This window comes from Pinus tabuliformis, chromosome 3_2, assembly GCF_031772625.1.
Source record: "Pinus tabuliformis cultivar Carrire ecotype Pingquan chromosome 3_2, CPIR1, whole genome shotgun sequence".
NCBI classification, from domain to species: domain Eukaryota; kingdom Viridiplantae; phylum Streptophyta; class Pinopsida; order Pinales; family Pinaceae; genus Pinus; species Pinus tabuliformis.
The window spans coordinates 888,815,644-889,363,098 of NC_142302.1; the positions used below are offsets into that span (position 1 = coordinate 888,815,644).

Genomic DNA, 547,455 nt, shown 5'->3' on the forward strand with positions numbered 1-547,455 from the left:
TATGTAATTGAGATTTTTAGAAATAACAGAGAAATGAAAACAATTTTTAAACAAATAAACAATAGAAAAACATCACCATTTGGTACACCACATGAATCCTGTGAAAGATCCCTATATTATTGATGCTCTAATACTTTGAAAAATTACAATATGCAGAGGTAATTACATTCAGAAATCAACCCTTAATACTTCTGAAGATGAAGTATTTATAAATTAATTTATCAAATATCCTGAGATCTTCTACTAAACTAATATCAAATCCCAAAAAAGGAATTGATTTACAAAATATTCTCAAATAATCTTTGGAAAAATCTAAATAAAAATTATTACAAGCAATATCTACCAAAAACATGTAGAGATTTCCCCAAAATAAAACTAAGTAATATGAAGTCTATACTATTTTTGATCTCATGTTCAACCTTTAAAGTGAATTATTGCTGACTGTGGCTACTTTTGGAGAAATCTGCTAGAAATCTGTTGCTTCTGGGCATTCTGGTGGTGACTAGGCCTTTGAATGAGCAATGTTGTTTGTCTTGCTGGCAGATGTTTGTGTTGTCCCTCTTTCTACTGCATTCTGTTCTGAAATGTTGTGTTGGATATACACTGTTGTCCCTCTTTCTACTGCATTCTGTTCTAAAATGTTGTGCTGGATATGCATTGTTGTCCCTCTTTCTACTGCATTCTGTTCTGAAATGTTGTGTTGGATATGCACTATTGTCCCTGTTTATCTTGTTGTCATGTGCATTGTCTTATCCATCATCTTTTAAATACTTTGTTTTGTCACAAAATATTTGGATTTAAATAATATATTTAAATTAATATTTCCAAATATTTAAATGAAATTCATAATTCAAAGTATTTATTAGAATGATTTATAAATCCATCATGTTTTCGAATCCATATACTGTTTCAAAAATCCATGGGTTGTTTTCGAAAACCATGTCATGTTTCTCCTTTTACCTTCCCTTGTAAATTTCCTTTTACTCCTGTAAATCTTTGGATGGATTTCCAAAACCATGTGTTGTTTTTTGTAAATCCATGGCTCATAAAACATTTCTATTTTGACTTTTATCCCTGGAAATACAAAAATATATTTCTTCTCTATAAAAGCTCATTTTTACTTGTCAATCTCTTTAAGTTAGCCTCCCATCCACATAGAATTTACTTAGCCTTTCCATCCACACAGCATTTACTTAGCCTCCCATCCACACGGTATTTGTTTCATAATCGCATGAAATCCATTCCCACCATATTTATAAAATTCAAACCAAAACAGTTAATGGATTTCGAAGGGGGTAGGCAATAAGAGGTTTAGGGGGAGGGGTAAATGATAGTAAAAGTGGAAACCACTTTTCGGACCCCCCCTTTGGTTAAATGTCGGAGGGGTTGGGGGATCTGAAACCTATTCATAACCGTCGATTTATAATATGCACATATCCCTATGCTTTTAATGATGGGGGGAATTAATGCATGAGTGTGGGGGCTTTGACTGCTTTGACTTTTGGACTTTGGAATAAATGATTTTTTCATGTATTTTTAAAGTTTTGATTATTCATTTATTTTTGAATTTATTTTAATACTTCAAAATAAATTATTTCTCACTTATGCCTTCTTATGTGCTTTCTGGTGCAGACTTCAACTTGCTCTTTCCTTTGATCCGAGAATTGGATTTGAGTGAATAATATACCATTGGAAAGCTGCTTCTGAGCTCTTTCCGATGAAAATACATGTAGTCTGATCTGATCCAAACATTTATATGCAAAAATCTCCCTAACTCTTAGTACTTGGTGTTGCTTTGGAAATAATTTGCAGGAGGAAATATTATTTCCAACATCCCAAACATAATAATGATCAACTATAATCAATCAATCCTATAAAAATTATAGGACCCTAACACCAGCATCATCAGAGCATGTCATAATTTCATCTGATTCTTAAGTCTATTGTACAGATTCCACATCCCTACGGGGATAATGTAAAAATAATTATAGTATAATGAAAAAAGAGTCATGTAAAAGGCTAAGTAGCTTAGGAATTTACTAACAAGTGAGTTCACTCTAGGGAGTTTTTTCCTTGGATCATTTTTTGTGTTTTTCAACACTTATAATCGGTTAAGTTTTTCTCCTAGATATATCCCAAAGCTAGAGTGTAACTTGATTGTAGAGTCTTAGGTGAGTCCTCGTGTCTAAAGTCGATGTATATGACCATACTATGTCATATCTAAAGTTTTGCAGAATTTGGTTGAGTCTAAGTGTCAAATTTTAATTGTTAAAATTCCCCGTTGGACGAGATTTTTATGTAAATCTTGATGTAAAATGTGATAAGTGGTCTATAGAAGTTGTAGGGGGTACGATTACTCAAAATTATATCTATACACCTCAAATTTTTATTTATACACACTTAAAAGGTCAAAAAAATATGTATTTAAACTGGCAAATAACTAGCCAAAAAATAAAAATGGGAAGAAAATAAAAATTCTCTCCAAGTTGAAAAATGATCAAAAATGAAGTGGAAATTCCCAAGAAGTGAAATCAAGTCAAAAAGTGATGGAATTTTCACAAATAAAGCAAGTTGTCCACCAAGGGAAATTCGATGGTCCAAGAGAACAATTATTGTCTCAACAAATCAAATTTTTTAAAGGAGATGCTCATAGTTGGTTGAATTGAATGAGATTTTATAGAGGAAAAACGAGGATTTTTTTTAGAGTGGACCCAACCACTTTAAAATTAATTTCCCACTCAACCAAGTCTTCGTTTGGGCCTAATTTCTACCTCTCTTGGAGATCTACGTAGAGGCAATCAAGGGTTCGATTTTTTGGATGGAGATCTAGCCATTTTTCTTTTGGGATCAAGCTGTTTTGCTTTTGGACCAAGACGTTTCCACTTGGAGGGGGATATTTCTCTACTTTTTTCTATAAATTGAGCCTTTGAGCTCCTCATTGAAACGGTTATAAAATTGAGCCACTGGTTAAGTGAAGCTCTGCAAAATTTTGTACTAGAATTTTTTCTAATCTAATAAAGAAAGACTTTGGGGTACATGCTTTTTGGTGTTATACTTCCGATTTCTATCGTAATATTTTTCTAATTTATTTGCTCTAAATTCTCTAACACAATTTGATCTTTAATTTGTAAGTTTCATATGCCTATGAAATTAATTTATGCAAGTTATCTTGTGTAATCTTCTGGATTAGAGAACCACCCTAGATCTAGAAGCGCTAATGGGTTTTCAGTTGAACCCCTAATCTTCTTTTTCATTGTGCAATCTAATCCCTTGTGGATCTAACAATATTTTTTGAAGTGTTTAGAGATCTATAATTTCGGAATCAGATCTTGAGTGTTTGGGGAAGTTTTTGGTTGAACTAACCAACTCTCACGGAAATAGAAGTGGGAGAACCCACATCGATTTCTTTCAAAGGTCTTATCGAATGATTTTTTTAAGGGAGTTTCCTTGCCATAAACTTGAAAACATCATCAATTTTTTAGATCTACTTCTCTATTAATTCACTTTACTGAATAATCTATTTATTTAGAGCTTATTTCTAGCTTGCATAAGAGCGGAGGTGTCCTCATACTCTTGTTGCTTGCAAATTGGTAATTTTATGCATATATTATAACCATTTTGTAAATATATCTCTCTTTTTCCTCTTATATATTTGGATCTTCTTTTCTATGCTTGTGTGAATCTGAAGGAGGGTTTGGCTTGGATATTTTTTTGAATTTTTTTATCTGCTAAATGGTTAGGGTTTTGGGATCTATTTTGAAGGGAAAATCTCTTGGAGGCTTGAAAAACTTCATATCTACATTTTTGAGCCCTTTTCCCCTTTGGCCGTGAGCATATAAGAGGATTTCTCTTCCTCTTTTGCGCATATTTTCTCTTGAAGCTTGGACGTTTATTCCTTTGAGAAAATTTCATTGGAAGAGAAAGCAAATTCTCTCTTGGAGAATTTTTCATGGTAAATTTCGCCAAAATCATTGTAAATATTTATCATTCTTGATATCTTAAGGAAGCGTATTAGCTCTTGAAGCTTTATTTTTGTAAACTCTCCTCAAGATCCAAATCGCTCACTTATCTCTAAGAGGGCTTCACTTGCAAATATAATAACATAAATCTTTTTCTTGAGGGAGCTTTGGGTTTCCCCCTTGGTATCCCACCTCCTCATTTGGAAGGAGGATCTTTTGTTTTAGTGACTAACTTGTTTACTTTTCATTTGTTAGTTTATTTTCATCTATTACTAGATCTAGTCTCTAGTTTTCATTTTTGCAAATAGTTCTCATCATTCACTTGGATTAACTAGCTTTAGTTTCATTGAGTAGTTTCATTAGTTTCTTGGTGTATTTTGCATTTTCATTGAAGTGACTCTAATTTCTTGATTTAATTCACATTTTCTTCATTGAGTAATTCATACTTGCTTCATTGATCATTAACGCGCTCTAAACGCACTTCATTAATTAATAAATTTGATCATTTAAAGTGGAATGGTATTTCTCTATTGATATTCTTAAGGCATCTTACCAAGTTGAAGGAATTGAGGGAAAGTCAAACCTTAGATTGGGCATTTAATTAAAAATTCCCAAGACACTCTTTATTTCACACACTCACTGGTAACTTCGTTTCATTTGGCATATAATTGGTTATTATATAAGTTGGGTTGTGAGCATCTTATTCACTTGCAAGTATTTTATTCAATATTCTTGCACTTGTTTATTTCATTGTCCTTTAATGTTACATCATCTCTGACCATCATTCTTTCAGTACAATTTTTGTTAGAAATATGTTGCCATTGATGACAAAGGCGAACATTGTTGGCAATTGCAAGCAATGACCACTGCAAATGCATTGGTAAATATGTTGTCGTTGTTATTTTTTGTAGAATCGAATGTATTTTAGCCACAAAATTTGGTGGAGAGGATAGAATACATGAGATCTCCAAAAACCGGAAATCGTTTTTGGAAATTTTGTCTAAAAGTATCTCAATTAGATTATTAATCGATTTTTAAATATTTCCTAAGTCCAAACCTAGGGAATATGGTTAATTAATCAATATTAATTGAGATAAGGTGAGAATTGTTAGTTTTTCATAGGGATAAATTGTTCTTTGCTTTGATAATTGCATTTCTTCATTAATACATTAAGTTCACCCCATATCATCATTACATTATTCAGATCTACACTGTTATTCATCAGCATATGCAATTATATATAAAGAAAAACACCATCATCATCAATGTAGCAAAACATAAAGGAACAATAGAAGAAAATCATGCACACATAGAGACACCAAGATCGGTCTGAGACCGGGGAAAAACCCACTATGGGGAAAACCCTTGCAAATCTTCTTCTTCTTAGATCTTCATCAAATGATTCAGCAGAAGAGAGTACAACAATCCATAACTTTATCTATGCAACAAAACAACTATGATATCCATGAAACAGATCTAATCATGCTTATAATCAAATCCCTCATTCTGATGGTTGTAATGTGTTGTCACTTATAGTATTCAACTACTGGATACTGTTGAACACTATTGTCACTAAGCAGAATCTTCAGAATATTGAAATCTCATCTTTGAGTCCCAAATGCAGGGAGGAGGAGAGATGTGAGCGTCTATAACGATCTTGGATGCTCTCTGTGAACTATATTAAAACATGTATGGTAGCTCAAATGCTCCCTAGACCATTCTGTGCATGCGTCCGGGACCAACTCACCAAATCCAAACCCTCAAACGCTCTCTTCTAGTTACTATGTGTGTGTCTAGGACTACCTAGATGCCATCAAGACCACTATGTGTAAGCGTCCGAGGATCAACACCTCCAAATGTGCCTCTGAAACCCTAGACACGCCCATAGGCTTATGTGCCAGCATCTAGGGCTCTAATGACGTTGTCTTGACCACTATGTGCCAGCGTCCAGGAATCAAAAAGCCCTAGATCAATGTGAGCTTCACCCCTGAAATTTCAGACCCTAACGTGAACTTTCCTCCGACACACCTGTGCGAACCAAGACAATAAGAAAAGAGAATATGACTTGATCAATGTGTCCAAATGAGCTTGATGTCTCTTCTATTTATAGGCTTTCATGAGGGTCCACTTGGGGTTGAGGTCGACCTGTCCAATTTAACATGTGCTTAGGGCCGACCTAACCCAATATACATGACCGAATAAATAAGTCCAAAATCAACTTCCACTTGACCAAATAAGGTGACCTTTAGGTCGATTTTGGTCCTCTCGAAAAGAGGAATCTAGTGCAATCATCATCTCAGTCATCTGAGTTGTCCAAGGTAGAATTTGACCACAGTTTCAAAACTTAACGCTCCCTCTCAACTAGGGAGAATTCCACCTGCCAATATCTGTCCATCAATCAATATGCCATTCTTGGATCTTCAAGTTCATCATGTATCATCCCTGATCATCTTTTTCATATAGTCATCATGCTATGACCACCTCAAGTATCTCATCATCACAAATTATCAATATACATCTCGATCTATCCCTTGCTTATTCCTGTGTATCTCTTGATTGTTCCTGATCGTATGCTGAACATTCTTGAATCTAGAAGAAGAAAAAAAAATTACCAGAGGGGAGCTTAAGCTACCACCCTCTATCCATTAGGCTACTACCTGGAATCTCTGCTAGTGGGCTACTACCCACAATATCATCATCAATCGTCATCGGAGAGCATATCATCAAAGAGCACATCTCAACCTGGAACCACATCGGGGAACACCTAGACCCAAAATCTCATGGGGGGGCTATACATCTACAACCCCATATCGAGCAAGAGGATATCCAAACACATAGGGGAGCACATCTCTACCTCGGGATCTCATCAAGGATCTCAATCTCAACCTGGAATCGCATAGGGTTATCTCAATCCATCATATTGCCTACTGATCTTCCCATCAATGACCTTGAATAGTCGGGTGGTAGAACACCTACATCATAATCGACTTGGGTTGTACACCCCAAGTACACTCTCAACTCATTGGCCAAACGAGGAGCGGTATTCTCGACAAGCCTAACTTGTGGGTATGAGGCCAACTGGGGTATACTCTACAAAGGCCAAACAGGGGAGCATCATTCTCTAACCCTGTGAAGATAGGGGAGGAACATATTAAACCCTATGGGTAACAGATATGGGTCATACCCTGTTTTCCAGAGTTCCCTCAACCCTAGGAGCCCTCTATCTCAATTCCTCACCCTGGGAGCTCAGACAGGAAGGAAGAGTTGGCTCAGTGTCCTCGATCAGCACTGCTCTCATCGTACTCAAATATGGTATCAACATGTCTCAATAGAAGTTGTTTCTTGCTCATACAGGGCATCAAGTCATGTGAGAATATAAATAATCATATAAATCACAGAAGGATACCACAATAATTTTCCCTCTCAAGGAGGTGCCAACCACAAGCCTGAGCTCGTTTCGAATAGTTGCATTGTCTCAATATATGAGAGTATCTTGCTCCCAACTATAAATATGGGACTTTTTGCCAATCGGATCTCACTCTATGTCATCACAATGTATCCTTGTCATATCTAGATCATGCTTAGACAACTCTCTAAGGAGCTTCTTCACCCTACCTCACAGCTAGCCATGATAGCAACATCGTACTCATCCTCAATCATACTATGGACCTCTCATTCAAGATATCATGGAAAATATCACACTAAAGCAACATCCAAATGTGCTTAACAATAATCTCTATCAACAAAATACATCCATATAGTCACATATCATAGGAAAAATATCTCAGCCTCAAAAACAGAATATCTTATGCAGATATTTCAAAGGATGATTGGTGGAAACTCTATGTGAAGGAAGCAGCTCACTCATGAATTTATTTAGGTTCTATGCACATAATATATATATATATGTGTGTGTGTGTGTGTGTGTGTATGTGTGTGTGTGTGTGTGTGTGTGTGTGTTCAAAAAGGAACATCAATGCTTCAAACAACTGTCAGATGCCATGTTAGGTTCAACAATATTTTGAACTTCAAGTAGAAGTGTCCAAGGATTTGCATTCCCATTATTCAAAAACATTTTCAAATAGTTTTGCAATATGGAATTTCTTTCCCAAATTCCAAAAAGAAATTCATCATGCCATGGTAAATTATTTTGAGATTCAGAACCCATCTCCCTCTAATTTAGATCATCAAAGGCTCATCACCTATCAAGAGTAGACTATCACGATATAAAACCAAAGCCATAATCAAAATCAAAGCTATACCTTGGAACTCATCATCCTGGCTTCATTAAATAATTGTGAAATATAGACATATCTGGATTGGGGAGATTTCTTCATGCAATTCTCTAAACATAATGCCTTGCTTAGTCAACATAATTAGCCTTACATGAATCAATGTTGTACCGTCACATCAACAAAGTCATCTTATCAAAGTTCAGAAGTCAGATCACAACCATTATCAAAGTCATTATTATCACAGTATCAATACTTTCAACCGAGTGACAGAGAGAGATCATATCAAGTCGCAACTTCATTTATTATTATGCCAATCAAGTTCTCATAAACCATGCATTATCACTCCGAACTTTATCATGTCATTCTCATAATCATAATACAAGTCGTTTATGTCACTAGGTGAAAATGCATACATCAAGGATGAGTCATGTAGGTTTCATGTTCATGTTGAATCACAACTATCAATACCTCAACCATTGTGCTAGGAAAAGGGAGGCCAATTTCTTAATACTCACATAAGTCATTGTGTCCACATAGCATTGACATCAGGGAAAATCAACAATTGTCAGATCAAATCATTAGACATCAGGTTAAATCCAAATTTTCTATTGTAGAGAGATCTGTAGTCAAAGCATATCTCAATCATCAATTCAAAGTTATTGTCAAGCATCATGACAACACACTATTCATCTATATCAATTAGCCAAATCATGCCAACCTCTTGTAGCACAAACATAGTGACATATCTATATGTATGTCCCGGTCACCTGCAAACACAAGTTCAATCTGCATGTTCATGTTATGGAAAACATTCAAGCTTTTCCTGCTTCCAAATCTTGTTATCTACAACATATCTGTGGAACTGACATCTTCCAGGTGACCATCCGATTTCATGCACAATACTTCATTTTTATGTGATCAACAATTTAACCCAACAACTTCAGAAATCATATTATAGTGGCAGAATATGTCAGAGACAACTTGGTTTAGAGTTCAGACAACTTTAGAAAGCTTCAGATGATGTTCAACTATAGTTAAACCCATGGACACTCCCTATACGTTGGCATGGCATCGTCTTTAGTTGCCTGGACCTTAGCATGTGTGCGTCTAAGGACGAGATTTCCCAGTTATGTGCCTGCATCTGGAACATAAACCCTAATTTATGTACAAGCTTCAGATCTAAGACTTTACTGCAGTTCAATAATGTCAGATAGATCATACTTCAACAGTACATAAAGCAGATAGTAATGTGAGTAAGAATCTTGAGAAGAGATTCTCCCTCTGACTGGAAATCTACTTCATTCATCTTCATTCATGTCATCAACCTATCTCTACTAGAGTCAAGCAACAACAGATCTGTTAGATCATAAACATATATCTATCATGGTTATGACATCAATATTTCATCAAAGGTTAGACTCAAAGCAGCATATAGATGCAACATCATATCTCAAATATTATGAGCACTTTCTATCAAGTCACTTCATCAAGTTAGGACATTCAGTTTAACCATATGCCATCAAGACAAGACCACAGGTAGTAAGAGATCTAGAATATCAATCTCATAGTTATACCTCTAACATCAAGGTTACCATGCTTATCATGATCAATGAGATCAAGTTAGGTCATTCAATAAAACTTTACCAAAACAACAAGAGTGTAAATCTATCTTTCAATATACAAGCATTACCAATAGTATCATGTATAAAAGCCAATGAGCTATCCTTCCTTATAGGATCAAGATGTCCAACGGATGGATGTTAGCCAATCATCAACTGTATCAATGTATCAATATCCTCATAGAATTCAAGAATATCAACATGTTCAACACTAGGTGCATCATTTCATCATAGGAAATATAGATCCACGTCGCTTCCATATGCATGTATGAGCCATCAAAGAAAGAGACATTCTCATCATACCTTAGGGCTTACCTAGCCATCAATGTTATTGTTGAAATACATCATACGATGCATACCTTAGTATTCAAATACCCGTTCACCTTTTCATATAGTGCCTCTTTACCCTTTCCAGCTCTGGCCATCCTTCTTTTATCTCAAATTATCCTCAAGAGGGATTTACTTATCACATCTCATCAAGGAGGTTAGAAACATCCATATACTCAAAAACATATGCAACAAGTAAATAATAATCAGATCCATAGGTATAAACAAAAGTAAGAGGAATCATAAGTTAAGAAATATTTATCTTCAATGAGAGGTGATCCTGTCCCTCTTGAAACAATCTTCAAGAACAATCAATGTCCATGGTCCTATTGTAGCGGCTACAACCACCCTCCAAAATTTTGGCCTGCACCCAATTTCGGAGCTTCCCTTGAGAGTTTCACTTGATGACTGCACACACTCGAGTTCACTCTGTAAGCTCGTGTGAGTCCTTGCATTCGCCTTGCTTGTTAATTTCATTCAATTTTCTGCATGCTGGTGTCCAAACCAAGCTTGCAACCATGTTCTGGTTATATTCAAAGTATTCGTTTCGTATGTGCTTGTTGTGTTCACTATGAAAGCATCTGTCGCACTCACAAACGGAGTCACATTCACTATCGTGCAAGCGTCGTCTCAATCAATGAACGGTCAATCACGAGTGTCGCGCTTGTCACTTGCACCGTCGGTCAGTCATGTTGAACATGTGTGTCTGGATGGTTTGGGTCGTTTCGTCGTCAAGTCATGTGAGTGTGTGTTCATATGATCACCTATGCATCTTTCGATCGTTCACACACTTAGTCATTTTGCTGAATTTCTGACAACCAGACTCCCCTCTAACAGCCGGACCATAACCCCACTTTCGACTTGATCGACTGTCAACCAAAACAGCGCAAAAGTACCAAGCTAATCTTTTTCAAGCTACGCTGCCTGCAAGCAATTCAATCAACACTCATGCTAGCCACCCAGAAAGTTGGACCCAACAGTGGCCCCAAGACTGACTCCCCTCAAAAAATGTGCAGAAGCCACCAACCTTACTCACTCAACTGACTGAGGAAATTGTGCAGACAAGTTGGATCGACACCAAATGCCCATCCCTATCTCCCTCAGAAAATTGTGCAGTTTTCCCAGGCAGTCATCCCGACAATCAACCGACTGTTCATCTCTGAAACTGTGCAGTGTTCATGAGAAGGCCTTCCACTGCCCATCAGTTAGTGAAGCTCAGAAATTGCGTAGAGATGATTAGCAGGCCGGCATCCCGGCCTCAGTGTAGTTTCCCTTGACAACAAACCCTAGTAGTAGACTATCAATTCCCTCCAGGAATTGTGCAGTTTCTGCTGCCAATGACTGAGCAGCCAACTGCCAGTTCCCTGTGGGAATTGCACAGTTTTTGCTTCCAGTGACCCTAGCAGCCAACTGCAAGTTCCCTCTGGGAATTCCATAGTTTTGACTGCCAATGAGGCCAGCAGCCAACTATTAGTTCCCTCTGGGAATTGCGTAGTTTTGGTTGCTAGTCTCCCGGGAAGTTCCTCCCAAAAACTGCACAATTTCTGCCTACTGACCCTTCATGCAGCCCGACCTGTTCCTCTGGGAAATTGCACAAATCTCGCTGTCCAAACCTTACTGTCCGTTCGTTCTAAAAAATGCACAGAGCATCCTTGCCTTGCCTTCCTGCAGCCCGGACTGACCCTCCTAAAATTTGTGCAATTTTGCCTCCCAACCGAGCCAGATCTCGCAGACAGTCATTGTCGACTCAAATTGCCAGTCTCCATCACTCAGTGATTCTTGCGCAATTTTCATCAACAGTGCCTGGAGCCACCATCCTACTTCGCAACCTTGCTGCCTCTCTTGGTCACCTGCATCTGAATGATCATGTGTCATGGTATACTAGGAGGTTTTGGATTTGATGTCGTCTTGTCATGAGTGACTTCAGGTACAGGTACACCAACGAACATGGCAAGACACCGAATGGGATGAACGAAGGGAGCACATGCAGAATGACAGGTTCACCAACGGACGAATGAACGAAGCATGCGAAGCGGATGAACATGACGAACATGCACCTTCGCAAATAGATGAGCTTGTCAAACCTTCCAACATGCAAGCAACTAACAACATGCTAAAGCTTCATCAAGCGAACCAAGGACCATCGAAGACTCCGCACACTTCGCCATGCGGAGGTGAAGCTATGATACACCATGAAGACATCCATCACCCAACAGCAGCACGAATGTACCAGTATTATCATGTCAAGTCATGTCGAGTCACGTCATGAGTCATGTCGCCCACATCCTCACTATGGGCTTGTTTTCAATCAATGTGATGTAACATGGAAGTCCAAGAGACCCACTTGTTGAACAAAGAATCATGTAAGTTGAAGAGTCATGGAATTCAAATGGTCATGAGGGTAGTTTAACAACCACAAGGGTCAGTTTCACCCTTGCCTATAACTACCCCCTCATTTGTACATGTAAGGGACTTTTTCACCTCATCTCCTCCCACATAGCCAAGAGAGTCTGTAATATTTTCTTTGAGGAGTAAGTAGTGGCTCCAATGCCCCGCTGACGGAGTTAGTGATGTATAGTGTAACGATGTGTCTTGGAACTTTTCATCTAATTCAGAATCCTGTTAACAGGCCAACACGTTTTCACACATGTATTGTATTTGTTGTAACACTGATATTTAACACTTGTAATGCATGTTGCTTTAACCTGTGTTCTACATCTGAACTGATTCATTTGTTGTAATGCATAATCTATTAATGGAAATGTGTTGCATATGTTGTTAATGTTGTCTCGTCCGTGTTGACTGCTTTGTCGAACACCAAACGGACCTTTCACATGAACCTTGCTGTAACAACCATTGCACTCGTTCGGATTGATCCTTGAGTGTTGTACGTGTTATCTTACCTTGTACGTTGTGACTTCCGCATCTAAGTGGACTGCTCTACCGGAAGTTGTGTATGTCCTTTTATGTTGTGTGTTTCTAACCGAGTTGGGACTGATCCCTTTCAACCTGGAACACACCTTCACTCTCTTCCCCTCACAGTGAAAGAACCATTGACATAAGTACACTTACACTCTGTAGGCACGCGAACCTCACTCCCAAAGACAAAGCAGAGCACTCTCTTGTGCTAACAAGCAAGAGTTGAGGCAAATCCTTAAGACAATGGAAATCGGGCCATCATACCGGATGGGACTCCCACACCAAACGGTGTGAGTTCTAGTTGGGACTTCATACAGAAGTGATCCCCTGAATGTTGGCAGGTCCAGCACCGTCAACTTTTCTGGCGCTAGAAGGAGCGCAGCCAGTTATACATGGCTAAAATTCCCCTCACACTCACTCATCAATGATATGGTCAAGGTGATAATTCACACTCCCTCTCACCTACACGTGACTCTGCAGTTGGTTACTCCTCACCTCCCAAAATTCAACACGACATTCCATATCAACACCTTCGCTCTGTCCGTCCCATCACTCGCCAGTTCGCGAAAGCAGTTAAACTAATCCTAGGTATTCAACACCTTCTATATGCATCAAAGAAGTCAAAAGTCACTCCCACGGGAGTTGTTGTGTCATCGATGGAAGAAGCAGTCCTTACCACACTTGAAGGTTTGGCAGAAGCTATAGAAGATGAAGAGGAACCTCTGGTCTTCCAGCAAGGCGAACAAGACACTCTTGTGATCTTGGGATTAGACTCCGGTACAGGAGGCGAAGGGGGAGTCAGTGGAGGAGGTGGAGGTGGAGATGAACCAACAGACTTAGAGCTAGAACAATCAGACTTCGAAAGAGAGAAAGAGGACAAAGAAGAAGAAGAGATGGCTAACCAAAATCTTGAATGGATGACTCAAGGACCATTGGCTCTCCCAGTTGTTCTGCACAAGATGTCGAAGCAAACGGAGAGAATGAATATCAAATTCAACCCTGACAACACGGTGAAGGCAGAAGATCATTTAGAAACTTCTACCTATAGCTGAAAACCCTTGAGGTATGGCATGACGATGTAGCTTGTAGATTGTTCCCATGTACCTTGGACGGTCGCGCAGTTGCGTGGTATCACAACCTTCCACAAAACTCCAAACAGAACTGGGGTGCATTCAAACACATGTTCCTTGAAAATTTTGCTAATGACAAGACCCCAGCTATGTTACTGAAAGAATTGGGTAGCCTAAAGATGGAGGGGAAAGAAAAGGTAAAATATTTCAACTAGAGGTTTACACGCATATTGAAAAAAATTGCAGTGGACACCAAACCTCGTGATTCCATCACTATTGATTACTACACGTTCGCACTGCCGACCAGCAATGCGCAGTTCATCAAGCGAGTTGCGAAACCAACACTCTTGGAAAACTGCGAAAAGGCTATTGTTGTAGAAAAAACCTGTGCACGATTAGACTCATCAAGGATGATGAACCAGCAAAGGACTCCAAAGACGTGAGCAGGAAGTCCCAAGCGATGGCGAGCAAGGGTAGAGACAAGGAAGCAAATGATATTGAAACCCTCACTCGCCTCGTCAAGAACTTAACAATTGAAGTGTCTGAGCTTAAACAACAGAAAACAAACACATTTGCAAGGAGCTATCCACCTAGACAGAGACATGGAAGCAACTCATCAAGCAACAACTGGTCCGCTCAAGAAAATGCGCAGAGATCTGTGTTCAATGTCGATCAGTGCACAGATCCCAAGTTCTATTTGTTCCACGAAGAACATCACCCCAAGAACTTCTATTCGAACTGGAAGCAAGTCGCAAACTCGGTATACAGTCATACACTCGATGCAGAGAGCGATATGCAGAAGCAGCCAGATGACAGAGATTATGACGAAGGTATTGCACCTATTGAAGCATCAAGTTCTGGGCATGTGGTGAATGCATATCAGTGCTCACAAGCAGTGCCAAAGACAAACACTGAGAAGCATCCCCCAAGAAAAAATGACCATTACAATCTTAGGAGTAAATGGGCTCAAACTACACTTGGGGAAATGCAAGAGAAGATCAGACTGTTGATAAGGAAGGTTGATCCACCAGCCGCCCCAAAGTAGAAAACACAAGACAAGTCCGAGAAGACAATAGCGGGCAAGAGTACTTCCATGAGCAGCAAACTGCAAAACACTCCATCGGACAACACGAACATCTATTCTACCCTGGACATCTCGGTAATTCTACCACCTTTGGACTACAACATTGTTGATGACATGAAGAAAACTCGAGCAAACATCAGTTTGTTCGAGTTGGCTAAGATCCAGAGTCGGAAAGATATCTCATTGCGTGCACTGGGATAGACAGCAACAGACAGCGCAACCTCTACCAGCAAGGGAGCAAGCACACCTCCCAGATCACTTTCCACTGTGCTCAATACACTCCGGATGGAAGAAGCACACTCAGGTTGCCCCCCATTCCTGCTATCTTTTCAAATTTTCAACTACAATGTTCACAACTGTCTGGTTGATTCCAATATGGAAGCCAACATCATACCACTCTCCATTGTGAAAAATATCAATGCATGATGGAGTGAAACATCTGTGCGAATCATCCAACTTGATCGAACATCGGTACTAGCCATTGGTGAACTACGAAATGTGATCATCTGACTATCTCATGACGTCAAGTCCACCAATGCATTAATGTAGTGGTTGTAGACATCTCGAAAGCATATGGTCTACTACTGAGTAGAGATTGATCTCGCAAGCTAGACGAATATTTTTCTACAAACTGGTCTCACATGTGGCTTCCGTACAAGGGAAAATGCAACCAAATCTGGGAAGAGTCCGAGAGGTACATGAAGCATAATGTCACTTCCCTTAACGGCGAGAACAAACCATTGGCCTTCGTAGAACTCATGTTTGGAAACTGCCTCCTGGAAAAGACATTGGAGTGTTATCCTACACGGCCAGCTCCAACCTCATCAGACACGCAGTTGGGACTCCTTCCTTGCCCAACTAATGGTAATGAAACTTGTACAGTTTATTTCTCTGATAGTAGCAATAGTAGCAACAGTAGTACTAGCACGCCAAACAGTCCATGTATAAACTAGATGTGGGCCATGAGTCCTGACGAATCAGAAACACATGATGGCTCAAGGACCGAGTGTACCTCAGTCATCCAAAACAACAGACAATGCATGATTTCGAGCTATGTGAAGTTCAAAGGCACAAACAACGATGCTAAGCATGAAGCACTCAGGTTGAACACACAAAGGACCAACACTACGAACGAACGAAGGAACCTAGGAACCTATCATGATCTGAAGATAGCTAGTCTCGGTACAAGCTATACACCGCGACAGCGACAAAACTTTGATCGCTTGACCAAACAGTATTGGGATGGGTCTACATGGACATATGATGACCTTAGTACACACTACATGCAAGCAATCCAACTCGAGATTCCTAGTAAAGGAGGAGACAAGTCATTGTAGCGAAGACTAGGTAACAGATACGTGTTGTTTACACTCCTTATACAGAAAAAAATTGACTAACATTTTGGATGATCGGATTACTTGAAAAGTTTGTCATTATACTTGGTTTTATAATTTGAATCCCGCAGGTAAGAAGTTTGGGAAAATCTGCTTACACATTGACTTCAGAAATTTGAACCTGTCCCGGAATAAAAACAACTACCCCGTGGCATCATTCGAGCCCATGTTGCACGCAGCACTTGAAATAGTGGTGTTGTCTTCACTTGAAGGTCCTCTGGAATGCCACCAGGTTCCGACAGCAGAGCCCGGTGGACTTGCACTGGTCTACGAGAAGCTTGGCCCACACACATATCATTTGCAATCACTAGGCAGGAGGATTGACAACCTTCCTGCCAACGGCTAAGATCTCAAACATTATTTTCAGTAGGTCGGGCCGCGCCCGTGCCATGCACGTAGTCTGCTTGCTTCTTGTTGTTTTCATTCGACTTGTTTTTCTTATGGCCTTTTCTTTCGCTTTGTTTTGCTTATGGCCTTTGATTTTGCTTTGTTTGATTTTGCTTACTATTTTTGTTCACATTCGTTTTGTTTGTTTGATATATTACTATTTTTGTTCCTGGAAATAGGTGTTGCCAACTACTACGTTCTGGCTTTTGAATAGAGTATGTGGCTGAAATTTGAAGAGACTTGTGACACTGCAACACTTGGCCAGTGTTGTGTCTGTCTTCTCTGTGCTTGGTTATAACCTTCGGCCAATGAAGTCTTGACGAAAAATACGAACCGCCTGCAAGGGAATTTTTGGTCCAACCATGAACCTGTGTCCACATTGGGAAGCCCCGTGCCTATACTCAGCCTTCTACTCTGTGTGCTCAAGCTCATCCAACTAGTAGAAATGGAGAAGGAGAAAATCTAAACGAGAAAACCTATGTCAAAGGTCTTACAATCTTCTCTGAAGGAACAACCTCTTCTGCTCTCAATAAGTGGGGATCCCTCTTCCGCCCCAAAAATAAGTGCCTATGCACAATCCTCTTGAAAAATACAAAGGCGAAAGAAGAGAAAGGCTTCCTGCGTAAAGAGGTGAAGCATGAAACTCCACCGGGGTACTGACCAGGCTTGCTGACAGTGGAGCAATGTGTGTGTTCCTGCGTGACTCCACCGGGCACTGTCCAGGCCTGCTGGCAGCAGAGCAACACCAAAGCTGAAAACTTATACTCTGAAAAATTTTCAACTCGCAAGCTAAACTACCCTTCCTGAATTCGAAAAATTGTGATCAAGCTAAACTATTGATTGTGTTTGACTGAGTTGGAAAAAGGAGAACCACGTATCTCTATGGGGTAAGTGGGGAAGCCAAAGTAACCCGCACAGTGATTCAATACTTGCTGAAAGACCAAGGCCCTATGCTAACAATGAACTAAAACAGAGAAGCTGGAGTTCTACTAGTGTGTTGCAGAGTGTTGTAGGGGCTACAACCACCCTCCAAAATTTTCGCTTGCACCCAATTTCGAAGCCTCCCTTGAGAGTTTCACTTGATGACTGCACACACTCGAGTTCACTCCGTGAGCTCATGTGAGTCCTTGCATCTGCCTTGCTTTTTCATTTCATTCAAGTTTTTGCATGCTGATGTCCAAGTCATGCTTGCAACCATGTTCTGGTTATGCTCAAAGTCTTTGCTTCATATGTGCTTGTTGTGTTCTCTATGAAATCATTTGTCGCACTCACACACAGAGTCACATTCACTGTGGCGCAAGCGTTGTCTCGATCAATGAACAGTCAATCACAAGTGCCGCGCTTGTCACTTGCACCGTCGGTCAGTCATGTTAAACATGTGTGTCTGGATGGTTTGGGTCGTTTTGTCGTCGAGTCATGTGGGTGCGTGTTCGTATGATCACCTATGCATCTCTTGATCGTTCACACATTTAGTCATTTTGCTGAATTTCTGATGACCAGACTCCACTATGAAAGCGGAACCATCACCCCGCTTTCGACTCGATCAACTGTAAACCAGAATAGCGCAAATGCACCAAGCTAGTCTTTTCAAGTTGCGATGCTGGCAAACAATTCAATCAACCCTCATGCTGGCCACCTGGATAGTGGAACTCGACAGTCACCCCGGGACTGACTCCCCTCAAAAATTGCGCAGAGGCCATTGACCTTACTCACTTAGTTGACTTAGGAAATTGCGTAGACAGGCCAGACTGATACCAAGTACTCGTCCCTGTCTCCCTCAAAAAATTGCACAGTTTTCCCAATCAATCATCCCGACAGTCGACTGACTGTTCATCTCTGAAATTGTGCAGTGTTCATGAGTAGGCCTTTCGCTACCCATCAGTCAGCTCAACTCAGAAATTGCGCAGAGATGATCATCAGGGAGGCCTCCCAGCCTCAGTGTAGTTTCCCTTGCCAGCAACCCCTAGTAGCAAACTGCCAATTCCCTCTAGGAATTGCGCAATTTCTACTGCCAGTGACTGAGCATCCAACTGCCAATTCCCTCTAGGAATTGCGCAGTTTTGGCTACCAGTGACCCCAGCAGCCAACTGCTAGTTCCCTCTGGGAATTGCACAGTTTTGGCTGCCAGTGACCCCAGCAGCCAACTGCCAGTTCCCTATAGGAATTGTGCAGTTTTGGCTGACAGTCTCCCAGGCAGTTCCTCCCAAAAACTGCGCAGTTTCTGCCTGCTAACCCTTCATGCAGCCCAGCCCGTTCCTCTGGAAAATTGCAAAAATCTCGCTGTCCAGCCCCCGCTACTCGTTCATTACGAAAAATGCACAGGACGTCCTTGCCTTGCCATCCTGCAGCCCAGACTGACCCTCCCAAAATTTGTGCAATTTTGCTTCCCAGCCAAGCCAAACCTCGTAGATAGTGACTGTCGACTCAGATTGCCCGTCTCCATCACTCAGTGACTCTTGTGCAGTTTTCATCAACAGTACCCGGAGGCACCATTCTACTTCACAACTTTGTCGCCTCTCCTGATCACCTGTATCAGAACAATCATGTGTCATGGTAGACTAGGAGGTTTTGAATTTGATGTCGTCTTGTCATGAGTGACTCAACGTAAAAGTACACCAACGAACATGGCAAGATGACGAATGGGATGAACAAAGGGAGCACATGCAGAATGACAGGTTCACCAATGGACAAACAAATGAAGCATGTGAAGTGGATGAACGTGACGAACATGCACCTTCGCGAAAATATGAGCCTATCAAGGCGTCCAACATGCAAGCAAAGAACAACATGCTAAAGCTTCATCAAGCGAACCAAGGACCATCGAAGACTCTGCGCACTTCACCATGCGGAGGTGAAGCTATGATACACCATGAAGACATCCATCACCCAACAACACTTTAGCTCGACATGCACTCCAGCTGCAGCACAAATGTGCCAGCGTTGCCATGCCAAGTCATGTCGAGTCACATCATGAGTCATGTCGCCCACATCCTCACTATGGGCTTGTTTTCAATCAATGTGATGTAATGTGGAAGTCCAAGGGACCCATTTGTTAAACAAAGAGTCATGTAAGTCAAAGAGTCATGGAAGTCCAATGGTCATGAGGGTAGTCGAATAGCCACAAGGGTCAGTTTCACCCTTGGCTATAAATAACCCCTCATTTGTACATGTAAGGGACTTTTTCACCTCAACTCCTCCCACACAACCAAGAGAGTCTGTAATCTTTTCTTTGAGGAGTAAGCAGTGGCTCCAATGCCTCGCTGATGGGGTTAGTGATGTATGGTGTAACGATGTGTCTTGGAACTTTCGCTTAATTCAAAAGCCTGTTAACATGCCAGCACGTTTTCACACATGTATTGTATTTGTTGTAACACTAATATTTAACACTTGTAATGCATGTTGCTTTAAACTGTGTTCTACATCTGAACTGATTCATTTTTTGTAATGCATAATCTATTAATGGAAATGTGTTGTATATGTTGTTAATGTTGTCCCGTCCGTGTCGACTACTCTGCCAGACATCAGACAGACCTTTCACATGAACCTTGTTGTAACAACCATCGCACTCGTTCGCACTGATCCGTGAGTATTGTACGTGTTATCTTACCTTGTACGTTGTGATAGTCGCATCCGAGTGGACTGCTCCGCCAGAAGCTGTGTATGTCCTTTTCTGTTGTGTGTTCCTAGCCGAGTTGGGACTGATCCCTTTCAACCTGGAACTCACCTTCACTCTCTTCCCCTCACAGTGAAAGAACCATTGACACAAGTACACTTACACTCACCAGGCATGCAAACCTCACTCCCAAAGACAAAGTAGACCACTCTCCTGTGCTGACAAGCAAGAGTTGAGGCAAATCCTTAAGACAATGGCAACCGGGCCATCATACCAAATGGGACTCCCTCACCAAATGGTTTGAGGTCTAGTTGGGACTTCATATCGCGATGATCCCCTAAATGTTGGCAGGTCCAGCACCGTCAACAAGTCCATATACCAATGTTGCCTTCAATTATCCAACTAGGTCTGCTAGGGATTATACCAATCTAGGGCTTTGTCAAATCTTTGTCAAGTGCTTCAGCATCTTCACATTGACTAGTTAGGTTCCATATCTCATATTGTTTTCATAAACTAGGGTTTTCTCTCCAATCCTAACCTCATAGAATCCATCAAACCCTAATAATCAAGTTTCCTAGGGTTTTCTTCAAACCCTAGAATTCTTTTAGGTCTCCACCATCCTCTTCTTGCTTCCATCTAAGGTGTCATCATCGGGGCGATCTCCATGGCTTTTCTTCAGCCCACCTCTGATACCATGTTAATTTTTTCATAGGCTACATTGTTCTTTGCTTTGATAATTGCGTTTCTTTATTTATACATTAAGTTCACCCCATATCATCATTACATTATTCAGATCTACATCAGTGTTCATCAGCATATGCAATTATATAGAAAGAATAACATCATCATCAATGCAGCAGAGCATAAAATAACAATAGTAGAAAAGCATGCACACATAGAGACACCAAGATTAGTCTAAGACCAAGGCAAAACCCACTATAGGGAAAACCCTTGAAAATCTTCTTCTTCTTAAATCTTCATCAAATGATTCAACAAAAGATGGTACAATGGTCCATAATTTTATCTATGCAACAAAGCAATTATGATATCCATGAAACAGACCTAATCATGCTTATAATCAAAACCCTCATTTTGATCGTTGTAATGTGCTATCACTGACTGTAGTCAACTGCTAGACACTATTGAACACTGTTGTCACTGAGCGGAATCTTCGGAATACTAAAATCTCGCCTTTGAGTCCTGGACACAGGTAGGAGGAGTGGTGTGAGTGTCTATAACAATCTTGGACACTCTGTGAATTGTATGTCAGCATCTATGGTAGCCTAGATGCTCCCTAGACCATTCTGTGCATGCATCCGGGAACCAACTCACCAGATCTGCTCCAAACCTTCATACACTCTCTTCTAGTTACTGTGTGTGCGTACGAGACTGCCTGGACACCATCAGGACCACTCTATGCGAGCGTCCAGAGGCCGACACCTCCAGATCTGCCTTTGAAACCCTGTACGCTCCCATAGGCTTCTGTGCCAGCGTTTAAGGCTCTTTGGACGTTGTTTTGACCAATGTGTGCTAGCGTCCAAGGACTAAAATGCCTAGTTTTGTGCCAACGTCTAGGAATCAGAAAGCCCTAGATCAGTGCGAGCTTCACCCATGAGATTTCAGACCTTAGCGCAAACTTTCCTCCAACAGACTTGTGTGAACCAAGACAATAAGAGAAGAGAAGATGGCTTGATCAATGTGTCCAAATGAGCTTGAGGTCTATTTTATTTATAGACTTTCATGAGGGTCCACTTGAGGTTGAGGCCGACCTATCCAATTTAACATGTGCTTAGGGCTGACCTAACCCAATATGCATGAGTGAATAAATAAATTCAAAAATCAACTTTAGTTTGACCAAATAAGGTGATCTTTAGGTCGATTTTTGTCCTCTCAAAAAGACGAATCTAATGCAATCATCATCTCGGTCATTTGAGCTGTCCAAGGTGGAATTTGACCTCAGTTGAAAAAATTAACAAGAATCATCTAGAAACTCATACAGATCAACTCCTAGATGATCCTAGCCATTGATTAATTTTTAATCTTGGTCATTGGTGCTCCAACAGTGGATTATAAGAGGAATTCAATAGCCAATTGGAAAAAACACTTGAGCAATTTGATTTCCTTGACAGATGGATTTCCTGAGTAGAAATAGTCAGTTGTCGGAAAGAGAGCCAGAGATTGAAGTAGTGTGTGAGGGGCAGGGACAATGATTTGGAGGAATTTTTTCTAGATCCGAAGAGGCAACAACAAGAGGGCCGAGTTTTCCCATTGAGGCAGTGCAATGAACTGCGCGATTGCTTCAAAGAGGGAATTTCAATTTGATGAGGAGAAAATTAGTTCTAAGTTTCCTCAAAGACAGTCGGAGAGATGATTTCCTCAGTAACAGATGGCATAACGACTTCATTAGAGACCAAGCAGAGGCTTGACATCATAAAGACCAGGCAGAGGCTTGACGTCATAGACACTGCACAGTGTAGTGTAGAGGCTGACACAGAGGCTTCAGGAGGCCTAGTTCTCTATAGGCAGGTTGTGTCGGGATTTCTTGTGGAGGAAGGGTAATTCCCTTCAATAATTTTTCCCAGATATTCTTGTTGTTTGGATTTCCAGTTGGGCATCCATAGATGTACTCAAATTTCCATTGTTGCATAATAAAATAAAACTCTCACTTTTGCACCAATTTTCCCAAGTTGGGTTATTTCCTAGGACCTTTGTCTAAAAAAATTGCGTTATTTTTTATGTGTACTGGTATTTTCTCAGTTCCAACGTTATTTATTTTTTGCAATTTTATTTGTGAAGGTTGCAGCGTGTTTATTTCGATTTGTTGTAGCAATAAATTGAATAATTAATTTATTAGTTAGAAAAAATAATACCAATTGCTACAATAGGATTCCAATTTTAGGAATTTTCACATGGTATCAAAGTAAGTGATCAAGCGGAAGCTCAGAAGCAAAGGAAATAATTTCGCTGCTCAAAGGGAACAACAGGCCGAAAATCTTGAGGCAACGCTGTACTTAGACAGGAAGGCCGAATTGCTTGGCCAGCAGTTCGATTTTCAATTACATGGGTGCAGAAAATTCGATTTTCCCAAGAGAGTGATTCCAATAGTCAAAGGGAGCAGTTGCAGCTCAGATTTTCGTTGAGTAGATTCCTTGGTTGGATGCAAAGGGTCTTGCAGCAATTTGTAGTAACAAAACCAATGTCGGGTGGAAGATAAAAACAAACATCGAGGGACAATTTCTCTCAAGGGATCTCAAGTTTTAGAGATCTAATTTTTCCAATTGCAGATTGGCAGTTGTTGTGAGCAGATCTTCTCACTCCAAAAGGGAGTGTGAATAGCAGAGCAACATCCAAGCAAAGGGAAAGAGGGAGATTTTCGAGGTTTATTTTCTCCAGTTTTGAGTTTCACAACTTTGAAGGGATGACCATACAAGATTACTAGAGGAGGTTGTGCAAGTTAGCCAGAATGCAAATATGGGCAACAATTCGACTTTCAGTTTCCGGAAACAAGTGTTAGACGAAGTGCAAGTTGTCTAGTGTGAGTTGCAAAGAAAGGAAGGGTCCCAACCAGAGACTAGGCTTGAAAAGAGATAGTGGGGCACCAGATCTAGGAGGAAGAGTATGAAACTCCAGCGTGCCAAATGAGCAGGGTCCAACATAGTTGCAACCATGAGATCAATCATATCAGTTCCAAATTGCTGCAACGGGACCATCACCTTTGCTACAAGAGCCCACGGTATCATAGTAGTAGGTTCAGTGTCAGCAAACGCAATCTCTCATTAGACAGTTGCAAATCTAGTTTCAATCAGCATCCCGGACACAGTTGTAGAACTAGTAGCAATGACACAGGACACGTGAATTTCCTAGTTACAGTATGCAGGTGCAGTTCTAGCCAGAAGATTCCCAGTGCAGGAGGATAGTGTTGCTAGGAGGGAGCAGATAGATTTCCCATAGGGAGATCAAGACTCAAAGGGAGCAACCCTATGGAAGCTAGTACTTCAGGATCTCGGGAGATAAGACTCATTATTGTAGTAGTTGCAGCAACATTGTGGAAGCAACAACAGAGCGGTAGTAGCAGTATGAGTAGATCATATTTTTCCATGCATGCAGTTATACCTCCAGGATTGAGGTGGGGTGACTTGGAGATGTAGACCCAGAGAGCTACAGAGATTGGGCAGGGTCCTTGAGGAGGCCACCTCATGGATCATTACCTGGCTACGAGGCCCACAATATTTTGTAGCAGGATGGATCAGTGACAATTGATGCAATTAGTACTAGTGTGACAATTGCATACTAGTAATAGTCAGAGGCTGGGGAGTGTTGTGCAGTGTTGACAGCAGAGCAGGAGGCTCAATGCAAAGTTGGTAGCATCGCATATTCTTCAGTGATAGTGCAAATGCTAGTAACATTTAGAGACTCAGGAGACAGATGCATCATACTAAACACAGTGAATTCATTATTTTAGATGCTTCTCAGATACAACAACAACATATGAGATATTACAGTGTACATGCAGAGTTGGCAGTAGTATGGCAGTGTCAGCAGTGTCGTAGATGCAACAGTTTGGTTCAGCTACAATCAATGGCAGATGAATCAGAGTTAGCGCAGTGGTTGATGGGCAATAACTAAGGAAACAACATAGTGACTAAGGGAACAACACAATGTCTGAGGAAACAACGCAGTGACTGAGGACGCAACACTGTGACTAAGGGAGCAACACCATGATTGAGCGAGAAGTGCAGTCACTTCCAGCGAAGTTTCTTGTCAGACATCAACAAGGTGATAGGAGATGATACAGAGACAATGTTGTGGCAGGGTGTGCAGCACTAGAACACATTCCTCACTAAGAGGGAGTGTTAGTTTTTGTAGCATCAAATGTGTTCTAGCCATGAAATTTGGTGGAGAGGCTAGAACAAATAAGATCTCCAAAACCCAGAAATCGTTTATGGAAATTCCGCCTAGAAGTGTCTCAATTAGATTATTAACCGATTTTTAAATATTTCCTAAGTCAAAACTTAAGGAATATGGTTAATTAATCAGTATTAATTGACATAAGGTGAGAATTATCTAGAAACTCACACAGATCGACTCCTAGATGAATTTTAGACATTGATTAAGTTTTAATCTTGGTCGTTGGTGCTTCAACAGTGGATTATAAGAGGAAGTCGATGGGCACTTGGAGAAGACACTTAAACAGTTCAATTTCTTTAGCAGATTGATTTCTTAAGTAGCAATAGTCAATTTCCGCAGAGAGAGCGAGAGATCAAAGCAGTGTGTGAGGGGCAAGGACAATGATCCGAAGGAAGTTTTTCCAAATCTGGAGAGGCAACAATAAGAGGGTCGAGTTTTCCTAGTGAGGCAGCGCAGAGGACTGTGTAGTTGCTTCAGAGAGGGCAGTTCGATTTGTTGAGGAGAAAATTCATTCTTAGTTCCAGTGGTCGGGCAGAGGTTCCAAAGGGCTGGAGAGACGATTTCCTCAACAGTAAAACGCAGAACGACTTCATCAGAGACCAGACAGAGGGTTGACGTCATAGAGACTACACAGTGCAATGCAGAGGCTTCAGGGGGCCGAGTTCTCTGTAGGCAAGTTGTGTCAGGATTACTTATAGAGGAAGGGTAACTCCCTTCAATAATTTTTCCCAGATATTCTTGTTGTTTGGATTGCCAGTTGGGCATCCATAAATGTACTCGAATTTTCACTGTTGCATAATAAAATAAAACCCTCACTGTTGCATCGGTTTTCCCAAGTTGGGTTTTTTATGGGGACTTTTGTCCAAAAATAATTGTGTTAATGTTTATGTGTGTGCTAGTATTTTCTTAGTGCCAATGCTATTTATTTTCCGCAATTTTATTTGTGAAGGTTGCAGTGTGTTTATTTCGATGTTGTTGTAGCAATAAATTGAATAATTAATTTATCAAGTTAGAAGAAATAATACCAGTTGCTGCAATAAGATTCCAGTTTTAGGAATTTTCACAGTGATTGTCAATAGATGGTACAAATGTCAGAGAATGACACAAGGTGACTGCAAAAGGAGCAAAATATTGGTGGGGCAATTAGAAGGTGCAAATACTTTAGAGCTAGTTCATGTGTAACAAATCATCTCCACTATAGGTGAAACCCACATAGATAGGTAGAGCTCTGAAAGAGTTTTCTAGTGGTATGTGGAAGTTTGAAAATGGCCTCGCGGTTTGTGAGATAGAGTCAGTCAAAGTTGAATACCCCCAAGTTAAACTAAAAAAGTTAAAAAATGCTTGGAGACCCTTTTGGAGTGAATCCAAGTTTGGTGGAGCAGCGAAACTCGGCAACAAGGTTAGTGGCGCTGCTATATAGAGTTTTGGACAGCAGGGATGTTTTCCATTGGCTCTTGGTGGAGCCCACTTAACAACCTAGCCCGGTGGGGGAAGGCCGACAGAAATATCCTCATCAAGTTATAAGGAGCACTTGAGTGCCAGAGTGGGATGACATTGGTAGGTGCGCCATCATGGCGGAGGCACCTCAATAGGTATACCCTGGAGGTTGGAAAACAACGTGCAGGAGTTTGCCAGGATGCAACAAGCGAGTGGGCGTGGCCCTGACACAACACGACAGAATAGTTAATAGCGTGGACCAATGAAAGTTGAGTGAGAGGCCCCCACAGTGACAAAAAGCCCGCTGAGGGCTAGCTCGAAGGCATAATATAGAGGCAGTAGAGCAAAGCTCTAGCCCAGCGAAAAATAAAGAAAATGGCTTGAACCCAGTGGTTTTTAACAAAATATTTATAAAGGAAATCGCTTGCAAAACCAAGGATCAAGGAAACCTTTCTCTCTCCTCCGACAAGACAGGTGGCAGTGTACTATTTGCCCGAACAACGCAAGTGATGATGTCAACATAGGCCAATCAACAGTGTACATGTGGCATGCAGATTTAGTGTTTTTAGGTACATAAATGGTTCATTTTTGGATGACACATGTCACCACTTGGAAGGCACTAGATGGCTCAAGTGACGTCAACATGACATCATCCTGCTAGCATGACCCCAAAGGATTTGAAGTGATGCACACAGGGAAGAAAAGGGTTGATTGGGCGTCGAGATGGTGTGGGCATGTCAGAAACAACTCGTCCCGGAGAGCATTCCTATTGGCTCTTGATGTAGCAGGTGGACCCCATAGTACAACTCATCCCACGAGACAAAGCCAGAGGAATTTTAAAGGCGCACAAAGAAATGGATGGGAGGAGATTGTCAGGCACGTCGACATTGACAACAAACAGTCAACCAACAAATGAGAATGAGGTCGGGAGGACCCCACAAAACACGTCCATAACGGTACATAAGAGGGCACAAAGGGAATGCGCTAGGAGAGGAAAGCGTTGGGGCATGGAGGACAAACAGGATAACAGGTGGCAACCAATCAAAGCGCAAGCAGGTGGTCCCCACAGGACATGTTGACCCGGCGGATAGACCCCGACATTTATAAAGAGGCACAAATGAATAGTGCTAGGATAAGGAGCTTCGACCTCAATGCCATCAAGAAGGTATATGGAGTACAAAACCAAGGGCGCAAAGTTTTTAAAAGAAAATGAGCCATGGAGGCTCTTAAAGCAACTTAGCACCTTACCTTTGGTCGTTTTGCGTAGAAACAAGACCAATGGCGCATAGCCATTAACACAAGGATTTGGCCGCGAAGGGCTTAAACAAGCTAAGCACCTGAAAGCCTAACCCAATGGTTGTGGAGACCTTATCATATGGGTCAAATACAGGTAAAGGTGTCAGCGAAAGGGGCTTAAGCCAAAAATGGCAGAATTGGCAAGAATTCTTTTTAATAAAAAGACCGTGAAGGTCTAATTTGGTAACATGTTAATAAAAAAGGGGGGGCATGGAAATTTTATTTGGCAGCGTAGTTTGGTAGCGGTATATTAAAAAGGCCTTTTGGACTATGGTAAAGAGCAGTGGGCACATGTAAGGATGTAATGAGTCTACAACTATCTTTGGCACCACGTTGGGCCAATGACAAAGTAACAGTTCAGTGGTACATTTTGCAGTTAAAGCCAAACACAACAACAAGTGCTAATCGCATGAACGAGTTGGCAGCGGTTAAAAGGTAGATGTGACAAAATTGGAGGTTCACCAAAAATAGAAAAACTCAGCGAAAACCTGTAACCCCCCATAATTGAGGAAAACAATAGTATAACTCAAAATTTCTTGAAGTAACAGGTAAGGAGCAAAAGAAGACTTGAAGAGCAGAATTAAAAGAGTCAATTGAACAAGACAAAGGCAAAATTAAAGGTACATGCAAAATTTTGAAAGCAAGATAACTAAAGTCCAATTCCAAAAATATTAGTCCAAAATTCTTTAAAAGCATAATTCAAGCAGCAAAATTTGTGAGTTGCAAGATCAGAGTTTGTTGATGAGAGTTGTTGGTGCAACATGATAGTGTATGCATAAGGGTGAATCAGAGACCAATCTTGGAATCTGAAAGGTGTTTTAGAGATGCAAAGAAGTGCATTGGCAATTGGTGTTGATGCTGCTGGTGCATAACGTTTGGTGATTTGTTCAATAATGTGAAATTGCTAAAGGTGATGGTGGTTTTATCAGTAATCAAATATTGTTGTAGGTGTTTGTATGGTGGCTTTGGTGAGCAGTTGCAGTGAGCATATTTATTTGTTTATGACATAAGTGGCCTATTGGTTCTAGTTTGAAAATGGATGAAAGATGGATCAACAAGGCTGGCAAGTGGTAGCTTGCAGATCAAGGGTAGCAACTCCTTCCATTGGGTGCTGGTAAATGTTTAGAGGCAAAAGTCCCTTCCAGTGAGTGTTGGTAAACAAGTAGGGGCAAGAGTCTCTTTCAGTATTGACTGATAAACGAGCAGGGGCAAGAGTCCCTTTCAGCAAACACTGATAAATGAGTAGGGGCAACAATCCCTTTCAGTAAAGACTGATAAACGAACAGGTATAGAAGGTCCTTCCAGTAGCAGCTAATAAACCTACAAGTAGTAGCTTGTGGGGCAATGACGTAATCAAGTTGAAGTTTGTAATGAAATGAAGATTGGTGTCTTGTGTATATGTTGTTCATGCGTTTGATGACGATTATGTTATGATTGAGTTGTGTTGTTGATCCATGAGCAATTGCTAAAGTGATTGAAAACTATAATTTGTGATTTTTTTTATAATTTGGCCACACCATTGATTCACCCCCCACCAGTGGTGTCTTGGTTTTCATTGTTTCTAACAAGCGTTACTTTCTTGCAAGCTTTATTTCCATCTTGTTTCTCATATCTCATATTTGTATATAGTCTATTGTGGTTTTGATTCACTAACACTTGTTTTGCAGCTTGTTATTCTTGTAACTTGAAAATCATATCTCATTTGCAAGTAGTGTGATTTCTCTTTGAGCATATATTTCTTGCAGGTTATATTTAAAGGCACCGGTCTCTTACAATTTGTCTTGTAGGATTTATATATATTGTTGACATTTATATGCTCATAAACATTTATACTTGCTAATCAATCTCTAATTTCATTTCAAGTTATATTGAATGGTGATTGCCTTACTAATTTTGTCTTAGAACTTGTTATCTCTAGCAAGTTATCCTTCAGAATATTCTTTAGGGACCACCCCCCTTAGTTTAGCTAGGACAAAGCTTAAACGGAGAGAGTTGGGATCAAGTGATAGCCACTTCTCTGAGCATTGCCACAAAGCACACACCTTGTGGGGTGGAGGATTTTTCCCACATTTTCTAGGTGTGCAATTTCGTGGACAACTTGTATCATAAATGTTACTAAAATGAGATCAACTTCCCAATTAGCAAACTTTTAATGTGGGTAAGATGAAATACTTTATAAACCATCTTGCTCTCATAGATATCATGCATGTGGAATCCTTCATCACACATCTAACATAAACAACTAAAACAAAAATACTAAGATAGAATGAAATCTCAAGATAGAAATACACCGCTATAATAAAATAGTTTGCACCATCACATAAATAGTAACCAATAAGCCAGCAACACAATAAGCTTTGAACCCTTTTATGTTATCATTGATCAAGAATGTACTTCATAAGTTCTACTCTGACTATGACAAAATACGCCTGAACCCTATTATATTATAAGAATGTACTTCGTAGGTTCTAATCTGACTATAAACTGTCGACAGTCAGAGCAGAGAATGAAATGGGAAATAGGGAGATCTGACAGCCTAATTCAAATGAGCGAGGAGAGCTTAAATGGGTAAGTTGAAATCTGCTTATCTCCAATCATATTTCAACATTTTTGCAGTTGTATAGCCAAACTGACAGTAATCAGATCCCTTGATGGAGGTCTTGGTGTGAACCACAGCCCAATCCAAATCTAAAAGGACTGCATAACAAGCAATTCTACAAGGAAACAGATAAAGTTTCGACATCACATAAGAATAGAAAGAGAAAATCCTTTAAATTCTAATCATATCTAGTTAAATTTCAATGATGCTTTCAGTTATATGCATGCTATTCATGGGTCAAGTTTTCAGGCCATATTTTGATTGGTTAATTGTATATGTTGATGATGTTTTAATCTTTTCCAAGTCCAAACTGATAGTACTCGGAGAGAGGTCTTGATGTGAGCCACAAGCCCAATCCAGATTCACCCAAAATCTTAAAGGACTGCATAGAGAGACTTTCAATATCACATAGGAATACAAAGAGAAAATCCTTTAGGCACTGTTTTAGCCAACCACCACTTGTAGGTTTCGACTCAAATCCAACTCATGAATATAAAGGGTTTTGGTCCAATGGTAAAGCGAAGCAAGGGTGTTTCATATCCCAACAAGATTCAAATATCCCAGAGACACATTTCTCCCTTTAAGCACAGTCTTCCCCACGAAAGTGAGCCATTCCATACAGCTGGGTCAGGACCACGAAGATTCAAATATCCCACAAACGCATTTCTCCCTTCAAACATGGCTGGGGTAGGTGCAAGTGCTAAGTAATTTTGGCATAATAGATACCCGTGCATGGGATGCCAACTTAAAGGATCTTTTGATAGTGTTGTAAATGGGAGGGACATGTCTCCACACAGAAAATTAGAACCATTTTGTGAAAAGATCAGAAGCATCTAAGCAATTTTGGCAGAATCGATACCTTGCCCATGACATCCCACCCCAAAGGACCTTTTGAGAGCGTTGTAAATGGAAGAGCAGATTTGTCACACTTAGAAGCATCTTGTGAAAAAATTAAGACATATTTGCCCCCACAGTAATAATGGAAGCATCTTTTAAAAAAAGGGGCACATTTGCCACAATCGGAAGCATCTTACTTAGCTTTAAAAAACAAAATTTTCGTTTATAGATTAAAAACATTTAATATACCATCTGTACATAGTGATTAGGCATGCATAACTAGCATGCAAATTTTCATAAACTATTAACAACAATCCTTACACTTTGGCTTCACGAAGGTCCTAAGATGAAAAAGACAGAATATAATATCCTAATGTTCTACATTTGGAACATGGGCATAAATGCCTAGCTACATCACAAACACAGACAGTAACATTTCGTTTGTTGATTCCGCTAAAATTTTGTCCTCACCATCCAAATTTATACGTGATTTTTTATGCAAATTTACATTGATAATGCAGCAATCAAACATTTTGTTGAGTGTTTTGTTAACTCAAGTTCAAACCAAGCCAACTGGCTAATAGATAACCAAACTTAGAGGCTGGAGGAGTCAGTATCTGCACAATATGTGGTAATGTAGGAGATGCAAGAGTACCAAGAATAAACCAGTTAAAGCTCAAAAGTGCGAGTGCATCAGAACCCAGCCTGTTCTCTGTTCTTGAGAAGAACCTAAGAACACTATTTAAAGACATTCCCACCACAATGAACAATGCAGTAACTAGTGGCATGCATGGATCTTGAGCCTTCCACGCAATCATGCCAACAATAAGAGAGAGGCAGGCACTAAAAGCACTCTGTACCACTGAAATTTCTTTCCACTTATAAAGCATCTCATCATCTCTAGCAACTGCTTTCATTTGTGTGATAGGAGGCATTGGAAAATGACTGGATGATTTTGCCCTACATGCAAAGAGACGGTTCTTATGCAAATCATTCTCTTCAGAATTATGATAATTCCCCAGTTTATCCATAGGATAGTCGCTCTGGGACTTTCCTTGTCTTTCAAAGTCATAATCCCATACTCTCTGTTTATATTTACAGCTCTTACTGTTTACATGCTTGACATCATCATTTTCAACTCCATTTTCTTCAGGCTTCAGAAAAATGGTTTCCATTTCCTCCTTCAGGTTCAGGTTCTGAATTTCTAAATCTTGCACCTAAGAAGACAGCACAAAAAATCACAGCAACTAAATATTAAAGTGTCCAACTGAACATCCATAGAATAAACAGACAAGGTAACTCCAAAGAAATCTCCAAACAACTTCATTTCTAATCTTGTAATAATGCTCAAACAAATGCAGAGGCAACCCCCTTTGATTGGCAGGGTTTTGACATTTCATTAAGAATAACAAAATGCAAGTAGTGAACTACGGTGATATACACATTGAGACAATATTGTGAATGTTGTACATATCTGAGTTTGAGATGATAAGAATGTGAGCTATTGCCTTTCAGATCTACAGAATCTTTTCCAACCAATAACAGTAGTGTCACCTTGACATTCTTTGCAACAAGACAATTATTTTTCCTTTCTTGTGCAAGCATCATAATCACTATTTCACTTCCCATTGCAACCCAGGCTAGAAGGCAAGCATTTGTGACTATGATCAATATTTGTGGCCTTTAATTTTTGTCTCCATTTTGGCAACTTCGGTTCCTAGAGTCGCATTTTCTTGATAAGATTTATACGCACATCTGGGCAGGAACTTACATCATTACCAATGTAAGTGGTACTTCAGACGGTTTGTTCCCCAACCTTATTTGTTTAGAGGCGTTTGTCTATGCATCATACAAGGACAAGTTGGATAATTGTTTAACTTTTAGAAGGTGAAAATATTGAAGTGTTCAACAAAGAGAGCATATAAAAAAGGAAAAAATTAATGATGTCTGTTACCCCTCATCACATTGCGTGATGTTTAATCTTTTGATCTTGTGATTTTCATCACAATGGATGAGTTTGCAGCATAGCGCTTTTGAAATTTTCATGGATTGAGGTATATCCCTTCATACTATTTGATTGGGTTAGTGTTTTGGTGGAGAAGAAACATTTTCTCCTTGGTGGATTGTCATATTTGATGGCTCATCTAGTGGAGCATTCTTCATATTGCCTTTGCTTAATGGATCAATCTTTTGGCGTCAATTTTCAGTGATGATGCTTGCTTGCTACCTCATATGATCATGGTGCTGTCCTTGGTACACTTGTTACGCTTCTTGGTCATGTATGATGGTTCTGACCCTCCAAGGGGTTGGATAATGGTGGCGTGAGATGTGACATGGCATATTTGTAGTGGATGGAAATTGATGGATACAAGGGCATGGATGCACATACTCTTCTTGGTTCTTCCCTTATGGTGTGTCCTACCACTAGCAATGGTGGGTGTGCATTCCCCAAAGGAGAGTATGTGGAATGTACACTTTTTGAATGTCCCCCTCAATCACATCACCATGGTGGGATTATTTCTAAATGATTTATTATCGTTAGGTGATGTGCCTTGTTTTCCCTGTTATCATCATCATATTGTGTGTGGAGGCTTGCCTCTAACACATGTGGTGGTGTTTGAGAGGTATTTAAGGGTCTTCCATAATTTTGATCTCGCATTTGATTGACCCTTGGAGGGGGGATACCCCTCATGGGGTGTGGTACCCATCAACTAAGAGCTTCCCTAAGTTTTATTGATTAATTATTGCTCCTAGATGTTGTGATTTGAGTATGCTTATTGGCATTCTCATTTTGGTTCCTGCTTATTATTAAGTACTTCTCTTTCACATACATTTTTATGGTGATCTAGCACATGCTTATTATTAAGGAGTACTTCTCTTTTGCACACATTTTTATGGTGATCTAACATATTTTTCCTTCTGGTCTGAATACCCCTAAGGATATTGTCTATCTAGTGATGAGGTGTCATTCAATGGTTTGAGGGAGTAGAGTTCTCCCCTTATTGGCATATTTTTCCATACGTGGAAATCGCCCCTTTACTAGCACATATTTGGAGGTACGGTGGAGATGAGGGTGATTTTAGCCTTAGTTTTTCTTTCCAACCCATGCTATTGCATTATTATATGATTTGTTGGAGAAAAATTACTATTTATTATACTCATCTTCTTCGTTCACCACACATGTGAAAAGTTATTACACACTTCTCTAGGGCACACTCTCCTTTGGGTTTATTTTATTATTTGTTGAGGGAGGTTATAACCAATGTTCCACCAAGACTCCGGGACGGGGAGACGCACAAAGGGGACGTGTGGGAGTACCCTGAAATTTTAGGGAAATTTAGGGGGGACGGGGGGACGTCGGGGTATATAATTTTTTTTCCTTTTTAATATATATATAAAACTCATATTCAATAATGAAAGCATAAATAGAATGATACATACATAATTGAATTAAATAATGAAATACATTGATCCATACTCATCATCCTTACTAATACATACATGATTCATCCATAAACCACAAGATTCAATAATGAAATACTCTGATCCATATTCAATATTCATTATTCACCATTCTTGAATCTACATTGATTTAATAATTAAATTCATCATTCATCATTCTAGATTCTAAATTGATTTAAAATTAAAATTCATCATTTATCATTCTAGAACCTAATTAGTACTAAGCAAAATAGACTATAATAGACACTGAAATCTAAAGACTGGAATAGTAAATTGATATAACTAAAACTCAAAAACAATGGAGTGATGAGTCTAAAAGTCACTCTAAAGTACACAAAGGGCTTGGTGCTCTTGATTAAATACTAATTCCATACCCTTGTACATGACAAAATGCAATGGAAACATTACACTCCATCGAATCCCGAATTCCTGGAAAACTGTTAAGTCTGCTGGATTTTGAGTGAGATCTAAAATTCTACTTTCTCCATATGAAATCCAATGAGGTCAGAACCACTCTCAAACATCCTGAGTCATTTCATGGTAATGTTAAAAATTTAAGTAAAAGGATGAAAATGAAAGATAAAGGAGAATGTCACTTTTACTTTAAGAATTTAACATTACCATGAATAGCATAGCATTAGTAGGGAAATATGGTCAAATACTACGTTTTCCCTGTCATAAATCATTGTTTACAAGAAAATTTAAGGGGGGATGCATAGCCCATTTTGAGGGAGTCGCGTCCCCCACACTGGGGAAATGTCCCCCCCTGCGTCTCCCCACGTCTCCCCAAAAGGGGGACGTGGGGAAACGTTTCCCCAGACGTCCCCCCGTCCCGGGTGCGAGGGGTGTGTGCACCCGACCCAGGGGGACGCGTCCTCGTGGAACACTGGTTATAACTACCTTGACCCATTCTTCTAGAGAGCACCTTCATGGAGTTGGTTGAGATTTATGGATTCAAGGGCACTTCTCTTATGGAGAATATTTATTGTATTTCTTGGATAAGAGCCCTATTACCTCACATGTCAACAAGGGTACACATATATCAGTGCAACATTTTTTGTCACCATTGTAGCCCCAAGATCACAAGTCAAAAGAAATGTAAAACCCATGATGTGAGGCCCTGTATTAGGTATCTTAGACCTATGTCTTTGTCATTGAATCAGTGTTTTGTTGTCTTGGTCGGACCATGGTTAGTCCCTTGAAGTTTCTTCCAGTTACTCTCGCCCTGTAAAAGATTGGATGGCCTTAGGTGGACTCATGGTTTTATGGAAGCCTATATTTGTAGGGGTGATCACTAGTGTATAGGCCAGTCCAACCCGCGTCAAGGTGCACCTATGTCATTCCACATGGTTAGGGTCTATTGACTCTGTAGGTGACTTTGTATTTGATGCACTACTCCTCATGACAACTCTTAAAGCATGGTAGTCTCATTTGACAACATTTCACGTTTCTCGAGGCAATTCATGGTTCCCAATGCAAGGAGATCCTGGTGGTCAAAAAGTCAACTTGGTCTCAGAATGTGTAGTTTGATGAGAGGATTCCATGCCACACGGAATTTCAGAATGTGCAGTTTGATGAGAGGATTCCATGCCACATGGAATTTTTCCAATCAATGCATCCAATGGCTAGTTACGACTTGGTCAAACTTGGTTAATAGGTCATAGCAAATTTCCAAGGGACAAAACAAGCAGAGTGTTGGGCAGAATTAGACATGCATTATATCAAAAGTGATTATCACGAAGAGACAAACAATACCCATGTGTCAGATTTCAAATATTAGTCAAGGATTTAGAGAACTCGCACAAGGAGGTGATGATGTGGCATACAGGGTGATGATGTGGCAATGCTCCATAGGATATGGAAAATCTAAGGGATACCCAATACAAATCAAGACCTACAAAGCAATACCTAGGTTCCAAAATTGCCAAGTGGGTAAGGGTGTTGAAGATCCAACAACAGGATGGCTAAGTCAAATTATGCAAGGAGAAAAGTCAAGTTGAACTAATCGTTGGACGTCAAAGTAACCATTGGGACAAGTCAACTAGCCATTAGAAAGAAGATGGACTAGGGAGTTGAGCATGGGACTGAGATAGTATCCATTTCAAGATGAATTTGTCCACAAAATGTACAAGTCAAACTCCTCAAACAAGTCATGCTCTTCCATGGACCAAGTTGAATTTGTTATGCACCAAACTAGTTGAACATTGATCCTTCAAGGCTCACTATTTTGACTATTGACCAATGAGGACCACAAGCAAGGGGCAATATTGAGCTAAATCATGGATATTTGTCCAAGTCAGCCCCTAAGTGGAAGAATTAAAAATTAATCTATAATATTTCATGAATTATTTACCAAGTCTCCAATATGTGGATTGCTAGTAATATATTTTCTTGAGGGAGAGTCAAAACTAGCCATAAGCTAGCTGTAATCTAGTCATTACAATTTTGTCTATAAAGGTTAACCTCCCCTCATTTGTAATGTTGTTGTTGTCATTTGAGATTAGCGTTATCATAATAAAAGAGCTCATTCTTGCAAACCTATGTATACTTTTTTTAATATGCATTGTGCGGAGTGATTCGTATTTCCATTCTATTTCTTGATATATGTTATGGGCCCTGGGGTTTTTGTTACCACACAATCTAGTAGGGGCCCTAGGCAGGGTACTTGAAGGACAACTACTAGACCAAATGGAAACAACGAGACAAGGACCCACTGTCACCTCAGTCGATGTCCCCTGCTCTCTACAAACTTTCACCAATGGGAGAAGTCTCGGTATGGAGGAAATCACTAGGAGGATAAGGTCAATAATAAGCTAGAATATGATTTCCAAAGCTCATTCAAAGGAGAGGCTCAAATAATGGCTTGCTTGCTTCAAGAGCAAGATAAAGGCTCTCCAAGAAATGCTCGAGGATGGGAATCAAGGTCTAGGGATTTTTGATGATACAGTAAGATAATGTATCCTAGAATCAAGATCTCTAATATAGCTATGGCTAGGGTTGAGAAACCTAGGTTAGGTCCACATTGGACCTAGGGTTTTTATGTTTATCATGAAAGAGCACTGTTGATAATATCGGCGATATATCGGCGATATTCGGAAATATCGCGATATTTTCGGCAAAACGATATATCGCCGAGAAAATATCGCGATATTTTCTGTTTTGAAAATATCGGCAAATATCGGCAAATATCGGAAAATATCGGCAAAATATCGCGATATTTTGAAAATATCGGCAAAATATCGGCTATATTTAAAAATTTGAAAAAATTATTTTTTATGCTTGCCGATATTTGCCGATATTTTGCCGATATTTTTGCCGATATTGCCGATAAGATATTTTCTGGACCCTCGCCGATATTTTCCCGATACCGATATTATCAACACTGTGAAAGAGACACCTCCAAGGAGGACTCTAGGTCAAGCTAGGACAAAGAAAGGGTTAAAATTGATTGAACCTTGATTGAATGTAACCCTCATCAAGTCTCTCACTATGACGTTAAAGGTTGACTTCCAAAATCCAAGCTAGGGCTTAGCTTTTGTTACAAATGAACCATTGAAAACCCATGAAACTCGGTGAACCTCTAAGGGAGACAACAACCCAGAAGCTTATCCAAGGGGAAGTGTAAAATCATCCTTCTAGAGAAATTTTCATGATGCCCTAGCAAGGACGTCTAGGTGAGAGACCGAAATTTTTGGGAGAAAAAGAAGAGGAAAAAAGGGTTGACCACCAAATTTGCTAGGATCAGTGCCTTGTCCTTGGGCTATGGAGTCTATGTGATTCGAAATCTAGCCAAAATCGTCTTCAAGGAGGCTAGAAAATGATGCCCTAGCAAGCACTCTCTAGCATTTACCCACCCAATATTTATGGACTTTCATGGAAAGAAAATGAGTTCTACTCCACTAGGAACATTCATCTACTTGTTATCAATGAGTAACATGCACAAATTTGCAATCTAACATTCTTTTACAATGATATTCAACAATTAGGGCATGAAAGAACAATAGCTAGTTGCATAATTTCCACACATTAGACATTATTATGCAAATATCTTTCAAAAGAATACTTACAAGACAACAAGAGATATATCCACATCCAAAATCAAGAAAATAGCTCCAAGAGAACGAAAATTTCAGCTCCAAAGATATCAAAATGCATCAAGATATCTTCAATAGACAAACCAAGAAAAGTGTGAAATTCTCTTAGGAGAGAACTAATCTTGATTCCCAAGTCAAGTGATGATGATTCACAAATGAGGCTCAATTTTATTTATATGAGCCTCAAGGGGTTTGATTTAATCTAATTAGCATAATAAGCCCCTAAAACAACTCTAATGTGCAAAATAGCAATACAATTCGTGACGAGCCCATCAAATAGCTCCAAAAGTACAATATAAGCCCTCCTAATGAGGCCGAAATGATATAACCATGGTGCAAAGGGCCGTTGGAAGGCCAATATATGTCCCTCATGTGCCAAAATGAAGAAGAGGGCTCTCAAAATCATGACCAAGGGGTTGGCCCCTTGGTTTCCAAACAAAACATATGTGGTGCTCCCAAGTGGCTGTGGGGCATAGTGAATGGTCTCATGGGTCTACAACTGGATCAAACCTGTCAATAGTCCATCCATAAGGACAAGAATGATGATACAAGCCCTCCCATCAAGCCCTCCCATGTCTCCCTAGGTGAGGAAAAACCCCATATGGGCCCTTGATCATATACAAAGTGTCTAGTGCAAAGATGTGGTCGGTTGGGCAATGTGCTCCAATTGCATCATCATCTCTGCATGAGTGGGGCACGGGCAAGCCAAATTTGGTGCTGAATAAATCCCATGGTGTGGCAATCAATGCTTTGCTATGGAGGAGGTCCATGGCTCTCAACTCTCACCCTACAAGTGCCATCATGACCCTCTGGAGGGCTTGTATCCCGTATAAGGAGGCCAAAGTTACAAACCCAAGGCGAAGACCCACCTTCAATCCCATATAAGATCCAATGCATCTCCTCACCTTCCAGTACAACAATTCCTTAGTGCAACTGAGTAAATGAGCCTATAAATCAGGGAATCAAGTGGACACTTCATAGTGGCATGCCATCCCATAATGGACTTTAAAATGTACAAGTGTCCCTAGGCTCAAGAGGGAGGTTAATAAAGGATCCTATTAGGTGGTCTCAACCTCTAAGGGAGTGACAAGTCCATGGTAGATCTGTCAAAATGGCAAGTGCCATGTGAAATATTGGTGGAACGGAGTGTGGTAGCAAGGGAAGGCTCCAAGCCACATGTCATGGTACAAGGGTAACTAGTTGCTATAATGAGGGAAGCCCACACATGGGTGTATAAATGTAGGAGGGAGAAATTGTGGTACATGAGTTACCCCGACGTTAGTTTTCCCACCCTTTTTCATATGCCTTTTACTGATTATTGATTTTTCTTTTTACAACTGCATGGGGCTCCAGGGAATGAGAGCATGATGTAAATGATATAGTAGTGAATACCCCCTTTAAGGTTGGGCAATTCATCGACTACCAAGGGTTGGGACAATCATGGGTTGCTTAATGATGCAGGGGGCTCATATAGGGCCCTAGGAACCAGGGTGATGGCCATGACACAAGGTAGAGCTCATGTTCTGATTTTTCCCAAGTGCTAAATTTTTATGTCCCGACCATCTTTTGCATTTTATGGTATATTTCCCTGTTGTAAGTGGCCAAATTATGCTTTTATTTTTCTTTTTAGCTGCATCAACCTTCGGGGCATCGTTCCACGCCCAACCCAAAGTGTGGACAAGGGGAGGGGGGGCTAACTCCTTGTGGACCCAATGGACAAATGTGGACCCGGATGGGAAATATGTGAAAAGGGGTTATAATGAGCAGAGGGGAGTGATGTATGTAGTGTTGGGAAGCAGGACCACGCAACCAAAATCGGGGTTTCCCATGTACTATCACTCCTAAAGCTAGTAGCCACTAGAGGAGATTCCATAGAACTGGGATACAAGACTAACCACCAAGCTAGGCAAGGGGACAAGAGTATAGACCAAGCTCATTCTTTCTGTCGAATCCCCCCACTAATCCATGTCTAGATGTGTCCATGATAAGTAAGCAAAAATACCCAATTGCATAATGAAAAGCCATACCTTCAGGCTTGGCTTAGAATAGTGGCATATCGAGCTATCTAGTGGTTGCAAGGAGTTGTTCACTGTCGGCTAAAGACAAATCTAGGAGAAAATTTCTCCTATGGGTGTCAACCACTAGTGGTGGGTAACAATTTCTATTCTAGTTTTCTCAATAATAAATAAAATCATGCTAAAGCTAACAAATCTTGTCATTAAAGGGCTACACAGTCACATGGAAGGGGCAAACTAGGGGGTGACCCCACTTTGTCAATTTGTTTCGCAGGTGGATTGATCCAAGCAACTAGACCATTCTGAGAGGGAGCTTCAAATTGTGTAGGGTCTTGTATTCATCGCACACAAGATTTCAAGGCCGAAGAAGCCACTTTGAGAGAGGTCGCTCCTGAGTAGGTTTGAAATTTATTAAGGAAGTTAAGTTGATTATGGGAATAATTTCTATTCAAGACTAAACCCACTCCTTTTATTTTAGCAGGTTGTTGGAAAAATTTGTCATTGATGTCAAATGGGCAAGTACTTGCTTGAGGATTTGCATGCACATTTTAGCGAATTTGGTTACAAGGACCTCCTAGAGTGATAGTCCTTTTCATACCATTTCATTTGATAGGTGGCACATTTTGTGGGTCCTGCTCGTTGGAAAGATATTAATATTTAATGATTGATGCCCCAATCAATGGGTTTCGCACCAACACATTTGCCCTAAAGGTTTTTAGCCTTAACATTCATTGTTGCCCTAAAAGGAAGGTCAAAATTCATAAATTAAGAAGCCTAAATTCATTGGTACAAATCTGCCTTGAGAGGAGATTACAAAAAAGGAAAAGTTTGATTTTTAAGTGTCCTCCTTGTATAGGTCAGCTTGATAAGAGTTCAGTTTGGCTCTAAGAACAGTCATGTCCATTTAAAAGTCGGTCCAATTTGTGTGACTAAACAAGTATAAATACACGAGCTCTCTCCCCCAATTAACCTCCAACTCGTCCAAGGAAGCAAGAGACAAGTTCGGGTTTGTTGAAGGAGACTTAGTGGTTCATACCTCATGAACTTTAAAAGAAGTTGAAGGAGCAATTATTTAATTCTGGTTTCTATGGCTCTTGGGATATGGTTTTAGTGATGTTATGATCTACATTTGAAGTATATCATTGGATCTGGATTCTGAACCCAGTCACTTTGTTGCACTAATCACAAGAGTAGAACTCAGCCTGGTATTGGAGGAATTTCGGCTTCCCTACAGTTCTAATTTTGACCTCGAGGACAGACCTTGGTGCCTGCAACTCGACCCTTTACCTCAGAATCAACCTTGCAATTCACATCTGAAATTTTCGGCCCTTTACCTCAGACTTGGCCCTGAAATTTGCATCTGAAATCTTTGGACCTATACCTTAGACTCGGCCCTGCAACTAGGCCTATTCACCTGAGATTCTCGACCTTGTACTTTAGGTTATTGCAGATCTTCCTAGAGCTATATTGAAGTTGTTTTGATCAATCTTGAAGAACATTTTTGAAGCTATGTTTGAGAGTTCTAGAAGATTATTGAAGACATTTTTGTAGTTGGTTTTTGATATGTTTTGAGGAATTCCTGAGGAGCAGTCTTGAACTTGAAGCATTCTTGAAGAAGTTTCTGAAATGTCCTTGGAGTGACTCTACAACAGCTTTTTTGGAAGCATTCCTGAATACTTTTGGAGAATCCTTTTTGGAGAACTCTTGAAGACACTTTAGAGTAGATTTTGGAGACCCTTTTTGGAGGAGCTCTTGGAGCCTTACTTGTAGCAGATTTTGGATCAGCACTTGAAGCAGTCTATGAAGTATTATGAAAAGGCATTTTTTAGCAGACTTGGAGCAGATTTCTAAGACATTTGTTGAAGCCTTCTAGAAGTAGACCTGAGGCAGACTTGGAGCAGATTTTGACATTTGTTGAAGAAGACTTGGAGACGACCTTTGAAGTCTTGGAACAAGTTGTTGAAGACAAGTAAGGGTATTGATAATCTAAGGTATGAAATTGTCTTTATAAAATTTGAGTGTTGTTGTAATTGGGCCATTGTCCCTGGTATGAGAGCCCAAGAAGAACTTATTTTATCTTTTATTCTATAGGGTGGCAAGGTGGTGCTAGGGAAGGAAGTTGTAGCTTCCTTCAGGGGGTTTTCGCCTCCTTCCAGTGGGAGTTGGTAAATCTTGGGGTTGTAGCTCTTCTAGTTGTAGCTGGTAAACAAAAAGTTGTAGCTTCCTTTGTAATATATACATATATATATATATATATATATATATATATATATAGTGCCCATTTGATGCAATGTTATTGGTTAATCGTTTGATACTTAAATTGTTGACATTTACAAAACACTGATTCACCCCCCCCCCTCCCCGTCCCCCTCCCCACAGTTTTTCCAACACAGATTACATCGACTTAAGAGGGTGTCACTTTTGCACTCCAACAAGGGTGAAGTAAGCAAAGAAACAAGTATAATCCAACAACCACTTCTTATTAAAATTCTAAGACCTTTTTTGTTTTCTGCATTTTGGATGTTGGACACCTAATCCACTAAGGGTTAAGATGTGGGGGTTGAACAGTCAAAGGGAGTCCAAGAGACATTGGAATATGAATCCAACAGTCACACCAATGTGTTATAAATGTACATCATGTGAATAATAAAGTATCTCACAATTATCTTTCATATTCTGTCAATTGCATGTGTGTTTAACATGGCATCAGAGCAGGCGATCTCCTGCCTTGCTCAAGTGTGAGCCACTTGTGGCCTTTGTAAACTTGCCCTCTCCTCCTTGTTTGTTCTATGCCTTTCTGAGCGTTTGTAAAAGCAGAGACCGGTCATCTATCAATTTTGCACTTGTCAGACCTGTCATCTTCAACCTGCCTCACCTCAACGTTTTTTGTGTCATTCTCAACCATTTTCTTGCACCCTGCTGCATGTTGTTATGAAAATTAATTAAAAAACGACCACCTGTAGCACAATAGCAAGCACTATAGGACCGAGCTTCCTATGGAACAAAGGCATCAAATCTTTCATCTTTGCTGAAAGCAGTGGTATATATTTGTTGGAGAGTGTGTTGAATTTTTTAGGGTTGCATTGATAATGTGCTGGAGTGATTCTCATTCCCTGGAGCGTTGCCTCCTATGTAGAATTTGCAGTGAAAATATGGCATATATGCAATGGTATGGTGAATACGGTGTTCGTTGCCATTGAATGCACATAATTGATTTTTGTTGGATTGTGGTACTAGACAGTGTATGCTCTGCGTTTGGTAGAAGGTCGTTTGGTATTCTATGGTATGTATGTTGCGCTATATTGATTGATGAATGTTTTCTTTGGGCGTTAAACTGTTTTAAGGGTTGCGCTGTTTGAAGATAGTTTTACATGTGTTCATTGAATAATGGTATGCTGGCAACTCATTTAAGAGGACCGTTATATGTTCACTGATGAACGTTGAAAACCATGTATGAAAATTGGGTGTGGTGTCATGAAAACCTATTCCTAAAAGATCGGTGTATGCAACCTCTGTTGAAGCCGTGGAACAGTTTGCATTATATACAAATCATTTGAAGCGTTGAAAAGTTTGAATTGTGCATTGGACTGTACATACGCCTGAATGGTATGTTAAAACCAAGTTTTGTATGTCTTTGCATAGAAAATAATATAAAATAATATATGTTGCAGGTCGATATATTATGAAAATTGAATGTTTTGAATGACCATGTATCATATGGTGTGCGTTGAAGTTTTTACATACTTTTTAATGTATGCATATGGTAACTTTTAAAAGATAGTTTTATATGCGTTGATTTTTAAAAGGGGGTCATATGCTCATATAAGTGTGGCATGTTTAATGATTCATGAGTGAATGAGTGAAGTTATAAAATATGCTTTGTGTCCCTTTCAAAGAAAAATCATAAAGCTTATGGAGTAAAGTGTGTGTATGGAATGTTTTTAAAAAAGGTGTATATTAAGTGATAATGCATCTGAGCTGATTTTTGAAAAAGGTCGTGAGTGGCATGTTATGTGATGTATTATAGGCCACATATGATATATGATGATATATGGTTATGTATGGTATATGGATAACATGAAAGTGGTTTGAGTCTTATGGTATATGAGTATGTATGGAGTGATGATACTTGTGGTATGGTTCTCATATGGAAGGAAGCAACTATTATTGCAGCTGAAATTGAAGCAATAAGTGCATTGAGCAGTGAGTAATTTATGCCTTGTGTTGTATTGGTGTTGAACTATTTACATATATGTGCACTTTGAAGGTCAAGAGTCCCTTTTATATATGTATCGGTTCATATTAGTTTGTAGTCTGGTGGAGCACCTTTCTATTTGATTTTGGGAGTGCATTCAACAATTTAAATTGTTGGAAAATGGCTGATGGAATATCAGAATTACTAAACAATCTAATACTTTCTACTGTCAACATCACAATTGTTGAAGAAAGTGTAACTAGGTTCGGTCTTCATAATGACATGATCTTTGTAAATGATGTAATAAAAGGAAATAAATTATTTTTGTATGCCTTGCTACATGGGTTTCATGAGCAAGAAGTGTCACTAGGTGAAAGACTTCTTCTTGATGTCTTTAGGATTTATTTATATGTCAAAGAGTCATGTCATATGTATAGAAACTCTTCATGAGTTTATGTAAATGTATTCAAGTCCACAAAGTTGTGAAGAAGCCCTCCAAAGACCAAGCATAATCCTCCAAGAAGTTTGCAAGCGAAAACAAGAAGAAATTCTTCATGTCGGCTCCAAATAGAATTAATTAAATAAATGAAAGTCACGTCGGCTCAAGGAAAGAGTCATGACGGTTCATGGGTTCATGTCGGCTCAAATATAGGTGGCTCACCACTATAAATACCCCGTCAAGGTATCCACAAAATGCAGATCACAGTTTCGCATCTCTCTCTGAAATTTCATGTGAGTATTGGGTGTAGGTATACGCAGTTAAGAAGGGACAGACCTTGCATAAGGTATCCGCAATCTAGAAGGAGATCTTGCATTCCTCTGAAGCCTCACATGAAGGAGCAGATTCACATTAGGGCTTGACTGCACCTCAATTGGGTATTAGGTGCAGTCATGGCCAGATCTCGGGTGCATAAACAACTTCAAATGAGGACGCAACATTGACTAAAGTCTGGGCTAGATCCTATTCTCGGCATACCTATAGGTGCAGTCAAGATGGATCTCAGATGATGGAGGAGAAAGGACTGCGGATGAGGTCACAACATTGGCATGAAGTCTGTGCTATTAATCTTGGCATATATATAAGTGTATCTATGCTCTTACTACCTCATATACCCTTAACAGATCCCAGTGTAACGTTATGTTTGGTTACAGTATCAAAGATGCAGTCCTGACAACAATATCCTCGATGCACAGTATTCATCACAGTCTCGGCATTAATGAAAGGGTAAGGATCTAGAATACTATCACAGTCTTGAAGGATGTATTTATATGATGAGGAAAGACTCACTGTCTAGACATAAGAAGGATCACAGTGATCTCTCAGTCTTGACATATTCTCTTGGCATATAATAAGTAAGGTATGGTGATGATCCTAGTGCTTGATGAAATATGGTGAACCAGTCATCCTAATGATTGTCATAATGGAGCCCTAAATGAAAGCATCGAATAAAGAACACAGTGAAGATCTCAATAGATCTCAGTGATATGAGAAAGATGCAACAATGACGACTTCAAAAGTGCAGCAAACATGAACATCTCAGCAGTGATGGAGCAGAGGATTGATGTCTTGGTTTTGGAGAGGCAGATTGTATCAAGGGTCATGGTCTTGGTATTTGTCAAGTGAATCTCCATAAGAAGAATTTTGTGTGGGTTTTCCTCTTCAAGAGGGAGAGGTTTTGGCCTTGGCAGAAAGCCAAATATTCGTGTTCTTGTCTCTTTTGGTTTTTGATACCAGTTTGATGAAGCTAACATATACACACTAATAATGAAGAAACATTAAGCTAAGATAAATTGTATAAATACTTCACAAATTGTTATCATGTAACAAAGAATCAACTTGATTATGTGTGCCCTAGATTCTTCAACAACAATCATGATTGATAAAGCCATTCTAAGAGATATTAAATTTTGTCTACAAAATGCTCAAGAGAAAATTGAGTTTTTGCAGCTTGAGACAAAGCTACAGCAAGAAGAGCTACAACAACGTGAGCATCATTCTGAATTTGTTTTTTTCCGAACAATCCTCTATTTGAGGTTGAAACTGACTCCCATCAACAACCAACAAGTGATGAAGTCAGTAAAGTAGAGGTTGATTCAGATCCAATGCCCATTGCAAGAGAAGATTTGTACACAAATGCAGAAATTCAGCCTGCACTTCCCAAGCCCATCATCAGACCCTAGGAAGAGCTTGTCAGAAACAAGCACAAAACAGGTCTTGGATATGATAACGAGGCGTCCTTTCATATTCCAGATTACTCAAAGCCCGTCAAACTTTAGAGTGTCGGATTTCTTCATGATTGCTCACCTTCACCTGTCCCAGATTCTACTTCTCGTCATTCGTAGCCAAAAGTTGTCAAATGCCAACATTGTGACTGAGTTGGCCATGTGAAAGATCGTTGTTTTGATCTTCACCCGTGCAATCATTGTGGTCAGCACACTCATTCTTCAAGCAGATGCTTCAAAAACAATCCTCCTGCAAGAACGAAGATTCACCTTGGATGGATCGCTTCTTGGCAATGGGCTTCAACCACCAAGAAGATATTTCGCTCATATCATATAATTTGTTCAAGAGTACTAAAAAGTCTTGCAGTTGAGTTTTATCCATCTTCTCACTTTGTATCTAACAGGGGGGGAATCGATGGTCATCTACAAGTTTCAAAGATAAATCAAGCGAGCCTAAGCCACAACCTGAACTTGTTGCCTAAGCCTACAGCTAATGACAGCCATACCCAGATTCAGAGTTGTAGCCAGAGATACAAAATCCCCTAAGCATGCCTTTGGTTGGTGGCCTTCCTTAAACCACCGCAGGTTGCAGACCTCCTTTTTTCCAAGTTGAAGGTCTCCCTCTTCAAAGCATTAAGGAGCACTTCCTCTAGCAAAAGAATTCAGCTTCTTGCCAGATTTGGAAGAGTTCTGGGAATCACACTAAACTTTCTTTTGGTTGGTGACATTCCTTAAACCACCGCGGGTTGTAGACCTCCTTTCTTCCAGGTTGAAGGTCTCCCTCTCCAAAGCATTAGGGACACTTCCTCTAGCAGAAGATTTCAGCGTCTTGCCAGATTTGGAAGAGTTCTAGGAACTACACTAAGCGTTCCAGTGTTGGTGGTAATCCTTAAACCATCGTCGGTTGAGAACTCGAGTTCTCCCACCTTATGCCAACATTTCAGAGAGCACATTCAGCCTAGTGCTGCCATACATTTTTGCACATTTTGTATTACTTCTCTCTTCTTGGACTCATACATACCCCTTCGGATTAAGGGGGAAAATGTTGGACACCTAATCCGCTAAGGGTTAAGGTGTGGGAGCTGAACAGTCAAAGGGAGTCCAAGAGACATTGGAATATGAATTCAACAGTCACATCAATGTATTATAAATGTACACCATGTGAATAATAAAGTATCTCACGATTACCTTCACATTTTGTCCATTGCATGTGTGTTTAACACTGCAATTAATTTAGGGTAAATTAATTATCAATTGTTTATTTTATTTAGCATGCTTCTCCTTGGGGAAAATAGGGCAACTTGTTAACTGTAACCACGGATAGGTACACGTATGTTCTAGTATATTTTACACTTGTATCTAGGTGATTTGTCTTGCAGATCTGAACATTTTCTTGCTATAACAAACTGATTCTGCAATAAAAGAGAGGTTTCAGCCATAACTGAGCCATTTCCTTGTATTTAGAGTAAATTTTAGATAATTTCTAGCCATATTTTAAGCACAAATCTAAATTTGGAAATTTCTAGGTGAATTTACTGAGAATATTTCACTCAAAATTCTGAGAAATGATTTCCACCTGATGGAAATTCATTTTTTCATCCATTTTAGGTTGAGGGGAGACCCCAAAAGCCTCAAGATTAACCCTCATACATCTCTACCCCTATAGTTTCAGTCTGGAAGTTCTTAGGCAGCCGTAAGGTGGCTGTTACAGGCTAAATAGGTCATTGTCCCTACAATTTTATGCATACTTTATAGTCTGATATTTACGACGGCACGTTTTGACATGTAACTTTCTAAACAGCATCCCAAATCAAAAAATAATTGCATATTTGGTTAGATTATTTTTTGTAGACCAAAATCCATAGGTCACACACTATATATTTTATGTTTTGGTGCTACAAAAATTGCTATTTAGTTTTCTGCTGCACAGTCACACATTTTACAACTAAGCAGTTCCGAAAACTTAAAAGTGAACACCTCCACTCAAAGTGATCCCACATAAGGCACTGGTCTTGTTTGGAATTAACTGGGGTTATCTTTTGCAATCCTCCCTTGGCTGTTTAGGAGGATTTTGGGCCTAAATAGCAGGGGCTTGGACTGAGGTGACAATGAACCCCTGCCCTATGTGTTCCCATCAAGCAGGTTTCTGGGACCTTAGCAATACTGCTATTCTGGTTGGTAACAAGGCCTATTGGAGAGCACCACCCTATCCTTGACTTGCTAAATATTATTTTTACCAGAGGAGATCTAGGAGGCCACTTGCTATTTTTGGAGAACTTACTTGGTCCGCCTTATTAAGTCCACACATGCTATTTTGAGGTGGTTGTTGCACATCAATTCAAGAGTATTATTGGAGTGACCTCTCTTGGAGAGGATTCAGGAGGATGTTGGATAGTGGAGCTTGTTGACATGGTCAACTACTTTGGAGAAGACACATGACATAACCACTCTGATATTATTATTTTTTTGACTTGTTTCATGAAGTTGGTTATGTCAGAGAAACATTGTCCTTCAAGAACTTGGTGGATCTAGACTATTTTGTTTGTAAAAATAGATGGAGCTACATGCCTATAAAAGCTCTAGCTCTCTCCATTTGTGAGTTATGGTTGGATTTGTAGGACTCCTATTTTGAGTTTCATTTAATATCTAATCAATGCAAGTAAATGGAAAGTTTTGGGTTTCTTAGGTGTGTCTGTCTATTTCATTTGCTGCTTTATTTATCTAGAATGTTAATTTAATTCTGCTACAATAAGGGTTTCGAGCATGCAGCAATCATGTCTCTCAAATAAGTGATTTGGATAAGGTGAAGTCCCTACAAAATTCTTGTTTTTACTTGCTAGTTGATGCTTCTATGTTATGCCACTTAAATAAAAGGTCACATATTGATTTTTAGCTAGTGGTAGGATCACATCTTATTGATTGGCATGTGCATACAAGGCCACCTTTGAAAGGATAAATCTGCCTCATCTTTAGTTTTCTGCATGTCTGTAACAACAATAATTAGACACATTTATCATCCCTTTGCAGCCCTCTTGATTCTCTTTGTGACTCCATTTTCCCAACCTGGATAGAAAGTGGTCTCGATCTAACATCACCCTATTTTCACTATGTTACAAATGTTTTGCTGCTAACTCTTCATTTCACCTTGAGTGTCCATTGGTTACCTTTAACAATCCTAATTTAGGGATACCCCCCTTATGCCAAAGGAGAGACAGCTTAAAGTGACAAAAGGGTAGTTTGGTGACATTGAATTGGCTCCCCTCTTGAGTTTCCATTTGGCTAGCACCGAACTTGGAATTTGATCTCAAGTGCTAGTTGGATTGATAAAAATGTTCATGCATCCACCAAATTTTCAATAGTTTTGGATATGAACTTGGACAAAGAAGACTGTGCAGTTATGAGGCTAGGGTTCACATGTTAGACATTTGGGTTTGATTCTATACCGGCCACCTTTACTAGCCATCACTTTGCATTTATGAGATTAGTTGACAACCTTGCTTTCATTTATTGAACCTCACCATATTGCATTGGGGCCTCATAATGGGCACCCTAGTGCACAAGGTTTGCTAAAATAAAACGTCAACAACCAGGGAACTTACAAGAATAAATGTCTACATTAGCGTGACAAATAAACCAATGCACTAAAGATTGACAGGAAACCAGAAAACAGTGACAATAGAGACTATGGTGGAGAAAACCCTTGACAGGGTAAAATTTCCATTCTTAACAAGCCACTATATTATGTTGCTTTATTGATACAAAGGACATACATTTTGTAAAAGTTTTGGATATAGAGAAATTAATGCAAATCTAAAATTTCACATCTCAATAGAGGTTTCACAGATCCTGAGAGCTTTCAGCCATAGGGCTGATCTGAAATATATTATTACAACAGCTAATACTTCACCTCAGTGGAAATCACTAGGCAAGAGAAAAGATCCAAACTAATATACTTTAATGTGAACATGGATAGCCCTTAGGGCAAATTTTTACATGAATACGAGTACTCTGAAATAATTTTATTACAGCAGAATTTACAGTAGTAAATTTGTTCCCCTATTTTCAGGAGATATACTAAATCACTTAACAATTTCATCCCTCTGTTATGTCACATTAGCATGAACAACATGTGTTAAAAATCATCCAATCAAAAAAGACAACACAAAATGAAAATCAAATATGCAAGTACACAATTATTGGACAGCTGAAACACGTCTATATATAAGAGATGAAGTAGATTTATATACTCACAACTTATCGCATGGTGATACAACTTTAAACTCTCCAAACCCTAACTAGGGAAACCAAGAAAACCCTAGTCACCAACTCCTACCTATGAATCACTAGTAACCAAAGCTGGTCACTCTACCAAAAATCCTCAACAACCTAGCAATTATTACTGGAAAGACTTCCTTGGCTCATGTAAAATAATTGCTTCTCTTCTCCTTCTCAACAACCATAATCAGTGGCAATGAAGTTTCCAAAATCCTAGTCTTCTTCTCTCACAAGAGCTACAAGATACAATGCCATCTTTATCCCTAGAGGATTTATGATGAACCCTCGCTTCTTTGCCTCTATAGGGTGATACTCTAACCCTAGAAGATCTCTTGAGTTTCTCCAAGAATCCTAGTGCACAAAGACAAAACAAGATAATATAAAGCGTAAATAAGAGAGAGGAACTAGTGCACTCCACCCCTCACATCTCTAATACAAGTGTGTGATGAAAGAATCTACAAGATCAAGTATGAACAAATGACTCTCTCCTCCCTCTATTTATATGAGGTAAAAAAGGCCAACAATATAATAGTGGTCTTAATCCACTAAAAACAACATATCTACAAGAATATAGGCCCACATGTGTCTTACACCCTTTATGAGTCACACATATCAAGCTTCAAGGCGAATACATCCAACAAGCAAGGTCATGATTGCTCCTCAGGAAGGTACAATGCTCCACCTCCACAAGCCTCCAAAGGCTCCAACACTCCTATGCTATTTGCTTCTCTATGTCCACCACAACTACTTGATTATTCCCTCAACCTAGGCATCCTCACATCAAGCACAAGCCTCCATGCAAGCAACCAAGTGTGTTTGTGCCACCTATGGAGCAACAACCTCCTCCAAGATGCCCAACATTCCTCCCCAAGGCAATTCACCCTCCAAGTAAACCACTCACTCTCCATGTGCACATCATTTAGTCTAGCTCTTCAACATTTAAGGAATGAATGTCACATAGGCATCCAACAAGGTCTAACAATCAATGAGAAGGCCACCTCATATCTATTGTTAACCATGGAACAACGAATGGTCATTCATCCATCATGCACCTAACATCACATGAAGCAAACCCAAGCACTGTGTAAATAATTTTGGAGCAACCCACTCCCTCTCTACAAGGAAAGTGTTTTCACTAATACCAGTCATCTCCCCCTACAACTCAACCAAACCTATCATCTACAAATCTAAACATGTTGTATTCATAGAGCAAACTACTAGCTCCTAGAAAGAAGCTATCCCCTCAAACCTGACACTTCTCCATCAACGCATAATACCTCACCTCCTCAAAACAACTAGAAGGTTCACAAGTGGAAGAATCCAATGCAATATGTGAAAATTTCACTACTGAAATTCTATTGCAGCAGCTATAAATAATTATTCTAACAGTGAATTGATTTAACAGTTTATTTCTATGGCAACAACGAATTTATCACAGTGAAATCTTCACAAATAAAAATATTGCGGAAGATAAATGGAAACTAAGAAAAATATTGGTGCAAACACACAAAAATATAACACTGTTATTTTTTGACAAAAGTCCCCGAAAAGACCCAACTTGGGAAAATCGGTGCAACAGCTGAGGCTTTTTATTATTAAGCAGCAATGAGAAATTCTGAGTACAATCTATGGATTCCCAACTTGCAATCCAATCAGCAAAATAAACTACCCAAAATATCATTGAGGCAAATACTTCAACACCACGCGACAACTAGCAAAACTAGCTAGTAGTACGGCCTCTGCATGAGCCTCTGCACAATGCTTGTGCAGGCTCTAACTTGCTAAGCCCTAGAACTGCTAGGAAAGATGACGTCTTGGCTAACTCTACCACTAGAAGGAATTTGCTTGGCCTCCTGGAGAATTTCTAAACCAACTGCAACTGAATCACCCTTCCCTTCAGCAAAATCGATCTCCCTATGAAGCTATTTGCGCTAGGTCTACGCAGCCTCTCTGGAAAAAGTGTCCTTTCTGCTACTGACTCTCTGGAACTAGAAAACTTCCTCCGGACTCACTGTCTCTGCCCTTCTCTATCTCTGCTTCCCTTCTCTAGCTTGAACTCTTCTGACAACTACGACTGCTCTCTGGAGAAATTGAACTGCCCAAGGAAATCGATCTCAAGTGTGTTCCTCCATCTACCCATCGACTTCTTCTTATAATCTCACTGTGGGACTCCAACGACCAAGATTAAAACTTAATCAATGGCTGAGATTATTTCCTAGTCGATCCATGTGAGTTTCTAGAGAAATCTCACCTTCCTCAATTAATTATTGTTAATTAATCATTTTCCCTAAGTTAGACTTAGGAAAAATTTAATTACTGATTAATTAACTTAATTAAGGCATTTCTAGGTGGATTTTCTTAAAACCTTTTCAGGGTTATGGAGTCCTCATGTTTCTTAGCCTCTCTGACAACTGTCGAGACTATAACATCGTTCGATGCTACAAAAACTAACACTCCCTCTTAGCAAGGAAGGTGTTCTAGTGCTTAATTGCTCCAACACCTTGTCTCTGCATCATCCTCCTTACAATGTTGATGTCCAGCCATTGTCACTGCCTACCACTACCCACAAACCACTGTGCAACTCTAATGTTACATCTGTACTACTGCTGACACTGTTATATTGTTGCGAACTTTGCATCTGCACTGCAACTCCCTCTCAACTAATGTTGTTGTACTGAAACTGAGAAGCATCTGAAATACTGAATCAACTATATCTTTGTGTTGCATCTGTCTCCTAAGCATTTGACTACTACTACTCTCTGCACTGTCCATTGGGGAATCTAGGTTGCTGCTGACTCTACTACTGAGCCTCCTGCTCTGTTGTCAACATTGCTCTATGCTCCTAAGCACCTAACAATAACTAGTCTGCAATTGTCACTCTGGTATCTGACTGCATCAACTGACACTAATCCATCTAGCTACTTAATACTGTGGGCCCCTGTAGCAAGTTAATGATCCATGAAAAAGACACCTCAATGGACCCTACCCAATGTCTGTGCAACTTTGGGACTATAACTCTATATCGCCCCACCTCACTTCTAAAGGTATAGCTGAAAACATGGCAAAGTATTCCTCCAACCTGGAGGACAATTTGTCTATCTCTATGGATGTTATCGCCTGGTCTTGCTTCTCCTGCTTGTCCTTCTTCCTGAGAGGACATTGAGTACTGTAGTGGCCAAACTCGCCACACCTGAAGCACTTGACCTTAGATAGGTCCTTTTCTTTCTTCTCCCCCTGTCCCTAACTAGGACCCTCTCATGCAAGGGCCACATTCTTTCCTCCTTCGAACCCTTCGAACCCTTGTTGTTGCTTCCGCTGATGGACCTATTTACTAGAGCTCACCTCATCTCCTCCTATTGCAGGTCTGACCACATCCCATCCCACCCTGGTAATGTGTCTTGTCCCAAGATGCTTTGGACAAAGACTTGCCATTCCTTTGAGAAATTGTTTAGGGCCAAACACACAAGCTTTGTAGGTGTTGGAAATAACACTGAGAGGGGCGGGTGAATCAGTATTAGAAATTTAACAATTTTTTATTTCCATAAACAGATTGATATATGCTACTTCTGTTAATTTAACCTGCGTATATACGCAATTATGTTTAGAGAAAACCGTGTATATCTTACAGACTTATAATTTAGTTAGCTGATCTTAATCTGTGCATCAGAACCATAAAACAATAATCAAGTGCAGTAAACAGTACAGGCAATCACACACATGAACACAAGATATAAGGTGGAAACCCAATGTGGGTGAAAACCACTTGCTGCAATTCGTCTCTATTTTCTTTTAATAAGAAACTTCTTTTTACAATATTTCTGTACTACAAGCCCCAAGAGTTAGCTCAATCGGTCAAATCAAGTGCCTCGCCAATGGGAGGTCACAGTGTCAAATCCCGAAAGCTCTTGGGGTTAGGTCAGTAAATAGGCCGAGGGGTGTTGATGCCCTTCGGGTGGCGTCCACTCAGTGTTTAAAACCCTGGATGTAGCGGCTACCCACTGACCCGGGTATCTGTGAACCAGTAAGTGAAAAAAAAATATTTCTGTACTAGTGCAGTCTTATACCAGTACGCAGACTTCTACCTACAGAAGGCTACAACATTCTCTCGTTCTTCAGATTCTCCTGGAAGGGAGCTACAACCCCCTTAGCTCTTGTACTAGCTAATGTACTAGTACATAGGTGCTGGCCTACAGAAGGCTTCAACCTTCTCTTTTCTTCCAGGGACCATGTTTCATAAATTTTCAGACTGGATCCATCAATAACATCAATCAAACATTAAATATATCTGCATCAACCAATTTTCTTTGCACCAACCAAAACTAAATCAAACAATCACTTCTTTGACTGTTGTAGCCAGAATACAGTAACAGTAACCAGAAACCAATCCTGAACCCAGAACACTGCAACAATAAACAAAAGTAGCTAAAACATATTTTATGGGACATACGCTACTTCAATATGTAGAACCTGCGTGCATACGCTCCTATATCAAGGAAAACCTGCGTTAACGCAGTTTTAAATTACCGAAACAGCGTGTATACGCGCCTTTGCTGTGCTGAACCTGCGTACAGATCTGTAAAAAATAATTTACCCTTTCCAACTATTCAGACATCAGTTTTACCTAGATCATCAGATTTATAGATCAAGTCATGCGCCAAATATAAAGCCTTAAGATCTTGACCCATCAATAGAACTTATCCTTCTTCTAGCGCTCAGGTTCCTCCTTGATTCAGATCTAGCTATGCACCATAACCCAATGACCAGTATACTAGATCTTGCTCTTCATAAGATATTCAATCCTTGAGTGCCTTTGCCTAATGATCTCCTCCTCCTTTTATAGTCTTAGGCCTTACTCAATACCATGGTTCGAAACCACTTAGAACCAATACCTAGGTCCAAATACCTGGGTTCGGACGAGATACCATGGTCCAAAACCATAGGTCCAAATACCAAGGACCAAAAACCAAGTTTTCCAAACTGTACATGCTTTTCTGTGCATGAAAGTGCGTGTATACGCATATGCGCCTTTTGGTCTGTGAATCCGCGTGTATACACGACTTGGTCAACGGGAACTTGCATATACCTCCTTTTCCTTTATTCTGAGAGCCTGTGAGCCTGAACTATCATCTGAGTAATTTTCCAAGTGAGTTGCCATCAAGGACAATACCTATGCCATAGTGCCAAGCCTGTGTCATAATGCCAACAATCTCCCCCTTTGGACTTGATGGCAACCCCAAATCACTCTCCCCCTTTGTCATCAAGGGCAAAGGGTTATGCTCCCCCTGAGTACATGCTAAAATCTTTGCTCTGTTGTGTTGTCCATGCTCCCCCTGACTGTAGGCAAGGTCTGCAAAAAGATGTTCTACAAGAAAGAACATGACTCTATACATCATAGATGACTTTCCTATCACTAAAGACTCATACATACATCCATCTCTCAACCAAGTGGGGATATACCAAAAGTAACTCATCCACCCAACCAAGTAGGGATATACCAAAAGTTTATACATGATAAAACAAGAACATTACATCATCCATCCCAGGCATAGTGGGGAAACAAAATAGGTCGTTACATGACCTTGATACTAAAAGAAATACATGACATAGAGACCAAATATCTAAGACAAGACTATGATAGTCATCAGCAACTAGCATCTGTCAATCACCATCCAACCAGCAACCATGATCTCCCTCTGCACCTGTTCCACCTGAATCAAAAACAACTATGAAATTGTACCAAGATCTTCTAAGGTAATGCCAACAATGCACTATTAGAAGTATATGCTCCCCCTGATCCTGTGGCAGGTGATCAGACCCATATCAGACTCTTTTCATCCTGAGTCTATCCCACTGATATTCTTCAAACCAACATATACACGACTGTATCCACAGAAACCGGTGTATGTACGCGGATACGCTTCATGAAACTCGCGTACACCCACTTTTCTCTGAAACAGATAAGTGTCAACAGCAAGATGATGCATCAACTACTCCCAGCTTCTGTCTGAGGTATTCAAATGTCTCCCTGGGCAGTGGTTTGGTGAATATATTAGCAACCTGTTCCTTGGAGGGAACATACTCCAATTTGACTTTTTGTTCAAGCACTTGTTCTCGAAGAAAATGATATTTGATAGGTATGTGCTTGGTCTTGGAATGCATGACAAGATTCTTTGAAATGTTGATTGCACTTGTATTATCACATAGAATGGAGATGGGTGGAGTACAAGTGATTTGAATGTCTTGCAATGTTTGCATCATCCAAAGGAGTTGTGTGCAGCAAGATGCAGCAGCTACATATTCTGCTTCAGCTGTAGATAAAGCAATTGAACTTTGTTTCTTGTTGAACCAAGACACTAATCTGGAACCCATAAAGAATGCACCACCACTAGTGCTTTTTCTGTCATCCACGCTTCCTGCCCAATCTGCATCTGTATATGCATGAAGTGTGAGATCTGTATCTCTAGGATACCATAAGCCATAGTTTTGAGTTCCTTGAAGATATTTGAAAATTCTTTTAACTGCCTGAAGATGAGCTTCCTTTGGATTTGCCTGAAATCTTCCAACTATTCCCACTGCATGCATGATGTCTGGTCGGGTACCTGTTAGATAGAGCAAACTACCAATCATGGATCTATAGGTTGGTTGATGTACTGCTGCTGATTCATCATTTGTGCTGAGGCTGCATCCTGTTACCATAGGGGTACATACTGGTTTCGACTCTTCCATGCCATATTTCTTCAAGATCTGCTTGAGGTACTTGGTTTGTGATAGAAAGATACCGTCTTTGTTTTGTTGGACTTGTAAACCAAGAAAGTATGTGAGCTCACCAAGCAGGGACATTTCAAATTCTTTCTGCATCACCAAAGCAAAGTTTTGACTCATGGCTTCTTCATTGCTACCAAAGATGATATCATCAACATACACAACAAGTATTAGCAATTTATCATTGTCAATTTTTATATATAGATTGCTATCTGTTGATCCTTTTGAAAAACCTTGTTGATGGAGGTATTTGTCCAGATGATAATACCAAGCCCTTGGAGCCTGTTTAAGACCATAGAGAGCCTTTCTGAGTCTGCATACAAGTTTTGGATCATTTCCAAGGATGAATCCATCTGGTTGCTCAATATACACTTCTTCTTCTAAGTCTCCATTTAGAAAGGCAGATTTCACATCCATTTGATATACTTTGAACTTCTGAAAGCTAGAAAGAGCAAGGAACATTCTTATGGCTTCAAGTCTAGCAACCGGTGCAAAAGTTTCTTCAAAGTATATACCTTCTTGTTGAGCATACCCTTTACAAACAAGTCTGGCCTTGTTTCTAATAACATCTCCATTTTCATTCAGCTTGTTTTTGAATATCCATTTGGTCCCTATGACATTCTTATCATTAGGTCTAGGAACCAATTCCCAAGTGTTATTCTTTTCAATCTGCTCAAGTTCTTCATTCATGGCCTTGACCCAACATTCATCTTTGCATGCTTCACTTATATTTCGTGGTTCGATGGAGGAGAGCAATGCTAGATAACTTGAAGCTTCTGTAATAGTTCTTCTTGTTTGTACACCTGCCTCTTTCTGCCCCAAAATTTGAGTCTCTGGATGATTCTTCTGGACGTACCTGGATGGAGTCTTTTCTTCTACCCTTATCTGTTCTTCTGGTGCCTCATAAGTTTCTTCTTCAGCATTAGTCTAATTTGATGTTGAAGGATAGTCCTCATCATCTTCAAAATCTTCGGTTTTTATCTGTTTTGGATTGTTGCCTGCTTCATCAATCACCACATCAATACTTTCAACAATTTTACCAAGTCTTTTATTGTAACACTTATATCCTTTACTTCGGGAAGAGTAACCAAGGAGAATGCCTTCATCTGCTCTAGGTTCAAACTTGCCAAGCTTTTCATCAGTCCTTTTGATGTAACATTTGCTTCCAAAAACTTTGAAGTATTTTATAGTAGGAGTCTTACCATACCAAAGTTCATGAGGAGTTTGAGTGTTGTTTACCCGGACGTTTGTTTTGTTGAGAATAGTAATGGCAGCAAATGCAGCTTCACCCTAGAAGGTTGCAGGAGTTCCAGACTCATCAAGCATAGCACGAGCCATTTGTTGAACCGTTCTGTTCATCCTTTCTACCACTCCATTTTGCTAAGGAGTCCTTGTAGTAGAGAATTCCCTTCTTATTCTATGTTCTTCACAAAAGTCGAAAAATTCATCCGAGGTAAATTCCCCTCCTCGATCAGACCTGAGACATTTGATTTTGCGATCTGATTCATTTTCAACCAAGGCTTTGAAAGCTTTGCACTTTTCGAAAGCTTCATCTTTATGCTCCATAAATCCTATCCAACACATCCTGGAAAAGTCGTCAATGAACAATACAAAGTATTCTTCTCCTCGAGGTGACTTTTTCCTTGACGGACCACATAAATCAGTATGGACAAGTTCAAGTGGCTTACTAGCTGATCCTTCCTTCTCAGGGAAATGTGTTCTAGTTTGCTTACCAAACTGACATGATTTGCATATTGTATTGTCTGGAATTCTGATGTCAGGAAGATCGCGAACAGCGTGATATTTGCATGCTTTCCTTATCTGAGGGAAGCTCAGATGCCCCAATCTTCTGTGCCATAGCCAGTGTTCATCATTTTTGCTTAGATAGCATTGTTGCTGTTCCCCCTTGAGTATGTATAAATTATTTGGAATTCTTATGCCGTTGATTACTGTTTCTCCTGTATCAAGCTCACGAACAATACATCCATTTGATCAAAATACTACCTCATTTCCTTGATCACACATTTGACTAACACTCAATAGATTATGCTTTAAGCCATCAACATACATAACATTTCCAGCTTTGACCTTTTCTTTTAAAAGAACAAAGCCTTTACCTTTTATGAGTGCAGGGGTGTCATTTCCAAATGAGACCTTCCTTTCCTTTTCTAAGGCACTATATGACTGAAGTTTTTCTTTATCACCTGTCATATGTTTCGAGCATCCACTATCGATGTACCACTGATTTTCCTGTCCTTCTGCATATAAGGCTATACCACATCTTTCTGTTTGTGGTTCTTTCTTTCTCCATGTTTTGGGACCCAATGAAGCTTGCTCCTTCTGAGATGTTTGCTGAAACTTACTCCTGCATTCAGAATCTTCATGACCGAAGTTGTTACAAATAGAGCATTCTATTTCATTTTCAAGAGCAGAAAAATTATTGTAGGTCCTCTTCATGATCCCAGTCACACTCCTTTGATTTTGTGTTTCTCTAGTCATGATGGTCTTGTAGGCAACACATTGAGCAGCTTTGTGTCCAAAGTTATGACATGAGAAACATTGGCCATTAAAGAAATTCCTGCAATTATCAAATCTACTGACCATGTGATTGTAGTTTCCATTGACATTCATTCTTGAAGCAAATTGAGAATGATTTACCTACGGTTGGTTGTAGCTTCTATTCATCCTTGAAGTAGATTGACCCCGATTTACCTGGTGATCCGCTTTATGCCTTTGCTACCGATTGTCAACCTGTTCACTTCTCCTTGCTGCATCAAGATAACTTTTGGAGGTGGATGGCTTTTGTGCTTGAGATGCTTCTTCAGTATATCCAAGACCTATCTTTATTAGAGGAGAACGCTGCACTTTGATAATCTCATTTAAAGTTTCAAATCCTTTAGCAAATCTAAGATTAAGAGCTTTTGTTTTCTCAATATCTTTTCTAAGTCCCACAATTTCACATTCTAACTTTTCATTGTGTTTTTCCCTTTCAGCAAGTTGGAATGTCAGAGTATCTATAATCATACTCTTTTCTTCTAAACAAATTTTAAGTTTAGAAATTTCTTCATAGAGATCATCTTCATCTATAGCATCCAAGAAATCATCATCTTCAAAAGCCATCAAAAGTCTATAATCATTACCATGTTCATCTTCATCACTATTTGAAAGTCCATCGCTGTCTTCATGTGTATAATAGCTCTTCTTACTTACGCTCTGTTTTCTATTCCATTTAACCGGTTCCTTACCTTTATCAAGCTTATCTTTATGAGGACATTTGGCTGCATAGTGACCGACTCTTCCACAAGCAAAGCATTTGAAAGGTAACTTACCTCTGAATCTTCCAGAACCCCGTTGAAGGTTCTTGACAAAATTTGATTCTTCCTCTCCTTCTAACGTATGTTCTGACTCATTGTATTCTCCTTTTCCTGAAGCTTTGAATGCGGCTTCTCTCATGTCTGATGGACCCCCTTTTCTCATTTCGAAAGCAGTTAGGATTTCGTGCAGCTATGACATAGTAATACTCTAAAGATTCTGCTTTTCTTCTATGGCAGAAACTTTTGATTCAAACTTAGAAGACAAGGATCTTAGAACCTTTTCAACTAAAGTGACTTCTTTTATCTCTTCACCCAGATTTTTCATGCAATTAACAATCTCATCTATACGTAGGAAATAATTAGCTACACTTTCATCATTGTGCATTTTGAGAGTTTCATATTGAATTCTGAGAGATTGTAGTTTTGCACGTTTTACCTGATCGTCTCCTTCATAGCTTAGAACGATCTTGTCCCATATTTCTTTGGCGGTTTTGAGCTGCATAACCTTGACGAATTCTGATTGTGATAGACTCCCCAATAGAGTATTGACAGCCTTTGCATTTGTTTCATACTGCTTTTTACCTGCCATATCTGTAGGAGTTGTTGCTGGAAATGTGTATCCTCCTTCCACGATATCCCAAACTTCTGTTCCAAGAGATTGAAGATAGGTTGTGATTCTTACCTTCCAATAGACGAAGTTGCTCCCATCAAAAATTGGTGGCCTGATGGATGCCTCTTTTTCGTAGTTGCTCATGATGATAGATCTTCCTTCAAGCGATCAAGCTTCTTCTAAAGGACCTGCTCTGATACCAATTGTTGGAAATAATACTGAGAGGGGGGGTGAATCAGTATTAGAAATTTAACAATTTTTCATTTCCATAAACAGATTGATATACGCTACTTCTGTTAATTCAACCTGCGTATATACGCAACTGTGTTTAGAGAAAACCGCGTATATCTTACAGACTTATAATTTAGTTAGTTGATCTTAATCTGTGTATCAGAACCATAAAACAGTAATCAAGTGCAGTAAACAGTACAGGCAATCACACACATGAACACAAGATATAAGGTGGAAACCCAATGTGGGTGAAAACCACTTGCTGCAATTCGTCTCTATCTTCTTTTAATAAGAAACTTCTTTTTACAATATTTCTGTACTGGTGCAGTCTTATACCAATACGCAGGCTTCTACCTGCAGAAGGCTACAACCTTCTCTCATTCTCCAGATTCTCCTGGAAGGGAGCTACAACCCCCTTAGCTCTTGTACTAGCTGATGTACTAGTACGTAGGTGCTGGCCTACAGAAGGCTACAACCTTCTCTTTTCTTCCAGGGACCACGTTTCATAAATTTTCAGACTGGATCCATCAATAACATCAATCAAACATTAAATATATCTGCATCAACCAATCTTCTTTGCACCAACCAAAACTGAATCAAACAATCACTTCTCTGACTGCTGTAGCCAGAATACAGTAACAGTAACCAGAAACCAATCCTGAACCCAGAACACTGCAGCAATAAACAGAAGTAGCTAAAACATATTTTATGGGACGTACGCTACTTCAATATGTAGAACCTGCGTGCATACGCTCCTATATCAAGGCAAACCTGCGTATACGCAGTTTTGAATTACCAAACCAGCGTGTATACGCGCCTTTGCTGTGCTGAACCTGCATACAGATCTGTAAAAGATAATTTACCCTTTTCAACTATTCAGACATCAATTTTACCCAGATCATCAGATTTACAGATCAAGTCATGCGCCAAATATAAAAGATCAAAATCACACAAAGATACTTCTCTTCAAGCCTTAAGATCTTGACCCATCAATAGAACTTATCCTTCTTCTAGCGCTCAGGTTCCTCCTTGATTCAGATCTAGCTATGCACCATAACCCAATGACCAGTATACTAGATCTTGCTCTTCATAAGATATTCAATCCTTGAGTGCCTTTGCCTAATGATCTCCTCCTCCTTTTATAGTCTTAGGCCTTACTCAATACCGTGGTCCGAAACCACTTAGAACCAATACCTGGGTTCGGATGAGATACCATGGTCCAATACCAAGGACCAAAAACCAAGTTTTCCAAACTGTACGCGCTTTTTTGTGCATGAAAGTGCGTGTATATGCATACGCGCCTTTTGGTCTGTGAATCTGCGTGTATACGCGGCTTGGTCAATGGGAACCTACATATACCTCCTTTTCCTTTATTCTAAGAGCCTGTGAGCCTGAACTGTCATCTGAGTAATTTTCCAAGCGAGTTGCCATCAAGGACAATACCTGTGCCATAATGCCAAGCCTGTGTCATAATGCCAACAGTAGGTTGAGGTGCCTCTCCAACTGCTGAAAGTTGATCCTGGATTTCCTGAATTCTAGTGAGGAAGGGATCTATGCCTTCACCCTTCTGCATCCTAATTTTTCTCAGCTTCTCTTGCAGGAACATAAACTGTTGCTCGAAAGGATTCTGATATAGTTGAGCGAGAGCATCCTGTTCATTTTGGTCGCATCGGATGTGCTCTAAGTCTCAAAATTTGCAAGGAGGCTTAGACACATGCATTCTCCAATACCCAAAAATCGTTTTGGGAAATTCCACCCAGAGGTAGTTTTATTAAAATAATTAATTAATTTTAATGGGACCCTAAGTCTAAACTTAAGAAATTAAAATAATTAAAGGGTATTAATATAAACTGCGGGTGAAACTTCTAGAAGAAGGCAGAGATAAAGTCAACATGATACTAGCCATTGATTAGGATCTAATCTGGACCGTTGATTGATCAACGAGAGGATTATAAGAGGAAGCTTGATGGGCACTTGGAGAACACACCGAGTGAGTTCAGAGGATCGAATTTCTGAAGCAGAGCAGCTGTCGGACAGAGATTCAAAGTGAACTTTTGCAGTGAGGGGCAGTGAGTATCCAGAAGAAGGAATTTTTCCTGGGTCAGAGAGTACGAGGCAAAGAAAGGGAAGAACGACATCCAGAGAGAGGCAAACGCTGGCCTACGCAGAGCTGACATAGTGTCAGTGCAGGCCTTAGAGGGAGATCAAATTCCTGCTGAGGAAATCGAGTCTCAGTAGTCGGGAGACGGGCTGTGAAAACGGGAAGCAAAGATTCGGATTTTCCAGCCAGCAGAGGGTCCAGAGAAGGAACAGTGTGATACCCATCAGGGGTGACACAGGCACTGTGTGGGATTGACGCAGTTCTGCGCAGAGGGTACGCAGAAGCTACAGTTCAGCGTGATCAGACTCGGATTCTCCCAGCGACAGGGTGAGAACACTTCATCATCCGTTTTGTCCAGTTTCTCTTTATATCGGATTGCTAGTTGAGCATCCAAGAATTGTACTCAGATTTACTAATGTAAAATAATAAAACCCTCAAATATGCTACACCGGTTTTCCCACATTAGGTTTTTTCGGGGACATTTGTCCAAAAATAACGGTGTTATTGTGTTGAATTTTCTTTCTTTCTCAGTCTCTTGTTTCTGCATATATATTAATTAAGTGAAGGTTTTAGTGTATGTACTTCAATATTTGCTGTAGAAAACTGCAAATAACTTGTTCATGTAAATCTAACAAGTAGGAGAAATATCATTAGTTGTTGCAATAGGGATTCCGGTTTAGGAATTTTCACATGTTATCAGAGCTGCAGGTGGAACAAGAAAAGCAGTGCCAGAGAACCCGCGTTGAGCAGAAAAGGAAGATCGAAACACTGCAAGAGGCAGCAGATCAAAACCCTAGAGGGTTTGCGCAGTTCTAGCCGGAGGGTTGAAATTTCGAGACAGTCTCTCTTCGAGTGAGTTGACGGAGCAAAGGGCTTCCAGATCGAGATCTTGTCGTGGCAGAGGGAGCAGCGCTGAAGCCTCAACATGAGGAGAAGCTGGTGGGACACAATTTTTTCTACAGGAAATTTGCTGGAAGAAAATCGCCAAAAGAGAGAGGAGAAGCATAGTTGAGGGAATTTCTTCGTCAAATAATTCCTAGCCAAGGAATTAGAATTCTCTAGAGCTAAGAAGAAACAAGGGGCAGCAGTTTTACTAGCTCCAGAAGGGAGTGCGTAGGCTAGCCCAGCCGCAGTGCAGAGGAGAGAGGAGATGTTCGAAATTTGTGGCAGAAATGGCAACCAGTGGCTTGAGGGATCAGGACAGGTTGGATGGGGCATCCAACTACGTCATCTGGAAGGCAAGAACGTCGTTCCTTCTAGATGAGCATGCCCTCAAGACATACGTCGGCAACGTGGTGGTTGTTCCTATAGATATAGATCTATTGAAGAAATACAAGTTTGATATGGCGAAGGCGAAAAGAATGATCCTCAACGGAGTGAAGGATCATGTGGTTTATCACATCGTTAGCAGAGGGATTGCTAAGGAGATGTGGCATGCTTTGTCTATGTTATATTAGGGATATTCCGAGTAGCAGAAGATGTACTTGAGTAGACACTGAGATTTGCTCAGATGCAGAAAGGAGAGCGTGTGGATCCATTCCTCACGAAGCTTCAGGAGACCCGTGATGAATTGTGGGACATACACCTCAAGATTCGGAGTTGGTTAGACTAGCCCTCAATTCTGTCTCAGATGAATAGCAAGTCTTTGTCCAGAGTATCCTGGGTAGAGAAGCTTTGTTGAATTGGGATGAGATGTGGGCAGCGCTAAAACAAGAAGAGTTGAGGAGAGACTTAGTCAAGGTTAAACTTGACGAAAGCGGTGGCTGTGGGGAGGAGGAGGAGAATGCATCCCTTGCATCAAAGGGACAATAGGAGCAGTGGAGATGTAAGAAGGACATCTTGAATATCAAGTGTTTCACGTGTGGTGAGATGGGTCACTACGCTACACAATGTCCTCTCAAGAAGAAGGACAAGGATAAGAAACACGATTCGAAGGCTGCGCCTACAAAGATCGAGGAAGAGGAGTTCACCATGACAGCCGAGATACCTCCAGGAGGGAGGTGGGCTAATTTGGAGCTATGATTCGAAAGAGCTACAGATGGGCAGGATCCTTGAGGAGCCCATCTCTTGGATCAATTCCTTGCTACGGGAGCCCAGATCAAAAGTAGTAGGATGGACTAGTGTCAGATGGTGTCAAGGAGTGTCGGGAAGACAGTTTCAGTGGCTAGGAGCGCCAGAGACTGAACAACGCAAAGCAGAGTTGGAAGTAGTGCAGATGGCACAAAGCAGAGGTTAGCAGCAGCGCAATAGATTCAGAGGGTCAGTGCAGAGACTAGCAGCAGTCAGGCTTCAACACTCACGTGATATCATACTGAACACAGTTAGTTCAGTAATTTGGGATGTTTTCCTGTTGCTGATGGAGTAGCAGAAACAAATTGCAGTGCACTGGTAGTGCTAGCATCAACACAGATGCAACACTTGAGAGGGAGCTATAGTATGGATGCAGTGTTGACAGTGGCATAGTTAGCAGTAGTACAGTTACAGCAGCAGCGCAGTAGTTGGTGGACAGCATATCAGACATCAGCGGTGTAGAAGACAATGTTATGAAGTCATGGTGATGCTTCAGTGGGAGGCATTGCTAGAGCACATTCCTCGCTAAGAGGGAGAGTTGATTTCTGTAGCATCGGATGGGCTCTAAGCCTCAAAATTTGTAGGGAGGCTTAGACACATGCATTCTCCAATACCCAGAAATTGTTTTGGGAAATTCTACCCAGAGACAGTTTTATTAAAATAATTAATTATTTTTAATGGGAACCTAAGTCTAAACTTAGGATATTAAAATAATTAAAGGGTATTAATATAAATTGTGGGTGAAGCTTCTAGAAGAAGACGGAGATCAAGTCAATATGATCCTAGCCATTGCTTAGGATCTAATCTAGGCCGTTGATTGATCAACGAGAGGATTTTAAGAGGAAGCTTGATGGGCACTTGGAGAACACACCGAGTGAATTCAGAAGATCGAATTTGTGAAGCAGAGCAACTGTCGGAGAGAGATTCGAAGTGAGCTTTTGTAGTGAGGGGCAGTGAGTATCCGGAAGAAGGAAGTTTTCCTGGGATGGAGAGTACGAGGCAGAGAGGGCAGAATGACGTCCAGAGAGAGGCATACGCCGGCCTACACAGAGCTGACACAATGGCAGCGCAGGCCTTAGAGGGAGATCGAATTCCTGCTGAGGAAATCGAGTTTCAGTAGTCAGGAGCTGGGGTGTGAGACCGAGAGGCAGAGATTTGGATTTTCCAGCCAGCAGAGGGTCCAGAAAAGGAGTAGCGTGATACCCAGCAGGGGTGACGCAGGAACTACGTGGGCGTGACGTAATTCTGCACAAAGGCTACGCAGAGGGTACGCAGAGGCTCTAGTTCAACGTGATCAAACTCAAATTCTCCCAGTGACGGGGCAAGAACACTTCACCATTCATTTTGTCCAGTATCTCTCTGTATCGGATTGCTAGTTGAGCATCCAAGAATTGTACTCAGATTTACTAATGCATAATAATAAAACCCTCAGATCTGCTGCACCGATTTTCCCACATTGGGTTTTTCCGACGACATTTGTCCAAAAATAACAGAGTTATTGTGTTGTATTTTCTTTCTTGCTCAGTCTCTTGTTTCCGCATATATATTAATTAAGTGAAGGTTGCAGTGTATGTATTTCAATATTTTCCATAGGAAACTGCAAATAACTTGTTCGTGTAAATCTAACAAGTAGGAGAAATATCATCTATTGCTGTAGTAGGGATTCCAATTTAGGAATTTTCACATGGTATCAGAGCTACAAGGGGAACAAGAAGAGCAGTGCCAAAGAACCCATTGCTGAGCAGAAGAGGGAGATCGAAAAGCTGCAGGAGGCGGTAGTTGAAAACCCTAGAGGGTTTGCGCAGTTCTAGCTGGAGGGCTAAAATTTCAACACAGTCTCTCTCCAAGTGAGTCGACGGAGAAAAGGACTTCCAGATCGAGATCTTACCGTGGCAAAGGGAGCAACGCTGAAGCCTCAGTGTGAGGAGAAGCTGGTGGGATGCAAAGAGAGAGGAGAAGCACATTTGAGGGAATTTCTTCCTCAGAGAATTCGTAGCGAAGGAATTCGAATTATCTAGAGCTAAGCAGCAACAAGGGGCAGTAGTTTTACTAGCTCCAGTAGGGAGTGCGTAGGCTAGCCCAGCAGCAACGCAGAGGAGAGAGGAGATTTTCGACATTTGTGGCAGAAATGGCAACTCGTGGCTTGAGGGATCAGGACAGGTTGGATGGGGCATCCAACTACGTCATCTAGAAGGAAAGAATGTCATTCCTTCTGGATGAGCATGCTCTCAAGACTTATGTCGACAACGTGGTGGTTGTCCCTGGAGATGCAGATCCATTGAAGAAATACAAGGCTGAGATGGCGAAGGAAAAAAGAATGATCCTCAACAGAGTGAAGGATCATGTGGTCTGTCACATCACTAGCAGAGGGATTGCTAAGGAGATGTGGGACACTTTGTCTACGTTATATCAGGGATCTTCCAAGCAGCGGAAGATGTACCTTGAGCAGAAATTGAGATCTGCTCAAATGCAGAAAGGGGAGCATGTGGATCCATTCCTCACAAAGCTTCAGGAGACCTGTGATGAATTGTTTGTTGTGAGCCATACACCTCAAGACTCAATTCTATCTTAGATGAGCAGCAAGTCTTTGTCCAGAGTATCCTGGGCAAAGCAACTTTGTCGAATTGGGATGAGATGTGGGCAACTCTAAAACAAGAAGAGCTGAGGAGAGACTTAGTCAAGGTTAAACTTGATGGAAGCAGCGGTAGTGGGTCGAAGCCCAAGGAGGAGGAGAATGCAGCCCTTGCATCAAAGGGACAACAGGAGCAGCAGAGACGTAAGAAGGACGTCTTGAAGATCAAGTGTTTCAGGTGTGGTGAGATGGATCACTATGCTACACAGTGTCCTCTCAGGAAGAAGGACAAGGATGAGAAACACGATCCGAAGGCTGCGCCCGCGAAGATCGAGGAAGAGGAGTTCGCCATGACAACTGATATACCTCCAAGAGGGAGGTGGGTTGATTTGGAGATGTAGTTCGAAAGAGCTATAGATGGCAAGGATATAACCCTTAAGGAGCCCTCCTCTTGGATCAATTCCTTGCTACAAGAGCCCAGATCAAAAGTAGCAGGATGGACTAGTGTCAGTGGTGTCGAGGAGTGTCGGGGAGACAGTTGCAAGGGCTAGGAGGGTCAAAGACTGAATAACGCAAAGCAGAGTTGGCAGCAGTGCAGATGGCACAAAGCAAAGGTCAACAACAGCTTAATAGATTTAGAGGATCAGCGCAGAGACTAGCAACAACGAGGCTTCAACATTCACGTGGTATCATATTGAACACTGTTAGTTCATTAATTTGGGATGTTTTTCCGTTGTTGATGGAGTAGCAGCACCAGATTGCAGTGCAGTGGCAGCTGGCAGTGGCAATGCTAACAACAGCACAGATGCAACACTTGAGAGGGAGCTATAGTATGGATGTAGTGTTGACAGTGACAAATTCAGTGACAGTACAGTTACAACAGCAACGCAATAGTTGGTGTACAACATGTCAGACATTAGTAGCACAGAAGACGATGTTATGAAGTCAAGGTGATACTTCAGTGGGAGGCATTGCTAGAGCATATTCCTCGCTAAGAGGGAGTGTTGATTTATGGTAGCATCGAATGTGCTCTAAGTCTCAAAATTTGCAAGGAGGCTTAGACACATGCATTCTCCAATACCCAGAAATCGTTTTGGGAAATTCCACCCGGAGATAGTTTTATTAAAATAATTAATTATTTTTAATGGGACCCTAAGTCTAAACTTAGGAAATTAAAATAATTAAAGGGTATTAATATAAACTATGGGTGAAACTTCTAGAAGAAGGCAAAGATCAAGTCAATATGATCCTGGCCATTGATTATGATCTAATCTAGGCCATTGATTCATCAACAAGAGGATTATAAGAGGAAGCTTAATGGGCGCTTGGAGAACAAACCGCGTGAGTTTAGAAGATCGAATTTTTGAAGCAGAGCAGCTGTTGGAGAGAGATTCGAAACGAACTTTTGCAGTGAGGGGCATTGAGTATCCGGAAGAAGGAATTTTTCCTGGGCCGGAGAGCACGAGGCAGAGAGAGGGTAGAACGACGTCCAAAGAGAGGTAGAGGTTGGCCTACGCAGAGCTGACACAGTGGCTGCGCAAGCCTTAGAGGGAGATCGAATTCCTGTTGAGGAAATCGAATTTCAGTAACCGGGAGATGGGGTGTGAGACCAGAAGGCAGAGATTCTAATTTTCCAGCTAGCAGAGGGTCCAGAGAAGGAGCAGCGTGATACCCAGCAGGGGTGATGCACGAACTACGTGGGAGTGACAGAGAGGCCACGCAAAGGGTCTAGTTCAGCATGATCAGACTCAGATTCTCCCAGTGATAGGGTGAGAACACTTCACCATTCGTTTTCTCCAATTTCTCTCTTTATCAGATTGCTAGTTGAGCATCCCAGAATTGTACTCAGATTTACTACTGCATAATAATAAATCCCTCGGATCTGTTGCACCAGTTTTCCCACATTGGGTTTTTCCAGGGACATTTGTCCAAAAATAACGATGTTATTGTGTTGAATTTTCTTTCTTGCTCAATCTCTTGTTTCCGCATATATATTAATTAAGTGAAGGCTCCAGTGTATGTATTTCAATATTTGTTGTAGGAAACTGCAAATAACTTGTTCATGTAAATCTAACAAGTAGGAGAAATATCATCAGTTGTTGTAGTAGGGATTCCGATTTAAGAATTTTCACACATCCCACATCTCCTTGGCAATGTTCTTGCCAGATATATGTGACTATATGTGTTGGAATTTCTAAGTCTGACACGTTAGAAACCCTTCATGCACTTTACTGATTTATTCCTACCTACTTGTTCTGTTAATTAACAAGTTATTTACCATGTAAACACTAGCAATAAATACAAGTACATGCTCAACACATTACAGGTCATCAACTGAAGTGAATAGAAACAAGCACACAAGTGACACTGTTGTTTTTGGACTAATGTCGCCGGAAAAACCCAATGCAGGAAAACTGGTGCAGCTATCTAAGGGTTTGATTTATTACGCACGTTCAGAATACAATCTAGGTGCCAAATCCGGCTCACCCAACAGAGAAAACTCTCAGTAGTAGTACCTCTCTATTCGGAAGCAGATATTCCTGCTGAAACCCTGGATAAACACTCCGGCAGCTCCACAGCACCAATCTGCCCCACGAAACCCCATCGTCAACCTCTAGGAATTGTGTCAGCCTCTCTCTGGCCCAATGTTAGCCCAGCATCATTCTGGCTTGTTGAAATTTGGTACCAGAGGACAGGTGGTTCCCTAAGGCTTTGAACTTTGGCCTAGGGAAAAGTGTCCAAAAGAATTTAATTTTTCTCCTAAAGTAACTTTATAATTTTTTATAAAGTTAAATCTAATTTGAAAGTGACTTTAAGTGATAAAGTTACTAAGTCTAATTTTAAAGTGACTTTTATAAAGTCAATGAAAAATTAGAAAGGAAAAGTGACTTTGGAAATAAATGACTAAGTGGGTCTTTATTAAAGTGGGGTGAATTAAAAAATAGAAAGTGAGATTTAAATGAGCATTCAATCTCAGCCATTGATCTAAATCTATTTCAGCCATTGGATTTAGGGATCACCCAAAAGTCATTTAGGGTTGGGTTAAGGGAGGAAAAGGAGGAAAAGATCATTCATTCTTTCATGAGCAGATTGGGAGAAGGAGAGCAAGAGAGCAAAGGAGATTTCTGGACAAGGAGGAGAAAGAGGCAGCAGTTTGGCACACATACCAAGGCAACACTTCAGCAAATCCGTACAGCTCAAAGAACAAGCAGAAAAAGGCAGTTTTTGTGAGCAAAACAGTGGAAAAATTGATTTTCAGCACGAATATCGAGGAGGCGATTTTCTGCACGATTTTCGAGGACTGTCCGTACAAGTCCGTACGGCCGTCCGTATAAGTCCGTACGGCCGCCCGTACAGTCCGTACAATCTGTACGGTCCGTACATCACGTTCAGCCATTTTCCAGATTGTCTGTTAGCTGAAAAACAGATCAGTTTGCTTGCTGGAAAAATTTATGTTTTGCTGATTTTTGCTGAAAATTTTTCTCTGTAAAAAAGCATTTTCCAGAAATAAAGAAGAGCTCTCAAACTGGTTTTTCCCAAGAGTTGTAGGGGGTTTTTCCAGGGTCAAGTTGACCAAAAAATATCAGTGTTTTAATGTGTTTTAATGGTTGTTTTTGATTGCTGATTTTTAATTCTGCAATTTCCAGCATTCTGAAAAATTCCCAGAATTTGTGTTTTCAGCAATATTTATTTTTTTCAGTCTGTTAAATGTATGGTTATGGGAATGGGCATTTAACTACATGGGAGAAATAAGGAGAAACTGAAAACCGGGGTGGGAAATGAGAAATTTTTACATGGTATCAGAGCTTGAGTGCTGAAGGACAGTTTGGGACAACAAAAGAAAAAAATACAGCTACTGATTTTTTCACTCAGAAAATTCCAGCAAGCTGATTTTTCATAAACAGCAGTTTTATCTTTACCACAGCAGTGCTATTTTTCAGTTTTAGGACAACAAGATGTCATTGGGATTGAGGGTGGAGGATAGGTTGGATGGGCATACAAATTACAGCGTTTGGAAGGAGAGAATGCAGAGTATCTTTGAGGAGGCAGAAGTCTGGGATATCATAGTGCATACAGCACAACACCCTGTTGTTGTGCCTACTGATGCTACTCAGTTGGCAGCATATAATAGAAAGAACAACAAGGGTAAGAGGCTGATTCTAGACGGAATCAAAGACCATTGCATTCCTCATGTGAGAGGAAAGAGCAATGCCCATGAGATGTGGACAACATTGTCCAATCTCTACCAGAGTACCAATGAGAACCGGAAGATGGTCCTGAAGGAGAAGCTGAAGAACATTAAGATGGGGAATGATAGTGCAGCTGGATATCTCACAAAGATTACCAATGTGAGAGATGAGTTGGCAGTGATTGGAGAGGCCATTCCATCCACTGAGTTGGTGCGTATTGCAATGAATGGCCTCCCCCGTTCATGATTGAACTTTGCTGATGGGGTTTGTGCACGTGAGACCCTTCCCACATGGGAGAGGTTTTGGGATGATTGCATTCAGACAGAGATCAGGAAAGGACAGCTTGGGGCAGTCAAGCCAGTTGAGCAGGATGAGGACGTAGCACTGGTGGCAGGAGGCAAGAAAGGCAAAGGGAAGAAGCAGGCTTCCACAAGCGGTGGTGGAGGCAAAGGCAAAGGTAAAGGTAAACAGGGTAACTCACAGAAGGACTATTCCAAAGTAAAGTGTTGGAATTGTCAGAAGATGGGACACTATGCAGTTGTGTGTCCGGAGAAGAAGAAGAAGAAGGGGAAGAACTAGGATGTGGCAGCTTCAGCTGAGATTGAGGACTTTGCAGGTCGCTTTGACCGGGAGTTTGCGTTCACTACATGTGAGTCTCTAGTGCAAGATCACCTGCCACACAGGTTCAGAGGGAACATGCTTTTCCCTCGATTAGTGGAGCATCTACAGGTATCTGGTATGTGGACAGTGGGGCTTCACGTCACATGACAGGAGTCCGGGAGTACTTCTCATAGCTTTTAGAGAGTGGCACTGATATTGAGGTAGTACTCGGTGATGACAAAGTTGTTAGAGCAGTCGGGGTGGGTACACTGACATTTCAGAGGGAGTCCAGACCTCCCTTGAAAGTGTCAGATGTTCTTTATGTGCCAGGGATGAGGAAGAACCTCATATCCGTCTCAGCTTTGGAGGACAGAGGATATGAGGTACTGTTCAGGGGAGGACAGGTGTTGATGTATCCCAGGGGCACTCCAGCTGATTCAGCTAGAGTGATAGGTGTACGCCATGCAAAGGTGTACAAGTTTGCATTCCAGCCCCTTTTGGCATTGAGCAGTAGTACCGACGGCAGAGCTAGCAGTTCTGAGCTGTGTGAGATTTGGCACCGCAGGATGGGACACATGTATCATGGAGCCTTGAGGACATTGCGGGAGATCACCACAGGCGTGCCAGATTTCAGTACTGATCACTTTGATACTTGCAGAGGTTGTGCAATGGGCAAGTTTGCCAAATCCCCTTTTCCCAGCAGTGACAGCAGAGCGACGGGGATACTTGATTTGATTCATTCCGATGTGAGCGGTCGGATGTCTCATGTTTCCTTGAGTGGATATGAGTACTATGTCTTATTCATTGATGATCACTCTAGGAGGACCTGGATTTATTTCTTGAAGACCAAGAGTGAGGTCTTCAAGCGGTTTCAGGAGTTCAGAGCTCTTGTGGAGACTCAGACAGGTCGAAAGATCAAGTCCCTGAGGTCGGACAATGGAGGAGAGTACACCCTTGGAGAGTTTGTTGACTATTGTGCAGAGGCAGGCATTAGGAGGGAGTTCACTGTTCCTTACAACCCCCAGCAGAACGGGGTTGCGGAGAGGAAGAACAGATCCATCCTAGGGGCTGCCAAAGCCATGTTACATGATCAGGGGTTGCCATTGTTCTTGTGGGCAGAGGCCTGCAACACAGCTGTTTACTTGCAGAACAGGAGTCCGCATCGTGCCTTGGGGCACATGACTCTGGAGGAGGCTTTCTCTGGGAAGAAGCCTGATCTTGGTCATCTTCATATCTTTGGATGCATTACATACTCCTATATACCCAAGGAGAAGAGGACCAAACTAGAGCCCACCGCAGAGAAGGAAATCTTTGTGGGCTACAATGAAACCTCAAAGGCCTTTCGGATTTACATTCCTGCACAGAGGAGAGTTGTTGTCAGACGAGATGTGAAGTTCGAGGAGGACAGGGCCTTTAGGAGGTCACGGGAGTTAGAGTATCTGGATCAGCCAGACCCTCAGCAGCAGTTGAGTTAGTCGCAGGGATCCAGTGGGCAGGGATCAGGAGGATCCGAAGGTACATCTATGAGGATGTCAGGTCCATCAGTGAGCAGTGGCTCGCCGAGCCAGAGGGGTAGTGCTCCGAGCAGTTCACAGAGCAGTTCACTAGGGAGTCCACTGATGGACAGTTCACACAGTACCTCAACTTCTACAGGTTCAGGTGCAGGCAGGAGGACAGCAGACAGACAGTCAGGAGTTCAGGCTACTGATGGTGATGAGGAGGAGGAGTTTCATTCTCCTATGGGAGAAGCATGCTCAGGAAAGAGGAAGCCCAAGTGGCTTCAGGACACCTTGAGAGATGCCACATCTGTTGCTGAGCCGAAGAGGCCGGTCAGAGAGAGTAGACCACCTGAGAGGTTTTGTAGCTATATGGCGATGGTTACCAGCATCCTTGACTCTGAGCCTTCTAGCTATGAGGAGGCAGCTAGCCAGCAGGTCTGGAGAGAGGCCATGCAGGAGGAGTATTCTTCTATCATGAAGAATGATGTTTGGGAGGTGGTGCCGAGGCCTGAGGGCAAATCCGTGGTTACTTCCAGATGGCTTTACAAGGTAAAGCATGCTGCAGATGGCAGCATTGAGAAATTCAAAGCGAGGTTTGTGGCTAGAGGGTTCTCTCAGGTAGAGGGAGTTGATTATGAGGAGACCTTCGCTCCCGTGGCTCGATATACTTCGATCCGCTCCATTATATCGATAGCAGCAGAGATGGGTTGGAAGATCCACCAGATGGATGTGAAGACCGCATTTCTCAATGGCTTCATACAGGAGGAGGTGTACATTGAGCAGCCACAGGGCTTTGAGGTGCATGGGAAGGAGTCCCATGTGTGCAGATTGAAGAAGGCCCTTTATGGCCTGAAGCAAGCTCTCAGAGCTTGGTACTCCAGGATAGATGCATACTTGCAGGGGATGGGTTTCACAAAGAGTGAGGCAGATCCGAACCTTTACTTTATTGTGATTGGTGAGGAGCCTCTCATTCTGGTGCTGTATGTGGATGACTTGATCATTACAGGTGCAGAGAGACTCATAGAGCACTGCAAGAGAGATCTTGTGGCGGAGTTTGAGATGAAGGACATCGGCTTGATGCATTACTTTTTGGGTTTGGAGGTGTGGCAAGAGGAGGGGCATTTCTTCCTGGGGCAGGGGAAGTATATTGTGGACATCCTTAGCAGATTCCACATGGAGGATTGTAGACCCATGTCGACACCGATGATCACCAACTGGAAGAAGCTTCATGCTTCAGATTCCGAGTTGGTGGATCCCACATTGTACAGGCAGCTGATTGGTTCCTTGATGTATTTGGTCAACACTAGACCAGACATCTGTTTTGCAGTCAACACGATGAGTCAGTTTATGTGTGAACCTAGGAAGGTTCACTGGGTGGCTGCAAAACACATTTTGCGGTACTTGCAGGGGACAGTGGATTATGGTCTGGACTACAGGCAGGGAGATGGAGTGAGATTGGCAGGATACACTGATTCTGATTGGGCAGGTTGTGCTTCTGATAGGAAGAGCACTTTAGGGTGTTGTTTTGGGTTGGGTTCAGCAGTAGTGTCATGGTTCAGCCGGAAGCAGCAGTCAGTAGCACTGAGTTCAGCGGAAGCAGAGTATATGGCAGTCAGTCTAGCTAGTTGTGAGGCCATCTGGCTTCGCAAGATGTTGTTTGGCTTATTTGGTCAGTCGTTGAGACCTTCAGTGATTTACTGTGATAATCAGAGTTGCATTAAACTCACGGAGAATCCAGTATTTCATGACAGGTCAAAGCATATCGGGATCAGATATCATTTCATCAGAGACTATGTTCAGAAGGGAGCTGTGAAGCTTGAGTATATTTCCACTAATGAGCAGGTTGCAGATATTCTTACCAAAGCCTTACCACGGGGCAAGCATGTCTACTTCAGAGACAAGATGGGTGTGGTGAGGAACACCTTCTTTGGTAAGAGGGAGTGTTGAAATTTGGTACCGGAGGACAAGTGGTTCCCTAAGGCTTTGATCTTTGGCCTAGGGAAAAGTGTCCAAAAGAATTTAATTTTTCTCCTAAAGTAACTTTATAATTTTTTATAAAGTTAAATCTAATTTGAAAGTGACTTTAAGCATAGTTTTAAAATTCGGTCGATTCGAAACGGAAACGGCCGAGTTGATCCGTTTCATTGCCCAGAAATGTGACTCGGTGGAAGAAACGGTTCAGTGGGCCGAGTCAGCCATGACTCGGCCAACTCGGCCGTTTTCGTATTGACTCGGCTGAGTCATAACCAGTTGCCTGTAATCCCATCAAAACAGCAATTTGACATTTTTTTAATGAAATTTTGAAGTGTTTGCTGATTGGTTTGGACTCCAATGTGTTTTATGAATTAGTTAAATGTTATTTGGGGTCCATTTCCCCCTCCCAAACCTATTTAACACACTCAAATGCTCTCTACTATTGATATGCTATTGAAATTTCATGGTAATGTTAAATTCTTAAAGTAAAAGTGACATTTTCTTTAATCTTCATTTTCATCCTTTTACTTAAATTTTTAACATTACCATGAAATGACTCAGGATGTTTGAGAGTGGTTTTGGCTTCATTGGATTTCATATGGAGAAAGTAGAATTTTAGATTTCATTCAAAATCCAGCAGACTTATCAGTTTTTCAGGATTTCAGGATTGGAGGATTGCAATGCTTCCATCGAATTTTGTCATGTATTAGGGTATCGAACTCGTATTTAATCAAGAGCACCAATCCCTCTATGCACCTTGATGTTAGTGACATTGGTTGTCGAACTCCTCTGGGATTCGCTCCCAAACCAGGAGCTTCTGAAAATGTCACTCCCTCTCCCGCTTTCGCTCTCGCTCCCCACCTTCGCTCCTGCTCCCAAGTAACACTGAACCAGATGATGTTGGCAACTCTAGCAATAGCCAGGGCCCAGTAGTACTGGTCACAGACTTTTGTTGTAGAGGCCATTTATAGCCTCCTTGGTTATGTGTTTTTGTTTTGATCTCTATATCATCATCGTGTATGTATTGGACAATGCACTGGGTGCCATTTTGATATAATGGATATATTCATGAGCCTACTTTGATCATATGTTGTCTTCTATCTATATTCTAATGTTGTGTGTTTGGAAACATGAATGAAAATCTTTAAAATTATGTGTTTTTATAAAAAATAAATATTTAATGTATTTTTTACAACGACCGAGTCATTGAAATTGAGTCGGCCGAGTCGATACCGAGTCAGAGTCGGAGTCGGAGTCGACCCTCGGCCGAGTCGGAGTCGGAGTCGACCCTCGGCCGAGTCGGAGTCGGAGTCGGAGTTTTAAAACATTGACTTTAAGTGATAAAGTTACTAAGTCTAATTTTAAAGTGACTTTTATAAAGTCAATGAAAAATTAGAAAGGAAAAGTGACTTTGGAAATAAATGACTAAGTGGGTCTTTATTAAAGTGGGGTGAATTAAAAAATAGAAAGTGAGATTTAAATGAGCATTTAATCTCAGCCATTGATCTAAATCTATTTCAGCCATTGGATTTAGGGATCACCCAAAAGTCATTTAGGGTTGGGTTAAGGGAGGAAAAGGAGGAAAAGATCATTCATTCTTTCATGAGCAGATTGGGAGAAGGAGAGCAAGAGAGCAAAGGAGATTTCTGGACAAGGAGGAGAAAGAGGCAGCAGTTTGGCACACATACCAAGGCAGCACTTCAGCAAATCCGTACAGCTCAAAGAACAAGCAGAAAAAGGCAGTTTTTGTGAGCAAAACAATGGAAAAATTGATTTTCAGCACGAATATCGAGGAGGCGATTTTCTGCACGATTTTCGAGGACTATCTGTACGGCCGTCCGTACAGTCAATACAGTCCGTACATCCGTACGGTCCATACAGCACGTTCAGCCATTTTCCAGATTGTCTGTTAGCTGAAAAACAAATAAGTTTGCTTGCTGGAAAAATTTCTGTTTTGCTGATTTTTGCTGAAAAATTTTCTCTGTAAAAAGGCATTTTCCAGAAATAAAGAGCTCTCAAACTGGTTTTCCCCAAGAGTTGTAGGGGGTTTTTCCAGGGTCAAGTTGACCAAAAATATCAGTGTTTTAATGTGTTTTAATGGCTGTTTTTGATTGCTGATTTTTAATTCTGCAATTTCCAGCATTCTGAAAAATTTCCAGAATTTGTGTTTTCAGCAATATTTATTTTTTTCAGTCTGTTAAATGTATGGTTATGGGAATGGACATTTAACTACATGGGAGAAATAAGGAGAAACTGAAAACCGGGGTGGGAAATGAGAAATTTTTACATGGCTTGGCCTGCGTCAACCCTCCAGTCCTCTGCATCACCCACGCTGGCCCTCTAAAGCACTGCGCAGCTCCTGGCTGCCCCTATGTGAGCCCTGGCTGGCTCTGCGTGAACCCTTGGCTGCTTCTGCGTCCCTCTCTCTAGCTACTGCGTTGATCCTCCCGGTGCTATCTTTGCCTCTCTGTTTCTATATTCACTGCCCCTCAGCTGCAACTATGATCACTCTCTCAACTTTCTTAGCAAACCTAGCCCCAGAAAGTCGAAATCTTGATATCTTGGTGTGTTCTCCAAGTAACCCTCAAGCCTCCTCTTATACTTTTCTCGTTGACAAATCAACGATCGAGATTAAGTCCCTAATCAACGGCTAAGATTAAGTCTGGCTTCATCCATGACTTTTGGACCATTCTAAAACAGTTTTATATTAATTCACATTAATATTTTATTTTCCCTAAGTTTAGACTTAGGGACTCCATTAAAAATAATTATTTTAATATCTCCCAAACTGTTTAGAATCTGCCCAAACCCTTTCTGGGTATTGGAGATCTCATGTGCCTTGCCCTCTCCACCAATTTTCGTGGCTAGAGCACATCCGGTGCTACCCCAAATCAACAATATGGTCCCAGACTCCATCTAGGATCATCTGCTTCGTCATAATCATTTATTTCCTGTACTATTTCAGCTAATCTGCATCGGTCGGTACTACCACAACATTATCTGCATAGTTCTTTAGGCCAAATTCATCCAACAAGAAGGACATCCTGCCCTTCCAGAGGACATAGTTGGAGGCTCCCTCCAACCTATCCTGATCTCTAAGCCCAGCTATGGCCATCTCTGAAAATGGAATAGAAACCTCCCTCTTTCACCTGCTTAGCTACTGAATCTGTTATTTGCACTTCCTTTTGGAGTGAGAAAATTTGCTTGCAGCGACTGCCGGATGCAACTGGAAATTTGGATTTCTAGGCCAGAAACCCTCTGAGAGAAATTTCCCTCTGTGTGTGCACTTTCTCTTCCACCCAGTGTTAATTCTGCTCTAGCAGCTGCTGCAAAACCCTCCTGCGCCCAAACAAAGAATTTTCCCAGTGAATTTGTTGGATTGTTTCTCCCTCTGCCTGCTGGAATCATTTAATCTGGCAAGTCGAATTTCTCTGCAACTCTGTGCTGAAAAATCAAATTGCTCAAACAATTCGCATTGCTTGGATTAGGCACTGCGTAGCCACCAAGGAATTGGTCCTACTGCTCCCTCTGAACAACAAATTTCCTTCGTCGCTTCTAAGCTCCCCTCTCTGATCAAAATTCATGTGAAAATTTCACTACTAAAATTCTATTGCAGCAACTAGAATTAATTCTTCTAACTGTAAATTAATTTAATAGTTTATTGCTACAGCAACAATGAATTAATCACACTACAATCTTCACAAACAAAAATACTGCGGAAGATAAACTGGAAACTGAGAAAAATACTAGCACACACACAAAAAAATAAAACACCGTTATTTTTGGACAAAAGTCCTCAGAAAAACCCAACTTGGGAAAAGCGATGCAGCAACTGAGGGCTTTTATTATTAAACAGCAATGAGAAATTTTGAGTACAATCTATGCATGCCCAACTAGCAATCCAATCAGCAAAATAAACTGGCCAAAATATCTGTGGGGCAAATACCTCAACACTACGCTTGATCCAGCTCCGACAACCGGCAAAACTAGCTAGTTGTACCGCCTCTACGTGAGTCTCAGCGTAGTGCTTGCACAAGTCCTAACTCGCTAAGCCCCAGAACTGATGGGAAAGATGACGTCCTGGTTGACTCTTCCATTGGAAGGAATTCGCTTAGCCTCCTGCAGAATTTCTAGACCAACTACAACTGAATCACCCTTCCCTTCAACAAAATCAAACTCCCTCTGAAGCTATCTATGATGGGTTTGCACAACCTCTCTGGGAAATGCGACCCTTCTGTTGTCAACTCTTTGAAACTGGAAAAATTCCTCTAGACTCACTGTCTTTGCTTCCCTTCTCTGGCTCAAACTCTTCTGGCAATTGTTGTTGCTCTCTGGGGAAATCAAACTGCCCAAGGAAATCGATCTCAAGTGTGTTCTTGCATCTACCCATTGACTTCTTATAATCTCACTATGGAACTCCAACGACCAAGATTAAAACTTAATCAATGGTTGAGATTATTTCCTAGTCAATTTGTGTGAGTTTCTAGAGAAATCTCACCTTCCTCAATTAATTATTGTTAATTAATCATTTTACCTACGTTAGACTTAGGAAAAAATTAATTACTGATTAATTAACTTAAATAAGGCATTTCTAGGTGGATTTTCCTGAAACCTTTTATGGGTTATGGAATCCTAGTGTTTCTTAGCCTCTCTGACGACTGCCAAGACTAGAACACCATCTAATGCTACAAAAAATAACACAATATAGTTAGCATATCTCCTAGGAGGTATAGTCTAGCCCTCACTAAAGATCTGGGTGTCTAAGGAAGTCATCTCAACCTCCTATGAACTATGGTAGTAGGTGAAGGAACATCAATCCCTAACCTCACCTCATCCCATCTCATATCTAACTCAACTTTGACTTATGAGTCAAGCTCTAGAACAACCACTTGCTCTATCCCTTCAATCTCTAAAGGAGAACCCTATGAACTAGATGATATTACATCCTCATCAAACTTCACATCTTTGCTCACTCTAGAATTCAACTATATTGGAATATCCACCATGTATGTTATGGAAGTCTCATTGTTTCCAACAACACAAAATGTCATTAAAACATCTAGAACCTCTTAAGAACATTAATCACCAATGAATTTGAAGGAACATAACTCTAGCATGTAAGCCACATATCTAACTGCATGATCCCTCAAGTTGGCATCATAGGAAAAAACTATCAACAACCTATAATCATGGGTATTTTTCCTATGCAACTCGAAACCTTCAACAATTCAAGTAACAACCTCAACACAATCAACTCCTTCTTTCTTAGAGAATCCTAAGACAAGAGTAACATCACCGTCAACTTCCTTTTCCTAGGAGAATCCAACAACCCTATCCCTATACTCTACAACACCCCCATCAATGGAAAACCTGGAATCAATCCCTAATTCTACTATAGGTTTAGAAATTATCTCCATGGCATCTTGCCATATATGCTTTCCATATGCCTCTCCAAAATTAGAAGGCTCATCTAGCTTCTTACTAGAATGTACAAGTGCCATGAGATCAAAAAGCAACCAATAAAGGCCACCATAGAATACACCTCTAGCTAAAGTCCTTGGACTTGCCAAACTATAATCACTAATAGTGAAATGTTGTCCTTTAGATGAAACTCTATATTGAATCTTTGCATACAAGAAATTGAAAGAATATTTTTCTTCAAACCAAGAAGAAATAGAACATCATTTAGTTCAAGAACATCAGGTAATATCAACAGGATAAAAAATCCTCTCACAAGATCACTGGTATCATCACCCAACTACTTACTCATACCTCTCCCTTGCTCCTAAACCCTTTTAAATAGTATTATGTCATAAGTCATGTCTCGATGCCCCACTAACCACATATCTTCCAACACTTCACATAGTGTTAGATGATAAACAAGAGACCATGGAGAAAGTGGTCTCAAATAGGGATGATCACTCATCCACTCTTACTATATTACCTACACTCGGTGCAACCCGTTTTTATTGCTTTGCCTTCACTTTCTTATTTGAACACTCATTGGCATAATTCCCCATTCGGTGACACTTGAAACATCTCGTTATACTAAAATCTTTCTCTCTAGCCTTCCTTCCTTTCGCCCAGTCTCAACGGTTCTTGTGTACTAGGACTCTTTTCATGTTGTTTCTACGAGATGTTGATTGTGGCTATGGCCTAGCCTTCTTGCAGGCTAACTAGGTGGTGGCAAAGCCTAGCACCCTATAATCCCTGTCTGCAGCACCCCAATTCTATTTTTTTAAAACCTTTATTTGGGTTGTCACACGATTTTTTCTTCACCAATCTTGGCTAGCCATACAGCTTGTGGCCTTTTGGCATTTTGTTTTTCAGCCCAAAAAAACTTTGTTTCTTTGTACGATCACAGTTGAACTTGGCCCCAATGATCCCTGTATGAACCTGGCACCTGAAAAATTCTTCACACTAATTTCTTAGAGTTCACACTCTAATACCAGTTAAATCCTATACCCAGCCCCTGACAATTAGTTCCTAGTAAATTTATCAGAGATTTATTGAATAAAAGCACAACTAGGTTCTTAATACAATTATTCAGCAGAAGCGCAATTACACAACCAATATCAATCACATATGACACATACAAATTATGTCCAATCAACAGTTCTTCATTAACTTAATAATCTAAACCTACTTGAGCTCCCGTCTTCAGATAGTGATCCTGTTACCCACCATTTGTGGGTAGTATCCATAGGAGAAACTTTTCTCCTAGATGGTCCTCAGCTGGCAGCCAACAACCCCTTACAGCCACCGAATAGCTCGATGTGCCACTATCTCCGCCACCTGAGCCATCGATGTGGTCCCTCGCCCATCTATTATGATCGTATGTTTGAGGTGGGCCTCTTGACCCTAAAGGTATGGATTTTCATTGGTTTAGTTGAGTAATTTTGTTTACTTATCATGGACACTTTTGGGCATGGAATGGTGGGGGGATTCAACGAAAAGAATGGGCTAGGTCTATACTCTTGTCTCCTCTCCCCGATTTGGCAGTTAGCTTTGTATCCTAGTCCCATGGGATCTCCTTTACTAGCTATTAGCTTTATGGCTAGCACTACATTGGAAATCCCGATTTTGGTTGCGTGGTCCCGCTTCTCGACCCCATATACATCACTCCCCTCTGCTCATTTTATCCCATTAATCACCTTTCCCATCTAGGTCCACATTTGTCCACTGAGTCCAAAAGGGGTTAACCTCCCCCTATTGAGAATTCAATAGGGCAGTGAATATGTTAATTCTCTTAACTTTATAATTGTTTGTGTTACCTTTTACATATTAGTTTTGTTCGTTATTATTCCAATGTGCAATACATCAAACAACTACCAAAACAATAAGAACAGTGACACAATATATAGGCTGCAAGCCAGGGCCAAAACCCATCTTCTTGAAGGTAAAACCCGTAAATCTCTTCTTATCTTTCGGATCTTTCAATTGACGAATACCATGACCTAGACTCAGACAAATACCCTCCAAGATCAAGTCTACCACAACCTCATGCTGCAATATCTTCGACCTCCCAGTAGATCTGAAATTCTACTACCCAGCAATTGCTGCAACTATTGTTGCTTTTCTAAGAGACTTCAATCTCCCTCTAATAGTCTTCCTCTTGACTTCGCTTGCCTTGACTTGAGCCCTAGGGCTAGTAAGATGCCCTAAGAGACCTTCGCCTGTGTAACCACCAAAAGTCGTATACGCAGCGGAAATATTTAAAGTACTTCATAGACAAAGACATCCATTGTAGGACAATAATTGTAAGTTATATATTGTATAAAATAATTAATGTAGGATGATATGAATGAGAATGAGGGTCCTGTATATATAACCAAGTAAGTACCCTTTCACGAAGAGTCATGTCTATAGAGACATGCTTTTTTGTTTAACTAATTATAATTTAATTATATATTATTATGATTATTATTATTATTATATATTTTTATCTATTTTTACATAATTTATGTTCATAACATTGCATTTCCCTTCAAAAATCTTTGTCCTCAAAGCTTGTTGATGAAAGGGGCTTGATCTCTTTGTTTGTTACTAGTGTCTCCTCGTCTCGAGACAGTCATCTTTGTCAATACAAGTTGGTATGATCCTTGGAGAGATATATAAAATTGTTGTACTGAGAACAAATCATACCATCCTAGATTGATCTTCTATGGAATCAAATTTTGTGATGAATCGTTATCGTGGAATGGATTCTGCAAACTTCAGTATTCTTGGAAACATAAACTTGTCGTTTATTTTCTGAGTGATATTGGTACGTAGATTGATTGGAAAGTCTGCTCTTGTGATTCAGATGTCGATACATAGTTCTTTTGGTTGGACTTTCCCTTATCATGTTAGTGGATGTTTCCTGATTTCCTTCAAGCATTGTTGTTGTTGAATTGGTGATTGAATCACCATTCGGAATGTCCATCGTTTGAACTGCAACTTCTACATGCGACTTCACTTCAATAGAATCTGGATTTCCCTGAACTGTGAGATTAGTGGAATCGGTGTTTGTTTCTTCTTCCCCAACTTGGACTACTACATCTAGCAATTTTGATGCTTCCTTTGCGACAATTTCTTCGAACCTATTCGTTAATGATTTCTTATCGTCTTTAAGTTTTTTAATCTATTTGAGCAAATTTTGGTTATGATTTTTGAGAAGTAAACATTACTCATTTTCTTAGTCAACTTTATTTTGACCTTCAAGCTTCTCGTCTCTTAAACAATTGATTTGTTCTAATAATTTTTTGTTAAGGTCTTTTAAGCATAATTTTTTTCTTCTTTTTTTGATAGACTTTCACTGAATTTTTTGTCCCAAAACTTTTTTTTTCTTGTTCTAACTTGTGCTTCTTTGTTTTACACTTTTTGACTTGTGCAAAAAGTTTCTCATTGTTGTTCCTTAAATGCCAAATTTCTTCATTGCTTTCTGTTGATTTTCATGAAACCGATCTTGGAGATCTTTATATTTCTTTTTTGATGCTTCATTCTTTTTTTGAAGTTTTTCGATTTCTTCTTTTAATTTTTTAATGTGTTTGTGCGTTATCTTGATATTCTTCTAAAGTAAACAATCTTCGACATTTGGGACAAGGTATTGTGCGATTTCTAAAAATCGATAAATATTGATCTCCTACTCCATAAAATGGACATCTGGTCCAAAAAGTAGAGTTGCGTATGGAATCCATAGTTTCTCTGTCCATCTTCAAATTAGCATTAGGGGAATTTTGATGTCTAAAATGGGCCTCCTAAGAAAAATGTACAACCAAAATAAACTTTCTAAGAACCAATAAGATTGAAGATGTTGATCTCAACCATGGGGGATGATTCACCATTTTTGGAGTAAAAAGGTAAAAACATTAAAAATAATAAAACTACTTTTTCAACTCGTATTTTCAACTTATCTCTCTAAGGTTTTACTCAAATTTAGAGCAGGAGTACTTGTTGAATGCAAAATTTAATTCTTCATCTAAGGAGCACCCATCGTGCATACTTTTGATGGACCCTGCTACACAAAAAATGATAAATACATGAAAAAAGTGATTGCAATCATATTTTTCAAGTATTTCTCATTTTTCATGTAGCAGGGTCCATCAAAAATATGAAACATGGGTATTCCTTAGATGAAGAATCAAATTATGCATCCAACGAGTGTTTTCGCTCAAAATTTGAGTAAAGCCATAGGGAGATATGTTGAAAATACGAGTTTAAAAATTAGTTATTTTCTTTTTTCCCTCTAAAATTTGATGATGTAATCTAATCTTATTTTATTATTTTCACTATTATTTTATAATTTCCTTAGGAGGCCCATTTTAGACCTCAAAATTCTCCTAATGACTCTATCTTTCTTTAGTGATGAACTTTCTTTTGTGTTTGTCGTTAAGCTTAGGGTTTAAAGGTAACCCCCCTTCCTAACTTCTTATAATAAATATTATTATCCACTAATATTTTTAAAATTTAATTAAATTAATATATATATATATATATATATATATATTTTAAATAATTTAATTAATTTAATTATGTATTAATGTTATTATATTTATATGTTATATAATAATGTTATGAAATGATATGATCGAACATACTTTTGTTGACAAAGTCGTAAGTCGACTTGTAAATGGCCGTCGGAGTTGACCAGATGCACAGTCTTCACGATTCAAAGGGCAGCGGACAAGTGACAGTCGGGCAACAAGTAATGGATGGGGCTCGAGGGAAGCGATGGATAACGACAGACAGGGAGCAGGTGACAGCCGGGCAACAGGTAAAGGATGGGGCTCGAGGGAAGGTATGGATGACAGCAGATGGAGCAACGGGGGAGCCGCAGCAGCCAAAGCAGCAGTGGAACAGCATGCGGCGGAACTACTCGAAGGTGGAAACGACAGAACTGCTCGAAGGCAGCGGGGCGGCACAAAGAATTGGGTCGCTATGTGAGTGGCGTCAGTAACGTGAGCGACTACGGTGGTTCAATGGAACAGTGACTGAACAGTGGTGACTGAGAGGTGACTAAAATTTGCCTAAAGTTTGACTAAAGTTCAATCGCAAGTCCGTCGTTGTTGCCTCCGGTTCAGACAATGATTGTACAGTGGTGGTGGTGATTGTTGCAGACAATGGGATCGATGGTGCGCTAATTTGACAGCAAACAACGGTGTGGGAGATTCGACGGGCTCCGACCGATGGTCTCAATTTGGTCAACAATAGCCAAGGAAAAAGAGTAGTTTAGAAATATATATTTTTTTAAATTTTTTTTTATATATATAACTTTTTAATAATGTTTTTTTTTTTTAATGGCCAAGGGCCGAGTAGCGAAACTGACTGAATGGAGAACCTCTCACTTCGTAGCGAAACGCTTGAATCTTGACGGCAACAATGTTGACGGAGGTTGATGGCTAAAAGTCTGGATAAGTTGTGGCTCTGATACCAATGTAACGACCAAAAGTCGTATACGCAGCGAATATATTTAAAATACTTCGTAGACAAAGACATCCATTGTAGGACAGTAATTGTAAGTTGTATATTGTATAAAAGAATTGATGTAGGATGATACAAATGAGAATAAGGGCCTTGTATATATAGCCAGGTAAGTACCCTTTCACGAAGAGTCGTGTTTGTAGAGACATGCCTCTTTGTTTAACTAATTATTATTATGATTATTATTTATTATCTATTTTTATCTATTTTTACATAATTTATGTTCATAACAGCTTGCCTTCCCTTCTCTTCTGCTTCGAAAAATCAAACTCTAGAAGATCCAGCGCAGAAACCTTAACTTCGATCTTCCCAGAACAATAGATAAGGCCCAGAAAAACTTTGACTTCTTCGACTTCCTCTTCTTCGCACTTCCTTCTTCTACTTCTTCCCATAAGAGATGAGAGAGAGTAAGTGATCCAAATGGAGGACGAGTTCTTCTTATATATAGGCTTCCTCAAGGATGGACGTGGATCTTCATGTAGGCCGACTTGATCTTGGTGGTATTTTTTCTTTACAATTTACAATGTGCCCATAGGGTCTTCCATATATGATAATGACTCTTCTACCTAGGACAAATCCTAGAAGCACTCAATGGGTTCTTGACCTATAAAATAAAAGAACTTGAGCATGAAACCCATGCTCCAATAATAATAATAATTTATTTTCCATTTTATATTTACAAGAATACATTTCATACTTATGAAGACAGAACCTAGTTAGACACTTTTTCAACACCCCCTCCCCTTGTCCACACCTTGGGCTGGGCCTGAAACGATGCCCCAGAAGTTGATGCAACTAAAAAGACGAGAAAAAACATAATTTGGCCACTCTCAACAAGAAATGTACCACAAAATACAAAAGATGTTCGGGACATACAAACTTAGCATGTGGGCAAAAGCCAAACATGAGCTCTACCCCTTATCTATGGCCATCACCCTGGTTCCTATGGACCCTAGATGAGCCCCCTCCACATTAATGAACCTATGATTTTCCCAACCCCTAGTGTGCAATGAACTGCCCCACCTTAAAGGGGCGGTATCTATTGTTGTATCATACATATCATGCTCTCATCCCCTAGAGCCCCAAGCAGTTATGCAGAAAAATCAACCAAGGCCAAAAGGCATATGAAGAAGGGTGGAAAAACAAAGATTGGGGTAACTCATGTACCATGATTGCTCCCTCCTGCACTCATATACCCCAAGTGTGGGCTTTCCCTATTATAGCTACCCTTGCACCATGGCATGTGGCTTGGATCCTTCCCCTAATCCTTACTCCATTCCATCATTATATCACATGCCACCTACCACTTGATGCATGTACCATGGACATGTCCCTCCCTTTGAAGGCTGAAACGACCTAATAGAATCCTTTATAAACCCCCTTATTGAGCTTGGAGACACCTATATATGCTAAAGCCCACTACAAAAGGGCATGCCACCATGAAGTGCCCATTTGATTCCATGATTTGTAAGCTCTTTTACTTGATTACTCTAATGATTTTTTGTACTGGAAGGTGAGGGGATGCATTGGATCTTATACAAAATTACAGGTGGGTCTCCATTTGGAGTTTGGCCTCCCTATATGGGGTCCAAGCCCTCAAGAGAGTCAGATTGGCACTTGTAGGGTGAGCGTTGAGAGCCATGGGCCTCTACCATAGCAAAGAGCACTTCATGGATACCCAACACCATTCATTGATTGCTCATGTTCCACCTTTTGGATAGTGAAAATTTGGCTAACCCTGAATCCTATTGCAACAACCAATATTATTTCTTCTATTTGTGAATTTACTAAAACAAATTATTTGTTGTGTGCTACGGCAAATATCGAAACAAATACACTACAACCTTCACAAAATAAATACTATGGAAGAAAATAAAATGCTGGAAAAATAGATGCACACAAACACAAATACACAGTTATTTTTGGACTAAGTCCCCGGAAAAACCTAACTCGGGAAAACCGGTGCAACAGCTGAGGGTTTTAATATTATGTAGTAGTAAATATGAGTACAAGACTATGGATGCTCAAATCTAGCTATCCATACAAAGAAATGAATGACAATAAATCTAGTGAGAAAAATTTCACTCCCACAGGCGATCCAGCACTGACCTTGGCTCAAGTTGAGTTGCTCTTTGCTGCCTCTGTGCAGTCACTGCATCAACCTACGCAGTACTGCATCCTCACAACTCGGAATTGATTTCCCTCTCACTATCTAATTAGCTATTGTCTGGAAGATGGATCCTCCTGGCCTCTGGACTCTCTCTCCGGCTTCTGGCACTGAATCACTGCTTCTCCCCAGCAAAATACAGAATCCCCTCTAAAGCACTGTGTTGCCTCTGCATGGATTTGTGTTGCCCCTCTGTGGTATTTACTACATCTTTACAGTGCACTCACCAGAACAGGAACAACTTCCTTCGACCTTACTATCCCTGCCCCTCTCTCACTGCTTTGATCTCACTAGCTCTCTCCGGCAACTCAGTGCTGCTACTCTAGAAATCAATCTGCCAGTGAAATCGAATTGTTGGTGTGTGTTCTCCAAGCCCCATCAAGTTTCTTCTTATAATCTCTCGTTGAGACATCAACGGCCACGATTAAAACTTAATCGATGGCTAAGATTAACTAGAACTCGATCCAAGTCTTTTTCTAAAAGATTCTCACCATGACTTAATTAATACCCTTTAATTAATCATATTTCCTAAGTTTAGACTTAGAAAATATTAAACACTGATTAATTATTTTAATTAATTCATCTCTAGGTGGAGTTTCCAGAAACGATTTCCGCGTTTTGGAGAATACATATATTCTAGCGCCTCCACCAAATTTTGTGGCTAGAACACATCCGATGCTACAAAAACTAACACTCCCTCTTAGTGAGGAATGTGTTCTAGCGCTGCAACCCACTAAAGCAACACCCTTTCTCTACACCACCTCCTGTCACACTACCGATGTCTGGTTGCTGCTTCCCACCAGCTACTGCGCAACTTTGATATACGTTGCATTTGTTCTGCTGCTGGTCCTGCTGAACTGCTGCCAACACTGCATTTGCACTGCAATTCCCTCTCCATATTTTGTTGTTGCAACTGCAACTGAAAAGCATCCAAAATATTGAATCAATTGTGATCAGTATGATGCATCTACCTCCCAAGTCTCTGCGTTGTTGCTGACTTTGCTCTGTGCCAACTGCATTGCTGCCAACTTTGTACTGCACTGCCCAGTATCTGACCGCTACTAGCCACTGCATCTGTCACTCTGGCATCTGACTACACCATCTGCCACTGATCCATCCTACTACTGAAATACTATGGGCTCTCGTAGCAAGGTTCTGATTCAAGAGGTGGACCTGCTCAAGAATCCTGCCCATCCTGTAGCTCTCTGGGGCTACAAAACCAAATCACCCCACCTCACTCCTAGAGGTATATCAATGATGATGGAACACTCTTCCTCCAATCTGGAGGACAAACTGTCAATATCTGCATGAGCTGCCACTTGGTCCTGCTTCTCCTCTTTGTCCTTCCTAAGCGGACACTTGGTGTTGTAGTGGCCAAGCTCACCACATCTGAAGCGTTTGACTTTCGAAAGTTCCTTCTTCCTCCTGCACTGCTCCTGTTGCCCCTTTGATGAGAGGGCCACATTCTCCTCTTCCTTCACTTGCTTCCTCCCACTACTGTTGTTGTTGCCACTGATGGTGCTCTTCACCAAATCTCTCCTCATCTCCTCCTACTGCAGATCAGCCCACATTCGATCCCACTCTAGCAACTTGTCCCTGCCTAGAATACTCTGGACGAAGACCTTCCAGTCTTTGGAAACATTGTTTAGAGCTCATCTCACCAATTTTGTAGGTTGGGGCGCCGACCCTACTACAGACAACTGGTCTCGAACATCCCGAATCCTAGTAAGGAAGGGGTCTATTCACTCCCCTTTCTGCATCCTCGTACATCTCAGCTTCTCCTAAAGATACATCTTCCGTTGCTCGGAGGATCCATGGTATAGTGTAGCGAGAGCTTCCCACATCTGCTTGGCAATATCTTTGCCAGCTATGTGAGACACCACATGATCTCGAACCCCATCGAGAATCAGCCTCTTTGCTTTCGCCATCTCCTTGTAGGCCTTCAACTAATCTGCATCCATGGGTACAGCTACCACGTTATCGATGTAGGCTTTGAGATCGTATTCATCTAGAAGAGAGTAAATTCTTGCCTTCCAAATCACGTAGTTAGAGGCTTCATCCAATTGATCCTAATCTCTCAACCCTGTTGATGCCATCTCTGCAAAAAGTCGAACTCCTCCTCTTCTCCTCTACACAGCTGTTGCCTGGCTCTACGCACTCCCTACTGGAGTGGGAAAATCTTCTCACAACTACTGCTCTGCAGTGAAAAATCGAACTTTGGACTAGAAGTTCCCTGAGAAAAGAATTCCCTCGATGTGTACTCTTCCTTCCTCCTAATGCTATTCTGCACCAGCAAACAGGTGCAAAATAACTGTGTCCCAGCTGAAGATCTGCTCTGCAAGAAATATATTGCTTCTCCCTCTGCCTTTAGTAATCTTTGATCTAAAAAATTTATTCTCTGTCGACTCTCTCAGAGAAACAAAAATTGACCCTCCTGGCCAAAGGGACTGCGCAGCCCCTAGGGTTTCGAACAGCTGCTTACGCAGTGCTTCGAAGCTCCTTCTTCCAGCGTACAACTGAGCTCTCCGGCTTTAATCTGTGCTCTGATACCATGTGAAAATTCAACTAACCCCGAATCCTATTGCAACGACTGATGTTATTTTTTCTATTTGTTAATTTACTTAAACAAATTATTTGTTGTGTGCTACACAAATATAGAAACAAATACACTGCAACCTTCACAAAATAAATACTGCAAAAGAAATAAAAATGTTGGAAGAATAGATGCAGACACACACAAATACATAGTTAGTTTTGGACTAAGTCCCCGGAAAAACCCAACTCGGGAAAACTGGTGTAGCAGCTGAGGGTTTTAATATTATGCAATAGTAAATCTGAGTACAAGACTATGGATGCTCAAATCTAACAATCCATACAGAGAAGTGACTAACAATAAATCTAGTGTGAAAAATCTCACTCCCACAGGCGATCTGATACTACCTTGGCTCAAGTTGAGAGGCTCTTCGCTACCTTTGCACAGTCGTTGCGCCAACCTACGTAGTATTGCGTCCTCACAACTTGAAACTGCTTTCCCTCTCACTATCTAATCAGTTGTAGTCTGGAGGATGGATCCCCCTGGCCTCCGGACTCTCTCTCCGGCTTCTAGAACTAAATCACTGCTTCTCCCCAGCAAAATACAGAATCCCCTCTGAAGCACTGCGTGGCTCTGTGTTGCCTCTCTGTGACATTTACTACCTCTCTGCAGTGCATTCACCAGAACTGGAAAAACTTCCACTGACCATACTATCCCTACCCCTCTCTCACTGCTTAGAGATCACTAGCTCTCTCTCCGACAACTCAACACTGCTACTCTGAAAATCGATCTGCCAGTGAAATCGAATTGTTGGTGTGTGTTCTCCAAGCCCCATCGAGTTTCTTCTTATAATCTCTCATTGAGACATCAGTGGTCACGATTAAAACTTAATCGATGGCTAAGATTAACTAGAAATCGATCAAAGTCTGTTTTTAGAAGATCCTCACCATGACTTAATTAATAACCTTTAATTAATCTAATTTCCTAATTTTTGACTTAGGAAATATTAAAAAATGATTAATTATTTTAATTAAGTCGTCTCTAGGTGGAATTTCCATAAACGGTTTCTAGGTTTTGGAGAATACATGTATTCTAGCCTCTCCACCAAATTTCGTGGCTAGAACACATTCGATGCTACAAAACATAACATGGATGAGGATGAAGCACCTGGATCACCACGCCCAGTCAGCGTCACAGTTGTACCATACACTTGGCAGACGTTCCAGGGCCCAGGTGAGGATGTGTCCCACCATGGGAGACAAAGGGAGGGCTTATGTCATCATTCTAGCCCTTACATATGGTTTACAAGCATTGTCGATCCACTTGGAGGCCCATGAGGATGTCATTGTGCCCCCCACACCCACTTGGGGACACCACATGTAACTTTCTTGGATGTTATTAGGCAACCCCTTTATCACTATGTTTGGAGCCTGTTACCCACCCCCTGTGAGTAGTATGCATAGGAGAAATTTTTTCTCCTAAATGGTCCTCACCGGCAACCAGCAACCCCTTGCAGCAACCAGATAGCTCAATGTGTCATTACCTCTGCCACCTAAGCAAACAATGTGGTCCCTCGCCCATCTGTTATGATCGTACGTTTGAAGATGGGCCTCCTGACCCTGAAGGTATGGCTTTTCATTGGTATAGTTGAGTAATTTTACTTACTTATCATGGACACTTTTGGGCATGGATTGGTGGGGGGATTCGGTGGAAAGAGTGGGCTACGTCTGTACTCTTGTCTCCTCTGCTCGATTTGGCGGTTACCCTTGTATCCTAGTCCCGTGGGATCTCCTTTAAGGGCCATTAGCTTTAGGGTTGGCACTACACGGGAAATATTGATTTTGATTGCATGGTCCCACTTCCCGACAACATATACATCACTCCCTTTCGCTCATTCTAGCCCCATTCTCCATTTTTCCCATTCGGATCCACATGTATCCACTGGCTCCACATAGGATTAGCCTGCCCCTCCCCTTGTCTACACCTTGGGTCGGGTCTAGAACAATGCCCTAAAGGTTAATGTAGCTAAAAAGAAAAGAAAAAGCATAATTTGACCTCTCAATAGGAAATGTACCACAAAATGCAAGAGAGGGTTGGGACATACAAATTTAGCACGTGGGCAAAAGCCAAACATGAGCTCTACCCCTTATTTATGGCCATCACCCTGGTTCTTATGGGCCCTATATAAGCCCCCTCCACATTAAGGAACCCACGATTGTCCTAACCCCTGGTGGTCGATAAAATGTTCCACCTCAAAAGAGGGTACCTATTGTTATATCCTACACATCATGCTCTCATTCCTTGGAGCCCCGAGCAGTTATGAATAAAAATCAATCAAAAGAAAAAGGCATATGAAGAAGGGTGGAAAAACAAAGGTCGGGGTTACTCATGTACCACAATTTTCTCTCTCCTACACTGCTATACCCAAGTGTGGGCTTCCCTCAACATAGCTTCCCTTTGTACCTTGTTATGAAACCAGCTCACAAAAAGATAGAAAAGATAAATAAACACCTTCAAAATAAGCCTCTTCGAGGGGGCAACCTCCTTTACATTACACAAATGAACAATTCTTGGATGATACAAATGAGTAAACCTCCTTTCTATATATAGGAGTCTAAGGGGTCACAATATAATCAACGCCGACATAACAGTAATAACATAAGGGCATAACAATAACAATAATGGGTTTCTATGGGACACACTAATAACAATATGGGGACAATAGGGGCACGATAATAACAATAAGGGCTACAATGACAATAGTAATGGGGGAATCACTAGTATTATAGGGACCTAACATGCCCCTCTCCTTTAGGAAAGTGTTGTCCTCAACGCTTAAGTAGTTCTGGATGTTTCTGTATAAAATTCTCATCCTCCCATGTGGAATCTTCAGCAGATAAGTTCTTCCACTTGATGAGATACTCCGAAATTGATCGATTTCGTAGCTGTCAAGTTCTTGTTTCTGTGATTGCTTCAGGTTCCAATATGATTTTTCCTTCCTCATCAAGTTCTGGCAATATTGTTTGAACTTGGAGCTTGTCACCTATAGCCTTCTTTAAACATGAAACATGGAAAACTGGGTGCACTCAGGAAGCTGTAGGAAGCTCCAGTTTGTATGCCATAGTACCAATCATTTGCAACACCTTGTACGGACCATAATACTTTGGTGATAATTTATTATCTTTCTTAGCTTGCTTGAGGGACATTTGTTTATATGGTTGTAGCCGTAGGAATACCCACACCTATATCAAAACTTCTTTCGTTGTGATGTTGATTTGTCTGTTGTTTCATTCTATTCTACGCCAACGTGAGGTTATCCTTTAAGAGTTGGAGAACTTGTTGATGCTCGATGTGATGTACCACTGCTTGAACCTTAGAATTTTCTCTTAAATATGATGTGATGGATGGTGGATGATATCCATAAAGTGTCATAAATGGGGTCATTTTTGTTGCAGTATGGAAGGAAATGTTATACCACCATTCAGCGAGAGGCAACTATTTGACCCATTGTGTCTGTTTATCAGATACAATGCAACGAAGATATCCTTCCAAACATTTGTTTAGTATCTCAATTTGCACATCAGATTGAGGATGATAAGATGAGCTATGAGCTAACTGAGTACCAAGACAAGAAAATAATTTTGTCCAAAAATTTCCAGTGAAAATGGGATCTCTGTCGCTTACAATAATCTTTGGGTTTCCATGTAGCTTTTGAATTGTTTCCATAAATGCAATAGAAATTATACTAGCTTTAAATGGATGCGATAATGCACAAAAGTGTGCATACTTGGTAAGTCTACCAACTACCACCATGATGACACTCTTTCCTTCGAAACTTGGGTAAACCTGTGATAAAATCCATTGAAACCTCCTCTCAATGTTGGCTTGGAATGGATAAAGGTTGTAATAGACCTGGGGTCTTAATTGTTTCAACTTTATTTTGTTGGCAAACCAAACATTCCGCCACAAACTTTTGAATATTCAATTTAAGGCCATTCCAAAAAAAATCCTCTTAACCCTGTGGTAAGTTTTTAAAAATCATGAGTGCCCTCCTAAGGGAGAAGTGTGCAATTCCATAAGAATATTTTGTTTGAGTTGGGAATTCTTACATAAGTATAAGTGATCTTTGTACCATAACGAATCATTTTTCCAGCTAAATGTATAAGATGTACTGGGATATTGTTGTATCTTTTGATTCTTGAATGAGTGCCCACAATTCTTCGTCATTTTTCCATTCATCCCTTGCTTCGTATATCCAATCTGGTTGGATAATAGAAATGGCGCACAACAATGCTTCCACATCCTCATCCTTTCTTGAGAGTGCATCTACCACAACATTTTGCCTCCCTTTTTTGTAGATGATTTCAAAGTCATAACCCAACATCTTTGTGACCCATTTTTGCTGCTCTTCAGAGGATAATCTTTGTTCTAAAAGTATTTAAGACTATCATGATCCGTTTTTACCTTCAAGTGTCTTCCCATTAGGTAGAGTCGCCATTGCTTAAGTGCATGTAGTATTTCCAACATTTCCTTCTCATAAATAGCTTTGTGTAAATACTTTCCTTTGATTTGATGACTTTCGAAAGCAATGGGTTTTTCATCTTGCATTAAAACAACACCAATTCCATTTCCTGAAGCATCGCATTCCACAATAAAGGTTTTTGTGAAGTCCAGCGTAGCTAAGACCAGTGCTTGGCACATTGCCTCTTTAAGATGTTGAAAGGCCTTTGTTGCTTCTAGACTCCATGAAAATGCATCTTTCTTCAATAATGTTGTTAGAGGTGTTGCTATTCTCCTATAATTCTTAAAAAACTTGCGATAATACACTGTCAACCCGAGAAATCCTCGCAGATGCTTTATGGATGTGGGAATTTTCCATTCCTTAATGGCTTTAATTTTGCTAGGGTCTACCTTAACACCTTCATGAGATACAATATGACCCAAGTATTCCACTTCTTGTACTCCAAAGAAACATTTGGAGCTTTCTGCATATAATTATTTCTCCTCCAATAGTTTGAGCACCCTGCCAACATGTTGAACATGATCCTTCCAAGACTTGTTGTAGATTAGTATATCATCAAAAAATACTAACACAAATTTTCTAAGGAAGGGTTTGAAAATGGAAATCATCAAACCTTGAAATGTAGAAGGTGCATTGGTAAGGCCAAAAGGCATGACCAAAAATTCATAATGACCCTCATGAGTTCTAAATGCTGTTTTCGAAATGTCTTCAGTCTTCATTCTGATTTGATGATATCCTGAACGAAGATCCAACTTGGTGAAGTAAATTGATCCATGCAATTCATCCAATAATTCATCAATGAAAGGAATGGGAAATTTATCTTTAATAGTGAACTTGTTGAGCTCCCTATAATCCGAACACATGCACCATAATCCATCCTTCTTGTGCACCAATACTACTGGAGCAAAGAAAGAACTTTGACTAGGTTGAATTATACCAGCCTTTAGCATTTCTGCAACCATACGTTCAATTTCACTCTTTTGGGCATAGGGATATCTGTACGGCCTGATGTTTGGAGGAACACTTCCTGGAATCAAATGAATAGCATGATCATGATCACGAATAGGTGGGAGGCCTTTGGGAGTCTCAAATACCTTGGAATGATTGTCCAAGACTTTTTGGAGATCTGGAGAAATAGATTATTTCGATGTGGGAACCTCTAGCGAACATAATTGTGCAATTACGCCTCGTTGTTCCTTCTTTAGAAGCTTTGTCATATCGTTAGAGTTGATTATCTTTCCCGGTTTCCTTGCAATACCCCTTAATTCAACTTCCTTTCCTTTCGCACAAAATTTCATGAAAAGTTCTTGAAAATTAAAAGCTATTATACCCAAGGATTGTAGCCATTGGACTCCTAGTACAACATCAGCATCACCCATTAGAATGGAAAGCATTGGGCTATTCAATACATATTCTCCCATGGATAGCTTGATGCTATGGCACTTTCCAGAGCAATTTATGGTTCCTCCACTTGCAACCATCACTTGGCACTCTGGTGCTAGATATAGGAAGCAATTCAATTTCTTGGCTATCTTACAATGAATAAAATTATGGGTACTTCCTGAATCAATCAACACTATTACCTTTTTCTTCTTGATATGTCCTTCTATCTTGATAGTTTGAGGAGTGGTAATTCCAGCCAATGCATTACAAGACATGGTCGAGTTCATTTCTTCTTTCTTTAGGGTTTGTTCCTGGTGTGTAACCTCTTCTTTTGACGTTTCTTGTTCATTTTCTTCCTCCTCTTCACAATCTATGTAAAATAATTTCTTCTCAACACAATTATGACCTTTGGTGTATTTGCTATCACAACTGTAACAAAGCCCTTTTGCTCTTTTTTCTTCCAATTGTTGTGGTGTCACCCTTGTAGGTTGTGAAAGGTTAGGGGCAACAACACTTCCATCTTTATAGTTGTGAGTGGTAGGCTTCCTAGTTGCCATAATTTTGCTTTCCATTTTTCTTGCTAACCTGAATGTCTTCTCCAATGAATCAAGTTCCTAAAGGCGAACTTCATGTTGTATGTTATCCTTTAAACTCCCTATGAACACATCAATCCTATGTTCCTTTGGAATATCTTTTACCCTTATGTTCAAATTTTAGAAGTCCTCAATGTGCTCCATCATTGAACCCTTTTGTTTGAGATTTATGATTGGCTAAAAAAGGTGTTGCTTTTTGTATCTTCATAATGTGCTATCATTTCTTCTGTAAAAATTGCCCAAGTGACAATTTGTTTACGAGAGAAAAGCCATCAATACCATACAAACTGATTTGGTCCCAAATATAAAGTTGCAATACGTACCTTTTGTGTGTTTTGCACATTATGGAGATCGAAAAATTGCTCCATCTGTAGTATCCATGTTCCGGGATCCTTGCCATCAAACTTCTTCATATCGATCTTTGGAACATGGTGGGTCTTCAATCCAACGTTAGAGTCTATGAGATCATAATTAACATTTATTTTGTTCTCATCATGAGTTTGCTTTACTACCTTTTCTCTGTTCGTAAACATTTTTTGTAGCAACTTTGTCAAATCTGTCTTCAAATCGTCCATTTTGCCTTCCAATTAGCTTCCAAACCATCCATCTTAGCTTCCATGCATTTCTTTAAACCATCCATTTTATCTTCCACACCTTTCCTTAAACCATCCATCTTAGCTTCTGTTACTTTTTGTGAGAGTGAATTTTGTTGCACTTGGTCTCGTAATTTTGATATGTCACGTTGCATTTCTTCTTCTTCATGAGTCATGCTAGAACTTCCAAGTTGCTTACTAAGTGTTTCCATTTCTTTCTTCGGGGCATAAATTAATGCTAATAATGCTTCACTATGCCCTTTGAATTCCTTCAAACTAATTTTTCAAACCAATCTTATGCAAAATTTAAAAAAACTACACACATTTTTTCACTTTGTAAGAGCTCGATATTGAATATGTTGTATCTCTGTAATCGAGGATCTCCAAGATCTGAAATTTCGTCCTGCAGTAGCCCTCTAAGTCCTCTTTCTAACCCCGCAAGTCTAATCAAGATTGGATTCTCCAAGGTCTCCCACGGTGACCTGATTATAGACTGGTTCAGTAGAGTGAACTTGTACAAAGTGCCACGTGTCACTGTTTCAACCTTAGTACCTGAAACTAACATACAAAAAACAACAAGTTGTCCTCTTTTTAAAACTTCTTACGAAATTTCAATCTGATTCTCAAAACAAAAGTTATGACGATTTTCCCCAGATCACCTGTTTGAGATATAATTCGGGATCTACAAAAACCCTCACTTCCTCCGATCATATCTCCGAAAATATAGCGAGACAAGCTCTGAAATTCAGACCTGAGGTTTAGAGCGATTTCGGCTCAAATGGGTTTTATTTTTAGCTTCTGAAACGTCGCCCAAAAAAAAAAAGTTATAGCGAAAATGTCACGATAACCTATTCGGAGCAGCGAAACCCTAGAATCCAAACCTCTGATACCAAATGTTATGAAACCAACTCACAAAAAGATAGAAAATAGATAAACGCCTTCAAAATAAGTCTCTTCGAGGGGGCAACCTCTTTTACATTACACAGATTAACAATTCTTGGATGATACAAATGACTAAACCTCCTTTCTATATATAGGAGTCTAAGGGGTCACAATATAATCAAAGCCTACATAACAGTAATAACATAAGGGCACAACAATAACAATAGTGGGTTTCTATTGGGCACACTAATAACAATATGGGGACAATAAGGGCACAATAATAACAATAAGGGCTACAATGACAATAGTAATGGGGGAATCACTAGTATTATAGGGACCTAACAGGCCTAGAGCATTTCCTTGATCCCCACTCCGTTCCAAGACTATATCACTTGCCACCTACCATCTGATGGGTGTACCATGGACATGTCACCCACTTTAAAAGTTGAAACCACCTAATAGGGTCCTTGGTTAACCCCCTTATTAAGCTTGGAGACACTTTTACATATTAGTTTTTGTAGCATTGGATGTGTTCTAGCCTCGAAATTTGGTGGAGAGGCTATAATACATGAAATCTCCAAAACCCAGAAATCGTTTCTAGAAATTCCACCTTGAGATGACTTAATTAGATTATTAACAAGTTTTTAAATATTTCCTAAGTCTAAACTTAGGGGATATGGTTATTTAATCAGAATTAACTAAGTCAAGGTGTGAATCATCTAGAAACTCACACGGATCGACTTCAAGATGATCCTAGCTCTTGATTGAGATTTAATCTTGGTCGTTGGAGACCCAATAGAGGATTATAAGAAGAATTCGATGGGCACTTGGAGAAAATACACCAGAAGTTCGATTTCCTTGGTAGATCGATTTCCAGAGAGCAGCAACAATTGTTAGAGAGCCATAGATTGAAGCAGAGACAATGAGGCTGGACAAAGATTTCCAGATCTAGCGAGTGCATTTGCAGAGAGGCAAAAGTACCATAGTGAGACTGACGCAGGGGTTGCGCTTAAGCCTCTGGAGGGCAGTTCGATTTCGCTGGAGAGAAGCCGAGTTTCAATTTCAGAGGCCCGGAAAGAGTTCCAGAAGGTCGGAGAGACAGTTTCTCATCCAATGGCAGACAAGACGGCTATAGGAGCAGTTGATTCAGGTTGAGCGTGGCAGATACTGCACTAAGGTGGTGCAGGCCAGCACAGAGGCAGTTTCGACGACTCACTTGGAGCTGCAGTGAAAGCCTGGATTTCCCTGTGGGGTGAGGAAATTACCTCACTAGATTTTTGCCAGTATTTTTCTCTGTAGGATTGCCAAATTCGACATCCAAATTATTGTACTCAGAATTTCTCACTGCTGCATAATAATAAAACCCTCTGTTGTTGCACCGATTTTCCCAAGTTTGGTTTTTCCGGGGATAATTGTCCAAAAATAATGGTATCATTTTTATTGTGTGCTAGAATTTTCTCAGTTTAAAGCACTATTATTTCCACGGTATTTTATTTGTGAAGGTTGTAGCGTGATTTATTCAATGTTCCACCAAGTTTTCAGGACGAGGAGGCGAGGGAGCGGGGATACGCGGGAGCGGGGATATGCAGGAGCGGCCTATGCAAAAGCTCCCCACCAATTTTTAGGAAACGTGGGGGGACGTCGGGGTCTTAAAAACTTATAAATATAAAATATAAATCAATGAATCATATAACTGAAACAAATTTAAAATGAGCAACATAATCATTGATATCATTATCATATAAATTATAATCATACATCATACATGTAAGTTTGTAACTGTACAGTGTAACTACTAGTCTACTAACTTACTAACAATGCACAATGAAAATAAATTATAAAATTATAAATGCTTAAACTTTAAACCACATTGATGTTCCACTTCCAACTATGAACATTGAATACTAAATATTGAAATAAAATTATAAAAGTCTGATACATCAAGAAAAAATTTTAATTTTATAGAGTCAAAATAACATAAGAACATATCAAAAGATAAATGAGCATAATTGCTCAAGGTAATCTGTTCAATGAAGGAGCAGACAAAAGGTTGCTTGGCAATGGCGGCAGCGTTTCGTTCAACGAAGGAGCAGACAAAACGTTGCTTGGCAATGGCGACAGTGTTCAGTTTAACGAAGGAGCAAACAGAAAATGAAATGTGAAATGAACATAACGTAAAACCTTCCTGGTCGGTCAACAAATATTAAAAATTACAATTTGTTTGTTTCATAAAAAAAATGCGATTTTTTTCTAGGGAAATGACCCCTCAAGACCCCTTAAGACCCCTTTCACCTAGGAAACGACCCCAAAAATGGAGGAAACATCCCCTTTCAAGTTTCCTCGTGTACCTGTTTTTTGGGAGCGTGGGGAAACGACCCCCTCTCATCCCCAAGTCCCCGAAGTGCAAGGGAGCTAGGAAACTCGACCCCCAGGTGGGGGGACGCAGCCCCATGGAACACTAGATTTATTTGATATTTGTCATAGCAGATAAATTGTTAAATAATTAACAATTAGAAAAATAAATTCCAGTTGTTGCAATAGGATTCTAGTTTTGGAATTTTCACATGGTATTGGAGCGTGAGTGATCAGCAAGGAAGCTTAGAAGTGAAGGAAATAATTTCGCTGCTCAGTGGGAGTAGCAACCTGAAATTCTTGAGGAGCGCAATTGCTTGAAAAGCAAGTCGAGTTGTTGGGGCGGGAATTCGATTTTCAATTGTAGGGTTGCAGAAAAGTTGAATTACCCGGGATTGTGATTCCAACAGTCAGAGGGAGCAGTTGCAACTCAGATTTTCGTTCAGAAGATTCCTTGGTTGGACGCAAAGGGTTTTGCAACAACAAAACCAACATTGGGTGGAAGAGAAAAGCACACACTGCAAAGGGAAAATTTCTCTCAGGGAACTATGAGTCTCAGAAGTTCAATTTTTCCAGGGAGATTGGCACTAGCAGCTAGCAGATCTGCGGAGTCTAGAAGGGAGTGCTAGTACCAGAGCAACAACTAGGAAGAAGGAAAGAGGGGGGTTTTGACCAATGTTTAAAACTTCGACTCGGACTCCAACTCGGCCAAGGGTCGACTCCAACTCCGACTCCGACTCGGTATCGACTCGATCGGCTCGATTTCAATGACTCAGTCATTGTAAAAAATACATTAAATATTTATTTTTTATAAAAAAACATAATTTTAAAGATTTTCATTCATGTTTCCAAACACACAACATTAGAATATAGATAGAAGACAACATATGATCAAAGTAGGCTCATGAATATATCCATTATATCAAAATGTCACCCAGTGCACTGTCCAATACATGCATGACCATGAATCATGATATAGAGATCAAAACAAAAATACATAACCAAGGAGGCTAGAAATGGCCTCTACAACAAAAGTAAACTGTGACCAATACTACTGGCTACTTCCAAAGGAGCCAAGATCATGTGGATCAAACTCTGGATCATCATCAAAGTCAGACAGGGGGCCCCATGGCTCGTCCTCATCATCATCTTCAACTGCAACTGTAGAAGTGGTAGTACTAGCAGGCTGTGCAGCAGATGCAAGCTGAGATAGATGAGATATGCGCTTCTGTCGTGGCTGAGCAAAGGAAGTGCCTGCAACTAGAGGACTTGCTGGCTATGAGGCTAAGGCTAGTACAAGTGGATCAGGATCTGCATTCAACTGAACATTATGTTCGAGTGATGCTATCGTCTGTAATTCATAATCCATATCCTCATCAGAAGCAAACTCTGTTGGATGACTCTCCACTACCCAATCTGATGTTGGATCAATGTCTTCCAACACAATGGGATCTGAATCAGGTCTTTTGTTCAGTAATTGGTTGCGTCTGAACCGAAAGTTGTATTGGACATAGACTAGATCATTTAACCGTTTTTTATCCAAACGGTTTCTCTTCTTTGTGTGAATCCTCTCAAAGACAAACCAATTGCGCTCACACCCAGTAGCACTGCAAGTTTGACTCAAAATATGAATTGCAAACTTCTACAATTCAGGACAATGGCTACCAAAAGCCTCCCACCATTGTGCTGCAAAAAACATAGGAGTGTAATGAGTTAGCTCAACAAAATTACAAATTATATCCAACTTTCAAATTATAAACGATTTAACAAAAAAAGTACTAAGAAATTGAAAATTGAAATTTTTGTTTACCTCGCTCATCTGCTTCCCTTGCAATCTTTGCTAGGTTCTTCCCAAAGGTACCTGAGATATTGGTGAAGGTTGTGACCTGTCGATGTATCTCCAACTGATCACACTCCAATGGGATCATGTGATCAATGCAGTCAATTAGTCCATCTCTAACCTCCCCCCTCAAAGCTTCTGTCGCCTTAGCTTTATAATGATACCGTGGGTTCAAAAAATACCCAGCTGCATGTATAGGGCGATGGAGTTGATTGTTCCATCTTTCATCAATGATTGGCCAAATGGGCCCATACTTAGCCACTTTATCCTTGTATGCCCTCTTTATTTGCTCGTTTGCTTGATGCATAGCCTCATAAATGAAGCCCATAGCCAATCTTTCCCCATCCACCAACCACAACACCTTAACCAGTGGCTCAGCAAGCTTCACAATCTTTGTTGCCTTTCTCCAAAATATTTCTTCATTAACTTTCTTTTTCAATTCTTTGCCTTCCAGTTTGTGAGACCATTGGCTTAGATTCCATTTTTCACTAGAAAAAATCTTTTGCAAGTTTCTATGTTGTGAAAGCATAGATTGCAATGTCAAAAAATGAGTTGCAAATCTAGTGATGGCAGGCCTAATAATATCCCTGCCCCCTGTGTGTTTCCTCATGAGGCTCAAAATCCATGAATGATTTTAGATAAATTTTGTTATGCTTTTGGCATGATCTACAGTGTTTTTGACCCAATCTAATTTTCCAATATCTTCAAGCATGAGGTCTATGCAATGTGCAGCACATGGGGTCCAAAAGATGGTCTTGTGTTTTTTCTCTAATAGTTTACCAGCAAGAACATAGTTAAGAGGCATTATTTGTGATGACTTGAACAACATTAGCCACCCCCACCTCCTCAACAACCTCATCCAATAGCTGAAACAACAATTGCCCATCTTTTACCTTATCAGATGCATCAATTGATTTTAGAAACATGGTTCCCTGTGGGCAAAAGATAAAAAAGTTTATGATGGTACAATTTCTTTGATCAGTCCATCCATCTGACATGATGGTACATCCTATTCTTGCCCATGAGTCCTTGAAATATTTCAAATAGTCATTAATGGATAAAATTTCTTTCTGCAAATGATACCCCCTTAGCTCATGCATAGTAGGGCCTTTGAAGCCTTTTCCAGCAGCAAATATGGCATCAAACATAGGCTCATAATATGGTGAACGAGAAGCATTGAAGGGGATATCAGCATCATACCACCATCTAGCTATGTAATCACAAGCAGTCTCCCTCAATTCTTTCTTCCAATGGTCATCTAAAGTGGGCTGCATTTGACTTCTACTAGCTTGAGGACCATGTGCATCTGATGGAGAGGAGGGAGTGAAATAACTTTTGATATTCATATCACCCTTTTTCATTCTACCCTTTCCCTTTTCTTGAATAGACTCAAAAGAGGGAGGAACATATCGGAAGGGGTTGGATGCATCAATACAAGGGATAGAGGAAGAACCCTCAAAATCAAAATGGGGGTTGGTAGCCAGCATTTTTTGTATATTCCTCTTCCTCCCAATTTCAGCCTCTAACTCTTTTTGCCTAGCCTTATCTTCTTTAAACTTCTCAAAGCTGGCTAAAAAATCCTTCCTAATCTCCCCAATTTCTGGTGAGGTATATGCAGTAATTTGGCCTCTAATCCCCGCCAAGTGTTGTTTCAGCCTATTAATGCCCCCAGGACCTTCCTTAATTTTCCTATGGCAAAATTTGCAATGCATTTGACTATCAACCATTTCAACATATGCCCAAGCAGCATCTTTCACTCTAGGTGCCATTTTTTGACTTGGAAATGAAAGCAAAAAATCTGAAAATGAAAACAACAAAAAAAAACATTGATTCAATGTTCATTTCTTTCACAAAAAACACTCTTTAGGATTTCAATATTTGCACATAAAATTTAATAAGCAAAAACAGATTTCTACAAGTGAAAAAAAATACCTCCAGGCACAAATTGCCTCCTCAAGCTTGCTCCAAGAAACCAACTCCTCAATGTTGCTCCAAATGGCTGCCCAAGAAGCTCCTCACTCCAGCTACAATGCTTGCCCAAGACTCCTCACTGCTGCTCCAAAAACAAACTCAACACTCCTCACAAACTCTCACTGAAATTCTCACTCAAATGCATGGGATAGCTGTGAGGAAATGAGAGGGGTTGGGTGAGTTAAATAAGGTTTAGGAGAGGGGAATGGACCCCAAAGACCAAATAAACAAAAAATAAAGTGCTTTGGAGTCCCCCACACTTAACAATTTAAAAAAAATCGCAGTTTTTTTGGGTTGTTGGGTCGTTGTACGCAACCCGGCCGAGTTAATATGGACTCGGCCGAGCTGGCCGGGTTAAGACTGAGTTGGCCAAGTTGTTAGACAACTTGACCAGCTCGGTATTAACCCGGCCAGCCGAACCATTTCCTAGGTCGAGTCGTTGTTGGGAGGCCTAGCTCGGACCAACTCGGCCGAGTCGGTTCCAAGCCGACCGTTTTTAAAAACAGTGGTTTTGACAGTTCTTGGGATGGCCACACAATGGCTTAGAGATCAGGATAGGTTGGAGGGTTCCTCCAACTATGTCATTTGGAAGGCCACGATGTCCTTCATGTTGGATGAATATGGCCTGAAGCTCTACATAGACAATGGTGTGGTAGTTCCCCAAGATGCGAATCAGCTAAAAGAATACATAAAGGAAATGGCGAAGGCAACGCTGTTGATCTTGGATGCAGTCCGAGGCCATATAGTCTCACACATAACTCGCAAGGATACTGCCAAGCAAATGTGTGATGCTCTCGCCCAGCAATATCAGGGTACTTTCGAGCAATGGAAGATGTTTATGGAAGAAAAGTTGAGATGCATCAGGGTGCAGAAGGGGGAAGGCATAGATCCCTTCCTCACAAGGATACAGGAGGTCTGGCACCAGCTTGCCATTGTCGGGGCAGGACCTCAACTAAAAGAGCTAGTGAGATTAGCACTAAACAATGTCTTTGAGTAGTGGAAAATTTTTGTCGAAAGTATATTGGGCAAAGACAAGCTACCAGAATGGTACAAGATGTGTTCAGACTTGCAGCAGGAGGAGTTGAGGCGAGCTCTATTAAAGAGCTCCATCAGTGGTAGTAGTAGCAGCGGATCGAAGGTGGTGAAGGAGAAAGAGAATGTGGACCTCACATCAAAGGGTCCCAATCAGAGGCAAGGGGAACAGAGAAAGAAGAAGGACCTATCTAAGGTCAATTGCTTTAAGTGTGGCTAGTTTGGCCACTACAGTACTCAGTGTCCTCTCAGAAAAAAGGACAAGCAGGGGAAGCAGGACTAGGCAACATCAAATGTTGATATAGATAGGTTGTCCTCCAGGTTAGAGGAAGACTTCGCAATGTTGGCAACCATACCTCCAGGAGTGAGGTGGGGTGACTTGAAATTGTAGTCCGAGAGAGCTATAGATTTGGGTAGGATCCTTGAGGAGTCCACCTCATGGATCATTACCTAGCTACAGGGGTCCACAGTATTCAGTAACAGGATGGATTAGTGACAGTTGATGCAGTCAATACCAGAGTGACAGTGGCAAACTAGTAGCAGTCAGATGTTGAGGAGCGCAGTGTGGTGTTGACAACAGAGCAAGTGGCTCAGTAACAGAGTTAGCAGTAGCACAAATTCTTCAGTGACAACGCAGATACTAGTAGCAGTTAGAGACTCGGGAGGCAGATGCATCATACTAAACACAGATGATTTAGTATTTTGGATGCTTCTCAGTTGCAGTAATTGCAGTTGCAACAACAACAAATGAGAGGGAGTTGTAGTGTAGATGCAGTGTTGGCAGCGATTCAGCAGCAACACAGATGCAGCATCGGAGTTGCACAGTAGTTAGTGGGCAGCAACAGCCCGACATCAGCAGCATGACAAAGGTGATACAGAGACAGGGTGTTGTGGTAGAATGTGCAGCACTAGAGAGATAACACAGTCCTCGCTAAGAAGGAGTGTTAGTTTTTGTAACGTCGGATGTGTTCTAGCCTCGAAATTTGATGAAGAGGCTAGAATGCATGAGATCTCCAAAACCCATAAATCATTTCTGGAAATTCCACCTTGAGATAGCTTAATTAGATTATTAACTAATTTTCAAATAGTTCACAAGTCAAAACTTAGGGAATATGTTTAAGTAATAGAAATTAATTAAGTCAAAGTGCGAATAATCTAGAAACTCACATGGATCGACTTCAAGATGATCCTAGCCCTTTATTAAGATTTAATCTTGGTCGTTGGAGACCCGATAGAGGATTATAAGAAGAAGTCGATGGGCACTTGGAGAAAATACACCAGAAGTTCGATTTCCTTCGCAGATCGATTTCCAAAGAGTAGCAACAGTTACCAAATAGACAGAGATCGAAGCAAAGACAGTGAGGTTCGAGGAAGATTTCCAGATCCAACGAGTGCATTTGCAGAGAGGCAGAAGTACCACAGTGAAGCTAGCGCAGGGGATGTGCAGAAGCCTTTGGAGGGAATTCGATTTAGATGGAGAGAAGCCAAATTTCAGTTCCAAAGGTCGGGAAAGAGTTCCCGAAGGTCGGAGACATAGTTTCTCAGCCAATCACAGAAAGGACGGCTACATGGGAAGTTGATTCAGGCTAAGCATGGCAGACACTGCACTAGGGTGATGCAGGCTAGCGCAAAGGTGTTGAAGTTTCTAAGTTTACTTAGTTAGAAACCCTCCATGCACTTTATTTGATTTATTCCTACCTACTTGTTATTTTCCTTAACAAGTTATTTACAATGTAAATACTGAAAATAAACACTAGTGCATGCTCAACATATTACAGATCAACAACTAAAAAGAAACAGAAACAAACACACCATATGACACCATTATTTTTGGACTAATGTCCCCAGAAAAACCCAATGCAAGAAAATCGGTGCAACTATTTGAGGGGTTTTCTTATTGAGCAATATCAGAGTACAATCTGGGTGCCGAAACTGGCCTACCCAACAGAGAATTTCCTTGGTAGTAATAACTCTCGGTTTCTGACAAATCTTCTGGATGAAACCCCGGATAATCCTTTCGGTAGCTACTCAGCACCAATCTGCCCCAGAAACCCCAGCGTCTGCCCAATCTGGACTGCGTCAGCCTCTCCTAGCCTAGCGTTGGCCCTGCGTCAGCTCTCTGAGCCGCTATGTCAGCTACGCTAGCCTTTCTGGTGCTTTGCGCAGCACTTAGCTGCCTCTGTGTGGCCCTGCGTGAGCACTGGCTATTTTGCTGCTCTCCCAGCACCATCTCTACCTCTCTACCTCTCTCTACTCAATGCCCCTCAGCTGCTCTCCGATCACTGACTCTATCTCTCTTAGCAAAGCCCGCTCTAGAGAATAGAATGATTGATCAGTCTGGTGTGTTCTCCAAGTGACCCTCAAGCCTCCTCTTATACTTTCCCTGTTGACATATCAACGGCCGAGATTAAGTCCCTAATCAACGGCTAAGATTAGATCTGGCTTGATCCATGTCTTTTGGACCATTCTAACACAGATTCATATTAATACACATTAATATTTTATTTTCCCTAAGTTTAGACTTAGGCACTCCATTAAAAATATTAATTATTTTAATATCTCATGATCTATTTAAAATCTGCCCAAACCCTTTCTGGGTATTAGAGATCTCATGTGCCCCAACCTCTCCACCGAATTTCATGGCTAGAGCACATCCGATGCTACTCCAAATCAACACTCCCTCTTAGCGAGCATTGTGCTCTAGCAATACTCCTCACTGAGTTTTACTCTAATCATCCGGCATCGGTACCTATGCTAATGCTAAGCCTTCCTGCCTAACATCCTCTGCACTGCTGCATCCTGTACTGCTACCCATGGTTCTGCCACTGCCACTACTGCATCTGTACGACAGCTCTCTCTGTATCCATGCTGCTACTGGTCCTTTCTCCCACCACTACATCCGCACTGCACCTCCTCTCATTATGTTGCATCATGCTGCCCACTTCTACACTGCAACTCGGTTACTGAGAAGTAAGTAACTAACCTCCCAATCTAACCTCCCTGTTGGGCTATAGACACCCACTGATGCTGAAGCTCCCTCATTCGCTGACAAGTGCTCCCTCTCTGACCTTTGCACTACTGCAACAACTCCCTGCATCTTGCACCGTTGCACACCTCTCTATGTCAACCTGCACTGATGCGACACTCCTGTACCTCTTGCACTGTTGTAGCCTGCTATCCTTGCGCTGTCTTGGGACTCCTGCACTGTAGCTCTCTCTGCCGCTCCATCCACATTCGTCTCTACCAACTCAACCAGTCCAGATACTCCTCGTCGGGACTCGCGTAGCAAGGTCTAATCCAAGAGGCTGGGTACCTCAAGGATCCTGCCCCTCATCGCTTGTAGTCCACCTGACTACAGCTCGATGTCTCCCCACTTCCGCTCAAGTGGTGCATGTGCACTCATGGCACATTCATCGTCTGTCAAAACTTCCTTCTCTACCTGTGCTGGCGCTGCCTTAGTCTCGGAAGACTTTCCCTTACTCTTCTTCCTTGGACACCGGGTCGCATAATGACCTACCTCCCCACAGTGGAAGCACTTGATCTTGGAGAGATCTTTCTTCTTCTGCTTCTCTTGCCTTCCCTTAGATGCTAGGGCCACATATTCTTCCTCCTGCTTGACTTTGATCCCCTTGCTACTACTACCTGTCTTCGATTGTCGTATGATCTCTCCCTGGCGAAGAGATGCCCACATCTCGTCCCAAGGTGGAAGTGTTCCTCTGCCCAGTATACTCTGGACAAACACTTCCCAATCTTCTGAGACAGCATTCAAGGTTGTCCTCACCATTAGCTCCTGATCCGGTGTCGCCCCTATAGCAGTCAACTGATCTTAGATCTCATTCAGTCCTCCAAGGAAGGTGTCAATCGATTGTCCCTTCTTCATCTAATACAACCGCATCTGATTCTCGAGCAGCATTCTTCTCTGCACAGAAGTATGTTGGTACAACTTCTTAAGAACCTCCCACATTTCAAATGCCATTTCCTTCTCAGCTATGTGTGGTACTACATGATCCTTAACCTCGTCAAGGATAATGCTCTTGGCCCTTGCCACCGCCTCCTCGTACCTATCATTATCACTAGGGTCGACTGGGACAGCTATTACCTTCAAGGCGAAGTTCTTAACACGATTCCTGTCAAGTACAAATAAGATTCTGGCCTTCCAGACTACGAAGTTCGATGCTTCATCTAGTCTATCCTGGTCTCTTACTCCGTGTAATGCCATGACGCTCCTCTACTTCCCTCCTGGAAGTTCTCTGTTCGACTCCTCTGAGTCTCTACTTCCTGTCTGGAATTTCTCTTCTAGACTCCCTCTGAGTCCTGATTTCCCTTCTGGAAATCCTTTTGCCGCTTGTCGAGATGCCCCCTACTCTGATCGTCTTGTGCAACCGCACCACTGATTCGGGTTCCTCGGCCAGAAACCTTGGTAGCAACTCCTTTGGCCTTGCTCTGTTAGGTACTATTCTGACTACAGTACCTCACCAGCGCCACTCTGCAATATTCCTGCAGCCTTCTAAACTGCAGCAACTACCTATCTGTGGACTGCGTCAGCCCCTCTCTACCTCGCGCTGGCCCTGCGTCACCCCGGATGGGTCTGCGTCAGCCCTAGGAGGCCCTGCGTCAACCCTCTAGCCCTCTGCGTCAACAACGTTGGCCTCTCTAAGGCTTTGCGTAGCCCACAGCCTCTGCGTCGCCCTGGCTGGCTCTACGTCACTCCTTGGCTTCTGTGCTACTAGAAACAGCTTCTGTCACCTCAGGACAGCTGTTTTTTGTTGCTATTGCTCTGCTCGGCTGATGTCTTTTAGTCCTCCTGTGATCTGCAATCACGCTCTGATACCATGTTGAAGTTTCTAAGTTTACTTAGTTAGAAACCCTCCATGCACTTTATCTGATTTATTCCTACCTACTTTTTATTTTCCTTAACAAGTTATTTACAATGTAAACACTGAAAATAAACACTAGTGCATGCTCAACATATTACAGATTAGCAACTAAAAAGAAACAGAAACAAACACACCATATGACACCATTATTTTTGGACTAATGTCCCCGGAAAACCCAATGCAAGAAAATTGGTGCAACTATCTGAGGGTTTTCTTATTAAGCAATATCAGAGTACAATCTGGGTGCCGAAACTGACCTACCCAACAGAGAATTTCCTTGGCACTGATACCTCTCGATTTCTGACAAATCTACTGGCTAAAACCCCGGATAATCCTTCCGGCAGCTACTCAGCACCAATCTGCCCCAGAAACCCCAGCATCTACCCAATCTGGACTGCGTCGGCCTCTCCTAGCCCAGCGTGTGCCCAATCTGGACTGCGTCAGCCTCTCCTAGCCCAGCGTTGGCCCTACATCACCCTATCTTGGCCTGCGTCTCTCTCTGGCTGTTCTGCTGCTCTCCCGGCACTATCTCTGCCTCTTTGCCTCTCTATACTCAATGCCCCTCAGCTACTCTCCGATCACTGATTCTGTCTCTCTTAGCAAACCCCGCTCTAAAGAATAGAATCACTGATCACTCTAGTGTGTTCTCCAAGTGACCCTCAAGCCTCCTCTTATACTTTTCCTGTTGACATATCAACGGCTGAGATTAAGTCCCTAATCAACAGCTAAGATTAGATTTGGCTTGATCCATGTCTTTTGGACCATTCTAACACAGATTCATATTAATACACATTAATATTTTATTTTCCCTAACTTCAGACTTAAGGACTCCATTAAAAATATTAATTATTTTAATATCTTTTGATCTGTTTAGAATCTGCCCAAACCCTTTCTGGGTATTGGAGATCTCATGTGCCCCAACCTCTCCACCGAATTTCGCGGCTAGAGCACATCCGATGCTACCCCAAATCAACAAAAGGCAGTTTGGACGACTTACTTGGAGCTGCAGTTAGAGCCCGAATTTTCCTGTAGGGTGAGGAAAATCCCTCACTAAATTTTTGCGAGTATTTTTCTTTGTACGATTGCCAAATTCGACATCCAGATTATTGTACTCAGAATCTCTCATTGTTGCATAATAATAAAACCCTTAGCTGCTGCATCAGTTTTCCCAAGTTGGGTTTTTCAGAGGACAATCGTCCAAAAATAATAGTGTCATTTTTATTTTGTGTGTGCTAGAATTTTCTCAGTTTCCAGTGCTATTATTTGTGAAGGTTGCGGTGTGATTTATTTGATATTTGTCGTAGCAGATAAATTGTTAAAATAATTAACAATTAGAAAATAAATTCCAGTTGTTGCAATATGATTCCAATTTTGGAATTTTCATAGTACATGCCAAAACCCACTATGGAAGGGCATCCCACCATGAAGTACCCCATCGATTCCATGATTTGTAAGCTCTTTTACTTTATTATTCTAATGATTTTTTGTATTAGAAGGCAAGGCGATGCATTGGATCATATGCAGAATTGCAGGTGCGTCTCCATTTGGAGTTTGGTCTCCCTATACGGAGTCCAAGCCGTCCAGAGAGCCACATTGGCACATGTAGGTTGACCAATGAGAGCCATGGGCCTCCACCATAGCAGAGATTACTTCATGATCCCCAGCACCATTCAATGATTGCACGTTTTCCACCCTTTTGGATGAGGATGATGCACCTGGACTACCATGCCTAGCAGGCTACACACTTCTACCACACACTTGGCAAAGGTTCTAGGGTCCAGATGAGAATGTGTCTCACTGTAGGAGACAAAGGGAGGGATTATGTCATCATCCTAGCCCTTACAAATGGTTTACAGGCATTATCGATGCACTTAGAGACCCATGAGGATGTCCTAGCACCCCCACACCCACTTGGGAGCACCACAGTGACTTGCTTGGAAAACAAGAGCCCAACCCCTTGTCCACTATGTTTGTGTTGATTTCTGGTAGCATTGGATGTGCTCTAAGCCTCAAAATTTGTAGGGAGGCTTGGACACATGTATTCCACAATACCTAGAAATCGTTTTGAGAAATTCCACCTGGAGACAGTTTTTATTAAAATAATTAATTATTTTTAATAGGTACCTAAGTCTAAACTTAGGAAATTAAAATAATTAAAGGGTATTAATCTAACTATGCGTGAAACTTCTAGAAGAAGACGAAGATCAAGCCAAAATGATTTGAGCCATTGGCTAGGATCTAATCTGGACCGTTGGTTCTCAACAGAAGGATTATAAGAGGAGGCTTGAGGGGCATTTGGAAGACACATCGAGTGGGAGATCAGAAGATCGAATTTTTGAAGCACAGCAGTTGTTGGGAAGAGAATTCGAAGTGATCTTTTGCAGTGAGGGGCAGGGATAGTTCTGGTTGGAGATTTCTCCCGATCCGAGAATACTCAATAGAGAAGGCAGAGAGAGATCCAACATAGGCAGCACAGAGCCAGAGAGGCTAACGCAGAGGCAGCGCAAAAGCTCAGAGTGGATCCATAAATTTGCTGGAGAATCGTTTTCCAGAGCCAGAAGCCGGGGTGTGAGATCGGGAGGGCAGAAGTCGAAGTCTCAGAGGCAAATTTATCAGTTGAGATGAGTGATGCAGACCCCGGTAGCTATGACATAGGGCCTACGCAGTGATTGCGTAGAGACTATGCAGAGGCATCTAGGGGCTGTCCATTCAGTGGTTGGATTAGCCAGAATCTCCAGTCATAGTGTGAGGTAATCTCACTCATCTCTCTGTCAATAATATTCTCTATATTGGAGAGCTAGCAGGGCATCCAAAGATTGTATTCAAAATTACTATGACATAATAATAAAAACCTTAGCTGTTGCACCAGTTTTCCCACACTAGATTTTTCTGGGGACATTTGTCCAAAAATAACTATGTAGATGTGGTGTATTTCTTTCTTGTTTAGTTTCTTGTTTCTACATTTTATTTAAGTGGTGAAAGATGCAGTGTATTGGTTTCGGTGTTTACTGTAGGAAATAGTAAATAATTGTGTTCAGTAATTAACAAATAGAAGAAACATAATCAATTGTTGCAGTAGAAATTTGGGCCTCCAAATTTTCACATGGTATCAAAGCTACAGTTGAAACAAGAGAACAGAGCCAGAAAAGCCCAGCGTTGAAGGAAGAAGGGAAGTTGAAGTGCTTCATAAGCAACAAATCGAATCCCCAGAGGGTTTTCGCAATCCAAGCCAGGAGGGCAAGATCTTTGTGGAAAATATCTCTCTGAGTGAGTCGACAGAGAGGTAGGATTTCCAAATCGAAATTTGTTAGCGGCATAAGAAGGAGCAACGCAGCAACTTCAGCGAAGAGGAATTTTTGGTGTGACACAATTTCTGCAAGCAGTTGTTGGGCAGAAAGACGTTAGAAGGAAGAAGAGAGACACCTGAGGGAATTTCTTCCTAAGAGAATTCCTAGCCAGGAAATTCGAATTCTCATTTGCTGAGCAGCAGCAAGGGGCAGCAGATCTACTGACTCCAGCAGGGAGTGCATGAGCTAGCCCATCAGCAGCGCAAAGGAGAGAGGAGGTCATTCGACTTTTTCAATTGGCAGAGATGGCAACCAGTGGATTGAGAGATTAGGATCGGTTGGATGGTGCATCCAACTATGTGATTTGGAAGGTGAGGATGTCATGCCTTCTGGATGAACATTTTCTCAAGATCTACGTCGACAGTGTGGTAGTTCAGCCTGCGGATCCAGATCCGCTCAAAAAGTACAAGGGAGAGATGGTGAAGGCCAAGCAGATGATCCTATGGAGTGAGAGATCACATAGTGTGTCACATTGTCGACAAGGATACTGGCCGACAGAGGTGGGAAGCATTGGCCACACTATACGAAGGTTCTTCCGAGCAGCAGAAGATGTACTTGGAGTAGAAGATGAGATCCTCGTAGATACAGAAGGGGAAACACATGGATCCGTTCCTTGCAAAGCTTCAAGAGACCCGTGATGAGTTGGTAGTTGTGGGGTCAACACCTTAGCCTACCGAGATGGTGAGGCTGGCTCTAAATTCGGTCTCAGAAGAATGGCAAGTGTTTGTCCAGAGCATCCTGGGCAAAGAGAGAATGCCAGATTGGGAAGGAATGTGGGCCACTCTTCAGTAGGAAGAGAAGAGGAGAGACTTACTCAAGTGCAAGCTTGACAGTAGCAGCAACAACATTGGGTCGAAGCCCAAGGAGGAGGATGAGAATGGAACGCTCGCATGTAAGGGGCAGCAGGAGCAACGAATAAGAAGAAAGATATTTCGAAGATCAAGTGCTTCTGGTGTGGCGAACTGGGTCACTATGCTACACAGTTTCCTCTCAAGAAGAAGGAAAAGAATGACAAGCATGATCCGAAGGATGCATCCGCACAGATTGAGGAGGAGTTTGCCATGATTTCCTAGAGATGGGGTGATATAGAACTGTAGTTTGAAAGAGCTGCAGTTACGCAGGATCCTTGAGGAGTCCACCTCTTGGATCAATACCTTCCTACAAGAGCCCAGATTAGAAGTAGCAAGAATGACTGGTGTTAGTCGGTGCAAAGGGGTGTTGGAGTGACAGTTGCAGTGGCTAGGAGCGCCAGAGACTGAGCAGTGCAGAGCAGAGTTGGCTACAGTGCAGTTGACACATAGCAGAGGTCAACAGCAACGTAGAGGTTTCAGAGGGTCAGCGCAGAGACTAGCAGCAGTCAAAACTCCAACAACAAGATGCATCACACTGAACACCAGTTCAGTAATTTCAGATGCTTTTCCATTGCTGATGTAGTAGCAGCAACAGTTGGAGAAGACTGCAGTGCAGATGCAGTATTGGCAGTAGCAGGGCTAGCAGCAGCGTGGATGCAAAATTTAAGAGGGAATTGCAGTGTTGGCACTAGCAGTGTTAGCAGAAGTACAGATGCAGCATTTGCGCAGTAGTTGGTGGGCAGTGGTGTCATATACATCAGCAGCGCAAAGGAAGATGTTACATAACATGGTAATGCTTCAGCAAGATGCATTGCTAGAGCATATTCCTCGCTAAGAGGGAGTGTTGATTTCTGGTAGCATCGGATATGCTCTAAGCCTCAAAATTTGCAGGGAGGCTTAGACACGTGTATTCCACACTACCCAAAAATCGTTTTGGGAAATTCCACCCAGAAATAGTTTTTATTAAAATAATTAATTATTTTTAATGGGTGCCTAAGTCTAAACTTAGGAAATTAAAATAATTAAAGGGTATTAATCTAACTGTGGGTGAAACTTCTAGAAGAAGACAAGGATCAAGCCAAAATGATTTGAGCCATTGATTAGGATCTAATCTAGACCATTGGTTCTCAACAGAAGGATTATAAGAGGATTCTTACGGGCATCTAGAAGACACATCGAGTGGGAGATTAGAAGATCGAATTTCTGAAGCACAACAGTTGTTTGGAAGAGAATTCGAAGTGATCTTTTGCAGTGAGAGGCAGGGATAGTTCCGGTTGGAGATTTCTCTTGTTCCAGGAATCCTCAACAGAGAAGGCAGAGAAAGATCCAGCAAAGGAAGCCAGAGCCAAAGAGGTTGACGCAGGGCCACGCAGAGGCAACGCAGAAGCCCAGAGGGGATCCGTAAATTTGCTGGAGAATCAATTTCCAGAGCCAGAAGTCGGGGTGTGAGACCGGGAGGGCAGAAGTCGAAGTCTCAGAGGCAAATCAATCAGCCGGGAGGAGTGACACAGACCCCAGTAGCTGTGACACAGGGCCTATGTAGTGATTGCATAGAGACTGCGCAGAGGCAACTAGGGAGTGGCCATTCAGTGGTTAGATGAGCCAGGATCTCCAGTGATAGTGTGAGGTAATCTCACTCATCTCTCTGTCAGTAAAATTCTCTGTACTAGATAGCCAGCAAGCCATCCAGAGATTGTATTCAGAATTACTATTGCATAATAATAAAACCCTCAGCTGCTACACCAGTTATCCCACACTGGGTTTTTCCGAGGAGATTTGTCAAAAAATAACTGTGTATATGTCTTGTGTATTTCTTTCTTGTTCAGTTTCTTGTTTTTGCATTTTATTTAAGTGGTGAAGGTTGCAGTGTATTATTTCAGCGTTCACTCTAGGAAACAGTAAATAAATTTGTTCAATAGTTAACAAATAGAAGAAACGTAATCAGTTGTTGAAGTAGAAATTTCGGCCTCCAAATTTTCACATGGTATCAGAGTTGCAGGTGAAACAAGAGAACAGAACCAGAAGAGCCCAGCGCTGAAGGAAGAAGGGAAGTTGAAGCGCTGCATAGGCAACAAATTGAATCCCCAGGGATTTGTGCAGTTGAGGCCAGGAGGGCAAGATCTTCATGGAAAATCTCTCTGAGTGAGTCGACAGAGAGGTAGGATTTCCAGATCGAAATTTGTCAGCCACAGAAGGAGCAACACAGTAGCTTCAGCGAAGAGGAGTTTCTGGTGTGACGAAGTTTCCGCAAGTAGTTGCTGGGGAAAATGACGTTAGAAGGAAGAAGAGAGACACCTAAGGGAATTTCTTCCTCAAAGAATTCATAGCTAGGGAATTTGAATTCTCATTCGCTAAGCAGCAGCAAGGGGCAATAGATCTATTGACTCCCGCAAGGAGTTCGTAGGCCATCCCAACAGCAGCGCAAAGGAGAGCGGAGATCATTCGACTTTTTCGATTGGCAGAGATGCAGCCAGTGGATTGAGAGATCAGGATCTATTGGATGGTGCATCAATATATGTGATCTGGAAGGCGAGGATGTCATGCCTTATGCATGAACATTTTCTCAAGAACTACGTCGATAGTGTGGTAGCTAAGCCTGCGGATCCAGATCGCTCAAAAAGTAAAAGGGAGAGATGGTGAAGGCCATGCGGATGATCCTCAATGGAGTGAGAGATCACGTAGTGTGTCACATTGTCGGCAAGGATACTGCCCGACACATGTGGGAAGCATTGGCCACGCTATACGAAGGTTCTTCCGAGCAACGGAAGATGTACTTTGAGCAGAAGATGAGATCCACAGAGATGTACAAGGGGGAACGCATTGATCCGTTCCTTGCAAAGCTTTAGGAGACCCATGACGAGTTGGCAGTTGTGGGGTCAACATCTCAGCCTACCGAGATGGTGAGGTTGGCTCTAAATTCAGTCTCAAAAGAATGGGAAGTGTTTGTCCAGAGCATCCTGGGCAGAGAGAGATTGCCAAATTGGGAAGGAATGTGGGCCGCTCTTCACCAAGAAGAGATGAGGAGAAACTTAGTCAACTGCAAGCTCGACAGTAGCAGCAACAACAGTAGGTCGAAGCCCAAGCAAGAGGATGAGAATGCAACCCTCGCATCTAAGGGGCAGCAGGAGCAGCAGAAGAAGAAGAATGATATTTCGAAGACCAAGTACTTCCAATGTGGAAAACTGGGTCACTACGCTACACAGTGTCCTCTCAAGAAGGACAAGGATAACAAGCATGATCCGAAGGCTGCATCCGCACAGATCGAGGAGCAGGAGTTTGCCATGATTGCCCAGAGGTGGGGTGATATAGAAATGTAGTTTGAAAGCGTTGTAGTTGGGCAGGTTCCTTGAAGAGTCCACCTCTTGGATCAATACCTTGCTACGGGAGCCCAGATCAGAAGTAGCAGGATGGACCATTGTCAATTGGTGCAAAGGGGTGTCAGAGTGACAGTTGCAATGGCTAGGAGTGTCGGAGACTAAGCAGCGCAGAGCAGAGTTCGATGTAGTGCAGTTGGCACAGAGCAGAGGTCAACAGCAGCGCAGAGGCTTCGGAGGGTTAGCACAGAGACTAGCAGTAATCAGAACTTCGGCAACAAGATGCATCATACTGAACGCGAGTTCAATAATTTCGGATTCTTTTCCATTGTTGATGCAAAAGCAGCAGCAGTTGGAGAAGATTGCAGTGCAAATGCAGTATTGGCTGTGGTCGAGCCAGCAGCAGCATGGATGCAGAATTTGAGAGGGAGTTGTAGTACAGATGCAGTGTTGGCAGTGGCAGTGTCAGCAGCAGTACAGATGCAACATTTGCGCAATAGCTGGTGGGCAGTGATGTCAGACATTAGCAGCGCAGAGGAAGATGTTACAGAATAGGTTGATGCTTCAGCAGGGTGCATTGCTAGAGCACATTCCTCGCTAAGAGGGAGTGTTGATTTCTAGTAGCATCGGATGTGCTCTAAGCCTGAAAATTTGCAGGGAGGCTTGGACACATGTATTCCACAATACCAAGAAATCGTCTTGGGAGATTCCACCCGAAGATAATTTTTATTAAAATAATTAATTATTTTTAATGGGTGCCTAAGTCTAAACTTAGGAAATTAAAATAATTAAAGGGTATTAATCTAACTGTGGGTGAAACTTCTAGAAGAAGATGAGGATCAAGCCAAAATGATATGAGTCATTGATCAGGATATAATCTCGGTCGTTGTTTCTCAACAGAAGGATTATAAGAGGAGGCTTGAGGGGCATTTGAAAGACACATCGATTGGGAGATCAGAAGATCGAATTTCTGAAGCATAGCAGTTGCCGAGGAGAATTCGGAGTGATCTTTTGCAGCGAGGAGCAAGGATAATTCTGGTTAGAGATTTCTCCTGGTCCAGGAATAATCAGCAGAGAAGGCAAAGAGAGATCCAACAGAGGCAGCGCAAAGCCAGAGAGGCTGACACAGGGCCACACAGAGGCAGCGCAAAAACCTAGAGGGGATCTGTAAATTTGTTGGAGAATCAATTTCTAGAGCCAGAAGCCGGGGTGTGAGACCTAGGAGGGCAGAAGTAGAAGTCTTAGAGGCAAACGATCAGCCCGGAGGAGTGGTGCAGACCCAGTAGCTATTACGCAGGTCCTACAAAGTGATTGCGTAGAGACTGCACAGAGGCAGCCAAGGGCTGGCCATTTAGTGGCTGGATCAGCCAAGATCTCCAGTGATAGTGTGAGGTAATCTCACTCATCTCTCTGTCAGTAATATTCTCTGTACTGGATAGCCAGTAGGGCATCCAGAGATTGTATTCAGAATTACTACTGCATAATAATAAAACCCTCAATTGCTACACCGGTTTTCCCACACTGGGTTTTTCCAAGGACATTTGTCCAAAAATAACTGTGCAAATGTGTTGTGTATTTCTTTCTTGTTCAGTTTCTTGTTTCTGCATTTTATTTAAGTGGTGAAGGTTGCAGTGTATTAGTTTCGTGTTTACTGTACGAAACAGTAAATAATTTTGTTCAGTAATTAACAAATAGAAGAAACGTAATTAGTTGTCGCTATAGAAATTTGGGCCTCCAAATTTTCACAGTTTGGGGTTCATTCCCTCACCATGGCACACTTTGGACTTCATTGGGCCTTCTCAATGGCCCAACGATTCATCATATTCATTATTTTTCCCACTTGAGAGGCTATTCTTTGTATTATTGAGCTATCTTGGTGGGCTTGGCACCAAGTCATTTCATTATTTTGCGTTATTTTATTATTTGGGGCTAAATTAGGCTAATTGATTCCCCTTTTGAATTGTATAAATAGATGAGAGGTGATTCATTTCTCTCATCATCACTTGGATTGGATTGGTATCTCTTAAGAGATTTTTGCACTTTTTTGCTAGGTGAATTTTTTGAACCTTTGTTGATGCACTATGATGTTTGGATTTTCTCTATTGTCTTTGGAGCTTCTTTCTAATGCGAAGTTGATGAATGGATATACTATCTCTCTCATGTAAGTAGAATTTTGATGTTATTCTTGTTATTTTACTGGTTTACTACATGTTATGGTTATCATTATTCTTGTATGGGTTAAAATAACTATGAAATTCTTCTGGAAACCTTGAATAAGTGATTTAATGCATGCGGTGTACTTGAAGAGAGTGGGTGAATGTTCCTAGAGGCACCTAAAAGGTTTTAATGCTCGAAACTTTATCTCTTTGGCAAATTTGACCTAGTTGTTGCCCTTGGAGAGGCTAGCAAAGATCAATTAGGGCTCCTTAGCTCATGAAAATTCTCGATCCATGTGTATCTTGACTCCATTAAGCCCAAGCAATAAGGAATTGATCCTCATATCCCTTTGGTGGTCAAATTTACCTCTCTTTTCTTCATTTTTCTAAATTCTAGGTCTAACCCTAGAGGGTCAACTAGGGCATCAACTAAAATATTTTATAGCTCTCCAAACACCTTGAAAATTGGTCCACAACTGTGTTGGGGTCTTCTCAAGGGGTCCTCCAAATTTGAGTACAATCCGACTATGGAATCCTGAGATATTGCAAGCCCTAGCTCAAGGATCATTTCTCTCCCTAGGCTGATTTGGGTTAGTGTCCTCATTTGGATCATTGCATTTCAATACTCAAAGAAAAATTGTCCTTTGATCCTCTTCTCTTCCATAATTAGGTCAAGCCCCTCCTTGGTTGATCAACTCCATACCCTTGACCTAATTCTGGGTCCACTTGGTCCTTTGTGGTCTCGCAACTTTATGACTTTAATTTCACAAAAATCACATAAAGGCCAATTCTCCACAAGGAATCTTCGGTCTAGGAATCATCTTGATAAAATGTATTCCCAAACCCTAGCCTCGAGAATCCCTTTAGCCCTTCCTACAGAGCCCACCACCTTGCTTTTAAAGCAAGCAAGTTATCTAATTGAGCCTCTCTTGTGAATAGACCTTGGGAATCACTTCTTATCTTTTCATAGATGCATCCCTCCTTGTGATTCCTCTTATACCAGGTCTCCTCCCGTCGATGAAAGTCCATAAAGAGTAGGGAGCCTTAGCTGAGGTGATAGTGGGCTATCGCTCCATTGTTTCCCTTGACCTAGTAGTTGCTATAGGATCCCCTCCTAGGGACCCTGCTAGTTTGAGTGGTAACAAAGCCTATTCTCTCAACTTGGCAGACTTTGGACTCCACTAGGCCTTCTCAATCGCCCATTGACTCATCATGTTTATTATTATGCCCTTTTTAGAGGCTTATCTTTCTATTTTGGAGCTATCTTGGTGGGCTTGTCACGAAGGCATATCATTATTGTATATTATTTTATTATTTGGGGTTAAATTAGGTCAAAGGTATGGAGTTGATCAACTAGAAGCCATTTCTCCTTTAGGATTCTTAGGTCTAGGACAACTCTTGTTAAAGGATATTCTCCAACCATAGGTCTAGGTATCCTCATAGCCCTTCTTAGAAAGCTAATCACTTTGCTTTCAAAGCAAGCAAGCCAATTATTTGAGCCTCTCTTGTGAATAGGCTTTAGGAAACACCCCATATCTTATCATTGATACATCTATTCTTGTGATTCCTCTCATACTGGGACTCCCATCGGTGAAAGTACGTAAAGATCAAGGAGCCTTCGCCGAGGTGACAGTGGGATATCGCTCCATTGTTGCCCCTTGACCTAGTAGTTGCTCTCTAGGATCCCCCTTAGGACCCCTGCTAGTTTGAGCAGTAACAGGCCCAACTAAAGAAACTACATTTACAACATACTCTAGATCTGATCTAGCTTATCAGGCCCTAGATCTGTCCTTTGATTTGCTTGGCTTATCTGGATCCCCAATGTTGTACCCATGTACCTGTTGAAGAATGTAACTACGTTTGGTCTTCATTAATTGTATTTGAGTCACAAATGAAATGTATTTATCAAAAGAATGAAAAAAAAAAATTTATTATTATTATTATTATGACTTATTAAAGCATGGGTTTCATGCTTGAGTCATCATGTTTTAGGTCAAAGTCACCATTGAAGACTTCTAGGATTTATTCTAAGTCATTAGATTCATTGTCCATTTAAAGAGACCCTTCTTGGGCTTTTGAATCATGTAAAAAGAATTATTATTGAGTCAAATTAGGTATTTGTCACCTCCACACCAAGTCTGCCTCAAGGAGATCAAGTTAGCCTCAAACTGGGTAATTCGACCTCACCAAAAGCCTATATATTGGAGCAGTTCGAATTCATTTGGTGCCGTCACTCTCTCACACACAAGTTCAATATCCACAAGAAAGAGCTGGAAAAGTGCGAAGTAGGAAAAGAAGGCTAAAAGGAGTGCGAAATTGGAGAAGGAAGAAAAAGTCAAGATTGAAATTTTGGGCTATCTATCTCTCTCTCGTTTGGATTCCTCTAGGAGATCGAAGTCTCTCTTGCCAAGTTGAAGCTGTTGTTGCTACCAGTTGTTGGGTCAAAGTTGTTGCTACTGCCAGTTGTTGAGTCGAAGTTGCTGCTGAAGGGTTATCATCTACAAGAAAGAAGAAAGGGCTGACTTGGAGTGGAGGAAGTCTATGTCTAGGTCAAGAGTCTTGTATTATCTCAGGAAGTTATTAAGGAAGAGTTGTTGACTGGATTTTCCCCTATATAGGGTTTTTCCCTAGTTGTCCGCCTATATCTGGTGTTTGTGATCTTTGTGCTATTGTTTTGGTAGTTGCTTGATGAACTAAAAGATAAAAGAAGAACATAAAGATATGAAATTCACAAGTAATTATCTATATAAAGAAAATATTTTCCCTTTCTGATTTTTTAACGGTACCTTCATTGGACCCAACACACTTGAGTATCACAATCCTCACTCGAGAAAACCCCTCTCAATGGCTCTTGCTACTATATGGTTTGTCCTTCTCCTCTCCTTAGCCTTTCTTTTATAAATTTTCATTGAGCTAAATCCCTAACCCTAATCTCCAAAGTGATGGATCACTGAGATTAGATCTCATCTCACTTGAGATCAACATTTGAGATTAAACATAATCACTAAAACAAATACTTTACTTTTCCTAAATTTCTTTAGCTCAATAGCCAACATAATCAAGTATGTGCTTAGTTAAACTTAGGCTAAGTTACAATAGCAACTCAATATTGATGCTCTAGAATTGAGCCACAGAACAAGTCAAAGTGGCTTGGAAACACTTTGGGCCAGAGGAAGCCACTTGGGAAATGGTTGACAACATAAAGACAACATACCCATCTTTGTGGGTGCGAAAATGGTGAAACCCTAGAACACGGCAGTCTGTTTATGGGAGGTATGAGTTAAGTGTCAATGGCGACGGCAGTTACAATGAATGACGATTTTTGAGCACATGACTGTGGTGGATGGGGCTAACACTTCTTGGCACGGGTGAGGCAGGACAACAAGCAGTGGAAGGGAATAGACCAGCGGGAGGTCTTCTTAGAATATTCACTGGACCAGCGGTTTGTCGGAGGTAAACAGTGATTTATCAATGCACAGTTTCATCAGAACAACAATAATTGAAAGCGCCATTTGCATGGAAGCAAAGTTAGTTGATTATTCATCAGACTCGATGGATACAACCCAAATTTGGGCGGTTGATCCACATCAACAACCAGCCAGGCATTCACCGGAGAACTCCCATGTACCGGACGTCCAGGTTGATGCATTTATATCAGAGATGGAAGATGTAGTGGCCACCATCAACAACCTAGGTTTTATTCAACCGAACCCAGTAGCGACCTCGGAATTTCTTCACAGCCTTCAGGAGGATCAGCCACAACTGTTACTAAAGATATCGTCTCCATTCGAGCTCCAGTACTAGGAATATGAATAGCAAGTGCAACATACATCTAGTCCAAGAGAGACATCTGTGGCAGTAGGGGGTTCAATAGGTCATGGAGCAGCCACACTTGGCATAGGAAATTTAGGGCATAACATTTAGGAGACCACAGATGCCGACCCATGGGTCTCACGACCACAGCACCCGATCCACACATCAGGATGCTTCGAAGGCATATCACAACAAGTACTAGCACAAGAAGAAAACAAAGGCTCGAATTTTGATGATAACCTACCTGAGGCGACTTAACATATCCCGGGAAACCACCCACAGAGGTCAGGCTGGAAAAAAATCAAATGCACTAAGGTGCGGGAATGTGGGCGGTTACTTGTTTTTGGAGAGGTCATAAGTATGGCACAAGCAGCGGATACTGAAAGTACAGTGATAGTTGGCTGTGTCAGAGGCCGGAATTACTCCTCGACTAGGTTAAAATGCTAGACTGTGGAGATTTGGAGCCACATACTGGATCAATTGTCGACTATCCTTACTATGACGCGAGGATGGTTCGCCCTCATTTTCGCTAGACCAGACCAAGCTATCCAAATATTGGCACATAGAAATGACTTTGGTTCCTCTTAAGCGATGGACGCCACTATTCGACCCTAAAAAAGAGAAATTGGGTTCGAGACCTATATGGGTAAGACTACCAGGTCTACCTCTGCAGTTTCGGTCGAAGGATGTATTTAGGTGCATTGGGGATGATCTGGGGATATATCTAGATTCTAGACCATGACAGATCATACATTGAATCTAGCAGCATTGCCATTGCCAGAATTCTGGTACATCTGGATACCAGAGAAGGGTTAGTTGAAAGCCTCCGCTTACAATTCAGGGAGATCATTAGATGGCAAATCCTAGACTATGAAGGGGTACCATTTTGGTGTAGGTGGTGCCATGAAGCTGGGCATTTCTATAAGGATTTTTTGTTGACCACCAATGTGCTCATTAAGTCCCCAAGAAGACAAGTGACAACGGGCACTCGGACTCATTTGGACACTGGATCGACACCTGCACAGAACATAGCAACGGAACCCCCAAGGAGGCGGAGAGAGACTAGGAAGAATCCAATTCAAGCGGAGGCTCGGACACCGGATGCACGGTTCACTCGTTCACACTCATTGGGCACTGGTCCGATTCCGGGTACTCTCACATCCTCTCCTCCCTCATCTTGTAATTTTTTGAATTCTGAATATGCCAAGTTATCATTAGATGCATCAGGCTTAGGTTTATTTGCATGCAATCTATGTCCCATCACATGTCCTGTTGCATTTCCCCCCCACACTGCTCTGGCTACTAAGCCTTCCATCATTGAGGGTTTACCCTTTTTACATCTTGAATGGGAGGAATCATCGGGCAATAGCTCATATAGATACAACCTCTGATCCCTAGCCCACCCCAAGCCTCATCACACTTTCGGCCTAAGAGATGATCCTCCTAAAACTCAGAAAATTCCCAGGGGCAGGCAATCCAATATATCTAAGGCCATCCAGAGGGTTGGTATCGAGGTGGCGACAAGCATACAAACTTCCATTGACCGGGTTCTTAGAGCACAAGGCAACCCTGATTTGGTTACCCCATGAAGTACCTATCATCAACTGTAGGGGTTTGGCCAGCCCTGACAAAAAATTGGCACTCAAAAGACTTTTTGGATCTGAAAGGATTGATGTTTTGTTCCTACAAGAGACATTGGGAGAGGGTGTTGCCATCAACACCTTACTGACGACCATACTCCCTGGCTGGACATTCCATACACTTGATGTGAGAGATCGATCAGGGGATGCGCCATGGGATTCAATAATAGAACTATCAAGATTGATAACATATGGGGTAGTGAAGGTGTATTGGGTGCTGACATTACATCTATTGAACTAGATGCCCCACTCCGATTGATAAATATATATGGACCCTGTCATAATCGGGTGGGATTCTGGGATAAACTGATGACTACATCTTTTATGGATAATGACAATATCATTATTGGAGGAGATCTAAACTTCTCATTGGGACATGCTGAATCTTGGGGTGCTCGAGCACAGATTGATCCCCTAACTGAGTATTTTGAGCACCTTTTGGATACACATAACCTCCTAAATATAGACACGGCCAAGATCCAAACTACCCGGTGAAATAGGAGAATAGGCGAGGATGCATTGGCCCGAAGATTGGATCGATTTATCATTAAAGCACCACTAGTGGAGAGTTTGGATAGAATTAGACAGTGGGTGGGATCGGGTGGTATATCTAATCATTTCCCTATATTTTTGGAAATCATGAATTCTAATTGAAAGCAAAACTCTCCCTTTAAATTTAACTCGGCTTGGCTGGAGGAAGAAGAATTGCATAATATTGTAAAGGAATCCTAGATTCACTGTGGACAAGATAACAACTCACCGGCTGCAGTCATATCCAGTAATTTACCCTGGACCAAGCACAAGACAATATTATGGGCAAAAAGGAAAATTATAAGAGACGATGCTACAATACTGAAAATTGAAGCAGATATTAAGGAGATGGAGGGCACTAGCAATACAAATTATACATCATATGAAAGGAAGGAACAACTTATCAGGATGGAAGCAGAGAAGATTAGAATCTTGAGACAACTAGAGGAGACTTGGAGATTAAAGAGTAGAGCTATTTGGCTAAAGGTCGGGGATGAAAACACAAAATTCTTTCAACAATGTTAGTTTTTGGTAGCATCGGAAGTGCTCTAGCCTTGACAATTGGTGGAGAGGCTAAGGCACATGAGTTCTAAAGAACCCAAAAACCGTTTGGTGAATTTCCACCTAGATTGTATTTTATTAAAATAATTAATATTTTTAATGGAGTTCCTACGTCTAAACCTAGGGAGATTAAAATATTAATGGGTATTAATCAAAATATGGGTGAGAATGATCTAGAAAGCAGATCAAGTCATGTTTTAATCTTAGTCGTTGATTAATGACTTAATCTCGGCCGTTGAAGACTCAACAAGAAAAGTATAAAATGGAGGCTTGGGGTTCATTTGGAAACACACACAGAGAGATTGAGGAAATTGATTTTCCGAGGTGAGAAGTTGTTAAAATTGGCAACTAGGGCCAAACTCCATGTGGGTCATCTAATTTATGACAGATGATATTTTTCTTGGATCTCTTTCATCGAGAGGTGTAGGATTGATCTAAAGATCATCCGATTCCGATAAGTATTCATGGAGTTATGAATTTATTTGTGTTATAAGAAAATTCGTCAAGGTCGGCCAGCAACCAAATAAACCCCTCATGTGCTCAACGTTTTAGTATAAAAGGAAATGACTTGAGAGTCATTTTAGACACAACTTCTCTCTTGATTTCTCTCCACTTGTCTTGGGTTTTAGTGTGAGAGGACTCTAGGAGGAAGTAGCCCTAATGCGGTCCTATGGAGAAGCCCTAACGATGCCCTATGGAGAAGCCCTAACGCAATCATGGTGAAGAGACCTACGATGTCCTTACAATCCCTAATGCTGCCCTAAACGCTATCATAAAAGACAGCCCTTATCTCAATTACTAGAAGCCCTAATGCTGCCCTAAATGCTGTCATAAAAGACAGCCCTTATCTCAATCACAAGAAGCCCTAACACTGTCCTATCTAACACAGCCATGGTAAAAGCCTAAGTACCCTACGTGGAGGAGAAAGAGTCCACCTACAGCAGCCCTAATCCCTAGCCGCAGCAAGAAAGGGAGGCTCTAAGACAGCGTGAAGGAGGTTGAGTTCATCAATGAAGGCTGAGATAATTGTTGGAGCAGTAGTGACACTTTGGTGGAGGCCGAGAGACTGTCATGGATGTCGCAGGTTGTTCTTGAGGGCCGAAGGCATAGTTTTATGGGGCTATAACCCTTGGAAAGGGTTACCGCAGTAAGGGATAGGCTTGTTGTAGCAAGCCACAGTTCCTATCACACCTACAGGTCTATGTTAAGAGGGCATAAGGCCTGTTGGGGTATGACAAGCCAACGTGGGATGTAGGAGTGCTGAAGAAGGGTGACCGTAGTCTTGGTAGGGATGTTCCAGCTGAGGTGTGAAGGCTGGTAGGACTGTCACTGATGCCCTAACTAGTCCATGACCACATTGTGAAGGTTGTCTGAATTATTGTTTGAGTGATATGATGTGACAGCATTGTGATGATGATGGGTATAGTGATGAAGTGTATCATACCATAATGAGTGCAACACAAATATAACAAAGTGCAGCATTATGATGATGAATGTTGCAATGAGGTGCAGCACAATGGTGAGGTGCAACAGTATGATATATTGCAGCAACATGATGTATTGCAACAGCAACAGCAAGTTCATGGTGCTTAGCGCAGCAATGGCACAGCAAGCACATGGGTGACAGCATGGTGCAGCAGTGGCACAAGGTACAACAGTGCTAAACACTGGGACAGCAGTGCAGCATAAGGTGCAGCAATATGATGTGTATAGCATGGTCATAAGGTCCATCATTGTCATGATGGGTGCAGCATGGTGCAGCAGAGTGAAGTGCGGCATGATGACAAGATGCAGCGCAATGATAGGTGAAGAAGTCACCTTGGAGAATCAGTTGAAGCAGCATGTCTGCAACTGATCTCATGTATCATCTTCTTAGAGATGATCTATGCTCTTATCTAGATAAGTCAAAGTGTTGACTTTTGTTGTAAACGTACTATCTCTCTCTCTCTCTGCTGAACTATTGAAGAACATATAAGAATTGATCAAGGGTTTCCCCACATTGGGATTTGTCCCTAGCTAGCGCCACATCTTGTGTCCTCTTGTCTTCAATTGTCTTCTGCGATTTATGTTTATGTTCTATTTGCAGTTTACTTTGATGCTGATGTGATTGCTAATCTGGAAAAGATATTGAGCTAACTGTGAAAATTGAAATAAATTGCTCTAAGCATAGAACATACCTAAAACTAACATGGTATCAGAGCTGAGGTGAAGACAATGCCCAAGCAAGAGTGAAAGAGCAATCACCAAAGACAGTTGGGAAAGGACAAAAGGATCAATGGATTTCTCATCCCTCTTCAAATTCACCAAGGGTGAAGTCGAAGCAGAGAATATTATCAGAATGGCGCAGCAAAAGTTTCTGATGGCCTAAAGATCACTTCAATGGGAAGTCTGGATCTAAGGGTGGAAAGAAAGACAGATGCCTTGTTTGCAATAAGTTCGGCCATTATGCGAAGGAGTGTCCGAATGGTAGGAACACATCACTTGATGATGATAACAATCATTCCTGGGACATCTTCAATGATCAGAGGAATGACAGGTAACGCAGATCATCAAGAAAATTGTTGACTCTTCAAAGAAAGCAAGGAACCCCAAGTATAAAGAATCAAATGTTGTTTCTAATAAAATAAAGAAGCGTTATCTTGTACTGGCCCTCTCCTTTAGATTCTGTGGGAATCTGGCTTATTGATTATAGTGCTTCAAGACACCTCATCAAATAGAAGGGTGCTCTCTCGAATTTGGTAAGAAATGGAAACAATCGTGGGATTATACTTGGAGTCGATGCCACCTATCCCAGAAAGGGTGTAGGAAATGTTACCCCTAAATTGAATGAGGGTAACTCGATTCATTTACAGAATCTCTTTTATGTACCTGATCGCAAGAAGAACCTGGTGTCCATTTCAGTAATGGAAGTCAAAGGTTTCAGGGTGGCATTCATCGATGGAAAGGTACATGTTTAAAAATAGAATTTTCAAAGATGCTTTTTCTCATGGGTTCAAGGTTGGCAATTTGTATCAAGTTGTAGGATGGTCCATTGGGGATCATGTCAATTGGCATATCTCATCTATAACACCGGAGGTCTACTTATGGGGCCCTACCCGATATGAGTTAGATGGTGACAAAGATGCCTGAATTCAAGAAGAGCATGAAGGTACATGTCTGAGATGTACCGAAGGAAAATCTTACAAGGGGACCATTCCCCTCATGTAGTAGGTCCACAGGTTTGGAACAACCCGAGGAGTTTGAGATTCAGGAATCTCATGTATACAGGTGGAAGAAAGCCCTCTATGGCTTGAAGCAAAACACCCCGGGCGTAGTATGAGAGGATGGATAGCTGTCTGATGAAGCTAAGATTCACTAGGAGTGAAACCCATCCAAACCATTGCTCAAAGGTTGTGGATGATAGACCTCTCATACTGGCACCTTTTGAGGACGACTTATTTCTGATAGGTGCAGACCCTCTCATTTGCAGAAGTAAGAGGGAGTTGGATTCCGGATGTGGAACGGTAAACTGCAAGCCCGTGACTACCTCGAGGATCTTAACTTTCAAGAAGTTATATGGTAGTGATGCCGGACCAGATTTGGGAAATGCCTCTGAGTTTCATAAACTCATTTGCATTGATGTTCTTGGTGAACTTCTGTCTGGACATATGTTTTGCAGTTAGCATGATGAGCTCATATATGGTTGAGCCTCACTGGATTGGTGCCAAGAATCTTCTGAGATATCTTCGGGGCACAATCTCTCATGAATTGAGATACACTGCCGGAAGTGTGAAGCTGCATGATTATTCGAATGCTGACTAGGCAGGCAGTGTGGAGGATCGCAAGAGCACTTCTGAGTGTTGGTTCTCTTTGGATTCTGCTTCAATATCATGGATGAGCAGGAAGCAGAAGTCGGTTGCTATAAGCACCGTCGAGACCGAATACATAGCTACGAGTATGATCTCGTATGAAGCTGCCTGGTTGTGGAAGCTCTTTAGTGAGCTGTTTGTACACATGATGGATACCACCATGATCTTCTATGTCAACCAGTGGGGGGATTCGATTGTTGAGGAATCCCGTATTCTATGATTGCTCCAGCAGATAGACATCAGATACTACCTTATCAGGGATATGGTACGTCGATGAGCGAGGAGGCTCCATCACATTGAGACTGATGTACAGGTCGCAGACATTCTGTCAAAGCCCCGGGGAAAGGTCAAATTTGTGACTTTCCCGAATGACTTGGAGTCATTGAGAGACCCTCTTATGAGGGTCCTGCATGTTGCATGCTTTGAGCTCTAGGAGCTCTAGGGGGCTTGGGGTACTACTGGAGAAACACGCGACCACCATAGGGCGACTCACCCTCCCCTAATGGTGCGTTGTGTACAGAGTGAATGGCTCAGCCTTCCCTTGTGATACCCCGAGGCAACTTAGGGACAGGATGATTGGTTCTCCTGTTGAGGCATCCTACCCATGCAGTCTGGGACTCATGGGAAGTACCTCTCATCTGATCAATGAGCAGGGAAATGGGGTTAGGGACCATAGTAGTACTATCAATGGACGCATCGTTGTATCTACCGTACTCCCTATGCTAGGATCACCTCCATTGATCTAGGATCAATGAAACTGATATGGGATCAATAAAATTGACTTCGGGTCAGTAGAGAATGGTATGAGACATTCTCGATCAATTCTTCTTCTTCAAGGTCCAGCAGAGCAAAGCAGAACAAAGCTCAGCATAGTAGAGCAGAGAAAAGCAAAGTAGAGCTCAGCAGAGCAGTGCAGGGCATTGATGGCAGAGATAGTATAGTCGACATATGGATCAGCTGATGGTGTTCTCCCTAGTTGATAGGGAGTGTTAAAATTGGCAACTAGGGCCGAACTCCATGTGGGTCATCTTATTTATGGCAGTTGATATTTTTCTTGGATCCCTCTCATCAAGAGGTGTAGGATTTGATCTAAAGATCATCCGCTTCCGATAAGAATTCATGGAGTTATGAATTTATTTGTGTTATAAGACAATTCGTCAAGGTCGGCCAACAACCAAATAAACCCCTCATGTTCTCAACGTTTTAGTATAAAAGGAGATGACTTGAGAGTCATTTAACACACAACTTCTCTCTTGATTTCTCTCCACTTGTCTTGGGTTTTAGTGTGAGAGGAATCTAGGAGGAAGTAGCCCTAATGCAGTCCTATGGAGAAGCCCTAATGATGCCCTATGGAGAAGCCCTAACGCAGTCATGGTGAAGTGACCTACGATGTCCTTATAATCCCTAATGCTGCCCTAAATGCTGTCATAAAAGACAACCCTTATCTCAATTACTAGAAGCCCTAATGCTGCCCTAAACGCTATCATAAAAGACAACCCTTATCTCAATTACTAGAAGCCCTAATGCTGCCCTAAACGTTGTCATAAAAGACAACCCTTATCTCAATTACAAGAAGCCCTAACGCTGCCCTATCTAACGCAGCTATGGTAGAAGCCTAAGTACCCTACGTGGAGGAGAAAGAGTCCACCTACAACAGCCCTAATCCCTAGCTACAGCAAGAAAGGGAGGCTCTAAGACAGTGTGAAGGAGGCTAAGTTCATCAATGACAGCCAAGATAACTGTTGGAGCAGTAGTGACACTTTGGTGGAGGCCGAGAGACTGTCATGGATGCCGCAGGTGTTCTTGAGGGCCGAAGGCATAGTTTTATGGGGCTATAACCCTTGGAAAGGGCTACCGCAACAAGGGATAGGCTTGTTGTAGCAAGCCGCAGTCCCTATCACACCTATAGGTCTACGTTAGGAGGGCATAAGGCCTGCTGGGGTATGACAAGCCAACGTGGGATGTAGGAGTGTTGAAGAAGGGTGATCGTAGTCTTGGTAGGGATGTTGTAGCTGAGGTGTGAAGGCTAGTAGGACTGTCATTGATGCCCTAACCAGTCCATGACCACATTGTGAAGGCTGTCTGAATTACTGTTTGAGTGATATGATGTGACAGCATTGTGATGATGATGGGTATAGTGATGAAGTGTATCATAGCATAATGAGTGCAGCACAAATATAACAAAGTGCAGCACTGTGATGATGAATGCTACAATGAGGTGCAACACGATGGTGAGGTGCAGCAGTATGATATACTGCAACAGTATGATATATTGTAGCAGCATGATGTATTGCAATATCAATAGCAATTTCATGGTGCTTAGTGCAGCAAGAACACAAAGCAGCAATGGCATAGCAAGCACATGGGTGACAACATGGTGTAGTAGTGGCACAAGGTACAACAGTGCTAGACATTGGGACAACAGTGCAGCATAAGGTGTAGCAGTATGATTTGTACAGCATGGTCATAAGGTCCACCATTGTCATGATGGGTGCAGCATGGTGCAGCACGGTGAGGTGCAGCGTGATGACGAGATGTAGCGGAATGATAGGTGAAGGAGTCACCTTGGAGAATCAGTTGAAGCAGCATGTCTTCAACTGATCTCATGTATCATCTTCTTAGATGATCTATGCTCTTATCTAGATAAGTCTAAGTGTTGATTTCTGTTGTAAATGTACTATCTTTCTCTCTCTCTACTGAACTATTGAAGAACATATAAGAAGAATTGATGAAGGGTTTCCCCACATTGGGGTTTGTCCCTAGCTAGCGCCACATCTTGTGTCCTCTTGTCTTGGCTTGTCTTCTACGATTTATGTTTATGTTCTATCTACAGTTTACTTTAATGCTGATGTCAGTGGTACTCTGGAAAAGATATTGAGCTAACTGTGAAAATTGAAATAAATTGCTCTAAGCATAGAACATACCTAAAACTAACAGAAGTTCTCAGGAGGAAAATCGATGGGGAGATCTTGTAGCTGAGGGGCAAAGAGAATCCGGGAGAAGGACTTTCTAGAAAGTAAAGAACAAAGAGGCGGAAAGAGCTTGTAGAGAGGCAACGCAGTAGCTGGGAGAGCTGACGTAGAAAAGTTGCCTGTCACGCAGAATCCAGAACTGTCGGAACAACCGAAACTGTCGGGCACTGCTGGAACTACTGGGAACTATCGGAACAGCCGAGAGAGCTGATGCACAAGCAATGCAATAGCCAGTAGAGCTAATGCAGAAAAGTTGCCTATCACGCAGAATCCAGAACTGCCGAAATAGCCGGAATTGCAGAGAACTATCGGAACTGCTGGGAGTGCTGATGGAGAGGGCAGAGAAGGTGACGTAGGGTTGACGCAAAGCCAACGCAGAAATAGTCGGGATTAGCCAGTCTTGTGCTAGATCAGCCGGAATTCTGTCGAGTGAAGTGAGGTAAAACTCACTCAGATTTTTTGCCAGTGTTTTCTTTGTAAAGGATTGCTAAATGAGCATCCTAGATTGTATTCAGACATTTACTACCAATAATAAGAATCCTCAGATCTACTGCACCAGTTTTCCCACATTGGGTTTTTCTGGGGACTATTATGTCCAAAAATAAGTGTGTCCTATGTATCTTGTTCTTTGCTCTGTTTTCTGTTTCATGAGATCAAATATTTAATTAGTGTAGGCTGCAGAAGTAATTTGCTTCAGTATTCAGAAGAATAACTTGATGAATGTAATTAAAAGAAAAAAAAAATCAAGTAGGTGAAGTAGATTCAGATTTACTGCAGTAGGGGTTCCTTCAAGTGTAGGAATTTTCACATGGTATCAAAGGGTTGATTTTGAAATAGGAAGAGCAAATCAAGTGTTGAGCAGTGAGGCCGAAAGTTGCACTTGGCAGCGATTCGAATCCCCTTGAAGGGATTGTGTAGTCCTTGCCGGAAGCAGATACGAGGAAATCTCTCTCTGAGTGAGGCGACAGAGAGGTGCGATTTCCAGTTCGTGAGTTTGCAAAGGCAAAGGGAGTGACGCAAAGCCTCAGCAGAGTGCTTGAAGGGGAATTTTCTCCTCAGAGAACTTTCTACCAGAAAGTTCGAATTTCTCACTTGTTGAGCAATTGAGCAGTGCTAAGCAGTGACTAGAGGAGTCAGTTCGACAATTGGGTGAAATGGCACTACATGGGCTCAGAGATCAGGACAGGTTCGAAGGTGCTTCCAACTATGTGATATGGAAGACCAGAATCTTAGTTGTTCTGGAGGAATATGATCTAGAGGCCTACATCAATAGTGTTGCAGTTGTTCTTGCTGACAATGATCAAAAGAAGAAGTACAAGGCCAAGCAAGGGAAGGCGAAGAGGCTAATTCTCGATGGAATTCAAGACCATGTGGTCTCACACTTGCAGGGAAAGGATACAACCCGAGAGATGTGGGACGCCTTGTCTTCTCTGTATGAAGGCTCTTCCGAACAGCGGAAGATGTATTTGGAGTAGAAGTTGCAATGAACTTTGATGCAAAAAGGATAAGGGATGAATCTCTATCTTCAACATCTTCAAGACACTAGGGACCAACTTGCTGTAGTGAGGTCTGTTAACCATGCCACCTACACCTACCTACAAGTCAGTAAGAAAATCCTTCAACCCCACAAGGTGTGGTTGGTGGCAGGGAACTAAGAGAAGGAGTTGTCACACTAAATCCCCTCTCTCTCCATTTAAGCTATCTCCTAAGTTAGCTATGGGGGTGGTCCCTAATATGGTAAACTAAAATAAAAGAAATGTGAGGTTCTAGGAAAGATGTTAAAGTGAAAGTGGATTACTTTTAAGAATTATGAGCAAAATATGATATGAGCAATAAAAATCATTAAAAATTAGTGCCTTAAGATAATTGCTCAACAGGAATGAAAGATATATTTGCTCAAAACAAAAGTAGAAAGCTTTGAAAAATGAAAGCAAAGCAATCCTGAAATGGAGACAAAGATGTTAGCATGATAATCGATATAAGATATAAAATGGTTTTAAAATATAATCAATGCTTAAATCAAAGCATATAGAAATATCCTGCAAAAGGAAAATCAATTAGTGTTCTACTTGCAAAAAGAAAATGAAACAATGCTTGCCAACATAAAATATTCAATAATGACAAATAAAATGGACAATTGCAAGTGAAATCATAAGATATATTAGCATGAGATGCACCTATATTAGATTTGAAATTTTGAATGAAATTAGTCTGGGTTATTTTTAATCTAAAATGTCTAATCTAAATGAGAAGTCCTCCTCTTGAGTTCTTACCAAAGAGTAAAAAATTGGGGTGACTATAAGAAAGAGGGGGCAAGGGCATGGAGGTGTCATTAACGATACCCGTCCCCTGAGTCTTACGAGCTAGCGTGTGCCTTTGTTCCTACAAAGGCACACGCTGAGAAGTCCTCCTCTTGAGTTCTTACCAAAGAGTAAATAATTGGGGTGACTATAAGAAAGAGGGGGCAAGGGCATGGAGGTGTCATTAACGATACCCGTCCCCTGAGTCTTACGAGCCAGCGTGTGCCTTTGTTCCTACAAGGTGACAAGCCACCTTCATAACTTTAGGGTCACATGCTTTTACCTTACTTCGTACTAGATGGAATAACTTTTCAAAAAGTATTTTTCCCTATACTTTCTATCAACCAAGCTTATGCATGGAGGTTAATTTTAGGGAAGCTTGGGGCCTGGCTTGGAAGCCTTCTTATACTAAAATGCCTAGATGAAATGCATGAGTGATTGCTATTGCTTCCAAGAAAGTATTAATATTAATGCTCAAAATAAAAGACAATGCTCAAATAAACAATACCAATATATTTCAATGGAAAGGGAAAGTGAAACAATTAGCTCAATGTAGCTCCACAAGTTCCAAATATGTTGTTTTGCAAGTAAATGAAATCAATGCCAAATTGTTTCAATGGAGTGACACAAAAAGGACCCAACAATAATGATAATGCCACATAATATAAATTGACAATGAGACTTGTGAAACCAAAGTAGATGGATAAATTAAACTAGTTTAAGCTTGCCCAGTAAATATAAAATACTTGCTTGCATCAAAAGAAAAATTGCATGTGTTGTAGTAGATTTCCCAATACAAGTATTCAAGAAATGAAATGACGAATATAAACCAATCTCAAATGTATGCTAAAATGAGAATGGATGTGAGTGTTATGTTAAGAAACTAATCATGCACGAATGAGCTTAGCAATGAGATTAACAAAGAAAATTGGAGTAACTAAACTAAGAGATTAGTCCACCCACAAGCAATGATCCTCCCTCTAAATGGGGAGAAAGGATACCATGGGAAAAATTCCAAGCTCCCTCACAAGAAAAAATAATCTTTCTATTAGAGATTGGTTACAAAGAGAGAAGAGAAAAGTCTTTTGAGAAGACTTCCCAAGGAAATCAAAGGAGTCTTTTACAACATGCCACTTCCAAGGGCTACATCTCTTCAAGTAACAAATACAGGAGAGTCTTTGACAAAATTTGAAAATACAAGAAACAAATTTGCAGCAATCAAATCAGCCACAAAGAGAGTTGTATTTATCACTAAGGAAAGAGGTTAAGCCTCCTCTAGCCCACAGCCTAGTGAGAGAAGGATGATGCCCTCAAAGTAGAACTCGGCCTTTCAAGAAATGATGCCTCAAATACTCACAACCTCCTTGAATTTTCGTCTCAAAATGCTCCAAACATCCTGCGAATAACTTGTTAAATGTCTCAAATGAAAACTCCCTCAAGCTGCCACAAGGATTGAATTAGTAAATCTGCTCAAAAGGGGCTGCAAAACAAACCCAAAATGAGTGGAAAGATGACATGTAAGAGTTAAAATGATAATCTACAAGTAGTATACAATAACTAGATCAAGACATGCAAGGAGAACTCCATACTTGTCTAGTTAAAACCATGGTCTAGGTAGCAAATAAAATCCTTGTAAGCACAAGATATTGATCAAGAAAAATATTGAATCTAAATAGATGTGATCTTAGTAGGCTAGAGGAAAGGAAACTCTCCCTTTCAAAATCATTTGATGAGATCCTTGAGGCAATCCGATTGGGTCCTTCTATTCTTGATCTTCGGAGTTAGTACGTCTATTGGAGAGTTACCCCACGCCCAAGTAGATCTTTCAACCAAATCTAAAAATCTCTACACAATTGGAAAAAGATGTCAGCAATCATAAAGGAATTAGATTATACAATGGAGGAGAAGACTATAGATTTCACCAAAAATCTTCTAGTGCTCCTCTTCCTAAAGTATTTCTCTAACCCGAAAACCATACAAAATAGCTTGCATATGTTAATCCAAACAAGTGGCAAAATGATAACTAGCATAATCCAACATACATGTAGAATGTAAAGCACAACAATTGAAATAACATCACCTCAAGCAATGGAAGGAGAACACCAACACAATAGTACCCCAAAGTTTCTTTATTAAATGAAAATGAATACAAAATACAATAGAGTCTCCGTAATCCCAATAGCTCGTTCTAAATATACAAAGATGAGAGCCAAAGCTCATTTAAATAGAACTATGGGAGCTGATCCTAATGTGAGTGCAAGTGACAAGTGTGGAATGGAGATAATCCCAATGATAAAACAAATTTGTACAAGTGGTTGTTATGACTATTGTGCATATCTCCATGTGTGAAAACAAATTGTTGTACGTGACTGCTAGCACATGTTCTCTGACTGTTGTGAATTTCGGTAGGTGTCATCTTCATAAATCAACATAGATATCCATGGCTTCTAATTGCTTTGATAATAGGAGTGGTAGGGAGACAAACTATCATCAAATCTCAATCGAAATCCAAGGCAATGACACCTCTCCAAACGCACCAACAAACTACCCATCAAACATTTTCAAATCTGTTGTGTGCATTCCTTGATTGCTGGTGTATAACTTTTGATTGGCTGGCAGTGGAGAAGGAGCACCAATGCATGAGTTTAAGTGGGAGACAAACTCCAATCAGAACTGCAGTAATAACTGACATCTAATCCATAAAATCCTTGCCCACAATATGCCAAAATGTGCTACGTATTAGCTATTGTTAACTGTGCGTATGGGCTGGCTTCATTTGCTGCGAGTTCCCTTATGCTAGCTGCTTGGTACATGTACAATTTGGTGGAGATATGTCCTTGATTTCATGCATTTAAATGATCTTTCCAAATCTGCATTGAGATGCCTTTGACAGTTGCATTGCCACTTCCAATTTGACATGTGTGTATAATTGTTTTGATCAGTGTTGATAATATCGGTATCGGGAAAATATCGGCGAGGGTCCGGAAAATATCTTATCGGAAATATCGGCGAAAATATCGGCAAAATATCGGCAAATATCGGCAAGCATAAAAAATGCATAATATATTCATTTTTTTCAGATTTCTAAACATATAAAGCAATAACAACATGAACTAAACACATTGGCACATAAATATGAAGAAGGCATTGATATATATGATGTCAAATAGAAATGATACATCAAACTTCAAAGGCGATACCAAATCCTACTGATCCCTGATAATTGTCCAATCAAGGACTCAAACAAAATAACATCACATATCCTGCTGGATGGATATGTAATAACTTAATAACTTAATAAGTAATACGAATTTACAAATTTTCCTCATTCTTCAAAGACAAATGGACTAAACTTTAACAAAGTTCTACAAGAAAAATCCAAAGGTCTTGAAAGAAAATTAAATTTTTAATAGCCTAGCTTTTAAAAATTAAAAGTGTAAGAGCAATAACAATCACAAGCAAGGATAAACATCATGCACCCTGCAGCAGAGTAATGTCATGGTTACTTGTTGACCCTCAAAAGCAAAGGGATTAACTAAGGAGATAACACCTGGAAACATGATATGATAGTAAGGCAGCAGGCTATTGACAAAGGACATAGACATCTGAAATTTGAATTTGATATATCATATTAGTACTAGTTTTAAGTTAAAACTTTTAACTTTTGATTGACAAAGGAGATAAACACCTAGAAGCATCATATATTAGCACTTAGATTGAGGTTATAACTTATAAGGAAGGTGATTGGAATTTGGAGGTGATATTAGTAATTTAGTACTAGTTTGAGGTCACAAGCAAGGGGATTGACAAAAGTCAAACACCTGGAAGCTATCCCTGCCTTTAAGATAAGGCAATTCTTAAGCACAAGGGAGGGGAGGGGGATGGTTCTTCTGGGTGCTGTTTATATGAGATTGATATTGTTTGCATAACAGTAATGAATGAAATTCTAAAGTCCTCTCAGACCAATTAGCCTAATGGGCCTGGTAAATATAACATGTAATTTTTTATTTATTAGGAGAATTCAGGGTTGTAGGATTTCGGTAATAATATAGCCTAGAGTCCTAGACATCTGCCAATTACCTAGAAGGGGTTATGTGGTGCAGAGGAGGTGGACTTGTTACTGGGAGATAGGATGTAGGGGGTACAGGATTTGTTTTGAGTTGGAATGAGACTGATTTATGGGTAGATGGTCCATTTGTAGGTTGTGGTTTGGCTGGCCGCTGGACTAGCAGTTTGGTGGTTTTGGTTGGTTAGATTGAATAGCCTCTACATATGCATCTATTTTATATCATGGGGGAAAATTCGGCAATATAAAACGACCTGATAAATTTCGGCATTAAGCTCCAAGATACACAATTCAAATTTCGAATTAATCTGAACTTAATCGCAATCTCAGTGAATTTAATATGAATTTATTCGGCAGTTAAGTTTAGGATTTTTATTCGATTTCATCGGTCCAAACGAATTTGTTTGAGAACGTATTTTATCTAAGAAATTCAGCGAATGAGGTCACTAAGATGGTATAGATACATTGACTGGTAGCTGGATTCTATGTACATATACCTCGAAGTTCTTTTGGTTCCATGGTATGTATATGTAATATGTATCATCGATTTTCTTGAGGATTCAGATAAATCCCTCTTGCTGTAATACATGAGAACGAAAAAGTAAAACTAACTTAAAATCGACCCCTTTCTATAACATTAATACATGCACAGGTCACCGTCAAACTAAAACAGTCTTTCAGCATGTCAAGTTCTCTGATCATGCTCATTGGAATGAATCGGCTGCCGGCATACCTGTAAACCGGAACCCTCCTTCGCAGCAAACCCTCGGGCCTCCTTCGCAGCGTCTCCAGCAGCCAGCTCTCACGAAAACGAAATCGCATTGACGTGAAACAAATGTCAAAAACCAAAACCCCAATTTATAAAGCCCGCCTGCGATATTTACCATCGTCGCGCGCTATTTATGAAAATATCGCCGAAATTTCGCAAATATCGCGCGATATTCAAAACAGGCAAATATCGCGAATTTTTCGGGGCGATATTTCGGCTCGCCGAAAATATCGCGATATTTGCGAATATCGCCGATATTTCGGCGATATTATCAACACTGGTTTTGATTGCCTCCTACGTAGACAAGGAATGTGAGTGGGGTCCATTTCCCACTCATTTTATTTAGGCTTTAACTTTATATGCCTTGCACTTTAATTACATACATTTGATTTAACATTAAATCAAAAGTTTAACTTTAACAATTCGATGTGCCTCATAAACTCAACATGGAACCTTTGACTTACATTTGACTACCGTTTGACTTTGATTTGAAACTTTGATTTGAGTTGTGGCTTGCTTGGTGGGGCCCACATGATTGCCACATCACCTTTGACCTTCACTAGAATTGCCATGTCACTTGTTTGACTTCCCTTGACTTTGGAAAAAATTAAATTTTTTTCCAATTATTGAATTTTTTTGAATTTTTTCCCCATTTTTGCCACTTTCATGGGGAAAATTGGCTTTTGAGGGACTATAAGTCATTTTTTGACCCTCAAAGTGGATCTTAGAATAATGTTGGGTCTTTGAGGATGAATTTTGAGTAGTCCCACACCCCAGGCATTTCCCAAGGCCACTTATTTACATCATTACATAGAAAATAATTAAAAAATCTCGTTTTGCGGGAAATTTTTAATTATTAAAAAAATCCTACTTAGACCTAGCCAAATTCCACAAAAATTTTGTGTGATCTAGTATGGTAATATACATCGACTTTAGAAACTAAAATGTGTTAGGGGCTCAACCTTCAAACTGTCACCGTGGCTTTGGGGTAAAAAGTGAGGGAAAAAACCCAGAAAATTATCCACCTCCAAAAAAGAAGGAATAATTAACCAGATAAAAAAAACACTCCAAGATGTACTCGTTTGTTGATCAAGTCCTAACATCCTAGGCCTGTTATAGACTCAAAAACTCATCGTTATTAGTATCACTTATTACAATTCCCCGCAGGGTGTGGAATTTGGGTACAAGAAAGATGATGAGAAGATAGAAGTAGAGTTAAAATACTCTGTTGATTGATGATATTTGATGGTACAACTGTCCTCTGGATCATCCTCGGGCATGGAGTCTTCATATAATCATTAGGTGCCACTCTAGTGGTCAACAGGGTCCACTCCTCAACCAACCGCGATGGTGAGGATAGCCTTGAATGGAGTCTCGAATGAATGGCAAGTTTTCGTCTAAAGCATATTGGGCAAAGAAAAGCTACCTTCACGGAAGGAGATGTGGGTGGCTCTTCAACAGGAAGAGTTAAGGAGTGACCTAGTGATGGTTAACCTCAGTGACAGCAGTGGCAGTGGCGCAAAGACGAAGGAGGAGGAGGAGAACGCAGCTCTAGCATCTAAGAGACAATAGAAGCCGAAGCGAAAGGACATTTCGAAGGTGAAATGTTTCAGTTGTGGCGAGATGGGCCACTATGCATCCCAATGTCCTTTGAAGAAAAAGGACAAGGATGAGAAACATGATCCTAAGGCTACTTCAGCAAAGATAAATGAGGATGAATTTGTCATGAGTGCCCACGCATCTCCAGTAGGGAGATGGGGCGATATTGAGCTATAGTCAGGAGCACTACATATGTGCAGGATCCTTGAGGAGTCCACCTCTTGGATCAATTCCTTGCTAAAGGAGCCCAAGATTCAGCAGTAGCGAGATGGACTTAGTGTCAAATGATGCAGTGTATTGTTTGGAGTTCAGATGCAGTAACCGGAGACCAGAGACTAATCAGCACAAAGCAAGGTTGGCAGCAGTGCAAATGGCACGATACAGAGGTCAGCAGCAACGCAAATGATTCAAAGGGTCAGCAGTAGTTAGACTCCAACATTCATTGTATTATGTTGAACACAGGTAAGTTCAACTAATTTTGGACGTTTTTAAGTTGCTTCTCTTAGCAACTGAGTTGCAGTACAGATGTAGTATTAGCAGTGGCAGTGCTAGCAGCATAGCAGATGTAGTGTTTGAGAGGAAGTTGTAGTACAGATGCAACAGTGGCAATGGCAGTGTCATGGCAACAGTATAGTAGCAACAGCAGCACAGTGTTGGTGGCAGCAACAGTGCAAAAAGGAGGTGCTACAGAAATAGAGCAGCATGCAGGTGGACATTGTTGCTAGAGCATTTTCCTCACTAAGAGGGAGTGTTAGTTTTTGGTAGCATCAGAAGTGCTCTAGCCTTAACAATTAGTGGAGAGGCTAAGGCACATGAGTTCTAAAGAACCCAAAAACTGTTTGGTGAAATTCCACCCGGATTATATTTTACTAAAATAATTAATATTTTTAATGGAGTTCCTAAGTCTAAATTTAGGGAAATTAAAATATTAATGGGTATTAATCAAAATATGGTTGAGAATGATCTAGAAGGCGGATCAAGTCATGTTTTAATCTTAGCTATTGATTAGAGACTTAATCTCGGCCGTTGAAGACTCAACAAAAAAAGTATAAAATGGAGGTTTGGGGTTCATTTGGAAACACACACACAGAGATTGAGGAAATCGATTTTCTAAGGTGAGAAGTTCTCAGGAGGAAAATCGATTGGGGAGATCTTGCAGCTGAGGGGCAGAGAGAATCTGGGAGGACTTTCCGGAAAATACAGAACAGAGAGGCGGAGAGAGCTTGCAAAGAGGCAACGCAATAGCCGGGAGAGCTGACGCAGAAAAGTTCCCTGTCATGCAAAATCCAGCACTGTCGGAACCGCTGAAACTGTCAAGAACTGCCAGAACAGCCAAGAGAGTTGATGCAAAGGCAGCACAGTAGCCAGGAGAGTTGACGCATAAAAGTTGCCTGTCACACAAAATCCAGAACTATCGGAACTGCCGGGAACTGTCGAAACTACCGAGAACTATCAGAACAGCCAGGAGAGCTGACGCAGAGCCAGCACAGAAATAGTCGAGGTTAGCTAGTCTTATGCTGGATCAGCGGGAATTCTGTCGAGTGAAGTGAGGTAAAACGCACTCAGATTTTCCGCCAGTATTTTCTCTGTAAAGGATTGCTAGATGAGCATCCTAGATTGTATTCAGATATTTACTGGCAATAATAAGAATCCTCAAATCTACTGCACCGATTTTCCCACATTAGGTTATTCCGGGGACTATTGTGTCCAAAAATAAGTGTGTCCTATGTATCTTGTTCTTTGCTCTATTTTCTGTTTCATGAGATCAGATATTTTATTAGTGTAAGTTGCATAAGTAATTTGCTTCAGTATTCAGAAGAATAACTTAATGGATGTAATTTAAAAAAAAAACAAGTAGGTGAAGTTGATTCAAATTTGCTACAGTAGGGGTCCCTTCGAGTGTAGGAATTTTCACATGTGCCAGGGGGAGGAAATTGATCAATACGATATGGAGTTTAAGAGATCATAATGGAAGGGAAGCCAACACATTCAGTCAGCTTGCTAATATGGGAACTAGACATTTCTCCCAAATGTTTGGAGCGCCTAGAGAAGCTACCATTGCAGAAGTACTCCGTGTTGCCGGGATAATGCCTCGATTTGTGGAGGAAGAGGATGTGCAGACACTAAACAAGCCGGTCACACTAGGGGAGATTGAAGTTGTTCTGAAGTGGTTCAAAAAAGATAAAAGTCTGGGACCTGATGGATGGCCAATTGAATTCTACCTTACCTTTTTTGACCATATTGGAGTAGATCTCCTCATGGCCATCGAGGACTACAGACTTTCGGGGATGATGCACGAGGGGTTCAATTCTACAATTATTGCACTCATTCCCAAAGCTGATAACCCTATGACTATCGACCTATCTCCTTATGCAATTGCATATACAAAATCATATCTAAGATCATTGTTATCCGCATCAAGCCCATCTTATCCAAGCAGATATCCAAGGAGCAATTTGCATTCCTCGATGATAGACAGATCCATGAAGCCATTGGTACTGCACAAGAAGGGCTACACTCCATTAAGCTCAAGAACATAAAGAGTATCATACTCAAGATTGACCTTTCAAAAGCATTTGACAGAGCAAGTTGAACATACTTACAACTTATATTGACCCATATTGGCTTTCCACATTCATTCATAAAATGGATTATGTGTTGTTTCACATCTACATCATATAGAATACTCATCAATGGGGCTACATCTAATTTTTTCCATGTTGAGCGTGGCCTTAGACAAGGGTGTCCTTTATCACCCCTCTTATTCCTCCTGATCATGGAAGGGTTAAGTCGACTCATATCCAATGCCCGAGCAGCCGGGTCTTTATGTGGAGTCAAGATGACAGATGTTTCCTATCTAACGCATCTTTTATTTGTTGATGATGTACTTATATTTTTAGATGGATCTATTCGAGACACCACTTGTTTCAAGCATATACTCTCCCTGTTTTGTAAAGCTACAGGAATGATGCCCAATTACAACAAATCAACCATAATGCCTGTGTGTTGTTTACTAAACGAACAAAGACATGCACTACATCAATTTCAATTCACAAGTCAAGACATGGAGTCCGGACTCAAGTATCTTGGATTCAGACTCAAGCCAAATGATTACCGCATAGCGGACTGGACTTGGCTCATTGCAAAAATAGAAGGGCGCATCAACATTTGGTAGCAGAGATGGCTATCTAGAGCAGGCAGATTGATCCTAATTAAATCTGTATTGGAGGCTATACCAGTATACTGGATGGCTTTGGCCTGGATACCAAAAGGCATCACCAACAAAATACAACAAATATGCCGTAGATTCTTATGGAGAGGGAAACATGTTGGAAGGACCTTTGCCTGGGTTAAATGGGAGAGAATTGGAAAGCCCAAAAAATGGGGAGGATGGGGCATAAAGGATTTGAATATATTTGCATCAGCTCTTGCAACAAAAATGGGCTGGCAGATAATTACATCTGATAGTTTATGGAAAGAGGTGGTTTATCACAAATATATATACCCTCTTACAATTATGGAATGGGTTCGAAGGTTGAATAGGGGAAATACCGATTCCTCCATCATATGGAAAGCTATCACTCACTCCATATCAGTCATTAAGAGAGGATTGGCATGGCAGATTGGAACAGGTGAGCTTGTTCGCCTTGGCATTGATGCTTGGTCGGGCTGTGGAAATGCACATATACTACCACTAGCACTCAGACAGTATCTTGAATTGGCTGGTATCACTCAGCTCTCCCAAATTGCAGATGGGAGAAACACTTCATGGCTCTCACAGGCTTGGTTATCTGCACAGGACCTCATGTTACCAGATATTTGGAGTATCGATTGGAACAGATTCATAGGGGCACTAGAAGAGTCACATGTCAGAATAACTGACCGAGAGGATGAAATCATCTGGGCTGCATCCCCTCACGGTCGTTATACACCCCGGGATGGATACACTTTCCTTATATCGGAATAGGAATCGATGGAGGCTGTTTGGTGGTGGCGACCCCTCTTGAAGCTTAAGGCACCACACAAATCTCGATTATTGAAGTTGTGCATATTATCAAACAAATCGCCTACAGATGATAACCTAAATTGCCAGGCTATACATGGACCATCACGATATTGTCTTTGTAAGGAACAAGCTGAAGACATTGACCATCTTTTCCTTCATTGCCCAGTGACGAATCAGGTGTGACATCAGATATATATCTTCCTTGATATCAATATCAGATGGAATGGGGCACAACTCATAACTGCTTGTCAAACTTGGTGGACCGCAGCAACAACACAAAAAATTTGAAATCTCCCCCTACTTGTCTGTTGGGGTATATGGCTGGTCAGGAATCGGATCTTATTCCAGGACTCCCCCATCCAATGGACATCGATTTGCAATAACATTGTTGCACTATATCACTTAGTACCTGAGGATCTGGCATCGAAACCCACCCGTACTATTACTCCTGAAGTAATTGATAGAACTTTCCCATGGGCTTATTTTGATGGATCGGCCCAAGACACTGGCTATGGGGGTGGAGCAGTACTATAAAAATTGGAAAGACATTTTTACAATTTCAAAATGGCATTAGGGAGGAGCACCAACAATTATTCTGAACTTAACAGTCTCAGACACTTACTCATATTTGCACTTGAGCAAAACTGCAACAGGATACAGATCTTTGGGGACTCAAACATTGTCATCAATTGGTTCAACTTTGCATCTCATTGTCACGTGCACACACTCAGGGGATTGTTGGATGAGGTCATCACACTAAAATCACATTTTGATTTTATTGTCTGCTCACATATATACAGGGAAAGGAACAAGGTTTCTAACGGTCTTTCCAAGGAGGCCACGCAGCAACACAAGGGGCAGTGGATAATTCATGAACACAGAAATCAGGATATATATCAGTTCTTCCATAGGCCTTTCATCGAGCATGTTGGGGGAGATGTACCGAATGATCTGCCGTGATCAAGGTTTCTGACGGTCTTTCCAAGGAGGCCACGAAGCAACACAAGGGGCAGTGAATAATTCATGAACACAGAAATCAGGATATATATCAGTTCTTCCATAGGCCTTTCATCGAGCATGCTGGGGGAGATGTACCGAATGATCTGCCATGATCATTCGGCTGATTTTTGAATTTTGATTCAGCCATTATGACTGTTTATGATTTTATTTAACATGTTTATTTTATGACTGTTTATGTAAATACTTTTGGTCCTTTTTGAATCATGACACTGGATAGATGGCTTGGTCCATTTATGACATTAGCATATCCTTATGCAGATGATACAACATGTAATTTTCTTTTTGATAATGGAAATTACGATTTTTTCTAGGGAAAAAAAAGCAACTCAATACTTGAGCAAGTGTCCCAAGGAGACTTTGGGAGACTACTGCATGCCTAGAAACTTAGGCCTATGTAAAAGTAACTACCTGAGCTAAAAACATCAACAATATGACTACTTATTACCCTTTCTGTTTTTCCGAAATTTTAATTATATGACTGCATATTAACCTTTCTGCTTCATTCTTGAGTCCAAGTCCCAAGACAAGTTTATACTAATATATATCACCCTCTAAAGCTAACATGATTTCCTATGTACACAATCCATCTCCCTACCATCCACCTACCCTACCCAACAAAAAAGATATATATGATGATCTGAGGTCTTTTTAAAATCTTTAATGATAGTTAGAATAGCTAGAAGAAAATGTAGAATTTCCTAGATACATTCAAGCATTTTATAATGTAGAAAAACATCATCTATAAGTGAAATGCACGTGAATAAATATCCATATGTCAAACCACTACTCCAATTAAATTAAATCTTCTTGATAATTAAAGGGTTATTTTTTATTCTAAACTAAGAAATTAAATTAGAAAGAAGATTATTTATTTACTGTTGTTTGTAACTGTTGAACTTTCTCAATTGCTCTAAGTTTTTCCTCTTCAGCCTCAATTAGTAGAATCTCTATTTTCTTGCGTTCTTTGGCTTCTGTCTTCATCATCTTATTTATTTCCTTTCCTTCCCTAACCACTTCCTCTAGTTGGCTCTGAAGATGACATAGTTGAGTTTGAAGCTGAAATTACAATGAATAAAAACATATACAAGTGAGTTGCAGTGTCAAAAGCAAAGAGATTCAATAACCAAAAAATTGTCTCAGCATTAACAAGCACACAAAATAAGGCAAACAGAGTTGATGACATGAACAAGTTTAAAACTGTGTTTCTCTCAACTAATGGAAAAAATGCCCATAATAATTTATAATGGAGAATGTTATTTATCAAATCATATTAAGCATTCCTCCTTCGACATCAACTATCCAAAATGAAAATTCTATCAACATATAAAATGTTTACATTTTTTAAACTAAATTTCGAAGATTTGAATATGATGTTATCAAAACACAATTCAGATATGTTATGTTCATTAAATTTCACACCACAATTATCCAATAGGCAATTCATCTAGGAGGAGAATGTGACTTCAATGAAAAGGGTGAAGTTTTAATAATTTGTGAATTGAGTATATAGAAAGCTGACTAGTTGGCATATGTTTATCACCACTTTAAAACTGTCTACTGTAATGTCAATAATGTTTTAATTTTCCTACTATTGCCTTAATCTAAAATGGTATTAATTGAAAAGTGGGTCAACCAATACCAAATATATTACTATTAACATTTTTAGACCATGATATTGCTATGTTACACCATGATATTGATATTGTTAGACAATTTTGTAGATATGTTATTAACTTTTATTGTTATTCCATAACATTTTTGTCTTTAATATGAAAGTGTATTAACAACTACTTCCCACATTTTAGTGAAGGATAAATCCAACACAGGGGACGCTTCCCTGGTAGGACTTAAGGCTGTTAAGGAAAGACACAATCAATTCTAAGGACTTCTAAGTACCTACCTAATATACAACCAATGAGATATATCAAGCAAGATAGGGTTTAGGTGGCTAACGAAGGTGAATTCCAGATTTGCTTTAAGATATTCTAGGGCTGAACTAGGGGATTTACCAAGAAACAATCTTATGCAAAAGAACTTGGAAGCACCAAATAGGGCTGATTGCCTAGCCACCTCTAACAAAGTAGGGAACACTTTTATGGGATTTGGTCTAGTTAGATATTTGAAGGTGATCCCGGTTTGAAGTATTACTATGCCCTTAACAATTAAGTATGATCCACAATGATGCATATATGGTCATTGTCTCTAATGAGTGATTTCTTTCACTTGAGTTTGAGATGGTATTTCCAGGTAATTTTGCACAAAGCAACAAAAGCCTTAAGGGCACACCTATTCCATGCTTACTCCGTAAGCCATACTACATTTCCAGATAACATGATGACCTTGCAGATGCAGCATTGCCTTCTACAGTAAAGCGTTGGGCACTTTAATGATCCTGACAGTTGATTGACACCCCAAAGCACCCTCAGATGCTGAAACACTGAGCCCACTTTGCGTAGCATTAGTGATTCTTGATGATGTACCCAACAGACACAACATGCCCCCAAGCTGAACTTGATATTGTTTGATGGGCATGCCTTGATCCGGAGTCCAAATGATGATGATCATCCTCCAAATGATTAGGGAGGAGTCAGGGCCTATACTACCTCATGGAGCCCCAACGCTGAAGAGAGATTGCACCACGTTATCTTGATGGCACCCATGGAGATGACGCAGGGTGCCCAAAGCTAGATTTTGGACACATGAAGATGTTTAGAGGCTTGATTTGAGGATTCTTCCTCAATTCATGATTGATTTGGATAATTGGAGATGCATTTAGCCCATATCTTGCACTTTTCAAGCCTTGTTAGCCCTAAAAGGGCATGACAACATGCTCAAAGAGGGACCGCGACTCACATGTGTGGGCAATTAGTGGAATATTTTATTCTATTGAGCTATTGGGTTGGCTTGTAATTCATTTACTTCATGGTTACTCAAAATAGAACTTGTTATAGGGCTTTTATTTGGATTAATGGATGTGATAGACCTCATATAAAAGGAGGATCACTCCATTCTTTCTTTTCATCATCATTTGTGGACTTCAACCTCCTTTAGAGAGCTCCACATATCCTTTTTGCTACTTGCTACTTGTGAAGATGTAATATTTTTGGAGCTATTGATATTGCAGACTAATTTGTGTCTTGGAGAAGTCTTTTTGGGATTAAAAGAAGGCAATTTCTTGGAAAAATTATGAGTGTTATTGCATAATTTTAATTGTTTTTCATGTGATGATTGTATGATAGGGTTTTTCTCTTGCTCTATGTCTAAATGCTTAATTTTATTTGGGAATCTTGGTTGATCAATGCATGTTAAATTTATTTTCCTTGAATGTTGTAGAAGACCTCCTAGAGAGCTTTATTCTACTTAATGTCTCCCCTCATAATAAGATAGCTAGGGTTTGTTAAGTGAAAACAAGGGTTCCCCCCTTACTCCAAGTATAGATTTGATATCTCTTAAATTTAGCCTGAAAGACTCCATCACAAAAGTAGGGAAAGGCACTAGGAATCCTTGTGGTGATCAAAACTCATAATTTTTTTATCATTTTCCTCATATCTATCTTTCTAATACCTTTAAGGCAAGCTGATAAGACTAGGGAATAGGATCAAATTCAGCTAGGGCTTCTTAATGGAGGACATTGATGCTTTTTTAGCATGATCTCACCTTGATTGATTGTTTAAACTCAAAATCTAGCTCTTTTCATGGTGGAATTTTCCCTAATAGGGCTAACATCATCAACCCTAAGCAATTTGTGCCTCGTTACCCACCACATGTCGGTGACCCCATAGGAGAATTTTTATCCTAGATTTGTCTTCAGCCGACAACTAACAGCCACCAGTGTAGCCGATGTTATGCCATATGTCTCTACTCCCTTAGCCAGTCATATGTCCCCTCGCCCATCTGTCGAGATTGTATGTTTGAAGGTGGGCCATCCAATCCTAAAGGTATGATTTTTCATTATGTAATTGGGTGCTTATGCTTGTTTTTCTTGGGCACACTTGGGTATGGATTATTGGGTGACTTGGATGGAGGATGGGTTTCCACTGTAGTCTTGTTCCCTTACCTTAACTCGAGGGTTAATCCTCAACCATAGTCCTGTTGATTTGGGGTAGTATCGGATGTGCTCTAGCCATGAAATTTGGTGGAGAGGTTGGGGCACATGAGATCTCCAATACCTAGAAAGGGTTTGGGTAGATTCTAAATAGATCAGGACATATTAAAATAATTAATATTTTTAATGGAGAAATAAAATATTAATGTGTATTAATATGAATCTGTGTTAGAGTGGTCCAAAAGACATGGATCAAGCCAAATCTAGTCTTAGCCGTTGATTAGGGACTTAATCTCGGCCGTTGAGATGTCAACAGGAAAAGTATACGAGGAGGCTTGAGGGTCACTTGGAGAACCCACCCGAGTGATCAGTCATTCTATTCTCTAGAGCGAGGTTTGCTAAGAGAAATAGAATCAGTGATCGGGAGAGCGGCTAAGGGGCATTGAGTACAGAGAAACAGAGAAGGCAGAGATTGTGTTAGGAGAGCAGTGCAGCAGCCAAGGAGAGTGACGCAGAGCCAACAAGGGCTCACGTAGAGGCAGCCAAGTGCTGCGCAGAGCACCAGAGATGCCAACTGTCTGACACAGAGGCCCAAAAAGCTGAAGCAGCGCCATCGTGAGACAAAGAGGGGCTGACGCAGTCCAAATTGGGCAAACGCTGGGGTTGCAAAGCAGTTTTGTGCTGAAGAACTGCCGGAAGGATTTTCCAGGGTTTCAGCCAGGAGATTTCTCTCAAACTGTGAGGTATAGCTGCTAAGGAAATTCTTTGTTGGGTAGGCCAGTTTTGGCACCCAGATTGTACTTTGATATTGCTTAATAAGAAAACCCTCAGATAGCTGCACCGGTTTTCCCACATTGGGTTTTTCCGAGGACATTGGTCCAAAAATAATGGTGTCATGTGGTGTGTTTGTTCTTGTTTCTTTTAGTTGTTGATCTGTAATATGTTGAGCATGCACTAGTGTTTATTTTCAGTATTTACTTTGTAAATAACTTGTTAAAGAAAAATAACAAGTAGGTAGGAATAAATCAGAAAAAGTGCACGAAGGGTTTCTAACTAAGTAAACTTAGAAACTTCAACATGGTATCAGAGCGTGATTGCAGATCACAGGAGGACTAAAAGACATCAGCCGAGCGGAGCAATAGCAATAGAAAACAGTTGTCCTGAGGTGACAGAAGTTGTTTCTAGCAGCACAAAAGCCAAGGAAGTGTGATGCAGAGCCAGGCAAAGCCACGCAGAAGAAGCTGGGAACTGCGCAGAGCCTCGGAGAGGTCAACAACGCGCAGAGCCTCGGAGAGGCCAACGTTGTTGACGCAGAGGGCGAGAGGGCTGATGCAGACCCATCTGGGGTGACGCAAAGCCAACGTGAAGCAGAGAGGGACTGACGCAGTTCACAGAGAGGCAGTTGTTGGGGTCTAGAAGGCTGCAGGAATATTGCAGAGTGGTGCTAGTGAGGTACTGTAGTCAAAACAGTACTTGACAGAGTAGGGCCAAAAGAGTTGTTGCCGAGGTGTTCTAGCCGAGGAACCCAGATCAGCAGTGTAGTTGCACAAGACGATCAGAGTAGGGGGCATCTTGACAAGCTGCAGAAGGATTTCTAGGACGGAAATCAAGATTCAGAGGGAGTCCAAAAGAGAACTTCCAGACGGGAAGTGGAGACTCTGAGGAATTGAACAGAGAACTTCCAGGAGGGAAGTAGAGGAGCATCATGGCACTACACGGGATGGGGTAAGAGACCAGGATAGACTGGATGGAGCATCAAACTTCGCAGTCTAGAAGGCCAGAATCCTATCAGTGCTTGACAGGAATCGTGTCAAGAACTTCGCCTTGAAGGTTATAGCTATCCCAGTCGACCCCAATGATAACGACAAGTACGAGGAGGCAATGGCGAGGGCCAAGAGCATCATCCTTGACAGGGTCAAGGACCATGTAGTTCCACACATTGCTGAGAAGGAAACGGCATATGAGATGTGGGAGGCCCTCAAGAAATTGTACCAGCATACTTCTATACAGAGAAGAATGCTACTTGAGAATCAGTTGAGGTCATATCAGATGAAGAAGGGAGAACCGATTGACATCTTCCTCGGAGGATTGAATGAGATCCGAGATCAATTGACTGCTATAGAGGCGACACCAGATCAGGAGTTGATGGTGAGGGCAGCCCTAAATGCTGTCTCAGAAGAATGGGAAGTATTTGTCTAGAGTATACTGGGCAGAGGGACACTTCCACCTTAGGATGAGATGTGGGCAGCTCTTCGCCAGGAAGAGATCAGACAGCAATCAAAGACGGGTAGCAGCAGCAAAGGGATCAAAGTCAAGCAGGAGGAGGAAGATGTGGCCCTAACGTCTGAGGGAAAGCAGGAGAAGCAGAAGAAGAAAGATCTCTCCAAGATCAAGTGCTTCCACTGTGGGGAGATGGGTCATTATGCGACCCAGTGTCCAAAGAAGAAGAGTAAGGGAGAGTCTTCCGAGACTAAGGCAGCGCCAGCATGGGCAGAGACGAAAGTTTTGATAGACGATGATTGTGCCATGAGTGCACATGCACCACTTGAGAAGAAGCGAGGAGACATCAAGTTGTAGTCAGATGGACTACAAGCGATGAGGGGCAAGATCCTTGAGGTACCCAGCCTCTTGGATTAGACTTTGCTACAGGAGCCCCGACGAGGAGTAGCAGGACTAGCTGAGTCGGGTAAAGACAGATGTGGATGGAGCGGCAGAGAGAGCTACAGTACAGAAGTCCCAAGACAGCGCAAAACTACCAGGCTACAGCAATGCGAGAGGCACAGGAGTGTTGCACCAGTGCAGGAAGGCACAGAGAGGTGTGCAACGGTGCGAGATGTAGGGAGTTGTTGCAGCAGCACAAATGTCAGAGAGGGAGCACTTGTCAGCGGCAGAGGGAGCTTCAGCATCAGTGGGTGTTTCTAGCCCAACAAGGAGGTCAGTTGGGAGATCAGTTACTTACTTCTCAATAACTGAGTTGTAGTGCAACAGTGGGTAGCATGATGCAGCATGATGAGAGGAGGTGCAATGCAGATGCAGTGCTGGGAGAAAGGGCCAGCAGCACGGATGCAAAGGGAGTTGTCGTACAGATGCAGAAGTGGCAGTGGCAGAACCATGGGCAGTAGTATAGGAGGCAGCAGTGCAGAGGATGTTGGGCAGGAAGGCCAAGCATCAACACAGGTACCGATGCCAGATGATCAGACTAATACTCAGTGAAGAGTATTGCTAGAGCACAGTCCTCGCTAAGAGGGAGTGTTGATTTGGGGTAGCATCAGATGTGCTCTAGCCACGAAATTTGGTGGAGAGGTTGGGGCACATGAGATCTCCAATACCCAAAAAGGGTTTGGGCAGATTCTAAACAAATAAGGAGATATTAAAATAATTAATATCTTTAAAATAAAATATAAATGTGTATTAATATGAATCTGTGTTAGAGTGGTCCAAAAGACATGGATCAAGCTAGATCTAATCTTAGCAGTTGATTAGGGACTTAATCTCGGCCATTGAGATGTCAATAGGAAAAGTATAAGAGGAGGCTTGAGGGTCACTTGGAGAACACACCAGAGTGATCAATCATTCTATTCTCTAGAGCAGGGTTTGCTAAGAGAGATAGAATCAGTGATCGGGAGAGCATCTGAGGGGCACTAAGTACAGAGAAACAAAGAAGGCAGAGATTGTGGCAGGAGAGCAGCGCAGCAACCATGGAGAGTGACACAGGGACACGCAGAGGCAACCAAGTGTTGCATAGAGCACCAGAGATGCCAATGTGTCTGACGCAGAGGTCCAAAAAGCTGACGCGGGGCTGACGCAGTCCAAATTGGGCAGACGCTAGGTTCGCAGAGCAGTTTTGTGCTGAAGAACTGCCGAAAGGATTTTCCGGGGTTTCAGCCAGGGATTTCTCTCAAACTGTGAGGTATAGCTGCTAAGGAACTTCTCTATTGGGTATTCCAGTTTCGGCACCCAGATTGTACTCTGATATTGCTTAATAAGAAAACCCTCAGATAGCTGCACCAATTTTCCCGCATTGGGTTTTTCCAAGGACATTGGTCCAAAAATAATGGTGTCATGTGGTGTGTTTGTTCTTGTTTCTTTTAGTTGTTGATCTGTAATATGTTGAGCATGCACTGGTGTTTATTTTCAGTATTTACTTTGTAAATAACTTGTTAAAGAAAAATAACAAGTAGGTAGGAATAAATCAGAAAAAGTGCATGAAGGGTTTCTAACTAAGTAAACTTAGAAACTTCAACAAGTCCCACGCTATCTCCCACACTGACTTATAGCTTTAGGATGGGCACTACTTGGAAACCTTGATTTTGGTAGCATGGTCCCATTTTCACGTCCCACATTTTCCACTCCCCTTTGCACATTACATGCCCTATTTCATCTTCTTCTCTCTTTTGGTCTACATGACCATTGGGTCCACATGGCTCTGGTAACCCCCTCTCCTTGTCCACATTGTCTAGATCGAGCCTAGAAAGCTGCCCCAGAGGTTGATGCAATTAAAAAAAAAGATAAAAGCATAATATGACCACATACAAGAAAAAATGTACCACAAAATGCAAAAGATAGCTAGGACAATAAAATTTAGCATATGGCAAAAGCCAAACATGAGCTCTACCCCTTATCATTATGGCCATCACCCTTGATCCTAGGGCCCCTATGAGTGCCCCTTGCATCATTAGGGAACCCATGCATGTCCCAAACCCCTGGTGGGAGATGAACTTCCCCACCTTAATGGGGTAATCACTATTATATCATACACATCATGCTCTCATCCCCTGAAGTCCCGAGCAATAAAGTAAAGAAAAAATAATAAAAGGCAGAAGAAAAATGAATAAGGGTGGAAAAACCAGCGTTTTAAAACTCCGACTCCGACTCCGACTCGGAAACAACCGAGGGTCGACTCCGACTCAGTATCGACTCGGCCAGTTTGATTTCAATGACTCGGTCGTTGTAAAAAATACATTAGATATTTATTTTATAATTAAAAAAAAAACATAATTTTAAAGATTTTCATTCATGTTTCCAAACACAAAGCTTTAGAATATAGATAGAAGACAACATATCCATTATATCAAAGTAAGCTCATGAATATATCCATTATAACAAAAAGGCACCAGTGCACTTTCCAATACATACATGATGATGATATAGAGATCAAAACAAAAACACATAACCAAGGCGGCTAGAAATGGCCTCTGCAACAAAAGTAAACTATGAAACATCACTAGTCACCGCTGACTAGTACTACTGGCTATTGCTAGAGGAGCCAACATCATATGGCTCAACCTCTGAATCAGAGTCAGATAGGGAAACCCATGGCTCCTTGTCATCATCATCTCCAACTGCAACTGTAGTACTGGTAGCACTAGCAGGCTGTGTAGCAGCTACACGCTGAGATAGACGAGATATGCTCTTTCGTTGTGGCTGAGCAGAGGAAGCGCCTGCAACTGGAGGACTTGGGGTTGGGCTTGAGGCTGGTACAAGTGGATCTTCATTCAACTGAACATTTTGTTCAAGTGATGCCACCACCTCTAAGTCCAAATCAAGATCCTCATCAGAATCAAACTCTGCTGGATGACTCTCCACTACCCAATCTGATGTTGGATCAATATCTTCCAACACAATGGGGTCTGAATCAGAGCTTTTGTTCAACAATTGGTTGCATCTAAGCCGGAGGTTGTATTGGAGATAGACTAGACCATTTAACTGTTTTTTATCCAAACGGTTTCTCTTCTTCATGTGAATCCTCTCAAAGGCAGACCAATTGTGCTCACACCCTATAGCACTGCAAGTTTGACTCAAAATACAAATTGCAAACTTCTGCAATTCAAGACAATGGCTACCAAAAGCCTCCCACCATTGTGCTGCAAAAAACATAGTAGTGTAATGAGTTAGCTCAACAAAATTACAAATTATATCCAACTTTCAAATTATAAACAATTTAACAAAATAAGTATTAAGAATTTGAAAATTGAATTTTTTGTTTACCTGGCTCATCTGCATCCCTTGCAATCTTTACTAGGTTCTTCCCAAAGGTACCTGTGGCTTTGCTCGGCAACAACCCGGCAGGGCGAACCAAGCTGGCCACCGAGTCAACCCAGTCATGTTTTGACTCTGTCTGACTCGGATGTTTCGGAGTCAGTTTGGCCGAATCGTAAAACAGTGGGAAAAACAAAGGCCGGGGTAACTCATGTACCACGATTTCTCCCTCCTACATTCATATACCCAAATATGTGGACATTCCTCATCATTACCACCCTTGTGCATATTTACCATTGAAGCAGTGTTTTAAAAAACGGTCAAGCCGACTCCGACTCGGCTGAGCCAAACCGAGCCAATGCCTGGCAGGGTCGGGTCGGTGGCCGAAACGGACAGGTTGGTCGGGTTGTTACCGAGCCCGCTGAGCCAGTCATCGACTCGGTAACAACTCGGCTGACTCAGTAACAACCCGGTCGGCTCGGCTCTTTGAAAAAGATCTGAAGCACATTTTTCACAATTTGTTCTGCCTCCTACATATCAACGGTTGGGTTGTTGTTTATTGCATACTTATAGCCTTAAAGTAATCTATCACAGTGAGAAAGTTTTGGAAATTACAAGGCTGAAGTATGGTTATCCTAGTGGCATGAATTAGAAAATTGAAACAATGCATTGAGCCATACAATGTTTTTAAAAAGGCAAACGTTTTGGCAATGGACTTATAGATACATATTTACCTCTAATTGTTCTAGAGCTTGACCAAAATTAAATCATGGGTTTTGAGACTTCATTAGGGGCAGATTTCTTGAAATCATCTCCAGCACTCTAGGTAGAAGCATGAGACAGGTCGTCCTGTAGCAAAGGCACAAATTTGAAGACATTTGTTGATCAGTTCATTGGTTTATCATTTGGTAAGCTATGATTGGTCACAGAGAATTGGTATTATTGTTGTTGTTGTCTAGTGATTGTCCTTCGGCTGAGGCAGAAAAGAATCCTGGCATTGGTGGCTAAGTATGAACTCTGTAGTGGACAGTGCACTGGGTGCCATTTTGATATAATGGATATATTCATGAGCCTACTTTGATCATACGTTGTCTTCTCTCTATATTCTAAAGCGTCGTGTTTGGGAACATGAATGAAAATCTTTAAAATTATGTTTTTTAATAAAAAAATATGTTTTTTATAAAAAAATAAATATTTAATGTAATTTTTACAACGACCAAGTCATTGAAATCAAATCGGCCAAGTTGATACCGAGTCGGAGTCGGAGTCGGAGCCGACCCTCAACCATTTCCGAATTGGAGTCGGAGTTTTAAAAATTGCATTGAAGTACACTTGAAAACTCCATTCCCAAGGATATGTTTGTTAATTTGACAACTCGGTGATAAATTCCAATCACTGGACTAGATTCCTCTTTTTAAGAGGACCAAAATTGCCCTTTGAAGCACTGAATTTGGATAAGGAAAAATGTATTTTTGAAGTCAAGCCCACAGGTACTCAAATTGTCAAGGTTGGCCTAAGGACAAATTACCCCTCCAACACATATAAATACAAGTGACCTCAAGCTCATTTGCACATCAACTCAACACATTTCTCTTCTTTCTGAAATTTGAATGGTTCGTACAGGTCTGAGGCAACTTTCATTTAACACGTGCGAGGGTCCAAGTAGACATTTCTTGCGTTGACCTTTTAGCTGAAAGGTTTAACTTCAGTTTGACAGAGTTTGACTCCATCATTTGACTTGCTTTAGCCAGAAAATTTCCGATTTCTTCAGGCCAAGTTGACTAGCACAAAAATCGAGATGATCTGGGGTGTTTGAATGGCATTGACTTCAAGGTTGAATGCAGAGAAAATTGCAGACTTTGACCAAGTTTGACTGGGTGTTTTTGGACTGTTTTGTGTTGACTTTGACCAGCACTTGAGGCTGCGTTTATTGCTGATTTGACCGATTTGTTTGAATGATTTGACCATTGACAAGGACAGAATTGCAGATTATAACAGTTGATCAGATTTGACTATTTTATCATTAACACATTGAATTTTGGTTGGTTAATTGATAAGTCAAGGCTTTGACTTTGACTCTTGTTTATGGATTTGGGCTCATTTTACTCTCTGTTGAACATTTTATGACAATCTAATTGAAGAAGGATTTTCAAAGGGTTTTCCCCCTTGTGGGTTTTTTCCCTGGTCTTTGACCAAATCGGTGTCTCTTGTTGATGTTCTTGATTATCTCCTATTATCATTGTATTTACAGTTATATCTTCAATTATTGTTGATTATTAGAAGAATTAATTGTCACTGAAAAGATTTCTTAATGAAGGATTAAATTGGGCTAAAGTGATTGATATAGCATAGAGCAATGGAAAATTAATAATGTCAAAGAATTCTTGCACTTGCAGAGCTCAGATATCATCAGAGCGTCTAAGCTCATCCTTCTCTCTCTTCTTCTCTATTGTATTCAGATTTCGCAAGCCCTGCGAGGATATTGTAAAGTGGTGCTAGCATGATGAAATAGAGTCATGTAACAGGCCTAGGTAGCTTAGGACTTCGTTATCTATGAAAATTTGGTGAACCCGAATCCTACTACAACAAACTAATGATATTTCTCCTATTTGTTAAATTACAAAACAAATTACTCGCAATTTTCTACAGCAAATATCGAAATACATACACTGCAACCTACAAAATAAAATAATGCGGAAACTAAATATTGCACTGGAGAGAAATAAACACACACACAATTACACTGTTGTTTTTGGACCAATGTCCTCAAAAAAACCCAATGTGGGAAAACCGGTGCAGCAGCTGAGGGTTTATTATTATACAATAGTAATCTGAGTACAAATCATTAGATGCCCAAACTAGAATTCTGATACAGAGAATAAATTGGCAAAGAGGTAGCGAGAAAAAATCTCACACTGTCACTCGCGATCCGAATCTAATCTGGGCTCTAGATGGCTAGCCCCACGCTGCTTTTGTGCAACCTATGCGTCAGCATAAGCAGATCTGCATCACAACCTCTAGGAACTGTGTCAACTCCTCTTCTGATCTTCTGTTGACTGGAACTTCGACCCTCTAGCCCTCCGGTCTCACACCCCGGCTTCTGGCACTAGATCTCAGCTCTCCCAACAAAATCACAGACTCCCTCTAAAGCTCTGCACTGCCTCTCTGAACCTCTCATTGCCTTCTCTGCCTTGCACTCTTTGGAACTGGGAAACTTCCCTCTGGTCTACTATCCCTACCCTTTACTGCAAGAAGATTACTCGATCTCTCTCCGGCAACTCAGCGCTGCTACTCTTGAGAAATTCAATCATTGGATCTCACTATCTCAGTGTGTTCTCCAAGTTCTCGTCAAGCTCCTTATAATCTCTCGTTGGAGCACCAACAACCAAGATTAAAACATAATTAAAGGCTAAGATTAACTAGGAGTTGATCCTCGTCTTCTTCTAGAGGATTCGCACCAAATTTAATTAATACCCTTTAAGTAATCACAATCCCTATGTTTAAGCTTATGAATACATTAAAAATGATTAATTATTTTAATTAAACCGTCTCTAGGTGGAATTTTCCCAAACGATTTCTGGGTCTTGGAGAATGCATGTGTCTTAGCCTCTCTGCAAAATCTTGAGGCTAGAGCACATCCGATGCTTCAGAAATCAACACTCCCTTTTAGCTAGAAATTTGCTCTAGTGCTGCAACCCACTGAAGCATCACTCTGTCTTTGCACCATCTCCTGTTGCATTATTGATGTCTGGCTCTGCTTCCCATCAACTACTACGCAACTTTGATTGCTGCATCTGTGTTGTTGCTGGCCCTACTAAACTGCTTCCAACACTGCATCTGCATTGCAACCTTCTCCAACTATTGTTGTTGCAACTGCAACAACTGCAATGGAAAAGCATCCAAAATACTGAACCAATTGTGGTCAGTGTGATGCATCTGTCACCTACGTCTTGACTACAGCTAGACTTTGCGTTGTCACCGAAGCCTTTGCGCTGCTGCTGACTCTACTCTGTGCCAACTGCACTGCTGCCAACTCTCCTCTGCCCTGCTCAGTCTCTGACTGCTACTAGCTACTACATCTGTTACTCTGGCACATGACTCCACCAACTACCACTGATCCATCCTACTACTGCATGTTATAGGCTCCCGTAGCAATGTATTGATTCATGAGGTGGACCTCCTCAAGAATCCTACCCATCTTGTAGCTCTTTGGGGCTACAACTCCAAATCACCCCACCTCACCCCTAGAGGTAACTCAGTGATCATGGCAAACTCTTCCTACAATCTGGAGGATAGCCTGTCGATATCTGCGGATGCAGCCTACTGATCCTCCTTCTCCTCCTTGTCCTTCTTTCTGAGAGGACATTGAGTGTTGTAGTGGCCAACCTCACCACACCTGAAGCACTTGATCTTCGAAATGTCCTTCTTTCTTCTGCATTGCTCCTGTTGCCCCTCAGATGCGAGGGCCACGTCTTCCTCCTCCTTTACTTGCTTCGTCCCACCACTGCTGCTACCACCACTGATGGTGCTCTTCACCAGATCTCGCCTCATCTCCTCCTGCTGTAGATCAACCCACATACGTTCCCAATCTGGCAGTTTTTCTCTGCCCAGGATACTCTGGATGAAAACTTGCCATTCTTCAGAAACGTTGTTCAGTGCTAATCGTACAAACTTTGTAGGCTAGGGCATTGATCCTACTGAAGCCAGCTGATCTCAGACATCCTGAAGCCTAGTAAGGAAGGGGTCTACACGCTCCCCTTTCTGCATCCTTGTGCATCTCAGCTTCTCCTCAAGATACATCTTCTGCTGCTCAGAAGATCCTTCGTACAGCATAGCTAGTGCTTCCCACATCTGTCGGGCAATATCTTTGCCAGCTATGTGAGATACCACGTGATCTCGAACCCCATCAAGAATAAACCTCTTAGCTCTCGCCATCTCTTTCTTGTACTTCTTAAGCGGATCTGCATCGACGGGTACAGCTACCACACTATCGACATAAGTTTTGAGATCATGCTCATCTAGAAGGCAGGAAATTCTAGCCTTCAAGATTACATAGTTGGAGCGTTCGTCCAACCGATCTTGATCTCTCAACCCAGCTGATGCCATCTCTTTGGAAAAGTCGAATTCCTCCTCTTCTCCTCTACGCAGCTGCTGCCCAGCTATTCGCACTCCCTTCTGGAGTGAGAAATCCCACACAGTTACTGCTGCTCTGCTAGGAAAATTCGAACTTCTTAGCTAGAAGTCCCCTAAGGAAAGAATTCCCTCAATGTGTGCTCTTCCTTCCTTCCTAACATTATTTGCACTAGCAAACTGCTGCAAAATTTGCGTCCCAGCTGAAGATCTGCTCTGCAAGGAAACTGTTGCTACTCCTTCTGCCTCTAGGATTCTTTGATCTAGAAAATTTTATTCTCTGTTGACTCACTCAAAGAAGTAAAATTCACAGGAAAAAACTGACACTTCTGGCTGAGGAAATACGTTGCCCCTGAGGGTTTCGATTTGTTGCCTATGCAGAAATTCGAACTACCTCCTTCCTTTTACACTGAGCTCTCTGGCTTACGATCTGTGCTCTTAAACCATGTGAAAATTCGGTGACCCCGAATCCTACTACAGCAAACTAATGATATTTCTCCTATTTGTTAAATTACTAAACAAATTACTTGCCATTTTCTACGGCAAATATCGAAATACATATACTGCAGCCTACACAAAATAAAATACTACAGAAACTAAATACTGCACTGGAGAGAAATAAACACACAATTACACCATTGTTTTTGGACCAATGTCCCCAGAAAAACCCAATGTGGGAAAACCGGTGCAACAGCTGAAGGTTTTATTATTATGCGGTAGTAATCTTCCGCTGGGACATAGTTATTTTGCAGCAGTTTGCTGGTGCAGAATAGCGTCAGGAGGAAGGAAGAGCACACACTGAGGGAATTCTTTCCTCAGGGAACTTCTAGTCCAGAAGTTCGATTTTTCACTACAGAGCAGTAGTAGTTGTGAGCAGATTTGCCCACTCCAGTAGGGAGTGCGTAGAGCCAGTCAGCAGCTACGCAGAGGAGAAGAGGAGTTCGACTTTTTGCAGAAATGGCATCAACAAGGTTGAGAGATCAGGATCAGTTGGACGGAGCCTCCAACTACGTGATCTAGAAGGCAAGAATTTCCTGTCTTCTAGATGAATATGATCTCAAAGCCTACATCGATAGCATGGTAGCTATACCCACGGATGCAGATCAGATGAAGGCCTACAAGAAGGAGATGGTGAAAGCAAAGAGGCTGATTCTCGATGGGGTTTGAGATCATGTGGCATCTCACATAGCAGGCAAAGATATTGCCAAGCAGATGTGGGAACCTCTTGCTACACTATACCAGGGATCTTTCGAGCAATGGAAGATGTATCTTGAGGAGAAGTTGAGATGTACAATTCAAGATGTCTGCAGTAGGGTCAATGCCTCAGCCTACAGAATTGGTGCGGTTAGCTCTAAACAGTGTTTCTGAAGATTGGCAAATCTTCGTCCAGAGTATTCTAGGCAGAGACAAGTCAGATTGGGATAGAATGTGGGCTAATCTACAGCAGGAGGAGATGAGGTGAGATTTGGTGAAGAGCACCATCAGTGGCAGCAGCAGCAGCAGCAGTGGGACGAAGCAAGAGAAGGAAGAGGAGAATGTAGCCCTCACATCAAAGGGGCAACAAGAGCAGTGCAGGAGGAAGAAGGACCTTTCCAATGTCAAATGCTTCAGATGTGGTGAGCTTGGCCACTACAACACCCAGTGTCCTCTTAGGAAGAAGGACAAGGAGGAGAAACAGGATCAACAAGTTGCATCCACGAAGATCGACAAGTTGTCCTCCAGATTGGAGGAAGAATTTGCCATGATTACCGATATACCTCAAAGAGAGAAGTGGGGTTATTTGGTTTTGTAGCCCTAGAGAGCTACAAGATGAGCAGGATTCTTGAGGAGGTCCACCTCATGAATCAACACCTTGCTACGGGAGCCCATAATATTTCAGTAGCAAGATGGATCAGTGGTAGATGGTGCAGTCAGATGCCAGAGTGACAAATGCAGTGGCTAGTAGCGGTCAAATACTGGGCAGTGTAGTGCAAAGTTGGCAACAATGTAGTTGGCACAGAGCAGATTCAGCAGCGACACAGAGACTAGCAACAGTCAGAGACTATGGAGATAGATGCATCATACTGATCATAGTTGATTCAATATTTTGGATGCTTTTCAGTTGCAGTTGTCGCAGTTGCAGTAGCAATAGATAGAGAGGGAGTTGCAATGCAGATGCAGTGTTGGCAGTAGTTCAGCAAGGCCAGTAGCAGCATAGATGCACAGTAGTTGTTGGGCGACAGTAGCCAGACATCAGCAGTGTGACAGGAAGTGGTGCAGAGACAAGGGGTTGCTTCAATGGGTTGCAGCATTAGAACACATTCCTCGCTAAGAGGGGTGTTAATTTTTGTAGCATCAAATGTGTTATAGCCATGAAATTTGGTAGAGAGGCTAGAATACATGCATTCTCCAAAACCTAGAAATTGGATCTAAAAATTCCACCTAGAGACGACTTAATTAAAATAATTAATCAGTTTTTAATATTGCCTAAGTCTAAACTTAAGAAATATGATTAATTAAAGGGTATTAATTAAGTCATGGTGAGAATCTTCTAGAAAAAGACTTGGATCGAGTTATAGTTGATCTTAGCCATTGATTAAGTTTTAATCATGGTCGTTGATGTCTCAACGAGAGATTATAAGAAGAAACTCAATGGGGCTTGGAGAAGACACACCAGCAATTCGATTTCACTGGCAGATCAATTTCTAGAGTAGCAGTGTTGAGTTGTCGAAGAGAGAACTAGTGAGCTTGAAGCAGTGAGAGGGGCAGAGATAGTAAGCTCGAAGGAAGTTTTTCCAGTTCCAGTGAGTGCACTATGTTAGAATTTCTAAATTTAACTCGTTAGAAATTCTTCCTATACTATCTAGTTTATTTCTTCCTACTTGATTAATTACTTAACAAGTTATTTACCATGTAAATACTGAAAATAAACACAAGTACAGTATCAACATCTACAGATCATCAACTGAAAGAAAACAAGCACACAAGTGACACCGTTATTTTTGGAACAATGTCCCTAGAAAAACCCAATGCGGAGAAACCGGTGCAGCTATTCAAAGGGTTTTATTATTATGCAGTGTTCAAAATACAACCAGGGTGCCAGAAATGGCTCACCCAACAGAGAATGCCCTTTGCATTAGTACCTCTCCTCGGAGACAGATATTCCGGCTGATTAAATACCGGATGAACGATCCCACAGCAACAATTGGAGCTTCCACTGCTCTACGTCACTCTAATAGGGACTGCATCACCCTTTTCGACTCACCAACACCCAATCTACCGCATGAAAATCTTCCCAGCGCTGCCTCTTGGCCCTGCGTCAATTCTGCTAGCCTCTGCGCAACAACTGAAGCCTCTGCGTCAGCTCTCAGACCCTCTATGTCACCCACGCTGGCCTTTCCTAGCTCTGCACAGCTCCCAACTGCCTCTACGTAGCACCCAGCTACCTCTGGGTCAACCTCTCCAAGCTCTGCGCTGTCTCTCTGGTACCAACTCTGCCTCTCTGTTATGTATTCACTGCCCCTCGCTGCTGATCACTGATTCGATTTCTCTTAGCAAACCCTGCTCTAGAAAATCGAATGGCTGATCACTCTGGTGTGTTCTCTAACTGGCCCTCAAGCCTGCTCTTATACTCTTCTCGTTGATCCATCAACGGTCGAGATTAAATCTCTAATCAATGGCTAGGATTAGGTTTGGCTTGATCCATGACTTTTGGAACCTTCTAACCCAGTTTTATATTAATACCCATTAATATTTTATTTTTCCTAAGTTTAGACTTAGGAACTCAATTAAAAATATTAATTATTTTAATATCTCCCAAACCGGTTAGAATTTGTCCAACCCATTTCTAGGTCTTGGAGATCTCATGTGCTTTAGCCTCTCCACCAATTTTCATGGCTAGAGCACATCCGATGCTACCTCAAATCAACACTCCCTCTTAGCGAGCACTGTGCTCTAGTAATACTCGACACTGAGCATCACCCTGATTATTCAGCATCGATCCCTGTCCCCGCCCAACATCCTCTACACTGCTGCATCATGTACTGCTGCCCATGGCCCTATCACTGCCACTGTTGCATTCGTACAGTAGCTCCCTCTGCATCCGCGCTGCTGCTAGTCCATCCTCCCAGCGCTGCATCTGCACTGCAACCCCTCTCATCATGCTGCATCGTGCTACTGCATACTGCTACTGCACTGCAACTCAGTTACTGAGAAGTAAGTAACTAATCCACCCAACTTCTGACATCCTTGTAAGGCTAGAAACACTCCCGATGTTGATGCTCCCTCTATCGCTAACAAATTCTCCCTCTACTAACCTTTGCGCTGCTGCAACAACTCCCTACATATCGCACTGTTGCACACCTCTTTGTGCCATCTTGCACTGGTGCAACACTCCCGTGCCTCTTGCACGGTTGCAGCCTACTAGCCTCGCATTGTCCGGGGACCCCTGCACTGTAGCACTCTCTGCCGCTTCATCCGCATCCTACCGACATCCATCAGTCCTGCTACTCCTCTTCGGGGCTCCCATAGCAAGGTATAATCCAAGAGGTTGGGTAGCTCGAGGATCTTGCCCCTCATCGCCTGTAGTCTGTCTGACTACAACTCGATGTCTCCCCACTTCTTCTCAATTGGTACATGAGCGCTCATGGCACAATCGTCATCCTCCTCAACTTCTTTCTCCGCCTTTGCAAGTGTTGCCTTCGAGTCTAAAGCCTCTCCCTTTCTCTTCTTCCTAGGACACTGGTTCGCAAAGTGACCCAGTTCCCCACAATGGAAGCACTTGACCTTGGAGAGGTCCTTCTTCCTCTTCTCTTGCTTTCCCACAGATGCAAGAGTTGCATCCTCTTCTTCCTCCTTTTTAGTTCTGACCCCTTTGCCACTAATCCCCAACTTGGTCAGCAGTCTAATCTCTTCTTGACGAAGAGCCGCCCACAGTTCTTCCCAATCTGGAAGGCTCGCCCTGCCCAATATGCTCTGGACAAATACCTCCCAATCCTCTGAGACTGTGTTCAATGCGGTCCTCACCATCAATTCCTGATCTGGCGTGGCCTTTATGGAAGTTAGGTGGTCACGGATCTCCTTCAATCAACCGAGGAAGACATCTATCTGCTCTCCCTTCTGCATCTGTTATGCCCTTAGTTGATTCTCCAGGAGCATCTTCATCTGCACGGAAGTATGTTGGTACAATGTCTTTAAGGCATCCCACATCTCCTTTGTCGTTTCCTTCTCGGCAATATGTGGTACCACATGATCCTTGATCCCATCAAGGATGATGCACTTAGCCTTCGCCATTGCCTCCTCGTACCTTTCATTAGCTACCGGGTCAACTGGGATAGCTATCACTCTCGTGACGAAGCCCTTGAGAAGATGTCTGTTTAGAATGGACAAGATCTTGGCCTTCCAGACCACAAAGTTGGACGCTCCGTCCAACCTATCCTGATCTCTCAGTCCATTCACGGCCATTATGCTGCTCTTCTTTCGACTCCTCCGAGTCTCTCTACTTCCCTCCTGGAAGTCCTCTGTTTGACTCCTGCTGAGTCTCTCAACTTCCTGTCTGGAAGTTCTCGGTTCGACTCCCTCTGAGTCTCGATTTCCCTTCTGGAAATCCCTCTACCAACGTCAAGTTGCCCCACTCCGATCGTCTGTGCAACTGCACCACTGATCCGGATTCCTTGGCTAGAAATCCACCTTGGCAACAACTCCCTCCTCCTTGGTCTTGCCCTGTTAGGTATTATTCTAACCACAGTACCCCACCAACTTCGCTCCGCAAATTACCCACAGCGTCCTATACCCCAGCAACTGAAGGATTGAGCCACTTGGCTCTGCGCAATCCAGGCACCGGTAAATCAACTCCCCTAGCCAACTCCGTCAGCCCTTCTGGCCTCTGCGTAAGCCTTATTCTGCCACCCTTAACCTCTGCGTTACCTTTCTCTAGCCCAGAATGATGATGCAGTGCCTTCGCGTCACTCCTTCCTATGTCGCCTTCTGCACGGATCAGCCCCATCACTCGGGACAACTGAATCTGCTTCTATTGCTCTGCTAGTTGATGCCTTCAGTTATCCTATGATCTGCAACCACGCTCTGATACCATGTTGGAGTTTCTAAGTTTAACTTGTTATAAATTCTTCCTGTACTATCTGGTTTATTTCTTCCTACTTGTTTAATTACTTAACAAGTTATTTACCATGTAAATACTGAAAATAAACACAAGTACAATATCAACATCTATATATCATCAACTGAAAGAAAACAAGCACACAAGTGACACCGTTATTTTTGGACCAATGTCTCCGGAAAAACCCAATGCGGGAAAACCAGTGCAGCTATGCAGAGGGTTTTATTATTATGCAATGTTCAGAATACAACCAGGGTGCCAAAAATGGCTCACCCAACAGAGAATGCCCTCCGCAATAGTACCTCTCCTCAGAGACAGATATTCCAACTGATCAATCACCAGATGAACGATCCTACAACAACAATTGGAGCTTCCATTACTCTGCGTAACTCTGATAGGGACTATGTCACCCTTCCCGACTCACTAGCACCCAATCTGCCCCACGAAAATCTTCCTAGCACTGCCTCTTGGCCCTGCGTCAGCTCTGCTAGCCTCTGCGCAGCTACTGAAGCCTCTGCGTCAGCCCTCAAACCCTCTGTGTCACCCACACTGGCCTTTCCTAGCTCTGCACAGCTCCCAGTTGCCTCTGCGTAGCACCTAGCTACCTCTGTGTCAACCTCTCCGAGCTCTGCGCTGTCTCTTTGGTACTAACTCTGCCTCTCTGCTATGTATTCATTGCCCCTCGCTGCTGATCACTGATTCAATTTCTCTTAGCAAACCCCGCTCTAGAAAATCGAATGACTGATCACTCTGGTGTGTTCTCCAACTAACCCTCAAGCCTCCTCTTATACTTTTCTCGTTGGTCCATCAACAGCCGAGATTAAATCTCTAATCAACGGCTAAGATTAGATTTGGCTTGATCCATGACTTTTGGAACCTTCTAACCCAATTTTATATTAATACCCATTAATATTTTATTTTTCGTAAGTTTATACATAGGAACTCCATTAAAAATATTAATTATTTTAATATCTCCCAAACCAGTTAGAATCTGCCCAAACCATTTCTAGGTCTTGGAGATCTCATGTGCTTTAGCCTCTCCACCAATTTTCATGGCTAGAGCACATTCGATGCTACCTCAAATCAACACACTGCAGAGAGGTAGTGAGTGCCATAGAGAGGCAACGCAGTGCTTCAGAGGGGATTATGTATTTTGTTGGGGATAAGTAATGATTCAGTGCTAGAAGCCAAAAAGAGAGTCCAGAGGCCAGGAGGATCCATCTTCCAGACAACAGTTGATCAAATAGCGAGAGGGAAAGCAGTTCTGAGTTGTGGGACACAGTACTGCGTAGGCTGACGCAGTGACTGCACAGAGGCAGCAAAGAGCAGCTCAACTTGAGCTAAGGACAGTGTCGGATCGCCTGTGGGAGTGAGATTTTTCTCACTAGATTTATTGTCAGTCATTTCTTTGTATGGATTGCTAGATTTGAGCATCCATAGTCTTGTACTCAGATTTACTACTGCATAATATTAAAACCCTCAACTGCTGCACCAGTTTTCCCGAGTTGGGTTTTTCTGGGGACTTAGTCCAAAAATAATTGTGTATTTGTGTGTGTGTGCATCTATTCTTCCAACATTTTTATTTCTTCCACAGTGTTTATTTTGTGAAGGTTGCAGTGTATTTAATTTGATATTTGTCGTAGCACACAAGTAAATTGTTTAATCGAATTAACAATTAGAAGAATTAACATCAGTTGTTGCAATAGGATTCGAGGTTTGTTGAATTTCACGGCGTTGACAACTTTGACCAACTTGAGGATATGTTCACAAAGAGATGGTCATGTGATGCACAAGGAACCTTCAACATTGAGAAGTTTTATCAAATAAGTTGGGGAAGGAAAGACATCATAGAATCCATCCTAAAATTTGATAGGGTAGTTAGGGATATCCCCAACCATTTTAGGCCCCCTGATGCTAACATACTTGACAAATTTATCAAAGTTGTGGGTGACCACCTAACCTATGCATTGAGGGATAAGAAACCTAAAACCTTGGCTGAGGCTAAAGAGATAGCCATGGAAGTTGTACAAAACCTATGAATCTCCAAGATGGATGTTAATGAAGACCCCAAGAATAAGGTTGTAGCTAAGAAGGGAAAATCTAAAGATCAACACGAAGAAACACTTTTGGTGCTTCTCAAGAAAATGGAAAATCTCAGCGAAGAAATGAATTCACAAGATAGGCTCTACATGAACAAGCACACTACCTTCGAAAGGGCCCAAAAATCAAGCTATATCCCAAAAGGGAAGCCTTTCCCTAGGAAGTAAACTAAGGAGGATAAGCCAAGCTCATCTCAAGTCCCCAACACTTTGGCTCCAACAAACATTGTGGAGCAAGATTCATCCTTCGAAGATGAACAAAGAGATGAGGATGAGAGTAACAATGATGAAGTCAACGAACAAGCTAATCTCGTAGAATATAAAGCCTTCAACATTTTGCAGGGGTGTTCATATACTCATCCTCCCATTAGTGAGGTCACTATCAAAGAAGAGAAGAAAGAGCCAATCCTTAACGCTAATGATAGTGGAAGATTCAAAGGGGTCCAATATTCACAAAAAGACAACAACAAAGACCCCACAACCTCCAAGGAAACCAACAAAAATGACTCAATTCCTAAGCAAGTCCCTCACAAAGAACCCCTCCTTCAAGATCCCCCTAAGAAGGATCCTTTGAAAAAGGCTAATCCCAAGAAGGATCCTCAAAAGAAAGAATCTACCAAAGGGGATAAAGGTAAAGAGGTCGAGCTTGATATTGACTTAGAGATTGCTATAGGGAAGATGACCGTGCCAATTCCATTAAAGGAGATTGTGAAACTTCCTCGACAACAATGGCAAGTTAAGAAGTCCCTGGGCTTTGAAAGGGAGGAATTACCCATAGCATTACAAAACATTCACCTTCCCGATCTAAACCCAGGACATGAGCCATTCTTGCTTACCTTAGTTGTAAATGACCTTCTATTACATAATTGCATGTTAGACTCAGGGGCTTCCTCAAACATCATGCCACTAAAGATCATGGAGCAATTGGGTCTTAACATCACTCGAAGGTATAAAAATGTGTGTGGCTTTAACTCCAAACCTGTGGAAGTGGAAGGCCTCATAAAGGACCTTAAGGTTTCTTTAGCTATGAACCCCAATATATCATTGCTTATGGATGTTGTGGTCATAGATATCCCTGATGTTTGGGGGATGTTGTTATCAAGGAAATGGGGAGCCACTGTTGGTGGTCAACTTCAAATGGATTTGTCATACGTCACCATTCCACAATCTGATGGGACCCCCTTCATAATTTATAGAGAATTTGCCTACCCTACTTATGTGGTCAAGCCAAGGCCAATTCCATATTACAAGACGCATGAAATTGAGAAACCTTCTCCCATTCTCCCTTCACAAGAAGTCTGCATTCTCAAGCGACCAAATCACTAAGCAAACAAAAGGTGGAAGCCCAAAAGGAATACAAGGTTGGGCATGTGATCTTGGTAGATCTAAATCCAATACCCGTCAAGATTCACAGGAAAGTCGGGGAAGATTACTACTACATTGCCAAACTTAACGACAAACTTCGGTCGCAACCAGTCAAGTTGAGCTGTATCACCCCTTTCCTTGACACTTGATATTGTATTATATGCATGTTAGGGTAGGATGCATTGCATGCTCATTTTCTCATTAGAACTAACATCATATGATATTTTCATGATACACTAGTTGCTTTTAGATTAAATTTGCATTTTACTTTCTTGTTGATTTTTTTATGGCCTAATACTAAGCATGGGTAATCATAAGACACCACAAAAGGATGTTGCCCCGTGTGCTTGGTCTTTGATATGTGTAGGTAACAGGTCTGCGATACCAAGAGATAGCTAGTGTTCTCATGACCTCCCGTTCGAGTAGCTTCATGCACCTCTCCGAGAGCTCATGTCCCAATTGAAACCAAATGTTATCCACCACCTATGGGTAGTGTATATAAGAGAAAAAAATTTCTCCTAGATGGTCCTCAGCCGGCAGCCCCTTGCAGCCACCAAATAGCTCGATGCGCCATTATCTCCGCCACTTGAGCCAACCATGTGGTCCCTCGCCCACCTGTTAAGATTGTATGTTTCAAGGTGGGCCTCCCAACCCCGAAGGTATGGGTTTTCATTGGTATAGTTCATTAATTTTCCTTACTTGCCATGGGCACTTTTGGGCATGGATTGGTGGGGGGATTCGGCAAAAAGAGTGGACTAGGTCTGTACTCTTGTCTCCATTGCTCGATTTTATGGTTAGCCTTGTATCCTAGTCCCGTGGTATCCCCTTTGTTGGCCATTAGCTTTAGGGTTGGCACTACATGGGAAATCTCGATTGTGGTTGTGTGGTACCACCTCCCAACACCATATACATCACTCCCTTCCACTCATTTTAACCTCATTCATCTCTTTTCTCATCCGGGTCCACATGGGTCCAATGGGTCCACATAGGGACCAGGGTTAGCTTCTCCATCCCCTTGTCCACACCTCGGGTCAGGCTTGGAACAATGCCTAGAGTTTGATGCGGCTAAAAAGAAAAGAAAAAGCATAATTTGGCCACTCTCAATAAGAAATGTACCACCAAATGCAAAAGATAGCCGGGACATACGAATTTAGCACGTTGGCAAAATCCAAACATAAGCTCTAACCCTTATCCATGGCCACCACCCTGGTTCCTATGGGCCCTAGATGAGCCCCCTCCATCTTTTAGGAACCCATGATTGTCCCAACCCCTGGTGGACGATGAACTACCCCACCTTGAGGGGGTATCCACTGGTATATATTACACAACAAACTCTCATCCCTTGGAGCCTTGAGCAGTTATGAAGAAAAATCAATTAAAGGCAAAAGGCATATGAAGAGGGGTGGTAAAAAAAGGTCAGGGTAACTCATGTACCGTGATTTTCTCCCTCCTACACTCATATACCTAGGTGTGGGCTTTCGTTATTATAGCTGCCCTTGTACCATGACATGTGGTCTAGATGATTCCCCTGATCCCCACTCCGTTCCATTACTATATCATTTTCCACCTACTACTTGAAGGATGTACCATGGACATATCACCACCTCTAAAGGTTGAAACCACCTAATAGGGTCCTTGATTAACCCCCTTATTGAACTTGGAGACACTTGTACATGCCAAAAGCCCACTATGGAAGGGCATGCCACCATAAAGTTCTTGATTGATGCAATGACTTATAAGCTCTTTTACTCGATTATTCTAATGATTTTTTGAATTATAGGGCAAGGAGACGCATTGGATCCCATGCAGGATTGCAAGTGGGTCTCCATTTGGGATTTCGTCTCCCTATACGGCGTCCTAGCCCTCCAAAGGGCCACATTGGCACTTGTAGGGTGAGAGTTGAGAGCCATGGGCCTCCACCATAACAGAGAGTACTTCATGGATCCACAGCACCACTCATTGATTGCTCGTGTTCCACCTTCTGGATGAGGATGATGTAGCTAGTTCACCATGCCCAGTTGGCTCCACACTTGCACCATACACTTGGTAGATGTTTTGGGGTCTAAATGAGGGCTTATGTCATCATCCTAGCCCTCACAGATGGTTTACAGGCATTTTCAATCCACTTGGAGATCCATGAGGATGTTCTTGTGTCCTTCACAGCCACTTGGGGGCACCACAAGGATTTTCTTGGAAAACAAAGGGCCAACCCCTTGTCAACTATGTTTGAGGTCCATTCTCACATCATGGCACACTCAAGACTTCATTAGGCCTCCTCAAAGGCGCAACAACTCACTTTATTGATCATTTACCCTCTTGAGAGGCTTATTATGATGCTATTGATCTATCTTGGTGGGCTTGTCACCAAGGGATGTTATAATTACACATTATTTTATTATTTGAGGCTCATTTAGGCCAAATTAAGCAAATCGAACACATTAGTGATTGTATAAATAGAAGTGAGGTGGTTCATTTTGATCATCATCACTTGGACTGGGATTGAGTAGCTCTTGAGAATTTCGCAATCCCTTTTGGAGGACGAGTTTGGATGTTATGGATGAATTTTGATGTTTGGATCTATTTCTCTTGTATTGGAGCTTCATTATTGGCATAATATGATGATTGGATATACTCATTTGTACAAGTAACCTTTTCATTCTTATTCTTGTTATTTTCTTTGTCTCCTGAATGTTGTTGGGATTTTCGCTATACAAGTCTGAAATTTGCTACTTTCCTATGTGAAATTGTGGAAATTTTGATCATTTATAGTGTTGCATCATTACATGGGCCATGTATGAATGGGTGAATGTTCCCAGAGATTATTTTGTCTAAATACATCTTGATAAGTCATCAATTATTGCATATCGAAGTATAAAGATCTCAAGTAGTTTCTCTCATGCCCTAATGCCATGAGAAGTTGTTTGAAGACCTCCTTGACTGGGTAAACCTCTTCCAAACCATAAATTTTCCGTGACTCCATCTCCCCAAAGGATAAGGCACTAATCCTTCCATAGGTGATCACTTTTAAAGAATATTTATCTCACTTATCCTTCTCTTTCTAGGTCACCTAGGGCATCACATATCTCACGTTCTAGCCACCAAAAGACTTGTGTCCATCACTACGCTAGGGTTTCCTCTAGAGGCCCTCCAAATTTCAAGAATTTTCGACAGTGGGATCTTGAGATATAGCAAGCCCTAGCTCAAGGATTGTTTCTTGCCCTACGTTTCCCTTGGCTAGTGTCCTCATTTGGATCATTGCATTCAATTCTAAGAAGATTTGTCCTTTGATCCTCTTCTCTTCCATAATTAGGTCAAGCCCCTCCTTGGTTGCTCAACTCCACTTCCTTGACCTAATTTTGGGTCCACTTGGTCCCGTGTGGTCCCACAACCTTACAACTCTAATTCCATAAAGATCACATAAAGACCAATTCTCCATAAGGATTTGCAGGTCTAGGAACCTTCTTGACAAGGCATATTCCCAAACCCTAGCCTCAAAGATCCTCTTAGCCTTTCCTAGAGAGCATTTCACCTTGCTTTTTTAAAGCAAGGAAGCCATATCATTGAGCCTCTCTTGTGAATGGGCCTTGGGAATCACCTTTTATCATTCTAATGACATATTCATTATTGTGATTCCTCTTATACTAGGTCTCCTCCCATTGGTGAAAGTCCGTAAAAAGCAAGGAGCATTAGCTGAGGTGACAGTGGGCTATCGCTCCATTGTTGCCCTTGACCTAGTAGTTGCTCCATAGGATCCCCTCCTGCGACCCCTGCTAGTCTAAGCGGTAATAGGCTATGTCACACAGTTCTGGTTCGAATTAGAGTTCGGCAACGATTAAGTTCGATTCGAATTCAAATTTTCTGATGAGGTTTTTATGAGGTTCGACATTACATTTTTTTCAATATATATATATATATATATATATATATATATATATATATATATACGACATAAAATAATAAAAAATCAAAATCAATCAATAAAGCTATATGAGTAGCAATGAGCACCCACTAACCACAAATCACGACCACTATTCACTTCACGCTCTGGGGGACAAGCAACATTTAGAAATTGAATTCAGGAAATTGTAGAGAATAAAACACGCAGTGGCAACACTAAGCACAACAGAGCGAGTACACTCAGATTGAAGTTAGCTTGGGAAAATCTATCGACAGCCATGGTAAATAAAGCCAAACCAGTGGCCACCGTGGAAAACTAACTAGCAGGAAGTGAAACAAGAGAAAACCATGTGTCGCCCATGGGTTTTCTCATAAACCTTAAAACAACTGACAAAAACAGCCCGAACTCTAACCTCGAACGCCAAAAAAAAAATTAAAAATTATAAAATTTGGCTTTAAGTTTGTCTTTAGGTTCGCCTTCAGGTTCGAATTCGTTGAGGTCTGAATTTGTTGAGGTTCGACTATCAAGTTCGCCGAACTTGAACGAATTTGAATTTTTTTTTTGGGTTTGTCGAATTTCGAACCTCAAGATTCAAATTCGATGAACCCTATGACATAGGTAACAGGTACCAAGCAAAAGAGCTTGTTTGGTACAGTCAGATTCAATAGGGAGTCGGAAAACCCTTGTTTCTCAAAGATGTGCTTTATGTTCCTGGGCTCAAGAAAAAACTCATCTCAGTTTCAACGTTGAAAGATAAGGGTATGAGGTGACCTTCAAAGAGGGAAAGGTCTATATTAATCCCACTAATTCTAAAGTAGCCAAGGAGATTGGGGTCAAATAGAAGAGCTTGTTCAAGTTACAGTGTGACACATTTGCAACACTTATGACCAGGGGTTGTGACTCAGGCAAGGAGCTAAGCGAGTTATGGCATAGGCACATGGGGCATCTGCGCCATGGTATGCTGAAGATTATCAAAGTGATAATGACTAGGTTGCCACAATGCATCATTGATTAACATGATGTGTGCAAGGGTTGCACATTTGGCAAGTATGCCAAAACTCCATTTCCTGGGAATGATAACAAAGCCAAGGGCATCTTAGACCTTGTTCAACAGATGTTTGCGGGCCCATGTCTTTGGTATCCCTCAGCGGGTACAACTATTATGTCACCTTTATTGATGAGTATTCGAGAAAGCCCTGAATCTTCTTTATGAAAAAAAAGGACGAGGTCTTCTCAAAGTTTCAGGAATTCAAGGCATTGGTTGAAAACTAGATTGGCAAGAAAATCAAGGCGCTGAGGTCACATAATGGAGGGGAGTACACCTCAAATGCCTTCAAAAACTTTTGTGCCAAGGAGGGCATCAACAGGGAGTTGACCACACCATACAATCCTCAATCGTATGGGGTGGAAAAGCACAAGAATCGAGCCATTGTTGGGGAATCTAAAGCTATGTTGCATGACCAGGAGTTGCCTATGTTTCTTTGGGCATAAGCATGCAACACTGTTGTTTATTTGCAGAATGGGATGTTGAAGGAAATGTAACTAGGTTCGGTCTTCATAAATGTACCTTTGACATTTGTATTTATTCAAGAAAAGAAATATTATTCTTATAATATATGTCAATGAGTTTCTTGCTCATTGAAGTAGGTCTAGCACATGTCAAAGTGTTATAGGTGAGTCAAAGAGTCAAAAGAATTATGTTGAAGACCTTAAGGGTATGTTACATTATGTATATTTATGTATAAAAGTCAAAGAAGACACCTCCAAGCAAAGTCAAGTATCCTCCAAGCAAAGACATCATCAAAAGAAGCAATGGCACCATTAAAAGCACCTATTGTAGCAAAGAAAATCAAGTCGGCCTCAAAGCAGCAAGTCGGCCTTCAAGTCAGCCTAAAGGAGGGACAGACCTCTATATATAGAGGTTGTCCACTCCCTCAAAAGATAATGCATTCCTCTCTAAAATCTGTGAAGGTACAAGGCAAGAAAAGGGTAACAAGAGGACAAGAAAAGGGTCTCCAAGGTAGCGAAGAAAGGAAGAAGAAAACCGAAGTGTTAAAGGGCTAGTTACAGCCACACGTGCAAGGAAAGGAGAGTTGTCTCTGCAGTTATGACAGCTGTAACTTACAGTTTACCATATCTCATTGTTTAGGGTTCAAACTAGGCCTACAAGGCCTCTCGTTCAAGCGTGGAAGAAGGTATGCAAGCGAAGGGAGTAAGAGAAGTCTAACATAGTTCTTGTGAGGAGATTCCCTCACACGTGTGAAGAATTAGGGTTGCATTGTTGTTGCTCTAAGTCTACAATATTTGGAAAAGAAGGCTCGATTAAGAAGAAACAAAGTCATCTCCTGAAGTTAGAAAGGTTCCATCACAAGCAAAGGAAGAAAAAGGTCAAGGGACATCCTAGAGTGTACAATAGAAGGTCTCTACAATTGTCGGAAGAAGTGTCAAAGGAAGAAAGATAAAGTGTTGGAAGGAGGAAGACAAAGTGTTGCAAGAAAAAGTAATCTTGAAAGAACTTGACTTGTGCTTGGAGGATCTTCTAGTCAAGGGTCTAGGGTTTGGCATTGATCAAGAAAGAAGCTTCAATAAGAGAAAACTTACCGAAGGGTTTTCCTCTCAAGAGAAGAGAGGTTTTGGCCCTAGCAGAGAGCCAACATCTTGTGTTCTTGTTCTTATGTTTTGATAGCAGTTTGATGAAGTACACACACATGCATTAATAAGAAGAAGAAGAAGAAGATTAAGCTAACAGAAAAAGTAAAAAGACTCCACAAATTGTTATCAAGCAAAGAAGAATCACACTACACCTAATTTGCCCTAGATTCTTCAACATGGTATCAGAGCTAAGTTGACACATCAAGGAAAGGGCAACTCAAGAAAACTCATCGAGGAAAGACATCTACAAGGTTGAAGCATCAAGCCAAATCTACTCAAGGAAAAGAAAGCCTGTCACCTATCATTCATCAAGGAAGACTACATAACAAGAAAAAGGGCCTTACATAAAGGCACCTACAAAGAAGAGCAAATTGAAGCAGGACCTACATCAAGCTACAAGTCATCAAGCAAATTTGATCATCAAGCAAGTCCACTTGGAGAAGACAACTTGAAGAACATCAAGATCCTAGGAAGGCAAGCCATCAGGGCTTCAAGGAGAAAGAAAATCCACTACATCTCAAAATCTATCAAGTAAGTATATGTCCCCTTCTGAATATACATCAATGTCATTTTGCAAGGAAAGCAACAAATTGGTAGGCACCAATAACTTTCTTGCATGGAAGAAGAGGATTAATTTACTTCTCAAGGAGAATGATCTCCTAGAACATGTCAAAGGGAATATCTCTATCCCTGCTAAGGAACAAACTCAAGCCTTAGCTAAGTACAATAAGGATGAGACAAGAGCTCAAAGGATTCTAATAGAATCAATCAAAGACTCTCTCATTCCATATGTCTCCAAATTTGAAACATCAAAAGAAATTTATGATAAGCTAGTAGAGCTATTCTCGGTATCCACAATCGGAGAAGTAATATCTCTAAGGAATGAATTGTACAAGATGAAGATAACAAAGGAAGGAATAGCTCCCTACTTCATGAAAATCTCTAAAATGAGAGATCAACTTCAAGAGCTTGGGGAAGTCATGTCTGACAAAGAGATGACAATTGTAGTACTCAATGCTCTACCTGAGGATTGGGGCAACTTCACATCAAGCATATATGCCAAGAAGGAAGCAACCACACTTAGTGAAATGTGGTCTCTATGCAGGATAGAGGAAACCAGACTTAAAGCAAAGGAAGATGTGGGATCAAAGGAGAAATCATTTTCTACCATGGCCAAAAGAAAGGGTAAATTTGGCAAATTTGGTCCACGAAGAACAAACAACAAAGACATGTCCAAAATCCAATGTTTTGGATGCCAAGAATATGGACATTACAAAAGGAATTGTCCTAAGCTTAAGAAGGACAACAACAACAAAAGGAAAAGGGAAGAAGCTCATGTGACTCAAGAAATGAAAGAAGAAAACAAGAAGCAAAAGAAGGAAGATCCTCTGGATCTCTACTATGACTAGGTCAAACTCTTTACTTCAAGTCTTTTTTCAAAGTTTTGAGTAGGATAGGAGCATGTAGGAATAAAATAAAATTGCATGGCTAGAAACATCTTCTAGAATCTAGAAGCATGAAGTACATAGAGTTCTAGATACTCATGAAGATGTAGCATTTATAATGAGAATAAAAATGCATGGGTAGAAATATCTTCTAGAATATAGGAGCATGGTAGATATAGCTCAAGATATTCATGTAGAAAGAGCGTACCTAGCATAGGACCTCATCCACGATGAAAGGAAAATTGATCATGATTAAGAATCTTAGAAGACCTCCATCATCAAAAAGAAAGGAAACATTTGAAAGGCAAGGGTCTTTAAGATCCAATGATGAAATCTTCGAAAGAAGGTTCATGAACCAAAGCAGATCTCTCATTCGGAATCTCATTCGTGGGATTCAAGAAAAAGATGAAATGCAGGCAAGCTAAGATGAAGCAAGAAGGGCCACACCAAGGACAACCAAATGAAGCTAAGATGATCAAAGGAGAGGTATGTATGCATCAAAGTTTAGTCATGTTATCTTTTGTGTATTATTGAGTCATGGGAATAGTTCTATCAAGTATGAAAGAATCTCTTTCACTAAGGACATGCTCGAAGGCATGTACTACATTGCAATGAAGGTCAACAAAAGAATATGCTCACATAAGGAGTATAAGATTGTTGACTAAGAAGCAAGAAGAAATGCTGACTAGTCCAAGAAGCAAGCAATGAAGAAATGCTCTCACAAGAAGCATAAGATGGTTGACCCATCTATCTAAGAAGAAGCAAATGAAGAAAGAGATCAAGCATGTGAATAACACCATGATCACCAAGAAGCAAATGAAGAAAGAGATCAAGCATGTGAATAACACCATGCTCACCAAGAATCACCATCTGACAAGATACTTTGAAGATATCTCCCGAAAGAAGGCAGGACAACTCTGACAAAGAAAGGAAGGACCCTTGACACCTATGAAGGCCTTGGAGATATAAACGATGCAGATAACTGATTCTCTTCTACAAAGATGTTGTGATGAAGAAGTCATCCAGCAAAAGAAAGAGCAATGTTGAAAGCAATATCACAATGAAGTCATGATGGGCTACTAGGCCAGAGCATGTAAACAAGCGAGTACAACGAAGCATCCATGAGAAGAGTATTCCGAAGCATGGACAGATGACAAAGGAGTAGCCAGATGACAAGAAAACCTGATGTATGGCAAGAAAGACACTTTCCACAAAGGAAGAAATGACATGACAAACCAGGAAGGGAAGTGATCGATGGATGGTGACCTACCTAGAAGAAGTTCGAACAAAGACTTCATGACATCAAAGAAAGGAAGGAGATCAAGCAGCTGAAAGACCCACGAAGAAGTTGTTGATGAATGAAAGAGTCCCTAGTTAAGAGGGAGCTCTGACAAGTCCCTAATCAAAAGGGAGTTTTGGATCACCCCTGATTACAAAGGAGTGACATTTGTGTTTTTCCATCTCATGGGTCATGCACTAGACCAGGACTAACAGCCGTAAGTCTAGATGAAGGCCATGAATGGAAATGTAGACACAAGATAGACATAACATTCTTGTCTTCACTTGGGAAGAAAGAATGGGAGGATTAGGTAACCATCTGGCATACGATACTCTTTGAGGATGTGTAGGGCATCCGAGACAAGAATAGACAAGAGGACTGATATTCTTTGAGGGTTGGGAACCCAAGATAAGAATAGTCCTAAAAGGTCATACTCAGAGAACACCCGGGTGGGTATGTACCTTGAGAAACAATGATGAAGGTGTCTATAAATCATTGGTCTCACCAGCATTGTAGCTCATGATCTCATGAAGAGATGGAGTTGTTAGTCAAGGCCTTGCACTATGACAATGTTGATTGATATGATGCTATAACAAATGGATTGCAAATCCGATTTCTCTTATGTGAATTCTTCAGAGATTGATAATAGCCAAACACCTTGTAATGTTGTATGAATACCTCCCTAGTTAAGAGGGACTGTTGAAGGAAATGTAACTAGGTTCGGTCTTCATAAATGTACTTTTGACATTTGTATTTATTCAAGAAAAGAAATATTATTTTTATAATATATGTCAATGAGTTTCTTGCTCATTGAAGTAGGTCTAGCACATGTCAAAGTGCTATAGGTGAGTCAAAGAGTCAAAATAATTATGTTGAAGACCTTAAGGGTATGTTACATTATGTATATTTATGTATAAAAGTCAAAGAAGACACCTCCAAGCAAAGTCAAGTATCCTCCAAGCAAAGACATCATCAAAAGAAGCAATGGCACCATTAAAAGCACCTATTGCAGCAAAGAAAATCAAGTCGGCCTCAAAGCAGCAAGTCAGCCTAAAGGAGGGACAGACCTCTATATATAGAGGTTGTCCACTCCCTCAAAAGATAACGCATTCCTCTCTGAAATCTGTGAAGGTACAAGGCAAGAAAAGGGTAACAAGAGGACAAGAAAAGGGTCTCCAAGGCAGCGAAGAAAGGAAGAAGAAAACCGAAGTGTTAAAGGGCTAGTTACAACCACACGTGCGAGGAAAGGAGAGTTGTCTCTGCGGTTATGACAATTGTAACTTACAGTTTACCATATCTCATTGTTTAGGGTTCAAACTAGGCCTACAAGGCCTCTCTCTCAAGCGTGGAAGAAGGGTATGCAAGCGAAGGGAGTAAGAGAAGTCTAACATAGTTCTTGTGAGGAGATTCCCTCACACGTGCGAAGAATTAGGGCTGCATTGCTACTGCTCTAAGTCTGCAATATTTGGAAAAGAAGGCTCGGTTGAGAAGAAACAAAGTCATCTCCTGAAGTTAGAAAGGTTCCATCACAAGCAAAGGAAGAAAAAGGTCAAGGGACATTCTAGAGTGTACAATAGAAGGTCTCTACAGTTGTCGAAAGAAGTGTCAAAGGAAGAAAGATAAAGTGTTGGAAGGAGGAGGACAAAGTGCTGCAAGAAAAAGTAATCTTGAAAGAACTTGACTTGTGCTTGGAGGATCTTCTAGTCAAGGGTCTAGGGTTTGGCATTGATCAAGAAAGAAGCTTCAATAAGAGAAAACTTACCAAAGGGTTTTCCTCTCAAGAGAAGAGAGGTTTTAACCCTGGCAGAGAGCCAACATCTTGTGTTCTTGTTCTTATGTTTTGATAGCAGTTTGATGAAGTACACATACATGCATTAATAAGAAGAAGAAGAAGATTAAGCTAACAAGAAAAAGTAAAAAGACTCCACAAATTGTTATCAAGCAAAGAAGAATCACACTACACCTAATTTGCCCTAGATTCTTCAACACAGGATCCCACATTGAGTGTTGGGGCGAGTTACACCGTAGGAGGCGTTCATAGGTAAGAAGCCAAACATTTCACACTTCAATATATTCTGCGATTTGTCGTACTTTCATTAATTGGTAGAGAAGAGGTCAAAACTAGAGCCCACCACAGAGAAGGGCATATTTGTGGGTTACAATGAGACTTCAAAGGGTTACAAGATCTATGTAATAGCACTCATGAAGACTGTCATCCGGAGGGATGTAAAATTTGAGGAAAGGGCTATGAAAAAGTCCTTGGATTGTGAGCTAGTTCCAGTACAAGAGGAGGAGGAGGAGGAGCGGGCTCCCAAGAAAAAGGCTCACCCAACTCCTCAGACAAGAGATATAACCTATACATGATTATGGGTAGGCCAGCAGCATGAGGATGAGAGTGACATCCAAGAGGAGGAGCGAGTGGAGCCCACTTAGCTAGTGACTCCCAGCACAGGGAGTAGGAGGGCGAGATGGGTTGATCAGCTGATCAGAGAGGCACAGGAGTAAGTTGGTGCGCCTAGTACTTTAGTTTGGGAGAGTATACTGCCACAATAGTACACAAGATACATGGCACTCATTACAGAGTTGTTGGAGGCAAATCCTTCCAGCTATCAAGAGGCAGCCACGCAACAGGTGTGGAGAGATGCCATAGTGGAGGAATACAACATCATGAAGAATGATGTCTGGGAAGTGGTGTCGAGGCCAAAGGGAAAGTCAGTGGTGGGCTCTCACTGGATCTATAAGATCAAGCATTGAGTTGATGGGAGCATCGAGAAGTTCAAGGAAAGGTTTGTGGCAAATGGATTCTCCCAAAGAGAGGGCATTGATTATGACGAAACATTTTCCCTTGTGGCCAGGTACTCGTCCATCAGGACTGTCATATCTATTGCAACACAAATGGGGTGGAGGATCCACCAGATGGACGTAAAAACAACCTTCCTCAATGAGGTTGTTCAGGAGATATACATTGAGCACACAAATGGGTTTGAGGCACATAGCAGGGAGACACGTGTGTAGACTAAAGAGGGCATTGTATGGGCTCAAACAGGCTCCACAGGCATGGTATGCTCATATTGATAACTACCTCCAGGGATTGGGCTTCACTAAGAGTGAAGTGGAATCCAACCTTTACTACATCATAGTTGGAGGTGAGCTACTCATTCTGGTATTATATGTTGATGATCTATTCTTGACAAAGACTGAGAAGCTCATCCAGAAGTGCAAGAGAGATCTTGCGCATGAGTTTGAGATGAAGGATTTAGGGTTGATGCATTATTTCCTTGGCTTGGAGGTATGGCACGGAGATGGGGAGATCTTCCTGGGGCAAGGAAAATACATTATAGAAATCCCGAGGAGATTAGGGATGCAAGATTGTAGGGCCATGAATACACCTTTAGTCACAAACTAGAGGAAGGTGGACACATCTAGGTCGAAGCAAGTAGACCCCACTCTTTACAGGTGGTTGATTGGGTCACTCATGTACTTTGTGAACACGCGACCAGATATTTGCTTTGTACTTAACTCATTGAGTCAGTTCATGGTCAAGCCTACCAAGGTGCATTGGGTAGTTGCAAAGCATGTTTTGAGGTATCTTAGGGGCATAGTTGAGTTTGGATTGCGGTATACACAGGTAGATGGAATGAAGCTCGAGAGCTTCACAGATGTAGATTGGGAAGGTAGTTCCATAGACAAAAAGAGCACTTCTGGCTGCACCTTCGGTGTTATATCAACAGATGTTTCCAAGTTCAACAGGATCAATAGCATTAAGTTCAACAGAGGCTGAATACATTGTTGCCAACTTGGCAACATGTGAGGCCATTTGGTTGCAAAAGTTACTTGTGGGGTTGTTTGGACAAAAGCTAGAGCCCACATTGATTCATTGTGACTATTATACAGAATCTATGACTGCAAACAAAAGTATCTTCCCTAGACTTTATGGCCTAGTCTAGAACAACAGAAAGCAAAGAAACCAATGTTTTCCTTAAAGTAAATGCACAACAGAATGAAGCCTACCTGGAATCTATTGTAAGCTTCGCTCCTCTCTTGGCTTGTATGCTCCAATCCTAGCTCTAATCACTACAATTGGAGCCTGCACAATTAAACAGCACAAACAACCGATCTACGACATCTATGTAGTATCATCCAATCACTTTATCCAATGGATCAACATGGCATTGAAATACACGAAATCATAACATCACATATAGGAAAACAATGAACTCTTTGTATTAATAGAAGTGGAGAGATTTACAACCAAACATAGGAGTTGATCTTGTAGAAGAGCTCCTCCAAGTTGATTTGTTCTTCCTTGTCACAAAGTGTACCTCTATGTCACCCTAATGCATGGAATAATGACTCTCACAACAACAACATGAGGGTAGAATCTATCTCCAAGAGCCAACCCCTAGCTTGTGGATGACAGTAAATTTATAATATAGGATGGTAGTTTAGAAATTCTTATCCATTTACCAATTTAGGCTTGAGATCCACTCTTGATGGGAGGATGAGCTCAAGGGATAAGGGATGAAATCTCCAAGGTAGGATAGGATAGGATTCGAGACTTTCATCCAAAGTAAATGGTTAGAACAACCTCTGAAAGCTTCTAGAAGAGGAAGCTTCAAGATTCTTTTTATTTTTCTCGGATTTCTAGAATCATCACACTCGCAGCAATGGGCAACCTGCTGGTGATCAACGCAAGTCCTCCCTCAATTGCCTATTACTTTGGGAGGAAAGGTTGTCTTTCCTCCCAAATTAATAGGCAACTGAGGAAGGATCCCTAACGGTTGATTGGTTTCTTTGTTAAAGGCCAACATATTCTGGGTAACGGGCACAAGCTGTGAAGAACAGAAAGATTGCCAAGTAGTTGAGGACAGAATACTAACAGATGCTCCTTCGTCTATGACGGTACCAGGTACGGGCACATTATAAGATTGTACTATGATATGGAAGGGCACGTAAGGAAGAAGAAGATGTCCTACTGGTCGACTCCAATCAAAAGAAGTGACCTAACTACTTGGAGGGTGTGTTGTGGGAACGGGAGAACTACCCCCTTGTGCTGTGGGAATGGGAGGATTTCCCCCAGTGTCGTGGGAATAAAAGGATTGTTCCCCTGTACCATGGCAATGGGAGCATTTCCCTCCGGTTAATTGGAATCTGAAGAAACGAGAAGAACCTGAGCAATATGAAGTTCACTCTCTACAGGGAAGTTACTCTCAACTGAAGGTGGAAGTGAGTCAACCATTTTCTCAACTAATGGTTTGTCGGGAATGGACTCATGGGATTCACGTTCAGAGAGAGTAGGATTGGTTGGAGACAGATTTTGATCAATCACTTTGAAGCATCAAAACTGATAGCTTGTTGACTTAAATGTAAGAATACACAAGAGGTATTTGTAATAATAATTTATTGTATATAAAAAAGTACAAGTGATGATGAATGTTACAATGAGGACATGCATATATACCTAAGCAGGTGTCCTTTCGTGATTGGGCATGTCTCTTAGACATGCCTTTTCACTTAACTAATGATTATTTAACATAATCCTCATTTTGTTATTTATTTTTATTTATTTTTATTTTATCGAATTTTATGTTCGTAACATTGCCCTTCTTCAGAAGCTTTGTCCTCAAAGCTTAAATGTTGTCGATTTTCTTCACTTAGTATCTTCCATCTCGATGCATATAATTTGGCAATTGTCTCATCATGTAGCTCATCAGTTCTACTCCCTTGGAAGAAAAAAAAAATTATTTATTTTTTTATTTTTTTTTAAACATTTTTTTTAATAATATATATATATATATATATATATATATATAATTTTTTTAATACTAAGAAAATTAATTCTAAATGGATTGTGTCGACGACAGGAAGTTAACTTGAATCCGCACCCGCGCTCCTGAACCCTAGCGCGCGAGCGCGCTGCCTTGGTTGCCATCAGAACTCTGGTTTGCACCCCTCTCCTTCCAGATGGCCCCTCCGGAGGCTCCACCGGAGGAGGTCGCTCAGCAGCTGGCTTTCTCAGCTCTTGTTAGCTCCTTGCCGCCTCAACGAGCTCGCCCAGCCATTTCAAAATTCGTAAAAAAAATAGAAGGATTACAAGAGGTTTCCCTTCCTCCTACTCTGCCTAGAATGGCCGCACTTGCTTTGGCCGAAAAGGGTCTGATAGGGCAATTCACTGGTCTTTGGCCCTCACCTAAAACTGTTCAGAGGTGGGTGGAAAGAAATTGGTCGGACAAAATTCAAGGGAAAATTGCTATTAGATTCTGTGGGAAGGGTTACTTCACCTTCCACTTCGAGACAAAGAATGACAAGGATCTGATATTTCGCAATGGGCCATATTTTATGGACTCCAGAGGTCTGTACTTAAACAAGTGGACGCCAGATTTCGATCCAGAGCTTGATATTCCTAATGCGGTTCCTGTTTGGGTCCGCCTCCCCCATCTCCCATTACACTGCTGGGGAGATGAATCTGTGCGAGCCATCGGAAATGCAGTCGGCAAATATATTGACAGAAGCGAGCCAAGAGACAACATGCAAGCATGTGCCCGTATCTGCGTCGAGGTCGACCTGGGCAAAGGACTTCCAGAAGCCATCAAGATCAAAGTCGATGAATGGTCGCACATACAACAGCTCGATTACGAACAGATCCCCTTCAAGTGTAAGGTATGTCACGAGTATGGTCATTTTGCTAATCGTTGTACTAAGATCATTAATGTGGATAATAATACTCAAGAACAGCAATGGGAAGTGGTTAAAAAAAAAAATCAGCCCCTAGTCCCTCTTTACCCAATGAACCTGGTCCCTCCTCTCATAAAACCTCTGCCCAAATCCCATCTCCTCCGCCTTCCCCTCCTCATCAATCTCAATCCCCTGGATTTGGAAAATCCCTTCAATCTCCTCCATCCTCCAACCCCTTCCATGTTCTTTCCCTCCCTGAAGATGACCCTACTCCTTCGAACCCTCCTGATCATCCCTCTTCCCCTCACTCTATGACTGCCCTTCCTCCCCTCTTAATTGAACCCCTCCCCCCTAGAATCACCCGAAGTAACTCCAAGGACCAGGGATCTTCCTTTGATGGCCAAAAGAAGCCGGGGAGAAAGACTTCAAAACAGCATAGGGATGAAAACGCGCAGAAAGACATAGCCCTTGGTCTGCAGAATCCAATAGAATCTTACATTCAGGGCACAAAAGATCAAGAAGTAGCAAGCAGAGACAAGGGAGGCAGAGCACCTCCTCGAACCACAGTTCTGAAATGATTAAAATTCTTTCTTGGAATAGTAGGGGACTTGGGAACCCCTCCAAAATCAATGCTCTAAAAGATCTTATAGTGCAGGAGAAACCATCCATCATATTACTACAGGAAACAAAGCAAAGAGAATCAGAAATCAACAAGATCATTGGAAAGTATAAACATTACAAAGGAAGCATATGCGAAGCTAGAGGAGCTTCTGGAGGAATTACCACCATCTGGAACCAAAATGATTGGCACAGTGAAGCTGAGCTAATCGATCAGCATTGGATAAAAACAGTTCTGAGAAATAATATCAGCAATCAACAGATTGTCATCTTTAATGTATATGTTCCCAATCATTACAGGGATAAAGAAATCTGCTGGGAAGCTCTTAGTAATCACATTATGGAAGAAGACAATAGCAACATCATAGTAGGCGGCGACTTCAACTTAATTCTGCATGCTAATGAAAAGCGAGGGGGGAATTTTCTGCCAGATCCTTTCAGGAACCAAATGGAAAATATAATGCACACTGGTGATTTGATAGATATAGCTCCAAAAAATCGCAAGTTCACATGGAGCAATCGTAGGCTGGGCAGCCACAATATCATGGAGAGGCTGGATCGCTTCTTGGTTAATATCTCCCTCCTGTCAACCTTCTCAACTGTAAACTCCGCCATTTTACCCTTTGCCGTTTCAGACCACTATCCAATCACACTCGCATTGGATACTCACTGCGCCCTTGGTCCGCTTCCATTTAAATACAATCATATTTGGAGCAATCATCAAGCTGCCCGAAACATCATCCAGCTCACCTGGGGACAGCATATTGAAGGCTCCCCAGGCTACATTTGGGAAAATAAATTAAAGAATGTGCAAAAAGCGCTTAGATACTGGGCCAAATCGCACTATAAGGAGCCAGAAAAGGAAAAACATGAACTAAAACTTCAAATTGCTGAACTTCAATGCACAATAGAACAAAAGGAATACTGCCATAACGAAAAAATCCAAGAAGAAGAGCTATACAATAAATTGAGCAAAATTAAAAGGTAGGAGGAAGAAAAGTGGCGTATCAAATCAAGGCAAATATGGCTGGAAAGTGGGGACAAGAATACCTCCTTCTTTCATAAACAAGCCACTGCAAGACAAGTTAGAAACACCATAACTGCCATTACGGACAACGCAGGGACTCAACATGTGGAACAAACAGATATCAAAGAAGCAGCCGCAGCACATTTTAAGGACCTTTTAACCAAAGCACAGGAGGAAGAATCTTATGATGATTTGCTACAGCATTTGCATTCTAAAGTCACAGATGATCTGAATAAAAACCTGACAGCAGAAATAAAAGAGGAAGAAATAGTTGAAGCAATCTGGAGCCTCCAGCCCAACAAGGCACCTGGACCGGATGGATTCCCAATTTGCTTTTACAGGGACTACTGGGAGTTGATAAAGAAGGACCTCATAAAATACATCAAGTGGATCCAAAAAAAAGGCAAAATAGGTGGATATACAAATTCTACCCACTTGACCCTCATTCCTAAGGAGAACCGCCCATCCAATTTCTCTCGCTTCAGGCCTATACCTTTATGCAATTCATCATACAAAATTTTCACTAAAATCATAGCCTCTTGGCTCAAACCTCTTCTACTGATGCTAATCTCAGAAAACCAAGGAGGTTTTATGGCTAATATACAAATTTCAGACTCTATTCTTCTAGTTCAAGAGGCCATACACTCAAGTCATGCAAGGAATGAGAAAGGCTTCATTCTGAAACTAGATCTGGCCAATGCCTTTGACAGGGTAAGGCATTCTTTTTTATTCGCAGTTCTTCAAAGGATGGGCTTCTCACCTCTCCTTATTAATGTCATAAGAGCCTGCATCTCTGGACCTTGGATCGCCCCCCTCATCAACAGAAGACCCGGACCCTCCTTTCAATCCTCAAGAGGACTAAGGCAAGGCTGCCCCTTATCCCCTTATCTCTTCATCCTCATGGCAGAATCATTTAGCTGTGCCCTTGACCAAAGAGGCAGTCAGGCCTCATTACGGGCATCAAGTTTGAAGATGGCATTAAAAATATAAATCACTCTCAATTTGCCGATGACACCCTTCTGCTAGGGGGGGCGACCACCATTATTGCAAGAAGATTCAAGTCCCTGCTCGACAAGTTTATGAGATATTCAGGAGGTCAAATAAATCACCTTAAAAGCTATATTTAAGGATGGAATGCTTCATCCAAATGATACATAGCATTGCCAACATTTTTGGTGTCCCCTGCAAGTTAAATTGGGACTATTTCAGTTACTTGGGAATGCCGGTAACCATAGGGAAAGCAAAGACTGGAGTCTGGGAACTTTGTGGCTCAATCCAGCTGGGCGACAGGTTCTTCTAAAATCAGGTCTCTCCTCCCTCCCCTTATATCAGTTTTCTCTGGCCCAAGCTCCAGCTTCATTCCACCGAAAAATGGATAGCATCCTCAGATTTTTTCTATGGCAAGGGGGCAAGAATGAAAAGAAAAAATACAACCTAGTAAATTGGAAACAGGTCATTCAAAGTCCAGAGAATGGAGGTCTTGGCATCAGGTCCCCATCTCTTATGAATTTAGCATTTGGTGGGAAATTGATTTGGAGACTACTGGACAATCAAACTGCATGGTGGAAAAAAGTCCTAGAATCAAAATATCTTAATCAGTCAAGAATGCAAATTCTCACTTCTGAGATCCCCAACAGACATTGTACAAAGATATGGAAACTTTGTAAAAAAGCCATCGCCTTCATGGCGCAAAATGTTTCCAAAGTGCCAAAAGGAGGTGAAACGGTGAACTTTGGTTCGGACAAAATCATGGGGAACCCTCCCATAAACAGTCTTCCAGGTATGGATCCTATAATTCATTATCTTCAAAGTAAAGGCATATCTAACCTGAGTCAAATCTCTCAATGGAATGTTTCATCTAATGCCTGGGTTCAATGGGAATTTCCACCCATACCCCACCATCTTAAAGGTAGCTTTGATTCTCTTTGCAACTCTCTGCACATTATTGCAACCACCATTAAAGGTGAAAAGGATGAGTTTTGTTGGGACCCTTCAGGAACAAATTATTCCATCAAAGCAGGATACAACTATTTGAGTAGCATGGAACACCCCACTGCTGTTTGGACTCACGGGAAGATTTTAAAAAGAGCTGAAGCAATTCCAAAGATCAAATTTTTCATGTGGACACTTCTGCATGGTAAACTTCTAACTGCAGAGAACCTCAGGAAAAGAGGCATTGTCGGACCCTCTAGGTGTCCCAACTGTCAAGCTGCGGAGGAATCCATACAGCACTTATTTATCTCTTGTCCCTTTGCAGCCTCATGCTGGAACAGCATCATCCCCTCTGCACCCCCTATTTGGAATTCCCAACATTCTATTGATGAAGCCTTAAATAACTGGAGGAGAAATTATCCTTGGCAATCAGCGAAGCAAAATCCAGCTAAAAGAGTTTGGAACGCCATTCCTTTTGCTCTTCTGTGGCGCATATGGATCGCTCGAAATAGTATGATCTTCCGAGATAAAACAACTACAATCAGGCACATTCTCATTAAAGCATCAAGCCTTGCCTCGGAAACTATAGCATCTAAGATAACAAAGAAAATCGATCCCGTCAGCCTATGGGCAGAGGAGCGAAATTTTATTTGGAATCTTATAGACAGGACCAGCAACATTTCAACAACAAAGATCAGTAAGTTCAGAGGCAAAGCCGACAACCCTGAATGGAAAATCCGCCTCACAAAAGACGAGTTCAGTAAATGGCTCCTTTCAAAGAAATCTCACTCTTTATTCTTTGACGGAGCTTCTAAATCTAATCCGGGAGCTGCCGGCGCAGGGGGCATCATTCTTGATCCTTTAGGCGCACCTGTGTCCTCCTTTGAATGGGGTTTGGGAAATCTAAGCAACAACCGAGCTGAAGCTCTGGGTCTTTACCAAGGTATCTTACAGCTTCAGAACCAAGGGATCAACAAAGCCCTCATTTTTGGCGACTCGGCTATAATAATCAGTTTAATGAATAGCAACAGACAAGCATCCAATCTTTTTCTCCATCAAATCATCAGTCGTTGTAAAAATCTACTGTCTCAGGACTTGGAGTACCATTTCTTACATGTCCTACGCTCCAACAACCAAGAAGCGGATAAGAGAGCTAGCCAGGCCAGCTCTCGGGAAAAAGGAAACCTCTTATGCAATCAAGCGAGCCTGCACCAATTCATCCCCTGATTCACATGATTGCCCCAAATCGCCTCTCTCCAAAGAACTGCGCCTCTGCCATCAAGGACTTTGACCAAATCCAATACACTTTTGATTCCCTCTGCAGCAAATCTCTGTCTACGCAGTTGAATCTCATTCTTGAAGATTTTGAAACAGCAAATTGGATTTTAATCAGCAGAACTCGTGATCTCCGACAGCCATCCCGAGGCCTCCAATGCCCGACATATCAGCCATATCACCATTGACTAGATGTACTGCAAAACCAGTCTGCTGTTGTCCCAATTCATAAGAATCTATACTTGTTCTAGGAACTTACAAGCGAACAGTAAAGGCATTTTTGTGTATTGCCATAATGAAATACAGTCACAAGCTACTACTGTGATTTCATCTATTGTAAAATCGGAGCTTAGTCTCCTCCAACTTTTTTGAATATATCAAGCAACCGATTTTGTAAAAAAAAAAAAAAAAAATTAATATTTTTTTTAAATAATAATAATAATGTGTGTGTATATATGTATATATATATATACATATATATTAAATTTTAAATTTCATTTTTTTGTTTTTTTTCACTTTTTTTTTTATTTTTTTTAAATTTCATTTATTTTTATTTTTATTTTTTTAATTAAATTATTTTATTTAATTATAATAATTATAAATTTAATTATATTATAGTTTTAATTTTAATTATAATATAACTCTTGTAATGTTCATTGTCTTGTATACCCTTACACCACCGTAAGAATCGAATCGTGATCAAATATGAGACGTGACATATGGAAAACCCGACCAGTGGGGATTTACGCAGAATGATCGCAAGGAATTTGGTGTTAGAAGGTAGCGTGGTCAACAAATTGACTATTTCTAAATCACAATGGATGAGGCAGCTTTTACTTGGCCATTACTCAAATCTTAGGATTCTCTCACTCACTTTGCAGAAGAGATTTATATTGTTGTCGTTCTTGATTGGACTATGGTCGAGTCATTGTCGTGATCTTGATTGACTGCGATTCTGGGGTTTCGTTGTACTACAGTGGCGATCGCTGGGATGGGCCAAAAGACGAGAGTGGAGGTGCAGAGAGATGGTGCCTGGACGGAGGCAGTGGTTGTCGTTGCCTATGGTCGTGGGCGAGGGCGTCATTACAACGGAATTCAAGAACCCCTCTGTATATATGAAGTCGATAATGTTTATGTTCACAAAGTCACATCCACGCTTGTTGGTCCTACCTACGTCATCTGTCGGAAAATATTTGCAGTCGGCAGCCAACATATGGAGGTGTTCATCGGTGTTGGGAATGTATGGCACAAAATATACACACTCGTCTTGGAAAGCACAAGTTTTCAAGAAAAATTTTGGCACCTTTAATGCTATTGAATAGTCAAAAGCTTTCCCATATCCTCCAGTTGGTGTCCTGTCCAGTTCTTTACACTCTAGCATATCAAAAAGTAAAGAAGCCACATGAATAAAAATTCCTCTAGCAGAAGCAAGTGTGTTTAACATTTTGGTACATCTCAGCTTCAAAGGGGTATAGCATGCAGTAGGCACCAAATGAGCAACTCCAATTACAATATAGCGTGCAATAGGCACTAAATGAGCAACTCCAATTACAATGTGAGCCATTGGATAGGAAGGAGGCTGGAAGTCAATATTGTTGGCATTGGCACAAAGAAATTTAACCCAAAGTTCAAGGCAATTCATATATTGCCAGTTGTAAGCCTTCTCCAGTGCTTCCTTGGTATTTAATGTGAGAGCACATCATAAAACCATTCCCAACTGATTAATGAATGTAAATACATGTTGATAAGCATTTGATAAGTCCACTCCATAGAGTTCCACAACATAGTTCTTTAGGAACTCAATCTGTTGAAGGTTTGTTGTGTTGACAAAATATGACTTGATGAGACCCTCAAGGTCCTTCCATCGTGGAGTGTCTTTCATTTCTAAAATTGCTTCCCTCTTTCCACCTGACAGAGGCATTCGCAGCAATTTCCTGAATATACCATCAATATCACCAAGAACAGATATCATGATTGTGTTAAAGGTATTGTTGTTTACAATTGTCAAAATTGAAAGAGAGTCGTCTCTTCTCCCATCCCCATAGTGACATGCAGTTCTAAAAGCTTGCAGGAGGCAACGAAGAGCTCCTATGTTTTGTCGCTCCTTTATTTCTTGACACCAAGCATCAACATGAGCAGCTGTGAGGACCTTTTTTGATGAAGGCTTCAAACTTTTGTTGTCACTCTCTTCTAGTTGACCAGGCTTCAGAACACCTTCCTTGAGATTCTCTTTGTCTTCTTCAGAGTCAGTGTTATATTCATGATTGAATTGAAGAAGTTCCTTTTCATGTTCTTTTAAAAATTTCAAAAATTTAGGATCCTTTTGTTTAAGTATCTCTAACTGTTTCTTGTGCTTATCAATCTTTAACTGTAGTGTCTTATTTTGGCCTTGCAAAGCATTACTAGCATCATCTTCTTCTTCTTAATTATCTTCCACAAATTCACTTCTAAATATATCTGAGAAGTCATTCTCTTCCTCCAAGGGTAGACCATCGCTTTTTGACACTGTGTCCTCAACGGAGTATCATCTTCAGTGCTTTGTTCTTCCATCTTGACCTCCGCCACAGCTGCAGCATCTTCGACCTTACCTTTTGAAATTTTGGCTCAAAAATCTTCTGCAAGTTCCTTTTCTTGCTTACAATAAGGGGAAGACTCAATTTTATCAAACATGTCGACATTGTCACCGATCGGACTATTATCTAAGTGACTGTCACTTTGCAAGGGAGGATCTATTGCAAAAACGAAATCTAAAGGTTTCTTTATCAAGTGTCTAACATCTTGGGCATCAACACAAGAAATGTTAGTAACTGATTCACAGGCTTCTCCTGAAGGTGCCATGGACGTTCCCTTTCAGCTACCAATTCCTCTGACAGTGAAACACTCTTATTGATATATGCATGGTTCATTTTACTCTGGTTGAGAATGGCATCTAGCTGACGACTAAGAGAAGTATCAAGTTCAGAATCCTTTTTAAGAGCTAAGCCTTCTGAGAAATTCAGTACATTATGATCTTGGTCTGCCTGTGAAACCCTGCGCAACATATCTAGTTCAGACTTTCATTTATCATGCTTAGATTCTGAAGTTGGGATGCGAATTCCATCCTGCCCTTTGTGTTGGCAACTCATTCGATGAATAACAACAACCTCTCTTTCACCTTCTTGATTGATATCATTCTCATCCACATCAAGATCAACTTCATCTGGATCATTTTCATATTCATCATTCTCGTCCATATCAAGATCAATTTCATCTGGGTCATCTTCTTGATCTTTTTTTGTTTCTTCGCTATCGCTAGTATCTTTGTTATTATCAATTTCCTTCCAACATGCTTTAACTTCTGCAAATGATTTTTCTAAATGCTAAAATGCTTGAATTTTACTAGACTGCTCCATGAATTCATGGCATGAGCGTAATGGCATATTGTGCGACGAACGAAGTTCAAAGACTCGCATGATTATATTGTGCGCCATGGCTCTGATACCACTGAAGCATCAAAATTGATAGCTTGTTGACTTAAATGTAAGAATACACAAGAGGTATTTGTAATAATAATTTATTATATATAAAAATGTACAAGTGATGATGAATGTTACAATGAGGACCTGCATATATACCAAAGCAAGTGTCCTTTCATGACTAGGCATGTCTCTTAGACATGCCTTTTCACTTAACTAATGACTATTTAACATAATCCTCATTTCGTTATTTATTTTTATTTTATCAAATTTTATGTTCGTAACACACTTCATCAACTAGTGGAAGATTGGGAGAAAGCTTTCGATAACCAACCAGAAGACGAGGCTAAGAAGCTGTAAGGTTTTACAATACTTTAAGGCCTCATCCATATAAGGACAAAGGTGAATAAAATGATTCTCTTCACATAACCTATAGGGAAACTTGACTTTACCCTTCTTTCTGTGAACTTTATGAATGCTAGTCGATGGTTTGTCACCAACATGATCTCCAGAAGCTGACGACAAAAGTTGTTGTGAGCCTGTAGACCACACTTCTAATACCTTGGGAATACCAAGACAATCTCTAAGAAGGTGGTCACCCTTACATAACATGCAAGGGAATTTCACTAGGCAAGGAGGAAGAAAGGGATAAAGAAACAACATGTGAAGAAGGCAAAGTGTCAACTTTAGGATCAACTTGAGGTTGATGTTGTTCAGGTGGAAGACTACTTGGTCGATGAGCTGTTTGGACATTCGAAACCATAGGGGTCGAAAACAACCAAACCAGCAAACCAACGGTAAATCCGAGAAAGGATAACGTAGCCATACAAGGAGCACCAATATTTCCAAAAGAAGGAAAAGGACCGAAATTCCCATCAGAGGGGTTTCCTTGACTAGTGGACTCGGGAATTGTTGCCATTAGTCTCAACCTAAGATCCACTAAGGAGTTGTTCCACAGGGAGGATGTTGTTTCACAGTCATTTAATTGATTTTAGAAATTAACAACAAAAATAAATCAAAGAGGGGTAGTTAGGCAAAAGGGTTTACCAAGCAATTGTAACTGCAATATACCACCTTGGAGAACCAAGGATTTACGTACGGGGAAGCAATCTCCCCGAATGTTGTCTTTGGTGTATCATAGTGTACAAGGTGGACGACTCGGTTACCTATGGTGAGGACAGCAACCTATGGAGGACTTCCAAAATATACTCGACGGTACGTGGAAGTGCAGTCTGTAGTAGTGTTGTCTAATGCGTAACCATTTGATGAGAGCGTTCTCATATACTTATCATGCGTGGATCACCATCCAATATACCCTAAGGTACGTGGAGAATGGTTTGATACACTTACATACGTAGAACGGAATATCACCCCAAAACGCAACACTGGCACAAAACGACAGCTCCTATGTTTAAAGACGTCAGAACACGTCTCTATCCTAGACCTCTATGTGTGTTGTTATATTTCAAATGCTCCTTAGGTTAATTGAGTGAATTTTAGAGTTTATCTTGAATTAGATTTCAGTTTCAAGGCTCAAAACTCGATGTCACCTAAACACGCCTATGATGCAACTAATATGACAAAAAGAACTCTTTTCATTTTGCTTTTAACAATGAAAGGCATAACTAAGTAGTGGATGAAGAAATCAATAAATAATGCAACAATAGATCTCCTCAACTTCACTATTCCAATCAAAATCAAATCCCTATATGCAATGCATGATGCATAAGATTTTTCTTTTTGATTCCACTTAATTTTCATATGAAAATTAAGATATCTGCCTAATCACTAATAAAAGAAACTATTTTGAACAATGACTAGATCACCAATTCCTTCAAGCAGTCCAATGATCAAGCAATTAGTTTGCTAATGACCTAACTAACAAGAACAAAGAAAAATCTAAACAAATTCTCATCAAAGGCACTCAAAACCAAAAGAAAACTAAGTGGAGGCTTCTGAGAGACCACAAAACATTCAAGGACTCAAGGAAGAGCAGTTGGAACAAAGCTAGACATAGACCATATAAGACTAAAGAAAATTTGTGCATGAATAGGGACTAAGGCAAGTGCTAGAAGGACACCAGTTCTCTGCAATATAAGCACAAAGAAGGCTTAGGAGCGTTGCAACGCTCTATCTCTAGACCAAAGGGAGCATTGATCAGGGGATGCAAGGTTCCAACACAAAAATTGCAATTGAAACTCAATGAAAGGTCTTCCTAGGTCTATTCTTGACTGAGTAAGATAGTGAAGGTTTAAAGAAGAGGAAAAACAAGCACTAAGGACAAGGAAACCACCAAGGGAATACATCGATCCCTAGCGGAGTCACCAATTTGTTATATGGAATCTACGACTATGGACAGAAGTATCTTCCCTATACTTGATGGCCTAGTCTAAAACAACAGAAAGCAAAGAAACCAATGTTTTCCTTAAAGTAAATGGATAACAGAATGAAGCCTACCTGGAATCCGTCGTAAGCTTCGCTCCTCTCTTGGCTTGTATGCTCCAATCCTAGCTCTAATTGCTATAATTAGAACCTGCACAATTAAACAACACAATCCAACGATCTACGACATCTATGTAGTATCATCCAATCACTTTATTCAATGGATCAACATGGCATTGAAATACATGAAATCATAACATCACATATAGGAAAACAATGAACTCTTTGTATTAATAGAAATGGAGAGAGTTACAACCAAATATAGGAGTTGATCTTGTAGAAGAGCTCCTCCAAGTTGACTTGTCCTTCCTTGTCACAAAGTGTACCTCTATGTCACCCTAATGCATGGAATAATGACTCTCACAATAGCAGCATGAGGGTAGAATCTATCTCCAAAAGCCAACCCCTAGCTTGTGGATGGAAGTAAATATATAGGAGAGGATGGTAGTTTAGAAATTCTTATCCATTTACCAATCTAGGCTTGAGATCCACTCTTGATGGGAGGATGAGCTCAAGCGAAAAGAGGTGAAATATCCAAGGTAGGATAGGATAGGATTCGAGACTTTCATCCAAGGTAAATGACTAGAACAACCTTTGGAAGCTTCTGGAAGAGGAAGCTTCAGGATACTTTTTTTCCCCGAATTTCTAGAATCAATGCACCCCCAGCAAGTGGCAACCTGCTGGTCATCAACACAAGTCCAAAGTGTTAAATTTTTATCTATTGCAGTAATTGGAATTCTTCTAGCTGGAAAATTAATTATGCAATTTATTTGCTACAACAAACAACGAATAAAATCACAACTGCAATTTTCACCATAAAGATACTGCGGAAAATAAAATACGGAAAACTGAGAAATTCTAGCTCACGCATAAGAATGTTGACACAGTTATTTTTGGACAATTGTCTTCGAAAAAACCCAATGCGAGAAAACCGGTGTAGCAGATGAGGGTTTTACTATTATTCTTCATTAGCAATTCTGAGTACAATAATTTAGATGCTCAACTGACATTCTAATCTGAGGAAATTACTAGCAAAATTGTTGTGAGAATTTTCTCTTATCCCATAGCTGATTTTTGCCTCCGAAATTACCTCCCTAGCCTCTTGCGTCACCCTCTGCGCAGTGCCTAAGTAGACCCTGCGGGGATTTCGGCCTTCCCTCCTTTACCTCTTCCCGTAGCTGAAAACTTCATCCCAGAACGTTGCTACCCGCCTCTTCCACCTGCTACTCATCCTCTGGCTCTATCTTCTCTGCTCAATTATTACCACTGAGAAAATCGAACTGCCTGGGAAACTAAATATCTGCATAGGTGTATTCCCCATCCACCCATCGACAACTTCTTATAATCTTCTGTTGCAGCACCAACGGCCAAAATTAAAACATAATCGACGGCCCAAATTAATTCCTTGTCGATCCGTGTGAGTTTCTAGATGATTCTCACCTTATCTTAATTAATATTGATTAATTAACCATATTTCCTAAGTTTAGACTTAGGAAATATTTAAAAAACGGTTAATAATCTAATTGAGACACTTCTAGGCAGAATTTTTAGAAATGATTTATGGGTTTTGGAGATCTCATGTATTCTAGCCTCTCCACCAAATTTTGTGGCTAGAACACATTTGTTGCTACAAAAACTAACACTCCCTCTTAGCGAGGAATGTGTTCTAGTGCTGCACACCCTTCCACAACACTCTGTTTCTGTATCATCTCCTGTCACATTGCTGATGTCTGGCTGTTGCTGCCCATCAACCACTCCACAACTCTGATATACACTGCAATTTTGTTGCTGCTAACTCTGTTGTACTGCTGTCAACACTACATCTGCACTGCAACTCCCTCTCATCTGCTGCTACTGCAACTGAGAATCATCCAAAGTAACTTGTCCCTGCTACTAAAACGAGTTCTCCACCATACCCATTTGTTCTCTGAAATAGACGAACTTAGCTCTCCCTAGAGCTTTCGTGAGTATATCTGCAACCTGCTCTTCTGTGGGAACATATTGTAGCTGGACTGCTCCATGTTGTACACAATCTATGATGAAATGACACCAAATATCTATGTGCTTCGACCTATCATGAAACACTAGATTCTCAAAGAGATTTATGCAACTTTGATTATCACAGTAGACACTGGTTTCCTCCATCCTCTGCCCAAACAAGCTTACTAGCAGCTTCTGAAGCTATATAGCTTCGCATGTAGTTGTGCTAGCTACCATATACTCTGCTTCTACAGAGCTCAGTGCTACTGACTCTGCTTCCTGCTACACGAAAAAACCATTCATAATCCAACACTGAAGCAGTATCCAGAGGTACTTTTCCTGTCCACTAAACTGTCGCCCAATCTGCATCTGTGAACCCACAAAGTCTGACGTCATCCCTTCAAGTATATCTCAATCCATACCCGACTGTACTACGAACATACCTTAGAATATGCCTCGTTGTTGCCCAATGTACCCTCTTTGGCTCTAACATGAACTGACTTAGGGTATTGACCCGATACATGAGAGACCCAATAAGATGTCTATACAAGGTGGGGTCGACATCAATGTTGCACGACTCGTACTCATATAAGACTCGTCTGGCTATTGACTTGGTGACCCGTATAAGACTCAGCAAAATTTTCCCGCCATTTTCCCTTTCTCTCCACATGGTCTCCAAAAAAAATTAAAAAAAAATGAATTTTGAAGGTCTCCACAAGTCTTATGTGGGTCCTATGCAGGTATTCACAAGTTCAATGTGGGTAGTCGGGTTTTATGCGAGTTTTGGCGAGTACGGATAGAAACTGCGGGTTTTATGGGAGTGACCAGTCTCGCCATAAAACCCATCAAGACCCGCAGGTACTCGTGGGTCTTATAAGAGTCATGCTACACTAGTCGACATCCTTGTCATCCAATGCATCTATTTTCTTCCAATTAGTGATCATGGGCATAGACATGGGTCTGTAATCCTGCATTTTGAACCTCTTCAGAATATTTGTAGAGTATCTTCCTTGCCCAAGGAAGATCTCCCCATCCTTCTGCCACACTTCCAATCCTAGGAAATAGTGCACCAACCCCAAATCCTCCATGTCAAACTCTGCTGCCAGGTTCCTCTTGCAGTCCTCTATGAGCCCTGATGATCCTATCAAAAAGAGATCATCTACATACAAAACTAGGATGAGTGGCTCACCCTCTACCATCAAATAGTAAAGGTTGGGATTTGCGTCACTCTTGACGAATCCCATCTGCTACAAGTAGCTATCAATCCTACCATACCATGCCCTAGGATCCTGCTTGAGTCTGTCTAGAGATTTCATCAGTTTGCACACATGAGTGCGCCTCTCACGAGTCTCAAAGCCCTCTGTTTGTTCTATGGACACTTCTTCCTCTATCACCCCATTCAAGAAGGTTGTCTTGACATCCATCTGGTGAATCTGCCATCCCATCTGAGCTACTAGGGATATAACTGGCCAGATAGAAGTGTAATTTGCCACTGGGGCGAAGATCTTTTCATAGTATATTCCTTTTTTCTGTGCATACCCATTTGCCACAAACCGAGCCTTGTACTTTTCCACACTGTCGTCTGCAGCATATTTGATCTTGTAGATACATCTAGAACCTACAACTGATATGTCTTTCCCCCTTAGCACCACCTCCCAAACATCATTTATCATGATAGAGCTATACTCTTCTACCATGGCATCTACCCACACTTGATGTTGTGTAGCCTCCTGAAAGCTAGAAGCTTTTGCAACCTAAGCCACCAATGCTTGGTACTTGTCAGGTTGTCTACACTGTCTTTTGTTTGTCCTAGGAGTTCCAATAAACTCCTCTGCATCTCTCAATGTCTGACGAACCTCTCTGCTGGCTCGACCACTAGTCGTGGGAGGTTCAACCAGCTCCTCCTCATCCTTCCTCTGTTGCTTCATCTGCTAAGAACTCCCCAGATTTCCTGCACCTGAGGAAATACTAGTACTGGTCACAGTACTCGATCCTTGTGACTATCCTCTTGCCTTTCCCACTGGTTGCCCCTACTGTTGGACCAAAGGAGCTTCTACTCACTGATTCCGATCACCTGCAAGCATCTCACGAGATCTCCTGAAAGCTCGATCCTCCATGAACTTCACATCTCGCCGCACTACAATCTTCCTATTTCTAGGAATGTGAATCCCGTATGCCTTTGAGGTTTCGTTGTACCCAAAGAAGAACCCATTTTCTGCAGTCTGATCCAGTTTGGTATGTTTCTCATCTGGCACGTTGCAATAAGCATCGCTGCAAAAAATTCTGAAGTGACTAACTTTTGGCTTCTTCCCTGTGAAGACTCCTGGCATTTTCTTCCTCAATTCTCTATGAGGAACCATGTTCTGAATATATATTGTCGTGTTACATGCCTTTGCCCATAACAATCTGGGTAAATCCTAGTCATATAACATAGCCTTGCAGCTCCAACAATGGTTATGTTTTTCCACTCCACTACCCCATTCTGATGTGGATTATATGGAGTTGTCCATTCTCTCTTGATGCCTTCCTTCACACAAAAAACTGTGAAGTCTTTATCAATATATTCTCCACCATTATCTTAGCAAAGCAACTTGATCTTCTTCCCTGTTGCATTCTCCACGAGAGATTTAAACTCTCTGAAACGATTAAAGACCTCATCTTTGGTCTTCAAGAAGTAGATCTAGGTTTTCCTGGAATGGTCATCAATAAAGGTAACGAAATATTCGACACCGCTGAGAGCTCTAGTGGACATCGGGCCGCAAATATCTGAATGTATGAGTCCTAACATGCCATCAGCTTTGTTGTCACTTCTTGGAAATGTCACCTTGGCATACTTCCCATGTACGCATCCTCTGCACACATCATCGTGTTCTGTGCCAAGTTCTGGAACCCCTGTTACTGTCTCCCTAAGCATCCTGAGTGCTCCATGGTGTAGATGTCCCATTCTCCTATGCCATAACTCATTCAGCTCCTTCCCACTGCTATTGTCACTACCTATTAGTGCCATTAGAGAGTCAAGTTGTAACCGTACAATCTGTTACTTTGAACTCCAATCTGTCTTACCCTCTTCCAGCTTGGGTATTTGACACACTTTCTTCCCTACGAAGTGAATATCATACCCCTTATCCTGTAACTGGGATACTTAAATCAGGTTCATACCCAATCCTGGCACATGCAATACATCTGCAGTGCTGGTGCTTGCCCCTGACTCCCTCTAAAAATCTAAGGTACCTCTCCCAACTAGAGTACATTTCGTCATATTTCCCATAGTAATCTGGAAGTCCATCTACTCCTCCTTGTAGGTAGAGATATTCTCTAACCCCTATCATGTGAGTTGATGCTCCACTGTCTCTATACCAGACACCCTGTGAAGTTGATCCCGATAAGCAAGCAAATTCGACCTCCAACCTGGAAAACAAATTTGAAGTCTCCTGAATGTCACTTTTGTCCATGGTTATGCTGAGAATTTATAGTGTGTTATTTCCTTTTTCACCCAACATTGGTTTTGTGTTGATTTTTGTAGGTTGGGAGGTACTTCAAGCCTTGAGGATCGAGGGTTTGGAGGAAGGAGCTCCACAAGTAGCCTTGTGGGCTTGAAACCCAAGCCTGGGGTTTTGCACCCATCAATGTTGAAGACAAAACCATGGAGATATTTCAACATGTGATGGATAAGGATGATAGTGCCCGTCGAGACGAATCTGATGCATCAAAAATCATCCGATTCCGAGTTATGGTTGAAGAGAAATGAATTTTTGAAGTTAAGATGGGTAAATTTGTCTAGTTGGGTAGGTCGGCTTGAGGTAAAAGTAGTGCCCAAAGACAAATTCATTGGAGCCACTTGATGCCTATAAATATAGGTCAAGTGTGAGGCATTTAGACATATCCATGGTGCAACACATATAAGAGAGGAGCTCTAAAATCGGACAGAGAAGGAGGCAGATAGGACGCAAGGGATGAAGCACATGTTTTTGGGAGGTTAGTTCTGTTTTGGTGTGAATTTCTCTGTGAGGGAAAGCCACAACTCTAAGGAACCTTGCATGGAGGCAAGGAGGAGTGTTTTGGAGAAATTTTACCTCCCAAATGTGGTGCAGATTCATCGTAGGTCCTAGCCGCAAGAGCAGAGACATGTTTGTGTCTATTTTGGAGTATCCTTGTGGGTAGAATTCCCTGTGGTAGCTACAGCCAAGGAAAGAAGGTCAAGACTGGTTGAGGATGGTCTTAGGGTCCATTTTAAGGGATGTGTGTTGCAGGAAAAGGGAGCTCGTAGAGGAGAAGAGTGACACTTTTGTGGTGGCCGCAGAATAGAGGCATCTTCAGCGAAGGGAAAGGAGCTCGGTTTGGCTTCTCGGTCACTGTTTGAAGGTGCAAAAAAGTATGCTAGGAGGCTGCATTAGAAGAGGGTTGTTCTGGGCTAGTAAAGCGAAGAGAATCCTCCCTGAAGTAGGTCGAAGTAATGACCTTGTTGTGCTGATTAGGCCGCAAGCCTGTAGTGGTTAGTTTGAGGGACAAAACTCCCTAAATAGGGAGTTGTAGGAGCCTTCTCAAACAGTGAGGTCACCAGTTGTTGGCTTAAGGGGGCTTGGACCCAAGTTCAAAGTTAGCAGCGCTAACCAACAAAACCCTACACTACCGGCCCTTTCGGCAACAACCTGTGTAGCGCAGGCTACAGTCTTACCCGAGGCAGTATTGGGGGATGCTAGAACCAAGTTTCTGCATCCAGAGGACTATGTGATGTGTTTTTGTCAAACTTAGGACTTTATATTGACCTTCGCGAACCCTAACTCTTGAAACCCAGAATTTACAGTAATAAACAGTTAGCATATTCATGTTCTTCGCCGATTGCGGTAAACATTCATAACATCATATAAAGAAACAGATCTATGTCTTCGCAAACCTATTAAGTACTTTTCCTAATTAAATTGCATTCAACAGATCATAAATACAGTAAATTCAGAGATAGACAGTAATACACAGATGCACAGATAGTTCTTCAAAATAAGTCTTTTATTATGCTTCAGATCTTCGATTACAACTCTTTCCAACCCTGCACACACAACTGCAAGGGCCCGCGTACACAGTTGCGGACTTACCAAGGTCTCCGCGGACACAACTACATGAGCCTTCCCCTTTGCCCAAGTACAGAATACGTAAAATCAGACCCAAATCATGCGCTATTCTTCCTTCTATCCTTGGCTATCTTATGACTCTTCTATGACTTTCTTTTATATTCTTCTTCATTGCAATACCATGGTCTGCGACCCATGGGCGGGTCCCAAAAGAACTTAACTTTAACAAACTAAGGAGCTTTGACCTCCTAAAGCCCCTTTGACTCCTATTGACTTGCGTTACTCGAGCTCCGCTCCTCAAAATGAGGAGACTTAACAAAACTACAAAATTTGACCCAGGGGACCCCATCCCAACAGTCCCCCAACACAAAGTCGTGACTCGTCCCGAGTCACTCTGCTGGTGTTGCCTTAATATTTTCTTGTAGACCGCTGAATTCAATCTTCAATGCTTGAAGATCTGTTGTTCCCTACGCGGCAACCTGGTGAACTTCTTCAACAGCAAGGCCCATGGTTCTCTGTGTCTGCTGCAGAGCTTTTAACTTGCTCTGGATGGTCTGTGACAATTGGCTTGCCTCGTCGGCCCATGGTTGCGTCCTTGAGGAAATAATAGCATTCTTCCAATGCAGCTCATCAATTTGGATCTGGATAAACTTCCCTTCTTGAAGTCTGGTGAACCTTTGCACAGGTGTTAAGGTCTGCGTTGTCGCCCTGATCTCATCAAACTGCAGCTGCTTTTCACGGATGTTTGCTTCGATCGTCTGCAAGTGTGGATCCTCCTGCAGCGAGGTCCACATTTCCATTGTTTGCTCAAACAATTGGCTACAATCCTTGACTGCAGCTTCCAGAGTAGTCATGTCTGCTTTAATAGCAGCCTCGCACTGCTCTCTGACTTCTGAAGGAGTGGTTGGTTGCAGCTTCAGTTGAAGCTCTGAAATCTGCAACTGCAGCTCAAACCGGACCTTTCCAATTTCTTCCTTGGATGCCTTCATTGCAGCAGCTAACTTGTGAATTTTCTTTGTTGAGGCCACCTCTGCTGGAATTTGGAGCTCAGGGAGCTCGTTGCACACTTGGGTAAGGGTTGCCTCTAGCTGTTGATTTCGCTGCATCACCTCATCGTGAGCCTGCAAGGCCTGTGCTTTCTCTACAAAAATCTGTTGATTGTTAGTTTTTACCTCGTCGATAATCAACAACGCTCGTTTCTCCTAGACACGGAGCTCATCTGAAACTCCTTGGTGCAACTCATGCAAGGTCTGGATCGGTAGTGCTGCAAGGTTGATACTTAGATTTTTCCAGTACTGTGCGCGCTCTTGATCTTCGGTTGTCTCAAACTGGAGAGAGCCCCCTAGTAGTGGTACTGCTCGGAGCTCGGATGTGATTTCAGCGAAACTAAATTTTGGCATGCTCACTTGATCCACGCTCGCTTGTCCCACGCTCGCCTGGATCACTCCTGTCTAGACCTGCAATTCCTTCAGGCCTTGTTATACTTTGTCCAATACCTGGTGGTACTGGTCCTCAATGTGTCCCCATATAGTTTCAGTGGCAGAGCAAACAACATCACCTATCTCATCAAGGTCCCCCTCCGTGAGGACCAACGATGTCGTACTCGTAGACTTATCGTACTTCTGCTTCTTGTGAGGTCCCGTGGAACTTCGCTTCTGCCTCTTCTTGACCTTGAAGGGAGACTCTAAGTCCTCCGATCCGAGATAGAGGTCTACACCCCCTACTTCTTCATCTCTGGAAATACACTGGAGTGATTTGGTAAGTCTGTTACATTGCAGCGTTGACACTTCATGCAATCTATTCTACCAATGCTCGAGCTCCTCATCTAAATCTGAGTTGCAGGAGCTGTCATTTTCCCACGTAATTCTTCCATCCACTATAGGGTTGATCCAATCCTCATTCTACGCAGTAAGCTTGTAAATCTGTTCGATATCAGCTTCCTCATAGTAATCCCGGATTGGGTCAGTATACCGCGCACCCTCTTGTTGGCTTATATGAGCTTGACCCAGGTTCGGAAGAATTATTAGGCCAAACAAATCCCGCAGCTACTGGCCCTTTCGACAACAGTCCGTGGAACGTGAACTGAGGTCTCACCCGAGGTAGCAGGAGAGGGTGCTAGAACCAGGTTTCCGCACCCTTGGGATGTCTAGATGTGATCGGGAGAGTCCGCATACCGTTCCGCAGCGTCGCGCTGCTCTGTTTCGTGCAGATCCATTCCCAGAATAATCTTTTCTAATTATTAGCGCGGTCTACAGATCTAGTCTATTTGATGAAGTACTGTAAATCAGATCTACTTAGCAGGGTCTTTAAGCAAACATTTATCAAATTTACCCAGTTCGCGTACTTAGATTAAACACAGATTCACATGTATTCAAGATGTAAGCATATGCGCATAGATCAAACAGTGATATTAACCATAAAAAGCTAGATTCGCGATACTTCAGATTTAGCACAGAATTACTAAAGCAACTTATCTTTATTTACTTTCTTCACCAATACATTCAGATCCGCCCTGTGCACTCAGCTGCAGGGGTCCGCGCACACAGCTGCAGAGCCTCTATCCACTACCCAACCCCCGACTCGGACTTACAGACGCTTTCAGATTGTTCTCTTCAAAAACCCATTACAGATCTAAGATCGTACCCCAAACAATGAACTGCCTTTCCCTCATAGAGTCGTGCTCTATTTATACCTTCCTATGGTCCGCGGACCGACTTACTTCCTATTACTTTATATTATTTCTTGGGCGGACAACCCTTTGACTCGACCTTTTACATTTCGCGCTCCGCATATTTCGGAGGTTTACAATATTTTTACCCTACTTTCTAAGCTATCAGACCCAAAACTGTTACGCAGGACCTCCGCTACCCAACACCTCTGCTGGATCCAATGAAACAATGACTCTCAGTTCCTTCTTCTCCAACGTCATGCTGTGCTTCTTCAGGTTAATGACGGCACTCATATCAAACGCCCAATCAATTCTAAGTAGTGCCGGGTAGGGATTACTATCATCCACTAGTTCGATTACCTCAAAATCAGCTACAGTGCGCGTCCCTTCAATGTCGACAGTTACTCCATGTAAGCGCCCCATAGGAATAATCTTATGTTGGTTCGCTATTCACAACTAAATTGGGGACCATTGTAGCACTGGCTTTCCCATTCTTGTTGGCATTATGATTCAGGTTTCGCGCTATGGCACAGGTGTTGTACTTGATGGCAACTCACTCAAGAGGCAGATCTCTGTTCAAGCTCTCAAAATCATAGAAAATGAGATACCCGCAGGTGAGCCTAAGAAAAGCTGCAGACCCGCAGGTACCCCGACCAACAAGTGCGGACATACCCGCAGATACTCTATTCAAAAGGTGCGGACCTCATTTCACTCACTTCAATGCAGAGAAGCGCGTGCACGTGGGAATTCTTATGAATGGTCCATGGTATTTAGTCCGACGTATATGATCCTATGGTTTTGGTCTGTGGTATAGCATCTAAATTATTGAACCCCGGTTTTGGGTCCCTTGTATCGGTTCTCTATGGTTTTGATCCTTGGTTTGAGTATGGGCTTGCCTATAAAAAGGAAAGGAGATCATTTGGCTAGACACTTGTGAAATTTGAATATCTTAAGATCTGAAATTTTGGGTGATCGGTTTGAAAAGCTAGATCTAAATCAAGGTGAAAGACTAAGGCGGATCTATTGATAGGTCGTGATCTCATTGGCGCATGATCAAATCTGTGGATTTGACACTCTGTGGCACATTGGAGGACTGATAATTTGGCTCTATTCGAGGGTCCGCAGGCAATCCACAGCGCAGGTGCGAAGGTACGCAGCGCTTCAGAAGGCGCAGGTGCGGAGGTACACAGCGCTTCAGAAGGCGCAGGTGCGGAGGTACGCAGTGCTGCAAAAGGAGCAGGTGCGGAGGTACACAGCGCAGCAAAAGGCGAAACTGCGGAGGTACGCAGAGAAACAGAAGGATCAGGTGCGGAGGTGCGCTGTCGAGCAGACAGTGCAGGTGCGGATCTGGGCAGAGGTACACAGTTTAGCAGAAGGGCTAGGTGCGGAGCCAGGCACGCAAAGCAGAAGAAGGATCAGGTGCGGAGCTGCGCAGTCTATACACAGAAGAACTGCGGATATTCACGGGTTTCTATTGATCAAGTTGCGGACTTTTGTTGAAATAATTATTGGCTGACTTTTAACTATTGTTGCAGAGTTCTGGGTTTAGATTACTGGTATTGCTTTTCTATTTACAGCATTCTGAGAAGTTATTGGGTGATTCATTGGTTGATTGTATAAGGAGATTGGTTGATTCACATGTACTTGATGATTATTTGATGTTCTTGGATCCAGTCTAAAAATTAATGAAACGTGGTCCTTGAAAGAAAAGAAGTAGAAGAGCTAAGGGGGTTGTAGCTCCCTTCCAGAAGAGACTGGAAAACGAGAGAGGGTTGTAGCTCTCTGCAGGTTGCAGCCTGCGTACTGGTAAAGGACTGCACCAGTACAAAATCATTGTAAAAGAAGTTTCTAATTGAAAGAAGATAGAAGCATATTGCAGCAGGTGGTTTTCACCCACATTGGGTTTCCACCTTATATCTGGTGTTCTTTAGTGTAACTATCTGCTTTTCTTGTTCTTGCTCATTATTATATGGTACTGACATACAAATTAATGATCAATATCTGAAGAATATATTAAAGGATACATTTGAAAGATATATTGAAAAGAGTTTGATAATACTGATTCACCCCCCCCCCTCTCAGTATTATTTCCAACAATTGGTATCAGAGCAGGTCCTTCTAAAGAAGCTTGATCGCTTGAAGGAAGATCCATCATCATGAGCAACTACGAGAGAGAAGCATCTATCAGGCCACCGATTTTTTATGGGACAAACTTCGTATATTGGAAGGTAAGAGTTACTGCCTATCTTCAATCTCTTGGTACAGAAGTCTGGGATATCATAGATACAGGGTACTCTTTTCCATCAGCAACTCCTACAGATCCGGCTGAGAAGAAGAAATATGAAACAAATGCAAAGGCTGTCAATACCCTATTAGGATGTCTATCTCAATCAGAATTCGTCAAGGTTATGCAGTGTAAATCCGCAAAAGAAATATGGGACAAGATTGTTCTGAGCTATGAAGGAGATGATCAGGTAAAACGAGCAAAACTTCAAACCCTCAGAATTCAGTATGAAAATCTCAGAATGCACAATGATGAAAGTGTGGCTAACTATTTCCTTCGTGTAGATGAGATTGTTAATTGTATGAAAAACTTGGGTGAAGAAATAAAAGAGGCTGTTGTGGTTGAAAAAGTTCTAAGATCTTTGTCCCCTAGGTTTGAATCTAAAGTTTCTACAATAGAAGAAAAGGAGAATCTACGAAACCTCACCATGTCACAGCTGCATGGAATTCTAACTGCATATGAAATGAGGAAAGGAGGACCATCAGACAGGAGAGAAGCTGCCTTCAAGGCTTCAGGCAAAGGAGACTACTATGAGTCAGGACACGTGTCAGAAGAAGAAGAAGAATCAAATTTTGTCAAGAACCTTCAACGGGGTGCTAGAAGATTCCGAGGTAAGTTACCTTTCAAATGCTTTGCTTGTGGAAGAGTCGGTCACTATGCTGCCAAATGTCCTCATAAGGATAAGATTGACAAGGGGAAGGAACCTGTTAGATGGAACAAGAAACAGAATGTAACTAAGAAAAGTTACTACACTCATGAAGACAGTGATGGACTTTCAAATAGTGACGAAGATGAACAAGGTAACAATTATAGACTCCTAATGGCTTTTGAAGATGATGATTTTGTGGATGCTATAGATGAAGGTCTTTATGAAGAGATTTCTAGACTCAAAATATGTTTAGAAGAGAAGAATGTGATCATTGATACTCTTCAATTCCAACTTGCTAAAAAAGAAAAACTTCTTGAAAAGTTAGAATGTAAAATTGTTGGTCTTAGAAAAGAGATTGAGAAAACAAAAGCTCTTAATCTTAAATTTGTTAAAGGATCTGAAACTCTGGATGAGATTATCAATGTGCAGCATTCTCCACTAATCAAGACAGGTCTGGGATATAATGGAGAAGCATCTCAAGCATCCACCTCCAAAAGTTATCTTGATGCAGCGAGGAGGAGCAAGCAAAGGCCTAATAGAAATCATCAGGTAAATCAGGGATAGTTTACCTCAAGAATGAACAAAGACTATCAAGAAAATCAGGGGCAATCTACTTTAAGGACAAACAGAAGCCACAACCAGCGACAAGTAAAATCTTCCCAATTTGCCTCAAGAATGAATGTCAGAAGAAACTACAATCAGTTGGTTGATAGATTTGATAATCGCAGGAGTTTATTCAATGGCCAATGTTTTTCTTGTCATAACTTTGGTCACAAAGCAGTTCAATGTGTTGCCTATAAGACAATCATGACTAGAGAAGCTCAAAAACAAAGAAGTATGACTGGGATCACGAAAAGAACCTACAATAACTTTTCTGCTCTTGAGAATGAAATTGAATGTTCTATTTGTAACAATTTCGGTCATGAAGATTCTGAATGCAGGAGCAGGTTTCAGCAAACAAAGGAACAAGCCTCATATGCCAAAACATGGAGAATGAAGGAACCACAACCAGAGAGATGTGGTATAGCCTTATATGCAGAAGGGCAAGAAAATCAATGGTACATTGACAGTGGCTGTTCAAAACACATGACGGGTGATAAGGAAAAACTCCAGTCATATAGTGCCTTAGAGAAAGAGAAGAAGGTCTCTTTTGGAAATGACACCCCTGCGCTCATAAAAGGTAAAGGTTATGTTCAGTTGAAAGAAAAGGTCAAAGCTGGAAATGTTATGTATGTTGATGGGTTAAAGCATAATTTGTTGAGTGTCAGTCAGATGTGTGATCAAGGAACGGAGGTAATATTTCGATCAAATGGATGTAGTGTTCGTGATCTTGATACAGGAAAAACAGTGATCAAAGGTGTAAGGACTCCAAATAATTTATACATATTCAAAGAAGGACAACATCAATGCTATCTAAGCAAAAACGATGAACACTGGTTATGGCACAGAAGATTGGGGCATCTTAGCTTCTCACAGATAAGGAAAGCATGCAAATACCAGGCTGTTCGTGGTCTTCCAGACATCAGAATTCCAGACAATACAATTTGCAAATCATGTCAGTTTGGTAAGCAAACCAGAACTAATTTCCCTGAGAAGGAAGGATCAACTAGCAGGCCGCTTGAACTTGTCCATACTGATGTATGTGGGCCATCTAGGAAAAGGTCACCTCGAGGAGAAGAATATTTCATATTATTCATTGACGATTTTTCCAGGATGTGTTGGATAGGACTTATGAAGCACAAAGATGAAGCCTTTGAAAAGTTCAAATCATTCAAAGCCTTGGTGGAGAACGAATCAGATCACAAAATCAAATGCCTCAGGTCTAATAGAGGTGGGGAGTTTACCTCGAATGAATTTTTCGACTTTTGTGAAGAACATGGAATAAGAAGGGAATTCTCTACAGCCAGGACTCCTCAGCAAAATGGAGTGGTAGAAAGGATGAACAAAACGGTTCAACAAATGGCTCGTGCTATGCTTGATGAGTCTGGAACTCCCGCAACCTTCTGGGGTGAAGCCGCATTCGCTGCAGTTGTTATTCTCAACAAGACAAATATTCGGGTGAATAGCACTCAAACTCCTCATGAGTTTTGGTATGGTGAAACTCCTTCTGTAAAACATTTCAAAATTTTTGGAAGCAAATGCTATATTAAAAATAATGATGAAAATCTTGGCAAGTTTGAACCTAGAGCAGATGAAGGCATTCTCCTTGGTTATTCTCCTCACAGCAAAGCATACAAATGTTACAATAAAAGGCTTGGAAGAATCGTCGACAGCATTGATGTAGTGGTGGATGAAAAAGAAAACACTCCCAGGCAGGTAAGATCTGAAGACTTCGAAGATGATGAGGACTATCCATCACCATCAAATCAGATTCATGATGAAGAAGAAACCCATGAGGCACCAGAGGAACAGATAAGGATAGAAGAAAAGACTCCATCCAGATATGTTCAAAAGAATCATCCAGAATCTCAAATTTTGGGGCAAAAGGAGGCATGCGTACAAACAAGAAGAACAATTACAGAAGCTTAAAGCTATTTGGCATTACTCTCCTCCACTGAACCACAAAATGTAAAAGAGGCATGCAAAGATGAATGCTGGGTCAAGGCAATGGATGAAGAACTTGAGCAGATCGAAAAGAACAACACTTGGGAATTGGTTCCTAGACCAAAAGATAAGAATGTCATAGGGACAAAATGGATCTTCAAAAACAAGTTGAATGAAAATGGGGAAGTAATTAGAAATAAGGCCAGACTTGTTTGTAAAGGGTATGCTCAACAAGAAGGAATAGACTTTGAAGAAACTTTTGCTCCTGTTGCAAGACTTGAGGCCATCCGAATGTTCCTTGCTCTCTCAAGCTTTCAGAAGTTCAAAATATTTCAAATGGACGTGAAATCAACCTTTCTGAATGGAGACTTAGAAGAAGTATATATTGAGCAGCCAGATGGTTTCATTCTTGGGAATGATCCAAATCTTGTATGCAGACTGAAAAAGGCTCTCTATGGTCTTAAACAGGCTCCAAGGGCTTGGTACTACCGTTTGGACAAATATCTTCATCAACAAGGTTTTTCAAAAGGATCAACAGATAGCAATCTTTATATAAAAATTGAAAATGACAAATTGCTAATACTTGTTGTGTATGTAGATGATATTATCTTTGGCAACAATGAAGAAGCTATGAGTCAAAGCTTTGCCTTGGTGATGCAGAAAGAATTCGAAATGTCTTTGCTTGGAGAACTGACATATTTTCTTGGATTGCAAATCCAACAAAATGAAGACGGTATCTTTTTGTCTCAAACCAAGTATCTCAAGAAGATCTTGAAGAAATATGGCATGGAAAATGCAAAACCAGTATGTACCCCCATGGTTACAGGATGCAGCCTCAGTGCAAATGATGAATTAGCAGCAGTGCATCAGCCAACCTATAGATTTATGATTGGAAGTCTACTTTATTTGACAGGTACCCGACCAAACATCATGCATGCAGTGGGAATAGTTGGAAGATTTCAGGCAAATCCAAAGGAAACTCATCTTCAGGCAGTGAAGAGAATTTTCAAGTATCTTCAAGGAACTCAAAACTATGGCTTATGGTATCCTAGAAATATAGATCTCACTCTTCATGCTTATACAGATGCAGATTGGGTTGGAAGTGTGGATGACAGAAAGAGCACAAGTGGTGGTGCATTCTTTATGGGTTCCAGATTAGTATCTTGGTTCAGCAAGAAACAGAGTTCGATTGTTTTATCTACAGCTGAAGTGGAATATGTGGCTGCTGCATCTTGCTGCACTCAACTCCTTTGGATGATGCAAACCTTGCAGGATTTTCAGATCACTTGTACACCACCTATCTCCATCTTATGTGATAATACAAGTGCTATCAGTATTTCAAAGAACCCAGTCATGCATTCAAAGACCAAGCATATACCTATCAAATATCATTTTCTTCGGGAACAAGTGCTTGAACAAAAGGTCAAGTTGGAGTATGTTCCTTCTAAGGAACAAGTTGCTGATATACTCACCAAACCTCTGCCCAGGGAGACCTTCGAATACCTCAGGAAAAAGCTGGGGGTAGTTGATGCATCATCTTGTTGTTGAATCTTATCTGTTTCAGAGATTGTTGGTTGTACGCGAGTTTCATATGGGGTATACGCGTACATTCGCTAGTTTATGATCAGATGGCACAGGTTCAGGGGGAGCATATATTCTTCTAATAATGCATTGTTGGCATTATGGTAGAAGATCTTGGAGGAGAAAGTAAAGAAGGAAATCATGGATGTTGATCTAAATATTGCTGCTAATATGTCTCTATCTCTTTTGTCAAGGTCTTTTATGGTGTATGATGGATTATGGTTCTTCTTGAAGAATTTTTCTTTTGCAGATCTGGTCTATAGTCAGGGGGAGCATGATCAGCACAGCAGAGCAGAGACTTCAGCATGTTCTCAGGGGGAGCATAACCCTTTGCCCTTGATGTCAAAGGGGGAGAATAACCTTAAGGATCTTGGGGTTGCCATCAAGTCCAAAGGGGGAGATTGTTGGCATTATGATTCAGGTTTGGCGCTATGGCACAGGTGTTGTACTTGATGGCAACTCACTCAAGAGGCAGATCTCTGTTCAGGCTCTCAAAATCATAGAAAATGAGATACTCGCAGGTGAGCCTAAGAAAAGCTGCGGACCCGCAGGTACCCCGACCAACAAGTGCGGACATACCTGCAGGTACTCTGTTCAAAAGGTGCGGACCTCAATTTCACTCACTTCAATGCAGAGAAGCGCGCGCACGTGGGAATTCTTATGAATGGTCCATGGTATTTAGTCCGATGTATATGATCCTATGGTTTTGGTCCGTGGTATAGCATCTAAATTATTGAACCCCAGTTTTGGGTCCCTTGTATCGGTTCTCTATGGTTTTGATCCTTGGTTTGAGTATGGGCTTGCCTATAAAAAGGAAAGGAGATCATTTGGCTAGACACTTGTGAAATTTGAATATCTTAAGATCTGAAATTTTGGGTGATCGGTTTGAAAAGCTAGATCTAAATCAAAGTGAAAGACTAAGGTGGATCTATTGATAGGTCGTGATCTCATTGGCGCATGATCAAATCTGTGGATCTGACAGTCTGTGGCACATTGGAGGACTGATAATTTGGCTCTATTTGGGGGTCCGCAAGCGATCCACAGCGTAGGTGCAGAGGTACGCAGAGCTTCAGAAGGCGCAGGTGCGGAGGTACGCAGCGCTTCAGAAGGCGTAGGTGCGGAGGTACGCAGCGCTTCAGAAGGCGCAGGTGCAGAGGTACGCAGCGCAGCAAAAGGCGAAACTACGGAGGTACGCAGAGAAACAGAAGGATCAGGTGCAGAGGTGCGTTGTCAAGCAGACAGTGCAGGTGCAGATCTGGGCAGAGGTACGCAGTTCAACAGAAGGCCTAGGTGCGGAGGTACGCAAAGCAGAAGAAGGATCAGGTGCGGAGCTGCGCAGTCTATACACAGAAGAACTGCGGATATTCGCAAGTTTCTATTGATCAAGTTGCGGACTTTTGTTGAAATAATTAATGGCTGACTTTTAACTATTGCTGCAGAGTTCTGGGTTTAGATTACTAGTATTGCTTTTCTGTTTACAGCATTCTGAGAAGTTATTGGGTGATTCATTGGTTGATTGTATAAGGAGATTGGTTGATTCACATGTACTTGATGATTATTTGATGTTCTTGGATCCAGTCTGAAAATTAATGAAACGTGGTCCTTGAAAGAAAAGAAGTAGAAGAGCTAAGGGGGTTGTAGCTCCCTTCCAGGAGAGACTGGAAAACGAGAGAGGGTTGTAGCTCTCTGCAGGTTGTAGCCTGCGTACTGGTAAAGGACTGCACCAGTACAAAATCATTGTAAAAGAAGTTTCTAATTGAAAGAAGATAGAGACATATTGCAGCAGGTGGTTTTCACCCACATTGGGTTTCCACCTTATATCTGGTGTTCTTTGGTGTAACTATCTGCTTTTCTTGTTCTTGCTCATTATTATATGGTACTGACATACAAATTAATGATCAATATCTGAAGAATATATTAAAGTATACATTTGAAAGATATATTGAAAAGAGTTTGATAATACTGATTCACCCCCCCTCTCAGTATTATTTCCAACAATTCTTTCCCCGTTCTGTTTAAGCAAAACATTTGCATCAAATCCCAAATCTAGGATCACCTGGTCCATTTCAAATTCTCCGATTTGTGCAGTCAATCTCATCTCCCGACCAGTCATTTTCTTAATTTTGTCTACTTTATGCACTGCGCGTTGTTCAGGCAGCGGCTTACCCTTGTCAGCGCAATTGTCTATCAACTCTTGGAGTCCCTCTACTGTTTTTTGGTCCCTTAAGAGCTTCATGTAGGTCTCTAAGAAGGATGTCAACACTGAAGGATCTGTTTCCTGCACAGCAATGACTTCTTCAGGCTTTTCTGTTCGTGCATTCTGATTCTTTGATGTGGAAGCTCCTGAATCCACAAAGCTCTTCTTCGCCTCCATAAATGTTTCTTTTTCCTTATGCAAATCAAATTCAGTATCTTTGCCAACAGCCCTGTGCACCCACGGATTCTCTTCTGGCTGTTTCCCTACGGCTTTATATTCCCCAGTAGTTCTACCGCATCGCGTAACTATATTAACACTGGGGTCATCCTCGCGTAGTTCTGACCTCATCATCTGGATGTTCTGAGTGGGTTGTTGATTCTTATTCTCTTACATCTTTGCGATGAGTACAGGGCAATCCTCTATTACATAGTCAAACTGTCAACAATACTGACAAGAGGGGTGTGTCGGGTTCTGACAAGCTCGCACAAAGTGGCCCGGTTCCCCATAATTGTAACAAATAATATGTCCGCAACCTCTTCCAGCTCCTCCCCCTCATCCTCTTCCTTGTCCCTGGAATCCTCCGCGCGCTGCAGGTGCGCCTTGATCCTGCTGAGGACATGTCTCAGCCTGTACTCTATATGTCGGAGTTTTGTCCATCATTAATTCATAGCTTCGGCAATTGCGCTCATCATGGCCTACAGACTTATAAAAATTGTAGAATAGTTGTTGGGGAGTCTGCATGAACTTCTGCAACAAATGGCAATTGTCTGTTGAGTGTTTTCCTGTTATTTGGCAGATAGCGCACCATGGCACTACACCGTTACTCGATCCAGCGGAATTTTCTGGCTTCAAGGGGATAGGACCTCCCCCAATTAGATAGTTCTGATATACCGGGCAATGATCCTTGTCATGACCATTCCCTTTGCATTTTAAGCACCATACTTCAGAATGGGTCTCATTTTGGACCTCTTTCCCCTTTTTGAGATCCTGCAACTCCATATGTAGGCTAGCCAACTGCGACTGAATCTGTTGCACTCCCATATTTGTATCCTAAATAGGCAAAGCCTCCAACTTCATAGCAATTTCCAGCGCTTCAGCCTGCGATCCAAGCTTCTGCTATGATAATGGTAATCTCAAATGAGGTAATAGCAAAGCAATATACCAATCCTTATGTTGCTCATCCGAGATCTGTAGATTAGCCTATTGTAGCAGACATTTCAACCTTTGATCAAAATCCCATGCAGATTCATTCACCTTCTGCTTAATTTCTTTGACCTCAGTCCCATACTAGGCTCGAGACTTAGGCCTTTTGAATTCTCAGTGCATCTTTTGTGTCTTTCAACGACGCAACTGGATGAGTCGTATTGTACTTAATATACCAACTCAGTGCCATGTCCTGTAATGTTGTGACCCATTGCACTTTCTGCCTACTGCGTCCCATCACCCTTGCTCTCTCATCGTCTTCTCCACGCGCTGTTCCCTCGCCGCTATGGCTATCTGCGTCCTCAGCCTTCGAAACCCATCATCGTTCTCTTTCCTTTGGCTGTTCGAAGAGCTCCATTCCCACAGCATTCTCCCATGTCTTCCATTCTCTGCGTCTCTCATCCTTGTTCACACTTCTGCCTGCGTGCGGCTCAACCCTCACTTTCCGCCATTGAAGCTCTCCACGCTGCCTCATATGCTAAACCTGCGTATTTCTCCTCTGTCGTCACCTGCACACACTAAGCACACAATACGCTTTGATTTTTTTTGGTCAACATTTCCTTTTTTTATGAAGTGTGTTTTTAATATACACAAAATAAAATAAAAAAATCGATTTTTATCTTTTTTTTAGAATTAGAATTTTTTTTTTTAATAATTTAGATTTATTTCTTTGCAGTTTTAATTCAGATTTAAATTTTGTTTATTTTGACTTTTAAAAATAATATTAAAAAATCTAAAAAATATATATAATATAAAATATAAAAAGCCATAAACAACAAAAAATAAAAATAAAGGTGTTATTTTTTGTTTCATTCAATTTTGATTTGTTTTAACTTAGGACTTCATTAAACAAAACAAAACAAAAGAACAAAAAAAAAAATAGATTTGATTTAGATTAGATCTTTATTTTTATTTTTTTAAACTTAGGTTTAGTTTTAAATTAGATATATTCAATTTTCATTTTGCTTTAAAAATCAAATATAAAAAATAAAAGAGGAAGAAAAATTTGATTGGAGCTCCGAAGATGAACCCTAATCGCTCTGTCGCCGCCTCCCTTCCTTCGGCCGCCATCTGGCCTCTGCTCGGCCCTGCCGATGATGGTGATGCGTGCTTCAGTCATGGAATGTTGGTCTCTTCCTTCATTGCTGATCCGCATGTTTTCCAATCTCTTCTGAGAGCTCCCCTCACTCTATTATGCTCCGCTCTGGACTTTGGGGCAGCCAGATCTCGGCCCTCTACTGCTGCATCTCGTAACAGCCGCCCCCTTCAGATTGCAGATGCAATGGCTAAGGACGAACATGCAGAATATACTCCTGCTTCTCCTCAGGCGGCGGCTCTTGGGAAGAAATCTTATGCTCTGGAAGGCTGCTCATCCCTATTAGTACCTCCTCTGTCCCCCCAGAATAGCCGATACTCTGCATTTAATCTTCAAAATTCCTTCAGCTCCCTGGATCTGCCTGGATGGAGCATCTGGAAGCTCTATTGGGCGGAAAGCAATGACAGACTCAATGACCTTTGGACTCTCTCATCATCTCCTCTCAAGCCCCTGCAGCAAGTTCAGGAAAAGAAGGCCCTTCAAAGCACCTGCCTCCTCTCGTCTCAGATCTGCAGAGGAAAGTGGAACTCTGACTTCTCTGCCTCGTTCCAGATCCAAATCATGCTCATCTCTGGCAAAACTCTGCTACAATGGGTGAGCTCGTCGGATCTAGTGCAGGACCTCAAGCATGTTCTGGAACTCAAGTTGGGGATTCCCTCTGCAGCTCAACGACTTCTCCATGAAGGTAAACAACTTGAGGATCTTTATCCCCTTTCTTTTTACAGCATTAAGAGAAATGCCTCCATTATTTTTACCCTTCGTTTGAGAGGGGGAGCTGTTGGACAGTCATCCTCAGCTAAGGCGTTTTCATACAAAGATGCTGTCCATGCTCAGATGCCTAAGAAAACAGCTCCACCAGTTCAGGCTCCCAAACCTTTTTTGGTGGACAAACTGGAGGAAACCCCCTCCATTGAAATAATGCATCCAACGCTGGATGAGCAAACCCAAAAGTTTGCAGAGCATGCCATTATTTGCAGGTTCAATGGGCTATGGCCTCGCACAACAGACCTCTACCAATGGATTCACTCTAACTGGACCAACAATTGCAAGGTTCTGTTATGCTCAAAGGGCTTCTTCATTGTAGTGTTTGCTCTCGGTGAGGACTACCAAAAAGCTTTAACTGCAGGCCCATGGTTTTGGGGCTCAGCAGGTTTATTCCTCACCCCCTGGTTCCCAGATTTCGATCCCTCTACAGCAATCATCACCAAGCTCCCCATCTGGGTCAGACTTCCTAATCTCCCGGCGCATCTATGGCACTTTGTTGTATTCCAAGGGATCGGCAATTCTCTAGGCCGCTTTCTAGACACAGACATCTCTAGAGGGGAAAAGGGCTTATACACCTTCGCCAGAATCTGTGCAGAAATAGACATGAGCAAAGGTCTCCCTGACCAGATCAATCTCAAAATTGGAGACTTCCATTGGACTCAGGCCTTGGATTACGAGAACACAGCCTTTCGCTGCCGAAACTGCCATCACACAGGGCACCTTCAGAGCTCTTGTCCCACGATGCCTGCCCAAAAGAAGAAAGCCAATCCTAAGCAGAAATCCAAAAGCTGGAAGCCTCATGACCCTCCCCCCATGGACGATTTTGATTTCAGCTCGGATGAAGAGGAGGAGAATGAGGAAGGAATGGAAGCAAAGCTGGCACAGGATCCGCCCTCGGCTGGGCCTGTGGATTCGTCTGTCCAGCCAATCTCACAGAAAAGGAATCATGAATCCTCTACCTCAGATTCAGATAAGGAAACCTCTCCGTCAGCCCAGCTCAGTTTGCAAATCATGCCAGCTCAGCAGTGCCCTCCTGAATGGGTCAAAGTTGGTAAAAAGAAAGGGAAAAAATGCCGAATAGTTGATTCCACCCATGTTGGGTAGAATCCTCTGCTCTGCTCTTGCTCCTCTGTTCTTCTTGTTTCTTCTTGCTCAGCACTCCTCTCTTCTCTTTTTCTTCTAGGGGCCGAGGTGGATAGCCTATCCTTTTCGGCTGCCTGTGTTCTTGCTTCTCTTGGTTGTAACTTCTTATTGTACTATACGTCCTCTTAATAGAATTAGTTTTTACTGAGAAAAAAAATATATATATAAAAAATAAAAATAAAAATAAAAAAATTGGGTCTTAGTTTAGATTAGATTTTAATTTTATTTAGATTTTAGTTTTGTTTTATTTTGATTTTAAACTTGGAATTTTATAAAAATATAAAACTATATAAAAATTAAATTTTTTTGAAAAGATTAACTAAAAATTGAAAATTCATTTTGGTGTCTTTTGTGGTATCTATAGTTAAATGCGCTTAAATGTTTATTTAAATATTAGCTATTTGAAGAGTGGTGAATCATTTTGTGAGCTGGTTAGCATTTAAAATTTCGTGAAGTATTTGATCTTTTGAAATTTATTTGCTAGAACATTGCGCATCTATTGAATATTTTGCATCTAGTGAAATTAATCATTGCTTGGATTATATAATGCTCGTTACATATTGGAAATTTTGTAAATATTTTCAGGTAATCATTAAATTACTTCATAAGCAGCAGCAGCTAATTAATTACTTAGTTTTCATTAACTCCATAAGGCACTGGTCTTAAGCATTTAAAGATCTAATCAAATTCTAAAATCGATCAAGTGCTTGTTTCCCCCTGCTGTGTCTCCCAAGCCAGCTGATTCCCAGTTGGTTTTCCTTTATCCCATAGGATCTACCCCCCTTAGCCTGCTATAGGGAGACAGCTTAAACGAAGAGATCGGGGATCAGGGTGACAGCCCCCGATCTGAGCATTGTCGCGCTGCCTAGACAATCTGTGCGACAACATTTTTTGGCGTCGTTGCCGGGGATAGAGTTTTTTTTGTCCTTGGTTTATTCGACATTCATCTTTCATCATTTCAATCATTTCATCTTTTTTGCCATTCATTAGCCTGTCAAACGACCAACATTTTTTGGCGTCATTTGATCTTTTCATTGCCCTATCTTTCGTCATATCGTTTAATTGTACCTTTAGCACCTAGACATATCGGTTCGTTTCTTGTTTGGGTGGTGGCTCCATTCCTTTTCATTTATTTTTTCCCAAACAAGAAGCCCTCCTTATATCCAATTGTTTGTTATCTTTTGGATCCTAGAGTTAGATTCATGTTCAAGTGGCGACTCCACTTCTTTCATCTCTTGATTTTCTTGAGCAGAGGTCTCTCTCTATCATCCATTTGGTCCTTCATTATTCATCATGGATTATTCGTTTACCCCGTGTCATTTTACTGATGTTCTCCATGATATTCCGGAAGCTGCCATTCATAAATTATCTTTATTCTCGAGTGGTGATTCAGTCGCTGTTAGAAAGAATTTATGCAAATTTACTCGTATAATGCTCATATATTGTAGATCTACTCAGTATGATCATGAAGATGTCAAAATGCGTCTATTTGTCCTTTCTTTAGAGGGTGATGCTTTGAATTGGTTTAATAATTGTCCTAAAGATTCTTTCACTTCTTTACAAGACATTGTCAATGCTTTTAAAGATAGATATGGTTATCAAGATAGCTTGCCTTGTGCCCCTAAAATTGTGCAACAGAATGAAAGTAATCTTATGAAGGGTCCAGCTATCGATAAAAGATTTCAAGACAATTCTTCATATCAAAATGTGCCATCCACTTGTACCGTCGCAAATCAAATCCATGACAGTGGGAAAACAGGGACAAATTGTAAAATCAATGTCGACAATGAAAGGGAAAATCAGAAGCAAATTATATAAGAACTAATGCGGCTGGTAAAAAATATGGAGATCAATCAAGAAAAAATTGTAAATGATTATGCCAATGATATGAGAACTTTATACACCCACCTGGAAAAGCGAGATAAGGAAATGGAAACCATGAAAGCTAATCATGATAGGGAAATTAATTCTATGCAAAACAAGTTATTAACTATGGATGAAGAAATGACTATCATGACATTCGATTATAATAATCAATTGGCTACCATGCAAGCAAATCATAAGAAAGAGATAAACTCTATGCAGAATTGCTTGATGGCCATAAAGAAAAAGAACGATAAAGTAATAAAAGATATGGAAGAAGACCATGCCAAGGAAATCAGTGCTATGAAGCTTGAACACTCTAGCCAGATGGATGCCATTACAATACAGGTATAGAAATTTCAACAGCAGTCAGAGGATGAAAGAAACCAGGAAACGTCGACAGATCAGAAGCCTCCTTATCTGCTGCAACAAGCTCCATCTTATTATGAGGAGGTCATTGGTTCGATTGAAAGGTGGTTAATTGAAGGTGATCCAGATAAAATTAAAAACGATAAAGATCAGATGCAAGATGAAGAAAGACATGTCACACATATCTTACATACTTCATCTGAGAGCTTTGAAGCAGAAAGTTCCACGTCATCAGTGATACAGCCTGCCACAAAGAAAAAACGCAAAAGAAAGAGAACGAGAAGGTGATTTGATACATTAGATGGCTGCGAGCAGCTGGATTTTCGGATAGGAAAAAGTCCTACCGTATGTAGAATTGGACATGGCACATCCGAGAAGCAGCCGACAGATTTGCCTGAAAGCAGGCAAATGCTCAGTATACACTATATTGAACGCATCTGATGCCATGGGGCATCCTCTGTATTTCTAACCCTACTTGTTTTTTCAGCATTTTCATTTCTGTTTTAGGATTAGATTTACTTTTCATGTTACTAGATAGTTAATAAATGAAGAGCTTATATCTTTCCTGTGCTTAATGTTATATGATGATTTTTGGATGGACGCTACTTATGTTTTGTGGTGTGTTGCATGGATGCAGATTCTGGATTCTCACATTCCTACAATGCAGCAACGTGTCCCCAAGTAGAGCCAGATGTTGACCACTATGTGTCAACTACCCATAGCAGTGCACCCCCTTTTTCGTAAAATGGATAGCGCTTGATCGATATGTCCGTGCCATTCAACTGTCATCATCAGCCCGATCATGTTATGTTGTAAACCCAGTCTGCATGTGTAAATTGTAAATAATCTTAGCAGATCTGTGTCATGTATGTATTTGCCTAGGTAAACCTAATCTTCTAATGATGATCTACGTTCCGGAAGGTTTTTTGTCTCACCGATCCATGGTCGGCAGAGTTTTCCTTCAGCCTAACCCCAAAGCCGGAATGGATTTTGTCATTAGAATCTTAGGGGAATCCTAGTGTGCTTCGAGTCTATGTAAAAGTAATTTGGAAATAATCCTAACTATTTGGTTAGGTTATTACAAATTGCTTGATCTACTAGATTATATTTGTGTCACAAGACTGGGTAGTCTATGAGGGTCTATGTCAAATGGGTTTTCCCCCTTGAGATGTAAAATTGTAAAAGTCATGATGTAAAGTGTCTTGAGGGTTAGAAAATGTTTTATCCCCTCATAAGTCCTAGGTCCTAGGTGATTTTTCCAAAGGCTAAGTTCGAGGGTCCAATAAAAATAATAAAATTACAAAAATAAAAAATAAAATTTAAAAATAAACTATAAATAAATAAAAATTTGAAAAATAAATAAAATAATAAAATAATAATAAGTCAAAGTTTTGAGGAAATAAATGCAAGATTTTAATTTTTTAATATATTAAAATGCATTTAAAATTTCGACGGATGAGATTAAAAGAGATTTTGATCCTCATCGATGGTCGAGATCATTTTGACATGGATCACTCGAACTAGCCGTTGGGGAAATTTTCCTTTAAATAGGGTGTCAGGGGTCATTTGAGATCATCAAATCTATGAGTCTTGTGCTAAAGAAAGCTCTCTTGTAGTCATTTTTCATGTGCAATAAAGAAAGACTTTGAGGTTGAAATCTTGTTGGTGTTACTCTTCTAGAATTGTTGTAAGATGTTTTATTTCTGTGCATGATTTTAATTTCAGCCATTGATGATAGTTTTATGAAGAGTGATTTTAAACACAAGTATCTTGTTTAGTAGCTAGGGTTTGAATGGTAGTTAAATTTCTGAATATGATGGCAGGTATCTCCATTACATTTGGATTTTAGTATCGTTTTCTCCTTCTTCGTTAATGGTTGAAGTAAGCTGTGCAGAAAAATCTAGATTTCGAAGATCAACGGGCGTTTGGGGAAGTTCTCGGCTAAACCAGCCAACTCTCGAGAAAGCATTTTCTAAAGAGCCCAGCCAGTTTTGATCCCGGGCTTATCATTTGAATTTTCTTGTTGATGCATGAAGGGTTTTCTGAAGCACCTCATATTAAATTTAAAATTTTGAAAATATTTCTATGGCATAACGATAAATCTGGCTGCTTACAGCCTTCAGTTTGTAATTACTGTAATTATTTACCTGGTTCTTAGGGTTTCTAGGGCTTCATTTATTTTTTGCATATTCGGGTTCTGGCTGTTTGTTTTCAGGTTGCAGGTTGCAGATCTGAAGTCGAAATTTGATTTTGAAGCCAGATCTAGGCCCTAGAGGGTAAGATCTGGCCTCAGAGTCATCTCTTGCAGAGGCATTATTCCTGCAGTCCAAGTTTTTTTTGGAATATTTTAAATCTGGGAACTATCATTCGAAAGTTTTCGTTGAGAAATTTAAGCAGAGCAGTTTAAAAGTTTTTTAAGATTTCTGGAAAATAATTTTAAGTTCTGGTGAAATTTTTGATCGATTTTTTAGATCGATTGGCTGCTTGGTGGGGTTTCACGCTGCATCTCTTCCTTTCTCTGCGTATCCTCCATCCACGTGACTGCTCCAACGCTGTCCGTCAGCCCCGCTGCTCCCTTCTTCCTCACACAAACACCATTGCTATCAGCTCCTCCCTCACGTTGGCACACCCACGCTCCTCAGCAGCCTGCCGCTATTTCATTCCAGCTCCACGCTCCACTCTCCTGCTGCTTCATTCTCACGCTCCACCTGCAAACAAAACATCAAAACCACATTCCGCATAGCTCCTCATTCTATTTCTCCCCCGCACGCTACGATCTCCAGCAACTATCTCCTCCACGCATTTGGCTTTCTGCCTACTGTGTCCCATCACCCTTGCTCTCTCATCGTCTTCTCCACACGCTGTTCCCTCGCCGCTATGGCTATCTACATCCTTAGCCTTCGAAACCCATCATCGTTCTCCTTCCTTGGTTGTTCGAAGAGCTCCATTCCCGCAGCATTCTCCCATGTCTTCCATTCTCTACGTCTCTCATCCCTGTTCACACTTCTGCCTGCGTGCGGCTCAACCCTCGCTTTCCGCCATTGAAGCTCTCCACGCTGCCTCATATGCCAAACCTGCGTATTTCTCCTCCGCCGTCACCTGCACACACTAAGCACACAATACGCTTTGATTTTTTTATTTTTGTATAGGGCTAGTGTGAGCATAGTTGAATCTCATTCGATTTTTTTTTGTCAGCATTTCCCTTTTTTATGAAGTGTGTTTTTAATATACACGAACAAAAAAAAAAAAATGATTTTTATCTTTTGATATAGTTAGCATTATTAGTTTTTTTTTTTTTAGAATTAGAATTTTTTTTTAATAATTTAGATTTATTTCTTTGCAGTTTTAATTCAGATTTAAATTTTGTTTATTTTGACTTTTAAAAATAATATTAAAAAATCTAAAAAAAAAGATAATATAAAATATAAAAAGCCATAAACAACAAAAAATAAAAATAAAGGTGTTATTTTTGGTTTCATTCAATTTTGATTTGTTTTAACTTAGGACTTCATAAAAAAAATAAAATTTTAGATTTGATTTTGATTAGATTTTGATTTTTTTTTTTTTAACTTAGGTTTAGTTTTTAATTAGATATATTCAATTTTCATTTTGCTTTAAAAATCAAATATAAAAAATAAAAATAATAAAAAATCATAAAAGGTTAAAAAAAAAGGTTCCTTTTTTTTTTTTGGGGGGGGGGGGTCTTAGTTTAGATTAGATTTTAATTTTATTTAGATTTTAGTTTTGTTTTATTTTGATTTTAAACTTGGAATTTTATAAAAATATAAAAATATATAAAAATTAAAAAAATTTGAAAAGATTAACTAAAAATTGAAAATTCATTTTGGTGTCTTTTGTGGTATCTATAGTTAAATGTGCTTAAATGTTTATTTAAATATTAGCTATTTGAAAAGTGGTGAATCATTTTGTGAGTTGGTTAGCATTTAAAATTTCGTGAAGTATTTGATCTTTTGAAATTTATTTGCTAGAACATTGCGCATCTATTGAATATTTTGCATCTGGTGAAATTAATGATTGCTTGGATTATATAATGCTCGATACATGTTGGAAATTTTGTAAATATTTTCAGGCAATCATTAAATTACTTCATAAGCAGCAGCAACTAATTAATTACTTGGTTTTCATTAACTCCATAAGGCACTGGTCTTAAGCATTTAAAGATCTAATCAAATTCTAAAATCGATCAAGTGCTTGTTTCCCCCTGCTGTGTCTCCCAAGCCAGCTGATTCCCAGTTGGTCTTCCTTTATCCCATAGGGTCTACCCCCCTTAGCCTGCTATAGGGAGATGGCTTAAACGGAGAGGTCGAGGATCAAGGTGACAGCCCCCGGTCTAAGCGTTGTCGCGTTGCCTAGACAATCTGTGCGACAACAATAGGCATCTTCATACTGTTCACCATAATGAATAGCGGAGGTGAAGGTGGAGGTGGAGGCGTAGGTGTGTGAGGTGGCGATGATGGCGGAGGTGGAGTGGATGGATGTGGTATTCCCGCAGTGCCCTGATCTACCGACTGCGGCGCACCTCTGGGAGTCTTTGGACTACTACTTTCTTCTTCATTGTTGGATGCTCCCAACAAAGGATTGTACTCAGCAATTGTATCTAGATCTTTTCTAAACTGTTTCCCACTTCACGTAGCTCCCGTCGAGTCTCGTCTAAACATCAATTTAGTGGCATAACCTGTTTCTCACACAATAGCATTTTAATCCAAGTTTTCAGAGACTTCAGATACTTACCTCTTGGTCCTTTGAAAAACCAGCATTCAGCTTCGCTATAACTGGCAGACGTATCAATCGCAAACTCAGTAATAAATCTACCCAAAATACTATTGATCCAATAATCGACAGCCTTCGCAACCTTGTTTTCTGATCTTTCCAGGTGCTTCACTAACTCTAGAGTCCACACAATAGGGTTATCCAACTTCCAGGTAGGTTGACCATCCGCCAATTTAGCCAACCATTCGTATAATTCACATGGAAAAGAGCAGAAGAAAACTTTGTGTTCTTTTGTATATAGGTATCTCTGCAACCACTCTTCTTTCGACAGACACAGATTCCTGTTTTCTTGAGCTGCAAACTCGTGCAACTTCCGATCTATCCACTTTTCAATCTCCTTCTTAGTCAGTATCCACTTATGCCACATCACACATTCCTCAGATAGATCCTAGTCCCGGCAACAGAACCATTTGTTGGCTTGAGGGGTTTGGACCCAGGTTCAGAGTTAGTTGCGCTAACAAACAAAAACCTACACCATCGGCCCTTTCGGCAACAACCTGCGTAGCGCAAGCTGTAGTCTCACCCGAGGCAGTATTGGGGGATGCTAGAACTAGGTTTCTGCATCCAGAGGACTATGTGATGTGTTTCTGTCAAACTTAGGGCTTTATCTTGACCTTCGCGAACCCTAACCCTTGAAACCCGGAATGTACAGTAATAAACAGTTAGTAGATTCATGTTAATCGCCGATTGCGCTAAACATTCATAACATCATATAAAGAAACAAATCTATGTCTTCACGAACCTATTAAGTACTTTTCCTAATTAAATTGCATTCAACAGATCATAAATATATTAAATTCAGAGATAGACAGTAATACACAAATGCACAGATAGTTCTTCAAAATAAGTCCTTTATTATGCTTCAGATCTTCGATTACAACTCTTTCCAACCTTGTGCACACAGCTGTAGGGGCTCGCGCACTCAGCTGCGAATTTACGAAGATCTCCACGCACACCGCTGCAAGAGCCTTCCCCTTCGGCCAAGTACAGAATAGGTAAAATCATACCCAAATCATGCACTATTATTCCTTCTATCCTTGGCTATCTTATGACTCTTCTATGACTTCCTTTTATATTCTTCTTCATTATCATGTCATTGTCCATGACCCATGGGTGGGTCTCAAAACAACTTAACTTTAACAAACTAAGGGGCTTTGACCTTCCTAAGGCCCCTTTGACTCCTATTGACCTGCGCTACTTGCGCTCCGCTCCTCAAAATGTGGAGACTTAACAAAATTACAAAATTTGACCCAGGGGACCCCGTCCCAACACCAACATTGTGAAGGGAAGGAAGTCGCAGTAAATAAGGTGAGTTTTGGTTGGATTAGTGGGCTGCTATAGGCTACAGGAGAAACCCTAACCAGTTACTAGAACTTTGTCCATGGGCAGCAGTTAAGAGGTATGTCATTTCTCCAATGGTGACTTGTGTTGGATGAGATTAAGTTGCAGCCTGTGGGAGCCATGTGTTGGAGTTGTCTTGGGTGTTAAGAGACCTTAAATAGGAGCAGATTTCACAATGGTCTTGTGACAGTTGGATGAGTGTCCTAGGAAAGGAAAAATTGAGTCTGTTAGCAGCAATGTGGAAAGGATTCATAGGGGCTTGATTTTCTGACTAGGAGCAGATGTTACGAGTATTGGTCACTCATGGACTCTAGGAGGGCAGCGTGAGAGTGGACCAAGTATGGACGTGGATTAGACATTTATGGTCTGTTGGAGGACAACATGATAGTGCCCAAATTGGAGCCCGGTGTGCAACACTTCGATGGACAAAAGTAGCTACCAGAGTGGCAGTGGTTGAGCTCAAGTGTCTAATCAGTCAGGAGCAGTGTGTGCAGCCCTAGACTTGTCTTATGGAGAAGGACATCTACAGCAAAATATGGGAAGTTCTCCTAGCCCGTGTTCATTGTGGGAGATGGACATCTTGCAGTGATAGGTGGAAGACCTCCATGACCTATGTTGGTCTTCATTGGAGCAGCGCAGGAAGACCGTAGTGGGTTACAGTCCCTGAGTAGCTAAGGAGCAACAGTGGGTAGATTGAGCATTGTTCACAAACAGAGTTGTGAACAACTCAATAGGAGTCTCGATGTGTTGTGCCCTTGATGGACTATAGTACAACTAGTGAGCAGATTGATAACCGAGGTTCAATGGCCAGATGGACTTGGAGCATTGATTGAGGCAGGAGCTACAGATCGGGACCCGCAAGACCAAGCAAGTACAGGGTACAAACGAGAGGAGCTGAGAGAGCATGCGACAGTCAGATTGTCAGAGTATCTTGTTAAGGGCAGATTGGTTGTCGATGGATTGACAACAAGCCCCAGTTTTGTATTCTTGTACTAGTGGATTATTGAGGGCCATTATCCCTGGTACGGGAGCCCTAGACTGTTATACTATATGTTGATTAATATAACGAAGTTGCATTGAAAATTGTAAAAAGTTGTCGATATTTTGTGCACTAGTTTACATTTCGTTGTGCAAAGTAGTTTCGTTGTGATCTTTGGTTTGGTAGCATCAATGATTTAAGAATCTATCCCAGACACCAAGATCGTGGAAAAACAACGTTCTGCACTAGCAATTCGCTGCAAAACCTTCTACGTCTAGCTAGAGATTTTCCCAACGAAATAATTGAGTTGCTCTCTCTACCTGGAATCACTCGAACTGGAAGAATCGAATTTTTCTGCTCCTCTCTAAGTAAAATCAACCTTCCTCAAGCAATTCGACCTCTTGGCAAAAAGACAGTGCTACCCTTCGAAATTTCGACCTGTTGCCCTTGCTGAACAACGAAATTCCTTTCCTTCATTTTTGAGCTCTCCAACTAATCAACTTTGCTCTTATACCATGTGAAATTTTTATCTATGTTGATTTGGAGTAGCATCGGATGTGCTTTAGCCACGAAAATTGGTGGAGAGGCTAAGGCACATGAGATCTCTGATACCCAGAAAGGATTTGGGCAAATTCTAAACAGTTTGGGAGATATTAAAATAATTAATATTTTTAAACTATGTTAGAATGGTCCAAAAGACATGGATCAAGCCAGATCTAATCTTAGCCATTGATTAGGGACTTAAAATCTCGGTCGTTCATTTGTCAACGAGAAAATTATAAGAGGATGCTTGAGGGTCACTTGGAGAACACACTAAAAGATCAAGATTTCAGCTTTCTGGGGCTGGGTTTGCTGAGAAAGTTGAGAGAGTGATCAAGAGTTGCAACTGAGGGGCAATGAATACAAAAGCAGAGAGGCAGAGATAGTGCCAGGAGAATCAGCGCAACAGCCAGGAAAGCTGACGCAGAGGGCAGAAGCCGGAATTGCCGGGAACAACTGAAACTGCCGGGAACTGTTGGAACAGCCGGGAACAGCCGAAACTGCCGGGAACTGTTGGAACAGCCGGGAACAGCCGAAACTGCCGGGAACTGTTGGAAGAGTCGGGAAAGTTGACGCAGAGGGTAGAAGCCAGAACTGTCGGGAACAGCCGAAACTACCGGGAACTGTTGAAACAGCTAGGAAAGCTGACGCAGAGGGCAGAAGCCGAAACTACCATGAACAGTGGCAACTGCGGGGAACTATCGGAACAGCCGGGAAAGCTGACGCAGAGGGCAGAATCCGGAACTGTCGGGAACAACCAGAACTGTCGAGAACTACCAGAACAGCTGGGAAAGCTGACGCAGAGGGTAGAAGCCGGAACTACCGAGATTTTTCTCTGTTGGGTGAGCCTTATTTGGCACCCAGATTGTATTCTGAAACTGCTTAATAAATCAAATCCTCAGATAGTTGCATCGGTTTTCCCGCATTGGGTTTTTCCGGGGACATTAGTCCAAAAATAACAGTGTCATTTGTGTGCTTGTTTCTGTTTCCTTCAGTTGATGATCTGTAATGTGTTGAGCATGTACTTGTGTTTATTTTTAGTATTTACGTGGTAAATAACTTGTTAATTAATCAGAACAAGTAGGAAGGAATAAATCAGAAAGTACATGGGGGGTTTCTAACATGTTAGACTTAGAAATTCCAACATGGTATTGGAACGTGGTTGCAGATCACAGGAGAACTGAGGACATCAGCCGAACAGAGCAGCAACAGCAGAAAACAGTTGTCCCAAGTGACAGAAGTTGTTCCTAGCAGAGTAGTAGCAAGGAAGGGGTGATGCAGTGCCTGCGTCATCAAGATTGAGCCAGGAAGAGGCAGCGCAGAGGCTGAGGGAGGCAAAGGCAGGCTCACGCAGAGGCCAAGAGGTCTGACGCAATTGGCTGAGTTGGTTGATTTGCTGGTGTCGGGATTGTGCAGAGCCTAGGAGCTCTAACCTTCAATTTGCTGGGGTTTAGGAGGCTGTGGGTAAGTTCCAGTGGAGCTGGTGGGGTACTGTAGTCAGAACAGTACCTAACAGAGCAAGGCCAAGGTAGAGGGAGTTGCTACCGAGGTGGATTTCTAGCCAAGGAATCCAGATCAGTGTTGCAGTTGCATAGACGATTGGAGAGGGGCATCTCAACATTCGCAGAAGGGTTTCCAGGAGGAAAATCGAGGCTCAGAGGAGTCATATTGAGAACTTCCAGGAGGGAGGTAGAGGAGCAGCGAAATGGCACTACACGAAGTAAGAGACCAAGACAGACTGGACGGAGCCTCAAAATTCGTAGTCTGGAAGGCCAGAATCTTATCTGTGCTAGATAGGAATCGTGTCAAGCACTTCGCCTTGAGGACGATAGCTATCCCAGTTGACCCGGCTGATAACGACAAGTACGAGGATGCAATGGCGAGGGCTAAGAGTATCATCCTTAACAGGGTCAAGGATCATATAGTACCACATATTGCCAAGAAGAACACGACACAAGAGATGTGGGAGGCCCTGACCAAGTTGTATCAACATACTTCCATGCAGAGGAAGATGCTACTAGAAAATCAGCTATGATCATACCAAAAGAAGAAGGAAGAATAGATTGACCCATTCCTCAATCGATTGAAGGAGACCCGGGATCAACTAACTTCCATAGGGGCAATGCCAAATCCAGAATTGATGTTGAGAACAGCCCTGACCGCAGTCTCAGAAGACTGGGAGGTGTTTGTCCAGACTCCAAAGTATACTCGGCAGGGCGACCCTTCCAAATTGGGAGGAAATGTGGGCTGCTCTTTGCCAAGAAGAGATCAGAAGGTTGAGCAAGGCGGGAAGTAGTGGCAAGGGGATCAGAATCAAGGAGGAGGAGGAGAAGGATGTTGCCCTAGCACCTGAGGGAAAGTATGAGAAGCGGAAGAAGAAGAACCTCTCCAAGGTCAAATGCTTCCACTGTGGGGAGTTGGGTCATTATGCGAACCAGCGTCCAAGGAAGAAGAGTAAGGGAGAGGCCTCCGAGACCAAGGCAGCACCAGCAAGGGCTGAGAAGGAAGTGGAGACAGACGATGACTATGCCATGAGTGGTCATGTCCCACTTCAGAAGAAGTGGGGAGACATCGAGTTGTAGTCAGGAGGACTACAGGCGATGAGGCACAGGATCCTCGAGGTACCCAGCCTCTTGGATTAGACCTTGCTACAAGAGCCCCAAAGAGGAGTAGCAGTACTGGCGATGTCAGTAGAGACGAATGCGAATGGAACGACAGAGGGAGCTACAGTGAAAGATTCCCAGGACAGCGCAAGGCTAGCAGGGTGCAACAGTGCGAGAGGCACGAGAGTGTTGCACCAATGCAGGATGGCACAAAGAGGTGTGCAACGGTGCGAGATGCATGGAGTTGTTGCAGCAGCGCAAAGGTCAAAGAGGGAGCACTTGTCAGTGACAGAGGGAGCTTCAACATCAAGAGTGTTTCTAGCCTGACAGAGATGTCAGAGTTGGGAGATCAGTTACTTACTTCTCAGTGACTGAGTTACAGTGCAGCAGTTAGCAGTGGTAGTGCTATGGGCAGCGTGATGCATCATGATGAGAGGGGTTGCAGTGTAGATGCAGCAGTGGCAGTGGCAGGACGATGGGCCGTAGCACGGATGCAGAGGGAGTTGTAGTATGGATGCAGCAGTAGCAGTGGCAGGGCCATGGGTAGCAGTACAAGATGCAGCATTACAAAGGATGTTTGGTAGCATGCCTAGCATCAGCGCAGGGACCAATGCCGGATGATCAGAGTAATGCTCAATGAGGAGTATTACTAGAGCACAGTCCTCGCTAAGAGGGAGTGTTGATTTGGGGTAGCATCGGATGTGCTCTAGCCACGAAAATTGGTGGAGAGGCTATGGCACATGAGATATCCAATGCCCAGAAAGGATTTGGGCATATTCTAAACAGTTTGGGAGATATTAAAATAATTAATATTTTTAATGGAGTCCCTAAGTCTAAACTTAGGGAAAATAAAATATTAATGTGTATTAATATAAAATTGTGTTAGAATGGTCCAAAAGACATGGATCAAGCCAGATCTAGTCTTAGTCGTTGATTAGGGACTTAATCTCGATCGTTGATTTGTCAATGAGAAAAGTATAAGAGGAGGCTTGAGGGTCACTTGGAGAACACACTAAGAGATCAAGATTTCGACTTTCTGGGGCTGCGTTCGCTGAGAAAGTTGAGAGAGTGATCAGGAGTTGCAGCTGAGGGGTAGTGAATACAGAAGCAGAAAGGTAGAGATAGTGCCGAGAGGATCAGCGCAGCTGACGCAGAGAACAGAAGCCGGAACTGCCGGGAACTGTCGGAACAACTGGGAAAGCTGACGCAATGGGCAGAAGCCAGAACTGCCGAGATTTTTCTCTGTTGGATGAGCTGGATTTGGCACACAGATTGTATTTTGAAACTGCTTAATAAATCAAACCCTCAAATATATGTACCAGTTTTCCCGCATCAGGTTTTTTCGGGGACATTAGTCCAAAAATAACAGTGTCATTTGCGTGATTGTTTTTGTTTCCTTCAGTTGATTATCTGTAATGTGTTGAGCATGTACTTGTGTTTATTTTCAGTATTTACTTGGTAAATACTAAATAACTTGTTAATTAATCAGAACAAGTAGGAAGGAATAAATCAGAAATTATTCTTCTAACTGAAAGTTTAATTATGCAGTTTATTTGCTACGGCAAAGAACAAATAAAATCACAACTACAATTTTCACCATAAAGATATTGTGGAAAATAAAACACTGAAAACTGAGAAATTCTAGCACACACACAAGAATTTTGACACAATTATTTTTGGGCGGTTGTCCCCGGAAAAAACACAATGTGGGAAAACCGGTGCAGCAAATGAGGGTCTTATTATTATTCTTTAGTAGCAATTATGAGTACAATAATTTAGATGCCCAACTAGCAATCTAATCTGAGGAAAATAATGGCAAAATTGTTGTGAACATTTTCTCTCATCTCACAGCCAATTTTTGCCTTTCGAAATTACCTCCCTAGCCTCTGCGCTGAGCCTCCTGAGTCACCCTCTACGCAGTGCCTACACAGACCTTGTGGGGATTTTGGCCTACCCTCCTTTGCCTCTTCCCGGAACTGAAAATTTCCTCCTGCAATGCTACTACGCTCTTCTTCCACCTGCTACTCACCCTTTGGCTCTATCTTCTATGCTCAATTACTGCCACTAAGAAAATCGAACTGCTTGGGCAACTAAGTATTTGCACTGATGTATTCTCCATCTACCCATCGACTTCTTCTTATAATCTTTTGTTGGAGCACCAACGGCCAATATTAAAACATAATCGACGATTAATTCCCTGTCGATCCGTGTGAGTTTCTAGATGATTCTCACTTTATCTCAATTAATACTAATTAATTAACCATATTCCGTAAGTTTAGACTTAGGAAATATTTAAAAAACGGTTAATATTCTAATTGAGACACTTCTAAACAGAATTTCCATAAACGATTTCTGGGTTTTGGGGATCTCATGTATTCTAGCCTCTCCACCAAATTTCGTGGCTAGAACACATTCGATGCTACAAAAACTAACACAAAGAGGGTCAACCTATTGGTGAACGCAATCTCTAAAGGTAGCAGGGTGTGTTGTGCCTTAACAGCACTGAAATGAAGCAGTTAAAGGCAGAAATTCAAGGATTAGGGAGTCATGCTTAGGGCTTTGTTCAAGGGTGATGGCAAGGGGTAAAAGGACGTTGATTGATCTAGTTAACAGGCCTATTGACCAGATGTAACAAAATGGCCTATAACAGTGACAATCAAAGTTGCATTAAGCTCTTTACGTATCCAGTGTTTCATGGTCGCTTAAACCAAATCGGGATCGAGATTTTGTTACGACAAAATAAAGAATTAATCACACTGCAATTTCTTCACAAATAAAATGCTGCAAAAAAAAGAAAAAACAAAACAAAACAAAATTGGAGCTAAGAAATATAGAGCACACACAAAAATATGACATAGTTATTTTTGGACAAACATCCCTGGAAAAACCTAATGCAGGAAAATCGGTGCAGCTGGTGAAGGTTTTATTATTAATATGCAACAGCAAAAATTCGGAGTACAGATCTGGCTATCCTCCAGCAAAATATACTGCTAAAATTATTTGGAGGAAATTCTTCCCTTCTACAACCAAACTTTGCCCCTCTAGCCCTACTCACACTTCCTCCCGACAACTCACACTAGCCAAAAATGTGCATTGCTTGGCCCAAATAATTCGCACTACCTGCTAGCTAGCTCTAGATGAGTTTTCCTTCCTCCCTCTGGCCATGGAAGTGACTCGCTCTGCCTTCCAAGTGATCTCTTGGCCTCCTGCAACTGGATAGATCACTTTCTAGCACTTCGAACTGGGGTTTTTGGCTGCTTGGCCTCTCTACAGAAATAAGTCAACCTCCCAACTACTGTTGCTCTATTGTTGGGAAACTCTGCTGGAAATGACTCTGTTTCTCCCTCAATCACACTACTAGATCTCTGGCTCGAATTCTTCTCTAGCTAAACTCTACTCTCTGAGAAATTCGATTTGCCTTTGATCACTAGTTTGTCTTGCTCCAACCCCATCAGCCTCCCCTTATAATCTCTCGTTGGTTCACCAACGGCCATGATTAAATCCCCATCAATGGCTATGATCATCTCTAAGTCGATCAATTTGAGTTTCTAGAGAAAACTCACCTTTCTCAATTAACTGTTGTCAATTAAAATTTTCCCTATGTCAGACTTAGGAAATATTTAATATTGAATAATTAACTTAATTGAGCCATCTCTAGGTGTTTTCTCCTTAAACTTTTTCTGGGTTTTGGAGTTCTAGTGTTTCTTAGCCTCTCTGACCAAAGTCAAGACTAGAACACCTGTCAAACGCTACCAAACCATCACAAACTAACACTCCCTCTTAGCGAGGAAGGTGTTTTGGATGATCTCATAACATCCTCCCATACACGTTGTTGATGTCTGACAACTATGACAACTTACGACTGCCCACCAATCACTACGCAACTTTAATTCATCTACTACTCTAAGTTGAACCATCATGCATCTGCGCTGCTATTGACACTGCACTATACATCCTGTACAGTTTCCAACTCTGCTCTGTGGTGCAATGGATCTCATGTTGTTGTTGTTGTTGCAACTACTACAACTGAGAACTGAATCTCTGAATCAATTATGCCGTTAGAGTGGCTCTACGACTTCCTCATGAGTCTCTGACTGCTACTAGTCTCTGCATTGTCCACTGAGTAATTGTCTGCACTCCAACTACTTTAGGCCCCTCAACATTTGACTGCCACTAGCACTACATATATCCCTCAAGAACTGACTACACCATCCTGAACACTCATCCATCTGCTATTGAATACTATAGGCCCCTGTAGCAAGGGTATTGATCCAAGAGGAAACATCTGCTCGATGCTCTCCTCGAAGGATCCTACCCAGCTCTGTGCAACTCTGGAGTCTAGAGCTCAATGTCTCCCCACCTCTCTCCTAGAGGTATAGCTGCATACAAAGCGAAGTCTTCCTCCAACCTGGAGGACAACTAGTCAATCTTTGTCAAAGTTGTTGCCTGCTCCTGCTTCTCCTTCTTGTCCTTCTTCCTCTGAGGACATTGGGTATTGTAGTGACCAAACTCACCACACCTAAAGCATTTGATCTTCAACAGATCCTTCTTCTTCTTTTCTCCTCCTTGTGAGCCTTGTCCCTGACTAGGACCTTTCTTTGCCTTTCCCTTCGATGCAAGGGCTACATTCTCCTCCTCCTTCACACTCTTCGATCCTCTGTTGTTGCCACCAAGACTACTCTTGACTAGAGTAAGTCGCATCTCCTCCTGCATGAAATCTGCCCATAATCAATCCCAACTAGGTAGTTGATCTTGTCCAGTGATGCCTTGGACGAAAGTAGCCCACTCCTCGGTGAAACCATTAATGGCTACACGCACTAGTTCAACTTCTTATGGTGTCTCTCCAACTGTGGCAAGCTTATTCTAGATATCCTGAATCTTAGTAAGGTGGGGGGTAACTCCTCCCTTCTGCATCCTAGTGGTTCTCAGCTTCTCCTTCAGGAACATCTTTCGATTCTCAGAAGGATTCTAGTATAGTGCTACAAGAGCATCCCACATCTCTTTGGCCATATTCTTGGCCGCTATGTGTGATACTACATGATCCCGCACTCCATTGAGGATCAACCGTTTTGCTTTGGCCATCTCCTTATCATAATTCTCTAGCTGTTGCGGGTCAGTCGGTACTGCAACAACTCTCTCTGCATACATCCTCAAACCATGCTCATCTAGCAGGAAATACATCTTTGCTTTCCAGATAAAATAATTCAAGGCTCCATCTAGCCTATCCTAATCTCGAAGTATTATTGACGCCATTTTTTGCAAAACTCACAACTGGGAAATAAACAAGAATCTCGTCCTCTCTTGCTTGGATACCTGCTTTGCAATTTGCACTCCTTTGTAGAATGCACAGTCCTACTTGCTGATTTTTCCTCTGCAACTGGAAATTTCGGATTCCCTTCAAGACTGAAACTGGAAACCCTCTGAGAAAAATCCTTTAGTGCATGCAATTTCTCTTCCACTCGACGTTGATTCTGCTAGTGCAAAAATTGGTGCTAATCAACTGCACCCAGATCTGCTATGTGAATTCATTGATCTGCTTCACCGGAACTTCTTCTCGGCTTCACCACTGCCTACTAGAACTGCTATTGGGCTCTGCGAATTTTCTTGCCACCTGCACTGGAAAATTGACCCCTCTGCCCAACAGTTCGAACTGCCTGGCTGGCTCTACGCAAATCTAGAGAAATTGTGCTACTACTCCCTCTGAACTGCGAATTCCTCCCTCTTCATCTCCGAGCCACTAATCTGTCATACTAGCTATGATACCATATGAAAATTTCCTTGAAATGCAGCAAATGGAATTGATTCTTCTAACTGGATAAATTATGCAGTTTATTTTGTTACGGCAAAATAATGAATTAATCACACTGCAATTTATTCACAAATATAACATTGCTGAAAAATAAAATGTTGGAACTGAGAAATATGGCGCACACACAAAAATATGACAGTTATTTTTGGACAAATGTTCCCTGTAAAAACCAATGTTGTTAAAAGCGCGATCGGGATTTAATCGGCGCCGGGAAAAAAGCGGAAAAAATCGTTAAAATCGGGAAAAAATCGGAAAAAATCGGGAAAAAATCGTTTGGCACAAAAATATTCATTTTTTTTCATTTTTTTTCAATTTTTTTAATATCTAAACTTTTGCCTATTAAAAGCCCGCTGCCCCGACCATCTGCGATTTTTTCCTTAAAAATCGCGATTTTTTCGAAAAAATCGCGATCTTTTCGAAAAAATCGAAAAAATCGTGTATAAAAAAAATTGCCGATTTTTATGGGTAAAAATCGCGATTTGATCGTGAAGGGGAAAAAATCGCGATTTTTCGATAAAATCGCGATTTTATCGCGATTTTAACAACACTGGTAAAAACCCAATGCAGGAAAACCAGTACAGCAGATGAGGGTTTTATTATTAATATGCAGCAACAAAAATTTTGATTACAAATCTGGATGCCAATCTGGATATCCTCCAGCAAAATATACAACCAAAATGATTTGGAGAAAATTCCTACATTCTGCAACCAAACTCGACCCCTCTGGCCTTGCTCGCACTTCCTCCCAGCAACTCGCACTGGCCAAAAATGCGCACTGCTTGGCCCAAATAATTTGTACTGCCTACTAGCTGGCTCTAGATGTCGTCTTGCCTCCCTCTGGCCCTGGAAGTGACTCGCTCTACCTTCCGAGTGATCTCCCAACCTCCTGCAACTGAAACGATCACTTTCCGACACTTCGAACTGGGGTTTCTAGCTACTTAGCCTTTCTGCAGAAATATTTTGGCCTCCTGACTATTGTTGCTTTGCTGCTAAGAAACTATGCTAGAAATGACTTTGTTGCTCCCTTAGTCACTGCCACTCGATCTCTGGCTCGAATTCTTCTCTAGCTGAACTCTGCTCTCAGAGAAATTCGATTTGCCTTTGATCACTGATGTGTGTTGTTCCAACCCCATCAACCTCCTCTTATAATCTCTCGTTGGCTCACCAACGACCATGATTAAATCCCCATCAATGACTAAGATCATCTCTAAGTCGATCCATGTGAGTTTCTAGAGAAATCTCACATTTCTCAATTAATTTTTGTTAGTTAATCATTTTCCCTAAGTTAGACTAAGCAAATATTTAATTATTGATTAATTAACTTAATTGAGCCATCTCTAGGTGTTTTCTCCTGAAATTTTTACTGGGTTCTAGAGTTCTTATGTTTCTTAGCCTCTCTGACCAAAGTCGAGACTAGAACACCTGTTCAATGCTACCCAACCATCAAAAACTAACAAACACCTTCCTCTCTAAGAGGGAGTGCTGATTGGAGTAGAGCAGGAAGGATTCTGCACTTGCCTAGGTGCCAAAGCATGCAGAAAATCAAAGATCAATCACTTAGACATAATTATTTTAATAATTAAATTATTTCCTAAGTGTTGACTTAGGGAAAATTAAAAAGTACTAAGTCAACAAGAGATTAGATCTTGGCAATTGATCTTGGAAGCTCAAGAGGCAATCTCAGCCCTTGGATACTTCTAGAAGGCCAAAGTCAAAGGAAATAAGGGCAGAAGTGAAGCAGATCGATTTGGCATCAACAAGTGTTCTAGTGCTCAGATCAGGAAAGTGTTTTTCAACAGGTTCAACTCAACCTTCAACAAAAGTTCAACGTCCAAGTTGAGGAGAAAGGGTCGTACAGCCTGGGCATCAAATCAGCAGCAGGCCGAGGTCTTCTGGGGGCGCAGAGGTGGTCGTACAACTTGGCCATACCATACATACCAGCCATATAGGCCATACAGGCTGCGACACTTCCAGAGGAAAAATCAGGCTGAGAGAGGGAGTTTTTCAGGAGGGAAGGCAATAGAAGAAAGGGTTCTTCACCCAGCTATAAATTTCCTGAAGAATTTTCTGAGCAATAAAGAATAACAGAGATTTGCAGGTTTTCCCAAGAGTTGGGGTTTCATAGGTATATTGATGTCCAGTACTTTATGTGTGTGTGTTTTGTGTGCATATTTAATTTCTGTTGTGCATGGCTAGATACTCAGCTATGTTTGCATTTTTTTAATTTCAGATCTGCATTTTCTGTTTGTATTTCTGAATATAAATTTTAGATAAATGCAAATCAGATTGTTGAGTATAAGAAAACTAACAAACAGGGAAGTGATTGCCTAGGTGACAGCCATAACACTTCCATGTTACACTTGTCTTAGTGCCTTGTGGAAGGCTTTGCACTAAGGTGCTAGATTTTGTGATAACACTGCCCACAAAACCAACCACTTTATGGGACAAAGAGCTTAAATAGATTGGGCTATCCTAGATCAATGCATGTAACAAAAGACACTAACACTAGTACATGGAATCAATAATCTCACAAGTCTGCATGTAACAAAAGACACAATAACACTAGTACATGGAATCAATAATCTCACAAGTCTAAAGAAACAAGATTACATTTTCAGTCTCCATTGATGCTCTATGACAAAGGCACATCCTGCTGAAAATTCAGAATAAATAAATTTCACATATTTCCTTTCCAAGAAATTATCTAAATTCAATATCAAAGAGAGAAGGGTAAAACGATTGACTAACCGATTTCTCCCGTTGTGGAGCAGTAAGTAGTCGGATGGGAACCAAAAGAGCACCTACTCCCCAGATAACCATCCTCTGGCCCATGTTGAAACAGAAACAAAAAAAGAACTCGAAAAGTCCAAACCATGGAAAGACTGCAAGACGAAATAGTCTCACACAAACATGCCATAAGAGCTTGATCAAACACACCAGCTCTGTTGCCAGGAAAGTAGCTTTGATGATAATTGTCCACATGGCCCCAGTCATATTTAATATCACATGGGACTGGTTTGGAGATTTAACTTCAGGAAATGATGCTTTTGATTTAGTAATAAGACACCTTCATCCATGTATCGGGATTCTGTACCATTAATTTCAAACACCACATTAGCTATAACATTAAAAAAATTCACAAAACATGGCCACATTCTATATTAACATAATCAACCATCACCAGATACCCTGCAATTCTGCAGAGTTACAAATTATCTTACAGACAAGCCACAAAAGTATATACTCAATGGTTGGCAATATACTTGAAACCAAAAAGATAATTTGAGATCAGGATAGATGTGCATGTGTGTGCAAGAAGACTACACCACTGGTAACAGAGGTTATATGTTTTTTAAGAAAAACAATTGCTCAATATATAATGGTAAATGAAGGAATTGGAAATTTTCCTGAGCTTACAAACATTTATAAAACAAGGCATCTTCACTTCTTTCTGTCCAACCCTAATTTGAACTGAAGTGGCATTTCGATTGTTTTTTCCAGCAGAGATCTGAAGATGCCAAGACACTAACAAGATATGAAATTAAAAGGAATATTATATACTTTAATAAAACAATGACTTTTAACATAATCTAAAACATCCTGTTACTGTGACTGAAATCGGAATTCAAGTATGTATGCAGTTCAAACTTCAAACTACTTACCAACAAGTAAAGGCCATTGCCTGGATATCCAACAAAGGAAACTAACTTAAAAGACATGTTAGATAAGAAGAAAAAACTCATCATTCAAATTTGGAACTATAAATGTACTCTTAATATTCAAGAGATTTTAAACAGCATAAAGTAAAGGAATAATAGAAATAAGGTAATGTATTTAAAAACTGAACTAACTCACATAATCAAATCAATCAGCCACATGCATTTAAAGAAGCATGTGATACCTTCATATACATGACTGTATCATGTGTATGTATGCATGCATACTGATTCAAAACAGCCACACAACCTGCTACTAATAAAAGAGTATGTGCTATGTTGGCCGACAACACCTGCGACAAAGATAATTTCAATGTTACATTTATTGTTACCAGCAATTTAGTGCTGGGGGTCCAAAATTACAAATATTGGCAATACGGGGAAATTATCAGAAAACTTTAAAATATAGAAATAATCATTTTTTTCAATTTTATTAACTTCTAAAGAACATCAACATCAAACAAACACATTCCTACATAAATATGGAAATAAAATCGATATATAAGATGTACAAGGTGTCAAGTGGTACATCAAATATCAACACTGGAATATGATAATTGTCCCAAGTTATAAGATCTGACAAAATGATATAAAATCACATCAAAACAAAACTAAATGTATCTCATGAGATGAATCATGGCAATGAAAACTGCAAGATGAGATGAGATCAAACATGCCCTCCTTAAATAGGGAGACAAAAATCCAACAACAAAAACTTAATTCTTGGGTTCAAGTGGTCTGCAAAAGTGAATGACCTCCCCCACTTACTGCAGTTGAAGGTATGATACAAGCAAAATTAAACTAGGAACACCTTCATCGAGCTCAAGAGCTTAACCTGAAAGTACGTGGGATCCCCCTTCCATAGTTCCTTTTCACCCCCACAGATAGGCACCTCTTTCATTCATGACACTATAGATCTGAGGATATCACTCTTGATAATGCATGGATGGACCCCAACTCCACACTCTTCCTTTGCTTCTGGTCACTGGAGGATCGACTGTCTTCTGAGCCAAGAGAAGATTGACCTCACTCCCACCAACACAAAAGTTCTTCCTTGATATGGACCTCACCAAATCTCAACAAGCAGAACTCAAGCTATCTAGAGAATGGGTCATAGCTGCACGGAAGGAAGGGAAGTGAGAAATAATTCAAGATCTCAAAAGCCATCATCCATGATTTGGCTCCTCTAGGATACTCTCGCCCTTGGACTTGTTGAATTTGTAGCTATGGTCGGTCTTCATAATTTATATCTTATCCCTTGAAATTTATAATGAAAATGTAAGACGTGTTTTTCATGTCATTTTATTTTATTAGCCTTTGAAAAGATTAATGTAAGATATGTTTTTCATGTCATTTTATTTTATTAGCCCTTGAAAAGATTAATGTAAGATATGCTTTTCATGTCGTTTTCAAAAAAGAAAATTTCGAATTTTGAATTTTTGGCTACAAAACTTGTTGTAATGTTCCAAACGGGCATTTTCATTAAAATTTCATGAGGGTTTTAACTCTGCACAATTTCATCAAGAAACACAACCAAAACACTGGAAATTTGATAGAAGCAATGTACCCATAAATTATATGTCAATCTCATTCAAAATATCACAACATGAAGAACAATGAAAAATGCGGCAACTATAACAAAATTCAGCTTTATTATATAGAAATTTATGCCAATACAATAGCTAAAAATGGCCCTCCAAGATATGTTATAATGTTGATGTTGTCCTCCAAACTAAAACAGGAAATCAATCACAAAACTTGTGGATTCTGAATGAACCCACCAAGAGGAGAGATGGGTTCTCACCCAACTCTCTCTAAATCACCCGAGGGTTTTCATCCTGAGGCTACTGGAGTAGAGAACTATGCTCTCAACCTTCTCACACAAAGACAATGCACAAATCCAAGATCTCCTCAAATGGTCTCCTCCTCCTCTTTCATATATCTCATGGACCCCTCTAGAAGCCTTTATTTTATTATTATTTTAATCACTTAGTACATTTTCCTTCCCTTTTAAATAATTAAACTACCCCTTTAATTCAGGAAAATGGTAAATTGGCTACCATCACTCCTCAAGCCACTGAAAATCACTTCCTATCATTCCATCCTGTAGATATTCTCGTTCTGGTTCTAAAGAGCTATTACACTAATGTGTTTCATCAAATATTGCTCTCGGAATGCCACCTTGAGTGTAATTAATTAAGTTATGCCCAATAATAACCTTGTTTTATGAACATTGTCAGAATGCAATGGAACAAAAGGCAAGTTGTGCGGATGATAGAATATGTCAAGCGAATGCCATCGGATCCCATAAAAACTCCTAAAAACTTCCTCGGGACTCCTAATGACATAAACCTACTCCCATGACCTAGCCATCCCGTGCCATATAAATCCACCCCGGTTGTATTATAGATGTTAATTTTAGTTAACAATGGTATGTTCTATGCTTAGCACAATTACTTAAATGTTCCTTTAACAGCGCAATGACAACTTCAATTTAGTTTACCAATAGCAATCACATTACCATTAATCACATTGACATTAAAAGTAGATAGAACATGAAACAAAATGTAGAAGACAAGTCAAGACAAGAGAACACCAGATTTGGCAAATGCCAGGGAAAAACACCAATGTGGGGAAAACCTTTTGATCAAATCTTCTTATTATTATATCAAATGTTCAGCAAAGAGAGAGAGTACAAAAGTAAAATTGACTTCCAAATCACAGTCAAAACAACCCTGTCAATTCTGCAGTCAAACTCAGCCCTAACTAGAAAGTCAAAGATGGTCAATGCAGCATTCAAACTTGCCTCCTTGAGCTCGGTCAACCTTAGTCAAATTCAGCCTTCCTTGTTGGTCAAATTTAGCCCAAAATAGTCAACAAAACTGCAGTCAAAGTTGGTCAACCTAAAGTCAACCCTGCGGTCAACACAAGTCAAAGTCCTCCTTTTGCCTCAGTTTCTGTGCCCAAAATGCAGCCTGTTGAGATAGAAAATCACCCTGAAAATTGAAGTCAAAGGATGCCCAGAAAGTCAAAGTCAACGTTGGTCAAACTACAGAAAAGTCTGAAATTTTTGGCCCTGTAATTCTGTCCAGAAATTTGTCCTCCTTGTGCCACACGTGTGAGAGAGAGAGAATGCCCAATGTTGTATGAACCAATGAGAGAAGGAGAGAGAAGAATGTGTGAGTGATGATGATGCCAAATGAGGTGAGAGGGCACTTGTATTTATACAAGTCGTTGAGGGTGAAGAGTCATGTCCATTGGGCTTCATGAGCCTACATGATGATGGGCCCGACCTGAACAATTGGCACATGTGAGCATAAATTCCAAAACACACTTCTTCTTGTCCAAATTAGATGATCTTTATATCAATTTTGGTCCTCTCGAAAAGAGGAATTTAATGCAATCATCATCTCCATCAAATGAGTTGTCCGAAGGTGGAATTTGGCCCTAGTTTCCAATTTTAACACTCCCTCTCAACTAGGGAGAATTCCACCTGCCAATCCATCCATCATCATCGATCATCATGCCATTCTGTAGTCATGAACCATCTTTGTATCTCATCTCATCTCTGCTCTGTTGAACATTGATATGAATAATGAAGAAGAATCGATTGAGAGTGAGTCACAAGACCTTACCACTCTCCACTGACAAAAGTCAGTCTTGATCCCAGATCAAGTAGTTGTGGGACACCATGCATCCTAGACATAGGGAGTACGGCAGTACACGATGCGTCCATCGGTAGTGCTATGGTCCCTATCCACTTTTCCCAACTCATTGGCCAAATGAGAGGTACTTCCCATGAGTCCCAGACTACATGGGTAGTGTTACCGCTCAAACTAGCAAGGGACCTAAGGGGGAATCCATAAAGGGAAAATGCTAAGCCAAGGTCAAAGAAATGGAATCTTAGCCCACTGTCACCTCAACTAAGGCTCCCTTCTATTTACGAACTTTCACCAATGAGAGGAGACACGATATGTGTGGAGTCACTGATGAGTGATAAGTCAATGGATATGAGTGACTCGGACCCTTTCCAAGAAGGTTTTGAAGAATGAGGCTTGCTTGCTTTCTGAGCAAGGGACCATGTGCTTCTAAGGAAAGGAGGAGGATTTTGGGGGTTAGGTGTATGAGAATAGACTTTGAAAGAAATTTCCCGCACTCTGAATCCTTGTTAAAGTTGGTGTCCCGGATGGTTCTTGAAGAATAGTCCTTTGACGGTGTGGAACCACACGGGGCCAAGTGGACCCAGTCTAGGGTATGAGAAAAGTATGAAATAATCAATTATTTTCTTACCCTAGACAAGGTGGGAAAGATCAAAGAAAGTATTTGACTCTGTGAAAATTCAGCTAACCCGAATCCTATTGCAGCAACTAATGTTATTTCTTCTATTTGCTTATTTATTTAAACAAATTATTTATTGTGTGCTAAGGCAAATATCGAAACAAATACACTGCAACCTTCACAAATCAAATACTGCGAAAGAAATAAAAACGTTGGAAGAAATAGATGCACACACATAAAATACACCGTTATTTTTGGACTAAGTCCCTAGAAAAACCCAACTCGGGAAAACCAGTGTAGCAGCTCAGGGTTTTAATCTATGTTGCACGAAACTTCTAAGAACCCGACATTTTGGGTCGTACCCATACCCGAAACTCCGAAACTTGGCCGAAACTCGACCATCATGTAATCATTTATGAGAGTTAATATAGGCTTGTTTTTCCTTCTAAATTGTCATCTATGGGTCTTATTCCCTTTTTTCTTGCAAGATAATGTGTTATTCACTTATTTATATATATATATATGACATTTCGGTTGACGTTTCCATTTTTGGGAGGTGACGTTTCTAAATGTACCCATTTCGGAAACTCTGAAACATTTTGGCGTTTCGTGCAACTTAGGTTTTAATACTATGCAGTAGTAAAAATCTGAGTACAATCTATTGATGCTTAAACTAGCAATCCAAACAAAGAAATAACTAGCAATAATAACTAGTGATCCCACACTGACCTCAGCTTGAATTGAGTTGCTCATTGCTACTGTTGCGAAGTCACAGCGTCAGCCTATGCAATTATTGCGTCCCACAAGCTCGGAACTGCACCTCCTCTCACTGTCTTGTTAGTTGCTACCTAGGAAACTAATACTCTTTGCCTTCAGACCCTCTACCCAGCTTTTGGCTCAGAATCTCGACTTCTCCCCAACAAAACGAAAATCTCCCCAAGAGGACTTTGCGCTGCCTCTATGTAGCAATCACTGTCTCTCTGCAATGTACTCACCGGAATTGGAAAAGCTTCCTCTGACCTCACTATCTATGCCCCTCTCTCACTGCTTCGACCTCATTGAATCACTTTCGGCAACACACAACTGCTATTCTGAAAATCAATTTCTCAGCAAAATCGAACTCTGCAAGTGTTTTTTCCAAGCCCCATCGACTTTCTTCTTATAACCCTCTGTTGAGACTTCAACGGCCAAGATTAGATCTTGATCGATGGCTAGGATTAATTAAAAGTTGATTTGTGTGAGTTTCTATAATATTCACACCATAACTTAATTAATTTGATTAATTAGTCATATTCCCTAAGTTTAGACTTAGGAAATATTTAAAAAAAGCAACTAATAATCTAATTAAGTCACTTCTAGGTGGAATTTCCAGAAACGATTTATGGGTTTTAGAGATCTCATGTATTCTAGCCTTTCCACAAAATTCGTGGCTAGAACACATCTGATGCTACAAAAACTAACACTCCCTCTTAGCTAGGAATGTGTTCAAGTGTTGTTTCCCATTATAGCACCACCCTGTCTCTGCATCATCTCATGTCACGTTGTTGATGTCTGGTTGTTGTTGCCCACCAACTACTACACAACTCTGATATGCGTTGCATCTGTGATGCTGCTGACCCTGCAAAACTGTTGCCAACACTACATCTGCACTGCAACTCCCTCTCCATTTGTTGTTGCTACAACTGCAACATCTGCAACTGAAAAGCATCCAAAATACTAAATCAACTATGATCAGTATGATGCATCTGTCACCCGAGTCTCTGACTATTGCTAGTATCTGTGTTGTCACTGTGACATCTACGCTACTACTGACTCTGCACTGCTACCAAATCTGCACTACGCTCCCCAACATCTGACATGCAACTAGACTCTGCATCTGTCACTTTAGCATCTGACTGCATCTACTGCCACTGATCCATCCTGCCACTGAAATACTGTGAGCCCCCATAGCAAGGTATTGATTCAAGAGGTGGACCTCAAGGATTCTACCCATCTGTAGCACTCTGGGGCTACAAAACCAAATCTCCTCGTTTCACTCCTGGGGAATGTCAATAAACATGGAAAAGTCTTCCTCCAGCCTGGAGGACAGCCTATCGATCTTTGTTGATGCTACCCACTGGTCCTGCTTCTCCTCCTTGTCCTTCTTCCTGAGAAGACATTGGGTGTTGTAGTGACCAAGCTCACCACATATGAAACACTTGACCTTCGACAGGTCCTTCTTTCTCCTCTGCTCCCCCTGTCCCTAACTGGGACCCTTTGATGTGAGGGCCACATTCTCCTCCTCCTTCACCTGCTTCGACCCGCTACTGTTGCCACTGATGGAGCTCTTCACTAAGTCTCGCCTCAACTCCTCTTGCTGCAGATCGGCCCACATCTTCTCCCACCTTGGCAAGGTTTCTCTTCCCAAAATGCTTTGGATGAATACCTGTCGCTCCTCGGAGACACTATTGAGTGCCAATAGTACTAGTTTTGAGGTTTGAGGTGCTGCTCCAACAACTGGCAATTGATCCTGAATCTCCCGAATCCCGATGAGGTAGGGGTCTATGCGTTCCCCTTTCTGCACGCTGGTGCATCTCAGCTTCTCCTCCAAATACATCTTCCGCTGCTCGGAAGTGCCCTGAGATAGCGTGGAAAGTGTATCCCACATCTCCTTGGCCATTCCCTAGCTCGCTATGTGTGATACAACGTGATCTCGAACACCATCAAGAATCAACCTCTTTGCCCTCACCATATCCTTTCAATATTCCTCTGCTGATTTGCATCTATGGGGATAGCTACCACTGCATCTATGAATGACTTCAGGCCATATTCATCCAGAAGGAAGGACATCCTTGCCTTCCAGATGACATAGTTGGAAGCACCATCCAACCTGTCCTGATCTCATAGTCTGGCAGTGGCCATCTCAGCAAAATAAGTCGAAATCCTCCTCTTCTCTTCTACTCAACTGCTGCTAGGCTCTACGCACTCCCTGCTGGAGTGAGTAAATCTGCTCACAACGACTGTTGATCTGCAAGAGAAAATTGAACTTCTGAAGCTAGAAGTCCCCTAAGGAAAATTTCCCTCGGTGTGTGCTCTTTCTTCCTCCTGATGCTATTTTGCACTAGCAACTACTGCAAAATACTACGTCTAGCTAGAGATCTTCTCTACAAGGAAAATACTAGTTGCTCCATTTGCCTCTGGTAATCCTCGTGTTGAAGTTTCTAAGTTTACTTAGTTTAGAAACCCTTCATGCACTTTTTCTGATTTATTCCTACCTACTTGTTATTTTTCTTTAACAAGTTCTTTACAAAGTAAATATTGAAAATAAACACCAGTGCATGCTCAACATATTATAAATCAGCAACTAAAAGAAACAAGAACAAATACACCACATGACACCATTATTTTTGGACCAATGTCCCCGGAAAAACCCAATGTGTGAAAACCGGTGCAGCTATCTAAGGGTTTTCTTAATAAGCAATATCAGAGTACAATCTGGGTGTCGAAACTGGCCTACCCAATAGAGAATTTCCTTAGCAGCTATACCTCACAGTTTGAGAGAAATCTCCTGGCTGAAACTCCCGAAAAACCCTTCCAGCAGCTCCTCAGCACAAAACTGCTTTGCAACCCCAGCGTTTACCCAAACTAGACTGCGTCAACCCCTTTCCGTCTCGCGCTGGCCCTGTGTCAACCTTTCTAGGCTTGCATCAACCCCAGGAGGCCCTGCGTCAGCTCTGGAAGTCTCTGTGTCAACTGCGCTGGCCCCTCTGGTGCTCTACGCAGCACTTGGCTGCCTCTGCGTGGCCTTGCGTGAGCCCTTGCTGGCTCTGTGTCACCCTCCTTGGCTACTGCGCTGCTCTCCCGGCACAATCTCTGCCTTCTCTATTTCTCTGTACTCAATGCCCCTCAGCTGCTCTCCCGATCACTAATTCTATCTCTCTTAGCAAACCCCGCTCTAGAGAATAGAATGACTGATCATCTGGTGTACTCTCCAAGTGACCCTCAAGCCTCCTCTTATACTTTTCCTGTTGACATCTCAACGGCCGAGATTAAGTCCCTAATCAACAACTAAGATTAGATCTGGCTTGATCCATGTCTTTTGGACCACTCTAACACAGATTCATATTAATACACATTAATATTTTATTTTCCCTAAGTTTAGACTTAAGGACTCCATTAAAAATATTAATTATTTTAATATCTCCTGATCTGTTTAGAATCTACCCAAACCCTTTCTGGGTATTGGAGATCTCATGTGCCCTAACCTCTCCACCAAATTTTGTGGCTAGAGCACATCTGATGCTACCCCAAATCAACACCTCAAACTAGGGAAATCCAATTTCTCTATCGCTCTCACAGAGAAATTGATTTTTCCTCAAGACACTGACCCTCCTGGCAAAGAAACTACGCTGCCTCTGAGGGTTTCGAACTACTGCCTACACAGAGCTACGAAATTCCTCTTCCCTTCTACCACTGAGCTCTCCGGCTTACAATATGTGCTCTGATACCATGTGAAAATTCGACTAACCATGAATCCTATTGCAGCAATTGATGTTATTTCTTCTATTTGTTAATTTAATTAAACAAATTATTTACTGTGTACTACGGCAAATATCGAAACAAATACACTGCAACCTTCACAAAACAAATACTGCAGAAGAAATAAAAACATTGGAAGAAATAGATGCACACACACAAAATACACTGTTATTTTTAGACTAAGTCCCCGGGAAAACCCAACTCGGGAAAACCGATGCAACAACTAAGGGTTTTAATATTATGCAGTAGTGAAAATCTGAGTACAATTTATGGATGCTTAAACTAGCAATCCAAACAAAGAAATAATAGGCAATAATAACTAGTAAAAAAAATTCCTCACTCCACAGGCGATCCCACACTAACCTCAGTTCAAATTGAGCTGCTCCTTGCTCCCTTTGCCAAGTGACTGCGTCAGCCTACACAATTACTATGTCCTACAAGCTCAGAACTGCGTCTCCTCTGACTGTCTCATCATTTGTTGTCTGGGAAACTGATACCCTTTGCCACCAAACCCTCTACCTAGCTTTTGGCTCAGAATCTCGACTTCTCCCCAACAAAACAGAAATCTCCCCAAGAGGGCTCTATGTTGCCTCTACACTACCTCTCTGTGGCAATCATTGCCTTTCTGCAATGTACTCACCGAAACTGGAAAAGCTTCCTCCGACCTCACTATCTCTGCCTCTCTCTCACTGCTTCGAACTCATTGAATCACTTCTGGCAACACGCAGTGGCTACTCTGGAAATCGATTTCTCAACAAAATCGAACTCTGCAGGTATTTTCTCCAAGCCCCATCGACTTTCTTCTTATAACCATCTATTAAGACTTCAACGGCTAAGATTAGATCTTAATTGATGGCATGATTAACTAGAAGTTGTTCCGTGTGAGTTTCTAGAACATTCACACCATAACTTAATTAATTCTGATTAATTAGTCATATTCCCTAAATTTGGACTTAGAAAATATTTTTAAAAACTACTAATAATCCAATTAAGTCACTTCTAGGTGGAATTTCCATAAACGATTTATGGGTTTTGGAGATCTCATGTATTCTAGCCTTTTTACAAAATTTCGTGGTTAGAATACATCCGATGCTACAAAAACTAACAGACTCAATGATGTTGTTTGACCCTGGGAAGTGCTAGCCTTGGGGATGGCAGGGCAAGTTTTGGTCCTGGAGCTAGGGCTTGGCTTTTCTCCCAACTCCACCATTGGAATGTCTTCAAATCTGGAGGAGGGATAGAAGAGAGGCCAATGTAGGAGACCCTAGGAGATAGAACTTTTTCAATGCCTAACTTGCCAGGAAATTGATGCCCTAGGCACCGTAATGTGGCTAGACTTGGGAGAAGGTGAAAGAATAAGGGTTTTGGTGACCACCATTGGTAGATCAGTGCCTTTGTACTTGGGAGAATGAAGTCTACGTATATTATGTGTAAGATTTCTTGGTTTCCACTCAAGGAGGCCTCAAAATTGCTTCACAAACCCTCTAGGGCAAGTGAAAGCAATCCTGCAGCTTTTATACTTCAAATGCACAAGAGGAATGGCTTGTCAAGGTCAAATTTTACCTCAAGCCAAGATTTTGTTCGCGTGATGGGTACATTTTTACTAGGGTCATGATAGAGGAGTTCAACAATCATGCTAATAACATCAAGATATATAGAGGGCTTGGTGCTCTTGATTAAATGTTAGTTTCATACCCTCATACATGACAAAATTCAATGGAAACGTTGCAATCCCCTCAATCATGAAATCCTAAAAATTGTTAAGTCTCTTGATTTTGAGTGAGATCTAAAATTCTACTTTCTCCATATGAAATCCGATGAAGTTGGGGCCACTTAAGAAAATGAAAATGAAAGATAAAAGAGAATATCACTTTTACTATAAGAATTTAACATTAACATTAATTGCATAGCAATAGTAGGGCCCTAGGCTTCAATATTAGGATTCCCCACTCAATTTATTTTTTATTTTTTTAATTTGCATTTGGAACATTGGTGATCACATTGTATGGAACAGGTCTGTTCAGTACAAAACTAGCTGGTTTGGTGAAAAAAGGTTGGTTCGGCACTGAACCAGCCTTTTCCAATTCCATGCCTCTAACTGGACCTGTTTGGGGGTCAAACTGATCGGACCGACTGGTTTGACCCAGCTTTTTCCTATTCCAAGCCTCTATTAAACTAGTTTGGGAGTCAAACTGATCAGACCAACATCAGATAACTATCAAGGATAGCTTCGAGACACTGAATTCATACGTTCGGTCTGGTTCTGTCTTTTGATTAAGGATATATATGCATGTTTATGAGGTTTCAAGTGCCAAACCCCTCGTGACCAAGCTATCGGAATGATAATGGGTACCTTGCCAAAAACCCTAGTTCAATCTTCGATGAAGGATCCATATAAGAGGTTTACAGTAGTAATTATGACGAAACTAATGATATTAGTGGGTACCTTGTTGAAAACCCAGTTTGATCTTTAGTTAAGGTCCATATCTATGTGTATATCAAGTTTCGAGTTCATGAAAAATGAACCTAACGCGTCAAGGGCCTTGAAACCCACACTACCAGTTGGTTTGATAAAACATTTAGAGGTTTAGTGTATAATCAAATACCAAACACATTCTCCGTAACATTAGACAGAATGGAAAACCCTACAGTTTTCAAGTTACATCAAACGAAGTACGAACAAGTGCAGGTTACCTTACCTGTTCTGCCAGAGCCTGAGAGCCGATAAGCTGAGTGATGAAAGAAACTGAATGATAGCGACAGCGCTGTGGATATGTACATCTCGGCAGGCCATAGGACAAGAGGGTGGTCGAAGAAAAGGTGACTAGAAGGTGGTAGCTTAGAGTACTGCCGCGTGTCCAACAAGTCAACCGAATGAACACGCTTACAAATCTGTTTGGAAATGCAAATGACAACCCCCGAGGCTTCGCCCAAACATTGCACGTATAATACTCTGCCATCTTGCAACCTACGAATTCAGTGTCTCAAAGCCATCCCTGATAGTTATCTGATGTTCCCTGCCCACAATAATTTTATATAAAACTGTAGGCCTCTGTCTAATAAATTTATATAGAACTGTAGGCGCCTAATTCTGTGCAGAGATAAGGTTGTCTCTTATAAATCTTATATCTTTCACAATACATATGCCCTTTTAATGGTATGTTAAGGCTAAAGATTAAACTAAGGGGTTGCCACTCTAACAAAGATCAAATTTAGTGGTTGTAACTATAATACAAATCAAATTTAGTAGTTATCATTATAGTAGTCAGAGTAACTCATAAATTAGATATACTAGGAATCTAGCAGTTATCACTATAACTCCAAAAGTAACACAGATTAAATAGTGGTCATCACTATATCACCCAAGGTGGCTTGTAAGTTAGATATACCTGGGAATAGTTGTCACCATATCACCAAAAGTAGCTTGTAAGTTAGATATACCAAGAATCTAGTGTCTACTACTATAACATCAAAAGTAACACAGATCAAATTTAGTGGTTGTCACTATATTACCCAGAGTAGCTCGTAAGTTAGATATACCAGGAACCTAGTGGTTACCACTATAACACCAAAAGTAGTATGTAAGCCAAATATACCAAGAATGTAACATAGATCAAACTTAGCAATTGTAACTATAGCTCGTAAGTTAGATATACCAGGAACCTAGCGGCTACCACTATAACACCAAAAGTAGTATGTAAGCCAAATATACCAAGAATGTAACATAGATCAAACTTAGCAATTGTAACTATAACACCCAACCGCTACCACTATAACACCAAAAGTAGTATGTAAGCCAAATATACCAAGAATGTAACATAGATCAAACTTAGCAATTGTAACTATAACACCCAGAGTAGCCCGTAACCACTATAACACCAAAAGTAGTATGTAAGCCAAATATACCAAGAATGTAACATAGATCAAACTTAGCAATTGTAACCTTAGCTTGTAAGCTAGATATACCAATAACGTAGCAGCGATCACCATAGCACCAAATATAGTTTGTAAGCCAAATATACCAAGAATAGCTAGATATAACAGTAACCTAGCGGCTACCACTATAGCACCAAATATAGTTTGTAAGTCAAATATACCAAGAATAGCTAGATATACCAGTAACCTAGTGGCTACCACTATAGCACCAAATATAGTTTGTAAGCCAAATATACCAAGAATAGCTAGATATACTAGTAACCTACCGGCTACCACTATAGCACCAAATATAGTTTGTAAGCCAAATATACCAAGAATTTATCACAATGGGTCAAAGATGACCCGTGGAATTTGAAACAGGGTGGAGGGGATAACTTCTTCTTGTGCCAACCACTTGATCCTCCCCTCCCATGAGGAGAATATATATATATATATATATATATATATATATATATATATATATATATATATATATATTAGTAATCAAATCATTGTTACATGGAGGCATGTCTCTTATTCCAAATAAAAGGGTCTCATACACCAATTTACACAACGTTGGGATCTCATACACTAATTTGATGTGTGACTTGACCATAGCCTTATTATTTTTAATAATAAAATATTAAATCTAAATACAATGTCCAACTTTAATCTAAATCTCATAGATTTGTTTGTGATAGAGATTTAGTATTTTAATCAATGTATGTTCAATTTTTGGAATTAGACTATGAACTTTGGATGTGGTAGAGGAAAGCTTCCTCTACTTACCCACCAAATTATATCCAAAAATATAAAGTCAAGGGACGCATGTAAGCCAGAAAAATTCATATTTCCTTCCACATGTTCATTTTTTTAGTTTGATTTTGAATATTCAAACCCTCAAGCTTTAGATAGATATGGAACATTAAGAAGTAATTATTAATTATGTAAGCAAGATTAATGAATTAGATGTTTTGGTTACCCAAAAAAGATCAATCACTTGGGCAATGAGGCAGTGATAACCTAGTAGTTTAATATCTTAAAGTTCCATGTAATTGGAGCTCTTGGCTCTTAAAGTTTTGGCTCCGATCATGATTGGTTAGTGTTTATAATAAAAAGGCTCAAAGAGTTGAATATGTGAATATTAAAAGATCTTAGAGTTTTAGGCATTTATTAATAGGAATAATATGTTGAAGAGTGTAACTAGTGTTGGTTTTCATAATTGTATTTGAGTCATGATGTGATGTATTTATCAAAAGAAAGAAAAAGAAATTGACTTATTAAAGCATAGGTTTCATGCTTGGGTCAATTGTTTTTAGGTCAAAGTCTCCATTAAAGGCTTCTAGGGTTTATGTCAAGTGTCTTTGTCCATGTCATATTGTAAATAACCCTTCTTGGGATTTATTTGTCAAGAAAGAAATTTATTTTGTTGTAAAATAGGTCAATTAGGCCTCCTCCAACAAGTCGGTCTCAAACTGGATAAGTCGATCTAAACCGAGGGGCAAAAACACCTATATAATGGCAACAACTCGACTTCATTTGTCACTCTCACTCATCAAGTTCGATCTACAACTTATGGGGCCAGAAAAAGTGTGAATTTCAAGGAAAGAAGAGGAAAGGGCTAGCGAAGAAGGAGGTCTCTCTCAAGCATAAGAAGTCGAAATTCTCTCTCTCTCTCTCTCTCTCTCTCTCTCTCTCTCTCTCTCTCTCTCTCTCTCACGTGTGAAGCTGTTGGAGTGGCCAAAAACTGCAGAGATAAAGCTGGGCTAAAATTTTGTAGTTGGGGGTCGAAATTATGTAGCTGGGAAGTCGAATTTATGGATTGTTGCTAGGTTGAAGCTACTGGATAAGAAGAGACTACTAAATCATCTTAGAAGACCGACTTGGTGGAGGAGGAAGGTTTGTTGGTCTAGGGTCTTGGTCTATCTCATTTTGAATCCACTGAAGGAAGAGTTCTTTGACTGGGTTTTCCCCTATATAGGGGTTTTAGCCCTAGCTGAGTGCCTACATCTGGTGTCCATGATCTTCATGTTTTTGCTTTGATGATTTCTAGATGAGAAGATAAAAAAGAACATAAAGAAGTTAATAATAACATAATAATATCACAAGTAGTTATCAATATAAGAAAATATTTCTACCTTTCCAATTTTCTAACATAATAAATTCTACAAAATTAGTAGTTACGAATTTTGTTGCGTATTGAATTCATTAAGAGTGGTGTGTGTGGTATTGTATTTGTGTAATTATAATATACAACATTTGTCCTTGCATCAAGAGGTATCAAAGACATATTTGTTATTGCATTATGGTGTTCGTTTAAGTTGCAATGAAAATAGTGGAATCCAATGAAAGAGATTATTAGAGAGGAGATTTACTTTTGAGGAGATAATTATAGCATTGGAGAGCACTATGAAGGATAATCACATTGAAGGTTTCCATTAATTATAGACAACATGCCACTTAGGAGAGCAATTAATGGAGAATTGAAAAACTTGATAAAGATGTTGGAATATATAGAGAATGAACATGTTGGAAATGGAGAAGAAGAGTTAGGTTCGAAAGTCTAAAAGAAGCAAGAGAGTAAAATGATTAAGAGGCATATTTAGGGGTACAACTCCTTAGATTCTTAAAAGTTCTGAGGTAATGCTAGAGTAAAAATTTTAACTTATGATGGCAATTTAAATACACATACCTTACTTGGTTAGATAGAAGAAGTGGAAAGATATTGTAATTTTGAGAAAGTTGAGAATCCAAATAGGTTTAAATTTGTTGCTACCAAATTGAAAGGTCATGTTACTTTATGGTGATATTTTGAAAAGAAAAAAAAAGGTAGTGTGGTGAGACAAAAGGAGAAGGTAAGGAAATGGAAGAAAATGGCAAGAGAATTTAATGGTAAATTATTACCATAGGATTGCTAGTGTACATTGCACAAGCAAACACAAAATTTAAAACAAAGAGCTATGAGAGAGAGTATACAAAATACTTAGTCAAATTGTCAACCAGACTAAGTATCAAGGAACCAAAATTTCATAAGTTTGCAAGGCATGTAAATGGCCTCAAATTTCCTATTCAAGATGAAATGAGTATTTGTTATTTTCAATATACTAAAGAAGCATACCAGTTTGGTCTTAAGGTTGAAGATAAATTAAATAGGAGATAATAAAGCTCCAATGGAAAAAGGACAAGGAGAAAAGGAAGAATAGGTGGAATGGCCTAAAACAATCAAAGGATTGATGTTGAGGTAAAAGTAGATGCAATTAAAATTCGAAAGGAAGAAATAACTCAGGTAGAGATGAAGGTTATGGCAGAGATGGAGAATACTATTTTATTGTATATGTTGGAATTGTCGCGCATAAGGTCATAGATAATTAGAATGTCTAAGAAGCCCTATGAAGAAAAGAATATTGAAGCAAGAACACATGTAATCCAAACAAAAACATTTGCAATGGTTGGAGATAATAATTCAAAGATTCAACATAACCAATGAGAGAATCTCATTTTAAGAAGAAAGTTGCTCAAATCATAAAACAAAATTGATGAAGACTATATACAAAGAAGGAAAATTTCATGACCAAATGTTAAATACAAGGTAAAAGTCAAAATTTGATTGCATGTGGTAGAAATGCTAAAAGTTTGGCATCTATAGAAGTGATAGAGAAATTGAAATTGAAATGACACCCCATATTAGTGAATATAAGGTTCATGATTACAAAAAGGTCAACACATTATTATTTATTAAAAATGTTAATTGAGTTTTCAAGGAAGAGATTATAAGAACCAAGTGTTATATGGTTTTGTTATTGTGAAAGCTTGTCATATATTACTTTGTAAACCTTGGTTGTCCGTCAAGAGAGCTTTTCATGATGAGATGAGAAATACTTATGAGTTTTTGAAAGGTGGAAAAAGTCTCAATTTACATCGAATGAAGAATGATAACAATGGAGATAATAGCAACAACAAGATCATGCTCAATTCAACCAAACAACGTTTAAAACGAGTGAAGAGTTTCAAATGTTGACTTGCAATTTTTCCAAAGAGTGTTCAACAGAAGGAAGAAAAGAAAAAAAGTACCTATTGAAGTTCAAAATCTATTGGAAAGTTATAAAGAGTTTATTTCTGATGATACACCCATGGGAGTACCTCCACTAAAATATCTCACAGTAGATTGATTTAATACTAGAATCAAGTTTTCATGATAATTTTCCTCATAAGACAACACCAACAAAAAGTGAGGAATTGAAAAAACAAATGCAAGAGTTTTTTGACAAAGGTTTGATCAAGGAAAGTTTCCTCCCTTGCATGGTGTTATTGGTACTTTTGCCAAATAAAGGTGAAGAATGGAGAATATACATAAATCCCTTAGTAAGAAACAAGAGAATGATTTAGCACAAATTTCCATTGCCTGCAAGGATGGATGCCTCGATGTATTACATGAGTGGCATGTGGTACTCTTCAAAGATTGATTTTAAGAGTGGATATCATTAGTTATGGATTAAGGAAGGAGATGAATGGAAGACATTGTTCAACAAAAATAATATTTTGTATAAATGGTTGGTCATGCCATTGGACTTACAAATGCAATTAGTACCTTCATGACATTGATGGACCTAGAGAAAGAGTGCCCTATTACGAATGGTGTGTTTGTTGTTAAAATCTTCATGGTTTGGATGGATTTTATGGGAAATTTATCAAAAGAATTAGAGTCATATGTTCACCATTTATTGAATGCATGAAGACAAGAGGTTTTCAGTTGTGATATAATTGTAAAGAAGAATTTTAAGCTTTTGAATAAGGAGGTTACAAAGCAACTAGCATTGTCTTCCATGAACTTCATTTTTTTTTTCAAGTCGATTATGATGTTTATGGATCAGAAATTAGAGTAGTGATAAATCTATAAGATAAGCATGTTGTTTTTTTTAATGAGACATTAAATGAGAAAAAAAGAAAGTAGTCCTTTTGGGATCAAGAATTCTATAGATAATTCAATAATTTAAATGAGGAAAAAAGAAAGTAGTCCTTTTGGGATCAAGAATTCTATAGATAATTCAATAATTCAAGAAATGGAGGCATTATCTATTTTTTAAAGATATTGTGTTGTATATGATCACAAAACACTTCAATGTATTAATAGCAAGGGTAAATTGAATAAAAAACACATGAAATGGATTGAATTCCTTCAACGTTATTCATTTTATTTTAAGCATAACTCTAGGAAATCTAACAAAGTACTAGATGTAATGAAATAAAGGACTTTATTGTAGAATACCACATTAGTTGAGGTTATTAGTCTATATTGTCCAAGTATGATGCATATTTTATAGAGCCTTGAAAATTTTGTAAGGAAACTTATAGTGTGTCAAAAACACCATTGTTCAATAAGGATTTTTGTTTAAGAATTAGATCTTGTGTATACCTAAGGATTCCAGTAGAAAAAAATTCATATCGCAGAATTGTCACATGGATCTCCATTTGATCTTATTCGACCTTTTCTCTTCTCGGCCTGTACATGTATTCTGGAATCTTCTGATTTTGGATGGACATCGCCTGTCATTGAGGCGCAACAGCACACCTGCTATATTGGTTTTTATGTATTCCTTATATTTTCTCAATATAATATATCTGATTTTCACTCTGAAAAAGGATTCCAGTAGAAAAAATTCATCAAAGAATTGCGTAGTGGAGGTTTAGGAGGTCATTTTGGAATGGATAAGACCAAAGCATTGGTTGAGGAAAGATACTTTGGCCAAACATTTGTAAGGATGTAAATAACTTTGTGAGATTTTGCAAAATTTGCCAACTAACTAAAATGAGAAGTTAAAATATTGGTTTATATACATTATTACTTGTATTAGAGAAACCTTGGGAAAACCTTAATATGGATTTTGTTTTGGGGCTACCTAGAAACCAAAGAGGTATTGATTCCATTTTTGTAGTAGTGGTTAGATTTTCAAAAATGTCTCATTACATACCATGTATGAAAATAAGTGGTATTAGTAACATTGTCGTGCTGTTTTTCAAGAAGTTGGCTAAATTACATGGTTTTCGTAAGAGTATTACATTTGACAGAGACAATAGTTCTTTAGTCATTTTTGGAAAATATCATGAAAAAATTAAGAGTCAAGATTGTAATTAAGTTCTGCTAATCACCCTTAATCAAAGGGACAAACATAAGTCGTCCATAATAGTCTCGATAATTTGCTAAGGTTTTTTGAAGGGGTAGTTGGATTTGATTTTAACACAAGTAAATTTGTTTATAACATTCATGTCAATAGACATACATGGAAGACACCATTTCAAATCATGTATCATAGGTAGCCTAAATGAATGATTGATTTAGCATGTTAGCCAACAACAAAACATGTGAAGAGTGCATATGTATAATCATTTGTTGAGTACATGAGCGATGTACACAGGTCAATAAGAAAGTAATGGCAACCAATGGGAATTATAAAGAAAAATAAGATGTGAGAAGTAGAGTGAAGACATTTTCCTGATGGAGGTCTAGTAATGGTGCACTTAAGGAAAAAGAGATTTCCTAAGGAATCACATGATAAAATAAAATATAGGAAAATTGGACATTGTGTGATTCTTAATAATAATTATAGTAATATTACAAGAGTTGCTTATGCATCGTATGTAGGAGGACAAGGCAAAGATAAAAACGAGTGCATTGTAGATTAGATAAAGCATATTTGAGTCAAAAGGCAAAAGGAAATTGAAGAAATTTGGCAAAAAGAGTTTGCAAGAAGACAAGAGAGAGGGAATATAAAGAATATTTGGTTATAATTAGAAAGACAGAAAACTATATGCAACATGGATTTTAGAGGTAAATTTGGTCAACTTGGTCAATAATCTTCATCCCTTTGAGCAAAGATGCTAAAATTTCTTTTCAACCTTGGGAGTTTGATGCAAAAGCATCCCTTTGAGTTTCAAAAATCTCATATTATCAAAGAACAATATTCTTTTCATGCACTGTTTTGGTGAAATTTTCCTTGTTCAAATTTTTAATTTTTTTATTCCTATTTTGTGACATAGATCTAGTGTTTTGAAGAATGCGCCCCCATATCTTTGAGTATGAATTTCAAACCTAAATATGTTGTCAAGAACATCTTCCTTCACCTCCCACCAAATTTCACAAAAGAAAATATTGGTTTTTAATACCAAGTATAAATTGAGCAAGGTGGATTTTATGGTTTTCTATAGTAATAGGAGTAGAGTATTTTAACCAACACGCCTTCAATTCTACACGTTAGGAGCTAAACTTTTGATACGTTTTAAAAGACATATTCCTCTACCTATCAACCAAATTTCATAAGAAATATGGAATTTAAGGAATGTGCGTGAGCCTTGAATAGAGAGGGACAAAAAAGACTTGTATTTTTCGCCATGTGTTTAGTTTTTTAGATTGAATTTATATATTCAAATCCATAAGCCTATATTACGTATGGAATTTTAAGAAGTGATTAGTAACTATTATATACGTGGGATTAATGAATTAACTATTTAATTATCCAAAGAAATGAAATGATTTAAGAGTCTTAAAGCTTCAAGTAATTCAATGTTCCATTTAATTTAATTAAGGTTTAAAGCTTCAAGTAATTCAATGTTCCATTTAATTTAATTAAGGTTTTTTACTTCCTTGTTGGATAAAGTGGTTTTAAATGCGACAGGCCTCAAAACCAATGATAATTACTTAATAATAATAATACTAAATTCTACATAAATAGTTGTGTATTAACTTTCAATTTATAGTTGTGTATGTTATTGTGCTTTATTATATAACTTTAATATGTAATATTTATCCATTACATGTGGTTTATTTGATTGTGATAAATATAGTTATTGATGATAGATATTCTAATTCTCTAATAACTCTCAGTCAAATAATTGATAAAATTAAATATATATATATATATATATATATATATATATATATATAATATTTCCTCAGCCCAAATTTAACTCATCATTAATAAATTAAAAAAAAAATTATAAACAAAAATAAATAAAATTTAAAATGATTATATCTATCAAGTTGGGCTAGCTCAATTGATCACCTTTGCTATTAAAAAAGCACAAGTTCATTTCTCTTGAACTTTTAGAATCAAGCTTTATATCTTATAAAATTAAATGCAAAAACATAAAACTTTTATTTACTAAACATAACGAGTTACTATAAATTTCAAACCATAAAATAGAACTTGAAAAGTAAATAGCCAAACAAAATTTGTTATGCTAACGAAGTGATATAAATTTTGAACAAGAAACGCTGCGAAGCAGCAAGTCCCTGCCGGCAGTTAATACAGAACTTTAACAACAAAACACTGCTAAAATAGTAGCTATAAGGCTTACAATCTGGCAAATACTATGCCATCAAGCTTAACACAATGAAAACGCTGACTATAATCGATGGTACGAAACTGATAACTTCTCCAACCGCCTCAGCAGTGACCGATAAACTTTAAGAACAACAACATTGCTTGCTAAAATAGTAGCTAGGCTTAGAATCTCACAAATACCATGTCAACTAATAAAACAGAACTTTAACAACAAAACACTGCTAAAATAGTAGCTATAAGGCTTACAATCTGGCAAATACTATGCCATCAAGCTTAACACAATGAAAAGGCTGACTCTAATCGATGGTACGAAACTGATAACTTCTCCAACCGCCTCAGAAGTGACCGATTGATTTGCAGACGCGTGAATAGCCGGTGGTGAAAGTCTGCGAGAATGCAATCAATAATAATAGTATTAGGTAGTGATACTGTATTGGAAAAACTATAAAATTCATTCCTTAAACAACAAGTCCTTGCCGGCAGTCCAGCAACATCTTTGGACAAGCGACGCACACATACATAAAGCTAATAAGGAAAAAGTTGCGAATATTATTATATTAGATATAACGATAGTAATACTCAGGCTATTGATGAACTAATAAAACGGGGACATTAATGTGCTGGCTGCTAGAAGTTCAGTTCTGTTGTTTGTGTTCCCTGCCAGCTTGAACTTTATTTATCTTGATTTAGGAAGAAAGGGCCAGCCACTTGCGCTTCTGCATCCTGGATTACTCTTAGAGGCTAGGTCAAAATATCCCTTTATGTGAGAGGGGTCATAGTCCGGGTGCAGTAGGAGGCCTGGAAACCATTGCTCCTGACCGCTAGCTTTTAATATGTAAAAAATCCTGTAAGGGCTGGTTGCTTTGCCTTGGAAACTGCTCAGACTTCTTTGCTGAAATGGTTCATATTTTTGAGTGCTTTGAGTGGGAAGCGGGGCTGGAGCTCGTTGTTAATGGAGCTTATGTTGGATTATGTGCACAGGTGATACATAATAAAAGGAAAATGCTATTTCCACCACTATAGGATCATTAATGCGCTCTTACATGCGCGGGAGATAGACGTTTATAACTAGATAATAAAAATGAAAACGGCACGTTACCCCTGAGCGTGTTATACCCCTGAGCGTGTTATAAAAGTCTATCTCCCGCGCATGTAAGAGCGCATTAATGATCCTATAGTGGTGGAAATAGGATTTTCCCCTAATAAAATTAAGCAAATAAATAAAATCTAATTATTCTATATACTAATCGAATTTTCCAATTTCTGTACGGATTCTAGCTAGGAAGACAATGTTTACAATTTTATTAATTTATAAATATTCTAAATCTTATTTGAAAAGCAATTAAAAATCAAGGAATAGTCAAGTTAGAGATAATCTATGGAATCAAAATCCAGAAGACACGCTTATTAAAAAAAAAAAGTCAGTATGCAAAAAGATTAGATGTGGGGAATTATTCATTATTTTTAAGCAGATTGACTCATAATCCCTTCCATACCTAGTTATATCCAACACGTCTTTGCAAATCACTCGCTATTTTTTTCTGAATAGTTAGGAATATCTTGTTGAAATTTGCGCAGTATAAAATTCCACGATTGATAGTTAGAAACTCACTAAATAGAAACTCAGGAATATTGGCTGAAATTAGAAGAATTGGGGTTTGTTTTGAGAGTAGAGCTCTGAGGAAATAGAACTGTAATTATAATTGTAATTGAAACCCATGGAGGTTTGTATTGCTCTGCTTCACAATCGCTGAAATGAATTAAGAAGAAACTAAGGCATCTGTGAAAGCCGAGGAAACCAGAAGGAAAACGGAATAATAAAGCTGAGATGTACGGACTGGGTTTTGCTTTGAGAGCAGCTCAGACGAAATGTAGCTGTAATGGAGGTTTCTTTAATTCAGCTATTTCTTTGAGAGCAGTTCAGAGGAAACATAGTTGTAATGGAGGTTTCTTTAATTCAGCTATTTTAATTCAAGAAACAGAAAATGAAGAGGCAGAACTACGTTTCTTTAGAGTAGCCAACAAATAAGGAAATATAATCTTTATCTTATCTGCTAAGAAAAAATAAAAAATAGAGGGAGACCCTGCATATTGAATTGGAAGGTTGATTTTAGCTGGATTGAATTGGATCCAAATTAGTATCATTCAAGATGGACTCCAAAAAATTAGGAAAGAAACCTACATGCAGTTGGGCTGAACCAGGTTTACTGGGCGTCGTGTTATTTCCAGGCGAATCAGTTGAATCAATTATTCTTGATCTCTACCTGCAGTTGGGCTGAACCAGGTTTCCTGGGCCGTCGTGGTATTTCCCGGCGAATCACGTATGCTTCGTGTATTCCAGGCGGTTGAGTGAGAATCAGGGATTCTTGATCTGTTCACAGAACAATCAAAATTAAAAAGCCACGAAGACCCACAAAAAAAAGAACACTACAAAGTACGGTTAAAAGATCAAGAACTACATAGAAAGAACAAGGTCGTGATTATGAGATCACTTGAGACCATCAACAAAATTTACACCAACCATCAGCAAATTAAGATTTTAATACCGGCAAATGATAGCTGTAATTTATGGTTCCAATGGCAAATTAATTATTAGAACCCTTACAATACCAATAATTACTATTACTATTGGTGGTTTCTATCTATTACAATGCGAATAATTAAAACCCTTCAATTTTCCAAAATCTGAATCTCAAACAATTAATAAATAAAAATTATTAAACCATGAAGCAACTCCCAGTAAGCATACCTGATTGTCAATTCCATGCCAGGCGAAAACGTATATTGGAGTGGCATGCCAGGCGAAAAAGTGTAGAAATCTAAAATCTGAAAATAGTCACATCTATCTTCTGCTCCACCTTCTGCACCAAAAATAAAATCAAAACACAGAGCAAAAATGTGCTTCAGGTTCCACAACAAAAATAAAATCAGGCAGACAAGCAATGAAAAACATCAAAGAAATGAACGGAAAGCATCCCACCATAACAGAAACACCCCAAAAGAAACCAGCATGCTAAGCAAACAAACATCGATAAAGAAACAATTCAAAGAAAATATCCCTTTGATTTTGTCTGGACTCAAAGTCCCTCTCATTTGTTTCTCGACTTTTATCTCATTGCCTGGTCCGCTTTTTATTAAAAAGAAAAGCAAAAATCAAAATCATAATGCAAATAGGTGGTTGTGGTCCAGCGCGGAAGGACATTTCGTTGGCTCAGCAGCGTATAATTGATACCAATAGTAGGATCAGTGGGTTAAAAGCCAGGAATATCAGGCCAGAGAGCAACCTCAGAACTAACTGGCTATGAATACCTTCATGTCTAGTCTTTGTTATTGCCGGATTCCACTTCATCATCTGACATCCCTGCTTCACAATACCTTCATGTCTAGTCTTTGCTATTGCCGGATTCCACTTCATCATCTGACATCCCTGTTTCACCTACCCATTTGAACATGCGTGGGTCCCTATCACCCATTTGAACATAGGTAGGGGAAAGCTATTGCCGGATTCCACTTCATCATCTGACATCCCTGCTTCACCTACCCATTTGAACATGCGTGGGTCCCTATCACCCATTTGAACATAGGTGGGTTCCCCTGCTGATGGTGTTATAGGATCGATAGCATTAAATCAATTATAAATCGATGATTACGAAGTTCCTTATATGTGGTTTTTGCATGAATGGCAGGTGTCTTCGTCAAGCAGCCCAAAATCCAGTTGTTAGTGCTCTCCTCCTTCAGTTAGTTTGAAGCTAAGCAGCACAAAATCTCATTGTTAATGCTCTCTTCCTGTTAGTTAGTTAGAAGCTAGTCTTTGTCTAGAAAGAAAGCAATAAGGAGAAGCTTAAATAGAGAAAAGTCTAAATACCTTCAAAACCTAGCGCCCGGAGCTTTAAGCGGAGAAAGCAACCATGATAACTCTGTACCTTAACAAGCGAGCGAGCTAGTACGCCTTAGCTTCAATCATTAATCTGTTGTGCTCTCTGCATGTCTTGGATGGTGTAAGACCCAGACCCTTAACGAAATCGATCTTCAAATGGGCGCAGCAGAAATCAGGTTTTTCCCTGATTCCTTGGGCCTGCGAGTCATGTGGACCCTGCAATCTCCACTTTCCAAGCATAAATAGCATAACGTGCCCTTCAACATCATAAGGTTTTGCACGGCTACCTGTGTTGGGAACGAGAAAGCTTATACAGGCTATAAAATGAAAAAACCTTTTCTTATTCACCTAGCGCCTAGATTATGGTGGCCTTGATTAAAAGTTTTCAGTTATCATATAGTTTATACACATGTGTTGCATGTAAAGGCATACAATTTTTCTGAATTAAATTTGCAGCTTCTTGACAGAAAAATTAATAATAAAAAATAAAAAATTAAATATAATAATTAACATAAAGTTAAATATAGAAAAATAAAACTTGGGTGTAGGCACAGGAGCTTGCATGCAGCCCACGTATCCCCTCTCCACACTAAATATATGGTCTTTTGAATCTTTGCGCTAACATTTAATGAATATTTACATCCCCTCTCCACACTAAATATATGGTTTTTTGAATCTTTGCGCTAAGATTTAATGAATATTTACAGATCTAATGGTTTTATGGTCTTTTGATTGCTTCGTGCCAGAGATTTAATGAATATTTAGCGATCTAATGGTTTTGTGATGGTGCAGATGGAGGACAGATGAAAGTTTAACTCTGTAAACATTTGAATTGACCGTCTTTGAAGTAACATCCGATAAGCTGAAACATTTTCTTGTAATAGGAAATGAAGGTATCCATTGTGTTTTTGTTTTGGAAAAAGGAAATGAAGGTATCAACACAGTGTCGACCAATCTGGAAGCAACAAACCAAAGCTCGTCATTTCACTACCAACGGCGCAGGCGCTTCGAACCTGCTGGACATGGCATAAGCAACAGGTCGCAGATCCTCTTTCTCTTTTACGCCTCAAGGAAGTCCAGGAAAGTCGACAACTTATTTGCAGGTAAATTTCTAAGGTTTTCAAGATTTGTTCTTTGGGTTCGAGCATGTAAGAACGATTGAGTTTTGGATTATAGGATTTTCTTCAGGTTTTTGTGAACCCTCGATGTTGTTTTATAACTCAATTTCTGCTTCCAGAGGCACAAAATTTTGCTAAATTTGGGATTTTCCTTGGTCTTGGCTTCGATTTCTTCTGTAATTTTTTGTTTTCTCTGGATTTTGGGACCGTTATGATAATTTCTAAATTAAAGTTTTGAAATTCAAGATTGCAGTAGCACGCAGTCTGGATTGCTGTAAAAAGACCCAAATTGTAGTATCTGTCTGTGCAGGCAAACATAATACTGTTTGATTTTGCCTTATAAGAGTGCTTTAATTAGTATCTGTCTGTGCAGGCAAACATAATACTGTTTGATTTTGCCTTATAAGAGTGCTTTAATTTGCAAATCGAGATTTTTTAGAAAGAAAAAAACAACTCAAGATTATTTTGGTGTGAGGCCAACACTATTGCAGCGTTCTGAGAAAATTCGGTGGCGTTTGTGCATACTTTGACTATTTAATTACTTAGTCTCACGTGAATTAGCAGCCTATGCGGCAAAAAAATCGTTAGACGGGCCAGAAAATATAAAAAAGGTACTTTTGAATAACGCTAGGAAGGCCAGCGATGTCTATTATGATTTCTTATAGCATGCCTTGTGCCTGTCAGATCTGATTCTGTGGACTTGTTTTTCCATTCATTTGTCGTTTGGAGCTCGAATCTTGTATGCGCAGAGAAGAATACAACCATGGATTATGCAACCGGATTTTGTTTCTTCTGTCATCTCTCTGCAAGTTATGCACTGTATGTTGTTTAATAACAACGTATTCTGAACTGCAATTTAGTAGAATATTGGCTCTGAAGTGTGATTGCTTGTTACCTACAGATTAAGAAGGGGTACTTACAGATTAAGAAGAGGGAAGAGTGAGGCAGTTTACTTTGTTTCTTGCCACGATGGAAGAAGATGCTCGGTTCGTGCAGACGACTTTGACAGGCATAAGCTGCTCGGTTCCCGCAGACGACCTTGACAGGCATTGATAGGGATCCAGTTCGGCGATTGCATCTCCTAGATATGGAAGAAGCTGCTTGGTTCCGGCGGGAGGCATCCAGTTTGGCCTTGCATAGTCTACAAAAATCGTAAGTAGCATTAACGAAATAGAGATAGTGCCGCAAAACACTCGTTTTTTTTCTGTTCCTGGGGCGTGAAGCAGGCTGTGCTAGGCTATTGCCCTTGCCTTGCTGAAGCAAGGGAGCAAGGGAACAACAAGTTCTAGCGATATTATATATTCTAAGGTGAGATCCGAGATTGTTAGCAAGGGCACAGCAAGTTGTAGCGATATTATATATTTTAAGGTGAGATCCGAGATTGTTATGATATGAAGACATTGTTATGGTATGAAGACAAAGATCTGAGATTCTCAGAGGTATTAAACCCAACTCTGGAGATCCCAACGCCACATAAGTGTTACAAAGTCCACCCAAATGGTAGTGTCGGAAAGATCCGGACGTCAAAAAGGGAAAGTTACGAAAAGAATCATATTAAACTTACCATGTATGTTGGTGAAACAGAGCTGGAATTTAATGTGCTCCACTAATGCTAGCATTAATTTAGCTAGTATTTACTAGTTTGAAAATACTAAACGATAGTATTTACTAGTTTGAAAATACGAAACGAGATATTATTTATAACATATGGTTTTGCTCTTCGGCTTCGGCCTCTGGAAGAGGCCAAATAAGAAGGAAAATAAATCTGTATCAAAAAACTTTGGATTGCGAATCAGTTTTTGTCTAGAAACTTTGGTTATATCGTGATCAGTGGAAGAGGCCAAATAAGAAGGAAAATAAATCTGTATCAAAAAACTTTGGATTGCGAATCAGTTTTTGTCTAGAAACTTTGGTTATATCGTGATCAGTGGGATTAACTAACCGATGAACTAATGCTAAGATGGGCATAATCGATTATTATAGTCCTTGGCCATTGCCAGATGGCAGTGACTAATAATAAATACGAAACTATAGTATTTACTAGTTTGAAAATACGAAACGAGATACTATTTATAACATATGGTTTTGTTCTTCGGCCTCGGGAAGAGGCCAAATAAGAAGGAAAATAAATCTGTATCGAAAAACTTTGGATCGCGAATCAGTCTTTGTCTAGAAACTTTGGTTAGAAACTTTGGTGATACCGTGATCCGTGGGATTAACAAACAGGTGAACTAATGCTAAGATGGACATAATCGATTACTATAGTCCCTGACAATGCCCATCCCCAAATAGCAGGAACTAATAATAAAATGAAATATATATAAGATGCAAAAACATAAGACTTTTATTTACCAAACATAACGAGTTACTATAAACTTTATATATGCTCAAGGGGTTAAGCCATAAAATAAACCTTGAAAGGTGAATGGCCAAACAAAATCTGTTATGCTATCTAATAATTGTTTTGGGTGATGGGGTGGTATTCTTCTTATTCAGGTTGGATAATTTTGTTTTGCTATATAAGAATTGTTTGTTTCGGATGATGAGATAGTATTCGTTTCATTCAAGTTAGGATGGATAATATGTTCATAGAAATGTACATGGTGGATTAAAAATGTTAATGTATCATTAATTAAGAATGAAAAGATTAAAAATGTTGATGATGGGGGCGATATTCGCCTTATTCCTGGTTGGATTGATAATATGTTTATAGGCATGTATATCGTTTATTAAAAATGTTAGTATTATTAATGTAAGATGATAACAAGTATGATTTATTAGAAATGTTAATATATTATTAGAAATGTTAATGTATTATTAATGTAAGAATGAAAATAAGTATATTTTATTATTTTATAATGGTATAATTTAATTTATAAAGGAAATAGAATTTTTCACTGGAATTTGGTAAAATAATTTCAAGAAACAATGTGATTTTTGTTGTTGTTTAAATGCATTTTTGAATGTATAAATGGATCAAGTTTCTTAAAAAATCTTCTAAGGCACTTAAATTATATAGATTAAACAATTTAAATTTAATTTTTTAAAAATCTACATTAGATTTTGAATAAAATTAATCAAAACATTTTTTTCTGTAAAAAAAAATCATTTTGTTTATAAATTAAACTACACCTTTTATAATTGTGTTAATAAATATATTTTATTTTAAAATTGTAAATAAATTTATATTTAATTTTAATTTTATACCATATATTTCCATCTTCTCCTTTATAATAAAACATGATTTTTAACATTTACTTTTTTGGTTTTACGAATACATACATTTATTATCACTCAATCTGTTTACTTTTTCCCTTTAAGAGAATCAATTATAGAATTACTATTTCACCTTGTTTATGTCACATATTAAGTTTAGTGGAAAGTAGAATGAGATTATAGTTTAGTGAAAAGTGGAGCTAGATAGTTGTGTCACAACCAATACACATTTTGAAGTTTCTTTTAATTAAATTATTTACAAGTATATATATCATTATAGTATGCAATGTTATGTCGTGTGCTATTTGTTTATTTTTTATTTAAAAAAATAATAATTATAGAATTACTATTTCACTTTGTTTAATGGAAAGTAGAATGAGATGATAGTTTAGTGGAAAGTGGAATGAGATGATAGTTGTGTGGTGAGCAATACATTTTCTAAAACATTTTTTTTAATTAAATTATTATATGTGTATATATTATTATACAATATGCAATGTTATGTTGTGTGTTAATATGTTGTGTTTTGAGGTATATTTTTACAATTTTTTTATTGTGGCATGTTAGTTTTTGTGGGACTAGATAAGTGAAAAGAAGTACAAAACATTTCTACGCTCATTTTTTGGGGAGTATGGCTTGCAAGAAACAATTACATCTTCCAAGACAAGTCTTCATCAGCACACAAGGTGTCAGCACATGTCATAGCCACTTTATCTTTGCTTCATGTGTCAAACTCAAGGCATGCCCCTCACATTATCACAGATGAAGAAATCAACACCTCTTCTCCATGGGCCTATTTTGACGGGGTTTCCTTAGAAAGTGGAATTTGTAGTGGTAAGGTTGTTTTGTTCCTACAAAAGCATCATTTTTTCAAAATGCAGCTAAGTTTTGGTAGAGGATCAAATAATTATGCTGAATTATTTGTCTTAATTTTTTTCTTATTGTTTGCCATTGAAAAAGGATGTCATATGTTTCATATTTTTTGGGACTCTTTCATTGTATAAACTGGTTTAGTGAGACACAGAGATGTCACACTCACACACTACTTATTATCCTTGAAGAGACTCTTCATTTAAAACACTCTTTTGCTCAAATTTCATGTTGTCACATCTACAGGGAACACAATGCATCAACAACCCAACTATCTAAATCAGGTGCTCAACATGTTCTCGGCAAGTGGAAAATATTCAAGCAACTAGGAGAAAACACATAGGAATACCTCCACAAGCCACTCAGTGACATCACTCCTCAAGCTTAATTTCTTGTTTGGGGTTGGAAATCTTCTAATATCACTTTTTGCTTTATGCATTTGTATATGTATGCTCATTTGTATATAATCCTCTGGTGCTTCATTGGTTTCTTCTTCTATATCATTTTGATTTGATGCGGGAAAACATTCCCCATCTTCCTCATTGTCATATTCCTCTGTTGATTTCATTTGTTCCGGATTTCTACATGCTTCATCAATTACAACATCAATGCTTTCAACAATTTTCCGAAGTCTTTTATTATAACATTTGTATCCTTTACTTCTGGATGAATAACCAAGAAGAATTCCTTCGTCTGCTCTGGGTTCGAACTTACCAAGTTTTTCATCAATTCTTTTGATAAAACATTTTCTTCCAAAAACTCTAAAATGTTTTACAGTAGGAGGCTTACCATACCAAAGTTCATATGGAGTTTGATTGCTATTTACCCAAACATTTGCTTTGTTGATAATAGTTACGGCAGTAAATGCAACTTCACCCTAGAAGGTTGTAGGAGTTCTAGATTCATCAATCATAGCTCGAGCCATTTCCACCATGTCATTTTTTTGAGGAGTTCTTGCGACAGAGAATTGCCTTTTTATTCCATGTTGTTCACAAAAGTCAAAGAATTCATCTGATATGAATTCTCCCCCTCGATCAGATCTGAGACATTTGATTTTTCGATCTGATTCATTTTCAACTAAAGCTTTGAAGGCTTTAAACTTTTCAAATGCTTCATCTTTATGCTTTAGTAGACCTATCCAACACATCCTAAAAAAATCATCAATAAATAAAATAAAGTATTCTTCTCCACGAGGTGACTTTTTCCTTGTTGGTCCACATAAATCAATATGGATGAGTTCAAGAGGCTTACTTATTAATCCTTCTTTTTCATTGAAGTGAACTTTGGTTTTCTTACCAACTTGACATGGTTTGCATATGGTATTTTCTGGGATGCTGATATCTGGAAGATCATGAACTGCCTTGAGCCTGCATGCTTTTCTTATTTGAGAAAAGCTTAGATGTCCCAATCTTCTATGCCATAGTCAATTTTCATATGTTTTGCTTAGGTAAAATTGTTGTTGTCCTCCTTTGAGTATGTATAAGTTGTTTGGAGTTCTTGTTCCTTTGATCATGGTCTTTCCTGTATCAAGCTCACAAACCACACATCCATTTGATCAAAACACAACTTCATTTCCTTGATCACACATTTGACTGACACTCAACAGGTTATGCTTTAAACCATCTACATACATGACATTTCCAGCTTTAACCTTTTCTTTCAAGAAGACAGAACCTTTACCTTTAATGACAGCTGGAGTGTCATTTCCAAATGAGACATTCTTTTCCTTTTTTAAAGCATTATATGAATGAAGTTTCTCATTATCACTTGTCATGTGTTTAGAGGATCCACTGTCGATGTACCACTGATTTTCTTGTCCTTTTGCATACAGATCTATGCCACAATTCCATATCTTTGGATTTAATGATATTTGTTCCTTTTGAAGTGATGACTGAAATTTGTTCCTACATTCAGATTCTTCATGACCAAAGTTGTTACAAATCGAACATTCTACTTCATTTTCAAGAGGAGAAAAGTTATTATAGGAACTTTTCTTGATTCCTGTTGTACTACTTTGATTTTGTGCTTCTCTAGTCATGATGGTTTTGTAAGCAACACATTGAGCAGCCTTATGCCCAAAGTTATGACATGAAAAACATTGCCCATTAAAGAAGTTTCTGCGATCATAGAATCTTTTGGCATTGTTTACCTGTTGGTTGAAGCTTCTATTGATATTCATCCTTGGAGTAAATTGAGTATGATTTATCTGATGAGTAATTTTAGGCCTTTGTTGACGATTGACATATTGTTCACTAGTCTTTACTGCATCAAGATAGCTTCTGGTGGAGGCTGACGACTTCTTTGATTGAGATGATTCTTCAGTATATCCAAGACCTGTCTTTATCATAGGAGAGCGCTAAAATTTGACAATTTCATTTAAAGTTTCAGATCCTTTAGAAAATCTAAGATTAAGAGATTTTGTCTTCTCAAGTTCTTTTCTTAGACCCACAATTTCACATTCTAGATTTTCATTGTGTTTTTCTCTTTCAGTGAGTTGGAGTGTCAACGTATTTATGATCATATTCTTTTCTTCTAAACAGATTTTGAGTTTATTGATTTCTTCAAGAAGGTCTTCCTCTTCTAAGGCATCCAAAAAATCATCATTGTCATAAGACATGAGTAGTCTATAATCTTGTTCAGTTTCATCTTCATCAATATTGGATAAACCATCACTATCTTCATGCGTATATTAACTACTTCTATTCACAACCTGTTTTCTATTTCCTTTTGCATATTCCTTTCCTTTTTCATATTTATCTTTATGAGGACATTTGGTAGCATAATGGCTAACTCTACCACAAGCAAAGCATTTGAAAGGTAGCTTACCTTTGAATCTTTCGGAACCCTGTTGAAGCTTGACAAAATTTACCTCATCCTCTTCTTCTGAAATGTGTTCTGATTCATTGTGCTCTTCCTTTTCTTTTCCCTTTGCTGACGCTTTAAAAGCGGCTTCTCTCATATCTAATGGACCTCCTTTTCTCATTTCAAAGGCAGTTAGGATTCCATGGAGTTGAGTCACAGTAATAGTTTGAAGATCCTGTTTTTCTTCTATGGCAGACACTTTTGACTCAAATTTAGAAGACAAAGATCTCAAAATTTTCTCAACTAAAGTAGCTTCCTTTATCTCTTCACCCAGATTCTTCATACAATTAACAATCTCATCTATACGTAAAAAGTAACTAGCAACACTCTCATCACTATGCATCTTAAGAGTTTCATACTGAATTCTGAGAGTTTGAAGCTTAGCACGTTTTACCTAAGAGTCTCCTTTGTAGCTCTTAATGATTTTGTCCCATATCTCTTTGGCTGTCTTGAGCTGCATGACTTTGACAAACTTCCCAATAACGTATTGACAACTTTGGCATTGGTTTTGTATAACTTCTTACCTGTAGAGTCTGTAGGAATTGCTGTTGGAAATTGATATCCTCCTTCCACAATTTCCCAAACATCGACTCCAAGCAATTGTAGATAGGCTCTGGTTCTTATTTTCCAATATATTAAGTTTCTCCCATTGAAGATTGGTGATCTGATGGATCCCATGCCTTCGTGATTATTCATCTTGAAAGATCTTCCTTCAAGCGATCAAGCTTCTTCTGAAGGACCTGCTCTGATACCATTTATTGGAAATAATACTGAGAGGGGGGGTAAATCAGTATTATCAGATCAATAATTTTTTATTTCCCAAATAGATTTATATACGCTACTTTTGTGAAGTGAACTAGCGTATACACGTTACTGTGATTAGAGAAACTAGCGTATACCCAGAGAACTTGTGATTTAGTCAATTTATCATGTTTATATATTTAACTAGTGCATCAGTATCTTATTAAATAGTGCAGTAAAAACAGAGTAAACCATCACGCATAAGCAACACACATGAACACCAAGATTTAAGGTGAAAACCCAATGCGGGAGAAAAACCATTTGTTGTTGTCGTCTCTATCTTTTTTTAATATTAAGAAAATCAGTTTAAAATCTTGTACTGGTGCAGACTCATACCAGTACGCAGGCACCCACCTACAGAAGGCTACAACTTTCTCTCGTTTTCCAGCTTCTACTGGAAGCGAGCTACAACCCCCTAGCTCTTGTACTAACCAAAGTGTTTACTAGTACGTAGGCGCCGACCTACAGAAGGCTACGGCCTTCTCTCTTCTTCTAGGGACCACGTTTCATAAATTTTTAGACTAGATGCTCCTGGCACACAACAATACACATGAAGGCCTCATTTCATTAAATTTTCATACTAGACCTGTCATAACTTTCAAACTGCATCAACCAATAATCAGTTAATCCGAACAGTCAGATCACTGTCACCAGAACACTGTGTTGAACCCATAAACCTACATTATCATTCAGAACCAACTGCAACCTCAAAAATCATGCATCAAAATGTATACGCTACTTTACTGAACCCAACCTGTGTGTATACGCTACTTGATTACCTGCATATACCTTAAAAACTACTGAAACATAAAACTTCTGAATCAATTTTGTACCAACCAGTAATATACTGATTATCTACTGTTAATTTACAGAGTTTTACATAGGCAGTAGCAGAGATCACCCTTCTCACTCATACAATAAATCAATCAGACACCAAACTCCTTATGCATTTAGTTTTACATTCAGATATAAGAAGACTTCATTGACAGACAACAATAAAACAATAGAATTGATAAGATAGATTAGTCAGATATGAAGAAAAGGCTTTTCCTTTGTATACACTACTCAGAAGAGTAGAATCTGTGTGTACACACGCTTTTACCGAGACGAACCAGCGTATAGATTTGCAAATATTAACTCATAACTTCGTTGCTATTCCAGACTTCTGACAAACCCAGATCATGACATTTAAAGAATAAAACAGGTGTACATAATCAGATATAGCCCAACCGGTATAAGATCATTCAATGATAAGTCATTTCAAGTCTCATGATCTCGATCCAACATTGAATTCAAGGTGCACAAAATATTTCAGATCAAATCACAAACATATCCCCTGCAACATAAAATATACTTCAGATAGAAGTATTCCTTAAAAACCCTTTCACTTGCACACCCTAGCCTTATGATATTCTCCTCCTTATATAATTTTAGGTTTTTCTCAATACCTTGAACCGAAACCACTCAGGACCCGTGGTATTCTTGGACGGGATCAAATAGTTGTTACTCCACTCAATATTGTGGGCTAATACCATGGTATTGACCCCTGGTATTGTCTCCTCTTGAATTTCCTTGGTTTTCCAACATATACACGCTTTTTTTCTTGTGAAAGTGTGTGTATACGTATACGCTCTTTTTGTTCTGTGAACCAGCGTGTATACGTTGTTTTGACTTAGTGGACCTGCGTCTATATTTAAAATGCTTTACACCATCATTTACCTTCAACTTCTTCATTCTGATTAGTAGACTTTAGTTCCATCTTCCTGTTCTTTTGTACCAATGCCCTTTTACCTCTTAATAGACCTGTTACATTGTGAGTTGTCTTTCATAAAAAATGAACTGACCTATGAGTGAGTTGCCATCAAGGACAACACTTATATCATAATGCCAACAATTGATACCATATATGACGATGATGCCATACATTGTAATATGTATTAGAGACTTATTCTCTACTGATAATGGAGAGCATATGTGCCTGATTTTGCAATTTTGTTCAGTTAGTCATTTTTTTGAATTGAATGCATTTTGATGCATCTACAAAATGTAATTTCTTCATTACTAATGAAAAATTATGTATTTTTTTGCGGAAAATTATTTTCACAATTCCATGATAGCTTAAAATTGATTATAATGTCTAAATCTATCAATTTTATTATGAACACTAATCCATTATGTTTAATATGTTTTTGAAAATATTAAATTCCTATAGTGATTTATTTTGTTATTTTTATAACATAGTTTAAATCTTTCATCATGTTTTTTGACATATTTTTAGATGACGTAATCATGGAATATTGATTCCTTGTTGATCTTAAGCTTGTCCAATTTATTTTGAACCTTAATCCATTATGTTGTTATATTAATACAAATCCATGTTTAATCTTTTATGATTATGAATAATAATTTATTAAGTTTCAATATATTATTACATATCCATGTTAACCCAAAATTTATTATAAATCATAAATTTGTTAAATCTATTAAGGAATCTAATCTATTATGTTTGATATATTTTTGAAAGTGGTAAATTTCTTTAGTACAATATCATATAAACTAATGCATTTTCATTATATAAATACATATATTAATATTAAATTAATGTAATTCTTCTCTTTATTTGTAACAATTAAATAAATTAATAGATTCATATTAACCCAAAATTTATTATAAATTATAAATCTATTAAAGAATCTAATCTATATGTTTAATATAAGTAAATTCATTTTGTACACTATCATGTAAACAACTGTATTCTCATTTTTTTTTCTCATGGAAAAAAGTCGTAATTTCTATTGATACAAATGCATTCTCATTATATAACTACATATATTAATATTAAATTTATATAATTCTTTTCTTTATTAGTAACATTTACATAAATTAATAATAATAAAAAATTACATGCATTTATCAATATTATTTTTCATCTTTCAAAAATTTATAATATTGATTTACATATATAAATCATTTTTATTTATATAATTGCTATTAAAACATTATAAAAAACAATAAAGTAAAAGTTTTTCATATTTATTTAAAATGAATAAGCAAACGTCCCCAAAAAATTACAATTTCAAAGATATTAAAGAACAGGGAGCCACTGTTGTGGCGCTAGTCCCTGCCGGTTAATAGAAGGGTTTGGTGAGTTGTTATGATGAGATTTAATAGGTGTTTAATTTGCATTGTCATTAGAGCTGGTTTGCATTACTAGTGTGTTGTAGGCATGCTTATTTGTATTAAGATTTAGCGAATTCGATAGCGAATTGTTGTATGGACTTTTTGACTTTATGCCATGAGTGAAATATAATGAAGTTTGCGTTTGCTAAGTAAGAATTGTGATAAATGTAAGAATAGTTTTAGACGTAATTTTGCAATGTGTCATGATTTAGAAAGTGTTTAGATTAATAATTAAAATGTAATAAAATTTAAGAGTGAATCATGGAAACCTTAACGGGGAAAAACTATAAAAGGTAATAATAATGCATTATAATGTATGAAGAATTAGAGAGTGTTAAAGTAAGTAATGTATTTTAATAAGCATGGGGTATAAAATATATTTAAATGCATAATAATGAATTCATGGTGCATAAAAGATAGAATTTTGTTATTTTTTTACATTTGAATATTATGGAAATATTCATAAAATGATAATGAGCAAATAAACATTAATATGAATATAAATTTGTTAATTAAATCCGTGGTGGAGAGTGTTCAATATTTAGATAAATGACTGTCGAAAGTCAAAGAAAAACTTAAGCATTTAAAAATTATGGAGTCTTGAACCCATAATTGAAAGATTAGATATCTAGTAACATGTTTGGACATAAGTGATTCCATTGGGGTTAATGTCAATGATTGGGGAATTATTCCATGGTCAAAAGAACAAAAGATATATTTATTTAAAAATATTGTTTATCATAACTTTAGTGTGAACTTTAAATTTGTCCAATTACTAATTAGCAAAGAAAATAAACCTTGCATCTAATCTCTAATTAGTAATTTGTTGCATTTAATTAGTAATTTGTTGTGATGCAAAAGGACATGACTTTTGGTCTTTTTTATAGTTTTGGGTTAGTAAATATAGTATCAAAGTACAATAGCAGAGCAATTTTGATAAGTTTATTTTATAAATTAAAAACTAAAATAAACATATTAAAATTAAAAAAACATTTAAACTCTACAAGTCGAAATGTAAATTGATCATGACATGCAAGAAAAAATTCATTATCTTTTGGTGTTGTATACTCTTGCTTTTTGCAATATATGTGTTCCATTTAACAAGTTAGTTTTCTTATTGAAATTTTTTCAAAGTATAATGGAGGCACTTACATCACAGATAAACAGATGGCACTAAACATAGTTGTTTTTCTATTTTGTGATTATCTTAATTAGGGAGTATAGTTTAATATAATTCATTTATTTGACACAACATAAACATAGGAGATATGATGACATATAGAATGACGAAATTTGGGATAATTGAAAATAATAAAAGAATGGAGATTGACTATACCAGTTCAAATTACTCTATTTATTAGTTAGAAATAATGTTTTGACACTTCAAATTACTTTATTTATTAGTTAGAAACTATTTATTAGTTAGAAATAATGTTTTGACACTTCAAATTACTCTTTATTAGTTAGAAATAATGTTTTGACAGCTTGATTTTTTAAAAGTTATTATGTTATTAAACTTTATACCTGGTGACAAGAAAGGCTTGCCTTGCCATAAGCTAATTATTGCAGGTTAATACAACTGGGAGAAATGATATTACATGTTATAAATTATGAAAGTCATATTCAATTAATACTGTTTTAAATAAAAAATAGATAATAGTTCATTTCAATGTGCGAATCTTTTTATTCAAGGAATTTTATTTCTTTGTGATTGGAAGTGTAGTCTTTCCATTATGAATACTGAATAATAAAAATATTATAGCAAATTTATACTTAGTTAAAACTATAAATAATTTAATACTTATAATTAAATATGAATGGATAAGCAGTATTTAATATTATATGGGTAATTTAAATCATAAAATGCATTATTTATTTAAACAATGCAAGATAGAGTGTGATATTACAATTAAATAAAAATAAATAATAATAATATTTTTATATTAGATCAGAGATATTGAAATTTAATTAAACATTAGCATAATGAATCAAGAGCCATAGAGACAAAATAAAAACTGCCAATGCAATTTTTATTAACTAATAATTAATGCATTAAACATTGGCATAATGAAAAAATATTGGACCACAGATATTGAAATTTAATTAAACATTAGCATAATGAATCAAGAGCCATAGAGACAAAATAAAAACTGCCAATGCAATTTTTATTAACTAATAATTAATGCATTAAACATTAGCATAATGAATCAAGAGCCATAGAGACAAAATAAAAACTGCCAATGCCAATTTTTATTAACTAATAATTAATGCAATGCAACATTCCACTAGATGAATGTTCACATACAGACAAAATAAAAACTGCCAATGCAATTTTTATTAACTAATAATTAATGCATTAAACATTGGCATAATGAAAAAATATTGGACCAGAGATATTGAAATTTAATTAAAGATTAGCATAATGAATCAAGAGTCATAGAGACAAAATAAAAACTGCCAATGCAATTTTTATTAACTAATAATTAATGCATTAAACATTAGCATAATGAATCAAGAGCCATAGAGACAAAATAAAAACTGCCAATGCCAATTTTTATTAACTAATAATTAATGCAACATTCCAGTAGATGAATGTTCACATACAAGATGATCATTTAAGAACATAGCATTTGTGCTGTAACATTTTGCCATTCTGTCAATACAATGTCATTTTGCCGGCGATGGCAGCACTTCATTCCAAGTCTGCATATTTCAAAAATTTCAGTTGAAAGGGATCCCATGGAATTTGCAGAAATTTATGCTTCTTTATACTGCTGAATTTTAACAAGATCATTTCCAGACTTTCCTAGAATGGCTGCAACTGTGCGTTCAGATGTTGCAACTTCAACTGTAGTTTTTGTGATAAGCTGACCAGCTGCTGTCACACTGCCAAAGGTGATATACAATGCCAAGGACATTAGCACAGAAATACTGATCAGCAAAAGCACTATGATAGTAGCAATTGACAAAATTTTGCAAATGTTGTGTAGCTTTCAAACCTGGCAGAAGTCTGTTGACAAAGAATTGGGTCCTCAAACTCAGAGAAATTGCCAATACTGTTTATATTGCAATTTGACTGAATTTTGAAACAAAGCATATAGTTAGTACTGCAGGGGTTCGTGTTTGCAGACAGATTTATGGTTAATTAACTTAAATAGAAATTTAATTGAATCAAGGAATCTGCTTTTGTTCTAAGAAATCAAAATCAAAAAGTAGCAACAGAGGGACAGTAGACGAATTGTTGGCAAATGTTGGAAAATGTCGGAGGGAGATCAAGAACTGCATACAAAATTGGTGCACTTGTTCGCTGTGGATTGCCTGAAATTTCAATCAGTGATTCAGATTTTCCTGGTCTAACTTCAAGAAGATTAACTTTGGCATGAGAAATCTGACCATACAAAGAAAACATGATCAGTAAATAAAGTGTGTTCATAGCAAGGCATCAACAATTGAGCTTGTTATTTGAGCATGCAAGAGTCCATGGTTATTTGAGCATTATAAGTTAATGGCATTGTGGTTGAATACTGAGGGTTTGTCTTAGCTGTGGTCAGCATGCGCTGTGGTGGTCTGATTGGCGGCCAACTGTTCCTGCTCGAGATGCTGGAAACTTCGGCTTGGGTTTTACTGTCTTCGTGGCCTTTGGGTTTTACTGTCTTCGCGGCCTTTGGGTTGGTATTGTTACTTGCTTGTTTAGCTCTGCAGTCTGTGTGATTTTTCGTCTGTGGTGGAGTTCCTGGTTGCTCGGATATTGTTAGTTGCTTGTTTAGCTCTGCAGTCTGTGCGATTTTTCGTCTGTGGTGGTCTTGTGGGCGGACAACTGTCCCTCGTCGAGATCCTGGAAAGTTACTCGACTTGGGTTTTACCGTGTTCGCGCCCTTTGGGTTATTATTGTTACTTGGTTGTTTAACTGTGCAGTCTTGCCTGCTTCGTAGGTCCAGCAGTATTGTCTCTTCGTTTGCCTCAAGAGTCCATGGCTATTTGAGCATTATAAGTTAATGGCATTCTGGTTAAATACTGAGGGTTTCTCTTACCTGCATGGCTTTTATGAGCAACATAAGCTAAGTCGAACCAAGGTTTTGGAGGTTGGAAAGGTTGGTTTTGGGGGTGGAAAGGTTTTGGGGTGTTATTGGGGGCCTCGCATCATTGGAGGTGAAGGGCATCTGGTCTGGTGACTCCCAAGCCGTTGTGTAACGTTGGTATGAATCGGACCGTGTTCGCGCCCTTTGGGTTATTATTGTTAGTTGGTTGTTTAGGTCTGCAATCTCTGCGATTTTTCGTTTGTATTTGTTGTATTGTCTGCGGTGAAAACACAATGCGGTTTCTGCTAGCCGTGATGCTGTGGACTTGTCTTAGCTACATGGGTTTTATGGAAATTTCTGTAAATGTCGGTTTTGACCGGCATTTGGAACGAGATGACCTGAGTCAAGCTATGGAGTGTATTCAAGGTTTTTTGGTTGTATAATTTATGTGTATGTTTACTTTGGTGCATAATGTTTTTTTAAGTTTGTAATTCTGTTATGGATCTATGGATATTTGACTTTGATATTGGTCCTAGAACGGAAGGTTGCTTTGTTGACTAAAGCTGTATAAGACTAAAACGGATGCCTAAGATGGCTTGTTGCAGTTTTGCAATGTTGACAAGATCTGTTTTGATTTGCAAAAACAATTTATTAGAAAGTGAGTATTGTACATACCTGAACCAATTGATCAGTTTCGAAAGCACACCGAGGAAGCTGTTCTCTTTGTAATATTCTAATATTGGCAACTGTTGTGTGCCTCATATCAGAAGTCAGTACAACATCCCTGCCAATTAGACAACACAATTTCAAAATAAGATCAAGTTACTGAAACGTACTTTATCATATGCAATCCTATTACTGGTTACAGAACTGTATCTGCGATCAAACTTCAGATTCACGCTAACTAGCTAAACATGAGAATGCAGAAGGAGAGATCAAAAGTGTGAGGCTACAAAGCCATAAACTTTTGGAACAAGGCCTGTAGCATGTGCTTTTCAATGAGGTCTAATAGAAACATTGGCTGAAAATATTGCACAATGCTGAGGATGTAGGCAATTAAATGCAAAGAAACGACTAGAAATTTTAGGCACGGGTTTCATAAAAAGTTTTAAGTCCGCTTGCCGAAGTACTCCAAAGGTAGCTTCTGCATACACAACACTGTGTGTGAAGTGCACTTCAAATGATATAAAAAATAAAATGGGTTGAGGTAAACTTACTGCTTGGACATTCTTTATCATGCTTATTTTAAAATGCCAAATAAACCTTATTCTCCGCCCCGTAAACCTTAATTCGACTTAGGAAAAATGCCAAATATCGCCGCGGTCAACCCAAAGTCAGCGATCTATCGATCGCTTATAGTCCCCAGCAGGGACTAATAACTATGTGTCATGATCTTTGTTTTTTTATTCTCGAGTCAAATGAATGCAATTAAACTAAAACAGAATGCACACAGAATGCAGACTAACACGTAGCAAAGTTTTAGAGACATATATGTAAAAGCAAGTGAAGCAGAAATAAATGTAGTTTCACGTTTAAGTCTGAGCGGTTCTGTTTTAGAAGATAAAGAATTGCAAAAAAGTCATTTCTATCTATATCTGAATCCAACAGAATTTGATGCGGTGCTCCATGCGATGGAAAAATTTGACAACTTAGATAAGTTAACAGAAATATTTGGGAAAGAATAAACACATGTAACATCATCATGATGCTCTGTGACGAGTTGCACTTTGTATCATCAAGTGCAGTTGCTCATGCAAATAAACTAGTTGAGTCAAAACAGCAGTCAAATTATGCAAAACTGAAATAACATGGAAGTGTAACCTAAAACATCTCAACTCAATTTTGCATCTAATAATATGTTGAGCCATAAATAAAACAAAGATGTCTGGATAAGGTATTTGCAAAAAAACCTGAAATACTTGCAAACAGAAAGAAGCATCAAATAGTTGCAGATTGCACTTGCTTTATGTGAGCAGGGAAGAACACAATTTCAATATAAGATCAAGCTGCTGAAAGGTGTTTTATCGTATGCAATGCTATTGCTCGTTACAGAATTGTATCTACAATCAAACTTCAGATTCACGCTAACTTGAGCCTCCTTTTACCCTGATTGAAGCTGTTTTTCTTCTGATGCACCACCAAGTAAAACAGAACGTCAACAATGTACCAGAAGATTCAAACTGATATAAAAGTGGTTTCCAACATTAATGCAATTGATATATCTAGCCATTTCGCTAACCAACGTATGCAAAAGGTATCACCCCATAAACCTTGTTCAGACTCCTTTATATTTGTAGATGCAGAATAACGCATTTTATGAAGATATGTACCAATATCATTAACACGATGTAACTCGTATAGGAACTCAGGTGCTACTTCATATTGATATGACTGTATTGCTTCAATGTCATTGTTCTTTAAGCAAAAAAGAAAGTGGTCTATTAACGCATTTCGCAATTCATTTGAAGTATAACGAAAATGTAGAAGCATTTCGAACGAGTCAAATAGACAATCTCCTACAGTATATGAAAATGCATTTAGTCTAAAAAGACCATTTCTTTTTAATACAATATCAATGTTGTCAGCCAAAATGCATTGCAATCTGAATTTGTAATTGTCAACATCTATTATTTCTTCGATTATTTGCAATTGCTTACCAGAGTTGGCTTTTGCAATTGTCTTGTACAGCTTTTCAAAAAATATTAATGAAGTTAGCAAAAACTGAACATGACTCTCATCGATAGGCCACCAAACCCTCCTGAAGCTTCTCAATGCCAAAGTGTTTCCCAAAGAACGATGCCCCTTTTTCAACAAAACTACCAATGCAAACATTTGCAGTTTCGTTGAAAAAGGGAGATCGTTCTTTGGGAAAGACTTTGGCGTTGAGAAGCTTTAGGGGGGTTTGGTGGCCTGATCTGACATATATACATTTAAATATACATATGTAAAAAGAGGAGATATATATAGTAAACATTAATATTTTAAATAGCAAATAGCGTATTTGTATAGTTGCCATACATACCTTTTCAAAGCAAGTGGTTGGTTTGCCTTTCCTAATTGAGTTATGTGGTCTATTTCTTCAGTTGTTTGTTTTCCTTTTTCAGGATTTATGCTATGTTATAGAATAGGAACATATATTTAGTTCAATTTCAAAGAGCATATAGAAGTAAACAGTTAACAAGGAACATTAAAACCATAGAACCATACATATGTAAAGATAGAATGGATATATACTAAACATTAACATTCTAAATACAAATTGGCATATTTGTATAGTTGTCATAGACATGCCTTGCTGAACCTTATTATTGTAAATACAAATCAGCATATTTGTATAGTTGTCATAGACATACCTTTGCAAAACAATTGGTTGGCTTGCCCTTTCTAATTGCGTTATGGATTGTATTTCTTCAATTGTTTCGTTTCGTCTCTAAAGATTTAGGCTATGTTATAGAATAGTAACATATATTTAGTGCAAACTAGAAGTAAAAACTGAACAAGAACATTAAAACCATAGAACCATACATATGTAAAAATAAAAATAGAATGCATATATAGTAGACATTAATATTCTAAATACAAATTACCATTTTTGTGTAGTTCTCATAGACATACCTTTGCAAAACAAGTGGTTTGTTTGCGCTTTCTAATTGGCTTATGCATTCTATTTCTTCAATTGTTTCATTTCCTTTTTCAAGTTTTATGCTATGTTATAGAATAGCAAGACATATTTAGTACAAGTCAAAAGAACATATGAAAGTAAAACTTGAACAAGAAGACAAGATCCATACAAAAGGAAAGGCAAAAAGAATATACTGTGTTTGTTTATGTTGCATGTTGTTGTTCTTTTTTCTTTGTTGTTCTGTTCAATTGAAAAGGGTTTTACTAGCAGAATCTGCATGCATAAATAGATGGGGTCATATCTACAAATTTATGATAGGATAGTTCTGTTGATTAATTGAAAAAGCTGTCTCTGGCATAAGTTGCATTGATCAATACAGAACGCCATATATGTAAATGTAGAATAGAATGCATACTATGTATGCTGTTATCACTTCGTTTACCACAAAAAGATATTGTAGTATGCTTTAGTAAAATAGATATGGTAAAAGCAATGAGATATTGCAAAAATGTCAAAATTTGGAATTTTGTAAACTGTTTCATGTGTATATCATAGGTCAAGGACAAGAGATATTATATCATGGTCAGACCAATATGCATCCAATACGAAAATTCTATAGTTTATATTGCCTAGATTTGCCGAAACATGGTCAATCAATGATTTGTGCATGCTATTAGTTTTGTCAACTAGGAAATGAAGATTGTAGTTTTGCATGCAGGTTTCTAGCTGCTTTGTTTTTTGATTGCAATGCACCATATCAATATTCAAGTCCCCTAGTATAACTATGATATTGTTTAGATCTAACTGGTATAAGGATTTTGCAATGACGTTGAGGATATTGTTTAGGTTTGCATATGGCAATGCATATATAATGAGTATTGCAATTTCTAATGTGTCAACTTTTATTTTTGCAAACAATGCTTTTACAAAGCAGTCTTCAAAATGGGTATGTTCAAGGATAATGATATTTTACTTTATCAATATCATTACTTCATGCTTAATGCAACTTGAGATGCAATTGAAATTTTTGAAGTCTTCATTTAAGTCGAACTAAGGTTTACGGGGCAGAAAGGGTTGGGGGTCTTATTACGCGCTTTGCATGGTTCGAGGCGAATGGCACGTGGTGCATGTGAGGGGCACGTGGTTGCATGCGGTCTGGTGGTCTGATCGGCGGCCAGGTGTCCGTCCTCGAGATGCTGGAATGTTCAGCTTGTGTTTTACTGTCTTCGCAGCATTTGGGTTGGTATTGTTACTTGCTTATTTAGCTCTGCAGTCTGTGTGATGTTTGGTCTGCGGTAGAGTTCCTGTGGTAAATGTCTGCGTGAAGCTATGATTCTTAGTTGTATTGTTTAGAGGTTAAGTTCGGCTACTGCATTATAAGTTAATGGCATTTGGATATGGTTATACTATATGGATCTAAACAGAATTCAAGGATCAAGGAACCCAAACAAGGCATTGAGAACCAGATACGAGCAGTGCATAAGCATAATTCCATAACGCTTCTCAAGAAGATCCATCATTATGGGACACTGGAGGTATGATCCATATAAATGATGAACATGTAATATATTCAAAGGGCAGGTTTGGCAAACACAGCAACAATCTGCCTAAGCAAATTGTCCCAAGACTATTGGCAATTGTCGCATGTGAAAGAAGATGCCCAAAAATTACAGATCTTTGATGATTCACAAATTGTGGTGAATTCTATGAATGGAACAAATTGATTGGATAATTATAAACTTCAACCTATATTTAAGGAGATTCGACTTCGTTAAACAGAGTATTTAACAGATTATGTTTGAACATGTTTACAAAGACAGGAACATGGAAACTAATGGACTGTCAAAAGCAAGATTACACTTGGTAGCATGAGCTTGGCTCATTCAACAGAGAGTGGAAGGAGAGCTGATGGAATGTGTTTTAAATGCCAATATCTATGTATAATTTTTTATGCCATTGTTTATGAACATATCTAGGACCTGATTCTTCATGAGACAAAACTGGTTTCAAATGTCTGATGTATGTCAGAATGACCATGACAGGGCTGTCATATTGACATTTTTGAAAACTGGTTATGAAGCAACATATCTTCTCAGCCATACTTTTATCACTTCCTATGCTTAAGCATATCTCTATATCTATATTTTTTTATGGGACTGTTTATGGACATATCTAGCAGCTAATTTCTTATGAGATAGAACTCGCTTCAAAGCTCCGATATATGTTAGAATGACTATGATAGGGCTGTCATATTGACATTTTTGGAAACTGTTTATGAAACAAGATATGTTCCCAGCAATACTTTTATCACTTCCTATGCTTAAGCATATCTGTGAAATGCAGGAACATATATAATAAATGTAATTTTGTTTTCATAATAAAATAATTTTTTCTGTCTGAGCAGAATAAGGTAGTTGAACATCATATGAGAACCAATCTGGTTATAACTAGCTAAGATGACATTTTAATCTAAGGTTTAAATAGACAAAATGTCTTGATTCATCATTATACGGAGCTAGTTGCATGCATTACTCAACTTCTACTTGTTGGGATCATCTCAAATAATATTGTTGTTATGATTATAACAATTGATAATATTAATATTAATATTAATGTAAACACAGAATAAACAATGACAATTTCAGATTTGAATTCCAATATAATTGAGTGACAGAAAAGATATAAATGACTGAATACAGCTTAAATATCTATGTTTTTTAAAACAATCACAGAGTAACTCAACTATAAATCTAGAGTAACTGAACCATAAACCTACACAATGCAAAAATTAAAAGCCTAACAAATTCACAAAAAGCAATTAATAGAAAAATTGACAAAAAGCAATTAGTCGAATAACAGCGTACCTGGAACAAAGCCGACTATTCAAATTGCTTCTCGTCTAGACCATATTCATGCACAACAGAGCCTGTACCAAGAACCACAGCTTCACCTAGGCCATCTCGGCCCAAATGACAAGGAAGTCACATGGTGCTCGAAGCTGACATTTACGGGAATTTCCATAAAACCCATGCAGCTAAGAGAAACCCTCAGTATCACAGAAAAGCTTATAATCTTCGCAAACGAAACATTTCATCCAATATATAAGCAACAGCAAATGAACAACATCTAGTACCAATATAGCAAATCTTCAATTCAACACTTGTTAACAAAGCAAATGAACTTAACATTAACTAAATGAACTTAACAAAGTTGTTAACAAAGCAACCTTCCATTCTAGGAGTAATATCAGAGTCGAATATTCATACATGCATAACAGAATTGCAAACTTGAACAAACATTATGGACCAAAGTAAACATATACATAAATTATACGAGCGAAAAACGTTGAATACACGCCTAAGATAACAAACCGTGCAGTTACAAAACAGACTGCAATCTTCAATATTTTAACATTTCAAACAGTTCAAAATCCCCAATTTATTTAGATCTTCATGTGCAAAAACAGTTCAAACTACAAAAGACTGCGACTCAATCTGTACCAAGAACCATAGCTTCGCCCAGGTCCACTCGGCTCAAATGATAACGAAGTCACATCGTGGCTGAAACCCACATTTACAGAATTTTCCATAAAACCTATGCAGCTAACAGAAACCCAGAGTATCACGGCAGCCAGCAACCGCATTGGTCAACCCAAAGTCAGCGATCTATCAATCGCATATAGTCCCCAGCAGGGATGACGGAGTAACTGGACTATAAACCTAGAGTAACTGGACCATAAACCTACACAATGCAAAAATTAAAACACTAACAAATTGACAAAAAGCAAGTAATACAAAAATTGACAAAAAGCAATTAGTAGAATAACACCGTACCTGCAACGAAGCCGAGCGTTCGAATTCCTTCTCGTCTAGACCATATCCATGCACAACGCAGCCTATGCCAGTACCATGAGAAAATGTGCAAATGACGAAATTCGTTAACGAAGTCTGCACACAAAACCCTCAGTATTCAACCAGAATGCCATTAACTTATAATGCTCAAATAACCATGGACTGTTGCATGCAGGTAACAGAAACCCTCAGTATTTAACCAGAATGCCATTAACTTATAATGCAGTAGCCGAACTTAACCTCTAAACAATACAACCAAGAATCACAGCTTCACGCAGACATTTAGCCAAATTTCCATAAAACCCATGCAACTAAGACAAACCCTCAGTATTCAACCAGAATGCCATTAACTTATAATGCTCAAATAACCATGGACTCTTGCATCCAAGTAACAGAAACCCTCAGTATTTAACCAGAATGCCATTAAGTTATAATGCAGTAGCTGAACTTACCAAAGCGACAGCACACAGTCGAGCGATAGAAGCTGCACCTGGAACAACACAACCGCAACCAAACGTTTGCGATAGAGTTAACCGAGCAGCCAGGAACCGCATTGTGTTTTCACCGCAGACAATACAACAGATACAAAGGAAAAATCGCAGAGACCGCAGAGCTAAACAACCAAGCAACAATAATAATCCAAATGCCATTAACTTATAATGCATTAGCCGAACTTAACATGTAAACAATACAACTAAGAATCATAGCTTCACGCAGACATTTACCGAAATTTCCATAAAACGCATGCAGCTAAGACAAGCCCTCAGTATTCAACCAGAATGCCATTAACTTATAATGCTCAAATAACCATGGACTCTTGCATGCAGGTAACAGCAATCCTCAGAGCAGGCAGGAACCGCATTGTGTTTTCAGCGCAGACAATACAACAAATAGAAAACAAAAATCGCACAGACCGCAGAGCTAAAGAACCAAGTAACAATAACAACCCAAAGGCCGCGAACAGGGTAAAAGCCAAATAACCATGAACTCTTGCATGCACGTAACAGAAATCCTCAGTATTTAACCAGAATGCCATACAGTAGCCGAACTTACGAAAGCCACACCCAGTAGGCAGGAACCCCACCGCAGACGAAAAATCGCACAGACTACAGAGCTAAACAACCAAGGAACAATACCAGAGCAGGCAGGAACTCCACCGCAAACGAAGAATCGCACAGAGTGCAAAGCTAAACAAGCAACTAACAATACCAATCCAAAGGCCGCGAAGACAGTAAAACCCAAAGGCCGCGAAGACATTAAAACCCAAGCCGAACTTTCCAGCATGTCGAGGAGCAACAGCTGGCCGCCGACGAGACCACCACAGCGCATGCTGACCACAGCTAAGACAAACCCTCAGTATTCAACCAGAATGCCATTAAATTATAATGCTCAAATAACCATGGACACTTGCATGCACGTAAGACAAAACCTCAGTATTCAACCAGAAGACAAACCCTCAGTATTCACAATAATAACCCAAATTCCATTAACTTATAATGCAGTAGCCGAACTTAACCTCTAATGAATACAACTAAGAATCATAGCTTCACGCAGACATTTACCGCAGGAACTCTACCGCAGACCAAACATCGCACAGACTGCAGAGCTAAACAAGCAAGTAACAATACCAACCCGAATGCCGCGAAGACAGTAAAACACAAGCCGAACATTCCAGCATCTCGAGGACGGACACCTGGCCGCCGATCAGACCACCAGACCGCATGCAACCACGTGCCCCTCGCGCGCCACGTGCCATTCGCCTCGAACCATGCGAAGCACGTAATAAGACCCCCAACCCTTTCCGCCCCGTAAACCTTAGTTCGACTTAGGAAATATGCCAAATATTTGCAAAAATCGCCTCCGTCAACCCATGGACAAACCCTCAGTATTGAACCAGAATGCCATTAACTTATAATGCTCAAATAACCATGGACACTTGCATGCACGTAAGACAAAACCTCAGTATTCAACCAGAAGACAAACCCTCAGTATTCACAATAATAATCCAAATGCCATTAACTTATAATGCAGTAGCCGAACTTAACCTCTAAACAATACAACTAAGAATCATAGCTTCACGCAGACATTTACCCAAATTTGCATAAAACCCATGCAACTAACACAAACCCTCAGTATTGAACCAGAATTCCATTAACTTATAATGCTCAAATAACCATGGACTCTTGCATGCAGCTAACACAACAGGCAGGAACCGCATTGTGTTTTCACCGCAGACAATAGAATAAATAGAAAGGAAAAATCGCACAGACCGCGCAGCTAAACAACCAAGTAATCATAATAACCCAAAGGCCGCGAACAGGGTAAAACCCAAATAGCAATGGACTCTTGCATGCAGGTAACAGAAACCCTGAGTATTTAACCAGAATTCCATACAGTAGCCGAACTTACCAAAGTCACACCGAGCAGACAGGAACCCCACCGCAGACGAAAAATCGCACAGACTGCAGAGCTAAATAAGCAACTAACAATACCCGAGCAGACAGGAACTTCATCGCAGACGAAAAATCACACAGACTGCAGAGCTAAACAAGCAAGTAACAATACCAACCCAAAGGCCGCGAAGACAGTAAAACCCAAAGGCCGCGAAGACAGTAAAACCCAAGCCGAACTTTCCAGCATGTCGAGCAGGAACAACTGGCCACCGATCAGACCACCATAGCGCATGCCGACCACAGCTAAGACAAACCCTCAGTATTCAACCAGAATGCCATTAACTTATAATGTTCAACTAACCATGGACTCTTGCATGCACGTAAGAGAAACCCTCAGTATCTAACCAGAAGACAAACCCTCAGTATTCAACCAGAATGCCATCGACTCTTGCATGTAGGCCACACAGTAGCCGAACTCACCAAAGCCTCCACCGCAGACGAAAAATCGCACAGACTGCAAGCAACAATACCCGGGTAGGCAGGAACTCTACCGCAGACCAAACATCGCACAGACCGCAGAGCTACACAAGCAAGTAACAATGCCAACCCAAATGCCGCGAAGACAGTAAAACACACCCCGAATGTTCCAGCATCTCGAGGACGGACACCTGGCCGCCGATCACACCACCAAACCGCATGCAACCACGTGCCCCTCACGCGCGCCACGTGCCATTCGCCTCGAACCATGCGAAGCGCGTAATAAGACCCCCAACCCTCTCCGCCCGTAAACCTTAGTTCGACTTAGGAAAAACGCTAAATATTTCCAAATATCGCCGCGGTCAACCCAAAGTCAGCGATCTATCGATCGCTTATAGTCCCCGGCAGGGACTAATAAGGTACTTTAGGGAATATGACAACCAATTTGGAAACACAATATGTTATAGAGATATGAGAAATTGGTGGTGTCTATATTCCATTAAAGTAAATTTCTATCATTTTGAAGTGTGTGTATATACATGTTTACAATTTTTAAATTAAGGAAGTTTGTATATATATAGATATATGTTTACGAATTTTAAATTAAAGAATGAAGAATCATAATGGTTCATAGTTTTATGTATGTAAATAAATTTATGAAGAAGAAAGTGTTACTAATATTTAAGATGTTAAAATTATTAAAATCATTGGTATGATAATTTATGGTTGGTAAATGTTAATTTTTTTTTTGGGAGGTATAGCTTTTGTAGAGTAGTTATTATGTGTTTTTCTTTTTCAAAGAGAAATTTTTCATTTTCTTTTTTAAAATTGTTGTCTTTTCATCACTACCTGAATCATGTTTCTTTTGAGATATGGTCTTAATTTCAAGTAATGGGGGACAAGGTTCAACACAAGCCCATGGCACCTTGGATTTGAAGGTTCTTAATAGAATAGTTGCTTAGGTTCCTAATATTGAGAATATGTGTATACGCTAGAATAACTACTTGCATACCATGGATTTATATTGGCATGTTAAGTTGTTGTTGGGGAAGATGTTGAATGATAAATGAGATGATAAAGACAACCTATTGCATAAGTTAGAGGAGTTGAAGGAGATGTTGATGGTCATAGAGGGACGTGCGCCCCACCCAAAAATGTGCTCACCTCCTAGGCCGAACGACACGCTGCAATGCAAGGATGGGGGACCTCCCATAGACTTGAATACCTCCCTATCCTCATGATTGACAAGTTTATATCATTTTTTGTTATGCTCACTCAGGTGCATTTTTTGGTTATTATAGTGTTTTCTTTTATATCTGGTTTTCTTTTCTCTCAGACAACCTGTTTTCTTTATCATTCATTAACATCAAACTTATGTATGTTGTTGATAAATTTTAGTTTTAATATTATTAATCTATGGGTTGGTTTTCCCTTTGTAGGGGCAACCTGATTTTGAACAGTTTTTGACACCCTGTTATTTTGCCTTTGGTTTGGTTTCCCTTGTTGATCCAAATTGGATCCTAGAACATTGTCTAAGTTTTTATGAACTCTTTAAAAAATCATGTCAAGGATCAAAAGTCTTACAAAGATCAAGCTTATCGGAGATATCCTCGTAACAGTTGCAATTTGTGATCAGCGCGGAGCAACGAGGACCATTGGTCAAGCGCGTAGACTGTCAGCCCATGGTAACGCGCGCTGTCGCAAATTAGTATAGGTAGAGGCCATTTCGAGAAACGGGGGTAGTTTCTAATATCGCAGGGCAAACCCCTCAAAGAAGGAAGGGTTGCAAGCCCCAGACCCGAAAAATCATAAAATGTAACGGATATCATCCCGATTCCGTCAGAAACGGGGTCCCACAAAAACCGGGAGAATATCGGAGGGGCTTCGAGTGGTAAGCGGTTTCAACCAAGTCCCGCCCGATGCCACACAATGGGTGCCACATGTCCGACGAAAGAGAGAGAAAACTGCTCACATCGGATGGGTAAACATCATGTTACTTACCTGCCCGATATGGACGAAGATCGTAGGATTTGGAGGCCCCAGAGCAATGATGGAGATGCGATCCGATAGATGATTGGATTTGACGAGGTTAACAGGCAGAGTTGTATAGGATTTGAAGTCTGACACAGACGATGCGTTGGTGAAGGCTGTGTTTCACGGGCATTCTTGGAGTTAATGGAATAAACGGTCATTTCAAATATGTCCAAGAGAACTGACACTCAGTTCGCTGTGAGGTGTTATACAGTGATGATTATGCAGAACAGAGGATTCAAACGGATAGAGGCAGGGGAACTGGAAATCCGGGAAGAGGAAACAAACAGTCAGAAAGCAGATTGGCTTTAAAGCCACGAACTGACAGAGAAAGAAAAAAGCAAGTTAAGAAAGCTAAGAGTAGAGAGCAGAAAGAAGAAGCCGAGTTGACCTGTAGAAGCAAAGGCAGCATCGAGCCAGAGTTAAGACAAAGCCAGAGAGAGCCAGAGAGTCTGTGTACTCCAGAGAAGGCTTGAGAGGTTCAAGCGAACTCCTCTATATATGCCTGTCATGTATTGAGTCTCAAATTGGACTCGTACCATTGTGACCAATAGAGGTCAAGATTCAGTAAGGAGAGTCTATGTACTCTAGAGACTTGGGGGATCCAAGTACAGTCTTGCTGATTTATATCTGTTGTGTGAGACTCAAATTGAGCTCACTATTGTAAAAACTCTGCTTGAAAACATAATAGAGAGGCCACCACTGAAGGCTAGACCAGGAGACATAGCCCAGGAGTATTGGGTGAACTCCTTATTAAACTTGTTGTGTTTATATGTGTTGCCTGTTATGTTTTCTTTAACTGCTTCATTGCCTATGTATTTCGCAATCTTATCGATCCGTTGCACAAAATAACATAGGCACATCCATGCACATGAGTTTGTAATACCTTATTCTTTGTCTTAGATCAATTACAGATCAAGTGGTATCAGAGATCTAGGTTGCTGAGGTTAGACTGTTGGGTTGTGTTATATTCTTTCCACGTAGTTAACAGGGGGTTTGAAGGGCACTCGTAACCCCACTTTATGGGGTCTGGGGCAGCACCCCGGAAAATTTTGGTTTCGAACCCTATGTTAGATTGGGCGGACCCACCTATGGTTTTGTGCATGATTTTCGCACATGTTTTTTGGACGCGATGGTTTTTCGGTCCATGGTATTGGACGCGATGGTTTTTGGTCCATGGTATTGGATGCTTCGGCATGTATAAATATGTATTGTAACATTAAAAGGAACATAATGAAAAATCAAGTTGGTAGTCCCGGTTTTGGAATTCAAGGGAAAATCTCTGTGTATACGTGTTTTATGTGTTATGATCTTGCATTGTTTATTTTTTGTGTTTTAGAATTCATATGCAGGTAATTTTTGTATGGGGTTAAAACCTACATTTGGTATCGGAGTTGTTTTGGCTTCAAGGAGACGCCTTTGTTGCTGAGGGGTTTCGCTCAGACCTGTGGTAGACCCTATTCAGTGGGAGATCTGCGAGATCGATTCTGGTGGTGAAAGAAGATGGCGAGCAGTGGAAAGATAGAGATTGAGAAATTTAATGGTCAGAGTTTTGAGTTGTGGAAACTCAAGATGGAGGATCTGTTGGTGGATAAAGACCAGTGGATCGTGGTAGATCCAGGTACTAAACCAACGGGAATGTCCGATGAAGAATGGAAGAAGTTGGATCGGAAGGCAAAGAGCACAATATGATTGTGTGTCTTAGATTTAGTATTGCTGAATGTATCAGGGGAAGCTATGGCGAAGGCTTTGTGGGACAAGTTAGGGACTTTGTACCAATCTAAGTCTCTAGTGAATAAACTGTTCCTGCGGAAAAAGCTGTATAACCTGAGGATGAAAGATGGAGACTCGGTGATAGAGCATCTGAATGCATTTAATACTGTGGTAAGTTAGTTAGCATCTGTTGATATTAAAATTTCAGATGAAGATAAGTGCATCAATTTGTTGTGTTCTCTACCAGATTCGTGGGATAGTCTGGTTATTGCAATAGGTAGCAATGCAACTGCCTTGCATTTTGATGAAATAGTCTCATCCTTGCTGACAGAGGAGATGAGATGGAAAAATATGGAGAGCCAAAATGGTGATGCCTTGTCTGTACGAGGGCGGACCCAGAACAGAAACAAAAATAAGTCATCGAGTGGGAGATCTAAATCTCCAGGAAAACCTATAAAGGTGGTGTGCTGGAAATGTGGAAAGGAAGGGCACTACAAAAGGGACTGTAAATCTAAAGCTCCTGACAAAGGAAAGGGATCTGATGAGACTCCTTCTGCAGAGGCGAAAACCACCTCAGATGAAGGTGGGGATGTGTACTTGGCTTCTTCAAGTACACATGTAGATCACGAGGCATGGTTGATTGACTCAGGTGCATCTTTTCACTTCACTCCCCATAGAGAGTGGTTCTGCGAGTATGAGAAATATGATGCTGGTGATGTCTTCTTGGGGGATGACCAGAAGGCTAGAATCGTTGGTCGCAGAAAAGTAAAGTTGAAGTTGCAAGGTGGAAGGGTTAGAACGCTTCCAGGTGTTCTACATATTCCTGCATTAGCCAGAAATCTGATTTCTTTAGCAAGCTGGATGACGCAGGTGTAAAAACAGTGTTCGAGAAGAATACCTGCAAGATGGTTTGGGGAGCACTCGTATTGATGTGGGGAGTTCGGATTGGAACTCTGTACAAGCTACAAGGTAGCACTGTTATTGATGGGTGAAATAGTTCTGTGGTTCCTGAAAGTGGAGCAGAAAATCTAGTGGTCTCTGGAGAGAAGACCATGTTGTGGCATCAAAGGTTTGGACATATTGGAGAAAAGGGCCTTCGGATACTTCATGGTAAAGGTATGGTAGAAGGTATGAGTAATAACTCTCTGGATTTTGATTTCTGTGAAAATTGTGTATATGGGAAGCAAAATCGGGTGAGTTTCCCCTCTAATAGTAAGAGGGTGAAACAGATATTAGAACTTGTGCACAATGATGTGTTTGTACCTGTCAAGGTTCCATCACTGGGTAAGTCTGTGTACTATGTAGCATTTATATATGACTTCTCAAGGAGTACATGGATATATTTCCTTAAGAAGAAATCTGAAGTCCTTGACAGGTTTAAAGAATTTAAGGCTCTGGTGGAAAACCAGACAGAGAAGAAGATAAAGGTGTTGAGGACAGATAATGGTGGAGAGTTTTGCAGTAAGGAATTTGAAGAATTCTGTAAGAAGTGTGGTATAGCACGACAGAAGACTACTCCATATACACCTCAGCAAAATGGAGTTGCAGAAAGAATGAATAAGACGTTGATGGAAAGGGCAAGAAGCATGCTTAGTGGTGCCGATTTAGGACAGGAATTCTGGGCAGAGGCAGTGGATACTGCATGTTACCTGGTCAACAGGTCACCTTCATCAGCATTGGAGGATAAGACTCCACAAGAGGTATGGACTGGTAAGAAAACCTCTCTTTCACATCTGAGGGTATTTGGATGTGATGCATATGTACATGTTCCAAAGGAGAAACGAACCAAGTTGGATAGTAAATATGAAAAGTGCATATTTATTGGGTATAAGGATGGTTTAAAGGGTTATAAGCTTTGGAACTCAGTCACACGGAAGGTTGTGTACAGCCAAGATGTGGTGTTCAGAGAGGTGAAAGATGTTATTAAACATGAAGTCTAACGAAAGGAACCTGAGAAGATAGAGTTTGAGCTAAAGGAGGAAGAATCAGACTCTACAGCAGAGGAGGAATCAGAAGATGAAGAGCCACAAACTCCGGCTGTGAGAAGATCAATTCGAGAAAGAAGGCAGCCTGAAAGGTATAGTCCATCTGCTTTCTGTTCAAATTTTTCTTTATCTATTACTGACGATGATCCAAGAACTGTGAAGGAAGTAGTAGATTCAGAGGATGGAAAACTCTGGAAAGAGGCCATGGTTGATGAAATGGCATCTTTGCACAAAAATGAGGCTTGGGATCTGGTGGAGTTGCCGGCTAGAAGGAAACCCATTGGCAGCAAATGGGTGTTCAAAAAGAAGACAAATGTAGAAGGAAAAGTGGAGAAATACAAAGCTTGGTTGGTAGCAAAAGGTTATTCCCAGGTGCCGGAATTGATTTTGGTGATATTTTTTCTCTTGTTGCCAAGGTAACTTCTATTAGATTACTTTTATCTATTGCTGCTGCTTTTGATTTTGAGGTAGAACAGATGGATGTGAAGACAACATTTCTTCATGGGGATCTGGAAGAGGAAATCTACATGAAGCAACCTAAAGGCTTTGCAGCGAAGGGTAAGAAAGAACTGGTATGCAAGTTAAAGAAGTCTTTGTATGGGTTAAAACAGTTACCAAGGATGTGGTATCAGAAATTTGATACATTTATACGGGGACTTGGCTTCACTAGAAGCAAAGTAGAGCACTGTGTGTATTTTAAATTAATTAGTGACCGTGTTATTTATCTGGTCTTGTATGTGGATGATATGTTGCTGGTTGGAAATGACAAAGAAATTATCCAGGATTTGAAGACCCAATTGTCCTCCAAATTCGACATGAAAGATCTTGGTGCTGCAAACTATATTTTGGGCATGGAAATTAAAAGAGATCGGGCAAAGAGGAAGCTCTAGTTAAACCAGATGAAGTATGTCGAGACAATACTGTAGAGGTTTAATATGCAGGATAGTAAATTGGTGAAGGTTCCTATTCCTATAGGTGTGAGGTTATCTGCTGAACAATGTCCTAAGACACAAGAAGAGGAAGAGGACATGTCCCGTGTTCCATATGCAAGTGTAATCGGTAGCCTGATGTATGCAATGATCTATACTAGACCAGACATTGCACATGCAGTGGGAGTATTGAGTAGGTTTATGTCAAAACCAGAAAAGGAACATTGGACAACAATAAAGCGGGTTTTTAGGTATTTGCGTGGCACTAGTGATTATGGTCTGTGCTACCAAGGAAGACCAAGATTGGACAGAGTGTTGGATATTCGTGGCTTTGTTGATGCAGACTGGGCTGGAGATATGGATTAGAGAAGATCTACAAGTGGGTATGTGTTTAACCTATTTGGAAGTGCAGTCAGTTGGATGAGTAAGAAACAATCTGTAGTGGCACTATCAACTACAGAGGTAGCATACATGGCAACCACTCATGCAAGCAAGGAAGCAGTTTGGTTGCAGAGATTGTGTTCAAGTATGGGGTTACTACAGGAAGCTATAAGGATAGACTGTGATAGCCAAAGTGCAATTTTCTTGGCAAAGAACCATGCATATCATTCAAAAACAAAGCACATTGATGTTCAGTATCACTTTGTGAAGGATATGATAGAAGACAAAAAGGTGTTGCTGGTAAAGGTGGACACTTTGAAGAATACTGCAGATGCATTGACAAAATCTGTGAACTCTGAGAAGTTCTCTTGGTGTAGAGAGACAATGGGCATTTCAGGGTTGGGAAAATGACTAAGCTCTCTTGTGGCTCCCTGTGGAAAGAAAACAACAAGTGGGAGAATGTTGGGTTGTGTTATATTCTTTCCACATAGTTAACAGGGGGTTTGAAGGGCACTCGTAACCCCACTTTATGGTGTTCGGGGCAGTGCCCCAGAAAATTTTGGTTTTGGACCCTATGTTAGGTTGGGCGGACCCACCTATGGTTTTGTGCATGATTTTCACACATGTTTTTTGGACGCGATGGTTTTTCGGTCCATGGTATTGGACGCGATGGTTTTCGGTCCATGGTATTGGACGCGATGGTTTTCAGTCCATGGTATTGGATGCTTCGTCATGTATAAATATGTATTGTAACATTGAAAGGAACATATTGAAAAATCAAGCTGGTAGTCCTGGTTTTGGGATCCAAGGGAAAATCTCTGTGTATATGTGTTTTATGTGTTATGATCTCGCATTGTTTATTTTCTGTGTTTTAGAATTCGTATGCAAGTAATTTCTGTATGGGGTTAAAACCTACATAGACAAGCTTGTGCTGGATTCTTTTGTTGAATGTTAACTAGATCAAAGCTTAAACTAGGAGGAGGAGAATTGGCCACATTTAATCCAAAAATTGGTAGAGTCTATACTAGCATTTGCACCTAATGTTGCAAAGGAAACGTTGTAAGGCATAGTGTGTGGAAGAATATTGATATGTGAATGGGCTTTTATGGGCTTTTTTGAAAGCAAGGGTCGATGATTTTGAGTTTTAATTTGAGGAAGCCATGCCGAAAACCATATTTGGGGGTTAAAGTGGCTACGAAATAGAATACAAGTAGTCATAAATATCCATTGAACTTGTTTAGACACCTTCATATCTGGATAAAAATTGCGTAGTTGAAGGTGAAGGTAAACGAATGAATTCACGTGAACAACAATTGGTGATCTGAAAGTGGAATGTACTTGTTTAAGGGTGCAAGGTATCCATTTCCAATAATTTCAACTGTGAGCTAGACACTCCAAATGACCTCTAAAAATGTATAAACTTCTTATTTCTTATACAGAGATAGACTGTAGGGGCATTCACCGGACATGTCACCTCTAAAAAGAGGATGAGTTCCAGAGGCTACCTGGCCCTCTACAGGCTCTGCTTAAAGAAATAACAAAGTAAACACTTAGAAGTCTCTGACATACACATACTTGAAGTTTAAGGTCTTGCGGAATAAGACAAGTAACTTTCTACAGCTGAACAGGTGATTATGTGTGTATGCAAGTTATATTTATTTGTTGTTTAAAACTTTATATCAGTTTGGTTTAGCATCTCATCTTCAGCAACTAAAGACATCAAAATGATAAAGCAGTTCACCCCCTCCTGGGCTACATCTGCTGGACCAAGCCTCTCCAACTAGGCTTGTCCTCTTGTATTAAAATTGCTACAAAGGCTAATACAAGAATATGGGTGTCTCAAAGGACAGATCTGACTGTAAATACAGAATCAGAAGATAGGAATTAGCTAAACATGCTCTTTCCCTTTCACTAAACAGTGAATTTTGTACCTTATACAGTACTTTCCCCAATTGGCCCTGGTGGCCCTTTAAACTTGCATGGAGAATTTCGAGGTGAAGATGACCTCAATTGGTTCTGAAACCTCTGCCATTAGACTCAAGAGGTTGAAAATAGCAGACATAGGCTTTTGAATCACCAAAAACGGATGAACAGAGCCCCCAAACAGCTCAATCCCTGAAATGGCCCTAGTGGCCCTGAAAGCTTCCCTGAAGCTAAACAGTGAGAAGAATGCCTCAGAAGGAAAAACGAGCTGTAGAAATGGATTTAGAAGGCTGGAAAACTTCAGGAATGACCTTCGTTCCACTTCCAATGGCTGCACAATTCCCAATGCAGCTCCCAAACTGATTTGGCCCTTGTGGCTCCTGGAACTTTCACGGCTCCAAAACCTCTTCAAATGACCTCAGATGGCTGTAAGACCTGCACCAATGGCTTCAGAAGGTCGAAAATACCCAAAATAAATAAAAAAAATTCGTCCAAAACCGACTTTCCTAGCCAAAGTTATGGCCATTTAAAGTTTCTCCAGTTTGCCCCTAGAAAAACACCAACTAACTTTAGTTAACTCCAGATAGCTCCACCAATTATGGTGGGTCCGCCAAATTTGGCGCTCCTGCCAAAATTCCACCAACTTAACTGCAATTACATTTAATGTTTGGTGGTTGCCTCGGATTTCGTGCCAGGTGGAATATTCCTTTTTTAATTTTTTTTTGAAAAATTAAAATTTCTAATGTTATGGACAAATTCTTCTTTTTGCCATAACTTCCTCATACGGCAACCATTTTTCGAACCGTTTGTGGCGCCGGAATCGGGAAGATGAGCACTTTCCAGTCATTCAACTTTGAACTAGTTCTAAGCACTTTAAATTTTGAGCATTTTACGATACTTGGTACGGAGCTCCTGATCACACCTCCCAAATGAGAAGGCTTTTGGTCCCCAAAAGCTCACTGAATCTCTGAACTGAACTGTACAGCACTTGAGGAACAGAAATATCCTCTTCCATTCAGCCAATAGAGCATACTGATGCCAAAATGTCCTGCCTTATCAACTGTCGTCATGGCAACTTTTCGTTGCATAAGCCAAACACTTGTCGAATCTCGACCAAGCTTGTTCGTCAGACAAACTAAAAATTTGCAACAACCAGCAATGAAACTTGCTGATATAGGAGGTGAAATATTCCCCTGCACATGTGGGCTTGCCAACTGTCACGATGCCCATCCATGGCACCTCTGCTCCAAAAGAAGACTTGCCTCCCAAATGAGAAGGTTTTTACAAAGATGAAACACCTCATTGTTTCTCCTCTTTCAATCTTGGAGATCAAATTAACTTTTTCCAAGTCAATATTACATTACATGCATGGTTAAAAACAAAGTAATCAACCCTTCAAGTTAATCACACATACATGTTTAAAAAACAAGGAAATCATCATGATCCCTGTGCTCATGCATATCATTCTCATGCATGCAGTTTATCCTTCAATTTTCCCTTAGGTACAATCATAAGTACAAGATCCTCGATCACATGTACATGTACTTTCAAAGCTGAAATGAATATAACTTTCGCTGCAATAGAGTGAGTCTCATACTCAGCTTTTCCATCCTGCAACTTGCATTCCCTTAACAAAGAAATGCATTCAATCAAAGACATGCAACTTTAATTGGATAAGAATTCTAACCATTTCTTACCAATCCATTTCAAAGGCGCTTCCTTTAACTACACATCGATATCAACATGTGTATCATCCTGACACATATCAATGATGGAAACTTCCTTCCCATTCTTGCCATACTCTTTCTCCAATTTCTTCAACTTTCGTGGAAGCATTGTTGGATTCAGAGTCCAACACCTTTCAGCAGTATGTCCATGCTTATGGCAATAAGTGCAACACATGTTCATCTTCTTGACAGCATGATTTGCATTGTTCAATGGAACTTTGGCTTCTTGCCTCCTTTCCTTCAAAAGTTTCCTGCATGTTGCCATTCTTTTCCAACATCTAGAAACACTATGGTTAAACAAACCACAAAAAGAACATGCAATTCTTTTCCAATGCTTGTGTGGAAATTTTCCATGCTTTACATGATCAAAGGAAATATGATTGAAATCAGATTTATACCTTTCCCTTTCACCTTCATTACCTTCATGAGGAGGTGAATCAAACGAAGAAGAAGCTCCTTTTGGAACACCATCAATCCCTTCAATGGTTTTAGAGCGTTCACCACTTCCTTGTTCAAGTGCATGCTTATGCACACCTTCTTCTTGCAACGCATGTTTCAAACTATTGCATTCCTCGAGGATACAACCTTTACAATCTTGAGATAGAGAACCTGAAATGAAACTCCTTCTAGGAACTGTTTCAATTGCCTTCATGGCTGCTTTAGAACATTCTCCATAAGATTGTCCATAGCCAAGACCCAAATTCTTAGGCCTTACCTCAACCATTATTGGCTCAACTATACCCTGTGCATGTTTGCCCAATCCTTTTCCTTCATATCCCATTTTGGACATCAACTTGGACCCTATGCCTCTAGTATGTTTCTCAAAAGAACCAACATAAACATTCTTATCAGAATTTGAAGACAAACTAGAATTGTTTACCTCTTCTTCAAGCTGATACTTGGCTAAGGCTTCTTTGGCAACAAGGAGTTGTGTCTCCAACTCATGCATCCTTTCCAGCTTCATGTTTGCAATATGAAGTTGGCCTTCCATTTCCTGCAATTGGTTAGAAAGCAACTGCTTCTCTTCCCTCATGGAATTCAACTGCTCTTGAAGTCTAGAGCTCTTTCTTTCATCCTCATACATTTCTCTCACCATATTCAACATGATGAAAAATTCTTGCTTCAAGCCTTCATCAAAGAATCTTGTGAAGGAGGACGATTTTGAGAACTCACTTATGGAAATTGTCATTATACAAATGAACAAAAGAGCTTTAGCAAACTCAAACAACAAGTAGTAAAGCAGTCAATCTTCAACACTGCTTAAGACACCTTTCAAGCTACACAATCAAGCTAGTGATGTCAGTCAAGCAAACCTAGTGCTCTGATACCATCTGATCTGAAAATGGAATGTACTTGTTTAAGGGTGCAAGGTATCCATTTCCAATAATTTCAACTATGAGCTAGACACTCCAAATGACCTCTAAAAATGTATAAACTTCTTATTTCTTATACAGAGATAGACTGTAGGGGCATTCACCAGACATGTCACCTATAAAAAGAGGATGAGTTCCAGAGGCTACCTGGCCCTCTACAGGCTCTGCCTAAAGAAATAACAAAGTAAACACTTAGAAGTCTCTGACATACACATACTTGAAGTTTAAGGTCTTGCGGAATAAGACAAGTAACTTTCTACAGCTGAACAGGTGATTATGTGTGTATGCAAGTTATATTTATTTGTTGTTTAAAAATTTATATCAGTTTGGTTTAGCATCTCATCTTCAGCAACTAAAGACATCAAAATGATAAAGCAGTTCACCCCCTCCTGGGCTACATCTGCTGGAGCAAGCCTCTCCAACTAGGCTTGTCCTCTTGTATTAAAATTGCTACAAAGGCTAATACAAGAATATGGGTGTCTCAAAGGATAGATCTGACTGTAAATACAGAATCAGAAGATAGGAATTAGCTAAACATGCTCTTTCCCTTTCACTAAACAGTGAATTTTGTACCTTATACAGTACTTTCCCCAATTGGCCCTGGTGGCCCTTTAAACTTGCATGGAGAATTTCGAGGTGAAGATAACCTCAATTGGTTCTGAAACCTCTGCCATTAGACTCAGGAGGTTGAAAATAGTAGACATAGGCTTTTGAATCACCAAAAACGGATGAACAGAGCCCCCAAACAGCTCAATCCCTGAAATGGCCCTGGTGGCCCTGAAAGCTTCCCTGAAGCTAAACAGTGAGAAGAATGCCTCAGAAGGAAAAACGAGCTGTAGAAATGGATTTAGAAGGCTGGAAAACTTCAGGAATGACCTTCGTTCCACTTCCAATGACTGCACAATTCCCAATGCAGCTCCCAAACTGATTTGGCCCTGGTGGCTCTTGGAACTTTCACGGCTCCAAAACCTCTTCAAATGACCTCAGATGGCTGTAAGACCTGCACCAATGGCTTCAGAAGGTCGAAAATACCCAAAATCCAAAAAAAAAATTCGTCCAAAACCGACTTTCCTAGCCAAAGTTATGGCCATTTAAAGTTTCTCTAGTTTGCCCCTAGAAAAACACCAGCGAACTTTAGTTAACTCCAGATAGCTCCACCAATTATGGCGGGTCTGCCAAATTTGACGCTCCTGCCAAAATTCCGCCAACTTAACTGCAGTTACATTTAATGTTTGGTGGTTGCCTCGGATTTCGTGCCAGGCGGAATATTCCTTTTTTAATTTTTTTTTGAAAAATTAAAATTTCTAATGTTATGGACAAATTCTTCTTTTTGCCATAACTTCCTCATACGGCGACCGTTTTTCGAACCGTTTGTGGCACCGGAATCGGGAAGACAAGCACTTTCCATTCATTTAACTTTGAACCAGTTCTAAGCACTTTAAATTTTGAGCATTTTACGATACTTGGTACGGAGCTCCTGATCAATTGGGTATCCATATCGATTTGGATAGGGTTATTTAAGAAATCATTATTCAAATGGGAAATTTAATTAATATGAAGATATATTTAAAACATGTATTATATTCATTAAAATAAATTTATTTTGTTAACAAAATATGTTAAAAGCCATTGATAATGAATTGGTTGTGAAGACATAAACTATCTAAATGGTATTTGATCTTGAAACATCCTTTTTCAAGTTTCAATTGGCAAATACAACTAGTGAATTGTAACAGAAGAGGTTAGAGAAGCAATATAATATTCTATAGAACATTGTGGTTGTCATTCCATTTTTGAAGTTGCATCAAAAATTGTTGGTGGCATCGAAGACCTGAAGAAGCAGTGATGACCCTGCAAAATGTATATTTTGTTAGAATTTGTAATATGTAAATCAATTGTGGAAATTTATTAGTAATACTTTGCATGTGAGTTGTGTTAAAATGAATTTGGAATGAATGCAAATGAAGTTACCTTTGGCATGGGGATTTATATATTGCTAGTCGAAGATGCATGGTGAATGATGGCATACTGAACACCATTGGAGATTTATGCGTAGTTGGAGACGCATATTTCTTGCTTGCCATTCTGCTCGTCTTTTTCGCATTTTGTCACATTGATGAATGTGGTTTATGCATTTCAGGGAAAATTTTATTTGTTTTAATAATTGTATAGTTGGACGCAACTGCTAGATTTGGTACCCGAAGAAATCTGTTTTGTATATGCTGCAGTGTAAGTATTGATGCCTCGATTTCGTCCCAATAGTTACATAGTTGTGCTATTTCTAAGTCCATATGTCCTATTGCAAAAGAAAGAAAATGTTAGAATGAAATGTATAGATAATATAAAGAAATTCTACTATTTGCATAATTATTAATAATGATTAAATTTGATTGTTGTTGAAAGATATGTTATGAAATAGAATGAGCTAAATAAATAGAGGAAACCTTTTGGTGATGTTAAAGTATGGATTGGAGCAGATTCTCTGGAGGTGGAATTGAATGGAGGATTTCTTCCGCGTGTTTTCTGTGAGTAATGTTTTTGTTGTCCTTCATTTTATTGTAACGATCGAAAATGAATGCGGGGCTAATTCGGAGATCTTCTAGAGAAGGTACTCTAGAAATTGTTGTGAATGTGAAACCTTGATGTTCAGTTTTCCCAATGTCAATTGTTGCTTTTGGAAGTGTCATACCTTGAGATTTATGTATCGTTAAAGCCCAAGCCATCTTCAGTGGAATTTGTGTACGTCCATTTCTTTTTATTGCTGGAATAGGAAAGTGAGTGGGGTTTCTTTCATCCCAAGGAGGCCCGATGTATTTGGGAAAAGCTACGACAACAAATGTTGGAATTTGTGGTGGTGTAGTTGATTCTTTGTAAAATATGGTTACAATTTCTCCAAGGGAACCATTAACAAGTCCGGCTGAAACCCAAAGGTTGGAAGTTAACATAACTTTTTCGCCATTTCATAGTAACACAATTCGCTCAAGTTGCTCGTCTTCTGAGGAAATGTTGGAATATGTGTTGTCATCTTCAGCAATGGATCTTGTGATTGGAGTGTTTAGATATTTTATCATTTGCTTATTATGGACCATTGTTTGAGCATTTGTTGGAAATAGATGCATGGAATCATGGAAGGAATGTATTTTATCTTCTGATAAAAAGGAATCTGTGCGCGACATGAGTATGTTCTTAGATAAAGGTACATGGATGAAATAGAAATTAAACAAAAACTCAGAAAGGAGATTAAGGCTGTTACCGGAGATGAAGTAGTCCAGAAACGTCCAGAAATGTCCCTGAAAGTTGAATTGCCTAGAAACAAAGCCTACATTCATCCAATGAGTGCATCAGCATTTGACTGGCTAAGAAATTGAACAAAGCTTTGACTAAATCAGTCTTGTTACTTATCCTTGTTGCCAAACAACAAGTTCTATCACTAGTTTGAATGGCATAAAGCCATTCATTTATTTTATTTCTGAGGAAGACATATTGGAAACATTTAGGCACCATTTATTAACCTGCAAATTTACTATCTAATCTCATAATTGATGGAAAGAAACATTTATAGTTTCAAACACGGCTTTATAAAGGTAACTATGATAATAGCATTTCATTGTATGGAATAAAGAAGCTGTGAGATATCAAATGGATCATTACTGTGCAGATGGTTTACAACCTTGGAGCTCTAAAAACCTTTCCTACAATAGTGTTGTGCATTAAGAAACAACAGAAGAATGCAAGGAAATTTGCAAAATTTTTGTTATATCATTCTCTAAGAGAGAAAGTATATTATGGTGGCCTTCCTAGTCACCCAGGCCTTTAGTTGACATATTCACAGACAAAGAAAGGACAGCTCTTGTGAAAGCTAGATGAGAGGATAAAATGAAGTATGTCGCTCAAAAGAATAAAGGAATATGCAATAGCCAAAAGTAGTGCAAGAAAGGAACGCCTTTAATTGCTAAATGAACCAAGATACTGAATGAAAAACAACAACCCACTACAAACTTTCACTGGAAGAAAACAACAAAGCCTGTTATGAAATTATGTACTGAGACTGCTGATGGTTTTTCCATAGAAGCTAAAGAGAATGCTTTGGTTTGGTATCATCTTGATGCTGATCTGGATTTTTGATCTTGCCAATCCAAGGAGCTGTTTAGATAATTTGGAGAGTAAGTTTGCAAACAAGCAAGTGAATGTCAAAATTGTACAACATATTATTGAGGTTTTTGTTTATAGGTCTACTATGGGGTCAAGGTCTATGGAGAAATATTCAATATTTAATATTGTATAATGTGTATGTTAGCTACAAGTTTATGTATGTAATCTAATGATGGCTTCCATCAATCTCAATCTATGCAATTTCTTAGGCATGAGAAGATGCTAGCTCTGCAATCTGGTCATGGATTCAAAACAGAGCAGCAAAATGTTGATAATAGAGATGGCTTTAGTGGTGTCTATGACCAAGTTGTTCACATGAAGGAGCTTATTTTCCTTGAAGCACATGCAGAGCCATATATGAGGGTATTGACTGCCAGTGATGTTGTCATAGGTACATTCGTAACTCTTGTTGGAAAAGAGAGGGTAGGAAAATAACGTACAAATATTGAGAAACACCAAACACAATGGATTTCCAATTATTCATGTACTCCTATATCATTGTTTTATGGCATTAGGATATCAAAGAGATGAAAACCATGGTTTTTGATAGCTAGACACTTTTTTTTGTAGTTTTTCCAGATGTCTACAAAAAGAGTAATTAATTTATCCTACGAATTTTACCACTAATTATATTTTGACATGAGGAATTAACCCATGGATAAAGTAGAGTATATTTTTCATATAGGTTATATGAAACAAAAGGTTTTGTAAACCATACTTCAACACATGACAAAAATTTCTCTTTCAAAATTGGATAAAAGGACCTTGGATAACAGGTGGCATTGTTGACCCTGTTAAAAGGATTCAGAACCCAGAAAAATGATTGAAAATCCTCATTCTGTAGCCGATAGCTAGAGCACGGAACCAGGTTGCAGCATTTCTAAAAGGAAATATTTACAGTCCACCTTAGCCAGCATCAAATGAGAATGCTTATGTATTTGTTTATTAAAATATTCCATAGATACGAAGGCTTAACTCAATCCGTTTGTGCCCGCTTGGACATTTCCTAAGCCTTATTTGGCGTGTCTACATTTTCCAATCCAGCAAAATCTAGATACCTTGGAATGAATACAGATTCTAGAATGTACGGTCTGCTTGCTTTGGTTGTGAAAGAATACATTTGACATGCGAGCATTGAATTTACTTGCAAAACAATAACTAAAGTCCTCTTGTTATTTTGACTGTCTTTTACTCTATTAGGGATATTTGCCTCTTTTGGACTATATATATCCAGTCTCTCGTCTCTACAACATTTAAAATATTAGTGCCAAACAAAATTTCATCTGAAGTGTTAACATTGGAAAACCTTGAACATGGAGCATCTTCATAAGCACTGTGCAGTCCTCTTCAAACACAAATGAGGCCTCAGCTGAATAATAATACATTGGTCTTCGAAGCCTTGGGGCTTATAATATGTTGAGCCTAAAGCTGAACACGCTTATAATATGTTGCGCCTAAAGCTGAACTACAAGAACATTTTTTAAAAAAATTGGAAGTGTTGACGGTCATCAATGTTTAAATATCATTACGACACAGTTGTTTCTGTAACATATTAGTGCCAAAAAAAGTTTCATCTAAAGCGTCCACATTGGGATGGGAAACCCTGAACAAGGAGAATCTTTATGAGCATTGTATAGTGTTCGTCAAACACAAACGACACATCAACTAAATAAGGATACATTAGCCTTCCAAGACTTTGGGTTTTATGATATCTTGAGTTTAGAGCTGAACTGCCATAACATTTCTCAAAATGCTCATGATCATCACGTCTTTAAAAATCATCACATGACACAGTTGTTTCTATTTTCTGAGGAACGCCTTTAATTGCTAAATGAACCAAGATAATGAATGAAAAACAACAACCCACTAAAGTATATTATGTTGGCCTTCCTAGTCACCCAGGCCTTTAGTTGACATATTCACAGACAAAGAAAGGACAGCTCTTGTGAAAGCTAGATGAGAGGATAAAATGAAGTATGTCGCTCAAAAGAATAAAGGAATATGCAATAGCCAAAAGTAGTGCAAGAAAGGAACGCCTTTAATTGCTAAATGAACCAAGATACTGAATGAAAAACAACAACCCACTACAAACTTTTACTGGAAGAAAACAACAAAGCCTGTTATGAAATTATGTACTGAGACTACTGATGGTTTTTCCATAGAAGCTAAAGAGAATGCTTTGGTTTGGTATCATCTTGATGCTGATCTGGATTTTTGATCTTGCCAATCCAACAATGCCCAATTTGCAGTATCGATGAGATAGGGAAGAAAGGAAGAAAGTTGAGTATAGCTATATGGAGAGTGTAAGCCATTGTATAGTGGCAATCTTCCAAGCAGAGAAGTTATCATAATTCAAAATTTTGCAAACTTGGTTGCTATTGAAAACGTTTCAGTTCCTTGAATTTTTACAGCTACATTGTTTATGTTAGAGATAATGAACCCAACGGAGATAAAATTTGTAACCATGAAGGTATGGTGGTTCAAATGGTTTTTCTTTATGTTCTCTGGATCATCCAACAATGCCCCATTTGCAATATCGATGAGGTAGGGAAGAAATGAGAAAAGTTGAGTACAACTTTATGGACAGTTTAAGGCTTTGTATACTGCCAATCTTCAAGCAGAGAAATTACTCATAATTCAAAAGTTTGCAAACTTGGTTGCTATTGAAAAAGTTTCAGTTCCTTGTATTTTTACAGCTAAATAAGATATGATTTCATTTATCCAATCGTTTCTTGAGCAATATAACTGTTTGGGTCTTAAAGAGAAGTAGGACCGGTATTTAATACAAGGAATTATTTCTTGTATCCACATCTATGTTTTGAGCCAACAATGACACTTTCACTTATTTTGCAAAATATGGCATCCAAAGCTATCTGCTTGTTGGTAAAAGCCTTTTCTACATAGTTATCAGAAGGGGTTTTTGATGTTGTTATGAATAAGGGAGGCTTGATTGCATTAATGGAAACATAGTTGGCTCTTGGGCTGAGGATTAAATTCCTCTCTGAGTTGAAGCATGTACCTAGAAGTGTACATTCCTTAATACTGAAAAGGAAGGATGCTGGACAATTTCAAATAATATAGCAAGAAACAAAGATGGTTTGATCATTTTGACTGACTGAGAAATTGAACAAAGCTTTGACTACATCAGTCTTGTAACTTATCCTTGCTGCTAAACGACAAGTTCTATCACTGGTTTGAATGGCATATCAACTGGTTTGAATGGCATAAAGCCATTCATTTATTTTATTTCTGAGGAAGATATATTGGAAACATTTAGGCACCATTTGTTAACCCGTGAATTTACTATCTAACCTCATAATTAATGGAAACAAACATTTATAGTTTCAAACACAGGTTTATAAAAGTAACTATGATAGGTAACAGAGTGTTAATGAAACTCGATAGTAACATAATGAGCTCAGTTTCTAGAACTTTAGATGACAAATGACAGAGGGAAAAAAGTTAAAACCGTTGCCCCTCAATGATATGATTGTGAACAGAGGTCTAAGAGATCTTGAAAAGATATTCTCAGATAAAGGTCCGTGGATGAAATAGAAATTAAACAAGAACTCAAAAAGGAGATTAAGGCTGTTACCGGAGATGAAGTAGTCCAAAAACGTCCAGAAATGTCCCTGAAAGTTGAATCGCCCAGAAACAAAGCCTACATTCATCCAATGAGTGCTTCAGCATTTGATTGGCTGAGAAATTGAACAAAGCTTTGACTAAATCAGTCCTGTTACTTATCCTTGCTGCTAAACGACAAGTTCTATCACTGGTTTGAATGGCATATCAACTGGTTTGAATGGCATAAAGCCATTCATTTATTTTATTTCTGAGGAAGACATATTGGAAACATTTAGGCACCATTTATTAACCCGCAAATTTACTATCTAATCTCATAATTGATGGAAAGAAACATTTATAGTTTCAAACACGGCTTTATAAAGGTAACTATGATAATAGCATTTCGTTGTATGGAATAAAGAAGCTGTGAGATATCAAATGGATCATTACTATGCAGATGGTTTGCAACCTTGGAGCTCTAAAAACCTTTCCTACAACAATGTTGTGCATTAAGAAACAACAGAAGAATGCAAGGAAATTTGCAGAATTTTTGTTATATCATTCTCTAAGAGAGAAAGTATATTATGTTGGCCTTCCTAGTCACCCAGGCCTTTAGTTGACATATTCACAGACAAAGAAAGGACAACTCTTGTGAAAGCTAGATGAGAGGATAAAATGAAGTATGTCGCTCAAAAGAATAAAGGAATATGCAATAGCCAAAAGTAGTGCAAGAAAGAAATGCCTTTAATTGCTAAATGAACCAAGATACTGAATGAAAAACAACAACCCACTACAAACTTTTACTGGATGAAAAAAACAAAGCCTGTTATGAAATTATGTACTGAGACCACTGATGGTTTTTCCATAGTGGTTTTTCCATAGAAGCTAAAGAGAATGCTTTGGTTTGGTATCATCTTGATGCTGATCTGGATTTTTGATCTTGCCAATCCAAGGAGCTGTTTAGATAATTTGGAGAGTGTATTTGCAAACAAGCAAGTGAATGTCAAAATTGTACAACATATTATTGAGGTTTTTGTTTATAGGTCTACTATGGGGTCAAGGTCTATGGAGAAATATTCAATATTTAATATTGTATAATGTGTATGTTAGCTACAAGTTTATGTATGTAATCTAATGATGGCTTCCATCAATCTCAATCTATGCAGTTTTTTAGGCATGAGAAGATGCTACCTTTGCAATTTGGTCATGGATTCAAAACAGAGCAGCAAAATGTTGATAATAGAGATGGCTTTAGTGGTGTCTATGACCAAGTTGTTCACATGAAGGAGCTTATTTTCCTTGCAGCACATGCAGAGCCATATATGAGGGTATTGACTGCCAGTGATGTTGTCATAGGTACATTCGTAACTCTTGTTGGAAAAGAGAGGGTAGGAAAAAAACGTACAAATATTGAGAAACACCAAACACAATGGATTTCCAATTATTCATGTACTGCTATATCATTGTTTTATGGCATTAGGATATCAAAGAGATGAAAACCATGGTTTTTGGTAGCTAGACACTTCTTCTTTTTTTGTTGTAGTTTTGCCAGATGTCTACGAAAAGAGTAATTAATTTATCCTATGAATTTTTACCACTAATTATATTTTGACATGAGGAATTAACCCATGGATAAAGTAGAGTATATTTTTCAAATAAGTTATATGAAACAAAAGGTTTTGTAAACCATACTTCAACAGATGACAAAAATTTCTCTTTCAAAATTGGCTAAAAGGACCATTGGATAACAGGTGGCATAGTTGACCCTGTTTAAAGGGAGGTCGATAGATTTTCAGGAATATTTACAACAGATTCAAATTTGCCCGCAGGATATCAATAGTCAAAGAATCAATTTCCAATTTGATGGCAGAGGATTTTCTATCATTTCCGTATTCCTTGTAGCAACTTAAAATTTATTTTATTTTTAGTTTACTGTTAGGATTTTATTCCTAAAATCTTGTAACAGCTTGAGCTAACGAAGTCAAAATGACCAGTATTTCCTGTTTATTGTAGCATACAACCCTTGTAACAGTAACTCCATGGGCATGTTATTCAGAACCCAGAAAAATGAATGAAAATCCTCATTCTGTAGCCGATAGCTAGAGCACGGAACCAGGTTGCAGCATTTCTAAAAGGAAATAAATATAGTCCATCTTAGCCAGCATCAAATGAGAATGCTTATGTATCTGTTTATTAAAATATTCCATACTGATGAAGGCCTAAATCAATCCGTTTGTGCCTGCTCGGACATTTCCTAAGCCTTATTTGGCGTGTCTACATTTTCCAATCCAGCAAAATCTAGATACCTTGGAATGAATACAGATTCTAGAATGTACGGTCCGCTTGCTTTGGTTGTGAAAGAATACATTTGACATGCAAGCATTGAATTTACTTGCAAAACAATAACTAAAGTCCTCTTGTTATTTTGATTGTCTTTTACTCTATTAGGGATATTTGCCTCTTTTGGACTATATATATCCAGTCTCTCGTCTCTGCAGCATTTAAAATATTAGTGCCAAACAAAATTTCATCTGAAGTGTTCACATTGGAAAACCCTGAACATGGAGCATCTTCATAAGCACTGTGCAGTCCTCTTCAAACACAAATGAGGCCTCAGCTGAATAAGAATACATTGGTCTTCCAAGCCTTGGGGCTTATAATATGTTGAGCCTAAAGCTGAACAAGCTTATAATATGTTGCGCCCAAAGCTGAACTACAAGAACATTTTTAAAAAAAATTGGAAGTGTTGACGGTCATCAATGTTTAAATATCATTACGACACAGTTGTTTCTGTAACATATTAGTGCCAAACAAAGTTTCATCTAAAGCGTCCACATTGGGATGGGAAACCCTGAACAAGGAGAACCTTTATGAGCATTGTATAGTGTTCGTCAAACACAGACGACACATCAACTAAATAAGGATACATTAGCCTTCCAAGACTTTGGGTTTTATGATATCTTGAGTTTAGAGCTGAACTGCCATAACATTTCTCAAAATGCTCATGATCATCACATCTTTAAAAATCATCACATGACACAGTTGTTTCTGTTTTGTGTCTTTGAAAATCATCACATGACACAGTTGTTTCTATTTTCTGAGGAACGCCTTTCTGTTTTGTGTCTTTGAAAATCATCACATGACACAGTGGTTTCTATTTTCTGAGGAACGCCTTTAATTGCTAAATGAACCAAGATGCTGAATGAAAAACAACAACCCACTAAAGTATATTATGTTGGCCTTCCTAGTCACCTAGGCTTTTAGTTGACATATTCACAGACAAAGAAAGGACAGCTCTTGTGAAAGCTAGATGAGAGGATAAAATGAAGTATGTTGCTCAAAAGAATAAAGGAATATACAATAGCCAAAAGTAGTGCAAGAAAGGAACGCCTTTAATTGCTAAATGAACCAAGATACTGAATGAAAAACAACAACCCACTACAAACTTTTACTGGAAGAAAACAACAAAGCCTGTTATGAAATTATGTACTGAGACTGCTGATGGTTTTTCCATAGAAGCTAAAGAGAATGCTTTGGTTTGGTATCATCTTGATGCTGATCTGGATTTTTGATCTTGCCAATCCAACAATGCCCAATTTGCAGTATCGATGAGATAGGGAAGAAATGAAGAAAGTTGAGTATAGCTTTATGGAGAGTGTAAGCCATTGTATAGTGGCAATCTTCCATGCAGAGAAGTTATCATAATTCAAAAGTTTGCAAACTTGGTTGCTATTGAAAACGTTTCAGTTCCTTGAATTTTTACAGCTACATTGTTTATGTTAGAGATAATGAACCCAACGGAGATAAAATTTGTAATCATGAAGGTATGGTGGTTCAAATGGTTTTTCTTTATGTTCTCTAGATCATCCAACAATGCCCCATTTGCAGTATCGATGAGGTAGGGAAGAAATGAGAAAAGTTGAGTACAGCTTTATGGACAGTTTAAGGCTTTGTATACTGCCAATCTTCAAGCAGAGAAATTACTCATAATTCAAAAGTTTGCAAACTTGGTTGCTATTGAAAAAGTTTCAGTTCCTTGTATTTTTACAGCTAAATAAGATATGATTTCATTTATCCAATCGTTTCTTGAGCAATATAACTATTTGGATCTTAAAGAGAAGTAGGACCGGTATTTAATACAAGGATTTATTTCTTGTATCCACATCTATGTTTCGAGCCAACAATGACACTTTCACTTATTTTGCAAAATATGGCATCCAAAGCTATCTGCTTGTTGGTAAAAGCCTTTTCTACATAGTTATCAGAAGGGGTTTTTGATGTTGCTATGAATAAGGGAGGCTTGATTGCATTAATGGAAACAGAGTTGGCTCTTGGGCTGAGGATTAAATTCCTCTCTGAGTTGAAGCATGTACCTAGAAGTGTAAATTCCTTAATACCAAAAAGGAAGGATGATGGACAATTTCAAATATTACAGCAAGAAACAAAGATGGTTCGATCATTTTGACTGACTGAGAAATTGAACAAAGCTTTGACTACATCAGTCTTGTAACTTATCCTTGCTGCTAAACGACAAGTTCTATCACTGGTTTGAATGGCATAAAGCCATTCATTTATTTTATTTCTGAGGAAGCCATATTGGAAACATTTAGGCACCATTTATTAACCCGTGAATTTACTATCTAATCTCATAATTGATGGAAACAAACATTTATAGTTTCAAGAACGGCTTTATAAAGGTAACTATGATAGGTAACAGAGTGTTAATGCAACTCAATAGTAACATAATGAGCGCAGTTTCTAGAACTTTAGATGACAAATGACAGAGAGGGAAAAAAGTTAAAACCGTTGCCCCTCAATGATATGATTGTGAACAGAGGTCTAAGAGTTCTTGAAAAGATATTCTCAGATAAAGGTCCATGGATGAAATAGAAATTAAACAAAAACTCAAAAAGGAGATTAAGGTTGTTACCGGAGATGAAGTAGTTCAAAAATGTCCAGAAATGTCCCTGAAAGTTGAATCGCCTAGAAACAAAGCCTACATTCATCCAATGAGTGCATCAGCATTTGACTGGCTGAGAAATTGAACAAAGCTTTGACTAAATCAGTCTTGTTACTTATCCTTGCTGCTAAATGACAAGTTCTATCACTGGTTTGAATGGCATATCAACTGGTTTGAATGGCATAAAGCCATTCATTTATTTTATTTCTGAGGAAGACATATTTATTAACCCGCAAATTTACTATCTAATCTCATAATTGATAGAAAGAAACATTTATAGTTTCAAACACGACTTTATAAAGGTAACTATGATAATAGCATTTCGTTGTATGGAATAAAGAAGCTGTGAGATATCAAATGGATCATTACTATGCAGATGGTTTGCAACCTTGGAGCTCTAAAAACCTTTCCTACAACAGTGTTGTGCATTAAGAAACAACAGAAGAATGCAAGGAAATTTGCAAAATTTTTGTTATATCATTCTCTAAGAGAGAAAGTATATTATGTTGGCCTTCCTAGCCACCCAGGCCTTTAGTTGACATATTCACAGACAAAGAAAGGACAGCTCTTGTGAAAGCTAGATGAGAGGATAAAATGAAGTATGTCACTCAAAAGAATAAAGGAATATGCAATAGCCAAAAGTAGTGCAAGAAAGGAACACCTTTAATTGCTAAATGAACCAAGATACTGAATGAAAAACAACAATCCACTACAAAATTTTACTGGAAGAAAACAACAAAGCCTGTTATGAAATTATTTACTGAGACTACTGATGGTTTTTCCATAGAAGCTGAAGAGAATGATTTGGTTTGTATCATCTTGATGCTGATCTGGATTTTTGATCTTGCCAATCCAAGGAGCTGTTTAGATAATTTGGAGAGTGTATTGGCAAACAAGCAAGTGAATGTCAAAATTGTACAACATATTATTGAGGTTTTGTTTATAGGTCTACTATGGGGTCAAGGTCTATGGAGAAATATTCAATATTTAAGCGCGCTTGAGCCAGAGGAGTTCTGGGATGGGTGACCTCCTGGGAAGTCCTGGTTACCGGGTGCAAGCCCCGGAAGTGATGATTGATGCTATGTGATTCGTTCTCCACATTTCACTAGTTTCAATCCCACTTCTTCACCCCTGTGAGCATCACTCGATGCAATGAGTGCTAAGTGAACTATTCAAAAATCATGAGAAATTAGTCAGTTACGACTACCTCTCATGGAAATGGTCATACTTTGAATGACTTACTTAACGCAGTTGAATCCCAAAAATGATATCTAATATTTAATATTGTATAATGTGTATGTTAGCTACAAGTTTATGTATGTAATCTAATGATGGCTTCCATCAATCTCAATCTATGTAGTTTTTTAGGCATGAGAAGATGCTACCTCTGCAATTTGGTCATGGATTCAAAATAGAGCAGCAAAATGTTGATAATAGAGATGGCTTTAGTGGTGTCTATGACCAAGTTGTTCACATGAAGGAGCTTATTTTCCTTGAAGCACATGCAGAGCCATATATGAGGGTATTGACTGCTAGTGATGTTGTCATAGGTACATTCATAACCCTGGTGGAAAAGAGAGGGTAGGAAAATAACGTACAAATATTGAGAAACACCAAACACAATGGATTTCCAATTATTCATGTACTACTATATCATTGTTTTATGGCATTAGGATATCAAAGAGATGAAAACCATGGTTTTTGATAGCTAGACACTTTTTTTTGTAGTTTTGCCAGATGTCTACAAAAAGAGTAATTAATTTATCCTATGAATTTTACCACTAATTATATTTTGACATGAGGAATTAACCCATGGATAAAGTAGAGTATATTTTTCAAATAAGTTATATGAAACAAAAGGTTTTGTAAACCATACTTCAACAGATGACAAAACTTTCTCTTTCAAAATTAGCTAACAGGACCATTGGATAACAGGTGGCATAGTTGACCATGTTTAAAGGGAGGTCGATAGATTTTCAGGAATATTTACAACAGATTCAAATTTGCAGGCAGGATATCAACAGTCAAAGAATCAATTTCTAATTTGATGGCAGAGGATTTTCTATCATTTCCGTATTCCTTGTAGCAACTTAAAATTCATTTTATTTTTAGTTTACTGCTAGGATTTTATTCCTAAAATCTTGTAACAGCTCGAGCTAACGAAGTCAAAATGACCAGTATTGCCTGTTTATTGTAGCATACAACCCTTGTAACAGTAACTCCATGGGCATGTTATTCAGGACCCAGAAAAATGAATGAAAATCCTCATTCTATAGCCGATAGCTAGAGCACGGAACCAGGTTGCAGCATTTCTAAAAGGAAATAAATACAGTCCATCTTAGCCAGCATCAAATGAGAATGCTTATGTATCTGTTTATTAAAATATTCCATATTGACGAAGGCCTAAATCAATCCGTTTGTGCCTGCTCGGACATTTCCTAAGCCTTATTTGGCGTGTCTACATTTTCCAATCCAGCAAAATCTAGATACCTTGGAATGAATACAGATTCTAGAATGTACGGTCCGATTGCTTTGGTTGTGAAAGAATACATTTGACATGCAAGAATTGAATTTACTTGCAAAACAATAACTAAAGTCCTCTTGTTATTTTGATTGTCTTTTACTCTATTAGGGATATTTGCCTCTTTTGGACCATATATATCCAGTCTCTCGTCTCTGCAGCATTTAAAATATTAGTGCCAAACAAAATTTCATTTGAAGTGTTCACATTGGAAAACCCTGAACATGGAGCATCTTCATAAGCACTGTGCAGTCCTCTTCAAACACAAATGAGGCCTCAGCTGAATAAGAATACATTGGTCTTCCAAGCCTTGGGGCTTATAATATGTTGAGCCTAAAGCTGAACAAGCTTATAATATGTTGCGCCTAAAGCTGAACTACAAGAACATTTTTTTAAAAAATTGGAAGTGTTGACGGTCATCAATGTTTAAATATCATTACAACATAGTTGTTTCTGTAACATATTAGTGCCAAACAAAGTTTCATCTAAAGCGTCCACATTGGGATGGGAAACCCTGAACAAGGAGAATCTTTATGAGCATTGTATAGTCTTCATCAAACACAAACGACACATCAACTAAATAAGGATACATTAGCCTTCCAAGACTTTGGGTTTTATGATATCTTGAGTTTAGAGCTGAACTGCCATAACATTTCTCAAAATGCTCATGATCATCACATCTTTAAAAATCATCACATGACACAGTTGTTTCTGTTTTCTGTCTTTGAAAATCATCACATGACACAATTGTTTCTATTTTCTGAGGAACGCCTTTAATTGCTAAATGAACCAGGATACTAAATGAAAAACAACAATCCACTAAAGTATATTATGTTGGCCTTCCTAGTCACCTAGGCCTTTAGTTGACATATTCACAAACAAAGAAAGGACAGCTCTTGTGAAAGCTAGATGAGAGGATAAAATGAAGTATTTCGCTCAAAAGAATCATGCTTTGGTTTGGTATCATCTTGATGCTGATCTGGATTTTTGATCTTGCTAATCCAAGGAGTTGTTACACCAACCACAATGGATTTCCAATTATTCATGTACTCCTATATCATTGTTTTATGGCATTAGGATATCAAAGAGATGAAAACCATGGTTTTTGATAGCTAGACACTTTTTTTTTGTAGTTTTGCCAGATGTCTACGAAAAGAGTAATTAATTTATCCTACGAATTTTACCACTAATTATATTTTTACATGAGGAATTAACCCATGGATAAAGTAGAGTATATTTTTCAAATAAGTTATATGAAACAAAAGGTTTTGTAAACCATACTTCAACAGATGACAAAAATTTCTCTTTCAAAATTGGATAAAAGGACCATTGGATAACAGGTGGCATAGTTGACCCTGTTTAAAGGGAGGTCGATAGATTTTCAGGAATATTTACAACATATTCAAATTTGCAGGCAGGATATCAACAGTCAAAGAATCAATTTCCAATTTGATGGCAGAGGATTTTCTATCATTTCCGTATTCCTTGTAGCAACTTAAAATTTATTTTATTTTTAGTTCACTGTTAGGATTTTATTCCTAAAATCTTGTAACAGCTTTAGCTAACGAAGTCAAAATGACCAGTATTACATGTTTATTGTAGCATACAACCCTTGTAACAGTAACTCCATGGGCATGTTATTCAGAACCCAGAAAAATGAATGAAAATCCTCATTCTGTAGCCGATAGCTAGAGCACGGAACCAGGTTGCAGCATTTCTAAAAGGAAACAAATACAGTCCACCTTAGCCAACATCAAATGAGAATGCTTATGTATCTGTTTATTAAAATATTCCATACTTACGAAGGCCTAAATCAATCCATTTGTGCATGCTCGGACATTTCCTAAGCCTTATTTGGCGTGTCTACATTTTCCAATCCAGCAAAATCTAGATACCTTGGAATGAATACAGATTCTAGAATGTACGGTCCGCTTGCTTTACGCGGTGCTCTGTACGAACCGTTCTCTGCAGGTCCCAACACTCCTCTGGAGCGACCCCGCCTGCGCCCTTTGAACACCCCGGCCCCCCTCTACATCAAACGTTGATATCCGCGCATACGACGGGTTCGTTAATGCGGTTAGTTTTAAGGGTTTTTTAATGTTTTAAAATATTTTTTATTATTAAATTAAACCGCTGATTTTTGTTCAATCATCTAACAAAAGATCTGACGGCTACGATTAGTCCAAAAAGGCATTTGGGGGAGTTCATTTCAAAGGGAAACGCCTTACGGCGTAACTAGGAGGAAAATGTCAGAAGAAATTCCCTTGGAATCAGACCCTCAGTTCATGGACAGTTTCTTGACCATGAGAGCCATGGTAGAGGAAATGTATAGAGAATTTAAGAAAGGTAGAGATGAAGATTCATCAAACTCCAAACAAGATAAAGGAGCAGAAGAATCTCTCCTCAATGACCATTTTAAAGGCAAAGGGAAATAAGAAAAGCTTCCCACACCTCCTAATAGCCCTGAAAATAAAAAGAAGACATCTTTGATTAAATTAGATGTTAAATTTGATTTGCCGATATATGATGGAGAGTTGAATGCAGAGAAGCTGGATAATTGGATTAGATAGATTAATGTGTATTGCAGGGTGCAGAGCATTGATTCAGATAGAAGTAAGATTCAACTAGCCAGCCTACACCTTGGAGGCATTGCCTTGGTATGGTAGGAAGGCAGGAAACAAGCTGACATGAAGAAGCATGGAAAAATCCTTTCTGTCTGGAGTGAATTTGTTTTCGCAATTAAAAAACAATTATATCCACTAGCTTATATGCGGCAAGCTATGATGAGTTGGCAAACTCGTCGCCAATTGAAAGGGCAAAGTGTACAAAGTTACACCCAAGAATTTAGAAAAAGAGCTTTGATTCTAGGCATTTCTTTGTACTCACCTGAAACTCTACTAAAGTATATAGGTGGTCAACATAGTTATTTGAGACATACTATTCTCATGTTTAATCCTACTAGCATAGATGAGGTATCTGTTCAGGCTACACATCTAGAGGCTAGGGGCAAGAATGTGAACCCAGAAGTTGGGGGATCATCAAAACCCACTACAAGCAAGAACAAGGAAAAGAGAAAGCAGAAATGGAAAGAGAGGAAGGCAAATGCTGTACAAAAGACCAAACCTTCGTGCACTCATTGCAAGAAGGATGGGCATGATGATGAACACTGTTGGATTCTGCATCCAGAGCTAAAACCCAAGAAGTACAATGGCAAAAAGAAGAAGACTGCTGTAGCTATTCAGAAGGATTTGGGGTCAGACTTAGGGGATGAAACAACAATCACAGCCATAGGTATAAAAGGTTATCCACTTTAGAGAATGCATAAATCAATAAGCAGGTACAGGAGCTACTCGAGAAAGGGTTCATAAGACCTAGCACATCACCATGTGGGTCTCCGATTGTCTTGGTGAGAAAGAAAGATGGCTCATGGAGAATGTGCATTGATTACCGAGCACTGAATAAGATAACGATAAAAAACCGTTGTCCCCTTCCTCGCATAGATGATCTGTTAGATCAGTTGAAAGAAGTTGTTTACTTTTCCAAGTTGGACTTACATAGTGGATACCATCAGGTCAGAGTTGCAGAGCAAGATGCATGGAAGACTGCTTTCAAAACAAAGCAGGGACTATGTGAGTGGTTAGTTATGCCTTTTGGCTTAACTAATGCTCCTGCTACTTTCATGAGAGTAATGAATGATGTACTCAGGCCTTTTATTGATGATTTTGTCATTGTATATCTAGATGACATTCTTATATTTAGTAAAACATGAGAAGAACATTTGAATCATGTGAAGCAGACTCTAGATGTTTTGAAAATAGAAAATCTCTATGTTAAGCTATCAAAATGTGAATTTGGCAAAACATCTTTGAATTATTTAGGTCATATTGTAGGGGGTGGTGAATTGAAGATAGATCCCTCTAAGGTTGCTGTCATTATAAACTGGCCTAAAACCAAATCTGCTACAGAAGTTAGAAGCTTCCTAGGAGCAACATAGTATTGGAGAAAGTTTATTGCTAACATTTCATTGATTACAGCTCCCTTACATGCTTTAACAGGATTGAACAGGGTGTTTCAGTGGGGAGGCAAACAACAGAAAGCCTTTGACACCTTAAAAGAAAAGATTAGTACAACACCAATACTAGCATTGCCTGATCTTCAAAGACCATTTGAGATTGAAACCGATGCCAGTGACTATGCCATGGGAGCAGTGTTGATGTAGCACGGTAAACCCATATGTTATCATTCTGAGACATTTAATTCTGCAGTAGTTAATTATCCCACATATGATAAAGAATTATATGCATTAGTACAGAGTGTGAAAAAGTGGAAACATTATCTAATGGGAAAAGAGACAGTTATACATACTGATCATCAACCACTTCAATATTTACACTCACAAACTAAGTTACAGCAATCAAGACACTATAGGTGGATGGGTTTTCTACAACAATTTCATCTTGTCATCAGATATAAAAAGGGCATACACAATAAAGTTGCAGATATGTTGTCCAGACCAATCATAAATGCATCTACTATACTTGAGCATAACTCAATATTGCATGAAAGCTACATTGAACAATATGCTCAAGATATAGACTTTAAAGATGTATATGCAACTTTAAGTCATGGCAAATAAGAAGAAGAATTGGATTATCATGTTAAGGACCAACTCTTGTATCATTTTGGAAAGTTATGCGTTCCTCAAACCGAAAGAATAAAGATAATTCGAGAAGCACACACTTCTCTAATATCAGGTCACTTTGGTGTAAGTAAAACAGTTGCACAGCAGCAAAGATTTTGCTATTGGCCAAAATACATGAAACAGTTTCTAGATATGTAAGAGGGTGTACCATGTGTGCTAAAAGCAAGCCCAGCAATAGAAAACTAGGCTTGTACACTCCACTACCAGTTCCTTCTCATCCTTGGGAAAATGTTTCCTTGGACTTGTTGGGGGACTGCCTAAATCTATAAAACGTCGTGACTATTGATATGTTATTGTGGATAGGTTCAACAAAACATGTATTTTAATGCCTTGTAACAAACAAATTATAGCTGAACAAATAGCAAAGTTGTTCTTTCAACATGTATGGGTTCATTTTGGATTACTCACTTCCATTGTATCTTATTGAGATTCCCGATTTGTTGGGAAATTTTGGTCGAGTCTGTGGGAATTGATGGACACCAGACTAAAGAAGAGCACAACCTTTCATCCACAAACAGATGGCCAAACAGAGGTGGTCAACAGGACAGTGATCCAGTTGCTTAGAGGATATTGCAGCAAGCATTCCAAGCTTTGGGATGAACATTTGTGTTATGTGCAGCATGCTTACAATCGGGCTAAACATTCTTCTACACAAAGATCTCCTTTTGAGACCTGTTTTGGTTTCATACCAAGGTCTCCCTTGGATTTTGTCTTTGGTAAAGACATAGCAGTTGATGGACACAGTGATGTGGACAAGGAAACCAAGTTCATTGAACAAATCCAAGAGATTCACTAGGTAGTACAGGAATAGCTAGAAAAGAGCCAAGCCAAGTACAAGGCAAGGCATGATAAGCATTGGTTTGAGCATAGTTTCCAAGTTGGTGATCAAGTTTGGCTATATATCAGCAAAGACAGAATGCAAGGTGAAGGTAAGAAGTTGAAGCCAATAAGGTATGGACCTTTCAAGGTACTTGAGAAAATTGGTGAAAATGCTTTTTGCCTTGATTTTCCAGCTTACATTCACATCTATTCAGTAGTTAATGCAGAAATCTTGAGACTGTTTGAACCTTCATTGATTGAAGATCCCGAAGAGCAGGGCCAATTGCCTTCTATTAATGATCTATTGCCTGAATATCTCAATGAGTTGTAGGAAGATACAGTTCTAGACAAGAAGGTGAGAACTATGCACAGAGGGGATGTTGAGTACCTCAGAATTGGACTCAAGGGTTCAAAACCAAGTAGTGCAAGATGGATAGAAATTGGGCAAGCGAGGAATCTATATCCTCACTTGATTGATGCTTAAAAACCAACTTTTGGTGGTCCAAAAGCTTTTTCAGTGGGAAGGCCGTGATCCAAATTGGATCTTAGAACACTCTCTAAGTTTTCATGAACTCTTGAAAAAATCATGTCAAGGATTAAAATTCTTACAAAGATCAAGCTTATCGAAGATATCCTCATAACAGTTGCAATTTTTGATTAGCGCGGAGAAACAAGGACCGTCGGTCAAGCACGCAGACCGTCGACCCATGGTAACGCGCGCTGTCGCAAATTAGCAAAGGTAGAAGCCATTTCAAGAAACAGGGGTAGTTTCCGATATGCAATTAGCGACAAGTTGCTAATCGCATATCGCAGGGAAAACCCCTCAAAGAAGGAAGGGCCACAAGCCTCGGACCTAAAAAGTCATAAAATGTAATGGATATCGTCCTGATTCCGTCAGAATCGGGGTCCCACAAAAACCAACAGAATATTAGAGGGGCTTTGAGCGGTAAGCAGTTTCAACTGAGTCCTGCCCAATGCCACACAATGGGTGCCACGCTTCTGGAGGAAGAGAGATAAAATTGCTCACATCGGATGGGTAAACATTATGTTATGTACCCGTCTGATATGGACGATGACCATAGGATTTGGAGGACCCAGAGCAACGGCAGAGATGCAATCCGATAGATGACCAGATTTGACGAGGTTAATAGGCAGAGTTGTATAGGATTTGAAGTCCGACATGGATGATGCGTTGGCGGAAGGTCGTGTTTCACGGGAATTCTTGGAGTTAACGGAATAAATGGTCGTTTCGAATATGTCCAAGAGAACTGACACTCAGTTCGTTATGAAATAGGTGGCCACCTCCTTGTGAGGCGTTATACAGTGATGATTATGCAGAACAGAGGGATTCAAACGGACAGAGGTAGGGGAGCTGGAAAGCAGAAACAAATAGTCAGAAAGCAGATTGGCTTTAAAGCCATGAACTGACAGAGAAAGAAAAAGGCAAGTTAAGAAAGCTAAGAGCAGAGAGCAGAAAGAAGAAGCCGAGCTGACCTGCAGAAGCAAAGGCAGCATCGAGCCAGAGTTAAGACAGAGCCAGAGAGTATGTGTACTCCAGAGAAGGCTTGAGAGGTTCAAGCGAACTCCTCTGTATATCCTATCATGTATTGAGTCTCAGATTGGACTCGTACCATTATGACCAATAGAGGTCAAGATTCGGTAAGGAGAGTCTATGTACTCCAGAGACTTGGGGGATCCCAGTACAGTCTTGCTGATTTATATCTGTTGTGTGAGACTCAAATTGAGCTCACTATTGTAAAAACTCTGCTTGAAAACATAATAGAGAGGCCACCACTGAAGGCTGGACTAGGAGACATAGCCTAGGAGTATTGGGTGAACTCCTTTTTAAAATTGTTGTGTTTATGTGTGTTTCCTGTTATGTTTTCTTTAACTGCTTCATTACCTGTGTATTTTGCAATCTTATCGATCCGTTGCATAAAATAACATAGGCACATCCATGCACATGAGTTTGTAATACCTTATTCTTTGTCTTAGATCAATTACAGATCACTTGTGGTAGGCCATAGATATATAACCTCTTATATTCTTTGTAATTTTATGACTCGTCAATGAAAACTTCAACTTACAATTTTTTTTTTTTGAATATCAACTATATATATATATATATATATATATATATATATATATTTAAATTTATTTAAAGGGTGAACAAGATGAATGGTTTATTGTCATAATAATATTATGAGGTGTAATTGCTTAGTTATCAATTCTTGTTTTTACCACAAATTATAATTTTGTAATCAAATTTATTATTCACCTTTAATTTCCAACCATATCTAAAGTTTTCTACTTATTAAATTTAATAAATAAATTTTCTAATTGGCTCAACGCAATGTGATGTAATTTTATTTGCCTAGTGTATGTTATTTATTTTTCTTAGTTCCAAGATATTTAACCAGTGAATTCAACAAAATAAGTTTGTGACTAGTCACTTTTACAAGCTTTGTTAAGCTCTAACAATGCTTTTTCAGGCTCTGACCACTCGATTTGGCTACAATTTTATCTCACCACCTCATCACCCGACCACTTTTCATTGCCTCACTATTATGTAGCCTTCCCACTTGTTGCATGCCATCTTCTATTCAAAACACGTCAATTGATTATTTTAATCAAACTAAAAAAATAACAAAAATACTTGTAACTACAGTGATAAATAAAGGTTGATCTAATCCTAGATATGAAGAATAAGGAGTAGCAACAACTACTAAACATATATGCCCTAAGAGGATCTTGTTGTTGGCAAAGGAGTGTTAATGATCAATTCTTGTTGAGCTTTGGAATTGCTAGAAAAAACACTACAATGAAGGCAACACTAGGAATTCCCACACAGTTATACTAAATAATAGGTACAAAAAAATCTAGAATTTCTATGTCAATTATCTTGGTGAGTTCACCAACAAATCTCCACTCTGTGTTCTACTACCTAGCAGTAAAATCTTCTCCAATGACTTGATATGCTTGTTATATTACCAGTGGCACATGTTATGGGTAAAATTCATGTACCATTTAAACCAATACTCTATACTTCCTCTCATCCTTCATATACTATTTTAGACCTTTATTTATTAAAAATAAAGATTTTATACTACTTCAATTTTATAAACAAAAACAAACCTTAGAGTTACAATTTAAAAGGAAAAAGTGTAATTCTCCCATTAGGAACCTTTATGAATTACTTCATTTCTAGATTCTTCCTCTTGCTTTTATACCAGATGGAGAGTAACCATATTTGAGATTTTTGTAGAATTAAAATGAACTGAAAAAGGAGCCCCTAATTTACTTAGATAACATAGTTTCCATAAGCCCAAGTGTTAAATTTTTTTTAAGAATACCTAAAAAAAAAGTTTGAGCATATTTTGCAGAGCACTTGTTACCCACCAAAAGTGGGTACCCTTAGGAGAGCATTTCTCCTAATCATTTTCTTCCAGCTAGCAACCAACAACCAGCCGATGTGATGTGCCACTTTATCTCTATGACCTGAATCACTTGTATGTTTCCTCTCCCATTTGTCAAGAGCACATGTTATAAGGTGGGCAATCTGACCCAAAGGGTATGTTTCTTCATTATGCAATTGGATGCTTATTCTTGTTTTTAATTTGGGAATTTTGGCATGGATTATTGGTTGACTTGGAAGAAGGAAGGGTTTTGACCATGGTTTTGTTCCCTCACCTTAAATGGAGGGCTAATATTCAACCCTAGTCCAGTGGGATCTCCTCTATTGGCCTATGGAATTAGAAAGGGCACTACTTGGGAAACCTCGACTTTGGTAGCGTGGTCTCGTTTTCTCATTTCTTATTTATCACTTGCCTTTGCACATTACGAACCCTTTTTTTATATTTCCCTTCTTTGAGTCTGCATGACCATTGGGTCCAGGTGCTAGCACACCCCCTCCCCTTGTCCACATATCTAGGTTGGGCCTGGAAATGTTGCCTCAAATATTGATGTAGCTAAAAGAAAGTTAAAAGCATATCATGGACACAAGCAAGAAACAAAAGAAAAAGAAAATCATAAAATGCAAAAGATGTTCGAGACATTACATAAAACACATGGGCAAAAGAAAATCATGAGCTCTACCCATTATCATATTAGGCGTTATCCTGGTTCCTAGGGCCAATAATTGCCCCATCACAACATAAAGGAACACATGCACATCCCAACCCATGGTGGGAAATGAACTGCCCCACCTTTAAGGGGGTAATAAGCGTTATACATTATTCACAACATGTTCTCATTTCCTAGAGATTCGAGAAGTAATACAAAGAAAAAACAGCAAAATTCAAAAGGAAAATAAAAGGGGTGGAAAAACAAAGGTTGGATAACTCATGCATCCCCGATTTCTCCCTCCTCACATATGTACACCTAATATTTGGACTTACTCATCATTACTACCCATTTGACCATGGCATTTTTCTTTGAGACCTCTTTATCCCCATTCATTCCATTATTATTCACATGTCACCTATTGATTGAAGGATGTACTAGGGACCTGTCTTTCCCTTTAAGGATTGGGAACACTTAATAGGGTCATCTATTAGCCACTCCTACTTAGGGAGGTGGCACTATTATGCGATCAAAGCCCCAAATTTGGAAGGGCATCCCTGTATGAAGTGTCAATTTTCCCTTAATCAACAATCTTGGTTCACTTAGATGCATTGATGATTAATTGTACCTAATGGTGAATATGTAGCACTGGAAATTATGTGTGATTAGTAGGTGGTTTTCATCATGGGATGGGCAACTTAACTAAGACCCAGGTCCACTAGAGGAGCATTATGACATCTGACAGGTGAGGTGTTGAGAGCCATGGAACTCCTATCACTTGCAAAGCATCATGTAAGGACCACGATTCAGACTATTTACATTTTTATTTATTTATTTATTTTTTATAAGTTAACAGCAAACACAACTAGAAAAGAAACGCATTGAAATTTCAAATTTATTTAGCACACACATTCCTGGAACTCATTTCAGGAAAACATCTCATAACATTTACATATGTTTAACTAAGATCAATAGTAATGAAATACATGTGTACCGTTCACCAGAAGGCGAGACTCCGCTTGCTCTGTTGTTGCTGGTATTCCCTTGTAGCTGGTCACCTCCGCGAGTGAATGATGACGCACTTGATCCGAATGCGAAGACTCACCGGTTAACCTCCCAGCCTACTCCTTGGGTACTCTTCTTCCCTGCGGACCCCCGAGCTGCAATGGGGTTGTACAATGGAGACAAGCACTAGCTAGTAGAGGAGAGCACACCTTGGCTCAAGAGTCCCCTCTCTAAATCCTCTACCTCACCAAACTCACTATAGCTTCGTAATCACTGCTCTCACAACATCTCATCCATCCAACAATAGGGTTCCCAAAAAGTCCCTTCTTCCATGGCTTGCCCCTTCTTTTATAGGAGTCCTCATAGGTGACACTTGTCATGTCATGCATAATTAATTATTTTTTTTTATAATTCAATAGCTTGATTATTCACCCACCCATGTGTCATTCTCACATCAAGGGTCTCCCAAAATTATTTACTTAAATTTTTATTTAAAACTAATATTTTCCTCACCTCAACAAGATTCCTATTTCTTCTCCTAGTTGTCTCTTTATTCCCTCCTTTTATTCCTTAATTTGTGTTCATTACTTGAAGTCAATTAATGAGTCAAGATTTTATCCCCAATCTACTCCCTAATTTAACTCAGGTTATCTCCTAGATGGATATTCTTATGTTGGTTGTTGACACTTGGAGCTTCTCTACATTTCTCTAAATTTAATTTATTATTCTCATTTTAATTCACCTTCCCCTTTTCTTAATTAGGTTTAAATTAGTTTAGGATTAATCTTTATCCTTACCATTATGTTTGTCTTTCCCCTTTTTCCTAATTAAACCACATAATCTTCCTAGTATTTTCCAAAATGGGAAGGGTAGAGTTTTTAAGGTACTCTATTTTAATTCTTCCTATGATCCTCCTTATTCCAAGTTTTATTTTTGATTTAATTACATTGGTTTCTAATCATCATTTACCCTTGATCTAAATTTACCTAGTTTTCATTCCTTGCTTATATTTATTTATTATTATTTCTTTTTAATGATTCCAAGGATGCCAAGCTTGGTTGTGCCCTTCAAGAACTTCCCTAGAAGTTCCAAGGGTGCCACACCTAATAGCTTATTTGTGATGTCAAGGGTGCCAGTTTGGTTGTGCCCTTCAAGAACTTCCCTAGAAGTTCCAAGGGTGCCACACCTAATAGTTTATTTGTGATGCCAAGGGTGCCAAGTTGGTCGTGCCCTTCAAGAAATTCCCCTGAAGTTCCAAGGGTGCCACACCACTTGCCCTTCAAGCATCCAGTGATTACGAGGGGAAAATATAGTGCAACGTCATAGACCACTATCATCTCTTATGTTGCCTGCTATAGTGAGACTAATGGTGTCGGGGATCAAGGAATCCGCCTTGATGCGCGCCCCCCGGTAAAGTCCTCATGAGCGGCCCAACTTTGGAACCTGCCCTCATGGCATCGTGATCTTCAAGGCGAAGGTGCTTCAACCCTTCCAGCCCAAGTCACGGCGGGAGTGCTAGTGGGTGGGATCAGGGACTCTGTCCCACCCCTCCCATGTAGTTCCATCCACTTGTACAACCCCATCACCCATATGTGAGTCATTCGGTCAAGCAACTAATCTGTGCCTGCAACCATTAATATATCATCAGAATATAGTTAAGCATATATGGCAGATTCCAAGATCGACTTAGACTTTCAAAGATAAAGTAATATAAATTTTCATCAAACCAGGTGTCATCGACATGTCATATGCGAGTGCCTCTGATGGTTTCCTGCCATACTCAATAATCATCAGTAACAAGGTTTCTCAATGTTAGTCAATTATCATAATAGCATCATTAACAATTCCTGGTCATTCACATCATTGTCCATTGTAAGTCTGAACTAAAGGAAGTAGGTAACATAGGGGACACATCCCTCATGGCTATCATCAATAATCATCAATGGAAACATACATATTCATTAAGCTATCAACATCGTAACATCGTAGAAATATACCTATCTATAAAATTTATCCTCATTATGATTTTAGTAGAGCGCATACATATTCTTTACTACCCTCATCATAATTTCAAATAGAGACCAACTTAACTATTTAATATTGCAATCATCAGAATACTGATAGATAAGATACATAACCATTCATGCTACCATAATATCAATGGAAAGCATTCATAAACATCACAACCATGAATATCTCAATCGCTAATAATAGTGTCATGGGTGCAGATTCTCAATCTGAGGTCCTCGAAGAATAAAGTGTCTAAGATAATGTCGTATTAGGGTCAGGAACCTAGAGTGGGCACTACATACACCCCCTTTTAACAATGGACTTCGTCCTGAAGTCCTTAGAACATAAAGGAGAAATGGCGACACATAATCTTAGGACCCCTTCCTGAAACTCTTGCAAGCCTTCTGGTGGGCAGGTTAAAATTTTCCCAAGGTATCTATAACACAAATTCCGTTATAACTGAAGGACTATATTTGGGGAACATTGCAACCCACTTTTTGTATAAATGTACAAACATACATTATAGATATTATTAAAATTAATAGTTAAAGGGAGCGTCATACATAAACTTTTCCAACAAAATCATCATAATCAAAATCACAACTAATTAAAACAACAATTAATAACACCCACCTTCCTTCAAATGACAAAGTGACTACTTTAGGGGAAATCTCTCTAGTTTTATTCATTCACTCATGCAATTAAGATAGCAATAATTTTGTATTAACTCAATTTCATAGGGGATGCCTACGCCTTTTTCATAGGAGGAACTACCCACCTTAAGCTTGGACTTCAATATATGTACTGGTCAATAATAATTGTGTTAATTATTGTTTGATATTTCACCTATGACGTAATCCACCTTTGTTTACCATGTTCTAAATCTTCAATTTTGTTAGGAACTACAATCAGTACTTTGAAAATAAACATATGCCACTGCTTGCTAGGGGGACCTAACAATGCCTACTACACCTTTTTAGAGACTTGATTTACCTTCATGATCCATGTTCTGAAAGTTCAATGTTGTACAACTACCATTTGCACTTTTAAAATAAATGCATACCACTCCTTTCTAGTGGATACCTAATGGTACACACTATCTAGAGATAAAAAGATGTTAACTACATAGAACGTAATCATCACTTGCAATGAATGAGTAGTCCAAACCTTCATCCCTTCAAACCCAGCTAGCCTACTTCCTTTCGCTAGGGTAAGCGAGTGAGGCTATCTGGGGCCTATCTTCATTTAATCCTACTGAATCTAATGATAAGGAGTGCAATATTGTTGCAATCTTTAAAGGTGTTGTGACTATTAAGGCTCTTAATTTCTTGGTGATGAGGAATGCATATTCCGCAGTTTGGCCATCCAAGCTAATGGAAGACAAAGCATATAGCAAGTTTCACTGGTGACCAAAGATGGCAGGCAGACATCATTTACCAGTCTTTGCTTGATTCCAAGCAGAACTAAAAACTATATGGATTGAAGCCAAAGATATGCACAAAATGTAAAACAATAGAGAGAAACCCATGTCTAAAATGAACATTGACTGTATCGAATGGCATTGGTAGAAGTATGGTGCTCCAGATAACCATAAACCAATACTATAGCTCTATTTTTGCACTACGAACTATCAAAGAATCAAAACGTCATAAAGGCAAAGTTTTCTTGTTACATTACAAAACATTGAACAAAGAAGTCAGTCAAATCAAACAAAGAGAAGCTCAAACTCCCTGTGAGATTACAGGAAGAGAGCAGAGAAAGAACGACTAAGTTTGGCATCTAACATTCAAGGTGATGTAATTGAAAATCTGCTGCCTATGGTGGACAATTTTGAAAGAGCCAAAACACAGATTAAGATATAAATCATAAATATTACAATGTATAATATTATCAATATTGTAATATGTTCCTATGTTGCTTCTTGTTGTTCTGGTCCATTTTCAGTTGTTCTAATTGGAATTAGTCTCAGTTAATCCTTTACCATTGATAAACAATAAGACCTATTTAGACATTGCATGTACATAATCACTCTTTGCTGGATCATTCTTTGTTGTTAGATAAAATAAATCTTAAATAAGGCTGAACTCTTGGAATCAAACTTCATCTACCAGCGAGGGGTTTATTCCATTATAAATTTGATAAATTCTTTATAGAAGTTTCAAGAATAAATATAGTTCTATTACTACTAATATGATTTAAGTTTATATATTAGATTACTTTTTATTGTATCAATTTATAGGGAACCAAAATGAGCAAGCTAAACATCAAGAAAAAATCACAATAAGTCAAGAAAGTTGAATACTTAATAGAAACTAAAATAATTCGAATTATACTGTAAATTTTTATTGGAAATTTTATTTTAATTAAAAATAATACCTTCAATATATCTCACTTAAATTCTCCATGGCAAAATAACCTGCTTGAATAATTTACATACCAAAATACTTGACCAACCGCACAGAATCCATAAAATTGTAAATGCAATTGAAATGGAAAATCGTTGCCAAGAAAATTGAAATACAAATATCGAAGAAAGATATTTTAAATATTCTAGATTTACCCAATTTTAATGAATGGAAAATGTCGAATGTATATGATTACATGTTCCATGTTTTAATGAATGGAAAAGGCTTCTGAATACTCTTCAACAACTTTATTTTTCTTTGCCAATTAAGCAGAGAAACAATATATGTAGGAATTAATTGTGACAACTGAGAGTTCTACGTCACCATATAACTGATAAACCCAGAATACAAAGAGATATATGTTCAAGAATTCCTTAAAAAGAAAGTCAGTAAGATGGCTAATGTCAGGCAATTGGAAAATTGAATTGAAAATATAGAAACTGTTTAAGATATGCCTTGAACCCCTGTTATTTTCTTAAACTGTTTAAGATATGCCTTAAACTTTTTTATCAAATATTTTTATAATGCTTATTATTACTTTTATGAACCCCTGTACGAAAATAGTTTAGCAATGAAGGCACGGAAACAATTTAGAAATGAAGGAGTCGTCACTCCTATCATTCCAATTTACTTTACAGAAATGCTCCTAATTTGCCTGGAGTATTTATAAACAGTTCGTAGAAATCATGAAAGGATTTAATGTTAATGTGGTCAATACTGTTGGAAAACCATTTGATCCCATGCTACACGAAGCAATTATGCGTGAGGAAGAAGACTGTCACTGACTACCATTTTTATGTACAAATATCTCACTTTAAGTCATGACAAATACAATCACCTCCCTCGAAATTATGCGTGAGGAAGAAGACTGTCACTGACTACCATTTTTATGTACAAATATCTCACTTTAAGTCATGACAAATACAATCACCTCCCTCGAAATTAATGACTGCCAGATCTATCAACTTCTTACCCTCATTGGGCCCTAAAGCACTGAACGTTTTTCTCCATTTGTCCAAAACAAATTTGCATAGATCTTGAGCATTGAGTCAAATCAAACACTTAACAAACAAAGCTAGACAGCGCTTTGTTGTAAATAACGAATTCATAATGCTCTCTCTTCTCAGAAAACGTGTTGAATGTCATGTACTAGACCATGGAAGTAAAGCTACAACCTTGTCCTCCAAACCTATTGGAGTTCATCGACAAGAGCATCCTTATAGCATGAAAGCTTATACAAGTGCAATGTCCCCACGAGGCGTGAAAATGCCTATAAAGGCAATTTTTTACTAACCAACCAAACTAATATCTGATCTCATATTGATTAAAACTTGAATGTTAAATATGAAAATTATGCCTTCTTTTTTTTTATATGATGTCCAAAGCTACAATTTATAAATGATCGAGTTTTATAACAAAAGCATTCAACAGCAATACAACCAGCCTTATCACAAAACAAGCTTATTTTTTACAAATCTGTCCCTTGAAAATTTTACGACCTAAATACTAAAATCAGAGAAGAGGCAAAGTTAAATATCATGTAACCTGATGCAAAAGCTTCAATTTTGGATAACAGCTTAAATATGAATAATGACTTTCATTGTCTAAAGAAAGGCATGAAAATATTTACCAAACTTCCATGATATAGTTGATCAAAAGGCAAAGCCATAGAGCTTAAGGCACCCTTCAAATGAAGTGTGCACTTTGGTGTCTACTCTGAAGTCTGTGGCTTCTACAATCAAAGCCTGACCCCCTATCCCACGTAATTGTGATTAAACCACTAAATGGCAAGCTATCTTCCGGACAAAAACGAGATTCACCTCATAATATTCTATTTATCACAGGGCCAATAAACTCCTGCCTCCTAAACAGCAAATGCTTTAGTACAAACCATCATTTAAATACGTGTGTAGGGCCTCTAAAATTTAAATACAGGCTCCTGGATTGCAAATGCTTAAACATGAATAGTAGTTTCCAAAACCTGCCATAGACACCACACCCTACTGCCTCCTGTCCATATCAAAGGAAATTGATTCAATGCCCTTTACTACAGCTTCATAATTCCTAGAACTGGGCAGATTACTACCAGAAACTGAGTGTTTGGAATCTCCAGAGTTTATCGGACAACTTCGCTGAGCTCCAGTGTTCCATAATGCAACTGAACCCAAGTTATTGGCAGGCGACGGAGATCTATCAGTCTCAACTACTGCTTGTCTGCTGCTTGAAACCACAGTTTGCCTTGTTTTGCTATCGTGTCCAGCACTGGATAACCGTATGTGCTGTGAATCTCTAAGTCCTTTGCCTGCCTGCAAGTCAAATTTCCAAAATGACTTGTTATTAACTACAATTTTGACACTCCTTAGTCAATAAAGACAGAAAAGAGAAACAAATCAACAAATTTGTAAATTTCATTTAGTTTGAATGGCCTGCATTGCCATTTCATTATAAAGTATTTGAAAACAGAGACAGCAGTTGCCATTTTCTGAGGCCCAACACTAACCCAAAACTATTGTAATCTCAATTGTACTTTCAGCCCCAATCTACAGCATGGGAAGTACAATGTGCATGCCTATTTGAAAACAGAGACAGCAGTTGCCATTTTCTGAGGCCCAACACTAACCCAAAACTATTGTAATCTCAATCGTACTTTCAGCCCCAATCTACAGCATGGGAAGTACAATGTGCATGCCCTATCAGAAATGACAAAACTCCATTCTGCGGGTATGATGCTGGTTACAATAATGTCCATGCACAATATGTATGTATAAACGCACATCGCAGGGGGATCCTTCACAGATCTTGGCGAAGCCAGAACCGAAACGTGGATCCAGCCCCAAACTACGGATCCAGTAACATAGGTAGTAATAACCAGTAATATGGCATGTAACCAATAGATTGGCAACATTAAGGTGAGTGCTCGCTGGAGTGGCCTGCATTGCTATTTCTTCAGAAAGCATTTGAAAACAAAGAGGCTAGCTGCCATTTTTGAGGCCCTGCATTCTCAAATCTACTTCCAGCTGCGGTCTACAGCACAGGGAAGTAAATGTGTATGGCCTAACAGAAATGACAATCCTCCATTGTCCATCGCGTCCTCAGAAATGTGTCTCATTTTGTGCAGGAATATTTCTACATTATATGCTGTTACAGATAAACAGTATATAATATAAATTCATTTCATTCCAAACCCTTCACTCGGCTGCACAATGGTTGCTGCTTCATTGTTGCTAAGGGTACCATTTAATATCAGGTATAGACAAAAACATCGTTGCGAGCATTCTTCAACTAATAAGTAACCATATTCATAAATGAGCTAGAAAGGATGCACCCATAACCAGTGGGCAGTATCATGCCAAAACTCTGCTAAATAAAAACGGTGGCCAACAAGCACAATTTAGTGGCTTTTGGGTGAAAACACAATGGAAATACGTCTTCTGACTCATGATGCTTTTATATTTGGAAAATCATGTGGCAATGATGATGTAGAATATCGTCTTTGTCTTCCTGTAGATCGCCCAACTCAGCGTATGCCGGGACTATACTCAGAATGGTAACTCAATTGAAATTCGCATCATGCCACTCGATTTCATTTGACGGACAGCGTCAAGGCGTCGTTGGCATGCCCATCCTAACCATACCCAGAGATCATCATCATCCACTAGACCAAATCTCTCTCAGACATTTTGGATAAGTAGGTTGCATGCAATATCCATTCTCTGGCATTTAGCATACATATCCACCAGGGCGTTCCCTACACAACCATTCGAGTCCAATCTCCTTCTAGTTATTTCCACATGGATCTCCATACCCCACTGTAGAGCCACAAGGTCTGCGCAGGCCTTGACTAATTCTAGTCCAGTAACTCGGCGGATCATCTCAACCCGTGGCGAAGCAACCTGGTCCGACTCCACGCATTTCTCAGCATCCTGAATAAATTTGGTAACGGTTATGGAGACATTATCCTTCGAATTTAAATTTGTTTCAAATCCACGAAGGCTCAGTGGATCTTTAAGGCACTGCGTGATCTGCTGCTTGTTTAAGCCCAGAAGATTTTCGAACAAAAACCTGCAGAGAAGACAGGGGGAAGTCCCGAGTCCCGGCTTATGGTTAAGACATCTTCCCCCGCAGTGTACCTTGCAACATATTGGCGAACTAAATGGGGTTTGGTGAGCTTGGGGTAGTCTGATCGGAGGCGGCGAGATTTCTCTTGTGAGGAGATGGCAATGAAGGTGTCCAAGGGAACGGAAGAGAAACGATCCTGGACGAATGTGAAAATATTTGGGTTGGTATCATTCTGGAGGAGAAGGGTTCGAATCTCTTCGTATTCGGATGCCTTCATTTTTCGGTGCGATAAAAAACAGACATATCACAAAATCCGTAATAAGGTTAAGCAATACTATTTTTGCAGGGGCATCCCAGTGGGAAATCTTGAATGCAAGCAGAAAGACAATAACGTGATGAGCATTAAAAATCAAAGACTTCCAAAGCCTAACATAATATATTGTACTGCGGCTTCTAACCTTTAAGTAAGTTGTAGACATAGTTACGGTAACCTGTAGGTCGACCGTCTCCACGGCATTACTATAGGACCTTATTTTATCCGCAGAGTCTTGTTCACAAATCATTTTAGCATATGGTCATTTAGAACATTGGTCCTAAAGTACATTATACAAAATTTTAGGGTAGAATGTTGTAGAAATTTAATCAAAACTAGTCATGGGCTTATAGGTCTCAAGGGTTTAACTTAGCTCTGATACCAAGTGTAAGGACCACGATTCAGACTATTTACATTTTTTTTTTTTTTAAGTTAACAACAAATACAACTAGAAAAGAAACGCATTGAAATTTCAAATTTATTTAGCACACACATTCCTGAAATGAGTTCCAGGAATGTGTGTGCTAAATAAATTTGAAATTTCAATGCGTTTCTTTTCTAGTTGTATTTGCTGTTAACTTATAAAAAAAAATGTAAATAGTCTGAATCGTGGTCCTTACACATCACTCCATTCCATGGGCGCCTACAACATTCCAACAATTTACACTTTTCCCCACATTATTCATGAGATTATGCAATTGGACCAACATGCCCCCAACTAGCTTAACATTATACGTGGGTTTTGATAGCTAATTTGAGGCCTATATAAGGTTTGTCTCACCCCTTGATAAAATGGGAGGGATAGCACCATCCTCAGAGCCCTCAACGTTGGAGCAGAACTAGTCTATTCTATCACTAGGAGAACTATGAGACCCATTTTGTGCCCCAAACACAAAAATGAGCTGTGTAGCATGATTTGCATGGAGATATAGGGGACAACCCCTAGATCCAGATTTTTGGAGCACTCTATACTCGACTTGGAATTGGAGGATCCCAACGAATGACCTAGAAGTGCCTACAAATGCATGATGTCAACATTTCGGCCTCTTTTGTTGATTATTTCTTATGTTTTACATTAGTTATGAGGTTGGCTTGTAACCTCACCTAGTTTTTCCCATCATTTTACAAATTGAAGGGGATTTTAGGCTAAATTAGACATCATTAGACATGTATAAATCAGAGAGAGATCATTTTATTCTCTCATCGTCATCAGTTGGATAATTTTACCTTTTGAGAGAAACTCACATTTGTTCCTTGGCTATTGGAGATTATTGGAATGCATTTTGATGTTTGGAAGCTATTTTGGATTGTCTTTGGAGTTATTTGTTTAGTGAATAGATGGATATACTACATGTTATCTTGCAAATGCATATTTTTGAAGATTATCATTTTGGTTCTATCTAATGTATGCAATTGTTGCTCCTAGATTGTGCTTCACTGTACCCTAATTTGTTGAAAATAAATTTTAAAGGCTATCTAGTTAAGAATTTCATATGTTACTCATTGTATAACATGTAATGAAGATTCACAGTGGAGGAATTCTTATAACTCTTCATCAAACTCCATTTATCATTGAATGGGTGAATGTTGGAATTTTGATACCTAGGACATCAAATTTTGGCCTCCTTAGCAATAAGTTTGGCTTATTTATCACGTCCTTGATTCCATATGCCTAAAGGATGAGGCACTAATCCAAGTAATTGGTGATCAATCCTAAATTTTCTCCATAATTTTGTTTCCTTAAAATCGGTTTTTTTAAGGCTAGGGTGAAAATCTGGGGCTTGTAGCAAAATTTTAGGGAGGAGGATTTTTGGTTATTTGAGAACCTAAACATTAATAGATAGGTTTATGCTACCTAACCTATTAATTTTTTGGGCTTCCACTCAAATTTCATCCATAAAATCTCTTGCCCTAGGTGTTGCTCCAACAGGGAAATCCTAGTTTCTTTTCCCCTCAACTTGAGGTCTTTGTTGAGGGTTTCATGTGCCTTGGCTTAGTTTAATATCATTCTAAGAAAACCATTTCTCTTCGGACTTGACCTTGTGAATACCTATCATCATCAAAAAATCTCAAAACCCTAGGTCTTGGGCCTTCTCTCCTTGGGATTTTCTTTGAAAGTGTTTTGCTTATTTGAAGACTTAAACCATTATTGAGTCTCTCTCTTGAATGAAATTTATCTTGATCACTTTGTGCATAATACCTAGCACATACACTTTAAGTGATATCCCTCCTATTGGGACTCCTCCCATCAGTGAAAGTTCATAAAGTGTAGGGGGTTTTGGCTGAGGTGACATTGGGCCTCTACCCCATTGTTAGCACTTTTTCTAGCTCTTTCCTTGTAGGGATTCCCTCTCCGAGGCTTGCTAGATTTTGTGGTAATAGTACCCATTTGTACTTTTGTAGAATTCTAATGCTTGAAGGTCTAATATAGTAAGTTCCTCTAACCCCTTAGCTCTCTCCTCCTTTTCTATGTATTTATGTAATCCATAAAACATTTCATAACTTTAATGATGAAGGGATCAAAATGGAAAAAGATCAAATCCATGAACAGGGTCATAGTAAATAAGATGAATTGGAAGCTCCTCAGCATCGAGGAATGTAGCCCGAACAACAACATTCCTAGACTATATGACATTTCGTTTGGTGAGAATGATATTGCATTGTTTATTGAAGATGAAACCAATATATTACAAACATATATTCTCTCCATATGAAAATTGTGTCTGGAGGTGACTTGTAGTGCCACCATAGCCTCAACAAACCCGCTTAATGCATTTCCCCACTTCTCTTTTGTTGTTCCAATCTCTATATTTTCTTCATCAATTTCCATGGATTGTGTTCCTTTTCTTTAGAATTTGCTAGGATTTGATTCCAGATTCATAAATATAGTGATAATCCAAAATCATGAACAAATTATGTTACACTAAAGAGGATACACCATGAGGCTCTATGAAATTGAGAAACGTAGCCTTAGCAATAATAAACCAAAATTGGATGACATGCAGTTGGTATGAATGGTCCCACTTATTGATGATGAAATTAGTCACATTAACGACAATAACACTCTTTATATCAAAATCATGAGTGGTGGTGACTTGTAGCACCACCATAACCTCAACAACCCTTCTTAATGCCTTCCTCCATTTATTTGTTGTTGTCACAATCTCTGCATTTTCCTTGTCAATTTCCATGGTTTTTTTCTTATGTGGTTCACAAACCCCAGAGATTGATGACTACCACCTCCATGTAATATTTGTACCGAGCAGGTCCACCCAAAGGGATCACTTCCCGTCGGCACAACCATGGAGTTTGACCCTGAGGGTGTCAAGAGAATTGAATCCGTGACCTCTCCATAACAAAGGTGATTTAACAACGAGGACTCGACCAATTGAGCTAACCCTCAAGGCTAGTCAATTTCCATGGGTTGCATTCTTTTGTTTGAATTTTCTAGGCTTGGGATTCATATTCATAAATACAATGATAAAGGGATTGCTAGGATTGGATTGCACACTCGTTGATAAAAGGATTATACAATAAATAATAAATTCAAGTAGTGATGTGGATATTAGTCCAAATACCCATACTACATAAACATAAGCATGTTCTGCATTAATAATGTGAATTAGTACAATAATACATAAGCATTGATGCTTTGATAATTTGACACTTAACTTACTCTAAAATTTGAAATTTTAACTTTTCAATAACATCATCATGTCCATATAAATTGTTGCATTTTCCATTAACCATTATGAATGAAACTAGTGTGAAACCCTTGCCTCCAAGATTTTTTTTCCTAGATAATGCGAATGGTTCTTCTAAGGTTTCAAGTTCAAATATTGTATTCTCCTTCATTCTATTTTCCATCAGATATGGAGGTATAAATATGAGGAAACCATGAGGTTGAAGATTCTAGGCAGGCCTTGTGTAAAGCATGCATAATGGACACAAAGACACATGAAAAGCGATTTTAATGGATTTTTCTCAAACCATCAACATTGTTTTTTGACACTACATATCATATGTCTATTGGAAACCACAATAATATTGGGGGGTGGGTGGGAACCGGTGTTATGTAGATTTTAAACAAGTATTTAGCTATTGAAATTCATTCAATAATACAACATTGCATCAATCACATGAAGAACTAGACACAATATGTTCAGTAGAAACCCATCTAGGATAAAACCACAAATATTCTTTTATTTTTTTTGTAAATAAATGCAAGCATCAACTTCAATTTACATCCAATTATGTAGACACCAACCTTCAGGAGGTTATAACCCCCTTTTTCTTTGCAAGCACCGACTTGTTAGAAGCACCAATTCCCACTGTTTGGAGGCACCTAAGTGAAGGAGACTCTAATCCCTTGATAAACAATATTAATATTAGTTTTTTCCATCTTATTTGATCTTTTCTTTTTAGCACCCTCTCTTTCTCTAATTCTCAACAATATTCTTGCACACAAAAACTTCAGTTTTCAACCAATCTCCACTTTCAACCTCTACTCAACTCTTCTCTACACCTTTTGTCTCTTATCTGATTCAAATTTATGGCATTTAGTAGTTTCAACCTCTTCCCATTCCTTTCTTGCACATTGTCTATCTTTATCTCTCTTTTCATCCATTATCTGCCCAGGAATTCAACTTATATAAATGTTTGTAGCACCACTTCATCTCACAAACTTCCACAATATTGTTTGTCTTCATCAGTCCTTTTTCCTTCACTCATGAGAATACAATATGTTTTGTCTTCTCATGTCATTTTATGTTTTATTTAATATTAGTAGATTCATCATATTTCCCCCAATAGAATTTTAGCACTTCAACATTTTAATTGAAATTTGGCACCTGACGCCACCAAATTTCTCATCTCAACCCTTTAAGTTTTTTTCCTTGGAGCATACGACCATGGGCTAGAACTGGAGAATTAGGCCTAAAAGTTCTTAGCCCTGTAGCCTATGCAATGTGCCCTTTCTCCATTCTAACATTTTTTCTTTTTCTTTTGATGACCTGATTATCTAGTCCTTCTTCAACCTAGACACTTCATTCACCATTGGATCTAGTCTAGGCTTGGATTTCCTCATAGTTGGATAAATTTCGTGATTTGGTCTCCATTCTCATTTACATCGAGACAACACCACTGGATAAGCGAATAGGTGAATGGTACCTTCATGCTAAGTATTGGATCCGGGAGATCCAACATCTAGAGCCTTCTCCCTTTCACACTCACCAACACCATTGTAAGGTCGAGTGGTCAAATAGGATTTTAACTTGCGTCAATCCATCGATTTTGGAATCTGAGGATCTAATCCCCTCTACCCTTTGTATTGACGCTACACCTCTGGATTACCTATTTGGCTAGATATCCTCACATAAGCCTATAATGGAGTCTATATTATGTATATATGGAATCTGACTGGTTGTTAATGGCACATACTATGTGCACCTTCGGACCACCAGGTGCCTAGATGACCTTGTGCCTCCAGATTGAAAAAACATGAAAAATCACCAAATTTATTAACACTATTAGGCCTTACAAAACAATATCCTAGCATGAATCCCAAGTTATTCCACATTCTTTGCCATGTCACCGCCACATCATTTTGCATGTCATTTCTTTGCCGCCTGTCATGCCATGTAATTTCCAAGTGTCACTTGAAAAAGGACCATTTGGCCACCCAAAAATTTCAAATCCACCTACCACATGTCATGACCATAGAGTTCCATGTCATAATTTGTGCCACATCACTCCCATTTGGTGCCACCTAGATGGAACCTATAGTGCCATTTGGATTCTACGTGTCATGTCCTCTTACTACCATGTTATCGACTTGTTTGGCATATCATTGCCACTTGTATGTCATGTCACCTTGCCATGTTAGCATCGTTCCACATCTCGTCCCCTCAGGGTGCCACATTATCAATTTACCACATGTCTCTTCCATTTGGCACCATGTGTGTTGCCACGTTGTATTGGGGTCCACCTGGTCTTTGGATCTAGGAGATCTGAGATCTGATAAATTTCTTAAGTATTTCCCTATTACTCTTCGAGAGACTTGAATGCACATATGATCTTGAAGAGTATAGAGTTCATCAAAGTCTATATTAATATGACTAATCTACCCATTTTTCCTCTCACTTAAATAAGAGCACCTTTCTTGTCCCTCGCCTTGGATGACTGGATGCATTGAACCCATCTTTGCTTTCTAACACATCCTTCACTTCAAAATGATTTTTCTCCTCAATCCTTAAGAATTTACCAAGTGCCATATATCAATGGAAATCTCTTTGAGAGGGCTATCTAACCAAGAAATTATCATGTTGTTTTAAACAAGGTAGATAAAATACCATCAAAGATAGGCTAACGGGATACATGTCAAAGACTCTACAAAAAAACTAGATTACCAATACTTCATAAGAAGAAAAAAACATCAATGACATCATAAGCATAGCACAATGCTAATAAACTCAATAGGCTCCCCTTGAACTTACATCAATGACTAAATTTTGACATCAATGATTGAACTTTCGCATCAGTGACAACAACAAGCTACCAACAATCTCCCCTTTTGTCATTAATGGCAACAACAATAAACCTCGTTAGTCATTGATTCCTTTGGGAGCCGTGACCCCCTTTTAGGTTGTTGAAACTTGCACCAAATAACTCTAAAGTTCCATTACTGCTCACTCTCCCTCTTGCTTTGAGTTGCCAATGTCTTCTCATTCTCCTCTCTACTTTGAGGTGCTAATGTCTAATCATTCTCCCCCTTTGACATCAATGGCAAAGGCATTTATCTTATCCACTGATCAAACATGTTGACATCAAGCATAAACAATTTTCTTATGCATTATGGTCCAAATGTTACCTTACTTCTATTGTTGTTCACTTGTCCCATGGTATATCAATATCTCTTCCAAATGCTCCTCCTATTTTAATATATCAAGCTACTAACGGTATTGGTTGCTAAAATAAATAAGAATGCAAGCCTTTCATATTTGAAGAGTAAATCTCTCCTCCTAAATATATCCTCTTTCTACTAAGCTTACAACTCCCCCTCAGCTAAGTCTATATCATTTTCTCTGACCTTCTGACATACAACTACCCTCTTTCCTTGTGAATGAAACTAGTGATAATCTATATATACTAGACTCCCCCATGGACATATGCTTCGTTGATATACCTTTCTTAGCAAATGAGGAAAATTCTGAATACTTGAATGATGTTCCTATTGAGCCTCCAAATTTGTCCTCTTTTTGATAGTGCAATTTTCCTTTTTCACTTATTTTGCCAACTATTTCCATTCTATTTCATCGTCTCCATGGGTTAAGCGTCATCTGAGCCATGTGATTACATCAATAAGGTAAATGTCCATAATCTTCTCAAGTCTATATGTTTTACTTTGTGAAATTGGTTTAACTAGACAATAGCTAACTAATTGTGCATTTTTTGCAACTAGTCTAATATTTTGCAACTAGATCCAAGGTTCTATATGTTTGCATCTGTAAAAAATCAGCTAAAGCATATAGGAAGTTTCCAAATTTTTCCAAGATGGGGATATACCTATTGGCCATGTGAGAAAAATAATAGGTTCAATGCAACTTTTAAGTCAAACCTATAGTCAACATAGCCATGGCGCACGTGTAACACATAGCATATCCAGTGAATTAGCACTATAATCAAGAGAGCCAATGTTATGATCAAACAAGCGAGGTTTTGAAGATAAGATTGAAGACTGAGGATGCATGAGAATGTGTCTTCTCACAATTCACTCCTTTAGTAGTGAATCATAAGAAGAAAGACTCTTATTTTAATTCAGAGATCAAGATGTCAATCTCAATTCTAGTTCTTAAGCAACAAATTCTCGAGTTGTTTATTTTTTAAACCTTATAAAAATGCTTCATTTGTAAGTGAGACATAGTTATGAAGTTAATATTGTTGTTGAGATTTATTGTTGTGGATAAAACTATGTTTACACATTATAGTTAATACAAAGCTCTGTTATGGTGTGGATATAATTGTTGTTGGTGACTTCAATTTTGTGATATGAGTTTCTAGTACCTCGTACTCCTTAGGAGGTCACCCTGAAGACATGTGAGTTAAATAATATAGATGTTCTCTCATTTCTTTCATTTGATTTATTCTTTATCTATCTTTCCTGTATTCAGATTAATACTCTATTTTTATTTATATGCTCATTTTTCTCAGTTAGGATTTCATCTTGCCTTTTTACATACTTGCTGTGCTTTCCCACAGGTCAAGCGCTTGAGACAAAGCTCAACACAAACAAAATATTTACTGCATTGTTATTTTATTGCTTAGTCTCATATTTATGAGTTGAATAGTTATGAATAACTTTGGTCTAGTATGCACACATTAGTAATCTCTGAGGTTTCTTCTATTTCAATTCCTATCATTTGCTTCTCATTTTAGTGTATAATCTCATTGCTCTCCTAGTTATTGTTTGTAGAATATGATTTAATTTCAAAGTCTCATAAATTAAACTTGCTTTTGATTCATAGATTATATTTTCTTTCATGATATAATAGATTAGGTTTGCTTTCAAGAACAATATATTACAATTGTCTTTGAATTTGATAGATTAGATTTTAGAATATATTTCCTTTCAAAGTTCAATAGATTAGAATTTATTTTCAAAGCCTAATAGAATTAGTTTCATTTCTTTTTCATTAGAATAGAAGTTTCAAAACTTTCACAATATAGAACTAGAATAAATTTGTCTTGAATTCCTGTACTTTTCGAGTTCCAAATTTGATGATTTATTTAATATAGTCTTTGAGAAAGAACATGTGTGTGTGCTCACTTAGATATTTTCATAAATAGGTTTAATTTTCATCTTGCAAACATTTCCATAGAATAGTCTTCTTTATATTTGAAAATTGATAGCCTAGCATATATAGTGCAAGTATACTTCGCAAGTACATGAACCTTGGATTGATAATTTAATGCAAGTAATTTAACCAACAATTAAATTACCCAATAGTTCCATCTCACAACTCCCGCTGAGCTGATGTTTCCTTTGATGACCAATACTCCCTTTGATTTTCCTTTCACCACATTTAATTGCCCGTTTCTCCTTGATTTCATCTAGGTTCAATCAGTGCTTCCTATATTAACAAACTCTTGTGCAGTGACTTGAATTTAAATCTAAGCTTAGGTCTTGAGTACCATCGATGATGCACCCTTTTAACACATTCAATAACTCTAACTTGTTTTTGACTTCAATACACGCTTGACTCTTCTTTGGCTCAGACTCCTACCAAGACTTCATTACTCTTAATTTTAACTCATCATTGACTCTAGATTTTATATTAAAAAACAAACATCTTTACTTGTCATGGACATTTACAAAATGATTCATATTGAGAAATGACCTCATTCATACACTCATACATTTTCCTTACACTAGGAAATATGATTCTTCTTTTAACATTTTATAGCTTTGAAATGATGGGTTATCACTTCACCACTTTTTGAAAAAATACAAACTTCACTCATGATGTCAAATTTTCAATTAGAAGCCTTTTAATAAAATATAATTCATACCTTTAATGCTAGAGTAAAGTTATGACTTCGACCCTCTTTTCCTTATAGTTAGGATTTGTGCAACACTTATTTTAAAAAGGAATGCACCAATAAACCAACTAATCAAAAGGTCATGGGTTTGACTCCCACTGTTGTCGCCATGCCATTATGGGTTGATTTTCGCAGATTCATAAGCTCCAATTTCTTGAGATGGGAAAGGATGTTGTTGATTAATTGTGTGCAATAACAACAAGACAATATCTGCGCTTTTCTGATTTTGATATGAACTAGTTGTAATTAACTCCACCATAAATACTTGTTTTCTCTTGATGACTTGCAAGAATTTCTAGCATAGCAAGTGCTTCATAAACCATTCCTTTGTGCCATTCTACAGTATAATCAACCAAATAACGACTAGTTCCATGACAATGCTCCTTCACTTTTTCTCATTCTCCTCTTTTGGGCATGTATACTATTGTGGGAAACTTTTTTGTCTTTTGTAGTGCACCTTTTAAATAAGACATGGTGTGATGGGTTGTAGTTGGGTATTTCTCCTTTTATTAGAGTGTAAAAGATAGATAACCTTCAATCTCTCTTTGTTGTCTTTATTTCCTTTCTTGATTCATTTTGCTACTAATTTTCTAGAGTCTTCCCTCTTAATTTCACATCCTTTAGAATCGAATATGACTACATGTCCTTTATCAACCATTTGACTTACACTTGGGATGTTGTGCTTTAAATATTTAACAAGTAAAACATTGTTAACATTAGTCATTTTATTATCAAGGCTAACTTTTCATTTTCCCATTACTTTAGCTGATGTATTATTTCCAAGAATAATACTACCATCCTTGACCTTATTTAGAGGAGAAATCTACTTTTATTTCCTTTCATGCAATGAGAGAATCCACTTTATATATACCACTGATCATCTATATCTTGAGCACATAGAACTGAGTCACACTTCTCTTGTTGTTCTAACATTTAATAACATATCTATGTCTTTATATTATGATTCCCGTTAATAACATTTGCTTCTAATTTCTTTTTCTTGATTTGAGGGAGTGATTTATGTTTGGTTTGTTTTAAAGCATCTAACAGCATACTTCTACAATATTTTGCCTATGCCCAAAATTGTTATATAAGTAGCATACTTCAAGGTATAATAAAGGGGGGAAAGAATTGTAATTTCTAATGCCATTCTTATCATCTAGAGTTGATACTCACAAATTCATTCATTAAGATATTTAATGCTTTATTGCTGTTATTATTTAGCATATTCTAATTTATTTCATAATATCTACAATCTATTGCCTTATGTACAAAAATATTGCAAGAAAAACAATAGCCATAGAAAAATATTTGATTCCTAGGAGTACTTTGCCTTTGAGAAAGGAAGCTTCTAATCCTACGATGTCTTTGTCTTTGAGGGACATGAGATCCTTGTTGGTTTATCACTTGATATTTGTGGTTGTTCAAATTTCTATTATAACCTTTCCTTTATTGTTTCTAAGTTGTAATGTTATCCTTTTCCTTTCTTTTTAATTGTTGTTTCTTATTATTTTCTTCGGCTACATTGATGTTAGGTCCTTTGAATACTTCGACATAACCAATAGGCTATTTTTCTTCGCCTTTCTTGGTGCCCGATTCTCCTTTATAGCTCGGATCAATTTTGATGAGAGGATATATTGCTTATTTAGAATAACATCTAGGATTTCAGTACTCTTATCAAACTTCAAATATTGATTTAGCTAATCATTGGTATTTTCTAGATCATTTCTTAGTGAAACAATCTCATCTTCTAGTTTCTCACAATGACCTTATCATTCATTCAACTGGCCATTCACCACTTCATTTACTCCTTTTACTTTTTCTTGTTGAGTCTTTAGGATAACAATTGTTTTCATTAATTCATCAAAGTCCTAATCCTTGTTCTCGTATTCCTGTAGCAATTCCTTATATCTCTATTTTGTTATTGTGAGCCTCTTAATCTCTAGAGAAGAGATGAATTTTCTTCTAAAATATATCTTCTCATCCATGTCTTCTTCCTTTTTGGATTACATTTCTTTAGCTTCATATTATTCAAGATCCTTATACCTTTTATTCTTTCTTCTGGATTTCTTCATTACATCAAGGAAATTATCAAGATCACACTCATGATTTATTTTCCTTTCAACTTCTTATTTCTCTGAATCCAATGTCTCTTCCATAGTCATGAGTAGAATCTGTCTTTCATCACTACTAGAAGTACATCTATTATCTCCTTCAGGTGGACAGTCATAACGACTTTTCTTATTTTTCTCCTGGGGTGTTCTCTCAACTTCGAGTTCTCTTTTACTATCATTTTTTGATCTTGCATATGAATAATCAAAACCAAGATGACATATTTTCATACAATTACAACAAAATAGTTGCTTACATGTGGATTATATTACATCTTCTTTAGCTTTAGCTTTGTCCTCTAAAAACAAATTGCTCTTTTGATGATAAGTAAATTGAGCACTCATGAAAAGAGAGTCACCTTTATTGTTTGATTCATTATTTGTGTAGTTAAGGTCTTTAATATTCGTTGGTTCCTTTTGATCTCCTTCTTCGTATATAGATTGCAACTTATCTAGCATTTCTTTTGTAGTCTCACAATGTCTCACCTTATCAAAGTCATGAATTGATAGTCCACTCAAGATAGCCTTCTTGGCTTTTGTATTATATATATTCTTCTTTCCATCTACAATAAATAACCATACTTCTAAGTGAAGAGCCATTAAATAAACCTTCATTCTTACCTTCCATATTGCATAACCTGATTCATTCAATAATGGTGCTCCATTTAAGGAAAGCCAAACCTGATTAGCCATGGCCCCTTATGATCTGCCTTCTAGTGGCTAAATTGTTCCTTAAGGATGCTTCTCTAATACCAATTTTTGGAAACCAGAATAATACTAAAAGGGCGGGTGGATCAGTATTATGTAAATCGTGGATCAGTGTTATGTAAATTTTAAATAATTATTTAGCCAGTAAACAACATTCAATAATACAATAGTGCATCAATCACATGAAGAATTGGATGCAAGAAGTTTATGTGGAAACCCACATAGGAGAAAACCACAAATCTTCTTTTAATTTTTGTGTCAATGCAAGAACCAACTTCAATTTACATCAAATTATGTAGGCATCAACCTACAGGAGGCTCCAACCCACTTTTTCTTTGTGAGCACCCATTTGTTGGAAGCACCAACTCCCACTATTTGCAGGCACTAACTTGTTGAAATTTACAGGAACTCTAATCTCTTGATAAACATTTTTAATATTAGTTTTGACCAACTTCTATGAACTTTTATTTGCATCACCCTCTCTTTCTCTAATTCTTGGCAATATTATTGTACACAATAGCTTCAAATCTCAATTAATCTCCACTTTCAACCTTTTTTCAACTCTTATTTGCACCTTATGTCTCTTATCTTCTTTAGATTTATGATATTTAGTAGTTTCAACGTCTTTCCAATCCTCTCTTGCTCACTATCTATCTTTCTACCTATTTTCGTCCATTATCTATCCAATTAGGAGTTCAACTTATATAAATGTCTGCAACACTGATTCCTCTCACAAACTTCCACAATACCATTTTTCTTCAGCAACATTTTCACCTTCAATCATGAGAATACATGATGCTTTTTCTTCTTATGTCTTTTGATTTCTGATTTATTACTAGCATATTCATTAGATTTGTCCCCAACATTTTTTCATCATTTTAGTGTTTTAACTAAAATTTGGTGCCTAATGCCACAAAATTTCTGATCTCAGCCCTTTAATTTTTCGATCTAGTCCCCATTCTCCTTTTCATCAAGAACACACCACCATATAGGTAAATGGCACCTCTACACTAAGTCTTGAATCTGGGATATGACATCTGAAACCTTCTCCCCTTCACACTCTAATACATTGTCACAAGGCTAGATGGTTGGATAGGATTTTGACTTGCACCGAGCCGTCAATATGAGAATATGGGGATCTAGTCCCCTTTACCGTTCACATTGATGCTACACCTCTGGATTACTTGTTGGCACAAATACCCTTGCATAAGCCTATGATGGAGACTTTATTTTGTAGATATGGAATTCGACTAGTTGTTGATGGCACATACTATGTGCACCTTTAGACAACCAGATGCCCAAATGACTTTGTGCCTCCATATTGGAAAAACACAAAAATTGTCAAATTTATTAACACTATGAGGCCTTACAAAACAACTTCTAACGCGAATCCTGAAGTATGCCACATCATTTTCCATGTCACTACCACATCATTTTCCATGTCGTTTCTCTACCACCTTTCATGCCACATCACCACCATGTCACTACCACATGTCACTCCAAAAAGGGCTAATTGATGACCCAAAACTAGCAAATCCACTTGCCATGTATCATGACCATAGAGTGCTACGTCACTCCCACTTGGTGCCATGTAGATGCCACTTGTATTGCGATCTGGATGCGATGTGTCCTATCCTCTTGCCACAATTTCAACAATCTTCTTGTCATGTCACTGCCACCTGTATGCCATGTCACCTTTCCATGTCAGCACAATGCCATGTGTCCTCCCCTCAGGGTGCCACATCATCAATCTACCACCTGCATCTGCCATCTGGGGTCATGTGTTCTGCCATGTCATATAGGGTCCACTTAGTGTTGGGGTCTGGGAAATTTGGGATCTAACAATTTTCGTATGTATTTCCTTATTGCACTCTTGAAGGCCCATATGCTTGTATGAGCTTTATGATCTTGAAGAGACCAGATTTCGTCAAAGCTCGAATTAATCTGGAAAATATACCCATCCAACCTATCACTTGAATAGGAGCACCTTGAATATCCTTGACACTAGATGACCAGACACATCGAAGTCATCTTTTATTGTTAACACTTCCTTAACTTCAAAAGGATTTTTATCCTTATTCCTTAGGAATTTGACCAAGTTCCATATACCAATGGGAATCTCTCTAAGAGGTGTATCTAACCAAGCACTTCTCATGCTCTTTTAAACAAGGTACATGTAGACTAAATACCTTCAAAGGTAGGTTGCTAGGCTACATGTCCATCACTTAATGAACAAACCAGATTACCAATACTTAGTAAGCAACCAAAATATCAATGACATCATAAGCATAGCACACTGCTAATAAACTCAATAGACTCCCCTTGAACTTGACATCAATGACTGAATTTTGATATCTATGACTAAAATTTGACACCAATGATAATAAAAAGCTACCAAAAATGTCATATGTGTTTTTCTTGTCTTTAATGTGAAATAATTAACACAAACAAATTATTTTCAACAATAGCCTTTTATGTATAACCAAATTTTTGAATGGTGTTGTCATTGATGTCAATGTTAGTCTTTGAACAATTTTAACACACATTATTGGACTACATTAATTGGAAGTTCCAATGGACAAGAATCACAGGAAGAAAGGAAAGGGAGCCTAAAGCCTAGAAGCCCCAACATTGTTAACAAGATATCCTGAACTTGTTGCAAAAAAAGGATGTAAGAACAATGATTTTGGTCACAAGGCCATCATTATTGTGTAGTCCTCCTCATGCCACATGGTTTCCAATGGTAAGTGATCATTTCTCTAAAGACCATGAAGAATTAATGCAAAAAACCAAAATGGTGTGGCTCCTCAATGAATGTTATAACAAAAAATTGAAGCCCACCCATTTGAAATATTATTTTCTATTTAAAATAATGAGAATGGGTCGACATCGATCATGTAATGTGTTCATATGGACCCTGGTTCAAATTTTAATAAGGTATGGTCATTTGGGCGCTAGAAGCCAAATCTATCTTGTTGGTAAGATCCAGTCAACCCATGGTCACTCTCATATGACATGAGACCGTGAGTTTTATATACAAAAAGAATCAACTGTTTGACTTTAAAAAACATCTTGACGAATGAAATTGTTCTAAATTTAGTTGAAGTGTTTGGCACTAAAGGGTTCCACAAGGTTTTGTAAACTATCCAGTCTGTTTGATTTTGGTCATCGAGGTCATGTATTGATATGGTTTTGTTCTATGCTTTGTAATAGTTACATGGTTAAGCTATGAGTCTGGAAAATTGACATAACCTAGCAGGAGTTTCTAAGTAATTTGCCACACAGGATGTAAATCCTTGGACTACAACAAATTTTTGGTGATCTGTAAATGCGTATGTTGAAACAAATGTTTTGTAGAACATGTACAATGTATCACACAAAAAACCTATGGTTCACCATTGGATAGATCATATAACACATACGTATGATTGGTTGGGTATTCCATGGTTGATCACAATACAGTCGGCGAAGTCAAAAGTTTTGTCTGGAAAAAAGTTTTGGTCTCGTGCCTCATTTTTATTATTATTGATATATGTGGAATCGACGTGGATCAACTATATAACATTGGGAACTTTGTCATTATTTATTAAAGTGTATATCGAATTGGAGGGTTATCGACTTTGGATTTCCTAATATGAAAACAAACGAACTTGATGTTGTCCAATGGAAATGTTGATCTGCTAACAAAGAAAGGTGTTAATTTGTTGTGAATGCAAATGTCTAAGTTGACTCTTTGTGGAGAAGCTTCGCACAAAAAAAATGATGCTCTATTTTGTCATGTCATGCAACAAAAGTGAGAAATTTTCCTATGCCTAATTGTGTTTGGGTGATCTTGTCATGGAAGCACATTATAAAATGTTACAAGGTTGCAATTGCATGTGTGTTACTTAATAAGATGATGAGTTAATGTAGATGTTGCATGCTGATAACTGGATACAAGGATGACCATCAGAACCAGTCCTAGTATTGAAGCTAAAATATGCACATCTATAGCGTATGTTATCATGTGATCTGAGGATTCTATGGATTGAAATGCAGGGGAAAAGGTTTGAGTTTAGTCATAGTACACAGAGGGACCAATCTAATAGTGGTACGGTTGGTCATAGGGAGTGCAGTCTGAATCAAAGGAGTGGTTTGATCAACTGTGCAAAAAAGAGTAGTACCTATAGCTAATTTGCTGATTAAAAAAATGTGAGTATGCAGAGTGCACAGTTAGTTAATCAGTTCTAATATCTTCTTGTTTCTAAGCTTCACTTTGTCTATGATAAATCTAGTGTGTATTTTGTCGTATTCTTGAAATTCATCTTTGGTGAGTTGTTTTATGTGCCAATGATTATATGTTACTACTAATGTGTATGTTGCCACCAGTTTCAGAGAATATGATGACCAGGTTGTTGTGAGAGTTTGATATGTTGCTAGGGTTGAGTATTGTTGATCCATAGTATTGTGATTATATTACACAATCCCTATCTGACAAACTATAAATATATATAAGCCAATTCCTATGTCGTAATTATAAAGTCTTTTGTTTTTACGACATATTGATGCCAGAGTTGCATGTTTATTTTGATGATGAGAGAGGCAATGTGTTGATTTGACCACATCTTGAATTAGAGAAGTGAAACATGTTCTATTTATATGTTTATTGAGTATATAGTGGTTAGAGGTTTAGGTTTTGCTAAGGTTTGTATGAAACAAAGGGTATTTATTGGTGTCATGCATAACTATGTGTATGTATTGCATAGTTTTAGTTGAGTTGATGTCTACCTAAGTTTGACAATTTAAGGATATTGATGAGAAAAGAGGTTTGAGTGCTACTAGATTGTTCAACTAGGGCTTATCAGTTTGAGAAAAGTAGCTATGGATTGTCACAATAGTATTGCAACAATTTAGATAACAACAAACCGTATAATAATAAAGCTAAGGTAATGTAGTGACAATGCAACATTGGTATTAACAGTAGAGACAACATGTTTATTAATAGTAGGGTAGTGATTAGAGATGTGAGTGTTATGGCTAATCAGTGTAACTAGTGCGATCTATCTTATTCTTTAATCTTCTATCTTTAGGGTGGCATGGTGGTGCAAGGTGGAGATTGAAGTCTCCTTCAAGTTGGATCTTAACACTTGAGGGTGGCAAGGTTGTGCTAAGGTAGTAGATTGATGCTACAGGGTGTTGGAGCATCCTTCTAGTTGGAGCAAGTAAAAATAGGGTGTTGGGGAATCCTTTCAGTTGGAGTTGTTAAAACCAAGGGGTTAGAGCCTCCTTCCAGTTGTTGCTGGAGAATCTTGGAAGTTGGAACTTCCTGTTGATGTAACCTTCAAGACTTATATTAAAAGCATTCAATGGTATTTATACTAGAAGGATTTCCACTTAAAAATATCTTGTGTATTGTCTATGATGTTATGCATTATTCAATGGTGTTGTTAATTGTTTAATGTTTACATGATATGATTAAAATGTTTAAAAAGTGCCCAATATTGATTCATCCCCCCTCTCAGTATTGTTGAATATTCCAACAATTAGGATCAAAGCAAGTTCCTTCAGTTGGAGCCTAACAACTGTAAGGAAGATCTCAGGAGATTAGAAATGGGAAGGGAAAAAAGGCAAGCTATTGAGCATTCAAAGGAATCAAAAGAAGTCTTAGGCATTGCACTAGTTTCATAATTTGTTACAATTGATCAAGAGAAACAGGTTGGTCCATCTACGTTGTTCAATGAAACATAATATGAAATATGTGAATCCAGAATAGAAGTGTATTTGCAAGCTTATGGTTATGATATATGGTATTCAATTATTTTTGGAGACACATCTACAGATGAATCATGAAGGTACAATGCAAAAGCAATGAATATCATTCTAAGTGCTTTACCAGATTATGTGAAAACCAAAGTGGTCAATGTTCGTTAGCCAAATATCTTTGGTAGAAGCTTGAAAATATTTACCTAAAGAAGCATGCAAGTCAAGATAGAGATAATGATGATTATCGTGATTCAAATAGAGAAGATAATCATATCAAAGAATCAAATGATGATGAAGAGCAAGAAGCAGAAGTGGGCATGGACAGAGAATTGATTAGTGCCTTAAGTGATCTTAGAAAACAGAGAAGAAAAGTCATATACTCGAACAAGAAGTTTCTCTCATAAGACTTCAAGTGGAGGAAGTATAAAAGAAAAAGAAAATATTGACAAGCCAATTAGAGGAATATATTCAAAAGTACAAGGAAAATGTTATTAAAAATAAAGTGGAACTTAATGCAACTTTGGCTAAACAAACAAGCTCAATGAATGGTAGAAGGAGCAATTGCAAGATGTTGAAAGGAAGAATCATTTCATTATTGAGAAGGATCGAGAAATTGCTTGTTTTAAGATGAAGGCAAAATAAACAGGTGAAGCTTCATGCAATAAAGGCACAAGTTCCAAGCCCTCACAGAGCAAGGTTGAAGAGAAACCTGAAAGGAAAATTCTTCAAAGCGTAAGTGAAAGACACAAGAAGATTAAGAATGCTACTACTTCAATAAGTTATGTTGAGGACAAGGATCAACGAAGGACTGAACCTCCTCCAAGAAATAATATCTTTAGAAGATCATCAAGGCAAGACATATCATTGAGGTACACTCATATCTGTTTTGGTTATTGTTATGCATGCACAAATTTTGGAAAACGATTATGATAGGCATGATTATCAAGGTCATTATCAAAATGCTATAAGCACGTTTGTAGGATCACAAGACATATATCCAAACAACATCTTCAACTGAAATTATACGTCAACTATTTTGTCATTCAAGTTCCACATTGAATGTTATAAATGCCATAACTATGGACACATAGCTCGTGATTGCAAATATATGATGGAATCTTCCATGAAGGAGAGTTATACTATGAGGTACAAGAAGGTTTGAAGAAGAAAACAAAAGAAAGAAGAATAGATGAATGAAGAAATCTCAGAGGTCATGCTCTCAAGATTTGTAAAGTTGCAAGGCCATGACAAATCTATAAGTAAAAAGGAAGATGTCAAGGTTCATAATAATCCTGCAGCAAAGCAGGTTCATATATCATTCTAAATAATATAGCCTGAAAGTTCCCAATCCTATGAATATTGAAGAGGGAGAGTGTAAGAAGTAAAAATTACAAATTTGAAGGTCTTTCCTTCGACAGTTTGATTTGGAAAGGCATACTCACAATGGTTGATGGTAGTTGCAAATAAATAATCCGCACAAGTGATCAACATTATGGAAATATTAGTCAAATTTGTGTTCAATTGAGTAGTAGATTTGAAAATAGAGTCATGGGTAGTTTTGTGATTAGGAATAATTTCAAAAGGGATCATTCATTATCATCGAGGCAAAATTTCTAATAGGTGGAATGAACTAGTCATAGAATGGCAAGATGTGAAAGGCACACCATATAAGAGAGAGAAACTTTCAAGGAGAGAAAGGAATATTTTAGAAATACATAGGAAGATACTTCATTAGTGGGAGTTACCCTTTTCCATTGAAGTCAAGGGGGGAGGGAAATCAAGAGGGGAAAACCAGAAGCATGGAGACAAGGGGAGCAATAATTGCAGGGGGAACATGTGCGTTGCCATCAATGACAATTGGGGAGATTGTTGAATGGTGTTTTCATTGATGTAAATGTTAATCTTTGGAAAAATTTTAAAATACATCAGTGGATTGCAATAATTGGAATTTCGAACGGACAAGAAGACCATGAAGAAAGGAAAGGGAGCCTAAAGCCTAGAAATCCTAGTGGAGTGATCAAGATGCCCCATACTTGTTGAGATAAAAGGATGTAAAATATAGTGATTTTGGTTGCAAGACGATCATTATTTTGTAGTCCTCATCATGCCATTTCCAACGGTAGTTGGCATGCCACGTGGTTCCTCTTGGTTAAGGAGATATGCTCATTTGAATTTAGTGTGCTCCAATGCATGGGCCATTTCCCCAAAGCCAGTAAATCATTAATGAAAAAATCATATGACCTGGCTCCTCAACAAATGTTATAATGCAATATTCAAGCCCACCCATGTAGGCCTTGGTTGAAATATTATTTTCTAATTAAAATAATGAGCACAGGTTGAGCTCGGTCATGTAATGTGGTCATATGGACCTTGGTTCAAATTTTATTAAGGTATGGTCATTTGGTCACTAAAAGCTGAAGTTATATTACTGCTTGGCTTTGGTTGGACCATGGTCACTCTCACATGCCATAAGACCATGGGTTTTCTATATAAATAACATCAAGTTTTTGGCTTAAAAAATCTTCCCAACGAATGAAATTATTCTAATTTTAGTCAAAGTGTTTGGTGCTATGGGGTTCTACAAGGTTCAGTGAATTATTCAATCCATTTGAAATTGGTTGAGGTTATGTATCGATATGGTTCTGTTTTGCGCTCTATAATAATTGCAAGTTTAAGTTGCGAGTCTGGAAAATTGATATAAATAGTGGGAGTTTTAGAGTAATCTGCGAACTGAGATGTAAATTATCAGACTGCAAAAAATTCTTGGTAATATGTAAATGCTTAAGATGAAACAATTGTTTTGAGAAACCTATATGTTGGCTTGTTGGGGCCTGACCCAGGTTTGGATTTAATTAGCCAAACAAATCCTTGTACTACTGGCCCTTTCGGCAACAGTCCGCGGAGCATGGACTGAGGTCTCACCCGAAGTAGTATGGGGGGGTGCTGGAACTAGGTTTCCGCATCCTTGAGATGTCTGAGGGGTTGATTTGGTCCAACTGTGAGTCCCTTTGCACAAGTTACTTCGCGCACTTCCCTGGCCTTCGCGCCTTGATATATTCACCTTCACGCAACCCTAACTAGGGGTTGTGGGGCTTTTGTGCTGCTGGAGCAACAATCTGCACTATTTCCCTAAGTCACACCCGAGATCTTTACTTATCCTCTTATAACAGTTAGTTATCTTCGTGTAAAAAGATATTTATTTAGCACATTCATATGATTTCGCGCAGTGAATAAACAATTGTTATGAAACCAGCTCAATAAAAGATAGAAAAGATAGATCAACGCCTTAGAATTCAACCTCTTCAAGGGGGCAACCTCCTTTACATTACATAAATGAACAATTATTGGATGATTCAAATGACAAAACCTTCTTTCTATACATAGGAGTCTAAGGAGTCACAATATAATCCAGCCGACCCAACAATAATAATATAAAGCCACAAAAATAACAATAGAGGGATTCTATGGGGCACAGTAATAACAATATGGGGGCAATAGGGGCACAACAATATTAATAAGGGGTATAACTACAATAGTAATGGGGTAATCACTAGTATTATAGGGACCCAACATGCCCCTCTCCTTCAAAAAAGTGTTGTCCTCAACGCTTGAGTAGTTCTGGATACTTCTGCATAAAATTCTCATCCTCCCATGTGGAATCTTCAGCGGATAAGTTCTTCCACTTGATAAGATACTCTGAAATTGAACGATTTCGTAGCTATCGAGTTCCTGTTTCTGTGACTACTTCCGGTTCCAATATAATTTTTCCTTCCTCGTCAAGTTCTGGCAATATTGTTTTAACTGGGAGCTTGTTGCCTATAACCTTCTTTAAACATGAAACATGGAAAACTGGGTGCAATCGAGAAGCTGCAGGAAGCTCCAATTTGTATGCCATAGTACCAATCTTTTGCAACACCTTGTATGGACCATAATACTTTGGTGATAATTTATTATCCTTCTTAGCTTGCTTGAGGGACATTTGATTATATGGTTGTAGCCGTAGGAATACCCAATCACCTACATCAAAACTTCTTTCACTGCGATGTTGATCTGCCTGTTGTTTCATTCTATTCTGTGCCAACACGAGGTTATCCTTTAAGAGTTGGAGGACTTGTTGTTGATGTTCGATGTGATGTTCCACTGCCTGAAGCTTAGAATTTTCTCTTAAATATGATGTGATGGATGGTGGTTGATACCCATAAAGTGCCATAAATGGGGTCATTTTTTTTGCTGTATGGAAGGAAGTGTTATACCACCATTCAGCCAGAGGCAACCATTTGACCCATTGTGTCTGTTTATCAGATACAAAGCAACGAAGATATCCTTCCAAACATTTGTTTACTATCTCAGTTTTCCCATCAGATTGAGGATGATAAGATGAGCTATGAGCTAACTGAGTACCAAGACAAGAAAATAATTCTGTCCAAAAATTTCCAGTGAAAATGGGATCTCTGTCACTTACAATAATCTTTGGGTTTCCATGTAGCTTTTGAATTGTTTCCATAAATGCAGTAGAAACTGTATTGGCTTTAAATGGATGTGATAATGCACAAAAGTGTGCATACTTGGTAAATATGTCAACTACCACCATGATGACACTCTTTCCCTCAGACTTGGGTAAACCTGTGATAAAATCCATTGAAACCTCCTCCCAACATTGGCTTGGAATGGATAAAGGTTGTAATAGACCCGGTGTCTTAATTGTTTCAACTTTATTTTGTTGGCAAACCAAACATTCCGCCACAAACTTTTGAATATCTGATTTAAGGCCATCCCAAAAAAATTCCTTCTTAACCCTGTGGTAAGTTTTTAAAAATCCTGAGTGCCCTCCTAAGGGAGAAGTGTGCAATTCCATAAGAATCTTTTGTTTTAGCTGGGAATTCTTACAGAGGTATAAGAGATCTTTGTACCATAACGAATCATTTTGCTAGTTAAATGTATCAGACGTACTGGAATCTTGTTGTAACTTTCGAATAAGTGCTCACACTTCTTCGTCATTCTTCCATTCCTCCCTTGCTTTGTTTATCCAATATGGTTGGATAATAGAAATGGCGCACAACAATGCTTCCACATTGTTATAGACATTTTTGTGCCTTACAGCTCTAAGCATGAAATGTCCATAAACCAAGGGCTCCTAAGTCCCTAAAAGTGTTGTTCTAACTCCTAAAGGAACAAGGTCAACAAATTACAGCTTCTCCCAGAAGTTCTCCACCAGAAACTGCTCAGAATTAGTCAAATCAGGATCATTTCAGCTGCTCCACTAGCCAAGTGCGTTGCATAGCACCTAAGTCCACTAGCTAGGTGCATTGCAATGCACCTAAATGCACTACCAGGGTGCGTTGAGCGGGAAATGATAAGTGGCAGAGTCATTCCATGAGGTGGAGAGACAATGGAAGCTTCCAGAATCTTCTCCAATGACACTTGCCTCACTGAATTCGACCAAGGATGAGTAAGAGGCTCTCAGTCTCCAAGTGGAAGCAAGAACTGACAGAGAGAAGCCACTAATCAATTCATGAGCTGACTCATCCTCCTTGCATACATCTATATATGGATCCCTCATCCCAGAGATCCGGAGGCTGGAATTTTGCACATTGTAAGGAATTGCTGTTGGTTTTGAGATACATATCAGAGAATTGGGTGATCTATGCTTTGTTGGGGTTGAAGAAGGGATTTCTTTGCTGGGAGGTTGATGCTGGGTCAGGAATCATCGGTTGTAACTCCTCCTGGATCTTCTTGTATATCAATAAAACTATTTGAGTTTCTTCTCCACGCTTGTGTTTCATTGATGCTTGTTACATTTGTATGGTTAACTTAAATCTGATCCTAAGTTATTTATGAATATAAACCCATGTCTTTGTATAGTTTCCTTCTTCTGTGATCTTACAGGTACTTGGTGAAGCTGGGCAAGTGAGAGAGCAAGTAGCTGGAAACTGTCAAAGAGGAGAGAGATCGGATCAAAGGACTAGCGCAAGACACAGGTTGGTTCATCCTATTCCTCTTTGTTTATTGTTCATAAAGAAGAATACAAAAGTAGTTTTCTCTGTTTGTTTCTAAGGTAGCTGTCACACCTTAGTGGGATAGAGTAGATCTAAATGGACACTTTTCCCGATAACAAAATGGCGACTCCGCTGGGGATCGTGTCTAGTTAGTTTGTTTGTGTTTCTCCTGTTGTTTGTTTCATAAACTTAGAAGTAGCAATCGAACTGCATTTGCCATTAACAAATGCAAAGTAGACATCTGCTACTTCAATCCATTCACTGGATCTGTTTATGATTTGAACAGCTGATTCATAGACCAACTGATTGCCCTTGTGATAGCTCTTAGAACCCCCCTTAGATCTACCTCTGATTGTGCATTACTGATTGCTTTTACTCGGCCAAAAACCATAGATTAAACTGCAAACCGTGACCCAGAACCCGGATAGAATTCTCGTTTCTGCCCCAGCGCAGGCTCTGTGAAGAGGTTCTGCATTTCAACGCACTTCCCGAGAGGGCTACCTGCGCTGCAATGCAGTTTCTCTGTGTAACAGGTGCGCTGATCAGCCTAGCCTTGTGCAGCTGAGGTTCTTTGCTTCATTTTTTCAGTTTTGTCTCTGATTTTTGCAGCCTGTGATCAGTATTTCACTGTTTCAAACCCCTTTTCCTTACTGATATTCCGCCTCAGTTGTACAAAAGAAACTGTAGATGTTTTTATGTGTTTGTTGCATCGTTTACAGTTTTCCATTGCAAAAGTAGAATAGTCGTGCTATCGTCCTTTGATTTAGATCTGTCGCAAGTGTCGATTCTGATCATAGGAGAAAGTTTATTTGCTGTTGATAGTCGATTATGCTTTTACTTTTGCCTTTGGTTTGAATTTGTGACATTCTAGTGTCGAAACGAGTATTTATTTCAAAATCATAAAGTGTCGTAATCGTCTCTACCTTTTGATTTCGAAAAGAAGCTTGTTTGTGTTTGTCACTTGAAAGCAAATTCATATTTGTACATCAATTTTCTTTTTAGGCATCAATATTAAGAAAGTGAAAAACAAAACACATGCATGTGCATTTGCATATTGGCAGTCTGTTTGGCTTGATTTAGGAAAAGTGCATTTACAGTGTGCTCTTTGCTCTTTGCGAAAAGTTTGTGTCTTTCTTTTCCCCTAGTAGCTAGGATTTTCATTGCTGAAAAGAGATAAAAGTTTGTTTATCATCTTTAGATTGCATTTTAGGAATTACATCTACATCTCGTGGTGATCCCAAAAGGAAAACTTCATAAGAAAGATCAACTTAAAATAAATTCAATGAACTTAACAACGCTTTGGAACTTAACGCACAACATTTAGAGGTCTAGGCTAGAGACGTATTCCAGCGTCGTAAAGCCTGGTAACTGTTGTCCTCACTGATGGTTGGGTGATTCCTCCACTTTGAGACGATAAGTGCCAGTACGGACTTGTGCTCCCACGTACCGTCAAGTATATATTGGGAGACCCCTATAGGCTTAAAACCTTTATCCATAGGAAACCGTGTCGGCCGCCCTACTGATCGCAATGCACCGAACACAGCATTCGGGAAGATTGACTGCCGTACCGTAAAAAGTATTCTGCAGTTTTGCGATTGGTTTGGTACTCCCTCTACCTAGACCTCCAGAGCAGTCCCTTTCGTTCCTTTTCAGACTCCTTAACGGAAAAGGTCCATCTGAGCACTTGTCACTTCAGGCTCATTAAAAATCGAAGGAGACTAGAGTCATCTTTTGTTTTTTCTCGACTCTTAAAAACTGAAAAAACAAGTTGTGTCAAAGCGTGTTAAAATTTATTTTAAATGGAATATTCATACCCTTTTCCTACGTTGATCTTGGGTTGAGAAAATGGAGCCTACCAACCAAGGAATTCCCCTTGGAGGAAATCCTAGTCCCTTCTCCTCTTGGGGAGATGTTGGTGCGCCCCATATGGCCACATTGTCGCTTCCAGGACTGACAATTGGTCTGCCAGTATGGCTCTTCTCAACCAATGTCGTTTAGAACACCACCATTCCTGAACAATCGAATCAGCAATTAGACGAGTCTAGAGTTGCCCACCAGCCTTCTACTTCCTCTAATTCTTCCTCTCCTCCTTCCTCTTCGCTTGATGGAACTGGTAAAGCTAAAAGCCAAGTTCCTAAGGAGAAGAAGGGAAAGAAGAAGAAAGAGAAAAAGAAGAAGGAGCCAAAGGCGAATGGGGGAAAACGAGTGTCGTCTAACGAAAATCCACACACTGCACCGACCAAGCCTAAATCGCCATGTGTCATTTGCAAAGGAGACCACTTTCACAGAGATTGTCCTTGCATCCCCCGGATACTAAGGGACTGGTCTCCTCGTTTGCACAATCCGGTGTCATCAACCTCTGGTGATCATGTTGAAAGCACACCGTCAACTAGTGAAAGTGAAGCCCCAGGACAAAAAGGGAAAGCTAGATTTCCTTGTAAACTGTGCGAAGGCGATCATGCCCTCCACCGTTGTCCCTTCTTAGACGAAGCTAAAAGAGTTTTGAATGATCGTCCGGTTTCACCGTTACGACTTCCTCCTGGATATAAAAAACTCTTGCCGAGTCCATCACTAGTTGAGAATCCAGCTGGCCCGCTCAGGTGGTTGGTTGAAGCGCCTATCATTGAAGATAAACCAACTGAATCCATACCAGATGAAAGTCAAAGGGTCTAGGCGGAAATTGACCCGGTCTTGCCTTCAGAGGTTTTATCTTCAGATGATACAGTCACTGAAGAGAACAAGGATGACACTGTCCAAATTCTTTTCATCAACACAGACTCCGACGAACATGGGGGCAATCTACCCATTCCTTTACCGCAGGAAGGAAGTTCGTCAGAGCCATACCTGGCTGTCTACTCGGTCCCACCTCCAAGCAACCTAGTTGTCTCCTTCGACTGGAATCAACTAGGCAGACCCCGTTTACCAGCAAGCATACCATTCCGAATTATCGTTCAAATATATAGAATGGTCATGGCTGGTACCATCATAGATGAGGGGGCTTCTGTGAGTATCCTTTCCTCTACTGCTTGGAAAGCGCTTGGTTCGCCATCGCTTTTGCCTGAAATGAGAAATCTGACAGGCTTTGATAAAGGAACCAGTCGACCTTTAGGGATCCTTCCCGATGTGCCCATAACATTGAGAGGGAAGATAGTTCGCATGAACGTAATGGTAGTTCAAGGACCCTTGGATTATAACCTACTCCTTGGACGAGACTATATTTATTGCATGGGAGCCATCGTCTCCTCACTCTTTAGAGTAATGTGTTTTCCGCACGAAGGAAGAGTGGTCAAGCTCGTGGACCAGCTTTCATTTCTCGGATCACGCATAGCAAATAGTCATATACCATCCCTAAATGGTCTCTTCACGCAAGAAATGTCTCAATCCCCAGTCCGTCCTCCCGATAAGCGCGAGTAATTCGGAGGGATATGACTGAAACCCAGGGGGCATGCGTCCTGGTCTGCTTCGGTAGGAAAACTTCGGGTATAGGGTAGGTTTCCGTGGGAGAATATGACTAGTCTGTACCCCGTCCGTCAGTGGAAGAGGGGTTATTCTAGAATAATATTCTCTTGTCAAAGTTATGTGAGTTGGCGGGCATCGTCACTCACCTTTGTTTATCTCGGTAGACATCGCCGAAGAAGTGTTTTGTTTACGCCGTAAATAGAACAATCTTTGGGTAACCTGTAAGAGGTAGGCCTCTCCCGATAGAACAAATGTTTTGTCTGCAAATTGAGGGGTAACCTTGAAACCATATTTTATACCTGGGGGCATGCAAACCTTTTAGAGTGCAAGCGAGGGGCGGCTATTTATTTTTTAAATTTTTAGGACCTCTAACCCTTTAAACTCGTAGGATTAGTCGTCACCTAACTTGCATAAAGAAAGGATGTGGGGCAAAAATCTAAAAATTGCCATTTTTATATGAGACATTCTTATCATATGACTGGATTAATCGAGCAATTTTAGCACATAGTTCAAGCTCGTTAAAAAATAAACATAAGACATGAGCAAATGTTTCCACCCGCGTTTAAGCTCATTAAAAAATGAACTATTCCCCGGTAAATAACCATCGTGAATGTAACATTTCAGCCATTAAAGCCTTGGTCGTGTTTGCACCGTCACCTCCACTTTTCCATTGGCCGATCATTCACCTCCATTTGATTGTTTACCCATTTTGAGGAACAGCTGCGAAGAGTGATTTCACTAGCCATCCTTGTGACACTGCCGTGATTGGAAAATTCCAACCCTTACCTGGAATCAGCTGCTACCCATTTTATCACTCGTTCCTCAAAAGACGAGTCTTCTTTAAGCTCTTTTCGACAGACTCGTAAAATATGAAAAGATTGCCGAGTTTTGGCCTTCCAGCTCGTTAAAGCGACAGGAAGTGCTATCCCTCCTCTAGATTTTAATCTTTTTTGGACCTGAGGGTTTATTGCACAAAAAGATCGAGCGCTTGTTTGTTCGGCTCGTTAAAGCTAATCGAAAATTCATCCCTTCTGTATTGTTTTATACTTTTTCGGACTTAAGGGATTAGATGACGAAAAAGGAATTTTGGAGTTACCTTTACGTACCTTTTCAGACTCTCTAAAAATGAAAAGGACCGAGTTATCTTTGTCGTTAGACTCGTTAAAAAGATTAATAGCGACAAACTTGTCTTTAGACGAGAACGAGTTTCACTATCGCTAGGCTCGTTAAAACATAGCGATGGGTTTGCCCAAAGGGAAAATTATAGAACAAGCATATGTTATCCTCCTCAAGCTTGAAAAAAATAAAGAGGTACTGGTTAGCAATGACTGGGGAAAAATTGGGAAGAAAACTCAAAGAATCTTTATTGGTAGCAAGTCGCTCTTGAACATGACACTTCCACTCCGTGCCTGAGTCGGGTTGGGTTGTTTCATTCACCGGTCACATCACCATGGTCACGCCATACCATCCACATTTGGGGTTAATGCTACCAATCCATCACATAAGTGTCGCCGACATGTTCAAGAGAAGTCATCTAGAAAGGCCACCTGTGTCCTGCCCACTACCATACATTATACTCCATTCTTTCATGACCGCCACCCTGAACCATATATCATCAGATCGTTTTCACCTCCATCAAAATCATTTGCTCCGTTCCGTGTCATTGATGTGGGATTCATTAAGGCCCTCCTGTGACGGATCACTTCTTGTCGACATCAGCTCATTATCCAAGAAGTTGATCTAGGAACACCCCATTCAGTACTTTGAAGCTTGCATGCCTCAATGGCAAGTTTCTCACTTTCGGCGACAGGTATACATCAATGACCTTCGACCGAAAGATTTTGCGTGGTGTTCGACGCCAAGTCCTTTATTCACACCACGTGAATTGTACTGCAGTACCTTGAGGGTCATTATCATTATCGGTGATTCCTCTCGTGCTTGTTAACAGTTTACATCATTGACTGGTAATCAAGCGATGTCTTTCCATGTTCGACTTCAAAACATTTCTCACATGGATCGACTTGTACTTCGAGTGAAGATCGGACGAGATTGAAGACCCCGGATCTAGTTTCATCCATCCGGGCTGCAATATATATTCAGGAAAATAAAGACATTGAAATGTACAGCATTGCAGCACAGATGATCATCCTACCAAAAGGATGATGGCTCTATCAGAATCATCAGTCTACCATCAGACGATTGTCTGTCCTATGTACATGAAAATGAATTTATAAAGCTGAGCATGGGATGCCCGCCTCAGCTAGATCATGAAATCAGTATGAAGATAATGTATTGTATTGTATCTTATTACAGGTCTCCTCCCAGCATTGAAAGAACTTCGGATCCTCCTAATAAAGCATTTCACCCGATAAACGGCCTCATACTTTAGGGGGCAACTGTTATAGACATTTTTGTGCCTTACAGCTCTAAGCATGAAATGTCCATAAACCAAGGGCTCCTAAGTCCCTAAAAGTGTTTTTCTAACTCCTAAAGGAACAAGGTCAACAAATTACAGCTTCTCCCAGAAGTTCTCCACTAGAAACTGCTCAGAATTAGTCAAATCAAGATCATTTCAGCTGCTCCACTAGCCAAGTGCGTTGCATAGCACCTAAGTCCAATAGCTAGGTGCGTTGTAACGCACCTAAATGCACTACCAGGGTGCGTTGAGCGGGAAATGACAAGTGGCAGAGTCATTCCACGAGGTGGAGAGACAATGGAAGCTTCCAGAATCTTCTCCAATGACACTTGCCTCACTGAATTCGACCAAGGATGAGTAAGAGGCTCTCAGTCTCCAAGTGGAAGAAAGAACTGACAGAGAGAAGCCACTAATCAATTCATGAGCTAACTCATCCTCCTTGCATACATCTATATATGGATCCCTCATCCCAGAGATCCGGAGGCTGGAATTTTGCACATTGTAAGGAATTGCTGTTGGTTTTGAGATACATATAAGAGAATTGGGTGATCTATGCTTTGTTGGGGTTGAAGAAGGGATTTCTTTGCTGGGAGGTTGATGCTGGGTCAGGAATCATCGGTTGTAACTCCTCCTGGATCTTCTTGTATATCAATAAAACTATTTGAGTTTCTTCTCCATGCTTGTGTTTCATTGATGCTTGTTACATTTGTATGGTTAACTTAAATCTGATCCTAAGTTATTTATGAATATAAACCCATGTCTTTGTATAGTTTCCTTCTTCTATGATCTTACAGGTACTTGGTGAAGCTGGGCAAGTGAGAGAGCAAGTAGCTGGAAACTGTCAAAGAGGAGAGAGATCGGATCAAAGGACTAGCGCAAGACACAGGTTGGTTCATCCTATTCCTCTTTGTTTATTGTTCATAAAGAAGAATACAAAAGTAGTTTTCTCTGTTTGTTTCTAAGGTAGCTGTCACACCTTAGTGGGATAGAGTAGATCTAAATGGACACTTTTCCCGATAACACACATCCTCATCCTTTCTTGAGAGTGCATCTGCCACCACATTTTGCTTCCATTTTTTGTAGATGATTTCAAAGTCATAACCCAACATCTTTGTGACCCACTTTTGTTGCTCTTCAGAGGATAATCTTTGTTCTAAAAAGTATTTTAGGCTATCATGATCCGTTTTTACCTTGAAGTGTCTTCCCATTAGGTAGGGTCGCCATTTCTTAAGTGCATGGAGTATTGCCAACATTTCCTTCTCATAAATAGCTTTGCTTAAAAACTTTCCCTTGGTTGGACGACTTTCAAAAGCAATGGGTCTTTCATCTTGCATTAGAACAGCACCAATTTCATTTCCTGAAGCATCTCATTCCACAATAAAGGTTTTTGTGAAGTCTGGTGTAGCTAAGACTGGTGCTTGGCACATTGCCTCTTTAAGATGTTCAAAGGCCTTTGTTGCTTCCAAAGTCCATGAAAATGCATCTTTCTTCAATAATGTTGTTAGAGGTGCTGCTATTCTCCCATAATTCTTAACAAACTTGCGATAATACCCTGTCAACCCGAGAAATCCTCGCAGATGCTTTATGGATGTGGGGATTTTCCATTCCTTAATGGCTTTAATTTTGCTAGGGTCTACCTTAACTCCTTCATGAGATACAATATGACCCAAATATTCCACCTCCTGGACTCCTAAGAAACATTTGGATCTTTTTGCATATAATTGTTTCTCCTTCAATAGTTGTAGCACCCTGTCAACATGTTCAACATGATCCTTCCAAGACTTACTGTAGATTAGTATATCATCAAAAAATACTAACACAAATTTTCTAAGGAATGGTTTGAAAATTGAATTCATCAAACCTTGAAATGTTGAAGGTGCATTGGTAAGGCCAAAAGGCATGACCAAAAATTCATAATGACCCTCATGAGTTCTAAATGCTGTTTTCGGAATGTCTTCAATCTTCATTCTAATTTGATGATATCCTGAACGAAGATCCAACTTGGTGAAGTAAATTTATCCATGCAATTCATCCAGTAATTCATCAATGACAGGAATGGGGAACTTATCTTTAATAGTGAGCTTGTTGAGCTCCCTATAATCCGGACACATGCACCATGATCCATCCTTCTTGTGCACCAATACTACTGGAGCAGAGAAAGAACTTTGACTCGGTTGAATTATACCAGCCTCTAGCATTTCTGCAACCATATGTTCAATTTCACTCTTTTGGACATAGGGATATCTGTACGGCCTGATGTTTGGAGGAACACTTCCTGGAATCAGATGAATAGCATGATCATGATCACACATAGGTGGGAGACCTTTGGGAGTCTCAAATACCTTGGAATGATTGTCCAGGACTTTTTGGAGATCTGGAGAAATAGATGATTCCGATGTGGAAACATCTAGCGAGCATAATTGTGCAATTACACCTCTTTACTTCTTTTTTAGAAGCTTTTTCATACCATTAGAGCTGATTATCTTTCTTGGTTTCCCTGCAATACCCCTTAATTCAACTTCCTTTCCTTCCGTAGAAAATTTCATGAAAAGTTCTTGAAAATTAAAAGCTATTGTACCCAGGGATTGTAGCCATTGGACTCCTAGTACAACATCAGCACCTCCCATTGGAATAGAAAGCATTGGGCTAGTCAATACATATTCTCCCATGGATAGCTTGATATTATGGCACTTTCCAGAGCAATTTATTGTTCCTCCATTTGCAATCATCACTTGACACTCTGGTGCTGGATATAGGAAGCAATTCAATTCTTTTGCTACCTTACAATGAATAAAATTGTGGGTGCTTCTTGAATCAATCAAAACTATTACCTTTTTCTTCTTGATTTGTCCTTCTATCTTGATGGTTTGAGGAGTGGTAATTCCCGCCAATGCATTACAAGATATGGTCGGATTTATTTGTTCTTCATCTAGGCTTTGTTCCTGGAGTATATCCTCTTCTTTTGACCTTTCTTGCTCCTTTTCTTCTTCCTCTTCACAATCTATGTAGAATAATTTCTTCTCAGCACACTTATGACCTTTAGTGTATTTGCTATCACAACTGTAACAAAGCCCTTTTTCTCTTTTTTCTTCCAATTGTTGTGGTGTCAACCTTATAGGTTGTGGAAGACTAGGGGCAACAACACTTCCGTCTTTATAGTTGTGAGTGGTATGCTTCCTGGTTGCCATAATTTTGCTTTCCATTTTTCTTGCTAACCTAAATGCCTTCTCTAATGAATCAGGTTCCCAAAGGCGAACATCATGTTGGATATTATCCTTTAAAGACCCTATGAACACATCAATCCTATGCTCCTCTGGAATATCTTTTACCCTTATGTTCAATTTTTGGAACTCCTCAATGTGCTCCATTATTGAACCCTTTTGTTTGAGACTTATCAATTTGCTAAAAAAAGTGTTGCTTTTTGTATCCTCATAATGTGCTATCAATTCTTCCGTAAAAATTGCCCAAGTGATAAATTGTTTACGAGAGCAAAGCCATTGATACCATACAAACTGATTTGGTTCCAAATATAAAGTTGCCATAAGTACCTTTTGTGTGTTTTGCACATTATTGAGATCGAAGAGTTGCTCCATCTGTAATATCCATGTGGCAGGATCCTTGCCATCAAACTTCCTCATATCGATTTTTGGAATATGGTGAGTCTTCGATCCAACATTAGCGTCTATGGAATCATGATTAACATTTCTTTTATTCTCATCATGAGTTTCCTTTAGCACCTTTTCACCCTTAGTGCCCATTTCTTGTAGCAACTTATTCATATTTATCTTCAATTCGTCCATGTCTGTCTTCAAATCTATCTTCAAATCATCCATCTTAGCTTCCACGTCAATCATCTTAGCTTCTACGCATTTCTTTAAACAATCCATCTTAGCTTCTACACCTTTCTTTAAACCATCCATCTTAGCTTCTACATCTTTCTTTAAACCATCCATCTTAGATTCTGTTCCTTTTTGTGTAAGGGACAGTTGTTGCACTTGGTCTTGTAATTTTGATATATCATGTTGCATTTCTTCCTCTTCTTCATGAGTCATGCTAGAGCTTTCAGGTTCCTTACTAGGTGTTTGCATTTTCTTTCCTCGAGGCATCAGTTACTGATAATAATGCTCTACTATGCCCTTTGAATTCCTTCAAAATAAATTTTCAAACCAAGCTTAAGCAAAAATTTAAGAAAATCTACTCACCTTTTTTCACTTTGTAGGAGCTCGATATTGCCTCTGATGTATCTTTGTACTTTCCGATCATCTAGTTCTGAATTTGTGATCTATAGTAGCCCTCTGTGTCCTCTTTTCAATGCCACAAGTCTGACCCAAATTGGATTCTCCAAGGAAGAGTTATGCGAAATATCCCATAGCGACTTGATTATAGACTAGTTTAGTAGAGCGAACTTGTACGACATGCCACGAGTCACTGTTTCGACCTTTGGATCTGAAAAATGCATACAAGAAACTAAAGTCTGTCCTCTTTTTGTACCTTCTTACGAAATTTCAATCCGATCCCCAGAGAGAAAGTTATGAGGCTTTTCCCCAGGTCACCTGTTTGGAATGTAATTCAGGAGTCTGCAAAAAGACCAACTTCCTCAGATCATATCTCCGCAAATATAGCGCGAAAAGCTCTGAAACTTGGACCCAAGGTTCAACACAATTTCTTCTCAAATGGGTTTTTTTTTTCGACTTATGAAACAGCATAGAAAAAAAGTTATAGCGAAAATGCCACGATGACCTGTTTGGAGCAGCGAAACCCTAGAATCCAAAGCTCTGATACCAAATGTTATGAAACCAGCTCAAGAAAAGATAGAAAAGATAGATCAACGCCTTAGAATTCAGCCTCTTCGAGGGGGCAACCTCCTTTACATTACATAAATGAACAATTCTTGGATGATTCAAATGACAAAACCTCCTTTCTATATATAGGAGTCTAAGGAGTCACAATATAATCCAACCGACCTAACAATAATAATATAAGGCCACAAAAATAACAATAGAGGGATTCTATGGGGCACAATAATAACAATATGGGGGCAATAGGGGCACAACAATATTAATAAGGGGTATAACTACAATAGTAATGGGGTAATCACTAGTATTATAGGGACCCAACAACAATAAACTTGCAATTAAACCCAATAATACATAAAACAGGAAAATATACACAGAAATATGGTAAAGCTTATCTTTTATTAATTCTTCCAATGGTTACAGACTCGACCTGCCCTACACACTTAGCTGCAGGGGTACGCACACTTAGTTGCGGACTACTAGGCCTCTGCGCACTCAGCTGCAAAGCCCTCTCATACTCTATGACCCAAAGACACAACTTACACTTTGACTCAATGCTTATGTTCCTTCTATTCCATCAGATTCTTCTATTCGATTCTTCTTTACACTTAGAGCCTCGCTCTATTTATACAATTCCATGGTCCAGGGACCATGGGCAGATCTTTCAAGCTGACATTACATTACAAAAACAAAGGCAGACAACCCTATGACTCTATTATGACTTCGCGCTCCGCACCCACAATTCGCGGAGTCTTTACAATGGACTTAGTCAAAACTTGGGCTTTAAGCCCCAAGACATGCCTTGGGGGGATTCCACGCCCAATAGACCCCTAACACAAACATCATGACTCACCCTTGAGTCACTCTGTCGGTCCAAAGATCTTTGCGCGGAGACCCTCCAACTCTGCTCGGATGGCTGCAAGGTCGGCAGCGCACTGAACGGTTGCCTGCTGAATCTCCTGTACACGTTGTTCTGAGACTGTGGTGTTAGAACTGCTCCCCTGCATCTGTTCCTACGTCCCTTGCATTTGCGTGAGCTTGCCTTCAATTGTTGCTGTAATGACGAAGGCCTCATTAATCCAAGGCTGAGCGTGCCTTCAAAACTGCCTCTCTATGTCGCGTTGCGTCTACTTGTTCTTTAAGCGCTTTGGCTTGTTGCATTCGCGCAAGCCTCTGAGTGAGGGCCATCGTTTGCGTAGTCCCTTTGACGTTGTCATACTGCTGCTGGAGCTCACGCGCCTCTGTCTCTAAACATTGGATGTTAGGGTCCTCCTGCAGATTGGTGAGGACCTCAAATGACTCTTCCAACATTCTAGTGCAGTCCCTTATTGCACTGCTGATCTCCTCCATCCCTGATGTAATAGTGTTGGCGTGTTGTTCTCTTACTTCTAGAGGAGTGGACAGATGCACCTTCAACCGCAACTCTGCTATCTGAAGGATCAGCTCCCGCTGAACCTTGTTCATTTCTTCTTACGCCTCGCGCACCCCTGTTGCTAATCTGTGGATGCGCGCCTCTCCTGGTGTGTCTATTGGGATGGCCAGCTCAGGGACCATCTAGCAGGCTTCTTCAAGTACCTGCACCATCTGCCGGTTCTGAGACATGACCTCATCGCGTTGCAAGCTCAACTATTCCATGTTGATCTTCTGCTCACTCAGCACCTGCAACGCGCGGCTCTCCCTAGCCCGCAGTTCTGCAGTAATCCCATCATGCAGAACATAGAGCGTCTCCCGCGGGAGCGCAACCATGTTGATCTCGATGCCTTTCAAGGTACTGACCGTAGGCCTATCGGCCTCATTTGTTGTAACCAGTGCCCCCTTTGGTAGCACTATGGTGTTGGTTGTCCGAGCGCGTAGCATTTCCTCGGCTACAACTGTCCCTACTACGAGGTTGGTCGAAAGAGTACCAACCTAAGGAGTGTGCACCTGCAACTCCTAAATCCGTGCTTGGAGGGCCCCCAACACTATCTAATTCTCCTCCGTGAAGTTCTGGAGGGCCTCGATGGTGATGTCATGCATCGTTTAGCCTATGTCGTGCAGATCCCCCTCAGTAAGGGTGATCGGGTCGATAGACAGTTTAGATGCTTTGACCTTCTTGCGCGGCCCCATCTACTCACTCGGGCACTGGCGCTTCAATTGTGTTCATGCTATTTGTGGGTCCGCGCCGCCCTCTTCTTCCTAAGTTTCCATCTCTTTCTCCTACTTCGGCAGAGGGGACTTCTGGCCCTCGCGTGCCTTCTGTGCTGCTGCTGCTGCGGCCTTTTTATGTTTTGTTGTTACCTGCACAATGTCTCGTGCCTCCTGCGCTTTTGCTTCTGCTGCTTCTTGCCTTCTCTTTTCTGCCAACTATGCCATGCACAGTTTGGCCTCCTCCTTCTTCTTCTGCGCAGCATACTTTTCCACTGCGGCGATGTCTGGGGCGCGCCATTCCAATGGCCACATCTCCAGTACATCGAAAATCACATTGTCGGTGGCTATGAAGGGTAGTTCGCTCCACTTCTTTGTAGGGTCCTTGCGTGCCTTGAGGTATATGTGGTGGAAGTTGGCTTTAAATTCTGCAAAACTTTGCAGGCTATTGTAGAAAGTGGGTGATAACTGCGGCTTGTGGTTAATCCCCATTTTGATGTTCATCCCCATGAACACCCAGAATATCTTACTGCCATGGATCCGGTTCGCATCCTTAGTGGCCCATAGCGAAGCGTACTTCGTGGCCTCTGGGTGATCCCTTGCAATCGTGGGGAACTGGCTGTCCTCTGGCAATTCCCCTGCCACCAACACTATGGATAGCAGAAGCCATGCATAGTGGAATGTATTTCCCTCTTCCTATGCCTTGTAGCAATTCTCCAGGAACTCTTTGCACAAGAATTCAGACCAGTTCAACAAGTGCCACCACCGGCGCGGGTACCTCATCCGCGCGGCACTTCCGCATGACCTTACCCGCCAGTATCTGACTCGCCACCCTGACTGCTTTGTTGTTGATACTGGAGATCACGTAGCCCCTCTTATTCTTTTCCATCTTGTATTTCTTCTTCATGGTCTCTACGATGGCCAAATCGCTACTCTTCCCCTCAAAGATGTCTGCGGGGTCCTCTCCTTTACACGGGAGCTGGGTAATGCGATCTATTAAGTGGTCCGTGATGGGGATGGGCTCCTCCATCCACAAACACCCACCATGCACTAGGCAGAGTAGCTACCTGATGATGAAGATCATCACTGGGGCACGGTGGTAATGCGACATTCAGAGCAGGTTTAATAACCTTGCTTTTTCAACTCCGCGTAACCACTTTTGCGGCTTCAATTCAATAAACCCCACTGCGGTGTTCTGCTTGGGCTTCATGAGTTGCACGGTCTCTAGGCGAGGGAACTTCTCGTGGTCAGCGAGATCCCAATATTCAAACTCCAAGTTCGGCACCCGTCCTGGTGCATGCGCTCAAAGATGATGTCGTCTGGGAGGAGCGGAGTTTGGATAGAGCTCTTGCTCTCATCGAGGTCCTTGGGCACTTTTGCTTTCCCCTTCCGTAGGGGGATATATGTGGGCAACTTTGTTGGAGGGTGCGCAGGCTCAGTTTCTTCCTCCATGCCCTCGTCTTTGTCTTCTTCAATTATGAGGTCCTCTAGGTCTTCTTCCTCCTCGTTGGTTTCCAGGTTAACTACTTTCCCTTTTTCCTCCATCGTTAATCTAGTGCTTAACAGGTTTCAAAGGGACACATGCATCAGAATCATTGGCTGTTTGTCTTTCTTCAGCTTCGACGTGCGTGGTGATTTAGGGATTTCCGCCAAAATCCCAGTGCCTTCAAGGGCATCTTCTACGGTCAGGGCCTGTGCGGCCTCTTCAGCGATCATCTTTGTAATTTCCCTAGCTTCTTTAGACGCTGCCATCTTGCTTGTCCATAAATCTCTCAATTGCTCAATCAGGGGCTTAATCAACGCTCTACACAAGGAAAACAGGTCTCTGCTTAGAATACACTGGGCATACGACAACTCAATTCACAAATGACCAAGTGTTGTTTGCTAGGTAGCCCTTTGTAATTTATAGCGTATTTTGAATTTGAATTCGATCGTTCCCCCCAAATCCGGTCCATTAATGCTCCCTTGGCGGCAGATTTTCCCAAACCTTTCCCATAAAGCGCGTCTTAAATGCCTCCTGCCCACTCCATTTGGTCGCAAGTCAAGATAACATTGTGAATAGTGACTACAACAGTCACTTTCCAGCCAACCCACGCGGCAACACAACCCCCCTTGCACGATTGCAGGCCTTGTGACACTTTTCTCCTACGTGCAGCTCCAACATTGCGCAGCTCCCAGGCAGAGTAGTTTATAGTCCCGCACCTCCTTTCAACTGCCTGGAGCGCTAAGACTGTACTTCCCATGACTAGTTAGGTGGTCACGCCACCTGTATAGGGTTTCAATCGGTCATCCATCACTTTTCCTGGAAAACATCCACCTTCGATCGTTACTGGATGCATCACACACTTTATCATCTGCAGCGCACCACCATGGGTGATACCTCTAGTAATATGTGGTCCAATCCAAGGCATCAGGCTGATCAAATCGCGACGGTAGTCCCCAAATTCGTCAACGTAATCGTGTGCACCTTGTTTTATCACCCTGGTGTTCTTATCGAGAAAATCCTTCTTTATTTCGTCCTCCAGCTTCTTGACTTCCACTTCCACCAGAGCGCTTTTCTCCCTTAATCACACCCTTTCTTTCATAAGTTCTTGGAGCCTAAGATCACCCTGTCAGATTTCTTCCTCAGGTCCCAAGCATTCTGCTTTGTTAAGCTGCGTGATCCCTTCTTCCAAGACTTTACGAGCCATCAAGTCTATCGGCGCAACTATGCACGGACTAGGCATTTTATACTCTATGGGGATTACAACATTCGCTCCATATTCTAGCCCCGGAGGCGTCTGCTTTGTCAGTTTCTTGCACGTTGTCCTATAAGCCCACAAAACCGCTAGTACGCACAGGTCCCAATCAGTCCGCTGTGCATCATATACCTTGTTCAGCACTTCACATACTTTGTGAAAGGCTTCTACGTGGATAACCTTCTGTACACTCGTTGCTTCCATACTCCATTGTTCCAACTGGAGGGGTCATTCACGCAATTGCCTTGCCTGCACATGCTTATTAACCGTGTCTCCTAACGCGAAGTCTGTGTGCATCCACACAGGTTTTCAAGGAAAATTTTAAGAACCCCCCCTAAATTTATATATATAATAAATGGGCGAATCTCCATAGTATATAGGAAAAATGGAAGGCGATTTTATCAATAATATAATATGTATATATAATTTTGTGGCGAATCTCTCACCAGGAATGGCGAATATTTTACTCAATTATAAAATCTTGTAAGATCTTGGTATTACCATGGGTCAATACCATGGGTTATCATAAACCTGGAGCTTAAAAATTACTATTAGTAATTTATAAAAAATAATAAAATTAATAGTTGATTTTTATTTTACTTTTTGTTTTAACCAAGCTAAAATGTTTAACATACATTAAATTACAACATCCATTTTTACTCTTGATCCACTCCGAGAGGGATCAAATATTTTTCACTCTATGCTAGTTTTCATATCAGGATATTTGATACCTCTCGGGGGTTAGTAGATCTAGAGTAAAGATGGAGCTACATTCCAGGTGAATACCATGGGTCAATACCATGTGCCATTTTGGTTAATACCATGGGTCAATACCATGTGCTATTTTTATTTTTATTAATACTAAGGTTAATAATGTTTTTTTGCATGGTATTAATAACAATCTAGTCCATGGTATTTGTCCCATAGTATTTTGCCCATAGGTTTCACCTAAATATAACACATTTTTTGAGTGTTCATAAATATATGGTGACTTATGGAGTAAATATAAAAAATGTTTTATTTGTTTACCATACCTCTCGTTTATTTATATTTTTATTAATTTACCATACCTCTTTTACAAATATGGTATTTGGCCCATAGGATTCACTTAAATAAAACCTCTTTCTTGAGCCTTCATAAATAGAATGAGGGTTATGGACTAAATATAAAAAGAGGTTTTATTTATTTACCATACGTCTAGTTTATTTATATTTTTATTTATTTACCATACATTTTGAAAAAGTATAAAAAGACGTTTTATTTATTTACCATACCTCCACTTTACTTATATATTTTTATTTGTTTACACCCTTGCATGTATATAAGGTGACTTATGGAGTAAATATAAAAAATGTTTTATTTATTTACCATATCTCTCATTTATTTATATTTTTATTAATTTACTATACCTTTTTTATAAATATGATATTTGGCCCATAGGATTCACTTAAATAAAACCTATTCTTGAAAATGGGCGAATGGATTCACTTAAATAAAATCTATTCTTGAAAATGGGCGAATGGAAGGTTTTAACTCCTAATTTCAAGGGCTAAATTTACCTTTTTTACCCTCTCCCTTAAAATAAGGTGGGCTATTTGAGGTGATTTGTAAAAATGTACTATGATACAAAATATTCGCCCACTAAAAATTTAGAACCCCTTAATTTCCCCAAAGGGCGAACATTCGCCCCTAAAATTTTCTATGCAGGTTTTTTAAGATATGCATGTATCCATATGGACAGGTGCGTGCGTGGAGCATTCCATCTGGAAATCTTGTCGGTTAATCGTGACTAAGGCTACCCAAACTGCATGCGTATCATTCTCCTGCATTTGCACCAGTCCTCAAAGATTCCTTGGTGCGTACCCCACCACCTCACAGGCGTAGCACCCATTTCAGAGCTTCGAAACATTGTTGTTTCGGCACCTCTCTTTCAAATCTATTCAAGAAGGCATTAACCTCGCTTAACCCATCATATGTAGGTAGATCCCTTACTTCCGTTGATACGCAGCACAATGATCTTGTCATCATGTTGCAGTTTAGTGTGGTTACCTCGTGTAACCGGTTCTGCCATCGCTCTATCTCTTCATCTAAATCCGATGTACAGGAGCTTTCGCGCTCCCATGAGATTCGTCCATCCGCGGTGGGATTTACCCAGTCCTGCTCTCGCACGGTTATCTTGTAGATGCAATCTAAGTTGTCGTCACTTTCATAGTCACGCACTAGCTCTGTGTAGTGCAATCCTTCTGCAGGGTCCAAAGGTACGACTATGCGCAGAGACTTTTTCTCAAAAATCATCTTGTGCTTCTTCAGATTTATCACCCCGTTCATGTCAGTGGCCCAATCTATTCCTAATAGCGCGGGGTAGGGATTGTTGTCATCAACAATCTCTATCACTTCAAAATCTACCAGCGTGCTTGCTCCTTCAATATCCACGGTGATCTCCTGCAATCTTCCCGTCGGTAGGATCTTTTGCTAGTTCGCCATTCGCAATTGGATAGAAGAACATTGCAGCAGGCCTTCCCATGCACTCCCATGTCTACTTTTGCAGAACGTTCGCGTCCAATCCTAGGTCTAGAATTACTTGGTCCATCTCATATTCCCCAATCTACGCGGTCAATCTCATTTCTCTTCCCGTCCTCGTCGCATGCTTTTTGATCTTCTGGACTACACGCAGTTCTCCTAGCACAGTCCTAGCACATCTATTTATGAGTTCCTGCAGTCCCTTTACAACCTTGCTGTCATGCAGTAGCTTCATGCATGTTTCCAGGAACGTTATGAGCATTGATGGGTCCATTTCCGGCTTCGACCTATCTTTTCTTTTTGAAGTGGAGGCATCAACGAAGTTCTTCCTGGCTTCCATGAAGGTTTCCTTAGCGTGCTTCAAATCAAACTCTGGTTCTTTCCTCGGAGCCTTGCGAAGCGAAGTACTATCTTCAGGCTTCTTGCGTTTGTCATCCCCTTTTTAAATTCCACTTCGGAGCACAATGTTCACATTAGGATCTTCCTCGCACGGCTCAGACCTCATCATTTGCAGGTTTTGAGTGGGGGAGGTTAAAGCGCTCCCTTGTCACGCAACCTCGCTATTAGTGTGGGACAATTCTTTGTCTCATGATCAAACAATGTACAATATAGACATGACATATTCGTTGGATTCGTACAATCACGGGCATTATGTCCTAGCCCTCCACAATTGTAACATATCAATTGTCCGCGACCTCTTCTAGGTCCTCCTCCACCTCGGCCTCGTCTGCGCCCCTGAAATCCAGTTCACGCCATCCCTGTGTTCTGGTCAGGGGGCCATGTTTTGGCCTGAAATTTGTAGGTGGGAGTCCTATCCATCATCAGTTAATAACTTCTACAGGTGTGCTCATCATGTCATATTGATCTAAAGAAATTACATAACAACTGTTGTGAATTCTACGTGTACTTATGCAACATATGGCAGTTGTTCGTGGCATGCTTTCCTCCTATTTGACAAATCGCGCACCACAACACAGGCACCATGCTAGGTCCTGCTTGTGCCTCTGGTCTTAACAACATTGGTCCTCCTCCCGCGAGGTAATTCACGAACACTGGGCAGTGGTCCTTGTCATGACCCTGACCCTTACATTTAACACACCATACCTCGTCGCGCACTTCTGGGCAAGCTGTCCTGTCCTGTTTCAGACTCTGCATCTCAAGGCACAAGTTTTTCAACTGCGCGTGGATCTGCTAAACTCCCAGGTTAAGATCCTATATTGGGGTTTCTTGCAGCCTCGTTGTAATCTCCAAGGCCTCGGCCTGAGTTGTTAGCCTCTGTTGTGACAGCGCGTTCCTTAAATGCGGCGTTAGCGATGCTACAAACCATTCACAGTGTTGTCCATCCATCAAAGTCATATTAGCTTCGCGAATTGTGCACTTTAGTCTCTGATCCAACTCCCAATGAGTCTCACTTGGTAGCATCGTGATCTCCTTGAACCCAATGATCAACTGTGCCTCAGACTTCGGCCTAGTAAATTCTCTGTTCAACGCAGTTTGGATACCTGGGATCCCTGCATTCAGATTGTGATTAGAATGCTTAATATACCAGGTCAACGCACGATCTTGTAGAGCGCTAACCAATGTTTCTTTATTTATATTGTCATCTGTAACTCCCTGAGCTTCCCATACAGCTTTTAGCACGACCAAAACTAGTTTGGATCTTCATTTCCTACTCCCTTGAACACCGACAACTTTATCACGCTCGCCATATTGACTCGCGGTGGTGGCGGAGGTGGTATGGGAGAAGATGGGGGTGAAGGCAGTGAAACTAGTGGTGGTGGTATGCACAAAATCCTCTGCCTTATCAAATTGATCGCACTTCTTGGTGAGACCTTCGTGAGCTCTTCCTTGTTCCCTCGCGGAGGTGAAATCAAGTGGCGAGTTTCTAGTTCTACACTACCTTTGTTTATGTAAATTCTCCCACTTCGCGTAGCCCTGAACATCAATGTATTCGCATAACCCACTTTTCACACAGTAGCATTTTAATCCAAGTGTTCAAAGACTTAACGTAGTTTACCTTGCGGTCCTTTGATAAAGCGTTGTTCTGCCTCGCTATAGCTGACTGAAGTATCTATCGTGTACTCAGTAGTGAATCCTCTTATAATTCGATCAAGCCAGTGATCAACAGCGTGCGTGATCTTATCCTCCAATGCTTCCAATTTGCGCACTAATTCTAGAGTCCACACAATAGGTCTGTCCAGCTTGCACCTTCCTTGACTGTTTGCTAGCTTCGCGATCCACTCAGATAGCTCAGTAGCGAAAGATGCAAAGAAAATTTCATGGATCTCTGTGTACATGTAGCAGTCTAACCACTCTTCTTTTGATAGTCGCGGATTCCTGTTCTCTTGTGCCGTGAACTCGTGAATCTTCCTATCCAACCAATTTTCAATTTCTTTCTTAGTTGGATTCTAGTGATACAACATCAGAAATCTCTATGCAGATCCTGGTCCTGGCAACAGAACCATTTGTTAGCTTGTTGGGGCCTGACCCAGGTTCAGAATTAATTAGCCAAAGAAATCCCTGTACTACTGGCCCTTTCAGCAACAGTCCGCGGAGCGTGGACTGAGGTCTCACCCGAAGTAGTATGGGGGGGTACTGGAACTAGGTTTTTGCACCCTTGAGATGTCTGAGGGGTTGATTTGGTCCAACTGTGAGTCCCTTCGTGCAAGTTACTTCACGCACTTCCCTGGCTTTTGTGCCTTGATAAATTCACCTTCGCGCAACCCTAACTAGGGGTTGTGGGGCTTTTGCGCTGCTGAAGTAGCAATCTGCACTATTTCCCTAACTCACACCCAAGATCTTTACTTATCTTCTTATAACAGTTAGTTATCTTCGCGTAAACATATATTTATTCAACACATTCATATGAGTGCGCGCAGCGAATAAATAGTAAACTTGCAATTATACCGAATAATAAATAAAACAGGAAAAGATACACAGAAATATGGTAAAACTTCTCTTTTATTAATTCTTCCAATGGTTACAGACTCGACCTGCCCTACGCACTCAGTTGCAGGGGTCCACGTACTCAGCTGCAGACTACTAGGCCTCTGCGCACTCAGTTGGAGCCTTCTCCTACCCTATGACCCAAATACATGACTTACACTTTGATCAATGGTTCTATTCCTTTTATTCCATCAGATTCTTCTATTCGATTCTTATTTACACTTAGAGCCTCACTCTATTTATACAATCCCATGGTCCGCGGTCCATGGGCAGATCTTTCATGCCAACATTACAATACAAAAACAAGGGCAGACAACCCTATGACTCTATTACGACTTTGCGCTCCGTACCCATAATTCGCGGAGTATTTACAATGGACTTAGTCAAAACTTGGGCTTTAAGCCCCAAAACATGCCTTAGGGGGATTCCATGCCCAACACTATACAAATTCACACATAAAAAAACATGTGGTTCACCACTAGATAGATCATATGATTGGTTAGATATTCCACGATTGATCACAATATAGTCGAAAAAGTTAGAAGTCTTATCCAAAAAAACAATTTGGGTTTCATGCCTTATTTATTATTATTATTGACATATGTGGAATCCACCCTAATAAACTTAATAACTTTGGGCACTATATCATTGTTTATTAAAATGCAGATCAAATCAGAAGGCTATCGACTATGGAGTTCCTAATATGAAAACAAATGAACTTGATGTTGTACAACGGGCATGTTGATTTGTTGGCAAAGTGTTGATGGTGCTGGACCCGCCAACATGTTAGGGGATCTCCCCAGTAAGAAGTCCCAGTTAGACCTCAGATCGTTTGGTGTAGGAGTCCTAGCAGTGGGTCATATGGTAATGCCTTGACTGCGATTTCGCACAGAGGCAAGTAAGATAACTCTGTTTGTAGCAAGGGTGTGACGTATGCAGTGAGCCAAGGAAGGTGCATGAGAGGTTCTAACACACAGGGGTGGAGATGAGTGTGGCCCTTGGAAACCTGTGATAGCGTGGAGTTAAGAAGGGAACACACGAGCAAAGATGTATCACAACATGGAAGGAAAGTTAGCTAGCAATCCAAAGTGATGGTTAAAATAACAACACATTTCAAAAAGATTCATACATACATACACAGAAATAGCTATACATGCATGAATAAGAAAACAAATACATATATCATTTAGAGTAAACAGATAGCTGAAATACAATACAACATATGCATGAAACGTGTTGTCTCTTGTTATATTAAGAGTGTAAGTTCCAGTCATACAATACATCCATGTCAAACCACTAGTTCTGACAACAGAATGTTATAGCCATAACCACTTGCTCCTCCAAAGATATGTACTAGCTCTGCACAGTGGAGAAGCCAAGGCTCGTTACAATACTATCCAAGCTCTCTCTAAGATAGTCCTATCGGAAGCTTGGCTGACCAAAAGCCTTTACAATGAGTTATGAGGGACTATTTATAGCAAAGGGTGGGGTGACCCTTGACATTCCCCTTTGTTACAATTCATCTACCCTCATGACTCTTCATCTACTCTATGACTGATACATCCAACTATCGACACTTGAACTTACACTTGAAAAGATGTTACATTACAATGCACATGTACCCATGTGAGACAAAATGGCTTGAGCAAGCCATGCAAGACATCACTATGATTCAGACAATCGTGGGAATTCCAACTCTTCAACATCCTCGCGATGATCAATAGTAGCGTACTGATGCCAAGATCGATAGTCCGCGATGGTGTCTGTGTACTCCAAGGTGACATCATTCTGGAACCTGACTCTTGCCTCCATAACATCCGGGTACACTGCTCGGGCTCCTCTGTCCAACTTGTCTGAAAGCATGCGCATCATTATCTTCAATGCGGCTTGACCAACAACATAAGTGTGCATGGTGTTTTCATTGATTGGCAAGTCTTGTCTAGTGACTATGCACATCAACTAGTCAAAGTACGAGTCAAGCTCTGGTCAGACCTGTGCCTTTCTCTTCGCCTGGGTGAGAGTCCCAATAGATGGGATAGCATGTGCATGCACCACAACACCCATACTCTTGAATACACATACATGGGAGGCCTCTAGACTAGTGATGAACTGTGGGAGCTCTTCATAGTTTCGGATCTAACTCCAGATGTGTGCCTTCATCTCGACTGCTCTGGGATTCATCATCTTAAGCAAGTGAAGTGTGAACAATATACGTGCTCTCCTAGCACATCACTGCTGCCATCCGTTGAGATGGACGACTGCCTTATGCATGGTACCAAAATTGGAATACAACGCCCGCATAACTGTGTCGAGGGACAATACTTCATCTAGTATTTCCTTCTTCAGTTCTGCTCAGGCGGACGTTGTCACCAACTCTCCTCCTTGCTTCGCCGTCTATAGCTCCTTAGCCATTCGCTCATTCTCAACAATCAGAAAGAGAACAATTGAGCTAGTGGCTTCAGAATATGCTCTAGTGGGATCGGCCAAGGCTGCTGGATGTTTACGCATGTCAGACATGATCAATTGTTCCTCATATTGTGCAGGAGATGTATGATCTTCCAGAGTTGACATTCTACGATTGCACAACTCTATGTTGAGACTCGTCGAATGAGATGTTGTGCATCTCTCCTTTTGGCTGATCTCCAAGGATCTCAGTGTCTCCTTGGTCACTTGGGACTTTCTCATCTTTTGGATGCAGTGAAGCTGGTGGGTCGACCCCTTGGTGGTGAGGCATGAGGTCGATGTCCTGCTCTAACTCCTACTGCTCCATGTCTGTATCCATCTGTTCAAGTGCTTGCTCTATCTCCTGAGCGAAGTCTTACTCCTGCGAGGGTTTACCTTGTTCGCCTCATGCTAGCTGTTCTGATGAGTCCACTACCTGTACGGGCATTGTTTCATCTGTCTACACATGTTGTGCCCCCTGTTGTACATGTTGCTATTGTGCTTCCCTCTCATGTTTGCGAAGCTCTTGTTCCTTTCGGAGTTGCTTCTTCATCTCATGCAACTCCTTCTTTGTTTCCTCCATTATTCGTTTCTCTCTCTACATTTGTGGGTTTTTCTTATCATGTTGTTGCCTCTTTGCCTCTATGGTCAAAGCTACTTTCTCCACAAGTGGATCTACTCGGAACTTGCAGCTTTGCTCTTCCTCCATGTGATCGACAGTTTTCCTCTTGCCCTTATCGTGCTTTGCCTCTACTACTACTGCTGCTTCTGGTGCTCTATGGGATGCTACTTCATGTTGCTTCGCTAACCATTCCATAGCGAAGCCAAACTGTTCATTGGGTCTGGAGAAACTATAGAAATATCTCCATGGGTCCTCCTTCGCCCAATGAAATGCCCCATGGATCTAGTTGAACTGTACTCTCATGCAGTGATCTTTCACAAGACAATGCGGGTCATATGGATTGTAACTTTAGAGGTTGAATGGATACTTCTTCATCTGCTCTGCTTCGACATTCACATGCTTGAAACTCTGGATCTTGTATAACCCGATGCGCAGTAGAAGAGTGGGCCAAGGTGCCTTCTTCTTTCTGTGCAACCTAGTTGTCAATCCTGCCGAGATGTGATATGCTACTTCTTGCATGACGAGCACATCCAAGGAAAACTTTGGTAGAACATGCGGAGGCTTCTCTGCACTGTACATCCGTATGAAGGTGTCGGACGATGAGGCATACCAATCAGCTTTGTCTATCAATGCCTCCATTTATTCCATTGACATGTAGGGTGGATCTTGTTCAAATATCATCTTGTAAATCAGGGTCACAAAGTGATTGGAAAGTCGTGTGATAACTCCTCTAAAGATGCATTTAGACAACATCTTACAACAAGTGTTCATAGCAGTCTCCGCCGGTGACCATGCCCACTTCAAGCCCAGAAACTCCTATCAGGCACAGACTACATCCAAGATGTAGGTGGACATGTAGATTTCTACTTGCATACCTTTGGGCGGTTGTCGAGCCCTCGTTACCTATTCTTTCAGCTAATGATCCAACATGCTGGACCAGTTGCATGGTTTTCCCTCTTTGGCCAGTTCGTCCAATGCGATCACCCAACTCCGTGGGAAGTTTTCCGTGCTTTCTTGGCGATACAATCGACATGCAAAGATGACCAAGTATTGATATGCCTTCCACAGTATCTTCATCTTGTAGATCTGGTTGGATTTCATCCTGAATCTAGCCGGCTCCTTTACCTATTTCTTTAGAATGTCTTTGGAGTTGGCATTGTTGCTGGGTAAGATGAAGGGAGTCTCCATGATAGTTACGAGCTTCGACATCTGATACATCTCATCATAATCCTGTGCCCTGAGGGTTGCAATATTCATCTCGCTGACACTGCTTAAGGTCATCATCTCAGGGTCAGTGTGTAAGGTGATCCAGTGGATCATGTTCGCACATGGGAACATGGGGTATTTACATGCAATATGTACAAGCCAGAGTTGTGAATGTTCACATATACCTAGCGGTCTTCGAGGTCTTCCCAAAATGTGCTTGCAAATGCATCAATGACCTATTGCCATTTCAACTTGATGTCCTTGTCTAGAATTAGCTTGGTGTCTTTATAGATCGGTAGACTTGCAGACACTCGCTCAACTACTGCTCTAGTTGCACTTTTGTCATTGTCCTTTGATCCTTGTCTCTTAGAGGCCATTGATCCTAAACTGTTAGGAGGCGGATGAACACCTGCTATATCTGGAGACAAAGCGATATGCATGGAAAGAAATATGTCAACGAAAACCAAAGCAAATTGGAGGAACAACATAACACATACCTGGGGAAATACTGGCAAGGATTGCGTAATTTCTTCTTAGATGTCGGGAGACTAGCTGCCAGACTTATGCAAAATCAGTCTGGGTAAAGACGTAGACCCATCAACGGGCAACTGAAAGCAAATTTGAAAGTAAATGCATGGCGATACTAAGTGTAAGCAAAAGCAAATGATCATGCATGTAAGCAGTGAATGAAAGATTCAGAAAACAGAACAATGTGCATGTGGGTGAAGCGAGTCGCCGAATCGACGACCTTTTGTGCAAAACAATTTCATGCATGCATCAACAGTGAGATCGTAACGAAAACTAAAATGGTGCTAGTACAAGATAGTATGCATGTAAATGATAGAAAGCATTCAAAGAAATCAAGCAAACAACACTAACACAAGTGAAAACACAAAAAGTGACAGAAATGTTGTAAAAGACAAGTTGAGACCACTTACCCGTGAATAGATGAGCTGGATGTGTCGAAGAGTCCTAGATGCGTTGCGGGATGTCATGGCTCCAATATCGATGTGAAGAAATGAGCTCTGAAGCATCGAATAAATAATTTTGAATCTACTGACATGCATGCCACATGTTATGCTCATAACCTGCAAAAAGATACCCAAATACAAAATATGCGAAGAAAGATACCCAGAACATAGAATAGTGAGAGACAACAGAAAACATTTTATTATTCAGAGAGCAATGTTCACTAGCCTCTTCGAGGGGGCAACCTCCAATAGAGCAGAGCTCGATTCAAAAATAAGACACGATGCTCCTCGCAGGGAGTCTCTATCCTTTATATATGACTCATACATGCAATACCATGGATCAATACCATGGGTTTTATTAATACCATCTATCTAATACCATGGCCCATTTGCAACTAACTGTGGTCCCATCATTAATTGCGGGTTAACCACTTACAATTATTAATATGGGCTTTATTGACTCTTTACTATGACTCGATCCCACTACATAAATAAGGGGGTTAGGGTGGGACCCTAACATGCCCTCCCCCTTAAGAATAGCCTTGTCCTCAAGGCTGAAGCTGTGGAAACTGCTGAAGAATAGTGGTTGGTTCCCAAGTTGCATCTTCCGGAGAGGTGTCTTTCCACTTGACGAGAACTTCCCTAATCATGCGGCCACGCAGATGCCTTTCTCGTGTGTTTAGGACCTGTTCAGGTTGGAGCCAGATTGACCCTTCCTCGTCCAATTCAGGTAGACTGGTTTGAATTCTGCAATTGTTCCCAATCACTTTCTTGAGGCATGAGACATGGAAAACTGGATGGATTTTTGCAGTAGGCGGCAAAGCCAGCTTGTAGGCTACTTCTCCAATGCGCTGAAGTACTTGATATGGTCCGTAGAATTTTGGAGATAGTTTCTGACAACCCTTGTCTTTGAGTGATGTTTGCTTATATGGTTGCAGCCTCAAAAAGACTTGATCCCCTTCTTGAAATTGGCGCTCTGAGCGATGCTGGTCTACCTGTTGCTTCATGCAGTTTTGAGCTTGATGAAGATTCTCTCTAAGATGGGTGAGCATGGTTGCGCGGTTTTGTAGGAGTTGATCCACTGCTTGTACCTTTGAGCCCCCCTTGATATAAGAAGTAGGGGAAGGAGGGAGTTGACCATATACTGCTTCATAGGGAGTCATTTTGGTGGTGGCATGATAGTTGGTGTTATACCACCATTCAGCCAGAGGTAACCACTGTACCCACAGATGTTGCTTTTCTGAAGTGAAACACCAAAGGTAGGTTTCCAGACATTTGTTGACGGCTTCCGTTTGACCATCTGTTTGTGGATGATAAGAAGTACTAAGTTTTAGTTGGGTGCCTTGTAGCCTGAGGAGTTCCTGCCAAAAATTACTAGTGAAGATCGGGTCGCGATCGGACACAATAGAAGTGGGCATGCCATGCAATTTGAAGATCTGATCCATGAAAGATTGAGCAACCAAAGTCGCTGTAAACGGGTGGGGTAGGGTGCAGAAATGAGCATACTTCGAAAGTATGTCCACAACCACCATGATGACTGACTTGTTTCCTGACTTTGGAAGACCTGTAATGAAATCCATAGAAACCTCTGTCCATATTGCTGCCGGGATGGGCAACGGTTGTAATGTGCCTGGTGCTTTGACGGTCTCCCCTTTGTGGCGTTGACAGACATCGCATTCTGCTACAAAAGTGAGGATGTCCTTTTTCATGCCTGTCCAAAAAAATGATCTTCTGGTGCAAGCATACATCTTCTGAAAGCCTGAATGTCCTGCAATGGGGGATGAGTGCAATTCTGCCAAAATACGACTTTTGAGGGTGGATGTTGGTGATATTACGACTCTGTCCCTGTAGCGAAGAATCTCATCCTGCCACGAGTATCCCTTGGTGGAATTTGGATCTACCTGCAATTGAGAAATGAGTTGGGAGAGCCTGGGATGTGAAAACCATTCCCTGCGAGCCTCTTCAATCCATTCTGGAATGGGAAGGGAAATTGCTAGCAGGGTACTTCCCTCCTCAAATTGGCGAGATAATGCATCTGCTACACTATTTTCTTGCCCTTTCTTGTAAATGATCTCATATTCATATCCCAGCATTTTGGTGAGCCATTTATTTTGTTGTGCGGAGGATAGGCATTGCTCCAAAAAATATTTAAGACTGTGATGGTCTGTGCGGATTTGGAAACGTAGCCCCAATAAGTAAGGTCGTCAGGTCTCTACTACATGTAAAATGGCCATCATTTCCTTGTCATAGGTAGATTAGCCCAGATTCTTCCCACTTAGTTGTTGGCTTGTGAAGGCCAAAGGTCCCCCTTCTTGCATTAAGACTGCCCCAATACCCGTACGGAAGCATCACATTCAATGACAAAAGATTTGGTGAAGTCAGGTAGTGCTAAGACTGGAGTGGAACACATGGCATTTTTGAGAGCTGTAAATGCCTGTTGTGCATCCTCATTCCAAAAGAATGAATTTTTCTTCAGGAGTTGAGTGAGGGGCTTCGCTATGCGACCATAATTACGAACAAATTTGCGATAATAACCTGTGAGACCCAAAAATCCTCTCAGGCTCTTCAAGGTCTTAGGTTGAGGCCAATCCTGCATTGCCTGGATCTTTTTGGGGTCCACCTTGACACCTCCACGCCCCACAATGTGGCCCAAATACTCAACTTCTTCCATGCCAAACGAACACTTGGACATCTTGACAAATAATTTATGCTTGCGGAGCAGTTGCAAGAGTAGATATACATGCTGAAGATATGCGGCCCAAGTGCAACTATAGATGAGGATGTCATCGAAGAAGACAAGGACAAATTTCCTGAGATATGGTTTGAGAAGGTGGTTCATAAGGCTCTGAAAAGTAGATGGGGCATTACAAAGACTGAATGGCATGACCAGGAACTCATAATGGCCTTCATGAGTTCGGAAAGCAGTCTTTGGAATATCGACTTCCTTCATGCGAATTTGGTGGTAGCCTGAGCGAAGATCCAGCTTAGTGAAGAATTGAGCCCCATTGAGTTCATCCAGTAAAATCATCAACCACCGGGATGGGAAATTTATCTTTGACTGTCAACTTATTGAGGGCCCTGAAGTCTGGACACATCCGCCAGTCTCCATCTTTCTTGAGCACCATGACCACCGGTGATGAATAAGGACTAATGCTGGGACGAATGACACCTGCTTCCAAAAGTGCCTTGATTATTTTTTCTATTTCATTCTTTTGGGTGAACGAATATCTGTATGGGCGCACATTTGGGTGTTGGGCCCCTGGAACCAAGGTGATGCTATGATCATGTTCCCCTCTCGAGGGTGGAAGCTCATGAGGCTTGTCAAAGACCGACAGATGGTTATTTAAGATCTGTTGCATCTCAGGATGAATCAGCAGAGACTTGGTTTCGACTGCCTGGATGGCATTAAATTGAGCTATAACTCCATGATGGCCCTTTTTTAGCAATTTTTCCATCCTATGCGAGCTAATGATAGAGGGAGCTCCCCCCTGGAGTCCACGGAGGGTATGTGTGGAGTTTTTCTGCTTAAAACTCATATATAACTCCTGGAAATCCATTGTCATTGGCCCAAGAGTGCGAAGCCATTCAGCATTGAGGACAATGTCGCACCCTCCCATGTGTATGGCAAACATGTGGGTCTTCAACTGATAATCCCCCATTTGAAGTTTGACATTTTCACAGCGGCCTTCACATTTCATTGTGCCCCCATCCGCAATTTGGACTTGGAAGTTAGAAACTGCTCGTACAAAACAATGCACTGCTTTCGCGACTTTTTGATGGATGAAATTATGTGTACTTCCACTATCAATCAAGACTACTACTGGGCGATGTTTAATAAAACCTTTGATTTTGAGAGTTTGAGGTGAAGAAATCCCTGCCAAAGCATGCAGCGAAATAACTGGTTCGTCAGGGACATTGTCCTTTTGGTTGTCCTCTTCTACCACCTCATGTTCCTCCAGTGGTGGATCTTCCTCCGATGAGCTATAATCAATGGCATCAATTTGAAAAAATTTGGGCTCCTTGCATTTATGACCTGGGGAGTATTTTTCATCACAGTAGTAACATAATCCTTGCTTTCTTCTTTCGGCCATTTCTGCAGGTGACACCTTTTGAACCTTAAGTGTTTGAGTCGTGTTGTGAGCCTGTGGGGGGCGACCCTTAGCGGTGAAATTTGGGCGACTATACTGGGCTGCTAACGCACGTTCCACGTTACGAGCTACCTTGCAAGCCTCCGTCCATGTGGGAGGGTGGTGCAGTAGGACGTGGGCTTTTATGGCTTCTTTAAGACCGCTGATAAAACATTCCGTGTAGAACACATCTGAGAGACCCCTAGTGTGGAAGGCTAAGGCTTCAAAGGCTGTAACATATTCATCCACTGTGCCAGTCTGTCGGAGCTTAGTAAGACGACCCAAAAAAGAAGATTCCTGGTCAAAGCGTTCTGTAAGAGCTTTTTTGAAGGTGGTCCAAGTCACAAAAGTTCCATTGCAATGTTGATGCCATTCCCACCATTGCCACCTTTCATTGTCCAAGTACATGCTCCCCACCATAAGCTGAGTCTCATTATCTAAGATGTTATTCAGATTGAAATACTACTCCATTTGTGCTATCCATGCTGCTGGGTGAGAACCATCAAATTTATGCATATCCAACTTGGGAGGTCGCGGACGGGATTGTTGGTGGGGGCCCCAGAGGTGAAGAGAGTGGCTAGACTCACCCTCACTGTGTCCATTGCCAATATATGCCTCCTCATGGGCTTCCTCCTTGCCCTTCGGGATTATGCTCAGGATTATGCTAGTTAGTTTGTCAAGCTGAATTTGGAGGGATTGCAAGGATTGTTCAAGTTTGTCCATCCTCTCATTGGCCATAGCTTGAGCTCTAGTTTCTACCATGCACCGACCTAATGTTCTTGAAATTTGGGACCGCCCAAAATTTTTTTCACTAAGAATTGAATGGTACCACCATGCTCAGCTCGTCGTCCTAATTCTGATGGGCTAGATCACCAATAAGCACCCCGGGAGATCTCAGACTTTTTTTTTCTTTTTTTCTTTTTTTTGAAAACTCCTAACGGAGTTTTACTCCTTCCTTAGGAATACTGCAGTAGCCGAATCCTCAAAATGTCAATGCGGCCAAAAGTCCTGTGAAAATCATGCCCCGATATAGGAACCCCACACAACTACTTAGATCAGGTGGATCTGAGAGATCTAAATGGCGGATCGGATAGCTCTAAGCGACAGAACAGATTGCTGCTGCGGATCTAATGGATCTAATAGATCAGAATGGCTGGTCTACTAACTCAGAACTACGGGATTGATGTCTGCTACTGCTGCACCCCTTTGCGTGAGCAGATCTGGCAGAGATGATGGGTGATCCCAAGATAGAAAAGGGAACTATGGTCTCGAGGAGTGTTAGGTGCTACAGATCGCAATATACATAAGGGTCTGACAATAGTACTCGGCCCAATATTTCAGGGCTCTAACTAAGGGGGATCAACCGTACCCTTAGCCGTACAACCCGACTACCCTATCGTACGGGCGAGTAATCTCTCCGAGTGCTGTTCTCGGTGTACTGTAGCAGCAAGACGACCGACAGTTTATCTATGGCTAGGTTGCAGAGGAGCTAAGGGGCTTCCGATATACCTAGAAGGTACTTGGAAGACAGTCCGTACACGGTTCTGTCTAATGTGCTACTACTCGAAGGGGTACCCACAGGGGTTACAAGGGAGTCCAACAAGCGTGACCACCTCTTGTATTTCTTGCGTGCATGCCTCCCCAAATCCACAGGTTTATGCGCTCAACGACAGATCCCGTGGTTTAAAGACGCCAGAACACGTCTCTAGCCAAAATTTTTTTTTGCTAAGAAATGGAGATCCCACCGGCATTGGAAAGTGCTCTGATACCACTTGTTATGCTCATAACCTGCAAAAAGATACCCAAATACATAATACGCGAAGAAAGATACCCAGAACATAGAATAGTGAGAGACAACAACAAATATTTTATTATTCAAAGAGTAATGTTCACTGGCCTCTTCGAGGGGGCAACCTCCAATAGAGCAGAGCTCGATTCAAAAATAAGACATGATGCTCCTCGCAGGGAGTCTCTATCCTTTATATATGACTCATACATGCAATACCATGGATCAATACCATGGTTTTTATTAATACCATCTATCTAATACCATGGCCCATTTGCAACTAACTATGGTCCCGTCATTATTTGCGGGTTAACCACTTACAATTATTAATATGGGCTTTATTGACTCTTTACTATGACTCGATCCCACTACATAAATAAGGGGGTTAGGGTGGGACCCTAACACCACAAAACTAGGAAAAAGCGACACTTGGAGGAAAGATTCTAAAACGATCTTTGCATGTAACCTACAACTACTAAAAATAGCTCCCTAAAGTCTATGGATGATTTTTGGAAATTGCTTTTTCTTTTCTGGGAAAAAGCAGCCCATGCGTGCAACTCAAGTTTCCTTTTTTTTGGGTGGAACTGGTTAAACCAACTGAACATGCAAGAGCATGCTCAAATGCTGGGAGAAAATGCGCATTTTTGGAAGGGAGTTGGGCTAGCTTCCTAGGATATTTTCACAATTTCTGGGTAGAGCAGCTGGCTGCTGCCCAAGATTGCGCAATTCCTGGGCTGAGCAGCCCTTCTGGGAGGAATTGCATAATTTTCTGGATAAAGCTTGATTGGTAGAATTGCGCAATTTCTGGAGGGAAGGCTGGTTTCCCTCCAGAATTGCACAATTGCATGACAGAGCTGCTCAACCTCTAGCTATATCAAGTCCAGAGAAACAACCTGTGAGGGGGATGCAACGAGCTTTGATGGACAGGCTGTCATTCTGCAAGAAAACATTGAAGCTTGTGTACTTGATGAAGCAAGACATGCCGCTATGAAAGGTTTGTAGGGAGGCTCCAAAATGAAGCTAAGGAAAAATTTTGGAGGGTGGTTGTAGCCGCTACAACACTTGGCGACACACTGGTAGAACTCTAGCTCTTTGAATGGACCTTGTTCATGAAAAAAGTCTAACACCTCCGGAAGTATTGTTCAATCCTCAATTCATCTTGGTTTCACACTAGCTTGATTGCAAGATGTAGCAGCTTCCAAGCTCTTGGTCGATTAACACATATTCCAAGCCAATGAAACACAGTAGTTTCGATTGGGGTTGAGGGGTATATTGGTGCACAAGAAATATAATCGTCAGAGTCTTAGTTTCATCTCTGGTGTTGCTCTGTTGCCAGCAGCCCTAGACAGTACCCCAGCGGAGTCACGCAGGAACACAAGCATCACTCCGCTGCCAGCGAGCCTGGTTAGTACCCTGGCGGAGTTACTTGCATCACCTCTCTGTGCAGGAAGCCTTTCTCTTCTTTCACCTTATTCATTTTTCATTTTTTTCATTTTCACTTTTCATTTTTTTCATAAATGTGCATAACACTTATTCATTTCATAGGTGGAAGAGGGATCCCAACTTATTGAGAGCATAAGAGGTTGTTCCTTCAGAGAAGTAGTTTATTATATACCTCTGACGTGCTTGTTAAGGTTTTCCCCCTCACCTTACTCTACTTGACTGAGTTGACAAGGGTTAACCCAAAAACAATCGACTAGAGTAGGTGACACTAGTTAGTGCACATGCATTGTGTTTTCACCAAGGTTCACTTCGAACAATACGTATTTTCCTTCGATGTATCATGGATTAAAGGTAACAACTTCATCATACAGAGACATGATGACAGGTAACCAAGTAGTGATAGTAGTACAAGGCCTCGTGTACTTTACCTAGCTTGTTTCAAGAGTCATACATGGTTTCATGCGAAACTAACCTACGAACAACTCAAGCAAATAACAACAAAGAAAAGTAGAAGCAGAAGCAAATGCAAAAGAAAAGTAAGCAAACAAACAAGCGAAGCAGGTAAGCAAACAAGCATGCAAGCAAGCAACAGAAAGAAAAAACTACTCCTACTCCTAAGCTAACGGTGCATGGGCCTAGTCACATGAAGTGATATTTCCAATGCAGCCATCGATGCATTGGTTGAGCCATGTTGGTGAAGGCTAGGTCTGCGAGCAACCCAGTTGTGCGAACTAGCAAACAAGAATGATATAAAAATGAAGACAAACACACTTCATGTTTAAAAGTGTCCACGGGACATAAGTGAGCATAAGTACATGACAAGAAGTCCGTGGACTTATCATGGTGTTGTGCGACACTGCGTGCAGCTTTGAAGCATACAAATACTCTTGATTATGACATGCAAGCAAACGAAAGAAACAAAGACAACTTGCATCATGCACGTGTGCTTTCAATGTAAGATTCCTCCAATGCATGAACGATGGGATTGTGTAGTTCGAGTGGAGGAAGCATGATCTGTGTGTGAGATTGATCTTCAGTGCATACAGATGAGCGATGAGGAGCCTCGGGTGATTGAACAATTTCCAAAATGGAAGTGAAACTAACCCCAAGAAAGCGAGGGCCTGACATAACCATCAGCTCGAGATGAAGTGCCTTGACATTATTAGGTATTTTGACTTCATCGTCAGATACATCATCATAAACTGGTGGCTTCCAAAAATCGACTGCATTAGAATCATGATCGTGATAGAATATGGAAGTAAATGGATCACGACAGCCACGATCATAAAAATTAGTGTTTTCATCGGCATCCTCATGATCTGATGAATCAAACAGAGGGGTAGATGAGAAGCGAACAAATTCATCCTCTGTGTTTTCAGAAAAGGTAGATGAAAGATCAAGTGGATTTTCAATGAATAACTTATCCTCTCCATTGTCGAATGATGGAATAACATCCGGTGTGTCCTGTGAGTGATCAACAATGGGTGCATCTGTAGATGAAGATACACATGCGAAATCATGGATGGCAGGTTCACCAAAAATGTCAGGAAAGAATGGAGGGGGCTCGGACAGAAGGGAGTCATCCTTCACCGAGTGTTGATGCTCAAGCTCCTAGTCATACTCTTCATGAATGATAGTGCATGTTGGTTGTGCAACACCAACTCCGTCAGTGGCTTGTTCCTCGTTCACAACAAGTGTAGAGTCCAAAATGGAAGAACACAAGACAATATCATCTAGAGGATTAGCTGAGTACGAAGATGGAGGTTGTGGAACAAAATTCATATGACAACTCGATGGAATCACAACCAAATCTGTGCGAAAATTAAGAAAAGTGATGTGGGGAGAATCTGATAGCTGAACAAATGTGTGAGCATGATCTCCCACATAAATTTGCAGTGGTGGAGCTATTTGATGAGGGGATGACGGACAGTCACTTGTGATAGTGACCGTATCCTTCTGTGATTGCATAGCTCCATCACTGAAGAATAATGAGTGAGGCTTGATTTCAAACTTCTTCTTGGGACGAACAGATTTCTTAACGCAATACTCGAATCGATCCCAAAGATAGAAAATTTTATCTGGCTCTTCGGACCTTGAAACTGCAAATCACGGAAGCATTTCCAAATATCCATAGGTGATTCATGCAGAGCCTTCCATTGTTGTAACAGTTTTTGGTCAAGATAGTCTGGATCAAAATGATAGAAAGTGTATTTAATGAGATCACAGAAATGCTCAAGTGAGTGCATGCTGTTAGCTGGCAGGTTGCACAACCATTGATGTGGAGATTCACAAAGTGTGTATGCAAGCAACAAACTGGCCTATTCGTCAGAACATCCATATTCCTCATGAAGCATGGAGAGATAGTCATGCAATAAATCCGGCCAGGCCACTTCGTCTTCACCATCATACGTGTATGTGGACAAGTGATTGAAAAACTCCCTCGTGATGGTAACATATTCAAAATTCAAAAACATCGCAGATGGAGAAGAGTGCAAGAATCCATAATAGATATTCTAAGGTTCAAAACATGATGAGAGAACACAACTTGTCATCTGGCCCTCCTTCTAGCGCCAGAAATGTTGACGGTGATGGACCCGCCAACATGTCAGGGGATCTCCCCAGTAAAAAGTCCCAATTAGACCTCAGACCATTTGATGTAGGAGTCCCAACAGTGGGTTGTATGGTAATGCCTTGACCATGATTTCGCAAAGTGGAAAGTAAGATAACTCTGTTGGTAGAAAGGGTGTGACGTATGCAGTGAGCCAAGGAAGGTGCATGAGAGGTTCTAACACACAGGGGTTGAGATGAGTGCGCCCCTTGGAAACCTGTGACAACACAGAGTTAAGAAGGGAACACATGAGCAAAGATACATCACAACATGGAAGGAAAGTTAGCTAGCAATCCAAAGTGATGGTTAAACCAACAATGCATTTCAGAAAGATTCATACATACATACACAAAAATAGTTATACATGCATGCGTAAGCAAACAAATACATATATCATTTAGAATAAACATATAGTTGAAATACAATAAAACATATGCATGAAACATGATGGCTCTTGTTATATTAAGAAGTGTAACTTCCAGTCATACAATACATCCATGTCCAACCACTAGTTCCAACAGTGGAACGTTACAGCCACAACCGCTTGCTCCTCCAAAGAGATGTACTAGCTCTGTGCAGTGGAGAAGCCAAGGCTCATTACAATACTGTCCAAGATCTCTCTAAGATAGTCCTATTAGAAGCTTGGCTGACCAAAAGCCTTTACAATGAGTTATGAGGGACTATTTATAGCAAAGGGTGGGGTGACCCTTGACATTCCCCTTTGTGACAATTCATCTACCCTCATGACTCTTCATCTACTCTATGACTGTTACATCCAATTATCGACACTTGAACTTACACTTGACAAGATGTTACATTACAATGCACATGTACCCATGTGAGAAAAAATGGCTTGAGCAAGCCATGCAAGACATCAATATGACTTGGACAATTGTGGGAAGTCCAACTCTTCAACATCCTCATGATGATCAACAATAGCGTACTGATGCCAAGATCAGTAGTCTGCGATGGTGTCCGTGTACTCCAAGGTGACATCTTTCTGGAACCTGACTCTTGCCTCCATAGCATCTGGGTACATTGCTCAGGCTCCTCTGTCCAACTCGTCTGAAAGCATGCACATCATTGTCTTCAATGCGGCTGGACCAACAACATACTTGTGCATGATGTCTGCACTGATTGGCAAGTCTGGGCTGGTGGCTATGCGCATCAACTCGTCAAAGTACGAGTCAAGCTCTAGTCAGACCTGTGCCTTTGTCTTCACCTGGGTGAGAGTCCCAATAGATGGGATCGCATGTGCGCGCACCACAACATCCATACTCTTGAATACACGTGCATGGGAAGCCTGTAGACTAGTGATGAGCTACGGGAGCTCTTCATAGTTCTGGATTTGACTTCGGATGCGTGCCTTCAACTCGACCGCTCTAGGCTTCATCATCTTAGGCAAGTGAAGCAGGGCTCCCTTGTATCTCATTGTCCACGTTTGCACATAATCAACATCAGCATGTACGTTCGACAAGATATGTGCTCTCCTAGCACATCGCCACTGCCATCCATTAAGATGGACAATTGCCTTATGCATGGTACCAAACTTGGAATACAATGCCCACATAACTATATCAAGGGAAACTACTTCATCTACTATTGCCTTCCTCAGTTCTACTCGGGCAGACACTATCACCAACTCTCCTCCTTGCTTGGCCGTCTATAGCTTCTTAGCCATTCTCTCATTCTCAGTTATTAGAAAGAGAACACTTGAGCTAGTGGCTTCGACATATGCTCTAGTGGCATCAGCCAAGGTTGCTGGATATTTGCACACGTTAGACACGATCACTCATTCTTCATACTGTGCAGGAGATGTATGATCTTCCAGAGTTGACACTCTGCGATATTTCACAACTCTATGTTGAGACTCATCGAATGAGATGTTGTGCATCTCTCCTTTCGGCTGATCTCCAAGGATCTAAGTGTTTCCTTGGTCACCTGGGACTTGCTCATATTTTGATGCGGTGAAGCTGGTGGGTCGACCCCTTGGTGGTGAGGCATGAGGTTGATGTCATGCTCTAACTCCTGCTGCTCCATGTTCATATCCATCTGTTCAAGTGCTTTCTCTATCTCCTGAGTGAAGTCCTGCTCCTATGATGGTTCACCTTGTTTGCCTGATGCCAACTGTTTTGATGAGTCTACTACATGTACAGGAATTGTTTCATCCATCTGCACATGTTGCACCCCCTGTTGTACCCGTTGCTGTTGTGCTTCCCTCTCTTGTTTGCGTGGATCCTATTCTTTCATAGTTGCTCCTTCAACTCATGCAACTCATTCTTTGTTTCCTCCATTCCCTATTTCTCTGTTTGCCTTTGTGCGTTTTTCTTGTCGCGTTGTTGCCTCTTTGTCTCTATGGCCAAAGTTGCTTTCTCCACAAGTGGATCTGCTTGGAACTTGCAGCTTTCCTCTTCCTCCATATGATCGACAATCTTCCTCTTTCCCTTGTTGCGGACTGGTATGTTCACCTCTATTGTTGTTGCTGCTTCTAGTGCTCATAGGGATGTTGCTTCACGGTTCTTCGCTAACCATTCCACAACGAAGTTGGCTTGTTCATTGGGTTTGGAGAAACTGTAGAGATATCTCCATGGGTCCTCCTCCGCCCAATTAAATACCCCATGGATCCAATTGAACTGTACTCTTGTGCAATGATCTTTCAAAAGACAATGCAGGTCATACGGATTGTAAGTTCGAAGGTTGAATGGATACTTCTTCATCTTCTTTGCTTCGACATCTGCATGCTTGAAACGACAGATCTTGTATAACCCGATGTGCAGCGGAAGAGTGGGCCAAGGTGCCTTCTTCTTCCGGTGCAAACTAGTTGTCAATCCTGCCAAGATGTGATATGCTACTTCCTGCATGATGAGCATGTCCAAGGCAAACTTCAGTAGAACACGTGGAGGCTTCTCGACACTGTACATCCATATGAAGGTGCCAGACGGTGAGGCATACCAATAAGCTATGTCTATCAGTGCCTCCATTATTGCCATCAACATGTAGGGTGGATCCTATTCGAATATCATCTTGTAAACCAGGGTGACAAAGTGATTGGACAACCGTGTGATAACTCCTCTGAAGTTGCATTCGGACAACATCTTACAATAAGTGTTCACAGCAGTCTCTGTCGGTGACCATGCCCACTTCAAGCCTTGAAACTCCTGTCAGACACAGATTGCATCCAAGACATAGGCGAACATGTAGATTTCTTCTTGCATATCTTTGGGCGGCTGTCGAGCCCTCGTTACCTATTCCTTCACCTGATGAGCCAACATGTCGGACCAATTGCATGGTTTGCCCTCTCTGGCTAGTTGGTCCAATAGGATCACCCAACTATGCGGGAAGGTTTTTGTGCTTTCGTGGCCATACAATCGACATGAAAAGATGACCAAGTATTGATACGCCTTCCACAGTATCTTCGTCTTGTAGATCTGGTTGGGTGTCATCGTGAATCTAGCCGGATCCTTTACCCAGTTCTTCATAATGTCTCTGGAGTTGGCATTGTTGCTAGGTAAACTAAAGGGAGTCTCCATGATATTTACGGGCTCCGACATCTGATACATCTTATTGTAATCCTGTGCCCTGAAGGTTCCAATCTTCATCCTGCTAACACTGCTCAAGATCATTGTCTCAGGGTGTGTGTGAGACAATCCAGTGGATCATGTCCACGAATGGTAACACGAGGTATTTGCATGCAATTCGGTACAAGCTAGACTTGTGAATGTTCACGTATACCTGGCGGTCTTCGAGGTTTTCCCAAAATGTGCTTGAAAATGCATCATTGACCTCTTTCCATTTCAGCTTGATGTCCTTGTCTAGAATCAGCTTAGTGTCTTCATAGATTGGTAGACTTGTGGACACTCGCTCAACTGTTGCTCTAGTTGCACTTTCGTTAGTGTCCTTTGATCCTGCTCTATTAGAGGCCATTGATGCTAAACTGTTAAGAGGTGGATGAACCACTGCTAGATCTGGAGACAAAGCGACATGCATGGTAAGAAATCTATTAGCGAAAACCAAAGAAAATTGGAGGAACGACATAACACATACCCAGGGAAAGACTGGAAATGATTGCACAATTTCTTCTGGGAGGCTAGGAAACTGGCTGCCAGACTTGCGCAAAAGTAGTCTGGGCTATCTGGGAGGCATGACTGGCTGTTGGAATTCCGTAATGCACAATCCAAGCTGACTTCTGACTGTTGAGATTATGCAATGTACAATTTCAGTTGGCAATGGCTGCAGGCTCAGTGACTGCATTGCATAATTTTTTGGGTCAACAGTCATTGTCCCTCAGAATTGTACAAAGCAGGCCCGGGGAACAATTGCTGGGCAAAAATTCACATTTCCTGAGGGGAAGACAAAGCCTTCCCTCTCAAGATTGTGCAATGTTGTCTTGGTGAGGTAGAGTCCAGGCCAAGGCTGCCTAGACCCATCGACGGGCAATTGAAAGCAAATGTGAAAGTGAATGCATGGTGATACTAAGTGGAAGCAGAAACAAATGATCGTGCATGCAAGCAGTGAATGAAAGATTAAGAAATTAGAACAACAATAGAGTTTAGGCTTCTGTGATCCATATTAGGTTAGATAAAGATTTCAGCGTAAATCACATGAAAAGTCATTTGTCGACGCGTTTCGAACAACATGCATGTGGGTGAAGCGAGTCAGCAAATCGGTGACCATTCGTGCAAAACAGTTTCATGCATGCGACAATGGTGAGATTGTAACGAAAACTGAAACGATGCATATAAGCTAGTATGCATGTAAATGACAACAAGTGTTCAAAGAAATCAAGCAAACAACACTCACACAAGCGAAAACACAAAAAGCGACAAAAATGTTGTAAAAGACAAGTTGAGACCACTTACCCGTGAATAGCTGAGTTGGATGTGTCAAAGAGTCTTGGATGTGCTATGGGATGTCAGAGCTCCAAGATCGATGTGAATAAATGAGCTCTGAAGCGTCGAATAAATAAGTTTGAAGCTCATGATGCGCATGCCACAAATCTAGGAAAAAACAACACTTGGAGGAAAGATTCTAAAATGATCTTTGCATGTAACCTCCAACTGCTAAAAATAGCTCCCTAAAATCTAGGAATGATTTTTCGCATGTTGCTTTTTCTATTCCGAGAAAAAGCAGCCCATGCATGCAATTCAAGTTTCCTTGGTCCCGGGTGGAATTGGTCAAATTAACTTTCCTACAAGGTTGTAGTTGCATGTGTGTTACCCAATAAGATGATGAATCAACATGGATCTTGAACACCGAGAACTAAACACAAGGATGGTCATCAGAGCCAATCATCATATTGAAGATAAAATTTCCGCATATGTAGTATGTGTCATCGTGTGACTTGAGGAGTGTATGGATTGAAATGCAGGTCCAAAGGTCTAAGTTTAGTCACATTACGTAGAGGGATCGATCTAATAGTTGGACAGTTGGTCACAATAAGTGCAATCCGAATTAAAGGAGTGGATCGATCAATTGTGAAAAAAGGAGTAGTACCTATAGTTGGTTTGGTGATTAAAAAAAAATTGAGTATGCAAAGAGTGCAATGAGTTAATTAGTTATAATTCCTTCTTGTTGATGAGCATCACTTTGTCTACGACAGATCTTGTGCATATATTGTCTTATGCTTAAAATTCATATTTGGTGAGTTGGATGATGTGTCAGGGATTATATTGCTAAGATACAATGTTGTATATGTTTCTACTAATGTGTATGCCACCACTAGCCTTAGAGAATACTAGGTTGTTGTGAGAGTTTGATACGCTAATAGAGTTGAGTACTTTTGAGCCATACAATTGTGCTTATATTACACAACCCTGTGTGACAAAGTATGTATATATGTATCTATATATATCTATATATTATATATATATAAGCCAACCCCAATGCCATAATTATAAAGTATTTTTTTTTATGAGACGCTGATGCTAGAGATGCAAGTTTATTTTGATGATGGGAGATACAATGTGTTGATTTGGCCACATGTTGAGTCAAAGAAGTGAAACATTGCTGGTTACACATTTATTGAGTATATAGTGGTCAGCGGTTTAGGTGTCGCTAGGGTTTGTATGTAGCAGAGGGTATTTAATGGTGTCGTGCATAGTTATGTGTATGTATTATAGAGTTTCAGCTGAGTTGATGTCTACTTGGCTTTGATAGTTTGATGATATTGACGAGCCGAGAGTGATGAGTGTTATTGGATTTTTTAGCTAGTGCTTACCCGTTTGAGTGAAGCAACTAGGGATTGTCACAATAATATTGCAACAATGTATATAATAGCAGAAAATATAGTGGCAAAGCAAAGGCAATGTAGTGATAGTGCAGTAATGGTTTTGATAATAGATTCATCAAGGTTATTGAGACTAGGGTAGTGATTAGAGCCATGAGTGTAGTGGTTGATCAATGTAACCATTGTAATCTATCTTATTCTTTTATCTTCTATCTTCAATGTGGCAGGGTGGTGTAAGGAGGAGATTAATGTCTCCTTCAAGTTGGAGCTTGAGAACACTTCAGGGTGGCAAGGTGATGCTAGGGTAGCAGATTGACGCTACAGGGTGTTGGAGAATTCTTTTAATTAGATCTCATAAAGCCAGGGTGTTGGAGCATCCTTCCAGTTGAAGCTAGTAAAACCATGGTGTTGGGGCATCCTTTCAGTTGAAGCTGATAAAATTAGGGGGTTGGAGACTCCTTTAAGTTGAAGCTGATAAAATAAGGGGGTTGGAGCCTCCTTCCAGTTGTTGCTGGTGAATATTGGAAGTTGGAGCTTCCTATTGATGTAATCTTGAAGACTTATATTAAAAGTGTTTGGTAGTTTTTCTCCCGGAAGGGTTTCCCCCTAAAATTTTCTTGTGTATTTTCTATGATATTATGCATTGTTGAATGGTGTTCTTAACTATTTAATGTTTACATGATATGATTAAAAAGTTCACAATACTGATTCATCCCCCTTCTTAGTATTGTTGAATATTCTAGCACAAAGATACAAAGATACCCTTCACACTCTATTTCCCGCAATACAAATGATTATATAATTAACTTATGTATGGATATACATATTAAAAATAAAAAATAGAAACCAACAATAATCAATCACATACAATCTAATTGATCATCCCATAGAAATAACATCTACTTTAATGATAAAAGAGAAAGAGTAATTGCATCGAGAGGCACTCTCTAGCCCAATATGGAAGAGATGTTGTAATTTTTAGTCATATTATGTTACGTAATCATTTTGACCCAATCAAATTACATAAAAATAGAAATAGAAATCAACTAAAATAAAATGAATTGAAAATTGAAAATTAATAATTAAAACAAAATTGAGGTAAAATTGTCAATTTATTGTTGGCATAGATCCATCTTAACTCTAGATGTACCAAGTGTGGAGAGGGAGCAAATCTTGAGTTGCAAACCTCTTTTAGAGTGAAAAAAGATTTGATCCCTTTTGACGCTTGGTAGATCCAGAGTTAAAATGAATCTAGGCTAGTATAAGACCAAATAAAGTATAAATTATAACTATGCACAATGCTATTAACATATTTTTATTTTTATAATAATAAAAGTTAATATCCTTAATATCACATACTTTTTCAAAAACTTTTGATATGGTTATGTTTAATTATTATTTTTTAATTAGAATCATGATTTTGTCAAAACTATATAAAACAAGAGCCACATGGTGGCAATGTCCTTACTTTTTTCTGTTTTGTATAAATGTATTTTTTGCATGATAATAGATGTATTGGGCTTCCCATTACTCTAAATATCTTATAAGTTGAGAACCAAGCACTTGGAGAGATAACGACAATCCATCACCTGCATCCAAAAAAATTGTAACTAGTTCTTCAAATCCAACACGAGGTTGATGCTCATGAAATGAATGCATGCAGAAAATCCTTTGTGAATGTTCTCTGTTGAGGCTTGACAACTTGTAAATGGATGAGACTCTGTTACTTGTAAGAAAATCCCAATTGTGAGATGTAAGTGACATTAAGCTATCAGAAATAAGGGCCTCTTTCTGAGGTGAAAATAATCTTCTAACTGTTGGTCATGATTGACATCATAAAAAATTATGAAAGATTTATAACCCAAGAGACGACGAGAAGGCTCTGATATACTTTCAGCAATGTAACATATATTCAAATCCCGTGAAGTCAAACCTTGGTGGAGTTTATTCTGTAAGGAAAAAAAAAAGATGTTTTGACTCTCACATTTCCCAAAAAACACGATTGATGATAAAATAACCTGTTGCGGTTAAAGAACTCTAATGCCAAGGTTGTCTTCCTTACACCACAAAAACCCACAACCCCCACAACCTTGGTCTCCCTATTGTGTAGATGTTGTTGCAATATTGTTTGCTCAAAATATTGTAGCTTTAAATCTTTTCATACAAACAAGTTGGATATTCATCCACATACAATTGTGGTTTTGTAACCTTTTCCTTCACCACTTGAACTACCCCATTCAATACTTGAACTACCCCATTCAATAGCTCGCCTTTGCCTTTGCCATTGGTTAATCACAAGAAAAAAAGAGTACTAGAAAGTGAAAACTTCTCTTATCAATACAAGCTATTATGCACAATGATACTAAAAGTTTTAACTGATCTCCTGCCAGTGAGATCGTTTGTTGGTAAAACAATTCAGCTTTCTGTCCAAATTGCGATGATCCTAGGGTTTTCACACATACATATTTATAGCCTTTATACTGAGGATTCCTGTCATTTATGAATTTGAAAGATAAAAACTCCAAATATATATATATATTTTTCTCTGTTGAATCGAACTTATAATTTGGAAAAAACACACATATTTTAACTTTAGCCATATTGTGAAAAAAATAATTATCCTTAAAACGTTTAAGCCCTTCAAAAAAAAAACTCATTTTAATGTTTGTGCCATGACTTACAAAAAATAGTGATAATTTTTTCTTATATCTGCGCTGTAATAATGGCGATGTCCAATACATCCAACTTCAAGGAAATTGGGGATGTCCTCCGCATCCTCGAGGGATCCCTTGCAATTTAGGCAAATATTAAGGATTTCTAACCATTCCTTGACTTGTTGAGCCCTAATAAATGCCAAAATAAGGACATAGTGGGATTATTTTAGGCCTCGACACCTAATTAGCCAAGGGGTGGGCTCTTGTGAGGTTAACTTGGAAATGAAAAATAAGGCCTAAAACCTAGAGCTTGGGATAACACACCATTTTGACAAAACCATCATTCGTCAAATTTGGGATCTATTGAGACAAATATTTCACAAAACAAATGTGATGAAACAAAATCTACAACTTGATATAACATAAGCTTACCCAATTGAAAATAATAACAAGAGCATTGTACATGCACTAAATCTTAATTTAACGAAATCATTCAACAAAATGACCACTTGTCAAGTTGTCACCTTACGCAAATCAAAATTTCATTGAAGTAACCTAGAGAGATTTTACTCAGGAAAACAATGCAACATAATATAATAAAATCGTTGAAAATTGAAAAAACAAGTGCATTTAGTCAAACCCTAAAACCCTAATTGAACAAAATAATTCAGGGACTGATCATTTAGAAAATTAGTTTTTACCCATATAAAAGGTTAAAGGAATAAGTGTGCTCAAAAACAAATTGCACCTTCAAACCTGGATGAAAAAAGCAATTGTAGAGAACTAATATTCATTAAATTAGGATTTGCCAGATGAAAAATTCACAGAAAAAAAGTGTACGTGATCAAATTTGACAAACTAAAACTTTGGGATTCAATCAATTGACAAGAATTGAGGATTGATTAATTTGCTACCTTGTGATAGAGGGATTTCCACACATTAGAGTTTGCTCAGACAAAAACTGCAACTTAATATAACAAAAGTGTATGCAATTAAAAAAATCAAGGGCATTTAGACAAACTCTAAAACCCTAACTTTGCAAAATAATTCAAGGACTGAACATTCGTCGAATTAGTTTTTACCCAAATGAAAACTCCAAGGAACAAGTGTGTTGAGTGCTCATAAATAAATTGCACCTTCATATAACAAAAGCGTGGTGAGGTGAAAGCTTCAAGGGCATTTAAACAAGCCTAAACCCCGATGAAAAAAAAATTAAAGATAACTAGTATTTGTTAAATTGGGATTTTCCAGATGAAAAATTCACAAAAAAAAAAAAAAAAGGTTTACTTAGTCAAATTTGAAAAACTAAAACTTTGGGATTCAATTAATTAACCATAATTGAGGATTGACTAATTTTCTACCTTATGATACAAGGCTTTCGTTGGTCTGTGGATGCATGCAAGAATTCGTCATGGAGAGACAACAAAAGCTTAGATAATCCAAATAATTGAGAGCATGCATCATTATTTCAGGAACCAATTCCTCAATCATTAAGATTCCTAGAGGATGCTATGATAACCTATCAACCCGCTCGTTGTTAACCAAATTGGTGGTCCAAGGGTTAAATGAATCAAATGCCTTATAAGAACATGAATAGTTGTAGGTTTGCTCTTTGAAGGTTTAGTGAGGGTTTGTTTCTTCTTGCATAAGACCAAGACCCCAGTCAATATGCTAGCATAGACACCGCATAATACTGTGATTTCCACCACACAAAATATGTTGTTCGAGAAGAATCTATCCCAAAAATACAAACTCATTGGAGCGACTTATTCTATTTCCCATGGGATTCAAAACCCCGAACAACAACAACGTGATTGGTTTTGCATGCTCATGGCTAGAGCATGAATTCAATATAGCATGAAAATAAAATAATCATTACTGGGTCAAGTTAAAATGATAAAACAAACTTTGTGCAACTGATGAAATTCAAATGACGATGATAACCAGATCTCTTCCATTCTGCTTGTAATTTCTCTTTGAATGAATTGGTCCCATGATCTGCACATTTCGTGTGATTGCTTTGCTCCATGACTTCTATATGACCAAATGCACTTGCCTATGCTTGTTTCTAAGAAAATTTAAGTCTTTCTATACTTCACCAATCAATGGGATGTGTCGCTGCGTCAGGATTTAGAGTCGACGTGGTGCCATTCCATACGTCATTATTTTGGAAATTGCAAAACCCATAATCCACATTATAGATTGTGATATTTTTTTTCATTACACACAATGACATAATAATTAAAAACACACACGCATTTATTTTCTATTATATATATATATATCTATATCTATATATATATATATATATAACTATGTCAACTGCAATTTTGATATCTTAATATATTAAAAACCAATGTCTTAAGCAGATTTTATTTTTTTATTATATTTCAAAATGAAAACACTATTAATTAAAAAAATATCATTTTCGTTTTCGCTATTTAAACTATGGTTGATACATTCCCCGATCCGGGTGTGATCCGACCCTAGTGGGCTTGTCTAGGCCCAAATATTAATGTGGCTCATTAATAGCGTCATGACCACCCTCCGCATGCAGCCAACACTTGGAGTGGTGGCGGCAAGCATGCAAGGGTTAATGCATGAGGGTGGCAGAGCGTTAAGGACAATTAGAGAGGGAAATAGTATGTTTGGATTATTAAGGAGAGTAGTGTGGGCGCTCACGCTCCTATGGCACTGGTGTGTGAGGGGAATTCGGGACAGATGGAGACAGTCGACGTCATCATTCATTGGTAGTGGTTCCTGGTATGTTATCGTCCTTAACCCTGCAATTTTAGTTAGAATGGAGCAGTGTATTCAACCTCGGGTTAGGGATTTGAATGTGTATAGGCTATGGGCTGACGGGCTCTGGAAGGGCCAGAGGCATGGCCTCGTCGGGTTCTAGGTTGAGTCCGTGTGTATAGTTCTTCTCATCCCAATGTCAATAGAGTTCAGTATATGTTTGTATCTCATGGGTGCATGCAAGGTCAGGATGGTAGAGAGTAAGGTATGTGGAAAATCCCCTCCCACGGGTCTGGAAGAGTTGAAAGGGGTTGAGTCTGCAGAGAATTGAGGGGGGATCCAAATTTCCTCGACGTAGAGAGAGATAAGGCTTCAAGGAACGCCAGATATACCCTCTGATGGTAGAGGGGCGAAGGTATAGAAGCCTTGTTGGTCAGTTTATGGGTGAGTCCGGTCTTGTGGACTCAAATATCTTGGGTTGGAAACCTCTGTTTGGATGGAATTCATCTCAGATATAGGTGGTGGGTACGGATTGAAGTCACTTATGGACAAAGGGGTCTTGATTCCCACAGTCTGGGTACTATGTATGGGGTCATTTAACAAGGGATTCGATGGGCTATGGGTTCAGTCTTGCGGCTGGCTTGAATACCCAGTCAATTCCTGTTACTATGCTTGGTTGATGAAGTCAATTATTGTTGCAAATTGTTGCTATATTACTAATGGTCTGGTAATAGTTGGCATGGCCAATTCGTTCAGGCTCTGCACTGGGCAGAGGAAGGCATATAAAAACAGTGGCACTATAATCCTATGTTGGCATACAATTACTCACAGTCAGTGGAGTGGGTTCCTTACTCGGCTGGTGTCATTTGAATTTGAAGCAGGTCTATAGTGTGGGTGCAACCTATGGCAGCGTCAAGCACCCAAACTGCAGCCCTAGGCTAGTGGAAATTTGGGGGTGAGGGAAAAAGAAAATAAATTAATAGGTAGCAGTAGCAGAATGGCTCGAGCGAAGGGAACAAATAAAAATGGCAGTGGAAGCCGAGGACGAGGGAGGCAGAGAAAGGCAGCCCCATCGCCAGGAAGCCAACCCAACTCTTCCAGTGGAGCGGCTGGGATGGGACGAGGACGCAAGCCAACCTCTTGTATAATTAATGAAGAAGACCAATCTTACCATGCCAGTAGCTCCAACCCGGTTAGGTAGCTTATCGTAGAGTGTAAAGAAGAAATCTGACAGACCGCAGAAGACTTTGATTTGTACATGGATGAGTGGAAATTAACGACCTTGGATCCAGGCCATACCCATGGAAGAGAAACTTAATAAAAGCAGATAGTGTACCCATTCTGGATGATGAAGAGAATTCTGGCGAAATCTCTAGAACATTTTCCTCTTGAAATGCATGCAGCCCCTCGGGGGCATTCAAATTTCACTAAAGAACTACAAAAAATTCAGTTCCAACTACAACAACAGAGTGGTCGGCCCAACCGAATTGAGCATCATGTCCCATGCATACCCCACTCGGAGCTGCCTGGTTCTACTGTGAAGGACCCCACTCCGGTGGATTCTACTGATGATGACCAGTGACAATGTACCCATGTTTTTCAGTTTGAATGCTTCAATCCTATAGTTTTAGACTTATTATCAGTTATGTTTATAGTTATTTAGAGAATAGGAAGTATAAAGACTCTCAAGTATATATAGCATGGCTGGACAAGCTTATTATTTTTTGCTTATGGATGGCATATTTTGCAGTTAGGTGGCAACCAGACCTAGTTTCCCACTAGGCAGGTTGAGGCCACTTAACTCTCAGACATATGGATGTAACCTGCTTTATTTCCGAAATTGATAGAAAGGTACCACCAAGCTTAGAAAAGAAAAAACTATTGTTGATACATGATGCATATGTGAAGGTGTGACTTTGTTTATGAATAATACATAGAGTCTTATGTTACTAGGAAAGTTATGAATTTTTTTTGGGTTTAATATTTAAAAAAAAAGGTTTAAAAAAATCATTATATTATTAGTATTTGTTTTTTGGTATAATTTAATTATGTAATGTTTTGGTTTTTTTTTTTTTTTTTGAAATTTAGTGATATAATTTTTTGTTTGATTGTAGTTTTTTGTTATAAGTTTTTGAATGTACATATGGATTCAAGTATTTGAAAAATTATGGGACACTTGGATTGTGTAGATTATATAAATCAAACTTACAACTTCAAAATATGTTTAGAAAGGGACCAAAACTTCAAAGAGTTAGACTAACTCATTTTTTTTATAATTATTATATAATTTTGGGGGAGGTTGTAACAACCTTGGTGAAAATTCCTTGTAATGAAAGTAAATAAAGGCAAAATAATAACCATGGATGATGGGACACTTATTCCAAGCTTAATGTTGGGAAAAATCCTAGTGATGGGGATCACTTGTGATTGTTATGGCTAAGGAAATTAGAAAAGGCAATGACTAAGGCTTTGAAAAGGCAAAATGGTATTTGTGGCACATTATCTAAGTTAGAATAAAAGGGAGGTGAAAGGTCATAGGTTGCATGCGAGGAGGAAATTGAAGGAAAATAATGGAAAATGAAGAAAATGGAGGCCTCATTCATAAAAAGGCTTATGAGAATCAGTTGGTAACCTTTTGTCAGTTCAGTTTTGGAGGTCTCTCATTATTATCTCTCTCTCTCTCTCTTATACTCCTAGAGACTTAGAGTTTTCTTGGAGCACTCTTGGAGGGTGTGGAATACTTGGATTCTTGGAGTAGGAAGGTACAGGAAGAGCAAGAAAGTGCAAGAAAGTGCAAGAGGGCATCGATATCAACAACTACATCATATTTTCTTGTAGGCACCGATTTACATGTATGTTTCCTTCACTAGTTTTGGCATGCATGGCATATACATGTGTATTTTTGGTTGTGATCTATCATTGGCATGGAGGATGGCTGGGATTGACTATGGATTGCCTAGATTTTCCATTTCCTGGATAGCCATGGTGATTGTGGGTTTACTTTCATTATTTCTTTTTGGTTGGTTTTCATGTTTCCTTACCTTGGGTTGAGTTACTAGTCCTGGAAGGCCTGGTTGGACAAACACTCTGGAAGCCCCATAACAACTTGGGTTGAGTTACTATTCCTGGAAGCCTTGGTTGGACAAACGCTTTGGAAGCCCTGGTTGGAAAAATTCTCTGGAATCCCTATATAAGGTGTGGGTTGAGTTACTATTCCTGGAGCCCTCGGTTGCAAAAATGCTCTAGAAGCCTTGGAAGGCTTGAATGGAGACAAATCTGATGATGGTTTTGGTGATGTTCGACCAGGTGGTGGAATCACAGTTTGATGGGTTGAGGTGGACAACCTCTGGAAGCCCTGGATGAATTTTTATTGATGTGTTCTATGAGATCCCACATTCATGCTTTGAATATGACACGAGGGTGAATGGATGAAGATAGATTTTGCTCAGCCATTCTACGGTCGGGTGGAATGTGGAAGTCCCATCTCGGGTTTGGACTTTGCATGATTAATGAAAGGTTATTTCTCCTTGTATTTCTATGAGCATTTTGATGGATTATATGTGGTATATATGGTTGTACTTTCATGAGTATTTTTGTTGCTATTATGCTAGTTATGTATGTGTTTTATGACAATAGCTATGTATGGTTTTCACCATGTTTTTACTTGTAATTGAATGATCAATGTATCTATGACCTAATGGATGGAATGGAAGTTGATGTATTAAGGCATTAATGGTTCTTAGCGATTCTCAGCTAAGTATGAGACATCTATGCTCAGAAATGTTATTTACACCTGTAGATTACATATTCGTGATATGTTTGACGAAATGCCTATCATGGCTAGTAGGGGCCCAATCAAAGTTTCATTCAAGCATTTGCTTTACTATTGTTATTTACATGTTATTTTACTGGTATGAAGAGATGGCTCAATTTTGGGCAGTGACCTGGGTTCTCAACCTGAAAAGTGGCTCAAATCCCGAGGATGCTGGCATAACACTGACAAATTTAGTCTCTAGACATTGGTAGGCAAGCCTGTGAGAGTGACTTTGGGTTTATAGACGTTGTCATGCCTATAGCATGAGAGCGACTGAGGCTTAGGTTGTCCAAAAGTTTAGTGGGACCCAAGGGAAAGTTGTCTAAAGTATTGGATTAGTTCATGAGGGTCATTTAGTTGATGTTGAATGTTTGTATGGTGTATTTCTGTCAATTCCACTTCCTTAATGTGACTTAGGAGGACGAATCATATCATAGTCACCTCTCTACGCATGTTTACCTTGGCTAGCTAGTTGCTTTGGTAGATGTGGGAGGAGGGTGTTACAAAGTGGTATCATAGCATGGTTCACCCTTCGGACTGGATGGGATATGTGTTGGTCACGAATGCATGTTAGTTGCATGTGTGTCTCTCACACTTGCATTCCATGTGCTTGTTTCATTTGCATGGTGTTGTTCATGGTTGTAGTGATGTCCTCATGTTAAACTTGAGGTTGTTATTGTGGAATGCAACATCGTGAGTGTAGGACTAGTCACATGTCGATTTGTGTCACTTACATGTATCATTGTAGTATGATTGGTTACATTCTTGCATGTTTGGTTACATTCTTGCATGTTTGGTTACATTCTTGTATGCTAGGTTGCATGTATCATTCTTGCAAGTTTGATTTCAAGTAGCGTTCATTCATTCTTGATCATACATGTTTATGCATATGTGTGGATGGTTATGCATCACTTATGCATGTGCATGTTTGCATGTCGTCATGTGTAGAGTGATGTTGTGGTTTTTGTTGTGCATGGGGTCATGGTGTGTGTTGTTGATGAGGTCATGCATTGATGACTGGATGCTAGCTAGAATGATGGTTGCATGGTCATATGCTTATGTTTTTTTATTTCTATATGATGTCATGATTATGTTATACATGTATCACGCTGATTTGTTGATCTTGCAGACAAGGATCCTCCCCGAGCTATACTAAGGTAGATTGGTTTATGATGATTTGGTTTAGCTGACATGATATACCTTGCAGGAAGAAATATCAAATGGCTAGCAAGATGGTTGACAACAAAGACTCTCCCTATGAATCAGAAGAGCAATATGGTGTTGGGAACTCTTCCGACTTGGTAGTGACACTGAGAAGTTTAAAGGAAGAAGTAAGGATTTGTAAGGTAGTGTTGAAGCCCTGAAAATCAGGTCTACAATAAGGGGGATACCCACCCGGTCCGGACCTTGGTTAGCAGCTCCTTTTCCGTTTGGTATAGTGGGTCCGACTGGGGTTATGGGACTAGTTTCCCAATATATGTGTGTGTGTGTGTTGAAAATTGATATTTCTTTACTAATGATTCCTAAGTAAAATGATTTTTATCCTAAATCTAATCTAACAACATGCAATTGTATTCTAATAAACATAAATATCTAATTCTAAACTAACCCGGGATGTAATCTTTCCGTTATGCGATCTAAAATGATTTCAAATAACAGTTGGTAATAAAGATCATTCAACTGCTATGAGAAAAGAATTCAATAAAGATAAACCATTTCATATAAAAAGTTAGACGAAACAGTTGTGAAAAACATATCACATAATAAGCTACTCATATATTAAGCATAAATAAATAGCTATCACCGTACAAAAGTGCCAAATGATAACTCAAGCATTTAAGCATTCATATATAAATAACTGAACATGAATATCACCATAACACATAAGCAGAAACAGTTAAGAGATAAAAGTACCATTTATAACTAGTTCTACTCATGAGCTCCAACAATAATGATCTATCTCTTCTTAATCCAACATCCACTAAGAGTACAAAAGTGCAACATCAGTAGTAGATATTAAACGCAGATATCAATAAATCCTGTTCCATTCATTCATCAAAACCTCCTCAGAGGGTGCAAAAGTGCATGTTCTGAGGACAAGTTTTTGATAAATTTCTGGACCCTTCTCTAAATGCATGAGAAGGGTTTAAATACTACTAACTAATTCTAAAAATAATTTATTACAAAAATGTAGGATGCGTTTTAAATGACCGGTCTTATTTCAGGCAAAAATAAAGAAAAATTAAAACTAAAACTGAATCTAAAACTAAAACTAATAACTAACTATCTATGTATCTGTTCCTTGTAGTCACAAGCGTTCAACATTTGCTTGAGGAGAGTTGGCTGGGCGACTTACGAAAACGGAATCGATAAGAGTTGGTGCCATCTTCTTGGCAAAATTGATGATACATTTGAGAGTCATGCACTCGTTGTGTGGTTTTACCAAGTATGTCCAGCAAGAATCCCAATTCAACTTGGTTAACCTTTTGATTGACTCTGCCCTTTCTTGAGCCTTCTGTCTCCAGCTTGTTTGTAGATGTTGTACATTTGGTAGATATTTACATACTATTTGAAGATAAATACCACTGGTTTTGAGTTCCAGTTTTACCTTCCGTCTTTAGCACTTTTTTCCTACAAATTTCCGAGCTTACAGGCGACTGAGCAATTAGAGGCTTTCCATCTCGAGGGGTTTTGCCTGGCTAGGCGCTAATCGCGCATCGGAAACTGCCTCCGTTTCACGATCCGGGCTTCCCTGGTGCGATTTTCGCCTCTTGCGTGCTTTTTGTTAGAGGATATAAAGCTTAAATTTTGTGGAAAGAACGACTTATACGTTCTTGGTTCTGAGCTTTAAATTCTCTATACGTGATATCAACATTATCTAGTACCCATTTAACCATGTCCGTGTATGGAAGAATTTTGGGCCTCGCCGCTATCCTGTGCAAGAACGAACATGCTAGATCTATAATAGACGCCTCAGAAGACCTGTGTGAGCCTGCAGTAGCCATAACCTCCATTACCTTGGGATCTTCTTCCTCAAGTAAACTATACATGCCTTCCCAAGTAGTAATACCGACATCTTTGTTACAGGTGGTGTCTGTGTACAAGGGCGTCATCTCTTTATCTTCAGAACTGGGAGCTTTACCCTTCTTTCCCATAATATCTTGAACTCTGCTATGTATACTTCTCTGCTCTTCGCTCCTGCAGTTTACAAATGAGGTGAGAATGATGATAAGAAAAAGGTGTCGGGAAAGCTTTAAATGCGGAAAACATATAAAATATACCACTTACATGAAATGGCTCCTTGATAAGATCAAAACCATATTTTATTAATGATTTCCAACTAACTCATTAATTAACATTAACGCACATAACTGGGCCTCGGTTTATGAAAAAACTTTCTCGAACAACGGGCCCTGCAGATCTGCGATAAGGCGATTTTGCGATTTGCTTCGCAATATCGCAGATCGCAATATCGCAAATCACAATATCGCAAATCCGTTGCGTGTGGTAATCATCCGTCAATGTGTTTTCTACGAAATGCGATTCGCGAGATGCGCCATCGCATATCGGCGGTTTAAGGCATTTCAGCGTAAGTGATGTTTGAGGCATGCGATGCGATGAGGGTCTTTTGATGCATGATTTCGCATCGCAATTTTGCACTTTTAGAATTCCGCTTGTAGGAAGGCATCCATTACCCTTTTTGTGATGCAAAGCGTTTTAAGGAGTGATTTTATTCTAATTTATCGTAAAGCTTAAGTCTTTTTAGATTTTTTGAGGGTATTCTCCTAAGTTTATGATAGTAAGTTTTATTGAAAAGGAAATACAAGAATTAATCGATTTTTTAAATTTTTGAATAAGGGTCCCCACTTATTTAGTATTAGTGATAAAACTTAATAAGAGGGGAGGTTGTTGCTGGCCACAACAATTGGCGATTCACTTGGAAGAACTAGTTATCTCTGCTTTTCTTTTGAATTTCCTAAACTTCCAAAACAGAAATTTTTCTAGAAAATCAAACTTTATTATAGAAAGATAAAATACATTATGCTTTTCAGTCGTCAATGATAGTTTGTTTCTTCTATGTCAACTTTGTTTATTTACTTCCTAGAGCTAGTCATTGTATCTATATCAGTCACTACTTAGTTTATAGAGATAAAAACAAAGGCTTCTTTGTAAATCAGTTTTAAATATGCTCATTTGTCGTAGGTAGAGCCTCTGCTGCCAGCAGGCGTTTATAGCCTCGACAGGGTTACCTGTTACCCAGCAATGATCCTGTATCCCACTTGGGGAAATATACAATTTTCAAAGAGAAATCCATATCTACACTTATTGCTTTCATTTTCTTTTAATCCTTAAAGAACAATGCCTTGGTTTGGTAGCCAAATTACGACGATGCCACTCACTTGATTTATAGCTTTGCTGAACAAGCTGGCTCGTGATGAGACCCCTTGTCTTTTGATTGCAACAATCTTGAGTCATTGCCCTGTTGTGGTATGCAGTTTTGGCAAAGTCAGCAAGCTATAATATCTATGATCATGATAAGTCGGCTCGTGATGAGACCTCTTATTCTTTAAGTTTAAAGTGTATCACTGGATTATTCCTTGAAGCTTGTGATTCCTTAGGTGGGGAGGAAGTCATTGTTTCCTTAAGAATAGCTCTGGACGACAATGGTAGAGTTTTTGGAAAGAGCTTTTCTACAGAGAATCTTCGTTTTGTTATTGATACCTTTCATTTGACTGATATAAAACAAATTCTCACTAAAGGTCGCTTTTTATCAAAATTTACAAGGTTGAAACTAGTATCATATTCAGGCTTATAGCTCTTTGACTGTATCTTTCAATAATAATGACCAATTTTCTAAATTATTTCTATTTATACAAGTGAAAAAACAAAATCTAAAAGAAATACTTGTCCTTTTCGTGAATTCCAAATGTAACCATTTACAACTGGTTTTATTATGAAAATAAAGGAAAAACTAATCTACAAAAATAGAAGAATGATCTCCTATGGAAAGTATTTTTTTGAGGATCTGCCCGTTAACAGGTAAAGATTCTCTTTTTCCTGTTAAATCCTATAACATAAAGGTAGATGGGCCTATGATTTCTACGATTTGGAAAGGGCCAAGCCACATTCATTGAAACTTCGTATGTTTGCCCTTTTCCTCATGAGCCTTGTCCCATTTTAAAACTATATCCCCTATCTGAAATTCTTTTCTGGACATCATGTTTGAGTCAAAAGAAGCTTTTACTAATGCTTGGTGATGAGCATGAGTTATTTTAGCCTGTTCTCTTTGCTCTTCTAGCTTAAGGATTTGTAGTTGCCTTAGTTGTAAGGAAGAAGTTGGTGTTTCATCAATATATTGAACTAAGGCCAAAGAAGGAATTGCTAGATGAGTTGGAAGAACCACTTCTTTCCCATAAACTAAATTAAAGGGAGAAGTGCCAATAGAGGCTTTCTGCGTTATTTGGTCTGCCCATAAAGCATATATTAAAGACTTGTGCCAATTATTATGATTCTGGTCAATGGTTTGCTTAATGATTCTGATTAAGTTTTTATTCGTAGATTCAGCTAACCCATTCCCCTGTGGGTAATAATTGGCAGAGTATTTAATCTTAAAACCTCTTTTAAGTGCAAATTCAGTCATAGCATTGCCAGAAGAATACAATGCATTATCAAACATTAAAGTAGAGGGTAAACCAAACCTGGTGATTATGAACTAATCTATGAAATCAATGATGTGTTCGGCATTAGCTGTCTTGAGAGGAACTGCTTCTACCCATTTAGTAAGATAATTTGTATCTGTGAGGAATGATCTCACCTATTATATCCAATCCCCATTGATCAAAATGTTGTTCAATGTTGACTGGCTGCAAAGGTAATGATGGCTTCTTTTGTCTCCCAGCAGCAGTTTGACAAACTTGACATTTCCTTACGTAGCTATGCGCGTCTTTGAATAGTGTGGGCCAGTAATAGCCTGCGCGGAGGATTTTATGTGCAGTAGCATCTCCAGCATAATGTCCACCTGCTGGTCCATCGTGGAGTTCCTGCAACACCTTTTCAGCTTCAGATTTCTCAAGACATCTAAGGAGAACAGAATCATAATTCATCCTAAAAAGTACATCGTTCACGAGCTGATATTGCTTAGCCTTCAACCTTAGAGCTCTTTTCTTTGTATAATCGAGGTTTGAAGGGGCATATCCGTTCTTTAGATAAAATATGATATCAGCGTATAATGAATCAACATCGTTTAGGCTTACCTCGTACATTTGTATCTCTATAGATGGTATTTCAGAAATAAGCGATGCTCCAGCCAACATTTTGCAAAAGCCTTGACCTTTTACAATATTTGCTGGTTTAATTTCAACGTCATATTCTTGTAATGCGGTAACCTAATTGACTCTTTTCTCACCCACATCTTTCTGTACTAAAAGATTTCTTACCACTGGAAACGGTACTATGATCTTTGTATGGGTTTTAAGCAGAAATGGTTCGAAATATTTTATCGCTTTGAAAACAGCATATGCTTGTTTCTCTACGTCTGAATAATTTAACTTAGCCCCTTGTAGATTTGAACTGAAAAAAGAAATTGGGGCTTCTGCCTTGTCTTGATTTGCTTGAGTGAGTATCGCAGCATATGATCTATCAGAGGCAAATGTATATAAAATGAAAGGATTGAAAAAATTTGGAGTTGCTAAAGATGGAGTGTTAACAATTTCTTGTTTGATCAAATTGAATGCTTCATATTCGTCTTGGCCCCATTTGAAGATTGAGTTCTTTTTAATCATTGCTTGTAAAGGAGATACGATTCTTGAAAAATCTGGAACAAATCTCTTTACAAAGTTAATCTGGCCAAGGAAAGATTGCATATCTTTCTTGTTGTGAGGCAAAGGTATTTTAGAAATCTCCTTGATTCTGTCAGGATCAATATGGATTCCAGATTTTGACACTATGAATCCAAGAAGTTTTCCTTCACTTAATGCAAAAAATAACTTTTTTGGGTTAAGTGAAATTCCATACCTTTGACACCGTTGGAAGATCTATTTTAAATCTCTGAGATGATTGCCTCGCTTCTTGGAATATACAGTTATATCATCCAGGTAGATTACTATTGATTTATTTACTAATCCCTTAAATGTGATGTCCATGGCCCTTTGGAATGTGGCACTAGCATTGATCAGACCAAAAGGCATCTTTTGATAGGCATAAGTACCCCATTTGGTTCTGAATGTGGTCTTTAATTGATCATCGGGATGGACCAAAACTTGGTTATAGCCGGAGAAACCATCCAAGAAGGACATTAATTCTGATCCTGCAACTGCCTGCAATATTTGCTCCATAGGAGGCAAAGGAAAATTATCTTTTTGGCAGGCTTTGTTAAGATTTCGAAAGTCAATGCAAATTCTAATGTCTCCGTTCTTCTTTCTAACGGGAACCATATTGGAAACCCATTGAGAATGTCACACGGGGAAAATGATTTTGGCTTTCAATAACTTATTGAGCTCAGATTTGATCTGGTTTTCTAGATTAGGATGGATCTTTCTCAGCTTTTGCTGGACAGGTTTTTCATCGTTTATCATTGGGATAGTATGTTGGATGATAGAAGTGTCATAAGTCTTAAGTTCATCGTAGTTCCAAGCAAACACACTTTTGTATTGTTTCAAGAGACAAACATACGCTAATTTTTCTTCAGGAGCTATGCCAAGGCCTATGTTGATATTCTGTGACTTGGTATCAGTTCCTAGATTTACTAATTCATAGTTTAGAGTTGAACTTTGAAGCTTTGAATTGGTAGATCTTTTGAACCGATCTTTCAAATCATATAGATCTTCTAATTTGACTACTGATTTTGGCATAGCATTATTAGTACTATCTTGTTGCAATTGTCTGTCATGTTGGTCCTTATCAATTATCTAATTGGTGTAAGATCCCTCAGAGGTGGGGAAGCTTACAATATCAGGATCATCGTTGAAAATTCTCCAACTTGTAATGTTATTAGGAATCGAGGGTCTAAAGATTATTTCGATTGAAAATCTATCGAGGCTAAAGTCTTCTGAGGGAATAAGCTTGGAAGCTACATTTGCCAAGAGATCAGCACTAGCATTTTGGAGTCTAGGAATTGATGAAATATTAAATACTATAAAATGTTCAGTCAGATCTTGTACTAAAGATTGGTAATGCTTTAAATGACCTGATAGACAATGTATAGTATTCCGTACCTGTCTAATAACAATTTTAGAATCTCCAAAGACTTGTAGATATTTGATGTCTAATCTGATTGCTTTGTATAATCCTTGGACTAAAGCCTCGTATTCTGCAGTATTATTGGTGAAATTGAAATCGAGTCTACAAGTTAGCATAGTTTTGTTTCCCTCTGGACTAACTAATATGCATCCTGCTCCTGCTCCTTCGTTAGACTTAGAACCGTCAAAAAATAACTTCCAAAATAAAGATTTATTTACAGGATTATCTATAAAATTAATACATTTAGAACTATCCGTTTGAGAAAAATTTTCTACTTGAGATAAAATAGAATGTTCTAAGTAAGGTGAAGTGTGAGCATTAAAATTTCCTAGGAAAGAATCAATAGAATAGTTTCCAATTATATTATTGTTGTATGCTACTGGTTCATTTTCTCCTTCCAATTATGTTACTATGTATTTATGATGTCTTTCTCGCTCAACCTTTATCTGATTTGGTTTACCATTGTAAGGGAGCCACATGTGCGACCAATCAATTGCAAAGTATCCATGAAGTTTTTCTGACCAATCCCTGCTAAGAATTAAGCCATAGAATTCTAGAATGTCTGCAATTAAAATATCGATAACTTGACATACCTTTGGATTAGATGACAACCTTATGGTAACCTGATTTAATTCGCCGATCACTTCAACTTGCGACCGATCCAGCTACACTATGCGCATAACAGATTTTTGAGGTTGAACGTTCAACTTTGCACATATCGATTTAGGTAAGATATTGGATGAAGCTCCTAAATCAACTAAACAATTATGCAAATTTTTATTGAAAATTTCATAAGTAAGAAGAAATGGCAGAGTATGAGATCTTGACCTTCCTCCAATTAGAGCGATGTCGTTTGGATCAACTTTATTAATCACAGTATTTGGAGGTCTTCCCATCTCATGGGAAGCTTGCAAGATTACAGCGGCGGGCAGAGGTGCAACTGGTACTGCATGTAATTCTTTCAAAAGGAGCTTTTGTTGATGTTTTAACTTGCTCAATTCATAAAAAGTGATGTTATCCCTAGTCTTCTTCATGTCTTCTATGATATTATACTCCATTTCATCCGAAACAATCAATGTTTTAGATGGAGTTGGTGAATCTGTTTGGACTGGGCTTGTTTGAGTCGCTTTGGATGTCGTTTTCTTGGCTGCAACTTTATCCTTAGGCATTGAGCTTGTGCTCTTTGGCTTAGGAGTAGGTTGAGGAGGATCAAGTTGATTTCTACTTCGAGTACTAACCAGCGATGCCTCTTGATCCTCTTCATCTGGGAGGATGAAATCCCACATACCTTGTACCTCTACAACTTCTTCTTCATCGATAGGTTCTTCAGTAGCAATTTCCTCTTCTTCTTCCTATGATTCAGCATTTGTAATAGCGTTAGGAGGCTTTGAATCAGTCGAAGGATTTCTTCTATAAGGCTTGTAAGGCTTTTTAGAAGAAGTCTCTGCTACTTATTTCTTTATGTCAACCATTTTGTTTGACATGGTTTTAAAAAATTTCTGCAATCCCTCTAAATCAAATGGGTCTTTGGGCTGTTTTTTCTTTGGATCTTCTTTGAAAGAAACCTTTTTAGATTTACGTTCTTCAACGACGTTTTTCTTTTCTAGAGCTATGATGCATTTCTCTACCGCTATTGCTTCCTTCATATTGTCAGCTAAAGTTGTTTTGTTAGCTCTATCAACAAAGATTGCTATGTTTGATGGTAAAGCAGAGATGTACCATTCACTTTGCACTTCTTCGCTAGGTTTAGAAGCAGTAGGAATTTTGTTCAACAGTTTATTAAAACGCGAGTTAAAATCTTTGATAGGTTCCTTTGACTCAGCCCTAAGGTTAGACAGGTCATTGATTAATGTCGCAGTGGACTTGTCATCACCAAACTTAGTCAAGAATTGTTCTTGGAAGATATCCCAACTAGTAATAGACCCAGATGGTAATGAGAAATACCATGATCCGGCTGCTCCTTGCAAAGTGTAAGGAAAAATCCGAACGACAACATCTTCATTAGTGACCCCATTGAGATTTATGGATAACATAAAGTTATTTATGTGTTCTTCTGCTAGCATGCCTGCTTCAGGATTAAACTTAGGCAGCCATTTTTCGGGATGGGCTGATAATTGACTCAAGGGCGCAGGCATTAAGACTGCCCCTGGGTTATTCCATGGCATTTGGGCCATCATTGAACTACTAACAGAGGAAAGCACAGAAGATGATCCCTGTAGTTGGGAAGATGAGGATATTACAGTTCCAGATGTTTGAGAAGGAGATGTTGAAGTTCCAGTGGTTTGGTGGACGATGATTTGAAGTGGAGGAGTGGATGGTTGACTTCATGGTGGAGAGCTTGAGATGGATGATGATGATGAAAGAGTCTCACTATCAGACCCTTTAGGTGACTTCCTTGCTCTCTTCCTTGTAGGTAGAGGTAACTTGGTTGGCTCAATACCAAACTTTTCGCTCTTTAATCTGGTGAGAGGATGAGCAGGGTTATATTGCGAAGTCACGCTGCCTTGAGATTTATTAGATCTTTGAGGAGATATTGAAAATTGCTGAAGTTTATGAATCAAAGATTCAACTTTAGGAGGTTCAATAGTAGATTTGTCTGAAATGTCAGGGTTTGTGGCAGTAGTTGTTGTTCTTTCGACTTCTTGCTCAAGATTTAAAGATTATAAATGTGATGGAGAAGTCGGGGGAGATGGTGAGGCCGATTTACTCTTAGAATGGTATTTAGATTTAGACTTAATTGCCATTCATAGTTCGGGGCCCTCCTTCTAGCGCCAAATATGTTGAAGCCCCAAAAATCGGGTCTACAACAAGGGGGATACCCACCCGGTCTGGAATTTGGTTAGCAGCTCCTTTTCCGTTTGGTATAGTGGGTCCGACTGGGGATATGAGACTAGTTTCCCAATATATGTGTGTGTGTGTGTGTTGAGAATTGATATTTCTTTACTAATGATTCCTAAGTAAAATGCTTTTTATCCTAAATCTAAATTAACAACATGCAATTGTATTCTAATAAAAGGAAATATCTAATTCTAAACTAAACCGGGATGTAATCTTTTTGTTATGCGATCTAAAATGATTTCAAATAACAATTGGTAATAAAGATCATTCAACTGCTATGAGAAAAGAATTCAATAAAGATAAACCTTTTCATATAAAAAGTTAGATGAAACAGTTGTGAAAAACATATCGCATAATAAGCGACTCATATATTAAGCATAAGGAAATAGCTATCACCGTACAAAAGTGCCAAATGATAACTCAAGCATTTAAGCATTCATATATAAATAACTGAACATGAATATCACCATAACACATAAGCAGAAATAGTTAAGAGATAAAAGTACCATTTATAACTAGTTCTACTCATAAGCTCCAGCAATAATGATCTATCTCTTCTTAATCCAACATCCACTAAGAGTACAAAAGTGCAACATCAGTAGTAGATATTAAACGCAGATATCAATAAATCCTATTCCATTCATTCATCAAAACCTCCTCGAAGGGTGCAAAAGTGCATGTTCTGAGGACAAGTTTTTGATAAATTTATGGACCCTTCTCTAAATGCATGAGAAGGGTTTAAATACTACTAACTAATTCTAAAAATAATTTATTACAAAAATGTAGGATGCAGTTTAAATGACCGTCCTCATTTCAGGCAAAAATAAAGCAAAATTAAAACTAAAACTGAATCTAAAACTAAAACTAATAACTAACTATCTATGTATCTGTTCCTTGTAGTTGCAAGCGTTCAACATTTGCTTGAGGAGAGTTGGCTGGCCGACTTCCGACTTTAGCTGTCCTACGAAAACAGAATCGATAAGAGCTGGCGCCATCTTCTCGGCAGAAGTGATGATACATTTGAGAGTCATGCACTGGCTGTGCGGTTTTACCAAGTACGTCCAGTAAGAACCCCAATTCAACTTGGTTAACCTTTTGATTGACTCTGCCCTTTCTTGATCCTTCTATCTCCAGCTTGTTTGTAGATGCTGTACATTTGGTAGATATTTACATACTATTTGAAGATAAATACCACTGGCTTTGAGTTCCAGTTTTACCTTCCATCTTTAGCACTTTTTTCCTACAAATTTCTGAGCTTACAGGCGACTGAGCAATTAGAGGCTTTCCATCTCGAGGGGTTTAGGGGAAACTGCCTCCGTTTCACAATCTGGGCTTCCTTGGTGCAATTTTCGCCTCTTGTGCGCTTTTTGTTAGAGGATATAAAGCTTAAATTTTGTGGAAAGAACAAACTGTACATTCTTGGTTCTGAGCTTTAAATTCTCTATACGTGATATCAACATTATCTAGTACCCATTTAATCATGTCCGTGTATGGAAGAATTTTGGGCCTCGCTGCTATCCTGTGCAAGAACAAACATGCTAGATCTGTAATAGATGCCTCAGAAGACCCGTGTGAGCCTGCAGTAGCCGTAACCTTCATTACCTTGGGATCTTCTTCCTCAAGTAAACTATACATGCCTTCCCAAGTAGTAATACTGGCATCTTTTTTACAGGTGGTGTCTGTGTACAAGGGCGTCATCTCTTTATCTTCAGAACTGGGAGCTTTACCCTTCTTTCCCATAATATCTTGAACTCTGCTATGTATACTTCTCTGCTCTTCGCTCCTGCAGTTTACAAATGAGGTGAGAATGATGATAAGAAAAAGGTGATGGGAAAGCTTTAAATGCGGAAAACATATAAAATATACCACCTTACATGAAATGGCTCCTTGATAAGATCAAAACCATATTTTATTAATGATTGCCAACTAACTCATTAATTAACATTAACGCGCATAACTGGGCCTCGGTTTATGAAAAAAACTTTCTCAAACAACGGGCCCTACAGATTTGCGATAAGGAAATTTTGCAATTTGCTTCGCAATATCGCAGATCGCAATATCGCAGATCACAATATCTCAAATCGCAATATCACAAATCTGTTGCGTGTGGTAATCATCCATCAATGTGTTTTCTACAAAATGCGATTCGCGAGATGCGCCATCGCATATCGGTGGTTTAAGGCATTTCAACGTAAGTGATGTTTGAGGCATGCGATGCGATGAGGGTATTTTGATGTGTGATTTCGCATCGCAATTTCGCACTTTTAGAATTCCGCTTGTAGGAAGGCATCCATTACCCTTTTTGCGATGTGACACATTTTAAGGAGTGATTTTATTCTAATTTATCATAAAACTTAAGTCTTTTTAGATTTTTTGAGGGTATTCTCCTAAGTTTATGATAGTAAGTTTTATTGAAAAAGGAAATACAAGCATTAATCGATTTTTTAAATTTTTGAATAAGGGTCCCCACTTATTTAGCATTAGTGATAAAACTTAATAAGAAGGGGGTTTGTTGCTGGCCACAACAGGTAGATAATGACATAATCATAGAGGCACAAGAAAATTTAGCAGAGGTAAATGTAGTCATACTTCAGAGCTTGTCAGAATTGCAGCGACAGGGACCGCTTTAGATCATCCATGAGCAGGAGGATAGAACTAATGGGGCATATGGTAGTAGATCGCATGGTGGTAATGGGTCAAATAGAGACATGGAAAATTTTAGGGGATAATATTCGTAGGTGGGCTAAGTTTCCATGATTTTTCCAAAAAAATATTCGCCAATTTCCATTTTTTATAAAAGCGATTCGTCCAAATTTTACAATATAAAATTATATTACCTTAAAAATCACAACATTATATTGAGGATATATATAAAATCATTATAAATTTTAATAATTTTACAAATACATCAATAAACATTTTATAGTTTGCATATTAGGGACTAGTGAGATTCTCCAATGTTTTTAAACTTCAAGATATTTTTTCATCCTTAAAATTTTCCTTGGATATAGATGACACATTCAGAGATGGAATATTGTTGGAAACTTTGGATGGGAGAGGGGATAAACATATGTATGATTCTAGTTCTGATTCAGATAAGAACTATGATCATCATTAGTATCATCCTTACAGGAGGAGTGATAAGGGGTATTTTCCAGAAGAGTTTAAGAAAGAAAAGCCACCTACTTTTGATGGAGAAGTAAATAAAACACAATATGCAGAGGCATGGTTTCTAGGCATGAAGAAGTTCTTCAGATTGCACGACTATTCAGAGAACATGAAAGCTAGAGTGGCTACATTCAGTCCCAAAGGAAAAGAAGACATTTGGTGGGAAGATGTGAAGAATGTTAGAGGTATAAATGAGGAAGACTTGACTTGGAGTGAGTTTGAGCGGTGATTCAAGAAGAAGTAACAATCAGAGAGATACTTTGATGACAGAGCAAAGGAATCCTATGAGCTAAAGATTGGTTTGATGAAAGATGATGAGTACAATAGTAGATTCTTGTAGTTGCTAAGGTATGTGCCTTACCTCAAGGAGGAGAAGGATAATATTCAACGATTTGCTGGTGGATTACCGGTTGCATTCAAATATAGGATCAAGTTCGATGAGCCTAGATCATTGGAGGAGGCCATCTGGAAGTTGAATCATTGCTATGAACAATCAAAGCGCAGAACTGAGACTAATATAGACTAGAGAGGTAATGCAAAGAACAAAGGAAAATGGGATAAGAAGTGAGGAAGACCATAGGATACAGGTAACAAAGATAATTTTGCACCACCTAAGAAGTTTAATACATCAGATAGAGGATAGGGATTTCAATTAAGAGAACAGAACAAGGAGTCTGGTTGGAAGCCCATAGAGTGTTGTATTTGTGGCAAGGATTATCGCAGGAGAGTTTGTCCATAAAATCAGAGTGGTAGACCTCATATATACATTGTAGAGGAGGCACATATTGTTGGGGATGTTGATCAGAGTATTCCACGTATCTATGCAACATTGGATAACAAACAGGAAAATCATCAGGCATCTATCATTGAGATGGACAGTAAGATTTGTGATAAAGTTATTTCTATTTTGATTGAATCTAGATCTAATTATAGCTATGTTAGTCCCGACTTGGTGGATAAGTGTGGTTTGAGTGAGGAATTGCATGCAGAGCCTTGGCTAGTGCAGTTGACTATAGGTACGAAGAAGCGAGTTCATCATTGGGTAAGAGCTTGTGCATTTGATTTAAATGGTATGCTTACCGCAACACATTTGAATGTATTACCCTTGGGTTCATACAATATGTTGTTGGTCATGGATTGGTTGTATCTGCATAGAACCAAGGTAGACTTTCATGACAAATCCATTGAGTGTGTTGATAGCAATGGAGAACCAAGAGTCTTATAGGGTAAGAAGAAAGCTATATCAGTTAGGATGGTGACATCTATGCAAGCAAAGTGTAGTAGCAGGAAAGGGTGTAAGTTGTTTGCAATGCACATTTCTAGTGATAAGGGTAAGGAAGCTGAGAATATAGATGTTTTGAGCAGGTACCCAGTTTTACAGTAGTTCAAGGATGTATTTCCTGAGGAAATTTCAGAGTTGCCACCTCACAGGGGGGTAGACTTTTCTATTGAGTTAGTGCCAGGGGAAACTCCAACATCAAAATCACTTTACAGGATGAGCACACCTAAGTTGGTTGAGTTAAAGTTGTAGCTGAAGGAAATGTTGGACAAGGGATACATTAGGCTGAGTATATCACCATGCAGTGCACTGGTATTATTTGTGAAGAAGAAAGATGGTACTCGCAAATTATGCATTGACTACAGGCAGTTGAACAAAGTGACAATCAAGAATAGGTATTTGTTGTCGAGGATTGATCACTTTTTTGATCAGCTGAAGGGAGCATCAGTGTTCTCTAAGATCAACTTGAGATCCAGATAACATTAGGTACCCATCAAAGATGAGGACATTTACAAGACCTCATTCAGGACCAGGTATGGGCATTATGAGTTTGCAGTAGTTCCATTTGGATTAACTAATGCTCTGACTACGTTTATGTGCTTGATGAATAGTGTGTTGCATCCATATTTGGATAAGTTTGTTATTGTGTTCATTGATGATATACTAGTATATTCTAAAAATGAGGAAGTGCATGCTGAACATTTAGTAGCAGTGTTGAGGTTGTTGAGAGAGCATTAGTTGTATGCTAAGCTCAACAAATGTAGTTTCTTTCAGACTGAGGTACACTACTTGGGGAATGTTGTCTCTAGGGAAGGCATTGTAGTGGATCCAGAAAAGATAAGATCCATCATAGAGTGGGTAGCTCCTAAGAATGTGGATGAGGTGAGATATTTCGTGGGTTTGGCAAGCTACTATAGGAGGTTCCTTAGGAAACTCTCACAGATCGCTTATCCCATCACATCATTGCAGAGGAAAGTTAAGAATTTCGAATGGATAAAGGGGTGTGAGGCTAGTTTTGAGCAACTCAAGCAATTGTTGACACATGCACCAATGTTAAAGATTGTAGATCCATGCAAAGAGTTTGTAGTATGCACAGATGCTTGCAAGAGAGGACTTGGTGGAGTCCTTATGCAAGATGGACATATGGTATGCTATGAGTCACGGAAACTGAATGAGCACGAGCAAAACTATCCCACACATGATCTTGAGCTAGCATCGATTATACATGCGTTGAAAATGTGGAGACACTATCTTCTAGGCAGGAGATGTACATTGATGAGTGATCACATTGGTTTGCGATATCTATTTGACCAACCGAATCTAAATGGTAGGCAGGCTTAGTGGTTGGCTACTATCAATGAGTTTGATTTCGAGATCCAATATATCAAAGGGAAAGAGAACATAGCGGTAGATGCTCTTAGCAAGCGGTACAGGTTAATCACTTAGCATCTATGAGCTCCTATGGGACATATCTACATGATAGGATCTTGGCGTTAGGTCAGTAGGATGTTAGATATATCGATATTGTGCACAAGTTGCAACAGAGCACAAGTACATGTGATGGTACTGGTACATGTTATAATATAGGTACATGTATAGGTGATAGTACATGTACAGGTATAGACGATGGTACATGTACATGTACATGTAGTGGTGCAGGTGCACAGGATATGGATTATTGTCTTACGTTATATGGATTGGTCTGATTCAGAGATAGGATATATGTTTTGGATAACAAGGATCTCAAGAAGATGATATTGAGAGAGTTTCATGTGAAAAATTATTCAGGAAACCTAGGTTATCAAAAGACATTGAAAACAGTGAAGTGATTTTACTATTGGTCGAATTTGAAGAAGGATGTAGCATAGTTTGTGGCTAGATGTTTTGACTGTTAGTGTGTGAAGGTAGAGTGTAAACATCCAGGTGCACTGCTACAGCCGAGTGTGATTCCAGAGTGGAAATGGGAGGTCATTTCCATGGACTTCATCGTTGGGTTGCCGAGGATAGTGAGACAACATGATTCCATCATGTTCATTGTGCATAGGTTGACAAAGGCTGCACATCTCATCCCGTTAAAGTATACATTTTCAGCTAATGATGTAGCACAAATATTCATTTGAGATTTGGTTAGATTGCATGGTGTTCCGAAGAATATTGTGTCAGACATGGATGCAAAATTCACTTCCAAGTTTTGGAAGGAGTTATTTGTAGGTTTGGGAATAGAGTTGGCCTTCAGTACAACTTATCATCCGCAAAAAGATGGAGAGACAAAGAGGGTCAACAGGATATTGAGGATGTATGTGAAGCATCAACAATGAAAATGGAAGGAATATCTTCCACTCGTAGAGTTCGTGTACAACAATGGGTATTAGGAATCTTTCAAGATGAGTCTGTTTAAGGCATTGTATGGGCGGAGTTGCAATACTCATATCAGTTGGAGTGATCCGATTAATAGGGTATTGATTGGATCAGATATGTTAGCAGGCATGGAACAGGAAATGTAGGTGATCAAGAAAAATCTAAAGGCAGCATAGGATAGGCAAAAGAGCTATGCAGGTCGAAATAGGCTATTCAAGGAGTTCCAGGTTGGGGAACATGTGTACTTGCACATCAAACTGAAGAAGAGATCCTTGTGGATTGGATCATGTGCCAAGCTAGGACCATGGTATTGTGGACCCTTCAATATCATTGAGAGGATTGGGCCAGTATCCTATCGACTTGCACTGCCTTCGATAGTGAAAGTCCATGATCTTTTCCATGTGTCATTACTTAAGAAGTATGTTAAAGATGTTGATCATGTGATTGATTGGTCTGTATTGCAGGTGGAACCAAATGGATAATTCCAATCGAAGCCTCAGTGTATATTGCAAAAAAAGGTGCTCATTCTCCGGAATCGAGCAATTGAGCAGGTTAAGGTGCACTGGAAGCACTTTGGGCTTGATGAAGCTGCATGGGAGATGGAAGATTAGATGCGGGCTATGTATCCTTCCTTGTTTTCCTGTTGAGGCAAAGCAATTTTGGCTTGGAGTTTTGGTATGATTTTGGTATATGCTTTGGTATACGTTTTGATATATGTTTTGGTGATGTTTGGTATATGTACATATGTATATGGATGTAAATACCTCCATGAGATATGTTATAAAGCTCCAATAAGAAGTATGGGTGTCATGTCATTATGATGTTATGTTTTCATGTTGGTCGCTTCTCAACAGGTTGATCATTGTAAATACTACATCGAGTTAAGTCATAAAGCTCCATTCACATTATATTTTGCTTACAACATTTTTATGGTTATAGGTGTTGTTAAACACCGAGGATGGTGTTCCCCAAGGGGGAGGGTTTCGTAACATCCCTGGTGAAAATTCAATGTAATAAAAGTAAATAAATGCAAACTAATAACCATGGATGATGGGACATTTATTCCAAGTTGAATGTTGGGCAAAATCCTAGTGATGGGGATCACTTGTGATTGTTATGGCTAAGGAAATTGGAAAAGGCAATCGCTAAGGCTTTGGAAAGGCAAAATGGCATTTGTGGCACATTTATTTATGAAAATAATTAAAATTAGGAGAAAAGGGAGGTTAAAGGTCACAGGTTGCATGTGAGGAGGAAATTGAAGGAAAATAATGAAAAATGAAGAAAATAGAGGCTTCATTCATAAAAATGCTTCTGAGGATCAGTTGGTAACCTTTTGTCAGTTCAGTTTTGGGGCTCTCTCATTATTCTCTCTCTCTCTCATACTCTAGGAGATTTAGAGTTTTCTTGGAACACTCTTGGAGGGTGTGGCATACTTGGATGCTTGGAGCTACATCAGATTTGCTTGCAGGTACCGAGTTGCATGTAGGTTTCCTTCACTAGTTTTGGCATTCATGTCATATGCATGTGGATTTTTGGTTGTGATCTGTCATTAGCATGGAGGATGGTTGGGACTGACAATGGATTGCCTAATCTTTCCAGTTCCTAGATAGCCATGGTGATTGTGGGTTTACTTTCATTATTTGTTTTTGGTTGTTTATCATGTTTGCTTAGCTTGGGTTGAGTTACTAGTACTGGAAGCCCTAGTTGGACAAATGCTTTGGAAGCCCTGTAACAACTTGGGTTGAGTTACTAGTACTGGAAGCCTTGGTTGGAAAAACGCTCTGGAAGCCCTTGGTGGGTTGAGTTAATAGTCCTGGAAGCCTTGGTTGGACAAACGCTCTTGAAGCCTTGCATAAGCTATTGGTTGAGTTACTAGTCCAGGAAGCCTCAGTTGGACAAATGCTCTGGAATATCTAGAAGGCTTGGATGGAGATCAATTTGATGATGGTTTTGGTGATTTCCAACCAAGTGGTGGAATCACTATTTGATGGGTTGAGGTGGATGGCCTCTGGAAGACTTGGATGAATTTTGATTGATGTGTTCTATGAGAAGACTTGGATGAATTTTGATTGATGTGTTCTATGAAATCCCACATCCATGCTTGGAATGTGGCATGAGGGTGAATGACTGAAGAGAGATTTGACTCAACCATTCTATTGTCAGGTGGAACATTGAAGTACCATCTTAGGTTTGGATTTTGCATCATTAATGAAAGGTTATTTCTCCTTGTATTTCTATGAGAATTTTGATGGATTATATGTGGTCTATATGGCTATACTTTCATGAGTGTTTCTGCTGCTATTATGTTGGTTATGTATTTGTCTTATGACAATAGCTATGTATGACTTTCACCATGTTTTTACTTGTAATTGAATGATCAATGTATCTATGACCTAATGGATGGAATGGCAGTTGATGTATTGAGGCATCAATGGTTCCTAGCGATTCTCAGCTAAGTATGAGACCCCTATGCTCAGAACTATTGTTTACACATGTAGATTACATATTCGTGATATGTTTAATGAAATGCCTGTCATGGCTTGTAGGGTTCTAGTCAGGGTTTCATTCAAGCATTTGCTTTAGTACTGTTATTTCCATGTTATTTTATTGTTCTAAAGAGATAGTTCAATTCTGGGCAATGACTTGGGCTCTAGGCCTGAAAAAGTGGCTCAAATATGGGGGACGTTGGCATAACACTGACAAATTTAGTCTCTGTACATTGGCAGGCAAGCTTGTGAGAGAGACTTTGGGTTTCCGGACGTTGTCATGCCTATATCATGAGAGAGACTAAGGCTTAGGTTGTCCAAAAGTTCAGTGGGACCCGAGGGTAAGTTGTCTAAAGTATTGGATTGGTTCATGAGGGTCCTGTAGCTGATGTTGAATGTATGTATGGTGTGTTTCTGTTGGTTCCACTTCCTTAATGTGACTTAGGAGGTCGAATCATATCATAGTGGCCTCTCGTCGCATGTTTACCCGGGCTGGCCAATTGCTTGGGTAGATGTGGGAGGAGGGTGCTATAAAGGTAGTTTCAAAAGTATAAATAAATACAATTATGAGTTTACATATAAAAAAATGATGATGATTAACATTCACTGAAATCAAATTTATTTATGAACCTTAAGAAAGGTAATCCTATAAATTGTTTTTATATGCTTAAAATTTATTTAGAAAGTGTTATAAAATCACTACAATGTTGATGAATTAGAAGGTTAAGAATATTGTCGTTGCGATACTTCTTCTTCTTCTTCTTCTTCTTCTTCTTTTTTAATTTGGGTATACTTAAGGAAATCTAAGAGAAAATGTTTTTCAACTTCAACCTTGTTATAGTAACAAAGATGGAAGATCCTTTTGTCCTATTATGTTTTGGGAATTGTCCAACTCCTAGTTTCGCTATGCTATTGGCAAGAATTTATTCTTTTTTTAGCAATGTTAATTTTCTTCTTTGTACTAGTATAAACAAATAAATACTTTTGATCTTTCAAATTAAGGTTGTCCACCTTGTTGCACTATTTTCATTTTTTTATCCTCTAATTTTTTATAACATGAGGTCTCTTTAAATTTAAATATAACTAGTATAGATATATCCATCTTAAGCTCTAGGATCAATTCTCTTCATTTGCAAACCTCTTTTAAATTGCAAAACTTTTAAAAACAATTGCATCCCTCTCATCCCTTGATGGATCTCTCTCTCTCTCTCTCTCTCTATATATATATATATATATATTTATATATATTGTAATTTTTCATTGTTTAAATTGTGTTTTGAATGTTATATATAGTACATAACTTAAACTTGTAAGCAATCTTTGTTGGATTTCAATGAAAATTGAGAAAAAATATATATATACCTAAAAAATGGCCAAAATGTAAAATATTGAGACTATTTTAAACGTTTTAAACATAACAACTTATTTTTTTAATTGCCTTATATGATATATACATAACATGTGTATTGATACATTTTATGTCTCGACTAGATTGTCCATATTAAAATGATTTTTTTGTTATCAATATATTTTTAAGTATAAGTGAATATTACTTAATCCTACATATTAAAATATTTTATTGATAACTCACATTGAATTTTTTTATTATTATCAATATTTTTAAATGTCACGTATTGATTTTAGATTAAAAATTGAATAAATTACAAACTCCCCTCTTATTATTTTTATTAGGAAGTACTTCTATTTTTTTTTTTTTTTATTAACTTCCAATTACCTTTTTCTTTGGAATATATATATATATATCTATAAGAGATTGTATTAATAAAAGAGAAAATTTACAAAACCTGAGTACAAATGTTCCAAAAATCCTTTAGGCTTCAGGCTGGAACATGCAGGAACAACCCAAAATCTTGCAGAGCCTAGAATCCTTGTAAATTTGCAAAACAGTTCTTAATTTATATTTTTTTTAACTGAATTTTCACCTTTCTTGGAGAGTTTTTCATCTTTCTTTTGACTTGGGTTCAAGCCCATTTCCAGCTGCTTCGCCATGATTATTCATGTTTGATGGGAATTGGTCGTTGGGCTCCACCCTCCAATACCGAGGGGTAAGAACTACATAGGTTTGATATACCCACGATATAACTTTCCCTTTGTTATCAGGAGGGGGCGCGAACACAAGATGATTCTACAACTTTTATACCTTTGTCTAGAGTGATCGGATCACACACTTAGGATGGGGTCTTTGAAGAGCTCACATGAGAGGAAGTCGAAGCATTTGTGGGATTCACATTATCCATATCCTTCTATGAGTTAGGGACCTTGCAGGAGATTCAAGTGAGACATTTGAGGCCTAGGATTTTCCATCCAATAATTTTATTTTTTTTAAACCATTTGGAGTGACGCACGTGACACGTGAAGTAGAAGAAGGGGCCTCCGAAGAGATTGAATAGTGATCAAAGGTTGCACCCGTCCACCATTTTTGCTTCTTGGAGGAGGATTTTGCCTTCAATTTTCCCACATTTGGATAGGACTTGAGGGAATGACCAGTTGCATAGCTACAATGAAAGGAAAAATTTTCATAGTCCAAGGGTTGAACCCAAATGAAATATGGACCAATGAGTTTAATCTTATCAGGGAAGCCATTATTGAAATCCATATCCACAGATATACGAGCATACGTGGGTTTGAGATAAAGTCCAATATCTTTGCTACAATAATGAAACCTGCCTAAGGTGTTACTAATAGAAGTTAAAGAAGCAAGGTTCCACAAATGCAGAGGAATATTAGGGAGAATTACCTATGATGGAAGCCTAGAGAAGGTCGAAAGAGGGGAACCAAGGTTGCAAAGAGAGACTGGCACAACCCCAAAACGATGGAACGACATCTAGAATCCATTCCAGATCACCAAGTTTATTAGAAATAATGATAAAAAAATCCTCTAGCTAAAGGGTAAATGTTTAGCTCAACGTATATGAGGGGCTTCCAATGCTCCTTAATCTAAGAGTGAAGATCAATGAGCATTGTCCAAATCCCAATATACCTGCAAATTAATCCTGCTTCATAGAAAAACTCAGCTTCACTAAGAGCTTCTTCTCCCATAGATACTTCCACTGTATGAGCCTCACTGATGGGGATCATTTTAAAAACTGGAGGGGGTATTCCATCTTATACTTTAAAAACATCTCAATAAGTCTTCGGAGGTGCATGGGAGGAGCCCAAAACCGAGGAAGAAGGAATAACTCCATTGAAGCCAAATGCATTCAAATATGACAATGAAATAGAAACCCTTGGGGCAAAAGAACTTCACCCGTCATTCACAGAAATAGTAGCCAAGGGAAGAGATTTTGACGCAAGGATTTAAAACGAAAGCAACAACATTCTTCCAGACACTAAAGACGATGGTAAATCAGAGTGACAGAGGCATCTTTTCCCCATTCTGAAGCATATCGACTGAAAGCAATGAAGAAAGGGATCTAAGGCTGAGATCAAGCATTAAGAACACCAACAATCTCGATGGGAAAGGTTGGTTCAGGTCGAACCCTAGTCACCGTCACACTAGAGAATCACAATGCTTGTATTCCCACTCTTATATTCTAGGGTTCCTGAGTTTGGGCATTAAATATTTTACTATATACAACATTAAAATATTTTCTTCTAACATTTCTTTCTATATATAGATATATATGAAGTCGATATCAACATAAATTAGTTAACATCGATTTTCAAATAGTTTATTTAAATCCCATGTTGAAATATTTTTGAAAAGTATAAGGTTTAAACATCTTATTCACATTTTTTCTTATAATCACCTTATCTCTTTTAAAGTTGGTATGAAATTATATTACGTCATGTGGACATCGAAATATTTTAATTTGTGGTTCAAAGTGTCTCAATTCATAACGAGTGGAATATTTTTACCACATTGGGTTGTAATATCAACAAAAAATAGCCGACTATAGTGATGTTGAGATTAATGATACTTTATAATGTTTTTGATTAAAACTAAATAAACATGCATATTCATTTTTGTATTTTTAATATAACCAACATTTCTTTTCTTTTCAGAGAATATTTTATTTTTATTTTAAGAGAGACATGTGTCAATTGCACATTGAGCACAAATGAAATTACACATCACCCTCATACTAGGTTGTAGAATCTTCCTCTCGACGCACTAATATTTTTAATAATATCAAAAAATATATAATAATTTTTTAAATATAATAATATTGTATTGGATTGGTTGTCTCAAAAAGTTCCATCTACCTCATGACTTGGATACTTTCCTTAATGAGAATGGGTGTTTTACCTTCATCTAGATAACTGATAATGCATGCACATCTGTTTGGGCTCATGGCTAGGCTGATGCCCATAAACTCAATATTCTAGATGTACATGTTGTTTATTGGGAATAATATACTTCGACTTTGAATATGTCTCATGTCATAATTAGAGACAAGGACAATTCACTATGTTGGGTACACTCCTCGTTTGGAGAACACACTCCTAAATTTGGTTATTTATTTATGACAAATGATCGTAGGCACGAGGAGGCTATATGGTGGTGGAGGAAGATTTGGAAGTTGAAATGTCCTACAAAATCTCATGTTTTTCTATGGTGTATGTCAAAAAACAAATTTTCTGCCTGGGATAATTTGCAAAAGTGAAGGAAGGAAGGGACTTGCTGGTGTGTTCTATGAAAAAATGATGAGGAATCAATGAATCATCTATTGTTGAACTACCCTTTTACTCAAAGTTTATGGGTTGTTTGAATGAAAAATATTAATGGTGGTATGGATTGGTATGGGAAATCCTTCAACAAATCCTGGAAATCTTGGTGGGATCGATCAAATGTTAAGAAACTTAGGAACATACCCCCTCTCATCTGTTGGGGAGTTTGGCTAGCTAGGAATAGGGCTATTTTCCAGGATAACCTCTCTTCCCTTGACACGGTGGTTTCTCAGGTTCTCGCAATATACTCCCTTATTCCTTCCTCAAACTCTGTTCATACTCAACGAATTATATTAATTGAAGTTAGTAATTAATCCTACCCATGTGCTTAGTTTGATGGAGGCTCTCTTGAAAACAATGTTTGTGGGGGAGGAGTTGTTCTCTATTTACAAGAGCATCATTATTTAAAGCTACAAATGGGCTTGGGCATAGGTTCGAATTACTATGCTGAATTGTTATCATTAAAATTGTTACTATATTTTGCAATTGAAAAATAAGTTCACTCTCTTCATATCTTTGGAGATTCTATGAATGTTGTCAATTGGTTAAAATATGTCATTGTCACACCTTGATACCTATTCTTAAGGAGATTCTCCTATTGAAACAATATTTTGATCAGATCTCTTGCAGCCACATTTATAGGGAACGAAACACAATTGTTGCTACCTTATCTAAGGTTGGCACTAAACAAACTCATGGCATTTGGAAAATCGTCGAATGGATAGGAGATAACACACAAGATTTCTATCACTGACCATTTATGGATGGCTTCCACAATGCTCAATAATAGATAGACAAAGTCTCCTCTAATACAAACTATTTGATAGATGTTTTTCGATGTTCACAACAACTTGATAATTTGCTATGTTTTTAACTGATATATAGGTTTAGGGCGCTATGCCATGGTGAGTTTTTGTAAATCAAGGGATTTTCTCAAGCCATATTTTTTACTTTTATATTCTTAAACATATACACAATATGCATAATCAAACATCAACAAAATGTAAGTCTTCATAAGTTAATGAAAAGTGTGTGTGTGTTTTCTTCCTGTGGAAAAAAAGATTGTATTTTTATATTACTTATAATAAATTTAGGAACCAAATTAAAATTATGCATTCACAAATAAAATTATATATCTATATATATATATATATATATATATAAAACAAAAATAGAGAAATTTTGCATTAAAAATGAGTGTTTGGGGACATGGTCATACAACAAAAGTTGCAAAAATGGAAGTTTATGCTTTTGATATCTTCAAGAGAATACTCCCCAAAAGCTAAAAAAGATTCTACCTCTATTTACTATTAAACTGATAAAAAACACTAGCATAGTTACATATTGATATAATCTCTAGAAAATGACCTAAATTTTTATGCACTCGTACTTCATTCTAGCTAGACTTTAAAAGTGGAGAGATCCTCCTTATCCAAGATCGTTTCAGCGATAGGAGGCACCATTACATTTTTAAGTTTGGAAGACTAAAGTAGACAAGATTGATAGATACCTCAAAGGAGGAGGCAATTTGAAATTAGCCCAGAGAGGCTTGAAGGTCAATCAATTGTTAATGGAAAGAATCTAACTTATCCTTAGTGTTGTGCATCTGGACTTTGTGCTCCATTAACAACTACATTGCCACAATTAGAGTTGAAACTATTTGATTACGTTGGATTTGCAATTGCAAGAGATCCCGTTGAAGTTGGAATAATTCCTCCTGCCAATAAGGCTAACAATCTTTCCCTTTCTCTCCTAGGGCAATAATTCTACAATTCAGACTATGAGAGGCAAATAGAGTATAGAGGTTACCCACAAAGAAGCTTCTTGGATCTGTCCCAATGTAGGGTAGCCAAAAAATTCTTATTCCTCACAATAAGATAGACCCAATAATAGGCGCAAATAGGAGAGGGATAAACATTAAAACAACCACTGGAGAACAAATGCTATCCAAAGAGATACAATCAGGATCTTGCTAGATACAATGTTGCGAATTGCTTCTTACTCTGTATAATAGGAAAATTCCAACAACAAATGTGAACAAGTAGGGACTAAGTAGAATAAAAACTACCAAAGAAAACTAGAAGCCCATGGAATGAGAGAGAGGACTCTCCCTTCTGAAGGGACACTTGAAACAAAACTGACTCACAAGGAAAATTTCCCTGAAATAACTATGCCCATGCAGGACAACAAGACATTCATAGGAAATAACCAAGATTGACCTTGAAATTGCCACCAAATTAGTAGACTTGCATACCAAACTGAATCCATGGATCACTTCCCATCTTTAAAATGGAATGAAAAACACCCAAACTTGAATTATCATCCATTGATAGAATAGAAATAATTAGAAAAGGACAAAGGATCATCATATTAAGAGGTTCCCATTGAAGCCGCAATGAATGAAGTCACCTCAAAACCTAGGTGATGAAAATATAATTATACATATATAAACAAGAAAATTGAGAATGAGTTAATTTTTTTATTTATGTTTACTTTACCACTCGACTTTAAAAAATACAAGTATATATTAATAAATAAAATTATGTAAACTAACATATTGCGAGGGATCAAATCTCTTAATATGCAAATCTCTTTTAGAGTGCAAAACTTGAGGAAAGGTTTGCACATCAAGAAATTTGATTCCTCTTGGAACTTGGTAAATTTGGAGTTGGTGTATGACCTCTACGAAATAATTTGACTGCCCTCTCTTTATTTGAACTTATGACCTCTTACCAAGGATCACATACTTTTAACCATTAATCCCACTCAAGATGATATATATATATATATATATATATAAAAGAGATTATGTTAAGTATTAAGTTTTTATGTGTTTACTAACTAAATTTAAATACGAAGTTATGAAATATCACGATTACTCATATGAATCATCCTTATTTTAATTTAATTTATATGATAAAATTAGTTTTTAAGATATATATATATGTGTGTGTGTGTGTGTGTGTGTGTGTGTATATATACATATATACACACACACACACACACACATATATGTGTGTGTGTGTGTGTGTGTGTGTGTATATATATATAGATATATATTTTGGAAGATCCTTTCCATTCATTTTCAACAAAAATAGGCAGGTTTTACATCCATATCCATTTGGTCAAGTGGTCTCAACTTTCCCATTGGGAAACTAGGTCTGTTGGTCACCTTACCACATTATAAGCCATCCAAAAATAAAAGAGTTTGAGACTATCTATCATAGATATATAGGTTTGATTATCCTTACTTCTCCTACTAATAAGATACTTGAGACAAAACATGAAAGTCTGCAAATCCTTCATTTATACATAGCAAAAATTTAAAACCAAACTATGCAAGTCATGCTACTACTCGTCAGACGAGTCCATGGGTGTTGGATATTTTGCACTGGATCCCGACAATTCAGTTTGTGAGAGGTAGGGAATGTGCTTCTCTATGCTACTGAGGTAGACATTCTGTTGTTGAATCTGAAATTGAATGAGCTGATATTCCTTGTGAATTTCCTGGAATTCTGTATCAGTCTTGGAATGGCTAGCAGAGGATGTTGACAAGGCTTTGTGGTTCTGCGTCTGCATCCCCTAGTTGGTAGTGGCTGGTCCTGGCTTCTTCAACACCTTTGTCCATTGCCCCGATTCCACCCATGAATTCCCCTTGTTGCATTATCCCTACCAGAGGATGGCATACCATTCTATATCTCTATTAACCACACAGGAAATAGAATAACCCAAAATCAAAAGCCATACCTATATCTCAGGGGGATGATCCAACATAGGGTCTTGACAAAGGCACGGTGGGTCCAAACCTGTAGAACCGTAGTCTTTGTTCACTAGAAGGAGGGTGAATTCGTCTGCCCCGAGGTGGCGACCTTATTGAGTTACCTTCGCAAGCATCCTAGAGATTGTAGAGGAATCTGCGGCAATACCTCCAGACCAAGCTCAAACAATTGCATAAAAACTGAGTGAAGTGATGTCTCCTCGATTTCTACTCCCCCAATTAATGGTTATCACGTGTGTTGCCACCTTGTTCTTGGAGGAAAATGTGTGAGCACTGTCAATCGACCACCCACTGTCCTTGCTCATGATGCGTCCTTGCCCATTAGTGTCTGATTATCGTCTCTCACCCCTATCGAGGAAATATATATACATATCACATCTCTATATATAGAATTATAAATTTAAATATAAAGTTTTAATATATCATGGTTACGAATATGAATTATCATTTTTTTTGTAAGTTCAGCAACCGTGAGATTACACCATGGTCATGTCCAAGAATAACCCCCGAATAAAACATGAAATTGAACCAATGACTTAACATCTAAAAGCTCTTTAACAACACACCAATTACCATCTATCCAAAACCCATAAACTATTTAAATTTATTTTTAATATAATATAAATATTAAAAATTATTCCCAAAAAATATTTATAATTTTGTGAATAAAAATAATTTTACACTAACAAATTAAATTAAATTAACTTATTATTTTTATTATTTAATTAAATTCTTATTAAATTAAATTAACTTATTATTTTTATTATTTAATTAAATTCTTATTAGATTTCACATTTTCTTACCATATCTCACATCACTATAACATCTTTCTTATACTCCATTATAGAATGCTTTTGAAAAGAATAAATTTAAATTCAAAAATATATATAATAAACATAAATCACAATAACTATTACACACAATTATACTTAATTTTTTTGTTTTTCAATTTTGCAACAATATATTGACTAATAAAACTTATGCATAGAAAATCTAAGTAAAAGACGATATAATTATACTTTTGAGAAGATGTTAATTAATCTCTTTTATAGATCTAATTATTTATTTAGAACTTACTGGACTAGACACAATACGACGATCTCACTTATTTTTCTAAATACTTAGTCCATACAATTGATTTAGTAATGTTGTGAGTTGAATTGAATAGCAGGAAGGTTTTAATTGTCAGTTTGATTTTGTTAAACAACGCGTAATTCTTTTTTCAAATATTATTTATGATTTTGTAATAAAAAAATTGAATTTATGTTTTTAAAATAACATTTTATTCATCATCAAAATTATAATAAAATTTGACACCTGAGTTTGATAGGTTTTGCCACCTTCGGAAAAAAAATAAATTATAATAAAATAAAAGGTGAAAAGGTGTAATAAGAGGAGAAGAAAGTCAATCAAGTTTATTTTTATTAATTGGGAGGAATGATTAAATAAATGTTAATTGAATTTATTTAGGGTGGTTGGAAGGAATGATTTTTATTCTCTCCACAAGTTGCATGTCAAGCTTATAATCATTATATTGTTGTAATGAGTTATAGCCTTGTTGTTGACTGCCCTTGTGTGACATCCTTTGTTAATAATTTTCTCTTTGGTGAGGAGACTGTGATATCCCCTGGTTAATATTTCTCTTAGTAAATAATTGTAAGTCTTAAATAGCTGAGAGAGGGACACAAATTTCATTGCTTAAGGAAGGATATTGTTTTAGGGAATTATGGTTTTAAATATTAGTCTTGGTTGGCTGAATGGTTTTAAATGGGTCGGTTGTGCCATAAACTAACAAAAAGAAGAAGAGACAAGTCTAAGTGTCCTTTAGCTCCAACAAAAAGCAAGAAGATGACAAAAAGTTGAAGGCAACATGGGCTACATTGTCCTGGAAGGTTGACTATCGTGCAATCGTGGAGAGAGAGAAGCAATTAGTGTTTTTGGAAAAGAGGACCTTAATTCAGTCAAACATACTGACTCTCACAACGCGCATAAACATATGCAGAGAAAAAAAGCTTTCTCCTGTGTGTAGAGGTAATGGAAGGAGGCACACAAAGAGAATACAATGTAAGGAAAAAAAAATCCTCCAAGGGTGGAGGTGAGAAGGAAAAAAAGGCAGTGACCAAAATTCGTTGTTGTTAAGCTTTGGAGAGATTAATACAAGCTGAAGAACCCCAACAGAGGCTTGTTGGGTAAAAGAAATACAAAGAGTAGTGGCTTACCTGAAGGTTGATGACCCCAGTGGGAGGCTTGTTGGATTGACGAATCTACCTGATGGGAGAAGAGGGCATTTTGGTGCTTGTGGGGCTAGCAAACCACCATGTGTTTCCTTGGGGGTTGAATAACACTAGTGTTTGCTCCACTACTGAACCACCAATGGAAGGATGCCCCTGTACTACTTAGCAGCTTAGCCAGTTGGTGAACCTTTCATTTTATGTGGGAACTCTTCTCCTGAAGTCAGGTCACACTCTTTGTGCTAAGATCTTTGCTATGATGTTGTGATGCGGTAATTTGCTTAAATAACTAGTGGGGAAAGGTAGTGTAGCCTTGGGACGCCCTATTTCAGTTGTGATACTGGTTAAAATGTGTCATTGGCATTGGTTGTGTACAAGTGATGGTTCAATGGTTCATTAACTGTTTGAATAGTTGGTGGGTGAAGGAAGTGTGGCTTTGGACACCTTGTTTCAGCTAGAGATTCGGTTATTTCTCTAAAAGAATTCCACCTCAAGCACTAGAATTTGGGTCGGGGGTGACGACTGTAAGAAAGACTTAGATGCAACTTGTCTATCATTGGGTGGAGAGTCAAAATCCTGATCTCAGTTGCCTGTTTATTTGGCTATATAAGATAAGTATTTTCTCATCCTTCTTATATTTGGATATTTTGTATTGGTCATTGTACTGGTTACATGCTTATACTGTTAATGAGGAATGTGATTTCCTGTGTGTCAATGGAAATTATATTTCTTGTAAGCATGTCTAAAGAATGTTGAGTTTCTGTAAATGTTGCGTAAGCATGAATTGTTGTGTTCCTTTCATTAATTCGACAAGTATGAGCTACTAGTTATTGGTTGTTTATTTTCTCTGTGTATGTGAGTTGATGGAGTAAAAGAAACACATCATTATGATGTGCGAGGGAGTTGCTCAAGTTCCCTGTGTTTTTGGAGAAACACACTCGAATGCATATTTACTAAGTGTAATATCTTGTACATGTATTTTTCCAAGTTTCATCTTTATAACTCTGGTGCATCATTAGCGAGTTAGTCGTAGGTTGTGGTGTCTGTGTTACTAGGAAGGAACTCGTAAATTTTCTAAGTGTCAAAATCTTGTAAAACCGACATGAAGTCACTTGTAGGACCCTCAAAGTCAAGGATTAGAAGGTCAATTGAAAAGGTCGGGACCTCACGTGAAGTTGTGTCCGACCCAAGGTACATAAGCAGAGCCATCAAGTGGGACCCGCTGGTCGGGGGTCGAGAGTTGAGACGAATGACAAAGTCGAGGTCGGGCTAGTTAAGACCCAAAGCTCAGATGATCCTAAAGGGAGTTTGGGCTGACCTCTAGGTCGGGGTTCAAACCCCCTTGTTAAGTCTGAATATGCTACGAAGTTAGGAATAGGTCGACTTCTGATTACTTCAAGGAGTCTGCCTATCCACGTGGAGTGTTTCATTATGGTAGAGATGGCACACAAAGCACCACATGGGTTGGTATGTGATTGCCACATGGGATCAGTGTTGACGTGGCAAGGTGGTAATTCGCCCATCTTTGAATGGCCACATCTTTTGATCTGTAAGTTGGATTGAGGTGAAATTTATATCATTGGAAAGGTCTTGACGAAACGAAAACAATGATGATATCCATGTTAGGTTTTGAAGAAGTTGAAAAAGATTGAAAAATTTACACCCCATCCTATAATTGTACCTTGGAGGTTGGGTTAACATTGTAACTAGACCATTCTAACCTTAGGGAGGGCGAGGATTAGTAAGGACGTGTTACACCTTGTACCCTAAAGAATCTAAATAAACTCTAGTTACCATCCTTAAAATGAGGTGAAGTACCCAAAGGTTTTCCAAAAAAACTTTCAACACTAACATCGACGTAACATTGATGTAATCGACGTAATTGGTTTATCCCTTATGCATAGAGTTGAGTCCTTTAAGCACATATTCTTCCTTTTCGAAAGAGATTAATGTTTCTAACATTGGCTCAAGAATTTGTGTAAGCACCTTCTTAGTTATCTGGGAAGGTAACTATATTAGGAAATAAAATATCATGGATAGTGGATTTTGACTAAACCCACTATCATATCAATAGTTTTTAAATTCACTTCTTAACCATAAAAAATTAGCGTTCAAATTGTTTTAAAAATAAGGACTTTAATTTTTCCTTATATTAATATAGCAGGATAAATGTTTTTTTAGAAATCAAACACATAACTTTCCATACACTATCTTCAACCATTATTGGAATATTAGAATGGATCCTTATGCACTATGTCAAGTCCCATTGAGACAATGCCCACTACCAAATTACTTAACAAGTATGTAAGAGGAGGCAATGTCAACAATGTTGGCTAAGAAAATAACATAATGAACCCTCCACCCCATCTTTTGATCAATTACAAGGTAACATGTATGTTCTTGGTCATTTCCAAGACATCGTAACTGCACCTAGAAAATAAAAACAATATATCAAAATTCTGAGTATAGATAACCTACGAAATACATTTGGTTCACATAACACACATTACACCAATATTGTTATTGCATTTATATGACGAGTTATTATTTTTTTATTAACGAAAATGGATATAGTTTGTATTAAAATAAATCCAAAGCCTGCTCAACGGTTACATTTAGGAAGCCCATGAACCGACTATCCTCAACATATAGAAAAACTGCCTTCCTAACCTTAATATTTTGAATATTCTTAGCTCTGTTAGTCAAGCCTATTTCCCTAATTTCCCCATGCTTGTGAATACAAACAAACTGCTGAAGTAAAAGGCAGTAATACATGAGAAACAGAATTAAGGGATTGGATCCCAATCTTCAACCCCGTCTCTTATCCGGGTGCCTACAGGAAGGAGGACTGCTTTGTTGGCTTCCGCATCCGCTTCCTTATTATTCTGCCGAAGAATGTGGAAAAAATTCACCTGAAGAAAGGAACCAACTAGCTTCCTTATTCTGGCAACCACTCTTGCTAGCCGAAAGTCCCTTGGGGACGTGTTATCCACAAGAATTCAAATCAAGGATTGGAAGTCACCAAGAATATTGGCTTTCTCAATACCAAGAACCTGTAAATGCTTAAAACACTACAATAAAGCCATGGCCTCAGCTTGCATGTTTGTACTGTGGCCCAAGCCCCAGGCATACCTGTTCTCTATGTAGCCATTCACATTCCTGATGACACCCCCAGCTGCAGCAATTCCTAGATTTCCTTTAGTGGCCCCATCAAAAAACAAGGAAGAATTGTTACAATTATGGAGCCAAATGCGGAAATCACCCTCAGCAAGCCTGATCTACTAGTTTTTCGTATTTTGGAACTATCTCTCCTCCTCTAAAAACTGAAGGCCAAGCTTGCTCCCCCACGCCAGTTCTTGAGGATTTAAGTTATTTTTTCCAGCTTCTCAAATTTCTCACCGAGAAATTCCTTGAGCAAGCCGTTGGCTTTTGAAAAAACAAGGTTACCCTTCTGTGCTTTTTCTTGAAAAATTATGTGGTTGCGCTCAATCCATATTTGCAAGAAAATGAATTTTGGATAAACCATCCAAGCTGCCTTGAACCAATTGTTATTGGGGAGTTTTCCGGGATAGAGATGAACCCAATCAGCAAAGTATCCAACAATCGAGTTTGGCAGACGAACAGAGGATCCCCATGAGGAAAACGCATCAGCCCAAATACTCTTGGCAAACCTGCATTCAATCAATAAATGAGTGGCATTTTCCTCATTTTCCAGACAAAGATTACATCTGGAAAGGCCCATGAAGCCTTTCTTTTTCAGTCTATCCTCAGTTAAAATGTTGTTGTGGCACAACAACCAGCTGAAAAAATCGATTTTTGGCACACATTTCTGCCTCCAGAGTCCTCGCCAAGTCATTGGGCAGCAAGGGATGTGGGGAATTTTCCTGAGCTGTGCATAGCCTTATGCAACATTATAAGAACCAGTTAGAGAGCCCCAACCTCTCTTGTCTTGTTTCCTGATGCTCATCGGGCTCATTTTCCTTCAGCTTAGTCAGCAGGAATGACCACTCCTGATCTAGAGCATCCGGCATTTGAGGCTTCTTCTAGCCTACCCATGAATTATCCTTCTAGCTAGAAATATCCCACAACGTTTTGATGCCACTATTTAACGTCCAGCTTCCAAGCTGAGAGAGGTCTTGGACTTCACCCAAAGGTTCTTCGCTCATGATTTTATCAGTCCAAATATTAATGAGCTTGCCATTACCCGGGATCCAATAGGAATGCTTTTGTATCAGTGGTAAGGCCTGCATGCAAAGTTTATGAATTTGAGAGCCTTTGCTGGTGTGGGTGAGGTCATCCAAGCTTCGTAGCCTCTGAACCCTGAAATATTTCTTCCATAACGCCTTTTGGGCCCAGCCCGGTTTCAGAGCTATTTGTCTCCACATAATCTTAGCCCCCATAGCAATATTTTGAGTCCTCGGATCCTTGAAATTTAGACGTCCTTCTAGCAGAGGTTTGGCGACTTTCTCCCAACTGACAAGCGGGATCTTTCTGTCATTTTGCTTGTCTCCTTTCCAAAAGAACCTTCGAATCCATTCCTCCATCTTCTTGAGGATGCTGGAGGGAGCCAACATGGCCGAGAATTGGAAGATGGGCAGGCTAGATAGGACAGACTTAATAAGCATTGTTTTCCCTGCAAGGTTCAACCATGAGAAGCCCCAAGACTGAATTTTTTCTTAAATTTCTCGACCATTGGGAGCCAATCTTTACTAGAGTGCCTCCTTTGGAAGATAGGAAGGCCCAAATAGATGAAGGAGTTCCAAGAGACAGAGCCAGTGAAACCCATACATCTGGAAATTGAGGAGAGCTCGCTATTGGAGATATTCCAACCATAAAAATGGCATTTTCCTTCATTTAGTTTGCTACCCGAAGTCCCACATAAATCTTCCAACACTTTTTTGAATCTGGAGGCAGAGTATACGGAGGCAGCACCCAACAAAAGAGAATCATTCACGAACAATGCATGGTTGATATCCTTGACACCTCGAGCAATCCTAAGACCCATAATTTCTTGGTCTATCTGGCACTTTTCTAAATAAAAACTTAGAACTAAAGCTTGCAAAACAAAAAGAAGAGGGGAAAGAGGACAGCCCTAGTGCAACCCTCTAGAGACTTTAAAGAACTCTGTTGCTCTTCCATTCACCAGAGGGGCAATCCAGGGCTTAGAGATGCAAGCCTGGACCCATCTGATAAACTCCTGGCCAAACCCAAACTTGTGCATCACGCCAAAGAGAAACTTGTGACGAACTCGGTCAAATGCATTAGCAAGGTCCAACTTGATCACCATACCTTTTTCTTTTCGCTGCAAGCTAGAATGAATCGCCTCTTGCACAAGGATTATGTTGTCCACGATTTGCTGGCCTTGATCGAACCCCCCTTGGTTTTCAGGAATGATGGAAGGCAAGAGGACCTTCAATCTATTGGAAATCACTTTTGTTATGAGCTTATAGCCAATATTGCATAACGAAATCGGACGAAACCTGTTAAAGGTGCTGGTTCCCTTCTCCTTTGGAATGAGGGTGAGAAAGGAAGAATTCGTGCTTCCTCCAATTTTCTGGTAGCACTGAGATTTGGATACCATTCTATGCAGATCCTTCTTCACTATTTGCCAAAAGACTTGAATGAATCTGGTAGTGAAGCCATCCGGAACCGGGGCTTTTTCCAGCTCCATTTCATAGAGCGCAACCTTTATCTCTTTTCTAGTACTTTAGCTTGCAGTTGTTGATTCATAATTGAAGAGATATTGGAGGGGACAACATCCAAGAACATAGTGTCCTGGCTCATTCCCTCGACTTCAGTATATAGGTTCTCAAAGTGGGAGAAGGCAGCCCCTTTGAGGCTTGTAAAGTCCTTATGGGTAACTCAATCTTCTTTTATTTTAGAAATTGTGTTGAAGGACCTTCTAGCTTGGGCCTGTTTGTGGAAGAAGGAGGTATTCCTGTCTCCTGCTTTCAACCACAGGCTACGGGATTTCTACCTCCAATGTTCTTCCTCTTGTAGACAAGCTTTGTGGAATTTTTGCTGCAGATTTCCTTCTGTCACTGCCGATTCCTCCGTGGGTTCCTCCTCTTCCATCTGTAGTTGGTGCTTCTCGAGGGAGGCATGGGCCATCCTCCTTTCATCAGCCAGATTTGGAAGAGTTTTAGCCTGGCTTTTCAAAGCAACCTTTACTCTTCTTAATTTTTCTTCCTAAACAAAGAAAGGGGACCCTGTGATAGGCCGATTCAAACTCTCTTTAACCTTATCCATAAAGTCTGGATACCTTATCCATAGAGCACTGAATCGAAAAGGAATGGGCCCAAAATTTCTATGTGCTGAGAGTTCCAGCTTTATGGGTTTATGATCCGAAATACTGCATGGTAGGATGAGCATCCTAGCTTCTAAACCAAGGAGTAGATAGGAACTTTGAATAAGAAATCTATCTAATCTCACAGAAATATGGCCAGGGCCAATTCTTTTATTTGACCAAATATACTTACCTTTCAGAGGTTTGATGTCGAGCAGATCCCAATGTTGCATGATATCCTCCACCCATTCCCTTGCTAGGTCTCTTACTATGCTGCCACCTCTCTTCTCGGAGGAGCTTAGGGTTATATTTAGATCCCCTGTGATAATAATATTTCTCAACGTTTCTTCCTTAGCCATGAGTTTGATTGAGTCCCAACACTGCTTCTTTTCCCCTGCGTTTACCGACACATACACATTAAAGAGGCTAAAGGCGTCCCTTGTTTCTCGACTTATGGGTTGCATAAGCTGCCAGTGTGTATTCTGCTTTCCATTGACCAATTCCATCTTGTCTTCATTCCAGAGAGCTCCCAACCCTCCCGATACACCTTGGGCTGAGATAGCATGCCCTCCACTTTTTCTCCATAGGTTCCTGCTTACTTGGAGGAAGCTCTTCTCCTCCAACTTAGTCTCCTGGATCAGAAGGATATCTGGGGTTTCTATTCTAATCAAACTTCTCATTGCTTCTTCTTTTTGCTTGCTTCCCAACCCCCTGCAATTCCAAGAGACAATATTCATTATTTACCTTTCTGAGAATGGGTGGCCCCTTTAGGCCCTTGTCCATGACTTCTTGTAATATTTAGTGTCTTTGCTAGTAGCTTCTCCAACGTTGGCTGACTGCCTTGGAGTTTGTCTTTATATGTTTCTCGCTCTCTTTTTTCTCGATCAAATTTTCCTTCCTCTTGTCGATCTGCGGGACAATGTTTGGGAGTCTCCTATTTCTCCTTCCTCCTCAGATTCTTCTGAATCTAGGTCTTCCTCTTCCATATCTATAGCCTTTTCCTTAGGGCTTACTGTTGTGCTCTCACCTTGCTTGGAATTTTCAAGGATCTCTTTCTCATTTTCCTCCTTCTGCTGCTGTTTTGTTTCATGCATTTCGATTGAGGTAGAGGAAAGAGGGGTGAACGCATTCTCTTGTGCCTTTGGATGGCCACTAGAAGAAGGCTGCAACCATTTTCCTTTTAGCTCTAGGAGGGTTTGAGAGTTTAGGGTTAGCCCTTGACCTTTTGACTTGCTTCCATCCTTCATCCTTTCCTTGCACCGCCTCTTCATTTTTTGTGCAGTTCTTGGAAAAATGTTCGTTTTCTTGGCACTTGCGACACTTAAAAGGAAGCTGCTCATAGTCAAGTTTTTGTACGTGAGTCCAGCTTCTTACGTTTATCTTTATAGCCTCTGGCAGCCCCACTTCTAGATCTACTTCGACACAGATCCGAGCGCAGTCATATCGATCCTTAGCATTTGTGCGATCTATGAATTTTCCCAGCACGTTGCCTATATGTTGAAGGGAGTCCTAGTTCTAGCAATGCACTGGAAGATTTGGAAGCCTTACCCACACTGGAACCGTTGACGAAACATCTTCAGCTGGATCAAAATCGAGATTCCATTTGTTCAAATAGAGACCTTGAGGACCCATAAAAGAGGGCTCGTTCCTAAAGATTAGATCCTTGTCTTCTTTTGAGATAAACTTGAACAGGAAATAACCTCGCCCTAGAAAATACGAGGTGGCACTTTGCTTGATTAATGGTCTCCAGTTTCTGCAGACCCAAGCTTCTGTGGCTTTGGGAGAAGGCCAAAGGCCAGCGAACTGACCTACCAGGGCCCTTTCTGCCAGCGAAAAAGCAACCTTGATCAGCCCTTCCGGAGGAAGGGAGACCTCTGGAATGTTTTCCAGTTTTTTAACAAACTTCGAAGCATTTGGTTTCTTCTTGGCTGGCAATGAAGCCAGAAGAGTCTTGAATGCGACATATTCAGCTTTGGGGGAGGACGGAAGACTGATAGGAGGAGCCTGGGATGAGCCCAACTCATCCATGGCAGAGGGACGCAGAGGGGCGCAACCCTAGTGCGACCAACCAGCCCATGAGAGCACGAACAACTCGCAGAGCTTGGGGAGGCGGAGGGCAGCGAAAATTTTTAATTCTTGCAACTCGATAAATGAGCTATGAATTATTATTATTATATTATAAATATCACATTTTCGGTCATGAATACATAATACATTTAGTTTTCCTAACTTGACAATTGAATGCCCCAAATATCACCATTAATGTAGGCTACAATCTATATATGTATGTATCTTTGTTGATATTTTAAAGAAGGATTTAGATCTTCTAATATTTTAATTATTTTTTTTTTTATATATTTTGATATTTGATATTTATTATTATATTTTTTTTCACATAATTGTTTTTAGTTTGATATTCTTTTTGGTAAAAGGGTTTTATTTAATTATAATTAAAAGAAAGTATATATTTTGGTTTTCCCTCATATATTATTAGGGAAGCTATATTAATGGTAGAACCAAAACTCTTTAAGCATCCAAAAATTTATATTGTTTATGAACATTAAAACTATTACAGAAAACCAATGAGGCTTAAGGCCTGCTAAGATTAGCATGTCTAAATAACAAAAAAATTAACATAAAAGTAACTAGTTGTGGAGTAAATAGAATGCATCAACTTGCTTTAGGAGACTGTAGTACTTAGATAGAAATGTTCTCTTTATTGCTTCTTAGTGGCCATCCTAGATTTGAAGAGAGGCCCAAGTAGCCTTTAATCCTTTGTAGACATTGATCCAATCCTTTCCTGTTAGTTACAACTCATCTTGCATCATAAAAATGTCCCATTGAGCTTCATTTTTGTCGAGAAATACTCTCCCACACAACATTTCCATATGCTGGTAGATATCAATAATGTGCATGTACTAATTGAGTCTTCCCCTGATATTCTTGGCATCTGGTATCCATTCTATGAAGTCATCTGCAATCTCAATATTTGATGGACCTTCCCACTCCATTTTTATGCCATGCTCTACCTCATCAGTTTCTTCCTAAATTTAAGGCGAGGTGTAGTCTTTGTATCTCTTTGCTGAGGCCTCTACTCTTTGTTGAGCTTGGGATTTCATCTCACGATATTAGGAAGCACCCCTGCATGACTTGGCTCTTTGATGGGGCATGCTTAGTTGCCTTAAAAAATGCCAAGGTCAAAATTTAGCCTCAATAAAGTGATTTCGAGAGGGAAAAAAATGTTGGGGAAGCTAAGAGGTGAATTAATGAGAGTGAGAGACTTTTAGTAGTGTAGAAAAAGGGTGACGAGTAGGGTAGGCCTGAAGAGTGTCTCGACAATAGGCGAGATGAAACAAGGAGCATTGCATCAAGTCTTCACATCCTCACCTAAGTCAAATTTCAGGAAATACCATGATCCAAAAAGGGGATAGTTGAGGATGTGCATTGGTGAGGGACACCAGACTTAGGGGGTGAACCAGAGCGATGTTGCGGTGGAAGCCCAAGAAGGATCCAAGCTCTAAGGTTTAAGGGAAGAGACTGGAAGAACAACATGAAAGGCACGGTGGAGCCCTACCCCAAATAGAAACAACCAATTGACAGTAAGAACCATCATTGGGCTTTAAATTTAAGCCAAAATTGGAGCTTCCTTGCAAGTAAAAACCAATGCTATACCTTACACCCATGAAAATCAGCAAGAGTATTGTAACATAGATCAAATCGAGAATTCAAACTTGAATCATGCCAAATTTGGTTGGAGTCTAGGTTGTAGACTCTCCACTTTCATTTACATGATTCATCAGGCCTACAATGATGCACAAGGCCTCATCTTGAGCCTTCCACCTTCATCTCCATTCATCAAAATGAATGCTATGACATGCATCACTAACCTTCGACGACACGTTATCTTGAGTTGCACACAAATTAACATCCTTTCCACTTCTTGTACCTATTCCATATGGGTGAAGGGTTGGCGATATCTCCCACATTTATTCTCAGTGGGATGGTGGCTATGCAATCCTCCACTTGTCGCTTCCATGACACCTAACATGGATAGTAGTTTGAGGCTCATTATTTAAAAAAATGTTGTATTTAAAAAATTATTTTAATGTAATAAAAAAAAATATCAAATTTTAAAAAATATACAATTTTTTTTAGATTTAGAATATGGGACTACAAATGGGCTTTGAACCAATAACCATCATACAAGGACTGCTTTAACAATGCACCCATAAACGAAATATCATACATCCATTGAATTACATAAACTTACTTTTAATATAATTAAATAAATTTTAATATTTTTTATTTTTTTGGTGAATTAATATCTCGTTAGTAACTATTGGTTACATAATTAATTATCTGTTGTCTGTCAATGACTTGTCACATGGGAAACCATACCATTGACAAAACATAATTTTTTCAGAATGCCAAAGAAAATGTCCAAAATGATAACAAGAGCATACACAATAAACTATAAATTTCTACGAGCTTCAAAGGAGCTAGCTAATTATAGTTGCCTATAGAAGCTATTATTTAAAAGATTATCAACCTTATTAGGGTTGCCACTAAAAACCAAAAAACATAGCAGGAAGATAAACATATGAAGATTAAGTAGAAGTAGAGGCATTAATCTCAATTGGCTCTAGTGAATTAGGACCAGGGCAACTTGATGCGGCTCCAGGGTTAACAACCTCTTTGATGTGCACCAACTAAGCATTCAAAACTTTGAGTTGCATCACCACATCGTCCAAAACCAATTGAATTTCTTATTTTTCTTCATTCTTACCGAACAAGACCTACCCAAAAGATATTTTTTGTGCCAATATAGATTTATGGTATATAAATATCAATTTTTTCTATCTTTGGCGTGGCAAGCATCTAGAACCTAGACTGATGTGGCATCTACCATCTCTAAGTCTGGTAGACAATTTCACTCCCCCATTAAATCAAATTCAATCTCATCATATGTTCCCTAACTGGTGGAGGGATTTGTTCCCTATAGAAGCAATCTAAAATCTTCCCTTGCATTCATGCCCGTAGTCCTCCCTGTGAGCTTCATCTCCCTCCACCATGGTGACAACAAGCCCTCTAGCGGACCATGTAACACTTCACCAATAAAAAACAACACTTGAATTCAATGTGATATAGGATATTAAGGTGAAGTGGAACAAAGGAGAAAATGGGAAACTAGAGCTATAGCCAAAGGTGAAAAAGTTAGAGAGAAGAATGGAAACTTGCCAATGATTTTGGTTGCCTACAGAAGATGTAAACTAGAGAAAAAAATTGAATTTATAGACAAACAACAAACAGAAATCCACCCTAAAAGCCCCATAATATTCCAGGATGGCCTAAAAAACTACTATAAAATCCAAGTGCCATAATAACATGGAACAAGATTGTAGAGGGGAGTGATATGGAGCATGCACTGAATGTCAAAGCCATATGGCCCATCTCATCAACCCTTAACTCCCACTTGAGAGAATTAAACCACATGAATTGGAATACTATAATGTCTTGTCGCGGTGCAGGAGAGAAACACGTCAATCCCTCTTCATGGAATGGTGGCATCATCGTCATTTCCCCCCCCCCCCCCCCCCCCACTAAAATTACATACCTTCTCAATCAATGCAAAGATAATTTTTCCTTTAAAATACAATATATCTTTTTATTTTTATTTTTTTTAAACAAAATATTTCAAAACTCCTTTATTAAAAAATATTTAACTTTTCTTTACATTTAAAATACAATTTATTATAAAAAATTTCATAAAACTAAATTTTACTATAATTTAATTATAAATATTCAAATTATAATTTTATTATAAATATTTAAATTATAATTTTATTATAACAAATAATTCATATTTTTTGAGAAAATTGTATAGTTCCTTCATAATTATTTGTCATGGGGCCAGAGGGGAGATGAGCTATGTGGTGCGTTGGTCTCGCATGTGACTAGGGTTTCGAGGCTGAGGGCAATTTCTCTGTGCAAGGATGGAAGCAAGGAGGCATAGTGTAATGCCTTCCCAAAATGGGAATCCTTTAAATACTATTAGCGGTCAGAGGTTGGAGGGAGAGGATATTTTTGAGGGCATGGATGAGTTGGTATATTTTTCTCTTGAGCTAGATAATACTGTCGCTTTCTAGGCCGATAGGCCAACTCAACATCATGCAATTTCAACAAATCAACGAGCTTGAGAGTCATTTCTGGAAGTTTATGTGGAGATTCTTAGACAATTGCCCGACATTGCAGAGGTCTCTAGTTCTCCTTCACAAAATTCCATTCCAAAACAAGCTAGGGTTTTTTGTCATTTCTCGTTGAGTTGACACCATGATCTCTAGAGATTCCTACCCAGGAAGAGTTCTCAGTTCGAATCTGATGGGCTCTCAAGTGGAAGATTTATTTGGTGGGTTTTCTGGGGCTTATTTGATGTATGGTTTCAAATCACCTATAGGAATATTTGATAGCCTAGGGATTCTGTAGGAGGGGTTTTCCAATGGATTAGAGATAACAACAAGTCTCTCTTTGAACCAGGGTTTGGCAAATAATCAATTTGTGCCATGGGGTTTGGTAGGTAGTGAGTGTTTCTTTCAAAACTCAGTAACCACCAATATAGCGAGGCAAGGGTTCGACATTGGGAAACCTCTTGGAAGTTCATCTCAAGTTGAAACCATAGGTGGGGTTGTTGCAAATGCAAACCCTCCTTCAGGGGGAAAGAAGGGAAAGAAAAGAAAGTGTACATGCCTGAAATCCGATGAAGCAAATATGGTGTTCGGGGAGAATGTTAAGATGGGTGAAGTAATGTATACTTCAAAAAAAGTGGTAGTCAAGCGTATTAGGGGTAATCTTTTCTTTGTTTATTTCTTTATGGAATGGTATAAAAAAGAATGGAAAAATAAATTGGTTGAATCCCCAAAAATTGGAACCCTAACTCATGGATGGTTCCTAATAAATTTTGAGTCGGCAGAGGTAGCATGTAAGCTCCTGCCAAACCCTAAAGTGTTGATTCATACACGGTCCTTCTAAAGAAATGGTCTCCATTGTTCAATGCCAAGAGAGAAAACATGGGTAATTCACCTCTTTGGGTTTAGTTGTCGGGGTGGCCTCCACAATTTTGGTCCAAGGATGTTTTTTGGATGGGGGATCATCTGGGTACATTTGTGGATGTAGACCATTCTTTTGAAGTCATGGGGAGGATGGCCAATGAAATAATTCTGGTGAATTTGGATATTCATGATGGGTTGTATCTAGATATAAATCTAACATATAAAGGGATAACTCACAAACAAGAACTAGACTATGAGGGTATCCCTTTCCGATGTTGGCATTGCCCTAACATGGGTCATGGGTTGGAAGATTTTCATCTCCTGTAAAGAGGAAGGAAAAATATGAGCTCTATTCATTGAGATGAGAAGTATAAGGAGGTGGGGTTGGCGTCAATGAGGTAGTATCAATAATCCCCTCCCTCGAGTCTTATGGTGACTACAACAACTTTAGTGCCAATGACGAAAGATGGAGGTCTGGTAGCGGGACAATAAAATCTTCATGAACTCGGGACTGTTGGACCACCTTTATAAAGAGTTGTGGATTCGGGTACTTGTTCTATTCCTCTCTCTATTTCCTCTTTAACAAACTCTTTATCATGTTTAGCTATGGATGTGGTCTGTCTTTCTTAGTCTACAAATCATGTTTCTAAATATCATCTGACAAGGAACAAACCTTCAACTTGTCCTATCCCTTCGCCCACCTTGCCTGTTCCCCTACCTCTCCCCTCACTGAGTTGATATTCGACCTCATCTCCATTGTCCCCATCTAGTTATTGCCTTAGGTCCTTTTCAAGACAATCCTCCTTGGGTATAGTATCTCGGGGCTATCTTTGCCTGCTAAATAGACTAGTCAGGGAAGAGGTTGAATATCTAATATTTTCGAAGATCAATTCATAGCCAAACTTGAAGTGGTTGTTGGTTGTCAACAAACTATCCATAAGGTTCTTAGAGAGTTGTAGGCCTCTTCATCGACTCCCCCATGATTTTTCTATCCTTCAAATGTCGAGGTTTGGCCAATGCCTATGAAAAACTAGTGTTGAAGGGACTCGTAAATTTGATCACTGTAGAAATCATTTTCCTGCAAGATACTTTGTGTAGAAATTTTGAATAATTTAACACATATTCACAGAGATTATCCTGATCATACAATTATAAGCGGAACATGTATAATACATAATCTCCTCTACGTTGATCATCAATTTACAGAAGCAGAAACATTCACAGGCACACATAGAAGCATCAATCAAACTCATAAACACAGTATGTATCCCGGGGAAAGCATCTCGCTAAAAACCCCAACTATCTGTATATTATATTGATTGAATCATGTAACAATACACAGCATAATACTTCTCACAAGTATCTCCACCTGTTACACACAATACAGCTCAGATCTGATCTCCAAATCTATTCCACTGCTTGCCTGCCTCCACTGCTCAATACCTGCTCAAGAACTGATGAGAATGGCTTCCCAAACTCGTATATCACCTCAAAATAATCACTCACACTTTGTTGGACGTGAGAAAAGGCTACAATACTGGGCAAATATGTGAACAAACTCATTGGCATACTCAATCCCTTGATTGTGCAAGATCTGGTGCACAACTATAGTCACAACTGATAGCAATCTGATTCTCTACCACCTGTCCCTGTTGAACTGAACATGCACTGACATGCAACTGAGTTAACTGATGTATTCTATAGTTGCATTATGAGTTAATAACTTGTGAATTAATTAATAACTAATTCACCCAACTCATCTCTAGTCTATTGATCAGTTAGACTAAATACAACTAGTTTAACAAAGCTAAACTGAACACAACTCCATCAACTGCACCTCCAGTCCACTAAACTCAACTCACTTGAGTTCTAACTGAAGTCATGCATGCAACAACTCAACTGACTCATAAGAAAAGCATATTTCCTTCTGACAGCTACATGTTCCACCTCTGTAGCTCAAACTGAAGTGCTCCAAGAGAATAAGATCAAGTTTATAGTCCAAATATTATTATGAGATAATAATATTTGACTTTTCTATTTTTGACAACTAGTCTAAAAATAGACTTTGATCACTCACACTTTCATCAAAAATAGAAGTCCATCTATTTTTCCCAACTTGACCAATCATCCATAAACAACAACCTGCAATCCATAGACATGATCCATATGTCTAAAAATAGACATAGTCTAAAAATAGACTTGCGCCAAAAATAGCCTGCGGGCCCACTTAGTGAAGCCGACTCTTTTCACTAAGCTCCATCATCTTGTTGCAATCTCAACAAGCATTTCTTGTTGCACACTTTTCAACACTCCCTCTCAACAAGAAAGGCTTCCTCTCAAACCCGATCCTGTAACTCTGGAATGTTCTCCATGCAACACATCTGGCCGGTCCACTTGCTCTATCATCAAAGTCTCTGACTGTTATTGCCTCTGTCGACTGAAACTCTGCATCTCTGTGCTCTTCAGCATCTGACTGCTCTAGCCTCTGTCACTTTGATCTCTGACTGCATCCGTGCTGCTGCTGGTTCTATCTCCCAGCATTGCATCCGCACTGCACCTCCCAACTGACCTCCCTGTTGGGATAGAAACATCCTCTGATGCTGAAGCTCTACCTGCTGCTGACAAGTGCTCCCTCTCTAACATCTGCGCTACTGCAACATCTCCATGCATCTCGCACCATTGCACACCTCTCTGTGCCACCTAGCATTGTGCAAAACACTTGTGCCTCTCGCATTGCTACAGCCTGCTAGCTATGTGTTGTCCTGGGATTCCCTGCATTGTCGCTCTCTCTGCCGCTCCATCCGCATCTGTCTCTACCCAATCAGTCAGTTCCTGCTACTACACATCTGGGGCTCCCGTAGCAAGGTCTCATCCAAGAGGTTGGGTACCTCAAGGATCCTGCCCCTCCTCCTTGGGATGATCAATCCACATCACCCCACCTCCTACCTAGAGGTATGGCTGCATGTGATCCTTCAGCCCATCTGGCTCGAAGTTTCCTTCTACTGGAGGTCTCTGGATGAGTAGATGTCTCTACTCTATCTCCTCTCAGCTTCCCCTGTTGTGGCTCCTCCACAACCTCCTGAAGCTGCTGCACCAATCGTGGCTCCTCCACAATCGTCTGAGACTTCTTCTGGCTCTGCATGTTGAGAGTTAATATATGCTCCCTCTCAACCACCAAGTCTCCATCAGTTGCCTCGCTGCTCAAGGCTTTGCATGCATCTTGAACCTCAAGAGCATACAGGTTCTTGACCTGTGAACCAATCTGCTTCACCTGTCTAGTGATGATGTGTCTAAGGAAAACCTTTCCCTTACTAAAGACCACATCATAGCCTCTGTCTTCCAACATCGCAATCGACACCAAGTTTCTCTTCAGTCCTGGTACATACTTGACATCGGTCAAGGTAAGGCGAGCTCCATGCTCCCTCTGAAAAATAACCGTGCCTACACCTGAGACACTATACTTCTCATCATTACCCATCCCTATGAGTATCTGGAGATCTTTCTCCTCCAAAGTACTGAACAAACTTTTGTCACCGGTCATGTGGAAAGAAGCTCCACTGTCAAGAAACCAACCACTTCCCACCATGGATGAAACCATGCATGCGAAGAGTGTGAAGTCCAACTCAAACTGTGAAGCAAGTGAGGCTGCCTCACCTTCAGATCCTTCCCCGGATCCCTTCTTGGACTTCTTCTTTGGGCAATTAGTAGCATAATGACCCAACTCATGACAACGAAAGCATCTCACCTTCACCTTGTCAACCTTCTTCCCATCATTGGAAGAACTGGATTCGGAAAGAGAAACCTTCCCCTTCCCCTTCTTCGCCTTACTCGCTAAGGCACAGTTCTCCTCATCCTGCATGGATGAAGAACCGTCTCTGGTGCTCCGTCTAATCTCCTCTTGCACAAGATCTGACCACAGTCTTTCCCATCCTGGCAATTTCTCCCGACCATTGACAGAGTCCTGATAGGAATGCCAACTCTTCGGAAGACCAAGGAGAGCCAAGCTCACCAAGTCCTCATCATCGACAGTAACCCCCACACTTCCTAGCTCATCTCGACACTGAGTGAACTTCGTGAGATACTTGGGAATACTGTCACCCTTCTCGCATTTGATGTTTCTGAGTTTATCTTTGAGCGCCAGCTTCCTCTGATCGCTCTTGCTTTGGAATAATTCTGTTAATGATTTCCACATCAAATATGGAGTAGCCTTTCCATGGAGGCTGGACACAATGTGATCCTTCATGCCCTCCAACAGAATCCTTCGACATTTTGCGATCTTCTTTTGCCAAGCATCAGCTTGAGTAGCATCAGTAGGCTTTGGGATATCCGTATCTATGAACTCCTTCAGCCCGTTATCATCCAATACTGCCTCCATCCTGTCCTTCCATGCAATATAGTTTGAGCTGCCCTCAAGAGCATACTCCAATCGCAATCCATTGAAAGACATTGCTGCGTTGTCACCAAGAAAACACTGCTGCAAATTCGAATTCCACCAGCAACCAACTCAACTGCCTCAGATCTAAGATTCGTGAGAACACAATATTTCTCGTACAGAGATTGACTGTATGGGCATTCACCGGATATCTCACCTTCCAAGGGAAGGATGAATCCAGAGGCTACCTGGCCTGATTACAGACTCTGCCTGAAGAAATAGAATGTAAACACTTCCTGAATAGTAGATCTGATGATCAATCCTCGCTTGATATCCTGTAAAAATCTCTTTTACAAATCAAGCAGCTCCGATACCATGTAGAAATTTTGAATAATTTAACACATATTCACAGAGATTATCCTGATCATACAATTATAAGCGGAACATGTATAATACATATTCTCCTCTACGTTGATCATCAATTTACAGAAGCAGAAACATTCACAGGCACACATAGAAGCATCAATCAAACTCATAAACACAGTATGTATCCCGGGGAAAGCATCTTGCTAAAAACCCCAACTATCTGTATATTATATTGATTGAATCATGTAACAATACACAGCATAATACTTCTCACAAGTATCTCCACCTGTTACACACAATACAGCTCAGATCTGATCTCCAAATCTATTCCACTGCTTGCCTGCCTCCACTGCTCAATACCTGCTCAAGAACTGATGAGAATGGCTTCCCCAACTCGTATATCACCTCAAAATAATCACTCACACTTTGTTGGATGTGAGCAAAGGCTACAATACTGAGCAAATACGTGAGCAAACTCATTGGCATACTCAATTCCTTGATTGTGCAAGATCTGGTGCACAACTATAGTCACAACTGATAGCAATCTGATTCTCTACCACCTGTCCCTATTGAACTGAACATGCACTGACATGCAACTGAGTTAACTGATGTATTCTATAGTTGCATTATGAGTTAATAACTTGTGAATTAATTAATAACTAATTCACCCAACTCATCTCTAGTCTATTGATCAGTTAGACTAAATACAACTAGTTTAACAAAGCTAAACTGAACACAACTCCATCAACTGCACCTCCAGTCCACTAAACTCAACTCACTTGAGTTCTAACTGAAGTCATGCATGCAACAACTCAACTGAATCATAAGAAAAGCGTATTTCCTTCTGACAGCTGCATGTGCCACCTCTGTAGCTCAAATTGAAGTGCTCCAAGAGAATAAGATCAAGTTTATAGTCCAAATATTATTATGAGATAATAATATTTGACTTTTCTAGTTTTGACAGCTAGTCTAAAAATAGACTTTGATCACTCACACTGTGATCACTCACACTTTCATCAAAAATAGAAGTCCATCTATTTTTCCCAACTTGACCAATCATCCATAAACAGCAACCTGCAATCCATAGACATGATCCATATGTCTAAAAATAGACTTGCGCCAAAAATAGCCTGCGGGCCCACTTAGTGAAGGCGACTCTTTTCACTAAGCTCCATCATCTTGTTGCAATCTCAACAAGCATTTCTTGTTGCACACTTTTCAACACTTTGGCCCCTAGTGAAACCATTGTATGAATTTTGGAAAGTATTCTTCTGGGATGGCATTTTCTAGCCTCTGATGTGGAAGGCAGGTTCAAAGGGTTGGCATTGGGGGTTAATCTGAAAACCATAAAGGTTATTGGATTGTGGAGATTGGACCTAGTTCTGGGGGCATATATCTTCTCATATAACCTGAGGATGGTCCTGAAGCTTGTAAACATCTATGGCTTGCATAAAGATAGACTTTCCTTTTGGAACTCTCTTCTCACCCGATATTTTATGAAAGAATCTAACCTAGTGATAGAAGGTGATATAACAATTTCTATTGGAGCTTAAGAGATATGGGGTCCTCGTGCTCACTAGGATCATTTATCAGAGTACTTTGTTCATATGCTAGAAGAAGGCAATTTATGTGATGTGGATCTAGTTAAGGATAATCCCACCTGGAGGAACAAGAGGAATAGAGAGACCAAGATTGCTACAATAATTAATCACTTTCTCTTAGTAGAATCTTTGACTGCGCGAATACCTCTGTTTCGTCAATGGATAAGGAAGGGAGGAGAATCAGATCATCATTTGATTTTTTTAGAATTAAAAAGGGATCAAAGCAAGTTGGGAAACCCCTTCAAATTTAACTCTTCCTGGCTGAAAGATGCTTCCTTTCAAAATTTGGTTGTTGAGAATTGGTTACATTACAATCCAGAGGTTGATGGTGTGGAAACAACCAAATTCATTGAAAATATTAGAAGGATCAAACATGCCATCATTGTGATGGCCTATGAAAAGAATAATAAGGAATAAGATGAGATTAAGGTAATTGTAGAGGAGTTAGAAATATTGGAGGCTCCAAAAGTAGGGGGTTACACATATGAAGAATCCATGCAAAGGGTGATCCTACTAGAAAATACGAAGAGAAAATTCTTGGAGGATTAAGGAGGAAATGTGGCATCTAAAAAGTAGAGCTCTATGGATCAAAAGTAGAGATGAAAATACTAATTTTTTCCAACAATATGCTAAAGGCAAGAAAATCCAAAAAAACATTTGGGAGTTGGAAGACCAGGGAGGTGGCATAGTTTCATCTTTCAAAGATCTGGGTGAGCTTGGGAAAAATCACTTTAGATGACTATGTGAAGCGCCCCCAATGGCTACAATATTTGAAGTCATAGCATTGGCTAGGGTTTTTCCTAGATTTGCTAAATCAGAAGAAAATGAGGTTGTGATGGAACCTATAACAAAAGCCAAATTACATAAAGTTATTCATTGCTTTCAATGGGACAAAATATTGGGTCCAGATGGTTGGATGATCCAGATCTTGGGGGGAGGCCCCCAAGATTTAAAAGATTGAAATGGATTTTAGGGGAGAGGCCCCCAAGATATGAAAAAATGAAATTCCAGAAGAAAAAGAGGAGAATGCCCAATAAACAAAACCAAAAAGAATTTTTTTATCAAAACAGAGAATAATTGTAAAATCTACATTGTGGTAGACAAACTGTCCTTATACAAAATGCGACTTGTTACTTATAGTATTTTTCAGTTACAATACCACAGGTCAATTCCATGGGTGAATGAATACCATGGGTCGATGTCACATTACCATGGGAAAATACCATGGGTGAATGAATACCATCGGTGGATAAATACCATGGGTGGATGCCACTTACAATACCATGGGTAAATTCCATGGGTGGATGAATACCATTGGTTGATGCCATTTTCCATTCGGATCATTCCTCCCTCCTTAAGAAGCAATGGTCCCCATTGCATGAAGTTCCCTCCTACGAAACCTTTGTTGAATATGAAGAGCCACTGAAGAGAAGGGTTTCATGTGGTTAACCCATAACCATGATGGATGAAGATCGAAGGATAGAGATACCCTTTAATGCTTGTGACCAACTGTGATACTGACAGTGTGTGGCTTAGCAAATGGACTTCGATGAAGTGTGGGTTTGTGGATGACCCATAACCATGATGAACGAAGATCCGAGGATAGAGATACCCTGTAATGTTTGTGACCAACTATGATACTGATAGTGTGTATCCTAGCAAATGGACTTCGATGAAGTGTGGGTTTGTGGATGAAAATACTATAAGTAACAAGTTTCATTTTGTAAAAGCTACATTGTGGCGGACAAACTGTCCTTTTACAAAATGTGACTTGTTACTTATAGTATTTTTTAGTTACAATAGCACGGGTCAATTCCCTGGGTGAATGAACACCATGGGTCGATGTCACAATACCATGGGCAAATACCATGGGTGAATGAATACCATGGATGGATGTCACTTACAATACCATGGGTGGATGCCACTTACAATACCATGGGTAAATTCCATGGGTGGATGAATACCATGGGTTGATGCCATTTTCCATTTAGATGATTTGACGATTAAAATTTTCACATACTTGTATGATATTATTGGTCAGGATATTCTGAAAGTTCTTGAAGAATCAAGAGTTAATGGTAAAATTCATGATCTGCTTAATGCCACCTTTATTAATTTAATCCAAAAAACCTGACTCCTCAAAGTCCTTTGATGATTTTTGGCCTATTTCGCTATACAATGTCATATATAAGGTCATACCCAAAATCATAGTGAATAGGCTCAAATCGATCTTCTCAAGGAATAAGTCTATGGAACAATTTTCTTTCCTAGAGGGACATCAGATTCACGAGGCTACCAAAGTTGAAAAAGAAGGTCTTCATAGACTGAAAACTCATAGGCTAAAAGGGTTGGCTATAATGTTAGACCTCTCAAGATTTTACGATAGGGTAAGTTGGATTTACCTTCGTATGTTGATGATTCACATTGGTTTTGAAGTTCCTTTTATAAGTCGGATTATGAGTTGTCCCTTTTCTTGTCCTCATCAATGGTGCAACAACCTATTTTTTCCATGCCTAGTAGGGATTGTTTTAGGGTTGTCCCTTAGCCCCTTTACTTTTCCTTCTCATGGTTGAGGGGCTCAACAGATTATTAGCTAATTCCATAAGGGGGAATTTTCAATTTGTAGATGTGGTCGAGCTATGTTACATCACTCAATTTTTATTTGTTGATGACATATTGTTGTTTTATGATGGGTCTTGGTAAGATGTGACATCCATTAGGGAGGCACTTTCTTTATTTCAATCATATACTGGCATGTAGGTTAACCAATCAATGGTTTATCGAGGGAGGAATCAAGGAATGTTTAACATGTATTTCCTTTCAATTTAAGCCCATTGACGACGACCTTAAATATTTGGGCTTTTGCCTAAAACCAAATGATTATCATAAGGCGGATTGGTAATGACTTCTAACAATGATTGAAAACAGGTTGAAATCCTGGAGCTTTAGATGGATTTCGTAGGAAGGAATACAAATACTTACTAAATTGGTTCTCAAAGCGATCCTGATCTTTTGGACTTCCCTCTCATGGATTCCAAAAAGCACCCTCTCCTCTTGCTGTTGTTATTTGTGGATTGGTCAGAAGGAGGGAAGACTATTTGCATGGGTAAAATGGGATAGAATCTCATTTCCAAAGGAATTGGGAGCATGGGTATTAAAGAACATTCAATTATTTGCAAAGGCCCTGGAAACTAAAGTGGGATGGAATTTGACGTCCACAAGCAGTTTATTTCTATGATTTCATAGTTCCACCATGACATTACCTTGGCATCAGAAGGGGTATTTTATTGTAGCTAGAAGTATGCTTCATGATAGTCATCAAAGATAACATTGTCATCATGGACACCCCTCGTTGTGAGAACAATAGTGGGAGATGAATGTGCCTCTGATGTCACCCAAGTGCATTGGGGGACATGCCTTGTAAGCAAGTAAAGTACATATGAGACTATGATTCATATACTCTTCCTCGAGAGTGGCAATTCCTAATCTCCAGACACCTTGGAAGATTCTTTGAAACCATTTGAGCCTTTGTTGGCAACTGTAGATGCAGATTTAGGCTCACTACAAACTAGAGTGGCCAAATTTTTCATAATTAAAGATATTTCTATAACGCTAATAAAGCACATGGTTGGAGTTATGACAAGGATCAGACTAACCATCACTCCAACACAATATAAGTTAGTAAGGCCATATATCAAAATAATGTCATCTGTTAAAAAGTAGAGCCTCACCCACCAGATGTGAAAGTCAACCATAAATGATGACCAAGTTGTTTGTTGATACTATGAGTGTTCCTTTCTTCATTGAATTGCTTCTTATCAAGCAATTCGTTGCTCTTTATATAACTTCTAAGTGACCTTTGTTCTCACAAACTGTTCCTTGGCACGAGCCTCAATGCTTAGCTTATAACACCCAACAAGATCAATATATTAAGGTACAATCACACTCAAACGGGTGATATCAACCATATTGATGGCCAATGGAAGCACATTGGTGTGTTGTGTATGGCTAATGACACTAATAACTGCAACGTGTGTTAATGTTATGTTTTAATTTGTTTGTGGGTTCATCAATGCATAATAACAACAAGTGTTGCATGCAGCCGGTAGTCCCTGCCAGTAAAAGTTAAATATAGTCAAGTGAGGAGGCGAGCTTGAATTTATATGGTAAGATATATATATATATATATATATATATATATATATATATATATATATATATATGTTTTGGGAAGTTCCAGAAGAGTATATTGTTACGATGACAATAATCCTGCTTGTAATAACATGAATTTTTCTAGAGATCCACAACTGAACGTAGGTAATGGATGGACATCGAATGTGCACAATGCCATCCATTGATGTGTCAAATTTCCAAGTAGTCAGTATTCCTAAAATTTTCATAAATATGATGATTGAGGATTGGTAGGCCACATGGTTTCTGCGGGATAAGTCAACAGTTTGAGCCTTAGCGTGTGCACTAGATGTTTTAGTTTTGTAGGGCTATCAGCGCGTCCGTTTGTACATCTTGTAGAACCCATATAGCATTATTTTGTAAAATTCACCTTATTTTTTCTATTTGCCAAACAATAATTTAATTTTTATATAGTTCTAAAAGGGTTTTTGGAATGATTTATGAAAAATTGAATGGGGAAATGATCAGAACTCAATGGTGATTCATCATCCAGGTCAATTCATCAAGTAAGTTGAAACATATTATAATAATTCAGGTGATAGGTGAGCAATTTGGAATTATATTATTATAATTCCACAATCGCATGAGAACAATTCCACCGTTTGGGTGCATGAGAACAGTTTGGCATGTGAGCCATTCTTTAATAGCACCATTCAGGTGATAGTAGTGGGTCTACCAACAATTCATCAAGTAGGTTGAAACATTAATTCCTTCTCAAAATGGGCGGCCAGTATAGTGAGTGGTACCTTAAGTCCATTCAATCATTTGGTTGTCGTCTTCTAGACCACCCGACAGCCTGTCTCCCCTCTATGTTGAGAGTCAATCAACCAAATTTGGGGGATCCTTCTACGATAAGGGCAAAGAGTAAGTCTTTTAATTAGTGCTAAATTACCTATCAATAAGTCTTAAAGTGGATTGGAACAAATCACGGAATAAACCTAATGAAGTGACTAGAAGGAGTGATTCACTCGCCAACTCCTCTGTAGCCAGCTATCCACCCGATTCTTTAATGCCCATAAACCAGCCCCAGGCTAGTCAGTCCAAACTCTTCATCCAAACGAGAATTATTCATAACAAGTCATTAAAATGTGTTAGTGTTAAATGCAATCCAGCTATGTCAAATATAAATATACTTGGATATAGAGAACTAAAATGAATTAAATATCTCCATTACTCAAATACCGAGTCTCCATCCAAATGAAAATTATTCATAACAAGTCATTAAAATGTGTTAGTATTAAATTCAATTCAACTATTTCAAGTATCTTTAGTATAAAATGCAATCCAACTATTTCAAATATAAAGATACTTGGATATACAAAACTAAATCAATATTTCCATTGCTCAAATAAAATAATAGAGCATAATAAGAAATGACTCGCCTTGATTATGAATATGTACTAGTGTTTCTAAAATTGAAAATATAAGCACACTGTTAGTGAAAATAGAAAAAGAAACCACGCGTTCTGTGAAAATTACAAAAAGAAACCACACGTCTATTTAGTGAGCTACCACTCCTATCAATGTGATGTGTGAATATATTGGACATGACATGTGTGAATATATTGGCCATGACTTGGGTATGCCCACTCTAGCCACAGTGTGCTATCGTGCTCTCCCTGACTTGTGAAGATATGTTTAATATAATCAATTTCTGGATTTTTTTTGCTATTGAGCTTGTATTTATGGTAAGCCAAATTAAGCTCTGCGGATTCGAATAATTTTGGCTTGATTTGGAATAGATTATCCACGACTCTGCATGGTTCTGAGCCAAATTAAGCTCTACGGATTCAAATAATTTTGGCTTGATTTGGAATAGATTATCCATGCTAATCTTTGTCTATGAGTTTGGTGGAGTTCCTACTTTCTGCTTGCTCTGGCTTCTTGGATAAAGCCTTGACAATCCTAGTCATCTTTGCATTGTAGAGTTTCCGGTCATTCACTTCATCTTTTGGAAAAGGAAAAATAAATTAGAAAGAAAGTTGGGTATGTCTTGAAGATAAACGATATTTTAAATATTTTGGTGTAGGCTAATGTTGCCTAATTCCTTACCTTGGAAATTTAGACTGGCACGTTTGATGATAGTGATGGGCGAAGTATATCTTTGTATAAGATTCCATGTTGGGCATGGTCATTGTGGCAGTGGAAAGCATTAAAGGAAAGCATCTGATGGTGTCAGGGATTTACACAACAACAACTCTTTTGGGACCAGGAGTAGCAAGCCTTCTCAGTATCATTTTCATGTAGCAAATTATGAGTATCATCATTATGTAACTTATACATGGAGGTAAGAGTCCCAAGGATATAGATTATGAATTTCATCGTCCTGTAGCATATTCATGGAGGTAAGAGTCCCATGGATATAGAACATTAAGTTCCCATGATGGTCCATGCCCATGAAGGCCATTGTTGCGGTGGAAATAAGTGAAGGAAAGCATATGACCATTGCATAGATAATGGGGGCAAAGATTTGCAAAGCAAAACAACAACTCTGTTGGGCCTGGGACTCTGCGAGTATAGGCTCATTCCCCTTCTAGTGATCAAGATGGTACAACTATCACATGGACTCTCATTTATATACACAACAGTGAAATACATAATGAATAATTAGGACTTTGCGAAAAATAAGTCTCTGGATGCAAGGCCTTGGTTTGGTTTGGATGAGATTTTGTTGTCTCTAATCTGTCTATGGTTCATTGTGAACCTGAAGATTCAAGATAAAGAAACCAGAAAATTCCAGAGGTTTGGGAAATTTTAGAGGCTTCAATCTCTGCAAGTGCTGCAACAACTAGAAAAGATGCCTCCAAGGTAAGGAAAACATTTTGAAACAAGAGAATTCTAAATGCAATTCCATCCGCACTCATTTTTTTTTTTTTTTTTTCCAAAACCAAACTTATCAGAATCTCCACACACTATTGCAAAATATGTTTTAACGAAAGCTAAACTAGGCCCATCCAAACCTAAACTTATTGGAATCTCCATGCACTATTGAAAAATATGTTTTATCAAAGCTGCAATATCCTAAATCCCTCTCCCCCATCATTAATTCTGTGATTGTTTTCTGCAAGCTTCAACTGAACAAATCTAAAACTTGGGTTGATTTCAGTGTTATTGGATTCCTAGAAAGTTTATCAAACTGCAAATATAAGCAAAATAACTAATCTCAAATCTAGAAATATCTACATCAAATTTTCATGAAAATTCAATATTATTGTAAAAAATAAAGTTTTATGTAGAAGTATAAAATTTATTTAAAACAAAATTCTCAAATTTGTCAAATTACCCAATAATTCTAGCCACTTTTTCTTGTAAGATTGCAACTTCTATCTAACTTTTCTCTGTAAGATTGCAGCTTCTGTCTAACTTTTTTGTGGCAACTTCTTGTAGCTATTGCTTTCTGCAACCTTTATCCAGCTTTTTTGTGGCAATTATTACAGATATTGCTTTCTGCAATATTGTAGCCTTGGGCCTCTGGTCGGTTTTTCTGCAAGATTATAGCCTATGCCCAACTTTTCTATGGCAACTTCTGCTACAACTTTTGGCCAGCTATTTCATTCACCTTTCTGCAACTTTTGGTCAACTATTTCATTCACCTTTCCACAAGATTGTAGCCTATGCCCAAATTTTCTGTGGCAGCTTCTGCTACAGCTTTTGGCTAGCTATTTCATTCACCCTTTGGCCATTAGCCATATTTTCTGTGGCAACTCCTGGTCAGTTATTGCAACAATATTCTCTACATGAATGAATTCCGTGTGAATGAAATAATTCGTTTCTGTGAATTCATTCACAAAGGAAGAAAAAGGAGAGGAATGAATTATTTCTATGAAAGAGGGCAATGTGATATAAAAAAATAGTGTGAAACATCACTATTACTAAGACCCGTGGATCATAAACAATGAGACCTGTGGATGATAAATAATGGGAAGTGCAACAAGTGTCCGTGTTACATGAAATTTATCAACACTTTGGATAAGAGTGCGAATATGCATGAATGATTTAAAGTAGATTTAGAAAATATGGTCTAAACTTTCCATTGAAAAATTTTCATTTGATAATGCAGAGTACCTTCCTTTCATACTTTGGATAAATTTTTTTGGATATGTAAAATTGTCTTGGGACATGTGGAGTTTTCAATAAGATGTCGAATTGGAAACTTTGGTTAAAATATGAGTGATGCCAAATTTCCACTCGGAAGTTTGGTTAAAATTTCGTAAAGCCTGAAATTATTGGTCAAAGAACAATTAATTAATGGTCAACCATCTACCGATCACTATAGTCCCTTTTGCCATGGACAGGGACTAATAATGAGGCATGGTTGTGCATTTTGTTTAAAAAGAACCAAATGAATATAATAGTGACTGAGAAAAACATTTTTAAATTCGCAATAACATAGTTGCATATACCGATGTGTATACATATGTATATCAGATCGATGCATAATTATTTATGAGGTACACTACTTTTTTAGTAAAATAATATTTCATAATATATATATATATATATATATATATATATATATATATATATATATGAACCCTAGTTTTTTTTATATAAAATTATTCATACTAGCTCAAAAAAAAGAACTTATTACAACAAGCGCGATGGTAGTTCATCCCAACAAGAGAATAAGGAAATTTATTTTATTAAAAATTTGGTATATGGGAATTATTTAAAGGTTCAAATTAAATTATTTATATTGGTTGATATAGGCTATGTAAAATAAAATTAAAAAAACGAAGAAAATTGATAATATTATTCACAATATGAGTGCAAAAGAAATTAGAACTTGTTTGGAAATGTTGCAAAGAGATGAATTACTAGGAGTAGCAAAAGGTAATGAACATGATTTTTTTTCCACTTTTTATTTAAAATGAATGTATGAACATCAATTTCTAACATGTTTTAAATACTTGATTTCTTATTTTATTTTTTAAGTTCTACGGGGAATGATATTGAGGGAATGGGATGATGTCCTAAGAAGATTAACATGACAAAGGATGTAAATGATGATGACTTGGTCCTTAGTTCATCTGCGTTGGCGTTGAAAGTTAACAAGAGGGGGAAAATATTTTATAAAACTATGAGGGATATAGTGTAAAGAACATATAGACATAATTTCCGCTTATAATAGAAAAAACAATTTAAGGACTCTGAGAACTTGGTTATATTTAAACGATATGAATAATTTCTAGAGCAGTGGTTAATATCATCCATTAGATTTGCAATAGCAAAATATTACAATAATAAAAAGAATAAATTAAAATGTATTATTACTAAACGTGTTTTTCTCATGGATTAAACTATTCCTTTTTGCTATATTTACTTCCATATCAATTTAAAAAAATGTGATTTTTATTTTCAAGAAGATAATGTGAATTCCAAAGGAGAAATGAGGGGAACGACATTACATGTCGATTAGGATGTCTAGAAAAGTCTACAAGGATATGGTAAAAGAAATGAATATAATTGCATCACAGGAGGAGGCATTTCAAAAACAACATGCATCAAAGGTATGTAATCATTGATATATTCTTTTTTGTACATTGAATTTAATTATCACATGAAATGCTAGTTTTCAATTGTTTTATTTTGGAAAAGAAAACAAAATGGAACCTATTTAGCACATAAGATAGGATGAAAAGGAAGACAATGGTTGATCACAAAGTTTGTGAGTACTTAATTTTTCATCATTACTTAGAACTTCATATTTTTTCAGATCATTATATCTAAATAATTAATTTACATTCGTTCATGGATGTGATCTTCTAACATGTGCTAGCTGAAGAATTGATTGACATTGGGTTATGCATGGGTTGTGAATATATGTTGAATTACCAAGGGTATTATACAATTTGTAAATATCTATGCTTTTTAACTTCCCTCATTTTATAATTAATGGAGCAACATACAAGAAACCTTTATATCAATTATATCTATACTTTGTCATGGTGTATTAAACATACAAGAAACAAAGTATGAAGCAGATCTACTAGAAGATATTTTCAAAGGCATAAAGCATGGTTTCAAAAGAATGTGTGTTATTCACAAAGCACTCATTGCTCTTGTACACTTTTAGATAATTTATGCAGTCAATTAGATTCTAATTTATAAATGTAGATATACTTATTACACTTTATTTCTATGTTTGTAGATGTAAGAACAAGAGATGGAATATCAAACACAAGTCAATAAACAAGACACCAAGTTAAACAACCCAAGTCCAATATCACTCACAAGTGATGAAGAAATTGTTGAAAAATGCAACAAGAAATTCTTAATTTGATTTTTCCTTGATTAAATTGAGCAAATTTGAATTTCCACATTGGCAGACAACATGGATGTAGTTAACTTGTGTGACATGGCTTGTGTCAACCAGTTTACTCAGTAAAATCGAGTTAGAGGAGTTAGAGTTCAGTTTTTTTTCCGAGGAAAAAAAACCGCGCTTTTCTATTAATCAAAAAATAAAAAAGCTACAAAAGGAATGAGTAAACATTCCGCTGAGATTGCTTGTGCCCAGAAGCATTGAAGCAATCCGTACGCTGCCGCAAGGGCCCGAGTGCTTTCGCACCCCACGCAACGTTAGAAAACTAACGTGCACAAAGAATAAGAAACGAGAGAAGAGGAGAGAGAATGTGAGGCAAAAACTGGAATCCGGCAGTGAGTAGAACTCACGCATCAAGTTTTTCGCCCCTTTTTCTTTTCGACCTTACGCCACACTCCTTGTGAGGGCTCGATCGAAGCAATGACTAGTTGTGTTTCTGTATTCTGTGGGCCAGGTTCTTTGTCTGAATCTGAAGTATCTGAGAGGTGGTGTCGTTTTATGCCGCCCGTACTAGGTTGCATGCTTGTCTCCACTGCCTTATTGTCTGATGAGATTTCTTTCTGATTCTCCATTTCTTGGGCTACCTCAGTTTTCTCTGCTGGGAGTTCTTCCTCTGTTGCTTCTGATTCTTCATCATCTGAATCTGGAGGAGAAAAGTGCCATCCTTTCCTCGGCTTCCCTTGCTGCTTCTTTTTATTCTTGGCTTCTGGGCATGAACTTTGTAAGTGTCCTGTCTGCGTACAGATCCTACATCTGAAAGCCGTGTTTTCATAATCTAGTACCTGCATCCAGTTCTGCTGTTTGTAGATCAACCTTATACTTTCAGGCAGCCCCTTACTTAAATCTACTTCCACACAGATTCGTGCGAAGGTGTAGATCCTTTCATCGATCCTTTCCAGGTCTGTTTTGATGTATTTCCCTATGCTGTTCCCAATGCCTTCCAGCACTCGTTCGTCCCAAAAGTGCAAAGGAAGATTATGTAGTCTAACCCATACTGGCATTTTGGTTACAGTCATTTTATTTGGGTCAAAATCCGGGAACCATGGGGTCACAAACAGCCCCGATGTTCCCCAGAACCATGGTCCGGCACTGATGACTGTATCTCTGACCTCCTTGGATGTGAATCTTACTATGAAGAAACCCTTTGCACATAAATGAATGTCGCATTCCATGGTCCAGTTGTTGAAGATCCAGTGGAACAGATCCATAGGTTTTGGCCAAAAGCTGTTGAAACGGCAGATTAGGGCTTTCGTTTCATAGGACTTGACGTAATCATCAAGCCCTGAAGAATCTAGGTTTAATGCTGGGGTTTGCTCTGACTGATCTACTATGTATGGCCTGGGCATGTGTCCGCCTTGATCTGGAGAGAAACCTGAATTCCTGCTGCCCTGTAAGATGTTTTTGTATGATCCCTTTGGTAGGTGCTGGGCTGCTGCTTTTTTCCCTTTGTCTCCCCCTGAGGAGCTTGTCTGTCCCTGAGGCAGAGCCCCTCCTCTTAGTCTAAGATTTAAGATAATGATCGATCCTGGTCCGATCTCATAGCTTTCCATCGATCTGCAGTCCTGGAGAGACCGCCTACCACTGACCAGATGTTGGATCTGAACAGGGTATCCCATTTCTGCCCATATTTGATATTTCAGCTGCATAACGGTAATTCCTGCATGAACCCACACTAGACGAGATTTCCCCTGAGGGGGTTTTATCAGAATCTGAAAACTATTTGTTTTTACCTGCTCTGGTGGCGTGCTATACCCCAGATCTGGCCCTGATTTTGTTCGTTCCTCCTTGTGCATGCCCGGATCTGCAGAAACTCTGCACGATCTATGGTTTTTGCCCTCGATCTGAGGCCTGGGGACAAACTGTACTCGGGTAAAGGCTTGATCGAGTAGATCTAAGCCAATACTGCAGTAGCTGGGTCCATGCGATGAAAGAGAGAGCGGATCTGCATCGAGCAGTCCCCCTCTGCCGTTTCTCTGAGTATTCTTGCTTTGACAGGGCCTTTCCTCTAAGCACCATACGCCATAAGATCTTCTTTGTTCGAATGCGCATTTCAGAATCTCGTTCTTTCGCGAGAGAAGACCCTCCTCAAATATCCACGCAGAGAAAAGGGCTTCCGTTGTTTTCCTTGCCTCAGATTCTCGCTGAACGCTTTTTTCTCGTCCCCGATCCGGAATCGCTTGATTCCTTTTGACTGCAGCCTCCACAGATACGTAGCCGTGCAGATCTGGAAAGATTTGAGGTGTTTGACTGCGGATGACAGGCCATTCCACTGTAGGCAATCGCGCTAGAAACAGTTTACCAGCAGCGTTCTCTGTTATCCCAGGCCCTGAATCGCCTTTGGCCCCTGCGGCGGGCTTTAGGACCGAAGCGGCAATAATCATAGCTCTGCAGGAGCAAACCCTAATCGTTTCCATCGCTCCGTCCCTTCTAAAACAAAGTTCAGGAGTTAGAGTTCAGTTAAGCATGTGTGATTTCTAATTTGTAGAAATCAAGGTCAATTATCTCAAGTTGTTTTCAATTAAACTAGTTCTAACTGTTGGAGGAACTAGTGCAAGGTCAGTTGTGCATTGGGGTCACTTCAGTCTAACTCAATGATCATCCAATTAACTGATCAATCAACCCAAAATAGCTAGTGCATGCTGAAAATTCGAGTTCCCCCATTGTGGCGGAGATTCCAAGGCAGTGTAACATCATTTGTAGACTAGCCTTGAGTGTACATGTGTTGCATGTAGTCAGATGATCAACCTTGGGAATTATGCAATCCATTTTGGAGAAATTCGTAAATAATAGGGGCCTAATTTCTCAAGGAATTGTTCAAGGAAATAAGGGCTCAAGGAGAGGCAGAAATTGACTAAGTCTAGGATAGAGCTTCCTAGTGAGCAGAGAGATAGGTTATTCACTTGCAGGTTGTGCTCAATTGAGCAAAGCAATTGTAATACATCTCTATTCATTAGATTAATGCAAGCATGCATTGGGGATTTTAGCAGCTTACTTTCCCTAGGAAAAATACTATGTGCATGTGTGTTATTTCTCATTGCATGTTTGTGATTGATGTTTTAAATTATGAATTGAATTTTGCATAACAACATAGTAGGTTTTTGTCTTGTGATTTTGATTAAAAATTCATGAGAAGTTGCTAATATATACCATAATGTCTACATGGTATCAAAGCAAGATTCACATTAGAGTAGGAATTTTGAATTTCCTTCTCAAGAGGTTTGAATTTGTAGTTCATTGTAGTAGGATCTCTTCAAAGCTGAGAAGATGACCTTCAACGACCTAAGGCTAGAGTATGCCTTGGAAGGTAACTCTAATTTCATCGCATGGAGATTGTATTCGATGACAATGGATTTCTAGAATATATCAAGAGAGATGTTGCAAAACCAACGGAATCTGATGCCCAGAACCTTGCTCAGTGGAAGAAAGATGTAGCCAAGGAGAGGAGAATAATATTGGAGGGTGTACGGGACCAAATTGTCACCAATATCCATGGGAAAGAAACTCTTTATGCAATGTGGTAGGCATTGACAAATCTATTCCAAAATAGTAGTGACCACAAGAAGCTAGTGCTCAAGGACAAAATTCGAAATATCAAGATGTATAAGAATGACACTATCCTGCAATATCTAAGCAGATTCAAACAAGTTCATGATGAGCTTGCAAGAGTTGGTGTTACTGGTTGAGAGGATGATTTGGTAAGCCTAGCTCTTCTGGTCCTTCCCAAGAGTTGGCATAGCTATCAAGATTGAGGGAACGAGAGGGAGAAACTACTGAATTAGGAATGCATATGATTCGATTTGTATAGGAGGAAATAAGGTGGAATACCAGAGATGGGACTTCACCCAAGAGCGAGGATGAAGAAAACAATGCATTGGTTGGAAAGGGAAAGAAATGAAAAGGGAAGATATCTCAAACCAAACTAGAATCCAGCCAAGGGGGCAAGAAGAAGGATTTGTCCAAAATTAAATGCTTCCATTGTCATGAATTCAGACACTATGTCATGAAGTGTCCACACAAAAAGTCAAGCAAGAAGACCTCAGGAGGAGCAACAGGTGAATCCTTGGCTTCATAGTTCGAGCTTGACTTTACGCTCATTGCATGCATGGAAAACACAATCATAGGGAGTGTGTGATACTTAGACTTAGGTACCTTGTTCCACATAACATGGTGTAGAGAATTTTTCAGTGACATGGAGGAGAAAGATCTCCAGATGCACATCAAGCTAGGGGATGATGGAAGGTACAACAAGACCAAGATTGGTATTGTCACCTTTTAGAGGGAGTCAATCTCCCCTCTCAGGCTCAAGGATGTCATGTTCGTTTTGGGCCTAAAGAAAAATATCATCTTTGTTGCTATTTTGGAAGACCATGGTTATGATGTGATATTCAATAAAGGAAAAACATTCTTGAGACACCTAGCCATAGGATAGATGAAGAAAATTAGAGTTCATATGAAGAACCCATATAAGCTAGATGTGGAAGTTTGTGATACATTAAGCACTAAGGTGAAGAAAGTGCAAGGCCAAAATGTCGGTGAAATTTGGCATAGAAGACTTGGTCATTTGTATCATGGCACCTTGAAGATTATGCAACAAATAACCACTGGCCTCCCTAAAGGAGAACTTGATCAGTGGGATGTATGCAAAGGATGTCCCTTGGGGAAGTATACAAAATCCACATTCCATGATCGAGGCAGTAAAGCACATGTAGTCCTAGAAAGGATCCACTTTAATTTCTGTTGACCTTTCTCGACAACCTCCACTTGGAAACACAAATATTTTGTCATTTTTATTAATGACTTCTTATGGAAGTCTTGGATATTCTTCATGCGAAATAAAGATGAGACATTCTCCAAGGTTGTAGAATTCAAGGTACTGGTTAAGAAAGAAACTGAAAAGAAGGTGAATGCTCTCATGAGCGATAATGGAGGTGAGTACATGTCGAATGAATTCAAGAATTTCTATACGAAAGAAGGCATTCAACAAGAGTTGACAGCGCCCCACAACCCATAGCAGAATGGGGTGGCTGAGAGAAAGAACCATAGAATTTTTGGAGCATCGAGGGCGATGTTGCATGACCAAGGCCTACCTCTACATTTGTGGGTTGAGGCATGCAACACATCATTCTAATTTTAGAACCAGAGTCCTTATCGAATTCTTGGTATGATTACACCAGAGGAGGCTTTCTTGGGGAGGAAGTCAAATGTGTCGCACTTTAGGATTTTTGGAGCCTTTGTTTACTACCATGTCTCCAAAGAATTAAGGAAGAATCTTGAGCTGATAGAAAATTTGGGGGTATTTTTGGGTTACATAGAAAATCCACTCAACTACCGTGTGTACCTGCCATCCCTCAGAATGACAGTTGCATGAAGGGATGTAAAGTTTGACGAGGAGAAAGTGATGTGGTGCTCTCTTGATAGGGAGCTTCAGACCCCACATGAAGAAAATATTTTAGCTCCAAAGGAGGAGCCTCAGGAAGTTATGGAGCAGCCACAAATTGAGGAGTAGAGAGTGGAGACATCCACTCATGAAGAACCATGGAAGTTGATATACTTGTGCATGATGTGAGGGATAACGTGGGAACTCCAAATTTGCATAGGTAGAGAAGGTCACCTGATTGGTACACTGACTACATGGCTCTAATGACTAAGCTTGTAGATATTGAGCCATCCTCCTTTGAGGAAGAAGTAGAGAAACCTGTATGGGTTGATGCAATGGTGGAGGAATATGAATCATTATAAAGAACAGTGTTTGGGAAGTGGTCCCAAGACCAGCTGAAAAATCAGTATTAGGTTCGAGATGGATCTTCAAGGTGAAGCAGGAAGTAGATGGAATCATATAGAAGTATAAGGCCATATTTGTGGCCAAGGGTTACTCTTAAGTTGAGGGAATATGAGGATACTTTTGCTCCTGCAGCAAGGTACTCATCCATTAGATCAATTATTGCATAGACTCTGCATATGGGGTGGAAGATCCACTAGATGGATGTAAAAACAACATTCCTCAATGGATTTATTGAGGAGGAGGTGTACATCAAGCAACCAAAAGGTTTTGAGACATTTGATCGAGAGTCTCATGTGTGCAAACTCAAGCGAGTGTTGTACAGTCTCAAACAAGCACCTCGTGCTTGGTACACCAAGATCGATAACTATCTCACTAGTTTGGGCTTCACCAAAAGTGAAGCGGATGCAAACCTATATCATATCTTGGTAGAAGGTAAATTTCTTATTATTGTCTTATATGTTGATGATTTGATTTTAACTAGTGATGAGAAGTTGATCAGATCTTGCAAGGAGGACCTTGCAAGGGAATTTGAAATGAAGGACATGGGTCTCATGCACTACTTCCTCGGGTTGAAAATATGGCAAGGAAATGGAAAAATATTTGTGTCTCAAGGAAAGCATGCAAATGAGATACTACAAATATTCTTCATGGAGATTTGTAAACCCATGGAGACACCTATAGTGATCAAATGGAGGAAGGAGGATGCCACTTTAGGTGAAGAAGTGGATGCTACCCATTATCAATAGTTAATGGGTTCACTGATGTATCTTGTGAACACAAGACCAAATATGTGTTATGTATTCAACCATCTGAGCCAAGCTATGATTAGGCCAACCAAATTATTTTGGAATGCAACTAAGCATGTTTTATGGTACCTTAGAGGAACTACCCAGTTTGGACTATGGTACAAACGAACATAGGGAGTGAAGCTGTGTCGCTTCACAGATGCAGATTGGGCGGGGAGTCCATCAAATAGAAAGAGTACATCAGGTGGAATTTTCAGTGTTGGGTCTGTAGCTATTTCCTGGTACAACAAGGAGCAAATATTTGTGACGCTCAGCTCGACATAAGTATAATACATGGCTGCAAGTCAAGAAACATGTGAGGCGATCTGGATGAGAAATATACTTGTTGGACTGTTTGGTCAAATGATGGATCCAAATGTGATCTATTGTGATAATTAAAGTTGCATTAAGATCTTTGAGAATCATGTATTTCCCGATCGATCCAAGCATATAGATATTCGGTGTCACCATTTACGGGATTGTGTGCAAAGGCGAATAATGTTGCTGCACTACATTTCGACAGAGGAACAAGATGCTGACATTTTGACAAGGGATTTGTCAAGAGGGAAGTTTAGTTTCACAGGTGCAGGATAGGGGTGGTTGATAATTCCTTTCTTGCTGAGAGGGAGTGTTGAAAATGCAACAAGAAATTCTCAATTTGATTTTTCCTTGATTAAATTGAGAAAATTCAAATTTCCACATCAACAGACAACTTGGATGCAATTAAATTGTGTGACATGTATTTTGTCACCCAATTTACTCAGTAAATTCGAGTTGGAGGAGTTAGAGTTAAGTTAATCATGTGTGATTTCTAATTTGTAGCAATCAAGGTCAGTTATCTCAACTTGTTTTCAGTTAAACTAGTTCCAACTATTGGAGGAACTAGTGGAAGGTCAATTATATAGTGGGACTTCAGTATAACTCAGTGATCATCTTGTTAACTAATCAATCAACCAAAAATAGCTAGTGCGTGCAGAGAATTCGAGCTCCTTGACTATGGTGGAGATTCCAAGGCAATGTAATACCAATTGTAGGCTAATATTGAGTGTACAGGTGTTGCATGTAGTTGGATGATCAACCTTGGGAATTGTGAAATCTATTTTGGAGAAATTCCTAAATAATAGGGGAATAATTTCCCAACGAATTGTGCAAGGAAAGAGGGGCTCAAGCAGAGGAAGAAATTTACTAAGTCTGGGTCAAAGCTTATTAGTGAGTAGAGAGATAGGTTATTCACTTGTAGGTTGTGCTTAGTTGAGCAAAGAAATTGTAATACATCTTTATTCATTAGATTAATGCAAGCAAGCATTGGAGTTTTTAGCATATTTCTTTCCCTAGGAAAAATTCTATGTGCATGTGCATTATTTATCATTGCATGTTTCTGATTGATATTCTATATTGTGAATTGAATTCCGCAGAGCAGTAGAGTAGGTTTGTGTCTTGTGATTTTGATTAAAACTTCATAAGCAGTTGCAAATCTACACCATAATTTCTACAAAAATGAGGCATGCATGCAACTCAGGTGATGGCAACAATTCAAGTCATGAATGGTGATCAATATAATTGAATATTATTGCAAGTTATATATTTTGTAATATTTTTTAGTGGATTTTATTTAATGTACTCGATATATTGTCCCAATTGCACAAGGACATCTTACCAATTAGTATAGCAATCACATATTAACATTTCGTTTAATATATTCGACCTATTGTCCCAATTTGATGTTGACAGGTTACAAATAACTATAAAAATTACATATAGGATGCATTTTGATTATTATGAGCCTTTAAGATATCCCATTTTGTTTGGTGATGGGTCTCTTATTCATATATATTAAAATTGGTTTCTGATTATATTGCATTGTCCAATGTTGTAAAATGTTGTGTTGCAAATTAATTAATAGATGGATGATTTACATTTTTTCGATCAATATTGTTGCATTGTACTCTTTTCGACTCACTAAATATTGTGTTATGAAACCAGCTCAAGAAAAAGATAGAAAAGATAGATCAACGCCTTAAAATTCAGCCTCTTCGAGGGGGCAACCTCCTTTACATTACATAAATGAACAATTCTTGGATGATTCAAATGACAAAACCTCCTTTCTATAATAGGAGTCTAAGGAGTCACAAAATAATCCAGCTGACCTAACAATAATAATATAAAGCCACAAAAATAACAATAGAGGGATTCTATGGGGCACAGTAATAGCAATATGGGGGCAATAGGGGCACAACAATATTAATAAGGGGTATAACTACAATAGTAATGGGGTAATCACTAGTATTATAGGGACCCAACATGCCCCTCGCCTTCAAAAAAGTGTTGTCCTCAATGCTTGAGTAGTTCTGGATACTTCTGCATAAAATTCTCATCCTCCCATGTGGAATCTTCAGCAGATAAGTTCTTCCACTTGATAAGATACTCTGAAATTGATCGATTTCGTAGCTGTCGAGTTCTTGTTTCTATGACTGCTTCCGGTTCCAATATAATTTTTCCTTCCTCGTCAAGTTCTGGCAATATTGTTTGAACTGGGAGCTTGTCGCCTATAACCTTCTTTAAACATGAAACATGGAAAACTGGGTGTAATCGAGAGGCTGCAGGAAGCTCCAATTTGTATGCCATAGTACCAATCTTTTGCAACACCTTGTATGGACCATAATACTTAGGTGATAATTTATTATCCTTCTTAGCTTTCTTGATGGACATTTGCTTATATGGTTGTAGTCGTAGGAATACCCAATCACCTACATCAAAACTTCTTTCACTGCGATGTTGATCTGCCTGTTGTTTCATTCTATTATGTGCCAACACGAGGTTATCCTTTAAGAGTTGGAGGACTTGTTGTTGATGTTCGATGTGATGTTCCACTGCCTGAACCTTAGAATTTTCTCTTAAATATGATGTGATGGATGGTGGTTGATACCCATAAAGTGCCATAAATGGGGTCATTTTTGTTGCTGTATGGAAGGAAGTGTTATACCACCATTCAGCCAGAGGCAACCATTTGACCCATTGTGTCCATTTATCAGATACAAAGCAACGAAGATATCCTTCCAAACATTTGTTTACTATCTCAGTTTGCCCATCAGATTGAGGATGATAAGATGAGCTATGAGCTAACTGAGTACCAAGACAAGAAAATAATTTTGTCCAAAAATTTCAAGTGAAAATGGGATCTCTATCACTTACAATAATCTTTGGGTTTCCATGTAGCTTTTGAATTGTTTCCATAAATGCAGTAGAAACTGTACTGGCTTTAAATGGATGTGATAATTCACAAAAGTGTGCATACTTGGTAAGTCTGTCAACTACCACCATGATGACACTTTTTCCCTCAGACTTGGGTAAACATGTGATAAAATCCATTGAAACCTCCTCCCAACGTTGGCTTGGAATGGATAAAGGTTGTAATAGACCCGGTGTCTTAATTGTTTCCACTTTATTTTGTTGGCAAACCAAACATTCCGCCACAAACTTTTGAATATCTGATTTAAGGCCATCCCAAAAAAATTCCTTCTTAACCCTGTGGTAAGTTTTTAGAAATCCTGAGTGCCCTCCTAAGGGAGAAGTGTGCAATTCCATAAGAATCTTTTGTTTTAGCTGGGAATTCTTACAGAGGTATAAGCGATCTTTGTACCATAACGAATCACTTTGCCAGCTAAATGTATCAGATGTACTGGAATCTTGTTGTAGCTTTCGAATAAGTGCCCACACTTCTTCGTCATTCTTCCATTCCTCCCTTGCTTCGTTTATCCAATCTGGTTGGATAATAGAAATGGCGCACAACAATGCTTCCACATCCTCATCCTTTCTTGAGAGTGCATCTTCCACCACATTTTGCTTCCCTTTTTTGTAGATGATTTCAAAGTCATAACCCAACATCTTTGTGACCCACTTTTGTTGCTCTTCAGAGGATAATCTTTGTTCTAAAAAGTATTTAAGGCTATCATGATCCGTTTTTACCTTGAAGTGTCTTCCCATTAGGTAGGGTCGCCATTTCTTAAGTGCATGGAGTATTGCCAACATTTCCTTCTCATAAATAGCTTTGCTTAAAAACTTTCCCTTGATTGGACGACTTTCAAAAGCAATGGGTCTTTCATCTTGCATTAGAACAGCACCAATTCCATTTCCTGAAGCATCACATTCCATAATAAAGGTTTTTGTGAAGTACGGTGTAGCTAAGACCGGTGCTTGGCACATTGCCTCTTTAAGATGTTCAAAGGCCTTTGTTGCTTCCAGAGTCCATGAAAATGCATCTTTCTTCAATAATGTTGTTAGAGGTGCTGCTATTCTCCCATAATTCTTAACAAACTTGCGATAATACCCTGTCAACCCAAGAAATCCTCACAGATGCTTTATGGATGTGGGGATTTTCCATTCCTTAATGGCTTTAATTTTGCTAGGGTCTACCTTAACTCCTTCATGAGATACAATATGACCCAAATATTCCACCTCCTGGACTCCAAAGAAACATTTGGATCTTTTTGCATATAATTGTTTCTCCTCCAATAGTTGTAGCACCCTGTCAACCTGTTCAACATGATCCTTCCAAGACTTGCTGTAGATTAGTATATCATCAAAAAATACCAACATAAATTTTCTAAGGAATGGTTTGAAAATTGAATTCATCAAACCTTGAAATGTTGAAGGTGCATTGGTAAGGCCAAAAGGCATGACCAAAAATTCATAATGACCCTCATGAGTTCTAAATGCCGTTTTCGGAATGTCTTCAATCTTCATTCTGATTTGATGATATCCTGAACGATGATCCAACTTGGTGAAGTAAATTGATCCATGCAATTCATCCAGTAATTCATCAATGACAGGAATGGGGAACCTATCTTTAATAGTGAGCTTGTTGAGCTCCCTATAATCCGGACACATGCGCCATGATCCATCCTTCTTGTGCACCAATACTACTGGAGCAGAGAAAGAACTTTGACTCGGTTGAATTATACCAGCCTCTAGCATTTCTGCAACCATACGTTCAATTTCACTTTTTTGGACATAGGGATATCTGTACGGCCTGATGTTTGGAGGAACACTTCCTGGAATCAGATGAATAGCATGATCATGATCACGCATAGGTGGGAGACCTTTGGGAGTCTCAAATACCTTGGAATGATTGTCTAGGACTTTTTGGAGATTTGGAGAAATAGATGATTCTGATGTGGAAACATCTAGCGAACATAATTGTGCAATTACACCTCTTTGCTCCTTTTTTAGAAGCTTTGTCATACCATTAGAGCTGATTATCTTTCCTGGTTTCCCTGCAATACCCCTTAATTCAACTTCCTTTCCTTTCGTAGAAAATTTGATGAAAATTTCTTGAAAATTAAAAGCTATTGTACCCAAGGATTGTAGCCATTGGACTCCTAGTACAACATCAGCACCTCCCATTGGAATGGAAATCATTGGGCTAGTCAATACATATTCTCCCATGGATAGCTTGATATTATGGCACTTTCCAGAGCAATTTATTGTTCCTCCATTTGCAATCATCACTTGACACTTTGGTGCTGGATATAGGAAGCAATTCAATTATTTTGCTACCCTACAATGAATAAAATTGTGGGTGCTTCCTGAATCAATCAACACTATTACATTTTTCTTCTTGATTTGTCCTTCTATCTTGATGGTTTGAGGAGTGGTAATTCCCGCCAATGCATTACAAGATATGGTCGGATTTATTTGTTCTTCATCTAGGCTTTGTTCCTGGAGTATATCCTCTTCCTTTGACCTTTCTTCCTCCTTTTCTTCTTCCTCTTCACAATCTATGTAGAATAATTTCTTCTCAGCACACTTATGACCTTTAGTGTATTTGCTATCACAACTGTAACAAAGCCCTTTTGCCATTTTTTCTTCCAATTGTTGTGGTGTCAACCTTATAGGTTGTGGAAGACTAGGGGCAACAACACTTCCGTCTTTATAGTTGTGAGTGGTATGCTTCCTGGTTGCCATAATTTTGCTTTCCATTTTTCTTGCTAACCTGAATGCCTTCTCTAATGAATCAGGTTCCCAAAGACGAACATCATGTTGGATATTATCCTTTAAAGACCCTATGAACACATCAATCCTATGCTCCTCTGGAATATCTTTTACCCTTATGTTCAATTTTTGGAACTCCTCAATGTGCTCCATTATTGAACCCTTTTGTTTGAGACTTATCAATTGGCTAAAAAAAGTGTTGCTTTTCGTATCCTCATAATGTGCTATCAATTCTTCCGTAAAAATTGCCCAAGTGATACATTGTATACGAGAGCAAAGCCATTGATACCATACAAACTGATTTTGTTCCAAATATAAAGTTGCCATACATACCTTTTGTGTGTTTTGCACATTATTGAGATCGAAAAATTGCTCCATCTGTAATATCCATGTTGCGGGATCCTTGCCATCAAACTTTCTCATATCGATTTTTGGAATATGGTGGGTCTTCGATCCAACATTAGAGTCTATGATATCATGATTAACATTTCTTTTGTTTGCATCATGAGTTTCCTTTACTACCTTTTCACCATTAGTAAGTATTTCTTGTAGAAAATTTGTCAAATCTGTCTTCATATTTGTCATGCATGTCTTCAAGTTTGTGTTCAAATCTATCTTCAATTCTTCCATGTCTGTCTTCAAATATGTCTTCCAATCATCCATATTAGCTTCCACACCCTTTATCTTAGATTCCATGCCATTTATCTTAGATTCTGTTAGCTTTTGTGAGCGTGACATTTGTTGCACTTGTTCTTGTAATTTTGATATATCATGTAGCATTTCTTCCTCTTCTTCATGAGTCATGCTAGAGATTTCAGGTTCCTTACTAGGTGTTTGCATTTTCTTTCCTCGGGGCATCAGTTACCGATAATAATTCTTTACTATGCCCTTTGAATTCCCTCAAACCCAGCTTACGCAAAAATTTAAAAAAAAGCTACACACATTTTTTCACTTTGTAGAATCCTGATATTGAATCTGATGTATCTCTATAATTCCAGATCCTCCAATTCTGAAATTGCGACCTGTAGTAGCCTTCTGTGTCCTCTTTCCAATGCCACAAGTCTGACCCAAATTGGATTCTCCAAGGAAGAGTTATGCGAAATCTCCCACAGTGACTTGATTATAGACTAGTTCAGTAGAGCAAACTTATACGACGTGCCACGAGTCACTGTTTCAACCTTTGGATCTGAAAAATGCATGCAAGAAACTACAGTCCGTCCTCTTTCTGTATCTTCTTACGAAATTTCAATCCTATCCCCAGAGAGAAAGTTATGACGATTTTCCCCAGGTCACCTGTTTGGAATGTAATTCAGGAGTCTGCAAAAAGGCCAACTTCCTCAGATCATATCTCCGCAAATATAGTGCAAAAAGCTCTGAAATTCAGACCCGAGGTTCAGCGAGATTTCTTCTCAAATGGGTTTTTTTTTTTGCAACTTCTGAAATGTCGCAAAAAAAAAGTTATAGCGAAAATGCCACGATGACCTGTTTGGAGCAGCGAAACCCTAGAATCCAAAGCTCTGATACCAAATGTTATGAAACCAGCTCAAGAAAAAGATAGAAAAGATAGATCAACGCCTTAAAATTCAGCCTCTTCGAGGGGGCAACCTCCTTTACATTACATAAATGAACAATTCTTGGATGATTCAAATGACAAAACCTCCTTTCTATAATAGGAGTCTAAGGAGTCACAAAATAATCCAGCCGACCTAACAATAATAATATAAAGCCACAAAAATAACAATAGAGGGATTCTATGGGGCACAGTAATAACAATATGGGGGCAATAGGGGCACAACAATATTAATAAGGGGTATAACTACAACAGTAATGGGGTAATCACTAGTATTATAGGGACCCAACACATTGCCTAGCATAAAACAGGCACTTGTGCACTTTTATGAACTACACGTTTGATGTTTATAAATTTTATTGTCGCACAATTGCTATAATCATGAAAATTACTATCACTTTAAACAGCAATGTATGATTACATTTATTATTTTAAAATATTATGATGCACATATGTATCAAATGCACTAATGCTTACACAAAATCATATGCATCAGTTCTTTTTCATAAGAAAATCACGTTGGTTCTTTATAATTTTCAATGCACCGATGCGTATAATAAAATATTGTACATGTACTTTATAATATTTTAATGCATTGATGCTTATAATAAAATAACCATACAAGTGCTTTATAATTGTCTATGCACTATTGCTTTAATTTTTTTGTGTAAGCTTGGTAGTACCTTTCTTTTCTATTAATCATATGTAAGGCAGGTTACAAATGGCCTCAACTTGCCCGAAGGAAACCAAGTTTGTCGGCCACCGATAAACATCATATGCCATCCAAAACATAAACAATTTGAGTATGTCCATCTAGGCTATATAAGCTACTATGTCTACTATATGTTTAAACTTACTACTGACAATGTAAATGATATCCGACCAAATCATTATAACAAAAACATCAAATTTTTTTTAGAAGGTTCATAACTTCTCGACAGTCAATCATCTGATGATTCTATGGGAGATGGGTCCTTTGCATTTGACCTTGGCATTTCGTTCTACTGCAGGCTTTGTAGTTGTTTTTCCATGCGACCAAGGCAGACATTCTGGTGGTACTATTGCTCTTGTACTCCCTGGATCTCCCACTGAATATCTTTTAGGCTAGGCCCCTCTTGATGGGTTTGCGACGACTCCTCCAAATTCTTGGTAACTGTCATTTCTTTTTCAAATAAATTCTTCATGACCCAATAGAGTTTCACTAACTATTTGAGGAGAGCCTGCCTACCTCGGGTGTGTCCAGGGTCCAGAAGTAGGGGTTCCCAATCCTTTGTTGGAGGTGACTATGCCACAGCCTTGGCATTCAATTCCGCCTCCCATGACGAAATTAGGGACTTCACCTATGTTGGGGTTCCCCCACTATAAGAATGCATGAGGTTTTGCATGTTCTCCTCCCTGATTTTCCTGCCTCTCTTCCACTGGGTCTTGTTGGTCGAGGCCAACGACGTTTTCCTTTTGTTGTTGTTCTGTTTATAGTTGCGGTGGTGCCCTCTTTTCCCTGGCCCCACCTCTGCCTTCACCATGTTGCCTTCAACCAGAATTTCCTTCAACCGCGGAACCTCCCGAGCTCTTGCCTTGGCACGGAGTAGAAGTGTTAGAGTCAGAGGGAGAAGTAATTTAGACAGACCTGAAAGAGTAATGTATGCAGAAGAATTAAAAAAAAACATCCAAATGTCGATATTTCCATCCATTAATTCCTTGTGGAACGCAGTTACTATGTCGCATTTCCTGGTTTGAGGTGTGAAACCTAATTTCCCCCCAAACGGCTCATCATTTTCCTTCATCCTCTCGGAGCCCAGACTTAGGTGAATACCCTCCCTTTGACTCTCTATTCTCCCCCAAGTCTAGCTAGTCCTCTGGCTCCAAGAATTAAGCCCCTGTTACTACATAGAATTTACATCTACGGTTAAACACGTCTTCCCTAGGTGGGTGACTACACCTAGAACAACAGAAAGAAAGTAGTTTAACATTTTCTTACAGAAGATAGATGAGATGGAGGAACTTACTTGTTGCCTTTCGCTTCCTAAATCTCTTTTGAATCGCTCCCGTCACTCCCACTTGAACTACATCCACTCAAAAGGTACATACATCAAGAGAAACAGAAACAAGAAACAATCAAAGTATACATGAACTATCGACTATAAAACAATGGAATAGAATACATTGAAACACATAATCATCACAAATATGAACAATCATATGAGAAAAGGAATAAGCTCTTTATTAATGTAGAAGGAAGAGTATCACCCAATACAGTTCGATCTTGTGCCACTCCTCCAGCTTCAGTTCAACCCTCGCCACATCAAAAGCACAACACTCCAGCAACATAACATTTCTTAACATAAACTAAATCCTCAAACCAACATAATTTCCTTAAAAACTTCAGATTCTAGCCCCCTGATCACTATGATGAGTGCTCAATTTATAGGAAATGGAGGTGGTTTTGTCATAAATGAGGGTATTGAATGGCCTTCCAATCTTGGAGTTAGTTTACATGGAGCAAGGGATGAGAGGATAGGAGGTCAATGGATCCTTAGCCTATCCAATTTTGAGCTCATAGGAGGAGATAAGAGATGGGAACCTTCTAGAATCATCTAGAGTTAAGGAATATTCCCAGAACCCTATGCAAATTTCGCTCAATCTCACCTAGCGCAGGCTAAATAGGGCCTAAGTGCACTGCAATGCAAGCCACAGTGGGCTTGACTGCTCTACAATGCACTATCTCAAGGCTTGGGCTATGCTGGTGTCCCAAGGAGGCATTTCAAGAAGGCTTCAGGCCATGAAACTTTCATAGAAGGAGGCATTCAATGAGTTGACTTCTCTAGGGCATGTAACAACTGAATTAGGGTTTGATGAGCCCTAAAAGTACTAATCTGAATGTCGGGAGTGATGTGCCCAAATAGACCTGTAACATCCTTGCCATAACAGAATTGACAAACACATAGGGGTTGGGATGCTTTGAGTCCCCATTCATGCCCCTTTGGGCCAGGGTTTTGCCTAGAGATTAGATCTTGGCTAAATTAACAGACCCATCGATGTTTGGTGACCTCGAATCCCCATTCATGCCCCTCTGAACTAAAAAATTGCTAGAAGACCCGACCATGACGGTATTGATGGACATACTGGTAAAGGGTGTGCCCAGACTTGACTGCATTCCCTCCCTTCGACTCTCTATTCTACCCCAGCCCCGACCAGGCCTCTAGCTCCAAGAATTAAACCATGCTGTAACGGAATTGGCAGACGCACAAGTATTAGGGTCCCCCGAATCCTCATTCATGCACCAATGGGCTAAGGGTTTGCCGAGAGACCAAGCTCTGGCAGAATTTCTAGGAACACCCTTTTTTGGGGATCTTGACTCCCCATTCCTACCCCGCCGGACCAGAACTTTACCCAAAGACCAGACTATAACAGAATTAACAAACATACTGGTAATATGAACCCTAGACTCCCCATTCTTTCTTCTCTGGCCCAGAAATTTTCCGGGCGACTGTAGGCTCTCAGAACTGCCTCGATCCCATCTAGGTCTCGGACATCTAGATTTAAAGGGTGCAAGAACAAAATTTGCAACCTGAATGTTGAGAGCAGACCTAGACCCTCCATGCATGCCCATTTGAGCCAAAAAATGGCCATATAACTCTAAAATTGAAATTCCAGATATCAACAACAATAAACTCAACCAAATTCTACCAGAAACATGCAGAACCATCACCCATCCCTGCCAATCCAACCTCGTTTCTTACAACATAGTCTCCATTTCTAGGACAAAGAAGGCTTGAAATACGTACCAGTGACCCTGTCTGGCCGAAGCTCTATTGGTGTTGTCCTACTAATGGCATTGGTCTCTACTATTGCAAGGGAATTCCACCACCCTGCTACCAGTCTCTACTCTTGCAAGCGAGCTCCACCACACACGATGCATGCATACAATGATGACCCTCGCCACCTTTCTTGCTTGTATTCCCTCCTTTTTTGTTTGTCTTCCCAATGTGACTGTCACTTGTTGCCAGACTCTCCAGGTCTTTATTTCCTTACACATGTGGGGATGTTGGGTGGGCCACCCACCTACCCTGCTCCCCATCCCTTTATGCATGGCGACAATCCACACAGGGGTCTCGCATCCCATCGCACCCTAATCAGGGTCCCTGACTTTCTTCCCTATCTTTTCCCAAAATCTCCATCAGAGCCTCCATTCCTTCTACCTGGTTTGTCCCATTCCCGAAGATGTCCAGATTCTTTCCTGGGTTACTACATCCCCAGTTTGCCAGGAAATCGACTACAGCATTCCCTGAGTGGCGTACATGTGTTGAAAAGAGGTATGCTATGTCAGGGATGAGGTCTCCTATTTCTTGAACTAACCTCGTTGTTCTCCAGCTCTTGCTTATTTTTTCCCAATGTGTTCCTTGTTGTATATTTTTTAAAGTATCTATCACCAAGGTGGAGTCTCCTTCAACAACTAGTTTCTGTATTCTTTCCCTTCTTGCAATTAACAATCCATGTTTGATTGCATTGAATTCTGCCTCGTTATTGCTCGCAATTCCACAGTCTGATGCAAACAACTGGACTACCCGACCCTAGTGATCTCTGAATATACCTCTGAATCTGGCCTCACCAGGATTTCCTTTGGACACTCCATCGAAGTTCAATTTTATGAATTCCTCTAGAGGGCATGTGAAGTGTGAGGGGGATTGAACGAAAGGGGTTTTTAGTTTCCATGAATTGGGCATTAGCATTTGCAGAGACAAGTTGAGCATTTCCAGGATACATCCTTCCTGAGGTGGGGCTTCCCAGTCCTTTGGATACCATTTCTCTTCCAAAATGGTTTCGTAGATGTTTTGATTGATAATCCTCCAGACATCCATTACAATTTGTTTTTCATCTTTGAATACCCTCCATTTCCTTTCTTTCCACACCGCCAAAGGAGAAATCCTATGGAAATATAACAGGTTTTATTGAGAATGGGGCTCTTATATATTCTTTTCATCCAATTTTCCATTGTTTCCTTGATTCTTGAACGATCTCGATCTGAATGGCCAAAGAGGGTTTCATGATTCTGCCACAGTTGGTTGCTAAAGGGGCATGAGTTTAGGAGGTGCTCCACCGTTTCCCTTTATGCCTCGCACATATTGCATACTGAAGGTCCCTGAACTCCTTGTTTTTGTAATTGGTCCCATGTAAGGGCTCGTTCGTGGTGAACCAACCAGAGGAAGAAGGCTATCTTTGGCCATAACTGCCCCATCCATATTCTACTCCAAATGAGTAGAAATTGCTGTTGTTGGTGTTATGCTTTCAATTGATATTGTAAACATGCCTTTATTCTTGTATCCCCATTTGATGATATCTGTGCCTTCGGAAATCGTTAGTCTTCTGGAATTGACCTCCTTATCATATGTTGCCCACTGAGGGGTTTTTAGTGCATTGGGCCAATGTTGTCTCCTTTTCCACTCTCTCCAGGTGGATCTGACATCCGCATCCCAAAATTTATTCACAGTCAGGTTTGTTGGGCAGTTTGTAAATAGGAATATCTTTGCAAGGTCTTGTGGAATAAAGAGTTTTTCCCTCTGTTAGCATGCATCCTATAGAACATCGCTTTGTCTCCCCCCTAATCTCCCAAAAATTGTGGTTCCATATCAGATCTCGATTTTCTGCTGCTAGGTTCCATATTGTCGATCCCCTTGTTATTTCCTGTGTTCTCAGTCTCCCTTCCGTAGACGTTGGCGTTCTGTATTTCCTTTCCCAGATTAGCTTCCATAGGTCGTTTCCTCCCTGGATCCATCTCCACCATAGATTTTCTCCCATGACCTGGTTTAGAGTATAGGGATCCCTGAGACCTAGACCCCCTACTAGTCTGGGCTTGGTTAGCCAATTCCATGATAGGAGGGCCCATTTCTTGGCTTTTTGTGCCCCTTGCCAAAGAAATTTCTTGAAGATATTTGTCATTTCAGTGCATGTCATTTTGGGCACGGCGAGACCTGAGAGCTGGTAGATGGGGATCAATTGCAACACTACTTTCAAAAGGATGACTCTACTCGCCATATTGAGGGCCCGAAAGGTCCAGTTCTATAGGCGGCCTTGTAGTCAGTCGAGAAGAGCCTTCCAATTTGAAACTCTGAGGGAGTTGAAGCTAAGGGGGATACCCAAATATTTTGAAGGAAGGGTGCCTATTCGAAAGCCCATAATTCTAGCCAGGAAAGCTTGTGACTGAACAACAATATTAAAGAAAAAAATATCTGACTTTTCTTTATTAATCTGAGTTCCGGAGGCGTTCATGAAGTCTTGAAGGATGGACAGGAGGGACCTTGCCTCTCTGAGGGTAGCTTGGCAGAACATCATGATGTCATCAACAAATTGTTGATGTGTTAAGGGGAGATCATTCCCCCACATGCACAACCCTTTAAATTTCCCTTCTTGAGCCTTCACTTTGACATATCTCCCCAGACCTTCTGCTGCTAAGATAAACAAGAAAGGGGAGATCGGGTCTCCTTGTCTAAGCCCCCGAGAGGCATTGAAGGTTTGAGTGGGGGATCCGTTGAGGAGGATAGAGAACACTGGGGTGGATATAAGGGAGGAAATCCAGTGGATCTAGCGGGGTCAAAACCAAAGGCTTGCAGGATACGCAAAAGGTAGGTCCAGCTCAGGCGGTCATAAGCTTTAGATAAATCCAGCTTAATCATCATACCTTTTGATCTGAGGCTTTTGAGGGAGTGGATGGCTTCTTGAGTTGTGACTATACCATCTAGGATTTGGCGGCCCTTGACAAAGTCAGTCTGCTCCAGGGAGACTAGAGTCGGGAGGATTGGTTTAAGCTGATTTACCATAATAGTTGAGAGAATTTTGTAGATGATGTTGCATAAGGCTATAGGCTTGAATCCCTGAGGCTCTTTAGAATGTTCAGATTTAGGAATTAAATCTATGAATGTAGAGTTGAGGGCTGGGTGTACCTTTCTCGTCCTTTTGGATTCTTCTACCACCTCGAGGATGTCATTGCCTAGAATTGGCTAGGCTTCTTGAAGGAATTCTATTGTGAATCCGTCTAGTCCCGATGCTTTGTTTTTTTCCAGTCCTTTGACCACCTCCTCCACCTCTTCCAATGTGACAGCTCTCATGAGTGCCAGATTCTGATCTTTGCTAACTAGTTGGGGTATGTGCTTGGTTATCCAGTCAATAGCTTCTGATATGTCAGGGAGTGGTTCTGACAAGATATTTTGGAAATGGTTAACCATAGATCTTCCATATCTTCATACTGCACCAATCAGTTTCCTCCTGGGTATATCAGTGAGAATATTCGATTATGTTTCCTATGTTGTATCATGGCTTTATGAAAGAAGTGGGTGTTTCTTTCTCCCTCCCGAAGCCATTGAACCCTCGATTTTTGCTTCCATAAAATCTCTTCTTGTTTCCTCCTTTCTTCAATCCTGGTCAAAATCTTGCCTTTTTCCTCTACTAAGGAGCCTGAATGGCCATTCGTTATCATTTGTTGTTGAACTTGTTGCATCCAAGCCTGAAGTTGTTCCTAGTCATGCTAGATATTGCCAAATTCTTGTTTGTTCCATTTCTTGATCTTTCGCTTTAGCTCTTTTAGACATAGCTAGAATGTGTGCATGACATTTCTCCCCTGTTCAACACTCGAGGTCCACCAGTCCTTTACTTTTTCAAGGAAGGAGGGATCGCGCAACCAAAAGGATTCAAACTGAAAAGGCTGCTTTAATTTCCCCTATTTCAAGTCTACTTCTAGCCAAATAAGCTAGTGGTCAGAGCCTAGGCATGGAAAAATCAAGGCTTCATAGTAAACATCTCTACTAATCATATTTCCAGATGCCAAGAACCATGGAAAATTTTAGGGGCTAATGTTCGCCCAGTGGGCTAATTTTCGTTGATTTTTCCAAAAAAAGATTCGCCAATTACCAATTTTTATAAAATATGATTCGCCCAAATTTTAGAATATAAAATTATTTTACCTTAAAAATCGCCAACATTATATAGAGACTATATATAAAATCACTATAGATTTGAATAATTTCACAAATATATCAATACACATTTTATAGTTTGCATATTATGGATTAGTGAGATTCGCCAATGTTTTTAAACTTCAAGAAAATTTTCCATCCTTAAAATTTTCCTTGCCAAGAACTAATCCATCCTTGAGGCCACCTGATGAACTCCTCCCCTTCTATTATTCCAAGTGTGTGTTCCATTAATGGTTGGGATGTCCACCAACTGCAGGTCCGCTTGCATGTCCCTAAACAGTTCCATTTCCGGTTCTTCTCTTCTTATCCCTCCTTTTTTCTCTGCAAGTGAGGTTATTAGGTTAAAGTCTCCCCCTATCAACCATAATTTTTTTGTATGCATTTGACTCAGTTTCCTTATACTTTGAAGGAAGCCTTCCTTCTCTCCTAGAGTGTGAGGGCCATAGACCGTTGAGATTAGAACCCATTCCCTAGTTCCTATGTTGTGAAAGCGCCCTGACAAGATGCGTGGCATACCCATCCAGTAATCTACCATTACCTCCGCGAGGTTCCAAAGTATGGCAATTCCTCCTGCACTTCCTTTTGCATCTAATGCTACTGCTTCATACTTGGGTTTGATTCTTCTAAGTATATCCTCTATTTTCTCCCCTGATACCTTGGTTTCCTAGAGGAGCACGATCTGAGGCTTCTCCTTTTTCAGTCGGTCTTGTAAGTATCTCTTCTTGCCTCGGCTATTGAGGCCTCTCACATTCCAGGAGATTACTATCATTGGGAAACTTTGTGGAGTTGTTGGAATATCGCTGAGAGCGGTATTACCCTTCCTGTGTTAACCAACATCTCTCCCATCATTTGTATTGACTCCTACAAGTTTCTCCATCCCTTTTCTTCCCCCCTTTACTTCAGATCTGTTGTTCCTGTGAGCTTTCTAGTTGCATGCCTAGTTGCTCCACTAGATCTCCCTGTCTTTGTCCTTGATTAGCCATATATTGCTGGAACATTTCTTTATACAATTTCCTTTGATCTTGTGGGATAAATATTTCATCTAGGTGCCTCCATTCGTTCAGGAGTCTTCTCAGAACCACTTCCTCCGTGCTCAACTCCTCCCTGGTGGCATCAACCTCCATTGCAGTAAGATCTATTGGTTCTGGCTCCTCTTTCTCTGTCAATTCTATTTTGGCTTTCCTCTTTGGTGTGGTCATGGATTTGGCTGGTTCACTTCCCCTATCCAGGTCCAGATTCTCTGGTAGTTCAGTCTCTTTTGAGGTTTCCCCTTCCTCTTGCAACACCTCATACCTGTTGTGGTTTTCCCTTTTCTTTTGGTTATTGGATCTTGGATTCTGTTGTGCCCTTGTGTTCTTCTTTTTGTGTGGAACCTCCTTGAACCCTCATTTGTTTCTTGTGGGGGGTTCTTTTCCTGCACCAACTTTAGGTCTTCCAAGCCAGACTGGTTCAACATGCATGCTTTGTACAAATGGCCATACTCATGACAACGACGACAATGAAACGATATGTGCTCATAATCCAAGGTTTGTTGCCAGATCTCTTCCTGGTATTACAATTCCACCGATTCAAGGATGGGTTTCGAGATATTCATATAGACACAAATGCGAGAATAGGAGGTGTATCTTCCCCTGCAAGTAGATTTTTTTATTTTCACAAATCTGCCAATTGAATTGCCAATACCTTCAAGAATTTCTAGGTCCCAGAAATTGAGTGGAAGACCAAAGAGGCGAACCCAAACATGAGCCACCAAGAATTGCTCCTTGTTTGAGTTATAGCATTCCTCCCAGTATTGCACGAAGAGATGTGCATTATAATAGAAATATGAGCCATTTTCGAAAACCCTTTCCTTATCTTGCAGATTCGAGAAGATTAGAGTAAAGAATCCTCTGGCCTTCAACTTTAGTTCTATATCACTTTTGGCTGCCATTTTTGTTGTATACATTTTATCAGATTCTTCTCTGTCAACCAAATTCCAATAAATTTGCATATCATCGCATGGTCTTTCATGTAGCTATGAAATTTCTCCAGTTTATTCATTGGGATCACAAAGCGGGGCTTCTCTGTTGCAGAAGACAGGCATTGCCCGCGACTACGTGCCTGCCATTGGGCTCCAAAGACAGGGCCAACACTAGGGCCGACGATTCAGGGGGTTAGACTGGTGGTGATATTTTCCACTTTACTCGCCGACAGCTATACTACGGTAGGAGTGGATCTCTCTCCCCTCTTTGGGGCTTGCATTTCCCCTATCAGATGCAGGCTTGTCGTATTAGTTGCAAGGCATTCAAGGTTCGTTAGAGTTCCGCAGGGTCACCAAACCCTAGCTTTCAGAGATCACTCCACATTTGGACATAGAATATTACTCACGCAATTATTATTAATCATTCAAACATAAAGTAAAGCCAAAATTGCACTATTGCTTTAATTAAAATAAACATGACAATGCTTTAAATAAACTATACGTACTAGTGCTTTGATACTTAATTTTAAATATATATATATATATAGATATATATGCTTCGGTGCACTATTTAAAAAAAAAAAAAAAAAATATCAGTGCATAAAAATATATATGCATCCGTGAAATAAAGATAAAATGTGTAACAATTTTTTTGTTGTTGTTGAAAACACTGATATTAGAGTTGTCTATTAGATAAAAAAGCTATATTTTGAGAGCGAGAACCCTTACAACATTCCTCATAACCCCATAGATTCATTCACAAATTTCATTAATCTGATGATTCTATTCTTGCAACTACCATTTCCTCGTTTAAAAACATGGCTACTAAAAATTTGGTAGAAAACCCCTACGAGCAAAATATATTTGCATAACATCATTTTAATGCAAAATTGACATGGAAATTATCAACTTCAAATAGTGGTACCCGGGCCATTGCATGCCAAATTTATCCCGAGTTCCCCATGGTCTGAGTTTGATGAGCCTTCTTCCTCTCTAGCTCAGCACTAGTCCTGACTGTCTCCTCGTTATGCTAAGTGCACCTACTGGTAAAATATTCCAGCTCATTTACCCTTAATTCCGGAGCCGCCATCCCAAAGTGAACTCTAGACTTAAAATGCTCCAGCATGCTCTGTTGCATCACCTGTTTGGTTTCCATTAAAATATGAAATGATTTTCGCTGCTACTTCGCCACTTCATTTTGCTGGTGAAAGATCTCCAGTAATCCCCCAACTGTCTCCAAAATACTTCCATCAGCCAATTGGATTTGGCTATTTCTGAATCCAAAGGAAGGTCCACCATTGTAGATATAATTTGTAGTTGGATGCAGAGGGCTGATAATTTTGGGTATTTAAGTTTCCATTTGAGTCGAGCTGAGTTGAGCCGAGAACCCACATAGGAGATCTGAGCTGAACCTACAGGAACATGGACTGTGACAGCTGGTGTTCATTCACTAGGGACCAGGCGGATATCGTAATTTTGGCCATAGAGCAACAGTTTTGGGGAAGGTTCACAGACCATGAAACACCTGGTCCTCTCATGCACTTTCCTGTGCTTTTCGTATGAATCGTATCGTGTCATTATTCTATAGACATCTCCTATCTCTCCTTTGTTCCTGATTGTATATAGCGGTATTTTCTTCCTGGATCAGAACTTTCTCTTTAGTTTTTTTTACGATCCTCTTCCCCTAAAGCGCATTGGCTGAGGACTATCGTTTTTGGGTCCATATTAGATTCTATGAAATAGGATTTATTTACAGTTTCTCTCCCCTAAGCGTATCTGCGAACCTGTAGATGTATATCTTTGCCGAGACCATACTGTTCTAGGGAAAGTTGGTCTGATTTATTCTGCATAGAAGTCCTGTAGGGGTATCCTGATACAAATCAGTCTATCTTCATTTCCCTGTTTTTCTGATCTTCGACATCAGCATTGGGGTTTCTTAAGTCTATATCACTTGTTTCCGGTCTTGGTTGGTCTGCATAAGGATATGTGTCTGGTACTTTCGAGGAAGGCTCGTGAATGAACGAAGGGAGCGTGGGTTCTTGGGGTGGCTCGGCAGCGGCTTCTTTGTGGTAAAGAGGTAAGCTATTTACAGCCATATCTTACAGTTAAATCCTAGGAACTTCGAAAAGCTTAGTATATATGGAAAAATCTATCATGGTTCCTGCTTGATGTTTCATTTTTTCTATCTGAGACGAAATTTAGAGATCAGCATATGTCACTGTTCTGTTTTAACAGTATCTTTGAGGATATGAAAGCATTTTTTATTAAGCAAGCAAAGTTTCTTAACTCAATCTTTAAGATATCGGAGTTTTGTTTTATATCTAGGCCATGTAAAGATTTTAGTTTCAAAATTGGAAACTGGTGGTGCAAATGCAATGGATGCTACATTTGTTGCATATCACTTCCAAATTTTTCATAATCTGGAGTTCAATTTTCTTCTTAAGAGACTTAGCTTCTCTTCTCGACTTTCCTCCTGAAGGCAGTTCCCTCTGGTCACCTCGTTTATGGTTTCCTGACCCATGTCCTGAAGGCAAAACCCTCTGTTTTCTTCTCTCTGGTTTTTCCGGGGTCGGTTTCTTACTAGCCTCTTTTTTTTCCGGGACCGGGGGGTTCAGTGACGTAGGCTTATGTCCGATATTTTCTTGGGATCTGTCCTTTCTCACCGTCATTCTCTTCATCTTAGTCAGCACCTTCCTTTCTTTATCAGTCGCTTACATCATTACCTTTTCACTTCAGTCAGCCAAAGTACACTCGGACTAGTCCTTTTCTGGAAAGGCTGAGTTCCATTTTTCCAGATTCATCGATTTTTGTCAGAGTTCAGGTAATGGGAATATTTCCCATAACTTGGACAATCCTTTCCTGATCTGGATCGTACTGGGTTCTGTCAAGTTTCATTAAATTCCGGTCGCATCTTTGTAATCTGCTCATTCAAATTTCTCACATCATTTGTCAGCGTGGCTGACGTTTTCCGGGAGCCTCGGTCTTATGGAAATCTTAACGGATGAGTCTGACACGTCCGCTATGGTGCGGGCTGCCATTCAAGCTGAATCAATCCACGGGGGATCCTATCCCTCATGTGACTAGCAGTCCACGCTGGCAGGTTTATTAATCTCTCCTTCTACCTTGTTGGCATGTGAGATGAAAGGTGGTGGACATGAAAACATGCGACGTGAGCCGAAAGGTGGTGGGAATGATTTCACCCGACGTGAACAGATTGACGGAGGGCATGAATTCCCGTGACGCAAACAATCCCAGCGTCCCATTAAAACTATTCCGCCACCCCAGGCTATTAACCTGGACAGTGTTTTCCTCTCGGACCGTATTGCCAGTCTTCAAAAACGAGCGCTGGTTGGTCATTGGCATTTTCTAGAAATGGACGATGAGCAGATGAGGAATTGGCTCGGCAGTAAATGGAATTCCTTATTGGGATACATTCCCATGATAGTCAAGCTCATGAAAGACTGGTATAGCTTTCATTTCTTAAGCGCTGAAGACTTGGAAGCTATTCGGACCCTTCCATGGGTTCATGGTAAAAGCTTCTTAGCCCTTCATAAATGGTATATAGGATATAATCCTCTGTTGAATACCCCGTCTAGCAATCTTATTTGGGTGAAGCTGTCGGGCCTTCCGATTGAATTATGGACGAAGGAGACGCTTACCGACATCGGTAATGCTATAGGAAAATTTGTTTATGTTGACCCAAAGTGTCTTGGGGCAAAGGACAAGAGAGTGGCATGGATATTAATAGAGAAAGAATATAGAGGTGGATTTCCAGATCATATTGAGCTTTTCTGGGGTGACTTAAATATACATCAAAGACTTGATTTCTGGGGGGTCCCATTTAGATGCTCTGCTTGCCATAGAACTGGACACCTAATAAGGAATTGTCCTCGTCGTCCAGGTGGTAGAACTAAAGAGAAAAATCGGCAGGATAATTTCTTCACTAATCACTTGAACAAAGATCTGAATGGGAATGGGGGCAATAAATCTCAGTTTATCAGAAAGACAAATCCTTCAGGTATGTCTCATTTATCATCCTCACAGGTCTCTTCTCCTTTATTGTCTAAAAGCTTATCTTTAAAGGAAGGGTCTTTCACTTCCTTTCCCTCGATACCAATATCTCCTCAGGTGAATTATGATAAGCATCTACCCATTCCTAAATCTCAATCTTTGAAGAAAGTCTTCTCGGCTGTCAATATCCGGAGAGTTGTTACTCCTGCTGGGAGAGTAGATCATCTTAAACCCATTCCGTATCCTCCTGAACCATCTGCTGATAAAGGAATTTGTTCCCCCTTACCTATTTCTCCTCCTTTTCTTGATGTTCCATCTACTTCCCATATCACTTACATCCCATCTTCATCTCCATCTCCTGTAAAAATTTCATTTGTAGCTAAAGGGAAGGCACCTTGTATCTCTGTCACACCTCAAAATTCACCTGTCTCCCATAAACTCTGTTGGAAGTGATTTAGACTTTTTGTTGAGGAAAAAATCACTTGAGTTGCATCCCCTCACTATCCACAAACCTGATAATCCACCCCCTATTATTAGTCCTTCCTCCGCAAGGAATATTACTGTTAGAAGAAAGCAAAACAAAGGTAGTAGGCATTTTCGAGGCAGGAATGATAATTCCCAGATTGATTTCCGTGACCTCTCCCTAATTGACATTCCTATCATTGATCTTGCTGATAACGGGCCTCTTAGAGCAAGCCAGGCCGGGAGTAGGCCTTCATGATTCACATCCTATCTATGAACATTAGAGGTCTAGGGGCGGACCATAAATTCTTGGCCCTAAAGGATCTATTTTTGTCTTCTCAGCCCAAGATTCTCCTCATTCAGGAGACCATGAATGGAGTTCCTGAATCCATATCATATTTTAGACGTATGTTTCCTTTGTGGCATATTGCTGCTACTGAGGCAAATGGTCAATCTGGGGGGTTGGCTGTTCTATGGGATCCTGTTTGGATTTCGGCAAGGGCTTTCAGATGTTTTGCGGGCATCATACTTCAGGCAAATTTTCGGGGTTATTCAGGCTCTTTTCATATACTAAATGTATATGCACCATATAAGGATCGGTTTTCCTTCTGGAACCGTCTCCTCACTTCAGAAATTATGGAGATAGAATCAATGATGATAGCTGGGGATCTAAACTTCACTTTGACCTCAGACGAGGTTTGGGGATGTGGAAGGAAGAATGATCCGCTGGCAGGATCCATAAAAGAGGCTATGCTGCAGCAAAATTTTGTGGATGTTTGCCCTGCACAGATGGAACCTACTTGGGATAACGGTAGAACTGGAGCAGCATATATTGCAAAAAGATTAGATCGGTTTCTAATTCATATCAGTTTATTGGACTGACTGGGGGCACCTTTCTCGAATATTATAAAATGTTTCATCTCATATCACAGACCCATCTCTCTTCAATGGAGAAATCAAGGTTTCAAAAAAGGCTATCCTTTCAAATTTAACAGAGTCTGGCTGGAGGATGTTGAATTTAATGATCTTATTCAGAAACATTGGCAAAGTAACCTTCCTCTGGACCATCCTTCACCCTCTATGTCATTCTTGAGTAAGCTTGTGACTCTTAGGAAGAGAGTTAAAGACTGGCAAGCCAGAAAGAGACTCTTGAATAGGAAAGCACTGTCTGACATACAATTGGAATTGGATAGAACAGCTGTGAAATTGACTGATAATTCTATTCCTCTAGAATTACACTGTCATATCAAGGATCTGGAAAGGAAAAAGCATAATTTACTGGCCATAGAAGAAACGACCTGGAGGCTCAAAAGTCGTGCATTATGGCTAAAAGATGGTGATAAAAACACAAAATTTTTCCATAGATTTGCAAACTCCAGGCGGGAAAGGAATACTATTTGGGAGATAAAAGATGAGGAGGGTAATCTGTTTCACTCTTAGGAAGACATCACAAAAGAGGCAGTAATTTTTTTTGAAAAAGCATACAAAAGAAATGGGGACTGTGGGATAGAGGATATACTCTGGGGAATTGACTTATTCCCTACTATGTTTGACATGGAGCAAAATGATAGGCTTTTCCAACCTGTCACTGAGGAGGAGCTCCTGATGGTAATGAAGTCTTTTAAAAAAGACAAAAGTCCAGGTCCTGACGGATGGACAATTGAGTTTTTCTTGCATTTTTTTGATCTAATGAAAAATGAATTATTGGGTATGGTAGAGGAATCTAGAGTCAAGGGTAAAATTCACCAGCACATCTCATCTACCTACATAGCTCTCATTCCGAAAAAGATGGAAGCCTGCTCGTTTTTGGATTATAGGCCTATATCTCTGTGTAATATCATTTATAAAATCATATCCAAAATCATTGCGGGAAGAATTAGGGGTACTCTATCCAAATACTTGACTTAGGAACAACATGGGTTTCTTCAGGGAAGGAATATCTTGGAGGCGGTTGCAAGCACTCAGGAAAGCATGCATTCGATGCATACAAAAAAAATGGCAGTGGCCATTCTGAAAATTGATCTCAAGAAAGCCTATGACTGCCTGGACTGGGGCTTCTTAAGATGTCTTCTCATAAAAATTGGCCTAAATTCTCAATGTTCAAATTGGATAATGGCTTGTGTGGAAAAAGTAAATTATGCTATCATCATCAATGGTTTTCCATCATCTTTTTTCTCAGCTGCTAGGGGTCTGAGGCAGGGGTGTTCTCTATCTCCTCTCTTGTTTATTTTAGCTATGGATTCATTAAGCCTTCATATCAAAAGAGCAGTCATGGAAAAAAGATGTCGCCCACTGATGATCAGCAGAGGAAATTTCATATCACATAACTTGTTTGTGGACGACATCTTGATTTTTGGCATGCTCTGTCGGCTTACTTGGAATTGCTTACATGAGATTTTGGAAAAATTCCAAAAAGCTACGGGCCTCTTTATAAATGATAGGAAATCCTCTTTCTATCATGGAGAAGTTAATAGAGAATTTATAGAATACCTGGTTCAACTGTTCAAGATTGAAGCAAAGTCCATAAGCGATGGCATGAAATACTTGGGTTTTCATCTAAAACCAGTGGGCTACTCAAAATCAGATTGGCTATGGATTACAGACTGGTTTTTCAAAAGGATAAATGAGTGGGAATATAAGTGTCTCTCCATAGCAGGAAGAGCAGTTTTAGCTCAAGCAGTGCTGGCTCAGATATCAGTTTACTGGGCTCACCTATTTCATATTCTGGCCAGTGTCATTCATATGCTAAACAAAATGACTACAAACTTTATATGGGGAGGAAATAAGGAGAAAAGCAAATATCACTTGTCCAAACTATCAGACCTTACCCTTCCTAAGAATCAGGGGGGATGGGGAATAATGGATCTCCGAACTTTTGGGAGGGCTTTGTTATGCAAATCATTATGGAGAGGCGTGTTTGGGGACAGTATATGGAGCAGATCCATTAAGAAAAAGTATATGGCAAGTAGAGATATCTCGTTTTGGTACAGGAAGGGATCGATAGGGTCTTCTCATGGTTCTGCCATCTGGATGAGTTTTAGGAAAATTCAATCTTTTTTCCTACAGAACCTGGCCTGGAGCTTTCAAACAGGGAATAAGGTAATTATTGGACTTGACCCTATATCGGGTGGGGGAGATGATATAAATATAACAAGACAACTAATTGAATTTTTCCATCGAAAGGGGTTTTTTACATGGAACCAACTCATCTCAGATTGGCAGGGGCCTTTCCCCATTTGGAAATCTGCTTCGTCTTTGGGCTTAAAAGATTCATTAGCTCAACAGTGGACTCAGATCCAGTGGATTATAAGGAACAGAGGAATTTGTAGAACTGAAGCCGAGGATATTCTTATCTGGAAGGGGAATGGTGGAAAGGACATGGCTACTGTAAAAGATATCTACTCAACTCTCATCAGGTTTCAATCTTCGCAATCACTTAGCATTTATCCCTTATCTTTATGGAAAACTGGAAGCCCTCATAAAATCATCATTTTTTCCTGGTTAGTATTCCATAACAAAAATCTAACGTGGGAAAACTTGCAAAAGAGGAACTGGTCAGGCCCTGGAATATGTTTAAGTTGTAAAGCAGAGGCTGAAAACAACCTTCACATGTTTTTGCATTGCAGTCACTCTTTCCAGCTTTGGAGGAACCTTGCTTCCTTTTTTGGTTTAAGTTTTGTTCCGCATCCTACACTAAAAGAAGCTTTGTATTGGTGGAGCAACCAGAAAGCAATTTGGAGACCTATTCCTCAACTAGTGTTTTGGTCAATCTAGAAATGGAGAAACAACACTTTGTTCCAAAACAGAAAGGAATCTTTTGGATCCATTTTTGAAAACATCATCACTCTTTATAACTCCATCCCTTTCAAGTTATCTCAGCATAAATCGGAAAAATCAGAGCAGAAAACAGGCCAAATAAATCTCCCAAGATCTTAGTTTGATGGGGCGGCATAAAATGGTATATGCACATGTGGGGTTTTCATAGTCATGAAAGAAGATCAACATTTTTCTATATACTGGAATGGGGGAAAAGGAACTAACAACAAGGCTGAGGCAATGGCGCTATCAGGGTTATTATACTTTAGCTTATTCCTAAATATTCCTTCTTTACAGATCTATGGAGACTCTAAAATAATTATTGACCATGTCACACCAAAGAGTATTATAAAAAATCAGCACCTTTATGGATGGGTGAACAAAATTGACACACTATGGAAAAGGAGGAAGGATTATTCTATTCATCATGTCAACAGATCCCAGAATACACAAGCTGATGAATTTTCAAAGAGAGGACTCCTAACTCAATTGGGAAATTGGAAAATGGACATAAAAATGGAAGCTGAAACATATTTGATTCAGGACTTTTCTCTACCTGGCTCATAATTCTCTTGTTTCATATCATCTCCCAGGTATGTTTCAAAGCAATTTTTTTTGTACATAAGGCATTCTCTAGCCCAGCTGGTAGTTATCGACCTCTATTGAGGTTTTTTCTTATCCAGGCAATCAATCTGGTAAAAGCACTGCTTTTTCCCTTTGATGTATTGCACATGAATCTTTCCTTTTCCGATACACTTGGGTACTTTTGGCTTTCAGACAATTTTGCTTCTAACTATTCCCAATCTGGCTGTACAACCATGTTATTTCTCCCATCTCAGACTATACTCATGTATTTATATGATTATTGGTTTTTAGTACACTCCATTTCATTCCTTAAATAACCATCTCCAGACCATTTCCTTGTGTGAGAAGATTCACAACATCTATATCCAAAGGAAGATCTTTCCTGCAACACTAGAGAGAAGTTTGAGAGATACAGAGGAATGTCAACATTAACTCCACCTTGCTGCGGAATGTATATATCACCATAACTGAGGAACTTCTCATCAACACTCGTCCCTGACGAATTAATAACTTATGCCAATTGTGGTTCATGCTCCCAGCGTGAGAATGTCATATGCTAATTTGACTTATACAGGATGTTAATGCCTTAATTCTCCATAGCTAGTGAATTAATGTACACCTTGATTTAATACACGCATACTCCAGTTTGTGAGAAATGAACCATACAGAAATGACTGCCAGTTTGGTAATTGTATTATAGCATCTTTGGTGTTTGCTCATATTTAAGGAATGGGAGAATATTGAATCAAACTTTGTTTAAGTTCTAATTTTCCTTGCTCCTTGTCTTTTCCATTGTGTCAGTCACTCTATTCAAGTTCCTGTACACATGAAGCAATTCAAGTTGTTTAGATTGCTTTGAAAGTAAAATGATCCTTTGAAGAATGGAAGGATGTTCTAGATTTAGAATTTTCTTAGTCTTCGACAATTGTCAGATAACTATCATTTAATCTTTGAATATTGATAATTTAAAGATATTTCTGTCTAGTGCTAATTCCATGCCTTTCCGAAGTGCTAAATAGTTTTCTTGGTTATTAGATGCAATACCTAATCCCCAAGCATATCAAGTCTAAATTTTTTCATTGGGGCAAAGGTTAACCCCTCCTACTCCTTCCTCCCCATCAAGTGTGTAATATTACTAAGAGAATTGGTGTTATCAATTATGAAAGGACAAATCCTGTGCTTAATACTTGAACCAATCAAATCCTATGTGTAATACTTGAACAAATACCAGTGATTTTAGTGCTAAGTATAAATGCATCAATGCAACCATTTTGGAGATGCATTGGTGCATGTTAACCATTTTGGAGATGCATTGGTGCATGTTAATAAAGAGCGTACCACTAAAATGAATTTTTTTTTTAGTGGTTCATGGACATCATAAACTATCCGCAACCATTTTGGAGATGCATTGGTGCATGTTAATAAAGAGTGTACAACTAAAATTATTTGTTCTTATTTTTTATTTTTTTTTATTTTATGTGTGGTTCATGGACACTAGAAACTATCCGGGTAGATCCACCAATATCCGCAACCATTTTGGAGATGCATTGGTGCATGTTAATAAAGAGCGTACCACTAAAATTATCTGGGTAGATCCACCAAATTATTTATTTTTATTTTTTATTTTATTTTATGTATGGTTCATGGACACTAGAAACTATCCGCAACCATTTTGAAGATGCATTGGTGCATGTTAATAAAGAGCATACCACTAAAATTAATTGTTTTTGTTTTTGTTTTTTTTTGTCTTTTTTGTTTTGTTTTGTTTTTTGTTTTTTGTTTTTTGTTTTTTGTTTTTTGTTTTTGATCCACCAAATTATTTGTTTTTATTTTTTATTTTATTTTATGTATGGTTCATGGACACTAGAAACTATCCGCAACCATTTTGAAGATGCATTGGTGCATGTTAATAAAGAGCATACCACTAAAATTAATTATTATTATTATTATTTTATGTATGGCTCATGGACACTAGAAACTATCCGGGTAGATCCACCCAAAGGGATCACTTCTTGTCGACCCATTAGCAAAGCCTGACCTCAATAGCATTGAGGAGAATTGACCCCATGAGTTCTCATTAGCATGGTGTTTTAACGACGAGAACTTGACCAATTAAGCTAACCATTGGGACTACTAAAATTATCTTCTATATCCTACCCCTACCAATTTTTTTTTTAAATTATAAAAAATATACATTTAAAATTTCATTAAAAGCTTTGTGTTGAATAACATAAATTGTAGCAAAAAGTTTTTTGAAAATTTTGTGAACTTTTTAAGACTAAAAAGCTTCACCAAAACCTACACTACAATGTATTTTCCTTGTAGTATTCACTTCAACCTTAAAAATGGAAATGAGGAGAATTTGATATCATTAATGATTATTCAACAACTTTATCTAGAAACCCCACATCATGGCTAATAATATTACGGAAATTGATTGTTGAATTCTGAAATGAAGTCATGCATCACACAAGAGTGCATGTTGTAGTATATTACCATTTATCCATGGATAAAGTCACTTATGACCTTGTGCTTTTCAACATCTAGAATGTTTTATTAGGACAACCCTATTCGTGGGAATGTTAAGGAATTTATGACTCTCACCCTCAAGGCATTGTTATTTAATCAAGGTAAGAGCATTCCACATTCAAAAGTCTCACCCTCAAATATTTTTGTACTTTAGCTTTCTAAAATAATATTGTATTTTTATATGGTGATTTAAAAGGTGAGCAAGATGAATGTTGTATTGTGAGAAGTTTACAAGAAATAATGGCTTAGTTATTAGTCTTTGCCTTCATAAAAAAAATAGTTTTAGTCACATGGACAAATTAGATTAATTAGATTAGCATCTTATTATTCACTCCCAATTTTCAACCATGTTCAAAATTTTCTTAAAATTTTATATTATCTTGATTTAGTTTTAAAAATTAATTTATTTTTCCACTTAGAATTTAGGATTAGTTTAGAATAATGTAATGTGACTTTATTCACATGGTGTATGTTTCTTAATTATTGGAATTAAGAATATAATTTTGTGATTGGTCACTTTTGCAAGATTTAAACAATGATGCAGATGAGGCTTTGACCATTACATTGGACCATAACTTTATCCCACCATCTCATTGCTTGGCCAACTCTGTTGCCTCACTGCTATGTATGCCTTCCAACTTGTCGCATGACATCCTCCATGCAAAACACACCAGTTGAGCATTTACAAATAATTATTCAGACAAAAAAAACTAAAAACAATTAAATTATGATGAGAAACAAAGATAACTTAATCCTTAATCTTAAGAATAAGGAGTAGCAATAGTTGCTAAACAAATATGCCATAGGAAGAGCTTCCTATTGTTAAAGGAGTATGCAAATTAGTCAATTATTGTTGGGCTCTAGATTTTCTAGAAAAATAAACATAATGGAGGCAACATTAACGATACCCACACAATTATAGTGTACAATAGTTAAAATTTTTAGGATTTCTAAGTTTAAGTATTTAAGTCAATTCACCAACCAATCTCATTTTTGTGTTGTACTACTTGGTAATTAAAGCTTACTTAAGGACTTGATAGTATTTTTATAGTACCAACAACTACATGCTCTAGGTAGGCATTATGTATTATTTAAACCAATACTCTATAATTCCTCTCAAACTTGATATACTACTTAAACTTTTATCTATTAAAAATAGAATACTATTTAAAATTTTATCTATTAAAAATAGAGATGATATACATTACTTCAGTTCATTAACAAAAAGAAAAATTGAAGTATGTCTAACTTAAAAGAAAAAAGTATAGGAACTCCCATCAATAACCTCTATGAATTACTTATATTTCCAGATTCTTCATCTAACTTCTTTAGAAGATGGAGAAGAATACTATCTAAGACACTTGTAGAACTAAAATGGACTAAAAAAGGAGCTCCTAGTTTCCTTAGATAATTTTTAATGTGAGTTTTATGCCCCTTAGTCAACAAGCGAGAAACGACTCAAACTGTAGCTCTTTAAATAGCCCTAGTTGTTTGGCATGGTCGTTTTCGACGGGTTTTAGGGCTCTGTTAGCATTCAAATTCCTCCTCTTGCGAAGAAGAATCCAAGGGAAAACTAATACTAATCTCTCTCTCTCTCTCTCTCTCTCTCTCTCTCTATATATATATATATATATATATATATATATATATATACAAAAAATTTTCCCAAGGAAAAATCATAATTTTATTAATGAAAACAAAATTACATGTTGCATATGCTGAGGCGCATTACATCGGCAAGTCAATGACTGCTGATCAGAAGTTCAATGAAAGCAAACTAATGTACAATAGGGGGGAAATCATGTTTTTCTCCCTTTGTTCTTCTCAATCTTGTGCCACTCCCCTTGAGACAACATCGTAGATAGAAGTGCAAGCGGATTGACAGCATCAGGTCAAGGATTGTCCTTATCAGAATCAAAATTGTCCTTATCAGAATCAAAATTGTCTGATGTATGTAGTCGTTTTGATCCACTGGAATCCATTGCATCTGGCATCTTTGCCGGCTGTAATTCCATAGGATCTTGTGGAATTATCTCCTGTACTTCTGGTTCTTTGTCCGTCTGATTGTTCTCATTGGGTATGGGATCTTCCACAGCCACTTCCTCCTCCTCATCAGAGTCTTGGGGGGGAAATTTCCAACCCTTGGGTTGTTTCCCTATTTTCTTCTTTCTTCGAATATCTTTTTTGGCTTCTAGGCACGTATTTTGTAGGTGTCCTGTTTGCCTGAAAATTCTGCATCTAAAGGCTGTGTTTTCATAATCTAGTATCTGTGTCCATCTCCGTTGTTTGTGTTTCAGTAGTATGCGATCCAGTAAGCCTTTGCTGAGATCTACTTCCACACAAATATGAGCGAAAGTGAACACTCTTTCCTCTAGTCTTTGTGTGTCTAGTCTTTGTGTGTCAGTTTTAATATATCTCCCAATGGAGTTGCCGATACTAGCAAGGACTTGTTGGTCCCAAAAATGCAATGGGAGATTGTACAACCGTACCCATACTGGCATCCTGGAAACAACCATAGTATTAGCATCGAATTTCGAAAATCAAGGTGTGATGAAGAGGCCCGTGGATCCCCAGAACCATGGTCCTTCCTGTAGTATAATGTCTCTTGCCTCTGATGAATGGAATTTGACAATGAAGAACCCCTTGGAATAGAGGTGAATTTCACAGTGAACAATCTAGTTTGTGAAAATCCAATGAAAGAGATCAACAAGTTTTGGCCATAAACAATTGAATCGAAAGATAATTTCTTGTGATTCAAATGTATTACAATGCACATCTGTTTATAGTATATCTATGTTTAATTATGGAATATAATTCAGTTACTCCACAATAGATGGACTAGGTCCAGTTTCGGCCTGCTTTGATGTCGTTGAAGGTGTGTTTTTTTCCTTGTAGGATATTCTTGAAAGAAAGTCCTCCATTTATGTGCTTCTGTTGCGTTTCAGTGTTTTTTGTTGAACTGCTTCCAATGCCTCCTCCTGTATGTTTTGTTTTACTGGAGGCCGCAGCGCCACCTCGCAGCCTCAGGTTGAGTGTTATAGTAGACACTGATATAATATTGTAGTCCTTCAGGAGTCTGGGGTCTTGTAGTGCTTTGCCCCCAAATATCAAATGTTGTAATCCGACAAGATATCCAATATGTTGGGAGATGATATACTTCAGATGCAATACACAATCTGTTGCGAGAACCCAAACCAAAAAAGACATCCCCGAAGGGGTTTTAATAATAATTTGAAAACGATAAGAATTTACCAAGTGTGGGGGATCTATATCCATCTGGAGTTTTCTATGCCGTGCAACTCCAAGTGCTCCGTATTGCAATAAAGACTGTGTATTATGATCGTTGTGTGGGTGCATGACAGGAGCTAACCCCATGATAGCCTGTCTCGACAGGTGCTCTGTTTCAGTCAATGGAGATCGTGTATATGTGTGATTATCTAGTAGCAAAAGGAGATTGATTGTTGCCTCGGTGTCCGGCAGGCCCAACGCTACAGTGTGGAAGCCCCAATCTATATCTTCATGTAAGCATGTTTGCATTAAACCCCCTTCCCCCATACCACTGCTGACAGGCCAGAAATACTGAGGGTCTGGGAAAATCAGAGGGTTTATGATCGTGAACACTCCAATCAGTGTGGATCTATTGTAACAGTGCAGGAGCATGCTGTTATGGTGTGATGTAAAGTCTGGGTCCACAAATACTCATTCAGTCGCTGCCTTTCCCATTAGCTCAAATCCATTCTTGAAGGGTTGTATTACTCGAATCCACAATTTTTTTATCATTGGTATCTCTTATCCTAATGGCCTCCACGAGGTCCTATTCATCTGCCTCAAGATGCATATGGTACCCTTCAATCTAGAGTATGGGTCGCCCACCCACCATAGGCAGTACAACAAAAGCCCAACAGGAGGAAATAAACCGCCAAGGTCCAGACTCTGCATCCCTAAAATCATCATTCACTCTTTCCTTGGGCTTGATCATAGCCTCCACTCCCAATCTCACTATGCCTGCTTGTGAAACCCTAGAACTCTCGCTCGCCATTCTCCTTCCTTCGCTCGTTCTTATCTGAGGCAGTGTATAGTCCTTCTCTCTCTCTCTCTCTCTCTCTCTCTATATATATATATATATATATATATGCCTAAACTATTATTCAATATATCTAAACTAACAATAAACGAATTAAATGCAATCTACAAGTTAATGACTGATAAATAAATCTAAACCAATAATTGTGCAATTAGAACATCAGTAAAACAAGAATTAAATAAATGTCAAGGATATCATAATCTGTACAGCTAACCATAATACATAACAATAAAGATAATAATGGAAACGTAACTGGTAAAAAATAATCGAAATAAATTCTCTCTAGAAAGAATAAAATCAAATTCCTAATTTAATTCATATATAAAATTATAAATTAAAATTAAAACTGAGAAAAATAATGCTTAATGTAAAATAAAAGACATTTAACTGCTACAATGCAAACCTTTTATCTTTTGAACAAATTTGGATCAAACTGTACCTATTATAATGACTAACATTAAGATTAAATGCGAAGCAAACTAATAAATGCAACCTATTCTATTACTTGGTCGAGATGTAGAGGACTACTGTAATAATCTTGTAAAATAAAAATTCATGCATTCAATTGTTTATGAATAAAACCAATAAACAGGTAATTGAAATGATTTTTTTAAACAAAAAAATTATCACAACAAATTAATTCAATTTATGTGTTGAAAATAACATAATATGAGTTTTAGATCACTCGGATAAAACAACAAAAAATTAGACTAGATATATGTTTCGATTAATTACTAGCCTCAAGACACAAGTCATTGGAGACTATATTCATCGAATAAAAACAAATGCAATTGATATACTATCTAAGACGGGGGAAAAAACACAATGATTGTTAATTTCTTGTAGGATAAAACCATACAAATAGTAATTATTGTATGTTGAATCCTGAGGAATCAAATCACACAGAATAACAGTAGAACATAAATAATAATGACTATGGAACAATTTAAAACAGAATAAGTCATCCACTGGATAAAACCAAGATTTTATACTTAGATTGTATTTCAAAAATATCCACAGTCACATGTAAGTTTTAAAAACATTTCTTCCCAGAGTATCCCCTACAATCATAAGGATCCCCCTTTTTACTTTGAAAACAAGGGGTTTATATATCCATTGTTCCACTAACCATGACTAAAAATAAATTGATAATAAAAAATGTCTTTAACAAAATAATAATAATAATTGTATGTTTGGTCTTTCGACCATATATTAACAATTAAGGAAATAAACATGAACTAACAAAATTCCTTTGGCAAAATTTTCAACAACTAGAGGTTATCCAAAGTGATCCTTTCCAAGAAGGCAATGTTCTGACCATCATGGGGACTTGTTACAATTTAAGGAAAATAACATTATTTTTTGACACAATTGTGAAAGAAGAGGGTCATAACATAACAACATCATACCTCAATATATCCATGTTGGAACACATATAACAAACAAAACCTTTGTTTAGAATCACTTTGATTATCAAGATTCGAAGCAATAATTACATTGACCTGAGATGATTTCACAATGATGTGTGTATCCAAAATTTGAGAATGGTTTTCTGAGATGGCATAATTTAGTTCTCGGTGTATTTACCTAGCTCAAGGAACCCTGAGTTGTTCGTTTTCCCTCATTAACTAATTAATTTGACCATTCAAGCGCGGAATGGTAAATACAAACCGTTGATGCCAAAATTGATCTAACAGAGTAGGATCAAAGTTAGAAAAAAAATGCGAGAAATATTTTCAACATTGTCATGGCTGTTAGATTCAAAATTATCGTGATCAACATACACTTCAAACAACAGAAACAGCTTGCCTGCTTGTTCAGCAAACTGCCATGAATGGTGATCTTAATCTATGGGGAAACATTTACTGCAGGTAAAAGGTAGGTAGTATTCTTAGGAAAAGGCTCAAGTAGAGGCTTCAAATCTACAAACACCTCTTTTGCAGGAGGGTTTGCATGCTTGTTCCCACTAGATTGAGCACTTTTTCTTTGTGTTTGCTTGATTTTAACTTGAGATTGATAGTTATTATCTAATTAACTGATATTTTCTATAAATGTAGGTTTTTGAGACACAAGATTGGGCTGAGGATTAGCCCTTGAAATTTTAATTTTCCTTTTAAACTCCTCTTTTATCTTACCCTATTTCTTAAGAGTGTCTTTGGGCATACAAACTGGAGTGGGTTCCACATTTTCAACCTTGTTGTCCTTTGAGATATAAGGTTTTGCCTCTTGAAACCATTCTTCAAACTCATCATGCAACGAGTGACGAGAAGGCGACTGAGAAAAATCATTGAGAGAAGGATCAAACGTAAAGGGACATGATGGTCCAACATCTTCGAGAAGTTGAGGATTGTAGAACTGATTTCGACTCAGAAAAAAAAATCCAAGTTTGACCAAATAGTGTTTCACCAATATGAAAATAAGATTGTGGCGGAAGAGTGAGCAATGATAATTATTGCGCCATAATTGATAAGTGTGAGAAATCTTATATAGTCAAACTCTTGTATAAATAGAAAGGAAAATTGAGCTTATGGCCAAGAAATACCATCGATAGCCTTATATGGTAAATGAAGACCATACTATAACATCCTTGACAAGTTACATAATGACACAGTAACAACACAAATTCTACCATTTAGGTTTCAAAAAAGTTACTAGCATACATTTTACATGATACACACAATCCTAGTTGGCAAGAATCTTGTTCCAGGGGATATCACAGACTTCACAATTCTTTGATCGGTTTTCTCCTTCGAAAAGAAGATGTGTGACTTCTATAATAAAATAAACATCCACCAAAATATCTCTATCTCTGACCTGGGCTTTCCTGATGTCAAACGGATATGCATCTACAACACCCTGACTGTACCCTTAGAAGAGCTAGAGAAAATCCCACCAACCAACACAACGAAACAAGTTTGTGCACTCACCATAAGCTTCAACCATTTCAGTCCCAATAGCTTATGACCGAACAACATGAGCCATAGCTAAAGTCTGGGAGATTTTTAGTCAGAATTGAAGGCAAGACACAAAGGGTAAATCTATGACCAGTGGCGACCTGAAAACCCTAGCTCATGACCAAGGAAAAGCAAAATGAGAGAAGAGAATGAAACATCCAAAGGGCGGTTTGATTAAAACCCTATAGATTAATTCAAATATCAATAATCGAGGGGAATGGTACAGAAGGAATAATGGTTGCAAGGTACAAAAAATTGTAGGTGGTATATTCATTACATTTGGTGCTAATTGGGATAAATTAATAATCATCCCTAAGAGACACGACATATCACCCATGGATTCTAATACCAATCCCGAAAATGTAACTCGAAACTCCAAAACATCATAATTCATGATTGCAGATCGAGAAGTTTCATTCGAAATACCTCTAAACATAGGAATACAGGGTCATAACACTTAGTCAATTTTTAGATTAATATATTAAACCAAGTCTAATACTATAGGTCGGAGTAAAGTAGGTTTAAAACATGGAATAAATTACCAATGAAATATCAATTGAACACATATTTAATACAAGGTTTAACATTCCACCAAATGATAACCATAGATAAACCTATGTAAATGTATATATTAAGGCCCATGCTTATTATATGTTCAACATACGAAGTGTAATGTTAGAGAGACATAAAAGTATGCAAATTTAAAATAAGATAAGGCCACTACAAAATGTATGTAGCGGCCTTATTCACTCTAACGTTATATGCAATGTGAAGTCATAGGATTTGAATAAATCATTAGAGATAAGATAAAATACAAGGTTTTCCATTTTATAGTAGCATCGAACGAAAGACGAATATGTTGAGAAAACACTAAAAGAAAATTCGAAAATGGGAATACCTGTAAAGGAAATCAAAGTCATGTCAGATAATCATTTAGCAAAGAAAAGTTGTGCATTAAAAACCATTATTGTTATACAAAATAAAAGCCAAAATTTGAAAAATGAGAATCCAAAGGTAAAATTAAGGAGGGGCCCATATCATTTGTTCAAAAAATGAGAGGGTAGTTGGTTGGGAGCCCATTATCTCTACATTGAAATGAATTTAGAGAAAAGAAAAATAGCATATATTGAATTATAAATAAATGCCAAAATAGTCTAGAAATGATTTTTGTAGATTTTCTTGAATATAAGCCAACTGTTCATATATCCATGTACAAACAAAACATAGAAACCAGATAAAAAACCAAAATAAAATTTATAAAAGATCCATTAACCAAAAAATTAAGAACATTGAGTGAATCTTTAGTACATTTTCTAATTTTTTGACTTTAATACCATGGGTATGCCTCTTATGCCCGCAAGTGTTCATAGCCTCGACAAGGTTACCCTTTAATCCATATTTAGATGTTAGGATCGCATTTGACTAATTATAGTTTCATGGTTTAACATTCTGGTTATTAATTGTTTCGGAAAGTAAATCCAAAAACCTCTTACATGCATGGATGACATGCATATTTTGAAAATTTATTTAAATATTTTATTAAAATGTTGATTTGAAATCTCCAATGCCATAGGAGGAGCCACTTCAAACAAAAAACATTCATATCCTCAATAGGGATTCCCTTACCATTTTTCTTGAGTTCTTTTATCCCAACACATCAAACAACGAGTAGTTAGAACCAAGAGTATTAATATCTCAATTCCCCTAGAATTATCTAGCTAATGGGGTAGCATGCCTAAAATTCTCCTTAAGAGATGGATTGGCATGAAAAGTCTAAAAAGTCACCAACTTCAGAATGAATACACTCAATAAATTTGTTGATAATTTCATGGATCCTATTAACATCATAAAGTTAATAGTAGAACCAGTTTCTATAGCACTAAATTGAACAAAAATCTATGAATAGAGAATCTAGTTATTGCTACAACAAACAAATCAAATAACGAGGGCAAATAAAATTGTGTATTTTGTTATTTTCTTGCAATAAGTTTCAAACAAGATTTATGATATTATGATATTGAAAAATTCAAGAAAACCAAAAGAAAATTAAAAAAACAAAAGCACAACAAAAGCGCAAGGAAAAAAACGATATTTACAAAGAAACAAAATCCTAAAATGGATTCATGAAAAGTACTTATTTAAAATTTGGCCATTGACCAAAAGAGGTTCTACTTGACCTTCCAAATTTTGCAGATAGAACATGCTAGGACCAATCGTTTCTGTAATAATGAATGGTCCAAGCCATAGCCTCTGCAATTTGGAATGTTCCCCTTTTTCCTCATGGGATTTATCCCACTTTAAAACCAAGTCTCCTACTTCTATATTTCTATTAGAAGAAGATTTACTATCAAACCAACGTTTGAAAATCTATTGGTGTTGATGTAATTTATGTATATAGTATTCTCTTTCTTCTTCTAATTTTAATAAAGCATCTATTCTGCTTCACATGACAGAAGACTTGACTTCTTGGACTTTCTAAGACAATTGTAGAGAAGGAAGAAAAATATTAGGAGGTAGAATGACTTCTCTACCATAAATAAGGAATAAAGGGGAGTTACCAAAGGTAGTTTTAGGGGTGACCCTATCAGCCCAAAGTGCATTGAAAAGGGAAGTATGTCAATTCTTATGGTGCTCATAAACAATTCTTTTTAGTATTTCGATCGAATTCTTATTAGATGACTCAAAAAGACCATTCCCTTGGGGGTAATAGTTCGCTGAGTATTCAATGTTAATTCCTTTATTAGAAGCATAAAAATCCAATTCTTGAGAAGAAAAGTAAGAGGTGTTGTTAAACACTAGTGATTATGGGACTCCAAAATGAGTAACAATGTGAGAATCAAGAAAATCAATCACCTGTTTTGTATTAATTACTCGTAAGGGTGTTACCTCCACCCATCTGGTAAAGTAATATGTGGTAATTAAAATGTATTTGTGTCTTTTGGAGGATTGAGGGTTCATGAGATCAATAGTGTCAATACCCCACTATTGAAAAGGAGGTTCAACAATAATGGGTTGAAGGGGGGAAACTGGTTTTGTAGCCCTACCAATAGTATTTTGGGAGGCTTCACATTTATGTACTAGGGCATAAGCATCCTTAAATAGCACGAGCCAATAATAGCTAGCCCTTAGCACTTTGTGAGTTGTGGTATCTCTGCCAAAATGAACACCAACAGGACCTTAATCTAATTCATGAAGGACACAGTGGGCATCATCTTGTTCAAGGCAATGAAGTAAAACACCATTATAATTTTTACGAAACATAACATTATTAATCAATTGATAAGTGGGGGATTTCAACCTTGATGCTCTTTTCTTCTTAGATGGAAGATGTGATGGTGTTGTACCATTACGCAAATTAAACTTGATGTCACTATACCAAGAATTAGGATTATCATAAATACAACAAGCTTCATTTTGCAGCAAAGAAATTTCATCATCAGAACAAGAATCTTGATTAGAAGGGTTTACAAACTCAACAACAAGCTTGCAAAAACCTTGTCCTTTTACTAATTGTGCAGGCTTAATCTCCAAATTATATTCCTAGAGCAATGTCATTCAATGGGCCCTTTTATATCCCAACTCTTTTTTCACAAGTAGATTTCTCATTGCTGCATTGGGAACTATTACTTTTATTTTATCTATATATATATATATATTTGTTGTAATCTTGGTAGGACTCCGCTTTTCATGTTTTTACATGTCCATTATTCACCCCGCTATGGGGGGGAGGGTAGCACAAGATTTGAACCGAAAACTTCCAATTCGGTAAGACTTCATTTCCACAACCACTGCCACTTGAGCTACCCCAGGTGGACACTTTTCTTTTGGATTTAAGAAGGTAAGATCTAAAGTGTTTTACAACCTGAAATATTACAAATGATTGTTGATCTACCACTAGGTATTTAAGTTCAGCTCCCTTGAACGCAAAACTCACGAATGCAATGGGAATTTCAACATCAGATTTCGATTTTTGTGTAAGAACAACAACATAGGAAGAATTAGAAGTGAAAATATACAATATAAAATACTTGGAAAAGTCATGGCTCATTAGGACACGGACTTAAAAAGTAACTAGTTTTATGTTACATAAAGTTTTTTTTGTTTTTTTTTTGGTTCAATCCATTTGTAAACAACAATTTTATTTATAAGATCTTGAATCGATTTCACTATTTGGGAAAATCTTGGGACAAATAATCTTACGAAATTTATTTTACCAAGAAAAGAATACATGGATTTTTTAGAATTATGAGGCAACAAACTATCAATAGCTTGCTTCCTTTCTGGATCAATCATAATTCCTTCTTTCGATACAAAACATGCTAGCAATTTCCCTTCTGTGTATGAAAAAATGGACTTCTTAGGATTTAGTGAAATTCCAAACTTTCTACAACGCTTGAATGTTACTCTAAGATGGGAAAGGTGATAAGATATATGTTTTGAGTAAATGGTAACATCATCTAAGTAAATGACCATAGATTCATTGATTAACCCCCAGAAAGCAATACCCATTTCTCTTTGGAAAGTTGCCCCTACATTTATCAGGCCAAAGGGATTTTTTCTATAAGCAAAGGTAACCCATGGAGTTCTAAAAACTATTTTTAACTGGACCAAGGGAGAAACCAAAACCTAGCTATATCCTAAGAAACCATTTGAAAGGGGCAACATCTCAGAACCAAAAGCTTATTGTATATCTGCTCCATGGGAGGAATTGGATATTTATCTTTATCAAAGGCCTTATTTAGGTTTCTGAACTCAACATAGAGGGAATGTCTCCATTTTTCTTTCTTATCGAAGCTAAGTTTGCAATCCACTGGGTATGCCGAACATAAAAGATGATCTTAGCTGCCAAGAGGTTATTTAACTTACTCTTGATAACAGGTTCCAAGCTAGGATGGATTTTTCTAAGCTTTTGTTGAAAAGGCTTTGTGTGAGGCTTAACAGGAATTTTTTGTTGTATGGTATTGGGGTTGAAGGTCTTAAGGTCCTCGTAATCCTAGGAAAAATTCTTCAAATTCTTTAAATAAATGTTTAAAAATTTCCCTTTCCCTAGGAGTACAGTTAACGCCCAAATTTATGTTTTGAGGTTTATCCTTGGTTCCCAAATTAATTAAATCATATTGTATGGTAGAACTGTTAGTTTTACAATTTAAATATTTTTTAATTTTATCATGCAAATCATAAATCTTTTCGAGCCAAATAAAAAATCGTGGGATAGAATTCACTAAATTAGTTGGTTCTTTTGCTGACCGTTGACTTGGAATTTGCGAAAATTTATGCAATTTCTCCTCATGAGTGGTCTCGTCTATCACAGTATCATGGAAACTGTCTTCACATGGAGGAACTCCAAAAAATGTTGATCATGATCAAAGACCCTCCAGGTAGTCACATTATCAGGTACAGAAGGCCTAAACATCAATTTAATAGAAAAAGAACTAGGCTCAAAATATTCTACCAGAATCAATCTATATGCCACATTTGCTCACATATCAACATCCTGATTTAAATGCCTAGGTATAGAAATAATATTAAATGCATAAAATTTTGAAATCAAGTTCCATACCTCTACTTGGTAACTTTTTAAATGAGCTGAAAAATAGTGAATGGAATTTTGTACTTACTTGATAATAATTTTAGAATCACCATACACTTTAAGACATTGAATTCCAAGATCCAAGGCCTTCTTGAGTCCTTGTAGGAGTGATTTGTACACTGTAACATTATTAGTACATTCAAAATCAAGCCTACAAGGAATGAAAATTTTGTTTCCTTTAGGATCTAAGAGAAAACTTGCACCGGCACCTTCTTTAGATTTTGATCCATCGAATATAAAGACCATAATTCACATTTAGGATCAAAGTCAACCTCCATCAATTTTTTTATCTATTGTGAGTAATTTATTAACAATCATTAATTCAGATGGTTTTCTATTTGTAAAAGGAGAAAGATCAACAAAAAAATTACCAAAGAAAGAATCAATAAACATTCCCAGTTCATTAGGACCATCAATGTTGGTTACTACATGTCGCATGCATTTTTCCTTGTTTACTCTGATCTTATTGGGTTTTTGTTTCCAAGTTATTCATAAATGTGATAGGTTTGTAGACATATATCCCTTCAAAATATGAATCTAGTTGCGACTTAAGAATAGACCATATGCTTTAGGGATATCTGCAATGACTATATCTACAGTTTGGTGAACCCTGTGATCAAATGACAATATGATGAGAACGTGAGTAAGCTCCCCTACTACATTCACATTTTTCCTATCAAGTTGAACAATTTTTGCATCGGAAGGTTGCATTTTTGCATTTAATTTCTTGCATACTAAAAGTGGCATAAAATTCAAGGATGCCCCCAAATCAATCATTTTGTGTAGGAAAGTTTTTTGACAGACACTTTAGAATCTGAATATGATTAGATGGAGGTCTTTCGAAGCTAACCACATCTCTATCTGAAACAACTTCATTTTGGGCAAAATTTTCAGCAAAATGTTGTTGAATCTTCTGCTGAATTAGGGGGATTTTCAACCATTAAAACATAGAAATATTTGATTTTTGTTTTTTAAGATCTTTAATGGGGTCATAACCTAAGCTTATAACAATGGATTTCTTCTTACTTGGTGATTTTTTTTAGCATTTTTAGGTTTGTCAATAGGAATATAATCTTTCTTATCAACAAATCCTTTACTATGTGTGTTGTATTGATGTTGATTCGCAATAATTGGATCGAGGTCTTCCTCATATAATACATTTGAGAAGTTCCTTATAGAAAGTGGTTGTTGATCATCTTCATTTTCACTACAGTGAGTTTCTTCCTCCTATGCATCAGTTTCATCATAGGCAGTTTCAGTCATGATCGCTTGTATGGTTTCAAGTATCCCTTTAGCATTAAGTCCCTTAGCTAGAGGATTTGGTTTGTTTTCAAAATATTTTCTATAACAATTCCTAAAATTTGACTTAGTTCTTAAGTTTTTGTTGAATTCTTTTCTAAGTTTGACAGTTTACTGATGGACTTTTAAACACTGTCTAAGTCAAAAGGAGAAGACTCTTTCTTTTTGGAGGATTGTTTTGATGTTTCCAATTTCCTACTAGAAGAAGAGGCCATGTCAAATTGTTTATCAAAGTTTGGTTCAAGAATAAGGATATCCTTTTCAACTGACAAGGCTTCCTCAAAGGCTGCATGTAATGTAGTTTTTTGTGCTCTCTTCACCCACACGTTTATATCATGTGGTAAAGCCTTTACATAGTAGGCAACAATTGGATTTTGGGCAGGCATAGATTCAAGAGAGATTTTGTTCTTTAATGACAAAAATATAGCATTGAAATATTTTACCTTCTCATTGTTCTGCATTTTCATATTTGAGATTTCGTCAACTAAAACCTCTGGTGGTTTATCGTCTCCGAATTTCTCTAGAAAATCATATTCAAATTATGCCCATGAAACAATACTTTAGGGAGGATGAGAAAAATAACATGTAGTGGTCTTCCCTTCAAATGTATAAGGGAAAAATATGAAAATTACATCCTCATATCAGACACTCTTTTGCCTGATAGCCAACATAAATTATTTGACATGATCCTCAACAGGGTGCTTCGAATTAGGGTCAAATTTTGGGAGGAACTTGTGAGGGTTTGTTGGGAGAGGATGTTGCATGCCAAGAACAATAAAAACATCTTGATCAAGCCAAGGAGATGCAAGATTGTTTTGAGAGTTTCCTTGATTATTTCCAAGATTACCTTGATTTTTTGCCATCCTTGGGGATCCTTCAAACTATGATGACTCGAAAGAGCCTTCTTCACTAGAGGAGTTTCCCAAGGAAGAGAGTGAACTAGGCGAGGATGGAGGAGAATCACAATCTTTAAGCAAGGTCGGTTGGATGGAATCACTAGAAGGTGTTTGTAATGTAAATAGGTTGAGGTTAATTATTCTAATAGTAAGAATGTCATGCAACCGATCATTAGAAACAATAGAAGTCTGAGGGATGCTTTCATGTGGATGCAGTACTTTGGGTTATTGCCGTTGAAGGCCAAGAGGAGTAACTAAGAGTTAAGATAATCTTCTTTGAATATAATAAGTTCTCTCCAATGTTTCTTATGTTCAATTGAGAAGTTCCCAAGACCTTTGAAGGCCTTCATCAATTTCTGTTCAAATATGTGATTGACTTGGAATGGTAGGTCCGCTATTGGTATGTTCAAGTTGTGGCTAAGAACTAGCTGAAGTCTTAGTAGGGGGAGGGTATGTGTGATTCCTAGTGACAATAGGTGACCTAAATATTTGAGGTTTATGTCTGCCTTTTTCCATTTGCAATCGGATGGGGCATCCTTCTAGTGCCATTTTATTAACACGAGTTTTATGCACCCTAGTCAACAAGGGAGAAACAACACAGACCAAATCTCTTTAAATAGCCTTAATTGTTTGGTGTGGTCATTCTCGACAAGTTTTAAGGCTTTGTTAGCCTTCAGATTCCTCCTCTTGTGAAGAATAAGCCAGGAGAAAACTAATATATATATATATATATATATATATATATATATATATATATACTATTGTTCAATATATCTAGGCTACTAGTTAATGAATTAAATACAAGTTAAGGATTGATAAATAAATCTAAATCAATAATTGTAGAATTAGAATATCAATTAAACAAAAGTAAAATGCAAGAATTAAATAAATGTTAGCGATATCAAAATATGTACAACTAACTGTAATACATAACAATAAAGACCAGAATGGAAACGTAACCGGTACAAAAGAAAATAAAACATATTCTTTGCAAAAATAATAAAATCAAATTCATAATTTTAATTTATATATAAAATTATAAATTAAAATTAAAATTGAGAAAAACAATCCTCAATGTAAAAGAAAAGGCAGATAAATGCTACAATGCAAACCTCTTATCTTCTGAACAAATGCAAATCAAATTGTACCTATTATAATGATTAACATTAAGAATAAATGTGAAGTAAACTAATTAATGCAACCTATTCTATTACTCGGCTGAGATGTAGAGGACTATTGTAATAATCTCATAAAAAAACATCCAATTAATAATTTATGAATAAAACCAATAAATAGGTAATTTAAAATGATTTTTTTAAACACAAATATTACTACAACAAATTACTTCAATTCATATGCTGAAAATAACATAATCTGAGTTCTAGATGACTAGGATAAAACCACAAAACTTAGAATAGATATATGTCCATATTAATAACTAGCCTCAGGACACAAGTCATTGGAGATTATATTTATCGAATACAAACAAATACGAATGGAACTAATGTCTAAGATAGAAAATAAATGCAATGATTGTTAATTGCTTGTAGGATAAAACCATACAAATAGTAATTATTGTCTAGTGAATCTTGAGGAATCAAATCACACAGAAAAACAATAGACCATAAATAATAATGACTATGGAACAATTTAAAACACAATAAGTCACATGTAAGTTTTAAAAACATTTCTTCTCCAAAGTCTCCCCTATAATCATAAGGATCCCCCCCTTTTACTTTGAAAACGAGGGGGTTTATATATCAATTGTTCCACTAACTATGACTAAAAATAAACTAATAATTGAAAAATTATTTTACGAAAATAATAACAATAGTTGTTTGTTTGGTCTTTCGACCATATCTTAATAGTTAAAGAAATAAACATGAGCTAAAATAATTCCTTTGGCAACATTTGCATCAACCAGAGGCTATCCAAAGTGATCCTTTCCAAGAAGGAAATGTTCTAACCATCACAGGGACCTGTTACAATTTAAGGAAAACAACATTATTGTTTGACACAGTTGTACAAGAAGACGGTCATTACAGAAGTTATGATTCTATAACACCATTTTAATTTTAGTAATAAAATCATAACAACATCATACCTCAATATCTCCATGCTGGAACATAGATAACAAAAAAAACCTTCATTTAGAATCACTTTTATTATCAAGATCTGAAGCAATAATTACTTTGACCAGCGATGATTTCACAATGATGTGTGTATTCAAAATTTGAGATCGGTTTTCTAAATTGGAAGACTTTTGTTCTCGGTGTATTTTCCTATCTCGACAAGAAGCCCCGAGTTGTTCGTTTTCCCTCATTATCTGGTTAATTTGACCATTCAAGCATGGAATGGTAAACAAAAACTATTGGTGCCAAAATTGATCTAATAGAGTAGGACCAGAGTCAGAAAAACTGCGAGAAGCCTTTTCGACAATATCACAGTTGTCAGGTTCAAAATTATCATTATCAACATACTTTTCAACCCGATATTTAGTCTTCTTAGGAGAAGGCTCAAATGGAGGCACCAAATCTGCAAATACCTCTTTTGCAAGAGGGTTTACATGCTTGTTCCTTCTAGATCGAGTTATTTTTCTTTCAATTTGCTTGATTTTAACCAAGATTGAGAGTTATTATCTGCTTGACTGATATTTTATTTAAATGCAGGTTGTAGAGACATAGGCTTGGGATGAGGATTAGCCTTTGAAATTTTAATTTTCCTTTTAAACTCATGTTTTATCTTACCCTATTTCTCAAGAGTTTCTTTGGTCATACTCCTAGTCAAACAAACTAGAGAGGGTTCAGGGCTTTCAACCCTACTGTCCTCTGAGATACAAGGGTCCACCTCTTGAAATGATTCTTCAAACTCATCAAATAACGAGTGACAAGAAGGTGACTTAGTATAATCGTTGAGAGAAGGATCAGGTACAAAGGTGTAGAAATAATGGTATATATTTGCAACTTCTCATGAAGTGTTAATCAAAATCACAAGACACAAACCTACTGTACTGCTCTGTGAAATTCAATTCACAATTTAGAACAAAAATCTCAGACATGCAATAAGAAGTAACACACATGCACACAATATTTTTCTAGGGGAAAGAAATATGCTAAAAACCCCTTGCCTTCTTGCATTAATTTGATGAATAGAGATGTCTTACAATTTCGTTGCTCAACATAGCACAACCTGCAAGTGAATAACCTATCTCTCTGCTCACTAATAAGCTCTAACCTAGAGTTAGTCAATTCCTACCTTTGCTTGAGACTCTATTTCCTTGCACAATTCCTTGAGAAATCAGACCCCTATTATTTAGGATTTTCTCCAAAATGGATTTTTCAATTCCCAAGGTTGATCATATGACTGCATGCAACACTCATACACGCAAGACTAGTATACAACTAATGTTACACTGCCTTGGAATCTACACCACAGCTAGGGAACTCGAATTCTATGCATGCACTAGCTATTTTGGGCCGATTGATCAGTTAATTGAATGATCACTGAGTTTGAATGAAGTCCCACTGCACAACTGACCTTCCACTAATTCCTCTAATAGTTGGAACTAGTTTAACTGAAAACAACTTGAGATAACTGACCTAGATTACTACAAATTAGCAATCACACATGCTTAACTGAACTCTAACTCCTACAACTTGAATTTACCAAGTAAACTGGGTGACACAAGCCATGTCACACAAGTTAACTGCATCCAAGTAGTCTGCTGATGTGGAAATTCAAATTTTCTCAATTTAATCAAAGTGAAATCAAATTGAGAATTTCTTGCTGCATTTTTCAACACTCCCTCTCATCAAGAAAGGGATTATCAACCACCCCTATCTTGCACTTATGGAACTCTAACTTCCCTCTTGACAAAGGCTTTTTCAAAATGTCAGCATCTTGTTCCTCTCTGAGAATGTAGTGTAGCAACATTATCTGCCTCTCCACACAGTCCCGTAAATGGTGATATCGAATATATATATGCTTGGATCAATCATGAAATACAATATTCTTAGAGAGATTGATGAAACTTTGATTATCATAGTAGATCACAGTTGGATCCATCATCTGACCAAATAGTCAAATAAGTATATTTCTCATACAGATCACCTCAAATGATGCTTGACTTGCAGCGATGTATTCAAATTCTGCCAAGATGAGCATCACATATCTTTACTTACTGTTGTACCAGGAAACAACTGTGGACCCAACACTAAAAATTCCACTTGATGTACTCTTTCCGTTTGAAGGAATCCCCGCCCAATCTGCATCTATGAAGCCACACAAATTCACTCCTGTTGTTTGTTTGTACCATAGTCCAAACTGGGTAGTGCCTATGAGGTATCATAAAACATGCTTAGTTTCCTTCCAAAATAATTTGGTTGGCCTAACCATAACTTGGCTGAATTGGTTGACTGCATAGCACATATCTGTTCACGTGTTCACAAGATCCATTAGTGAACCCACTAACTGCCAATAAATGGTAGCATCCACTTCTTCACCTGAAGTGGCATACTCCTTCCTCCAGTTGGTTGTTAGAGTTGTCTCCATGGGTTTACAACTCTCCACGCATAATCTTTGTAGTATCTCATTTGCATACTTGCCTTGAGAAATGAATAGTTCCCCATCACCTTCCCATACTTCCAACCCGAGGAAGTAGTGCATGAAATCCATGCCCTTCATTTCAAATTCCCTTGCAAAGTCCTCCTTGCAAGATCTCATCAGTTGCTCACCACCAATTAAAATCAAATCATCAACATATAAGAAAATAGTAAGAAATTTACCTTCTACCAAGATATGATATAGGTTTGCATCCACTTCACTTTTGGTGAAGCCCAAACCAATGAGATAATTGTCGATCCTCATGTAACAAGCATAGGGTGCTTGTTTGAGGTCGTACAATGCTCGCTTGAGTATGCACACATGAGACTCTCGATCAAATGTCTTAAAAATTTCTGGTTGCTCAATGTACACCTCAATAAATCCATTTAGAACTGCTATTTTAACATCCATCTAGTGGATCTTCCACCCCACCTGCGCAACTAGTGCAAGATTTGATATAATGGATGAGTACCGTGCTATAGGAGCAAAGGTCTCACCATAGTCAATTTGGTGTCCAAGTTTGAACTACTCAATTCGGTGTCCAAGTTTGAGCTACTCAATCCCTAAGTGCAATTTACGATGACCAAAACCCATTGAATCGAAAATAATAGCCTATGGCCCAAAATCCATGGTAGAATTGTAAGAGATAGGGTAATCTATTTTAATAGCTGGGATATCGTTCACCTGATACACAATGAAAACATACCCTCAAAGACCTTTATGTGTTAGAGGATTGGGCCATAGCTTGAGGGAATCCTTAAAGGACTTGGACTTAGAAGAAGAAAGTGCCCCCGCATATGGCACCATCATTTAAGATTGCAACAAGAGATATTGAAGCATCTTTGGTAATGCCATAACCACTCAATAAATGCCCCTCCTGAAATTTTCATCCTCCATAAAGAAGCCACATAAAACCAACAAGGATTCCAATCTGTTCTTGATGTTGGGAAACAAGTGTAGATACCAAATATATTTCTTTCATCTTAATCACAACCCATTATACAATAAAAAGATACATATACATAGGTAGGTGGCTCACAAACCTAATACATCTTTAATATGTAATAATAATAAATAAATAAATTACAATATCAATCTAAAAACTTACAATAACAACAACCCACTACCCACTGCGAAAACATACAATTTGGCCTTCCTTAACAAAATCCAAATTTGAACTTTAAAATTCAATCCTCCCTAAAATATCAAATTTCATTACCCCAAACTCCAAAATTCAACCTAGCCAAAGTCCCAAAGTCCAAGATTTCGTGTAGGCAAACCTCAAATTTGGACAGCCTAGTCAAACATCAAAATTCGGTACCCTGGTCAAACACCAAATTTTCGTTCCAATCGAACCTGAAATTTCCTCGTGCAACGACGTTACTTCCAATCGAACTTGAATTTCCTCGTGCAGTGACGTTACTTCCAATCGAACCTGAAATTTCCTCGTGCAACGACGTAACTCTTCGTCTAAGTGCAACCATGCCATGTGATATCATATCACAAGTCAATCATTTCCTCGTGCAAGGACGTAACTCTTCGTCCAGGGGCAGCTATGCCATGTGATATCATATAACAAGTCAATCATAGCCTCACTATTCATGTTGCCAACATGGCAGCTATGCGATGTGATCTCATATAACAAGTCAATCATAGCTTCACTATTCATGTTGTCAACATTTGACGTGGGTGGAAACCCTATATCATGCACACGGGGGTTTCACTCGATGAACCTCTGACATAGCACGTGTGTTCGTGGCATATTAAACAATATTCTTAATTGACTACATATTGGAAAATACCTCTAAAAATCACATTATTTAACCCCCTATCAATATGAACCCAATATACATTCCCAATTTGAAAAACCCCCTACTTTCACTATACATTGTAGGTATCCATTCTTTTATTAACATTTTCTATGCCCCTTTATATTTTTTCGTTAACTTTAAGCTCCATTTTTTGTACTTTACAATATAAAAACCCTTTACCCCCTATTATGTGCTCAATATATTATGTCATTTTTTCTTCAACATATATCCCCTAATATAAATACATGTAGTATGGTATTACACCTAGTGAAACCCCATGATCATACACCAACATTTGACGTGAATGAAAACCCCAAATCTTACACGAATAACCCAACCAAAACCAAGATGCTTATTGCTCATGTGCTCTCAACTGCCCCACGCATCTCTGAGAGAAAGTGTCACGCCCCTACACCTGCGGTAGTCTTCCAACCGCTTGTAGCAAGGTGCGGCACCACCGAACGCGTTCTTTTCACCAATACTAACATTCGTGGACTACGCCTACTTTCACATTAACATACTTAGCTTGTGTTTCGCAACTAAGTAAAAGCAATTATCCTTTATACTTAATGAAGCCCATACTCATTCATTATCATCATGCAATTATACCAAGAACAACAACAATTGCAACAAGTATAAAGGGGAGGGGCAACTCCCCGTAATGTGAGTCTACCCAACAATTTTATTAAGAATATTAGATTACAATACAAGCGTGTCTTGGCTGAACCAAGTCTCACCCTGAACCGAATATTACAACAGACAGGCAATCCTGCCTTTACAACATCTTGTGCATCTCTTGCACAAAGGACAGTGCTCACCCGAGCCACCAAGAATCCTTGCCAAGTCTTACACCAAGAACCCAACCATAGAATCCACCCCGGACACCTCTGTCCAACCTTCGACTTAACTCAAGACTACAACCCAAGTGTACAGCCTCCTTAAGGTATTGCTCATGAGATATGCGGAGCCCTTCTTTTCTGCGCACTTATTCCTTTGTCTTATGCGAAGATATGCGAGTGAATGTGATGTCGTTATGAGCTCTCATGCTCCCTTATATATACGCATCTTACATTAGTTCACAAGTGGGGTGGCAGCCCCTTGGCCGACCCCCAAAATACCTCCAACGCACCCCATAAACGTTCTCCAAGTGTCGGCCCTGCTCTTACGCCAATCCTCTTCCAATTCGCTATAAAGACAGCCCAACACTTAGTCGTATTTATGAGTGTTGTTGTTATCGTCGCATATTCGTGCAGGGTTTCGTCGCATTTCTGCCCGTCCGCGCGCCCGTGCGCCCGCCCACGCGACCGTCCGCGCCCTCGTGCACAAGAACTCGCCGTCGCCCATCGCACCACAGCTCGAGGGCCTTACATTCTCCTCCACCTGAAATCGTTGTCGTCCTCGACAACATACCATCCCGGTAGCCATCCACCAAGATCATCATCGTCCATGATGTTGACTCCCCCACACAAAGCAAACATCCTTGCAACATATGTAGAGCCTCATCTCCATCATGCCTTGCCTTAGCAACCAACTCTCACCAAGTTCATCATACCAAGGTATGCACCTTAACGGTATGCTCTCCATCATATGTCATCTCGATCCATGATTACTGACCTCCTGTCTTCATCATGTGTCCCCATGTGAACCGCTGCCATGATACTCCAACATAATGCTAACACATCTCTGCCCACTGCTAGCCCTCATGTCTTGAACTAGTCGGATAGCCAGTCCAACTGTCACGCTCAAACCATGAGAGTGAACATCCTCATGCCACCATCAGTCGTTTCTCAAAACATTTTGCCACATCCTTGACTCATCAAGAATCTATCTCCATAATCCATGCTCAGGTCCATGGAACTCCATCCACCTCATCTGCAACATGTTGTCCATGATGTTTGGTGTCAATGTGCTATATGAAATCAGCCACATCTATCCCAACATCATCATGTGTGAAAAGTAGTTGAGTCTCGGCTCAACCCATGCCCAAGTGCAGCCACCAAGGCATCATCATCATCGTTGTACTCCATCACTCCAAAGTGTCTTATCGATCCTCCACATCAAGTCACTCTTCCAAGCCATGCCCATACATGTACTTTGAAAGTATGCATCCTATACTGCATCAAAGTCTCTTGACCTCAGCTCCTCAATGCATCAGATCTTCTAAGTTCACCATGTATGAAGTCCCTAAAAGTCACAACAATCTCATGTCATCATGAGCTCCTTGAGTCATCTCCAACCAACATCTCCATGTAGTAGGAACACTCCATAATCTGCTCACAAATCCATCCAAGTCCATGGTCTTGTTGTACAAGAGTGCACAACCTCTCCATCAACTCATAAGTAACAAGTCTCCATGTCACATCAGCAAATCCATCTGCACAACATCCCTGCCTTGGCACTCCTCATTGGATGTCCATGACACCTCTACAAGTGCTCCCACACAATGTCCCTGCATAAGACTGCCATGCTCCATGTCTCCAACCTGATGTCCATGACTAAGTTGCCCATGTAGTCCAACCAAGTAGACCCATCACAACAATCGGTCATCCTCATCCAAGCTGCAATCCTCGGTCTAGTGAACTCGATCACCCAACCATATCATCATGTCATGATTCCCTTCATCATAGCTCCTCCACCAAAGTGTCCACCAAGACTATCTCTTGGTCTCGACCATGAGAAGTCCACCCAAGAGTGTGCCCTCCAATTTGTCCATGAGTCATGCCGGGCACTTAGCCAATCTTTCATATGGCTAAAGCATGACCCATTCCTCCACAACGATCATCAAGTTCCTCCCTTGTCAAGGGCCTTTGTACCTTCTATCATAAGGTTACAAATAATCCCAACAAGTCCTGCAACAATAGACAATCCTTGCTTCTCCATACAAGGCTCCATCATAGTCATCCATTGTAAGATCCTCCCTAGCATAGGCAAACTGGCTTTGCCCTTCCCTGCATATGGTCCATCTACCAAATGCCCAAATGAAACACAAGTATCAACGGTACTTACTTCATCATCATCATGAGGCTCTTCCTCATTCATCTATGTCCACAAACTGCACGATCCTGGTCCAACTTAATCATCCTGAAGTTCATCCTCCAGCATGGTCATGTCTGCAACATCTTCAACTGTCACGGCTTCCTCTTCCTTGATAGCACAATCTGCAACTTCACCTTGCTCCATTGTCCAACCAAGTTGAAGAAGTTCATCTTCAACATTCTTTTCCAAGACTGCAAGCTTCTCTCGAATCTGGGGATTCTCTTCTTTCAACCGCTTCAACCTGTATAAGGTAAGCAAGAGCTTCCCTCCACCTTCTACCAAACTTGCCATGCCTTGTCGTTCAGCTTGGTCCAAGCACTAAGCTTCACCTCTGCCAAACCTGCTTCCACTGTCACGAGCAACCCTGCTCAAACCGAGTCTTGAAACTACCTTCAAATGCTTCAACACCTGAACCTTGTTCAAGTCTCAATATCACCTGTCATCAACTTCAAACCTTCACGAGCAAACCTTGCTCTAACACCAGCTCCAGCCGAGCTCTGATACCAACTGTCACGCCCCTACACCTGCGGTAGTCTTCCAACCGCTTGTAGCAAGGTGCGACACCACCGAACGCGTTCTTTTCACCAATACTAACATTCGTGGACTACGCCTACTTTCACATTAACATACTTAGCTTGTGTTTCGTAACTAAGTAAAAGCAATTATCCTTTATACTTAATGAAGCCCATACTCATTCATTATCATCATGCAATTATACCAAGAACAACAACAATTGCAACAAGTATAAAGGGGAGGGGCAACTCCCCGTAATGTGAGTCTGCTCGACAATTTTATTAAGAATATCAGATTACAATACAAGCGTGTCTTGGCCGAACCAAGTCTCACACTTAACCGAATATTACAACAGAGAGGCAATCCTGCCTTTACAACATCTTGTGCATCTCTTGCACAAAGGACGGTGCTCACCCGAGCCACCAAGAATCCTTGCCAAGTCTTACACTAAGAACCCAACCATAGAATCCACCCCAGACACCTCTGTCCAACCTTCGACTTAACTCAAGACTACAACCCAAGTGTACAGCCTCCTTAAGGTATTGCGCATGAGATATGCGCAGCCCTTCTTTTCTGCGCACTTATTCCTTTGTCTTATGCGAAGATATGCAAGTGAATGTGATGTCGTTATGAGCTCTCATGCTCCCTTATATATACGCATCTTACATTAGTTCACAAGTGGGGTGGCAGCTCCTTGGCCGACCCCCAAAATACCTCCAACGCACCCCATAAACGTTCTCCAAGTGTCGGCCCTGCTCTTACGCCAATCCTCTTCCAATTCGCTATAAAGACAACCCAACACTTAATCGTATTTATGAGTGTTGTTGTTATCGTCGCATATTCGTGCAAGGTTTCGTCGCATTTCTGCCCGTCCGTGCGCCCATGCGCCCGCCCACACGCCCGTCCGCGCCCTCGTGCACAAGAACTCGCCGTCACTCGTCGCACCACAGCTCAAAGGCCTTACAGAAAGGGTCTTACAAATACTTTTTAAACATTGTTTCCGCAATACAAATGGTTCATTGTATAGTAGTTAATATGTATGCACAACTATATTGAAAATCATATTATCAAAAAAAGCTAATATCAATGATCTTGATATGACATCGTTTTCATAAATATTTAGAACATTTATTTTCTTTGTAGAATTATTAATTTTTAATTCAAATCAATATAATAGAATAATAAAAAATAATATATTTAATGTTTCACATAAAAAAAAGTTTATTATTTAATTTTATTATGAAAAAAAATAAATTATACTCAAATATTCTTTATAAAAATTCAATAAATTTTGTATGTTTAATTATGTTGTTTGATGATATGCGTATTTAGTTTAATTTTTGCATACTCAAGGAATATTACCAATCCATTGGTGGCTTTGAGCAACATCTGTTTTTTTGGGTCTATCTTACCTATCTATCGGTGACCTTGAGCAAATTTGTTTCTCTAGGTCGGTCATTACTTTATAGATTCTTGAAATGCTTTATAGATTCTTGCGGTGACCTTGAGAAAATTTGTTTCTCTAGGTCGGTCATTACTTTATAGATTCTTGAAATGCTTTATAGATTCTTGAAACCAAATATTTATTGGAATTTTTATTTTCACAAAATATATTTTGTTTTAATTGTTTTATCGTGTATATTATTATTATTATTATCATTTAATTTTAATATGAGGTCAAGCTAAATACCAAATTGTTGTATAAGATTTTTTTGTTTATGAGACAAAAGATTTACTCTAGTGATTTGACTACTAAATCTACAAAGGCATACATTCTTTACCCTTCTAATTTTAAATCTGTAATTTGCTAAAAAAAAATACATACTCTTAATTACTAAACCTACTGTTTACTCAAATTATACACACAATTTATGTGATATTAGAGTAGTGATTATCCAAATAAATTCATTTACATATAAAAATCACCATGAATAATGCCAAATTTCAACGGATTGATGTTCATTTTGTTTCTTCAAGATGAAGGGCGGAGTTTGGAATATTCTATTCGTGTTCAGGTCTTTGTCATACATCTTAAATTGTATAACTACCTTTTTGTTGTGCCACATTTTTTATTATACCACACCAAAGCTTTAGTTCCGCGTTCATTCCATACATTTTTTATTATACCACACCAAAGCTTTAGTTCCGCGTTCATTCCATTTCTTATTAGTTTATAAATATTTTTAATTTTGTATAATCAAAATTATATTATTATTTTTTGATGAAAAAGTAATGGTATTTGATTTGAGATTAAGGCATATAATTCTCTTTATACGTTGAGATCCAATGGTTTATATGATTTTATTCAGTGATCTTTTAAATTTAAAGATAGATTTCATCACTTTAGAGGTATTCAAATACATTTTATTGGTATTGTGGTTTAGGATAAGGTTAACTTGCTATTTTTTTAAAAATTATTTGAACATCACTTTATATGCATTCAATTTTATTGGTGTAATATGTTGAAAATATTAAAATTATTTTTAATAAAGTTTATATTAGTTTAATGGTTTTTTTAAGAAATGTAGATTAATTGGGTTATATTATTTCACAAATTTCATGAAAAAGAATTGAAAGTTACATGATATCCATAAAATAAAAATTTAGGAAATTGATTGAATAAAATTTTAAATCATTTCAACATTGTAATTGTATTAAGATTAATACTAAAGTTTATATTAATTTTGTATAACGATAATGTTGATTGTATTAGGATTAATATTAAAGTTCATATTAATATTGCAATAATAATGTTAGTTGGTTTTTGTTGATAAAAAAAATACATAATATTTTTTAAAACCATTTGAAAATATTAAATTATGAAAATAAACATATTTTTTAAACAAAATAACATATTTGTTTTATAACATGATGGGTACTTTATATTCAAAATTTGGATTACATAGCCAAAACCATTTCTACATCAAAACTTGCTTCAATATTAACATGTGCTTCCATATCTCAATACAACCATGATACTGTTTTCTTTCCCCTACTAGCCCTGTAAACTATAATAAAACACTAAAATCTACCATAAAGCCGAAAATATAGTCCCAATATAAAAAAATAACGACAATTCATAAGTGAACATTAACCAGAGTTGATCTTCCCCACATACTCGTTGGTATCCTTGCCTCAGCTGCTCGGACCTACTCCTGTAGCATATTTTCCTCCATCTTTTTGTAGTTGAGCCACGACCTCCTCTGGTAATCTCGTAATAATCTTTTTTACCTCTGCAAATATGTTGTCGCTAACCAATGTTGAACTGGCAGTGAGTAGATCGGTCTCCATCTTCACAATTTTGCGCTCCAAAGGCGCCTCCACACTCTCAAAATTCACATTAATTCTTCGGCGTTGGCAGCACAATCCTTCTCCAATAACTCCACTCGACAAGTGATAATGTCAAGTCTTCTCATTACTAACTTAAACAAGAATTCGACAACCCTCTTCCAACGCGCTAGATCCTCCTCAGGAGGTTTCTAGCCATGACCTTCCAGCACATCCATATCGACCTTCAATTCGACACTCTAATCCTTTGACAGGGATGTCACGGGAGAGGGTGTTGAGTCCTTATATAGACCAGAATGCTCTTGCGCACCAGTTTCAGCTGCTCGTGTTGTAATCTCATGAAGATCCTCGATCTGCATTCCCTTTAAATAAGAATTTTGTCTAAGGGATCTAGCAAATAATTTTTGCAACTAATTTGTAGAGTAACGAGATGATGTACATATCCTCGCCATTAATTCTCCAATGCAATTCATAGTCCTTTGAATTCTATGATAAGACAAATTTCCTACAACATCCATATACTGGGTTATTAATCTCCTTGTGCCATGTGATGTGTTAACCTGGGGATCCAGGGGGATGCCAGGCATTGAGCCTTTCCTGCCCTTTCCCCACCTGTCGTGTCTGTCGTATGATCTTCCCCGTGTCATCCCTTTATCATCGGTAACCATGCTAATACTTAATGCTTCCATGACCAACATTCAATTAAGATATGGGAAGTTGGCCTTCATCTCTCCCATCAATCTCGTAGTTCCCTGCTCCTAAGAGCACTCCACGGTTTTCCATTTCATTGGCAACCTTATTTAGATGGTGTAGTACATGGAAAAATTTATGTTGCTCAAACTTTGCCGACTGATAAATTATTCTTTTAACTATGGAGGAAATGTTATCATTAGAATATGCATTTGGTATTGAGAATATTCTTATAATCAACAAGGAATCCCCCATAATTTTTATTCTTCGTATTCGAAGAGTGTGAGTAAGGTCCAATCCTTTCCACTAGGAAAATAGCTCGGCCTTTTTATTGGTGGCCACTCTTAATCCCCACGCATATTTTGTCTCAACTTGTTCATTGGGGCTACAAAGCACCCCTCCCGCTCCTGCCTCCCCTCAAAATAACATATTTAAGAAAAAAATTAAATTGTAAATAAATATTCTTTTGTTTGCTATTTTTTATTTACAAATTTATTTTTATTAAAGCTTATTATTAATATTCATATTCAAGTTAATATTAATATTAATTATTATATAATTATAACATTCTCAATCAACCTTGGTCAAGCATATAGTTAACCAACTAGATAGTGAATGATGTCGTTAGCCAATCTTATAGTTAACTAACCATATAGTTAGCATTGGTGTCTATAGTTAATTATGGTCAATATGCCTATAGTTAACCATAAACATCATGCTTAACATAACTAGAGTGTTGGCTTGATGGGCCCTAACCCAGGTTCAACGTTAAGTCAGCCAAGAAAATCCTTACACTACTGGCCCTTCCGGCATCAATCTGCGAAGCGCGAACTGAAGTCTTACCGAAGTAGTATGGGGGGATGCGGGAACCAAGTTTCCGCACCCTGAAATGGTTGTGATGTCGGTTTTATACCCAAACTCTTCCTTCACGCAGACCTATAAGCCCTTTAGGGCTTATCAAATTACTTATCTTATTCGGCTTTAAAACCTTTGCGAAAGCCTCCGATCGTCCTTCGTGGACCCTAACTAGTCAATTCAAATGCTTACGTGCCTCTGTAATTACCCTTACTTCTGTGTCTACCCAGATTAACTTTAGTATTAATTAACTTCAACTTGTACTATGATTATCTTGTGTAAACAGATATTCTTACTTGCATTCATATGATAAAGTAAAATACATAGAACTGCACATCAATATAGCATTAAATCATAAATCCAATATTTAACATAACATAATCGTAAACATTCATAAC

At 39.3% G+C, this 547,455-nt stretch overlaps 1 protein-coding gene and 2 pseudogenes across 7 annotated transcripts; all 3 read right to left on the reverse strand.

Annotated features, from left to right (window-relative positions):
• Positions 1-32,054: 32,054 nt before the first annotated feature.
• LOC149183469 (uncharacterized) lies at positions 32,055-258,768 on the reverse strand. 7 transcript variants are annotated; one of them, XM_089418743.1, is made up of 7 exons: positions 258,464-258,768; positions 247,154-247,261; positions 246,915-246,934; positions 246,674-246,760; positions 246,001-246,340; positions 151,248-151,427; positions 32,055-32,901 (listed from the first exon to the last, which is right to left on the reverse strand). In XM_089418743.1, exons 5-7 carry the CDS (start codon positions 246,244-246,246, stop codon positions 32,233-32,235), a joined length of 1,095 nt encoding a protein of 364 aa, XP_089274869.1. In that variant the 5' UTR covers positions 246,247-246,340; positions 246,674-246,760; positions 246,915-246,934; positions 247,154-247,261; positions 258,464-258,768; the 3' UTR covers positions 32,055-32,232. The 7 variants fall into 7 exon arrangements, with proteins under 7 accessions (XP_089274869.1, XP_089274865.1, XP_089274867.1 ...); XM_089418739.1 differs by having other exon boundaries at positions 246,670-246,760; XM_089418741.1 differs by having other exon boundaries at positions 246,670-246,777.
• Positions 196,810-198,417, reverse strand: LOC149183470 (nucleolar complex-associated protein 2-like; annotated as a pseudogene).
• Positions 258,769-344,237: 85,469 nt separating the features above from the next.
• On the reverse strand, positions 344,238-344,902 carry LOC149183471 (uncharacterized; annotated as a pseudogene).
• Positions 344,903-547,455: the final 202,553 nt, after the last annotated feature.

Coding starts and splice junctions, on each gene's coding strand:
- LOC149183469 (XM_089418743.1), bottom strand. CDS start 246,246: ATGACTGGGGCCATGTGGACAATTATCATCAAAGCTACTTTCCTGGCA. Junction 151,428..246,000: donor CTCCACAACGGGAGAAATCG/GTTAGTCAATCG, acceptor TTGTAATTTCAG/CTTCAAACTCAACTATGTCA. Junction 32,902..151,247: donor TTCAACAGTTACAAACAACA/GTAAATAAATAA, acceptor CTGTCTTCTTAG/GTGCAAGATTTAGAAATTCA.